Source organism: Haematobia irritans, chromosome 1, assembly GCF_050003625.1.
Source record: "Haematobia irritans isolate KBUSLIRL chromosome 1, ASM5000362v1, whole genome shotgun sequence".
NCBI lineage: Eukaryota > Metazoa > Arthropoda > Insecta > Diptera > Muscidae > Haematobia > Haematobia irritans.
The window spans coordinates 114901864-115478579 of NC_134397.1; the positions used below are offsets into that span (position 1 = coordinate 114901864).

The window sequence follows — 576716 nt, forward strand, 5'->3', positions numbered from 1 at the left end:
AGGAATCAACCATTGCACCACGGTGGCTCCCAAACCAAAATTTCGGTCTATTTTTATGGCGACCTAAAGTCGATTAGCTAAATTATGAATACTACACTGAAAAAAATATTGTCGTGAGGTCAAAGATTTCAAATTTTGCTTAGCATAGGAGACGCATTTCTCTAATATAAATTTTTTTTCCTTGTCCAAAAGTCGATAAACTTTTCAATGAAGTCGAATTGTTCTTATAATTAAGTGATTTGACTTAAAAATTGGTATCACAACATGAAAGAAAAAATGTTTGGGCTAATGTCAACTTGACTTTAATAATTCAGAAAAATTCTTGAAATTTAATGAAATTGTCTTTAAATTTGTTGTCTTTTTGCATCTTGACTACAAAGCAAAAATCGTTCAAATATAGGACATATTTTTCAAAACTTTATTTTAAAGAAGTTTTTTACTTGAAACATAGCATAATTTCTACTGGAAGTCAAGTCTTAATTTGGAAAATAAAGTTGTCGTTAACTGGTTTTTAAAGAACTTTGATAGCATATGAAGAAAAAATCTGAAAAAACGAAAAATTAAAAATGTCTTCCTAGAAGCAAGTACACAAAACCGACATTTAAAAGAGATTTGTGTCTTAAAAGTATCTGTACTTGTATTCTCCACTTCTTTGGCTCGGAATCAATACCAAATTTTTTAAAGTAAAGACAAAATCTTTGGAACCGGGCATGCTTTTTTATCAGTGTAATAATAAAGCTCCCATTGCAATTCCCTCTTAGATGTGACAATTATTTTCTGATCACATTGGTTTTAAGTATATACAGGCATTTCATTAAGATCCCTAGAATTATGATGTTTCCAAAATATCAATTAAGTCCCATTTAATAGTTTACAAAAAAAAAACTAAAATGCCAGCATAGCAGCATAATAAAGACATTTAAATATTAAAGTTATTATTAGTAGCTGGTAAATTGCAAACGATCAATGCTGGAATATTGGAATATTCGTGTCATCATCTTCATTTTGTGAACATCAAAGATGATTACTGCGTCCATTCTTATTATATTCTTCGCCGGAAGAAGAAGCTTTAGTGAAAGTGCCACTTTATCGCTTATTTTCTATAGAACCGAGATTCAAAGTGTTGGTGCAAAGGGAAAATGTCTTCATTTTGATGATCGTGACCATAGTGGGCCATTGGCCATATATTTTTTTTTTTGCTTTATTCATCGCACTACAGTAATTTGAATTCGCATTTAAAATCCATACGGGTACTACAACATATTCATTATTATTAAATTCAACTTACTATTATAAATGGACGTTTGAATGGATCTTCGTTTTACGTTAAAGCCAACTTAAATTATGTACATATTTTAATATGGCCACGGTCGATTTTAAGCGTGTGGTGCAAGGTGCAAGAAAACAATTTAATTGTAATTGCTGCCATTCTTGTTAATCATACATTTTGCACCATTTGCTGGGACGTTGATTCGCTGTTTCCCTAACATCGACATTATTATATATATTAAAATGGGACATGGAAACATATTCATTTAGAAGTCATTAAAAATAACATGATGCAATATCTTTGGACTTGGGTAATTTTATGTGGAAGCCCTTTTTGTTTTGCAATAGCCATATTGGAGAAAGATTTTGAATTCAGTTTAAGAGGCTTCAAGGAATCGGTACGAGGCGGATGAAATTTTGCAACATGTATTCTTAGGCCAAGTCAAGCATGCTAACCAATTCTTATGTTAAATTTTACTTTGTTGCGATGTAACGCTAATAATGACTGAACGAGGATACATCACTCTACAGGTTCCAGCTAATAACACTGTGTGTTCACTAAGACACAGGCAGCATATAACAAAAAATGTTATTTCAAATTAAAAATTTTATAGTAGTTTGTGTTTCCCTTTTTGGGAGAAATTCTAAGATGATACAACTTTGTCCGTCTGTCACTGTCTGTTTCAATCACGCTTTAACCTTTTAGGTTCACATATAAGCATGTCGATTATGGTGTGTATCGGTCCATGTTTTGGAATAGCACGCATATACCCCGATTGTCTAATTGATTTTAAAAGTTTTTTATTTTTATTTTCATGAACCGAACATGTGTATAAACTTGAATCACAATACAAATAAGTTCTATGCTAACCAAAACACACAGAAAAAAATGAAGCAAAATAAAAATCAATTATTGGCATAATTGAATGAAAAAATTATATCAAATACCATTTTTATTAAGTCAAATACGAAAATAATTGGTTGAATGAAAAACTGTCAAAAATATCCAAATTCCCTGTTAATTGAATTCACAACACATCAATTACTATGTTCAATTGGACTAAGTGTAGAAGTTGTTGATTTAAGTATAATGTGTAATTGGCTGATAAAACTGTTTATGACGTTGCTACGTACACCCTCACAAAAAATCGCTTCTGTAACATATACTCCCAAACATATTTTGCTTCAAGCATATACATTTTTGGGTATTGCCCAAACATTTATATGTTTGATCTCTACCAATATATAATATGTTTGTTGGTCTAAACAATATATGTTTGGGTAGTCTAAGTTCCAAACATTTTGTATTTTTGCATCCAAATTCAATAATGTTGTCTTCCAAAAAACAATATGTTATTATGTGACCATATAATATGTTTGGAAGCATTTTGCACCCAAAAATATTATATGCTTAAAAAAAATTCTCCCAAACAATATTGTGCTCAAAATTTTATTTATTTATTTATATATTTACAATCATAATGAATTATGAAAATAAACAGGTAATATAGGTGCTAACAACATAGGTTTTCGACCTGAATGCTCAAAATTTTGTTTCTGCCCAATTGTATATTCCCCGAAATCTTTCTCACTTCCACGAGATTTTTTAGTTCTTAGCACCTTTTTCTGTAATACAAACATTGTAGAAGAAATTATTCAATTTTATGATTTTTTTTTGTTTTATTTTAATTTTACCTTTTGCCGGACGGGGATTCGAACAGCGGACCACACAGTTTGTAAGGATCAAAGAAGTAGCTGATCAATTGCCCAAGGAAAAATAAAATGTTAATTTTGTAATAACAAGCAACAACCACCAACTTAATTCAATATCGCTCCCTGTTAAATAGCGCTCCAAGCTACTAAACACATATATGTTTATAGGCTATTTCTAAATTAATATATGTTTGCATCCAAGCATATTATATTTACAAACATTTTATGTCCCAAACATAATATGTTCTAACATATTAACATATATGTCCCAAACATGTTATGCTAGTTTATGAACATTATATGCTTGCACTCAAAAATATTGTGTTTAAAAATTTGTGTTCCAAACATATAATGTTTATAGCCAAACATATGAAAAACAGTCTTTTTCATCCGTGTAATGAAAAAATAAATAAATACAAACAATAAAATGGCATTTATTGTTATTATTAAGAAACTTCTCAGGTATATGGTCGAATTTATCAAGCAAATAAACCGTGGCATCGGTAACGCGATTCGGAATGTTGACATTAACAACATTTTTAGCGCATCATATTTTATTTTTACCGCAGGTAAGTACCTTTATCTAAATACCAGTTCTTTGGTCAAGCGCATTTTTTGTGGAAACTACACTGAAAGAATTCTCTTCGTAAAAATGAACATTTTCATTGTGAGTCTAACGTGTCACGTGTTGGAGGAACATATAACTAGAGGTGGGCGCGTGACACGAAATTCTCGTGACACGCGTGAATCACGTGAGTCGTAAACAAAATCCAAAGCAGCTCTCTAAATAAAATAAAAATCTAAAATAAATATGCCGTACGTAAGAAATAAAATCGGTTCGTGAATGTGCGTGAATAAAATTTCGTGCGTGAGTACTGGTTTTCATTTCGTGAATGTGCGTGAGTGGGATTGGCTACCACACGTATCGTGCGTAAATAAATGCTTCGTGAATGTGCGTGAGTGTGTGTGAAATTTCAGTGACGCGCACACCTCTAATATTTACGAAATTCTCGTGTACGTTCACGCAAACAGAACTTTTAAAGACGATTAACGATTCACAACAATTTTTAGACTCACGAAAATTCTCGTGATTTCGACTAGTAGTCGGGATCACGCATATTTCGCAGCATGATCTTTTTACGGAAAGTTAATGTAATATATTTAGTATATATTTCGTATATTCGTAACAAGTCGTTCGTAAATTTACAAAATTCGCTGAAAACTTTGATAAATATGTAAATGAATTCTCTCGTTGTATAAACTTACACACATCCTGAATTGGACCATTCAAAAACTTGGGAAAAGGCTTTGGAATATACATATAATTACACTCTTTCTATTTTGTTTTTACGATTAGGACGTGTACACGTCACACTGGTCTATAAACGGATATAAGCGGACTGTTAAAAATATGTGGGCTATAGGAAAATGTGTTTACTTCGAAAACGGGGAGTTCGTGCTTCAATTCTTCCCACAAACAAAAGGTAAAATCATATAAATCTTTGAAATCTTTTTGAAACTTTGAAATGAATAAAGGTTTGTATTACAGAAGAGCAAGATGCCGCGAGAGAGAGAGAGAAGTTCACCACTGTGGTATCACAATGGACTGAATAGTCTAAGTGAGCCTGATACATCGGGCTGCCACATAACCTAACCTAACCTAAGATGCCGAAACAAACCGCATAGAAATGAGAAAGATTTGGAAAGCAATTCCAGCAGGTGGTACAGATAATTTAAAAACAGCTTTTTCTTTGTGAGTGAGCCTGTTAAATATGTCGTTTATAACGAATATTCTGTATTTTTTCCAAACATGTACTTCGCTGTATTTACAATTATATATATTTTTAAATTTTTTTATAATAAACGCATAAATCCGTTTTTCAGAGTGTATTTGTATACTTTTCTTAAACCAATAATGATTATATAGTACAAAGATTATATTGATTACCATCATAATAAACACAATTACGGTAGTAATTGTACAGGTTGTAAAATTCTATAAATATTGTACTCAGTTCAATTATGGCTGTAATTGGAAAAACTTATATACTTCAAATACTAATATATTTGGATTGAGTACTATGTCATTTGGATATTATGACAAATTCCAATTACCTTTATACTCAACATAAATATTCCTTCATTTCAAAATAATTTTCTGACAACCTTACAATTTGGGTAATTGGGTTTATGATTTTCATTATAAGCTGAAAATCAAATACAAAAATAATTGAAATCACAATTTTTGTATTTGATTCAAGTATTCACTTTTTTCTGTGAATAAGAAAATGTTCGTACACTTCTCACAAAAAGTAAGAACAAACTACGGACTGGTCCCGATGAGTTTTTATACCCTCCACCATAGGATGGGGGGTATATTAACTTTGTCATTCTGTTTGTAACACATCGAAATATTGCTCTAAGACCCCATAAAGTATATATATTCTGGGTCGTGGTGAAATTCTGAGTCGATCTGAGCATGTCCGTCCGTCCGTCCGTCTGTTGAAATCACGCTAACTTCCGAACGAAACAAGCTATCGACTTGAAACTTGGCACAAGTAGTTGTTATTGATGTATGTCGGATGGTATTGCAAATGGGCCATATCGGTCCACTTTTACGTATAGCCCCCATATAAACGGACCCCCAAATTTGGCTTGCGAGGCCTCTAAGAGAAACAAATTTCTTCCGATCCGGCTAAAATTTGGTACATGGTGTTAGTATATGGTATCTAACAACCATGCAAAAATTGGTCCACAGCGGTCCATAATTATATATAGCCCCCATATAAACCGATCCCCTGATTTGGCTTGCGAGGCCTCTAAGAGAAGCAACTATCATCCAATCCGGCTGAAATTTGGTACATGGTGTAAGTATATGGTCTCTAACAACCATGCAAAAATTGGTCCACATCGGTCCATAATTATATATAGCCCCCATATAAACTATTCCCCCGATTTGGCTTGTGAGGCCTCTAAGAGAAGCCAATTTCATCCGATCCGGCTGAAATTTGGTACATGGTGTTAGTATATGGTCTCTATCAACCATGCAAAAATTGGTCCACATCGGTCTATAATTATATATAGCCCCCATATAAACCGATCATCAGATTTGACCTCCGGAGCCTCTTGGAAGACCAAAATTCATCTGATTCAGTTGAAATTTGGTACGTGGTGTTAACATATGGCCTCAAACTCCCATGCAAAAATTGGTCGAAATCGGTCCATAATTATATATAGCCCCCATATAAACCGATCCCGAGATTTGGTTTTGGAGCCTCTTGGAGGAGCAAATTTCATCCGAGTCAGTTGAAATTTGGTACATTGTGCTAGTATATGGCCGTTAACAACCATGCCTAACTAGGTTCATATCGGTCTATAGTTATATATAGCCCTCAGATAAATCGATCCCCAATCACACAAAAATTGGTCCATATCAATAATTGTATATAGCCCCCATATTTCAATTCTGGCTCCCTACGTACCGTGCAAAAGTCCATATCGATTCGTAATTATTTGTAGACTTACCTACACATACTTTTTTGTCTAATGTATACCACGTATGGACTAACTCACAATTTAGAAAACGATGTTAAGATACCACAACCCAAGTAATTCGATTGTGGATGACAGTTTTTCGTAGAAGTTTCTACACAATCCATGGTGGAGGGTACATAAGATTCGACCTGGCCGAACTTACGGCCGTTTATACTTGTTTTCTTTATGTTGAACACCCAAAGAAAAGTGGACTTCAAAAATCAAGTTTCAAATTCTTATTTCTATCCTAGCGAATTCACTTATAATTTTAAGTACGCAAATACTAAGTTATATTCATATTAAGTACAAAGTGTGCTTGTTTGTGTAATTGAAGTCCTTTACGTTTGAATTAAGCTTGTTTTGGATTAAAACAAGAAAATTGTCACTTAATATGCCAGTGAGACTTAGCTAATGAGAGCACAAAATGGAGTAATGGTAGAGGTCTCCATTTCGTTTGCTATCTTAAGTCGACTATGGCTTGAAATAAGAAAAGTATAACTTGATATTTATACCCTTCACCACTACTGTGGTACACGGAATAATAAGTTTGTGCATTTGTATGTAACGCCAAGAAGGAGTAATCATAGACCAACCTTTTAGTATACGGAACGGCTTAGAATTAAATTCTGAGTCGATTTAGCGATGTCCGTCTGTCTGTCCGTCTGTTGATGTATTTTTGTGTGCAAAGTACAGCTCGCAGTTTTAGTCTGATTGTGCTAAAATTTGGTATAGGGTCCTGTTTCGGCTCAAAGACGATCCCTATTGATCATAATTGGCGTGTATATCACCCGATCTTCCTCAAATTCCGTACATCCGAATATTTTATGAGTTTCGAAAAACCTGCAAAATATCAGCCAAATCGGTTCAGATTTAGATATAGCTCCCATATATAGCTTTCGCCCGATTTACACTCAATTGCCCACAGAGGCCAATTTTTTGCTCCGATTTAGTTGAAATTTTGCACAGGGAGTAGAATTAGCATTGTAACTATGCGTGCCAAATTTGGTTGAAATCGGTTCAGATTTGGATATATCTCCCATATATAGCTATCGCCCGATTTACACTCATATGACCACAGAGGCCAATTTTTAACTCCGATTTAGTTGAAATTTTGCACAGGGAGTAGAATTAGCATTGTAAATATGCGTGCCAAATTTGGTTGACATCGGTTCAGATTTAGATATAGCTCCCATATATATGTTTTTCTGATTTCGACAAAAATGATCAAAATACCAACATTTTCTTTGTTAAATCGCCACTGCTTAGTCGAAAAGTTGTAAAAAAGACTCTAATTTTCCTAAACTTCTAATACATATATATCGAGCGATAAATCATAAATAAACTTTTGCGAAGTTTCCTTAAAATTGCTTCAGATTTAAATGTTTCCCATATTTATACCCTTCACCACTACTGTGGTACAGGGCATAATTTTTTACTAACATTGTGTTCCACCCTAGTGCTTTAGCCGACATAAATTTTGAGTCTATAGATTTTGTAGAAGTCTATCAAATTCTGTCCAGATCGAGTGATATTAAAATGTATGTATTTGGGACAAACCTTTATATATAGCCCCCAACACGTTTGACGAATGTGATATGGTATCGAAAATTTAGATCTACTAAGTGGTGCAGGGTATAATATAGTCGGCCCCGCCCGACTTTAGACTTTCCTTACTTGTTTTATCGTTACATTTAATTTGCTATCTTAAGCCAATTCTGGCTTAAAATAAGAACACTTTTACTTGATACTCATTTATGAGCACATTGGAATGCAAAATAAAGTTTTGCTCTCCTTGTTACTCTTACAGATGTTTTACCACCCAAACATGTTTTTCGCATGAATGAAACATTGCGGGTGTGTAAGGTTGGCTTATAAGTCCCCGGTCTGGCACATAGATGGCGTCGCTAGTATTAAATGCATATTATTTTTATATAGTACCAACCTTCAAATGATTCGTGTCAAAATTTGTCGTATGTAAGTCAAGTAGTTTGTGAGATAGAGCGTCTTTTGTAAAGCAACTTTTGTTATTGTGAAAAAAATGAAAAAAAAGGAATTTCGTGTTTTGATAAAATACTGTTTTCTGAAGGGAAAAAATACGGTGGAAGCAAAAACTTGATAGTGAGTTTCCGGACTCTGTCCAGGGAAATTAACAGTAATTGATTGGTATGCAAAATTCAAGCTTGGTGAAATGAGCACGGAGGACGGTGAACGCAGCGGACGCCCGAAAGAGGTGGTTACCGACGAAAACATCAAAAAAATCCACAAAATGATTTTGAATGACCGTAAAATGAAGTTGATCGAGATAGCAGAGGCCTTAAAGAGATGAAAGGAACGTGTTGGTCATATCATTCATCAATATTTGGATATGCGGAAGCTCTGTGCAAAATGGGTGCCGCGCGAGCTCACATTTGACCAAAAACAACAACGTGTTGATGATTCTGAGCGGTGTTTGCAGCTGTTAACTCGTAATACACCCGAGTTTTTCCGTCGATATGTGACAATGGATGAAACATGGCTCCATCACTACACTCTTGAGTCCAATCGACAGTCGGCTGAGTGGACAGCGACCGGTGAGCCGTCTCCGAGGCGTGGAAAGACTCAAAAGTCCGCTGGCAAAGTAATGGCCTCTGGTTTTTGGGATGCGCATGGAATAATTTTTATCGATTATCTTGAGAAGGGAAAAACCATCAACAGTGACTATTATATGGCGTTATTGGAGCGTTTGAAGGTTGAAATCGCGGCAAAACGGCCCCATATGAAGAAGAAACAAGTATAAACGGCCGTAAGTTCGGTCAGGCCGAATCCTATGTACCCTCCACCATGGATTGCGTAGAAACTTCTACGAAAGACTGTTATACACAATCGAATTACTTGGGTTGTGGTATCTTAAATCGTTTTCTAAATTGTGAGTTAGTCCACACGTGGTATATATTAGACAAAAATGTATGTAAGTCTAAAAATAATTACGAATCGATATGGACTTTTGCACGGTACGTAGGGAGCCAGAATTGAAATATGGGTGACGCTTATATGGGGGCTATATACAACTATGAACTTGATATGGACCAATTTTTGTGTGATTGGGGGTCGATTTATCTGAGGGCTATATATAACTATAGACCGATTTGGACCTAGTTAGGCATGGTTGTAAACGGCCATATACTAGCACAATGTACCAAATTTCAACTGACTCTGATGAAATTTGCTCATTCAAGAGGTTCCAAAACCAAATCTCGGGATCGATTTATATGGGGGCTATATATGATTATGGACTGATATGGACCACTTTTGGCATGGTTGTTAAATATCATATAGTAAAACAGCGTACCAAATTTCAATCAGATCGGATGAATTTTGCTTCTCCAAAAGGCACCGGAGGTCAAATCTGCGGATTGGTCTGTATGGGGCTATATATAATTATGGACTGATATGAACCAATTCATGCACGGTTGTTGGATACCATATACTAACATCACGTACCAAATTTCAACCGAATCCGATGAATTTTGCTCTTCCAAGGGGCTCCGGAGGTCAAATATGGGGATCGGTTTATATGGGGCTATATATAATTATGGACCGATTTCAACCAATTTTTGCATGGGTATTTGAGGCCATATACTAACACCATGTACCAAATTTCAGCCGTATCGGATGAAATTTGCTTCTCTTAGAGGCTCCGAAAGCCAAATCGGGGGATCGGTTTATATGGGGGCTATATATAATTATGGAGCGATGTAGACCAATTTTTGCATGGTTGTTAGAGACCATATACTTACACCATGTACCAAATTTTAGCCGGATCGGATGAAATTTTCTTCTCTTAGAGGCTCCGCAAGCCAAATCTGGGGATCGTTTTATAAGGGGACTATATATTATTACGGACCGATGTGGAAAAATTTTGCATGTTTGTTAAAGACCATATACTAACACAATGTACCAAATTTCAGCCGTATCGGATGAAATTTGCTTCTCTTAGAGGCTCCGAAAACCAAATCGGGGGATCGGTTTATATGGGGGCTATATATAATTATGGGCCGATGTGGACCAATTTTTGCATGGTTGTTAGAGACCATATACTAACACCATGTACCAAATTTAAGCCGGATCGGATGAAATTTGCTTCTCTTAGAGGGTCTGCAAGCCAAATTTGGGGGTCCGTTTATATGGGGTCTATAGGTAAAAGTGAACCGATATGGCCCATTTGCAATACCATTCGACCTACATCAATAACAACTACTTGTGCCAAGTTTCAAGTCAATAGCTTGTTTGGTTCGGAAGTTAGCGTGATTTCAACAGACGGACGGACGGACATGCTCAGATCGACTCAGAATTTCACCACGACCCAGAATATATACTTTATGGGGTCTTAGAGCAATATTTCGATGTGTTACAAACGGAATGACAAAGTTAATAGACCCCCCATCCTATGGTGGAGGGTATAAAACGTGTTGTTCCACCAAGACAACGCATCGTGCCACAAGTCGTTGAGAACGATGGCAAAAATTCATGAATTGGGCTTCGAATTGCTTCCCCACCCACCGTATTCCCCAGATCTGGCCCAGCGACTTTTTCTTGTTCTCAGACCTCAAAAGGATGCTCGTAGGGAAAAAATTTGGCTGCAATGAAGAAGTGATCGCCGAAACTGAGGCCCATTTGAGGCAAAACCGAAGGAGTGCTACCAAAATGGTATCAAAAAATTGGAAGGTCGTTATAATCGTTGTATTGCTCTTGAAGGTAACTATTTTGAATAGTAAAAACGAATTTTGACAAAAAAATGTGTTTTTCTTCTTTTCTTTAGACCGGGGACTTATCAGCCAACCTGTTATGTGTGTAAGTTTTGATTGTGATTTCGAGTTTGTGTTTTTGGCTTCGCTTGCATTTTATTTGCCAAATTATTGTGGTATTATTGTGTGCTTAGACCCTAAGTGACAGTGAAGTAGCTTTATAAATTATGAATAAAAAAAGTTGAGACAACATACAAATATTTAAAAGGTAAGTAAAACTAACGTTTATTAGTTTAAAATGGCTACTTGGCAATAAATATGTATTTCATCATATTTAAATTTATTCTGCATAGATCTTTAAACAAACGTAGCGTCTATATACTAACAAAACATTTTTATCGTTGGTATACCAAGAATAAGGTCGGCTTGATTCAAGTAATGCCGACTCAAAAGTCGTCATATCGTTTTATAGAAATAATTGTTATAATTATTTTATGTTTTGAAATATGTTTTAAGTAGGGAATGATACTTCTTGTTTTACAACCTCTACTTAATACCATGGTGTGGAAATGGAAATCCATACGGAAATTTGTAAAAATAGGACGACGCGGCCCCTCCAAAAGTTCAACAAACGAAACATCAGAAGACATCAAATTGACAATTTCGTTCCTTAAGCGTACAAGGAGTGATTGAACAGAGCGTCAATGGATTTGGCCGACATATGTGATAAGTGGAGGAAAACTTACAATTTAAAGCGGCATGGCCTACAAAAGTTGAATTCCTCTGAGTTTCTTGCTTCCTGGTCCTAATTTTCTCCATACAAGAACTACTGATTTGGTAAATAAAAATACATAAATATATATTTTTATATTTTATATTATTTTGTATATATTTATTTTTATTAATAACATGTATTTTGTACTTGAATCAATTACCTATATTATAAATCTATGTAACTACTTCTTCACCTAGGTGTATTATGTGTATAATGCAGTTTCTTATTTTACATCTTTTACTTTTCACTACAAATGTATAAACTCGTATCGATATAAAAAGCGAATAATAAAAAATATTTTAAAAATATATGAACAATTTTTTACTTTATGGGAATTAAGCGCACATTAAGATTAAAACAAGTACAAATCACACTTAAATCAAGCGCATATAAAATAACATCGAATACGTTTCGGGATTAACCAAACGAAATCAAATTCAAAAGTCCTTACATTCATCGACGAGTGAGTTAAAGCATTGCAACATGAACCCCCATAAGCCCTTTTAATCTACGACGCGTAGGTTGAATGGCAAATATACACTTTACTCTTAAAAATTCAAAAATCTCAGTTAATTCTCGTTATATTTGCAAAGTTTTAAAGATCTCTGAAATAATATAAAAAAATTTAGTTTAATTTTCGCCCGAGTTAGTTCATTCTTCCCATAAAACAGTTCAATTTGTTTTGTTGTCTTTTCAGATACCGAATTTGGTTTTTTGCGATGAGAAGCCATTACAAATTGTGAACAAACAAAATGATCGTGCTTACTTGCCAAAGAGTTCAGCTGAAAATGTACACTCTCGATTGGCCATTAGAAGTCCAGTGCCGCCGATGTTAAAAAAATAGGAATGTTTCGATCATTCATTGCAGGGAAGGACCAAAATACAGCAAAGCCATATTCGTGCCATAATTCGAACACATCTGTTTTATTCCCAACTTTTTTTGCTTTTGAACAATAAAAAAATAAGGAAATGTAGCGTTTAATTTTGTTGCATTACATATCAACCACCCTATATAAACATTATTACTACTACACTGAAAAAATATTGTCGTGAGGTCAAAGATTTCATGTCTTTAAAATACGAATGCAAATTTTGCTTAGCATAGAAGACGCATTTCTCTAGTATAAAGTTTTTTTCCTTGACCAAAGGTCGATAAACTTTTCAATGAAGTCGTATTGTCCTTATAATTAAGTGATTTGATTTAAAAATGGATATCATAACATGAAAGAAAAAATGTTTGGGCTAAGGTCAACTTGACTTTAATAATTTAGAAAAAATCTTTAAATTTAATGAAATTGTCTTTAAATTTGTTGTCTTTTTGCATCTTGACTACAAAGCAAAAAATCGTTCAAATATAGGACATGTTTTTCAACACTTTATTATAAAGACGTTTTTTACTTGAAACACAGCATAATTTCTACTAGAAGTCGAGTCTTAATTTGGAAAATAAAGTCGTCGTTATCTTGTTTTTAAAGGACTTTGATAGCATATGAAGAAAAAAAGCTGAAAAGGCGAAAAATTAAAATTTGTTTCCTAGAAGCAAGTACACAAAACCTAAATTTAAAAGAGAATTGTGTCTTAAAAGTATCCTTACTTGCATTCTCCGCTTCTTTGGCTCGGAATCAATACCAAATTTTTTAAAGTAAAGACAAAATCTTTGGAACCGGGTATGCTTTTTTTCAGTGTACATAACTATAACTCGCCTGTATAGTTCTATTGAGATGAATTATTTCTGAAAACAATGAACTAATCTCCACCGTGGTGCAACGGTTAGCATGCCCGCCTTGCATACACAAGGTCGTGGGTTCGATTTCTGCTTCTACCGAACACCAAAAAGTTTTTCAGCGGTGGATTATCCCACCTCAGTAATGCTGATAACATTTCTGACTGTTTCAAAGCTTCTCTAAGTGGTTTCTCTGCAATCTGGAACAGTCCGAACAGCGTACTCGGCTGTAAAAAGGAGGTCCTTTGTCATTGAGCTTAATATGGAATCGGCAGCACTCAGTGATAAGAGAGAAGTTCACCACTGTGGTATCACAATGGACTGAATAGTCTAAGTGAGCCTGATACATCGGGCTGCCACCTAACCTAACCTAGTCACCGCATAAGGATATTTCTTATCTTATGTTGTTAGTCCTATTGTTAAGCTATTAATAATTTTCAATATTCTACATTGCTAAATGGCTAAAAAAAAAAAATTAAACCACGTAAAAGGGTCAATTAGCTTTGGCCAAACTCAGCTTAATTTTCATTACAAGCCAATTAAAAATGCATTAACAAAAAATATGAGTTTTACATGAAAAGCCATGTTGCAAATACCACAATATCATTAACGATTGCTGCATATTCTACGCACCAAACATTAATCGTTAATGTCGACTAATGAAAATTTATTGATAATTATTATAATTGAAATATGTTAATTGAGCAAATTTCATGCATCGTCAGTACCAGCTACTGTTATCGCTGGTAATTATGTTATTACCATTCTGGCATACACTCGAATTAGGTGGCAGGTATAGCTACTGGCCATATCTCTCATTCAGAACGAGCCGGGTTTTTGGTGTAATCGTTCAATACAATTCAACCCCTTCACATTGAATTTGCATACTAACTGCGGAATATTTGCAAATACACCTGAAACTTTAATAATTTTATATGGGAAATTTTAATTACTGCTACTTTCACGAATAATTATGCAAATCAGTTTTTAGGTAGAAAGAAATTCAATTTCATGCACGATATTGAGGTTTTAAGTTAATACAATAAATTTTGCTTTCATAAAAGAATTTAGATGTAAATGTATGGGATAGGATATTTCATATTTGCGGACATACTTCTTAAGAAGCATGAGAAGAATGACTACTACTGTTAAAACATTCTACCCTCTATTGATCCTGTTGTCATTCGACTTTGCATGGTAAATTATGCAATTCTTTCAAAATACAATGCACCTCTCTCACAGCACGAATATCCTCCCAGTTAGCTGAAGTGTGCCCATGGTCAGCATGATGCCATATTCAAAAACAGGATCTAGTATTAAATGTCTTACACACATACAACGTTCGATAGAAAAAGTGAAAGTGATATTTAAATAAATTTCACAAGAGGCACACTTTCCTTTGTATTTCCTTTTGATTGTCTGAAAAGCAAAAACATTTCATGCATGAAATGGAATTTCATAAATTTTCAGACAAAAATTTTCCCATACTCGAGCCTAGGAAAATGTATTATGTAAAATGGCATGGTGACTGTTTTATTTTTTGACATAGGCAATAAGGTCATGTAGTAGATAACATTCAAAGTGGTTTATCTTTGTTTGATTAAAAGGAAAGCAAGTATATATGGACGTAAATTCGTCCTGGCCGAATCTTATATACGCACACCCGAAAAAAATACTTTCCACCAGAACAAAATCTTAGACAAACGAAATTCCTCTTATGAGAATTCTGTCTGAGAGCAATTAGATTAATTTCAGATACGATCTAAATTTTGTAGATTTATATCGTGGATGATTATTGCTCGAAATGGATAATTTTAATAAGTTGATATGGAGGCTATGACAAAATTAAAGCTAAATATTAACGATATTCAGTGTCATTATATGTATGTCCAAAATTAATTGCGGATATGTCAGGCCCCAATTACTGTTTCTATTGGTGCAAGAAGTCGAATAGAGAGATATCGAATCATTGATCCAAAATACTTTCAGATTGGAGATCGGTCTCTATGGGAGCTATAATAAAACACGACCTAATATGTACTAGCTCTCTAATATGTAATAGTTCTCAAACATATCCGACTTTATCAAAATATGGTCCCCTATGTACCAATTTTGGCACAAATGTTTATGAACCAAAAAACCTCTAAACGGGCGAAAAAGGCTGTTTTCATATGTTTGCGTGTACAAATTATATGTTTGGAACTCTAATTTTTAACAAAATATTTTTAAGTACAAGCATGTAATGTTCATAAACTAGCATAACATGTTTGGAACATATATGTTAATATGTTAGAACATATTATATTTGGGACATAAAATGTTTGTAAATATAATATGCTTAGATGCAAACATATATTAATTAGGAAATAGCCCATAAACATGCTGCAACTAAAAGAATGGAAGTAACCAATTGGCGCCTTAAAAATATATCCACACAAAGAAAATTTCATTAAAATATTTTACTACCAATGTATGCTCTAAGGTTAAACATAATATGTTTGAACAATACAAACAATATTTTGTTGGGACCAATCCTGAGAATATATATGCTTGAAGCAAAATGTGTTTGGGGTATATCTTACAGAAGCGATTTTTTTTGAGGGTGTAGATTTCAAATTTCAATCAAGTACACGCTCACAAAAAATCGCTTCTGTAACATATACTCCCAAACATATTTTGCTTCAAGCATATATATTTTCAGGATTGGTCCAAACAAAATATTGTTTGTATTGTTCAAACATATTATATACATTTTTGGCTATTGCCCAAACATTTATATGTTTGATCTCTTCCAATATATAATATGTTTGAAAGCATATTGGTCTAAACAATATATGTTTGGGTAGTCAATTTCCAAACATTTTGTATTTTTGCATCCAAATTCAATAATGTTGTCTTCCAAAAAACAATATGTTATTATGTGAACATATAATATGTTTGGAAGCATTTTGCACAAAAAAAAAATTTTATATGCTTAAAAAATTCTCCCAAACAATATTGTGCTCAAAATTTTATTTATTTATTTATATATTTACAATCATAATGAATTATGAAAATAAACAGGTAATATAGGTGCAAACAACATAGGTTTTCGACCTGAATGCTCAAAATTTTGTTTCTGCCCAATTATATATTCCCCCACATCTTTCTCACTTCCACGAGATTTTTTAGTTCTTAGCACCTTTTTCTGTAATACAAATATTGTAGAAGAAATTATTCAATTGTATGATTTTTTTATATTAATTTTACCTTTTGCCGGACGGGGATTCGAACAGCGGACCACACAGTTTGTAAGGTTCAAAGAAGTAGCTGATCAATTGCCCAAGGAAAAATAAAATGTTAATTTTGTAATAAGCAAGAACCACCAACTTAATTCAATATCGCTCCCTGTTAAATAGCGCTCCAAGCTACTAAACACATATATGTTTATAGGCTATTTCTAAATTAATATATGTTTGCATCCAAGCATATTATATTTAAAAACATTTTATGTCCCAAACATAATATGTTCTAACATATTAACATATATGTCCCAAACATGTTATGCTAGTTTATGAACATTATATGCTTGCACTTAAAAATATTGTGTTTAAAAATTTGTTTTCCAAACATATAATGTTTATAGCCAAACATATGAAAAACAGTCTTTTTCAACCGTGTAGGATGGACATTATTGCTTCCATGCCCTTAATAAATCAAATCGGGAGATCGGTATATATGAAAAGATGCTTTGATATATAAAAAATTTTGCACATACCCCTTGGTTTCAAATTTCATCCAAATGGAGTAAAAATTGACGTTTACATTCCTTCAAAATTTTAAAAAAATTTAACTTACCAGTATTACAAAAATAAGTAAATATTTTTTTAACAAATTCAAGAAAATTTTTAACTCTTAAAGAAAATTTTGTAGTTTAAAAAGGAGTTCAAAATTGCAAGAATGTCTGAAGTGGCATACGAAGTTTATGATGGACGCATTTGTAGTAAAATTTACAAATTTAAAGAAATAATGAACTATTTTATGAGAAATACGGACTTAGTAAATCTTTATGCTTAATTTGTGTATAATTCCTTTTGTCTTTTAGTTAATTTAACTAACGTACCCAAAAAGTTATTAGAGTACAGGAAACTTTATCCAAACATAATAATCCATGAACTAAAATAAAGTTAAATTGTCTTTAGTGAAATAGAGAGTTCACTTTTTTTGAATGTATCGGAACCTGCAGACAAAAGACGAGCGTGTACAAAATATCGGCACGATATCATCAATACTGAAGGCTGCAGAGTGAATACTACAGAAAGACATCGTTACACTCAAAAAAAAGTTTACTTGGATCCAGAGATTTTAACCTTCCCTTAAAGATTTTGGTATTGATTGATTGATTTAAAATAAAGATATGTTTATGGACATATCTAGCTTTAAATCCATATTCAATAAAATTAAAATTAGCATACAGATCTCATTTATCATTTATATTTACGTACAATCAAATGCCAGTTTAAAATCCACGTTATAACAGATACTTCAAAGTAAAAAATTTTTTCTTAGTTCTTAAAAAACTTTAAACTAAAGATACAAACTCATCAAAATAAATCTTAGCCTATATTTGAAGCTTTTTTATCTTAAATCTAAAGATACAATATATCAGCTAATTTAAGGACGAGTTCTTTAAATTAAAAATGCGTTTCTTTAATTTAATGAAAATTTACCTTAGTTCAAAGACATACGACTATAAAGGAAGGACGCAAAATTCCAAAATTTCAGTCCTAAATTTAATGAAAACAAATTTTGAAGCAAATATTATAAACTTACTTGTAATGAAAACTGCATTATTTGAAATAAATTTGTCCCTAATAATGTGTAAATTGAGAGTTCTAAACGTTAGGTTCTGTAATCTTTAATACCACGTCAATTTTTTTTCAGTGTATATCGTCCTAATTTTCTCCCTGATCAATAATATATATATATATATATATATATATATATATATATATATATATATATATATATATATATATATATATATATATATATATATATATATATATATATATATATATATATATATATATATATATATATATATATATATATATACCTTACATAGTCGGAAATCGATATTTTCATGTGTTACAAATGGACTGTAAAATTATCACCATAAGCGACCGAAAGTTCGGCCTGACCTAATGTATTTCGTACAATGTTCTACTTCGGTCCGAAAGTCAAAAATAATTATAAATAAAAAAATAAATAAACAATTTATTGCTTTAATTGAGTTTGCGACCACAAATCAATCAAATTCTTAATTGACCTAACCAACAAATTAATTGAATTTTCCGAAGATATCAAAAACGTATTTAATGAAGTTTTTTTTTTATTTCCAAAGCATACGAAAATGTACGAATACCTTTTATAAAATGTACGAAACTTTATCATGAAAAAGTGCGAAATCTAAAATATAAAAATAAATCGGGTTTGCCTTCCTGACGCTTTAACTCCAGAACGCACAAACCGATTTCCACGCTTTTGCATTCGTTGGATTTCGGGCTCCGTGAGATTTATTGTAAAGAAAATTCAAGAAAAGTTTCAACGGAAAAGCGGGAAAATCTTTTTTTTTACATACAGCGCTCATTACAAAAATTTATAATTTGAATTCATTGCAGTTATTTCTTCACATGAATAATGTACGGAGAACGTAGAGGGTAATCATGTGGCGAAAATAGGGTACCTCATTTTTTGATATCTTGCCCGACTTTTCCACATTAGGTTAAAGTACTCCGATTTGGGTGAAATTTCCAAGGAAGATTAGAGGAGATATCCAGACATAGACCCGCTTTATACGATTGTTATTGAAAGTACAATAAACAAACAAAAATTCTCTGATTTACTTGAGATTTACCTCATTGTTGGTACCTCATTTTTTAATATTTGGACGGGAAGGGGACCTCGTCCTTGCCAGACTATATGAAAATTGGAACATAATTATCTGATTTGCTTGAAATTTCTATGTAAGGTTCTAGGAAGGTCTACACGCTCACAAAAAATCGCTTCTGTAACATATACTCCCAAACATATTTTGCTTCAAGCATATACATTTTTGGGTATTGCCCAAACATTTATATGTTTGATCTCTTCCAATATATAATAAGTTTGAAAGCATATTAGTCTAAACAATATATGTTTGGGTAGTCTAAGTTTCAAACATTTTGTATTTTTGCATCCAAATTCAATAATGTTGTCTTCCAAAAAACAATATGTTATTATGTGAACATATAATATGTTTGGAAGCATTTTGCACCCAAAAATATTATATGCTTAAAAAAAATTCTCCCAAACAATATTGTGCTCAAAATTTTATTTATTTATTTATATATTTACAATCATAACGAATTATGAAAATAAACAGGTAATATAGGTTCTAACAACATAGGTTTTCGACCTGAATGCTCAAAATTTAGTTTCTGCCCAATTGTATATTCCCCCACATCTTTCTCACTTCCACGAGATTTTTTAGTTCTTAGCACCTTTTTCTGTAATACAAACATTGTAGAAGAAATTATTCAATTGTATGATTTTTTTTATTTTAATTTTACCTGCCGGACGGGGATTCGAACAACGGACCACACAGTTTGTAAGGATCAAAGAAGTAGCTGATCAATTGCCCAAGGAAAAATAAAATGTTAATTTTGTAATAACAAGCAACAACCACCAACTTAATTCAATATCGCTCCAAGCTACTAAACACATATATGTTTATAGGCTATTTCTAAATTAATATATGTTTGCATCCAAGCATATTATATTTACAAACATTTTATGTCCCAAACATGATATGTTCTAACATATTAACATATATGTCCCAAACATGTTATGCTAGTTTATGAACATTATATGCTTGCACTCAAAAATATTGTGTTTAAAAATTTGTGTTCCAAACATATAGTGTTTATAGCCAAACATATGAAAAACAGCCTTTTTCATCCGTGTAGGCAAAGAGCAGCTACTTTATTTTTCGAAATTTGGTCGAAGAGGGGGGCCTCCCCTTTGTCCGACTTTTTTTTTTTTAAATACAGTAAAAAAAGACTAAAATGTGTTGACTTACTGAAATTTGTGGGAGATTATGAAATTTATATGACGGGTAAAAATAAAAGGGCATAGGTCTCCCTGTCATTTCTCCTCAAGTACATATTTAAAAATTGTGCTTAAAATTTGCTTGAGATTTTCTGGGACGTCTACACAATATACGCTATACCAGTTTTCGATATTGGGACAGGGAGCGATACCTCCTCTAAAACTCGCAAAAAGGAGTGGGGTTCCCTTTTAGGTAAAAAACTTCAATTTATATTAAGTTGACAGGCAACGTAGGTTAGGTTAGGTTAGGTGGCAGCCCGATGTATCAGACTCACTTAGACTATTCAGTCAATTGTGGTACCACATTGGTGAACTTCTCTCTTATCACTGAGTGCTGCCCGATTCCATGTTAAGCTCAATGACATGGGACCTCCTTTTTATAGCCGAGTCCGAACGGCGTTCCACATTGCAGTGAAACCACTTAGAGAAGCTTTGAAACCCTCAGAAATGTCACCAGCATTACTGAGGTGGGATAATCCACCGCTGAAAAACTCTTTGATGTTAGGTCGAAACAGGAATCGAACCCACGACCTTGTGTATGCAAGGCGGCTATGCTAACCATTGCACCACGGTGGCTCCCACAGGCAACGTAGAGGGTGCTTCATTTTTCCGGTATATGTTTGGGAAATGCATGTTCTCCGTGTCCAACACTTTAACAAATATTAATATGGTCAATTTTTAAGTAGTTTTTTCCGATTTATTGGACGATATGTTGAGGAGATCTAACCTCCTCATGACAAACCACGCTTGAAATTCACAGGAAATGTAGAAGATTGTCCAACGATTTGAATACAGAACAATTACAAAACAAAATATTGGTTGATAGGGAACACCTTCTACTTGACGTTTGCTAAGCCGATCCGTTTTCTATATATAAACGAAAAAGCACTTAGTCCGATTTTTTTGAAATGTACTGGACACGTGGGTGGAAACCATGGAATGATTAATCAGTACTTCAGTTTTTATTTAAAAGAGTTCAAATCTTTTCGAATTTGTTTTCAGATACGGTTGACTATGATAGCGAAAATATGCTTCGGTGGGCGCATCGAAGGGGGCCGGGTTATGCTAGTATTTTCATAAAGTTATGAAAACAATTTTATTAAAAGAACATAACATTTCGTTGTTTTAATAAAAAAAAAGAAAATTGTCATTGAAAGAATGAAATGTTGAAAGGTTGTAAAACAATGCAAAATTTCTTTCATTGAACGAAGAAACTTCGTTTAGTGAATATCTGTACGAACACTAAAAAAAGGTTGTCCGTTTTGTTTTGGTATTGATTCCGGAAAGAACTCTTTAGTATTTTAAGGTCAAGAAATCTTTGGTTTCTCGGCAATTTTTTTGTTTTTTTTTGCATTGTACCTATCCCTTCAAAATACACGAATGAACACAAAATTAATGATGACACGAAGTCTCTGAAAACTGGAGGCTGATTAGAAAAAAACTTTTTGTTGTGTTCGGTCGAAAAGCTGTTTTGATGTTCGGTCGAATGGATGGTTATACCAAGGATGCTTTGTATGCATGCACAGAAACAAAGTAAACTGTTTTATACCAAGAAAGAACTACCTCGTGAGAAAATTGAACTAAATTTTACTCCACATTTTGAGATTTCCAGAAAGCGTCGTTAAAATAAGGAAAATGTAATGCCCTGCTGCAATTCACGAGATTACACCCTCTCATAGAAGAACAATTAACTAAAATTAAAGAACAAAATCATTGGCTCCTAATCATGTCCATTTTCATTCTTACTAATTTTGGGAATCGTGCGAAAATTTTCATATTGAACTTATGTTATGTGTACGGTCATTGAACTTTATACCCATTTTTAATTCATAAAATCTTTGAGATATGCTTAGGTTATGTTAGGTATAGTGGCAGCCCGATATTTCAGGCTCACTTAGACTATTCAGTCCATTGTGATACCACAGAGAAGTTCACCACTCTCTTATCACTGAGTGCTGCCCGATTCTGTGTTTAGCTCAGTGACTTTTTGGTGTTTGGTCGAAACTGGGTTTGAACCCACGACCCTGTGTATGCAAAGCTATAAAACCTGTTTTTTCATAACTTATGACATTTTAAATTTGCTTCAGATCTCTTTATAAGGTTTTAAATCAACCAATGACTTAGACAGAAGCAAAGCAAAAAATAAAAGAAAGTAAAATATAAGTGATGTAGAAAACATAAGGATACCATTACATAGAATCCACATTATGGTTTTAATAAATGACTTGCCATTAAGGTTTTTATTACACACATTAGAAGTATTGTGTGCTTCACAATATTTTTTAAACCTTTTAACTTTTGAGAATAGCAACACGAAAAAAATTGAAAACAACAAAAACAAGCTGAAAACTAAAAAAAAATATTTCCCATTTCATTTAGAGAATTTGTTTTTGGCGTCTAGATATTTCAAAATGTATGTCTACATAGAAAAAATCTAGTTCCATCAGGAAATAAATTGTTTCAATAAACTTTGCAATTGAAATTGCTTCATTCACGAAAATTATAATATAAACTAAAGAAATAATTAGAAATTAAAAATATACTAAATTATAACAATAAATAAGTGATAGATTTTTGGGGAATTTAATTTATTATTTTTTTTAATTAAAATTTCAATTTCAAACATTTGTTGTAGTTTTATTTATCAATAATTAGTTCACTTTTTGATTAAATAATTTTCTTGTATTTTTTTAAAGTTCATATGATTTAGCATTTTCTTATCTATTTTTCGATTATAATTTGGATAGTTGGATTTTTCTTTGGATTTGAAATTTAAAACGAATTATATTCTAGTCAAAATCTATTCTAAAATATATTTCAAATGAAAAACAAAAATTTTAGTGAATTAAAGTTGTTTTTTATAACTTAAAAATATTAACAAAAATATTTTTTTTTACTATATAGTTTTGAATGGTGGTCAAGCTATTCAAAAATACAATGAGAACAAAGAAATTTTGTAAGCAACCTTAATCAAAAGGTTGATCGATTATAGCAGAAATAAAAACTCGCCATAAAACGAATGACTTTCAAATGTAATTGACTGTGAAAACAGAAATGTGTCACATACCTCGACAACAGCAATGGCGTAGACGCCGGTTAGGGATGTCAACTAATTCAAATTCGAGGAATTACATACGAAAATTCCTAGTAAAAATCTTATTACAGTCAACATTTACTGAAAAACATATTGTCGTGAGGCCAAAGATTTCATGTCCGTAAAATACGAATGCAAATGTTACTTACGAGGGCAGGTCGGAAAGTCCTTAGCCTAGCACAAAAAGGGCGGTATATAAACAGATAAAAGTTAGGTATTTTGGAAACTTACGTATCTGTTATGAACACATGTTAAATTTTGTTTCGATCTGGCAACGTATTCATATAGAAACAGGTGTTCAAAAAAGACGCATCCGCAATTTTTTTTACAATGGAAAAATTAGAAATTGAAATTGCTAATATCATGGGCATCTCAAATGATCGAGTCCATTTAATTTTGCATGAAGAACTACAGATGAAAAAGCTTTCTGCAAGATGGGTGCCGCTTTTTTTAAAATTCGATCAAAAACGCATAAGAATGAACATTTCTCAAGCTTGTTTGGATCGTTTTAAGTGAAATAAAATGGATTTTAAGCGTCGTTTCATAACTGTTGATGAGACATGGATCCACCACTATACTCCAGAGACGAAAGAACAACCCAAACAACAATGGACTGAAGCTGGAGGAAGTGCCCCAAAGAAGGCAAAAACAATTCAATCGGCTGGTAGGTTAGGTTAGGTTAGGTTGTGACTTCAAAGGTATTATATTGATTGACTATCTGCAAAAGGGTAAAACAATAAATTCAGAGTACTATTGCAACCTTTTGGATCAATTAAATGTACAAATTCGAGAAAAACGTCCTGGCTTACAACACAAAAAAATAATTTTTCATCAAGACAACACACCACCGCACAAGAGTGTTTTAACAATGGCTAAAATCAGCGAATTAAAGTACGAGTTGCTTGACCACCAACCTTATTCTCCTGATTTAGCTCCAAGTGACTTTTACTTGTTCCCAAATCTACAAAAATTCCTTGCTGGCAAGCGTTTTACCTCAAATGAAGATGCAATTACAGAAGATGCAATTACCACTATTTTGAAGACCTTGAGGAAAACTATTTTAATCAAGGGATGGAATTGCTAGAAAAGCGTTGGACTAGTGTATTGAAATTTCAGGAGATTATATTGAAAAATAAAAATATTTTTGAAAAACTAACTATTCTCTTTCATTGATAGGCTAAGAAGTTTCCGAACCGCCCTCGTAGCATAAAAGAAGCATTTCTCTAATATAAAGTTTTTTCTTTGTCCAAAAGTCGATAAACTTTTCAATGAAATCGTATTGTGATTTGACTTAAAAATAGGTATCATAACATGAAAGAACAATTTTTTGGGGTAAGGTCAACTTGACTTTAAAAATTTAGAAAAATTCTTTAAATTTAATGAAATTGTCTTTAAATTTGTTGTGTTTTTGCATCTTGACTACAAAGCAAAAAAATCGTTCAAATATAGGACATGTTTTTCAAGACTTTATTTTAAAGATGTTTTTTACTTGAAACATAGCATAATTTCTACTGGAAGTCGAGTCTGAATTTGGAAAATAAAGTTGTAGTTAACTCGTTTGTAAAAGACTTTGATAGCATATGAAGAATAAAAGCCGTAGAAACGAAAAATTAAAATTTGCTTCCTAGAAGCAAGAACACAAAACATAAATTTAAAAGAGAATTGTGTCTTAAAAGTACCCTACTTGTATTCTCCGCTACTTTGGCTCGGAATCAATACCAAAGTAAAGACAAAATCTATCGAACCGGGCATGCATTCAGTGTTAGTATGCGAAATTTTTTAGCGATCTATCTGGCTTTGAATTTAGGATCAATAAAATTAAAATTAGCATACATACCTCATTTATCGAATTTTTATTCTCATTTTGTGATATACTAAAAAAGCTATTCACGTACTAGAAAAATGCCAGTATATCTAAATATTCAGTATATCAGTTAATTTAAATATGATTTATTTAAATCAAAAATGTTTTTCTTTACTTTAATGGAAGAAATTTAAATGAAAGAAATTTAATGAAAGAAATTTTGAAGCAAAGATTCTAAACTTTCTATTAATTAAATATTATTATTTTAAAGATGATTCAATTTGTAAGAGGAAATTTCCCAAATGTTTTCTCCATAAGGAGTTCATGTTAGCCTGTTTCGGTATCAGGCTAACATGTAATATAATAAGCAACGATGAGCCCGTCGTAAAACTAGGAAAACCACGACTAATGTACGCGTTAGAATTGTTGTTGTATCCTGGAAACCAGTTTCTGTTAATTGTCATATGTTGTAGTTGACTGTAGAAACAATAAGCATTGTTCGACTATTCACCACTTAGGTGAATTCTAACAAATTAGCTTTCTAAAAATAAATTTCGTGTTGTTGCATTACTATGTAACAAAACGAAATAAAAATAAGATTAAGGGACTTGTAAGTTATATGAAAAGATGATGTACAGTGGGAGAAAAGATGATTCAATTTGTAAGAGGAAATTTCCCAATTGTTTTCTCCATAAGGAGTTAGCATAAAGGGCCCAAAATTGAGTTATCTCTCCCAGCCAGATCTATACTAAAGGCTGTGGAAAGGTTCATTCGCCCGAACCGAAACATGTACAGTCCAGGCGTGTATAGATTTGTATCTGACGTTTTCTTTTCAATGGCTCTATTAACCATGTTCCTTAATCTATATCTGTCCATAAAGCTCGAAAAATAATTGTATAATTAGATATAATGCATTTGGACGTCAATTGCCTGTTTCGGTATCAGGCTAACATGTAATATAATTTTTTCCTTAATATTGTGTAAAAATGCGTGTACTTTTGTATGTTATGTTATTTAATAAATTTTTATGCATACACAGAAAGAAATGAAGCAATGAAAAAATCAATTATTGGCATAACTGAATAAAAAATTTAAGTCAAATACGATTTTTATTACTAGATTGATTACCAACGTATTAAACTTAATTACGATTTTAATTGATTTAACGCACAAAATTTAATAAACATTTAACTCAGTTCAATTACAACCGTAATTGAAAAGCATTATATGATTCACGTCCAAATGTATTTACATTGATTACTATCTGATTTGAGTATCATGTCAAATTCCAATTACGTTTCTACTCAATACAGATATCCCATCATTTGAAAATAATTTTACAACGAAATTACAATTTGGGTAATTAGATTTACGATTTTCGTCATAAGCTGAAGTCAAATACAAAAATAATTGAATTCATAATTTCTGTACTTGATTCAAATATTCACTTTTTTCTGTGTAATACTATCATTTCTGCGTTGAAAAACTTATCGATTTTTGTATTGATTCCGAGCCAAAGAAGCGGAGCATTGAAACTTTCCCTACACAAATTTAAGATCATTGAAGTAAGGAACCTTTACTTTTAAGATACAAGAAAACAAATTTGAATTTATTCGTTTTTTTGCTTTTTCTGCTTCATGTGCTATCAAAGTCGATTAAAAATGTGTCAACGACAACTTAAACTTGCAACATCAGACTCGACTTCAACACTAGAAATTAGGCTATGTTTCAAGTAAAAGTCGTCGTAAAGTTTTGAAAAACGTCCCGTAGTTTTGAACACATTTCATCTTTGTTGTCAAAATACAAAAAGTCAGCATAAACTTAATAAAGAATTTCCGGAGAAAGTTTCTTTCATGCAACGACACCCACTTTTAAGTCGAAGCACTTAACTATAAGGACAAAACAACTTCATTAAAAAGTTTACCGACACGGAAACAACTTTATATCAGAGAAATGTTTCCTCTATTTTAAACAAAATGCGCATTCGTATTTTAAGGACAGGATATCTTTGGCATCGCGACTCTATTTTTTACTGTATTGTTGAAAAAAAAATTATAAATTAACTGAATTATTTGATTTTGTCATTGAAGACAACGAATATTTTTTGTCTGTATAATCGACGAAAAATATATTTTAAATATGTTTCATATTTAAAATATATTTTTCTCAATACTTAGAATTTTTAAATATCTCGATGCTTAAAAAAAAACACAGTATTTCGTTTTATATGAACACATCCGTAATCAATCAAACCTACTTTATGTGTCATTTTACACATTATCAACATGTCAAATTCTTTTCCAAAGCTTATATCTTAAAAAATAGGCAATCCATCTGAAATAGCCTCGTTTGGTCACCCTGCCTTATCCTTCATTGGTACACATACAATTGTTTGCTGGAATAGGATAACATGCTGCTAACATTCATCCTTGTTCCTAATGGAAGAATTCGCTTTTCATCTTATTTATATTGCTTAAAGCTTTCTATCAATGTCGCTGATGCTGAGTTTTTTTTTGTCGCTCTTGTTTAATACTTTGTTGTATTTTTTTTGTTTGTTTTTGCATTTACATCCATTTAGTTTTAACATCACACAATGGTTGTGATTGAAATGGGGCACCGTGGTGGGAAATTCCACAAAGAAACACACATCGACTGAAAAAATATCTACGTGGTTATCTTCAATAATCTTTAATACACAACCTAAATATTAGGATGCGGAATTTACACAAATTTCGGACAAATTTCTTTAAAATAGTGAACATTTAATTTAAAAAGTTTATAATCTGTGGTCCAATTTTTTTTTATTAAATTTAGAATACAAATTTTGGAAATTTGCGTCCCTCCGTTAAAGTCGTATGTCTGGGAACTAAAACAAATTTTCATTAAAGTAAAGAAAAATATTTTTAAATTAACTAAAATATTGAATAGGATAAAAACGCTTGAAGTATAGACTAAAACTTTTTTTTGAGAATTTTTTATATATATTTTTTTTTGTATCCTAATTTTAATTTTATTGAACGTAGATTTAAAGCAACATAGGTCCCTAAAAATGTTTTTATTTTAAAGAAGCCTCATTGTTGTCTCGGAATCAGTACCAAAAGCCTTAAGGGAAAGTCAAATCTTTGAATCTGATTAAACTTTGTACACATACTTGTTTTAATTTTATTGTTCAAAAGCAACAAATGTTGGAATAACATGAAGTCTAAAAATTGGTTTTAATTTCGATTTCGAATTGGTTCCTTTTGTCACGAATTAACGACAAAGCCATCACACGCTGTACGAAAGTGAATCTGTTGTATTTTAGCAAATTCCTGGAGAAACGCCGTCTTGAGATGATCGACACTTTGATATTACACTGAGAAAAAAGCTTGTCCGGTACCAAAGATTTTGTCTTTACACTAAAAATTATGGTATTGGTTCCTCGGCAAAGACGCGAAGAATTGAAGTAAGACACAAATCTCTTTTAAATTTGCTTTTTGCATATTTTATTCTTAGAAAAAATTTTCATTTTATTTTTTTGTTTTGCAGCTGTTTTCTTCATGAGTTCTCAAAGGCCTTAATAAATGTGTTAACGACAACTTAGTTTTCCATTAAGTTAAATTGGCAGCCCGATTAAAATTCAGACTCACTTAGACTATTCAGTCCATTGTGATACCACATTAACTAAAAGTACCTATTACATATGGGCACTTCAAGTTTTACCACTGAACCTTCTCGATTATTTTCTTCTGTTGAACCAACCAGATTGTTCCAAAAACATTAGCAGACTGCTTAAGTTAACGTTTTCCAGATCCGCCAGTAATCTGAAGGTACACTGAAAAAAAAAAGCATACTCGGTTCCAAAGATTTTGTCTGTACTTTAAAAAATTTGGTATCTATTCCGAGCCAAAGAAGCGGAGAATACAAGTAAGGATACTTTTAAGACACAATTTTCTTTTAAATTTAGGTTTTGTGTACTTGATTTTTTTTTCGCTTTCTCAGATTTTTTTCTTCATATGCTATCAATGTCCTTTAAAAACGAGTTAAAGGCAACTTTATTTTCCAAATTAGGACTCGACTTCCAGTAGAAATTATGCTATGTTTGAAGTAAAAAACTTCTTTAAAATAAAGTTTTGAAAAACACGTCCTATATTTGAACGATTTTTAGCTTTATAGTCAAGATGCAAAAAGACAACAAATTTAAAGACAATTTCATTAAATTTAAAGAATTTTTCTGAATTATTAAAGTCAAGTTGTTTTCAAGTTTTCTTTCATGTTAAGATACCCATTTTTAAGTCAAATCACTTAATTATAAGGACAATACGACTTCGTTGAAAAGTTTATCGACTTTTGGACAAGGAAAATAACTTTATTTTAGAGAAATGCGTCTTCTATGCTAAGCAAAATTTGTATTCGTATTTGAAAGACATGAAATCTTTGACCTCACGACAATATTTTTTTCAGTGTATATGCTCCTAAAAAAGCGCAAGCAACGCTTTACACAAAATGCATGACACTCACACAAGAGGTGTTTAATTGATTCTTTTTCCTCCGCATCATGACAGCTCATACAATAGTCATTATACTTCGCGCCAATAGCGTGAAGTATAATGACCCTTTATAGCAGCTATCAGCGACCCTTTTTAGCAGATATCAGGAGTGAAATCTGACGTCTTGAGAACACGAGCATATCTAGTGTGCGGTTTAAGTTTAAATAGGGCCATATTTGCTTGGTGTCGTTACAAACCTTGCAATTCTAGCATCGAACATTCGTCTTCATAACAGCCTTCTCACGCAGCTTCTAACCAAAAAGCAATTTGAATTTGTAAACCAGTTTTATGACTGACCAAACCAAAACAAAATTCGAAAATATTTTTCCCCTTCGATTCCCACTGTAAATAATTTTTTCTACTTTTAATTCTATTCTGAAGTTCTCATTTATTTTGCGTGCCTTTTGTCCGTATTGTATTGTCTGAAAAACTTTCTCAAGGATACAAGTGGGTGTATTCGAATGTGTATGGGTATATGTCCTTTACTGAAGGATGTTTGAGTGAGTGAGTGCAAATGCTAGATTGGTTTGTTTCTTTACAGAAAACAAAGATAAATTGGTTAATTTCCCCTCGTCATTGTTGTGTTGCCATCAATCGATGCCTCAACTTGTAATGGACTGAACTTATTAATATACTTCCTTTCTTTATTTTTCTTCTTTGCTTTCTCCCGTCAGCTACTTCAACATCAGCATCACCATCTATTTTCAGATTTGCTTCTATTGTATGCTCTACGCAGTTTCTTTTCAAGGACTACATCCACAATAGATATTTCCTTATATACACATATCCTTTTTTAAATTCAGCCGCTTGAAAGGAGTGTCGCAGGATGAATAAGAGAATGTTGTAGCTCTTTGAAGAATTGCTGCATATATTTTTATAAAATTTTAAAAATTCAATTTAAATTCTTTTTCCATCGTAGACCAATTTATTTGAATTCATTGATGATGAAAGTCAATGTAAGAAATTGTTACAATGAGAACAAAAATTCGCCTTACATACAAAAAAGATTTATTGAATAAACTGTTCGAAATTATTGCTACGAAAATATTGAAATTAAAAGTTTTTTTTTTCATTTGAATAATTCGACTTCTGCACCGACCGGTTTGGAAACGCCACATTTTCCTAATACCAACAAGTTGTTTTCTTGCTTTTTGAGTTTTCGGTTATATATGAATAAAGTAGAGAAATTTATATATAAATCCCGAATAAAGCAAACTAAAGACCTTGACTGTTTCAGACCTGATGGAAATACTCCGACAGAAATTACAATAGTGACTGGCAGGCTTACTCCTTAGTTGCCGGCTTTATCTATGAAGGCAAAAGATGTTTTCATCCCTAAAGCGGGAAACTTTTCTCGTTCGACTACAAAGGATATCCTTCCAATAAACGTATCTTCATTTATTTTTAAGCCTCTGGAGAGGCTGAATGATATCTATCTTAGCACAAGGTTTGGTTGGGTATAGGGACAACTCATTAGTTTAGGCTCACTAAGGCTATTCAGTTCATTGTGATATCACATGTACTGAAATTTTCTGTTGCCAATGAGTCGGAGCTATGAATATGAACATTAAGGCCTGGTTATGCATCTAAAAATGTAGCGTAGCCGTAACATAACGGCAAGGTATGATTTTTTTGACGATTAGGTAACTTGAAAAAAAATCGTACCAACAAACTATCAAAAACTGGCAGAAAAAAACATTGTTTTTTTTTACATTTTATATGAATTTCACGAAAAATATTAATTTCTTATCATCCATTTTAACCAAAAACAACATACCTACTTGAGTTCCCATTGATTCTCGTAGCACTGGACTTGTCTAAAGCGTTCGATACGGTGAACCACACCACGCTCTTGGGAGACATTCTGGGAACCACCCTTCCCAATAATCTCAAGAGATGGTTGGCGAACTACATGTCTGGCAGACAGTCCTATGTGGAATTTAGAGGAAGAAGATCAACGCCCAGGAGGAACAAACAGGGCGTACCTCAAGGCGGTGTATTGTCCCCCCTCCTCTTCAATTTCTACGTGGCTGGAGCTCCCCAACCACCACCAGATGTCCACCTGATAACCTATGCGGATGATTGTTCCATAGTGACCACAGGTAGAGACATAAGGGAGCTTGAGGTGAGGATAAATGACTACTTACCTGCACTTAGGGATTTCTTTGTCGACAGGAATCTGAAACTTTCTGCACCCAAATCTACAGCGACCATCTTCACATCGTGGACTAAAGAGGTGAACATGGAACCCGATATCCACATTCGTGGCCAGAGTATCCCCACTTCCAGGAACCCCAAGGTTCTTGGTGTGACGTTTGATAGCCTGTTCCTCTTTGGTAAACATGCGGAAGTGGTAGCTAAGAAGGTTGGGAACAGAAACAAGATCCTGAAGGCATTGGCTGGTAGCACCTGGGAAAAAGATAAAGAGACGATACAAAAGACCTACGAGTCTATTGGTCGTCCCCTTATCGATTACGCAGCCCCTGTTTGGACTCCCAGTATTAGCGATACCCAATGGAGAAATCTCCAGACGGTGCAAAATACTGCGCTGCGGATTGCGACCGGATGTCACTCCAAGACCCCGGAACAGCATCTGCATCATGAGTCCAAAATGCTATCGGTGAGGCAACACTGCACCCTCCTCACCCAACAGCACCTGATAAAGTGTAGAAGTGTAAACCACCCAAACCACGCCACCTCAAGGAGGGCAACGACCGAGAGGGGTAGACCCATTCGGTTTGATTTTAGGAAAGAATTGCAGTCAATAGAACATGTGATCGGCGATGACAGTGATGAGGGAATAAGGACGGCATTGAGGGCAGTGCACACGGCAGCGGTTCAAGATGCGATCAACTCCTACCAGTGCAGTGTTGTACTGGGAGGTAGGCCACCACCGATCAGCGAAAATGAGAGACGGCTTCCTAGAGAAACCAGGTCGGTGCTATCCCAGCTAAGATCGGGGATCTCTAGGTACCTAAATAGTTACCTCTCCGTATTGAACCCGGCAATTCAGGATATTTGCCCGAATTGTGGACACTCGCCTCATATCACGAGGCACCTCTTCGAATGTCCTGCTAGACCGACAGATCTGACACCTGCTTCGCTTTGGGCACATCCAGTTGGGGCAGCACGCTTCCTTGAACTGGATGTGGATGCTTGAAATGTCTAATCCCTGTATTTGTTTGTAATCGTCTATCCTTTGTTTGTTTTGTTTTTTCTATACCATTTCCACAGGGGCTACAACAACCAAAAACAACACAATACCACATTTTTAATGAAATATATTTTCAGGCTAATCGCATTTTCATCGATGACGCTTGTTTTTTCATCAGCTGATACGAATCTTACGACACGCTTACGTTATGCAAACGTTGGGTAATCGTTTGTATGGGCTGTCGTATATCAAAATCAAACAGCTGACATGCCACGTTACGAACCGTTTTTGGATGCATAACCAGGCCTTTAGCCTAAAAATCTAAATAAAGTAGGACTCAACAAAAATTATGTCAAAAGCAACAAAACCAAATTTGTATGTTTTTTTTTTTTGGGACGTAACTTCATTTTATTTTTGGGGGTCCGTTTGCATTATGAAAATAAACCCCCATTTACGCATTTTGAGAGTCGGCAATGGCCCACTTTAATTTGGGTGTCTGAGGCACAGAGTCAAATCTGAGGCGCTATGTGGAAACCTAACCATGTATTTTATTTTAATGTCTTACATATGTTAGAAAATCACTCCAAAAGAGTCTAAATGTCAATAAACCATCCAAATCGAAATGATTAGGATGGTCTCATCCTATATATAGAGTTTCCACCCCCATATTATCGTGGGATTTTTGTACAACTAAATAATTTGTTGGATATTAAAGAAATATTTCGGTTAATATCTTGTAAAACGGAGTCAGATTTAGTGAAGACATGAAAACTAGTTTCATATAATTATATACACTCGGTTGTTTATATTAATCCAGAGACTACGAAATCATTTAAAATTTAATATAATAATCGATGGGATGAGAATATAAATTTCATTTTTTATAAAAACTTACAACAAAACATAATTATTCGAATATTTTGAAATTATTCAATTCCAAACGTGCTGTTTATAAAGTCCAAGTTAAGTTAGTATAACATAAATTTATCATTTCCCAATCGACTAAAACGCATTTTAGATAGAAAATAAAATTACGCGTCGTCATTTTTACAAAGGATGACTGTCTAGAGTTAAATTATTTTACCTCATATTTCCTCTTTTACCCCCAGAAAAATGTGATCCTTCATGGTAGGTTCATTTTGGAAAATTTTAACTAGAATGTTTTACTAATTGCTACATCCCTACACTGAAAAAAATATTGACCTAATATGGAAGAGTATGCAACTTAAATTTTAGAACTCGAAATTTACGCAATGCTAAGGACAAAATTCTTTAAAATAATGACATTTTAATTGAAAGAAAGTTTATAATCCTTGCTTCAAATTTTTTTTCATTAAATTTAGGACACAAATCTTAAAATTTTGCGTCCCACTGTTGAAGTTGTAGATCTTTGAAGTAAGGCAAATGTTCCTTAAAATAAAGAAAAACCTTTTTAATTTAAAGAAATCGTCTTCAACTCAACTGACATATTGAATTTTTAAATTTAAGATAAAAATGCTTCAAATAAAGGCTTATTTTAAGGATTTGCATCTTTGGTTTAAAGTTTGTTTAGCATTAAGAAAACAGTTTTTAATTTGAAGTACTTGGCATAATTTGGATTTTGAAACTGGAATTTGTTTGTACATGAATACTTTTATTAATATATCGCAAAGAGAGAATAAAAATTCGAGGAATGAGATCTGTATCCAATTTTAATTTCATCGATCCTAGATTTAAAGTCCCTAAAAAATGTCTGTATTTTAAAGAAGCCGCATCTTTGGCTCGGAATCAATACCAAAATCCTTAAAGGAAGGCCAAAATCTTTGGATCCAAGTAAACTTTTTTTGAGTGTACGGGAAATGGATTAACCCCTGGACCAGTACAGAATTAATCCCTGATGTGTATGGACCAGTTCTGGTCAAAACGTATGGAAGGGACCGATCATTTTAGCATGGGTTTGTCATTGTTAAAGAATTTTAAAAAATGTTGCTATATGAAGTTCAAGCCGGACACAATTAAAAACAAGTAAGGAAAGTCTAAAGTCGGGCGGTGCCGACTATATTATACCCTGCACCACTTTGTAGATCTAAATTTTCGATATCATATCACATCCGTCAAATGTGTTGGGGCTATATATAAAGGTTTGTCCCAAATACATACATTTAAATATCACTCGATCTGGACAGAATTTGATAGACTTCTACAAAATCTATAGACTCAAAATTTAAGCCGGCTAATGCACTAGGGTGGAACACAATGTTAGTAAAAAAAATATGGGAAACGTTGAAATCTGAAGCAGTTTTGAGGAAACTTCGCAAAAGTTTATTTATGATTTATCGCTGGATATATATGTATTAGAAGTTTAGGAAAATTAGAGTCATTTTTACAACTTTTCGACTAAGCAGTGGCGATTTTACAAGGAAAATGTTGATATTTTGACCATTTTTGACGAAATCATAAAAACATATATATGGGAGCTATATCTAAATCTGAACCGATTTCAACCAAATTTGGCACGCATAGCAACAATGCTATTTCTACTCCCTGTGCAAAATTTCAACTATCTCGGAGTTAAAAATTGGCCTCTGTGGTCATATGAGTGTAAATCGGGCAAAAGCTATATATGGGAGCTATATCTAAATCTGAACCGATTTCAATCAAATTCGGCACGCATAGCTACAATGCTAAGTCTACTCCCTGTGCAAAATTTCAACCAAATTGGGTCTAAACTCTGGCTATTAGAACCATATTAGTCCATATCGGGCGAAAGATTTATATGGGAGCTATAAATAAATCTGAACCGATTTCAATTAAATGGTGCACACTTAACTGCACTACTAATTGTACCTCTAGTGCAAAATTTCAAACAAATTGGGCCAAAACTCTGGCTTCTAGGACCATATTAGTCCATATCGGGCGAAAGATGTATATGGGAGCTATATCTAAATCTGAACCGACCCAAATTAGTAACATGTGCCAAATTTGAAGGCGATTGGACTTAAATTGCGACCTAGACTTTGATCAAAAAAATGTGTTCACAGACAGACGGACGGACGGACGGACGGACAGACGGACATGGTTACATCGACTCAGGGACTCACCCTGAGCATTATTGCCAAAGACACCATGTGTCTATCTCGTCTCCTTCTGGGTGTTACAAACATATGCACTAACTTATAATACCCTGTTCCACAGTGTGGCGCAGGGTATAAAAAGAATAACTCATTTGAGAAACTTTTAAAGGAAATTTAAGTAAACTTCACCCATTTTAGGAATAAAATTGACTATATTCAAATGTAGTAAAATTGTATAAAACTTCATTTGTATAAAACTTCTTTTTTCTCATTTTTAGTCCACGTCAAAATAAGAAAAATGTTCTCTCATTTGGCAAAATTGAACTAAAATCAAATAATTTTCATAAACTAAAATAAAGTTTAATGAGCTATAAAGAAATACATTGAGTTTTTCTGAGAGAATTGTTTATTGGGTAAAGCAGCAAAAACAATTAAATTATTTTATATATTCCCCTCAACAAACTCTAAACTAGTAGTAAGTACTAAAAATCGTGTTTTTTAGTATTGATGGCCATATAAGGGGTGGTTAAAATTTCAAGTGCCGATGTTGATTTTGAATAAAACACAAACTATTTAGGAAATTATAGTAATTTTATTTTATTATGATATATTGATATTACTCAATTACGTATGAACCAAAATATCGGCCAAATGGGCGCCGCGACCTCGGTGGCACCTCCATCCGATGGTACAAATTTTCGATGACGCTGAGGCATAATGGAGGTTCTATGCTGTTAATCTCATCCTATAGCTCTTGAATTATTGTTGGCTTATCGACGTACACCTTTTCTTTCAAATAACTCCAAAGAAAAAAGTCCAACGGTGTCAAATCACATGATCTTGGCCGCCAATTGACATCCCCATTACGTGAGATAACACGGCCATTGAATTTGTTGCGCAAAAGAGCCATTGTTTCGTTAGCTGTGTGGCAAGTGGCACCGTCCTGCTGAAACCACATATCGTCCACATCCATATCTTCCAATTCGGGCCATAAAAAGTTCGTTATCATCTCACGATAGCGAACACCATTCACAGTAACTGCCTGACCGGCCTCATTTTGGAAAAAATACGACCCGATGATGCCGCCAGCCCATAAACCGCACCAAACAGTCACTCTCTGTGGGTGCATTGGTTTTTCGACAATCACTCTTGGATTCTCATTCGCCCAAATGCGGCAATTCTGTTTATTGACGAATCCACTGAGGTGAAAATGTGCCTGATCACTGAAGATGATTTTCTTCGAAAATTGATCATCCACTGTTGCCATTTCTTGGAACCATTTAACACGTTGTTGGATTGTGTATCTCTCCATGGTTCAAATTGAGTAAGTTTGAAATAGAGAAATGTCAAATAAAATTCGGAAAAAAACATTTGGCGTTTTGGGTGTAGTACACATTCAACATCGGCCCTTACAATTTAACCACCTTTTATATTATACAAATAACTGTAACGAAAAATCTCCAGGACTTCTCGCACTTAATACCCGGGAAAGTAGAAGCGTAAAATCCTCGTCATTTTCGGGATCCCGTTCCCGCAACAAAAGCTAGAAGGGAAGTTAAAACATTTTATATACATGAAATGGTGGAGAAAAGAATTGAAAGAATGATCTTTTACACACAAAAAAAAAATGTTCTGATTCAATCACGAAATTAATTGATCCAATTAATTTTTTAATTGAAATGTCTTCAATCACAGAAATGATAGTATCAATTAAAAAATTAGTTGACAGCCAATTAAAATATTAATTGATCCAATTAAAAAATTAATTGATACTATTAATTTGGGTGATTGTTTTTTGTTTCAACTAAAAAAATTGTTAAATCAATTAAATTTTGTAATTGAATATTTTTTAAAACTCAATTAAAATTTTAATTGGAAAATTTTTCGTGAAATTTGTTTCCGTGTAGTTAAAAAAATGTTTTACACCTGAGATCCAACATGGAATATGGTTCCGTAGTTTGGGTCCTTTATAATGCATTTTTTATGAATATGAACGAATCTATTTAAACGATATTCTATGCATTTTTTCCTCGCGTACGTGGGTGCAGCATTGCCAGAATTGTTTCACCAAAAACCGCTAGATTTGTCCAAAAAACTAACCAAGAAAAGCTAAAAAATTTAAAAAAAATAGCTAGAAAAAAGCTAAATTTTTTTGTATCAAAAGTCACATTTTTGATTGAAATTTAACAAACTTAAAGGCTTTATTTCGTTTAAAATGCATATTATTTTAATTGTATTCATTTTAATTCCATTGCTGTGAGACTGTAAGAAAATCTAAATCGTATTCAGGGGGGTGAGGGGGATAGAACAACAACGAAACAGCCAAACACACGTGTGTAAATGAAATGGAGCAAAACCTGCGAAAAGAACTTGCCTAATTTAGCGATGCAAGCAATAAAGAGATATTTCCAAACGTGCATATTTTAAAAATTTTGGCCACTTTACCAGTTACTCAGGGATGGAAAATACAATTTTTAAGAAAGTACAAAAAATGTATTTTTTGATCGGAAAGGTACTTGTTACTAAATTTCAACAAAAATTTCACTTGAATATTATTGTCAAGAGACTGAATTTTAAAGAAAATAAAATTTTGACAAAATTTTCTATATAAATAAAATTTTGCAAAAATTTTCTATAGAAATAAAATTTTCCATTCGTTTTGTTTTGTTATTGTTGGTTTTGATCTTTAAGCATTGTTGTTTTTTTGTTGCAGCTTAAAACCATACATTGACTAAACTACAAGTGTAGTTTAACCAACAGAGGAAAATAATGTTTGTCAAATTTATTTGGGCAAAGACCTATAGACTGCAAGATGGTTGGATGGTTTCGGAATTACCACATTCCTTATCAGCATCCTCTATTTGCAGCAAAACTATCAACCAATTATTAGAATAAATTCAGGCAGTTCATTATACCCAACAATGAACCACACTTGAACCCTCTGAAAAAAGGTTTTGTATGATAGCCGGCTTATGCCGAAATAATTTTGCAAAAAAATTCTATAGAAAAAAAATTTTGCAAAATTTTTTCTATAGAAATAAAATTTTGCAAAAATTTCCTATAGAAATAAAATTTTTACAAAATTTTCAATTGAAATAAAATTTTGACAAAAATTTCTATAAAAATAAAATTTTGCAAAAATTTTGACAACATTTTCTAACGAAACAAAAAATCGATAATATAGAATCGCATTCTTTTTTCGACTAAAACATTCTTGAAGTTCAATAAAATCTTGTTTTTGACTATGTCTTTTACAAAATCGAGATTTTCTTCCCACATGAACATATCTGTTTTGCCATATTTGTAAAAGACTATTAGCAAATAAGGTTGATAAAGACTTTCTCAAAATATTAAAATATTTTGTCACAGCTATTGTACCATAAATCTGATATCGACTCAAGAATGTCTACACAAAAGGTACTAAATCATTCGCGGGGGTACTACGTTACTGACCGGGGTGAAAAAGTTTTGAAAAAATTACTATAGTACTGCATTTTCCATCCCTGCAGTTACTACGTGCTCATCCGAACGTTCATTTTTAACAATGAAGAGATTCATGGCTGAACAAGAAGGTTAAATAATGGGGCCATATGAGTACAATTTTTTTATTTCGACCAAATTTTAAGATGTCAAAATCATATGTTTATGGAGATTGCAGCTCTCCAAATGACACTGCATAGCAAATGCATCTCAAACAAACTCGCGCATTCATAGCTGGAGAATTGTTCAAAGATGACTTAAGTATCTTGATAACATATTCCAGACCCAAAATACCACGCACATCAGTTTTTAAACTGCATCATAAACTGTTTTTGTTAATAGATGGCGAATATCCATTTGACTGACTTCCATTATTAACTTTGGTCTCATATCGGCGTTCCTCGGATGAATTATCCACTTCACAATAACTCATAGGTGACGGTATTAAATTTGAACCTTTATTTTTCTCTGGATTTGAATTATTTTTTCAGGACAATTGAAGGAATAAATAATTGCCACTTTTACCAATGCCATACGATTCTTTTATCAGCTGATTTTGACTTCTTAAAATTGTAAACAACATATTGAAATTTGTTGTTTTTGTTATCGTGATTCAACCTCCTTATTCAGCCATGGAAGAGATTAAAGACGTATCTTAGAAATTCGACTAGCGAGAGTAGACTCAAAGGATTGGCATTAATGTCGGTTCATCGCCGAATAAATGTGCCGACTGAAGAAGTCATTGATTTATTTGCTGCCCAAAAAACCCGTCGGTTCAATTTAATATTATAAAAATATTGTATACATATCTATGCATAATTAAAATTTCCTACACATGAGATTATATGAATATTTTTTTTTAGTTGAACCAAAAAAGACAACAAATTTAAAGACAATTTCATTAAATTTAAAGAATTTTTCTGAATTATTAAAGTCAAGTTGACCTTAGCCCAAACATTTTTTCATTCATGTTATGATACCCATTTTTAAGTCAAATCACTTAATTATAAGGACAATACGACTTCATGGAAAAGTTTATCGACTTTTGGACAAGGAAAATAACTTTATTTTAGAGAAATGCGTCTTCTATGCTAAGCAAAATTTGTATTCGTATTTTAAAGACATGAAATCTTTGACCTCACGACAATATTTTTTTCAGTGTACCCATATTGGGTGAATATTGTACTGCTCAGCCATCTCATTGAGAGATTTGCGGCAGTCGATGGCCGTTTTCGAGTTGATGAACACAGAGTCCAAGGATTTTATTGCAGGTTGACTGTCTGAGTATATATTAATGCCCACATTTTTTGGAACATTACTTCTCAGCCAATTCGCCGCCTCTCTTGCTAATTGCTAATATTTCAGCCTGAAAAACACTACAGTGATCAGGTAATCTTTTCTCTATTCGAATTTCCATATCTTTAGAATATACTCCGAGACCCACTTGCCCATCCAATTTGGATCCATCAGTGTAGAAATCTATATATCTTTTATTCCCCGGGGTTTGTGTACACAACGCCTCACTGTTGGGAATTAGAGTTTCAAACTTTTTGTCGAAAAGTGGTTTTGCCAGGGTGTAATCCACTACGTTAGGCACATCTGGCATTACTTTGAGGACCGAACTGTGACCGTATATTTTTTCCGACCACAGCGATAGGTCGCGCAACTGCACAGCCGTTGTTGCAGCTGACTGTTTGGCCAAAATGTCTTAAGGCAATAGATGCAGCATGACATTAATGGAGTCTGCTCCTGTCTTACTAAATGTAAATCCATTCCATTAATAAATAGCAGATTTGTTTTTATCCTATCACTACGAATTTTTTCATTGCATTTTTTGATTATTAAAAAGTTTATATAAGAGAAATTCACAAATGCTATTATAACCAAAATTGGTGTTCGTACACGCAAAAAAATAATTCTTTCCTCCCAAACGAAATTTTAGACAAACAAAGTTCGTTTCTCATTTGCTTTTCGCTGTAAGGAAGTGTATTTGGAAGAAAAGTATATACTTTTTATGATAAACGTTTATTCTTTTCCAGGATGTAAAAACGATTTCATAAAGACAAACTAAAAAAAAAAAACATTGTTTTCTTGGTAATTACATTTTTCTCACATCCACGAGGTTTTTTATTTCTTAACACTTTTTCCTGTAATACCAACAATGTAGAAGAAATTATTCGATTTTATAAATTTTAATTTTTTTTTACCTTTCGACTGGACGGAGAATCGAACCGCGGACCATGCACTTTGTAAGCCAACACACTAACCACTGAGCTATGTACGTGTTATGGTCATCAATAGATAAATATCCATATAAGTTATATTTATATAGCATAGCTTGCGGCGCCCACGAACCTAATAAACAAAGTTTATTTAACAGAAAAAAACATTTAGTTTGGCACCGTGGAGCAGTGGTTGCTACGTCCGACTTGCATGCCAAGGGTCGTGGGTTCGATCCCTGCTTCGACCAATTTTTTTTTTTTGTTTATTTATTTACATATATTCCAGATAGGTTCGGAAGATTCCGAAAAAATGTTCAACATTACATTGTACTATATTAAATTTTGAACTGCAAAATGTGTCTTATTAAAGACCTAAAGTCAGAAAAGAACAGTGTTTGATGTAAACGAAATGGACTGTGTTGTTGTTTCAAAAATAACTTTTTTTTATTGAAAAAATAAAAATTTTGTAACAAACGAATTTTTTTGGTGACAAAAGTTTAAAATTTTCGAAGCAATTCAAAAAACTCTAACAAAAGAAAAACGTTTTCGGTACACGTTTTCCAAACGTTTTTTTTTTCTTTGCGTGTATTTTAAGGACATGAAATCTTTGGCCTCACGCCAATATTTTTTCAGTGTACAAATCAATCCACATCTATTATTTTAATTTAGTAATATCATAATAACTTTAGAATATTAAAATAACATAAAAAGGATAAACGAGTCAAATGCTAATATTCCCAATAATTTACTGACAGTTTATCTAACAAATTTGTATGGTAATAGTAGATTTAAAGTTTACGATAACTTTTATGAATATGAGGAAAAACTTTACAACAAGGTGTATTTGCTGCAAAAATGCTCGCATAATGGCTGGAATAATTATTAATGTTTCAATTGAGCTTTGAAATATGGGGATAACCTTATTCTGGCAGCAAGGCTTAGATAAAAACGAAGTTTTATCCATATTTCAATAGGAACATGTCGAAAATAAAAAATGCCAAAAATAGCTAAAAGGGTCATGAAAAAAAGCTAAAAGCTAAATACATTTTTTCCCGTCTTCAAAAAAAGCCAAATCTAGCGGGAGAAAAAGCTAAATTGGCAACTCTGCTTGGGTGGAACCATTTTTGTCATACAAATATAGACTAAATCCTATAAAATTTGCCATCTTTGTCAAATAGGTTTTGAATGTAACCCTTCGGTGTACGAGATTGCATATATGATATGTTTTGCCTATATGTCGCTATACATTTGAACGACTACTGTATGAGCTGTCATGATGCGGTGGGAAAAGAATCAATTAAACACCTCTCGTGTGAGTATCCTGCTTTTTGTGTGAGGCGTAAGCGAATTTTAGGGGCATGTAGCTTTGGATTACTGGCGGGCCTGGAAAACGTTAACTTAAGCAGTCTGCTAATGTTTTTTGGAACAATCGGGTTGGTCCAACAGAAGGAAATAATCGAGAAGGTTCAACTGTTAAAACTAGAAGTACTCATATGTAATAAGTACTTTTAGTTGATGTGGTATCACAATGGACTGAATAGTCTAAGTGAGCCTGGAACTTAATCGGGCTGCCAGTTTAACCTAACCTAACCTTTGAACAGTTTACGGTTATTTTTTTGTCTTTCTCATATTTCTCGCATTATGGATAATATTTACGCTTACAACGTCGATTACTTCCACAACCCAGCAAAAAAAGCGTCGCCAAAAAAGTAATGAAAATGTTCTTTTTGGATCCGGAAGTGGTGCAAAATTAACGCAGAAGCGATGAATTTAACATGGGCTTGTTATAGGACGGAAGTCCTCCATTTCAACAGCCGTTGCACTGAGTTTGCATCACTTCTTTAGGTGTGAACAGAATTCAATGTTTTGGATGTAAATTAAATATTATTAATAAATTAAATATTTTCAAAAATTCACAATTTTTCAGATTGGATTTAGCACTTTTTTCGACAAAATTTAAATGATTTGTACCATTTTATGACTTCTTACTCTGTTTTTAACCTATTTGAAACCAAAAAAGTTAAAATTACCCATTAAAAGTATGAAAACACTAAGTTATAAAAAATTGAATTAAAAGAACATCTTGGGTAGTTAAAATAAAGAACATCATTGTGAATGCATCTTCTGGAAGTGCTTTTAAAGTTGTGCCTTTGGAAGAACTTCAAAATTTTTTTGCTGGGAATTTATTCAACTTTATGATGTCATAAGCTCGTCTGAGAATCTACTATCGTTAAAAAGAAATATTATTTTACATATAAATAAATAAGTAATAACTTGATAATTTTACAATAAAAAAATCCCCCCTTACATTTCTTAATTTTATTTATTACTTAATTTCTTATAATTTTTGTAATAAAAATGTAGTAGCAACTAGAGGCTATCGGTCTAACATTTCCTAATATTTTAAATTTTATTGCTGCCCTCCATAATAATATGTTAAAGTTTTTTGTAGTGTACTTTACCTGTCTTCCTACTCAGGCCTATACTTACCTCTTTACTAAGGTACCTTAACTTATGCACTCACCTATAATCAGAAAATTGAAACAGGTATTCTATGTCTTCGGATACTAATGGATTGAATTCTTTCTAAATTTACTCTTAGACCGCTATTCACACAAACTTATGTTAACAACCCCACACCCCGACGCCCCCAAACCTCACCGCATGGCAAATCTCTTCCCACAGGATAATGAGAATTGTAGAAGGAGCGGATTACACCATCAACATCAACACAAACGGAAGCCAACAAGAACAACAACACAAAAAAAAAAGAACGCAACCATGAAAAACAAAAAGAAAAACTGAAATACTGTTGCATCATTAAATTTAATAACGCTCTCATTTAATGAAATTGCTGTCGATTTGTTTCAAAAACACTCAAACCGAACCGAAAATATTTCTTCAAACTCCTGGTATTTGATGGTGTCTCAGACATTTGCTCACTACTGGTATTACCACGAATAGACCATGAATACCCTACTGGTAAATGGGTATAATAGATTGTTAAAGAATGCAATATTATCGAAGTCCAAATTAAAGCCAAAGCAATATTATGGGGTGCGTTCCAATATTCGGAATCTTAAATCGCAAAATTTTTGTTTGGCGATATTTTTTTAACCCTAAAACATACAGATGTAAATTTTGGCAACATAGTTCACTTTGATGAGATGGCCAAAGGAAAGGAAACTCTATACTAAAATATAAAGGGTGATTTTTTAGCTATTATCTTTTTGGAAACACTGGTTTAAACACTTCCAAAGGCGAGGAGAATTGTAATAAGGGCACCTTTGAAACATAATTCTCTTTTTTTTTTGCATTCTTGATACTAGGAAACAAATTTAAATTTATTCATTTTTCAGCTTTTGTTTTCTTCATGTACTATCAAAGTCCTTTAAAAATTGTGTAACGACAACTTAAATTTCCAAACTCGTACTATCATGTACTATCAAAGTCCTTTAAAAATTGTGTAACGACAACTTAAATTTCCAAACTCGACATCAAGTAGAAAAAAAACGCCTTGAAATAAAATATTGGAAAACATCTCTTATTTTGAACGATTTTTTGTAAACCAACTCTAAGGCGATTTTAATACTTTAAAAATATGTGAATTATTAAAGCCAAGTAGACCTTAGCCAAACAAAATTTTCTTTGATGTAAAGATACGCAGTTTTAAGTCGAAGAAACATCTCTATATCAGAGTCTTCAATCCAAGGTTTCAATACTGTCATTAGGACATTCTCCCGATAATATTCGGCATCGATTTGAACTTCCCGTTCGATGAATACGAGCGGGCAGCTATCACCGTAAAGTGATTCTAAATCGTTTTGTTTTTTTAAATAACATAATTCTGCAACTTTTGAACGGATAATGATGTCAACATAACTTCTATGTATACTGAAAAAAATATTGTCGTGAGGTCAAAGATTTCATGTCTTTAAAATACGAATACAAATTTTGCTTTGCATAGAAGAAGCATTTCTCTAAAATAAAGTTATTTCCCTTGTCCAAAAGTCGATAAACTTTTCAATGAAGTCGTATTGTCCTTACAATTAAGTGATTTGACTTGAAAATGGGTATCTTAACATGAAGGAAAAAAATTATAGGCTAAGGTCAACTTGACTTTAATAATTCAGAAAAATTCTTTAAATTTAATAAAATTGTCTTTAAATTTGTTGTTTTTTTGCATCTTGACTACAAAGCAAAAAATCGTTCAAATATAGGACATGTTTTTCAAAAGTTTATTTTAAAGAAGTTTTTTACTTCAAACATAGCATAATTTCTACTGCGTGTCGAGTCCTAATTGGAAAATAAAGTTGCCGTTAACTCGTTTTTAAAGGACTTTGATAGCATATGAAGAAAAAAAGCTGAGAAAGCGAAAAATTAAAATTTGCTTCCTAGAAGCACACAGAAAAAATTTCACGAAAAATTTTCCAATTAAAATTTTAATTGAGTTTTAAAAAATATTTAATTAAAAATTTAATTGAATCAACAAATTTTTTAATTGAAACAAAAATCAATCACAAAAATTAATAGTATCAATTAATTTTTTAATTGGATCAATTAATTTTTTAATTGACCTTCAATTAATTTTTTAATTGATACTATCATTTCTGTGATTGAAGACATTTCAATTAAAAAATTAATTGGATCAATTAATTTCGTGATTGAATCAGAAAAAAATTTTTTTGTGTGCAAGTACACAAAACCTACATTTAAAAGAGAATTGTGTCTTAAAAGTATCCTTACTTGTATTCTCCGCTTCTTTGGCTCGGAATCAATACCAAATTTTTTAAAGTAAAGACAAAATCTTTGGAACCGAGTATGCTTTTTTTTAGTGTATGAAAGCTGAGGTATTTTCCTCTAAGTGTGCAAGTTTTTGGGTCCCTAGTGGATCCATGGACTGGCCTAAAGGCAATATTTGGCTGCGAAAATAACACCTCATACACCTGAGGTAACCAATTATCAACATTAATAAGCCAGTCCGTGGACCCACTAGAAACTTCGACGAAAACACTTCAGCTTTCAAACAAAGAAAAAATTATGTCGATATCTTTGTCAATTCACAGTTGCAGAATTATTTGAAAAAGAAAAACAATTTGGAACCACTGGGCATCGGCCACTACCATCGGCGGTGCTTGAGTTCTGGCCAATCAAAAGTGTAAAATTTGAGCTGATCTCTTTGGCAAGTAAACCCGATCAGTTTGTTTGCTCATAACCTGCATAATTTGGAATGGTTTCTTATCGGAGGAAACTAAATTCGGCAACAGTTCACTTTCATCCAAGTGAAGCAAATCCTTGGCTCTCTCCATTCTAAATTGTTGTGTGTATCGGTAAGCTCTTGCACTTTTTAGAACATCAATGGATTCAATCCAAGCAATATGTCTACACCCGTTCTCGCAATATGTTCAGTCCACTAACAAGTTCTCTACCACTGCGGTGTAGATTTCGATCATTTCATTTCACTTTTCGTATAATTTCTGGTGTTTATTGTTATCGTTTTTTCGGGCACTTTTTGGACTTGATGTAAAACTGGCAGTATTCACGTTAACGAGCAATAGTACGAGAAAGATTTTTTCCAGACAAATAAACAGCTATCACACTATCACGCTTTTATTGTATCATGAATAGCATTATTTCTGAATTCAATAAATCAAAATGCTTTGGAAAGTTGTAAAAAATAAAATGAAATGGTACATAATAAAGCTGACCGACGAGCGGTTTAGAAATTATAACTACCTTAAGTAGGATACAATACATATCAGGCACACTGTATACATGTCGAATTTTGTTAAAGTCGATTAAAAAGTGTATTAATTGGAAAGTTTTCATACCCAACACAAGTGATAATAATCGTTTAATGGTATATTTGGGAAGCATCAGATCCCAAATTTCAAGTGGATCGGTAAGAAATTTTCCCCAGGACAAATGATTAATTCAAATATTTAAAAGAATAAATTTAGAATAATATCTACCACACTTCAGACCATTAACCGAATTGGCGAAACCGTTTTTAATTACAAAAAAATATGAAATTATTAATACAAATTAAAAATGTGATGAAATTCATTGATAAACATTAGTTTCCTCTCACAAAAGGTTGTCAATAGTTCGACCTAAACTATCCTTACAATATAGTTACTCAACCAGTTTCATATGGATTCAACGTATAGTAAGTACATATGCAACAATGTTTATTTCCAACAGACATTAATGCTGTGTGTGTGAATATTGTGTAAAAGTGCAATATTGTTCTCATATCCTTACATCAATGTTTTCACACCAACACACCTCGTCCTTCGCGCACAACCTGTGTGCCCATGTATGTGTATAACCGTATATAAGACGAATTGATGTATATAGACTTACTATGATGACTCTGTTACCCAGGGCAATAAAGAGAACTGAAATCAGTGGCATGAGTTCAACAGTTGCTCTTCTCATATTACCCTCAGATTGTGGGTGGATGTGTGTTAGTTTTGTAGAGTTTGAGAGGACTCAACTATTGTGAAAATCATTTCCATTAACAGCGGCTTTAGTTATTCTGCTGGGTGCGAGCATTATAGGGTATATAAGTGTATGAGACATTTGAGACAAGTGGACGAATAAGAATGAAAAAAAAAACACAAAAAATACACCAGTCATATAACTGTTAAGTGTTTTCTCATTAGATGCAATGTTAACTCCCTTTTCATTTTTATTTTCTTTTCTGTGTTTGATAACGATAGTAGAAATGAGCCCTTTGATGTTGATGAATACGAAAATAATATTTCTAAGTAACATAATTTTATAGCATAGTTGATGACAATGTTGAATAGTGTACCGTTCTTTGGTGGCTTTAGAAAAGCATCATAAATCTAAATGAGAAGCGTTCTCAAAAATATATTTCAAATACTTATATTAATGCAGTCTGATTGTATAATAAAAATAAACCACAATACCTCAATTACAAAATAGTTTGCTATTTTTATTTTATATGCAAATGGGACGTTTGCTAGGCTTTTGGATTTTTTTCATTGCATTGAATTGAAGTATATTAACAAACGTACGTACTATATTGAATTTGTTTAGTGTAAATTATGCCTTCAAAGCAAATTCCATGCAAACAAAAATAATTTTCCTGCATAAAACCGAGGCTCTATTCGAGCTACTTCAAACGATTTAGATCTTTCGAAATAATTTTCAAATACTCACAACTTCTCGTTAACTAAAAAAGACAAAACATTTAAAATTATATTAAACACAATTGTATGCTGAAGTTTAAATACATATTATTAGATTTTATTTATACCCTGTTTCTGTAAGTCGATAGAAAAGCAGTCACTCGAATTCGAATTAGTTTGGGTTTCTGTGTCAACATTCAACAACAATACAACATTATTAGATAAACGAGAATTATTTGTAAAAAAGAAAACATTTTCCCACCACGAAGAAAAATTTTGGTTAATTTTAGAACATTTAAATTATATTTAAAAAATTTTAACTAAATAGTATTACAAACGCTGACGCCACGCCAATATCACGAAAATAAGTAAATATTTTTCGACAAATTCAAGGAAATTTATTTAACATAATTAAATTGTAGTTTGAAGGGAAACATTGGAGTTCACATTGCAAGAATGCCTATAGTGGCCAGAGAATGAAGCCGCCGAGTCGCGCCGCCGATTTCAGTCGCCGCCGGCCATTTTTTGCCAGTCGACGCCGCCGCCGAATATGTCGGCTCATCTCGACTCAAATGTAGCCGCCAATTAATCAAAAATATTAGTTTAAATCAAAAAACTTTATTAATAATTGTAGTAATTTTGGTCAAAATTTTGAGCCTTTCACCCCCAATCAATCTATTTCAAAGTGTTATAATAATTTTGCAAAAATTTACCTCAGAAAATTTGAATGAAATGTACATTTGATTGTAAGATTGGTTGTACAACTAATCTCATTACCATTCGAATAACTTCAAATTGATTTTATAATGGATAATTGTCCGCCGCCGAAGAGACTTATTTATATTGGCTTAGCCGTCAAGCCGCCGCCGCCGGATGCAAAAATTTAATGTCAGCCGCCGCCGACAAAAATGGGTCGGCTTCATTCTCTGATAGTGGCATACGAAGTTCAAGATGGACAGACTTGTAGTACAATTTACAAATTTAAATAAATAATGAACTATTTTGTGAAAAGTACGAATTTAGTAAATCTTTATGCCTCATTTGGACAGGAAGCTGAACTTTAAGCTTAATATTGAAGAAAGGGCGAGAAAAGCAACGGTAGCTTTGTACTCGTGCAAAAAGGCAATAGGAAAAAAGTGGGGATTAAAACCAAAAATTGTGCATTGGCTATACACGGCAGTGGTTAGACCTATAATGCTATATGGTGTTGTAGTCTGGTGGCCGGCACTTCACCAGCCGACAAGTTTAGACAAAGTTCAGCGTATGGCGTGCTTGTGTATCTCAGGCGCATTCAGCAAGACAGGAACAAATTCCCTTAATGTCATGCTGCATCTATTTCCTTTAGACATTTTGGCCAAACAGTCAGCTGCAACAACGGCTGTGCGGTTGCGCGAGCTATCGCTGTGGTCGAAAAAAAGTTACGGTCACAGTTCGGTCCTCAAAATAATGCCAGATGTGCCTAACGTAGAGGATTACACTTTGGCGAGTCCACTTTTCGACAAAAAGTTTGAGACTCTAATCCCCAACAGTGAGGCGTGGTGCACACAGACCCCGGGGAATAAAGAATATATAGATTTCTACACTGATGACTCCAAATTGGATGGACTAGTGGGTTTCGGAGTATATTCTAAGGATCTGGAACTTCGAATAGCGAAAAGATTACCTAATCACTGTAGTGTTTTTCAGGCTGAAATATTAACAATAAGAGAGGTGGCGAATTGGCTGAGAACTAATGTTCCAAAAAATTTTGGCATTAATATATACTCAGACAGTCAACCTGCAATAAAATCCTTGGACTCTGTATTCATCAATTCGAAAACGGCCATCGACTGCCGAAAATCTCTCAATGAGATGGCTGAGCAGTACAATATTCACCTAATATGGGTGTCTGGCCATAGGAACATATCCGGGAACATATTCCAGGGGAACTAGAATCTGTTGGTATGCCCCTGGCTACCTGCAAGCTCATGCTGCGTGAGAAGGCTGTTATGATGGCAAATGTTCGATGGGAGAATTGCAAGGGATGTAACGACACCAAGCAAATATGGCCCCATTTAAAGTAAAACCGCACACTAAATATGCTAGTGTTCTCGAGACGTCAGATATCACTCCTGATATCTGCTATAACGGGTCGCTGCCTGATAGGCGATTTTGCAAAAACTATAGGCGCGAAGTATAATGACTATTGTATGAGCTGTCATGATGCGGAGGAAAAGGAATCAATTAAACACCTCTTGTGTGAGTGTCCTGCATTTTGTGTAAAGCGCAAGCAACTTTTAGGAACATATAGCTTCAGATTACTGGCGGATCTGGAAAACGTTAACTTAAGCAGTCTGCTAATGTTTTTGGAACAATCTGGTTGGTTCAACAAAGAAAAATAATCAAGAAGGTTCAGCGGTTAAAACTAGAAGTGCCCATATGTAATAGGTACTTTTAGTTAATGTGGTATCACAATGGACTGAATAGTCTAAGTGAGCCTGAATCTTAATCGGGCTGCAACTTTAACCTAACCTAACCTAACCTTCATTTGTGTATACGGTAAGCCCTCGATTTATGTCGTCTCGGTTTACGTTGTTTCGATTTACGTCGTCAAGTTTTTTGTTCCATCAAGCTTCGATTTAAGTTGCCATTCGATTTACGTCGTCGATTTTTTTTGCCCACTTTATCAGAAACGCTTTCCATAAGTAAAATAAGTATCAACGATGATGACATCGAAACATTTTTTTTTTCTTAAATTCTTACCGAAATTACTGAATTGCCTTTATTTTTGAAGTTTTTTATTATGTACGCGCACATACATACATAAATGGACATAGGAGTAAGTATGAGCAATTTTAATTCGGTTTAAGTCGTTTCGTTTGTCGTCGTCAAATTCCGGAACCAATCACGACGTAAATCGAGGGATTACTGTAATTTTTCTCCGTTTTTTAATTCATTTAACTAATGTACGCAAAAAATTATTAGAGTAAAGGAAAGGCAGTAAGAAAATCGTTTTGGTGTACATTACGGAGGGCTAGTATGTTTTTGTTTGTTTGTTTCTGTACCAGTTTACTAAACATTTTTTATTTTTGTACTAAGTTTAGAAGTCGCGATGAAAATTGAAAACTCAACATGAAAATTAACTCAGTCATATCCCTACGGGAAATGGATAAACCCCAGGACCAGTACAGGCCAGTCCCCACTCTGGTCAAAACGTATGGAAAGGGCCGGTCACATTAAATGGATTTGTCATTGATGGAATAAATGTAAACTTTAGAATACGAATTGGACTCATTCGAAGGAACACATTATGGTACAGTTTAGCAGGACCACCTCATAGACAAGCCTCCACACCCAGAGAAGGAATATGATCACCTCAAATATGCTTCAACAGCATCATGTTACATTTTCACAGCAAAAATATCAGATACATAATTTCCGAGAAAAGAACATGGTTTCGACAAACATGCTACATGTTTTCCATGAAAAAGTAACATTTTGCTCTTGGAACATGGTTGTGGTGATCATATTCCTTCTCTGTGTGCATGGACAATCTCTTAAAAATCTGTTTGATTTTGAGCATCTATTATTTAACTGTAGATTATTCTTATAATTGTATTTCAGTAAATATGCAGATTCGAAAAGATTTCAATATCAGGAAAGCATAGAAATTAGTAATTATATGAAAACTTAAAAATTTCAATAAACTGGAACATCGGTAATAGTCCTGTAATAAGTCCGTCAGTGGCAATTTGCAAATAGGCAAAATATAATATAAAATTATTTGTATTGAATTGCTTAAATTATTTTAATTGTGTCAAAATTAAACAAAACTACATTATATTAATCCTTGATAACCGATTTTCATTGCTGTTTTATGAATCTGGAGTCCGCACTACCCGGTTTTCAGTACTTTGATTAGATTGAAATGTCATTTATCATAGTAACAAGTTTACTAAAACTAATGAAATATATCGATGCCCTCATTCCAGAGTACGCTAAGTCGACTTAGCGTGTTTTGATTGAGTTCGTTGAGTTTTATTCGGATTTTTGTGAATTACATTAACAATGTACTTAGCCTGTGACAAAAGTTTAAGAAAAAATGCAATGTAAAAAGGTAAAGTGGTCTAAGTAATCTTTAGCCATGTTATATTATCACTATTTTGAGATCGTAAATACTAAAAACAAAAACTATAATAACTATGATTTTAAGACCGAAAATAAGGGAATTTCTATCTTATACAGGTTTTGAGAAATTTCAAAAACAAAACTTTGACCTTATTTCGTGTCGAATTCACTTTTTAGTCTTAGCGTACTTTGGAATGAAGCAGTCGATATGCAACAAGAGGAAAACTGGTATGTGTACAATACATGTATTTTTAAAATTTGATTGATATTTAGTCAGAGGTAATATTTTAATTATATTATCTACACGCTCATAAAAAATCGCTTCTGTAACATATACTCCCAAACATATTTTGCTTCAAGCATATACATTTTTGGGTATTGCCCAAACATTTATATGTTTGATCTCTTCCAATATATAATATGTTTGAAAGCATATTAGTCTAAACAATATATGTTTGGGTAGTCTAAGTTCCAAACATTTTGTATTTTTGCATCCAAATTCAATAATGTTGTCTTCCAAAAAACAATATGTTATTATGTGAACATATAATATGTTTGGAAGCATTTTGCACCCAAAAATATTATATGCTTAAAAAAAATTCTCCCAAACAATATTGTGCTCAAAATTTTATTTATTTATATATTTACAATCATAACGAATTATGAAAAAAAAACAGGTAATATAGGTGCTAACAACATAGGTTTTCGACCTGAATGCTCAAAATTTTGTTTCTGCCCAATTGTATATTCCCCCACATCTTTCTCACTTCCACGAGATTTTTTTAGTTCTTAGCACCTTTTTCTGTAATACAAACATTGTAGAAGAAATTATTCAATTGTATGATTTTTTTTATTTTAATTTTACCTTTTGCCGGACGGGGATTCGAACAGCGGACCACACAGTTTGTAAGGATCAAAGAAGTAGCTGATCAATTGCCCAAGGAAAAATAAAATGTTAATTTTGTAATAACAAGCAACAACCACCAACTTAATTCAATATCGCTCCCTGTTAAATAGCGCTCCAAGCTACTAAACACATATATGTTTATAAATTAATGTATGTTTGCATCCAAGCATATTATATTTACAAACATTTTATGTCCCAAACATAATATGTTCTAACATATTAACATATATGTTCCAAACATGTTATGCTAGTTTATGAACATTATATGCTTGCACTCAAAAATATTGTGTTTAAAAATTTGTGTTCCAAACATATAATGTTTATAGCCAAACATATGAAAAACAGCATTTTTCATCCGTGTATAGAACACAATAAATAATACTATTATTTAGTAGTAATAGTTCATCATAACTAATGTTAATTACTTCATTAAATTTTAGTGTACGAATTGAATAAATGGCTATCTACACGCAAAAAAATAATTCTTTCCTCCCAAACGAAATTTTAGACAAACAAAGTTCGTTTCTTATTTGCTTTTCGCTGTAAGGAAGTGTATTTGGAAGAAAAGTATATAATTTTTGTGATAAACGTTTATTCTTTTCCAGGATGTAAAAACAATTTCATAAAGACAAACTCAAAAAAAATTGTTTTCTTGCTAATTGCATTTTCCCTCACATCATTCTCACATCCACGAGGTTTTTTAGTTCGTAACACCTTTTCCTGTAATACCAACAATGTAGAAGAAATTATACGATTTTATAAATTTTTAAAATTTTTTTACCTTTCGCCTGGACGGAGAATCGAACCGCGGACCATGCACTTTGTAAGCCAACACACTAACCACTGAGCTATGTACCTGTTATGGTCATCAATAGATAAATATCCATATAAGTTATATTTATATAGCATAGCTTGCGGCGCCCACGAACCGAATAAACAAAGTTTATTTAACAGAAACAAATATTTAGTTTGGCACCGTGGAGCAGTGGTTGCTACGTCCGACTTGCATGCCAAGGGTCGTGGGTTCGATCCCTGCTTCGACCAAATTTTTTTTTTGTTTTTTTTTTACATATATTCCAGATATGTTCGGAAGATTACGAAATGAGTATATTAAATTTTGAACTGTAAAATTTGTCTTATTAAAGACCCAAAGTCAGAAAAGAACAGTGTTTGATATAAACGAAATGGACTGTGTTGTTGTTTCAAAAATAAATTTTTTTATTGAAAAAATAAAAATTTTGTAACAAACGAATTTTTTTGGTGATAAAAGTTTAACATTTTCGAAGCAATTCAAAAAACTCTAACAAAAGAAAAACGTTTTCGGTACACGTTTTCCAAACGTTTTTTTTTTTCTTTGCGTGTATACAGAAGGATTATTTTCCAATTACCAAAACTATAATAGATAATAAAATTTCATTCGAAAAATTGATTTTGAAAACTTAGAAATGTCTGAAAAACGTGAATACTAGCGCCGGCACTCGTCTATTCGAATGAAATATGTGTTACATTTAAATGGCTCATCTTTTTTAATGATATCAAATAATTTTATATTTAATTTAAAATAACTCATAGATGTCCGACCTTTTAAATACAAAATAAAAACACAAAAAGAAAACAACATAATATTAATCTTAAAATTTTGAAGACCACAACTAATATTAAGATATTCAAATCAATGTCAACACTTAATAATTTTTGTCCATTGTGTGGTACATAGGTAACGCATGGCTGCCTAATGGGGAAAATATTCAACGGCAAGATAAAATACAGCCATATTTCTGTTTGTATGTGAAGAATTATTTTCTTTTCGATTTTTCTTTTTCTAGTAATTCCCAAGCCAACGTCAAAGTAAATGAGGCGCGCGCCGGCTGACAGTTTCAAATTTCACATCACCCAAAGAAAAAAGAGCATGAAAAACCAGAAGCGGTGGAAATTCTATAATTTTATACCATGGTTGTTTGGTGCGAGGGGGTTCTGATTGGGGTTTGTAATAACTAAACCAACACCGGTTCCCAAATACATACACACACTCGGTCATATTAATGCGTACTTCCCACACATGTGTTTTTGGCTGTTAAAAATCCCATCCAGAACAAAAAAAAACAAACATTTTGGGGATCCCCACATTCATTTAGATTGAGACAAAAATCTCATTTTCTCAATTCTTTTGAAAATATAAAACAACAAGGGCTACTGTTTGCTGTGCGGATTGTAGTTGGAGTACACAAGTGGATGTATGTGTGTGTTAGGTTTTATGGTTTTTGTCACTGAAGGCAAATTATGGCGCTCTCTGAAACACTCACCCACATGCACGCACACAAAGCTCTCCCAGTTTCTTGTTTAAGCAGCCATGTTTGAATTCATTCAAGTATTTCGAATACAAAGGGCGGAGTTTCCAATGCTGCTTGTATTATAGTGAAGCAACAGCATCAAGTGTTTTTCTTCGACAAGTGAGAGTAACACACACAGTGCAAACAGAGTTGTAAATTATTATGGTTGAAAGCAGGCAAGAGTGTAGATATCGGCTATATTTTGATCATCCCCTTAGACAGAGAGAGCAAGTGTCTTTTCTGCGGTAGAATAAAGAGGGTTGTCTGCTATGCGACGGAAATGTCTTCCTCCCTTTTAGAATCCTATGCGCATGCTCTGCCGAAAATGAAGTTGCCTGTAGCAGGACTCTGTGACAACTGAATTTTATTTTCGAATTTTTCATGAAACACATCAAGTTCGAAAATATTTTATGGTTATGGTGGACATGTGTGCGTGAGAGCGAAAAAATTATATATTTGTGGATGTGAGATGTTTTGTAGACGTTTGAATTTCGAAATTTCAAAAAAAAAAAAATGTACATTTTATTCTCTTAACTATTATATTAGAAAATAATTTCGAATTTTGTTTCTATTTTCGAGTTACGGTTTCCTTTTTCAAAGTGGCAAAGTCTGTGTTTTGTTACTCACATGCTCTCAAAAAACAAACCCTAAGAGTATGGATTATTTACCGACAGCAACATTTAAAGGAACAGTAGCAATTTCATTCATTACTGAAAACTCTTTGTGTTTTCCTTTAATATTTCATAAGCAAATAACGCTAAAAAACCACAAAAGATGTGGCATTTTTTGATATTGTTGCTTCTGTATTGTATTCATGCTTCTCATACGCTTCGGCCTGTATTGTTGTATTGTTGGTGAAGTTAATATTCTATTATAGGTTCATTTGCGGTAATTGCCATCAAATGTGGGCTAGAATATTTTATGGGAAGGAGGTCCTTTAAAACGCTAGAATCCTGTATTAGATAACTATTATTAGGATTCAGTTTTAAATTCAGCATGTCGTAAGTAACGCCTTCATATAAATCGAAAAACTATGATTTTGTTATAAAGGGTAAGATAACACCAATGTTTCAAATTAAATCGAAGAACTATGATTTTGTTATAAAGGGTAAGATAGCACCAATATTTCAAACTAAATAAGCCGTCACTGCTTCGAACGAAGCCGAACAATTTCGTTAGAAGAACTAAACTTGTTTCTTGTTCACATCTAAACAAACTTTTCATTAAAAGAACGAAATTTTATGTTCTCTTAATGAAATTTAATCTTCATATATTTTATAAAACGGACTTTTTATGAATACTTGGATTACTTTGAACAAAACTACACTGAAAAAACAGTGAACCCACCAGGAAGAAAACTTTCGGTTAATATGAGAAAATTTTGAGTATTTGTAGAAAATTTTAACTAAACAGTGTTACAAACGTTGGCATCACGCCGTTGTCATAAAAATAAGTAAATATTTTTCGACAAATTCAAGAAAATTTATTAGACATAACAAAGTTTTTTCACTTGTTAAAGAAAATTTTGTAGTTTGAGGGAAAAACTTGAAGTTCAAAATTGCAAGAATGTCTTTAGTGACATACGAAGTTCATGATGGACACATTTTTCGTAAAATGTACAAATTTTAAGAAATTCTGAACTATTTTGTTGAAGACGCGAATTTAGTTAATCTTTATGCTTTATTTGAGTATATTTTTTCCTCGGTTTTTGTTAATTTAACTAACGTACACAAAAAATTATTAGAGTAAAAGAAACTTTCTCCAAACATAATAATTCCATGAACTAAAATAAAGTTAAATTGGCTTTAGTGAAAAAGAGAGTTCACTTTTTCTTTTTTGAGTGTACTCCAGGTTTAAAAATGTTCGACTTGTTTCGTTTTTTGTTCATAAAAAAGTTTATGCAATGTTCCGCTTGGTTATCAATGAAAAAAGTTATGACAGCATAAAACTTAAAATTTTTAAATAATATTCAGTTTTATTAATATTAATATTAATACACTCAAAAAAAAGCTTAGTTGAGTTGAAAAATTTTGTCCTTCTCTTAAAGATTTTGGTAATGATTCCAAAGAAAAGATGTTGCAAATATTGGCTAAGACTTATTTTGAGGATCTAGCGTCTTTGGTTTAAAGTTTTTTTGGAATTAAGAAAATATTTTTTACTTTGAAGTGTCCATTATAATTTGGATTTTTAAACTGGCATTTGTTTGTACATGAGTACTTTTATTAATAAACCGCGAAATGAGAATGAAAAAAATTTAATTTTATTGGTCCTAGATTTAAAGCCAGATATAAATTTCTTTATTTTAAAGAAGCCGCATCTTTGGCTCGGAATCAATACCAAAATCCTTAAAGGAAGGTCAAAATCTCTGGATCCAAGTAAACTTTTTTTGGGTGCGGTTATGTGAAATCCAACTGGCAGTAGTACGCATATATTTTCTTTCTATTTTTTTATAATAAGAAGGCGTTCTCAAACAAAAATAAATAAATGGTTCAAAAAACGTATACTGCACAAAATCGCATATTAACTATTTTATTTTATTTTAATTATTTTACGAAGGTTAACATTTTCTTACGATTTTTTTAATGAAAAGGCATTTGTAAACGGTTCTAAAAAACATACTATAATATACAGATTCTTATATTGTCAAAAACTAAGTATTTAAAGAAGGTTTGCGACGTTTTTGACGAGGAAAAATACGTCGTAAATGTATGTCAAATACCTTACAGTTGACCACAGACAATCTCTCATTACCCTAAAAAGTCAAATAAAACTTCTGTAGCCGGGTTAACTTTATTTTAATTAGCCAAAATTTTAATTTTAATTTAATTTAATTATTTTTAGGTTATATAAATTACAAAAACTAGAAATGTGAATTTCCATCAATTCCACAGAAGAGTTTATATTTTCCTAAAATGTGTAAATTGTATTTAAAACTTTAAATTTAAGTTTTTGAATACTTAATACTAGGACATAAACCTTACTAATAACATTTTTTCTGCCTATTTCCCCCTATATTAGTATTTGTATTTTAAGGACCTGCAATTTTAGTACTTGAAAAAACATTTTTTCAGTACAGTAGACAAAAATTTATGAACACACTTGTTATAACAAACTCATTAAAATCGAGCTAAATTTTATTGCATTTTATTTTACTTATAAACACGAATTTATATTATTTTAGTTCACCATACTTTGTCCTTCATAGAATCTAGCGGAACATCAACAAACACACGTACACTATCTACACTCAAAAAAAAAACGTTTACTTGGATTCAAAGATTTTTACCCTCCCTTAAAGATTTTGGCATTGTTTCCAAGCTAAAAATTCGGCTTCTTTAAAATAAAGACATTTTTTAGGCGCCTATCTAGTTTTAAATCTTGGTTCAGTAAAATTAATATTGGGATACAGATCTCATTCATGGAATTTTCATTCTCTTTTTGCAATATATTAATAAAGCTATTTACGTTCAAACAAAAGACAGTTTAAAAATCCAAATTATCAGAGTTAAAACTTAATTCCAAAGAGATGCAAATCCTCGATATAAGTCTTAGACTATAATTATAGCTTTAATCAGTTATGTTAAAGATTTAAATCAAAAATGTTTTTCTTTACATTAAGGAAAATTTGCCTTATGATATGCAACTTTAACAGAGAGACGTGTATTTTAAATATTCGTGTCCTGAATTAAAATAAGGAAATTTTCACAAGCAGAGATTATACATTTTCTATGTATCAAAATTTCTGAATTGTAAAGAAATTTGTCCTTAATATTGTGTAAATTGCGTCCCCTAAAATTTAGGTTTCATAATCTTTCCTACTAGGACAATATTTGTTTACACTGAGTACACAGAAAAAAATTCACGAAATTTTTTCCAATTAAAATTGTAATTGAGTTTTAAAACATATTTAATTAAAAATTTAATTGATTCAACAAATTTTTTAATTGAAACAAAAACCAATTACAGCAAGTATATATGGCCGTAAGTTCGGCCAGGCCGAAGCTTATGTACCCTCCACCATGGATTGCGTAGAAACTTCTACTGAAGACTGTCATCCACAATCGAATTACTTGGGTTGCGGTAACACTTGCCGATGGCAAGGTATCTTATGTTAAAACTTCCTAACACCGTAATATATACCACATAGTCCATACGTGGTATATATTAAACTAAAAAAGGCCGATTAAATACGTATATAATTAAGTCTAAAGTTTCTATAGAAATACAATTTTGACAACATTTTCTATAGAAGTAAAATTTGGAAAAAATTTCTATAGAAATAAAATGTTAAAAAAATTTTCTATAGAAATAACATTTTGACAAAATTTTCTATAAAAATAAAATTTTGGTACATTATTTTTGGCTCGAGTGGCAACCATGATTATGAACCGATATGGACCAATTTTTGTGTGATCGGCTATATATTACTATTTACCATTAAAGAAAATTTGCCTTACTCCAAAGGCATACGACTTTAGCGAAGAGGCGCAAATTTCAATGATTAGTAGCCTACATTTACTGATAACTTTTTAAAATAACAATATGAACTTGTTTAACTTTGCTATGAAGAAATGTAATGAAATGTTAGAAGTATACAGAAAAAAATCTGTTATAAAACTGGTGGTAAACTGAACTAATATTTTTTGCAAAAATTTCATTTTGTTTTAGTTTTTTTTTTTAATTTTTTAAGATATTTTCCCCAGCCCAACGATTTTTTCTTTATTCCAAGTATGTCTCAAAAATTGTATGAATTAAATGGCAGTAAAATTTCAATGACTTACAAATTAGTCCAAATCTAACTAAAACAGAAGAAGTTTTTCGTACACTTCTCAAAAATTTCAGGAATGAATTACAGCCTGGTTGAAATGGGAATGATCTGGCGCCTAAGATTTGTTCTTTGTTTTTCATTTTTCCCGTAATGAAGTTTACTTTTTTTCTGTGTAGAGAAATTGTGTGTATTACAATTAATGTTTAATATTACATTAGTACTTTTTTGTATAACTTCATATAAATAATTTTTTAAAATATACAACATTTTGAATTATTTAAATTGTGTAAATTTCCTTTTTTGAGACATTTGAAGGGTATGTAAAAATTCGACTATGGCCCATATTAATCAACACAATCTCTCTATTTCGTGTCTCTATTTCGACACGTGTAAAAAATATTTTGGTTTCTTTGTAAAACGCCTCTTAATGTTTTGCTTACATTGTTGTGGTCGAGCTTGTTGGCTTTGTTGCCATTGTTGTTGGTAATGTATACTAATGTCCTTAGTAATTATGCCTGAATTTCTATTTTGTCGTTTCTCTTGCTGTTGTTCTTGTTTCGCTTGCCATTTTAGTCATTTAGTTTAATGGCAATGCAATTTTTCATTTTGGTCAAATTTACTCCAAAAATACATAGACTGACATACAAACAGTGCTACATTCGAGCATGAAAATGGAATGAAGTGTAAATGTATTGGAATATGCTATGCATTACAAATGTATTCCAATAATTTCGAACATACGAAATATTGTTGTAGGTATTTAGTACATAGTTTATATAGTGGCACATTCAAACAAAAAATCATTAAATATATATTTTTAAATTGCTTAAAATATATTCGTTTTGGTGTAGAATCGAAAGAAAAAGTTTCCAATGGCTAAATATATTTAATTTATTAAAGCAGTAGTGTTGCTAATTAAAAAAACAAATATGACATAATAAACCTGCTGAACACCTGCAAATAGTTTGGTCCACTAACCAAATTTGAGGATACTTGGAAATTCAAAAATATGTAAGCATTTAACCAATTGTTGGTCATATTGGTCACGAATTAAATGTACAGGTCTTCATGGTAAATGGCAGTTTTGCCATATAAAATATAGTTTAGTGCCATCCTTATTCTCTAAAATTCCCCAAGCGCAAAAGTCCAACGGATTAGTATCCCGAGATTTTCGTGGCCATTGTGCGGTGAGCTTCTGCACTTTTTGGAACTTGAGTGGTTTTGGCCCAAGTTCATTTTTCAATGTGTTTGCTCGAAATCCAAGCCACCACTGCGTCTGGGATTTCGACCAAATCTGGCCTTCACTTTTTGAATAATTTCTTGTGTTGTTACGAATTGTTTACGTTCAGTTATTGGACGCGATGCAACACTGCCATTATCACAGTAACGAAGATTTTTTTTGTGCATCGGTAAGCTCTAGTACTTTATGGAGCTTGCTATGATTTGCATCCGTTCTCACGAAAGTTTTATATCAATACGGCGTGGATCTGTCCTTCACTTTTCGGATCATTGTTGGTGTTGAGACAGACTCTTTTCGTCCACTTTTTGGAGGCGATGCAACACTGCCGGTAGTTTGATGGTGCGAGAAACTAAACAATTATTCACATTTAAATGCTGGAGGGCTCTAACCACAGCCACTTTTAGTTTTCCAGGCAAATATAAAGCAATCACACTATCACGCTAATTTTGTTTCTGAAAACGTGTAAACAATAAAATTACACTCTCTGTGGAATAAATCTCTCAGCTGTCAGAAGGGCGATCTAGAATCAATGACATACACTTTTAATTCTGCAGGCTTTTCGATATATAATTTACTAGTGTAAAATTATGTACCGAGTTCCCATTTACGGACAACCCTCTACTTTCAATTTAAGAACAAATAACGGACAAAAGGGAACCCTCTCCCCATCTTCGCTCCACTCCGACCTGATATCGGACTATCACGTACCCTATATTAATTTCACAACTACTCAATGGTCCCTATAAATTCGATCGAAGTAAATCGACAAAGTGTATTTCAATTTTCCCCTTCGCCAACCAGATATTCAAAATCATATACTAATTTAAAAATCATGTATAAATTTAATCACCTCCTCCCACGTTCCCTGTAATTTTCAAGTGGATCGGAGATGTTTAAATTTTGCTCTGTTGTTTTAAAGGGACGTCACTTTCGATACAATATCGACAAACACCGTAGTGAATAGCACCCCTAACCTTCCCTGAAAAATCTTGAAACTTTCCTTCAAGTGTGGGGCAACGAAGTTTGCCTCTTCGTTCATAACCTTCGCCCACTGCCTTTGTAAATTTCAAGAAAACTTAAGAACTTTTTTTTGCAGTTTTAAAGGAGGACCTCCTCCCCGACCAACTATCGAAAAGTGATGTAGCGTATCTTTTGTAAACGTCCCAGAAAATGTCAAGCAAATTATAAGCCTAAAGGGTCGGCCTCTCATCCGTCCAAATATCACAAAATCAGGTATCAACTATTAATATCGTAACCTCTCCCCAGTCCTCTGTAAATTTCAAGTTACTCGGTAAAGTTTAATTGTTTCTCTGTATGTACTTAAGAGAAGCGTATGTCTCCCTATGCCCTTTTATTTTTATTAAAAAATCAAGAGTCTGATATAAATTTCATAACCTCACCCATTTTTTCCGTAATATTTCAGTCGGTGGAGTTTAGTTTTGTTTTCACTGTACTTTAAAAAAGAAGTCGGGCAAAAGGGTGGTGCCCCAAATATCGAAAAATAATGTAGCGGATTTTTGTCTAGATGCCAACCCCAACATTCAATGAAAATTTCAAGCTAATCGCATAATTTCATTCCAAGTTTCAAAAAGTAGGGCAAGGGCGAGGTCCCTCTCCCCGTCCACATATGAAATCATCAAGTACCCATATTAATTCCATAACCTCACCGCATGTTCTCTGTAAATCTCAGATAATTTAGAGAATCTTAGGTTTTTCACTGTCCTTTAAAAAAAGTCGAACAAAGGGGAGGTCCCCCTCTGCCACCAATTATCGAAATATACAGTAGCGGATCTTTGTCTAGATGCCAACCCCAACCTTCAATGAAAATTTCCAGTAAATCGGTCAACTTTGGTCCAATTTTCAAAAAGTCCGATAGGTACCCTATTTTCACCACATGAACGCCCCTACGATCTCTGAAAGTTTCAAGTAAATCGGTTCAGCCGTTTCGGAGCCAACTCGGAACATACAAACAAACAGCTACCGTGGTGCAATGGTTAGCATGTCCGCCTTGCATACACAAGGTCGTGGGTTCGATTCCTGCTTCGACCGAACACCAAAAAGTTTTTCAGCGGTGGATTATCCCACCTCATTAATGCTGGTGACATTTCTGAGGGTTTCAAAGCTTCTCTAAGTGGTTTCACTGCAATGTGGAACGCCGTTCGGACTCAGCTATAAAAAGGAGGTCCCTTGTCATTGAGCTTAACATGGAATCGGGCAGCACTCAGTGATAAGAGAGAAGTTCACCAATGTGGTATCACAATGGACTGAATAGTCTAGGTGAGCCTGATACATCGGGCTGCCACCTAACCTAACCTAACTTACAAACAAATAAATAAACAAACATAGATAGAATTTTATATATATGTATATAGATTATTTTATAAAATGAAAGCAGAAAATGTCAGAAATCTAATTTTCTTAGTTTGGTGTTCGACCTAAACTGCACTCAAAAAAGGTTTACTTGGATTTAAACATTTTGACATCACCTTAAAGATTTATATATTCCGGTGCCAAATATGCGGCTTTCTTAAAATAAAGACATTTTATAGAGGCATATCTAGTTTTAAATCTAGAATCTATGAAATTAAAACTAGGATACAGCCAGAATGGTTGGTTGGAATTCGAGAACGACAACAAATTGATGTGGTGTGGACTAATTGTTACTCATTTCTCCTGTTTAATGATTTTTATAACCAATACAATAGCAGTGTGAACAAAAGTTGGTACTCCCGACTAAATATTGATCCTTATTTATACATAGAAGTAAAGAACCATTTCAATTTATTCCATCCTGTTGTGATAACTGATTTGTTTTGCCAATATGTCAACAAACCCAACTGATAGTCTGTCTAGCAAATAAGTTTGATAGATCTGGTAGTTATAAAGGGAATATGTTGCTATGGACTACCTATATATGACAACAAATAAGTTATTTTTTATTTCATTAATTATATAAAACTCTAAAATTCAAATATTTGCCGACGATAATTCAATTTTATAAAATATTCTGCCATCAAAAATTTCTGTGAGTTATGTATATGTAATTTTTTAAATCCCGTTGCTGCATTCTTAAGTGGTAAGTAAGCTGACATTGAACTACTCACTCTTTATTATTTTTCTTTATTTTCATAAAATTTCTAGATATATCTTACCAAATGTTATAACTCACATGGATGTGAAAGGTAAATATATAAATCGTCTGCTTCATCATCGAACTCGAAATCTACCAACATTCGTCTGGTGAAAAAAGAAAAAGTCCATGACCCATGCGTAGGTCCTGGTGAAAATTGATGTCGAGTGTGAGTGGTTGAGAGAACTGTTCACCAAACAACAATTTTGGAATACCACAATGTTTGGATCTACAGATTCCGATTTTTAGGTCCAAAAATCAATATTAAATATATTGATTTATTATAAATTAAATGAAACTAAAATGAAAGCAAAGGATATTTTCTTTAACTTCACCAGCTTTGGTTATCCGAAAAGCACAATTAGTTGGTTTAACAAACGGATGAAATCTTATTAGTTGTGATTGCCAATTAGACTGTTGCTGTGCCCAATATTTGCTTATCCAAACAATTTTATGTACAATTGTTCCAGACAACAATTGTTTGCTTCAACAAATGTTCTCAGTATGATAGTAGATGACACCAAAAAATTCAGTTGGCAAAAAACTTTTTTGGCACAACCAATTTGTTTTCGGTGTGTACATAGTTCATTTATCAAATTTTCATTCTCATTTCAAGGTAAAAAATGTTTTCTTAATTCAAAAACAAAACAAAACGTTAAACCAAAGATACAGACTTCTCAAAATAAGTATTAACCCATATTCGAAGCGTTTTTATCTTAAATAAAAATATTCAATATACCAATTAATTTACAATTTTTTAAATCAAAAATGTTTTTATTTACTTTACGGAAAATGTGACTTAGTTCAAAGATATATGACGTGAACGGAGGGATACAAATTTCCCAGATTCGTATCCTAAATTTTGTGAAAAAAATGTTTGAAACAAATATTATAAACTTTATTTCAATAAAAAAATTAATCAATGTTAAAGAAATTAATATTGTGTCAATTGCGTGCCTTGAAATTTAGGTCGCATAAGATTTTGTATTAAGTCAATATTTTTTCAGTGTGACATAGAGGAATATCCAATAAAGACAAAGTTGGACTAAAAGTGGTCAATTTTCTTAAAACAAAATTCATTTATTTTTATTTTTAAGCAACAAGCAACAGTTTTTTCTATGATAGTGGAATGTAGACAAAACAAAAGCTTTGACAACAATTATATTGTGTCTCCCATTCCTGTCTAATTTTTACACATCATTAGAGATATATTCAAGAGATAATCCACAGTAAAATAAAGTGATTAGTATTCATTTTATGTCTATTATCAATCAAACCCCAATGAAATTATTAATTAAATATGAAATCACCAATATTAGGTGACTACTGGGCAGTGTCATATAAAAAAAGCCAAAAACTATTTATAGGAAATTTTGACAAAAGAGCTACATACTATAGGAATTGAATACAGATTTTCAGTAGCTATCTGCAACCATCATAGAAATAAATATAATTATCTAAAGTTTTGTTTTCGTTTCTTAGTTTCAAAGGGGATAATAAGCTAACTTTGGTTCCTCTTAACTACAATATTTGTATTTAATACAAAAAATTTTAGTTTATACAAATAAAAGCAAATTTTGGAATACAAAAAAAACTGATCATCAAACCTTCCTAGGAGGAAACGAAGAAAACGAAAAAAAAATTAAAAATATATTTATAATTAAGTAATCCATTGATGGTGATTCAGAGAATTATATTTATTGTGGTACACACAAAACACAACACGACACGACACAAAATTCTCATAAATCATTAATCAATGCTCAAATAACAACCAAACTGAAAAACAAATCAAGAGGGCAACAAGGAGGAGTAGGAGAGGGAGAAAGATAAAAAACATGGAATCGAACAACTACAACAACAATTACACGGGTATGTCAATGCACACGCTGATGAAGATCAAGATGAAGATGCTGACTGGCAGTGGTGATGGCGGTGGTGTCAATGACGTACCACAAGTATTCGATGAAAAAGTCCAAGGAAAATGAAGATGGTGAAGATAATATACAAGAGGGAAACAAAAGGAATATATCTTTCGTATACTTGATAACCACTTGAGGTAACCATCTCAGAGTGATGATGACGAACAAGTGATCATCACTTGCCTCACCAACACCGCCCTTCATTATAGTATGCAGATGTACATCTAAATAGGCAGATGGACAGACGACTGTGCAACAAAGACATCAGGTTCACACCATCCATCATTGTTGGATCACTAAGGCTGGTTTTCTCAATTGGAACTGAGAAATAAACAATTAACGTTGATGCTATTGGTTAATGTTGCAGTTAAATTTTCTACCATCGTCATCATTAGTTTTCCGATTGGACCCAAGTTTACCACAGGATTGATCGCTCTTTTTACAAACGGGCCTATTAATCATTATCATAATGTGAAAGCGTAAAAGAGGAAATTTGATTTTTTTTTTTGAAAATTGAGATGTTTTCTACGCAAATTGCACATCGATTTGTAAATAAATTTGTACACATGAATGTATTAAATGAACTGTGAATATGTTTATACCAATGTTATTACCAATTTATATGAGATTTTGTGAAATGACAATATCTGTTACTCAAAATTCTACAAACATATTAGCTACCAGAAGCATTGTCAGATTTTTATTCAATAAATTAAAAGACATGCACAATTTACTTGGATCCAAAGCAAAAAGTGTGACTTTTTAAAATAAAGACATTTGTAGGGGGCTCTCTATCTTTTACTTTATCTAAAATGAAGATTAGGTTGCATATTTCTTTTATCGAGTTTTTATTCTCTTTTGCGATTAGTAAACAAATGTGTTCAATTCATACTATTTTATTGCTTTCATCCAGTGCATCATGGTTGACAAGTACACACAAGGTTTTTTTCTGATTCAATCACGAAATTAATTGATTCTTTCAAAAATTCAAAAATTATAGTATCAATCACAGATCACATAAAAATATTTGATTAAAAAATTAATTGAATTCATGAGCAAATTTCAATTAATAATCAACGAAAGGATACCATTAAAAATTGGTGTTGATCGCAAAACTCAATAAATTTTCTGATTAAAATCGTAACTACGAGTATTTTCATTTAATTTCTTAACTGACATTGTGATTTTAGTTTGATTAAAAGATTGATTGTTTGAAAATAATTTTTAATTAAAAATTACAAATATGTTCATCACATCTTTTAACTTGATTTTTGATTGATTAAAAAGTTAATTGTATCAATTAATTTTTTTAATTAAAAATTTCAGTCATTGATTTAATTAACTTAATGTTTCTATCTTGATTAAAAAGTTAATTGTATCAATTAATTTATTTATTGACAAAATGTTCAACTTCAATTAACTTTTTAATTGGAAATATTTCGGTGATATTTTTTTTTCTGTGTTTTAGTGCATCATTGTTGACAACTATGCCTTGTGCCTTGTATGCTGAACTGACATGGTAAACGGAAGAGAACAATTGAACTACACAGAAAAAAATTTACAAAAATTTTTCCAATTAAAGTCTTAATTGAGTTTTAAAAATTATTCAATTAAAAATTTAATTGAATCAACAAATCGATATAAATCACTTTTATAACATATTTACATTAAAAGCTTTAATCAATTTATCAATTATAAAATTTTTCCTTATTTATTGCCTTGTTCCGCAAAAAAGGTCTTTACCAAGTGAGTGATTTTGACATTTCAGTTCGACCAAATGCGAACAAATCGAGTTAGATAAACCCAATTTTAGAGATTACGTTACGTCTTCGGTCGCATTGACTCTCGTTTCGATTTTCGTTTCGATACCCCTTAGAGATACCAAAATCAGCTGTTTTTCGTTTTGTTTTCGAACGATGACTAGAATTCGGATAGCAGAAATAGGCTGTTAGAATCAAAATTTAGATTTGTTCGAATTGTCTACCAAATTATGACCTTCAAACGTCCAACAATGTCAATACACGCTGCATAAGAGTGGGCCTGCGATACTTTGGGTCATTTTCGACACTCGGTTCTAATCTTACAAAATTCCCAAGATGTTGCTATTGTGTTATAGAAATGAAGTGCTGAGCCTCGGTTTTAGGGCATTTTTGGTCGACGCGTGCTAAGCGCGTAGGTGCTGAGTCCTGTTGGAATGTCCATGGTGTGCGGTCAAAATGTTAGTCTGCCAGGGCCTCAATGTTGTCTTTGACTGGCATTTATTTTGATCCCTCGGTCGATGAATACGATCGGAGAGCGACCATCGGACGTTAGGTTGGTCTACACCATATTATTACTGAATATGAAAGCCTAGGAACCGTAGTTTATTATAAAATTAATATTCTAACGCCAACTAGTTCCATTCATATTAAAATATCCACGAATATTTTGAAAATAGCCAAAATTTAAACACTTTTAAAAATATTTATACACATTTCTTTTTTACACAAAATTTGTGTAGAACAACACTAAAATACATGAGGTTGAAGATTCCTTAGTGAAAGTAAAGGGTGATTCTTTTGAGGTTAGGATTTTCATGCATTAGTATTTGACAGATCACGTGGGATTTCAGACATGGTGTCAAAGAGAAAGATGCTCAGTATGCTTTGACATTTCATCATGAATAGACTTACTAACGAGCAACGCTTGCAAATCATTGAATTTTATTACCAAAATCAGTGTTCGGTTCGAAATGTGTTTCGCGCTTTACGTCCGATTTATGGTCTACATAATCGACCAAGTGAGCAAACAATTAATGCGATTGTGACCAAGTTTCGCACTCAGTTTACTTTATTGGACATTAAACCAACCACACGAATGCGTACAGTGCGTACAGAAGAGAATATTGCGTCTGTTTCTGAGAGTGTTGCTGAAGACCGTGAAATGTCGATTCGTCGCCGTTCGCAGCAATTGGGTTTGTGTTATTCGACCACATGGAAGATTTTACGCAAAGATCTTGGTGTAAAACCGTATAAAATACAGCTCGTGCAAGAACTGAAGCCGAACGATCTGCCACAACGTCGAATTTTCAGTGAATGGGCCCTAGAAAAGTTGGCAGAAAATCCGCTTTTTTATCGACAAATTTTGTTCAGCGATGAGGCTCATTTCTGGTTGAATGGCTACGTAAATAAGCAAAATTGCCGCATTTGGAGTGAAGAGCACCCAGAAGCCGTTCAAGAACTGCCCATGCATCCCGAGAAATGCACTGTTTGGTGTGGTTTGTACGCTGGTGGAATCATTGGACCGTATTTTTTCAAAGATGCTGTTGGACGCAACGTTACGGTGAATGGCGATCGCTATCGTTCGATGCTAACAAACTTTTTGTTGCCAAAAATGGAAGAACTGAACTTGGTTGACATGTGGTTTCAACAAGATGGCGCTACATGCCACACAGCTCGCGATTCTATGGCCATTTTGAGGGAAAACTTCGGAGAACAATTCATCTCAAGAAATGGACCGGTAAGTTGGCCACCAAGATCATGCGATTTGACGCCTTTAGACTATTTTTTGTGGGGCTACGTCAAGTCTAAAGTCTACAGAAATAAGCCAGCAACTATTCCAGCTTTGGAAGACAACATTTCCGAAGAAATTCGGGCTATTCCGGCCGAAATGCTCGAAAAAGTTGCCCAAAATTGGACTTTCCGAATGGACCACCTAAGACGCAGCCGCGGTCAACATTTAAATGAAATTATCTTCAAAAAGTAAATGTCATGGACCAATCTAACGTTTCAAATAAAGAACCGATGAGATTTTGCAAATTTTATGCGTTTTTTTAAAAAAAAAAGTTATCAAGCTCTTAACAAATCACCCTTTATTACTTTTGGCTTGCGAAATATGCCGAATTAAAAAAAAAAAAAACTATTGTGCGCGAATACTCAAAAATTACATAACTTTTGCCAAATAAATAAATAAATAATTTGAAACGTTTGACCTGAAATATTTTCAAAAATTTGCAAATTTTCTAGACTGGGTTTAGCTTTTCTTTCGACAAAATTTTAAAAATTTGTACCATTGTATAAATTCGTAATCTGCTTTTAACATATTTGAGACAAAAAAGAAAGTTTAAATTACTCATTAAAAATTTGAAAAAGTATATACGGCCGTAAGTTCGGCCTGGCCGAATCTTATGTACCCTCCGCCATGGATTGCGTAGAAATTTTGACTACTCGTAAAGACGGTCATCCACAATTAAATTACTTGGGTTGCGGTCGATGGCAAGGTATCTTAAAACTTCTTAACATCATCTTCTAAATTGTAAGTTAGTCCATGTGGGATATATAGTAGAAAAAAGAAAGGTCGATAAAATACATATATATTCAGTTCTTGACCGGATATATAGGAAAGAAATAATTACGAACCGATATGAACTTTTGGGCGGTAATTATGGAGCAAGAATTGAAATATGGTCGCTTTATATGATTTTTTACTGTTTGGTAGATTGGTAGAATTCTTGATGTTTTGGAAGATTTTGCACAATATTCCACTCCAACTAGGAGGTGCTTCATAAATTTTCTATAGAAATGACATTTTGACAAAATTTTTTACAGAAATAAAATTCTGACAACATTTTCGATAGAAACAAAATTTTCTATAGAAATAGTTTTGAGAAAATTTTGTATAGAAATTATATTTTGACAAAATTTCGTAAAGACATAAAATGTTGACAAAATTTTCTATCGAAATAAAATTTTGACTAAATTTTCTATGGCAATAAAATTTTGGTAGATTATTTTTGGGGATCGCTTTATTTGGGGGCTATATATAATCTAGATCGATACGGACCAATTTTGGTTTTTATAGGCTATACACTTGCGAAATGTACCAAATTTCAACCGGATCGGTTGAATTTTGCTCCTTCAAGAGGTTCCAGAGGTCAAATATGGGGATCGGTTTATATGGGGGCTATATATAATTGTGAACCGATATGGACCAATTTGATTTCAACAGACGGAAGATTAGATCGACGCAGAATTTCACCACGACCCCGAATATATACACTTTATGGGGTCTTAGAGCAATATTTCGATGTGTTACAAACGGAATGACAAAGTTAATATACGAAAATCGCTTTATTGCGTTTTAAAATATTCTTAACCCTTTCGACCCTAAAGTTGCCTGTGGGCAACTTTTTGTGTTTTGGGACTCACTGTCAGCGTTGTTTTTGTCCATAAAACTGTAACGTTATCGAAAGCTACAAGTGTTTTCTTCAAATTGAATGAAAAATTAGCTAATTTGGTTGTTAATTAGCAAACATTTTTTCATTAATACGCACGTGCTTCAAGAAAAAATATTTGCGAATTTAAAAAGAGGTTTTTATACATGTGACTGTTTTCAAAAATTACAACTAAAATGTTGAAAGTTTTTATTAAATCTGTTGTAGTACATGTCAAATAAAATATTTCTTGAAGTCAAATCTTAGAATTGCAAAAAACCAACAGATGAGAAACTTTTAAAATTGAAAAGTTGTCTGTGGGCAACTTTGGGCAATTGTGGTAGTAAAATTACATATTTTTGGACATAAGACCTAGAGAAAACAGGTTTGAAAAACAATGATTTTGAACAAATTTTGAACTTCGATTGGGATGTCCCAGTGACGAGAAATGCGGCGATGATGTGGAAAACATATCTGCAGTGCAGCCGGGAACTTGGAAGGAATCGTAAAAAGGGAGGAAGCCATAGATAACGACCTTCTTGGCAACATTCTAGTGGATTAGCACGAATATTGGCGCTTTATAATACTTTGGTTTTATTACACCGCCAGTTAAATTGACTTAAAACAAGTATATACAGCATTAAGTTCGGCCGGGCCGAATCTTAAATACCCACCACCATGAACCAAATATTAGGGCTTCCTTTGAAATTTCAGGAGGGCTTGAGGACTTGAGGACACTTCCCGAAGATAAATTTAAAGATTTCACCTATGAGGACTATATCAGATTCTGGATTTATAAGAACCATTTTTGTTTGAGTTTTAGAGGAATCATTAACATCTCTTGGAAGTGTGCAAGAAAATTGTAAAATAACGTCTTGATTTGAAATCTTAATTCTGTAGAAGTAAAATCTGGAAATTTTACATTGAGTTTCAAGCAATTTTCATGATCAGTGCGCCTTCTACACCCTCAAGAAGTGAAGTCGGTCTATATGGAGGCATTACCAAATGGACGGATAAAAACTTAATCCGATACACGTTTTTGTGAGCCTAAAATACCAGAATATTTACAATTTCAGGCAAATCAGATAAAAACTACGGTTTCTAGAAACCCAAGGAGTTAAATCGGGAGATCGTTCTTATGGGGGCTATACTAAAATATGGACCGATACTCACCGTTTTCGGCACACCTCTTTATGACCCGAAAATACCTATAGATTTCCAATTTCAGGCAAATAGGAAAAAACTTCGGATTCTAGAAGCCCAAGAAGTAAAATCGGTCTATATGGGGGCTATACCAAACTATGGACCGATACATTTTCGGCACACCTCTTTATGGTCCTAAAATACCCCTAGATTTCCAATTTCAGACAAATTGGATAAAAACTACGGTTTCTATAAGCCCAAGACCCCAAATCGGGAGGTCGTTTTATATGGGGACCACACCAAAACATGGACCGATACTCACAATTTTTGGCACACGTATTTGTGGTCCTACGATACCTCTAGATTTCCAATTTCAGGTAAATTGAATAAAAACTGCGGTTTCTATAAGCCCATGAAGTAAAATCGGGAGATCGGTCTATATGGGGGCTATACCAAAACATGGACCGATACTCACCATTTGTGGCACACCTCTTTATGGTCATAAAATACTTCTAGATTTCAAATTTGGATAAAAACTTCGATTTCTATAAGCCCAAGACCCCAAATCGGGAGGTCGGTTTATATGGGGACTATATCAAAACGTTGACCGATATAGCCCATCTTCGAACTTGACCTGCCTGCAGACAAAAGACGAGTTTGTGCAAAATTTCAGCACGATTGCTTCATTATTGAAGACTGTAGCGTGATTATAACAGACAGACAGACAGACGGACATCGTTATATCGTCTTAGAATTTCTCCCTGATCAAGAATATATATACTTTATATAGTCGGAAATCAATATTTCGATGTGTTACAAACGGAATGACAAACTTATTATACCCCCGTCACTATTTTATGGTGGTGGGTATAATTAGCTAATTTGGTTGTCAATTAGCAAGCGGTAACTTGGAAGGAGTCGTAAAAAGGGAGGAAGCCATAGATATCGACCTTCTTGGCAACATACTAGTGGATTAGCACGAATATTGGCGCTTTATAATACTTTGGTTTTTAACACCGCCAGTTAAATTGACTTAAAAAAAAACATTTTCGTGAGTCACGCGTGATTCACGCGAAGCCGTGAATGAAATTTAAACGAAATCTCGTGAATGTGCGTGAACGGAACTAAACAAAAATGTGTGGCGCGTGAGCGTGAGTCAAAATCAAATTGTGTTCGTGATTGTGAATGAGTAAAATTTCTCCGAAATCACGCTCCCGATAAAAATTCACTTTCACGATCTAACTCACGATCCAACTCACGCTCAAGATAAAATCACGTTCGCGATACAATTCATGTTAACGATAAAATTCACACTCACGGTAAAACAGAGACACAAAAAGTCACAATCCCAGCAATTTGAAAGTTCTTTCAAATGTACAGCTTCAAAAGCACTTCCAAAAGATGTACTCCCAAAGATATTCTTTATTTTAACTACACAGGAAGTTCTTTTAAGTCAATTATTAATAACTCGCTTTTTTCTTATTTTTAATGGGTAAAATAATTTGTTTTTGTTTCAAAAAGGTCAAAAACAGAGTAAGCATCAAAAAGATTATACAAATTATTGAAATGTTGTCGAAACAAATTCTAAATCCATTCAAGAAATATTGCGTATTTTTAAAAATATTTTAATTCAAACATTTCAGACAGGTATTAGAATGCATTAAAAATCACAAAAAGATATAAGAGCAACATTTTGTAGTTCACATCGAATCACAAAGTAAGAAGTGATGCAAATTCAGTGCCACGGCTGTTGAAATGATGGACATCCGTCCTATGACAAGCCCATGTTAAAATCATCGCTTCTGCCCCAATTTTGCAATACTTCCGGATCCAAAAAGAAAATTTTCACTACTTTTTTGGCGACGCTTTTTTTACTGGGATCACGAACAAATTCACGTTCACGATTAAATTCAAGCTCACCGATTGTAATCACCTTTATTTATTTAATCACGCTTAAGATTTCAGTAGCGTGAGTCACGAGAAATTTCGTGAATTACGAGAATTTTATTGAGCCACGAAAATTGTTGTGAATCGTGCGAAAGCGTGAGGCACATACGTTGTTCATGTGTGAGCGTGCGCGAGTATGATTTTTCATTTCGTGAATTTGCGTGAGCGTGAATTCCTACCCACATGGCGTGTGTGAGTACAAATATTTCTTCGTGAATGTGTTTAAGCGTGAGCGAAATTCCACTCACGCGCGCACCTAAGTATATATTTACTGTACAATAACAAAAAACTTAAAAAAAAATCCAGTAAAACGTAATACGTCTAACAGGTTGGCTGATAAGTCCCCGGTCTAAAAAAGAAAAACACATTTTTTGTCAAAATTCGTTTTTGTTATTCAACATAGTTCCCTTCAACATTGTCACATATCGACGGAAAGCTCGGGTGTATTACGAGTTAACAGCTGCAAACACCGCCCAGAATCATCAACACGTTGTTGTTTTTGGTCAAATGTGAGCTCGCGCGGCACCCATTTTGCACAGAGCTTCCGCATATCCAAATATTGATGAATGATATGACCAACACGTTCCTTTAAGGCCTCCGCTATCTCGATTAACTTCATTTTACGGTCATTCAAAATCGTTTTGTGGATTTTTTTTATGTTTTCGTCGGTAACCACCTCTTTCGGGCGTCCACTGCGTTCACCATCCTCCGTGCTCATTTCACCGCGCTTGAATTTTACATACAAATCAATTATTGTTGATTTCCCTGGGGCAGAGTCCGAAAACTCATTATCAAGCCAAGTTTTTGCTTCCACCGTATTTTTTCCCTTCAGAAAACAGTATTTTATCAAAACACGAAATTCATTTTTTTTTCAATTTTTCACAATAACAAAAGTTGCTTCACAAAAGACGCTCTATCTCACAAACTAATTGACTTACAGACGTCAAATTTTGACACGAATCATTTGAAGGTTGGTACTATATGAAAATAATATGCATTTAATACTAGCGACGCCATCTATGTGTCAGACCGGGGACTTATCAGCCAACCTGTTATCATTACAAAACAATCTATTTTGTAGTCACAATTGCCTAAAGTTGCCCACAGGCAATAATCTCTACCGCCTAAACGAATGGGCGTGGCGAGCCGAAATTTTGGCTAGACGCTTCTCAAATGACTTCAGCATGATTAAAAGTAAAAATAAATTTTAGCGATACCTATAAAAATTCGGAGTCGAAAGGGTTAATTAATAACTATACACTTTTGCACACATTTAAACCAATTATCGAACCACTTTTGCCACTCTGAAAAATGTTGACCTATCATTTTAGATTTTACGTACAGCAAAAAACAGAAGTCATTCGATGCCAAATCAGAACTTAGGATCAAATCGATACTTAGAGTGTTCAAAAATGCAGTTGTTTGAGCCAACGTGTAGTGAAACCAAGTTCAAACACTTTAAAGTGAACAAAATGTTTCTGTATAGGATGATAAAATAAATGGCAAACATGACCTGAAATGGTTCTACAAATGAAGGCATTCTGAAATAAAATAGTCTAGTGCTAGTAGCTCCCGCAACAACTATAGACTTCACATTATAGCAGATCCGTCCTTATTGAAAAGTAATAAAAAACTAACTGAATAATCTGATAACATAATAAGATCATTAATCAATTAGTATTATAATTAAATTATTGGACACCTATGATATTCTTATGTCTGACGGAGTGGCGCACTGGGATCGGTCTAATCGTTTAAATTCATATTTTACAATTTGCCACTGAACTAAAATACAGATTTGACCAAAATACAAACAACAAAATATATCATGTGAATATTAAAGTAGGAGGACGACAACTTTCAAGGCATAACGCGAAGTTTTCTTGAAATATTGAATATGTGGCATGAATCAGCAACACTACAGTACCATAGGCTTAGATACAAAAAAAAAAAACAACAACAAAACTCAAGAGTTCATTTTTTTGATATTGTACGATTGAATGCAAAATACAAATAAGAATTTATAATTTTATTGTGAACTAAAACACATCCAATTAATAAAGATACCAACTGTGAGTCGAAAGCTAAAGTACAAAAAAATATTGTGGAGATTTCCTCTGGACGGTATTACTGATGGCTTTGCCTCTGGTATGGATGCACAGTGTTCGCATAGGCGAACATACAAAACAACTCTTTATTCCGAAATTAAGTTCTATATTTCCTTTTATTGGTAGTTGTCTCTTTTACCCCCATTTTCATGAAGCTCCGTTAGTGCTACGTTAGCTAACGAACTTTTAAACCGTGATATCTACATATCTGTCATTTTGCGTATATATTCCAAATGCCAGTTAGAAACTTTACTGCTGAAAATTTTTCAGTTAAAGTTAACCGGAGAAAATATATATCCATTTTTCTTTCTGTTAACTGGCAGTTAAAGCCTAACGGAGCTACATGAAAATGGCCGTTAAAATATAAAGAAATCGTAAGCTTAAAACTTTGATAACGAATGCAACATGAACAAGTATATACGGCCGTAAGTTCGGCCAGGCCGAAGCTTATGTACCCTTCTACTGAAGACTGTCATCCACAATCGAATTACTTGGGTTGCGGTAACACTTGCCGATGGCAAGGTATCTTAAAACTTCCTAACACCGCTATATATAACTATAGACCGATACGGACCAATTTCGGCATGGTTATTAGCGGCCTTATACTAACACCACGTTGCAAATTTCAACCGGATCGGATGAATTTTGCTCCTCCAAGAGGCCCCGGGGATCGATTTATATGGGGGCTATATACAATTATGGACCGATATGGACCAATTCTTGCATGGTTGTTAGAGACCATATACTAACACCACGTACCAAATTTCAGCCGGATCGGATGAAATATGCTTCTCTTAGAGGCTCCACAAGCCAAATCTGGGGATCGGTTTATATGGGGGCTATATATAATTAAGGACCGATATGGACCAATTTTTGCATGGTCATTAGAGAACATATACCAACACCATGTACCAAATTTCAGCCGGATCGGATGAAATTTGCTTCTCTTAGAGGCTCCGCAAGACAAATTTTTGCGTGATTGGGGATCGGCTATATATAACTATAGACCGATACGGACCAATTTTGGCATGGTTATTAGCGGCCTTATACTAACACCACGTTGCAAATTTCAACCGGATCGGATGAATTTTGCTCCTCCAAGAGGCCCCGGGGATCGATTTATATGGGGGCTATATACAATTATGGACCGATATGGACCAATTCTTGCATGGTTGTTAGAGACCATATACTAACACCACGTACCAAATTTCAGCCGGATCGGATGAAATATGCTTCTCTTAGAGGCTCCGCAAGACAAATCGGGGGATCGGTTTATATGGGGGCTATACGTAAAAGTGGATCGATATGGACCAATTTTTGCATGGTTGTTAGAGACCATATACTTACACCATGTACCAAAGTTCAGCCGGATCGGATGTAATTTGCTTCTCTTAGAGCAATCACAAACCAAATTTGGGGATCCGTTTATATGGGGGCTATACGTAAAAGTGGACCGATATGGCCCATTTGCAATACCATCATCCTACATCAATAACAACTACTTGTACCAAGTTTCAAGTCGATAGCTTGTTTCGTTCGGAAGTTAGCGTGATTTCAACAGACGGACGGACGGACATGTTCAGATCGACTCAGAATTTCACCACGACCCAGAATATATATACTTTATGGGGTGTTAGAGCAATATTTCGATGTGTTACAAACGGAATGAAAAAGTTAATATACCCCCATCCTATGGTGGAGGATACAAAAATTAACTTAAGTCAAAAAAGTTCCGAAAAATGTAAGAACTCTCTGATCCACACCAAAATTTAGACTGGAAAATTTAGACTGGAGACATACTTAAAAAAGAAAGATTTCATTAAGCCGTGGACATTTTCGAAAAAAATAATAAGATTTACAAACAAATATTTTTTGTTTTGCAATAAAAATAAGTAAAAATTAAGGGGATTTTTTGTTTTCTTCAATTTCTAGTTGAGCAATTTCTACACAAACTGCTCAAAAAGGCCCGCAGAAAATTTACCCAAATTTACATCGATTGGCCACCAGAACTCAAGCGCCGCCGATGGTCGCTTCCCGCTCGTATTCATCGACCGTGGGGTCAAAATGAAGGCGGCTATTATGGGGAAATGTCCTAAAGGCGGTAATGAAGACCTGCGCAAACAAACGTTTCGTCTGCTTACTATGGAAATTCCAACAGGACTCTGTACCATCGCATCCAGCACGCGTTAAGAATGACTTTAAGAGAAGGTTCATCTTCTTCATTTTAGAATCTTCTGATCTCAATCCGTTGGACTTTTTTACCTAGGCCTTTTTGGAGAGTAAGGTTGACACTAAATAATGCCAAAATATCGATCACCTCCAAACGGCGTTTCGTTTCATGGATTCCATAATTCGTACCAAAGGCAGCCAATTCGAACAAATCTAAACTAATTCTAAAATTTGATGTTATTTTCGACATTTTTGCTTTTGTACAATAAAATTATATATATATATATATATATATATATATATATATATATATATATATATATATATATATATATATATATATATATATATATATATATATATATATATATATATATATATATATATATATATATATATATATATATATATATATATATATATATATATATATATATATATATATATATATATATATATATATATATGGCAGAAAATGTAGGTTTATTTTAGAAAATTTTAACTAAAATAGTTTTCTAATTGCAACATGTTATAAATAAGTTAATACTTTTTGTAAAACTGAAGATTTTTTTTAAATAATTAATTCTTTTCTGTTGTTTAAGAAAATTTCATATGTTGAAAGAAAAAATTGGATTTAAAAATTGTTAAAATGTCTTTAGTGCTGTACGAATTGCTGTACAATTTTAATACAATTTACTCATTTTAGAAACTTAGGAACTCAATTTAAGCAAACTTCTGCCATTTTAGGAAAATGTGAGTTTTTTATTTTGTAGTAAAATTGTGCATTATATTTGTAAACAACTTTTTTTCTTATTTTTAGTTCACGCCATTAAAGTTAGCAAACAATTATTCAAATAAGGAACATTTACTCATATTGTGCAAAATTTAACTAAAATCAACTAATCTTTATGAACTAAAATAAAGTTGAGTTGTCATTAGAGCTCTTTTTTCTGGGTGTAGCGCTTTACTTTGTTGCATTACATGTCACCCTGTATATACACGGACGAAAAAGACTGTTTTTCATGTGTTTGGAACTCAAATTTTTTTAACGGACGAAAAAAGACTGGTTTTCATATGTTTGGAACTCAAAATTTTTTAACACATTATTTGTAAGTTCAAGAATATAATGTTAATAAACTAGCATAACATGTTTGGGACATATATGTTATTATGTTAGAATATATTATGTTTGGGACATAATGATTATGTAAATATAATAAGTTTGGATGCAAACATATATTAATTTAGAAATAGGCTATAAACATACACTGGAAAAATAGTGAACCCACCAGGAAAAAAAACTATGGCTAACTTTAGAAAATTTTGAATATTTCTAGAAAACCTTAACTAAACAGTATTATTACAAACGCTGGCATCACGCCTATATCACAAAACTAAATAAATATTTTTCGACAAATTCAAGAAAATGTATTAGACATAATTAAGTTTTTTTCACTTGTTAAAGAAAATTTTATAGTTTGAAGGAAAAAAGTTGAGTTCAACATTGCAAGAATGTCTTTAGTGACATACGAAGTTCATGATGGGCGCAATTGTAGTAAAAGTGACAAATTTAAAGAAATAATTAACTATCTTGTGAGAAATACGACTTTAGTAAATCTTTATGCTTAATGTGTGTATAATTTTCCCCGTTATTTAGTTAATTTAGCTAACGTACGCAAAAAATTATTAGAGTAAAGGAAACTTTCTCCAAAACATAATAATTCCATGAAGTAAAATAAAGTTAAATTGGCTTTAGTGAAATAGAGAGTTCACTTTTTTTTGAGTGTATATGTGTTTAGAAAGAGAGACCTTGAGAGCATGCTGCAAGTAAACTAATGGAAGTAACCAATTGGCGCCTTAAAAATATATATACACAAAGAAAATGTCATTAAAATTTTTTTCTACCAGTGTATGCCTCAGGTAAAACATAATATGTTTGAACAATACAACCAATATTTTTTCTACCAGTGTAAGCCTATGGTAAAACACAATATGTTTGAACAATACAACCAATATTTTATTTGGACCAACCCTGCAAATATATATGCTTGAATCAAAATGTGTTTGCGGTATATGTTACAGAAGCGATTTTTTTGAGGGTGTATTGAGTTTCACTTTTTCTCCTCTACAAAATTGTTTCATTTAATATTTCGGGGTTTTTAATCGGACGTACCTTTTCAGGCTAAGAAATGCAACATCCACGAGGAAGGAATCAGCATTTTCGGCATCTGATTTTTATCGAGGTCAAAACTCAGTCGAAGCGGTTCGGAAAATAGAAAGTTTGTACGCTGGAAGTGGCTTGGGAGTGTGTACTGCACGAAAATGTTTCATGGAGTTAAAAAATTTCTACATGGACCTTGAAGACATGCTTCGAAGCGGACGACCTGGAGAATTGAATGAAGATAGGGTTATTGTGAAATGGTTAGCATTCCCGCCTTTCATATCAATCGACCAAACACCAAAAAGTTTTTCAGCAATGGATTCTCCCCTCTCAGTAATGCTGGTGACATTTCTGAGTGTATCAAAGTTTCTCTAAGTGGTTTCAGTGCAATTTGGAACGCCGTTCGAACTCGGCTATAAAAAGGAGGTCCCTTTTCATTGAGCTTAACATGGAATCGGGCAGCACTCAGTGATAAGAGAGAAGTACACCACTGTGGTAGCACAATGGACTGAGTAGTCTAAGTGAGCCTGAAATACCAGGCTGCCACTAAACCTAACCTAAGCTTACCTAGGAGCACAATTATAGTACAAAAAAACAAAGCTTCTGTACACTGTTAGAAAAATATGTTTTTCATATGTTCCGATATAAACAAAATGTGTTTCGGGCACAATTTTTAAACACAATATATTTAAGTGCCAACATGTAATGTTCCTAAACTAACACTAAATGTTTGGGACACATATGTTAATATGTTAAAATATATTATGTTTGGGGTATGAATGTTTCATAAAAATAATATGTGTGAATGTAAACATATATAAATTTACAAATTTCGAGCAAACATATATATGTTTACAATTTCTGTGAAACGGTTGTATGTTCTTTCGGAAAACTACTTTATGATAAGGCCAAAAATTTTATATGTTTAAGTCTAAATATTATTTAATTTGAATATTAGAATGAGTATTCGGAGTAAAGAGAATAGACATTCGGAACCAATAGCATAGAGATTTGAAAAAAACAGCATGTGTTTTCGCCTTGAGAGGAGAATTTTATGTATGTGGGGACAAGTGTTTTGTTTGTCATTTTGGCATTATGGACACTAATTTTTTAACGGCCTTAAAGGTAAAAATGAAATTAAGTACAAAACACGATAAGTTTTAAAGGCATTTAAAATGGTGTTAAATGCTAGTAAAAAACGGTTCACGCTTAAATAAATTTATGTGTACATTATAAAATTATTTATGTATGTTTATACTCTTCTTTTGTTAGAGTTTTTGATTTTCTTCCAAAATTTCAAACTTTTATACCAAAACCAGTTTTTTGTTATAAAATTGTTATTTTTGCAAAAAAAAAAAAATAATAATATTTTATCCAAAAGCTCAGTCCATTTCGTTTATATCAAGCACTGTTTCTGACTATAAATTTTTAATAACCCACATTTCGAAGTTTCATTATAAAAATTTAATATAGTATAAATGTCTAAATTGCAAAAAAAAAAATGGTTCGGTCGGAGCAGGAATTGAACCCACGACCCTTTGCATGCAAGGCAGACATGCTAAGCACTGCTCCACGTGGCCAACAAATGTATGTTTCTTTTAAATAATGTTATGTTTGCATGGGCTCGTGGGCGCTGCAAAGTATGCTATATAAATGTAACTTGTAACGATAATTGTCTACTGGTGACTATAACTACTACGTAGCCCAGTGGATAGTGTGTTGGCTTACAAACTGTATGGGCCTCGGTTCGATTCTCCGCCCAGGCGAAAGGTAAAATTAAAAAAAAAATAAAAAATTGAATAATTTCTTCAACATTATTTGTATCACAGAAAAAGGTGCCAAGAACTAAAAATTTCGTGGAAGTGAAAATTATGTGAGGGAATGAGCACAATCTTCTTTGGGGAAAATTCTTCCAAGCATATAATATTTTTGGGCACAAAATGCTTCCAAACATATAATATGTTCACATAAAACAAACATATTAATATTTCGGCAGTATCCAATAATATATGTGCTTCCTGCAAAATATGTTTGGAACATATGTTAAAGAAGCGATTTTTTTTGAGGGTGTAGATAATCGGCAACAACCCGAAAAAAAGAACATCGGTATAATGACAATCTCTCGTCATCTTTAAACAAAAATAACAAACATATTATTGAACCTTTGGAATAATTATAACTAACCTACAAACATAGGCTAATACCTCTTTCAAATCACATTTCCGAAAACCAAAATGTTTCCAAACATACAATATGTTCACATAAAACAAACATATTAATGTTTCGGCAGTATCGAATAATGTATGTGCTTCCTGCAAAATATGTTTGGAACATATGTTAGAGAAGCGATTTGTTTGAGGGTGTGTGAATGGGCTATAAGAATTATATTAAGGATTTTGCATCCTTGGTTTATGCTTTTTTTGGAATTAAGAAAATAGGTTTTGCTTTGAAGTTTTGTTTATATTTTGATTTTTAAATGCACATTTATTTTTAAATGAATACCTTTTTTGATATATCGCGAAATGTAATAGAGCTTAAATTTAAAGCTAAGTAGCACCCTAAAATGTCTTTATTTTAAAGATAATATATCTTTAACTACACTAATAGAAAAAATTACGTTCCATAGTCGTGAACGGACGGTGACAAAATGAAACGGAAACGTTCACAAAAAATCAAAACGGAATGTTCACAATTTCGTCCACGGGCGTTCACAATTTCATGAACGGCATTCGTTTTTCTTTGGCCATGAAAAGTCTTAAAATAATCGTTAGACGTTATTATGGCAACTCCCTCGGTGGTGCAATGTGCTAAGGCGACTGTTAACGCGTATGGTGCAGGAAACACAGGTTCGAGTCACGCTAGCGCAAGTTTTTTTTTAATTTTGTTTATAAAGTCGTAACCATAACGTTGTCAGATCATGAACGCTGGTTGTTGTTTTGACAACGCATGGTGTCATTTTATCGTTGTCAGATTGACACCGCCTGTTCACAGTTTGACACCACATGTGTGTTGATTCACTTTCATGAACGAATCGTTTTGAAATGAGCACGCCGTGCATGATTTTTTCTATGAGTGTACAATGAAAAAATATTTACGTGATATTAAAGATTACGCAACCTTAATTTTAGGATGCGAAATTTACAAAATATTAAGGACAAATTTCTTTAAAATAATGAAACTTTAATTAATATAAAGATTATAATTTTTGCTTCAAAAAATTTTTTTTTTTCATTAAATTTAGGGCACAAATTTTGTAAATTTACGTCCCTCCGTTAAAGTCGCATGTCTTTGAACTAAGGCCAATTTTCCTTAAAGTAAAGAAACACATTTTTGATTTAAAGAAATTGTCCTTAAACTAACTGAAATATCGAGCCTTTTTATTTAGGATAAAAATGCTTCAAATATAGGCTAAGACTTTATTTGAGGATTTAGCGTCTTTGGTTTAAATTTTTTTTTTTTGGAATTAAGAAAAAATATAAGTATTCGTTATAATTTGGATTTTTAAATTGGCATTTGTTTGTGCGTGAGTACCTTTATTAATAAACCTTATTAATAATATCGTAATTTTTATGTTATTGGTCCTAGATTTAAAGCCAGATAGATCGCAAAATTTTTTTTTATTTTAAAGAAGCTGCATCTTTGGCTCGGAATCAATACCAAAATCCTTAAGGGAAGGTCAAAATTGTTGGATCCAAGTAAACTTTTTTTGAGTGTAGGAATCGATATAATCTACAATTTTTGAATGTGGTTACGAATTGAAGCCAAAACTTCATTCCAAATGTTAGATACTTCAAATCGAATTAGGATTAAGTTTTTTTTGCTCTAAAACGTTTGACTAGTGAAATAGGTAAAAGCTTCATAAGAATATGAATTGAAATAGCTCTTCATAAATTCAAAATTCCTTGAGATTTCAAATTTCAGTGCAATCGGATAAAAAATGTGATTTCTATGTCCTTAAAAAGTCTGATCAATTAATCGGAATACTTGTATGTTATATCAGAATATGAACCGATAGAAACAATATTTCAAACCCATATATATATATGGACGCAAAACAAGATTAGATGTCAAATCTCTAGTAAATCGTATGAAAATTACTTAACCGGTCCACAAGACTTTTGATTTTGTTTTCTACTGAAATAGCTTTATTTCATCCAAAAATAAAGCACTAACAAAACTATTTCATTAATTTTTTTTTTAATTAATAAGTATGTACCGTTTTTGTTTTGATTTTAATTAACTAAAATTAATTTTTTGGATTACTGTGCCATCTTGTTGCTGTAGATATCTCAATTCAATTTCAATTTTGCAGTTTGACTTTTTTTTACGCTAGTTTTGTTTTTTTTTTCTTGTTACCAATCGTTGAGCTGGCTATGAATGCAGAGTGTGACAAGAAATGAAATGATAAATTTCTGAAAACATTTTTCATAAAAAATATTTAAATACTTTGGCACACATATATGTACGGGCAAATGTATGCTTTATCCTCTATGCAAATATGCACACTCGCGTATAATTTTTGAGCGCTCTTGAACAGAAAATCTTGTGCCCAAATATGAAGGGAACCATGACTGCACAAATCATAAAAGAGAAATACTTTTTTCGATCCTATTGAAAAAGAAAACAAAATGGAGGTAGGTGTTACCAGCCCATAAATGAATTGTACACTGTAACAAATAATGCTACGAAACAGATATTATTTAGGTTGGGTAGAGTGGATGTGTTTTGTTTCAAACACAAAGCAACAAATGAATATAAAGATGGAAAACCTGGCCTAAAAGTACCATGCTCAGTAGATTTACACATATCATCTGAGTTGAGAAATATGTTGATGTACATTAAAGTTACTGTACTGTGAGCAAAACATATCACTGAGCATGGGATTTTTTGAAATAACATCGAATCCCTTTCTAAAATACAGAAACCCGCCAAGCAAATTTGGAAGTTCTTCTAAAGGCACAACTTTAAAAGCACTTCCAAAAATGTCCTCCCAAAGATGTTCTTTATTTTAACTGCACAAGAAGTTCATTTGAGTCAATTTTTTATAACTCGCTTTTTTCATATTTTTAATGGGAATTTTAAAATTTTATTGTTTCAAGTAGGTTAAAAGCACATTAAAAATTAATAAAAGTGTGCAAATTATTTAAATTTTGCCGAAAACAATGTTAAATCCTCTCTAGGAAAATTGCGAGTTTTTGAAAATAATTGATGTCAAACGTTCCAGACACGCAATATAAAAATCTTAAAAAAAATTAAAAATTATTTATTCGTCAAAATATCATAAAATTTCCTAATTCACATCCAAAACACTAGATTCGCATCACACCTTAGGTTAGGTTATGTTACCTTAGAAGTGATGCAAATTCAGTGCAATGGCTGTAGAAATGGTGGACATCCGTCATATGACAAGCCCGTGTTAAATTCATCGCTTCTGCGTCAATTTTGCACCACTTCCGGATCCAAAAAGGAGATTTTCACCACTTTTTTGGCGACGCTTTGTTTGCTGAGCGGTTAACCGATTGAACCGATGATTGAAATTCAATCATCGTTTTTTGAATTAAAATTTCCACTTCTTGATTTCGATGTTTGGAATGGAATCTGGTTAAATGGTGACGGTTTTGAACAACCTACACCGAAAGAAAAAGCGTTCGTCACATTGACGATTCAGTTTCATCAATGCGTTTTCGTCTATGCGATGAATAGTTTCATCCATGTGGGTATTCCGGTAGTCTACGTGACGAAAACAATCATCAAAGTTAATTTTTCTTCTTTTCATAGTTCGTCACATTGACGATCTAGTTTCGTCAATGAGACGAAATTATTTTCTTCCCGATTAAGAGAAAGTTAATCAAAATTAACTTTTGATTTAAATTAATTGATTGAATTCCACATTTTAATATAAGTTGGACAAAAGTTTTAAGTATTTTATTTCCATGATGTATCAAGGATGCTAGTTTTCGTCAATGCGATGAAAGAATCTTCAAATTGATAAAACACACTTTTCTCTGAAATATGTGTCGAAAAAATCTCAATACTAAATAAAACATAAAACGGTATACGGTGTATATATAGTATATGGATTATTGTAATTTATATTTTTCCATTAGTACTAAAGTGAAACACCTAAAAGTCGAATCAATCGTCAATGTGACGAAACAGTGTTCAATGCGATGATAAAATTCATACGTTCTGTAGATGTGTATTTATTTATCTACCTAAAAAATACACACACAGCCAAATGCGCTTGATACGTTTCTTTTTTCAAATAACTTTTGTCCACTTGGTTGTTTTTAAATTAGCTTCCAAGATGTATGAGAGTCGTCAAATTGATGAAAACAGTAATCAAATAGACGAAATATTTCATCTACTCCGTTGATGTGTATTCCAATACTAATGCAATAACACATTCATATGTAAATGTGTGTGGTAGAGATGTTGCTTTTTTTCTGCGGTAAGAATTTCTCAAATGGTTCTTATCAGTTGATGAGTTTAGTTCAAAGTGTGAAGGTGGTCGAGCATGCCGAAAATAAAGAGCTAATTGAATAAAGTTGTGAAAGTGAAAAGAAAAACAAAAAAGTGAGTAAAAAGACATGAAGTGTTATATGCAATAAATTTTTTAACCAAAATGAAAAATATTTTAAGCATTTAAAATGTTATCATTTGCTTAAACACATAGACAGTCGAACATGTTGTGGGATATTATACAAGGATGCTTCTTCTTTGAGAGACATGTTCGAACAAACTATTCATCTAATAAAGAAGAAGCGCCTGCGTTACAAGAAAAAATAGAAAATTAATTCGTTTCTATTTTGAAAAACACAATGGGGTGTTCTAGCGAAGATAACAAGTGCAATTTTAAATTTATTTCGGACAATTTATTGTTTTGCAAACATTTATATGTTATTTGTTTATGGAAGTATTTCTAAATGTACAGATATTTGCCGCAACATTTTTCGTTCTGTGAAAACCGAATATGGGTTTAAACTGAAATTAAAGGAGAAAGACGAATTGAATGAACAAAAAATTCAAAAGAAAATGGGGTAAGTTAAATGTTGTTCAAAATTCTACTAACATCGAAAATATTTCACAATAATTCAAAATATCAATTTTTAAATTTTTCTTTATAAATTTTTTACTCCACAGGCTGAACCCAAAAAACTTTTCATCCTTGCTATTGGTGATCTAAACACTATTAAGGTAACAGCATTTTTGTGTATCTTGATGGTCAATTTATCAAAATCAACAGCTTTCGAAGAAAAGCATTGTATGATACATTTAGGTTAGGTTAGGTGGCAGCCAGATGTATCAGGCTCACTTAGACTATTCAGTCCATTGTGATACCACATTGGTGAACTTCTCTCTTATCACTGAGTGCTGCCCGATTCCATGTTAAGCACAATGACAAGGGACCTCCTTTTTATAGCCAAGTCCGAACGGCGTTCCAAATTGCACTGAAACCACTTAGAGAAGCTTTGAAACCCTCAGAAATGTCGCCAGCATTACTGAGGTGGGATAACCCACAGCTGAAAAACTTTTTGGTGTTCGGTCAAAGCAGGAATCGAACCCATGACCTTGTTTATGCAAGGCGGGTATGCTAACCATTGCACCACGATGGCTCATTTTATGTACGTATTTATTTCGTTGGTTGTATTATTATTTCAAATAAATAAATTTTAAATTTAATTTAAAAAGAAAACAATATAGTTGTTTATTAAGTGTCGTAGAAAATATTTCTGATAATCCATTTATCAATTTAATGTAATCCATTCACCATATAAGTCAAATTTTGATAAGGACGGAAATTATCTAGTTGACTTATATTCGTCCATTCATGAATATAAATTTTTCCTCCTTACCACAAAATTGACTTATATTGATGAATAACATATGTTGCATCAAATTTATGAGTGGTTTACATCATATTGATGAATCGATTACATCAAATGAATGAATCGATTACATCATATTGATGAATGGATTACGTCAAATTTAGGAAAAGCATTCATCGCTGTGACAATTGCGTTTGTAGTGACGACGAAGGAAAATCGTATTTTTGAAGAATTTCATGAAATATTTTCATCACCTGGACGTAATATAGTGATCTGTGGGATGTCAATGAGTTCAAAAAAATTCATCACCGGGATGAAATGTTACGTTAGCTCATTTTTGACGAAAAATTCCTCACCGGGACGTAAAAATTCGTTCTCATGGCGTACATTTTCCTTTCAGTGTAGCTATTTGGTTTAGAATAACATTACTGCAGGATGCCCAAATCTGATCGTATGTTTTTCCAGTGTATTGAAAAACATTGTTATTTTTGCAGTTGTTAATATTTTTATAAACGCTAAAATATTTTTAGATGAACAAAATTTCCAAACAAAACACATAGGCCAAAAAATTAAATAGTAGTAAGAGGACTTATATGTGCTCTATCCTTAAATAAAAATCTATTATATAGGCGGACAGACGGACAGATCGAGAAGTGGAAAACTACATCTACACTGAACAACAATGGGCCTAAAGAAATCAATGGGTGTAAAAGTTGAAGTTGAATTTCGTTCGGACCCCATAAAATATATACCGATCGGCTCAGAATCACCTCCTGGGTCAATCTAGCGCTTGGTGTCCTCCGTCCGTCCATGTATTTGTTGTTCCCAGGATTCCGGTCGCAATTATTAACCGATTTTGATGAAATTTGGTATGATGCGCTTTTTTTGGTACGAGGACGAACGCTATTGAATTTGGAAAATTCGGATAAAATTTAGATATAGCTCCTATGTATATGTATCGCCGATTTTCCCAAATTTGGCCATAAAACCCTTATTTATCAACATATCGTACTCAAATTTGGCTTACTATAATGTTCTATAGTACTAACTATATGTGCAAATTTCATCCAAATCAGTTTAGATTTAGCTCCCATATATATGTAGCGCCCAATTTTCAAAAATTGGCCCCTTTTAACCTTATTTTTGACCGTAGTGGCCTCATATATTAACAGATCTTACTCAAATTTAGCACCAGGTAATCTCCTATAATATCAATAAAACATGCAAAATATAATCCAAATCGGTTTAGATTTAGATATAGCTCCCATATGTATGCTTCGCCTGTTTTTGAACAAATTACTTCTTAAAACTTTATTTCTGACCATAATAGCCTTATTTAGTACCCAATCTTACTCTAATTTAGCACAAGGTAACCTTCTATGGTGTCAACCAAATCTGGGAAATATCATCGAAATCGGTTCAGATCTAGATATAGCTCCCTAGATATATGCATTAACCTTATTTATTAACCAATGTTCAATGCTCAAGTTTCAAATGTACATGTATTACCCTATCGATCTAAAGGGTGATACGGTCAAAATTTGGTCAAGGGAAAACGCGTGTAAATCGGTGAAATCGTTTATTTAAAAAATCAAATTATATTTCTTTTTCAAGTTCAATTAGTATAAAATTCAGGAAAAATGTTCAGTTAGGCTTTCGCTTTTCCAAATCCGAATTTTGTACAGCCACCTTGTCCACCTTCTTCGCCGCAGAAAGCCAGTTTGCCTTGAACTGCTGCACGACATTAGCAGTTTTTTTGGTCTTCTTTAGGTTCCGCTTGACAATAGCCCAGTATTTCTCAATTGGGCGGAGCTCTGGCGTGTTGGGAGGGTCCTTGTCCTTGGGAACCACCTGCACGTTGTTGGCGGCGTACCACTCCATGGCCTTTTTGCCGTAATGGCAAGATGTCAAATCCGGCCAAAACAGTACGGAACAACCGTGTTTCTTCAGGAAAGGCAGCAGACGTTTATTCAAACACTCTTTCACGTAAATTTCTTGATTGACAGTCCCGGAAGCTATGAAAATGCTGCTTTTCAAGCCACAGGTACAGATGGCTTCCCAAACCAGATATTTCTTTGCGAACTTTGACAGTTTTATGTGCTTGAAAATATCTGTTACCCCCCCCCCTTCCCCCCTTCCTTTTGCCGTATAAAACTCCTGTCCCGGAAGCTGCTTGTAGTCGGCTTTGACGTAGGTCTCGTCGTCCATTACCACGCAGTCAAACTTCGTCAGCATCGTCGTGTACAGCCTCCGGGATCGCGCTTTGGCCGTCGTATTTTGTTTATCATCGCGATTTGGAGTCAGTACCTTCTTGTAAGTCGATAGTCCGGCTCGTTTTTTGGCTCGATGCACGGTTGTAGACGATACACCCAGCTTATTTGCGGCATCTCGGAGAGAGAGGTTAGCGTTTCGCTTGAAACTACCGGCAACGATTTTCGATTTCCCCTCGATCCAGACTTCCTGGCTGTCGACAAACGTTCCCCAAACACTTTAATTACATTTGTGACGGTTGATTTGACAACTTTTAGCGATTTTGCCAGCTTTGCGTGCGAGTAGCTCGGATTTTCGCGATGCGCGAGCAAAATTTTGATACGCTGCTCTTCTTGCTTGAACGGCATTTTGACAACTGAAGAGTGAATTCCAAAATCAAAATAGGAGCAACATTCTACACACACACCTTCAAAATGAGGGGTGTTCAGGTTTTTTAAATGCAAAATTGAAAGAAATACGTCAAGTTTATATTGACCAAATTTTGACCGTATCACCCTTTATTACCCGATCTATTACCCTATTTTCAGAAATTTGGCTTTATTACCCACACTAGGGAGCCACCGTGGTGCAATGGTTAGCATGCCCGCCTTGCATACACAAGGTTGTGGGTTCGATTCCTGCTTCGACCGAACACCAAAAAGTTTTTCAGCGGTGGATTATCCCACCTCAGTAATGCTGGTGACTTTTCTGAGGGTTTCAAAACTTCTCTAAGTGGTTTCACTGCAATGTGGAACGCCGTTCGCACTCGGCTATAAAAAGGAGGTCCCTTGTCATTGAGCTTAACATGGAATCGGGCAGAACTCAGTGATAAGAGAGAAGTTCACCAATGTGGTATCACAATGGACTGAATAGTCTAAGTGAGCCTGATACATCGGGCTGCCACCTAACCTAACCTACCCACATAAATTGAGCGATTTCATCTTTTTTTTTTTTAATAATGGACTCAATATTAGTGGCATACTAACTCAGTAGGTTCAGAATCAACTATAGCTCCTAATATCAAACATTTCTGTTCAGATTGTGATAAAACTTCCATAAGCATGTACCCCTTAATGTTCTTAAATATGGAAATGCGGTTTTCCCGAAACCTATACCATTGATACCCCACAAACAATGTTTACCAATTCAGTTGGGATGGTTTAGGGTATGATATAGTCGGCCCCGACCGACTTTCTACTTTACTCACTTGTTTTATTTTATTTTTTCTTCTAGTTTATATAATATACAAAAATTTTTTATATAAAGGGTGATTTGTTAAGAGCTTGATAACTTTTTTTTAAAAAAAAACGCATAAAATTTGCAAAATCTCATCGGTTCTTTATTTGAAACGTTAGATTGGTCCATGACATTTACTTTTTGAAGATAATTTCATTTAAATGTTGACCGCGGCTGCGTCTTAGGTGGTCCATTCGGAAAGTCCAATTTTGGGCAACTTTTTCGAGCATTTCGGCCGGAATAGCCCGAATTTCTTCGGAAATGTTGTCTTCCAAAGCTGGAATAGTTGCTGGCTTATTTCTGTAGACTTTAGACTTGACGTAGCCCCACAAAAAATAGTCTAAAGGCGTCAAATCGCATGATCTTGGTGGCCAACTTACCGGTCCATTTCTTGAGATGAATTGTTCTCCGAAGTTTTCCCTCAAAATGGCCATAGAATCGCGAGCTGTGTGGCATGTAGCGCCATCTTGTTGAAACCACATGTCAACCAAGTTCAGTTCTTCCATTTTTGGCAACAAAAAGTTTGTTAGCATCGAACGATAGCGATCGCCATTCACCGTAACGTTGCGTCCAACAGCATCTTTGAAAAAATACGGTCCAATGATTCCACCAGCGTACAAACCACACCAAACAGTGCATTTTTCGGGATGCATGGGCAGTTCTTGAACGGCTTCTGGTTGCTCTTCACTCCAAATGCGGCAATTTTGCTTATTTACGTAGCCATTCAACCAGAAATGAGCCTCATCGCTGAACAAAATTTGTCGATAAAAAAGCGGATTTTCTGCCAACTTTTCTAGGGCCCATTCACTGAAAATTCGACGTTGTGGCAGATCGTTCGGCTATTCATGATGAAATGTCAAAGCATACTGAGCATCTTTCTCTTTGACACCATGTCTGAAATCCCACGTGATCTGTCAAATACTAATGCATGAAAATCCTAACCTCAAAAGAATCACCCTTTACTAAGTATGAAAAATTATGTCTTTCAAATGACCGCCGTTTTCTGCTTCGCACTGAAGGGCTGTTTTAGAGCATTTTCCACAACACCTTTCAAAACTTGTTGCTGAATTCGTTCTAATTTCTGCAACAATGTTTGCCTTGATGTCAAGGATTGTCTCTGCCTTGTTCACATCAAATAACCCCAACGAAAATAGTCGGTTGCTGTCAAACCTGGCGATTGTGCTGGTTAAATAATTTCCGATTTTCTGTAAATTGTACGCTCTCCAAAAAATTTTAGGTAAAAGTGGCATTGTGTATGGGCAGTGGCTCCGTTCTACTGAAACTATATATCAGGTCTGTTTTCAAGAGCAGGCCATTGTTACTCTTACAGCACTTCCATCTTCATTCTCGAAGAATTTCTGTGATTGAAGACATTTCAATTAAAAATTAATTGGACCCGAAAAATAGTTTTTTGTGATCAAGTGTTGTCTATATAATTTGAAAGGAAAACTAAAAAAAAAACATTAATAAACGAAAAAGTTATTAAACTTTTACGCCCCTTGGCTTCTTTAGACCCACCCGGTATTAACCTCAGCAATGAAACTTTCGACTCAAACATTTCAAATGATTAATGGGGTTACCTTTTATATTTCGAGGACTCTATACCAAAATCCTAATCTTTTTTGTGTGGAAAATTAACCGAATATAAATTAATTTTCTATGGTCTTTAGGTACACAGAAACTATAATATTTTTTAGCTTCAATCACGAAATTAATTGATATTAATTTTTAACTGAAGTTTCTTCCATCAAGTAAATAATTGTATCAATTACCGATGCAAATAAAAAACATCAAACCAATTTGAAAGTTGTGCTAAAGGCACAACTTTAAAAGCACTTCCAAAAATGTCTTCCCAAAGATGTTCTTTATTTTTACTACACAGGAAGTTCTTTTAATACAAGTTTTTATAACACGTTTTTCCTGTTTTTAATGGGTAATTCAAACTTCTTTTATTGCAAATTGGCTAAACACAGAGTAAAAATTAACAAAATGGTACAAATTGTGAAAATGTTTTCGAAAAAATACTAAATCCATTCTAGAAAAATTGCAAATTAAAAAAAAAATTAACGCCTGTTCAAATGGTGTAGATCCGTCCTATGACAAGCCCGCTTCCGATTATCACTTTTTTGGCGACGCTTTTTTGCTTGGAATTAAAAAGTTCATTAATTCAATTAATTTTTGTGATTGATTTTTAAACAGAGATTTAAATTGCAAAACTACAAATCTACAATCATAAACTTGGCTCCATCTGGCGTAAACTCTCAGTTAGTAGTTTTGAAATATAATTAATTGCACACACCGTAATCGATCTTATTATAAAATGTATTAATCTATTTATAGGGCAATAAAACAGGTGATGAATATGCAAAATCAAAAACCTTGAATTTTGGTTTTTTTTCGCCCCAAACGAAACCAACAACATAATCAGTTTAATTTAAATTAATTTCATTTGCATTGTTAAATTTGATTGTATTTACATATAACATAACTACGAATTTAAACAGACCACGTGTTTCACAGTTCAAATTTTAACATAAATGAATATTCATTTCATTAATTGTTAGTCAATGATGGTAATTTATCTTTTTTGCATTTGGAATTGCTGGCTTACTGTAACTCTTCATCCACAGTAGGGTATTCGCTGAAGTCGTTGTCATCAGTCTCATGTTAATGTTCATGTCATTCCCCAACCAGCGCATCCATCATAGAAAGCGCGCATCTTTGCCTTTCATGTTAGATTTGTTGAAGAATTTATAAAATTTTCGGTCTACTGAAATTAATTTAAATTTTCTTGTTTAAATAAACGATGTAGAACATAAAGAAATTTAATTAAATCATTTCACAATTAAACAACGAATGTCCCAAAAAAAAAAAAAAAAACATACGTCTCTTCTCTATGGGTTGTATAGCTAGAAATGTTGGCTTGACAATCGACAGATTGCTATTGCATTTTATTTGCAAATATTTCAGATTCATCCATTCACGGATATGTGAGAATCAATGTTGGCATTAATTTTATGTACATTAATTATTTTATAATTAGATCGAAATGCATTTGCTATTAAATCTGATTATTTATTCGACACTTTATTCCGTCACTGTTTAATGTGCTTTAATTAACGATCATTCATTGCAATTTTATTTAATAAGAATGTGAGTAAAAAAGTGTAATTACCCGTTGGCAGATATTAATCAAAATTGGCATACTAAGGTAGGTTAAAAAAGCTTTTGCATACCACCTTAAAACAGAGGCACATAGACTGCCGACCATAATGAGTTTGGTCCTCATTATGGTCCGTTCTATGATACTTTGGAAAATGAAATAAATTCAGTTTTACGTCCTCCATCATAAGATATCGGCATAATGAGTTTCCCATTTGTAGCATACGGAATATCGATTTCTGGATATACCAAATATATATTCTTTATCGGGATTAAACTATATAACGATATTCGTGAGATTGATTACACGCTATAACCTTCAATAACTATGGTTTTGCTTACAAGCAGATCAAGTTTGCAGGTGGGCTATATCGGTCCAGATATTGATATACACGCAAAGAAAAAACGTTTGGAAAACGTGTACCGAAAACGTTTTTCTTTTGTTAGAGTTTTTTGAATTGCTTCGAAAATTTTAAACTTTTATCACCAAAAAAATTCGTTTGTTACAAAATTTTTATTTTTTCAATAAAAAAAGTTATTTTTGAAACAAAAACACAGTCCATTTCGTTTATATCAAACACTGTTTGATACATACCGAACTGGATATCTGGAATATATGTAAAAAAAAAAAACAAAAAAAAAACTTTGGTCGAAGCAGGGATCGAACCCACGACCCTTGGCATGCACGTCGGACGTAGCAACCACTGATCCACGGTGCCAAACTAAATGTTTGTTTCTGTTAAATAAACTTTGTTTATTCGGTTCGTGGGCGCCGCAAGCTATGCTATATAAATATAACTTATATGGATATTTATCTATTGATGACCATAACTGGAACATAGCTCAGTGGTTAGTGTGTTGCCTTACAAAGTGCATGGCCCCCGGTTCGATTCTCCGTCCAGGCGAAAGGTAAAAAAATTTGAAAATTTATAAAATCGTATAATTTCTTCTACATTGTTGGTATTACAGGAAAAGGTGTTAAGAACTAAAAAACCTCGTAGATGTGAGAAAGATGTGAGGGAAAATGCAATTAACAAGAAAACAATGTTTTTTTTAGATAGTCTTTATGAATTTGTTTTTACATCCTGGAAAAGAATAAACGTTTATCACAAACAGTATATACTTTTCTTCCAAATACACTTCCTTACAGCGTAAAGCAAATGAGAAACGAACTTTGCTTGTCTAAAATTTCGTTTGGGAGGAAAGAATTATTTTTTTGCGTGTAGATTTAAAATTTCATGTAAATTTGATAAAAACTATGGTTTCTAAAAGCCCAAGAAGTAAAATCGGGAGATCGGTCTATTTGGGAGATAAACCAAAACATGGACCAATACACGCCATTTTCGGCTCTCATATTTAAGGTCCTAAAATACCTCAAGATTTCTCATTTCAGGCAAATAAGATTCTAGAAGCCTAAAAAATAAAATCATTTCTTGCACACCTATTTATATTCCTAAAAACCTCCAGATTTTCGATTTCAAAGTGGGCAACAATTACGGTTTCTAGAAGCCCAAAAAGTAATATCGGGAGATCGGTCTATCTGATGGCTATATCAAAACATGGAAGTATACTCACCATTTTCGGCATACCTTTTTATGGTCCTAAAATACCTCCAGATTTCCAATTTTACGGTTTCTATAAGCCCAAGAATAAAATCTGGAGATCGGTCTATAAGGAGGCTATATAAAAACATGGCCCGATACTCATCATTTCCAGCATACCTCTTTAGGGTTTTGAAATGCCTCTAGATTTCTAATTTCAGGCAAATTGGATAAAAACTATAGATTTTAGACGCCCAAGAAGTAAAAACTGGACATCGGTCTATATGGTGGCTATACCAAAACATGGACCGATACTCTCCATTTTCGGCACACCTCTTTATTGTTCTAAAATACCTCTAGATTTCCAATTTCAGGCAAATTGGATAAAAACTACGGATTCTATAAGCCCAAGACCCCATATCGGGAGATCGGTCTATATGGGGTCTATACCAAAACATCAACCGATAGTCACTATTTTTGGCACACCTGTTTATGGTGCTAAAATACCTCTAGATTTCAAACTTCAGGCGAATTGGATAGAAACTACCGATTCTAGAAGCTCTAGAAATATAATCGGGAGATCGGTCTATATGGGGGCTATACCAAAACATGGACCGATACTCACCATTTTTGGCACACCTCTTTATGGTCCTAAAATACCTCTAAGGTAAATTGGATAGAAACTAAGGTTTTTATAAGCCCAAGACCCCAAATCGGGAGGTCGGTTTATATGGGGACTATATCAAAACTTGGACCGATATAGCCCATCTTCGAACTTGACCTGCCTGCAAACAAAAGACGAGTTTGTGCTAAATTTGAGCACGATTGCTTTATTATTGAAGACTGTAGCGTGATTACAACAGACAGCCAGACAGACAGACAGACAGACGGACAGATGGGCATGGCTATATCGTCTTAGAATTTCTCCCTGATCAAGAATATATATACTTTATATAGTCGGAAATCGATATTTCGATGTGTTACAAACGGAATGACAAACTTATTATACCCCCGTCACCGTTCTATGGTGGTGGGTATAAAAATATATGTCGAATTTTATATATAATATTAATAAGTAAACTGCTCAAATACAATCGGATCTACCGATTTTACTTTTTGAGAATCTAAACAATTTTCTTGAAAATGAACATTTACAGGCTTTTTTAAGTCCTTAACAAATACGTAAGGTTAGGTTAGGTTAAAGTGGCAGCCCGATTAAGATTCAGGCTCACTTAGACTATTCAGTCCATTGTGATACCACATTAACTAAAAGTACCTATTACATATGGGCACTTCTAGTTTTAACCGCTGAACCTTCTTGATTATTTTTCTTTGTTGAACCAACCAGATTGTTCCAAAAACAGTAGCAGACTGCTTAAGTTAACGTTTTCCAGATCCGCCAGTAAGCTGAAGCTATATGCTCCTAAAAGTTGCTTGCGCTTTACACAAAATGCAGGACACTCACACAAGAGGTGTTTAATTGATTCTTTTTCCTCCGCATCATGACAGCTCATACAATAGTCATTATACTTCGCGCCAATAGTTTTTGCAAAATCGCCTATCAGGCAGCGACCCGTTATAGCAGATATCAGGAGTGATATCTGACGTCTCGAGAACATTAGCATATCTAGTGTGCGGTTTAAGTTGAAATGGGGCCATATTTGCTTGGTGTCGTTACAACCCTTGCAATTCTCCCATCGAACATTTGCCATCATAACAGCCTTCTCACGCAGCATGAGCTTGCAGGTAGCTAGGGGCATACCAACAAATTCTAGTTCCCCTGGAATATGTAAGGTAGTCCCTAGCCTTGCCAACTCATCCGCTTCGCAGTTCCCCGGTATGTTCCTATGGCCAGGCACCCATATTAGGTGAATATTGTACTGCTCAGCCATCTCATTGAGAGATTTGCGGCAGTCGATGGCCGTTTTCGAGTTGAGGAACACAGAGTCCAAGGATTTTATTGCAGGTTGACTGTCTGAGTATATATTAATGCCCACATTTTTTGGAACATTACTTCTCAGCCAATTCGCCACCTCTCTTATTGCTAATATTTCAGCCTGAAAAACACTACAGTGATTAGGTAATCTTTTCGCTATTCGAAGTTCCAGATCATTAGAATATACTCCGAACCCCACTTGTCCATCCAATTTGGAGCCATCAGTGTAGAAATCCATATATATTCTTTATTCCCCGGGGTCTGTGTGCACCACGCCTCACTGTTGGGGATTAGAGTCTCAAACTTTTTGTCGAAAAGTGGACTCGCCAAAGTGTAATCCACTACGTTAGGCACATCTGGCATTGTTTTGAGGACAGAACTGTGACCGTAACCTTTTTCCGACCACAGCGATAGTTCGCGCAACCGCACAGCCGTTGTTGCAGCTGACTGTTTGGCCAAAATGTCTAAAGGCAATAGATGCAGCACGACATTAAGGGAATTTGTTCCTGTCTTGCTGAATGCGCCTGAAATACACAAACACGCCATACGCTGAACTTTATCTAAACAAGTCGGTTTCTGAAGTGCCGGCCACCAGACTACAACACCATATAGCATTATAGGTCTAACCACTGCCGTGTATAGCCAATGCACAATTTTTGGTTTCAGTCCCCACTTTTTTCCTATTGCCTTTTTGCACGAGTACAAAGCTACAGTTGCCTTTCTCGCCCTTTCTTCAATATTAAGCTTAAAGTTCAGCTTCCTGTCCAAAATAACGCCAAGGTATTTTGCACATTCACCAAAGGGAATTTCAATACCCCCTAAGGAAATAGGCCTAACCGTGGGAGTTTTGCGATCGTTGCAGTACATGACTAATTCTGTCTTTGCAGGATTTACCCCAAGACCATTGTCTTTCGCCCATTTCTCAGTCATCCGGAGGGCCCTCTGAATAATATCTCTGATTGTGGATGGGAATTTTCCCCTGACTGCCAGAGCCACATCATCTGCGTATGCCACCACTTTTATCCTTTCTTTTTCTAGAGTAACCAGAAGGCTATTTATAGCAACATTCCAAAGAAGAGGTGATAGGACTCCTCCTTGGGGAGTGCCTCTGTTCACATACCTTTGTATGTTTGCTTGTCCTAGTGTGGCTGAAATACGTCTCTTCATTAGCAGTTCGTCTAACAGCCTGAGTATACATGGATCAACATTCAGAGTTGTCAGTCCATTTAATATCGAGCTCGGATGGACATTATTGAACGCCCCTTCGATGTCTAGAAACGCCACGATTGTGTATTCTTTGACAGATAGTGAGCTTTCAATAAAGCTGACTAGTTCATGTAGTGCGGTCTCAGTAGACCTGCCCTTCGAGTATGCATGCTGTCGTTTCGAGAACAAACTTGAATCGATGCTAGTTCTAAGATAAATATCTATCATCCTCTCCAGAGTCTTAAGTAGGAATGAGGATAAGCTGATTGGTCGGAAATCCTTCGCCCTCGAGTGAGAGGCTTTTCCCGCTTTAGGTATGAAAACGACTTTTGTTTCCCTCCACTTTCCTGGGATATATGATAAGTTGATACATCCTTTATATATCACCGACAACCAGGGGATAATTTTGTCAGTTACAGCTTGTAACTCCGCCGGAGTAATTCCATCAGGTCCAGGGGATTTGAATGGTCCAAAGCTATTTAGCGCCCATCTTATTCTAGTTTCCGATACAATTTCCTCGACAGGAAACGACCGCTGAGCAACTGTGGCACCGCCAGTACATGGTTCAACCGTCTGATTTCCAGGAAAATGTGTGTCCAATAGTACCTCCAGCGTCTCCTTACTGGACGTTGTCCAATTGCCCTCCGATGTTTTAATGAAACCTGGAGCGGAGTTGGTGGATGCTAGAACCTTCCGTAGTCTGGAAGCCTCGGACGTATTCTCAATACTGCTGCAGTAAGCATTCCAAGAGTTATGCTGAGCCTTTCTCAGTTCTCGCTTGTATCCTCTCAGATTCTTCTTGTAAGCGTCCCAGTCCTCAGGGGCTCTGGTGGACTTTGCCTTGTTAAAGAGCTTCCTGCAGGATTTCCTCATATTACTTAATTCCGTAGACCACCATGGTGGTCGATGTTTCCCCCTTGGCTTTCCTCTAGGGCATGCAGCTTTCAGTGAGATGTTGAAGGCCTTAGTAATCCGCTCCACTGCGTGTTCGATATCTTGCACATTTCTCATATTTGTCTCTGTTATTTCCGGTATCATCATATTGGACGATTCCCTATACCTATTCCAGTCAGCTTTCCTAACATTTGGCGGAAATATGATCTTGGTGATATGAACATCAAATTTGAAACTGATGTAGCGATGATCTGAGAAGCTGTGTTCACTTAAAACCTGCCACTCAGATATCATTTCATTTAGTTCTTGCGAGGCCAAGGTGATGTCCAAAACCTCTTGCCTGTTTTTAGTGACAAAGGTTGGGACATCTCCCTTGTTGCAAACTACCAGATTAGTACGCAAAATAAACTCTATTAGCGACTCTCCCCTTGCATTAGTATCACTACTTCCCCATATACTATGATGTGCATTCGCATCGCATCCCATAATGAGTTTCGCCTTTGTTTTCAGTGACTCCTCCACTAAGGTCTTAACGGCATATGGAGGCATCTCCCTGTCATGTCCCATGTAGACCGAAGATACCCAATATTTGCATTTGGCTATTTCTAAACTTGCAACGACAGTGTCTGTATTGCACATTGAGGGAAGCAGAAACAAATTGAGCTCGTTTTTAGCAATTATACAGGCTCTATTTACATCATTACCAGTATACTGCAATAGTATGAACCCCGGAGTACTTAATTCACATATTTTGTTTTTGTAAACATATGGTTCTTGAATAAGAACTATATCTATGTCCCCTTTCATCAGGAGAACTTTTAAGGCAGCACATGCAGCCTTACAATGATGAAGATTTATCTGGAGGATCCGTAGGACCATCGAGATTTTCAACAACCGTCACATCAGCCGCTTCGATCGAGTCATCAAGAATGTCCTCTTCAGAGATATCGGTGACTCTCGCAATAACCATAGGTTCGACTTTGGTGAGTTCTGAGGCAATAGAAGCCTCCTCACGGTATCTATCCATGTCTTCAACTTTGGTATCTCCCTCGACTTCGCAAGAGGATCCGCTTACTTCTGATTCAGACAGAGGCTTGTCCATTTCTGAATCCTTTAGCTGATCGTTTTTATACACCTTCATTTGGATATAATGAAAGCCATAACATACACGGCCCTGGGACTTTGCCAGATGTGGCAAAGACTGAGTGTTCAATATAAACACTGCATGCCGTCTTGGTCCATCCACTTCATCCAAACGGCCAACCTTCCAATCAGCTGTTGGAAGATCTGGATTGCATCGTTTCAGTCTATTTAAAATAGATTCAGGGTCAGAAGGGTTTGCAGGTATCCAGGCATGTGCTCTAGGTCTAGCCGGTATGTCTTTCTTCTCGACTAACTCTAGAGCAGCTCCTTCCCAAACTTCACCAATTAGTATCAGAGCAGCTTTAAAACATTCTATAGACCTCTGGTCCTCAAATGCGACTAGCTTAAATCGTCCTTGATACCAACCAGCCTCTTGGTGTCGAGGATCTGGGCCGGGAAACTTTTCCAGTACCTGTGAGTAGACGACAGATAGAGCATTCTCAATTTCCCCCCATTTTTGCTTTGGAACCATACCGTCCAATGCTCCTTTATTAATGATAGCCATCACAAGGCTATCTTTAGCAACTGAGGCAAACGATCTTTGATCCCTTTTGGAGGATGGCAGCTCATCCGGCGATCGTTCCCTTTTTCCAGTCTCAAGAATTCCTTGAGCCCATTTTAAGGAATCGCTTTGTTTAGCCGACAACGTGCTTGGGTCGACTGATCCTAACTTCTTTAGGATAAACAAAGCATTTCTGCGTTCCTTGAATCTCTTTCGTGAGGGATTACCTCCTTTTGATGTCGTTACCTTAGAAAAAGTTCGACTTGTCAGTGTGTCGCCACCTGTCGACCCGTCTACAGGTCGACTAATTGGGCCTAACTCTTGGTCATTGCCCAGATTTATAACTCCAGTCGATACCCGTCCACTGGGCCCTGAAGTTAGCAACCCAGTGGATGACTTGGAATTTCGCTGCATGGTGGCTTAATATCCCACCACACTTGAAATTCGTAGTAGGTACCTATTACTATGAGTTTATCCGCTATTGAAAAAAACACGTCCGTTCCGTTCGACGGTTGAATAGGAATTATAACAAATACGTAAAGATCTCCTAATTATAATTCTTGAGAGTTTTAACATCATAAATTTTATCTTTCATTGCTTGCAATGACATTTGCTTGAAATGACATTTTGGACACAAAGAAATGTGTCCAAATTTGGGACTATATAACCCGATCTCCCAATTTCCACTAATTTGTTATCATTAACATATTAATTTTGATCGGATTTGACTGCAATTTTAAATCCTTTTTTGTCATAAATGCTAAAGTCATCGATAAATTTGGCATATAGACCATAAAAAGAAATATTAAATTTGTTACAATTTTCGTGTCCTAAAATTTCATTTATGACCCAAACTAAATACGAAAAATGTTGGTTTTTATTCGTCTGAACGTCCAATTTATAATTTAACTTATTTTTATTGCATAAAAATTATTTGTATGTAGTGAAATTTTTTTTATAATTTTCCACAACTTAATGAAATCTTACTCTTTTTAAGTATTACTCAAACATTTTACGAACTAAACTTGAATATATAGTTCAATGACCGCACACATAAGTTCAACATGAACCAAAGCAAAAGAAAATTTTCGTATGATTTCCAAAAATAGTAAGAATGAACTACAGGATGGTTAAAAAGATCATGATTTGGCGCCAAAGATTTTCTTCTTTACTTTTAGTTCATTTTTTCTTAGTTGTAATTTCGTGAACTGCAGTTAAAAAGTACAACAGGGCATTAATTTTTTCTATTTATGAAAATCTTAAAATGTAGAATACAATTTAGTTCAAATTTCGCACGAGTTAGTTTATTCTTCCTATAAAACTGTTTACTTTTTTTCCGATGTAGATCTAAAGTCTGGCCGATGTATTGGGAGCACAAATTGAAAATGTGGGATTTTTTCAAATGTCTGAAAACTTATTCTGAAATTAATCGAAATATTGTCCCTCACTAGCCACTGTTTTTTTTTTTTCATCTTTCTGTCAATATACGGATACCGCAAGGAAAAAACGACTCAATACGCGAAATGAATCAAGTTTTGGCTTTCTTATAAGAACGAAAATGCTGATCAGCCAGGTGGTACGTCATCCATTAAAACAAATGGTTATCAGAAGAAGCAATGTCTGGCCTATACAGCAAGTGACAAGTTTTTACAGGTTTTACAGCATGTAGTCGAGCGTTATCGTCATGCAAAATCACCTTGTCGTACCTTTCCAAATATTGTGACCGTATATCACACAATTCCCCGCTCAAAGTCATCAATTGAGTTCTATTAAAAATTCCTGTGATTGTTTCTCCCTGTTGCAACAGCTCGTAGTACACCTGACCCAGCTGGAACCACCAAATATTTACACAGTATAAACGTCTTCTGTTGAGGCATGGCCGGGATAACCATATAATTTTTATATCCTCGACCATAAGATATTAACTTTGCCATTCCGTTTGTATTGGTCTAATACCCCATTCTGGGTCGTGGTAAAATTCTAAATTGATCTAGCGAGGTCGTCTCTGGTAATTACGCAAAATTTCGAACAAAACCAGCTATCCACTTGAAACTTAGCACTGGTAGTTATTATTGAAGTATGCCAGATGGTATTGAAAATGAGCCATATCGGACGACTTTTAGTTATAGCCGCCACATGCGGAACCCTTGCAGGAACAAATTTCATCCGATTCGGTTGAATTTGGTACGTGATGTCAATATTATTGGTCTAAAAATTGGTCCATAATTATATAGCCCTTGTATAAATCGATCTCCTAATTCGGAGTCTCAATTTAGCCATCTAATTACCGTACGAAAATTGTTTCATATACGTTCATAATTATTTCTAGACTCCTCTATATAAACCGAGCAAGAACTGAATTGGCTTATATAGTTAATTAATCTGCCTCCATATAGACTAATGTTAAGAAGTTTTATGATATTCATCGGCAACTATTACCAAACCCCAAGTAATTCGATTGAAGATGACAGCCTTTGATAGAACTTTCTTCGCAATCCATGGTGGAGGGTACATAAGACTCGGCCTGGCTGAAATAATTTCCAATATTATAGCTTTGTGCTTGCAGACTTATAAGCATTGTTTATTAAGCATAAATGTGATATCATTATAATCTAAGATAATCTTCTTTGTGTGCTGGGGAGAAATTTCGGAGCTACATCCAATTCTTCAATTCTCTTTTGAGTTGGAACAAATTCCGGCACCATCTGGTAGATGCGCCGACTTTGAGCATGGAAAGAATGATTACCGGATCCGGATGCCGACGGCGGCAAATGATTTTGAACATTGGCTGTCACGATGCTTTATCAAGTCATGCCCCATCAGTCGGCCACGAAACAACAAGCACCAAACTTGGTGGAATAAGGATCTTATGAACATCAGAAAGAAATCTAGGAAATTGTATAATGTGTCCAGGAAAAACGGCACTGAACAGGCATAGAATGAATATAAGGAATGTCTGAGAGAGTACAAAAAGAAGACAAGAAAGGCGAAAAGGAACGACTTAATGCGGGTGATAGAGGAACTATCAAATATAAAGGATACTGCAAGACTACGGAAACTTTTATCGAAACAGCCTAAGTTTAGTGGAAATTTGCAGAAACCAGATGGAACATGGACGGGATCACCAGAAGAAACACTAGATATGCTACTTGACACACATTTTCCAGAATGTGAGTTAAACATGGAACCGAACCGTGCAGTTATAAAGATTTAAAGTCATTGGAGCACGGGTATATACCGAAGGCTTGGTGGAATCTGCGCTATATTCTGTAGTGCATTATATTGAGAAATCCATAGCGTGCGGAGAATACACATTGGCGGCTTTTCTGGATATTGAAGGTGCCTTCAATAACGCAAAGATCGAGAAAGTAGTACTTGCTCTGGAGAGGAATGGCGTGAGCAAGATCGTAACGAATTGGATTGAGGCAATGCTACGCCATAGGAACATCGAAGCGGAATTGGCAGACTCCAAACGACAAGCGACTACGACGAGAGGACTTCCTCAGGGAGAAGTGATGTCACCTGTGCTTTGGCTAATTATAGTGGATGAGATTCTTAGCGCCCTGAGTAGTAGGGGCATAAAAGTGATGGCGTACGCGGATGACATTGTCATAATGGTTTCAGGCAAATTCTTGGACACGATCTCGGACGTGATGATCACTGAAATCTCTAGCGGAATGGGCTAGTGGTGGATTAGGAGTAAATCCAAGGAAAACGGATTTGGTGCTCTTTACAAGTAAAAGGAGACTGGATGGATACAAAGATCCAGAATTTCAGGGTACGAGGTTGACACTCTCGAAATCGGGATTGTCCTGGACTCGAAGCTAAATTGGCTCGAGAATGTAGCGGATCGTATGAAGAAGACCTATGCGGCATTATACGCGTGTCAGAAGCTTGTTGGGGAGCGATGGGGAATGAAACCGTCCCTTTTCAACTGGCTGTACACAGCTGTAATAAGGCCAGTAGCTGTGTATGGATGTCATGTCCGGTGGCCCATCACTAACCACCACAATCATATACTGAGATTGGGCCGGATAAATAGAACGGCCCTTATCTACATGACCGGGGCGATGAGGACAACGGGCACCGCCGCACTGGACCTGCATATTAGGAGGACCGCGGAGGTCATACTGATCAGACTGAAGAGCCTGGACACTTTGGAGAGCACGGGCTGCAGACACACTGAACTGATAGTGTATGCCGGACGACATATGAGAACGGACTATATGGCGTCACGGCATATGTTTGAGAGCGACTTGAAATCAATTATCCCCAGCGTAGAGGACTGGGATGAAAATAGGATACACTTTGGGAATCTCAACATGTACACTGACGGCTCAAAATGGCCGAGGGTGCAGGCAGCGGAATATACTGCAAGGAGTTGGAACTTAAGGAGTCCTTTATGTTGGACGAACATATACTGGCTAAGGAAGGAGCAGGTGGTACGGAAAACGCCATTTCGGACGTTTTTCCTCCGCTCTCTTTTTTTATTTACAGGATCAATAGCAAATATAAAGACTTATGGAAGAGACGATGGGCTTCTTCTATTGGCTGTGAATAAACCAAACTGATATGGGACGACAATAATATTAGGAACTCTGAAGTCTTGATGTCATTGCAGAGAGAGGATGTGAATTCTATGATAGGCATCATAACGGGACACAACACCTTGGGAAAACACATGGATAGGATAGGTCTGGCGAATGATGATATTTGTAGGTGGTGTCTGGACCCCGAGGCTATGGACGATTCTTTTCACTTCCTGTGCCAGTGTCCAGCACTATCTTTCAGAAGAAACAAGATACTGGGCTCTTATTTCTTTCAGACTATAACCGACTTGCGAGAATGCAGCCTGAGGAATATTCTCGTCTTCATCAAGGCTTCGGGATGGAGGAACTAGGCGCGTCCGTCACGAGGAGGAAGATGGAAAGAGGTTTGAGGAATCGCAATGGACCAACTATGGTCTAAGTGGACACAAATCCGCTAGTTCGGATTCGTGTCATCCTCCATAACCTAACCTAACCTCTTTTGAGTTTTGTGTACTTGATATTGGAAACGTATTGCCACACCATGGGTTAATTTTTCTCATCGTGTGGTATTAGATAAATTATGCCTCGTTTCATGCAAATAACGACTTTAAAATAAAATATCGAAACACATATATTGTTGAATATGTTCTAGCTTTATGGCCAAGTTAAAAATAATCATCGAATTTAAGGACGATTTCAATAAAAAATGAAGATTTTTTTGCAGTTTTTTGGACAAAATAATATTTTATATAAATTTTCCAATTTTAAGAAGATTCTCCAAACTCAAAGGACACGACGTCTTCCACCACTGGTCAATGAAAAGTATTCCGAATCAGAGAAGTGCGCCTGCGAGTACAAATTTTGCACTCGTAATTTGAGGACATGAATTCTTTGTGCTCAAGTTAAAAAGTTTTAGTGAATGAAATACCCTCTTGGTGTCGATGATTCTTTAAATAAATTACACAAGCTGTTATAATTTTTATATTTTATTATTTTATTTCAGATTTCTTTTACTCTAAAAAGTATATTTACAATAATCGTTTTATTTGTATTTTCTTTTTTATTAATATACAAATATCATATTTTTTTATTATTTTGTTTTTTATTGTATGTAAATACATTTGAATGTGTTTATAATTATTTGGTTTTTGCAATTTAAATTTTATTTTTCCAGTGTTTTTGTTTTTTGTTTTATTTTTGTAAAATGCAATAATAAATCTTAGTTTTCATTTTTTTATTTATTGATATTTTCTTACAGAAATAGGCCTAAAGAGTTACGTATTTTGGGATGCGTTTTTCTCTAATTATTTTTTGTGCCAAATTATATATGCCAATCTTGGACTATATATGATTTTGTCTTTTTCTTTTGTTATTTTAATTTTGCAATTTCAATTCATTCTATGGCATATTGATTGCCATAGAATGAATACCAATTTAAATAATTTTCACTACACATATCCAATGGTTTTTGAAATAAAATCAATCAAACAAGATCATAATAAACCAAAAAATCTCTGATATATTTCATTTATACTATAAATATTATTGCATTGGTGGAAACAAATTATATTTTTCTATACACAAATTGATTCAATTGGTAACAAAATCGTTTATGTATGTACAAAAAGTGTTTAGAATGCTCTCAGCTGAAGTGAAAAACTCTTCAACTTTTATGTTGAAGACGTCAGTTTCGAAAGAAATTAGATACGTTTTCGAAGAATGTAAACGAATATATGTGCTGAAGATGATTGATTGATGATTATTTTTTTATTTTGGTGGTTAGCTGTAGATTATTTATTCATTTATTCAATATTCTTGTCCCAATATAAACCCCAATTTATTGATCATCTTGAAGTGGCAACCCTATCCCAGTTTTCTGAAATTAGGAATTTAGTTTGCAATATTGCTCCCATCTACATTAACCTCTTGATTTTATTGCTTGAACCAACAAAATGTGTCATACAAAATAATTCGATCAATAGCATGCCGCCCGGTGCAACTTCTACCGCTGCGGACTTAAATTAAAGTTGCTATGCATATGTGGTAGATTGATGATACGAAAAGGACACTACTAAAAGTCCTACAAGGTTGTTTATATGTGTTGCTGTGAACATCAACACAATCCATATATATATTTCTAAACCGCTTGTCTGACAGTCGACAGTTTTTCAGTGACATTACATTTTATTGTTTGCCATCTTACAAACGCATTTATATTTATTGCATTCAGAAATAAAGTTATTTGTGATGGAATTCACGCGTAATAATGTATCTGCTTTATATGTGGCTGAGAATCATAAGTGGCTATCGTGAGAACGTTCCAGAATTTAAATGTGAATAAATCCGAAATTTGAAAGCCAGATTTTATCGAAATCCGCGTCGCTGTTGAACATATCGCGAGAACTGATGCAACACATCTTAAAAATGAGTTTGAACTAAAGCCTCCAATGCACAATAAAAGTTAAACTGTTCGCTTACACGAAAGGGGCCAGTTACCGAATTTGGTTTTATCCGATGAGAAACTATTCCAAATTTAGCAGTTTGCGAACAAACAAAATGATTAAGTTTATTTGGCAAAGAGGTTAGCTGACAATTTACATTTAATTCGATTGGCACCCAAAATAAAGAGCCGCTCGACTGTGGTGACAAAATAAATGCCGCATATTATCGGGAAAATATACGACATCAACAAGCGTCAACGAGGAATAGTTTACATTGGGGGTTTCTCTCTCTCCAGATCTCAATCCGTTGGACTTTTGTATCTAGAACAGCGATAGTCAACCTGGTCCCTACCGCCCACTAGTGGGCGATACGGCCTTTTTTGGTGGGCGGTAGGATTTTCCTAAGGATATTATATATTTTAACTATCTTATTGTTTAACGTGCTGTATATGTAGAAGATTACAACGAATATTCATTTTTTTTACTACTTACACACACAGACGATGTAGACAGAGTTTCGAAAATGGCGGATAATGAAAGTTGTGGCAACCTAAAAAAATACCTCTTTTATATCCAAATATGTGGAAAGAGGTATTCAAATTATGTATGCCTTTTCCTACCTCATATTTAGTCTAATCAGGATTTAGTGCTGTTAACCACATCATGAACAAACAACGAAAGCGCCTTAATATTTCTGAAAGAGGAGACCTTCGCTTGTTTCTGACTAAAATAGAACCAGATATAAAATTTTTAGTTTAGCAGCATCAGCCTCATGGATCCCATTAAATACTCAATATTTCACTATACTTAATTAAAATTACTTAATAAAATGTAAAAGCCTAATAAATAAAAGCATTTCATCAATAAACATCACTGGGGATTAGGTGGGCGGTAAGAATATTTTTCTACCACTCGAGGTGAAAAAGTGGGTGGTAAGTAAAAAAAGGTTGACTACCCCCTGGTCTAGAACATTTTCGAGAGTAAAGTTGGCACTACAAAAACGATAGTATCAAGACACTAATGCCGAATAGCCACTTTCCTGTAGAGTGTGATTGCTTTGTCGGCCATTTGCCATATTACCCGGTCGACCCATATGGAATTTTTTGCTGTAATCTCAAAATGGGGAAAATCTTATAGTCAAGAGTCTATAGTTGTTTAACCATCTGCAAGAAAATCGGAACCTGTGGTACAGTTCGCGAGTGAAGTTCAAAAAATACTGATGAAAATTATGCCTTCCAGATATTCAAGAATTAAATTTTCGTATGATGATATATCAGAATTTATAGATCATATAACCAAAATTCGCTTAAAAGATGCAACTACACACAATTTTTTTTTTTCTGATTCAATCACGAAATTAATTGATCCTATTAATTTTTTAATTGAAATGTCTTCAATCACAGAAATGATAATATCAATTAAAAAATTAATTGAAGGTCAATTAAAAAATTAATTGATCCAATTAAAAAATTAATTGATACTATTAATTTTTGTGATTGATTTTTGTTTCAATTAAAAAATTTGTTGACTCAATTACATTTTTAATTGAATATTTTTTAAAACTCAATTAAAATTTTAATTGGAAAATTTTTCGTGAAATTTTTTTCTCTGTATGCCCCCTGTTCGCAAAACTTGAAAATTTTCTCAAACCTTATAAATATAGGTATATAATACGAAATTTTCACAAGATATTCGACAAGAAATTGAATTTATAAAAATGTTCATGTCTAACGACGTCCCGGTTGTCAAGTCATTGGCAATACAAAATTTTGTGTTTTGCGAATTCGTAAACGAGAACAGGGGGTCTATTTATTCAATAAAAATGTTCAATGCATTTCACAAAAAGTTAAATTAAGAGACAATTTGTTTAATTGAAATAAAATCCAACCAGACATAATTGGTTGAATCAATTAAATTATTAAATCAATTATTTTTTAATTCGAGCCGTTGTTTCTTAATTTAATTGGATCAACTAATTTCGTTATTCAAACAAAAATATATTTTTTTCTGTATATCAATGAACGAAATAGTTCATTATTCCTTTAAATTTGTAAATTTTACAACAAATGCGTATATCTTGAACTTCGTACACAGAACAATATATCACCAAAATATTTCCAAATGATTGAAAATGAAAATTTTTTTCCATTAATAAATTAATTGATACAATTAACTTTTTAATCAAAATAAAAGTATTAAGTTAATTATGTCAATGATTGAAAAGTTTTAAATTTTTAATTAAAAATTTAATTAATACAATTAACTCTTTAATCAAATTCGGAAGACTAAGTCAGTTAAAAAAAGTGATGGATTTTGTTTTTATTTCATTTTTCAAATTTATTTCAAACAATACATTTTCAATCAAACTAAAAGCACAGTCAGATAAGAAAGTAATTGAATTTTAAATTCCAAAAATTAATTGATATTTGCGATCATCATCAATTAAGTTTTTAATTGAATCAATTAAAAATTAATTGAAATTTTGAAATCAAATCAATTAATATTTTAATCAAATATTTTTTTATACCAAAATAAAACTGTGATTGAAGACATTTCAATTAAAAAATTAATTTAATTTCGTGATTGAATCAGAAAACAATATTTTGTGTGTATGACACTAAAGACATTCTTGAAATATTGAACTCCAATTTTTTTCCTTCAAACTACAAAATTTTCTTTGACAAGTGAAAAAAGTTAATTATGTCTAATAAATTTTCTTGAATTTGTAGAAAAATATTTTCCTATTTTTGTGATATCGTAGTGATGTCAGTGTTTGTAATACTGTTTAGTTAAAATTTTCTAAAAATAATCTAAAATTTACCAAACTTTTTCTTTGTACAATAATTCGTATTTTTAGTAAAAGTGGTAAAAAATAGGCTTAATAGTCTAATGGCCACACTGAAAGAAATATTATCGCGAGGCCAAAGATTTCATGTCCTTAAATTTCGAATGCGATTTTTGCTTAGTATAGAAGACGCATTTCTCTGATATATGGTAAATTTGTCGTTTTTGTCGTTTTGTCCTTATAGTTAGGTGACTCGACTTAAAATTGGGTGTTCTAACATGAGAGAAAATTTTGTTTTACCAAGAAGGTCAACTTGGCTTTAATAATTCTGCAAAATTCTTCGAAATTAACGATATTGTCTTTAATTTGTTGAATTTTTGCATCTTGACTACAAAAAAATGCATTATTTTAAAGACGTTTTTTACTTCAAACACAGCATAATTTCTACTTCAGTCGAGTCTGAATATGAAAATTTAACTTGTCGTTAACAGTTTTTAATGGACTTTGATATCACATGAAGAAAAAAAACAAATAAATTACAAATTGTTTCTCAATTAACGCAATTAACTCTACACTGAAAAAAAGCATGCCCGGTTCCTAAGATTTTGTCTTTACTTTAAAAATTTTGGTATTGATTCCGAGCCAAAGAAGCGGAGAATACAAGTAAGGATACTTTTAAGACACAATTCTCTTTTAAATTTGGGTTTTGTGTACTTGCTTCTAGGAAGCAAATTTTAATTTTTCGCTTTTTAATCTTTTTTTCTTCATATGCTATCAAAGTCCTTTAAAAACGAGTTAACGACAACTTTATTTTCCAAATTAAGACTCGACTTCCAGTAGAAATTATGCTATGTTTTAAGTAAACAACTTCTTTAAAATAAAGTTTTGAAAAACATGTCCTATATTTGAACGATTTTTTGCTTTGTAGTCATGTTACAAAAAGACAACTAATTTAAGGACAATTTCATTAAATTTAAGGAATATTTCTGAATTATTAAAGTCAAGTTGACCTTAGCCCAAACATTTTTTCTTTCATGTTATGATATCCATTTTTAAGTGAAATCACTTAATTATAAGGACAATACGACTTCATTGAAAAGTTTATCGACTTTTGGACAAGGAAAAAAACTTTAGACAAATTTTCGTTGATATAAAATTGTGCGTCTGTCCTAAACCCTATAGATTTAAGGAGTAGGCAGTTATTGTTTTGCTTCTTATAGGCTGACACCGACTTCAGGAAAAAGTTTTTGTCGTACGGCGACATGAATTTAACTAGAATAACACCATCTGTTGAGTTATAATTTTTTGTGTTATTTCTATTTTGCAGGCGATGTATTCTTTTGAATCGGGGTGTTGATATATTCATGGAATCAAAAATTTTATTAAACAACTCGTTCAAGTTCTCTTCTTGTTGGTATGGTATTCCATTAATGCGTATTTCCGAGGCGACATGTGCATTTTCTTGTGTGAGTAGTTGCATTCTAAGGTCCTTAATATCGGATTTTAATACTGTGATTTCTTCTGAGCCTTTTTCCAAGTGAAGAACACGATCATTAAGCTCTTTAACGTCTGTTTTGACATCACACAATCTTTTGTCGAACTCTTTAAGATCTGTAATGACGTCACACAGTCTTCTGTCGAGTTCATTTAAAATGCGGCTCTCGGTTTCTCTTAACATATTTTTAAATTTAATTTTGGATCTAAAAATTTTAGTCTATTGGGACATGATAAATTTAAGTTATACTAAATCAACTATTAACAACAAATTGAATAAGAAAATAAACTCAATTTTGGCTGTCATTTTTGCTGACGATGCCAATTATAGCGTCTTGAAAAACCCCTTACTCACAATGACGAAGGATGACTTTAGTGTACACAAAATAGGGATGACTTTCCAAGCTTAAAATATGTCCTTACTTCAATTCCCTGCTTCTTTGACTCGGAATCAATACCAAAATTGTTTTGTAAAGTTAAAGAGTTTTTCACTTGTGATAGCAGCTATTATCTAAATATTAGGACAAAAATTTCCTTCAAGAAAACTTTGCCAAACTTTGGTATTTTAAGAATGAGGTCATTGACCTAATATCCCCAGAATAACACACAGAATGAAAAACTCAACTAAGTTAACCAATATAAAATTAACCAATTGATTATAAGAAAAGTGTGCCAATTTTTTGTTTTATCAATTAATTGGTGTACTTGTTTTTTTTTTTGCAATTTGGTATACATGATATCCTGGTATATTTCATATTTTTTTCTAAATTTTAGTTTTGTTTTTGATATCCTTAAAATTATAAAGAGAAAAGAAAAAGTCCAGGATAGGATACAAAGCCAATCCCTAAAGAAAAATTCTAATTTTTTTGAAACAAAAAAAGCCCTTCTTTATGGGCTGTGTCGTTCATGTGTGGGTTAAAAGAAAAGATTGGGTGGTTTTTTGTTTTATTTTCTTTTTCATAATAAATTTATTTAATAATTATTATTGTATATCGTTTGGTATATCTTTGTCTAAATTTATGTTGGTTTTTTGTGTATGGGTGTGTTTATGTGTATGTGGTTGTTTGTGTGTTTCCATATGTGTATATTAATCTGTATAAGTGCATGCCTATAGTTGCTTGTTTTGCATGCAAATTCATTATCATTAATAATTATAATAATAATTTTATTTAATATTAATACATTACATTTTTTTCATTAAATAATATGATTTAATTAAGGGGAGGAGGGGGATTTTTAGGTTTTCTTCTTTCTTTGTTTTTATAAATATAAATAGATTTCTTTTTGTTTAATACACCATTACTATTATTTAGGTTTCGTTTTTGTTTATACATTGCAACTTTTTTTTTTTTTTTTTTTCTTTGTTTTATATATAAGTAACTTTGTTTATTTTTATCATCATGGTCTTCTTATATTTTATTATAGTATATAGTATTAATTCTAAGGGGGGTTTGTTTTTTTAGTATTTTACTTAGACTAAAGTTTAAATAAAAATTATTACTTTTTTCATTCATTTTATCTTGATTTTTTGTTTTCATAATTATTTTTGTTTTTTAATATAATTATCATTAAATAACTTATTTAAATTTGAGGTCACATGAGTTGGTTTTGTTTGAGTTTACTTTACTATTATTATTATTTGCTTTAAATTATATACGAGTTATTTTTATAATATTTTACATTAATTAAATATTTTGAGAAAAAAATAGAACAATAATCTTAAAAAGTGGAAAGAGGTAAATATTTGCAAAGAATATTTTTTTAATAAATATTGACAAAAAATTCTATAAAGAGATTCAATAAAATAAATGAAAACAAAAAAAACTTATATGACTACACACAAGTTAAAAGAAAAATTTGAAAGAAAGCAACTTATTGGTTTCTATTCCAGAAATGTTGAACTATCTTTAAAAAGGGAAACTTTTTAATTATAAAAAACAAAAGGCTTCTAAATTGAAAATCTAAAAAAAAAAACAAAATTATTTATAAATTCTAATATTTTCAAATAATTTGATTTATTGATATATTGAAACTTCTTCGAAAAAAGCTTTTGAAATTTTTGCAAACGAACTATTGCTTGAAAAATATTTTAGCCCATGAGTGTTTCAAAATGCACTCTTAAAACTCTATGCAAATGTTTGGTTTTAGTAAAATTTTTATTAAAATAACAAAACTCTAGTTAGCAAAATCTTAATTCCCTATTAAATTTGATATGAGGATTTTTTTGCATATTTCTGGTATCAAATTTTATAGCATAAAGTGGTTGATATCTATTTTTAAAAATATGTTCGGAGTTTTCAATATATTTTCAAGAATACTACTGAAAATGGATTTTAAAGGAACAACGTTTTTATAAGAAGAAATTTTGGCGCATAACTTGAGGCGAAAAAAATCTGAAAACGCCTGAGATAACTACATCATCTCAAAGGGCAGCAAATCAGTTAGAAGACTTACTGGTGATTCCCATTTCCATCCTAAAAATTGTATAATATGATATTGACACACTTCAATACTTCATATTATTTATTCTTATTACCTTTCGAATAGTAATTTTTGCGAGTTCAGTATAACATTATTGTAAAATCTTAAGTGTTGATATATTGGAGGTAGAAAAATTTTAATTATTCCAAAACAAAAAATAATGAAATTTAATGCATATTTCCAAGTATACATTTAATAAACCAACAGACTAATTTATTTACCTCATAAGAATAATGCGTTTTGCAAACTTTAAGTAGTATATAAAATCCTACCCAAGCACCTAAAAGTATGCCAAACATTTTTGACGAAAATTTAAATTTGATGAATACTTCTAGGAGGATGCACGATAATATAATAATAAACATGACTTTTGCACAATTGAAGTAATAAATCATATCCATACACCTTAAGGTATACCACAAAATGTCCCTAATAATTTTTTTATTAATTTGTAATAAATATTTTCCAATACCAACTTTGACTGGAGTAAAGTCTTTTACAAAATTCAATTAATTCAAAAACATAATAACATTTTTGTGTTATCATTTTAGAAATATGTGTCCTATAATTTTCTCAACTTGTGTGTAATATATAAATATAAAATTTTAAAAACAAAAAACATTCAATCTTATTTTCAACAATCGATTTTCAGTAAAATTGTAGCTTTTTTTTAACAAAATAAATAATAAAATCAAAAAGGGATTTTTCCTTTTACACATTTTTTTTTGTCTATGGTTTGTCAAGATATAGAGTTTGTTTGTTCGTTTTTTTTTAGATTTTAGTATTTTTTTTTACTTTTTTTAAATTTTTTGTTTTTCCAAAAAAAAATATACGTATATAGTATTACATTTATTGTGGACTATTTGGCGGTGTAATCTCATCACCTTCACCTCCGGAACCGGGTTCACCCTTGGTCTTGTTTTCTTTTTTCCATTTCATGCGTCGATTTTGGAACCAGATTTTAATTTGTCTTTCGGTCAAACACAAGGCATGAGCAATTTCAATACGTCTCCTGCGGGTTAAATACCGATTGAAATGGAATTCTTTCTCCAATTCCAGAGTTTGGTAGCGAGTATAAGTTTGACGGCCACGTTTGCGTTCTGTGGGGGAGAAAGGAAACAAACAGAAAAGAAAATCCAAAAATTAATATTTTTCAGTTTGAAGACAAATCAACATACAAAGCACAACTTTTACTACTTAACAGCATGCTTAAGCTACAGTATAAAAAATAAAAATAATACAAAAAAATTATGTGTACATAATATGTGAACCTGAAATACACCAATACCCAAATATCACAATATCAAAATCTTTTTGAGTTGTGGTATTAAGATATATGCCTGTGAAATAGGTATGACAAATGGGATATCCCTAAAAATTGATTTTTTTTAATCCATTAAATTCTTTGGAAAATATTTGATCTGATTATTAATTGTGATCATATATTAGTGATCAACAAAATTACCCTTCATTACATCAAATGTTACTCGTTTAAATTTCTTAATAAATGTGTGCATACTTTCAGGCGCATATGCTAAAATATAAAAAGTATTTGAGACACAATAAAAAAATGTGGAGCAAAAAGTGACCCATTTGAGAATTTTTGGCTACTCTTGAGGGGCTCATATAGGCCACTTTATTAAGTGATTTACGTTGTATCTTTTAGTCAACCAGAAGCGGAAAAGAAAACTTCTGTTGCACGAAGCTTTTATTTGTATCCAATGAGGTTTTACTATGCCAACGAATTCGAAAATTTTATCAAATGGCCAAAGAAAAAAAAATTAAAAACTTATCTATGCGTATGTTCAGTGCATATTTTCAGGCATTTGAGAAGGAATTTATTAACGTCGAAGCCCAATATTTTTATTCGAAATGAAGGTCTAGAAAAAGAAGCCTTTGGTTTGGTTGTTTAAAAAAAAATATCAATAAAATATTAGCCGATAAAAAGAGTTAATGAATATATAATACCAGAAAATTATTCATAATTTCTTTTATTTGGAATATTGACTTCAAATTTCGACTTGTAATCTTAATGAGGATCGGAGCAAGACTTTAGCTAACATACATAATAAATAATCTAGAATAGTCCGAAACAAAAATTGTTATTGGGCCATTACCACAGTCTGTGAAATTCTCTCATGTCACAACACTCTGTCAGGTTGTATTTAAAGCCCAACAATAGGTGATATCAAATTTTTCTCCATTAATACCTTGTAGACCAATGAACTAGGAACTTTTTTAATTCCCCAAATCCCGAAACAAAAATCTTTGTTTAAATGGTGATCCCTATATGAATATATCAGCAATGCCTATATGACCAGCTCATATTTATACTTGTCAAATTCACAACATGTGTTGCTCTTTTAAGAATATGGGACTTCTTAGTCTTTAGTTTCAGTTTTCCATTTTTTCTTTCGATACTTTTTTTTATATTTTTGTATGCAGTTTAATCCAAAATGGTATTTCATGCTTATTATCATCGCTTTCAGTAGTATAAGTATTCAAATAAGCACGGATGGACGGACGGATGAACGAACAAAATCATATGTAGATTGGGGACGCCTTCAAACAAAAAATTTACCCAGAGCCTTAAAAACATCAAACAAGCAAGCTATGGCAATGGTGACTACGCTTATTCTCTGCCATAGTGTAGGGAGGCTGATTATACCAATGCCAATGGTGATGCCATGATGAGGAGGGACACAAAAAGCCAGACAAACAGCCAACTAGCCGACCATCATCATCATCCCTCCACATGCTTAAATCAAAAACTTTAACTAATTACATGCGTAGCCTTAAAACATTTATTAAATGGTCCTATAGAACCATTCACCTCTATTCATATGGGAGAGAAAGACAAAAATCACTGTGATCTTTATACTTAGCGAGTCCAACGATATCAAAAGATTTTTTTTCTATTTCGATTTAATGTGGTTGTGCTTTGGCTGTCGACCAACCTGTCCTCTCTATCCAGTCTAGAGATGTATGCACTTTGCACATTTAAAAGACATAGGTAATCAATCAAGATTGAAATGCAAATGTCATCCGCCAAAAGTAATTTGGCCCAGAGTATATAATAACGAAAGTGGTTATCAATTTATATTAGATCAGAAAGATAATCTTGCGGAAATTATGGGGGAAATTTTATTGTACTTAAATTTGTGAATTTCTTCAAATCCAAATGAAAATATACAGACGGACGGACAACTAAAACTAGGTCGTTTGAGAGGATGTGCATGCATCGATTTCTAGTACAATTTCTGCATCTATTTCATACTTTGACCAGAAATGGTCAACATTGGTCTTGGGGGTCTAGAAATGGTCAACATTTTGCAAAGATCTGATATAGCCCAAATCGATTTTCAGACGAGACTTCTCGAGCATCTGGCATGTGAAATTTTGTTACGATTGCATTAAGCCTTTAGACGAAAAGGTTAGAATCAGTATAAAAAAATTAATTTTCAACAAATAGTACACAGAAAAAATATTTTTTTTTTTCGTTTCAATCACGAATCTAACTTATCAAATTAATATTTAATTGAAATTCGTTCAATCATACAATCACCAAAGCCAATTAGAAAATTAATTGATTTAACGTTTTTTTTTTTATTATTTATGTTTACTTTAATTAAATGATTAGTGGAATACGGACGAACAGTCAGTGCCAGGTCATCTACAGAATTTGAATAGCATGCTGAAAATCAAACTAGGACGAACGCCAAATATATGAATAGACCGTGGGTGTTTCGATACGTACTTAGACGTACATTTTGATACTATTGCAAAAGCCATGAAAAATGTCCCAATTGGCTCTTATTGAAACTTCACCGGACTTGCACTCGTATTCTTACTTTTGCCGCGTGTGGAATCTGCTTTATCTAAAAAAAAAGTTGTGAATATACATTCGCGAATTAAATTTATGCGGTGTACCTCGACGAAGCAAAAATTTATTATCTGTGCCAAAAAAGGAAAAGGACAATTTTAATGGAAAAGAACAATGAAGTAGAAATTGAATTTTGATGAACCACGTCCAGCTGAACCGAAAACGGCTATCATGGAGAATAATGTGGCAAAATCCCACGATTTGGTATTAGGGTGATTGGAGGTGGGTGAAATATATTGGGATTTCGAACTATTCCACGTTTCAATTATGTACGAATTTTTTAAGTACTTGACGTTTATTCAGGCGCATTCCATCGTTTAACGACAGTCGGCAAAAATTGTATACATTCTTACACAGAAAAAATATTTTATTAGTTTCAATCACCAAACTAATTGATCTAATTAATTTTTAATTGAAATTTCCTTAACTGTGGAAAAGTTACTATCAAAATAAGTTAAATATTTAATTGTTTCAATTAAAAATTAATTGATTCAATTAAATTTGGAAATTGATTTTTATTTCGATTAAAAATTTAATGAAGTCAAATAACTTTTTAATTGAATATTATGTTTAACAATATTGAATTCAGTTTTTACTGTGCTCGCAACCTAGTCCAGGGAAAGTCGTAAAAGCGGACTTATTGGACCGAAAACGTTGACTTATTGGAGTGAGTCGACGCTAATTGTAAAGTACTTAAAATTTAGTCGGCCGAATTTTGCGGCTATATATATATTACAACGACGACTTGTTTTATTAAAAACTAACAAAAGTCGATTGAAAAGATAGTTCAGTTTGACTAAAGAGGTCCTAATTTTATTAAGAAAATAGCTGTATTGTATTACAAAGGCTTTTATCAGTCTTCGACTATTTTATTATTTTTTTTTTTTTGTGTAGTTATGAAATGAAATTATTTTCTCAACCACAAAACAACATCCGCTGCATATAGAATCCATTTTAAGATATCATCTATACCAGCCTACCACACCTTGGTCATTAGGGTAGGTTACTCCATTAGATCGTGTATTATTTCACGACACTTGAGTTGTGATATTCCAGGTTCCATTTATTTCTCTATCGCTATCTGCCTTTCTCTCTCATACACTTTTTCTATTTCCTTGGTCCCTTTCTTTTTTGGATTTCTTCTTTGGCCATAATTAAAAAGTAATATTAATTTATGCTGCAATTGCCATAAAATGTAATTATTTTTAATGATTTCCTTTGAGTTTAAGTTTCTCTACAGCAATTCAGCAAACGCACCCATTTGCCTTTCATATCATCATCAACCAACCGACCAACCAAGCCGACCTGAATGAACGACCTGCCAACGGAATGGCCACTAGGTATCACATCACCAGCTCTCTAACATTGGCCAATGGCCCCAAAAATGGTCATGTTAATATGGAGAATTGTTTTTGATATTAAAGAAATATTTGTAATGGTGGTGGTCACCATCAAGAGCCAACTACTGGTGAAATACAAAATTTGTTGGAGTTGTAGTTATTTTTAAATGAAAATGGTGGCCTAATCGCTATTTAATTACAATATGCTTTCATATCAGAATGAAAAAAAAAACAAAAACCCAACGAAACTCAAACATATATCGTTACACGGCTAACAAATATGAAGGAAGCCTTTCGAAGTCACAATAAATAAATAAACACAACCAACAACAATGAATGTATCGTTCAGACCACATTCAAAGACCCACCAATATGAAGGGGGGTAAAGGAATAATTTTTAAACCCTCGCCTCGTATAAAACTCTATTTAATTCTTTCTCTAACTTGCGCTATAGCAGTTAATGTTTTTTAATTATTTGACGGGTCTTTTCAAACTCCATAAGCAATTTATATTTTTGTTTGATGCGTGAGTAGTTCAACTGATGGATTATCGGATGGACGGACGGACTGATGAATGAATGTCTAATATACCCATGGTACATGAACATCGGGAATTTATGCTTCATTTTGATATTTCTTTTTCTAGCCGCTAGTGTTTCATTTTGATGACTGCAAAGTGATTTTTCATCGAATGTATTTTTGAGCATTTGAAAATAAAAAAAAACAAAACCAACACCAACCGCTTCTAATTTTCAGTTTCAAACAATTACCCGTTTGATGTATTCGAGCGAAATGTTTGCCTCCTCCCCCCTTCTCATATTGCCTCAAAGCCATAGCTACCTAGTGATGGCCGGTGATGTTTGATGAAGAATATCAATTTAATCAAATTTATCACTTTGTCTTTAACCAAAGATGCAGACCAAACGCAAAAAGCTCATAAAAAGACCAAAAAATGACAGGAAAAAGATTCGTATCCAGCAAGCGAAACGAAAAAAAATATGATTAACGCGTTAAAGGCGCCTTGTGCCATAAGGAAATTTATTATATTTTTAGATTTGTTTTTCATCCACAGGTCATCTCTCATTGTATCTTTGTGTGGTGGTTGGTTGACTGCTGGTTTGTTGTCTGATGACCGCCGGTTGCTCCTAAGCTCGAGTCATTAAAATGTAATTTCGCTTATGGTAGCTCTACCCTCTGCCCCCCATACACGAAAAAAAGCTTGGCTATGGCCTTAAAACAAAGATCTACGTTTTATTTTTCAATGTCCACAAAACAAATCTCAAGGAATCCTATGATAAGGGGAACAAAAAGAGAGTACCATCAGTAATTGGTGATGGAAGATTTCGGTCTCTTTTTACATTGCAGGGGAAGGGGAAGTAATTCAAGGTGTAAAACGCATATTTATAATGTTTTCTTTAAGTTTTCATAAGATTTTGTATAATTTATCAAATGTATTTAAGGCAGTCATTTCATTTGAGTCAAATGAAAATACGACTAGAAAAAAACTTCCATTTGCAAAATATAAAAAATGAAAACTAAGGACAATACCATAAGAAGTAAATTAAATATAAGGAAATAAAACTAGCAAAGAGATTTAGGAAAAGCGACGACTTTTTGTCTCACTACAAGATTTGTGGTTTTATTAATATAAAGGGAATATAGTTAAGATATTCCATAGTTAAGAGACATTGATACAGCTTAAAAGCTTTCAAATAATACCAATAGCAGTTATTGGTTGATTTAGCTAAGACACAAACCTTTTATGTGACAAGCTAGCAAACCAATTTTATGTTAGGTAATTATGTCTGTTTCCTGTTGGCCTATCAAAACCCACAGTGGTACAATGGGGTGAGCGAAAGAAAGAGAATGAGAGAGAGAGAACCCTAGAACTTTTATGAGAGATGGCAGTTCGATTTAATAAAATAAGTTAAAATAAAAATTGGAATTGACCACAGAATTAAAATTAAACAAATTTTAAATTTAAATTAAAAAAATTTTAATTTAAAAACAATATTAAAATGTAATTTAAATTTAACCAATTTTAATTTAAATATGGATGTAATTTTTTGGCACTTCCATAAGTAAAGGAATTTTTAGGTTTTAGAATTAACGAACATTTTATTTTATTAAAATTAAAAATAAAAATAAATTTTTAATTAAAAATACAATAAAAATTTTGTATTTAAAAAAAAAATAATTTAAAATTAAAAGAAACAAAAATTCAAATTAATTAATTTAACAATGTAAAATGAGTCATGAATATAAAACTTTTTGTAACCATGTGAACTTAATTTTCAATACTGAATTTATGCATAAAACTAAACTTTCTATGGCCTGTAACCAGGCAAAATTCTGAGGGAAATGGTGGTACATATAGTCAAAACCTTTTATCAATAAAATAATTTATACCTTTCAGAATTAACGAAAGTATTATTTTATACATTAATGACATTCCTTCGAAATGCTTGAATTCAACTAGGTTTCAAACATATAATTCTATATATCTTCTAAAAGCTGGTGTAGAGACTATACAAAAGCTTAACAAAAGCTTTAAGTATACTCTACAACACTCTTTGAAATAGGGGAAGGAGGTGAGATGGACACATTGTGACTTGGATGTCCGTCTGTAGACAAATTTTTGTAACGAAAGTCTAGGTCGCATTACAAATCAAATCGAATTGAAATTTGTCAGATTGGATCAGAATCGATGCCCATAAAAATAGATTCATATATAATTTTTGCCCAATATGTGCTTATACAGCCACAGAGGCTGGAATACCATTCAAATATATTTTCCGTAGAAATAAGAATTATTTCTTGCTACTTTTGCAAATTTGATCAAAATCGGTTCAGATTTGAATATATAGCTCCCATATGTAATTTTTTCCAGAGGCTACGCCGTCACTCTGATTTGCTTGCAAGAGACCGGAATTCACTCGGATATTCTTTATATCCATTTTCTACGAAAAGTAGAATTAATTCTTGCTACGAAATTTTGGAGAAATATGGTAGAAATTATTATATTTTACACTCGATTTCAACGAAATCCGAATGAACTTGATATTTGCTAAAAATATTATATTCGACTTTGTACCAAAACGTACCGATTTTGATTCAAATCGGTTAAGATTTGGATATAGATCTCATATATATGTATGTCCGATTTTGGCATATATAGTCATAAAACCCACACGAATCCTTATAGAATAGCTATAACTAAATGAAAAAAAAATGTATAAATTTGCTTAATGTGGATGAAATCATTTTGAGATTTTGGTATTCGACTCATATATCGGTTCACATTTAAATAAAGTTCCATATATTCCGCTATTTATGCAGAGGATAACAGAGAGAACTATATCGATATTGGCGATCTACAAAGTGATTCAGGATCTTCCCCACCTGAATTTACTTTTTCCTTGTTTCATAAAAAAAAATTAATATTAAGTTTAGAATTTTTCTTTTTCTTTGAAATGTCACCAAGGCTTCAGTAAACCCATTTTACCTATAGTATGTCCCATCCCACTGATGATGAGATCTGCAATGTAATGAAATATCCAGCATATCACCATGGGAGATCAACATCGATATAGCAACACCAAAAACAAAGGCAACCCAAACAAATCATAGACTCACAAAAACAAAAAAAAATAAAACTAAGCTAAGTAAAGCATCAAGGCACAGCTTTCAGTTGTGCAATTCAACCTAAAAAAGGAGAAGAGGAGCACAAAAAAAGAGATTTTGCCCACAAATCCCATTTTTTTACATCAAACAATGATTAAATATGGCCGCCTAAGGTTGTAGACACAAAACTTCAGGGAGCAAAAAGGCAAAGCCAAAAATACAGACACATGAACTCAACACTAAAGCAAGCAGTTGGTCAGGGCGGTGTTCAGGTCATTAACAGAAATCTCCGAACTTCTTTTTACCACCACCCTCTGAAAAAAAAAAACGGTAATGAAAATATGAAAGAAAATAATAATAATGAGGAAAACATAGTGGAACATATCATAGAAGCTTTTCGTGGCCAATGAAGAGTTTTGTGTATGTTTATCAAAGCAGGAAATGTTAATATAAGTCCTCATAAAGGTAGCTTTCATTAAAGAAATCAAACAAAAAATGTGTTTTTGTTTAGGAAAAAAAATCATTGTTCTTTTCAGCTTGATTACCAAATGGCGTGGTCACATTTTCCAATGGCTCCCCAAAAACCCAAAAAAAAAACGCACAAAATCATATTTTCAGTATAATTCAGAAATTTCTTTGGTTTTGATAATTAACCTGATTTCCGTTTTCTCCATTTGTCTCGAACATTACAAAACAGCGGAAAATTAAAGATGTTTGTTGAAAATCCCACGGTTGACAATTTTTTGATTATTTCTTTGTTTTTCGTTTTTTTTTTTTGTGGTAGCTAATGACATCTATGGCTTATATATCCACCATGATAGCAAGCTATTTTTTGTTTTTGCTGCTGTATTATCAATTTCTATCTTTTGTGATATTAAAGCACCCGCATAATGGCCATCATTAGTTTAATTATTAAAACAGTTAATGTCAGACGTTTTTTATTTGTGTATGGTGTTTTTTTTTTCCTTTCTGAGGGTGGAATTTGTCGGATTCGCTATTGGTTAAGATAAATTATATGTACAGACGGATGATTTAATTTTGTCTACGGATGGAATGTAATTCATCATATTTGAGACATGAATATTAATGGGCTTTGACGTGGAATAATCGATTATAAATATCAAATAGTTTGAATACGTATATACTTCGCAGGGTATATGGAGAAAGCTTTGAAAATCGTTAAAGAAAAAGATATTTCGAATTGAATTCCATGCTATATATAATCACATATATAAATATCTAGTGACCATAACATTTTTATTGTATTAGTGAAATGTGAGACTATTAAACCGCAAACCAGAAAACATTTGGAAAATAAAAACTCTGATATTTTACCAATAAAATTTGAATCGTTTTATATGCTCCATAGGATCATACTTGTCCAGCAATATCCTTGAATGCCAATATAAACATTTTGTAACTTTAATTGTCAATAGTGAATAAACTATCTTCTCTTAGATAATTTTGCACATAATTGCCATATTTTGAATGATATTTTTTCATGTGTTTTTTTTTTTATTATACAAATATTTTCAATTCACGCAATATTTAACGCCTAATTACCAAGGAAATAAAAATTTAGAACAAAAGACATTGAATAAATAAGAACGGAATGTCTTAATTTCTTTGTCATCAGAGAACAATGCCATCGTCATTGATGTGAACAGTGATATGGGTGATTTCGCATAAAAACTAAAAGGAAAAATAGGATAGCAAATATATATATTGTTATTCCATAATTAAAACCTGACTTTAACAAAAATGAATTTGATTTAATTTAAATTATTTTAATTCAATAAGTTTAAATTAAATAGGGAAATAGATAGATAAATATTAAATAAGATACTATTAATAATTAAATAAGATAAAATGAAATAACTTAAGTTAAAATTTTTGTAAAAACGAAATTAAATGATTAGGTAGGGTAAAATTTAATTAAAATTAAAGTGATGTAACTTTTTTCAATTTAATTTAGCTTAATTTTTATTTTTATTATTAATTTATTATTAAATTAACTTTTGTGGTTAAATTAAATTAATTAATATTATTATTTTAATTACAATAGATAAAAATTATATAAATTCATCTTAATTTAGTTTAAGTCGCTAATAGCCTAATTTAATTTATATAATTTTTTAAACTTAATTTTATTTACATATTATTGTTACAATTTTAATTTAATCTATTTTATTTTAATTTCATCCAATTAAATAAATTAATGCGGAGGCAATCGTCAGTTATTTACACTTATTTGTTTTATATTATATGGTATAGCGATATGAGAATAATTTAAATTTATATAAAATTAAATTTATATTTCTAAAATTTTATTTTATATAAATGAAATGGATCAAAAACTTAATTTTATTTCATTTAATTTGATTTATTTCAACTTTCATTTAGTTTAGTTAAATTTAAATAATTTGGTTTAAAATTAAATTAAAACCAATAAAATATTATTTTATAAAAATGAATGGGATGTTCTAAAAATTTAATTTTGATTTATTTCAATTGAGTTCAATTAAATTAAGATAAACTGAAGTAATTTAGTCTAATTTCATTTATTTTAGATAAGTTCAAAATATCTTGATTTATCTTAGCTTAATTTATTTTTATTTAATTTAAATAATATAATTTAAACTTACGCTACATTTGAATTACGTAAAATGAAATATATATTATATTAATTTACTATTATTACTAAATAGGGTGAGATATATAAATAAATATAATTTTTTTTAATTTTACGGTTTCAATTTTATTTCATTCAAGTATTTTTAATTTAATATGATGGATTTTTTAAATTTTAATTTACCTTATATTCATTTACTATAATTTATTTATCTTATTGAAATTTAAACAAATTTATGGATGTAAAATAATGTATTCAATTTTATTATAATTAATTTCTTTCATTTTTATTATTATAATAATAAAAAATAAATTCACCCAACTTTTTTAAATTAATGTTTTTAAATAAATATTTTTTTTTTTGCAATTTGACTGGATTATGTTTGCCTAAAATTTCGTTCTGGTGGAAATTTAGCTTAATTTAATTTACTAATTACGAATTGACTAAATTATATTATACTTACAACAGAATTAACAAATGTTTTGCAATGAACCAAGAGTTTTTTTTTGAGGAAAGATTTTTTTTTTTTGATTTTACAAAAAATACTAAAGGCAGGAGAAAAGTACTGTGACATTGAAATTCCTTTTATATATTTTATTTGGTAGGAATGTAACCTTCTATGTCTCGAAAATTATGATTTTTAATATTTAAAATAGCTTTCATAAAATGTCCCATATGCACGTGATAAAAGTACAAGACAATTTTATTACACGTAACCACAGACATTATTAATGTATATAAATTTATTATTAACTAACAGAAAAAAGCCATAGTTTTGCTAAAGAATAAGAAAATTCGTGTGTGGCATTTGTAATGTCATCATCATCATCAGCAGCAGCATACAACATCAACGTAAGACAGCGCCTATATCCATATATTTAGCGAGATAAAGACTCACTGGCCAAGACTTTAACAAAAAGAGGCAAAACAATTCAATACTAAGATAAAATTAACCCAAACACAACAAAAAAAACCTGCAAGCGAACAAAAACTGAGACCTGTCAAATCATCTTACCACGTATGACCTATAGGGGAGGGAAAACTCATTTGGCATTAATATCTATAGGCCAAATAGGGTTGCCAGTAAAGACTTAGATATATAGATACAAGACATATGCAATAAAGGGTGAATCTAAATAAAACATGTTTTCATCCACGAACTCATTTAAATTTCAGATATTCTAACATAGTCTTATATTTTTTATTTATTTATTTATTTTTTTTTTTTTGAATTTTTACTGTTTTTCCTAATTAGACATCTCTATTTCGAAATGCCCAAGTTGGATTTTATGGACAGAATGCCTTTAATATGTTGAAAGAAAAACATCTTTGAAAACGTTGACATGTAGATGTGTGGTGGCATGCAATATTCGCGTTTGACCAACCAAAGGAGATTAAAAACTAATAAAGAATTTTTAATTGTGATTGCAAAATAATAAGCAAGCGAGAGAAAAACTGAAATTATCAAGTGATATGCTGCGCTTGTGAATGTGTTCGTCCCTCTTGTCCAACGAGAAAAAAAAACGTGTAAGAAATGATATTTCATTATAGCAAGGAGATAAATGAAATACAAAACCATGAAAACAAATCGCTTAAGCCTTTAGAGACCATACAAAACCAAGGTCCATGCCAGACCACACACACACACACATATTGTGAAAGAAGGGAAAACTCGAGGATTGTAGTAATTTCTCAAATTTCAATATGTGTTATACTCTAAGGACATTCCCAAAATGTGTATAGCCAGATATACAAAGTTTTTTTCTTTTATATAAATTTTTTCATATTTTCAAATCACTCTTTTTAGCCTTTTTTGCATTCATTTGGCTATTTCCCTGGCAAAAGTATTCCCAATAGTCATCTTCCCCCTTGCAAGGAAACCAAAAAACAAAAACGAAAACTTTCATTTTAGCTTTTTGACACATTTCAGCTGTTATGTTAACTTTGTATACTCTTCTTCCTTTTTTGGTTTGACGTTCAGTTATTTTTTTTTGTCTCTAGTCATTTCATGTGAAATCTAACACCAACCAAGGCTATTTTCTGAGGGCACGAAGTGGGCAAACATCGGCTCGTGGTATAAACCCGGGAAACCCAGCCCAAGCTTTGTGTGCCACTTTCGATGCACATTTTCCACTTTTTCCAAGCGGTGACACTTTTGCTCTAATTTATTCGTTGTGCGACGAAGATAATAAAATGATTGCTAAGTTAATTTAGATCTAATTTGAAAAAATGTAATTTCGTATTTTTTTCTTTATAAGAAATTGTCACATTTTGTGCCACCACAAGTGTGACACCTTTTATTCCGAATGACACTTTTTATGCCACATTTTATAAATTCTCGACAGTAACACTGCCCCCTGCCATTTGTCGAGATACTTGTTTCGACTTTAAAAGGGACTATGTGAAATTAGGACCTAAGCTAAGACCAAGATTGGAGAACTTTTTTTATCAATAATTGGCGGAACAGATTCTTATAGCCATGCCCGAACGGTGTATTAATTATGTTTGAAAACACTTAAGGAAGCCGTGAAATACATAGAAATGCCACCAAGTTCACAATAAAAAGCTAAAGTGCTTTTTTGGTATTCGGTCGAAACAGGTATTGGAACCCACAACACTTTGCACACAAGGAGGGAACCTTATACTACGGTGACTCACACCCTACGAGGGACTAGACTAGCAATGATATACATACTTTTTACGGCTGAAATGGAACTGCATGCCACATAGTTTTTGTCATCGCTTACAAAGAATCCTGAAATCCTTAAAAAATTCTCAGCCACCCTATCTCACATAATGTAACCCAATTTTCAATAAGTTCGGCTATCTCTGACATTTATGTCATATATATTTTTTCACACTGTATGGGGGCAAAACTCTAAACCTCCATACATACAAAAGAGTATGAAGAGGCCGTCAAGAAGGGGGAAAGTTAAAAATTGTAACAAATGCAAAAATGGTTTGATGGCTCTTGACAGTGTCTGACCAAAGCACATCCCTCCCCACAAAAAATGGAACATTACACTGGAATATGTCCGAAATGGAAAAATGAAATGAATGGCAAAAAAAGCTCTAGTGAAAACTGAACAAAAATGGGTTGCTGTCCATCAGTGATGGCAGCTAGCTAAACTAAGGGTGGTGGGTCTTTTGGGAGGTGTGGTATGTGTTGGTACCAAACAAAAAAAGGACATCCCGGAGAGATTGTGTACATTCATTTACCGCTGTTGGATCGTTTTTCCTTTTTTTTTTTTTTTGTTTTGCATAGCTAGTCAGTCTCGTATTGTTAATTTCACTACCATTTCCTGGGATTTGGTGTTAAGCTTAAAATATCTTTTATATCAAAACAGTTTTTTTTTTTTTTTTTAATTTTCATAAATTTGTTACTAAATTCCCCCCCAAAAAAGAAGATATTTGTTAATATTTTAATTAAGATTTTTCATAGTAGTAGAGTTACTGGTAAGGGAAAAGAAAAATTAGCAGGCATTTTATTTGGTAAAAAACATAAAGAATTTCTCTTGGCTGTTAATTTGGGAATTCCAAAAGGGAATTAAGGTGTTTTTACTGTAAGGAATAGGGTTAACATACATTAACATATTTCTGGTCGATTCTCTTGTAATCAACCTGTCGCATTTTGGGGGTCTTTTGTCCAGAAAATTAGTAAATTTTGTTTGTCTTATCAAATCTCTGCTCAATGAAAAATTTCTAGTTGCTATAGAAAATTAAAGAAAGACAACCCAAATTATCTTTACCATAAGAATTTCAACCAAACATCAGTCACCAACATATACCTATCATTTTCCCAAATTACTTTTTTATTCTATAGATCTTTCTTTTCTTCTTGATTTTGTGAGTTTTTTTCTACACAAACATTTTTCGGAGTTTTGTATGTATTGTGAAGAAAACCCAAAGAAAATATTTTCGATTATACACTTTGAAAAATGTTAAATGTAAACAATGAAAATAAGTATGTATAAAGTTTTATATAATAATATAATATATAATATAAAGTTTTATATAATAATATATTCTTTTTTCAAATGTATAACACTTCAGTTATTTTTTAAAATACGATTATTTTTAATAAAATAAAATGTGAATATGAAATTAAAAATTAGGGTCTAAGAAAATGTGCACAAGATGGTCAAATTTATTAAATTAAATTTGTTGTTTTTCTAAATAATAACGATTTGTTTTAATGCACAGAAATCTTATTAAAATCTTACGTTAACCAGAATATTTACGAATGGAGTTTATGGGGTTGTAATTAATTTCCCAGCAAAAAAAGCATCGCCAAAAAATTAGTGAAAGTGTTCTTTTTGGATCCGGAAGTGGTGCAAAATTGGCGCAGAAGCAATGAATTTAACATGGGCTTGTCATAGGACGGATGTCCACCATTTTGACCGCCGTTGCACTGAATCTGCATCACTTCTTAAGGTGTGATGTGAATTCAGTGTTTTGGGTGTGAATTAAGAAATTTTGTGATATTTTCACATATAAATAATTTTTATAGTTTTTTTATGATTTTTAATGCAATCTAACAATTGTCTGAAACGTTTGACCTCAAATATTTTCAAAAATTCGCAATTATTCTAGAATGGATTTAGCATTTTTATCGACAAAATTTTAATAATTTGTTCCATTTTATTAATTCTTACTCTTTTTTTAATCTATTTGAAACAAAAAATTTTAATTTATCCATTAAAAATATATAAATATATAACATAGTTATATATAAATATATAATATATATTTATAAAAAATTGACTCAAATAAACTTCCTGTGCAGCTAAAATAAAGAACTTCTTTGGGAGGACATTTTTGGAAGTGCTTTTAAAGTTGTGCCTTTAGAAGAACTTCCAAATTTTTTTGCTGGGTTTCGCTTCAGACACGTCTCCCTGTAGTTCTTAGTAATCACTCAGAAGAGTATTCTTTTACTTAAAGTACATAGTCATTAATTTAAAGGTGTAACCAAATTAACATATGTAGGTCAGTAATGATCAATCTCAAAATAAAATATTCCAGAAAGAAAATATGTAAAAATTTTTAGATAAATAAAAAACAAAACCATCCATTGTGAATGAAATTATCGTAAAAACACCTAATAGGGTTTGATTTCTTTTTTTAATCTTACAAACAATATTCCTTTTTAAAAACAAATTAGGACGAAATTTAAATAAAATGCATCTATTGTGCATGAATATATCATAAGCGTTTGTCACTTTTTTTATTGTTGAGGATATTTCTCAAATCATTTATTTTTGGAAAAGTATTATTTCTCAAACAATTTATTTTAGAGGATCATTTCATTTAGAGGATGAATGTTATCTTATAAAAAACATCAAATTTCTTATTATTGTGAAATTTCATTCACAATAATCATAAGATTATGGGGGAATTTTCAGAAAATTATTATATGACATTGTTCTTTAGGACATTTCTCAAATAATTCAGTAAAGTAAGGTATTCATCTCATTTATTATAAGAATATACGTCTTATTATTATGTAGGATATTTCTCAAATCATTTATTTCCGGAAAAGAATTATGAGTGTATATGACACCTTACTCTTTTTTTGAGTTAAAATTTAGAGAAAAATTTTAAAATTTTCATCTCAAAAAAATTAATTTGAACAATATTTCTATATTGTAAATTGACTTTTAGAATATATCAATGAATTTTCTACGGAGTCTTCCGGCCTTCGTATTAGGTCTCTTTATTTGTCATTGTTTGAATGAAATCTTAATCAAGGCATCACTGATGTCTGAATATTTAGATTAGTTACAAAATATGTCATCAGTTAATACCAATAAATATTGAATCAATCTCTCACTTCTAAATATCTTAAAAAATATATATAAATTGACTTTATTTTCATTATGCTTAAAAGTCATTTTCTTTTTTCTTTCTGTGTAGCTATATGAACCTTACAAAAACACCCATACTTACATCTTATATACAATATAGTACAATACCATTTTGGAATTTTCAGCTTGGTTTGGTACCCATGTCAAAACATTTGACAGCTGACTAAAACATGCCATGTGAAGCCATGTCCCATTGCGAAGCGTAGTGGTAGTCATAGTCAACGTCCAGTGAAGCACAAACAAATAATTACAACAACAACAACAAATAGAATGAAAATGGAAAACAGCTCTAGAATGGCCGAATTGAAGAGGCATCAAACACTGAGAGAGCTCAATTCCAACTATGGCCGACTATGGCTCTATGCTAGTCCCCAGGTTTCTTCGTTCTAACCAATCCAACTAGCATGTGTATGGGTGAAGAAATAACCGAAAAAAGGTTTCTTTATTTTCGTTAATTTTACCTAGCTAGCTCTAACAGCCCTTAGAAAAAAAAAACAAAACTGGACCATCATGCGTTCATACTTTTTTTTTAGTGGGGGCTGGAGCTTTGAGGGTTAACTAACATAGTTCTGTTTGATGATTTGAAAAAAAAAGAAAACAACACACATTTTTTGATGTCCACGAAAAAATAAATTAAGAAAAATGTATGAATTGGATGAAAACAAAGATGAAGGATGGATAGCTCATTATGGAAAACAGCATGAACAGATAAATGGGGAAAAAGGGTTAACTATCAAATGGAAATGTTAATTAATTGAAAGAATGACATGTAACTAACCCAAGAGAGAAAAAGAGTCAGGATAATAGCCAACATATTCTAAGGGAGTCAGGGACTATGATATAAAAAGTGCCTACAATTACGAAAGGAGGTAATTCCGCAACTCAGCTGTTTCGTTATATTGACCATAAGAATTAACGAAGAAAGCTGAGATATTTCTCAGAAGCAAATTTATTCTAAGGAAGTCAGGAAGTAAAACGTTCTTATTGTGAGCATATTTGACATCATATGTTTCCTTATATTCACAATAAAGAATTGAACTTTTCTCAAAACACAAATTATTGTGATTTTATTTATTACAGCATATGCATATGTAAACACGTCTATAAGATCCTAAATGATCCTAATGAAAGCAATAACATTACTACTCCAAAATTTCTCTTGAACAATCAAAAGACAGCCCTTTTTACACATTCACAATACGGAATTGAATTTTTTCTCAAATCACATACAATTGTGATATTCACTTGAACAATAATCAGACATTAAAATTTAGCAAATTTCTTTCTTCCAATTATTGGAGCTTCCTAAGCAGGTATAATGAACATAACATACAAACATATCATCCATTTTCATTTCTTGCAGGTCTATAAGTTGGAGTATTGGTAAAATTTATGGGAAATACAAACTCCAGGGCTTCCAATGGCCAGTTCTTATAATTATATTATCAGATTTTTATAAATTTATTTTAATTTGTAATTATAATAAAGATTTTAATACATATAAACAATATTAGTAAATTATGTATTGTGATATTATTAGTTTCTCCAACTATAAGAAGAAGCTTTGTTTTGATTTCTTTTTGACTTAACATATCTTAAAAACATTAAAATAAACCTCCCCATAGGCTCTTATCTAAAATTGTTTCTCAAAATTCAAAGTCTATAGTCAATATCTACTCAATGCCATCTGTGTTGACAATAATCCAATAGCTAAAAAAATGTCCCATAAGAAAATAAAAACCTCTACCTATTTCCCTTCCTCCTCAACTTATTTGATAAAAATTTCCACGTGCCCCAAAGGTCCTTACGCAAAATCTATGAAAAGGCAACATAAGCTACATTTTCCCACTTTTTTTTTGGTAAACACTCTCGTCTCTCCAAAGAAACTACTTTGTATTCATGATGGGAAACTTAAACAAAAACCGAAGAAAAAAAATATATCCCCAAAAACTTTTTAAGGCTCCCACGAAATAGCAACAATAAAGTATAGAAAAACGAACGTATATATTGCAAAACAAGAAAATCTTCACGCAACTTGAAAATTATCTTTTGATCCGCACACTTAAGTTGCTACGAAAGACAAAAACAAACGCTCTTTATGGTATAAGGAAACTAAAACGGAAACGGAAACTACCGCAAAAATATCAAAAAACCCGACAAGAAAAAACTTCAAGCATAGCTTAACATAAGACAATAAACATTAAGTTTAATAGCGTTTTTTCTCCACCAAAAAAACAAGACACGAATAAACGAGCATAGAAGCATAATGATATCAGTATTGTAACAAACACAAAGATTGATGGCATAAACAATAACATTGAAAGTCATCAATGGTTTTCTGTTCCATTTTTTTTATCAAAAGTGAAAAAAACGAAAACCATTGAATGAACAAAAGTTTCACAAAAACATATTAAAGTGAAATTTTCTCTTGTTTTAAATCATTTATATTGCCATTTTCTTCTACTTTTTCCGTGAACTTTTGTTGCTCATTTTAAGCTTAGAAACTCATCTTCCTATAACAGTTGTTGTCCTTTCCAATATTCCCCTACTTTTAATGCCAAACGATTTCATTGGGATAAAACAAAAGCTCCTAAGTAGTTTGGATTTGAAAATCCTTGAGAAAAACTTTACCAAAATGGAAAAACACAAAATATCCTCCCCAAAAAGGAGATTTCCAATGATGTGATGAAGAGCAGCAAAACTGGCAAAGCAGTAAAAGTTTCCAGTTTCCGTTTTGCAATTTGATGCGACTTTTTTCCTGCCATAGCTATTAAGACTGTCGTAGAAAAAGTAGCATTGAAAACTTTAAGTTAAACTTCATGTTGACTTTGAATAGTTGGCAAACATTTATTGAAGCAGTGTATAAAATGCTGATTTATAAACAATAACGAATAAATAAAAAATAAAAAACGAAGTGATGAGGATGACTTCCCCTAATTCGAACTGCATTTGTATTTTGTCCATAACACTATAAAAAAAAAATAATGATAGGCTAACAAATAAGAACGTTTTTCGTATACATTTTATACAACAGACGGTCTTAAATCAGAAGTAAACTAAGCTATGATGGTCATTGTCTGATATCATTTAGAGTGTAGCCTTCAATTTCTTCAAATTGGCATTTCGTTCAATCACAATAGCATTTTATTGTGAATCCCTAGACTAGTAAAACGAATCTACATGAAAGAAACTGCCAACAATTAATTATTGTTATGCCTTGATAAACTACGGAAAAAGTACATATTTTTTTAATCTTATACTCTTAATTCACAATAAAATATTATTGGGATTGAATAAAATACAAATTGGAAGAGAAATCTGGAGTGTCATTACTAGTAATACTAATTAATAGAAACGTGTTGAGGTAATTGTACTAATTCATATTAATTGTAGGCTTTAAATATATTTTTCATTAGCAGAAAATAATTAAAGCCAAGAAAAATTTAACTAAAATAAAATTTAACGAATTATCTTGAAACATAGAGCTAAATTGGTTTTCGAAAATTTCGTTGCCGAAGCTTATGCTAGCTTCTATTTAATGGCTCTTTGACTTTTATTGCATTTTATTTAATTTTATGAATTTCAAACTTCACAATATAATTCTATTGTGAATGAAGAAAATAACACTTTGGGGGAAAATTTGGATGGTAATACGTAGGAATCAAAATTAATATGACGAATTTCGTTAATGGTTGTTAAAAATACAATAATGTCAGAAAATGTTCGTTAACTTAAATAGTCTCAAAATTTGCAATTCCTTTCAAAATTTCTAGAACTGACACTCTTTCTCACAAAGACACAGTGCGTATAAAATTTACTTATATCACCTTTTATATAGAACTTTTAAATTATTTGTTATTTTTCTAATTTAGATGTACACTATCCTAACGATAATTTATTTCTATTTCATCAAAAATCACTTCTTGAAATTTGTAGTTCAGGAAAGTACCCAATTTACCTATAGTGGAAAATTTGATTTGAGTTATTTCCAAACTTGATGTGAGAAAAAAGATCTGGTCTTCCAGAGACAAAATTGTTGCCCATTAGAACTTTCGCATTAAACTTTACGCTTACTTTTTATATCGTTCATTCCATTAAAAAGGGCACATAAATGCAATGTAAATAATTCTTGCGATAATTCTTGATTTCTAACAAAAAAAAAAGAACAAAACCTTCAAATCTCATTTTCATGAGTGTAGCAAAGTATTTTGTATCGTAACACAAATTTTCTGAGGACATCTCCATTTCACACATATGAGCAACTATTCAGCCTTTGACCATATCTTCGATGTCAAGCGCATGTACTTAAAAAGAAGAAATTATTACAAAATTGTGTGGGACTAAAAAAGAAAGAAAATGTAAATGAAAAAGAGACAACAACAAAATCACATAAAGCTAAACACTTGTTGCAATAATTTGTTGAATGTCTTTTGAAATTTATGACTTTATAATGCTACAGCAAGTGAAAAGCCACTAAGGGAGAACAGAGATTTGCTATGTAGGAAACGAGTGTAAAGAACCTAAAATATAAAATACATCAAGGATATGAGCATTGTATAGTTAATTGAATTTCAATTTTTGGAAAAATTGATTTTATTTTCATTGCGTGTAACCACTTTATATAGGGGGAAATTATGCTTTACCTCGAGGTCTTTCGACTTTAAGAACAAGAAATAAATTTTCAAATTTAACATTAGTTATTTAATATTTCCATGCAATAAGCAGAACTGATGAGGATTCGAAGCTATAAACTTCAAAACACTACATAAATTTGGTATGTTTCCACGCAACACCTACACACAAAGAAATAATACTTTCCTCATAAACGAAATTTTAGATAAATTGCTTTGTTATAAAGTATTTTCTTTGAGAGAAAATAAATTGGAATTTATGATATCCGATTCTGCAGTTTTTATTTGCTTAAATGTAGCGTCAGAAGAAAACCTTCTTTGTCTACTGTTATATATATTAATAAAACATTCCTCATTAAAGAAAACTCTTTTTTTTTCTGTGTATCAAACATTTTTGAAAGATTAATAATCTACTCTATTTTGTAGTAACATCCTCTTGTTTAAAACACAACATCTTAAGGACGACATAGACACAAGTAACCACAATTTTTGATAAAAAAAGAAATAAATCAGTATTTTAATATTGAATAAATTATGTTACTGATTTCATAATCTTCATTATTCAATAAACTTATTTTTTTAGTGTACGTTAAATCACTTTAAAAAAACCCACCGTTCCTCTATTATTCTAAAATATTCCATAAATTCAATTATATAATAATTAAATCATGAGTATTCTCAAATTTCTTTGGAAATTTAGAATATCTCATTTCCATTTGTTGCTTCCCTACGAGTCTCAATTGTCGTGTGGCAAAACTGTCTTAGCATAAAAATTTCTTGGTACACGAATTGCTTATAACATCTCAATTTAAGATCGTTTTCTGCAGCAAAATTTCTTTATTTTTTAAGCTAAAAAAATTCGTGACCTTATAGGTTAGAAGACCTAAATGTAAAGAATTGTGCTCAGCAGAAACACTTAAACCACTTTAAGAGTTTTTTTTAAGTAGGTTTACTTTAGGCTTTATTGTGACTTTAAATTTTTTTTCATGTTTGAATTTTTTTATTTGGAGTATTTTTGTTTTTCTTGTTGTTTTTGGGCAAAACATATTTTAGAACTTAGTCACGTTTGTAGTACTAAAGTAGAATACGATAGCCCCCAGAGTGACCATGTTGTTGGCTCTCTGTACACTATTGGAGCTTGGCATATCAGTCTCTCTTTGGTGATATTGGAGACCCATTGATGGTCATTTATAATTTTAATGGATACAAGCAACTTAAACAGGCGTTAAGTGCTTATAAACGACAAAAACACTATGGGATAGCGAATTCAAATTCATAACCACTCCATGAGCATAAGGAGGCAGAGAAATAAATTTCAACAGAATTATTGGCGAAGAAATGATTTTATAAAAGCAACCCAGCAAAACTTTTGGAAATATCTTAAATTAAAAATAATGTAAAATTCTGTAATTTGTTTTTTTTTCTTTTTAATAAAGTTTTGAATGAAAATTAAATATTCCACATGCGAAAAAGTATAACTCCTAATTATATTAACCCTTTCACTACCGAAATAAACCTAATGATAAAACACTTTTATTTTTCTTCTGTTTTTACTTGTACTAACATCATTTAGAACAAATATTGTCATTTTGAAAAGCTACCTCAATTACTTCAGGAGCTATATGAGGCTGTTCTGAAAACTTGATTCTTGAATTGTGACCAAATGACCTTGTCTCAAATTTTCGTATTTTTCGTTTATTGTTAAAGAAATTTATAAAAATGTATTTTAGACCTCACCAATATGGACAATATGCTATTTATAGCTTATTTAGATTAAAGCCTCTACTTTAAAATAGCATCGACAAATAAATCGAAACTAGGTGGGAAAATAGAATATGGTGTCTTTTTCGAATGTCCTTCAAAGTGGACATTGGTAGTGAAATGGTTAAAGTTGAATTCTTTTTAGGTGTTATTAGCAGACTTATTTCAGACGGTTGACTATAAATATATTTTTTTATTAAATAACTTTTTATATAATATTTGTAGCTAAATAATGAATAAACCTTTTTTTACTCGGGGTTTGTTATTTATATTTAAATTCTAACAATTTCATTCATTTTAATTGCATACGTTTGGGCGTTTATAAAAAATACGTTTTACTGTATCTCCCAGAAATGGATCAAATAAACTAAGGACCCACAATAACAAACCAAGAATACAACTTTCTGCGATATAGTGAAAATAATAAAGATTAATATGAAAGATTATGCAATATTTAATTTTTTTTTATGTAAAGAAATAATCTTTACATTTTTAATCTGTAGCTTGAAACCAATACCAAAATCCTTAAAGAAAGGAAAGTAAACTTTTTCTGGTGTAGATGTTCCAATTTTCTACATTATTCGTTCGTAAATTTCGTAAATTGTTGGAATCTCAGAAGGCGTGTGGAAATGGATTTTTTGTGAAGCGATTTAAGATTTTATTATATTTTTAAATAAATATATGTTCTACAATATTTTATACTTTTACTAAGAAACATTTTACAATATTTAAGGAATATATTCCAATTTTATAAATTTAACCGGGTATAAAATGTATTGTCCTATGCTACAGAATGGGAATTTCTGTTGAAATTTGTGTTACTCTATTTCAAAATATATAAAGTTCATGGTTTTATTTCACTACCAAATTGTATGCTGGGTTCAGGATTCAAATTTTTGCAGTGATTTAAACTTGATCTTTTCGAAAGCTTTAAGTCCATGGTGTAGTCTTGGGCCCATGATAACTTCACAACGAATGAAAACCTCCAATACAATGCGTGAATTTTAAACTTGAGCATAAGCTTACATACCAACCTCCTCTATCTCCCCAAAAACGAAAAAAAAACAAACAAAAAAATGCATGAATGAACAAATGAATTTGTATGCACAAAAGGATGTAGCACTAAGGCTCAGCTTCAACTCGATCTGCAAACCAAAATAAATACAAAATAAGCAAAACACTCTCTATATAAAAACGCGAAACGTCGTGTTCCAAAGATTAATAAATTGATGGCATCCATTGCATATAACGTGTAACTAATGGCTGTAATCAATTTTGCTTTACATCTCAATCTACTAACGAAACGGTGGATGGGCACAAATGAAGGAATAAAACAACCCAACAGCAAATGCCACAATACAAAATCAAAAAATATCCCTGTATCACTGTACTAAAGTTGTGTCTAAAGTCGAAGGAAACCAAAATAACGACAATGCTACAATGAAATGGAATGATACAAAAACAAATAAATGAGAATCCTGTCTTATACCTAAATACAATACAAGCTAGACGATAGTTGAAATATCTGGACAGAAGATAGAATGCGGAAGGTGATGTATGTATGCAGAAGGAGGATGTGAACGAAGCGGAGTATGAAGTGAGCTGGGAAAATATGGAGAAGACATTAACACGTGAAATTGACATATGTTTAAATTTTCTAAAAAACGTGGAAGAGCCTATCAGAAAAATGGTCGGGTCAGGCATAAAGGCTCTCTTATTGGAAATTTGATAGCAAGTTGAAAATATCCTTTTAGGGTAGTTTAACAAGTACATAAATAGATATGGGTTTATCGGCCGATTCAATAAGCGTTTTAATTCTATCTTATTCCATAAACAAATTATTTATTTATTATTTTTTAATTTAAATAAGAAAAATTATAATTTAAAAAAGTTTGTAGATAAATCCTAAAAAAAAACCTGGTAAAACTGTAAAATATCGAGCCTATAAAAATCAAATTTTGTCGCAATTTTAAATATACAATTACTAATAAGAGTACTCCTGTCATCATATGTTCAATTAAATTACATTTAAAAATCCTATGAATCCAATGAAGAAAATCGAACAATGAAGAAAATCGAATGAAGAAAATCGAACAATAAAAAAAAAATTAAAATACATATCTGTAAACAATTCACAATAAATAAATATTTTGATTATAAATAGTAACATGTAAGCACAATGAATAGTGCAGCATTTTTATGAGAAACCTTAGGGAACTACTTTATTCCAAAATTGTTTAAGATCAATTAATATATTAGATTAATTAAAGTTATATTAATTAAAGTTATATTTGTGTATTACATAAATTTTATCTAATTTTGGTAATTGGTCCGTGTGTCACAGAATAGTTCGAATAGGCGGAATGGAAATTGTGAACTCTATTTTGCGAGCAACAAGTGGACAGACAGACAGATGGGTTGTGATGGCTAGATGAGCTTCGGAAGTTATTCTGTGTCTATCAGTTTATAACATGGAGTCTAACACCAATATTTTCGCTGAGCAGATTTTTAATGTTGCCACCACTAATAGGAATAACTTTTCCATAAGCCATTTTATTATGTTCTAATTCACAATAGTATACTATTGGAAATCATAGCGATTGTGAATGCAAGGTAATCCACGTTTTCTTTTTCGAAGTTTACAACAATGTATTTTTGTCGGAATTAGATAATACTTTACAAATAATGTTTTATAATTAACAATAGATTAATATTTTGATGGAAATTAAATTAATTAATTTTTTTACATCCATCAATATATAACTTTATCAGAAATTCACAATAATTTGAATTCATGTAACCACTCCGTATACTAGAACAAACAAACACCATGCTGAATAAATATATGAACTGTTAAGTATCCACTATTTAAACGTTTAACAGAATAAAATTAGTTATTGATTTTTCTAATGTATTAAAAAAGTTATTGCCGTAAAACTTCTCAAACTTTAGACATTTCTATATTTCCAATAAAAAATAAACTCTTGAAAATTGAACACCTTACAAATATAAACAAAATTAATTAAAAAATTAAGGCGACCGTGGGAGTCATCTTCTGAGAGGTTTCACGGTATACGATTTAACTTTTTTTACTTTTTTTATTTTTTATTCATTCACAATAGTAAATTACAACGCAAGAATATTTCTCATTGAGGTTGTCCTCACTGCTATTACTATTTTTTTTTGTTTCGCTCTCAATTCATTTCCTAACCCATAGTGCAAACTTTACAAAATTTTATATAACTCCCAAGAAATAGGACAAATCCCATTTTCCTCCGTATTTCCAAAAAAGGCACACGAATTCTTTGGCTATTTCTGTCTATGCAGACATTAGTTACGCTCTAATTTCCACATTTACTTAACCAATCTACATTGTGATGTATTAGAGTACGAAGCCGCCTTTTTTCAAAACATCCTTTTTGTTACTTAACTGCCTGCGTTGTGTCCAGCTATTATCCTTTCCTATGGAGTTAAATGCTCTTAATCCGGTTTCACAAGAAACCAAATCCTTTCTGTATTGTATTAGCAATTGTCATCATACACGGACTGCTATAATTTCACTTTTATTGTATTTGCAAACTGTATTATTAGCCACGAAAAAGGGACAATTTTTGTCGTGCATTTCTCTACGCCTGGGTGTGTATAAGTGTGTGCGAGAGCCTATTTCCAATTTTCGCAAATGTCAGGTACATCCATCCATATGTCTAATACTCAATCATGATCGGTGTTTTTCATTTTGAAATTTCCCAACTATTGATTGATTGGTAAAGGCCCATAAATTTTCTCTTTCTCTGGGTGCATTTGTTCGTTTATTCATTGTATCAAGGCTAAATGTTAAAGAAGCAATTTATCTAAAGTCAAGGTTAAAAGGATTCATTATTACAATGTTTCATTGCTGCTATAGCAGCCTTGTAACCACCTTTTGTATAGGGGTGTGAGTTGCACACAACACAATATCCTAACCAAGTGGGTGGTTTGTAGAAATTATCGACTTTCAAGGAATTTAATTAAATAATTTCGAAATTCTTTTAAAATAAATTAATCAATTAATTTCATTGGAAATAAATTAAGAAATTTTGTAGAGAAAATTTCAATGGCTAAACAGGAAAATTTTAGTTTAGAGGAAAAAATACATCTAAGTGATTTCCAGAGCTATAGAAATTTATAATTTAATAAATCGGTATAAAATTGTCCAACTAGACCAAATAATTATCAGGATAAGCTTAGTTTAATAATAATTATTTTATCAAAATATAAATAATTTAGAATTATAGCTTTATGTTGACAAATTTCATTTTTTTTCCAAAGACTAAAGAAAATATCTTTTTTTTTAATTATTATTTTGAATGTAATTATTATTTAAAATTATCATTAAAGGAACCAACTACACTACACAACTATCACAATGGACTGAATAGTCTAAGTGAACCTGAATCAAATCGGGCCACGATTTTAACCCTACCTAACTACACCAACAATTGACTTTGACGAGTTTTATTTAGCCCTTAAACATTCTTTTCATTTTTACACAAAATATTTTTTTAGTTTCAATCAAGAAATTAATAGATCCAATTAATTAATTTAATAGAATTTTCTTTATACAAACGAATCAATTAAATTAAAAACTAAATCAATTAATTCAAAAAATTTATTTATTGTGTTAATTTTTGTGATTTAACTTTTAATTGAATATTTTTCTTTATAAATAAAAAAATCTACCAAAAAGAGAAGTAATTAAATTTCAATTTTCAATACATTTATTTGCAGCATTTTTCGTTTTTTTTTTTTTTTAAATCTAATCTTTGAAATTCTGTAAATTTAAAAGAATCTATTTAAACGCCAGTAATATGTAATAAAATAATTCATTTGCTTTTAAACATTTCCTGTGTATTTATATTTTGAGATTTGCCAAAATGAAAATATCCATTTTTTTCACTCCTTTTTTAACTTTTACTGCTACCCAGAAATTTAAATCCATTCTTTACATAATGTGTATTTTGTGCACCACTGTATTTGCACATGGTGCCACCTAGCGTCAAGTGATTATACTAAATTTCAGTTAGCATAGCCACACACCATTGTAATTTTGTTACTCACTTAGATAATTTTTTATCTATATGGATCTTTCCAATTTGAATTAGTTTTAGTTTAAAGTTTATATCTGAAAAATTTCCTACCAGTGTTTGTTTAATTTTATTTAATAAAAAATATAAATAAATGTGTAATAAATATATAATCCGTATATAATGAATAAACCCAAATAATATCCAAAACTACTTTACAAAATCCAAATAAATATAATTTATGCAACGTTTACGCCAAAAGGGATGCCAATTCGAAATTTGGAAAATATTTCTTTTTTTTTATATAGAGACGTATATAGCGGGGTTCTTAATTTTAGTGTAAAACAAAATAAATTATTATTTTTTTAAGTAATTTTATAATTTTGTTATACTTTCCATACTCCTAAAAAAAAGAGCAATATACTCATACACTGAAAAAATTGTGGCATAATATAATAGTTTATGTCCTATACGAAATGTACACAATATTAAGGATAAATTTGTTTGATATATAGGGACATTTTAATTGAATGTATTATTTAAAAATATATTAAATAATTTTTTTTTACTTGGAGTAAACACCAACTTCCTTAATAGAAAACCAAAATTTCTGGATCCAAGTTAACCTTTGTTTTTGAGTTACTTCTTAGATATTGTAAGAAAATCTGTATTTATTATTATTATTTACTTTAAGAGAAAACAACAATTATGATTTGTTATAAAATTTGAAAAAAAAAAAATAAAAAACAAAAACAGGGGAATCATTGAATTTTCTTCTTATAGTCTCAACGGTAAACTTATTTGGAATGACACTATTTGACACCTGCGCTAACCATTTCTCAAAAAGTGGCACAAAACGTGTCACTCATTATAAAAGGCGGCTCACATGGTTTCATATAGAAAAAGTAACAATAAAACTTTTTTATTCGGGTTTTGATATAGAATTCTTTTTTTAGATCATTTACAATTTAATAAATAAATGTAAACAAGGAAAAACTGCTTACAAACACAATATTCGACTCGTAAACTCATCATCTCCGTAATTGGGGATTGGAATTAAAATATATACAAAATATTTGCAATATAAATAATGTAAATATAAAGTGGCACAGTATGACAAAAAGGTGTTACAAAATTTGATAGTACGACATTTAGTGGCACAACCAAATAGGTAACAAAAACGTATCACCGCTTGCAAAATTTTGCAACACTGTCAGCCGCTGTCAGCAGCAAACAAAATCACAGTAAATATTGAGATATTTATGCTCATCTAATAATGAACTTTTATTGGTAAATAAATTTATAACACAAATACATTTTCCTGTATCATTTTCATTTGCATTTTAATGAGCGGGTTATTCACAGTATTGACCTATTGTTACTGTAGAAAAGTGTACTTTATATAAATTCTGTTATTTGAGAAAAATTTTAAAAATATAACAATCTCTAGATTGATTTCATGTCAATGAAAAAACACAAAATCTTTACCAATTTCCTTCTCTTTCTATCTAGCTTTCTTCGATATCTATTTCGATTTGGCATCACCTTTTGCCTTGAGTGCAAACATTGCAACAACAAAAAACCAAAAGTTCAACATATTTCTAGCTCTAACTACACTCAAACAACTACTTTTTTTGGGTAGAAGAAGAAAAAAATTCCACTTAATACGTTTCGTGGAATGGCGATCACTTTCCTTGACACTTACCAAATTGACTTCGCATCCAGGGATACAGAGGCGAAGGCATCCCTGATGGTTGCGAATTTGGATTTTGTGATGGTGGTGTATGCTGGCCGGGGTGTCCTTGATGCATTTGTGGTGGTCCTTGACCCTGATGCATCATACCAGGTGGTGGTCCACCAACTTGGGGAACGCCGGTTTGTTGCTGACCATACATGCCCATATTATGATGGTTTTGATGGACCTAAGAAAATAAAAGTCATTAATAATTATTAACAAATTATAATAAAAACAAAACATAAAACATATAATGTTTAGTCACTACTTTACAATATAAAATAAAATTAAAATTGTATAATACTACTAAAACTAAAACTAAAAAACAAAAATAAAACGTATTAAATAAAAAACTGAAAACACTAATCTACTTAAGATTTTTTTTTGTACACACAAACATTTCTACGTTTTTGTTGTTTCTTTTTACTATTGTTCTCTTTCTAATTTTGGGTTATATACACAATCTCTATAGATTTTGAAAAATGTCTTACCTCCGTAACATCGGGTACTCCGACATCATTGTAACCCAACTAAAATAAATATGCAGACAAAAATTGGGAATTCAGTAAAATGCTTTAACGTTGAGAGAGATTTAAACAAAAATTACAATAAACTTATAGATTTCCTCAAAAAAAAAAAAAAAACAAAACTTGACTTGATACACAGGACATTGAATCTGAATATGGGACTAAGCATTTTTTGTCTCGAAATGCTCACGTTCTTCGTATATACAAATTATTCAAGTTCAAGTGCTAATATAGTTCATTCATGCTAAACAGAAAATTTCTCAGAAAACAAAATTATTCTTACCTCCGTAACATCGGGTACTACGACATCATTGTAACCCAACTAAAAGAATACGTAGACAAGATCGGGAAGTGAATAAAAGTTCATAGAAAAAATAACAGACAACAGAAAAAAGTAGATAAGAAAGCTATATAGAAGAATAATATATGAATTAATCCCGATCTAGGGGTTCATCTAACTAATAGGACTTTGGATAGTTTGGGATAAAGATCAGTTTTGATAGAGTTTAATCAGTTTTCCATGTTCAGATTTTTTTTGAAGACAAAAAGTCTCGTTTTCAAATTTAGTTCAGCAATCATTTATGAAAACGTGTCCTTAAAACGATACCAAAATCTTCTTTTTAACATAACATCCCTGGAGTGAACTCATTTGGATTTGAAATTTGAATATTTTTTATAGAATTTCATGAAGAAAAAAGGTCTCGTTTTATAATTTAATCAGCAATCCTTTGTGGATGTTAATAATCGTCTAAAAAATTAAAATTCCAAAATCTCCATTTTGAAACTACTTATGCACATAACATCCCTAGAGTTGATTAAATTGATTGGAACGGCTGACCTGCTTTTTGAGAATGAAGTAGAAACCGAAAGGAGTGAAAACGACTATTATATTCGATGGAGTGTGCTCTTGATTTGTGGATTTTTTTGTATTTTTGATTCGAGTTCTAATCCCAAAGCAAGAAAGTGAATGTAATAAGGTCCCAAATATAGAGAGTAACATTGATAAATATATATATAGAGTCATAATTATGTTTTTAAAATAAAAATGGGGTATGGATACAAAAATTGCCTGAAAATTATAAACGAAAATTGTGTTAATCCAGGATTGGATTTCACTAACCCACGTTGGAATCTGTTCATAGAAAAAAGCCTTAAATCCAGAAAATGTTATTCACATTTCTTTGGGTTGTCAAAATCTATTGATGGACTATAAAAGGGAGTTACTCTCACTTTTTAGGACACATTTCTGAAAGACTTCCTCTGCAAAGGAGAGAATAAAATCCAATGTTTATTTAATTTTTTTATGGCAATTTATTTGGGGCAATTCTTTGAGGCTTTATTTCATTTTTCGTATTCTATGGGGTATTCCTTCATTTTGTCATTTGGGCTTTATAACATTAGGGTGGGTCTTTGTAAAGCCTTCAAAGAATACTCTTCAAAAATGTTGTTTTGTGCAAACCGAAATGTTAGTCGAAAGATTATAATGCCTTACACTAGCTGGGGGTTGCCTTACGGTTTTTGGAAGTTGGGTTGACCCAAGGAGCATTTATTTTTTCCTCGCTGTCCCAGCGTTTCGAACCATTTGGGATACAAAAGCTGGCTACGTACAATTAATTTTAACAATGTTGCTGCAACATGTCGACAGTATTTTCGACATTGAACCCAGCAACACTAGAGGGAAATTTTTCAGTAGTATTTTTTGATTTTTTAATTCTATTTTATGTATTAGATAACAGTAAAAAATTTCCTAAAAAAATCGTTACCCTTTATTCTCATAGCTATTCTTATCCTTAACCAAAACAAAAACGCTACACAGTCTCTTATCAACTCACCTGAGCTTGTGAATGTTGCATATGATGTTGCATTGCCATTTGAGGATTCATATGATGACCGCCTACCATTTGATCCACTAAGGGTGGTGAACCGCCTTCGGGTACCATACCCAAACCACCTACGGCCGCTTGTAATTTACAACTGGCATAGACGACAGGTTGTTGTTGTTGCTGCGGATGTTGCTGATGGGCTGGCACTTGTTGCGACACTTGTTGTTGCGTCACTTGCGGATGATGTTGCTGGTGTGCGTCATTCAGTGTTGGTTGCTGTTGTGGTGGAGCTTGTTGATGTGGTGCCATGGGGCCACCATTCGCCTGCGAAGGTGGCACACAGCCACCTACTTGACTTGAGGGACTGTCGGGTCTGGAGTAGACACCATGTTGGTCCATGCCCTGACCATTATAGTAGGGCATACGATCATAAGGCGGGAATCTAGGATAAGGCATATTGCCCTGATGATTTGGTGTCTGACTATAGTGATGCATCTGTTGAGCATCGAGATCGGCAACACCATTACCCGGATAGTGACCATGGTGCATATCGGCACCCATATAGCTGTTGGTAAAGTATGATGTCATACTTTCGCAATTATTTGTACTCATAGTCATCTTGAAGCTTTATGTGTGTGTGTGGGGTGGAACTGAGAAACTTAAGATCTAGTGACTCCTTTTTTGTTTGCCAAGTAAGCAAAGTACCAGCAACTTATTTGCTATAGATTATTGTTCCGTGGGGATGTTTACCAAAGGATTTTACTAAACTGTAATGTGTGTTTTGTGTGTGAAATTTCAATTGAAATGTTGCTTGAAGCTAATTGGGGGTTGTGTTTGTTTTTTTTTTCTATACAACTTATATTTAAAATATAATTCAAGATGTTTTTAGTTATTTCTCTCAGTTTTGTGTAAACCTAAATTAAATAAAATGAGAATTATTAATCATTATGTTTAAGCAAAAAAAAAATCTATATGATCTATACTTACCTTAATTTTAGCACTTAAGTACAAAATTTACAATTTTATTTATTACTCTTAGCGTTTTAAAAAGTGTGTGTTGTTTTGTTGAGGTATAAAAATGATCTAACATCTAATCCGATGTTCCTTATAGTTGCTCGGCTTGGTTTGTTGTTTTGTTTTTTGATGAGTATATGTGAAAATATCCAAAAATGATATAAAACCAGGATTTTTATTTTGTATCTTGTTGTAGTAAAACCAAAAGGAGTATTTTTGGTAGCAGCAAAAATTTTTCAAAATACAAAGTTCTCTTCTCTAAGGTTTTTGTTTGTCTCGTTCAGGCTTTGCAGTGATATATATTAATCCAAAAAAGAGGTGTTTTGTAAGTGAAACTCTGTAAAGATAAACAAGGGGATAAAATTAGATATGTTTGGAATCAAAACATTAACCTAAATTTGTACAAATAATAAAAAAAACATGTTTCTCCGAAACGAATTTAAAAAAAAAGTAGCTTTTTAAAGTACACAAATATTATCTTATATATTTCTAGTTTTTAGTTTCTGATATAACTACACTGAAAAAACAGTGAACCCACCAGCAAGAAAACTTTCGGTTAATTTTTGAAAATTTTTAATATTTGTAGAAAATTTTAACTAAACAGTATTACAAACGTTGGCATCACGCCGATGTCATAAAAAATAAGTAAATATTTTTCGACAAATTCAAGAAAAATTTATTAGACATAACTAAGTTTTTTCACTTGTTAAAGAAAATTTTGTAGTTTGAAGGAAAAACTTGGAGTTCAAAATTGCAAGAATGTCTTTAGTGACATACGAAGTTCATGATGGACGCATTTTTGGTAAAATTTACAAATTAAAAGAAATTCTGAACTATTTTGTGGAGGACACGAATTTAGTTCATCTTTACGCTTTATTTGAGTATATTTTTTTGCTCGGTTTTAGTTAATTTAACTAACGTACACAAAAAATTATTAGAGTAAATGAAACTTTCTCCAAACATAATAATTCCATGAACTAACATAAAGTTAAATTGGCTTTAGTGAAATAGAGTTCATATTTTTTTTTCGAGTGTAAATAATGCTTTTCCCTTTTGTCCTCAAAATTAGGACCGTTTTCTTTTTGCACTGGATGCAATATTTGTATGGGCTGTTCAGAACTTCGTTGCACTGGTGTTTTATCCAGAACATCGCATCAGTGCAAGTCACGCCGATGCTCCCAGATTGTATTTTGATAAAGTGACGCTTCATCGATTCACAAGAGCAATTTATTGTAACTAATTTATCGAAAAACATGGCCCCGTGCCATAAATAATCGCAGCAGTAAATATTTATTACCAATTTGAGCATTTCATACATTAAAAATGCAAAATTTCACTTCTTTTCTGTGATTGTTTTTAAACAGCTGATGACAGTGTTGCATATTTTTGGAGATGTCCTGGATAAACGAGTGCTCTGTTTTCTTTTAGTCCGACTTAGGGTATACAGTGCTAAAAGAAAACAGCCCTATTATTTTTTTTTTTTATTTCTATGGCATAAATACGCTAACAGACCTAGTGCATCATGTCCTTTACAATACAATAGTCACTCACAGTTAGTTGTTTGCCTATTGTGACTAACTTGAGATTTTTTATGGGTTGTTGTCTACGCTAACAATTAATGCTTTTTTTTCATCCCGCAATGCACAATCATAGTTCTGCACCAATTGGGATCATTTTAAGCTTCGTTAAATTACCAAAACACTAGCGTTGGATTCAGCTTGACTTTAAACATAAATACTAATGAAACATGGTGATTCAAATGATCGTCTTAATTGGATCCAGAGTTACCAATATAAAAATACAATGGGGGACATATATCTGGTATGGGTAAATTACCCATTTGAGTATGAAGGGAAAATTCCATTACAAGAATTGTAAAAAGATTGTTTAGTGAATATATCAAAATTATCTACTTAATCAAACCAAGAAGTCAACCCAACGAAATACACTATGGACTATTTAAGATTACAATAGGAATTCATAAGTTGACTTCACACTTCCCGAGTTTTAAATTTTTATGTTCGACTATTTGAAAACTTTATAAAGGCTACTCGAATTTTGTTTTTTCATTGAACTTAACATGGAATCAGGCAGCACTCAGTGACAAGAGAGAAGTTCACCAATGTGGTATCACAATGGACTGAATAGTCTCGGGCTGCCACCTAACCTAACCTACTCGAAATTTGTTGTTATTGTTAAATCAATAAAAAAAAACTATTGTTTATTCTTGAAGTCCGAACTTTTATTTCCTAGACCAACAATATTTGTATAAGAAAGGTTGTGTTTTTAATAATCACAGACGTCGGAAGCCAACTTTTCAAATCTTCTAAAAATAGACTTTTTCAAATTTTGAAAAACTCAAAAATCGATTTTTCAAAATTGTAAAAAGTCGAAGAACGGCATTATTTAATCTGATTACAATGCCTAACTGCGAGTTTCCCTTAAATTCCCAAGACTATTAAACAATATAAAATTAATAAAAATAAGCAAAACCTTGGTTGATGATATATGGAGCATTTTTTCCTTGTTTTTGCTTTGCCGTTCTATATGAATTATTATTTAAATTGCAACAAATATAACTTTTATATCATATCACCAAATACAATTTCAAGTTTATTATTTGAATTAAAAAATGTTTTCATTACGTACAATTTTAAAAGGCCTCCAAACTGGCATATTCGGTTTTCATGAATCCTTAAGCAATATCAATTCTTAAAATTTTAATATCTCTGCAACCTCTAAATAATATCATTTAGACATTTTAAACCTTTTATGTATATTGATTTGATTTCCTAGAAATTTTATTACAATAACATTTGACCCCATAAATCATAAATCTTTGCACATTGTAACCAACCCCCACAAAACTACAGAATAGAAACATATGAATGGAATTTATGAAATTTCTATGTGGACAAAACCATTGTAAGTATTCTGGAGCTTATAATCATGACCCCAGTAAAATAAGAAAAAATGCGAGAAATTTTTAAATTAAAAATCATTTTATTTATAATTTAAACAAATGATTTAAAACCCTTAAAGAAAAAATGGAGAGTATTTTATTTTTTACTCAAACGTTATTTTTTACTTAACGTTGGCCTTTGCTTACAGTTTTTTGTTTTTAATTCTTAGTTAAAAATATTTTTTAAGCCACAATACCTTTGCTTTCTCAGCTGAAAAAAAGAAAACTTTACTTTTTTATGAGAAAAACATAATCATTTACTTTCACTCCTTCATTTTCCATTTATCTGCCTTCTATTGAAGATATGTTGGGATTCTCATTGTTTGCCCGAATTGGTGGGAGTTTGTTCCGAACGATTCGAGACATGGAGTGTAGAAACTGACAAAACCAAAAACCAAAGCTTCCGTTTCAATTATTGTGAATGCCGTTATGGCAGAACAATGCTGAACCGGAAACAAATATGCGACAATGCCAACAACATCAGTAACAGAACAACGACAACAAAGGCTATAATAATGGCATCAACCATTTAAGCTCATACTCTTCATTCAAGATCTGGGGGAATAATACAAAGACCCTCAGACAGACAGACAGACAGACGGTCATTCATTTACACAGACATGTATTTGTATGCTAGTTAATGTTCGCATGTATATGTAAAGGCATATCATCGTTATGTTTGAATGTAGTGATGTAGTATGCGAGTAAAAACGGATGTTGGCTAATGTCTGCCATTCATAACTTTATCAGCTATCTTGGTTATGTTAACACCCACATTCTTGCCCATGGTCATATCGAACTCAATGTGGTTTCGGTTGTGATAATCCCCCTTTCTGTCATGAATGCAAAAAAACAAAAACTTCACAAATGAAATTTTCTAAAGGATATGCCCTAGTGAGGTAAAATACAAAATTCCTTAATGGCATGGATTTTTTATATGAGATTTTATAAAAGAGTTGTAATTTTACTTTTTCAGAGAGTTGATAAAATGTTTTCTTGATATGTTCGAAGATAATTCTTCAAAATGTTATGGAAAATCTCACAGAAATTCCACACAGAAAAAATACGAAATTTTGGACAAACGAAATTGCTCAAAAGGAAATAAATCCGATTTTGTGATTAGCGATTTCGTCCATCCGAAAAGTATACTCTTCTTTTTCTTACATCCATGAGAACATCCTAATTCTAGCTTAATTCCAATAATAACTGCAAGACGCTCTACTTTTATAATCAGCTTTACTGAAGGTTTAGTCCTTGCTGATATAGTGAAATTGAATTACTTAATCTCTTTAGCAATTTAGCTATTGATTATTCAAACATTGCCCCTAACAATCTTACCCTATGTTAGTGTTTTAATTTCGTGCAGTGTTTACGTTTCTTGAGTCTACTTTTGTTAGAATTTATTTCATAAAATGCATTCAACTTGAAGAATGAAGATAAAAGGACTCAAAATGGAATATTTTCAATTTTGTTTTCCTAATGTTTTACTCACATATTGAGCGTCATTTATATCAAATGCAAATACTAAAGCATACCTTAGGGATGTACAACCTATCAAACAAAGGCGCCCTCATGTGATGAGTTGTCAAACTTGTCGTTAATTCGAATCAGATATGGTTTGGGTCTTGGGTAACAATGTTAGTAGTAGCTATCCGTCACTAGGTGGACTAAAATGTTAGCCTCAAGAGAAAATTATGGTAGCTAATATGCTATTGGAATCAACATGGAATTCCCTAAAAAAGAAGACTTGATAGAGTTGGAGACAAATCTACATATTCACAATTGACGTACAAAATCTCTTTACACTCATTAAGGACATTGGTAAAATAGGAAAATATGATTCTCAGAATCGAAATTTGAGACAAACATAGTGTTTTAATAATATTTTAAGGTTAAATAAAACATTTTAGAGACTAGCGGGGATATGTACAAGTTAGGGTCTAAAAATTTCATTTGGGAGCGAAGCAGATGTTGTTTGTTTGCTACTTTAAAAAACAACTGCTTTGAAAAAAAAAAATATTTGTCTTCATTAATTTTTAAAAGTATGGGTGATACACCCATAAAAGGATTTCTTATCTGGAAAAAGGAATTTGGAGCAGCGAAGTTTTATTTTTTTTTAATTGCTTCTTTCAGCCAAAACAAGCTCGTTGGAGAGGCATTATTTTCTGAGACAAGTAACCCTAGTGATACTATAATTATTTCAATAACATAACACAAAAAAATCTGATTTAATCTGATTTAATCACGAAATTAATTGATCCAATTAATTTTTTAATTGAAATGTCTTCAATCATAGAAATGATACTACCAATATTAGAAAATTAATTGACAGTCAATTAAAAAATTAATTGATCCAATTAAAAAAAATAATTGATGCTATTAATTTGTGTGACTGATTTTTGTTTCAATTAAAAAATTTTTTAAATCAATTAAAGTTTTAATTGAATATTTTTTACAACTCAATTAAGATTTTAACTGAGAAAATCGTGAAATTTTTTTCTGTGCTTATAATTTAAAATATTTTTTCAACATCCTAGATATGCGTATGTATCTAAAAACACAATGTTCCACTTCGATACCAACGGAATAAGCATGAAATTAATACTTCACCCTTAAATAGTTTTGCTTTAAAATTTCAATTCCAATCGAACAAGGGAGTTGACCATTATTCAGCCAAACTATATCAATAATTGCCATAACACAAGAAGGAAAAATTAACCACTTTTCAATAATGTTTTAAAAGGGACGCTTTAATATACCATGGTCAGCAGCATATGCAACCGCTCCCACAACTAAAAACATAGTTCGGGATATGTAGACATTTATACAAAAACTAAATCTTTTGTAAACGAACAATAAACTCTGTTCGAAATTTAAGAAAATGAAGAGGGAAGAATGATCTGTTTTCGGTGATTGCATGAAAGGCCATCAAGTGAAAAAATGGCATCCCCAGCAAAAAAAAAAAAGAAGGCATTTACAGCGCATTTTGAACAATTCTTCGTGCCGTGTATTATGGGATGGTAGGGAGGCAAACGCCTACAAGTTTTTTACGATGGCGGTAAATTTTGAAACAAAGTAGGCGAAGTGCAAGAATGAAGCGATAAGATAAAATGTGTGATAAAATAATAAAACAAAAAATAAATTATTTTGGTAGAATATTTGTTTTTTTTCCTCTCACCAATTTGAATTTTGCTCTCACCAATTTGAATTTTGCATTTGTTTACCATAAAACAGTGGCGATAAGCTAATAAAAATGCCTATTTATTTAAAAAAAAACCCAACTTTCTGTGTACATTTAGTACAAAACCTATGTTTTTAGGCCATCATAGGTAAAAAAAATACGATGAATTAAACTGAATAAATAAAAATAAATTGTATAAACCAATACTAAAAATTTTTTATTCCCTTTAATAATGGTAATGATATGATTGCTTGCATAATTGGTGCAATTTCAATTAAATCAAAACTGGATCAATGATTCAATCATGATTGAAAACTAGAAACATTTTTTTCGTTTTTTACAAAAGATGAAAAATTATTAAGAATTAACCTATAGTTTAGTTCAATAAAAATAGCAGCACATTATTATCCATTATAAGCTAATACATAGATTAATTTTACCCTATTATCATTATTACGAATTAATTCACTATTTGATCAATTTAAACCATATTACTTCCACAGCATGGTGGAATTCTAAACACAACATTCCATGACCCTCAAAATTTGCTTTTCATGTTCAAATATGGAGAGATCAAGTTAGAAACCAAACAAATTTCCATTTCAAACCAAGCATAAATGTTAAGTACAATGAATGCGGCGCGGCTGCCCTGGCAATAGGCAAATATCTCAAATGAAAATGTTTGACTTAACAATGGAGGATGGTCATATGAACCGACCCAGAAGAACAGGAAGGGAAATGCTTTGACTACAACGTAATGTTAGGAAAAAAAAACAAACAAAAAAGATTGAGGCGCTTGAATATATGTCCGTTGGCGTCTGATGATGACGACCAACGAAGACGCATCACTGAGTTTTTACGCTTCCATACAACAACAACAATACATGAAACTCGTAAATCAAAATGGTTGATAGTTAAATGTTTGAGGAACTGAAGCTTAAGCAACATGAATAGACGGTCATAGAAATAGTGAGAAAAGCAAATATCTGCTGCCATAGAGCAATCATTGAGACATACCTATGCAAAAACTAGACATCGGATTAGAGAGAGAGAGCGGACACAGCCTAAACAAACGAAGCAACTTGTAATCGTTCATTCGACTTCAATCAGCATCACTTTGCCATGTCATAGACTGATAATCGTGCAAAAAGTTGGAAAGGGTTAGAAGATCTCATGGGCGTAGGAGGAAATGGGGAAATGGTTAGAATAATCAAAATAAAAAATAAAATAAGCCACAGAAATCTTTTTTGCAGCGCTTATGGACGTAGGAGGAAATGGGGAAATGGTTAGAATAATCAAAATAAAAAATAAATTAAGCCACAGAAATCTTTTTTGCAGCGCTTAAGTTATATGTATTGGTGGAAATTGTCCACTTTTCACAAGGGTTTGCTCTAAGTACATATCGGACCATAAAGAGTTATTTGTGCCCTTATATTCCCCGTTCAGTTGTTAGGCAATTTTCCAACTGACAACAGGAGGGATATCTACAATGACAAGCAGTTTGTTAATGTATTTGGAGCAATCTGGTTGGTTCAACAAAAGTAAAATATAGTGAAGGTTCAGTGGTTAAGACCAAAGATTATAGAAGAGGAAGATGGGAGATTGGCTACTGAGCACATCATTTACCACATTAGTTTAATACTCGAACCAAACGCGTATACGACAAGTATTGACATAGTATTAAAATGCAAATAAAAAGAAATTAAGAGCACGAAATAAATTTACATAAAGGGGAAAATGTAATTTTTTTGTTGTTGCCTAACATTTAACATTGTTTCATTAAGAAAATTAAATTTTTCATTTAAAAAAATAAAAACTAAAAACAACTAAAAGATTACAAACATGTGTTAAACTAATCTGGTAAATGCAACATTTGGTATGACGCAAGCCAATCTCCCATCTTCCTCAAATCTATAATCTTTGGTTAAGACTAGAAGTGCTCATATGTAATAGGTACTTTTAGTTAAATGTGGTATCATAATGGACTGAATAGTCTAAGTGAGCCTGAAATTTAATCGGGCTGCCACTTTAACCTAACCTAACCTACAATGACAAACATTTTACCCTCCTCATTTGCTACGCTCCAATTCTTCCATAAACTATGGCTATGCAAATACACTTTGGAATTGGCTCTTACTACTCGCGCATTAGGCAAAGAAACTTTTAAGCATACAACAACAAAAATAAACTATAGCAATAGCAAACATACACATTCATACCCAACACAATCTTACAAGCCATTTCATATGTGATTTTGATTTTTTTCACACACAATACTGTTGGTTGGTTGATTTTGTAATGTTGTTGTTGTTGTTGCTATTGCATTTTGTTGTGAAATGCGAATGAGAAATGCAGTGATATCAATTTGGTGCTTTTAGCACCAAATTTAGTGCTTTTTGATTTCTAAAAAAGCACCAAATTGCCTTTTTGGTGCCCTTTCCAAAAAAGCACCAAGTTGTTGCTTTCTGGCATTTTCATTTAGTGCTTTAGGTGTTTTTTTCATTTTGAACAGTATTAAGTTTAATTGATACACAAATTTGGATTGGACTTTCAAGAGCTTAAGAAACTCAACTTTATTGCGAAATATAGAATTTGATTGTTATGTAGGTGGTATTGATTATTTTTTAATTAATATTGTTATTGAGGGTATTCTGTAGAAAAGTCTAGGGACGAGTGCCGAATTTGTATTAAAAAAAAACACGCACAACTGAAATAAGCAATAGACTCCTTCCATATATTAATATATATTTTGAAATTTGAAAGACATTAGCGGTCAAAATGAATTGCATGAAAGCATTAAAACGGAACAAAGTATATACTTGAATAGCGGTTCATAATTTACAAATTCAATATACAAAAGTTTATAATACATCTTCGGAAGTTTTTTGTTTTTTTTTTGTAGAGCATTTAATTTTCGATTTTGTGGTGGGAAGTGGTATGTTAGAATTGATAATATATTTTTGGTGCTTTTTGGCCTTGGGGAGTTGGCAACACTGGAGAAATGATTGATTGCTTTGAGAGAGTGAGCATTCACATGTCATTTGAGTGTTGCGCTAGCTGCTACCAAAGCCAGTGTGAGTGGTGAATGTGTGTTTGCACCTCTCTTTTCCACATTTGATGATTTGTTGTTGCTGTGCCATTGTTTTGAATCAATGTGTGGTCGAGAAATGATATATGTATGGGTTTTAAAATGAAAAACAAACTCTTGGCTATTTTCCTTTTGTGGTTTATCAATTTTATTAATTTGCATATATGGTAAGGTAAGGTAGATATAATATTAATCGATTGTCTAATTGCCAGAGTGATTCTGCAGATTTCCTTAAAGCTTTTTATGGGGAGTTTCAATAACAGACATTCTTATCTTCCGTTTTATCGATGAGAGAGTTATATTGCAAGAGAGCTTAAGATACCACTTCTGTGCATTTTGTTTGTGTTTATTATAGACTATGAATGTGTGTGATAGTGGGTTGGGCTTGGGAAACCATTGTGGTGATTGTCTTAGCAAACGGGGCTTTGTTGACAATAATGGCCGACGGTAAAATGGTTAACTTTATGACTAATGGTTACCAATAGGAAATTAAAGAGATTTAAAATTTGCCATATAGGGAATTGTAAAAATAAATGTTTGAAATATATTTTATTAAATACATTTACATTTTAAAAAATATCCTTTTATTACTATTTTGCATGCGAGCAGGTCAAGTTCGCTAAAAGTTGTTTTAATCGAAAAAAGGGAACCCACCAGGAAAGGATATGTAGATTAATTTTAGAAATTTTGAACTAAACTATATTACGGTGATATGAAAGAAATAAGAAAATGTGTTATTTATTAGACATAATTTATTTTCCCTATGGTATAAGAAAATTTGGAATTTTAACGAAATATATTGGAGTTAGATATTGCACATTTTTTTGATAAAAATTTGAAAACTATTTTCTAAACCTTCTTATATGATTAAGCTATCAGACCTGGGGTTGTTTTTCGCAAATGAAAGTCGTATTTATTGCATTGTTTCCAACGTTTCGACCATTTTTGTTGTCTTCATCAGGGAAATTCGTAATATTAATTTAATTTAAATTACATTGAAATATTGTACACACGAAACATATAAAACAACATAAAGCATAAATTAAAACTAATATTGCAGCCGAGGTTTCAGGTTTGCATCACTGTAAGCAGCACTTATGTTGTCCGTATGTTGTTTTAAAAATTATTGTTAATTCTGAACTAATTTATGAAATTCAAATTAAGTAGATTTTATGCTTAATTTGTGTATACATTTTTTTACTTTTTTAGTTCATTAAATTAAGAGGAAATTTTCTCATATTCGGGAAGTTTTAGCAAAAGTGTAATAATTTTCATTCGCTAAAATAAAGCTACATAAGATTTATTTATATTGATATCTCGATTTGATTTCTTTGGATTTTAGTTTACTTTGTTTACCCATGTCATTAGATAATCATCCCATAATCCAAATTTCTTCTCAATTTCGAATGGTTTATTGACCATATTGGTGATTTCTAGATGAATTTGTATAAAACTTTCTTACCATCTGCTAAAATAACTAACTCTGGCGGCATTTATTGTCCTTATAGAGAAAAAGTAAAATATTTGTCTTAATTTTTAATTGAAATTGCGGATATCAGATCAATTAATTAGAAGATTTGTTAACTAAAAAAATTTTAAACTTCATTTCATGGAACAAAATTGGGGGTTTTTACACGGACGAAAAAGACTGTTTTTCATATGTTTGGATGTAAAAATTATATGTTTAGAACTCAATATGTTTGGGACATACATATTTGTTAATATATTAGAACATATTATGTTTGGGACATAAAATGTTTGTAAATATGCTTACACGCAAAAAAATAATTCTTTCCTCCCAAACGAAATTTTAGACAAACAAAGTTCGTTTCTCATTTGCTTTTCGCTGTAAGGAAGTGTATTTGGAAGAAAAGTATATACTTTTTGTAATAAACGTTTATTCTTTTCCAGGATGTAAAAACAATTTCATAAAGACTAGCTCAAAAAAAAACATTATTTTCTTGCTAATTGCATTGTCCCTCACATCTTTCTCACATCCACGAGGATTTTTAGTTCTTAACACCTTTTCCTGTAATACCAACAATGTAGAAGAAATTATACGATTTTATAAATTTTTAAAATTTTTTTACCTTTCGCCTGGACGGAGAATCGAACCGCGGACCATGCACATTGTAAGCCAACACACTAACCACTGAGCTATGTACCTGTTATGGTCATCAATAGATAAATATCCATATAAGTTATATTTATATAGCATAGCTTGCGGCGGCCACGAACCGAATAAACAAAGTTTATTTAACAGAAACAAACATTTAGTTTGGCACCGTGGAGCAGTGGTAGCTACGTCCGACTCTCATGCCAAGGGTCGTGGGTTCGATCCCTGCTTCGGCCAAAGTTTTTTTTTTTTTGCTTTTGTTTTTTTTACATATATTCGAGATATATTCGGAAGATTCCGCAAAAAATATTCAACATTACATTGTACAATATTAAATTTTGAACTGTAAAATGTGTCTTATTAAAGACCTAAAGTCAGAAAAGAACAGTGTTTGATATAAACGAAATGGACTGTGTTGTTATTTCAAAAATAACTTTTTTTATTGAAAAAATAAAAATTTTGTAACAAACGAATTTTTTTGGTGATAAAAGTTTAAAATTTTCGAAGCAATTCAAAAAACTCTAACAAAAGAAAAACGTTTTCGGTACACGTTTTCCAAACGTTTTTTTTCTTTGCGTGTAGATGCAAACACATATTAGTTTAGAAATAGTCTATAAACATATATGTGTTTAGAAAGAGAGACCTAGAGAGTATGCTGCAACTAAAATAATGGAAGTAACCAATTGGCGCCTTTAAAATATATCCACACAAAGAAAATGTCATTAACACTTTTTTTCTATCAGTGTATGCCCTAAGGTGAAACATAATATGTTTGAACAATACAAACAATATTTTGTTTGGACCAATCCTGAAAATGTATATGCTTGAAGCAAAATGTGTTTGGGGTATATGTTACAGAAGCGTTTCTATTTTGGAGGGTGTAGGTAGGCCAATGCACGCTCACAAAAAATCGCTTCTGTAACATATACTCCCAAACATATTTTGCTTCAAGCATATATATTTTTGGGTATTGCCCAAACATTTATATGTTTGATCTCTTCCAATATATAATATGTTTGAAAGCATATTGGTCTAAACAATATATGTTTGGGTAGTCTAAGTTCCAAACATTTTGTATTTTTGCATCCAAATTCAATAATGTTGTCTTCCAAAAAAAAATATGTTATTATGTGAACATATAATATGTTTGGAAGCATTTTGCACCCAAAAATATTATATGCTTAAAAAAATTCTCCCAAACAATATTGTGCTCAAAATTTTATTTATTTATTTATATATTTACAATCATAATGAATTATGAAAATAAACAGGTAATATAGGTGCTAACAACATAGGTTTTCGACCTGAATGCTCAAAATTTTGTTTCTGCCCAATTGTATATTCCCCCACATCTTTCTCACTTCCACGAGATTTTTTAGTTCTTAGCACCTTTTTCTGTAATACAAACATTGTAGAAGAAATTATTCAATTGTATGATTTTTTTTTATTTTAATTTTACCTTTTGCCGGACGGGGATTCGAACAGCGGACCACACAGTTTGTAAGGATCAAAGAAGTAGCTGATCAATTGCCCAAGGAAAAATAAAATGTTAATTTTGTAATAACAAGCAACAACCACCAACTTAATTCAATATCGCTCCCTGTTAAATAGCGCTCCAAGCTACTAAAGACATATATGTTTATAGGCTATTTCTAAATTAATATATGTTTGCATTCAAGCATATTATATTTACAAACATTTTATGTCCCAAACATAATATGTTCTAACATATTAACATATATGTCCCAAACATGTTATGCTAGTTTATGAACATTATATGCTTGCACTCAAAAATATTGTGTTTAAAAATTTGTGTTCCAAACATATAATGTTTATAGCCAAACACATGAAAAACAGTCTTTTTCATCCGTGTGGAGAATCCGACATAACAAGTTGAGATAGTCAACATATGTGTACCTATAAAACATTAAACCTTCTGTACACAAAAAAATCTGTTTTTTAACTAGTAATAAATGCTATATTAATCTAATCTAATTAATTAAAAAATAAATCTAGTACTGTAGCATTTTGTTGTACTTGAGCAACGAATATTTTTCATGTTCTTCAAAAACAATAGGTTAATATTTTACAATGTTACACACTGAATCCAAGATTTGTTCAATTAAAATCTCAATTGAATTTAACCAATAAATATTTATTTAAATTATTTTTAATTAAAAATAGCAATTCTATAAATTAAAATGGTTTACATTTTGAATTGGTCTTTTATTTTTTCATTAGATCCAGTAATTGATGTCATTTTTCCCTGATTGAAGCAATTTCAATTTCAAATCATTGCACTAAAATTTTTTTGTGCAGTCTAAGTACGATTCAACTCCAAATTTTCACTTTTGCAATGTCTGTAAAATCTTTATTCCTAAATAAAATTCATTAGTCTATTTTTAGACTTTCAGAAATGAGAATTAAATTTTCACTTTTGCAATGTCTGTAAAATCTTTATTCCTAAATAAAATTCATTAGTCTATTTTTAGACTTTCAGAAATGAGAATTAAATGAATATTTCACTGCGAAGAATCTTTGGAATAAAATAAATAAAAATCACAACAATTTATAAACTGTATGCAGGCTCATTATTAAAAAAAAATCAACAAGTTTGTTTGTTTTTATTATACCTTTATTCATTTCTGACTTAAATTTTTACATTATTTCTCTTCGTTGTCTGGAAGTCTTATTTTTCTTTTATTGTGCTATAAAATTTAAAAAAAGTAAACTAAGCTCTGCAAAAGCCTTCAATAATTTTGCAGTATCTATTGAATATTGCATGTTATTCTTTTTTTATTTCTCCAAGTCTACTGTATCGTAGCATGACATTCATGCAACATGTGACTAAAGTTTCCCAAAACAATTTTTTTTCGCAATTGGCAATTTTTTCCAGAACTGTTTTATTTTTATTAAAAAAAAAAACAAAAGACCAATAATGTTCTCACTTAATTGTGAGTTCAATTTAACAAAATCATCAGAGAATTACAAGTCAACAAACTATCGCCAGAAGTAAAACGTAGTTATCACACCATAGCACTACAGCTAACAACAGTCCAAGTAACTGGAGGCGATTAGGAAAATATGTGCCACCACATATAACAAAACAGCCCGTTTTGCTCGATGGCTGGCTGGCAGTTAGGCGGCGGCAGGCAAGGCTGACATACCACAAACTTTAAGTTGCACAAACATTTTCGCACGCAATCATTGTCTTCTTCATCGCCTCACTCACCACATGATATCGTCCCAACTATAGTCATATATACCATATACATATTCCCACTATTGCGTTTGGAACAGAAGAAAAAAAGAAAAATTGTATATAGTAAAAAAAAAAATATATATATATATATATTTTAATCATTAAACATTTCAATTGGTGACCAACCAGAGTCTTAAGTTTGAGGTTCGTTATTCTGGGTTTCTTTGTTTGGGGTTTGTTTGTTTTTTTTTTTTTTTTGCACATTTGCTTCAGTTTGCAATAGAACATTTAAAAGGCTATTAACTAGAAACAAACAACTTATAGGCTGTTTTTTATGGGGCCATAGTTTAACAAACTGTGGAGAAAATTGTACTTACAAAGTCAATATGATATAAGGCTATACCCTATGAGGGAGCAATTACTAATGACGAAAGTTATGTAATTATTTTTATTCTTTTTTTTGTTTTGTTTTGTGTCTAACGTAGTTGTAAATATAATTTAAATTAATTTCAGGTAATTTAATATTCCAAAAATTTAATTCCAAGACTTTTGCCGCAATATTTAATCCAAATTCCTCCACTGTTTTCTTGTTGCCAACCATACATTTCACTTGCCACTACACCGAAAGAATTCTCTTCGTTAATTTTACGAAAAATTCTTCATTAACTATTCTTCGTGAATTCGTCATTAGAACAATGAAATTTTCATTCATTTTCGTAAATTTTACGAAGAACATTTCACGAATATACGAAACGAAACAGTTCGTACTTTTAACGAAACTTTCCTCAAATTATTTTATTAAATTTTTTAATGCATGATGATGACATTTTTCAAACTTGTTACTATAACCAAATGCACTTTGGACTATAAATTTTTTTCTAAAAGTTCGAATATTTTTCACAAAAAGTACGAAACTGTATCATAAAAAGTACAAAACTGTTTCATAAAAAGTACGAAAGTTTTACATGCAACTACGAAGAACAAACTTTGTTAAAAAGAACGTAACATTTCGTTCTTTTAATGAAAAGATTCCTTGGTTGTAAAACAATGACAAGTTTCTTACTTTTAACGAAATTTTTCGTTCTTTTTACGAAGAGAATTCTTTCGGTGTACAAGGCATTGTAAAGATGTTTAAGCAATGTGTGTTTTTACGCATTTCTGTTTAGGTTGCTACTTTCAAAGGGATTGTGTGTGTGTGTATGTTTTTTTTTTTGTTTTCTTTTTTCAATGGTATCGCTTAAATATTCCGTCCGTCTGTCGCCTGGTGTTCCCATTGGTATGGTGGGGTTGGTGGAGATGTTGCTTTTGCTCCTTACTTAAAGATCATGATGTTATACTGACGATGACGTATTATTTAAGCTCTTTGTATTCTGTATTATGGGCCTTTTAAGCTACTTTACGCTGAGCAAGGAAAAAAATATATATAATCACAAAACTATAAAAAGAATTACTTTATTTGCTGTTGTTGTTGATGATGACGATGGTGCTCCAACTTAATAATGTGGTTTGGTGCATAATGAAAAGATCTCACACAAATCAAATCCCACAATTCGTGCTGGAGTTCCTTAGCCGTGTGGAAGTCTTGATGTTGCTTATACATATTTTCTTCCGTGGCGTGTTCTCTTTGGCATGTCTGTCTGTCTGTCTTCAGCTGGTCATTGGCAACGTGCTCATGTGCCAATCAATATGCCATCATGATGAAGTTACAATAACGGGGGCACAAGGAATACCATCCTTGGCTTAAATTGTTATAACGATTTCTTGACTGCATTTTATTGCAAAATATACTTCCTTCCATCAGAGGCGCTTTCACGAGTCGCGAGTGTGGACAAAACAGACAGGGAACACAATAACACATCACAGTTCAAATGTGGCTCTTTTTGGATATATGTCCAATTGGAATGACAACCCAAGCCCAAGCTAAACTGCAACTAAATAACCGTCTAGGTTATCGATCTTATTTTTGTGTAGTTTTGTTTTCCATGTAATGTGATCGATTCAATGTTCGATAGATCGATTGATCGAACAATGGTGGTAGATCAATTCGTTATTTGTTGGATTGATCTAAGATCATTGGTGGATGACGTATCACATGGTAGTCATTGTTGGGAATGGGAAAAAATAGGGAAGAAAACCCAAATTTATAATCACTCCAATTCGAAAATGGTTTGAATACAATAGCAATTCAAACTTGGATGACGTTTTTTTTTTTGTTTCAATTGCAAAACATAAATAATTTTGGAATTATTTAATCCAATTCTTTTAATTGTAATATTTTCAATCGCGGAAATATTATTAACCGACGTCAATTAACAAATTAATTGCTTCACTTAAATTTTTTTTGATTCAATTAATTTATGAAAATAGTTTTTATTTTGATTAAATAAAAAAAATTAACCAAATAATATTTTAACTGAACATTTTTTTTCTAATTCAATTAAAATTGTTGTTGGAAAACTATAAATTTTGTTCCTTTGCAATCCATCTATGTAATTTATTAGAAGATATACAAATTCAAATTTTTACCTTATGCCTAAATGTTTAATAATAAAGTTACATTTCTCTACATATTAATTTTATAATTTTCTGCAATTCTACAAAAATTTTTAGATTTTTTCTAACGTTTGTTACACTACAAAAAAAGCATGCGCGGTTCCAAAGATTTTGTCTTTGCTTTAATAATTTCGGAATTGATTCCGAGCCAAAGAAGCGGAGAATACAAGTAAGGATACTTTTTTTGTGTACTTGCTTCTAGGAAGCAAATTTTGATTTTTCGTTTTTTAAGATCTTTTTCTTCGTATGCTATCAAAGTCCTTGAAACACGAGTTAACTATAACTTTATTTTCCAAATTCAGGCTCGACTTCCAGTAGAAATTATGCTATGTTTCAAGTAAAAGACATCTATCAAATAAAGTGTTGAAAAATATGTCCTATTTTTGAACGATTGTTTGCTATGTGGTCAAGTTGCAAAAAGACAACAAATTTAAAGACAATTTCATTAATTTTAAAGAATTTTTCTGAATTATTAAAGTCAAGTTGACCTTACCCCAAAAAACATTTCTTTTATGTTATGATACCCATTTTAAAGTAAAATCACTTAATTATAAGGACAATTCACTTCATGCTAAGCAAAATTTGCATTCATATTTTAAGGACATGAAATCTTTGGCCTCACGACAATATTTTTTTCAGTGTAAGTTAGGTTAGGTGGCAGCCCGATGTATCAGGCTCACTTAGACTATTCAGTCCATTGTGATACCACATTGGTGAACTTCTCTCTTATCACTGAGTGCTGCCCGATTCCATGTTAAGCTCAATGACAAGGGACATCCTTTTTATAGCCGAGTCCGAACGGCGTTCCACATTGCAGTGAAACCACTTAGAGGAGCTTGAAACCCTCAGAAATGTTACCAGCATTACTGAGGTGGGATAATCCACCGCTGAAAAACCTTTTGGTGTTCAGTCGAAGCAGGAATCGAACCCACGACCTTGTGTATGCAAGGCGGGCATGCTAACCATTGCACCACGGTGGCTCCCTTTCAGTGTAGATTGATTGAATTCTTGATAGAATTTTCAAAATACTTCCCAGCACTTTCAATTTCTCTATCAGTGGAAAAAAATTGTCTTGAGCACAGAGATTTCATGTCCTTAAAATACGAATGCAAGTTTTGCTTATCATAGAAGACGCATTTTTGTAATTAAAATGTCTTTTCCTTGATCAAAAGTCGATAAATTTTTCAAAGGTTTAGTTTCCTTACAGTAAGGGGATTCGACTTTGAAATGGGTATTTTTACATAAAAGAACATTGTATTGTTCTTCTTATTTTAAGAACATGAAACCTATGGTCTTACGACAATATTTTTTTCAGTGCACCTAGGTGCCTTGTTTTTATGCAGGGATCTTCATACCACAATTTTTTGTCATTTTAGTAATTTTTGCTCTCATTTGATGTAAACACAGTACATTCCCTGCAACAAAATTGGAAGTTGATCCACAAACATTTCTTTGTAAAAGCATCCCGTGATCCTCTATTAACAATTTTCCACTTTCTATGCAGGTTTTTGAACCAGACTTGAAAAATACGCAATTTGGCTGTTTAAAGTCAAAATTTAAATTTTGGACAATTAAATGTCGCAAAAAAATAGAAAATCAAATCCAAAAAATAAAAAAACAAAACAATGAAAATAAAATTAAAAATTTCATTCCGCGGGGTTTGGACCTACTATTGTGCCAACAAACCCATTATCTAAAAATTAGATAATTAGAATATAAAAATGTAATAAAAAGTTGATGGAAATAAAAAGTGAAATGGGTGAAAACATTTTGTTTTTTGCCTTTTTAAATTTCTTCATTCAAATGAACTTCCCAGACATAACTTCTAAAGCAATGCAAAGGATCCGAAAACGAAGTACTTCCGTCCTGTGACAAGTCCATGTAAAATTCATTGAAGATGATCTAAGGTTGCACTACGTCCGGATCACAAGTTGGCGATCTAAACTATTTTTTAAAAGATCTTTTTTGCTGGGTTGTGATAACAAAATAAGTCAATTGGCTTATTGGCCAAATATTAGGGCCTATTTAAACACCTAAAAAAATAAGTCTCTTTTACACTGAAAAAAATATTGACCTAATATGGAAGATTAGGAGTCGAAATTTACCCAAAGTTAAGGACAAAATTCTTTAAAATAATGACATTTTAATTAAATGAAAGTTTATAATCCTTGGTTCAAAAATTTTTTTCATTAAATTTATGACACAAATCTTGAAATTTTCCGTCTCTCTTCTGAAGTTGTAGATCTTTGAAGTAAGAGAAATTTTCTTTAATATAAAGAAAAACATTTTTAATTTAAAGAAATCGTCTTTCACTCAACAGCATTTTTAAATTTAAGATAAAATCGCTTCAAATATAGGCTAAGACTTATTTTAAGGATTTGCATCTACATTTAAAGCCAGTGGGGTCCGTCAAATATGTCTTTATTTTAAAGAAGCCGCATCTTTGGCTCGAAATCAATACCAAAATCCTTAAGGGAAAGTCAAAATCTTTGGATCCAAGTAAACTTTTTTTGAGTGTAGAAGCAATCATTTTCTGTAAACAAAATTTTAAAATTTTCTTTGAAAGAAAACAATTTTTCCCATACCAACCTCTAAAATTTGATAAAAATTCTTACAATGAGACATATTTAATTTGCTGGAGTTTTGGTTTATTTTTTTCCAAATTTTTCACAGATTAATTTTAACTTATATGATATGTAAAATTTTTTTTTCCAATTTTTTTAACTTGTTATTATTTTTATCTTGCATGACAGCCATGATTATCGTACATATATTAAATAACCTAGCCCTATTTTTCTATTGATCTCATGGTATAAAGGTCGTGGGTTCGATTCCTGCTTCGACCGAACACCAAAAAGTTTTTCAGCGGTGAATTATCCCACCTCAGTAATACTGATGACGTTTCTGAGGGTTTCTAAGCTTCTCGTCCCTTGTCATTGAGCTCAACATGGAATCGGGCAGCACTCAGTGATGATAGAGAAGTTCACCCATGTGGTATCACAATGGACTGAATAGTATATGTTGCATGTTTTACAAGCTTAAAAATATTGAAAATGGCAAAACATCTTGAACCCTGTTGAATAGTTTTCACCATTAATAAAAATTTCTCTTTAAAGACACACAATTCCAATTTCCAACAAATATTTTTGTATTTGTTTATTTACTTTTTACGGACATTGTGCTGATCTTGTTTTGTATCTTTATTGTTATTTTTTGGGCTAGTGATGCAACTTTATAAATACTTGTACTATGGTTGCTCTCCACATTTTCATTTCCCACAAACAAACAAAACGGATATTCATCAAAAAAATCGTTTTATGTCAGTCCTAAGAGATTATTGCACAATAAATCTAATCAATTGCAAGTATTTAAAAATTCTATCCGTTTACTCTGAGTTTTCTTTTAATTAGCTAATATCACACACTTTTATTTCCAATGGAAATGCAGACCCATGTAATATACCTCCTGCTGTAATTCGTAATCGATCAATGGTGGCCATGATGAAGATTACGATGATGATGATGACAATAACATTCAAGTTTGGTTATCTTCACCCTTTTGGCTGGCTGGCTGATGATGAGAATGTGACAATTAGATTTATTATCACAGAATGTTGTTTAACTGATGCACTGTCAAAGATAATATTCCGTCCTGCTATATATGTTTGTTGTCCACTCGCCTGGAGCATTGATTACAGATCATATAAAAATCAGTTGATGAGATGTTTGATAAAACCCAAAGAGCAAAGAACATACAAATGTTTTTTGGTTTCTTAACTTAACTTTTAACTGTTCAAATGACTGTTACTTGTCATTGGGTTAAGATGTTTTGTTTTTCTTACGTTTTTGGTTTAAAGTGAGATGATGTTTGTATTGGTTTCATATGCATTATGATGATGACATAAAAAGACATCATGTCCTTAAGCTTCCAATTCTTTCAATGTTTCATATTATTCCCAATGGTAATAATGTTACATCTTATGTTTTGTCTTTCAAATGGATGATGAGAAACAAAAGCAGCAAAACAAAAAAAAAAAACTTCCCAAAACAAGTCACCAGAGCTATCTTCAAGACTCACGTCTTGATTTTTGTTTTTTTCGCATACTGCTGCGGTATTGCACCAAACTCTCGATACACGATGCAAAAACAAAGACAACTTTGTTGTTTCTCCCCTGACGCAATCATTTAGTAAAGCTTAACTTTCAAGGAGATGGAACCAAAGGAAAAAACTGTTCCAACATCGTTCACAGCGCATATTGCATTCGTGGAGAGCGTTTGCTGGCTGTCGTCATCTCGTTTGGCCAATGGATTCAGCCACAACAGCAAAACAATATAGTTAGTCAGTCAGTGAGTTTGCTCAAAAAAAAGGTGCTGGATACTGCTGCCTGGTAATACAAGGCGGCCAGCAGAGCTTGAACGGCCAAGCACTCTGTGCTTGGTTGCCAACAAAAGCAATATTGCATTAATGCTAAAGTATATTAACTGTCAAACTTTGACAGCGCATACTGATTGTGTGAAGTGGTGTTGAACTTTTAAACAGGTGCAAGAAGCAGAGATTGTCTGCTGCACATATTCTCTTGTTGGATGTGGCTGGCTGCTAGAATAGACATTGAGTTCCAGCCATAGAAGTTAGCTCTATGGTGTTACTGTTATAGCTACTCACTCTAAAATCCATTCGTATGCATTCGTATAGTTTTAGTATGTCACTTGTGGCAGTTTTAAAACTCTTTATGGCTCTAGAGGTGCTTGGTTTTTTCTTCGAGTCATGGGGTTTTTTTTAGCACAACATTCACCCGGTAGATCTTCACAACTCCAGAGTTCAGTTATTACATTAAGGAAGCAAGCTTGTATCGCAGACCTTTATTGGTGTTGTGCTTGAAATGACCGCTTGGCCGGGTGATTGTCGTCTGATGGGTGCGCGCGTTTCTGCACTGAATTTGGTGTCATTTACTATTTTGTAATTTAATACAATTATCAAATAAAGATCATGTATATTATTACGCGCAGTTTGAGTTGTCTGATGGTGGTGATTGATTGCATTTACCATTTTTAAATGCTAATTTGGTTGCCGTCCAGGCAATTAGAGATGAAGCTGGGTCAAAGATGGCCACAGTCAATGGGAAAGTATTGGATGAAGTTTGTATTAAATGTTGGGATAGAATAGAAACTTGAAAGGAAGTTGAATAGTTTAGGATGACAATGGGAAATTGGCCATTATTAACTATTTATTCTGAAATTACTATAAAAATTACGAAGGACTAATAGACCGTTTCGATGAGTATGTTTTGTTGAATGGGAGTGATTCCATATAATATTGTGACATTTCTGCACCGAAAAAAAAAATATTAGTATAATATGAAAGATTATTCAACCTAAATTTTAGGTCATGCAATTTAACAAATTACTTTAAAATAAGGAGATTCTAATTAAAAGAAAGTTTATAATCTTTGCTTTAAATATTTTTCCTTAAATAAAGTCTTTAAAATTTGCGTCCCTTCGTTAGTCATATACCGCCGAATTTCCCTTAAAATTAAGAAAAACATTTTTGGGGTATAAAAATAAACTTTGATTTAACTGAGATATTGAATTTTTGGATTAAAGAAAAAGAGCCATAAGACAGGATTTATTTAGATGAATTTGCCTCTATTGTTTTTCTTTTTAGAAATTACGAAAGCATTTTACACTTTCAAGTACATATCGTTTATAATTTGGATTTTTAATTTTACATTTATTTGTACGTGAATATCTTGGGTACTATATCACGAAAAGAGAATGAAAATTAGATAAATGAAATATGTACCCTACATTCAAGGCAGATAGCTCTCAAAGACGTGTATTAATTTTAAAGAAGCTGCATCTATAGCTCGGTGCTCGAATTTTTATGATATTTTAGAGTTTTCTTTGCCTATTCGCTATTACAATTTTTCCCACAAACCTTTCTTTCTTTCCCTTGTGGACAGGACTCTAAGATAGACGAGGAAAGTTTTGTGATTTGTGAATTCGTAAACCAGAACAGGGGGGATTATATTCCAACATAGAGGTGCACTGAAAAAAAAACATGCCCGGTTCCAAAGATTTTGTCTTTACTTTAAAAATTTTGGTATTGATTCCGAGCCAAAGAAGCGGAGAATACAAGGATACTTTTAAGGCACTATTCTCTTTTAAATTTTGGTTTTGTGTACTTGCTTCTAGGAAGCAAATTTTAATTTTTCCCTTTTTCAGCTTTTTTCTTCATATGCTATCAAAGTCCTTTAAAAACGTGTTAACGACAACTTTATTTTCTAAATTAAGACCAGACTTCCAGTAGAAATTATGCTAATGTTTCAAGTAAAAACGTCTTTAAAATAAAGTGTTGAAAAACATGCCCTATATTTGAACGATTTTTTGCTTTGTTTTAAGATGCAAAAAGACAACAAATTTAAAGACAATTTCATTAAATTTAAAGGATTTTTCTGAATTATTAAAGTCAAGTTGACCTTAGGCCAAACATTTTTTCTTTCATGTTATGATACCCATTTTGAAGTCACTTAATTATAAGGATAATACGACTTCATTGAAATGTTTATCGGCTTATGGGCTTTATATTAGAGAAATACGTATTTTATGTTAAGCGAAAATTGCATTCGTAATTTAAAAACATGAAATCTTTGACCTCACGACAATATTTTTTTTTCAGTGTGATACAGCTCCTCCATGTGCACGCAGAGAAGGAATATGATCACCTCAAACATGTTTCATGAGCAAAGTGTTATTTTTGTATGGTGACCATGTAACATGTTTGTCACTAAAATGTTATTTTCTCGTCAAATATAACCTGCTTGCCGAAATCAGATACATAATTTCCGAGGAAATAACATGGTTGCGAAAACCATGTTACATGGTCACCACCCAAAAATAACATTTTGCTCTTAAAACATGTTTGAGGTGATCATATTCCTTCTCTGGGTGTGAAGAGTTATTATATATTATTTTTATTATTATTTTCAGTAAACATTTCCATATACACATGGCCAAGTGATCAAGTCAAGTTTATGTCAAAGCTATCTCATCAAATTGACTGTATTTATGTCTGTTTTGTTTTGTGTTCACAAAAATCAACACAAATATAAATTAAAATAAAAAATAAATGGATTTCTTAAAAAAACTCATTTGTCTTTGCTAAATATTGAATCCATATTAGTAATACACAAGCATTTCAGATTTCTATTCTTTTTTCGCTCTGTCACATTTTTAAGGAAAGCCTACTCAAAATATGTCAAGTGTTTTTTTTTATTTTTATTTTGTTATGCAAAATAAAAATGAAGACGACAAAAAAACAACAACAATACACAAAAATGTCAAAGAGGAGAAATAGTTGAAAGAAATTATAATATTCTTGGCACCATTTCATGAAACAAAACTGACAAATATTTTGTTGCATGTTTTCAGTTCAGTTGGCTGTTTTCTGGGTGTTGATGTTGTTCTCATTGTTGGTGTTCGTGTTGTTGTATTGTCTTACTTCTTAAGAAAAATTCTTCTACTAAACTGTCAGTTACTTTTGTTATTTCAGTTTGTGTGTGCTCTTTTCCTTAAACTTTCATTGCTGTTGTTCTTGTTCTTGTTGTGTTGCTGCTGATGGTGCTCTCCATATTTAAAGACTTAAATAATTCATTTAGAGTGTGTTAACGTGTGTGTGTGTGTGAGTATTTTGTATGTAGACATGTCTCTGTGTGTAGGTTTGATTGTCTTTGTCGTTTTGGAAAGAGCGAGTATATTGTGTATGAGTATATCTTAAGTCTAGAAGATTTGCTTATGCTTGTCTTACTGAGGGCTGACATTTCTGTGACAGGCCATGAGCAGCAGCAGCAACAACTACAACAAAACCTAACAAAAGCAAAACAAATTTAAGAAAATAATATAGGAAAGAAAACAAAAAAAAACTTTTGCTATTCACTTGTTTTCCTCCCTTTCGGCTTTTCACAGCTGACTACCACTTCTAAAGCGGCTACATTTCCTTTTGTCGTCTACCTAGTTTACTGACAGCCCTAAGACAGAGGGGTTGCTGTGTGAGGGAGGTAAAATAGCGGACGTCTGTAAACCAGACAATCAATTCGCTAGAGGAGTGAGGAGGACCAGATTTCGTGCAAATCAAATGGCTAAGAAAATAAAAGTGAGCTTATATTTAACCAAAAATTCTCTTAACATTTGTTGTTTTTGTATTCCCTTTTTTTGTCCTTCTCAAGATGGCAGGATGTAAGAAAAAGTTTTCATTTTTAGAGCCACCATTAACAAATAGGCAAAAATTTAAGTACAAGTGATGGTTGTCAGATCGAGTCAGAAAGTATTGAATTACACTAATTAGTTTTTGGAAGTTCCCAAACTGTAAACAAATTCAAATGATCAGAAACTTGGCTGCACTGTTAGTCATTAGAATAATAGTTTCAAATGCTTTGGCAATAAAATAAATAGAAGCATATGAAATAATTCAGTAAATGACTTGGTGATACATTTGATGTCTTGTGTGAGGCTACTTTGCCTTTAATACAAAAATTAAAAAAACACACATTTTGTTTCTTTAAAGTTGAGTAAGAAGTTGGAGTTTAGCCGTTAAAATTAAAAAAAAAATAAAACAATCAAATTACAACTTTTTGGGCCAATTTCATTATAATTTGAAAAGGAATGATTTTTTTTTTAAATTTTAATTTTTTTTTTAAATAAAAGGAATGATTTTTTTTAAATTAAGAAAATTAACCGTGTAAATGGTGACAATGCGAACTTAATACGGGACTTATACGATCATGTAAGGGAAAATAAATCCGTATATGAGTATTCCTTTTAGCGCCATCTAGATCGCATTTTTGCGATATAATCCTCCACAACAATTGGGATAAATTGGGAAGATATAGAAAATCCAAAGATAGGTCATTTGGTCTACTATTGGGAGTCCCTATATAAGGCCTAGAAAATTGTGGACTAACTTCTCGAGATAAATGTGATCATATACGAATGTATTTTTCCTTATCTCATGTTGTTTGGCATCATTTCTTCTTTGTTCTTTGTTATTTTCTAATAACATTTCAAATATAGTTTTGAGGTTGATGATGCCTCAAAGAAAAAATCTTGTGACGATGCCCAAAACTCGTTCGAATGTCTTATTTAGTTTTTAAGAAAGTCCCATTCAAGATTAGTGGTACCAAGTTTGTGTCATAAAAATCTCTAATATACTCTAAATCCTTGGCCATTTTCTGCATATACAATTTTACAAGTCTTGAACAAGGATATAATCATGGATTTGCTTGGTGAACATATTAAAATATAATTTGTCATCACTTTCATATTTCCTCAATTTATAATTTATATTTAGTGATGCCAAGTTTATGATATAAACAGCACTCTTTTGTATTTTATTTACCCTGTTATGGAGCCAATATCAGTAGGAGGCTTAGCAAAATAGGACAAAATACATCGTATTCTATTTGATTTCTTGGTAGACATCATTCCGTATAAGTGATGCCAAATTAAATTTTAAAATTATTTTATTGCATCTTTCTTTTTAGAAGAAACCAAAATTATATCTTATCTCTTATAGTGATGATAACTTCTTGAATTCCAAAATTATAAGATGTGTGGCTAGTTTTATTAACTTGCGGAATCTAAAGAGTTCTAGTGTCCACGGGTAAAATTTAAATACCTGCTCTATTTTGTAAATTACAATTAATTTACCAGAAGCCATATACTGACATTTTGTACCACAAATCAATGTTTACAATTTAAATAAATTTGATGAATTGTTTTTATGGTCTCCTAGGGACATGTTGATTTAAAATTTAAATATTTGTCCAACCAATATTCTGTCAGTTAGCCAGCCAGCCAAGCAACCAACTTCAAGTGCATGGCTTGAAACAAATGTGTTAACCACAAACTCATTAGCCTCCATTGGTTGCACACTAATTTGATAATTATATTTTGTTGTGGTAAACCTACAAACGAGTACACAAGCAAACCTCTGGCGAACTACAAACTTCCAACTCTAGACTAGATCCTGGCAAATAAATATATATATATACAGTATGTGTAATGTAAAAGTAATGTTCTCCCTAGGATTACACTGGGTAACAAAAGTATTTACATATCAACAGGGAGAGAGAGATACCGAGTTATCCTCGAAGCTAGTTAGTGTTAGTGGCAAATGAAAGCCTAGTAGCTTTTGGTTTCTGGGCCAGGACTTGCCCAAAATAGCACACGTCAATGTTAATTCAGTCAAAAGTAAAACAACATCCCCAGCAACTCTTCAACAAAAAAAGCCCCCCAAAAAAGCAATGTCAGCCAACCAACAGCATTCGAAAACCTACAGACCAATTCCATGGGGCATTTTATATTTGGATTTCATTCGGATCATTTTGTTTTTTCTCCTACTTTTGCTTTTACGAGTATGAAAATATTTTTTGTTGGTTGGTTGGTTGATTCAGTTGTGGAGCTTGTGGTTTGCTTGTAAATGGTAGTACTAATGTTAAATAGTAGGATTGGTTGGGTCTCCTTACTCACTAACCAAATGCCGGATTGGCCTGAGAGTATTTGACGTTTGGGGTAGGGGACGTAACTAAACTCTAAGTTAGGCTTCATTTGAGACTCGTACCCATGTGTGTGGTTATGTCAACTTTCATAAAATTTGTTTAGTTGGCAACATGATGAAGTGAAGTTAAATGAAATGTAATGTTGTTTTGTATGTTGCCAGAGAGTAGAATATGGAACATACATATACTATACACACATCGAGGTACATTGAATAGGAGTTTCAGTGAGACCATATAAGTTAAGGCTATATTTTGACCAACTAACTACATACGCCCATTAAAAAACATTAGCATTAGCTGTAACAAGTCATATGAAACACAAAAAAAAAGAGAAAACTAAGCCATATACTACTTGCGCTAGTGTTTGCCTAAAAGCGTAATCTGTCTTAATGCAAAATTACCCTTATTAAATAAAATGTCAAGCTTGTTTGCGTATTCCTGAAAACGAATGTGGGAATTATGTTGGGTATATTTGTTAGTTTTTTTTTCTGTTTCTGTTGTTTTTATTATTCTCGAGGTCATAGGAAACAAGAGCATAGCATGTTTAAATGTATTTTAATTATGTAAGATAAGCAAAATCTTTAGAAATACAACTTGTCACCATTTCTTGTACAGGGTTGTCACACTGTATTAGCGATAATAAATCAGGATGTTATTATATATAGTTTATAAATGCAAAAGGTTCAAATAAGGAATGTCTAAATATTTTACAAAATTGTTTGGCATTTATTTTGAGTGATGCCAAGTCTATTATAAAACTAGAATAATCAGGCGAACAGTAGAAGAACCTGAAGAATTGTCTCGGCGTCATACTGAATAAAGAATTTTTGCGTTTTGTTATTGTTTTTGTTTTTCTTATTTTTTTACACACAAAAAAAATTTTTCTGATTCAATCACGAAATTAATTGATCCAATTAATTTTTTAATTGAAATGTCTTCAATCACGAAAATGATAGTATCAATCACAGTTTTAATTGGGCATAGAAAAAATCTTGATTAAAAAATTAATTGATTTCATTACCAAATTTCAATTAATTTTTTAATTGATTCAATTAAAAATTTAATTGATGTTGATTGCAAAACTCAATTAATTTATTAATTAAAAAAAGGTAACTATTTTCAATTACCTTTTGAATTGGTTTAGAATTTTTAAAAATTTAAAAAAAATTTAATCACTTTTTAACTGACTTAGTCTTCCGAATATGATTAAAAGTTTATTGTATCAATTAACTTTTTAATTAAAAATTTTAAAATTTTCAATCATTGACTTAATTAACTTAATGTTTCTATCTTGATTAAAAAGTTAATTGTACCAATTAATTTATTAATTGAAAAAAAATCAACTTCAATTAACTTTTTAATTGGAAATATTTTGGTGATATTTTTTTCTGTGTATATGTGGAAAACGAACACCAATATGATAGGTGTTATAGTTATAGGCGTATTGCCATGATTAAAAAAGCATTTGCAAGGCGAAATTTTTCCAGTTATGTCTAAACTATAAGATATTGGCATCACTGGATAAGATTTCATTGCATATACATTAAGTTTTTGAAATGTAGAATTCTGTCCAGTTAAAATAAAAAAATTGCATTTAAAGACGGGGGTTTCGGTTGCACAAGTATTATTAAAAATTGAACAATACTTGCTCCAACAATACAACCAAATTATTAAATTTCATTACAAGCATGTTAAAATTTTGTCACAAAATTACACGCAGAGAAGGAATATGATTACCTCAAACATGTTTCAAGAGCAAAATGTTATTTTTGTATGGTGTCCACGTAACATGTTTGTCGCTAAAATGTTATTTTCTCGTCAAATATAACCTGCTTGCCGCAATCAGATACATGATTTCCGAGAAAATAACATGTTTACGAAAACCATGTTACATGGTCACCACCCAAAAATAACATTTTGCTCTTAAAACATGTTTGAGGTGATCATATTCCTTCTCTGGGTATATCTAAGCGGATGACGCAGATTTACATCTCTGTGATCATATCAACAATCTAAATATCCAAATTTGTGGTTTGAAAAAAGCCTCTCCATCCTCAATGTATAACTGTTTGGTGTGGTTTATTGGACACTACTTTGTCCAAGATGATGTTAGGTCTACAGGATGGACCAATGTCGAATCAAGGTTCATGAGGCTATCTAGGACACAGGACAACCACTTTGCAATTTGGTTATGCAAATTGTCTATATATAAAAGTGGTCGTGATATTGCTATTCATTGATGGCGTAACCTCTTCTTTAGTATGAAATAGACAACCGATCATTTGTATCAAAACATTATATCTTTCTTTGAACATCAAAATAATACTTCAAATTTGAAAACCCATTAATTTGAAAACCCATTTTGCGGAAGCCATAAATAAGCCATTGGTATTTTCAAAAACTCTGTGAATTGCTGTAAAACCCCTGATGTCAGTGGTTTTATATAACGCATATTTTTCAGTTATGCCCACACGATATTGATGTGGTATCATTTAATTAAAATAAATAGATATTAAAATAACATCCTAGAATATGTTATTTTGACTGGTTATTATACTCATTGCATTTACACTCGAAACTCTCCTTTTAATTCATGAATATTCCTTGCATATAATAAAAAAAATGGTGCCAAGTCTATAATAAAATAAATTAACTGTTTTTATGTATATCTAAATGTCTATCAGAAAGGATTTACATATTTTTTGAGTAGAGGATAGGCATCCCCCAGAAGCAAATCGAATTATTATTTGTATAGTATAATAATGGATTATATGCCCTGCAATTGTAACTATATCCTCTTTCGGGTTTGTTTCAAATCTTACATTACTATTTTTTTTTAATTTTATTATCTATGCATTTGTATATTGAAATATAAGAAAATGCATTTTATTTTGTTTCCTGCAAATAATAACTTGGTAGCATTGTTCAAAACAGGATTGTTTTGCAATGAGCAAAGCTAGGAAATATCTTAAAACTTCCAATTAAATTAAAACAATATTGACTGATTTATACTACAATTTCGTGAAAGGGACTTGATTGCTATACGAGTAACAAATAGACATTTCGCCAACATTGTTTAATCGATACGTAGTGTAAAAACTAACGTTAAACTTTTTTCGCTATAGAATTTCATTTTATACCCTTTTCTCACTCCAACCAAATGGATTTTATGAAGATGGGTAAAAGTAAACCCAAAAGGATGAAACAATCCATGGTATTTTTCTACTAACAAATACTTTGGGGAATTGAAAAAGAAATCATTAGAATACTAAATTCTCTATTAAGGGGTTGCGCCATTGATGGCTTGTTGCAAACGAATGTTACTGTGATTTCATATGAGGAGAAGTTTTAAGCCGCTATGGAAAAACAAACAAACGTCAGAAAAAACAGCAGAACTTTTGTTTTGTACCATTCGAAAGGGTGATACGAGAATACGAGAGACAAAAACTCAAAGGTAAAAACAAATTAAAAACAAAACACTAAAAGTAATTGATATTCTAATGCAGATATGCACATATCTAAAAAGATTTTTGAAATATTTTTTTTTTGTATGTGTAATGTAACTTTTCATTATTGTTATGAATTCTCTCTTAAATAACGAAAAAATTCGTACCATTAAGAAACCGCTTCATTGTCTCAGGGAAATTATTTTTCTAATCAAAGTAAATTTCAATTTTTATGATTTCTCTGTTGTTTTGAGGACAATTTCAGCATAATACAATTAGAATTTGGATTTTTTCGATGCTTATTGAAAAATGTTAAATTTAAATATTGAACCTACTATTCAATACAAATTTCTTCGATAAACTGTTTATAAGTTATTTTGAATATTGACATTTTTATGCTTAGCCTGAGAAGTTGTTTTTTCTTTTTTTTCATCTATATTGGATCAGGTCTTTTCCACCTACTTTATGAACTTGTAAAAATCTCTTGTGACGTGTGTTACCAGGAAACCCCATCATTACCATTGCCAAAAAAATCGTAGCTCCATGACTGTGATTGTTTTAATGAATTAGAACGCCATTATTTTAGGTATCACAATATCAACTTTCAATCATTGGTATAGTTCTTTAATATTTTCAGGGGAGGTTTTTATTATGTTTTTTTGCCATTAAACGTCAGCAGGACATGCCAGTTTATTTGATTGTTTCTCTTACGTTTCATTAAGTAGACCGACTATCGTTAGCACACAACAAAAAACATCCCCAATATATGGATGAATGTATGTCGTCCATCTTTGGGAGGGAAAATTCATTTGTTGGTTTTTCATTTGAAAATATTCTTTCTACCTAAGCTTAGCAGTAGTAGCATTAACATTTGGTGCAAAAAGACATAGTGGATAATTTTCATACATCAAGAGTGTTCATAACAAACTAAGTTGCCAATGTTACCAAATTACAATGGGTGTGTTTTAATTCTAAAAAAACAAATTTTCATCATTTGAATTCTCCTGTCTTATAATGCATTCACTTTAAGAGAAATTAAGCCCGAATTTGTGACAAACGATTCAACGATTGTCAATAATAGTTTTCTTCTCACTCCTCATTACAAACAAATTCCCTATAAACTAAAACACTGCTATTATACATCGCCTCAACCTATTATTTCAAAACATTTTCTCGCCCTTATTTTGGTTATGTTATCAATACATATAGCTTTTAATGTTTCAATGCATCTTTTCCCTCTACTCCTTGTATGGTTTTTGTTCACTCAGCTTTTCATTTCTTAAAGTTTTTCAGTTTATGCTGATGTTTGTTGTTTTTTTCTCATTTTCATCAAAAAAACTTTTACTAAATCCTCCCCGAAGCAAAGTAACAAAATAAAAAAAAAACTAACTTAGGAGAAAATAAGTTTTTCACACTTGTTTTCATTCATCGTTGAATGGAAGAGGGCAAGTGGAACCGGCAAAACAAAGCGGGGAAGGAGAATGGATTTTAATACGTACTGTAAAAAAGGAGATGTGTTTTTCATATTAAATGGAAATATTTTCCATATATTTATGTAAGAAAAGAGACGTAAAATTTATCTTAAATTAGTACATTTAACTATTTATATTAATCGAAATTAACATAATTAACTAGCCCACTTCACTTCAATTATTATTAAGTAATTTTAATAGCTAATTAATAATAATTTAATTTCACTTAATTTATTTTGATTTAATTTAATTGTTAAATTCAGTTAAATTATGTTACGATTAAAATATGTTACTTTAATTAAATTTTATAAATTTTAATTAGAAGTATTTGTGTTTTAATATTGATAATGTAAGAAAAAATGTAATGAATTAAGTATAATTTTAATTATATGTAACCACACTCAAAAAAAAAGTGAACTCTCTATTTCACTACAGCCAATTTAACTTTATTTTAGTTCATGGAATTATTACGTTTGGAGAAAGTTGCCTTTACTCTAATAATTTTTTGTGTACGTTAGGTAAATTAACTAAAACCGAAGAAAAAAATATACTCAAATGAAGCATAAAGATTAACTAAATTCGTGTCTTCAACAAAATAGTTCAGAATTTCTTTAAATATTTAAATTTTACCTGAAATGCGTCCATCATGAACTTCGTATGTCACTAAAGACATTCTTGCAATTTTGAACTACAAATTTTTCCTTCCAACTACAAAATTTTCTTTAACAAGTGAAAAAACTTAGTTATATCTAATAAATTTTCTTGAATTTGTCGAAAAATATTTACTTATTTTTATGACATCGGGGAGATGCCAACGTTTGTAAAATTAACCGAAAGTTTTCTTCCTGGTGGGTTCATTGTTTTTTCAGTGCAGAATAATTAACAAATTAAACTAATTATTTAACTCATTTTTCATTTTTTTTATTAAGAATACAACTATTTAAGTTAGTTTATTAGATATTTAACTTAGTATTTATTAAATTAAATATCGAATTATATATGTGCATTAATTAAATTTTACTATACATATTTTTATTAGTTTATTTTTTTATTTATTTTTTTATATATATTTAAGTTAAAAGTAATTTATGATTTAATATTGGTAATTTAAGTGAAAATGCAAGAAAACATAGTTTCAATAAAAAAGTAACATTTATTTTAAATTAGTGTATTTAAATTTATTTATACTAATTATATTTACAATAATTAACTTATCTAATTATTATTTATTTAGTTATTGTAATTATTAATTTAAACTAATTTATTTTAAATTTAATTTTATTTTACTTAATTTATTTGGGTTAAATTTAATTTTAATTCAATTAAATTGAGTTTCGTTTTATTTATGTTACTTTATTTTAATTAAATTTAATTTTAATTACAAATAATTTATGCTTTTATATTGGTAATTAGAGTGAAAATATAATGAAAAACCCTGGATCGAAAACCTTTGTAGTTAGTACCCTACCATCTGTCATTACGAGTATTTATATGAATTATGTTTATAAATATTATAAATAAATATATAAACAATGAAAAACCCTTCCACAGATATATAATTTATTTTCAATTAGTAAAAAAACTTACTACGTACTAAAAATTACAATAATTTTTGTTTTTAGTTACTATAATTAATTAATTATAATTAAACAAATAACGAAGTTTTATTTAGGCTAGGTTAGGTTAGGTTAGGTGGCAGCCCGATGAATCAGGCTCACTTAGACTATTCAGTCCATTGTGATACCACATTGGTGAACTTCTCTCTCATCACTGAGTGCTGCCCGATTCCATGTTAAGCTCAATTTAAGTTAAAAATAATTTATGTATTAATAATTAATTAATTAATTTATGCAAATTAAATAAAAACGTAACGAAACAAACATTCAATAGAAATACAATTTATTTTAAAAAATTAATTATAAAAATTTATATTTATTAATTTGGTTTTATTTCATTTATTTTCATTTAATTTTTAATTTAGATAAATTACATTTTATTTACTTTAATTAACTTTAATTAGTTATTTTAATTAAAAAATTATCCACATTTATTTAACTCATTTCAATATAATTTAATTAGTTACAAAACATTTTCATTTAGCTCTACCTTAGATATACTTATCGTGTTTTTAGTAACATACACACCGGGAAAAAGCAGTCATTAAACTAGCACCGAAAACTGCATGTAGAATTTTTTATTGGCGCTTTAAATTTTAACAATTGTACTATAAACTTTGCGTTTCTAAGTCATATTCCAGAGAACATTTCATTTAACTGAATTACAAGTACGTGTTAATTTAATGACTTCATTAACTGAAAAGACTTGAATCATACTTAACACTCACAAAAGGTGAATGCAATGGAAATACAGAAAATATATGATTTAGATATGACTTCTACAGAGACACCAGCAACACCAAGTGACACCAAAAAAAAAAAGATAAATGTGTAGATGGGTCATTTGAGCTATAAAACCAGGTTAATTACTTGTTAAATACAATGAGTTGTAGTTGTTGGTTTTTATAGCAACATGAGGCTCAAATGGTAATGACGGCCATGACAATTTGTTAACATCCCAAAGTTTTTTTTGTTGAAAAACTAACCCAAAACCTCATCTAGAATGTGGATCTTAGGATTGTTAGTCACCTTCGTCTAAATACTCTTCAGAGATGAAAAGTTCAAAATAATAAAATAAACTCAAACTACTTAAAGTCATTCTGTAGTGGATGACCTTGCTCTAGATTGGTAGGTAAAACAATTGTTCACAAAGCCATAGCACCTTTTTTATGACCCCGCTTAACAGTTCCGCCTTTTGCTGTGACATTGATGCAATTCTATGCAATTGCACTGTACTAACTTTCTCTTTGCCCAGTAGTCCTGCTGGGCAAATGCTAGTGTAATTGATTTTAATAAACACAAGGTTACGAGTTAATATTTTTTCACATTTTCCATGTTCATAGATGTACAAGAAAACTGCAGGAGTAGAAAAATATAATCAGAGAAGAAAACAAAAGCAAAAAATCCGAAAATCAGCAGGTTCAGCAGGTTTCCCTATGGTTAGGCAACAGACACAGCTGTTGTTCCATGGAGACAAACATGACTTTAGCATTGTCCGTGTTCCCTGTTGACTTTGCTCTTAGAGCCATGTAACCATTATGCAATATTCAATTGTTTTAATTTCGAACGCACACTTTTTTTTGTTTTTGATGCAGGCCATAGATATTCCAGCTAATTTGCATATCTTTGATTTTACAGCGAAACTGTAATGAAATTCAATTTTAAAAGATAAACGATGTCTACATAGTGTGAGTTCTTCTTTTGTTCGTGTTTGACGAGGCCTAGGGACTTAGGCTAGTAAATATGAATTATTACCCAGAAAATTATTAAATTCCTGAAGAAGAAATATGAATAGCATATCGATGTCATTGTCTTTGGAATGTTGTTCAATAGAAATCATATTCGTTTTTCTTCATTTGACATAATTGTGAATGTTCTAAATATGTGCCACATATGCCACTGGTTTAAAGTGTTTTTGGTATTAATATTTGGCAGGGTGACAATGATATTGCTCCTCGCTCTCTTTCCTTCTCAGTGAAGGTTGTATCTTTATTGTTACCAGGGATGATAAATAGTGAAGCTGAAATTATACTAAATCAGATTCGAATCCCATATGCCTACATATATTGTAAAGTCTAAAAACCCGGTTATATATTTTAGACATCCTCTACCATGGAATTGGGGCTATGCTCCAGAAAATCTTTAAAACTTTAAAGATGAAAAAAAAAATAAATATTAGATAAATAGGTTGGCGTGTTTAGCAGAACAAAGTCTATAAGGTAAATAATCTGGCTTCACAATTCTCAAGAAATATAATATAGTTTTTGATAAATATATTTGTGCTATAAAAAATTTAAAAAAATGGGCCTATTTCGTACCTCCGGAACGAAATTGTAGACAAACGAAATTCCCCTTTCTTATAAAGTAGTTTCTTTTAGATAAAATAAACCCGAATTTACGATAACCGATACAAAGATTGTCTCTAAGCTTTTTTATTTGCTTTTATAGATCAAAAGAAAACTTTGTTTGTCAGAAAAGAAAACTCTTCTTTCAGTGTACAGTATACGATCTATGGTCTATACAACAATTGAACTGAATAGACGTCCTTTATTTCGAGTATTCAGTACTAAACTATTTTAGTCATATTTAACCTTACTATCCAAAAATAATCAATAAGTGGAAAAACGCATTTAAATCCCTATGTACTTGTTTGTATTTCGTCTTTATTCACGACCCTATATTTTGCAAAAATCTCTACGTTAAAGTAAATATTTTGTTTTCAGTTTAACTCTATTTCCAAAAGAAGCAAATATAAACTTTTGTTTTGTTATTTTTTTTTTTAGTAAATTCTCTTTATTTGTTTAGCCTCTTTATGTTTTGGAAGAGCCAATGTCTGGGGTTTCCTACAACTTACTTCATTGTTTTATTTTTCATTATTTTTGTTTTTTTAGTTTTGGTTTCTCAGTCAAGTTCAGTTTCACAATTTGTTTGGCGCTCGCATTAACTTTTGTTGATTTCGATTTTTTCCGTTTTTTGCTGTTGTTGAGGGATTTTGGTTTTTTTTTTTGGAGGGAGTCTGAAATAGTTTTGCTTATCATTTCATGAGGCTGAATACTGGGATGTAACGAAAAATAAGAGAGAAGTTGGAAGAGATTTGAGGAAAATATGTGGAAGAATATTTTCCCATAAGATTTTGAAGAATGTTTTTTCCAGCATTTTTACACCTACCACCATAGAATGCCCGTCACCATTCTATGGTGGTATAAGTTTGTCATTCCGTTTGTAACACATCGATATATCGATTTCCGACTATATAAAGTATATATATTCTTGATCAGGGAGAAATTCTAAGCCGATATAAGCATGTCCGTCTGTCTGCTGTAATCACGCTACAGCCTTCAATAATGGCGCTTCGTCCTGAACTTTGGCACAGATCTGTTTTTTGTTTGCATGCAGGTCAAGTTCAAAGATGGGCTATATCGGTCCAAGTTTTGATATTGTCCCCATATAAACCGACCTCCCGATTTGGGGTCTTGGGCTTATAAAAACCATAGTTTTATCCAATTTGTCTGAAATTTGAATTCTAAAGGTATTTGAGGATCTTTAAGAGGTGTGTTGAAAATGGTGAGAATTGGTCCATGTTTTGGTATAGTCCCCATATAGACCTACCTCCCGAATTTATTTCTTGGGCTGCTAGAATCTGTAGTTTTTATCCACTTTGCCTGAAATTGGAAACCTAGGTATTTTAGGATCACAAAAATGTTAGCCAAATATGGTGTGTATCGAGCCATATTTTAGTATAGCCCCCTTATAGACCGATCTCCCGATTTTATTATTTTATTTATTTTTACCGGTCCATTATGTAAGGCATCGATATAGACCGATTTCATTTCTTGAGGGTATAGCAGACGCACTGATCATAAAAATTGCTTGAAACTGAAAGTAAAATTTCCAGATTTTACTCCTCGTAATCATTTAAATAATGGCGGTAAAAATCTATATATTTAATATTTCAAGTCAAGGCTTTATTTCATCATTTACACGATATGTTTATGATTTCTCTAAAACTCAAACATATGTTAAGCGTAGGAAGGCCTCTGGTGACTTTTTACGATGGCACTATATAATTTTATTTCTTAACATCTTAACTTCTTATTAGTTTCTTTATTATAAGATGAATTAAAAAATTTTGTGATATTTTCCCGAATAAAAATTTTTTATGATTTTTTATGATTTTTAATGCTTGTCGGAAACATTTGACCTCGAATATTTTCAAAAATTATTAAAATATTAAAATTAATATTTTAATATTTTTTAAACTATTAAAAAATTACCCATAAACATAACTTCTTTGTGAGGACATTTTTGGAAGTGCTTTTAAAGTTGTGTCATTAGAAGAACACCCAAATTTTTTTGCTGGGAAAAAGTGTGGAACTACTTTTAGTTGCTTTTTTAAAAATTAATTGTCTAGTTATGTTGAAGTCTGATTTTTTATTCATTTCTATAAAATAAAACATTAATTGAACCTATAACTTCAGTCTATAAATTATTTCTAGGGGGGCTAATGAATTCAAAAAAAATTGTTTCTTATAAATCCAGATTCTGATCTAGTCTTCATAGGTAGAATCTTAAAATTTATCTTCGGGAAGCGTACTGGTTGAACTGATCTGCTTGGGAGAATATCTGTCATCAAATTCTCTGAAATTCTATATATTTTGAAGTAACCCGCTACGACGAAGAGTTTTAAAAGTAAACTATTATATCTAATTTATGGCCGAACTTACTACTGTATGTACTTGTTTATTTGTTTATTTATTTATTTGTTTTTTTTTTTTTTTTTAATTTCTATTTCTCATACCAATTTTCTGTATTGAGCTTTAGATTAATTTTAAACTTCTTCACGCGTGAAATGACAGTGAAATGAAAACGGAAGAGTATTCAGTGGACTTTTTAAGCATTGTTTATTTTTCCTTCTTGTCACCTATAAATGTCAGTTAATCGCATTTAAAGCGTGATTGAGCAAAAATTTATATATCCAAAATAATATACAATAGTGTAGCATTGTTGTATAAACCAAGAAAATCACTCCAATTAATTTTTTAATAAAGTAATAATTTACCGAAGTTTGTATGATAATAGTAGGTTTAAAGTTTACGTTAACTTTTTTGAATATGGGGTTAATAACATATTTTGTCTATATTATGTAATAATAATTTTTAATTATTTATTTTTTTTTTCAATTCTTTTAATTTGTTTTTCAAATCTCATATTGCCTTCGATTTCGTTTTCTTTTCGTATTATTTGAGTATTTCAATTTTTTGTATCGTTTGTATTCTTTGGAAACAGACCCTGTTGACAAGCATAGAAGCATAGTGTATGAGAGTTTATAGTGATGGGTTTGTTTGGGGTGAAACTATGTGGAAATTTGTGTGAATGACATAAATTAACTAAATGCTTATTAAGAAATATGTGTGGAGAGAGAGAGAGAGACGGAGAAATATTATTGAATAAATTGTATAGGTTAAATGTCAAATCTAATTAGAGATTATTATTAATAAAATTGAATGAGATTTGAGATTGTCAGGTTTGGGTAATTTTTTATTAGACATTTAGAACAATGGGAAGTTGTTTCGAACTTATTAGTAAATGAATTAAAATACTTGGAGAGATTGTCTAGTAGGTTACACTACAAGGAAGTCAAGGAAACTTTCTCATATTGGAGAAATGTTAACTATAGGTATGGGTAAAGTGTTTAATAAAACACCAAATAAAACATAAAACAATTCCAGGAACTAATTTTTTGTATACACTTCCAAGAAAGTTCTTGTTATACCCTCCACCATAACTTGGTCATTCCGTTTGTAACACATCGAAATATTGCTTTAAGACCCCATAATTTATATATATTCTGGGTCGTGGTGAAATTCTGAGTCGATCTGAGATGTCCGTCCGTCCGTCTGTTGAAATCACGCTAACTTCTGAACGAAACAAGCTATCGACTTGAAACTTGGCACAAGTAGTTGTTATTGATGTAGGTCGGATGGTATTGCAAATTGGGCATATCGGTCCATTTTTACGTATAGCCCCCATATAAACGGACCCCCAAATTTGGCTTGCGAGGCCTCTAAGAGAAGAATTGGTCCACATCGGTCCATAATTATATAAACCCCCATATAAACCGATCCCCCGATTTGGCTTGCGGAGCCTCTAAGAGAAGCAAATTCCATCCGATCCGGCTGAAATTTGATACATGGTGTTAGTATATAGTTTCTAACAACCATGCAAAAATTGGTTCACATCGGTCAATAATTATATATAGCCCCCATATAAACCGATCCCCCGATTTGGCTTGCGGAGCCTCTAAGAGAAGCAAATTTCATCTGATCCGGCTGAAATTTAGTACATGGTGTTAGTATATGGTCTCTAAAAACCATGCAAAAATTGGTCCATATCGGTCCATAATTATATATAGCCCCCATATAAACCGATCACCAGATTTGACCTCCGGAGCCTCTTGGAAGACCAAAATTTATCTGATTCAGTTGAAATTTGGTACGTGATGTTAATATATGGCCTCAAACACCCATGCAAAAAATGGTCGATATCGGTCCATAATTATATATAGGCCCCATATAAACCGATCCCCAGATTTGACCTCCGGAGCACCTTGGAAGAGCAAAATTCTTCCCATTCGGTTGAAATTTGGTACATGATGTTAGTATAGGGTATCCAACAACCATGCAGGAATTGGTTCATATCAGTCCATAATAATATATAGCTCCCATATAAACCGATCCCCAGATTTGACCTCCGGTGCCTTTTGGAGAAGCAAAATTCATCCGATCTGGTTGAAATTTGGTACGTGGTGGTAGTATATGATATTTAACAACCATGTGAGTTGAAATTTGTGGATGACAGTCTTTCGTAGAAGTTTCTACGCAATCCATGGTGGAGGGTACATAAGATTCGGCCTGGCCGAACTTACGGCCGTATATACTTGTTTTGTAATTATTTTCAAATAAAATCCCTAAATTTGAGGGAACTATGTTGAATAATATTTTCCTACCAAAAGTTTGAAGAATATTATTCCTGTATTTTTTGTGCTATTTTTTTTTTAATATTTTATCAATTTTACATACACTAAAAAAGGCCCAACACAGCAACATATTGTATACCCTTCCAAGGAAGTTCTTTTTATATACCACACATCTGATATTAATGTGGAGATTTAAACCCCGGATTTAACTCCCCAGAAGAATTTCGAATACTTACTATATTCCTTATTTACTATTTAGGACTACTTGTAATTTCTTACTTCACTCCATTCTGGATAATTTACCTGAAATGAAAAAAAGAGAAAACATGAAAATACTTTAGTTAATGAAATGTCACAGGCATTAATACATAATTAACATTTTATTAAAATGAAATAGTTGAATAGGAAAACCCAACCCCCGCCCCCTTAAAACCATTTTGATTTAAGTTAACTAGACTCTGTTTCTCCCATTCTCCTTATTCTCCATCGACCAGGGAAAACTCTAACCAGTAATGAAGTAATTGTAAAAATGTCACCCACATACAATGCTCCACCCATTTGATATTATTTTCTCGTTTCTTTTTTTTTCTGTCCAATTAACTTTAGTTAATTAATTTCCCCCCAAAACGAACCCCTAGTTTTTGGATGGTTTTATATCCGTGGCATTATATTTTGGCCATGATGAATTTTGTGAATTCTCCATAGTCTAGCTCAATTGCAATTAAAGTCATTGTGTATAAGCGTGCTATTTGTTTCTTTTGTTCAAAAAAATCTACCATAAAAAAGTGTTACACTACAAGCACTTGACAAAAGACAAAAAACAAAACTACATTGCAACCATATTAATTAATATGTGCATATAAGTACCTGATGGATGGTGAAGGATGGTAGGAGTTTTCCAAAGTACAAAAACATATTTTAAAAATTGCTTAATTACTAATGGCATTTAGTTACAGTTTTGTGGTATTGCTCATGCTTCAAGGAGGTAAAGAACGAATTTGACATACCTTAATATTTTTTTTATATCTACACACAAAAAAATAAAATATGAATTTGTACATTTTTATAAATGTATGGACTTTTCCATAAAACATAATATATTGTTTTCGTAAATACTTGTTGTGAAATTATGAATTTTTTTAATAATATATATGGACGGTTTCATAAAATCAATGAAACTTTACTTAATATATCAAAAAATACTGGTTTTCTCTTAGCGTGAGAGAACCACAACATAGAGTTACTCTCATATGTAACAATACAAGCATATAATACGAAAAAAACCGAAACATAACGTTTTGAAGGCAACACGTGTGTTTGAGTTTTTCAGTACAGTTTGAGTCGCCGTCGCGATTCGAAGAATTTTTATTGCTGTAAAAAATTGACAAAAAACAATATTAAATGGAAGCGTTGGTGCTCATAAGTACTATAAAATATTATAAAATTATGTTCTTTACTGGTTGGACTATAATGCGGTTTATAGTAAATGGGTTCATACATTTTGACCAATTATGCAGGCATTAAGAATCAGGGGGAAATCTAAAGGAAAAGTTTCATGTATTGCATGAAGTTTTTAATATATATTATGGAGAAGTACATATTTTTCAATGACGAAAAATATGTATACTTCATTTATAATATTAAAAACTCCATTCATATTATGTATACATTCGTAGTCAATGAAAACCTGTATTTTTATTTTATGAATTGTTTTCATATAATTTATGAATCCCGTGTTTGGAAAATTTTTGTGAACACACTGAAAAAACAGTGAACCCACCAGGAAGAAAAATTTCGGTTAATTTTAGAAAATGTTGAATATTTTTAGAAAATTTTAACTAAACAGTATAACAAACGCTGGCATCACGCCGATGTCATAAAAATAAGTAAATATTTTTCGACAAATTCAAGAAAATTTATTAGACATAATTAAGTTTTTCCACTTGTTAAAGAAAATTTTGTAGTTTGAAGGAAAAAAATGGAGTTCAAAATTGCAAGAATATCTTTAGTGACATACGAAGTTCATGATGAACGCATTTGTAGTAAAATTTACAAATTTAAAGAAATATTGAACTATTTTGTAGAAGACACGAATTTAGTTAATCTTTATCCTTCATTTGTGTATATTTTTTTCCTTGGTTTTAGTTAATTTAACTAACGTACACAAAAAATTATTAGAGTTGAGGAAACTTTCTCCAAACATAATAATTCCATGAACTAAACGAAAGTTAAATTGGCTTTAGTGAAATAGAGAGTTCACTTTTTTTTGAGTGCACTATTCGTAAAATAAATGTACTATTTTTTTTGTGTGTAATATCTTATATTTTGAGAAATAGAATTGTAGATTGCTCATAGTAGATGTTATCTAGCAATATTGGAATCTTAGACCAAACATTTTTTAAGTAAACGAACTTTTTTATTTAAAGATATTTAAGTTTTGCTTTAAAGATAAAAAAGCTTCAAAAATAGGCTAATACCTATTTTGAGGATTTTTGATGTTTTTTTTTAATTAAGAAAACATTTATTGTTCAAAGAGAACCATTAACCATTATAATTTGTAATTATAATATAGATTTTAACAAATAAATAAATTCGGAAAATGACTGCAAGCTAAGCAACTTCTTGGCTCTTTCCAGTTAATTTTTTGGGCATCAGTGAGCTTTTGTACGTTTTGGAACTTCGATAACTTAGGTTCAAAGACCATTTGTCAATACCTGTTGCAACCGTTCTCGTGACCACGAGTAAATCTTTTACCTTAGCGGTATGGATTTCTAGCAAATCTGACCTTCACTTTTCGCATAATTTTTTGTGTTTTGGACACACGCAGAGAAGAGACATGGTTGTCACAATCATATTCGAAGAGCAAAATAATATGATAGGAGCTATTTTTGCGGCGACCATGTAACATTTTCACCTGTAACTAGGGTGTCCAAATAACCGGTTTTTTGAAAAGACGGGTTTCGGTTTATTCGAAAATCCCAATTTTTTAAAACTCGGTTTTCGGTTTTTTGTTTTGCTCAAAACCGGTTAAAACCGAAATTATAAAAATTAGTGAAAATGAGTTTGAAATATTCATTTTATTCAAAAAATAAAAATTCCTTGTAATAAAATTAACAATTTATAGAACATTGACAGGAAAATTTAATGCTGTGAAGGTTGTCCTTTTGCGCTGAAAATACTCGTTGAATTATTGTAGATATCTGACTATAAGTTTTCTAAAAGAAATTTGTTATTTTCTGAGGACCGACATTTTAGACAAACAACATTGTCTTTACAAGCAAATAAAAAATATTTTATTTGGGTTTATTTGCGCTCAAAGAAAGGACTTTAACACCAAGTGGAATGTCGTTTGAGTAAAATCTCTTAATTTACTTAGTGAAACTGCGTTGTAAGTACCCTACGGGAAATGGATCAACCCCAGGACCGGTACAGAGTTAGTCCCTGGTGTGTATGGACCAGTCACAGTGGAATGGACCAATTTTACACTTTAGGACACAACTTGGACTCATCCCAAAGGACACGTCCTGGTACAACATAGTAGGACTACCCCATAGACAACTGAAACAGTCTGGGACAAACTTTTAGGACCCTGTTTCCATCCGTATCGCACCAGAAAGGAATATGTTGAACAATAAATAATTCTAATAGTTGTATTGTAGTAAAAGTGTGGATTCAAAAAGATTTTAATAGCAAGTGAGTATAAAAATCAATAAATTATATGACAATTAAACATGTTGATAAGCTGGAGCACTAGTACCATTCCAGTAATGGGTCCATTAATGGCAATTTGCACTAAGGGTAGTAATTTGTTTCTCACCTTCGGTATATCTCTGCAAAAAGTTCCACTTTTGCAAGAAATATATGAAAAATAGAAAGAAATTTCGTTGAAATGCAGAAAACCGGTTAACCGATGGTCAAAACAGGGTTTTCGCGGTTAACCGAAAATACCAATTTGTTTATTATCCGGTTTCGGTTTGTGTAACTGAATCCGGTTAATCGGTTAACCGGTATCGGCTTTGGACACTCTACCTGCAACCATATTTGCTCAGTGAACATAGTTCTAAGAAAAATGAAATTGTCCTCATCTAAAATGTTATTATATTGATAAAAAGAATTTAGTTTGAATCAAAAGACAATGGTCACGATCTAAAATATTATGGTATTCGTCAAAAATGTTTTTCTTCCAGTTAAAAGAACATGGTCACAACCTAAAATGGTTTGCTCATTATGAAAAAACTTTTTTCGTCGTCGAAAAAAGGACGCCACTTGATAAAAGAAACCACAAAATTAACTATAATTATATTCATTGTTTATTTATATTTGTAATGTCGTGCAAGCAAACATCACATATTTGTACACATCCTATTTTGGTTCAATTTCAACAATAAGTAATCAATCCATATTTATTTCGAGTCCATCAATTGTACAAACGCAGACATAATGTAACTGCAAATATAAATAAATTATACCATATAGCAAAGTGCAGAACAAAAACCAGGTAAATTTATTTAATTACACTTTCCTTTTTTGTTTGTGTTCACATAAAACCACGTGCCACTTATGAATAAATAAATTAACACAAAACATAGTAATTCCGTATTCTCCGTCCATTTCAAGTAACAATCAACACACGACTGACGCGCAAAATAAAAATCGTGTGTACCTGCTCAATGTTTTTATAAAATTCTTTACGCTGCAAAAAATTCAAAAAAATTAAATGGTCACGAAAACAATGTACATGGTCTTTATGGCCATGTAATGGTTCTAGACATGTCTGTACGTAACCTACAAAAATACTTTGTTCCCTGCAAAAAAAGTCAAATGGTCTCAAAATCTATCAATTAAAAAATAGAACATGTTTGCGGCATTTGAGAACCATTTAAATGCTTATTGCCAGCATACATTTTTTTCTACTCGAAAATTATTTTTACAAAGACAAAATACATGGTTTTCGCGTCAATTACATGCTCTAGATAAGGATTAAATGCATGCGGCAACCATGTCCAAACAAGTTTTTTCTGTGCGTTCATTATTTTACGTCCACTTTTTGGGCGCGATTCAACACTGCCAGTACCACGTTGTAAAGAACAATGGTACGAGATACTAAATATTTATTCAAATTTGAGGGCTCTAACAATAGCCACTTCTGGTTATCCAGCCAAATATGAAGCAATCGCACTATCACGCTTGAATTTAATCACGAACAATTTTATTTGTGAATGTAATAGATCAATATGCTTTTGTGAGTTAGTAAAAAATAAAATTGTGACTTGAATATACTGTAAAAAGAGTTTTGTTTCTGAGGAACAAAATTGTCATTTTATGATAAAAATTTGTCTTTAAAAAAATAATAGAAATTTAGAGCCAATATTTGAATCGCTTATCACAAATTCGGGTTTATTTGCTTTAAAATATAATTATTTTAAAAAAGAAGTATTTTTTCTTTGGTTGTAAATCTGTCATCTGTCTGACCATTAAATTGGTTGCCACCATCTTGTTTCATATATGATCCAAATTCTCCATCGTCTTGTTACATTTCGATTGCTTGCTATAGAGTACTGCCCTGACCAATTACTACTCTCTGAATTCATCAACATCACCATCATCACCTCGTAATGATGGTCATTTGCAGCGACATGCCACAAGAATGCCATGCCATTCAAGTCAACTTGATAGCTTACAATTTCCACAAACAGGAACCGGCCCAAACATTAATGAATGATGGGTCAGTCAGTCATTGCGAGATGGAGAGACGAAAAACCAAATCTGATCCTTTCAGAGTTAATAATGATTTAAAGATGGTAGAACAGACAGAAGAAGGGAATAATGAAGGCCTACCAGAAGAGCATCGTTCGGGAAACTAAACTTTCATATTGATATTGAATTGAAATGAAATATTCATTATCACCTTTAAGAATTTCTAAGGATCTTGAGTTGTTTGTTCTTTTTTTCTGTTTTTCACAATGACACGAGTGCACACCTCTAGATGGGAATGACAACAACAAGATGTGACCAAGATGATGACTACGGAAGACTGATGTATAAAATTTCACAAAAAACGAAAACATTTCTGTTTGTATGGAATTAAAGCGAACCATATGATGATGTTGCTGATGCAGCACCCAGAATTGATGTCTCCTATAGCTGGATGATGGATGTTGCTGATGTTGAAAATTTTATTGTGAATATTCCATAGGCGTTTAAGCACGTATCTTTTGCTTGTTCCCAAAGAATGCTATGGCCTGGTCTTTAGAAAACGATTGCCACTTGAGCTAATTATCACAATTATTGGTTAAATTTACAAATTGATATGAAATTGATTAGTGTGAATTTTGTTGGGCAGTACGTTTTCCATAGCCTCTTAGTCGAGACGATAGAGGTAATTTGGTCAACCGATCATAAAGTTGAAAAACTTGTTTTGCCATAACTTTTTCGCCAGCCTTTAGCAATTTTAAAAGATGGTGGTGGGAATTTTATGTTTGTGATTCTGTGCTAGCCAAGCTGAGATTGCTTGAAGAAGGAGAAATGACACAAAAAAAATCCGGGTGATAATAACAGAATATTTAATTAATTCCGTTTTTTCTTTCGTGTAGCCTAAAGGTAATGTCTTACAAGCATAAGGTAGACATGGCTTGTTTTATGTTTAAAAAGGAAATTTAAAGGTAATTGAACAAGGTGGAATATTTAACAAAAAAAAAAAAGAGGAAAATGTAGCCAATTAAATGAACAATTTTTTATGTATAAAGAATTATTTTTTAATTAATTAATTTATCCAAAAATCATCGGTCAGAAATTGCATTGATGGGAAATTCTGCATTAAATACCAATGTCACGATTATATTTAAAAGTGGCGTTATATCACTATTTTGCAGCAGATTGGATCGTTTGTCATATTCTTTATTTATAGTAGTTTTTATTTCCAATTTTTAAGTCTCAAAAAAGAAGTCGATGTGTAAAGACGGATCTGCTTATAGACAAAGAAAATATCGTCTACCAACAAAGAGAAATATCTACGAATTTTTTTTGTGGTAAAAATTAAATATTTATAATATAATTCACAATAACAGTTGTGAATGACATAACACAAAACATGATTATTGAACTTAGAAGTGGGATTGGGATTTCATTAATTTGCAGCAGATTGTGACCGTTTTTGAGCTAAATGACACGGAGTCCAAAGGTTGACTATCTGAATAAATAGTATAGTTCTGAATAAACAGTATAGTTCAAAGCAAAAGGTACTTTTTCATCATTATCAGAGGTGTTATATTTATTAGAAAGTTCAACACGGCCTTTTAGTCCTTATCAAACGAGCTACCTTGTATATCAATACAGGCCTGAATTGCATACAAAACATTTCTTTGCCCTACTATGCTGCCGTGCTAAGCAAGAAGGTTTTTAGTTTAGTTTAGTTTTTAGTTTTTTGTCTTTCGCGCCTTTAAATTAAATGGTTTTTGTTTCAAAAATTTCAAAAACTTATTAAAAACATATTTCCTTATGCAATTTTATTATCGTAGCAAATAGGGGACATTTTAATGATAAAGTAGAGTAAATGGACATGACTTTCTTAAATACTTTATATTAACTTCACAGCCAACTAAAAGTCAAAAATGGCCCACTTGTCGTCATCCTAGCGATCTGAAATTTTGCACATTGACTTTTAACACCCATGTGTACACTTTTTTAGATCCCTAGGTCCACGATCTATTGTATCTCCCATACAAATTTGTTTTTGTGTTTCGTCTATAAGAAATTAAAAATAAAAAATTAAATAAAAAAATAAATAAAAGATTTATTTCATATCAATAAAAACATATTCAAAAACAAGACAAAAGCCAAATAGAGAAAAATGTCTTAAAGGCCAATAAATTTGGTCAATGTCAATTTTATCATAGTAAGTGGCAGATAAGACTTTCTTACATAGTAAACACGATAGAAGTGGTAGATGTGACCATTTTGATTAGCATTTTAAAGACATTTACAGTTAAGTAAAGAAAACTCTTCTTTCAGTGTAGAAGGTGATCGAACACCAATCATGTAGGTGAGTTTGTACTAACGGAGTGACCACGTCTTTTGAGTAGACATCGGAACCTAACTGCTTGCTTGGAAGCTTGGAACCTTCTGGGTATAATTTTAAGTACTCCCAGGAGCATTGTTACTCCATGCTTCACTACTGTATTTCAAAATATTTCAAATTGCATGTTAAAAGGTAAAATCGAGATGGATACCCTAGTTCGTTGAAGCACTGATAAATTATTGAATAATGTTGTAAAACCCATGTTTTTTGAATTTTTTCTATAGCACCCTTTTAAAAATCAACATTGCCAATACTTTATCCTTTAAAGGCAAACACTTCAGCTTTTTTATTGTTAAGTATAATTTAATTATAAAGTGTTAATAATGTTAGTCGATTGTCTTTCTTCGTTATTTAGTCGGGGTTTTTCCTTTTTTTTACAAACACATATTTTAACAGAAAATTATCATTAAATTTTAGTTAATGTGTCACAATTTAAAATGATCTAAAGAATACCAGAAGAAAAAAACTCTTTTTATAACTTAATCTAAAGTCAACTGACCACTAAGAGAAACAACAACTCTGGCAAGTGCAATATGAACCAATTCGCCAACACAACCATTGGCCACAAGACTTCTGCAAACACAGTAACGCCCGACACGGCAAACGATTTTAAACCGCAATATTGATTGTCAGTTTTATATCTGCACATTATGTTAATGTTTTTGACATTAAAAATGCGCATTTATTGATTAAAACGTATCGCAAAACCGGCAAGTAAACCAAAAACCCCAAGCAAAACAAACCGACAAACTTGGAATATTTTGTATCATTGCTTTACTTACAGATTTAATATAAAACAGTAAGAATCAAAATGGACTAAGTCCAATATCAATGAATAATTAAAAAAAATGGAAATTTTGAGCAATTGGAGGAACAAAGGTAATAAAATCTAGTTTAAAAAAATTGAAAAATTAACCCATAATTTTATTATTTTATTATTAAAAATGAATTATTCCACTTCTATTATTAACGATTCATGTTCTTCTGTTGGCAAAAGTCAACAAAAAAAGAAAATCATTAACAAGACAACAGCATGGGGAGTTTGCTATGGATAAATGGTAAATATAAAATTAAATGATTTTAATGAATATTTAATAAAATGCAATCATTTAAATTAGAGCATTTTGCCAAGAATGCAATGCATGAAATAGCATATGGGATATTAAGTGTGTGGTGGTGAGTATGATGTAAGAATGAAAAGAAGAAGTTCCGTTAGACTAAGAATAATAGATAACGATAATGAAATGATTCAGGACATTAAAGATCTAATGAAGCACGATCTGAAATATTAACACCAAGTTTGGAGATTTAGTTTAGATGAAGGATTACATTTTTCGCAGGAAATTCGACAATTTGGAAGCCTTCTTCAGATATAATGAAATGTATATCGGTGGCTATTTTTCAGTCGATATGAGCCGACATAATCGGCGGTGGCATCGACTGGCCAAAAATTATCGGCGGAACGACTTTGTGACTTAACTCACGGATAATATCAGTGAATGCCTGTCATTGGAAACCTATAGGTATTTTGTGAGCGGAATATGATGGATAACGGTCCATTATCTCCCGATATCACAGTTTTATTTCTTGGGCTACTATATACCGTTATTATTCTGAGATTTCTTTCAAAGAGAACGAGCAGGTGGAAGTTTCTGGGACAACGCGGACCGCATCGGAAGGAGAAAGATTGAAAAATCACATCGAGGGATCACAATGGACCTATACTGGTCTAAGTGGGCATCAATTCAAAAACATTGATGTCACCCTCTACAACCTACTATATACCGTGATATTCATGCGATTTTCATGAGTCTAAAGGTATTTCCGTTTCATAAACAGGGGTGCCAAATAGGGTGGGTATTGATGTATGTTTTGAACAGATATTTCCATATGATTTCTTGATCATTTAGACACTGCAATTTTTATCCGATTTTAGAAATTCGAACTTTAGTGATAATGTAGGTGCATATAGTGTTATAAAATTTCTATAATAACATTTGTTGATTACATTGTAATGACATTTTTGTATTGTGTAAGTTTATACAGAGGATCTCCGGAACCAAACGTAATCTTACGAATTTTTATTGAAAGTAACACTATTGGGTAATATCTAAATATTCATTGATTCATAGAGAACCATAAATATCCATATTTCGTATATTTAACAGCACTTTGTTGTTGAAGTAATTCACAATAATTAGCTTTGTGAATCAAGCAAATGCTAATAAGCCAAGATTCAAGCTGATATTGCTAGCATAAAGGGTGATACGGTCAAAATTTGGTCAATATAAACTTGACGTACTTCTTTCAATTTTGCATTTAAAAAACCTGAACACCCCTCATTTTGAAGGTGTGTGTGTGTAAAATGTTGCTCCTATTTTTATTTTGGAATTCACTCTTCAGTTGTCAAAATGCTGTCCAAGCAAGAAGAGCAGCGTATCAAAATGTTGCTCGCGCATCGCGAAAATGCGAGCTACTCGCACGCAAAGTTGGCAAAATCGCTAAAAGTTGCCAAATCAACCGTTACAAATGTAATTAAAGTGTTTGGGAACGTTTATCAACAGCAAGGAAGTCTGGATCGGGGAAAAATTGAAAATCGGAAGCCGCTGAGACGACAAAGAGAGTTGCCGGTAGTTTCAAGCGAAACCCTAACCTCTCTCTCCAAGATGCCGCAAATAAGCTGGGTGTATCGTCTACAACCAAAAAACGAGCCGGACTATCGACTTACAAGAAGGTAGTGACTCCAAATCCCGATGATAAACAAAATACGCGATCCCGGAGGCTGTACACGACGATGCTGACGAAGTTTGACTGCGTGGTAATGGACGACGAAACCTACGTCAAAGCCGACTACAAGCAGCTTCCGGGACAGGAGTTTTATACGGCAAAGGAAGGGGAAAGGTAGCAGATATTTTCAAGCACATAAAACTGTCAAAGTTCGCAAAGAAATATCTGGTTTGGCAAGCCATCTGTACCTGTAGCTTGAAAAGCAGCATTTTCATAGCTTCCGGGACTGTCAACCAAGAAATTTATTTGAAAGAGTGTTTGAATAAACGTCTGCTGCCTTTCCTGAAGAAACACGGTTGTTCCGTACTGTTTTGGCGGGATTTGGCATCTTGCCATTACGGTAAAAGGGCCATGGAGTGGTACGCCCCCAACAACGTGCAGGTGGTTCCCAAGGACAAGAACCCTCCCAACACGCCAGAGCTCCGCCCAATTGAGAAATACTGGGCTATTGTCAAGCGGAACCTAAAGAAGACCAAAAAACTGCTAAGGACGAGCAGCAGTTCAAGGCAAACTGGCTATCTGCGGCGAAGAAGGTGGACAAGGTGGCTGTACAAAATCTTATGGCAGGTGTCAAGCCTAACTGAATATTTTTCCTGAATTTTATACTAATTGAACTTGAAAATTGATTTGATTTTTTAAATAAACGATTTCACCGATTTACACGCGTTTTCCCTTGACCAAATTTTGACCGTATCACCCTTTAAGTTGCAATAAGCATTGCTATACTGAAAAAAACAAAAAATAGAAAACATGAACGCAGTCCTTTCCAAATGCAAAGATTTTACTTTTCTCCTGCCAACAATTCTTCAACTATCAATATGAATATATTCAATATCAATTTCATTTCAAAAAAAATTTTGAGAATTTAAAGCGCTTCCCCAAATTCCAAAAAAATAAACAACGTACCATTTTTTATTCCCGTCGAATATATTGCACATTTCATATAATTTCGTGTATGTTTGTGTGTGTGTGCGAGTATGTCCAATACATAAAAGTGGTTTAAGCTCATGAGACATTATCATCATATTTTTGATGTCAGTTGAATTTACCCCTAGGTTACCCGGTCTGGCGGCAGAATAATGACAAGGCAATGGTGATGGCGACAACGCCGATGCTGCTATAATAATAACAATAATAAGCGTTATTGTCAACAACCTCTAAAGAGCTCACAATCAAACACACCAACAAAGTAAATTATCATCAACATATTGTGATGGAGGAGGGGTTAGGGGAAATGAAAAGAAAAATTAAAGCTGTGACTTCAACAACAATGACTTTATAGAAAAAAAAACATTCAGACGACAATTGAACCTGTGAGAGTCAAACACGCGTTTTCCTACAATAATGGCAAATTTAATAGGGGTTTCCAGTTAAAGAGCAATTTTCATTATAATTTGCAGGAAAATTGATAGGAAAATCTGTTTAGCAATTTAGTACAATTCGTTGCTCGTTGGACCCCTATAATTATTTATATTTAATTTAACAATGTTAATTTGCAAGTTACAGTACCGCTAATGGGTACACCATTACTCTTCACTCTGCCCAGAAGTAATCGCATTTGGCATAGATTTCCCACAAATTATTATTCATGAGATTTCAAATGACAATACATGAAAATTTTGTATTAATTCAATTACACATATTACTTATTGCATTACCAGTAATGGACATACCGATACACACAATACTCTTCAGAACATCGATACATAAAACTTTTGTTGGGCATTGTACATTACTTTCTAATAATAAGCCAAAAACAATACAATGATTAGTGGTAATGTAATGTGCTATCAGCTGACTTTGTTCAAATGATTGCGGGTAATGTAATGTGTAATCAGTTCTTTGTTTTCACTTTCCTACACCCTGCTAAAAGAAAACTCCAAATAACAGCACATGAGTAAAAAAATTAACATTCCATTTAAAGAGAAAATTGAATTATTTGTTATCTGTAAATGACAAAAATGTCGCTGTCCTTGTGGCTGCTGTCTACCGTCTGCTTTTTTCGTTGTTTTTGGTGTCTTCTTCGTATTCCTACCACCAGCTCAGACAGACATTATTTGGCCAACAAGAGAAAGGCTAAAAAGAATTATTATGTGTTGAAAGGGTTAAAACTGACCAAATAACCTTTAACAAAAGTTATTTATAAACTTCCCTATGTTAAATGTTAACTGATTGAAGTCTGCAGCAGTTGAAACAAAAAGAATGAAAAAATCGGTCTAAAAACTTTGAATGTAGGGGTACAGAAGAAGGGCGATCAACAACTGCTTATGCGCGCACAGTTGGCGGTAAAAACAAAAAACAAACTGGCAGCCAGCAATCGCCAACTTCAAATATGGCCCAATGATGAAAACAAAACAACACCAATATTCTTGCCTTTGGAATACAGACATCCCTTGTCCACCGACACAAAAGGACCACTTTTTATACCCTCTACCTATACAATCGTAGAGGCTTTTATTGTATTTGGATACATGAAGAAAAAAATGTGATAGACAATTAATAAAGGATATTCTTGTTGTACCAAGGATAAATCCTTATTTCTAGGTGGACACAAACACATATGGAATGAAATAGTGAAAATTAAAATATTTATTTTTTTTAAAATCAGTGTTCTCGAAAAGTGTATGAAAAGGTTATCTTTTTACACGAATTTTGGTATCATCAGCAAGCAAACATTAATTTAAAGAATAACAAAGAAATTAAAATTAAAAAATTAACCCTCTAATGCCCCAATTGTTTTGCCAGCTGATTATTGATATTTCAATGTTAACGATACAAAAGCAAGAGAACTAAGCAAGAACAATTTATACAGTAAAATTCAGCATATGCTGCAAAGCCTCTTGAATAGTTTCAAATAAGTTTTCTTTTTGTTTTGCCCATTTTTGTTGTCTTAAGGTGTGTTTTACTAAAAGCTTCCTTATTAAATAAAGCCCGCCTAAAGGTGGGCTTGGGCATTAGAGGGTTAATCATGAAGATTTATTGCTAATAGGTGAGTATTAAGTTCGAGTTTAGCCGCTAATTTTCTCTAAAGTGAAAACTAAATCAGTAAAAAAAAAGTCATCAAATTATACATATTTGTTGCAGATTTCATTATAACTTGATGGGGAATATCCCAAAGCAAATTTTCACAAAGTTTGTATTCATTAGAATGGATTATTAAAAAAAAAGTAATCGTGAAAAAATGACGATTTTAGCGGCTAAACTCAAACTTAATACCCACCTAATATCACAAAATAGAAGAAAAATGGTTTGCATGCCCAATCATGGTTTTTCATATAAATAAAATTAATTGTTCGAAATTTCGAACATCGTTTTTTGGGAAACGAAACCATCGGGAAATATTTTGAGCAGATTTTTAACATCAATGGTTCCTACTTACCCTAAAAAGTATTTTTAACTATAACAAAAATTTAAGCTAGTAGCTAAATGGATTAAAATACGACTAATCTCAAAGAACTAAAAACAAAAGAAAATATAATACACTCAAAGAAGAGTTTTCTTTCCTGAGAAACTAAATATTAGATAAACGAAGTTTTCTTGTGACGCTAAAAAATCTTCTTTAAAAGCGAATAAAATAAGATAAAAGACAATCGTTGCAACACTTGTCGTAAATTCGGTTCTATTTGCTCCTACAGAAAATATTTTACAAAAAGGGGAATTTCGTCTATCTAAAATGTCGTCCTGGAAGAAAGATTTTAACACCAATTATATTTAATGAAATACAAATTATTTTAATAAAATTCACTTAACCCTTAAATACGCACTGTATATTTTATGATACAACCAAAAAAATTCTTCTTATTAAAATTTTGACCGAAATTTAAGCTTAAATAAAAAAATAAACTGAAATAAAATAAAATAAAATAAAATAAACTAAAAATAAAATATAAGCAAACATAAATAAAAAATATTATAGGTATTTTAATGTAGTTCAATTTAATAAATTAAACTAACTTAATAAATTAAAAGTTAAATATAAAAAAATTAAACTGAAATAAAAAATGACATATGTATTATTTAAATAAAATTGATTTTAATTAAAGAAAGAAATAAATAAAATAAATTTAAAAAAAAGAAAAACAACATATTAAATTAAATTTAAATCAGTATAAATTATACCAATAGCTCCCAATTTTGGACATTCTGATAAGCGAACACCTATCAAAAGTGGACAACAAATATCTCCAATCTAACAGTAAATACCATTAAATATCAAAAATTAAAATTTTCATGTTATTCTACGATTTGCTCAAATTCTAATTTATCCAAAAATTCACATTTGTTTTAGTGTATCCGTCCGCCGTTTCATTTAAGCCGGTTCAATATCAAATAAAAACAATAACGTTGACATTAATGTAGTCCAAAAAGTCACCAGGAAGACGACAGTTTTGTGGGACAAAAAAATATTTATGCGGATAATAAAAAAACAAAAACATAGGACTTGTTAAGAACCCAATAACAACGACGTCAGCAGCAGCACCAACAACAACAATATTTAGGGCAAATGGTTTAAAAAAATGTTAAAAGCGCATGCGCACATGGTCGTTCGCTTTGTCTCATTTTGTATTCCATAGAATAAAACAATAGGAATCCCCTTTTTGGCAGACGTGTAAGTTTTTTTTCTCTCATATTATTGCTATTGCTGCTGCGACAGCAATAGAGGTAGTGACCATTACTGCTATGTCAATGCCTTAATATAGCAAGAGGTGGTTAATGCTGTTGTAAGTCTGCTGTTTTATTTGCTGCATTTGTAGCATGTGTTCTCTCAGGTGATTGTTGCAAGTATTACTGTGTGTGTGTGTGGTTGTTTGAAGTTTTATGTGAAAAACTACTGAAATTAACATACGTAAAACATTGATATCAAATGTGGGGGCAATGGGCAATGTTTGGCATATACATTACAGTACAGTTCTCTTGTTCTTTTTCTTATAGAGTTAACATGTTAATTCCAGAATTATTTGTTGACAGCAAATAGCGCTTAAAAGAGCATAACCTAACTGTGGTATTCATGCAATTAGTAAAACAATTAGAAGCCATTTATAATTCCTAAGGCTTAAGGATTAAGGATTAAAGAGAATTAAAATGGAAATTGAGAAAATTTAATTTATAATTTTATTTAGATTAATTAATTTTTACTATTACTATTTTTTTAACCTTTAACTACTGTGGTGGTGGTAAATATTACCCTCACTTAATGTTTTTCCAATTTACTTCTTTCATTTGAGTGCTATCAATTCTTGTTTTGTTTAACTACAAGTCAGATATCTTTAATCTCTTACTATGGTAATTTTAAAACTGTGTTATCTAAATAAGTTTTAAAAACATATATTTTAAAAAACATACTTTTTTGTGAAAATTTTCCAAAACATAAAGCGGCAAAATTTACCACTCCACAGTATATATGCAAAAATATTTTACCTCAGTAGTTAAAGGTTAAAAATACGACTTAAATTTCCCATCCATCTTGTACTTCAATGTTCCTCACTCACAAAATGCTATGAACTTGCCCGTTTTCATCATGATTTGCACTGAACTTTGGTTTTAATGCTCACATTAGCTCGCCTCATCTCTATAATGCAATGCGTAGGTTGTGGAAAATGTCAACTGTCTCAACTATTGCATCTTTAAAACAACCACTCCCTAGAGAATTTGGAGGCTAAAAAACAGAACAGAACCCCATTGACAAAGTTGTGGCCACTGTTAAGATTAGCTTTGGTATTGTAGTGTTTTTTGCTTGCATTTTGCTTGGTTTTTGTAAGGTTTCATACTTAAAACTCAACTCATGCTCTTGCGTATGTAGCCGCACGAGCTGATCTTAACAATGGATTAAGTCAATTGTTCAATTGTTTTACAACACGATAACTTAATTAATGTTAGTATGGTTGGCTCGTTGGTTCCATGGTGGCAAGCAAAAAAGCACAAATTTTTTGTTCTCCCTTGAAGAGAAGACTCAAAGACAATTTCCAACATGACAAATTTTCAAAGTCTAAAGATGCTGTGTTCTTTTTTCATGCATGGTTCATAGTTTGCGGCGATCTCAATATAGAGTACGTGTACTTCAACTTTATGGTATGTTGTTGACTTTGATCTGAAGCGCCAGTAATTTGCTTATCTTAATTTAGACTTTATGGAATACAACTACCAAAAAAAAAGAGAAATAGCAACATATATGGCAACGACAACACCAACAACAATAATGTTAGGCACTCAATGTTTTAGAGTTTTTATTTTATAGTACTATCAAAGATGTGTATGTATCAGAAGAATATCTCTCATGAGATGAGGCTGATTATATAGCCGGCTGGTTGCTGTTAGTTGATTGTTGTAAGTGTATGTGGTCTGGTTTATATTGTTTAAAATTAATTAAAAATTCACTTGTTGGAAAAAATTCTTTTTTTTTATTTTCCTCGATATGATCAAACACACTTGTACATATGGGACATGTAGATATATTCACTTAAGTTTATTTAGATAAAATGCTAAATGTTATAAGTTCTCACAAAAGCCACCAGCTTCCATTAGATAAAATTAATAATTTTACTACAAATAAATTCATTGCAGTTTGATTTATTTTAATTTAATTAATGTAATTAATATTAGCTTTATTTAAGTTTATTTTATATTAATTTACTTGTTTAAATTAAATTTGATTTAGTTTAGTAGAACTTAATATCGTTTTTATTTATTTGAATGAAAAAGGAAATAATTTAATTTAATTTAGTTATTATATTTTTTTATATTTCTTCATTATGTACTATTACGATTTAGTATAAGTACCTATTTGCAATTGAATAATAGTATGATACTTTAAATTACATTACCCCGCGAAGCCAAACTTGTATGCAGGTATACATGTGAAAAATGTAATGGAAGAATTATTATGTTAATAAATAATTTAGTTTATACTTTACAGATGTATTAAATACAATATTTTATGAATAGATATGAGATTTAGATTTAAATTCTATTTCAAGCAAAACTACTTTAGTAGTTTTTTTCTTTTTCAGTTGGTTTGGTAATATTTAATACCAAACCATCTGAAAAAGAAAAAACCTATTAAAGAAGTTTTGCTTGAAATGCAATGAATTTAAACCTAAATCTCATCTCTATTTATAAAATATTATGTTTAATTCATCTGTAGAGTATAAACTAAATTATTTATTTCATTTCTTTTCATTTGATTTGGTTTGATCTGATTTATTTTATTTTAAAATACAATTATTTTTGTTAATGAAATTTTTTAATTTACATCCTTTTGCATTTGAAGACCATTCATTTGTTTTATATTTATGTGTGTTGGCGGTAGTATTCTTACTATTGGTTCATGTACCCCAACAAATAGGACAGACAAATGACCGGACAGACAGGCAAGTGAACCACACTGTCGCAAAGTCACAATCAGCAGCATATAAAGCGGATACCGAAATTGCTGATGGCGCTGATAAACTTATTAAAATCACATAAAATACCACCATCACAGTGGCAACACTAATGTTTCAATGCATTCTCCTCTCTTTCTCATTGTTCATGCTTGCCAGAGCCAAGCAAACTGGCAGGCCGTTTACTAAGTCGACACGAATCGACAATTGCCACACACTTATACACTCAAAAGAAAATGCCAGTGCAAAATAATAATGACATTTTTGCCTTCGACGATTTCTTTTTCATTTGATTGTAGCCTTTCTGACTTGCCCCAATGCTTTGCTTGCTGGCTTGCATGTGAAGTTTGATTGACAATTATTTCAAGATTTCTATCGACGAACACGTTTCTTTAGCGAATTTCCAATTGACATACAAATTCTTCTACTTGTGGTGTCGCGGTTTAGATGATCCGTTTACTGGTTGGTCTGTCTGTCACTAATTCTGGTTGCGGTGGTGGCACTGGGTTCAACTTAAAATTGAGTCATGCTAAAGGTAAGCGCTTTGTTGTTGGTGCCCACCAAAGGAATCACGGTCAGTCGAAGAAGGTAGGTAAATTATCAAAAAAAAAAAAAAAACAGCGGCAGCTACAAATTGTCATGTTGTTGTTGCTGTGTGTTTTTTGTAAGTATTTTAGTTTTTTTTTCATGGCTTAGTGGATTTTAAAGATGTCAATCTATGGCGGTGAGATAATTACATGTTGTGCCAATTGGTGGTTCTTGTCGCTAGTTGTGGATCTAGTTGGGGGGTATGCATTGTAAATGTCTATGGTTTTAGGTCATTGTAGGGGTTTCGAATGTATTGAGACAACAACTAAAATTGATACGTTAGTTAGTGATTATCTCCAACACAGGGGTTTGATGTACTTATTTCTAAATGGCTTTAGTCTATGGAGTAAAATAACTAGGTGAGTGAGTATGAAAAAGGGTCTCTAACGTAAAAATTGAATTATATTAAATTAAATAAAATTAAATAAATAATATTGCACTAATGCTTTTGTGAGAATTTGCTGTGCTTGAAAATAAAATGAAAATAACTACCGTTCATATGAGAATTTGCTATACTGCCTAGGCTTTGGTCGTCGATACCATCTTACATACTCTTATAATCTCTTCTCGTTTACTCTCTTTCATCACTAACCATAGTATGAGAATATACGAATACACGTACACATAAGCTTTGTCTACATTTCATTATACGAAAAACAAACAGAAAAATATTTTTAACAACTGCGTTTGTTTGGCCACTTGTTAAATCCACCAAATAAGAGACTTCATGCTATGGCAGAAAGAAAACAAAAATAAAAGAACATCATAATCCTTTCAATTAATGCTAACAAAGAGCGAGTGAAAGACCCTCACCGAAATATATTACATATTGTGTATTTAACTTTAATACACACAGACATACTTAAACCCTGCAAAGCTTTTAAATAATCAATATGAGGAGAAAATATAAAAAAGCAACAAAAGGCTTTGTGCCAATTAACTGTATTTTGCCTAAAAATATTTAATAAATATAAATATATATATAAAAAATTTTCTCCTCACAAATTATTGTACAAAATACCTGATATAAATCATACATAAAAAATCAGAGGGTGCATTTTATTTAACTATTTTATATTTTCCGTAATTCGTGTAATTTTTACTAAGTTCCCACTATAATTACGGAGCTTAGAATATAGATGGAGAGACATGTGAGAGGGGAAATTGTTCCTCCCTCACTCTCTCTCTACTTTTGTAAAGATTAAATACAACCGACACTATTATTACTTATTATAATAAAGTTGAGCGGGTGGAGGGAGATATTTTGACGCCGCTATGAATTCACCACTTTTTTATGTTCGTAGCGAATGTTCCTTCTAAATGTTTTGCATTTTTACCATGTTACAATTTTCCATGCTGCATAATGGGGTGATGAAGAAAAACTAAGTTTGCGAGGAGTTACAATCACTCGCTGTATGAACGAACCAACGAACAGTATCGTAGTCATACATAAACATTGCATGATAACACGCAATTTTCTGTTTCTCTCAAAATCCAATGCCAAAAAGAAGTGCTATTCGCAATATCGCTCATGTTCACATTGTAAAGACCCAACAAGTTTGCTACCATGGCATATATGTAGGTGAGTTGACCATATTCTATTTGAATAACACGTAACTAAGTACAGAGAAAGAAATTCACATACAAATACATATATGCGGTATAAAAACTAATATAGATAACGATTTTAGAAAAGATGAAAGAAGATTTTCCTAAATTACAGGAACTTAAATTGCTACAAAATCGACTGACTTTTCTGTCACTGCCACTGTGACTATCTGCTTCCAAAATATGGTCTTTTTATTTTGATTGCAAATCTCACTAGCAAGAGAAAATTTAAAAGGAACTATTTTCCATAAATATAGAGTTTTCCATTTTCCTCCTTATTTGCTCGGAAGCAAGTTCATGAATAAACCTTATAAAGTGTCTGTCTGATATGAATTATTACCAATAATTAGGTTTAAATAAAATTTATTTCGAGAAATGTACTAAAAAATATCAATATCTAAAAACAAACAATGTTTTAATGATAGTCATGTTAGCCAATAGAAGGCCACAGTATCTGGTGATTGCAGATATCTATCAATGGGAGAGTAGGTTAGGTTATGTTAGGTGGCAGCCCGATGTATCATGATGAGCATAAAATTCAGGTTAGTCAATACAAAATTTGACCAGCTATTACTGTGAGAATTATCAAGCACATAAAATGAGAGATATTTCAATGTGAGAGTAAGACTGAGTGACATAACCAGTATCAAGAATATTAAGAGAGATAATCTAAACTTATTAACATTAGGAATAACATAAATATACACACCCCCATTTTCCCATTGGGAATCGCAAAAATTTAGTTTTCTTTTAATAAAAGAATCGATAAACTCTCAAACTTCAATGAAATCTCAATTTGATTTTCTCGTTAAAGATAACTATATGGCACACATTTAAGTTTATATGTTATAGGAGTTAAAAATGTCACCTAAAGAAAATTTTGCAATTTGCGACTTCGAAATGGAAACATGGGAGGAATAGCAGTTAGTAAAAAGCTGATTGTTACTTTAATAAGGTATTGCTACCATTTTTATTTTTTCATAGTTTCTTAAAATTCATTATATTTCAGGACTAATTCAAAATTAGTGAACTGTTTCATACATTTTTCCTCATGTAAGGTAGTTTTTTTTTGCAATTTACTTACTGAACATGACCAACATCGCCATGACCGTCGTCATCATCGCTGTGGTGGCATTACTAACGCGCTCAATGGTAGCAACCATTTATTTATTTATTAGAGACTAAATATTGTTGTTCGTGGTAACAAAATCCCCATGAGTTGTTTAATACAAAAAGAAAAACTATAACATAGTTGCTTTATTTTAGTATACCGTGTAATGGTGCTAGAATCAAATCAAGAAAAGCTTAAATGCGTTAGCTTCACAGAAACTACTGGGATGGTAGAGGTGGAATGGAAAAAATCCCAAATGGTAATGTAACTAAATCATAAAATTAGCAAAGGCTGCTGATAAAAGGTATGATGACATATAATAAATAGGTACAATACATTATAATAATCTTTTCTTTGAAAACTTGCACAGTGTAGGCGTAAAGATATTCAAATATTTAAACACAATTGACCTGTTATTATTTTAACAAATTTGGAATCCAATACCTACTAAAATTATGTATATGACCCATGAATTGAAGAGTACTAAATTACAAACAGGAAAGTCAAAATCTACTTTTAAATCCGTAAAAATGGAAACGTTCACTTTGAATTACTACAATCTTTTATGATAATTCAATACATTTGACTTTTTCTCTCATATGAGAAAAGTGGAATTACAACTTTAGCTTATTCACCACTCTCAAATTTCAATTTCTATCATACCAAAGAGGAATCCTTTCATCATACCCTTTTATAGTGTTGTTGTTGTTTTTTTTTGTGTTCACTATATTTTTCAACACCATAAACAGACTTCCCTTTTTTCCAAAGACCTAACATCTATACATAGGCCTATTATAAAATAATAAAAAATTATATGGTAGAGAAATATTTAGAATGTTACAAATGAGCAGGTGTAATTTTTTTGTTTCGAATATTTGCATAAACACATCGTATTTGGTATACACCTCTAACCAACACCTGAAGAGGAACTCGAAAGAATATCAAAGTCATCGTTTTTTATGATGAAAAATTGCATGTTTTATATAAGGTGGGGTGGAGAGAGGCATTGCATCATTTAGAAAAATAAAGGAAAGGGTCTTACTCTATATATATATAGCACAAAAACAAATGCTATGGCCCCTTGATGAAAAATTTTAATTATCCATTGAAAGTGCAAAGTTCCGATTTAATATACGATTTTTTAATGTTATTGCTATTAGCTTTTTTCCCTCGCTATCTCTCTCTCGTTTTTAATTATAGATATAAAGGTGAGAAAAAATCACCGTTTTATTTAGATCTCATATAAGATACATGGAAATTAGAATAAATTTGTACTTTACTTCAATTCATCATAAAACAGAAAGTCAAGTGTCAATTAAATATATGATTGCTAATTGTTGGCAATTGTTAATAGGAAAATAACCAATGCAAAACAATAAAGCTTCAATTAGTAATTTGAAAATTAAAATATTACGTAGACAATAACAATAGCATATGTAATTTAAATTAAATGTATCTAGAGGTCTAGTCTGTTGTTAATGGTGCATTGGCACGTGATGCAAGTGTTAAACAGGATAACATCTGAGTACAAAAGTAATTAAGAAATATGGAGAATTTTAAGGGAATTAATTGCACCGAAAAAAAAACATTATTTTAAGATCTTAATAAAATTAGAAAAATGTGTACTGAAATAGTTAATAATTAATTAACTATTATTTATATGATTTATACAAATACCATAATGGACTACAGTGTATTGGGAATTAGAAGAATCATTGTTTATCAACGAGGATACCATATTTGAAAAATGGAAGGCAGTTTTCAATCGCATAACAAGGCGAATATGGATTTACTTAATTTTTAAAGCTAATCTAACCTTTTTTATGAATAATATTGAAACCACAAAGTTTCAGCATCATTTGATGTCACGAAATAAAAAGTTCTAAATTTTATTTTAATTCATCACTATATCCTCAATTAAGGTTGTGAATAAGTTCGACTTTAGCCACTAAAAATTCGTCGACAAAGGCAAAAGCAATAACGTGACAATTTTTATTTTTCTTTAGAATTAGTTCAAAATTAATTTTTAATTGAAATTATTAACATTTTTAAATTTAAATACGAAAAAAAATCTATTTTCTGGCAATAATGGCAATTGAGTACCAAGCAGCCTTTAGTTACAAATCCTGTATATAAAAATTTGTGATAATAATTCCAAGGGTATAATGAATAAATTTAAATAAAATGCCATCGTTTTTTTTCTAATTCTTTATCATATTTCACACGTTACACTACAAATTAAATTAAATTCCAGTTGAAAAAAAAAAATACATAAAACGTCAACATCGTGTTGTTTATACAGATTGTATTGAAAATGCTACAACAATTCCACTTGGTTACCCTCCTTCACTGTAAGAGAGTGAGAGATTTCCATTTGAATCAAAACAAAAAAATATTCTCTAGATTTACAGCGATTGTAGAGATGGGAACAAAACTTTTTTGCATATTCACTTTACATCATAGTTGCTTTTTGTTTTCTTTCCTGTCTTCCACTTTCCCTCTGCCGACATTCTTTATAGTTAGTTTGTTTTGTTATTTGATAGTCATAGTGCGATTCTATTTAGTAGCAGTAATCATCAAATAGTCCATATGCTAGTTGTATTCGGTTATTTTATAGAATTTGAGTGACTGCATAAATGACGTGAGTACCCATAACATGTACTCACTTACATTGCCCATATTAGAGAAAGAGATGCTATGCATACCATACAAACAGTGTACTAGTAACAGTGCTAGACAGACTTTTTAGACAATCCTATATTTATAGTGAAATCGTATGTATGTATGTGTGTTTGTGTGTATGTAACTTTGTAAGCGCGTGTTGGAAGCGACATTTTGACTGACATTTTTCTTTTGCATATCGTTTACGCTATGTTTACAATAACAGACAACAGCAACAACTTTTCTATATCTCAGTTAGTGAAAAACAAACGAACTCAACAAAAACAAAAAAAAAAGATTCCATGATATTTCTATATGTAGTGAATAGGAACAGTGAAGGAGAATTTTATAGCGAGGTTTTTAGAATTTAAAATTTGATTAAAGAACAGGGATGTTACCAATACCAAAAAAAAACAACAAAATGTTTAAGGAGTGTAGCCTCTAAAATTGCGATTTTATAAGTAAACCAGATTTTGAATTATTGTAGAAAATATTTTTTGTATTAAATTTTCCCACATTTGAGAGGTGTCCATCTATAAGGGATTTATTTTAATGATTATGCAGCAAACGTCTCAAGAAATTTATCCAATTTTGAGAGCAGACGCTGTTCAGGCTGTCCAATTTTGAGAAGTATTTCACTTTGTAAGGAACTCTTAGTCATAAATATAAAAATGATTCCTACAATTTTAGGGTATAGTATTGGTTCAGTGCTAAAGTCAATAAGGTGCTCCGAGATACAATAATTGATTATGGCAAATAAACAGCTTTGTAATCAGCGTAGAAAATTAGTCGTACTTCCCTAGTTATTTACACAAACCGACTCAGGATCGCCTCATTTTAGTCCATTCGTTAAGATACACGCAGAGAAGGAATATGATCACCTCAAACATGTTTCAAGAGCAAAATGTTATTTTTGTATGGTGACCACTAGAAGTGCCCATATGTAATAGGTACTTTTAGTTAATGTGGTATCACAATGGACTGAATAGTCTAAGTGAGCCTGAATCTTAATCGGGCTGCCACTTTAACCTAACCTAACCTAGCCTATGGTGACCATTTAACATGTTTGTCACTAAATTGTTATTTTCTCGTCAAATATAACCTGCTTGCCGAAATCAGATACATGATTTCCGAGAAAATAACATGGTTGCGAAAACCATGTTATATGGTCACCACCCAAAAATAACATTTTGCTCTTAAAACATGTTTGAGATGATCATATTCCTTCTCTGGGTGTAGAGATCTCTTAAACCAACCAGTATTCAAAATACCACATATATATGGGAGCTTATAATCACCCAGCACCATCAATTCACTGAAGTTTGCTGATGGGATAAATTACTTTTTTAAATTGGATTCTTTAAATTTTATTTCTTTATTTAATAGTTGGTATTGCTATAATTCTACTCCCAATTGTTATACAATGCATTTCCTTATAAAATAAGATAAAATAATATTCAAAACCAAAAAGTCTGACTGAAGTCACTTTGTTTTAAGTGAATTTGAAACACACAAAATATAAACTTTATGCTTTCTTGATAGCAATATTACCACCAACAAAATGTTGTTATGCATTTCGCCATCAAGGGAAGAGTGAAAAAAACTGGTAATGGTTTTTACTATGCAAGTAACTTCTTCTTAACAACTGTTTTCATGACATTTGAACAACAAAATAAAGAAAAGTTGTAAACAGATTTATAAATATTTTAAATAAGTGTTTATAAATGGCGATGTGATAAAATGATATTTGGGGCTACAGTGGGTAACGAATATTAGCACATTTCATTTAAGAAAAATATGAATATAAGAAAATTAGTAAAAACACCATATTTTATTTTTCTTATCTACTGTAGTATGACAATAGTTTATTTTAGAAAAATTCTTAGATAGAATATCACTTAAAATATTAAAAGTTTACAACTTATTTTGTATTGTCAGAGAATATATGCTATTTGTTTTAAGAATTATATGTCTTAAATGTTTCCTATGAGGGGTAACTTCTCTCAGGTCAATGTATGGTTTGGTCAATGAATCATACCAGTCGACGTCATTTGCAAAATAATTGTTTGACTAAATTCCATTTCCAACTTAGAAATCATTTGTATTATTTCATAATAATATTATTACTTGATAATATCAATTGAGTTGTCATTGTCACCTGTCATTACAATCTGTTGAATAAAATCTCCGCTCCCTATTGTTTAAAACTATCTGTCAGTTTAGTTTGTCTGTCTCGTCTATTTATCCATATGCTGCTAATGGTACTACTCTATTATATGCATTGATTAAAGTTACTATCTAATTTGTGCATCTTTAGTTTTGCACTTTGGTCAGCATCACTGTCATCATGTAGTCATTTCGTTATTATTTTTTTGTCTGTCTCTTTATGGAGTGAGCATAATCATACATAGCATTCATTTAACGTGTCTTACGGTGCAACTTATGTTATTGTCACAATCACAAATATGCTGTTGAAAACTAACATTATTATTATTAATATTAGTTTGAAATCAAAATGATTGACAAGTCTGAGGAATAGAATGAGAACAATTTATCTAACATAAAACTAAGAGAAAATGCAAAAGGCACTAAAGTATATTTTAGATATTTGTTTTCTTTGAAATGTTATTAAATGCCAAAAATAAGATCTAAGAGCTTATTTTTTTCCCTAATAAAATCATATTTTTTTTTAGATTTACTGTTTTAGTATATTTCATGTTAGCCTGATACCGAAACAGGCAATTGACGTCCAAATGCATTATATCTAATTATACAATTATTTTTCGAGCTTTATGGACAGATATACTGTTTTAGTTTAGCGACTAAGCTCGAACTTAACTCCCGACTTTAGAAAAGGGCATATCACGCCCCAAGTAATTGTTTGAATCATTTTTAGTTATAAAGTTATAGTGACATAGGAGCACGTGAAAATTAGGTATAAAAAAATATTGTAGAAGTTTTAATCATTAACTTCATTATGTTTAATTATCAATCAGTTTTCCATTCAATCTTATGATGTTGTTTATTTATTTATTTATAATGTAACCCAAGCTAATATGATCTATATCCAGTAACAGTGTTATCATTAATCTCAATATTCTCTTGGTCACAAATACAATGATAACTTAGAGCATCTCAATCTTACTCTCGCCTCGAGAAGTCTCTTTTTATTTGTATGCTATTTTCTCACTATCACAACTAAGTGCTTTGGCACTGTTATTATATTGTTATTAGTTAACATGCGCTCATCATAACATTGATGTTGATATTTTCTATGTAATATGCATATATCAATATCTTTTGTGATAAGTTTTACTAAGTTAAAGATACAGAGTATAGCTTTGTTTACATTAATTGCCTGTGCTTATTACAGAATGAATAAGCGGTAATGTAAGCGGAAAATTACTCTGTTTTATTTTATGACACTAAACTCATACACTAAATTTTATACCAAGCCATAAAGATGGGTATGGTGGTCTGCACTTTCCGAAGACTTGTCTCTACTTCGTATCTACTAAATGTCAAAAAAAATTGGAAATCTTTATAAAAAAAAATAAGGAATGTGCTCTTATTTTCATTTATACAATGAATAACTTTAGAATACAAATTGTTAAACTTCTGAGTATTTAATATATTTTATTACCATATTGAAAATCTATTTTCTCTGCCCTCAAAGAAATGATTTAGCAGAAGTTTTTAAATGCCATATAATAAATATTCACCCAATTAGTGTCATTTAATTGTTTTGTATATTTTTATTGTTTATTTTTTGCAAACATTTATCATTTTTTCCTTGAATGATATATGTATATTAAACAAAGTGCAAAAAAGTTTACTGATGGAAAATATAGGCAAAAATATTTGTGTGAAAATAAAATTGAAATTAATCATCTCTTGAGCTATTCATTAATCATTTCAAATGTGGGAGCAAACATATTGAACTATTAAATACAATTTATGATTTCAAAATTTTCAAAAGTAATAAAAAACCCGAGGCATTACAGTAGTGCAAACTAATAGATGGAATGGTTATATCGATGACCATGGTGTCCCTATCACCTCCTTATTAGGACTTTAGGTCATAAAATTATTAGTTATTATTAGATAAAAAATATGATCAATACTAAAATAAATAAACATAGTTTAAGCTACTCGAATGTCAAATAGTTTTCTTTTTCTAAATTTGTGCATTTTATTCTATTAAAAAATATATCTATAATGTCAAAGAAATCCGTTCCATTTATTTTGACATTATAAGAATTTCCCATAGATTTCTGATGAAAATAAATGACATTTTTATGCATATTGTTTAAAAATAATTAACTTTCGAGTGGCTTTAAAATTGACATATTTTAATAGTCCAGCAATATTTCAATTTAAACACTTTGTTGTTTATTACCCATTATTGGGTCACTTGCTTTAAAAAAAAAAATAACTACGAATAAAAAAAATCCAAAACATTGTATGAATAAATATGTTTATGATTTTTTATTAAAACAAATGAACTGCAACATCAATTTAGCCTCAAAACACAAGTGAAGCATGAAATATCTTTTGTCACTAATACGCATAATAAAGACATAAACGACTTGGACATACCCTATATCTAGTATATTCTGCCGTCGCTTAAGTGGCAGATTCATTTGACATATGTAAATTAAATTTTGTATGTCGGCTGCTACTTTTGCATATGGTGATTAGTCAAAGTAACCGCCATCCGTTCTCATTGGTTGTTAGATATTTTTAAATATGTTTTCAGGTAGCAAAATTTCTTGGGTGCATTTAATGTGATAATTTTCATAAATGTGTTCATATTTAAAACATATGATAAATTGAAAGGAACTAACCACGCCTCTGAAATGCAAGACAAATGAGATGGGAAGAAAGAGGATAAGATGGATGAGTAATGCAGGAATCATGATTGAAATGCTGATAAATTCTATTAAATTAAGTTACATTCATTTGAAAAAATAAATAAATAACATTAAAATAAATCATAACTAAATTAAATTATTATTACCTAAATAAAATTGTAAAGAATTTGTTTGTTTGGATTTGTTTCAATTGAATAATGATTAACATTAAACTGTATAAAAGTAATAATATGCTTATTAAATGTTAAGTAAATTACTATAACTTAAGTTAAAATAAAATAAACATTATTATTAATCATTTAAAATAAATCGAATTAAATAGAAAATAGAATTAGAATAAGTATAAATAATATAAAGTAGGGTAAGTAAATAAAAAATAAGTAAATAAAAAATATTATTATAAATTATATAATTTTAAGTAAGACAAAAATATTCGAATAATTAAATTAAATTATTTTTTAAAGTTATTAATTTTTTAGCTTTAAACTAACCCAAGGTATAAACATTTCTATAATTAGTATAATACTGACAATTTGTTTACATATCTCTTTAGCTTTATAGTCCTTCACAATTTGCCACATTGAAATTCCAGGTGTTGGTCTTAGGTGTTACAAAAAACCCAACAAACTGATAACACTTTGGCTTTTTCATCAATGAAAAAGGAGAAGAGCTAATAAAATGAAGACAATCCATTGCAAGAAGGCCATCAGCCGTAATGGGCCTTATTCATAAAAGAGGGGGACAGCCTACAAGGGCAGGGGATCAAAATGGCAAAAGCAACAAAAACAACGGCGACAACAACAAGAAAACATTCAAATAAAAATATGTGCAAAAATATGAGTAAAAATGATTTATGGCCGGCAATGATGGGTATTGTATTGTGTTCTGATGATGCTGATGATAATGACGTTGTAGACAACGACGACGATGACGACTGCGGCGATGGCGGTGGCGGCGGTAATGAAACGACAGTGGTTATTATGATTTGCCATATGAGTGTGTGAACGATTGTTTGTGTTCACCGATGGCAATGGCTGAGAATTGAGGATTGTTTTTTTTTGCACGTATGTATATTATAAACGACTGGTCGTTCGGTTGAGTTTGTCCGTCGGTAAATTTTGATTAGGGGCCTCTGTGGTATTAAGCACTTTGGCACACTATGCTACTCTCTCATAGGAATATATCAGAGGATGCCCAATATCAGAATGAAGGGCAGCAGCACATAGTGGCCCCACATGTGTAGTTTTGTATAAAAAAATTTGTGTGGTTGTGTGTGTGTGTGTGCAGTAATGTGTTAAATCATTCTTACACTAATTATTTGATACAATTGTAGTGTGCAACTTGTTATTAATTTTTAATTTTTAGTTTTTTGTTTCATTTTCTTGTTGTTTTTCAATTACGATTTTTTGTTATTCTCTCAATTACTCTCTGTGAATATTTGTGGTTTAGTAATGCATTTGTAATAAATGAGCATGAGCGAGAGAGAGTTAAAGATGAGTAAAGACATACATATACTCAAAACAATTAACAATTATGAGATGCATTAAGAATCTCTGAGTGTGTACGTGTGTGTATGGTTTTTATACAGTTTGCCAATAAAAATTCATTGGCTTAATTGAATGTAACACACATTTGTCATTCACTGTATACAGTAATTCTAATAGCATGCATTTTGTTGTTGTTGCATCATCACTGTATTCAAATGTATGCGCACTAAGCTAAACAACTTGTTTGCTTCTCTTGACCTGTACAATGTATTATAGCTATTGCCAACAGTTGGACATCGATACCTTTCAGTGTCATAATGTTATTACTTTGATTTTTTTTTAATTTGTAATTGCATACTATTATTAAATGTTTCAGATTTATTGGTGTTATAGATGAATTTCCATATTTATTTATACAAAAAAAAAAATAATTTCTGTTTTTACCAAACGAATTTATCTTTTGTTGCTAGGGAAAATACATAAACTTTGAAAGATACTTGGTTTGATTTCAATTTTTTTATCTATGTAGATTCCCAGTCATATGAATGTATATTATAACTCAAAGGCATTATGAACATTTGTTAATTTTTTTGCAAAAAAATCTCTAGTTGGCTTAGTTAAAATCTATAGCTCATATTACCATCGTGGGCATTTGAGGTCTGATTAGAGCTCTTAAATTGTTGTTCTTGTTATTTTGATAGCCAAGATTTATGTTTACAATTAAACGCTTTAATTAAATTGCAATTATAATTACAATTTGTGTTTAATTATCATGTCTTATAATTAATTATGGTAATTAATTGTGGAGGGTTTGTTTTTTTGTATTCGTTGGGCATATAGCAAACATCAAATATGAATTCTTGTTTATCGTTATTAGGGGAAAAAATCCAACAATAAATTCATTGATCACATTGGCTAATATATATTTGTTTATAACTTTGTTTTTATATTATTCCTTTTAGTCACGACACAATTTTTTTAGACAAAAAATCGACATTTATGTTAATTGCTAAATTGTCAGTGATTCAAAATTGAATATTTTATTTTTGTGTCGTTTTTATATGTGTGACTAATTTAAAAGTTCACACACTATAAAGCATAAAATTAAAGATGTTATAAAAAAAAAACTATTAAAATAATTAATTGCTTTGAGTTTTGTGGGAAGGTAAATAAATTAAAAATTAATTATTTTAAATGGCACTATTTTTCGAAATATTTTTGTTATTTCAAAAACATGCTTTGGAAGATCATTTTAATCGTGAAATTAATTTCAAAATTTCCTTTTATAAAAGTAATAAACATAAATATAAGCAAGAGGTCCTGTTAAATGTAAAATTATTATGTTTCTAAGCGATGTTATTTTATCCATTGTGATATTTATTTATATGAAACATGGATGAAAAATCACGAATGAGTAGTTTTGATCGATATTTTGTATTCTTTAATTTAAAATACTTGTTAAGTTTAATATTGTATGGCACCTATTAACAGTTTTGTGGAAATGGTAGAAAGGGTATGATTTTTTTCTTTTGGGTTACGCTTGTAACCTTGCATGAAAAATCGTTTGATTGAATTTGAAGATTATAAAAAGTCGACTATACTTTTTTCGAAAAATCGTTTATTGGAGCAGTCGATTATTCACAATTTTTATTTTCAGTATTCTACTTGTTGATATTTTTTCTTTCCTGTCTTGAAAGTTGATTTTAATCGAAAATCGAAAGAAAATTGCCACCATTATTTTTATATCGATTGGTCAGTTTTGAAACCAAACGTTTATTTTAAAATCCCTAGTAGAAAATTCAGCCATTCAGAATCTTGGAGCCATCCGTTGAGAAATATCCATGATTTCCAAATGCAAATTTTCTATGAAATTGGATTATCACAAAACGGAGCCACAAGGGGACTGAAAAAAAAAATACCACAGCTTATAAGTTTTAGCACTTGCACAAATATTAGGTAGAAAGATTATTTTAAGATTTCTAAGACACGATTTCTTTCCCATTTTTACGGTGGCAAAGTCCCATTTATAAGCGTACTGTACTGTTATAAAAATATGTTTTTCATATGTTCCGATATAAACAAAGTGTGTTTCGGGCACAATTTTTAAACACAATATATTTAAGTGCAAACATGTAATGTTCCTAAACTAACACTAAATATTTGGGACACATATGTTAATATGTTAGAATATATTATGTTTGGGGCATGAATGTATCATAAAAATAATATGTGTGAATGTAAACATATATAAATTTACAAATTTCGAGTAAACGTATATATGTTGTGATATTTTATTCAGAGAGCGACAGAGAGAGAGTAAGAGAAAGAAATTGAGATGGAAACCAGGAGTGTTGACCAAAGATATCAACATAACACAGCGAGAGAATCAATAGAGAGCAATTTCTGTGAAACCGCTTGTATGTTGTTTTGGAAAACTGTTTTATGATAAGGCCAAAAATTTGATATTCATAAGTCTAAATATTATTTAATTTGAATATTAGAATGAGTATTCGGAGTAAAGAGAATAGACATTCGGAACCAAGAGAATATACATTTTAAAAATGTGTGGACATGTGTTTTGTTTATTATTTTGGCATTATGGGCACAATTTTTTTCTTGGTTCGTTAAAAGAAATCGGAACGTACGAGGAGTAAGTCAAAATATTCAGGCAAAGGAAATTTAAAAAAAAAAAACGGTGGAAAATATACAAAAATTACAAAGGGATCTTTATAAAAAATGAATGAAAGGTCATTTTACAGCGATAATACCAACTTAATACCGGCCTTAAAGGTAAAAATGAAATTATGTACAAAACACGATAAGTTTTAAATGCATTTAAAATTGCGTTAAATCGGCTTAGAATTAAATTCTGAGTCGATTTAGCGATGTCCGTCTGTCTGTCTGTCTGTTGATGTATTTTTGTGTGCAAAGTACAGCTCGCAGTTTTAGTCCGATTGTCCTAAAATTTGGTATTGGGTCCTGTTTCGGCTCAGAGACGATCCCTATTGATTTTGGAAAAAATCGGCTCAGATTTAGATATAGCTGCCATATATATTTATACCCGATGTGGTCATAGTTAGCGTGTTTATCAACCGATTTTCTTGAAATACCGTACATCCAAATATTTTATGAATCTCGAAAATCTTGCAAAATATCAGCCAAATCGGTTCAGATTTAGATATAGCTTCCATACATATTTTTCGCCCGATATGGACTTATATGGCCCCAGAAGCCAGAGTTTTGGCCCAATTTGGATAAAATTTTGCACTAGGAATACAATTAGTAATATAGTCATGTGTGCCAAATTTGATTGAAATCGGTTCAGATTTAGATATAGCTCCCATATATATGTTTTTCTGATTTCGACAAAATTGGCCAAAATACCAACATTTTCCTTGTTAAATCGCCACTGCTTAGTCGAAAAGTTGTAAAAATGACTCTAATTTGCCTAAACTTCTAATACATATATATCGAGCGATAAATCATAAATAAACTTTTGCGAAGTTTCCTTAAAATTGCTTCAGATTTAAATGTTTCCCATATTTTTTTTTACTAAAATTGTGTTCCACTCTAGTGCATTAGCCAACTTAAATTTTGAGTCTATAGATTTTGTAAAAGTCTATCAAATTCTGTCCAAATCGAGTGATATTTAAATGTATGTTTTTGGGACAAACCTTTATATATATAACACCCAACACATTTGACGGATGTGATGTGGTATCGAAAATTTAGATCTACAAAGTGGTGAAGGGTTTAATATAGTCGGCCCCGCCCGACTTTAGACTTTCCTTACTTGTTTTAATTTAAAATCGTCTTTGAACTTGGGAAAATTTTAAATCTTTAAAAAATCAATAATTATTTTTACTTTTTTTTTAATAATTTTGCAGTAATATTTTATATTTTTTTAATTTAACATTATTTCTCATTTATTTTGTCACATATAAGATATTAATCCTAGTTGTGCTGGTTTGTAAAATTTAATAAATAACTAATAAAAATAATAATTTATTTCATTAATTGAAATTATAAAATTTGAAATAATTAAATATTCTTCTGCCTTAAAATATGATAAACCTTAAATCATCAACAGACTTCCAATTTTCTCCTAAAATTAAAAAAAAATACAAGACATGCGATAGGGCCACATATTCGGAAGACAAATATTCTATAATATTAGAATATTATTAAAATAAGTGATAATATTATTTAAAATTTTCTCAAACTAAACCTAATCCCGGTTGTATTGTAAAAAAACAAATTACCTCTATTTGATAATTTTTCTGAATTAATAGAATTGTGTAGCTTACATGTTGGTTTGATCTTCACTAGAGAAAAGCTGAGTTGATATAGAGTAAATAAAGTACCACCAATGTATAACAAGAATACAATTTATGATCTATCAAAGAAAATCTTTTATATAACATTAAGGGTGACATTCGAATTTTCATTTTTTTATGTGATTTTTACTTGGTTTTATATATAGATAAAATATATTGCACTAGATAGGAAGTCCATATACAAATTACTGCTACTGTTTTTTTTTTTTTTTTTTTTTTTTTTTTGATAGCCTCAACTATGATTTATCATTTTTGATACCTGAGAAATCATAATTATATAAATGAAACATTTCCAGGCTCGTGGAGAAAGTAAGCAGAATGCATCATATTCATATTCACGCATATAAAGATAAACCTTTTTTGTGTGCATTCACCATATTAATTTTTTGGAATCCTATCCTATATTATTAGAGGTGCTTTATTATTTAGGTCCATAGATAAATATGATTTATTGCCTATAGACAGGAGTAATCACAATAGTTTGTTTGAAATGTGATTTTCCAACAATTTTTATTCACACAAACGAATTGGGGTGAATTTTATGATCATTCATATTTTTCACAACGGTGGTACAGGACAATGATATAAGACTCCACAAACAAAGGAGGTTTTTTGTATTAACACTTATATATATAGGAAAAATAGGAAAAACTATCATTCACCTACCTTGGGTAGCAGAGGTTTTTCTTTAGATATAATTTCGATTTCAGAGAAACAGAACTAAAGAACTAAAAGGCTTTTCTCTCTCTCGAGGCTTCCGTTTAGATGTAAATATGTATATGGGTGTTTTGGTAGATGAACAGGATATTTATGTATATATTTCTATACAAAAATATTTAGACTTAAACTCGTATGTTTTTTTTTTTTTTGTATTAAATTTAATATCACAATACTTTTGTTGCTTTTATAAAAATTTTACACTTATTTTATAAATTATTTACACACAAATGCTTTGGAGTTCTTTTTTTTATAATTTATTATTATTTTGTTTTTGTTTTATATACAATACAAAAATGTTTAAAAAAATTATTTTCTTATAGAAAAATCACTTGCTTATTGGAAATTATTATTGTTGTTGTTGTTGCAGCTGTTATTTTCACCGATTTTGGTATTAAAATTTTCTTAATATTTTTATACACATACAAAATTCGTATAAAACGATTGGGGAATTTATTAAAATGTTGATTATTTGGAAAATTTTTTATTGCCAATGATGTCAAGGCGGTTTCGTTAGTGATGCGTTTTTGACCAACACTGATAAGGTAATTGTCGTAGAATTTCCAGCCCGAGGAGATAATTTGAAATTGATAATAGGAATAAAGCGTTTTTATGATAATTATAAAATGCAAACGTAAATAATTTCGATAATGCCTTAAAGACTTGCGTTTTCTACCCATAAACATAAAGTATCGAAGAATATTATAAAACTTAGTAATTTGGATATGGAAAGCTGGAGCAAAGGGGAAATTAAACATTTATCACTTTTTTGTTTAATATGTTTTTTTAGAAGAAAAAACACTTTAAAAAGCTGTGGGCACTTTTTTTCAATTAAAGTCTTTCACTTTTGTTGTTTATATTGATGATAATGATGTTGTTATTAATAATTATGATGTTATTGTGATACTTTATTGTTGTTGTAGCCGCTGCGCACAAGTTTTGGCAACATTGTGGTCCTTCGTTCGAAAAAGCATCAAGTGTTGGTGACATTTTTTAAATTCATTTCATTTTATTCTCCACAAATTCTGTTTGGCTTTTTTTCATCATCATCATTTTTCTTCATTGATTCTCACTCTATTTATGTTCGTTTGGATGTAGATGTTTGTTCTGGATTTAAAATTGTTTTTCTTTTATTTTTTCGTACTTCTCACAAAAGACATTTATTTTTGGAGGGGTTTTATTTGGTTTGCCATAGACGAGAGAAAAAAGTTCAAGGTTAAATAATGATAAGAATATTCAGAAGTAGGGAATTTGAGATTTTTTGTTTAGGTTTGGGAAAAGGAAAGAAACATTTCTTTTTTAATTCCTTTAATTCAATTTCCCTTATTTAGTTTTGATAAAATATTTTCCGGCGTATTTTCCACGTCATTTTTACAAGCAAAAATCTAAATTTTCCATCTGTAAACAATGTTGTATTCAATATTTTGAATTTTTTCTTATATTTCGTATTTTTTCTCTTTATTCATTCACTATAACATTACGTCTTTCTTTACGTGTTGTTTAAAACGCGCGCGTATTTCATTCTTATAGTAGCGACGGCGGCGGCAGCTATACAAAACGGCTACAATTCACGTCTATTTTGCACGTTCATTCAAAAACAACTAAAACAAACCGTTTTGAAAACCAGTGTAGTAGTATGCACAATGAACTAACATCGTATAAACATTCCAATAAATCTATTTCGTATGTTGCTTTGGCTCTTGTCAACACAATCAACCACCGACGGACAGCCAAAGGGATTCCAGCAACATTTATTGTTTGGTCGTGTGAGCAGAGACACCCCGTGAAAATGATGAATTATATGGAAACAAAAATTGTTAACTCGCACTCTCTAAATCTCCAGCAACATTACACGTGTGTGTATGTGTGTTTGTGTGAGTTTCTAGTTGGAAGTAAAATGGCCTCAGCTAAATGTTGAGAAACATTTCAGTTTTGAGTAGTGTTTGATAAATGTTGATGGGAGTTGAATTCATGAATCATTCACTCTCATTCGACACTGGTCTGCGAAAGTAATAACATGTAAAAGCCAAAATATCAATGACTAAAAGGATCTAGACTAGAGATATGGAAGGTATTTTTTTTTAAATGGGGAAAAAGAGAATTTTTTATCGTATTCAATTTAAAATATTTTAACTTCAGTAAATATATTGACAAAATAAATTAAACATAGCTTGAATCAAATAATTAAAAACAAAGCTATTGGCAAACTTGACATTTACATTAAAAAATAAATACCCCAGCAAAAAAAGCGTCGCCAAAAAAGTAATGAAAATGTTCTTTTTGGATCCGGAAGTGGTGCAAAATTGACGCAGAAGCGATGAATTTAACATGGGCTTGTCATAGGACGGAAGTCCTCCATTTCAATAGCCGTTGCACTGAATTTGCATCACTTCTTTAGGTGTGATCCGAATTCAATGCTTTGGATGAAATATTAAACAATTCTGTGATATTGTGTCAAATAAATAATTTTTATAATTATCATTTTTAATGGATTCTAACGCTTGTCGGAAACGTTTCACCTCAAATATTTTCAAAAATGCACAATTTTTTCAGATTGGATTTAACATTTTTGTCGACAAAATTTAAATGATTTCTACCATTTTATGAATTCTTACTCTGTTTTTAACCTATTTGAAACAAAAAAATTAAAATTATCCATTAAAAGTATGAGCAAACCAAGTTATAAAAAATTGAATTAAAAGAACTTCCTGGGTAGTTAAAATAAAGAACATCATTGGGAGTGCATCTTCTGGAAGTGCTTTTAAAGTTGTGCCTTTGGAAGAACTCCCAAATTTTTTTGCTGGGACACTAAAATTTAAAATTAAATCAAATTAATAAAATGAATTTCTATTCAGCTAAACGAAAATAAGTATTTTAATTTATTTTCTTCCAAATTACTTTGATTGCGCTTTTTTAATATAACGTAATTTAATTTTTATTTTGGTTAAAATAAATCAAATGTTAATAATTCCTTAAAAAAATAAACTAAATAAAAAAAAGTTTTTCGATATAATATATTTATTAAAATTAAATTCGATTGAGTAATTATTATTTGTTTAATTTGTTTGAGTAATACTGATATAATTTAATTACTTTAATTTAGCGTATTTCATTTAACATAATTTAGTGTACTTATTTTAGTTGAGATCAAAAATTGTTGATAACTTACAAGACATAAAAAATTATCTAAAATGAAATATTTTCCAATTTATTTAATTAAATTAAATTCGGTTGAACATTTATTACAAATTTATCGTTTTAGTTACGCTAATTAAATTTGTATATATCTTAATAAATTTGAAACTATCTATTCAACTAACGGCTATTTTCATGTAGCTCCGTTAGGCTTTAACTGGCAGTTAACAGAAAGAAAAATGGAAATATCTTTTCTCCGGTGAACTTTAACTGACAAATTTTCAGCAGTTAAGTTTCTAACTGGCATATGAAATATATGCGCAAGATGACAAATATGCAGATATCACGGTTTAAAAGTTCGTTAGCTAACGTAGCACTAACGGAGTTTCATGAAAATGGGGGTAAGTGTTATTTAATGCAATTTATTTTTTTAGAGTTATTATAGGTTAGGTTTAATTTGGCTAAATTTGTAGTGATGTACTTGATATTACGATTTTAGTTAATCAGTCAGTTTAAATTTGAAAATTGAATTTGAAATTCTATTCAAAATTTTTAATTTATTATTAATAATTGATTTGATTAAATAAATTTATACTTTGGTCTAAATTTAATTTATTATTAATTGAACTTAGTTATTTTTAATTGAATTTAATTTAGTTAAATTTTGCAACTAAGTTATTCCAATGTATTGACTTGTATTTATTTAATATTTATTTTTTAAATCCATTTTAGTGTATTTATTTTATTCAAAATAATTTATTATATTTCCTTGCATATCATATAATTTTATTTTTTTAATTTATTATTAATATTTATTTAAATAAAAAACATAAGTTAAATTAATGAAAAAACTTAGTTGTTAATTAATTTTTTTTTAAATTTAGTTTAGCTTAATACAACTCAATTTAAATCATTTAACTAATTCATTAAATTCCAGTTTTTTTAATGTTATTGTAATTTAAATTTTGTAATTATTTGATTCAAATTAATTCATTGTGATTTCATTTATTATATTATATTCCACTTTAATATAATTTAATATATATATTTTTCTAGTTTAGGTAAATAAAATATTATTAACATAAAGGATAATGAACTAATTTATTAATATAATTTATTGATGTATCTAATATCACTTAATTACGTTTATATGTTTTTTTTTATTTTAAAAAACATTACTTATGTTAATGAAAAAATATATAATTATTTAAATGTAATTAAAATGTAATTAAAATGAAATTTTAATAATTTAATTTAACATAATGAATTTTTTAATATCTAAGTAGAAATTGCTATAATATAGTATAATTTTATTTAATTGAAAATATTATTTAAATAGTTTTATTTATCGAAAGTAGTTTTTTTTGTATTTTTAATAAATTCTCACTTTAAATTATTTATATTACAGAAATAATACAATATTCCTCCATTTCTATTCACAACAATTCATAGTAAACCAGTGTAGCAACATATGTTGCCAGTAACTCATACTTGCTGGAAAGAGAAATAATTCATACAATGATGTTGCATTGGAAGTAATGTTTATTATTTTGGTTGCTTTTCATATCCTTGGCAACATTTTTTATTTTTTGTTGACATTGGCAAGAGAGGAACTCTTAGGTTGATATAGTGTTTGTTAGTTAGTCCAGAGAAAATTGTTGGTTTTGAAGGCAAAACAGTAATTCATTTTATTTATTTTGATATGGAAGATGTCTACACTGTAGCCACCATGCATGATGTTGATCCTTAAAGGAAACAAATGTAACAACGAGGATGGTACTTTCCGACAATGGTAGCGTGAATTTGAAAATCCCCGTTTGTTTTCTATAGAATGTAGCACGTGCATCCAGCCAGAAGCCTGCCGTGCAATACACAATGTCGTTGCTCTGCTTTAAATTGACCGTTTCCATGCTTTTGTTGAGAAAGAAGTCTCTGATTCTTGTGGTGCTGTTGTTGAAATTTTTTTCTCTTCTATATCAACAACAGCCTCCACATCGTGGTATTGGTCTATGGAAGAAGTTCTCATTATTGTTGCTGTAGAAATTTGTTTGAAATGTCTGTGCGTTCAGTTTTTTTTGTTGGTAATTTTCGTTTTTCTTCGTTGGCTTGATAATAATAATGAGAGTTTATTTTGTTGGCTCCTTTGTGACACTTTCGCTTTTTAAATGGTTTCCTTGGATTTCCTCGTCGTCGGAGTTTTGTTGAAAGTCGAAATTTATGGTCTTATAATTGTTGAAAGCCAAACGAACAAAAGGATACGTCACGTTAGATTGCTATTGAGCGTTATTTGCATGTATTCACTTAGAGTTTGTTTGGCAAAAGAGAGAAAAAAAGGATTGTCTGTTTTTTTATTGAGTATTTAATTTGAAGAGTTTTGATAATTTGTTGTTTTTTTTGTGGAAAACATCAGATAATCAGAAAGAATATTAAATACATATGTTTCATTCATAAGCATTATTTCTAGGTAGATTTTTGTGAACGATAAAAAGCTTCTGCATGGGTTTCAGCGAATTGGATATAAATCATTTTCAGAAGAATTTTGTGATAATATTTCCAGCATAAATAAAATTGGTTCATATAAGTCCATGAAAGCTCCTAGAACGGCGACTTATTTTTCAAAACAATTTTACATGAGTCCAAAAATTTTGACTTTATTGGTATTTATTCCGCGCCGAAATAGGCTGGAATCAAGAATGTATCACAATGGACTGAATAGTCTAAGTGAGCCTGATACATCGGGCTGCCACCTAACCTACACTCATAGAAAAAATCATGCACGGCGTGCTCATTTCAAAACGATTCGTTCATGAAAGTGAATCAACACATATGTGGTGTCGAACGGAGAACAGGCGTTGTCAATCTGACAACGATAAAATGACACCATGCGTTGTTAAATCAACAACCAGCGTTCATGATCTGAAAACGTAATTTATAAACAAAATTAAAAAAAAGATTTCCGCTACCGTGACTCGAACCTGTGTTTTCTGCACAATACGTGTACGCCTTAGCACATTGCACCACCGAGGAGTTGCCATAATAACGACTAACGATTATTTTAAGACTTTTCATGGCCAAAGAGAAACGAATGCCGTTCATGAAATCGTGAACGCCCGTGAACGAAATTGTGAACATTCCGTTTTGATTTTTTGTGAACGTTTCCGTTTCATTTTGTCACCGTTCGTTCACGACTGTGGAACGTAGTTTTTTCTATTAGTGTAGCCTAAGAATGTATCTAAGATTTTAATGAGAATGAAAATTTCAATTTATTTAAAAAGTCGACTTTCGACTTTTGCTATTATAATTTTTAACGTCGCGACCTTCGACTTTTCGATGAATTTTCAGCATAGAAAGAGGTAAATAATATTCGTATTTAATCTAAATCTGAACCATTATACGGATTGATCTAAAATGGACGAGGTCACAGGCAGTTGTATTTACTGCAAAGAGTTGTGAATTGGAGAGTATTTTAAGCCAGAGGACGAATGCAGCATCTTTCAGGCGGATATATTCGCTATTGCAACAGCCGCAGAATTTCTATTACCGAGTCCGATATTTAGATGCGATATCAGAAGCCAATCGATAGTCAAGAAGCAATAAAGGACCTGGACAATACAAATATAAGGTCGAAGGTAGTCAGTACAGTATCTGAACAGTATCTAGACATTATAGGAAATGAAGAAGCACATTTACTTTCTAAGGAATGATAATATTTGTAAATGGTGTTTTGGGACCTTGAGGCTATGTACGATTCATATAGTTTTCTGTACCAGTGTCCACCATTATCCGTTAAAAGAAACAAGATACTGCTCTCATTTCTTTCAGACTATTACCCATTTGCGAAATTGCATTCTGAGGAAAATATTCGCTCCCATCAAGGCTTCTACACCGAAAAAAATATTGTCGTGAGGTCAAAGATTTCATGTCTTTAAAATACGAATACAAATTTTGCTTAGCATAGAAGACGCATTTCTCTAAAATAAAGTTATTTTCCTTGTCCAAAAGTCGATAAACTTTTCAATGAAGTCGTATTGTCCTTATAATTAAGTGATTTGACTTAAAAATGGGTATCTTAACATGAAAGAAAAAATTTATAGGCTAATGTCAACTTGACTTTAATAATTCAGAAAAATTCTTTAAATTTAAAGAAATTGTCTTTAAATTTGTTGTCTTTTTGCATCTTGACTACAAAGCAAAAAATCGTTCAAATATAGGACATGTTTTTCAAAACTTTATTTTAAAGAAGTTTTTTACTTCAAACATAGTATAATTTCTACTGGAAGTCGAGTCCTAATTTGGAAAATAAAGTTGCCGTTAACTCGTTTTTAAAGGACTTTGATAGCATATGAAAAAAAAAAGCTGAGAAAGCGAAAAATTAAAATTTGCTTCCTAGAAGCAAGTACACAAAACCTAAATTTAAAAGAGAATTGTGTCTTAAAAGTATCTTTACTTGTATTCCCCGCTTCTTTGGCTCGGAATCAATACCAAATTTTTTAAAGTAAAGACAAAATCTTTGGAACCGAGTATGCTTTTTTCAGTGTAGGTGAGAGACATTAAACACATATGATGGGATAAACCCGGACGGAATGGAATCAGTCACAAAGAGGAAGAGAATGGGAGTTTGAGGAAACGCAATGGACCAATATATTCTAGATGGAAACTACGTCAGTTTCCAAGGATTGGTGTCAAAATTATTTTACTTTAATATTAAGTGTATCTGACACAATTTCTTATCCAAGATACTCCCCAAATTTCCTTTTTCCATTCAACTATGATATTGGATTTTTGAAGATCCAAAACCATTTAATCACATCCTATGAGATTTAAAATTTTTTGTCCCCGCGATTCCCGAATTTCCTTAGATTAAAATGTCAAATATGAACTCCATTGACTGAAGAACTTAAAACTCTCTACAAAAAAAAATCTGAATATTATTTAAAATGACAAAAAGAAAGAAAATTTATTGCTTCATGCAATTAACACATCATCCGGCACTCATTGTGGCAATCATTGAAACAGTGCGTCATAGACTACGTAGACTAAACAAAGCAGAAATCCTTACTCAAAATGTTCATTGTTTAGATGTTTTTTTGTTTTAAATAAAAATTTATGAATATTTAAATGCACTTGAAGACAACAACTGCAACAACACCCAAACAAGCAATGGCTGATGCCTGACGATGATGACTCTTTCAATTTTTATGAATAATGAAGTTATCGCTACTCGCAGCATCACCATCATTGTGTCATAGCCTTTACGCCTATTTCAAATACGAAAGCGTAACGTAAACGAAAACGCCAAAGGCCTAGTATTCATTAAGGGTAAGCAGAAAAAAAAAACAAAAACAAAAAACCAGACAAAGTTAAGGCATTTGGTGACAAAAGTCTTTGAACAGAGATTTCTATAAATGACCATGGGGTGTTGGTGGTGTTGAGTTGGTATCTCGACTCAACTGCCATCCATATTCGACAACCACTTTTCCATGCTTTTCACTTTCAATTGTAATGAATGTTGTCGTTCGTGCGTTTCACTAGGGTGCTTTCAATTTTTTTTTTAAATTCAATTTTGAAAAAAAAATCTAACAGTATTCAAAAATAAAACAAAAAACAGGCTCTAACGCACTCTTGAAACTATTTGAGAGAATAAACTTGTAAATACACAGAAAGAAATAAATAAAATAAATTATTATTAAATAAAATAAAATAAAATAAAATAAAATAAAATAAGATAAAATTAAATTACCTCAAGTCAATTAATAACGATAGAAATACGGAAGTACACGGTTAGTGTTGAGTTTTATGCGAATTTATTCTCAGTGTTCCCACTTGAGTGTCGAGCAGACAAGATATGCTCGAAAGAATTACAACAAAAAAGTCATAAATCTTTTCAAATAGTACGGTGCGTACACATTTTTAATTCATTAGTTTCTTCTCGGCCTATGTATGTGTTTGTTGCCATAGTAATGAATATCATTTGTTTGCTGCAAGCAACTCTCGTTCGTTTATTCGAATGTTTGCTGGGAATTTGCTTGAGTGTTTTTGTGTGTTTGCTTTGCCTGAACTAGAAACCAGCTTAATTTTCATTCATAATTATACGCGAATGAGACCAAAATGAAACAGGAAACAGATGAAGGGGTTTCCATCGTGTAAAATTTTGGAAAAAAAAGCTTTTTTATTTGATTTCATCCAATTGTTGCATGTGCTTCGCTTGCTGCACATGGTCAATGTTATAAGATGTTAGATAAGGATTGTTTGTGCTATTTGGGCTGGGTCATTCAACAGGTGAACATTTGATTTAAAATTATGGTTATGGTATACAAAATTTAATAAGATCGTTCATAATATTTAATTTAATTTTTAATACAATTTATTTAAATAAAAAAATTGATTTAATTTAATTTTTTATTCAATTCTGACTCAATGAACCCATAGCGATATTATTACTCGACTATGAATTTAATGTCCATTCTTGTGATTATGAAAGCACTGATGATGATGGCTGTAATGGAAATTTAGTCTTTTATTATTCAATGTTTATCTCGCAATGGAAAGGATTGTAATAGAATATGCACTATAAGAGGTTGGGAGAGATGTTCGAGGCAGTGGTGTCTGTCAAGTCTATCGGTTGTAAGTTCTGAGAATTTTTGCTGACTATAGTTTTTGTTTTGGTTTTAGATAGGCAATGCTTGTCTGTTTTTGTTTTTTTTTTTAATTCATAACTCCAAACCAGAGATCATGGCTTGATTACTGTGGTGTTTTTTTTAGCACATTCTATGTTGTTTTTTTAATTCACAACTCCAAACCAGAGATCCTGGCTTGATTTCCTGGATGTTATGATTTTTTTTTTTTGGGAAATTCTATGCCTTTAGGCAGTGATATCTGCTATTTTGGTGTTATGCCCAGGAGCATGGACTTATTTTTGGATATGTGGAAATCAACAAAAAGGAATATTGATAGGATTTTGAGTTATACACATGGATATACACACACACACCCATGCATATACTCATATGTGTGAAAGTGACTTTGGCCGCCGTGTCTTTCGATGTCGGTGGTGTCCATGTCTATCTCGAATGCCCGTGTCGGTGATATGCGCCCATGTTTGTTCTTTTGACAGCAGTCAACCCGTCGTCATTTCATTTCTATTTCTCTACATTTTGTGTTGCTCGTGTTCATATTTGTGGGATTCTTTTTGTTGTTGTTTGATTTGCTATACATAGTTGTTGGTGTTATTTGTTTTTTTTGTTCGTTTTTGCGTTTTCAAATTCATTCATTTGTTAGTGAATTCGAAGTATGAGAGTTAGGTCGGTTGGTTGGTTGTTGCTTTATTTCGACTTCCCTAGGCTTTCGCATATCACCACCATCACCAGTAACAATAGCCCAAAAACTTCCAGCTCCTGTGGCATTTGGTTTGAAGAATTTGCTTCTTCTATAGTTGTTCTTGTTGTTTTTGTTGCTGTTGTCGGGCTAAACCCCCTCTTGTCCCTTCTCATGTGTCCCATTTATACCCTTAACAATTTCATTTCCCGTAAGTGGTTACCACCAAAATACGTAACGAACTACGAAGTTTCTAAGCCTGCCACAATTGGCATAGACATTAAAAGGATGTGGTGGCAAATGTATTGAGAAGGCAAGAGCAGTGTGAACTCAAAATTATGAAAATGTTTGAAATGTAAATTCGATTGATATTTAATAAAGATAACAAAATGAAATAAATTAATTTATTTTTATTTAATTAATAATTAATATTAATTTTATTTATCTATTTTATTTTATTCGCTGTAATTTTATTTTATTCTATTCTATTTTATATCTTATATCTTATTTCATTTCATTTTACTTTACTTTATTTTGTTTTGTTTTATTTTATTTCATTTTATTTTATACTATTTGATTTTATTTTATATTAATAGCTGATGGCCTTAGCTGCCACAATCCTTCTTTCTCTTCTTATTTTATAATTATAATTAAATAATAAAGTTTTATTTTGGCTTATTAATTTATTATTAGTTTAATTGATATGTAAATTTTTTGAGGATTTTTATTTATTTTAATAATAAATTAATTTATTTATAGTCGCAGTAATTAGTTTTATTAATTAAAGAAATTTAGAAATAGTAATATTAAATAGTATTGATGATTGTATGATTAAAGTAAACAATAAATAATAAAAATTTTTTATAGTATATTATTTTATTTCATTTTAATTTAATTTAGTTTTCAATTTGATTTGTAACTGGCCCATATCTCTAAAGACAAATCCCATTCTCCTTTTATGAGGTCTGAGAAAATCTCCGCTCTCTTCATCGACCCAATGCTGTAATTTTACTCACACTGTTGAGAAAAATCATTCGGCCTTTGCACATAAACACATACATACCCTTACATTTGTGTCTGTGTACATCCGTCCGTCTGTCTGTCCTGCCATTTTGATTTATGGCCATTTCATATCATCGTTCAATATCCCGAAAAAATACCAACAATAACAACAAAAGCACTAAACTAAGCAAATGCTGAAAACGACTCATATATGATTTGGATTTTGTCAGCATGTGAGACACACACAATGAAACAACAATACCAACACTGACGAACTAATAACAACAAAAACAACAAAACTTCTCTTTTGATACTTTGTTATTAGTTTGCAAAAAAGAAAAGAGGAAGAAGAATAACAACTAGAACACCAACACGGTAACAACAAAAACAAAAATTTTGTTGCAAATCTTTTAAGCAAATTTTGTATTTCAAAAACTTTCAAATTGTTGTTTTTGCTATCTCTCATAGTTGCGATTAATGAATGAATTTGTACACCGAACAAAAACTACTATAGACTAATAGTCCGCTTGGACTGTTGGCTTATATAGGTTAGAGCATTGCAAATTCAAACTCAGTAATATTCCTTTTAGTCAAAGATCGCTGTTTTTTTTCTAATTTTAATAAGTTAATTCCCACAAAAATATATATATTTTAAATTATTTATTAATTATTTTTCAAACAATAATTATTGATAGTTTATGAAGTTTCTTAATTATTAATTTTCTTTTTAAGATTATTGGAAAATTTCTGAAAAAAAATTTGTGTGTATAAAACTTTGTCCTCTGGCTATTTTAGATATGATCCGATAACCATGAAATTCCATCGACTTTAATATTAAAATTGCGAAATTGTGGATTTCCTGGAATACAAAAGCCCAGTTTTAAACTAAACCATTGATTTGCTTCCTACATAATAATTTCGTATGTCCTCTAAGAGAACAAAAAATCTGCTAGTGGTTTGTTGATCCACCACCACACATCGCTACCACCATCAGTCTCGCAATCATTTGGAGGGAGGACTAAAGGATAAATGCTTGAATGGCTGTCCAACTGCTATCCTAGCGGAATGAATGGTACTATGTATACATGACGGTGATGATGATGATGGGTTTTTGGTTTATCGTGATTCCTGCTCATCAGAAGGACCACGTAACGATTTCCTGCAAAGGGGAAGGAAGTGAATACTACTGCATGGCAATTGTCGTTTCATTGTGTTGTTAAAGTTTGATGCCTTTTGCCTGCAATTAAGAGAATTGCCTGACTTAATGGATGTTAAATGTATCGGCAACTTTTTCAATATTCAGAAACAGATGCCGTTTTAGTTTTAATTAAGTGACATGGACAGACATGGAGCGGTTACCCAAGCCCAAGAGCGATGTGTGAGAATAAACGGTGAATGTAAACCACATCTTTACCTACTTGAAGTGACAGCAATGCATTATAAAATAATGTACAAATCTCCATTACAACACTTAAGTGAAAGTAGGAAGGAATATTGGCTCTCACATTGAATCTATTTGTACTAAATTTTGAAAAGTTAGGGCAAGAAGAAAATACGCTTGAATATGCCAAAGAATTTGTGAATCCTTCAAAATTTCTTTAATTAAAATAAATAAATTCCATGTATTATACACTGAACAAAAATGAAGTAGTATGAAAAAATATACATTAAAATAAGTAAAGCTGATAAAATTGAATTAAATGAAATGATGTTAAAATAAATATTAAATTCAGTCTAAATAAATTATTAACATTAATTAAAGATAATTAAACTTACTCGTAAAAAAAAAGATTTTTTTTAAATTAAATTTAAAATGAATTCAATTTGAAATATAAACTAAAATAAATTAAATACATTCCATTTGAGTTTAATATATGAGCCTGACCTAAAAACAAAAACAAGAGACAATAAATATATCATATAATAATTAAATATAATGTAAAAAAGGAATTTTATTACATTAAATTGAATTTATATAAATTAAATACAATTAAAATTTAGTTTTATTAAAATAATTTATTTTATCATAATATATATTAAATTATTTAGTAATAAATTAGGATTTTGATTCGTTTGTTTGTTTGTTTTTTTATTTATTTTAATCTGTTTAATATAAATTAATGCCATGTATTTAGTTTTAATAATTTGGCTTAGTACAATTTTATTTATTTATTTTAATTAAATATATATTTAATTTTAATTTAATTTATTTCATTAAGTATGTATAACTGAAAACTAATTTCTATCGGGGTATTATGTAAAAAAATTTCCTCATATTCTTCCACCACTCCCACCTTTGCTACTTAGGAGGCACTCCAGATCACTTACCCGTTCGAAGTACGCATGGCTTTTGACTCGATTACCCCATACATATGGCATTAGTGGATATGAAGCAATCATTTAAATGGCTTTTGTTATCCCCATAACGAACTATTTCATTGAAGCATTTCCACTTGATATGTGGTGCCATCTCTTTTCACTTCAACCATGAATGCCAGCTATACGCAAGAGAACTCAACCCTGAACTTAAGATATACAGCAGCAGAAGCAGCAACAACAATTTCTATTATGGTTGGCTGATGCCTCACCATGGGTTAAGTACTTTGATTTGTTTGAGAGTGAATAACATACATATACACCAACACCACTGTAAATGACAGAAAAGTGACGTGAAACCATCAAAATTTCTGATGTCTGAGATGGGGTGAGATGTGTATGTCATACTCAGTGTGTGATGGTGGATTTTTTTAGGTGGTTGTTTAGGATTTTTGATTTGGATGGTGGTTGCTTCCAAGGATTTTCTATAGGAGATTCTTTTTTTTTGATGAAGATTGATTGCTTAGGTAAACTTGTTATGAAAATACGAAAAGTATGAAATAAAAATGCCGCATAAGGGAGAGAAAATAAAATAAAATGGAGTTTGTCAGTAATTGAGTGTTTTATAATGAATTGTTTCTCCTCTATTTCTCTATTTAAAAAAAAATTGCCAATATCAAGTGCAAATTGAAATGTTATCTTTCTGCCCAAATTGAGGGAACGAAGAAAAAGTGTTTTACCATGAAACAAATGAATGCAATTTTGACATGATTTCCGCCTCTACAAAAATCAAAAAAAAAAAACTTTAGAACATCTCTTCTTTCTCCCCTTAATGCTGTTGAAGTACAAGCAATTGTAAACTTTGAACATTCTCTGTACTCAGATGGGATTACCAAAAAAACCCTCTGATATGAATACAAAAAAAGAATGCTAGGAAAAAAATTCAAATTGAAACTGTGTGTCTAACGCACACGATGTAATCGAAACTATGAATACACGCAGCATCGGGTTTTCGTTTTTTTTTATTCCTGAGTGAGTAACAGATACTCTGGAACAACTAGCAACATCGAGTAATAACTTCAAAACATGGTATTGGGTCAGAAAGTAACACAACACCGAATGAATAGGCCCGAATAATAGCCTCTGAACTAGAGAAGATATTGGTCTACTGTTGTTGGGGATGCCATTCAGGGATAGGTGATAAACAAGAATTCGAAAATCCAAGAGGCATTCGATTTTTCTGTGAATGACATTCCAAAATAAATAAAATAAATTAAATATTAAAAATAAAGGGTGATTCTTTTGAGGTTAGGATTTTCATGCATTAGTATTTGACAGATCACGTGGGATTTCAGACATGGTGTCAAAGAGAAAGATGCTCAGTATGCTTTGACATTTCATCATGAATAGACTTACTAACGAGCAACGCTTGCAAATCATTGAATTTTATTACCAAAATCAGTGGCAGAAAATCCGCTTTTTTATCGACAAATTTTGTTCAGCGATGAGGCTCATTTCTGGTTGAATGGCTACGTAAATAAGCAAAATTGCCGCATTTGGAGTGAAGAGCAACCAGAAGCCGTTCAAGAACTGCCCATGCATCCCGAAAAATGCACTGTTTGGTGTGGTTTGTACGCTGGTGGAATCATTGGACCGTATTTTTTCAAAGATGCTGTTGGACGCAACGTTACGGTGAATGGCGATCGCTATCGTTCGATGCTAACAAACTTTTTGTTGCCAAAAATCGAAGAACTGAACTTGGTTGACATGTGGTTTCAACAAGATGGCGCTACATGCCACACAGATCGCGATTCTATGGCCATTTTGAGGGAAAACTTCGGAGAACAATTCATCTCAAGAAATGGACCGGTAAGTTGGCCACCAAGATCATGCGATTTGACGCCTTTAGACTATTTTTTGTGGGGCTACGTCAAGTCTAAAGTCTACAGAAATAAGCCAGCAACTATTCCAGCTTTGGAAGACAACATTTCCGAAGAAATTCGGGCTATTCCGGCCGAAATGCTCGAAAAAGTTGCCCAAAATTGGACTTTCCGAATGGACCACCTAAGACGCAGCCGCGGTCAACATTTAAATGAAATTATCTTCAAAAAGTAAATGTCATGGACCAATCTAACGTTTCAAATAAAGAACCGATGAGATTTTGCAAATTTTATGCGTTTTTTTTTTAAAAAAAGTTGTCAAGCTCTTAACAAATCACCCTTTATATATTTATTTGTCAAATTTGAGGAAACTCCGGAATTGCTTAAAAAATCTCCGAAAATCTAAAGCGTTTCCTAATAATGTCATAGGAAATGTTATTAGATGAAGCGGCTTATTTAGAGAGGTAATGAAATATTTTTGCTGTAATTATTAACATTATCCCCTTGAAAATTTCCTTCTTCATTTAAATGTTCATCGTGAATATGAATTTTTCATATAGGAACTACCCAGCAAATAAGCGTTGCCAAAAAGTAGGGAAATTGTTCTTTTTTGATCCGGTAGTTGTGCAAAATTGGCGCAGAGCCGATCAATTTAACATGGGCTTATCATAGGATGGATGACCACAATTTTAATGATTTTTAATGCCTTCTAACGCTTGTCTGAAACATTTGAACTAAAATATTTTCAAAAATTCTCAATATTTCTAGAATGAATTTAGCATTTGTCGAAAAAGTTTGAAAAAATTTTACCATCGAAGAATACCAGGAAGAAAACTTTTGGTTAATTTAGTTAAAATAGAAAATTTAAATTTATTTTTTTTTATTTTTAGAAAATTTTGACTAAACAGTATTAGAAACGCTGACATCACGCCGATATCACAAAAATAAGTACATGTTTTTCGACAAATAAAAAAAAATTTGTAGACATAATAATTTTTTTTGTGATAGAAAATTTTTTAGTTTGAAGAGAGAAAAAATTGGAGTTAAAAATTGCAAGAATGTCTTTAATGCCATCACAATGGACTGAATAGTCTAAGTGAGCCTGAATCTTAATCGCGCTGCCACTTTAACCTTAACCTTTAACCTTAATGCCATACGTTCAAGATGGGAACATTTGTAGTAAAATTTACACATTTAAGCAAATAATAAACATTTTGTGATAAGAACGAATTTAGTAAATCTTTATATAAGTTTTTCCCGTTTCTTAGTTCATTTAACTAAGGTACGGAGAAAATTATTAGAGTAAAGGAAACTTGCTCCAAACATAAAAATTCTACGAACCAAAATAAAGTTAAATTGACTTTAGTGAAATAGAGAATTTACGTTTTTTTTTTTTGCGTGTAGCTATATGAATTTTGCCGGAAAAATACACATTCTTATGTTTGTCCTAATATTAAACTTGTTTACAGTAATCGTACTACTTTATCGCATTCCAAAATACCTGTCTACCGTATGACATTCTATAGCACACGCATTGAAGGAATATGATCACCTCAAACATTTTCTAAAGGCATAATGTTATGTTTGAACGGGGAACATTTGATATTTTTGTCACAAAAATGTTATTTTCTCGTCAAACATAAACATGCCTGCAGAAATCCGATACATAATTTTCGAGAAAATAATACGGTGGCGACAAACATGTTAAATGTTCCCTACACCGAAAAAAAATGTGGACTGTTTTATAGGAAGAATGAACTACCTCGCACGAAAATTGAACTAAATTTTACTCCACATATTGAGATTTCCACAAAGCGTTGTTAAAACCAGGAAAATTTAATGCCCTGTTGTACTTTTTAACTGCAGCAGTTCACGAAATTACATCCTCTCATAGAAGAAAAAATGAACTAAAAGTAAAGAAGAAAATCATTGGCGCCAAATCATCACCATTTTAACCATACAGTAGTTCATTCTTACTATTTTTGGGAATCGTACGGAAATCTTTGTTTGCTTTAGTTGATATTGAACTTATGTGTACGATCATTGAACTTTATACCCACGTTTAGTTCATAAAATTTTTGAGACATACTTAAAAAAAGTAAGATTTCATTAAGCTGTAGAAAATTTCGAAAAAATTAATAAAATTTAGCTACTAGCAAATATTTTTTTTCCAATAAAAATAAGTTAAATTTAGCGTTAGTTTAACTACGGAAATTTTTTCTGTGTATTCTAAAATAAGATTATACTCTTGAAACGTGTTTGGAGGGATTATATCACATTTTGGTCAAGAATATGTGACAAATATAAAGCTTATTTTTCATGATCACATTATATATATTTGGTGGAAAATTTTCTTTCTCATCTTCAGATATATCCCTATCCATATCGTAGTTTGCTCTTAACTTACTTTTGCATTGTACTAAAAAAAAGACGATTTTTTCTCTTGTATTTCCTATTGCCTGCCGATGACATTGCAAATGGTTTTGCTGAAGCCTGGCAACCGCCATCGCCTGTTGACTTCCTTTCATTCATGTTTGAATATTGAATTGAATTAAAAATCCAACCGACCAGAGATATGATAGCCAGGCAAGGAATGTAACAATATCTCTTGTTTGTGATATTTCCATTTTGTTCCGTTGTTGTCGTTTGGAGAGCTTTTAGATTGAATTTTTTGTTTGTTTGCTGGTTGTGGTGGAATGTTCCGCTCTTTTTAGTTCCTGCCCTAGAAGAACAATGCCTACCAACACAAAACCCAATACTGTGGGTGTATGGGAAGCAACCAAGGACAGTTGCTATGACTTGTCTTTTGATATTATTTTTTTTTTTGCATCTGACATGACTTTGACATTTCACACACACATCCATAGCATATCGTACACATGACACTTTTGCTTTTCATATCATAGGAACCGAACCTAACAGCAGGCACATAATATAACAAGATGCCCTGATTGTCGTTGTCGTCATCATCAGCAGCATCAACATTTGAGTGATCAGCAAACCATCACCATCACCCCAAAAAAATAGACCCAAGAATCCACCAGAGACCATGAGGAAGTTAAATCAAAGACCGTTGCAAGAAAATCTGGGGGGATGTCTTATCATTTGTTGGTTCTTTGCACAGACACTGACTGATGGATTTTTTAGATGCCTTTTCACTCATAATAGAAATTTCAAAAGAACTAACAAAAATTATTTGAAAATTTTTGTAGAATACGAAAAAATAGCAGAGACTATGCTAAAATTAAAGCGAACACCGCCACCATTTGCTTTTCTGGTAGGCGTTGGAAATTTTGTTTATGAATTTATGGAATTCGATTTGTTTTTGAAATAAGCGCCAACATTTTGGAAAATTAATCGCCTCTATATTGAAACAAAATTTGTGTATGGAAATCTTGCCAGAAAATGGCCAATTTTCAATTATATTATATTGGTATAAGGAAGGCTATAATTCGATTATGGGAATATTCAAGAAAAATGTATATATACATCCTGAATTTAGAAAATTTGATATTAGAAAATTTTAACTACATAAAATATTTTAGTTATTGCAACATGATAATAATATTTCATATTTATTTAATAAAGTAGTAAAAGTTTTCAGTGCCAATATAAAATGATTTTGCTACACAATAAAAAACAGTCTGCATCAGCTCAATATGTTACTATGAGGGGATCGTTTTCCTCCTCTGCGGACTAGCATGCGTTTGTCTACATAGTTCAAGATTAACACTCTTTAACAACATTGTAAGAGCTACTAACCCCCAAAAATAACTAAGAAAGAAACCCCTCAAATGTCCGATTTTCCTTTTGTATTTTGCCTTGTGTCTTAAATTGGTTGCGCTTGACGGCAATTCAACTGGAATCTTTGGCCAACAAGGTAGGCCTAGAAAGACAGAAATGCCATGGTAGTTTGCAGACAAATATACAGGACAGACAGACATTTGAAGAGCAAACGAACCCCATTACAAAAGCAAAAGAACGGAAAACAGAGCGAACATTTGAATTATTAGTTAGTTCCGCTAGAAATTTTAGACATACCTTGTTTTTTAGTTCGAAAACGCAAATACATCCCAAAACTAAAAAGGGTGAAACAAAAAAAAAAAAACCAAATAACAAAAGAAAAACACGTTAATTAAGGCTTATTCATGATCCACTGAATATGCCTCTGCCTTATGTGCCGCATTCTTGCAAAGGTGTTTTGTAAGCTCCGCTTACATATTTGTCGAAATTAAATTTTATGAAGTGCGAACAAGGTGTAGAGGATTTAATTCAACAGCGGCTGCATGTTTTTTTGGGGTTATTTTAAAATTTTAGTTTTTGTTTATTAAAGAACTGTGCGATATAAGAATCAGAGAAATTAATTAATACACTGAAAGAATACTTTTCTTTTCTGAGAAAAGTTTAGATAAGTGAAAAGTTATTTTGACGGTAAATAATTTTCTTAAAAAAAATACGGCCGATTGCGGATAATCGTTGTAATGCTTGTCTTCATTTTTCGATTATTTGTTCTTAAAGAAAATACTTTAAGGTGGGTATTAAGTTCGAGTTTAGCCGCTAATTTTCACTAAAGTGAAAACTAAATCAGTAAAAAAAGTCATTAAATTATACATATTTGTTGCAGATTTCATTATAACTTGATGGGGAATATCCCAAAGCAAATTTTCACAAAGTTTGTGTTCCTTAAAATGGAGTATTAAAGAAAAGTAATCGTGAAAAAATTACGATTTTAGCGTCTAAACTCGAACTTAATACCCACCTTTACAACAAAAAACATTTTCGTTTGTCTACAATTTCGTTTGGAAGGGATGTATTTTTACTTTGGATGTAGTATAAACTTAACTACTTGAAATTCTTACCAATATCCATGAAGAGTGAATATAATATTAAAATATATATAAAACGCACCTGAAAAAAGAAAAAAAGTATTATTAATAAAAATATTTATATTACATTGAAAAACGATTACAAGTTTAGGTTCTAAAACTGAAGTTTTTTGAAGAAACACCTATAACTAGAATATGTGAAATTTAAAAATGTAGCAGGTAAATTTAAAAATCTTTCATTACTTTTTAATTTTTTTCCAAATTTTATGTTTTTCTATTAGAAAATTTGCCAAGCAACATCGACAACATTTATGACTACAATAAAAATTGAGGAACGTTGAATTTGAGACTTTGAGATGATGTTCATCATTGAATTATCATCATTATTTACATGAGCTTTTTTTATCGGCTTTGTGTTGACTAAAAACTGTTTTTTTTTTTAAATTTAATGATAACTAAAATTAAATTAAACTATATCAAATAAACATAATTTAAATAAAATACGCTAAACAAAGTTAAATTACATAGAAAAACAAGTATATACGGCCGTAAGTTCGGCCAGGCCGAAGCTTATGTACCCTCCATCATGGATTGCGTAGAAACTTCTTCTAAACACTGCCACCCACAATCGAATTACTTAAGTTGAGGTAACACTTGCCGATGGCAAGGTATCTTAAAACCTCCTAACACCATCTTCTAAATTGTATGTAAGTACATACGTGGTATATATTAAATCAAAAGAGATCGATCCAATACGTATATAATTCAGTTTGACAAAGTAGACATAAAATTTTGACAAAATTTTCTACAGAAATAAAATTTTAACAAAATTTTCTATAGAAATAAAATTTTTACAAAATTTTCTATAGAAATAAACATTTTCACAAAATTTTCTATAGAAAGAAAATTTTGACAAAAATGTCTGCAGAAATAAAATTTTACCAAAATTTTCTATAGAAATAAACTTTTGACAAAATTTTCTATAGAAATAAAATCTTGGTAGATTATTTTTGGCTCGAGTGGCGACCATGATTATGAACCGAATAAAATTTGAACAAAATTTTCTATAGAAATAAAATTTTGACAATGATGAAAATTTTATTATGAACCGAATAAAATTTTAACAAAATTTTCTCTAGAAATAAAATTTTGACAAAATTTTCTATAGAAATAAAATTTTGGTAGATTATTTTTGGCTCTAGTGGCAACCATGATTATGAACCGATATGGACCAATTTTTGTGTGATTGGACCAATTTTGGTATGGTTGTTAGCGACCATATACTAACACCACGTTCCTAATTTGAACCGGATCGGATGAATTTTGCTCCTCCAAGAGGCTCCGGAGGTCAAATCTGGAGAACGTTTTATATGGGGGCTATATATAATTATGGACCGATATGGACCAATTTTTGCACGGTTGCTAGAGACCATATACCAATACCATGTACCAAATTCCAGCCGGATCGGATGAAAGTTGCTTCTCTTAGAGGCTCCGCAACCCAAATCTGGGGATGGGTTTATATGTGCGCTATATATAATTATGGACCGATGTGGACCAATTTTTGCACGGTTGCTAGAGACCATATACCAACACAATGTACCAAATTTCAGCCGATTCGGATGAAATATGCTTCTCTTAGAGGCTCCACAAGCCAAATCTGGGGATCGGTTTATATGGGGGCTATATATAATTATGGACCGATATGGACCAATTTTTGCATGGTTGTTAGAGACCCTATACCAACACCATGTACCAAATTTCAGCCAGATCGGATGAAATATGCTTCTCTTAGATGCTCCACAAACCAAATCTGGGGATCGGTTTATATGGGGGCTATATATAATTATGGACCGATGTGGACCAATTTTTGCATGGTTGTTAGAGACCATATACCAACATCATGTACCAAATTTCAGCCGGATCGGATGAAATTTGCTTCTCTTTGAGGCTCCGCAAGCCAAATCTGGGGATCGGTTTATATGGGGGCTATATATAATTATGGACCGATGTCGACCAATTTTTGCATGATTGTTAGAGACCATATACTAACACCATGTACCAAATTTCAGCCGGATCGGATTAAATATGCTTCTCTTAGAGGCTCCACAAGCCAAATCTGGGGATCGGTTTATATGGGGGCTATATATAATTATGGACCGATATGGACCAATTTTTGCATGGTTGTTAGAGACCATATACCAACACCATGTACCAAATTTCAGCCGGATCGGATGAAATATGCTTCTGTTAGAGGCTCCACAAGCCAAATCTGAGGGTCCCTTTATATGGGGGCTATACGTAAAAGTGGACCGATATGGCCCATTTTCAATACCATCCGACCTACATCGATAGCAACTACTTGTGCCAAGTTTCAAGTCGATAGCTTGTTTCGTTCGGAAGTTAGCGTGATTTCAACAGACGGACGGACGGACGGACGGACATGCTTAGATCGACTCAGAATTTGACCACGACCCAGAATATATATACTTTATGGGGTCTTAGAGCAATATTTCGATGTGTTACAAACGGAATGACAAAGTTAATATACCCCCATCCTATGATGGAGGGTATAAAAAGGGTCGTGGGAAGATTTACATCCTTAAAATACGAATGCGAGGTTTGCTTAGACCGAAAGTCGATACTCCAGCGGCAAAATATATGTACTCCGAATTTAATTCTAATTTCTGTTTCACGCAGAGAAGGAATATGATCACCTCAAACATATTTCAAGAGCAAAATGTTATTTTTGTATGGTGACCATGTAAACATGTTTGTCACTAAAATGTTATTCTCTCGGCAAATATAACCTGCTTGCCGAAATCAGATATATGATTTCAGAGAAAATAACATGGGTGCGAAAACCATGTTACATGCTCACCACCCAAAAATAACATTTTGCTCTTAAAACATGTTTGAGGTGATCATATTCCTTCTCTGGGTGTTTTAATAGTCTATGATATCGAGCGTCGAATACAAAAATAAAATGTTGCTATAATTGACTAGAAATATTTCTAAAAAATATTTTATGTTTTAGCTTTTTTTTGTCAAAAATGGGTTAAAATTACAAATGGCCTGATTTTAGCCATTTACTTTATATATCTACTAGTGGTTGTTTTTGACCTAAAACCAAATAATAATAAAAATTGAATAAATTAAAAATTTGGCAATTTTTTATTTAACGTTTTGGGATTTTTCTACCCAAAAAGGATAATTTACAAATTACTCACAATTATATCTCCCAATTTTGCTCTCATACTTTTTTTTGCGTTGATTATAGAGTATATTATTGAACAAAAAAATAAATTTCGGCTTTTTTTTTGATTCGAAATATTTTTAAAATATTTTTACTTTTGGAGTATATTTTTGGTTAAAATCTCCTCATTTATAACAACGAAGGAATTTTGGATAAACGATATTTTATCATGTACGCCTAGACCTCGCTTTGCGTCGCAGATGCGTTCCAAAAAAACGCGACGCAAACTGAAACGACGCAAAGTGAATTATAAGTTTCTATGGCAAACTATGCAAAGATTGGAGATAGATAATAACGCAACTTTGAAAATCTAACGACGCAAAGTGAAAACTAGTACTAATTCAACAGCGACGCAACTTCGAAACAACGCAAAACGAAACGACGCAAACCAAGGTCTAGGTGTATTGCGTTTTAATTTTACGAGGTATGAGTTTCGGTTTTTACCGAGGTTTGAGCTTTCGGCTTTCGGCTTTCGTTTATGTTTGTTGTTAACTATCATCCACAGAAATAAAATTCTGCAAACTTTAGAAATTGCGTTATTTATTGAAGTTTTTTTTTTACTTCAACACAAGTCTTTAAAGTGCCATTTAAAGATTATATCTCTGAATTTCATTTCTGTGTTTGATTTTGTTTTACAGTTGTTGTTAGCTTTCAATTAAAAAAAAATACAATTTTGCCAAAAATTGAATCAATGTTCCACCAAGATAACCAATAAGGAGTATATGTGAAAATTTTACATGTTTTGCAAACTTCTGAAAAAAATAAGGTTATTTTTTCAAAATAAGCAAAATTTTGCTTATTAATTGAACGCTAACAATAGGTATTAAACAAATTTATTTAACAAAACGTGTCAAAATTAACAGTTGATAAATTGTTCCCATAGCCGTGGGGACCAATTTTAAGAGGTCTGTCAGTATATTTGCGCGTCGGAATTTAGAAATTTAAGTTGTGATTAACACGGATTTACAGGAATTTGATACTATTTAATGTTCAAGTACAAAATTTAAAAGTGAATTGCGGCTTGAATACATCGTATGTGTAATGATCCGCATCTTTGGTTCGGAAACTATACCAAAATTGATTGATAGATTGGTAAGATGTTTTACCCTTCAATTAAGACAATGTAAAACTAAATTAATATACTAAAATTAAATAAAATCGAATTCCTTTTTCAAAAATTATTTGGTATTTAATTAAGTTTATTTATTTAAATGAAATCGACTTCATTTAAATTAAGTATATTAAGTGAACTGAATTTATACTGCTAAATGAAAATGATAATATTAAATGAACTACATTAAATCATAATTAAATACACTAAATAAAATTACTTAAAATATGTTAAATTTACTTATGTTACTTAAAACAAATTTATTGAAACATACTTGGATTCAAAACAATTAATATAGATAGCATAAAATGAAATCAAATTTAATTAAAGTGTAAAACATAAACTAAAATAAAGTAATTGAATTTAAATCGGATTTAAAAAATTGGGCTAATTCCGCCGACAAAATTAAATTAAATGAAATTAACAAAAACATTAAATGAATTAGATAAAATTTAGAAGATATAAATTAATTTGAAATAAGTTGTGGTAACAATTTGAATAATAATAAAACAAAGAAAAAGTGCTTAACACAGAGATGACTTCCTAGTGGACTGTATTTATTTAGGCTCCTGTTATTGAAGGCTTGCTACATGTCCTTGGTGTATCTCCATGGCACTACAGGTATACGCCTCATAAAAACATGTACATTTCCCTGCATTTTTTATTTATTTATTGATTTTTCTGGTTAACACTAATGACAAGTTTTATGTTGTTTGTAATGCATCCACAGTAATTCATATGGTGTGGTTATATTGAATTGATGTGCAAACAAACCGCTACCTGCAGGTTTGGAAAAAGTACTAAAGCTAGGTCAGACTAGTCATATATTTGACTAAAAACTGTTTTCCCGAATTTGCAGGAAACAATTGAAAATTCATACAGAGTTGCATTTGTGGTCACACTAGGATAAAATATTTGACATTTTTTATTTGCTCAAATACGTATCAAACACTTTCAAATAAATATTTGGGAAAACATGTTTTCTCACTGGTCACACTACATAAAATATTTTGTTTAAATAAATGTTTGATCAAAGTGTCAAATGGGACAATTTTATTTGATTAGAAATTTTGAGTGATGATGCAGGAGGAAGAGTGTTTATTAATTTTGTGCATTGGAGCTGCAACAACGTCCCTTATGGAATCCGATAATAAGAAGCGATTGAAAAGGCAATGGGTTAGAGAGTGGGTAAAAAGACGTAAGGAAGAAGGATGTTGCGCAAAATTATTGAAAGAACTACGGTCAGAAACACCTTCTCTATACAAAAACTTTTTGCGCATGAATGCATCGGATTTCGATTATTTGGTGAGTAGTACCAAGTAAATATTGCTGATGAAAAACATTGCTAATAACCAAACCACCCACAGCTTCGGTTAGTTGCTCCGTATATAACAAAAAAATCCACTCATCTAAGAGAGCCTATTCCACCTTCTGATCGTTTAGCTGTTACCCTCCGATATTTACCAACTGGCGAGAATTTCAGATCACTTCAATACATATTTCGTATTCCCCATAATACGATTTCAACAATTATTCCTGAAGTATGCGAAGCTATTTTTAAGGCCCTTCAACCAGAATATCTGAAAGTATTTTATATGATGCAAATTTTTGGTTCACAACTAAAGGGTGATTCTTTTGAGGTTAGGATTTTCATGCATTAGTATTTGACAGATCACGTGGGATTTCAGACATGGTGTCAAAGAGAAAGATGCTCAGTATGCTTTGACATTTCATCATGAATAGACTTACTAACGAGCCACAACGTCGAATTTTCAGTGAATGGGCCCTAGAAAAGTTGGCAGAAAATCCGCTTTTTTATCGACAAATTTTGTTCAGCGATGAGGCTCATTTCTGGTTGAATGGCTACGTAAATAAGCAAAATTGCCGCATTTGGAGTGAAGAGCAACCAGAAGCCGTTCAAGAACTGCCCATGCATCCCGAAAAATGCACTGTTTGGTGTGGTTTGTACGCTGGTGGAATCATTGGACCGTATTTTTTCAAAGATGCTGTTGGACGCAACGTTACGGTGAATGGCGATCGCTATCGTTCGATGCTAACAAACTTTTTGTTGCCAAAAATGGAAGAACTGAACTTGGTTGACATGTGGTTTCAACAAGATGGCGCTACATGCCACACAGCTCGCGATTCTATGGCCATTTTGAGGGAAAACTTCGGAGAACAATTCATCTCAAGAAATGGACCGGTAAGTTGGCCACCAAGATCATGCGATTTGACGCCTTTAGACTATTTTTGTGGGGCTACGTCAAGTCTAAAGTCTACAGAAATAAGCCAGCAACTATTCCAGCTTTGGAAGACAACATTTCCGAAGAAATTCGGGCTATTCCGGCCGAAATGCTCGAAAAAGTTGCCCAAAATTGGACTTTCCGAATGGACCACCTAAGACGCAGCCGCGGTCAACATTTAAATGAAATTATCTTCAAAAAGTAAATGTCATGGACCAATCTAACGTTTCAAATAAAGAACCGATGAGATTTTGCAAATTTTATGCGTTTTTTAAAAAAAAAAAGTTATCAAGCTCTTAACAAATCACCCTTTAGTATAATTCTTATTACTGCCAATAGGTACCATCAAGAAAAAAACTAATTGGTTATCATGAAATTAAATTGCATTAAATTTAATTTAATTTTTCTAAAGTAAATTTAAATAAATAGAAAATACGTAATTTTTGATTTGCTTTAAATAATTTATATTAAATTAAATTCTATAGAAATAAATTATATTTTGTTAAACTAAAAGAAACTTAAACCTAATTTAATTTTATTACTGATTAAGTCAAATTAAAATAAATAAATTAATTTAAAAGATAAACAAAATACAATTTGCTAAAAACAAATGAAGTTTCACTAAAATAAAACTAAATTAAATTAATTGGGTTAAATATAATTAATTAGATTAATTTAAATTAGATTAAAAAAGTAAACAAAATTACATAAACTAAATTAAGTTTCATAATTTTCTAAACAAAACTTAAACAATAAATAATGACAGGGTAATAAATGAACCATTATACATTAGTATATTAATTGTACACCTGAAGAAGAGTTTCGTTTCTAAGGAACAAAATTTTAGGTACGCGAAGCTTTCTTTTCACTCTAAATATTTTTTCTTTAAAATCAATTAAAAACTTAGAGACAATCGTTGTATTTCTTGTCCTAAATTCGATTTTCCTTGATTTTCGTTCCAGAAAAAATTATTTTTTTTGTGTGTACTTCGTACTACAAACCCAGCAAAAAAATTGGAAGTTCTTCCAAAGGCACAACTTTAAAAGTTCTTCCAGAAGATGTACTCGCAATGATGTTCTTTATTTTAACTACCCAGGAAGTTCTTTTGATTAAATTTTTATAACTTAGTTTTTTTTTCATACTTTTAATGGGTAATTTTAAAAATTCTGTGATATTTTGTCAAATAAATAATTTTTATTATTTTCTATAATTTTTAATGTATTCTAACGCATGTCTGAAACGTTTGACTTCAAAAATTTACAAAAAATCGCAATTTTTTCAGAATGGATTTAGCATTTTTTTGACAAAATTTAAATGATTTGTACCATTTTATTAATTCTTACTCAGTTTTTAACTTATTTGAAACAAAAAAAAAATTAAAAATTACCAATTAAGTGAGTTATAAGAAATTACATTAAAAGAACTTCCTCTGTAGTTAAACTAAAGAAAATCTTTGGGAGAACATTTTTGGAAGTGCTTTTAAAGTTGTTTCTTTTAGAAGAACTTTAGAAGAACCAATTTTTTTTTGCTGGGGAGCATCATAAACGGTAAATGCATTTAGTAAATAAAATACAGAAAAACCAAAACAATGAATTTTATTAAACTTACTATAATTCTATGAAATAATTAAACCAAACTAATAAAATAAAATAATAAAATAATTATTTTTATTTATTGTTGATATGTTTAAATACATAAAATTTCTTTTCCATATTGAAGCTTCCATTTTTAACCCATATGGCTGTTTTTCTTCAGTAACTCAAATTTTTAATTTCAATTTAAAATTAACATAATTTCTTTGTTCGTTTTCTTAAATATCCTGAAAGCATTTGCCACATATTTTATTAAAATGGATTTCAAATACTTTACACAAATCTGAATATAACTAAGAATGGCACATCGTTATCACTTAAAACTCCTATAGACAGACAGACAGACGGACAAAGGCAAAACAAAGAAAACAAATGCGACAAAAAAAGAGTGGCTACAAGAAAAATTTTCAAACGAGTGAACATAATCGAATTACTTACAATAGAATAATTTCTAATTGAAAAATATTGTAACTCTGAAGCAGCCAATCCAGGACATTGCCAAGCGATAACATGTGTGTGAGAGTGCTGTATGTGGAAAGTTGTAGACAACAAATAAAATGAATGGCAAACAAAAACCAGAGATGGGAATCTGAATTTTTAAAAAGTTCAATATAAATAAAGTCGCATAAACTGAAAGGCTGTAATTGTGCGCAAAAGAAAATTAATTTCTTTTGAGGGAAAGAACATTTTGAAGTTTTCTTTTGTCAGTTGTTTCTTAAGTTCGTTGAGAGCAAACGTTTTATTGGGAACCATAAACAAGATTTATTCGCGTTGCCAATAAAAAATAACTTAGTTGGCCTAAAATTCCGTTTCGAAGGAAGAATTATGTTTTGTGTTGGTTAAATATTGCCTTCTTGTGGCTTAATTTTATTAAATAATAAATAATTTTTTAATTTAATAAATAATAATTCACTTTATTTTTAATTGTTTTAATACATAACAAATCAATTATTATGACACAATTTTATTTATTTCACATTTTGAAATATCTATTCTCATTGTCATTTAATTTCGAAGGAAAACTGTGCATTAACGAGTTCATTTATGTTACATATCCTGTCGAAATAATCTTTAAAAAATAGTCTTTAAATTTAATATTTTTTCAATGTTGGCTAATTTTATAAAATAGAATTATGTGAATAATTTGTAGAATTAGAAAATATATAAATTTTCATAAATCAGTAGTTGCAAAATCTTAATTTCTCCATCTCTGGTCTAGTACTCTAGAACATGCCAAAAACAACAGAGAAATTTAAATGGGGTTCTCACAGCTCCCACACACACCAAAACAAAATCAAATGGAAACAAAAATGTTTGTATATCTATGATGATGACAACTAACGGAACTGGAAAGCCAGACCAAACAGTTTTTTTTTGTTTCTCCAAAGAATCCAAAACAATCACATGAAAGGCAGTGTGAAAATATTTTTCTTTCACAAAAGGGTACCCCCCTCATCAAATTTTACTTCAAGCTTTCATTTTTGGTTGTTTCAGTAGCTGGTCGATTCGGTATTTTTGGCTGGATGTAAGAAAAGAATGGCAAAAAACCAAGCACAAATAGCCAAAGCCCAAAAATGACATTGTTGTCATTTTGAAAATTACTTTACTTCTATTACATTCTTGCCAACAATGTCATATGTAAGAATTCAATTCAATTGAATTGAATGCTTCAATGAATCCTTCTTGCCCCCACCCACCCTAGGCAAGGATATGAGGGATAGTGAATGTTTTGTTTGGGGTTTCTTCTGTTGGCCTTGTATGGATTCGACATTTAATTTAAGATATGTTTTCAACAAAAAAATTGAAGCAAAATGCTTATTTAGGCGTAACAGAAATTAAATTAGAAAATTGGTGTTGTCTTTACCAAAAGAAGGGACTTAAATCAATACATGAGCAAAAGGGATAAAACAGAAGACCTCGATAATTTGAGTGATACAAAGAAAAATAATTAAACTCTTTTATGAAAATAATGAACTACCTCGTGCAAAAATTGAACTAAATAGTACTCCACTTGTTGAGATGTCCTTTTTGCGCTGTGTAATGACGTGGTGAACTTGTTAGCTGCAATATACGAAATTACTTCTTAAGGTAAATACTATGTTTAGTTTTCAAGTTGAAAACCAGCTCGTTTTCTCGGTTACTTTTTTAATCGATTAATTTTGAAATATTATATATTTCGCAATTAATGACTTGGATCTTTTCCCATCCATAATTTGACCAGAAATGATAAAAATATAATCGTCCTCATATACATTTTTGCAAATTTTAGTTTAGTGTTTTGGTGGAAAAACGGACCATAGTACTCATTAATGTAAGGTAAAATAATTTAATAACTTAAATTTAAATTAATTATAATTTATGAATATTTTAATATTTTTTAATTTCATTAATTTTATTTTTCAATTAAGTTAAAAAGCAATTACCAAACATATTTAAATACACATTTAATAAAATAAATAAACTACATTAAAAATTAAAAACAAAACTAAATTAAAATTAAAAAGTATAAGTTACCCAAAAAATAAAATAATATTACATTAAATTTAACTTATTTAAATTACTTTATGGTATTTGTATTAATGTAATTTAAGACAGTGTATTTGTTTCTTTTTATTCAGTTTAATATCTTCAAAATGAAGATGAAAATTAAGAGCTTTATTAAATAAATAAATTTAAATTAAATACATAAGAAAATAAATTGATTTAAATGTAGGTGAATGCAATTAAAATAAATCCAAATATTCTACAATAACATAAATTAAATATTATTTTATATTCGACCTTTTTAAATATTTTTTAAATCTTCTTTGCATTTTGGGCCTTTAAGGTAAGGTAAAGTAATGTTTATTCACATTAAAATACCTGACCCAAGAAAAGATTTTTTTAAATTATTATTTGTTTATAATAAAGTTAATTAAATTAAATTAATAAAATTACATGCCATTTATTTATTTATTTTTTAGTTTGATTTAGATACGTACTCTTAAAGTAAACTTTTAATTAATTTAATTTAATGATAATGTAAAATGTTTAATATATTTCAATTTAATTTAATATTTCATTTAATCTAATTTAATTTGTTATATTTTGTTTATTTTAATGCAATTTAATCTAACTTTATTTATTCTGAATGGATTTATTTTAAATTTCTTAGTTTATTTTATACTCAAAGAAAATTTCATTAAAATTAAGCCTATAGCGAATTTTTTATATCAACAATCAAAATTTTTTAATTTCATGTAAGATAATTAAATATACTATTTTTATGTTAGCCTGATATCATTATTACAATATTTATTCGAGCTTATTGGACAGGAAGATTAAGGGAATTGACATCATTAAGTTACTGAAAAGAAAATGCCAGATACCCATCTCACCCGCACTGTGCATCATCTTTTCGTATAACTTTACAATCCCTTAATCTTATTTTTAGATTTCGATTTATTACTACACTAATGTACCAACAAATCTAAATCTATTTTTAAAGACATTGCTGAATTCACCTGATTGGCGAACGATCACACAATGTCTTGTTTCTAGTCAACAACAATTACTGTGATAACTATATGAAACTGGTTTCTAAGGACACAACAACAATTCTAACGACAATATTAGTAATGTTTTTTCCTTATTTACGACGGGCTCCTCGTAGCTTACTATTTTTATGTTAGCCTGATATCAATGCAGGCTGGTTCAATGTCCAAATCATTTAAACTAGAAATTAGTACAATATTATTCGAGCTTATTGGACAGGAAGATTAAGGGAATTTCCTTAATTTTAATAATATTATTATTGTATATTTCAATTAAATAATTACAAGAACTAACAAATGTATAAAGATTCCTTTGAAAATAAAACTAAATTAATTTTAAATAAATAAAAGTAAATTAATCTAATTATTTTATACTAATATCATTAAAATAACGAATATTTACATTGTATTAGTGAAATCTGTTAGTTAATTTTATTTATACTTATTATTTGAGCTGTGCGGATAAAGGAAATAAAGGATCAATTTCAATAACGAATTTTGTTAATTTTATTTTACTTTAATTTAATCAAATGCAATTAAAATTATTTAAATTTAATTCAGTTAGAATTTAACTCTAATACAATTTAATTAGTATAATGCAATTTAAAAATCCATTTTTTTTATTTAATTTAATTTAAAATAAATAATAAAATGGCCAAGCATTTCTTTTATGAAATAGTTTAAGTTAGTTTTTTAGTGCCTAAATTTCAAAGCCATCAGTGTAATTATAAGAATAAATGAAGTAATTATAGCAACATTTTCAAAACATTTGTTTAATGTCATAGTCAACAAGTCTAATTATCTGAAAATTCTTTCATCCAACCATTGTGCAAAAATTCTTCATATCTCTCAGATAATCATTGCAGCATTGATCCAAAAGCAAAAAAAAAAAAAACAAAACATTGACATATCTGTGTTCATTGGGATTATTAACTCCAAATCAAATCACTAACAATTGCTTCTGAGCGGTTGTTGTTGCGCCAATGCAATTACTTTCATAATAATAAATTTCGAAACTTGTTAAGATCATTGATCTGAACAAACAACAGTAATAACAACTTCATCAATTGACCAGCCGCGCACCGGCTCAAGTGACACGCCAAAGCTGGGGACAGAATTACAAGACGTCAAAAAATTTAAGGCAACAAAAACACAAAAGCAAACAGAACGTCAGCTAAGGTGGACCCTGAGTACATCACCTGACGATGCCGACACATGAACATTCCGTCTGTCTGTATGTATGTCTGTCTTCTTATGAGAGTACATAACTTACAAGATGCCATGTTGCTGCCTCAAATGTTGTTGCTGCCAACTGCCAACCATAAGTTGCAACTTGGTCAACAACATCTCAAAACAACTTAATTTTGAAAAGAAAATCTTCGTACGAAAAAAAAAAACTCATAAGAGCGAGAAAAAAATACACACGCATGTGCAGCACTAAACCAAAAAAAAAACATTGCCAAGCAAACAAACAGTCAAATTGTAAATCCTACAACATAACAACAGACCAGCAATTCCAGCAAACAATTGTTGTAGATGTTGTCATCATTGTCGTGAAAACGTGTGTTACAGTCAGTCACCATACGCCAGACGGAGATAAACCATACTACAATCTGCACCCACCCCCCCTCGCTCTGGCTTGACCAAGATCCGTGGATGGTCAAGAGACCGTGGCGGAACTATCAACAAGAGCTTACCGAATAAATACTCCAAAAATTAACAACAACAAGAATTCATTGCACAAACATAAACGCTGTAGTAGTACGTGCAATTGCAGGTACTCTTTGTGTGACTAACTGTGAGTTGTGGGTAACACAGAAGTTCGTTTTAATCCCAAATCCCCAGTCCGAGAAATACCAAGCAGCATTCTTTTTTGTGAAAAAGTCATGGTGGATTGGTGGCAGTGGTGTCTGCTGCGCCAGCTCTTTATGGGGGCCATGAATAATACGTGCAAATATTATTTTTGTCAACTTTTAATGAAACGATGCCATGTCGTGCTAAGAAGAAAAACCCACAATTGTAAGTAAAAGAAATAAATGACCAAAGTGTAAGTGGTGTTTGGCTGGTAACATTTGCGCATGCGCATAAGCTGCCGCATAGTCTTAGTCATTGATTTGATAATGCGTAATGTTAGTAATCAATTTAGTTATACGATGCTTCACCACTATGGTATCACAATGGACTGAATAGTTTAAGTGAGCCTGATACATCGGGCTGCCACCTTAACTAACCTAACCTATACGCTGCTTCGTTTTTAAATTCTCGTTTCATTAAACCATTTCCAAAGGAAACTTCACTTGAGCACTATGAGATCAGAATAAAAACATAACGGCAGCCAAGATGAGTGTCCCATGGAGGGGTTTATACTGAATTTATAAATTGGACCAAGAGTTACAGTCTAAGAGTCGGCATGCTGACGGTTCCACAGACTGTGATGGCAGGTGGGGATTTTCCTAAGGCAACAGCAGTTCAAGGAGGTAATCCCTAGACTTTTTCCATTTTCACGAAATTTGTTAATTTCATGAACCTCAATGAGGCCAAGGTGCAATGTTTGATCAGCATGAATATGTCCCTATCACCAATACAACGAGAGTTCTATAAGGAAAGTACTTCTCCGCACTGAAAAAAAAATCGTAGTTAAACTAACGCTAAATTTAACTTATTTTTCTTGCAAAAAAAATATTTTTTAGTAAAATTTTTATTATTTTTTCGAAATTTTCCACAGCCCAATTACATTTTCCTTTTGTTAAGTATGCCTCAAATATTTTATGAACTAAACGTGGATATAAGTTCAATAGGAACTAAAGCAATATAAACATTTCGTATGATTCCCAAAAATAGTAAGAATGGACTACAGTATGGTTAAAATGGTCATGATTTGGCGCCAATGACTTTCTTCTTTACTTTTAGTCAATTTTTTTCTTCTATGAGAGGGTGTATTTTCGTGAATTGTAGTTAAAAGGTACAACAGAACATTAAATGCTCCTGGTTTTACGAACGCTTTGTGGAAATCTCAAAATGTGGAGTAGAATTTAGTTAAATTTTTGCACGTGGTAGTTCATTGCTATAGAACAATTTACTTTTTTTTTTAGGTGTGCAGCATTACCAGGAGTTAAGTTGTAGGCATGGACGAGATACGAACGTAAGTGCTGAACATCTTAATAACCCAGCAAAAAAATGCATCCCCAAAAAAGTAGTGAAAACGTTTTTTTTTGATCCGGAAATTGTGCAAAATTGGCGCAGAAGCGATGAATTCATCATGGGCTTGTTGTAGGACGGATGTCCACTATTTCAACAGTCGTTGCACTGAATTTGGTTCACTTCTTAACCCTTTCACTACCGATGTCCACTTAGAAGGACCGATGTCCACTTAGAAGGACATTCGAAAAAGACACCAAATTCTATTTTCCCACTTAGTTTCGATTTATTTCTCAATGTTATTTTAAAGTAGAGACTTTAATCTAAATAAACTATAAATATTGTCCATATTGGTGAGGTCTAAAATACATTTTTATAAACTTCTTTAACAATAAACGAAAAATAACAAAATTTGAGACATTTTTTTACAGTATGTTTCTAGTAAATGGACATTTATACAAAAACTATAGCTGATGCTTTTACGGGTTCTTTTTATATTTTTTCTCACACTTTTAAAGATATTATAGGCAAAATAGCGCTATTTTTCGTAAAGCCATTTGGTCACAATTCATGAATCAAATTTTCAGAACAAGCTCATATAGCTCTCGAAATAATTGAGGTAGGTTTCCAAAATGACAATTTTCGTTCTACCTGCTGTTAGTACAAGTAAAAACAGAAGAAAAATAAAAGTTTTTATCATTAGATTTATTTCGGTAGTGAAAGGATTAAGGTGCGATACTAATTCAGTGTCTTGGATGTCACTTAAAAAAAGTGATATTTGCAAAATAAATATTTTTTTATGATTTTTAATGCAATATAACGCTTGTCTGAAACGTTTTACCTCAACTATTTTCAAAAATTGGAAGTTCTTTTAGAATTGATTTAGATTTTTTTCGACAAAATTTAAATAATTTTCAATAATGCTTATTCCTGTTTTTAACCTATTTGAAACAAAAAATGTTAAAATTACTCATTAAAAATGCGAAAAAACGATTTTTAAAAAAATTGAATTAAAATAACTTCGATGTAGTTAAAATAAATAACATCTTTGGGTGGACATTTTTGGAAGTGTTTTTAAAGTTGCGTCTTTGCAGAGAAAAGATTCAGTGTCATTTATGCGAACTGCGGACGATTTGCAATAGCTTCGATATTTTCCACGAAAATATTGCATTTGTCCTTGCTGGAAATGGTGTATAAACCTGTTAAACTGCCACCATAATAAAGTGAGGATTTTTCATTATTCAATTTTGTTTGTCGGCATTTGTGGTAGCTGCCAATTTTATGAAATAAATGACACATTTTTGTTGTGTTGTCAAAAGAGCAACAAAAAAAAACTGGATTTGTAGATTAACGTGCTTATTTTATGTAATTTCTTACACCCACTGTTTTGTATTCATATATAAGATAGTTAATAAATTGTTCAATTATGGCAATTATTTATTAAAATTCTATCGTGTTCTTCCCACATGATTGGCATATACAAATCCAAGACTAGAGATAATAGTTTCTAATCTTGAGAAATAAATAATGTGAGAATTCAGGAATTATAAAGTTAAGGAAACAAGTATTCGAACATGTGAGATATCATATGAAACTTTCCATGTATACATTAAAGGATGATTCATTGAAGTACTGAATCATCCTTTAATGTATACACTATGAAATTCCACGAAAACAATTCGATTACCCAAATTAAATACCAATTCTCCTATTTGTATTTCCTTTTTGCTTAGGACCTTTTTTCCATAATTCCCATAATTGACCCTTAAAAGACTTTTGACATTTATTTAAAAGAAAAGAATAAAGCAGGCTATAATCATAGTAATCTTAAGTTTCCAATGAATAAATTTCGCATATCCGTTTTTCTCTATCTCTTCAAAGAAAAACATTCGCCACCATCCCAGCCAAAGTCCCTCACAGTAATCCATGGCAGACATAAGCCAATCAAATGAAATCCATACATTCTCCTATGGTCAGTCAAAAGTATTCTGTTCGTTGTTTTTTAGTTTTTATTTGAGAGTTTTTTTTCTTGGCTCAGCTTGTGGTAATTTTGTGGGCGTTTTTTTACTTATATTAGGTCAAGAACGTGCTTTGAATAAACTGAATTAGTTTGAAGTTATTGTTACTCTAGTATTTGCTATTCGATTTCATAATACTGCTGGTCAGCCATCTAGTAAGCCATGAACTAAAATGTGCTCCCCCTGTGATTTTGGTTCTCTTAGAAAGGTTTTGGGTTTGAAATGTTTGCCAAATACCGCCAATCGAGAAAAAGGAATATAGCAAAAAAAAAAACAAAAACATTCACATCATTGAGCAGGGTAGTAGGTTCATTCCTGTCAAATTGGTCATTTTGGAATGTCTGCAAATTGTTATTGGCGCTGACATATTCGGGGCGACGTTAGATATGGGACCATGAGGTCTCAATATAATCGCAGACCGAATATGTGGGGTTCATCCAACGGTTCGTATTTTTGTTGAATACTCGATTGCATGTTACATATTCAGTACTCTTCTTTTTCTTTTGTAGAATCAACTGTGGGTATGTTCAGTGCAGTGTGATGTTGGTAACAATTGAACAGATTTTGAATGATATTATAAATCGTAGCCATATCCGAAAGAAATAAGGAGACAGGTTACTTGCTTAGTTACTATGAAGCAAAAACAATGGAAGATGAAGATGGGAAATTGGCAGCATTATTATTTACACAAAATTTAACATCATTTGTGAGTTTTTAACAAAAAACAATTGTAAATTAAAAATGAACTAACGTGTATGTATCGAACATCGTAACTGAACTGTTTGGTATGACGCTGGCTAATTTCCCATATTGTATTGTATGTTCAATGTTGTCTTTATTGTACCAGGGCGGTTCAGAAACTTCTTAGCCTATCAAGGAAAGAGAACAGTTAGTTTTTCAAAAATATTTTTCAGTATAATCTCCTGAAACTTCAATACACTGAGTCCAACGCTTTTCTAGAAATTCTATCCCTTGATTAAAATAGCTTTCCTCAAAATCTTCAAAATAGTTGTTTGCAACTGTAATTCTTCATTTGAGGCAAAACGCTTGCCAGCAAGGAATTTTTTTAGATGTGGGAACAAGTAAAAGTCACTGGGAGCTAAATCAGGAGAATAAGGTGGGTGGTCAAGCAACTCGTACTTTAATTCGTTGATTCTAGCCATTGTTAAAACACTCTTGTGCGCTGGTGCGTTGTCTTGACGAAAAATTATTTTTTTGTGTTGCAAGCCAGGACGTTTTTCTCGAATTTGTACATTTAATTGATCCAAAAGTTTGCAATAGTACTCTGAATGTATTGTTTTACCCTTTTGCAGATAGTCAATCAATAAAACACCTTTGAAGTCCCAAAAAACCGTTGCCATAACCTTATCAGCCGATTGAATTGTTTTTGCCTTCTTTGGGGCACTTCCTCCAGCTTCAGTCCATTGTTTGGATTGTTCTTTTTTCTCTGCAGTATGGTGGTGGATCCATGTCTCATCAACAGTTATGAAACGACGCTTAAAATCCATTGTATTTCGCTTAAAACAATTCAAACAAGCTTGGGAAATGTTCATTCTTATGCGTTTTTGATCGGCTGTTAACAAATGCGGCACCCATCTTGCAGAAAGCTTTTTCATCTGTAGTTCTTCATGAAAAAATTAAATGGACTCGATCATTTGAGATGCCCATGGTATTTGCAATTTCACGCACTTTTATTCGTCGATCATTTAATAACATAGTATGCACTTTGGCTACAATTTCTGTTGTTGTTGCAGTTTTTGGACGTCCACTACGTGGTTCATCTTCGAATGCTTGTACGACCACGTTTAAATTCAGCAACCAAATTTTTTACTGTTGCATATGAAGGAGCACTTTCACCTAACACATTCACCATATCATTATGAATTTCTTGTCCCGATAAACCTTTTTTATGTAAATATTTAATGACAGCACGCATTTCAAATTTTTCCATTGTAAAAAAATTGCGGATGCGTCTTTTTTGAACACCCGTTTCTATATATGAAGGAGTTGCCAGAACGAAACAAAATTTAACATGTGTTCATAACAGAGATGGAAGTTTCCAAAACACTTAACTTTTTTCTGTATATACAGCGCTTTTTGTGTTAGGCTAAGAAGTTTCTGAACTGCCCTCGTAGTTTTGCATTATTTTTCTAAAAGTCGTCGAACTAAACTAATTATTGGCACAATAAACTTCTGTGTTGACAGCCAGCTATACATACAAGGAACGCCTCAGGAATCTGATTTCCAGAAGTTTATTTGCGTTAACTTCTGGGAACCTGTTTCCTGAGACGTTCTTGTCTTTATTTTTGGTGTGGAGTATGTTCAATGTTTCTCTTTACTTTACAATATTAGCTTTTTGCGGTAATAATCACGCTTATAAAAAATGCAAATAAGTAGCAATTTTATTAAAGAGAGATAAGGTATGTTCAATTGGAGTTCCCGTTATGAATTGTTTAAATTAGTTTATTACTGAAAAAATCATGTTATGTCTCCGTAGGTAAGATGTTGTTACAAAAACTTGCCAAAATGATGATAGATGTAGATCAATCCACATAAATATATTTTAGAACATGTTCAGTAGCTCCATATTATCACACACTCACACAGCCTTTATTTAAATTTAATTACAATAAAGCATATCAGACTTTAAATTTTTCGACTACTTTAAATGGGATATGTTCAGTGTTGTCCTACTTGACGCAATAACCTAATGTGGTGGCAGTCATCTGTACGTATAGAGGACCGTCTTAGGAAGCTAAATTCCATGAGTCAACGCAAATAAGCATTCTTGTTTCTATATTTGGTGGAGAGTACATTCGGTTTTCCAAAGTCTTACAACTAAAACTCTACCGATACCAGGAAAATGCGAATTATTATCCCTTACAAATATTTTTATATCAAAGAGAGCTACTCTCACACAAATACCCTACGGCATATTTTCTGTATCGAAAAAGTGGGCCAATCAATTCGTTGCAATCCAAAATTGAAGCAATTACTCCACTTGTTTGTGGCCTGTTTAGATTATTAGCTATATTTGTATGCGGTCAACAAATGCATTGCCCCGTCATCAATGTCGCTATCGCCATCACCAGAAATGTTGCTGATGACGACAATGATGATGATGATGATGATGTTGGTGCTATAGTTTTTTTTTTTTTTTATTATTTGCCCATTGTAGCCGTCTTATGGCCCAATATATGCAAGTTTAAAACATAAATCAATGTCAGCCATAATCATTTAAAATCAATCAAAATACGAACGCTTTGGCTAAAACTAAAAATTGCTTTGCTCTTGGCTTAACTATTGTGGATGGTGTCCGTGCGTTCATACGTTTCGTCTGTCCAGCCAACAATCCATACATTTCGCTAAACGCCCTCTTTCTCGCGCCCTCTATTTACCTCCTATTTTTTCTGTTTTTTTGAGAATTGCTATGTATATGTCCGCCTAAAAGGCTTAATGTCTGTCCTTGCAATCGCTACGTTTGTCCATCCATCTCTCGTATGCTTCATATGAGCTCTATTGGTGGCTTAGTTGAATCAATCCGTTGTATTTGAAGTATAGTTTTTTATCTGTATGACTCCATCCAAATTGGTTTAGAAGTGTGTATCGCCTGGTCGTATGTCCGCCTTACTATCTCTCGTCTAAGATCTGTACTAGGTTTTTGTGCTGGATTTTTTTTGGTTTTTTGCGTTTTGAATCTTGTGATGGTCAGTTGGTCTAGTTCGTCCTGCCTAGCAATCCCTCTCAAGCCTTGTGGCCTTTTCCTCGACTTTAAGCTTACCTGTCAAGTGGTGTGTTCGCTGCTTTAGAAAAGTGCTCTAACTATGCTCTAGTTGGGTGTTTTTTTTCGAGCCTTGTGCCCATTAGAGCTGCCTCCCGAAAAAGAAACGCACCAAAAGGCGCTTTTGACTAACGCATGACTATCTAATTTTTGCAGTATATTAACATATCGATTCCTGATTTTTTCCCTCAACTCCATATAGGTACCCTGGCTGCTTCTATGTGTGTCTGTGTTGTGTGTATGTGTCTTAAATTGTTAGGCCTGTATTTGAAATGATTTCGTACGTGTCCGTGTCATGCGTCTAATGCCTGGCATAAAGTGACTGACTGAGTAAGTGAATGACTTGAATGGATCGAATTGTAATGTTTGGTGTCCACAACACCCAAAGTCAATTGGACAGGGTGAAGCCAAAATAAAGGTGTTTGAAACACAAATGGAAATTAAATTTAGAAAGAATCGTTAAACCAATATTCTACAGCATCAAAAACGAGACAAATCTCGATAATAAAGAACATACAACTAGCGTGATTTATGATATTCTCCATTATGATGTTAATGAAAGCCGACTGATACTAATTATTATATGGTAGGCATGTACATAGTTTTCACTTGCACACATTAAAAGTTGGCACTTATCTGAAAATAACTTTGTTTGGAAAATCAATTCCAGTTATTTCTTTTTCCATATCAATTCGTTTTCACATTGCATAGCCTTTAAATCTTAACATTTGAAAGCCTTTAAAGGTGTAAATTACACTATGTCTATTTTAAGTATATACAGATGTGTAGTTATTGTTAGTTATTTGTTTTTAATAATTTGTATTTATTTTATTACTTATATAGGTTTGTTTTCAAAATATAATCCAACGTAAAATTTGCACTAAATCAAATACTGAATTGCACACACTTGAAGGTATTACATTTTTGTAAAGGAATATCTCTAACGACTTTTAGAAACATGAATATTTTACAAAATCAATTCATTGAAGATATCAGGTCACCAAGTTATAACATTGTATCTTAGGTTTTATAGCTTTTGAAATATATAATTTCATCTTATTTATATATATATATATATATATATATATATATATATATATATATATATATATATATATATATATATATATATATATATATATATATATATATATCATGCCATCTTATTTATAACAACATAGAAATTTTTTTCTAAGAATTAATTTATAAGTAATACTTTCGTTAAGCCCTATTTGATGTTAAATTAATAGGTTTCTATATGTCACTTAGACTATTCAGTCCATTGTGATACCACAGTGGTGAACTTCTCTCTTATCACCGAGTGCTGCCCGATTCCATGTTAAGCTCAATGACAAGGGACCTCCTTTTTTTGGCGAGTCCAAACGGCGTTCCACATTCCAGTGAAAACACTTAGAGAAGCTTTGAAACCCTCAGAAATGTCACCAGCATTACTGAGGTGGGATAATCCACCGCTGAAAAACTTTTTGGTGTTCGGTCGTAGCAGGAATCGAACCCACGACCTTGTGTATGCAAGGCGGGCATGCTAACCATTGCACCACGGTGGCTCCCCAGAGTAAGTAATTTTTCAGCGGTGGATTATCCCACCTCAGTAATGCTGGTGACATTTCTGAGGGTTTCAAAGCTTCTCTAAGTGGTTTCACTGGAATGTGGAACGCCGTTCGGACTCGGCTATAAAAAGGAGGTCCCTTGTCATTGAGCTTAACGTGGAATCGGGCAGCACTCAGCGATAAGAGAGAAGTTCACCACTGTGGTATCACAATGGACTGAATAGTCTAAGTGAGCCTGATACATCGGGCTGCCACATAACCTAACCTAACCTAACCATATATAATCTGAACCGATTTTGACTAAATTTGACATGTATAGTTAGAATAATAATTCTGCTATCTATGCGAAATTTCACGTAAATGGGAGTATAACTTTGGCCCCCTGGTCATATGAGTGCAAATCGGACGGAAGATATATATGGGAGCCATATCTCAATCTGAACCGATTTCAACCAAATTTGGCACAATTACCGATATTACTAAACATACTCCTTGTGCGAAATTTGAAGCAAATCACGGAAAAACCCTGGATTTTGAGGCCATATAAGTTCAAATCGGACGAAAGATATATATGGGAGCTATATCTAAATATTAATCGATTTTGACCATATTTGGCACATACAATAGTATCGTTAAAAGTACTGCTTGTGCAAAATTTGAAGTAAATCAGGGCAAAACTCTGGCTTTTGAGACCATATAAGTCCAAATCGGGCGAAAGATATATATGTGAGCTATATCTAAATCTGAACCGATTTTAACAAAATTTGACACACTTAACGATACTGTTAAACGTACCCCTTGTGCAAAATTTGAAGCAAATCACGGCAAAACTCTGGCTTTTGTGGCCATATAAGTTCAAATCGGACGAAAGATATATATGGGAGCTATATCTAAATTTGAACCGATTTCAATCAATTTTACCAAGCATTGGTAGAATGTCAGTTCTACCCTCTGTGCAAAATTTCACGAAGATCGGTAGTAAACTTTGGCCTCTGTGGTCATATGAGTCTAAATCGGACGAAATATATATATGGGAGCTATATCTAAATCTGAACCGATTTGGCTTATTTTGTGCATGATTTTCGAGATTCATAAAATATTTGGATGTACGGTATTTTAAGAAAATCGGTTGATAAACACGCTAACTATGACCAAATCGGGGATAAATATATATGGCAGCTGTATCTAAATCTGAACCGACAACCGAACAAAACCAATAGCGACTGTCTCTGTCCCAAGAAACGGCCCTGTGCCAAATTTGAGGACGATCGGACTTAAATTGCGAGCTGTACTTTGTGCACAAAATTACATATACAGACAGGCGGACGGACGGACAGATAGACAGACAGACAGACGGACATCGCTAAATCGACTCAGAATTTAATTCTAAGCCGATCGGTATACTAAAAGATGGGTCTATGACCACTATTTCTTGGCGTTACATACAAATGCACAAACTTATTATACCCTGTACCACAGTAGTGGTGAAGGGTATAAATACTCTTTGGGGGTGGAGCATTTGAGGAGCAGTCGCGCTCATCATTTACATGAAATAATCTTCAAACCGTACTATCAATTCAAATAAGGATAACATGCCTTGTTCTGAATTTTATGTGTGTGTGTGTGTGTGTTTTTTTTTTTTTTTTTTTTTTTTGAAAAATCCTACCTATACCCAGCGGCGGAAATCGCTCTTCATAAGGCATTTATTTGCAGACACAAGGCATTGACTTCCCATTACATATTCATTGATTTTTTACACAGGGTGTCATAGCCGACCTAGGGCTCCGAATTCAACTTACAGCATAAGGGCTATTATTTTAAGGTCATTATTTTAAGGCCTTTTAGGAATTGCCTATTTAATGCCTTTTTATGAAGGCTGTTTAAAAGCCTTGTTTACATACCTTATATAGGACCTACTCCAAATTTCATATATAAATAAGAAACCCAAAATTCTTTTAATTTTTTCTTTTTATTTTATTTTGTACTATATAAAATTGTACTATAAAAATAAAGGTGATTTATTTCATATTTCTTCATAGGAACTGATTTCGTATTGGACGTCTGATTGAACAGAACATTGGCTTTCTTGGTAGAAGTTGCCGCTAAATAAATAAGTAAAATTATTATAAAATTATTATTGTAATGTAATTCAATATAGTATAATATTCGTCAAAAATATATACTTACTGCATTATTAGGAGTTCTTTAAAATGTGTCTTTAAACACATCTTCCAGATAAGCCATGTCAAAAGGCCTCGACAAGTATGCTATGAGAAAAGGGATAGCGATTCTTTTGTTTTCGCCAAGACACATGTCGGACGAATATTTTCAATGTTCAGTACTTAAAACATAAGTTCATGGAAAGATTCAAACTAACTCTCAATAAAATGAACCCCGTACTGAAAATTTTAATGGGATATCTTTTTCCCACAACTTAGGACAAGATCATCTCTCAAGTGATATATTTTAATCTTGCTATAAACTTATCTTATGTCCCTTTAACAAAATAGAGAATAAACATATTTGTATTTTATAAAGGTATCAAGACCAGAAAAAGTTTCCGACTTTTTAATCAAGTTTTTTGTTACACCCTGTTAGTTAGTTTTTTTTACTCCATGATGTATTTCAAAATTCTTGATGAAGGTAAAATAGCAATGACGAAGTTGACGTAACAAAACACCAGCCGTTGGGAAAAAATTATAAAAATTTGCAAATAGAACATGGCATTACCACCGGGTTTGTTATCGTCGGTCGTTATTATATATTTTTTTGTTGCCTTGATCCTTTTTCATGTGTTTCCAACCATCAGAATAGTTGATAGGTTTTGAGTAGTAGCATTAGTCATGTTGTTCGAGCAATTTTGTTTCAGTTTGATTGCAACAGCAAGCCCAAGTAATCCATTATAGCTAGCAACATGCAAAAGTTGCTAATGCTGTTAATAACGATTTGCTAACGGGTTGCTAATAATAGTGAGATTTTGTTTTTGAAAAGGAACAATCTTGTGGCTTTTTTATTGACGTATTACAAATCATTGATTGTTATGATTCGAAATTTGTTTGACACAATTATTTTTTTTTTATAAAATAAGAGTGATATCTCAAGGTTTGCAACATTTATCTTGAAATCATATACATATATAATTTGATAATATGGTAGTATGATAAATATAGTTTTTTTAGAAGAGGATTGTAAATACAAAGCAGCACTGAGAGATTTTTTGATTTATTTTTTTTTTCAGTAAATTCAAATCATTGAAGTTTTCATCTCTTCGCTTAAGAAGTGTGTCTTTGATGTAACGCATTTTTCTTTAAATTATCTTAGATATTTAATCTTTGGTTTGAAGGTAAAAGAGCTTTAAATGTAGATCAAAGTCATATTTTGAGGATTTTCTATCTTTGGTTTAAAGTTTTTTTATTTTGAAATTACGAAAACAAAAAACCAGCCTACATTGATATCAGGCTAACATAAAACACATCTTTTACTTAGAAGTATTTTTTATAATTTGTATTTTTAGACTGACGGTTATTTCTTAGTGAATAGCTTTGTCACTATTTATACTTTTTATGGGTGCACTAACGATTTAATCTAACAATTTCAAAAGATATATTGATAATTTATCATTACTGAGGATTATCATTAATTACACGTTTAATAATTTGTAATAACTCGTATTGAACACCCAGCATTCATTGCCCCACAATAACCTTTTCATATATGTATGTGACTCTAATTTTTACGACCTTATAATTGAATATAAAATCCCAATAAAATCCAAGTCAAGTACAACCATAAATTTCATATAACACTCAAGCAGACCCACACAAAGAAGCCAGAAATATAAAGCAACAGTTGAAATAAACACACAAAAAAATCCTACATAAATTTTACAACTTGTAACGAATAGCATCACCAAAAGCAGCAGCAGTAGTAGCAGTAGAAGTAACAACCACACCAACAGTGGTAAACGCCATCAGATTGGAGCCAAAGGAAGATAAATGTCGACAAAACCATTTGTTGTATTTAATTTTATGAGGTCATAAAATGTAATCATTTTGCAATTTACAAGCAAGTTCAAATACTTTGGGAAAAAAAGGACAATGAAAAAAAGTAAGAGTAGCATATCCTAAAAGAAGTAAGAGAGGATTTAGAAATTCATGGTATAGAATTTCCCGCTGCAGAACTTCATAAATTATTCCGTTTATGATAATTTAAATTATTTTGACGTTAAAATTCAACATCTGAAGAAAAACAAGTGTTCCTATAAAATTTCTAAACAAAGTGGTAATGACCATATTCAGGCCTGCATTTAATCATACTTTTCATAATGCAAGGCAATTTGGCGCCTAATTTCCTATAAAGAGGAACAAACGCATTATTAACACTGGGCGATAAAATTTAATAACACAATGGGCTAATGCGAGGAAACTAAAACAAATGTCATATAAATGATTATATTTTGCCTATATTGTGATGATATTTAATTTTTTGGTTAAAACCGGATCTAATTTAACATTAAGCTGGGCGTATATGTAAGTAATATGTTTTTGAAATTTAAAAAAATAATCTGTGTTATCCATATCAATTAAACGGAATGTACAGGCGAGTCTATATTCAAAACAAGTAAGGAAAGTCTAAAGTCGGGCGGGGCCGACAATATTATACCCTCCACCACTTTGTAGATCTAACTTTTCGATACCATAACATATCACATCAAATGTGTTGGGGGCTATATATAAAGGTTTCTCCCAAGTACATACATTTAAATATCTGGACAGAATTTGATAGACTTCTACAAAATCTATAGACTCAAAATTTAAGTCGGCTAATGCACTAGGGTGGAACACAATGTTAGTAAAAAACTATGGGAAACATTTAAATCTAAAGCAATTTTAAGGAAACTTCGCAAAAGTTTTTTTATGATTTATCTCTCGATATATATGTATTAGAAGTTTAGGGAAATTACAACTTTTCGACTAAGCAGTGGCGATTTTACAAGGAAAATGTTGGTATTTTACCATTTTTGTCGAAATCAGAAAAGCATATATATGGGAGATATATGTAAATCTGAACCGATTGCAATAAAATTTGGCACACTTGACTGTACTACTAATTGTACTCCTAGTGCAAAATTTCAACCAACTTGGGGTAAAAAGTTTTACTTAATTCGTACTTCTCACGAAATAGTACAATATTTCTTTAAATTTGCAAATTTTACTACAAATTCGTCCATCATGAACTTCGTATGTCACTAAAGACATTCTTGCAATTTTGAATTCCAATTTTTTCTTTGAAACTACAAAATTTTCTTTAACAAGTGGAAAAAATAAATATGTCTAATAAATATTCTTGAATTTGTCGAAAAATATTTACTTATTTTTGTGATATCGGCGTGATGTCAGCGTTTGTAATACTGATTAGTTAAAATTTTCTAAAAATATTAAAAATTTTCTAAAATTAACTAAATGTTTTCTTCCTGGTGGGTTCACTGTTTTTTCAGTGTGGCTTCTATATCTAAATCTGAACCGATTTCTTCCAAAATCAATTTATTCTGAGCCAAAACACATACTTGTGTCAAATTTGAAGTCGATTGGACTAAAACTGCGACCTAGACTTTGATTACAAAAATGTGTTCACGGACATGGCTATGTCGACTCAGGAGCCCACCCTGTGCATTTTTGCCAAGGACACCATGTGTCTATCTCGTCTCCTTCTGGGTGTTGCAAACATATGCACTAACTTATAATACCCTGTTCCACAGTGTGGCACAGGGTATAAATACTACACACCACGTGAAGGAAAATGTTGATAGTATGTGACCATTTTTATACCCGATTCGGTTGAAATTTGGTATGTGGTGTTAGTATATGGCCTCTAACAACCATGCAAAAATTGGTCCATACCGGTCTTAATTATATATAACCCCAATTTAAACCGATCCCCAGATTTGAGGTGAAAAATTCATCCGATCCGGTTGAAATTTGGTACATTGCGCTAGTATGTGGCCGCTAACAACCATGCCAAAATCGATCCATATCGGTCTATAGTTATATGTATCCGATCCCCAAAAATAATCTACCAATAAGTTTATTTCTACAGAAAATTTTGTCAAAATTTTATTGCTATAGAAAATTTTGTCAAAATTTTATTTCTATAGAAAATTTTGTGAAAATTTTATTTCTATAGATAATTTTGTCAAAATTGTATTTCTATTTTTCTTTTTAAAATTAGATCTTGAGAAGGTATTTTAATTACTAACTCGCACACATAAAAAAGATATGTGTCTCTGAAGTTGAAATCCATTATTGTCTTCTCCATATCAATTAAAACGAAGCTCCATAAGATCCTGTATAACATGAGATTTTCAGGAAGAACGATAATTATTTAGTCGGACATATTAAAGACACGAGACTTATCGTATATAAATACGATTTTATAACTGAAATGAATATTGTCTTTTCTACATCAATTAGACTGAATTCCGGCGAATTCAGAAACAGTGAACAAAATTTGAAAAAAAAAAACTTGACTTATTAATAAGCTAAAAATAATTTTATAATATTTGAATCTATTTTGCAAATATGAACGAAGATCATAGACAATATACAAAGTTACGCACATAAACGACATGAGCTTATGTATAAACAAATATGTATTATATATTGGAACCAAGTATCATCTTTTCCATATCAATTAATCTGAAGGTTCAGGTGCGCCCAAAATGGTAATGGAAAATATGGATACTATTTGGAATATTATATTTAATATACTATGCAAAGTTTACAATAATGTAAATCAACTTTGAGAAATATCATATGAAGGAAACTGTAGACAGTATTTGTAACAAAATTTCATCTTTGATATAACATAAATAATTTTGTTTGTATAAGTAATTAAAATTGATTAAAACGAAATCCTGAGGAAGGATGTTAATTATTCAGTCGCACACATAGAAGATATGAAACTCATCTTATATAAATACTACGTTGAATTTGAAATCAAGTATTTCCTTTTCTATATCAATTAAACTGAAATTTATAATATTTGTATCTTTTCTGGAAAGTGATGTCTTGATGAGAGGTCAACGACAATAAACTAAGTTGCACACATAAAAAAGACAAGTGTATGTGTAAATATCTATCTTCTTGAAATTGAAACCAAGAGGATATTAAATTTTGCATACTATACAGCTGAAATAATTGAAATATAAAACTGATTATACTAAATTTTCAGACGAATAATGAAGTGTATAATTTTAGAGTTTAAATTTTATCAAGTTCATACCGATTTTCAGCCAAACTATCTGAGAGATTGAACCGGTATTGCAATTTTTGTCTTAAGGCCCGTATTGTATTTTACTATATTGTATCTACATTATGTCAAGATTTAATAGGAATGTGGTTGTTTACTTCTACTTTTCATCTTATTTAAAAATGGTAACCACCAAAATAAAAAGATTTTCTATACGAAAAACGAATATAGTACCGGCCTTTATGCGGATACCGGAGAATCTTGTATGCGCTCCCCAATAGTTTACTATTTCAGAAGTAATTCCGGTAATTAAAAAAAAAAAACTACTTTTAAAATTACAATATCCTCCTCAATTTTGTCCTCCAGTGTATAAACTTGTTTATTTAAAGTAAACATTTTCCCATATTATTTATGCACTTTTTCGGGAAGACGCCACTTATATTTATTTTTGTTGTTTTCAATTCTGTTTTGTCCATAGACTCCACTAAATATTGGCTTCTCTTATTCTTCGCAATGGATTCATACAAATGTGTAGAAAAGATCTTCAATTATGATCATAAATCAATCGTCACCATTCGTTTTATTGTTGGGTATTTTTGTGTTCTCCCCATTTATGTGGTGCCCTAGAATTTTTGGGTTAATTTTTGTGTGTTTGAAAATTTAATATGCATGTTGAGTTTTAATAATTCTCATAATTATATTTCATGTTTGAAAAAATGGTGTATAACACTATATTAAAAGGTTTCGTTTGGCTATAGGCGGTGTCTTTTAGTTTTTTTTTTGTTTTGAGTTTACCTGGAATTGGGAAGTTTGAATGGGGAAAAGAGGAAGTGAGGTAGGTTTTATAAACAAAAAACTGATATTTAAGGGTATATCCAGCATGGAGTATTCATTCTAATAAATGCAAACCAATTAACTATATCATGGGTTTTGAATAATTTTCATAGGAAATTTGCGAGAGGGGTTTGTAATACTAAAGAAAATACAGATTCAAAGTTTTTGTTGTCCTGTTATAATTTTTGACTTAATATTTTATAAATTATTCTATTTTATGATTTATGTAAACAATTTTCAAACTTTTAAGTATTGGATCAAATCCTGTTTATTCTGTTACAATATTTTCTAAGAATAAGATATATAAAAATTTAAATTTACTGCGAAATTATGATGAATCCTTAGGGAATGAAATTTTTGGAAGAACTGCTTCACGAACAGAACTCCACAGAGGAGATGATTTCCCAATCTACAAATTTTAATTAAATTAAATCATTTTCAGTTCGTATATGCATGCCTCCAAATATATTTCCCTTTCCTTCTCTCTTTGCAGTTTTTTTCTATTTTTTTTTTCGTGAAAGCCAAATAGATTTGTACCATTAGTATGCTTTTGCAAAATATCACCCTTATTCATTTCCTTGATTATTATCAAATGATTTTTGCTACAAGCACAACCCTATTCCTGTAATCCTTGCGAAAAATGTCAACAACGCGTTGGTATCTCCCTTTTCCGTTGTTTGCTTTTTCTATTGCAAGATTCCATTTACATTTTCCCAAAATGGAAATCCTGCAAAGGACATCATACTGTTGTGGTGAAGATTGAAATCACAATTCAATAACTCTTTTCATCATATGCCACACAGATACATAGCCACTAGAAATCTTATTTCCTTTCAAAAGGAATTGTCGTTTTAATCATGATTGGGAGCAATGATTTTTGAAACGCCACCATCGGCAAAAGTGTTCATCGGCAATGTTTGTCGTAGTGAAATGAATTTCTCAATGCCAGCTCGTGAACGAGTATGAATTTTTGCACAAACAAACAATGAAAGGAAAGACACTGAATTTTGGGCTTTTTGAAAGTTTGCGACATACAGTGGTTACAAAGTGAAACAAAAAACTTAGACAAAATTATTCGGAATAATAAATAAATTTCAGTATAGGTTAAGAAATAATTTTTATAATTTCCCATTACTTAAAAATCTGGCTGAAGGGAGGTCGCCAGTAATACACTGATCTGGCGCCGTGAAGCTAAGTACTTAACGGTTCACCCTCGTACTTTGGAGAAGTTGGGACCATATGGTTAAACATTTATAAACATTGAATGGTGGATGAGATTAGGTTAGAACTATCACAACGATGAAATATTCTGGGTGTAGCTTAGGTTCGGTCCCTGAAGCTCAATCGAAATTGATAGAGCAAACCTGTTATAAGTAATGGTTACTGCTGAGCATATACATTACTCAGATACCAAATAGTTCTATGTGTGCAGAATATAATATGAATGTTCTTCTATTTTACTTGATGAAAATTCCTCTTTTGAAACTCAGAGGGTGTGACAAAGTATTTATTACATGATCCTCTTAATTTGAAGAATGTATGATCATATCGGCGATACTCAGTACTTTTCGTGTTGGTTAAACACTTATATGGGAGTTAAGCTGTTGATGAGGTATTTGTTGGAGTTAGTTTAGCTTTATTGAAAAGATTGACTTTTTTCGGTGTACATTGGTTTCGAATCCTGAGCCTCAAACGAAATTGATAGAGACAATCTGTGAGAAAAGGTTGTTATTGCTGCCCTGGGACTTTTCATAAATAGTAAATTGTTGTATGTGTGCAGTTTAGGATGACTTATCTTAGATTTTAATTGATGTTAAAACTTAAATTATTTCCATCATAAAACTGGGTAAGTATTTCTGGTGAAAAACTCCTTACCAACAGCATCTATGCCATACCCACAGCAATACCATGCTTGATATATCTGTTGTCCAGTTGGGAACTTCAATACACACGCTCGCCTTGCTGATAGTAAGAGGAGCGTCATGAAAATAACCATTAGACTGTTAAGATGATCAGATAGTCAACCTGCAGTCAAATTCTTAGATTCCCTGGAGCTCAACTCGAAAATAAACATTTAAGCTGCCGAAAATCTATCATTGAGTTGGCTGAGCAAATAAAATTATGTTTTAATATGAGTGTCACCATATTAAACCATTGAACTGCAATGGGTATTGATAAACGAGACTTAGAACAACTTTTTTTTTTTCCAAAAAAAGGAACTGTAATATTTTCTTCCTGTCTCTGGGTTTTGTTCTCAAAATGTCGAATATAACCGCGGATATTCCTAATAGTGGATTGAGACTACTGCGGAAGTAATCACGAATCAATAAAAGACTAGTTCATTTTAGAAATACTTAGAGAATAATCAAAAATTATTTTTTTTCCAAACTATGTTTTACACTTTGCCATCCACAGTGCGTTGAAGGGGGTCTTATGTTCCACACCCAATAGAATGTGGATGATTACAACAGACAAAGGCGGAAATTTTTGTGACGTTGTGATTTCTGGCATGCTGCGAACGGTATGACAAGGCTGGCCCATAGTCCGCCATCATGGTATGAAAAACAAAACGCAATTGATGTGGTGCGATGTGGCATGGGATGGTTGGTTGGTGATTGGTATGCTAGGGTTTGTGTTAGTTTGCTTGAGTTCTCAGCTGTTCCTATGTACATATTATGTCCATCCATCCGAGTCAGCCTTGGTTGAAAGCAAACACCGCCATGCTTACGTCCTAGGAACGCACTACGGGTATTTTTCAATTTAACCTTTTGCATAAAAACAAGTGCATTGGATGTGAATATGTATGATCAAGGAGACATACGGACTTTATACCTTCTATAGCGGTATCCCCAAGCCCCCCATACAAAATAAGAGCAAGAGAGAGAGGGAGGGAAGTAAGAATTCATTTTCATATGACAAGAATGATAATACGTTACGAGTTAAGGGCCATTTCTTATTTGGAACGGTGTTCGGCATGAGTTTGGAGAGCTGAGACTGGCTAAATAGGAAACTGACACAGCTGGAGGGCAATATTATCAACAGTGATGAGGGCAGCACCTTCAGCACCAACAGTGTTGATGATGCCCGCAATCATGATGATGATGATGAGAACTATATATCCAGATAAGGGTGAAGAATACCAGAAAATGTCCGTCTTTTCCCCCTTCCCCCGCAAATTTCATTATTAAAGACTTGTTCGTTTTTTATTAAATCTCAAAAGTTAAACAACTTTTTGATTGTCTTAAGATTCTTTCAATATCTTCCCATACTTAAAGAGGATTTGCAAGTTTTTCGCATCGTTACTCTCTTATTGGATACTATTTTTTTGCATAGTGCTAAGAATATTTACTTTTTATTATGTGCTAAAGAGGATTGAAATTGTCATAACTGTAATTTCCGTTAATGCCTTCCAAAGTCAAACGTTGCGAACTGGCAACGGCAACAACATCGGAACACCCCGCCAGGATATCCGTTGAAAATATGCAAACTCCCGGTAGGGAGTTACTCTTGCCACCCAATAATTTCATATTGTTCGTTCGTTTATTCATTCATGAGATATTTCGCATGCACGCAGCCATCAGACACACGCGAAGTCATACAGACACAACATTGTATCCTTGTTTGACAATGAAATTGGGAGAGAGTAGAATTGGGATGAGATATTTAAAGGAGTGTATTCAACAAATGTTGGTTGATTTCTACTAAAGTCATTTGAAAAATCATAAATCTGGGTAAGTACTTGTGGTGAAAATCACCTTACCAAGAGCATTAATGACATACCCAAAGCAATAATATATGCTTGATATGTCTGTAAAATAAAGTGGAGAGAAGATATATACTCTTTAGTGATCATTCAGCCAACCTGCAGTAAAATCATTGGATTCCCTGGGGCTTAACTCGAAAAAGAAAAACGTTTAGACTGCCAAAAATATCTCATCGAGTTGGCTGAGCAATTCAATTTGGTTTTAATATGAGTGCCTTATTACAAAAACACACAATTGAACTGGAAATTAATTGAATTGCTAATGAACATTTACAGGTTGGCTGATAGTATACGAATATGACACAGATTCAAGCGTGATTGCTACATATTGGGCTGAAAGTGTACGACAAAACACCAGAACGTAACTGAAAAGTGAAGACCAGATTTGATCGAAATACATGCCGCATTGGTAGAAAACTTGCTCGTAAGATAAACAAGAATGGATGCAACACATTTTGAAAAATGATCTTGAACTAACGTGCAAGAGCCCACCGATGCACAAAAAAGAGTTTCTTCGCTTGCACGAAAGTGACCAGTTACCGTGTAATTTGGTTTTCTCCGATAAGAAGTCATTCTACATGATTGTAAACGAAAAAAATGATTGGGTTTACTTGCTAAAGGTATCAGTTGAAAATGTACACCTTCGATTGGCCAGCAGACCGTGGAGTCCAAATAAATACAGAATATTACACCCAGAGAAGGAATATAATCACCTCAGATATGTTTCAAGAGCAAAATGTTATTTTTGAACGGTGAACATGTTTGTCTCAAAAATGTTATTTTCTCGATAATTGTGTATATGATTTCGGCATCTATGTATATGTTTGCAGAGAAAAGAACATTTTAACGACAAAAATGTTCCATGTTCACCGTCCAAAAATAACATTTTGCTCTTAAAACATGTTGGGGTGATCATATTCCTTCTCTGCGTGTCCTAAAGGCAGTATGAAGCCCAGGGAGGTCAAACATGGATATTTCAACTCATGCACTCATCACACATCAAACAAGGGTGGTGTAAAAGGAGTTTCCTCGCTTTATTTCCACCGCACAATGGCCACCAAAATCTCCGGATCTCAATCAGTTAGACTTTTGCGTCTGAGGAGGAGTCACCGAGGAGCAATGGTTAGCATGCCCGCCTTGTATATAAAGGGTGGTAGTTTTAATCCCTGTTTCGAGATGGTTTATCCCCTCTCAGTAATACTGGTGACATTTTTGAGTATATCAAACTTCTCTAAAAGTGGTTTCACCATAATGTGAAACGCCGTTCAGACTCGGCTATAAGAAGGAAGTCCTATGTCAGTGAGCTTAACATAGCAGCACTCATTGTGGTATCACAAAGGACAGAAAAGTCCAAGTGAGCGTGAAATATCGGGGTGCCACTATACCAAACCTAACCTTGCACCAATGGCGTTTCAGAGAGTAAGCTTGGTACTAAAACATACCAAACTGCCGATCTCAAGACGGCACTTCGCCGCGAATAGGCCAAAATGACCCAAAGCGACATTCGTGCAGCTTGGGAATGTATCTGTCGGCCTTTTTAAGGTCATAATTCGTTCCAACGAAAGCAAATTCTATGTTATTTCCAACATTTTAGTTAAAAAAAAAAAATAATTTTAGCATTACATATCAGGCACGCTGTATATACACAAAATGATACAAAAACGAACAGCCTAAGGATTCTTATATTTGTCGAAGTTTCAGTTTGTTCAGGGGAGAATTATTTTATCTGCGAAGACGATCCTGATAATGTGATTGTGGTTCCATTTCCTCTCTCGATATTAAGGAATGGTGAGATTAGAACTAATAATTCTCTCGGAGATTTTGTTCAACAATTCAAAATTTTCCCTCCGAAATATACCCCAATGAGGTACACAAAATTTTTGTTCTGTTTAATAATAAAAATGTCCTTTGAAAATATTTATTAAAAATATTTGAATTTTTTTTAAATTTTGATTTTTTTCCCAGATACTTTTTTTTACTATTGTTTAATACCTTTGAATACCTGTATATCTGTCTACGAAGCCCCCATCCCCCCATCGCAACCATTTTGGAAACAGATTTTATCGCATGGCAAGCATACCACAGATGTTCTTAATTTTTTTTACAACGCGAAAGCTTGTTACTCTTCACATTATTCTATACAATGGTATGCAAAGTATTCATGGCGAAAATTTTACTTTTTACAATAATGGGAGTGGAAACTACACCAACAACAAGAACAACTAGTACAAATACAACGGAAATATGTATGTCTATCATACATAAACACACAAATATATTTATCTGTATGTCTGTATATTTGTATCAAACCAAACATGGTTTACCACAACCATATACTCACCACGCATACACACAATGGGTGGTCGGTCAATAGGCACAAAAGATGGCAAGGGCATAAAAACCCCAGGGCAGGCGATGACGACGACGACAGAAGAGCATAAGTAACAACAACAATACCTTAACTCGTCATCACCCACAAACTCTGCATAAAGAGAAGCTTCAATAAATAAGACCAGCAAAAATAATCATCTTCATCATCACCCACCTACCATAATAGCAAGAGATTGCTGGCAAGCGGTGTTAGGTTGATTGTGGGGGATATCAAGAACAACAACTCCAACAATTGTTAATAACACCAACATTGTTATGGGGAAAAGCTTTTATGTCAACACCATTGAGCACGCTCGAAATCAATTCAGTAAACGTGCAAAAAACCTGCGATTCCCATCAACAATCAGAGTGAATGGTACGTAGAATGGAAATGGATGCAGGTTTTAACAGAAGTAAACTTTTAAACCAATTTCTCTATATGACCAAAATGAATAAATCGGTTTAGTTAGGTCTGCACAAATCGAGCTATGGTTTCACATTTTATAATTTTCTGATCTCAATTCGTATTCCACAAAAATGTTAGAGCAAAAACAACACTCAAAAGAGGTGGTGCTAATGGCACTTTAACTTTATTTTAGTTCATGAAGGTTAGTTGACTTTAGTTAAATTTTTCCCAATGTGAGCAAATTATCCTTATTTGTAAAAATTTTGCCTACTTTAATGACGCGAACTAAAAATAAGAAAGAAATTGTTCGTATAGCGCTAAAGTCATTTTAACAATCCAATTTTTACATCCAACAAATTTATTAAATAACAGAAAAAATTATTATTTTTAATAAATTTTTTTTTAAATTTGATAAAAAGTATTAACTTGTTTGCAACATTTTGCTATTTTAGTTAAAAAACTCTAAAGTAAACCTACATTTTCTTTCATGGTGGGTTCACTTTTTTGGGTGAAAGAAAAAAGACTAATTTTGTTAAGAATTCCACTTCCTACGGGTTTGTTACAATTTAGTTAGTTCAGTTTAGAACTAAATTTGTATCGACAAGTTCCCTACTTACTGTTTTCTTTTACTTTTTACGTATTTTTACATATTAATTTGTATTCATTTAAATTTCCAAACCCAGTTCAAAGTTTAACGTTCAAAGTGAAAATTATTTTGAGAGAAACCCAGTATAAGTCACACCTGCAACTGCAATATGATCTTTCTAGCTTTAATGCCACACAAAAATCCTTTCTTCATTTTACTATTCCGTCATGGTGTTCATTCACATCCACAACCTTTAATGTCTTTACATTCATTCTCGTACAGCATATGTGTTTGCTTACACAGCAGGATAATAATCTTACATTTCACTGTCAACATCCACATATTTTTGTATTTGTACTTATAACGTGTATTATTCACGATATACAACCAGGGTGAAGGTGAGCCGAAGGAATGAACACAACAATCTACGTTCTATATACATCAGACCTCCCGCTTATTCGTTGGCATGGCACTTGTCAATTGCACTGTTATTTGCAATGAATGAAGGAAAATTATGAGTTTGTGATATTAAAAATGGAATTGTATTTGGGTTGAGGAACCACAGATAAAAAAAATATATTATCAGTAAGAGTGAGAGTTTTGTCTAATAGGAAAATGATTTTTTTAGTTTCTCAAATTTATTAGTTCTGAATAGTTTTAAATACTTAATAGTTAATATATCCGAAGAGATCTACAAATTGGTATATTTATTATATTTCGATATATGCTTTTTATATAATTTTGATCATTTTGCTGTTATTTTATTCCAATTTGAATAAATGCCTAGACATAGAAATATTTGAAATTTGCATTACGAGTATTGTGATAATTTATGATAACACTTATATGCTATTCCACGATGGCACGGCAAATTAACTCGGTAATGTTCTCCTAAATGTTATTTGTAGTTGGAATCGATATTATGCACTATAAACAACATAATGACTAAATATAAAAGAATATGTAACCTAAATTGAAACATTTATACTAATATCAATGATTATAAATTTGCTTTTATTAAAAGCAAATTTATAATCATTGCTTTAAATATTTTTTATTTTCATTTTCGATATATGGGTATTTTATCCAAGGCCTATGTTTTGTCAAGTACAATAAATTTTACTTTCGCAAAATTTCTACATTTTAAAGCATCCGGATTTGGGCTAGTAATAAATATCAAAATCTTTATGTGATGGTCAAAATCATGGGATCCAAAAAGATTTTTTATTGTATGGAACGCTCTTCTGACTCTTGCTTAAAAGGATAGTAATTTATACACTAAAAAAAGGGGAGCACCAATGCCAACTGAACTTTATATTGGTTTATGAAGATAAGTTGATTTTAGTTAAATTTTGCCCAGTGTAAGCCAATAGTGTTCATTATTTGAATGATTGTTTGCTAGTTTTAATGTCGTGAACTTAAATTAAGAAACAAAAGTTGTATGCAAATATAATGCACAATTTTACTAAAAAATAAAACAGTTCATATTTTCCTAAAATGGGAGAAGTTTGCTTAATTTAAATTCATAAGCCTCTCAAATGGGTAAATTTTTCTAAAATAGTACCTGTGTTGAGTTTCGTACAGTGCTAAAGACATTTTAACAATTTTTAAAACCAATTTTTGCTTTCAACATATGAAATTTTCTTAAACAACAGAAAAAATTATTATTTTTAATAAATTTTCTTCAATTTGTCAGAAAGTATTAACTTTGTTGTAACATGTTACAATTATAAAACTATTTTAGTTAAAATTTTTAAAATAAACCTACATTTGCTTTCATGGTGGGTTCACTTTTCTAGGGAGTAGTTGAAATAAAGATAATAAAAATCGCTCTACAGTAATTGATAAAGAATATTTTCTTTCAAATATCGATATATTAAAAATTCCAGCTTTATCATCAATGTGATATCGGTGATAACAAATCTTTCCTTTTCATAGAGTATCAATGCCAAATTCCATAACATAGATCAGTTGTGACTATGTTGAGCAATAAATCGTCAAATTTCCAAAACGGGGTTTCTTCTTTGTACACAGAAAACAAGTCCGCCTTGAAACTGAGTCTGTAGGCAAACAAATGCTAAATTGAACATATTTTTATTGCCAAAATTTTTTTTATTTGTAGTTAGGTTAGGTTAGGTGGCAGCCCGATGTATCAGGCTCACTAAGACTATTCAGTAAATTGTGATACCACATTGGTGAACTTCTCTCTTATCACTGAGTGCTGTCCGTTTCCATGTTAAGCTCAATGACAAGGGACCTCCTTTTTATAGTCGAGTCCGAACGGCGTTCCACATTGCAGTGAAACCACTTGGAGAAGCTTTGAAATCCTCAGAAATGTCACCAGCATTACTGAGGTGGGATTAACCACCGCTGAAAAACTTTTTGGTGTTCGGTCGCAGCAGGAATCAAACCCATGACCTTGTGTATACAAGGCGGGCATGCTAACCATTGCACCACGGTGGCTCCCGACAAGGGACCTAGCCGAGTCCGAACGGCGTTCCACATTGCAGTGAAACCACTGAGAAAAGCTTTGAAACACTCAGCAATGTCACCAGCATTACTGAGGTGGGATAATCCACCGCTGAAAAACTTTTTGGTGTTCGGTCGAAGCAGGAATCGAACCCACGACCTTGTGTGTGCAAGGCGGGCATGCTAACCATTGCACCACGGTGGTTAAATTTTATTATAATTTTTGTAAATTCTCCACAGCCTGATAAAAAATTGCCTTATCCCAAGTATAACTCAAAAAATTTATAAAATAAACGTAGATATAAATTTCAAAGTTAGTTTGATTGCCAAAAATAGTAAAAAAAAAATGCTATTGTTTGCTTAAAACGATCATGATTTGGCACCAATTATTTTTTTTATTAATTCATTTTTCTGCTACGTAATTTATTCCTGTTAGGCCAAATAATTATCGCTCAATAAGAGCTAAATTAAATATTTTAAATGTATTTTTTTGTTACATTTATTAACTTCTATTCAATGGATATCCCCATATAAGTCCCATTCATGCAATTTCTATCAAATATGTCCTTTCACATTCTTTTCTATTACAATGGACATTTTTAGGAGTAAAAATCACATTAAAATCCAATAAAATGGGAAATATTTACACTTTACCCACTGCCAAGAGGCAGAAAAAAACAGGCATCAAAAAGCAAACATCCAAACTTTAAACATCCTTTTTAGACATTAGAGTCCAAGACAACAAGCCAAAGACAAGCATTGAGAGCTATTGAAAAGTAATTGGCTATAAATTAAAAAAAAGAAGAAAAAAACACCAACCACTCAGACATCGAACAATGACTACAACAAATCGTGTGTTTGGCATGTGAATGTAAAGTGACAATTTGATTAAAATTGTTATTGGTCTCAATCTCTTCATGGTGTCGTTATTGTTGTTGTTCTGGTCACCATAATAGTTAAACAATCAACAACAAGTCAACATGGTGTTGTAGCTCTACGCGCCAATTAAAAAGTGGATAAAAATATGACCCTGCACAATACAACAAACAAGAGACAGACAGGATCGAGTGACAGGATAAAGTAGTTATTTCCGAGTTCAAGTCATGATAGTAACAAAGCAACAACAACAACACAAGTACATTGATGCAGTAAGACAAGTGTTGTTGTAGTATAACAAATAACAAATTAATTAAAAAAGTACCAAACAAAGTGTGGTGAGATAGAGAGCAAAAGCAAGAGAAAGAGTAAATCCACTTAAATCTACGCGCATATTTTGTGGTTTGCAAGTAGACACAAACACACACAGACACTCTCTCATACAAATTTACTATAAACACAATGGCTATAAATTCAAGGGACAAAAAGTCCTGAACGATATACTATGGAGACAGACAGGTTTGGTTAAATTAACACACACAAAAAAACAATCCAGCAAGCTCCTAAAGCTGTTTTAAGCTTTTAAGTGGCTAATTTCATTTAACAAATGACACATAGTAGTGCATAATATGCATGCTTCGTAGGTATGTGCAGTGAAACCACTAGCACAGTGGAAGAGAATTTTGGAAAAAATCGTTCTCGATACAGTAACGAAACTAATTGATCGCGGAATATATTAACTAACAAACAAAAATTAAACAAAGAATCGATCCAATAACAAACTAATTGGGCTAGTTAATTATTGTGCAATTATATTTTAAAATTGTAAAATTTTAAGATTTTATGTGTCCCCTCAAAGGATAAGGATAAGGATAACAAGATAATTTATAATTTAATTTATAGACAATATATCAACATCTATCTGCCTTGCATTGAAATTACATTGCTTCCATGTGTCACATAGGAAAATTTTTCAGACAAAGTTAATCGGAGAGAAGATATTTACAGTGTTAACTGACAGTTAACGCCTAACGGCTGTTAGAATAATGGTCTACATGAAATATATTTTTTTAACACATTATTAAGAAGGTGTCGAACAAACATAGAGAATTCTCAAATTAAAAATAAAAATACTTTACTCCTCTTTATTCCAGGATATGCTTACGTTACAAACAGAACATTTGAATTAGAAATGGACATAGGATTATGTTGCGGAGAGCTCAAAATTTTGTGTTATGAAATCTTTATCCTATTGCATTTCACAAAGTTTATACAATGAAAAAAAAAAAAAAAAACAAATTAAAAATTCAATAAAAATAAATTCTCAGCAGAGTCTTTTTCATTATTTTTTTAGTAAAAATTTATTTGTATTATATTGGAATTTTAATTTGAAATTTTAGGGGACGAAAACGTCTTTATTTGTGCAAAGAAAATATTGGCACCTCTGCTGTAGTTTCCAATAATAGGGGTACAGTATAATGTACTTTGGCACAGGCTTGTATTTCTTCACCCAAAAAAACTTTAACCCACCAGGAAAAAAATGTCGATTGAATTTATAATTTTTTATCCAACCTGTATTAAAATGTCTATATGTGATATGTAAATTGTTTTGGGACAAATTCAAGAAAATTTGTTAGACATAATTATTTTTTTTGTTGTTTAAAGGAAAAAATTGGAGCTCAATATATGAAGTTCAAGATGAGCGCATTTGTGTACAATTTTTAACCATTTTTAGTTTATTTAATTTACGTACAGAAAAAATTATTAAGGCCAGGAAAAATTTTCTATATTGGGAAAATTTTAACTAAAAAGTAAGAATTTTCATGAACTAATAAAGAGTTGAAGTGGTTTTAGTGCCCTGGAGGGTAGACTTCTTTTTGAGTGTCTAATATCAGCCGATCTTTGGACTTAACTTCTTGAATTTGTAGACAGCTTATTAGTTAAATTTGACAGATATTTGATTACTTGAATTTGGACATTCAGTTTGCCATAAAATTTGTCAAACACCACAATAAAAAGAATAAGTCGTCGATATCAGTGTTTCTGATCTCAAAAATGGCCATCAACTGCTTTAAATCTCTCAATGAAATAGCTGATCGAATTCCAGAGTAATTGCAGTCTGTTGGTATGCTTCTCGAAAAATGTTCCGTCCCTAACCCATTGTGTATTGGCCCACATATATGCATTTTAGTTGGATTTTGAATTACCACTGCTGCATGGTCTCCCCATAAGCTATTCGCGCAGCACATAGAATACCAAAGATACAGGGATGACATTGCCACTGTACCAAGTCCTAAAGTTATGCATAAAGCATAAGCATACATTATTGTTATTATGCGGATTGAAATGGCAGTGGCTTCAGTATCATCAGAACCAGTAACAGAAAAAGGGAACGGGAGCGAGAAAGCAGGGTAAAATACAAAAGAGCCTCTCAGCAACATGGCATCATCAGCAACAATAGCTTCATGCAATATTACAAATTGCCAACATTCTATTATCTCGAACACACACATACCAAATCATAATACACCTACACACACATATAGCTGGTGTAAATCCTTTCTCTTCGATTGCAAATTTCCGTTACATATCGATGCGTTCACTGCAGAATAGCTTATCTTACAGAAATCATAGATGTTTAATAGAGGGAGTCATCGTAGTGGCAGGGAATATATTATCACCCATGTTCCTATACTCGCAATCGAAAGAAGTTAGTTATCTTATAAAGGAAAAATCGAGATACTTCCGAACTTCATTCCATTTTCCATAAATTCTCACTGAATATTTTGCGATGTGCGATTCCAAATATCAGAACATGGGACTATTATAGCTTTGATTATTTACCTATCATATTGGTCGTAGACCAGGATTGCCGCTAAGAATTTATGAAAAGTGACACTAAAATGTCATTCGTTATATGAAACAGTTAATATCTCGTCGTTATAAGAGGTGACAAACTAATTTAAAACAAAGTGATACACAAAAGGCATACTTTTTTTTATAAAAAAAAATAACAATTATTAAATTATTAAAATATGAGTTTATTCCTATGGAAAAGTGACATCATTTAGTTTTCAAGTTAAATATAAATTAACCTAAGAAGCATTTTATCGCTAATTGGCGCAACGTGACAAAAGAGTGGCATAAAAATATAAAATACATGGCATGGAAAAAAGTAGCACAAAAGTGTCACCGCATGAAAATATTGGCAAATGTGCCACTAATGTGGTGACACTGACCTGGAACTTATCTACTCAGGGTCGACTTTTGGAGTCCATATACCCTGGAATCTGTCCGTCCGTCTGCTCATGTGTTTAGTATTTGAAAGATAAAAATATTATAGCATAAAATGAAATAAGATGCATAAAATGCATTACATTTTGTGGCACAATAGGGTTATCGCTTGGACAATGTGGCACTGAAGTTACTTTTCTACTTAGAATCGATTGTATCGCTTTATATATCCTGCACTCTATCTGCCCGTCTGCCCATGTTTTTGGTATGCGCAAGATAAGGTTACTCATTTATACACTCATTAGAAAGTCTGTAAAAGCAGATTTATGGGTTCAATTGCAAACTGTGACAAAACTTAACAATTGTTCATCTAAAGTGGTTAAATTCCTGACTAGATTTAGTATTTCAGCATTCTAAGATATTCTCTAAGAGACGTAGTTCGGGTCCGTCACTAAGAAGAAGCATCCCGCCCGCCTCGTCTCATTAGAAAGTTCGTGGCAGCCATATAAACATTGCCTTACAAATAACACAAATCTACTTAACTTACTATAGAATTAGCGTGTCAATATATTCACAGAACTCCGGCAAAATGGCTTCTATTGTAAAAGAGTCCTGGCTGCGTTACACCCCCTCAACACAAGCCCATATTCCTACAGACATTCAAGTGATGATGACATTTTGTATTTGAAAGTAAAACAATTTTTAAATTTTGCAAATGATGCCGCCTCATCATACTCCTACGCTAATATTCATCCTTGCTTGCTCGTTCTCCCCTTTCGTTATGGAGCCATTATACATTTTAGATTATGGGAAATCTGTTAAATGTTCAATGTTTTTAGCAAAACGAGTTTGACCCTTGACATCGAATGCCCTTGTGGTGGTTGGAGTAGGAACGAGCATAATGTGGAGGCATTTGTATTTTGTATGAACATTTTTACATTTATTGTTTGTGACAAAATGTGAAATGAAAATTAATATTATTGATTAAATAATTGAAATTGGCTGCTGTCTGACAGCTATGAATTATGATCTCTCATAGTAATATCCAAATGGCAATTGTTGTTCTGTGAGGCATAATTCCTTTCAATTGTATTTTGGACATACTAACAAGGATTCAATTTGGTTCGCTTTTTGTTCTTTCCAAATTTTGCTTATTTTTCTATAACAATTTTTTGTGTCATTGTGCGAAATTGCAAATTGGTACCAAATTTCCAATGTGAGATGTGTCGGAATATGTTAAAAAAGTTTAATGTTTCTATTTTAAAATTGCTAAAGTGAATTCAGAAGTTACAATAGACAATTTTTGTTTACTATAATTATAACGATTGCAAACTTTGTAAAACTTTAAGTAAAATTTTCATGTAGCACCGTTAGGCTTTAACAGCTGAAGTAAAATGCAGATATTTGCACTCCGATTTACAAATTTACAATAACTGAACATTTTTCAGAAATTAAGTTCCTACTTGACATAGCATGACATACAAATCCATCGGCGGCTTAGAATTTCGTTAGAAAGTTTGAATTTGTATATCAACGTATAAATATTGCTTTTGAAACCAGATTAATACTTTTGGATGCATTCAGGACATATTGAATTTCAACGAGTAAGGGAGAACTGAATTTTCATATGTCAATTATATATTGATTTTTAAAACTTTAAGAGAATTGATTCGGTGAATTTATAAGGATGGATCATTTAAGTCAAGGTTGATAATTTAAAAAGAACCAATAAATCTTTTGTGTGCAGCTTTGGTTTAGAAAATGCAAAGCTATTATTTTATTTTAGTGTTGAAACATTTTGAGGATTAACTCCAATTTTTTTCCTTCAAACTAAGAAATTTTCTTTGACAGATTTTTCAGTTTACATTAGAGGTCTGCACAATTCCATTTGTAAATGAAGAGTACATGAGTACATCTATTTGAGAGAGTCGCAAAACAATTGGTATACATTTTGATGAACACCAAAAGCCACGAGTAACTTCTTGTTGCTACTCTGATGTCTTCACTACCAATAAACATATATTCCTCTTTCTCTCTTATTGAAGTGTACTCAGAGTGATCACGTCGAGTATGTTGCGAGAACAAAACTTCATAGAGTACTCCATGTACCACGTGCAGTTTCAGAAATACAAAAAACAGTTACTCTCCATAATATATGTTTTCGGTTTGTTATAAAGAACGGCAAACGTTCAGGTAAGTGTGTGACATACATAAATATATGAAATATGTGACATACATACATATCTATGATTAATAATAATGGAAAGTTTTGCTTCGCACATAACTGAGAAATACTTGTGGTACCACATGAAGTGAAGAGAATCCATGTTGTACTTTTTCTCAAGTACTTACATTTTTATTGTTCCTTTTTTTCGAAACACATATTGTTTCGGATAAGTACTTGGTGGTATTTGACAAGCAAGCGTTCTCTTCACTTCACTACTTGCGCTCTGAGAGAAAGACAGTGTATGTACTATATTCGACAGCGAATTGCATACATGCAGTGAAAAGTTATTCGATGCAGACCTCTAGTTTATATATCAGCGGAATGCAAACTATTATTGCATTTTAATTTTTGAAACTTATCGAGAATTAGTTCGTACAATTTGTAAGACTAAATCATTTATATAGTCTTTGAGTATTTATAAAATATAAACGATGTTTTTGTGTGCAGCTCAAACTGAGAATAATATGTTGTTGTAGGTTAGGTTAAAGTGGCAGCCCGATTAAGATTCAGGCTCACTTAGACTATTCAGTCCATTGTGATACCCATTAACTAAAAGTACCTATTACATATGGGCACTTCTAGTTTTAACCGCTGAACCTTCTTGATTATTTTTCTTTGTTGAACCAACCAGATTGTTCCAAAAACATTAGCAGACTGCTTAAGTTAACGTTTTCCAGATCCGCCAGTAATCTGAAGCTATATGCTCCTAAAAGTTGCTTGCGCTTTACACAAAATGCAGGACACTCGCACAAGAGGTGTTTAATTGATTCTTTTTCCTCCGCATCATGACAGCTCATACAATAGTCATTATACTTCGCGCCTATAGTTTTTGCAAAATCGCCTATCAGGCAGCGACCCGTTATAGCCGATATCAGGAGTGATATCTGACGTCTCGAGAACACTAGCATATCTAGTGTGCCGTTTAAGTTTAAATGGGGCCATATTTGCTTGGTGTTGTAACAAATCCTTGAAATATCCATCTCGGTGATTCCTTTATCCAACAAATTGGTTTGAATTAATTATTATAAAACGTTATAAACATTATACTGATGTTGTTTTTTGTAAGACAGAATACAAGTTTCAACTGTCATATTACATTTTAAGTTTTAAAACCTTCTAAAAATTAGCTCCAGGTCGAAAACCTATGTTGTTAGCACCTATATCTCCTGTTTATATCGTAAATATATAAATAAATAAAATAAAAATTAGCTTGTGGAATTTGTAAGTGTAGATCATGTATGTAGTCATTGTGGATCTTCAAAACAGTAAAACTTAGATTTGGAACAATATTTTCCCAATATAGCACTTATTCTTTTTTTTAATATTTATGAAATAAAATTAAGAATTATTCACATTTATGATAGCTTTATCCATAAAATTGATTTGCTTTAGACACAAATAGAGAGAGATAAACAAGCAAAAACATTATTGATAGTTCGCAATATTTAAAAGAAATGATCCTTCATTTGAGATATGCCAATTCGTAAGGTTACAGATATCTCTTAAGATTATGGAAACTTTTCGTAATGAAATCATATTCTCTTTATCTTCCCGGTCTAAGAAATCTCGACCCTAAAATGTAGAAATATGTAATACTATAGAAGACTCATAAAGAGGATATTAAAATATTTTAACCAAATTTGTATTAAATTTCTCTCTACCACACTAGACGGAAAAATACCTTTTGCCACAAGTACTCCTACGCAGAACGAAAAAATAATTTTATTTGATAAAAACAAATAGGAAGATTCAAATGAATGATTATTCAATTTTCCAGCGATAAACTTTTTCAAAGATTCAAAGTCCATAGTTGTAGGTGTTTTATCGAAAATATTTTCATAAATACGATATTTTTTTTTTTACCAAATTTGTATTAAAATTCTCTCTTGCAAAATAACACCCTAGCAAATACCTTTTGCAAGTACTCCTAGGTCATTGACACCTCATCTAACATCCTCGTATAGCTCATTTCAAGTACTTTTCCTATACTTTCAAAGTGTTAACATCAATTTACACACCAAAATGACAATCAAATGATTATGTAAATTGAAATTGAGTTCATAAAATACAAATCAAGCAGCTACAAATGTTAATAACATCCTCAAAAGGAACATCTTAATATGCACTTATCTCTCAACGTCTATAGGAAAATATTCATGGGATGGATGGTTGGTCTTTACAAAGTTTTACATTCATATCCAAAAACTAAAAACCAAAAGATGTGGCGAGAAGTTGGCAGCAACCTTTCATACATTGAAGACAATTTCATTTGAAGTGATTGTGAAAATCCTCTAAAAGCTGTGCTGCCATTTGGATTCGGCTACATCTTTGTTCTGTTGAGTCAATTTTACAGATGTGCATAGTAGAGCTGTTGTCAATATGCAGTAGAGTGTAAATGTAAGGATTGTCTATACGAAGAGTTGGAGGAATAGGGATGATGATATCGAAATGTAGTAAAGATATTTAAATTTAAAATGGGCTTAGACAAAAATTGAGGATAGGAATGACTAGTCAAAGCAAGGACAGAACTCAGGAATAACGAATTTTTGTAACTTATGAATATTGGAGGTTTGAAGAGATTATTGTGTTTGGAAGATGAAAAAGTTCTTCATTCCAAAGGAAATTACCGTAAATTTCTTCCAGTTATATCAACTCGCTATAACATCTTAATTTATATTGAAATGACATCCCTTTTAACCATCACTATGCCATTCAAGATATGCATACACTTGCACGACATTCGTTAAGCAAATCAACTCCAATGTCTACACGTTCAAAAAGAGAGAAGCGTTGAAAATGTGAACGTTCGGAATTTGGTAAACGTGTGATAAAAATGTGCGACATTCAATTTTACGTATGGACTTACCAATGTTTCGAACTGTGAACAGTCCACCAAATGCAAAGTGCTTGAGGGCCTCCTTACTTACGATGTAGTCACCATCATGCTAGAGCTACTTACGATTGAAGTCTTTGGTATTTTCCCATACTGATGTCCAGTATGCTGATTCAGGTTCTATGCCACATACTCAATGTAAACTATAGTGCAGTCATATGTCTGTGACACTAGCATGGGTACGTGTGTGTGGACATTTGGCGGCGCTACAAGATGAAAAAGCGTCCCAGGAACTCAATGTAAACCACCACAGCGTCTGGCTAAGCGAAAAAGAAACCAGTGAAGAAAAAAAAAAAAACAAAATCCAAATCGTCCATAACATCACATCAGAATGCAGTTCAACACTTATAGATGACAATGTTGATATCGCTAATCGTATGAATAAAAATGTAAATTGAGGTGATTTTGGTTTTATTTTAGTTTGGATTTTTGAGGTGGGAGCACGTACAAGTGAAAATAATTCAATTTATTGGATCCATAGGTGGTTGTTATATCTGCCTACTTGCATAGCAGAAATACTGAAGTAAGTTGTTTCATAATGAGACGGTTAGTGGAAAAAGATAAAAATATTTAAAATGTAATACTTTATAATGGATTTAATATAATATTCCAAAAGAGTAATACAATTTTTCCATTGTATATGAGATGAATGCGGGGATTGAACAATTAAGAAAAATGAGTATGGAATCAGAAATTGTATCAAGGTCGTTTTAAAATGCTTCAATTAGAGGCTCGAGCAAGTATGGAATCTGTCATATATTCAGAACTAATATGATTCTGTACTTAGGGAAGATCTATAATACCTCATTCACATTACACAAATGTGAGCGGGGTATAAGAGAAGATAGACCAACTTGAGTATGAAAAAAACCAAATAGCCATCGCTGTCTACGATTATGGGTCTAAATATGATTTTTCCTATAATGGATTTTCCATAAAATAAATAAGAACATTTAGGCATGATTATTTTAACATATGGTGTTAATCTATTTTTCAAGTTCTTGATGTAATTTAAGTCACCAAAAAACAGTGAATCTGTTCTGTTTGGATACGGAAGTGGTACAAAATTGGACCAGAAGCAATGAAAATCATATATGGACTTGTCATAGGGCGGATTTGTCATGGACTTGTCAAAGCATCCGCTTTGATTTCCCACTAGTTCTTCAGAATTCTGCGTCTGCCGAGACATGGATCAGTACACTTGTTAAATATTTTGTGGAAATTTCCATTATTTTACTTATCCTCAATGTAAAATTCAGAAAATTTAAATATGTTGCAAAAACTGTGTAAAACAAAGGATTTTTTAAATCACCTGAAATTATGTGATAGTGAAAATTAAGTCCTTCTCTACAAGAGCAGTTTTGGTGTACTTTAAATGTTATGACTTAGGATGAATTTCCAACTTTGTTTTTTGCTGGGATGGAAACTTCATGAGGTCAAATGTGGACTACGTGTAATTGTGGGGGACGTTATTTAAATTCCTTTTCCGAGTATTAAAATACCTGTCTTACTACTTGAAGTTTTGTTTTTTTAGAAATTTGAAAGAGGTCGTTCTTTTTATAGTGTCGAGTATAAATGGTTTGTCATTGATATTACCGCACCATTTTGAATACTTGCTCCTACGCAGATAAGCATTAATGAAAATTGATGGATATGGGTCAGAGTCTGGAATTAAAACGACGACTATCTGAATCCAAGACGGATACGATAAAATCAATTTTTTGTTTAAAAAGCATAGGAAAATTTCTCATATTCCCAAATTCTGAATTTTATGAAGTATTAAAAAAAATGTGTACATCTATAATTTCAAGTTAATCATTCCGATATTCGGAATCGCAAATCACAAAACTTTCATTTGGGAATATTTTCTTAACCCTAAAACTTAAAAATTTAAATTTTGGCAAACAAGTTCTCTTTGATAAAAAGTTCTAATACAAATTGAATTCATATCCGATAGTAAGTTAATTTTTTTCTTTATAAAAAACTGAATTCTAGCTATTTGTCATTCCGAATATCGGAACAGGGTTGATCATGTATTAGAAGACCAAGAAATTTATGTTTTAGATTTTTTAAACAAGAAACGTAATTAGTCGATAAGACCCGTACCGAAGTTTAAATGCCTAGTTTGTCTTTTAATACCAAATGTGGCATAATTAATTGATGTTCTGAGTGGTCTAGAAAATTGATTTCAGAAAAATGTAAACTGTGTGCAGTAGTCAGTTAATAAGTTAACTTAAATAACGGAAAGTGTTTGGTGTGTGCATTCGTTTTGGCGGTATTACGTTTATAGCTAAAAGTGTAATACGTTATATCCATAATGCTACTCTACGGTAAGTGTAAATACTTTCACAATAGTTTAGGTTAGGCTAGCTAACAAATGTATTTGGCGATTGGTCGAAACTGGGATTGAACCATGGTCCTTTAAATGCCAGACGGAAATCACGACGGCTCCCCAAATTAGTTTAGAAATCTGGAAACAATATATTGCCTATCAAGCATAGAGTGCTGCTTCCATCTTGCATCAACAAATGGCAACTAACATACTTCGTTATTGGTTATACATCAGCTCTTGAACTTCCAGGGACATACAACACTTTGAATCAATTCTTAAACCGTTTTGCTAATTAGTCCGCAAATTCAAGTAAGTATTTAATGATTGTTACATTTCCAAACTTCAATACTAATTTGCTTGGTGTTAGAGGGTTACGGCCTTATTCATAAAAAATCATTTATGTGCACTCTAAACCAGTGATATCTATCACGCTCTTTTTATTCTATAAGCCTAATATAAAAATAGGTATTCATTAATCATTAATAACACTATTATAGTTATCATGCGTTTTTAGTGATCAGGTGGCAACACATGTCGTTACATCTTGTAATTTTCATCGTAGTGATGAAGAACGAATTATAACCGGTTGATCTCAATAAAAATAAAGTCTCAACATTTTAATGATTTTGTGGCGAAACATAATTTTCCAGGCTAAATTAGTTAATACAGAACGCATTACTCACAATATACAAAAGGAAGTTTACGTTAAATTTACATAATATTGGCAGGTATGAATTTTGTAGGTCTATTTCTGCAGTTCTCTTATTTGGATTAGTATTTTGAAAAATGACATCAAAATAGGATTTTTATAAGAAAAGATCGCCCATTTTATACGCATTGACATATAATGATATACAAAATGGCATAAAACAGCGATAAATTAATAGGTATTGCCCAAAAAAAGCATTTTGCAATTTTATCAAAGAGTTAAAGAAGGGTACATCCTAAAATAAATTCTTACAATTTACCAAAGACTTATTAAAGGTTTGGTAAGCTTATGAATGCTATTTTTCACAAAATATTCATTCTATCAATCGTTTATAAACGTCAATTAACTTTTTATGAATACGGGTGTTAAACTATTAGAAAAACGCAATTTAAAACAAATATATTGTGTCCGAATTGATTTGAAATGCTCATTAGCACCAAAGGATTTCGACTACATAATTATTTCTAATACTCTTATATGTGCAGTTACATGCAAAAGTAAAAGAAAAAGTGAAATGATGACGGCTATTTTGAAGCCTAACATGAATTGATTTAAACTGTTGGCTGCACGGATGAAAAAGACTGTTTTTCATATGTTTGGCTATAAACATTATATGGTTGGAACACAAATTTTTAAACACAATATTTTTGAGTGCAAGCATATAATGTTCATAAACTAGCATAACATGTTTGGGACATATATGTTAATATGTTAGAACATATTATGTTTGGGACATAAAATGTTTCTAAATATAATATGCTTGGATGCAAACATATATTAATTTAGAAATAGCCTATAAACATATATGTGTTTAGTAGCTTGGAGCGCTATTTAACAGGGAGCGATATTGAATTAAGTTGGTGGTTGTTGCTTGTTATTACAAAATTAACATTTTATTTTTCCTTGGGCAATTGATCAGCTACTTCTTTGATCCTTACAAACTGTGTGGTCCGCTGTTCGAATCCCCGTCCGGCAAAAGGTAAAATTAAAATAAAAAAAATCATACAATTGAATAATTTCTTCTACAATGTTTGTATTACAGAAAAAAGTGCTAAGAACTAAAAAATCTCGTGGAAGTGAGAAAGATGTGGGGGAATATACAATTGGGTAGAAACAAAATTTTGAGCATTCAGGTCGAAAACCTATGTTGTTAGCACCTATATTACCTGTTTATTTTCATAATTCATTATGATTGTAAATATATAAATAAATAAATAAAATTTTGAGCACAATATTGTTTGGGAGAATTTTTTTAAGCATATAATATTTTTGGGTGCAAAGTGCTTCCAAACATATTATATGTTCACATAATAACATATTGTTTTTTGGAAGACAACATTATTGAATTTGGATGCAAAAATACAAAATGTTTGGAACTTAGAAACAACCATATATTGTTTAGACCAATATGCTTTCAAACATATTATATATTGGAAGAGATCAAACATATAAATGTTTGGGCAATACCCAAAAATATATATGCTTGAAGCAAAATATGTTTGAGAGTATATGTTACAGAAGCGATTTTTTGTGAGCGTGTGGTATTAAAGAGTTATCGACTTATATGTCTCCATAATATTTTCTTCTAAATTCTTCTCAAAATTTAAATAGAAAATCTTTGTTGATTTCCTTAAACATCAGGTTTGGTTCTAGCATAACATGTTTGCTAATCCTTTCGAAAAGATAACACAAGCTTTCAACATTCTCTTTCTATATATTCTCTGTCTTCCACTTCATTGGAACAAAGCTGCAATAACTAACTGTCCTTCAAGTAAAGGCCATATTATTTTTATCTGTTAAACCCAAAAGGCCAATACACACACAAAAAAAGAAATAAACTCAGGCTTTTCTTTTAGAAATCCTGTTGCAGAAACAAAATGCATCGAGACGGAAAGGGGAAACTCGTATATAGGAACGTACCAAACATGTAACAGTAACAGATATCAGACGACGCGACAACCGGCAATATTGTGATGATGATAAGACGTGTGCTTCTCGCACACCAACTGGCCATCATCATGATCATGGTCAGAACCAGGCCATTGCATTTGGTACCAAAGGACCAAAAGAGCCACAGAATAAAAATTCACACAGGATGGTTAAGAGCAGTAACAAAATTTCATTCGAAGACTGTTAAAGGAGACATACAACATATGGCAACAGCTGATATAAAAACTGTGAAACTCTATTGGTCTGTTGGTGATAAAAGCATGTTTGGCTATTAAAGAAGTGTGTAAGGAAAGGACATTCAATGGATGAATGAGTAAATAACAGCTGCTTGGTTTGATATAAGAAAAACAAACTGGCCATGAATGTCAATTTAAGAGAGGAAGGGAAGAAAGGTTATCTCAAAATTTGATATACTTTCAGTTGGTAAAAGGAAAAATAGAGTTTGAATTTTAGTAATGTTGCCAAAACAACACTCTTAAATGATTTTCACACCTCTCACGCACACACACGCACATACAAAGAAAGTAAGGATATAAGTTAATTTGAAACAGAAGTCAATCCCTTGTTAACCATTGCAAATAAATGTAGGCGAAATATTTGCATGTCTCATTGAATGCAAAACAGCATTTAAATCTCTAAACCTTCATGGTGTAGCAATTCCAAACCTGTTGTTTTCTATTCTCTCTAGTGTCCTTTATTTGCCATTGCTGCTAATTGTTTGACAGGTAGCTGATCCTGTTAATGGGATTTCCCAATAAATCGACAATTGAAAAAGTGCAATGCTTGCCGTTGGTTTCTTTATTTGATGTTGCGTCGGTGCTAAATCCTTTTATTGCCTTCGCTTAATCGTTTAACTGAAAGGTTATACACAACGCCTACAAAGTAAACAAAAATAATAGATTTGTGATGCCACAGCACCGAAACCAAACTCTCTTCATATATTTCTAGTGAAAGTTATCCTTGGCTTGGGTACAATTATGACTGGAAGGAACAAAAGACCAAAAGGATCTATCCATACAGTGAGCTAGTATGCCTTTTTAAGTGGAATGAACAATAAACTATTTTGGATATATATTCGTAAACAGTTTAATACTTAGATGAGAGAAGAATGTATTACTTTGCCCAAGGAGGAAAAAGCGAAATATACAGTGCTGTACTTATTTGAGAGTAAGGACATTTCTTTAAGTACAAACTCATGAAGCATAAATTAATATAGAATCTTTATTCAACTTCAGCTAAATTACTGCTTCACACCGGAGGGCGAGGAACAGTCGAAAACTTGGAATGTTCTCGAAGAATGTGTTTAGGAAAATTTTATGGTATTCTGGTCGAAACTGAGATTGGACCCATGACCTTTTGTATGCAAGGCTACTATGCTAACCATTGCACCACAATGGCTTCCAAGGATATCATATGTTAGTGCATATGTTTGTCTTAATGTCTTTGGTAAAGTTGCTCAGGGCCGGCCACTGAGTCGATCTTGACATGCCCGTCTCACTCTGAACATATTTTTGTAATCAAAGTCTGAGTAGCAGTTTTAGCCCTTCAATTTCGCCATAATTATGTATTTTGGTCAGAATAAACCCCTATGGATTAAAGAAATCGGTTGAGATTTAGTTTCCACAAGGAGTACAATTAATAATTTCATCGATAGTGCTAAATTTGAAATCGTTTCCGATTAGGATATAGGTCCCATATACGTCTTTTGCCCGACTTAAACACATATGACTACAAAGGCCAAAGTTTTACCCTCCCAGCAATATATTTTTTCTACTTCCGATGCAGTCCTTGTGGACAAGTATTAGAAAGAATGCAATCAAGCTATTTTAAGTGCAAATTTTGGAGAATTAAATTTTACAAAATAATAGAAAACTAATAAAAAAATAAAAATAGAAAATTAATAAAAAAGTAAAAAAATAATAGTAAAAAAATAGATTTCATCCCCGTTGGGATTTGAACCCGTGCCGTTTGACTTTTTCGCTTCCATGGATGTTATTTTGAGAAGGTTTTGCAAATTACGAGAATTTTTATTCTTTTGTTGATTTTTAATGGAAAAAATATATTTATACGAAAATATACGCCGAAAATAAAAAATAAAAACGATGCATAACATAAAAAAATAATTTTTAGAAAAGTATTTGATAAAATATGCCGCTGGTGAGATTTGAACCTGCGTTTTTAATTTTTCGTTCATACTAATAAAGAACATCTCGAGAAGCAATTAGAATGTTATTCCTTGGTATCGTATTACGACCATATCACAAACATTTGAATTGACCTTTCGACGTTGTATGTTCAATGGCGTTTGTGGCTGAGTGTGCTAAGGCGTTCTGTTATGGTACCAGCAAACCCAGGTTCAATCCCTGGTCGGAGCGAAAAAGTTTTTCAAATTGTAAAAATTAGATAATAGGAAAATAATAGTGTAATAAAAACTATGGACGAAAAAAAGTGAAATTGGTAGAATTTTTTTTTGCTTTTTAAATTTCTTTATTCTAATTAACTTCCAGGGTACAACTTCTAAAGCAATGCAAAGGATCCAAAAAGGGAGTACTTCCGTCATATGACAAGCCCATGTAAAATTCATTGAAGATGATCCAAGTTTGCACTACTTCCGGATCACAGATTGGGGATCAAAACTACTTTTTTGGAAGCTCTTTTTTTGATGGGCGGATTTGCGCAGGGAGTACAATTAAAATTGATAGATTTGAGATGGTATCGGACAGACAGACGGACGAAATATAAGCGCTATATTGACAAACACTCTATATTCACTAAAGCCGATTTAATTCTATTTTAGTTCATGAAATTTTTACGTTTTAAGAAAGTTTCTAGTTTTTCGCGTACGTTAGAATAGAGGAAAAAATTATACACAAATGAAGCATAAAGATAAACTAAATTCGTGTTTCCCATAAAATAATTCCGAATGTCTAAAATTTTTTCTAATGCGTTCATTTTGAACTTCGTATGGCACTAAAGACATTTTGAATTAATTTCAAATTTTCCCTTTAATTTTGTCTAATAAATATTCTCGAATTTGTCGAAAATTATTTATTTATTTTTGAGAAATCGGCACGACATCTGCGTTTGTAATAAATTTTATTTAAAATAAAATAATTTTTTTCCTGGTGGATTCACTGTTGTTTTTTTTTCAGTGAAGGGAGTAACAACGAAGTGGGTCTAAAATCAATATCTCTTAGATGGATTACTTTAAAGACGAAAGTAGTTGATATCATCATCATTTTTCTCTGATGACTTGAAGTTTTAGGGATTCTTCGCGGGCTGATAATTCAGGAGAATTCGATTTAGCCAATTAAGTTCAAACACCACACAGAAAAAAATGTTCACGAACAATTTTCCAATTAAACTTTTAATTGAGTTTTAAAAAATATTCAATTAAAAATTTAATTGATTCAACCTATTTTAAAAGTAAAACAACAATCAATCACAAAAATTAATAGTATAAATTAATTTTTTGTTGCATCAATTAAATTTTTAATTGACTTTCAATTAATTTTTTAATTGATACTATCATTTGTGTGATTGAAGACATTTCAATTAAAAAATTAATTGGTTCAATTAATTTCTTGATTGAATCAGAATTTTTTTGTGTGCATCTCAATCATGTTATCTGCCAAACCAAACTAAATTTCGATAGGAATTCTGCTGATTTCATGGAACATATCGGTCAATATATAGAAGCGTCCAGGAAGCATAAACTGCAAATCCAATGAAGAATGCAATTGAAAATAAATTGGTCGTATTATTATTGAATGTTCTGGAAAAATTATAAACCCCCATTTAATGTATCATCACCAAGATGGAATTTCTTAAAATATGCCCATAGAAAAAATTCACATTTTCACATTTTTGAACATGGTACCATTGAAGACCCATACAATATTATGCAATATGTAAGGATACTGGATGTTGTGAATGAATGAATGGCAATTGAAATGCAACAAATACCGATTTATTTTAGCATCAAAGTCAAGGTTACAGAGACCAACAGACTTAGTTTTGCTCTTGCATTACAATTTTTCACACAACTCCCGGCGTTTTCTTTATTTTGTTTTTGGTGTTATTGCATCTTGAATTCTGTATGCCTTCAATTACATGGGAGTCCTTTTTTTGTCGCATTATGTCACTAGTTTTTGCGCCATTTCGAGTTTGCTAAGTGCCTGTGTGTGGTTACAAAATGAAGCAAGGTCAAGAGATAGTAGAGCCACATATTTTGTATTTGTTGCTGTTGTCCCTCCTGATTATGCGATGACAACAAATTGTTTTGTTGGCAATTACTTCATATTTTTATGGCTTTTTATTGCTTGTCTCTTTTATGGCCTTTTTGCTGTGATGATCTAGTTTCGTGTATTTTCCCAGGAAATGCTTTACTATTTGCTCTACATACTAATGGGTTTTCCATAATGATGTCCTTGGTCTGTCTAGGGTCTCTATGTTTATAATGTTGCGTAATATTAAGTAAAATAGTCCAAGGTTGTCGTCGGCAGTTTAGTTTAGTTTGGGTCTGTCTAAGCAATAGCAATTGACTATTGATGGGAAAAATAAATAAAGTGAAGGTTATTGCTACAAAATATCGTTTGCAGCAATGTCTAAAGGACTTTCACTTTAAAGCATTATTTAAAGTATTTTATTTCAAGGATGTTCAATTGAAAAATAACAACATTATAGAAATTGAAAATCTAGTTGAAATCTTGGTAATTGTGAGATTTGGTAAACAATGTAGATTTTGTGAATATATTTGCACACTCAAAATGAAGTTTTCTTTTCTGAGGAACGAAATTTTAGACAAACAAAATTTTTCTTCTGCAGCTAAAAAAATTATATTTAAAAGCAATAAAGAAAAACATTTGATAATATCGTTGCATAAATTTTTGTTCCGGAGGAAAGCATTTTTTCTTTCGAACCTTACATGTATATATCAAACATCTCGAGAAGTAGTTAGAATGTTATGCTATCATAATGTCATAATACGGTAATATCACAAATATTTGAATTTAGGTTTCAATGACATTTGTGGCTGAGTGTGCTAACGCTTTCTGTTGTGCCGCCAACAGGTTCAAATTTTTCAAATTCTAAAAATTTGATAATAAGAAAATAAAATGAAATAAAAAATATTTATAAAAATAAAACGTGAAATATGTTTCAGTTTTTAAAATCCCCATTCAAATGAACTTCAAAAGCAATGCAAAGAACACGAATATGGAATACTTCGTACAATGACAAGCCCATGCATAATTCATTGGGGATGGTCCGAATTTGCACTACTTCCGGATCACATGTTGGGGATCCTATCTACTATTTTTGGAAGCTATTTTTTGCTATGTAGTGGAATAAGTTGAACCGTATTACATCAAATTAATTAAATTGAGGTTAAGAAGGATTAAAGGAAATTATAAAGTTGAACTACTTATAAGTTAAAAAAAAATTGGTCGAAATAGGTCCATAATTATATATAGCCCCCATATAAACCGATCCACAGATTTGACCTCCGGAGCCCCTTGGAAGAGCAAAATTCATCCGATTCGGTTGAAATTTGGTACTTGATGTTAGTATATTGTATATTGCCACCGTGGTGCAGTGGTTAGCATGCCCGCCTTGCATACACAAGGTCGTGGTGGTTTTCAGCGGTGGATTATCCCACCTCAGTAATTCTGGTGACATTTCTGAGGGTTTCAAAGCTTCTCTAAGTGGTTTCACTGTAATGTGGAACGCCGTTCGGACTCGGCTATAAAAAGGAGGTCCCTTGTCATTGAGCTTAACATGGAATCGGGCAGCACTCAGTGATAAGAGAGAAGTTCACTAATGTGGTATCACAATGGACTGAATAGTCTAAGTGAGCCTGATACATCGGGCTGCCACATAACCTAACCTAACCTAACCTAGTATATGGTATCCAACAACCGTGCAGGAATTGGTTCATATCAGGCCATAATTACATATAGCCCCCATATAAACCGATCCCCAGATTTGACCTCCGGTGGCTTTTGGAGAAGCAAAATTCATTCGATCTGGTTGAAATTTGGTACGTGATGGTAGTATAAGATATTTAACAGCCATGCCAAAAGTGGTCCATATCAGTCCATAATCATATATAGCCCCCATATAAACCGATCCCGAGATTTGGTTTTGGAGCCTCTTGGAGGAGCAAATTTCATCCGAGTCAGTTGAAATTTGTTACATTGTGCTAGTATGTGGCCGTTAACAACCATGCCTAACTAGGTCCATATCGGTCTATAGTTATATATAGCCCTCAGATAAACCGATCCCCAAATCACACAAAAATTGGTCCATATCAAGTTCATAATTGTATATAGCCCCCATATAAGCGACCCCCATATTTCAATTCTGGCTCTCTACCACGTATGGACTAACTCACAATTTAGAAAACGATGTTAAGAAGTTTTAAGATACCACAACCCAAGTAATTCGATTGTGGATGACAGTCTTTAGTACAAGTTTCTATGCAATCCATGGTGGAGGGTACATAAGATTCGGCATGACCGAACTTACGGCCGTATATACTTGTTTTATTTAATTTAGTCATATGTTATTTAATGTATATTATTTTAGTTAATAAAGGTTAATGGAAATAAAATTTATTAATTCTAATTTAATTTAACGTAAATACACCCAAAAAAAGTTAACCCACCGTGTAAGAAAATATAGCTTTATTTTAGAAAATTTTAACTAAAATAGTTTTCTAATTGCAACATGTTACAAATAAGTTAATACTTTTTGTCAAATTGAAGAAAGTTTATTAAAAATAATTAATTTTTTTCTCTTGTTTAAGAAAATTTCATATGTTGAAAGAAAAAATTGGATTTAAAAATTTTTTAAATGTCTTTAGCGCTATACGAAGTTCATGACAGGTACAAATTTAGTAAAATTTACTCATTTGAGAGACTTATGAACTTAATTTAAGCAAACTTCTGCCATTTTAGGAAAATATGAACCATTTTATTTTTTAGTAAAGTTGCCCACTATATTTGTATTCAACTTTTTTTCTTATTATTAGTTCACGTCATTAAAGTTAGCAAAAAATTATTCAAATAAGGAACATTTACTCATATTGTGCAAAATTTAACTAAAATCAACTAATCTTCATGAACTAAAATAAAGTTCAGTTGGCATTAGAGCCCCTTTTTTCTGGGTGTATGTTCACTGATTTAACATTTCAAATATATTCGTTAAGATTAATTTAATTTGTTTAGTTTAATTTAATTTGTTTAATAGTTAGCCAGGCTGCAATGACTATGATAAAATAAATAAATTTAGTCTCGGCTTAAGAAAATAATTTTTGGAAATTTTTTAATAACGGATAACACACATTTGTTTAGAATAAAATCGATACATACATTTATTGGAAAGTTTTTAGGTTATTTCTTTAATATGTTCATTATCCATTATTTACCTGAAATGAAATAAAAGAGAATTGTAATTATTGAAGATGTACTTTACATTTACACGACATAATCAGAAAACTAAATTAGGTATTAAAAAATAATAAAAATAAGCAAGTGAATGCTTTAAAATCCCCATCAATAATTGCATTCAATTATATCCGAATTTATTCTGAAGTATGCGCTTGTATGAAATTTATTCAAAACTAAAAAATACAATATCAACAATTCATCACCATTATGCATTCGAATTTAAATTCATTTTCAATTAAAACAGATTTCCGACCATGTCAACAAGCCTAGTCTCCCGAGAATTTAATTCAACGCTATATTAGACATAGATAGAAAAAAGCATCACTAAATAAGAAATAATACATGTCTACAAATAAAACACATACATAGAACTTTAAGGATACCCAGAATTCAACGAAATAAATATTCAAGCCTACAAACACCATCGTATTGCTGAGTATCCCAATTTAGTCAAAATCTAAAACTCATGTAGACATCATAACAACTTTTAAAGAACCCCAGAAGAAGAACAAAAAAAACAAACTCTAAAGAAAAGGATCCAATTTCCTTTTTTCGTAAACATTTTCATCTTGTTAACATCTCGTGTCTAAGCGTATGTAAAATAATATGTGTGCGTGTGTGTGTGTGAGTATATTTGTGTATGCATGAGAAGTGACACTGGTAGTTGGGTGAGTTGTAATATCCTGTAGCAAGAAATGACAAACAAGAAATGATTTAATTTTCTGATTTCAAGAATTTTTCATACATTCCAACATAGACGTAGACCGCCACACACATACACTCACCCACTTTACATTTGCATTTATTCATTTAAAAATAGACATCCGTTTTCAAAGCAAATAGAATGTTGAAAAAGATCAAAAATATCCAGAAACGAGAAATTTAATATGTAAATTTTTTTCCAGACAGAAAGAGCATTGCCTTGTATTTGTGTGTGTGTGTGTAAGCAGACATTACTTCCCATCAATTTATTTGAAAGGAAACATGGCCCTATTATCCTTGGGGAGGAGTCAATAAGTGTGCATTAACATGGCATAGGGATATTCAGCATATCACTCTAATGACATATGATTGAGTTTGCGTGAGTGCAAGACTTGGTGAATAAGGGTTGCAAATTAGTGAACCCTGGCGCTATGATGAATATGTTTTTAGCTAAAAGTAGAGATTTCTTTAACACTATTTCGAAATTAGAAATCAAGAATGTTAAATTTTATTGAAAATTAAATTTAATATTTTAAATTAAATATTTAAATATTTTAAATATACTTCTGGTGATTTCGTTTCTGGAAGACATGTTGCCATAGTCAAATCCGTTCACACATATAATGTTGCTAGTTTTAAAGCTATATACTAATAAAAACTTAAGTTCCAAAATCGTTTCATTTCATTTTATTGAGTACCTACACAACAAGATTAAAATCTTATAATTACAGTGCAGGATTATAAATGTTAAAACATCTCCGATTAATAATAAGTACAATAATTAAATTTAAAGATAAAAAGAAAATAAATTAAAATTAGAATAAATAAAAATTGTATTAATAATAATAGAAAAAAATATATATAGAAATTACTTTTAATATTCAATTGCATTGTATTATTGATGATTTAAATTGAAATTGTGATACTATATTATATATACAAGCAAATTTTTAATGATAAATATTCTAATTTTGAAATAAATTTTGAATACTCTTCTTAAAAGATGATGTGTTGCTGATGCATTGTATATCGGGTGGTAGAGTGTTGCAGAGACGTATTGTGCCAATAAAGAACTGCCATTCGGATACAAGACTTGTCCTTATAAAGGGTATTATATTCCTATTTCTATCAGATCTGGTAAACCTAATTTTATCATAGAGATAGCTGGGTTTCCGTTTGTAAATCAATTTATGTAGAAATACTAACGATTTGACATTAAGCAGGGTATTAAAACTAAAGCCAAGGAGGGAGTTTGTAACATGCGAAACATGATCGGTCCTGCGTAACCCATACACATAACGAACTATACTATTGAATGCCACGTTAAGTCTATTTTTGCTCACGGAGTCACAACTCGCGAAGAGTTCAGATCCGTAAATTAAACCCGGTAACAAAAGACTTTTCGCCAGGAGGAAGGCTGATATGAAATACAATAAAATAAAATGCAATATTATTTTAATTTTATTTTAATTTTCAAAAGTAAAAATCTTGGAAAAACCATTACAGTTTAGAATCAATGGAAACACATGCTGCACGAAAATGTCTCTTCGGTATTTGACCCATTCCTAATGAAGCTCGACTCTTTTAGTGCCAACCTTACTCTAAAATGTCCCAGACTGAAAAGACCAATGGATTGAGATCCGGAGATTTTTTTCTAAATTTAATTTACATTTTCTTTCTTGGTGGGTTCACTCTGTTTTGAGTGTATTTAATAAAACTTTTTATTTTTGATTGAAAATCCTTATCGATATTTTTTGAACACATTATCCATAAAATCTTCGACAGAATCTTCTGGCCAACCAACCATGTTATCGTATTTATTGTTATTCTATATTAATAATAATTAAATTAATTCTCGCACAATACATTCATTTGGTAAATTGCGTAAGTGTGATGTAAGCCATTAGGGAAATTTTTAGACAAACATGAGAAAGAAAGGACCAATGGTTGTAACATGTACCGGTATGGAAATGTTAGTCCTTTGTGTATAATTAGTTAATTAAAGTTAACACATACAGCAATGTCAGAACATATCTTTCTATATGAACATGTATAAAAGTCCATAAGAAGAATAACAAGGATATGGACAGCTGAACGAAAGAGTAGATAGATGGACATTCTATTTGAATAGAGAAGAGTAACCCCTTTGTATTGTGTAAAGCTTTCCGTTTTTTCTGTTTTCTTTAGAGGTCATACACGTATGTATGTCTAGCATTTCATTTGGTATAGCTATCTAGTTTTATGCAAATTCATTTTTTTCTACAAACATTTCGTTTTTTTTATACAAATACAACTTAATTAAACCAGTTAGCCAGTTATACTTGTCTTTAAACAGGGTATGACAAGGGTATTTATTTGTTGTCTCATCTTTAACTCACCCCCAGAAACTCTATGCGATATCCTTTGACAGAGAAATTTTATTGTGGGGAATTTCATTGTCAAGCCAGACCCCAAGAATACACCAGAGATTTGAATGTTTACCCAACTAAGAGTTACCTTAATTTTTAAAATTTAGAAAATCTTTTTTTAAATTCACTGAAAATTTCACCTGACATTGGTTAATCCTATTGTTGGGATACTTTTGCATTTTTGTTTTTGTTTTTTTTTTTTGCAAACCAAGTCGTTATTATTCATTCAGTTTGTTCCCTGGTTCTTTTATATACTCACTCACCCGCCTTTTATATCTGTCTACCATCCGGCCAGCCTGAAAAAAAAATTTTCTGGCTGATGTGGATTGCGGTGTCTAGAATGGAAGTGTGCTTAACGCAATGACGTGAAAACTGAAAATTGAAAAGACCAAGTGAAAAATACAACAGAAATTTCTTTCTTCGCCTTTTCTGGTAATGAATTATTACTTTTCGATAAAAATAACAGAAACAGAGTTTTGTATTTTTTTTTGTGAGGGAGGAAGGAAAATATGCTTTTTTATTGTGTGAAATATACTAACAATGTTTTTTGTTGATGATGCCTGTAGGTGAGTTTTTATAAACGTATTGAAATAGTTGAAAATTGCAGAACAATATAGAAATGTTCGAAATATAAAATTTTGTAGAACTGTGAAATAGGAGTAAACATTGTTTTACCATATAAAGTTGGGCACTATCCAGAAAAAGTAGTAAAACTATGTTATGGAAAAAATGAACTTATTTTTCGAAAATTTAACTAAATTGCATCCCAAAGTTGAGATTAATCAAATTAACGAAAATTTACAGACATTTTTGGATTTTTAACTACCATTTAATGCCCTTCTCGAAAATAAACATGAACTTAAAATAAAGAAACAATTCATAGGCGCCATATCATTACCATATTAACATTCACTCTTACCATTTTGGAGAAGTGTACGAAAAATTTCTTCTGCTCTAGTTAGCATTGAACTTATTAGTATGCTATTGATAATTTACTGGCATTTAGTTCATTTAAATGTGAGACATGCATGGAATAAAACAAATTTGTTTTGCTGAGGCTAATTTCTTAAAAAATTTTAAAAATAAATTGAAACAAAACTTTTTTTTGCAATAAATATAAGTTAATAATTAGGACCAGTTTAACAACGGTTTTTTTCTGAGTATGTTCCATCAAAATTAAACGTGCAAAAAGTATATGACGACGATTATATTTTTATCTAATCCTGTCAAACTATATATGGAAAAATTTTAAAACATTGACTGTCTACAATTTCATCATATCAAATTAAATGATTCAAAAAAGGAAAAGCTGTTTTTCGGCTCAAAACCAATGTATGTTAGTTTCCACCTTAAAATAAAAATTAAATTAAGCGAAGAAGCTTATTTGTTATAAACGATTTCATTTGAATTGAAAAAGTTCCATTTTATTTTTTCGTATGAAATGAAAATGATTTCATTTCAAATGTAAAAGTGTTAATTTGAAGTGGAAATATTGTGGTTAGCATATTCTTAGGTCCCACCTTTTCACTTGAATTTTCTATTGCATCTCATTTCGAATATTTTCACCACATTTATTCTCCCTCTTCATTCACATACAGTTGTCATGCACATTAAATGCCTATGAATAATTATAAATTTCAAATAGGCAAAAAATATCAATTACCATTACAACGCTAAATTTGTACATTTCACATTTAAAAGGATCATCATTTGGCATAAAATGGACATTTGGTTAGTGGCGGCATCACACAAACCCAGCATACATATTTTATGACCATTTTTATAGAATGGGGGTTTGTATCTACCATTGTACCAGCTCATATATATCTACACTCGTCTGGTTGTATTTATTAATTTGTGAACAATTGAAAAATCGACATGTGACACGCGTTTCGCTCTTTTTCCTTTCATTTGCAATTTATGCAAAATGCAAAACGAATTGCATCGACATACAATTGTCAAAGGATTTTATGCCGATTTTTTTTTATGATGTGGCATATTATACGTTTTTGCCAATGATACGTTTTTTGCCATTGATATCTAGTACAGAAGAATATTGGCTATTGCTAAAAAAGAAGAACGATATTAGGAGCTAGGTAGAGAATGATTAAAAGGGGAGGAGATTTTACACACTACTTGTCTATATTTGAATTCAAATTCACACTCGCCGATGAAATGAAAGATACAAGATAGTATCTATATGGTACACATATAAAAAATAACTAAATAAATGAATGTTAATTTAATTTTATGAATTTAATTAAAATACATTAAATTGAATTTCGACGATTTAATTAAAACGAAACAAAAAAAATGTATTTAAAATTAGTTCTTATTGCATTAATTTTATTAAGTTAATTTAAGTTTAATAAAAGAGAATTTATTTAATTTATTATAATTCAATTTTCATTTCATCAAAATTAAATTTAGTTGATGTAAATTTAATAAACTTAAATTAAATTAATTTATTTTAAATAAATTTTATTTCAACTTCAATTTATTTATTTTAAATAAATTTTATTTTAATTTCAATTTATTTTTTTTTTCAAAATTAAATTACAGTGAACTAGAATGAAGTAAGTTAAGTGAAATTTCAAAAAATTTCAATTACTATTAAAATTAAGATAAAACTAATAATCCACGACTTAATATTATATTTAAATAAATTACATAAGAGAAAATAAAAAAACAATGAAATTAAATAGATGTTAAAAAATTAATCAAATGTGAATAAGATGCGAGTAAAATTTAAATAAGTTTATTTAAATTTAATTAATTTTGTTTAATTCAATGTTTGATTTAAATTTGATCAAAATTAAATAACAATGAAGTTCACAAAATCAAATGAAATTATATTTATACATACTTTTTTCAATATAAACAAAATTTAATTTAAAATTCAAAAATAAATGAAGTTTAAATTAGTAAACCATGGGATAACATTAAATTAAAATAAATTAAATTAGAAAAACTAGAAACATGCAAAATTAAATCGATGTTAAAAAATAAATAACAAATAAATTGAATTATATAAAATGTTTGTTAAATTAGATTTAGTTGCAATAATCTAAATTAATTTATTCTAAAAAAACTGAATTTAAAATCTTTACAAAATTAAACTTTATTGTAATTTTTAATTGTAATTAAATTAAATTTAGTTAACTTAATGAAATTTAATTAAAATATTAAAACAACTTCAATTTACTAAATCGATGTAAATTATTTGCCCAAACCAGCAAACAAAATTGGAGTTCTTCCTAAGTCATTACTTTTATCTTCATCCAAAAGTCTTTTGAGGTGATATATAAAAATCCTTTGTTTTATGCAAAAAAAAAAATTCTGAATTTTACTGTGTATAAAACACATTAAGGATAAATAAAATAATGGAAATTTCTAAAAGTGTTGCCTTAGAAATTCTGAAATAACATCGTATCAGAAGAATTAATGCCAAATCAATTCAGCGGTTGCTTAAAAACATGACTTCCGCAACAAAAAAATTGGTAGTTGTTTAAAAGGCACAACATTAAAACCACTTCCAAAAATGTCCTCCCAAAGATATTCTTTATTTTATTTACGCAAAAAGTTCCTTTAATTCAATTTTTTATAACTCGTTTTTTTTCATATTTTCAATATTTTGGCGACGCTTTTTTTGCTGGGAATTTTATTAAGAACAGTTTAAAGAACTATATTCTATTGGTACTATAAACCTTTCGGTCGCATTAAATAGTCGTCTTATTTCATTTTTTCACAGTGCATAAATGGGTACATTTGCCTATTATCATTTGAATATATGTGCTTGTCTGATTTTCCATTTGTACATTTGTCGTTACTTTAGTGCATATTACATGAGACATGGTGACATCCTTTTTTGTCACAAACAATTTTTGGAAAATTGAAAAATCGCACACATTTACAAAACGACAGACAGACAGACATACAGGCAGAGAGGCAAGCAAACCAACGAAAAATTCCAACCAACATTGTGCGAAACCCTTTTTGTGGTAAAACGCAATGATACAGATATCTGAATGTATCTGAATGTATGTGTGATACCGCATGTGGATCAGTGCAAAGTCTAGCCGCAGTGTTGTAAGTACCAGATCCCGCAAAGCCAGAAACCAATCCTGTGAACATAACGCACCGGGAACAGGAAGATGAGTGCATTTTTGCCACAATCGTGATGAATGCAACATTGTTCACATACGCATATATTTGTGTATGCAAAGAGTTTTCTATATATACATATGTGCATATGAGAGTTTAAAATGTAGACCTTGTTTTTTACATACATATGACATGTCATACTATCATTTTGCATATGAACATTTCGAACGAATGAGAGGTCGTCAATTGTAAAAGCGGAAGATAAAAAATAACGTAAATAGAATGGAGACAGGTAGCACTCGGAAAATACAAATGTAGAGACCAGGCATGTGTCATTGTTGAGAGTATTAACAAAATATTTAATATCAATGGATTAAAGTAACTAAAATTTAATAACATAATAAATTCACTTTATTAAAATAATTAGTTAAGATTAATAAATTAAATTAAACGTACTTAAGGAAACCAAATATATTAACGTTAACGTTATATATAGCTTTAGATTACTGGCTGACCTGGAAAACGTTAACTTAAGCAGTTTGTCAATGTTTTTGGAGCAATCTGGTTGGTTCCACAAAAGTAAATAATAGAGCAGGTTCAGTGGTTAAGACTAGAAGTGCCCATATGTAATAGGCACTTTTAGTTAAATGTGGTATCACAATGGACTGAATAGTCTAAGTGAGCCTGAAATTTAATCGGGCTGCCACTTTAACCTAACGTTTATAAAATACAAATTATATTAAATGAAATGTTATTAAAATAAATTATATATAAGCTAACATGAATTAAATTAAATACTTCTTCAACCGAATATATTTTAAAACGGTAACGATTGTATGTTAAATAAATTTATTTAAACAAATAGAAAAACTAAAGTTAAGAATACAAATATATACAAAAAATAATTAAATTTTATTTAAGTCAATTATGTTAGACAAATCAATTCAATAAATGCTATTGTTTAATTGGTTTACGTAATTTATTTCCTTTAAGTTTTATATTTAAGTTCACAAATAAATCTAAAGTTAATTAATAGGCTACAAAATAAAAAAAAAGCAAATAAAAACAAGTTATATAAAATTACATTGAATTAAATTAAATTAAAAAATAAAACTCATTTAAGAATAGTTAGTTATTAAATTCATTAAAATTAAACATTAAATTTAAAAAAATGTTTGTTGAAAATTTAAATTAGGTTAAACTAGCCATTTTAAATGAAATAAATTAAAATTACAGTAAGTAAATTTTATTTATAGTAATCGAATCTTTATTTCATTAATTTAAGTAAAATTCAACCAAACGGGACAGGAAAAAATTAAATGGAATTCAAAATATTTAAATAAATAAAAATTAGTTTTAATCAAAAAAAAATTTAATACAACTATTAATTATTTATAAATCTTGATAAGAAACTAGGTGTATGTAAAACAATGTTAAATTCAATAAATAAAGAAATTAACTTTAAATTAATATAATCCATATAGATGTAAATTAATTTAGTTTAGTAAGTGTAAAGTTATTACATTAAATAATATATATTTAAATTAAAATATATTAAATAAAACTAAATTATATATTTTAATTTAAATTAATATAATTTAACATAAACGTGAACTCTGCTTTAAAAACATACGAACACCTTTCAAAACGACTACATTTTCAATTTCCAACGATATTTCGTGGTTTTCGAACGCATTTCTTGATTTTCATCAACTACGAACATAACAAACTAAAAATTCGAGCCACTGGGAGTTTTTCATACAAAAATTTAAATAAGTTAAATTGAACCAATTAGTTTTAATTAATATTTAAAACTTAATTAAAATTCATTGGATTGTATTAAACTAAACTAACTAAATAAAGTAACTAAATTGAACTAAAATAAAATAAATGATATGAAATTAAAAAAGGCAAAAAATAAATTAAATTAATTTAAACTATATGATGATAAAATACATCATCAATATCATACATAAAAAATATATATATTTTTATAAAATTAATCTAATTTAAGATAAAATAATTGTATAATAATTGTATCTACATTAAAATAAATTTATGTAAAGTTAATTAAATTGCAAATGAAATAAAATTTTAAATTAAACAAAATTTAAATAAAAATTTAATAAATTAAATTAAGCTAATTGAAATTAAATGAAAATATAGTTCATCTAATAATTATAATACATTAAAATAATAAGTAAAATATAACAAATTTATATTAATATTTTTTTTAATATATAGATATTTTATAAATATTTTTCCTAATTAAAATTTTGTTGCTTCCCTAGCTAGTAAGCGTTATAACATTAACGCTTGGTCACCATTACTTAAACGTAGCGCTAACACCCAACAACCACCGTCATCATACAACCAAGTGGCATCATAGACGTCACCATCATCATCGTCATCATGAGGGCCATCATCAGTGTTGACATTAACGGATGTGTTCTGAATTTTCACATTGTGAATTTTTTGTACGCCAATTTTTTTTTTGTCTGTTGCATTTCATTTAGCTCGAATGTTGGCCATTGTACACTGAGCTGAGCTAACTGATAGGCCAGTGTGTGAATGCAATTTTTGTCTTCGTTGATTATAGCGCTTTTTGCAATTTATGGTCATAAATCAATGTTCGATGTTTGATGCTTTGAGCATGTATGTGTATTTGCTATTTTTTTTATTTTTTATTTTAAGCTGGGTGCGAATGGGTAAAAAGGACACGTGTGTAAGGCTACAGGACATTATGTTTGAGACATGTTTTCCGTGGAGTTTTTTTTTTGTCTCTGTTTTCGTAATAGGCAATTGCAATGATTCGTAAGCATTACAATTTGAAATGTTGAAAGGTTTGTAATGCCAATGACGATGAACAGAGAGGAATTGAATAAATGAGATATTGAATAAAGTTTGATAACCGCTATAGATATGTTACACCAATTCATATAATTTGTTTAATTTTAAATTTTGCTTAAATATTTTCTTAGTATGATACTCTTCCTAAGTTTTAATTGGTCAGAGATTACTTTTTTTGTAAATTTGTCATAACCTTCAAACTAAACCCCTTCGGATGAAATGCACAAAAGTTTATTTCTCCAACTTTTTCCAATCCTTGCCTAAATATCTTAGACTAATCCTACGAACTTATTTGGACATTTTCGAAAGTTCTATAGATCGGAGATATTTAAACTGACCTAAAAACTATATTTTTAGGTCACACCATACTATCTAATTTTAATCAATTAATTTTTTTTTAGCCTCTTAGATGCCATTATGATGGACTACCCATAGTTTTCTCAAAAAACACAAAAACCAAAATGCCATTAATAATATTTCACAATTTGATGAGTGTATTAATAGAGTTAATCAATGGATAAATATTTGCCAGATGGAAACTTTATGAACTTTGAACTTTTTACCTTCACTTTGTTAAACTCAAATACATCTAATGCAATGGATCTAAATGATATTGCATGATGTCTGGATTTGTTTTTCTGGCTTCATCGTTAAGTTCCTTTAATGGCAACAGCTGCATTTAACATCTTCATTAACTTCATAGTTGAAGCCAAAGAAACAACCATTAATGTGCTGCATTCATATTCATTTCCCGAATGGAGAAAAAAAATCATTGTGGTTTCGTTTGTGTTTTTCTTCTAACAGAGGATGTCTAGGGTAGAAGTGAAACAAAGATTTTTTTTATTTTCATTGAACTTCTGCTATCTTTGGTCTAACCTTTTGCTATTATTTGTGGGGTTACTCTTTGGCCAATTGCGTACTTGTGATTGTTGAAAACCCTTCGAAAATCCCAGCCCATGAAATACACAATTGCTTGATTACTGATACGGTCGGCCTAGAATGTTAACGTTTTGCATACAAAATGCAATTTCAAAATATTTAAAGTGTATAGTAAAATAAACTAATATATATTGAATATTTATTTTATATTTATTTGTGATGGAATGGAAAAGATATCACAAATCTTTTTAAATTGTATACGGTTTAAATAGTGATCTTTTATTCAGAGGACCATGAACCATGGATTCTGATGACCATCACTCAATCTTTCACAGGTTTTTTATTGGTATTATAACTATCAATACCAAATCTAAGCACAAAAATTAAATAAGAAACATTTATATTGTATAATATTAAGTAATGAAGTGTATCAGTAACTTCGCGATCACCATTAAGACAGAAGAACTTAATCTAACAAAAACTGCGTATGTATTTCATATCTAGTCGAAATCGTACTACTCACATCCTAACCAAAGCTTCAAAAAATAACAAATTACCTCTACAAACAAGTGTCATTCTCAAAGGATCTAGTACCCAGAGCAATACCAAGGCTTTCTACATAATGGACTATCTGCGGTTTCATTTTTTTTTTCAATTTAAAAATGTTTTACAGTTCCAAAATTAAGGGCATGGTAGTGCTGAGAGTACGACTTTTGGCTCTAAATTATTGAATAATTGAATTTTATTATATCGATAAAAATCTTTGAGATGCTTGTGGGAAATTCTTATTTTCGAAGAAGGAGTATTTTTGAAAGTAAATCATTATTATTTTTCCAGTATGTCTGCGGAAATGATAACATTGATTGAAGCGCATGTATGCACTGAAAAAAATATTTACGTGGTGTTAAAGATTATGCAACCTAAATTTTAGAATGCGAAATTTACAAAATATTAAGGACAAATTTCTTTAAAATAATGAAATTTTAATTAAAATAAAGTTTATAGTCTGTGCTTCAAATTTTTTTTCATTAAATTTAGGACACAAATTTTGTAAATTTGCGTCCCTCCGTTAAAGTCGCATGTCTTTGAACTAAGGCTACTTTTCTTAAAGTAAAGAACCACATTTTTGATTTAAAGAAATTGTCCTTAAATTAACTGAAATATTGAAACTTTAGATTTAAGATAAAAACGCTTCAAAATAGGTTAAGATTTATTTTGAGGATTTAGCGTCTTTGGTTTGAAGTTTTTTTTTTGGAATTAAGAAAACATTTTTTACTTTCAAGTATCCGTTATAATTTGGATTTTTAAACTGGCATTTGTTTGTACGTGAGTACCTTTATTAATAAACCTCGAAAAAAGAATGAAAATTTGATAAATGAGATCTGCATTCTAATTTTAATTTTATTGATCTTAGATTAAAAGTCAGATAGATCGCTAAAAATTGTCTTTATTTTAAAGAATCTGCATCTTTGGCTCGGAATAAATATCAAAATCCTTAAGGGAAGGTCAAAATCTTTGGATCTAAGTAAACTTTTTTGTGAGTGTGCTTACACCAAAATAGTTTTCAATAATATAAGTCCGTTTTAAATTAATATTGTAAATATTCGGAGGAGGAAGAGGTTTCTCTATAGGCTAACCTGCAATTATACCTGAATAGTTTTTCGTATATAGTTCTTTATTGGACCTACCCTTTTGAACACCCTTTTGATCCTTAACCTCTTTACAGTTGGTATATATTCTCAAAATTTTAGGTTTATTAGCATATATACGGAGCCACCGTGGTGCAATGGTTAGCATGCCCGTCTTGCATACACAAGGTCGTGGGTTCGATACCTGCTTCGACCGAACATCAAAAAGTTTTTCATCAGTGGATTAACCCACCTCAGTAATGCTGATGACATTTCTGAAGGTTTCAAAGCTTCTCTAAGTGGTTTCACTGCAATATGGAACGCCGTCCGGACTCCGCTATGGAATCGGGCAGCACTCAGTGATAAGAGAGAAGTTCACCAATGTGGTATCACAATGAACTGAATAGTCTAAGTGAGCCTGATACATCGGGCTGCCACCTAACCTAATCTAACCATATCTACGGATTTCGAAAGTTCTAAAAGTTGTGTAACAAATAATCAAAAAAGGAAGTGGGAGCATTATATAGAACAACAAAATCGGGTTTATAAAAAAACGTCATATTTAAAATCTTCATTTTCAGATTTTCTTTGGGTTATTTCTGAGAACCAGGGTTTCAAAAATTCAAGTTAGGTATTGCAGTACTTTACAATTCGTAATGGCTGATCACGTAGACATTCTTACGTTGGTGCAGTAGACTGCTTGACTCTTATATGTAAAAACAATCCCAGCAATATGACAATATTAAGATCACCTCTACGGGGAAGTTTATGGTCAATGGTGATCTCAAAGTCTACCCACCAACCGTTGAATAGTTGTCCTTTGAAGACATAATAAATAAAAGAGAAGAGTGAAAAGAACGTTTGCTTTAGCTTTGAAACCTTAAAGCAGTAGTTTTCTTTGCAAGTCCCAAAATGGTCTCCTGGACTATGAGATGTTAAACAGATTCCGAAAAATCTTCCTATATTGAAGACATATTTTTCCTCTTAGCTTTTAGTCCGCTTTAACCCTTTGACTACCATGGACGTCGGTAGGAGGACATTCGAACACGACAATAAATTCTATTTCCCACTTAATTTATAATTATTTTAAAATAAAGGTCTTAATCTAAAAAAGCTGTAAAAATTTCCAATATGGGTGAGCACTAAAATGCACTTTTAAAAATAAACGAAAAATACAACATTTTGAGTCTTTTTTTACACTATATGCCTCTAGTAAATGGACATTTAACCGATAAATGAAACTATAACCGATTTCCGGATTTTTTTTTTATTTTTTCACACTTCGAAAGAAATAATATTTCATTTGATCACAATTCAAGAATCAAGTTCTCAGAACAAGCTTATATAGTTCTTGAATTAATTGAGTTAGGTCCTCAAAATTACAATTTTTTCTACATGCTGTTAGTAAAAGTGTAAAAGAAGAAAAATTAATGACTTTAATATAAGATTTATGTCGGTAGTGAATGGATTAAGCAATACCTCAGTATTAAAATTCGCTTCAAATATTGCCCCAATGTCTTGGCTTTGCTAATCCCATAACTCGTGTCTTTTTCCTTTTACATTTTCAAAAAAGCAAATCTAACAACTTATTAATAAATCCATCAAGATGAAGAATTTGAGTACATTATTAAGTACAAAACATTTCCGCTGGAAGGAAGAAACAGTCATTGCATAATAATCCGTTTTAAACATTGAACTGTTCCAAAAGCCAAAACATAGAAGAACCAGCTGAAACCAGCATTCCTAAAACTTAAAGGAGAGCAGAAAACGTGATTGCAAACTGAAAACTAAACTTAAGTCCTCTAAAATAAAATGCAAACATCAAAATCAGCATAGTTCTCAGACCAGACTATGCGGTTGTGGTTATTGCGAATCCTCGCATATTTTTTGTTGTTGTTCAGTAAATTGTGTAGTTAAGAGATATTTAGTGGATAAACCAAAATGAAAGACCAAGTACTAAGCGACCTTAACCAACTGTTGGATTAAGTTGTGAATCGTGATTTGGCGGCCAAGTGTTGCCCCAAAGGCAACGGCACTAAAAACCCAAGAAAACACAAACCAAAAAATCAACAACAAAATTTACAAACACTAAGGGTCAGTGTAGAGGAACGGGCAAACGACGACCAGACGACCATTGGGAAAATTTGCAACCATAAAGAAGTCGGAACAGACTTTACCATCAACCGCCAAAAGCACGCATCTTTCATGGAGTTTCCATGGAAAGCAGGTTAATGCTTAATTCCTGGTTAGCAAACACTCTGTAGGTGTAACAGTAATGCCTACTCCAACAATATTGCCTGCAAAATAGTTGAGGGAGCCTTCGAAAGAAAAAGAAAAACAAAGCAACAAAAAACAAAAACGCAAATGGTGTGATGGTGATACTTAACCACTGATTATAATGTTTGTAAATTTTATTTCACCTTGCGGGCAATTTGTAACACCCCCCCCCCCCCCCCTTCTTGGGGAAAAACCATGAAAATGCCAACAATTGTGCAAAAAAACGGAACAAATAGAAGCAGAAGTAATTTCAGTTGGTACGAATTTTATATACCCTGCCTCAATGATGGTATGCAGCAGGTTCACTTGAATAACCAGGAATGTTTTATCGCCGGAGCAAGTTTCGAAAGCTAGAGAGAGAGAGCGACAGTAATTTAAGCAATAATTTTTAGATTTTCATGCTGGACGCATGAATGTATTTTCTCAGTGAACTCATGAAAATATGATGTACTTCTAACAATCCCCTCCACTGGTGGTATGACATTACTCGGAAGTGTCGAACAAATTATCTTGGTACTGAGTTCTTCACTCCGACTACTTATCCAGTTTTGCTGGGAAGATAAAATCCTCATAAAATTATATCAGAGATTTATCATCTTGACCGTCCTAGCGATTCAAATTTTATTTGATCCTATTAAAATTCAGTAGATAAGATTAGCATAGACTCGTGAGCAACTACACAACATTTGGACCCATAATTGGATATATGTTATACTTAATTTTAATAGGACTTTTTGTACATACACGCAGAGAAGGAATATGATCACCTCAAACATGTTTCAAGAGCAAAATGTTATTTATGTATGGTAACCATGTAACATGGTTGTCACTAAAATGTTATTTTCTCGTCAAATATAACCTGCTTGCCGAAATCAGGTGCATGCTTTCCGAGAAAATAACACGGTTGCGAAAACCATGTTACATGGTCACCACCCAAAAATAACATTTTGCTCTTAAAACATGGTTGAGGTGATCATATTCCTTCTCTGGGTGTATAATGCATAGCCTTATATATTATGTTGGCTTATCGAGACCGATTTTTTAAGGTGTGTGACAAAAATGCACTCCATCTTGTCTACTCCATCTGTTTCGGGATTCCACGTTTTTATCAGTTATCTTTATTTGAAAAAGGCACTGATTCCAATTAGAAGTATAAATAATTATATAATTGAACAACGAGATATACACTGAAAAAAGAGTGAACCCTTTTCCATTGCAAAATGAACTAAACTGTAGTAATATTGACCATGATTTAGCCCTTAAGATTTTTTTCAACTTGTCTAGTTTATAATTTTCTTAAATTTTAGTTCATCTATAACATTGTAGTTTAGTTCATTTTTACAACACCATAAGATTTATATACCCCTACCAAGTTAAAAAGTCAGTATTATTTTGGTTTACTTGCTTATTTTGTGGGAAACCCGATAATAAAAATTGGTTAACAGTCTCTTTAAAATGTCGACGACTAAACTGTTTTTAAATCAATCATTCCACAGTACAGAGAAATTAAATAATTAAAGGAACAACAAACCGTTTTACTATTATGAAAATTTTCATACATTAAAATTAAACTTTCTTTAAGCAAAAGTACTTTATTATAAAAACTTATGATGAAAGTTCTTAATACAATGTTTTTTTGTGAATAAAAATGATGACCACGTGGAACAGAGAGTAGTTCATTTGAACCCGCTGTTTGGACATTTTGACTTATCCTTTTTTTATTCATCGTAGGTAGTTTTTTCACATATCTTGCTGGAAAAAATGAAAACAAAAATGAAAATTGTTAAAAATTAACACCATGTAATGAAATATAATTTTTAATTCTTCATTTTAGCTTGTAACTTACCATATTTGGGGCATTTTATCAAATGGTGTAAAGAATTCAACTTTTCTTTGGAATACGTATCTCATAAAATGTGTACCTGAAACAATTAGAGAAATAATGAAGTATTATAAATAAACTCATAAAACTGTGTTGTTACCGATGTGAAAGATATAATAAAATAAATATTCTAGTTGAAAGAAAGCCAAAGTTTTAATATAAAACTTACCAATTCTCTATTAAATTGTACGCTGAGGGGAAATATAAAAAGTTGACCAAATTTATTATGGTTACTCTGAAATTAAATATCAAATAAAATTATTAAATAAGTTTTCAAAAAATCTAATGAAAAAAATAATATGCATTAAAAACCAAATATTCTTGATAACCCTAGACAGTCATCATTTGTTGTTGTTGTTTGTTTTCGATTTAAAATGCATTTTAGTCTATTGGGAAATGGTGAATTTAAGTTATACTAATTCGACCGTTTTATGAATTTTTGTTTTATACTACTTAAAACCAAATTGAATAAGAAAATAAACTCAAGTTTGGTTCACTTTTTCGCTCACGATGAAAATTTTAGCGTCTTGAAATGAGCCGTAGTCAAAATGACAAAGTCTGACGTTAATGTACGAAAAATAAGGATGACTGTCCAGTGCTAAAAGAAAGTTAAAGAATCCTTACCAATTCACTATTAAATTACAGGCAAAGGAGTACTAACAATTTGTCCAAATGTTTAAGGGGTTATTCTGAAATTAAATATTAAATATTTCATTAAAAATATTACATTGGTTTCCAAAAAATTTGATTAAAGAAATACTAAAATAAGGCATTAAAAACCTGTAATTTTGATGATAAAAAGGTCACAAAAACGTAAATATTCTAGTTAAAATAAAGCCAATTTTTAAAAGAAAACTTACCAATTCTCTATTTTTTATTTGTTCGAATCCATCTGGAGTTGCTCTGAAATTAAATATTGTTTTTACAACAAAGAAAAGCATTAAACTGGTTTCCAAAAAAATTAATTAACAAATAATAATATACATAAAAAATATTTTTAAAAGAAATACTTACCAATTTATGAATAAACTATACGCTGAGATATAACAAAAATTTTCCAAATTCATCTGGAATTGAATATTAATTTTTTACATAGAATAATAAAAATTGCAATACACTTTCAATTTCAACATATTTTCCTCAATATTCGTTATAACTTTTTTCTAAACTACCGATAAAATATTAATAACTTTCATTTAAAAGGTTTAATAAACAAACACCAATATATGTCTCAAAAATCCAAAATATTCCATGCCTTTATACTCCCTTGTTGCATACCTACTTAAAAGATGCAACAGCCCACGCCAACGCCAACTATACAACTGAAGCATGCCAAACAAAACCAAGCCAAGCCAAAACATTCCTACAACAACAAAAACACACGTGCCTTTATTGAAAACAACACCTCATCCAGCCAAATGAACCATCCGCGAATAACAAAACACACACACACACAAACCACTAAATGGACAAAAATAAAAACAACCCCACGCTCATGTATACACAACAAAACTCAAGTAACATCATCTTTACATTAATCACATTCCACTATGCCGATAAAGATCTCTGTACTATGCATTAGTTCATCGCATCTGCTGACAATTTACTCTAAGAATAATATTCGTAAAGGCACACCAGTTTATGAACGATGAAACGTTTAACTTAAAATTTGCAAAATTTTCATGAAATGTTATCTACAATTTTTGACGAAAATGTCTATAAATTTAATTACATGTGAACTAAAAATATTTCATTGGGTAATTTTTTACCAACAATTATTAACTATAGGAATTGTCAGTAAGAAATTGCTATCCACTTTCAAGTTCATTTTTCGTAAAAAAATATTTTCTCATACAAAAAAATCTTATAGTAAATTGCACTTATTATTTACAAAATATTTTACATTTCACAAGTAGTTTTATAGCATGACAAACGAATTTTTAACTACCAGTTAAGAAATTTTTTAAGGAAATTTCCATCGTATTTTGTAGGCCATGAACTAAACGATTGCTACTTAGAATTTGTAAAATTTCCTTCCGAGTAGTTAATTTTCGTTGAAGATGCGAAAAATGAACTAAAATTCTGGAAAATTCTTGTAATAAATTAATGTAAAAATTTTCTTAAATTTACGATACACTTTTTTTTCTGTGTACTTACATTATTATTAAAAATTATGCTAATTTTCTAAAATTATTGTTACAATTTTAGCATTGATGTCTTTATTGTTAGGGTCTCGTTACGATGAATTCTTATTATTTGTTCTTAATATTAGTGTTCTACACCTATTTCCACCGCATAAAATTGGCCCATAAAACCTTTCCCTTATTTCATATACTACAAACCACACAAAATTTTTTGGTCACAATTACAAACAATTTGTGTACGTATAGCTATTCGTAAATCGAAAACTAATTATGCTAATTCCATTAAATAGCGTATAAAATTTCATATTTGCACTAGCATAAATATTTGTGTCTATATCGTCTTTGCCAAACAAAAAAAAAATCACCTCAGGGTCTTCGGATACTGCAAACCATAGGAGAGGTAATCATGGTTGAAAAATTTAAACGAAATTGTTAAACGACAAAGTAGCCAACTATACTTCCACCATCCTAGTTAGGCTGGTGCCTGTGATAGCAAAGCCATGGAGGAAGAAACACATCTGTTGTCAATTGTATATATGTAGGAATTTATATGTTTGTATGTATATTTGCACTTAGATACCCATATAATCATCATTAAGTTTGATTTTCCTTTTAGACACGTTTAGGAGTTTTTTGTTTTTCTTACTTTTCCTTAAGCCAAGCACACTTTGCTCATAGTTAACCAATTCATTATTGCTGCAAATTGATTTTTATCCAAGTTTAATCGATTGTTTATTGCAACATAGCCATAACACAGTGGCATAATAAAGGATTCAAAATATTGTATTTATTATAAGCCATAAATAATAAGTTAATTTTATAACAACTATATACGGTCGTAAGTTCAGCCAGGGCGAATCTTATGTACCCTCCACCATGGATTGGGTAGAAAATTCTACTAAAGATGATATGACTCTTAGTCCATATGGAGAATACATCTAGTTCTTGATTGTTTTATATAGAGGAGTCTATAAATAACTATGAATGGCTTTGACCATTAGAAAGTCAAATTTCACCCGGATTGGATCAAATTTGCTATTTCGAGAGGCTCTGGTGGACAAATTTGGGTCGACATGGACCAAGTTTTGCATGGCGTTACATGCCATATACAAATACAACGTGCCAATTTTCAACCATATGATGAAATTTGCTCTTTCAAGAGCGTCCGCAAGACAAATCTGGGGTTCAGTTTATTGGGGTCTATACTTAACCCTACACTCAAAAAAAAAAGCTTGCCCGGTTCCAAAGATTTTGTCCTTACTTTAAAAATATTGGTATTGATTCCGAGCCAAAGAAGCGAAGAATACAAGTAAGGATACTTTTAAGACACAATTCTCTTTTAAAATTGGGTTTTGTGTACTTGCTTCTAGGAAGCAAATTTTAATTTTTCGCATTTTCAGTTTTTTTTCTTCATATGCCATCAAAGTCCTTTAAAAACGAGTTAACGACAACTTTATTTTCCAAATTAAGACTCGACTTCCAGTAGAAATTATGCTATGTTTCAAGTAAAAAACTTCTTTAAAATAAAGTTTTGAAAAACATGTCCTATATTTGAACGATTTTTTGCTTTGTAGTCAAGATACAAAAAGACAACAAATTTAAAGACAGTTTCTTTAAATTAAAAGAATTTTTCTGAATTATTGACCTTAGCCCAAAAATTTTTCTTTCATGTTTGATACCCATTTTTAAATTAAATCACTTAATTATAAGGACAATACCACCTCATTGAAAAGTTTATCGACTTTTGGGACAAAGAAAAAAACTTTATATTAGATGTATATAGAATATATAGAAATGCATCTTCTATGCTAAGCAAAATTTGGATTCGTATTTTAAAGACATGAAATCTGTGACCTCACGACAATATTTTTTTCAGTGTAGACAGTCATCCTTCATCAATATGTCGACGATTAATTTTATTTTCGATCTAAACTGTGTTTTGGTTAATTGGGAAATGACAAATTTAAGTTATTCTAATTCAAAGATTTTATGAATTTTTGTTTAACATTAAATAAAAATTAACTGAGTAAAAAATTAACCTATATTTTGGTGTTTATTTTTGTTTATGATGCAACTTAAAGCGCCTTGAAATAGGTCAAAATGACAAAGTATGACGTTATTGCAGCAAAAATAAGGATGATTTCCCAGGGATAACAGTGGTCCTATATGGCCCATTTGCAATACCATCCGACCTACATCAGTAACAACTACTTATATCAAGTTTCAAGTCGATAGCTTGTTTTGTTTGGAATTTAGCGTTATTTCCACAGACGGACGGAAGGACAATTAATTTTTAATTGAAATGTCTTCAATCACAAAAATGATAGTATCAATCAATCACTAAAGTCAATTAAAAAATTAATTGTTCCATTTAAAAAATTAATTGATCCAATTAATTTTTGTGATTGATTTGTGTTTCAATTAAAAATTTGTTCAACCAATTATATTTTTAATTGAATACTTTCTTTTTTTTAATTAAAATTTTAATTGGAAAATTTTTGGTGATATTTTTTTCTGGGTATAATGAATAATAATAAGGTAATTTTAATTTTAACCTAGAGGTCTTTTATTTTATTCTCTTTATTTATCAATTCAAATTTTAAAATTTTAAATTGTTAGAAATTTTAGCCATTTTTAATACTTCGGCATAACAAAAAATCTTTTGTAGATTCACTTTTTGAAGTAATTATCAAACTGGGATAAATAAATAAAGAGGACAAAAAAGACCTTGAACTTGAAATGAAAATTCATTAAAAATTTAATAAAATATTTATATATGTATTTAAAAAATACAATTCTTCGATTTTTTTGTCGATGTTCTGTGACAAAAATTTCGTTCTTTCTTTCATTTTTGTATTTGTTTTCTTTCCACTGTCCCATACACAATCGTTAATCATCTTCATAACCATGGAAAGATAGAAAAAGGCTATGATGTTTTCGACCAAACCACATATCAGACAAGCAATAAAATGCATCTAACAGAATCCTCCTCTAAACAAATCGGACATAGTTTAGTTGCATCAACTGCTTGGGTAGTATTGATGAGCACAAAGCACGCTTGCACCCAAACTTTTGAGTGTATGTATGTGTATGTGTCAGAGAAGGAGGTGTGCGTATAAATCTATCTGCAAAATCTATGCAGAAAGAGGAGATGGATTAAGAAAATTATTTATGTTAGTTCACACGTTGTTTTACACGTAATTTATTATGAAGATCCACACACATACGCAAACATACATTGTATGCAAGTGCAACAATTATAGAGACAGCAATATCGCACTCGCATCACAGCAAAGTAATACATTTAGAAAAATACAAAGTTATAAATATAAAAATGTATAGGATTATAAAAAAATAAGTTTGAAGTACATTAAAGGATGATTTAATTTAAATCCAAGTAAACAAATATTGTGGGTGAGTAGGAAATCGATCATTGCCATGGGAGAAGCAATAGAAACAATTTTGTTATGATTAAAATAATAAGAGAGGATCTCTTGTTAAATCTCTGAGAATTTCACTCTCTCGAAGAGTGAGAGATTTAGCCCTATGATAAGTTCAGTGCAGTGTTGCCTGGTTGGAGGTTTTCCCCCAAATTTATGTTTTTTTCCACGTTTTGGGGATTTTTAGGGGCAACATTTATTTGGGGGGTTTTTAGGGGTGAAAAATATCTTATACCTTATAAAGTAAAACAATCCTCAATCAAATTTGGAACAATTTGGGCATAAATTTGAAGATAAAATTAAAACATAAATAAATAAGTTATTTACTTCCGACAATTTGGTCACTGCCAATGCAGAAGATTTATATATTTTGGACTATTTTTGGGGAATAATGCATATATACTGAATTTTATTTTGTTAAATTTTCTACATTATAAACCCAATTTTGATTTATTTAATTAATTTATTTAAATTTTGGACTATTTTTGGGGAATAATGTATATATACTGAATTTTGTTTTGTTAAATTTTCTACATTATAAACCTAATTTTCATTTACTTAATTAATTCGATTTAAAAACTTTATAATTTGATATCAATTTTGTGTGTACCTGTATGAATACAGGATTTTTCTCAAAATTTGGAAAGACATTTTAATCTACTTACATTCCTAAAATTTTTGGGGGTTTATGAAAACACTCTAGAACAATTTAGGGTTTTTTCCTAATATTTGGGGGTAAGGTCCACAAATGACCTGGCAACACTGGTTCAGTGATATGAGAGACATTTTAATTTGATTCATATATGAATGGTGTGCAAAGTGTGCTTATTTTGTTTTCTAAATCAAATTTTGTTTCCCTCAATGCCCTAACCATTTTGATCGCTTTCAACTATTTTTTCTTTAACTGCATTTATAACGTATGGATTTTGTGCTAGGGTTTTTCTTGTTAAGTGTATATATTTTGTTGGCCTTATGATTTTATGACCTTGGGGCTCAATTGCCATCACTTATAACTGCATGTATATGTTTGAAGGGGAGGTTTCAATACATCTTGAGGCTTTGTTGAGTTAGTAGTGTCTGTTTAACAACTCTTTAAAATCGTTGTGTTTTCCTAAATTGCCATGATGGAGTGCAGTTTAAGCTCAATGACCATTTTGTATTCATAATTTTGTAATTTTTCAAAATCATTAGTACTTGAAATTTATGGCATCATGCTGTTGCCACCGCTCTAACACAGAGGGAGTGCATTCATTTGAGAGCATTTACAACCACTTTTTTGAACGCGAAAATGTTGCAGCTCAATTATGTTTGTAACGTGGGCTCCAAAATGGTGGGAGAATGTAATGGTTAATTTTTTAAGGTGTGGAGATTAGTGGTTAAAAGAGTGAGACTTTAATTTGTCATTTGTTTAAAATGGAATTACCATAAAAAATACTGGCAATGTTTTTGTAAAGAAAATTTTGTGTTTAACACCAAGTTCAGGACTATATAAAAAATGCCTCCATGATTTTGAATTAATGAATTGAGTGATACTTGATTCCAATAGGTTATTCTAGCAACATTAAAACTAAATTTCTGTACGGTACATCAAAAAACTTAATATATTATAAAATCGATTAGACAATTAAACCAATAAGGACCAACGGAATTCAGCTTTGGGACTGTATTGCCAAAGAAGATTAGGAGAAGATTCAAAAAACTCCAAACCAAATTCTTCGAACCATTACTTACGCACCTCTGTTCATATGCTCAGTTGTAATAAATTCTAAGTAAAAATATATATAAGTTTAAAAGGTCTGTAGTTTTGATGTAATAAGGGAGTATAGTTCGGGTAGACTTTTGGAATACAAATAAATGCAGAAAATGTTAATGTGTTGTTATAGTATAAATCAAATTGCATTTATTTAATAATTTATTTAAAAAGGAAAATTAGACAGCCTGACTGACAAGATTTGTTAACATACAATCAGGAAATTAAGAATATTTTTAAATTTAGTAGTAAACAACTCCCGTTTCTTCTCTTACAATTTTTGTGCAAAGTTTAGATGTCATAATAACCCAGCAAAAAAATGGAGCACTATTTCAGCAGGATTGTAAGGGAGAAAGGCAGTACCAAATGCTTACAAAACAACCGAATCAGCGCTGAATTTTGTGGGCAATGCCCCGATTTAGAACAGTTTCTACATAGCGCTGATATAATTGCTCATTTCAATAGCAATATTGCTCAGAAGTGATATATACTTCTGAGCAATATAGCATTGTTGGTATGAAGGAATACAGCACTAGTTATCATGCATCTGTACTGCAAACGAATGATCATAAACTAGTTTGGTTTCTCGTTTACGTTATTGCCAGCGATACATGCAGTGTGGATGCACTGCCTACTTAATTGTATACCAAAAAGCGCAACTAAACTCGTACTGCTGAAGTATTTTTTGCTGGGAATAAAATGGTACAAAGTATAAAGATCAAAAGTGGATCAGTAAAATTCTTAGCTGGACTTTAACAGATTTTATTTCTCTACGCGGTGATGAAGCAAAGAAAACCGCATATCCTAGGAATTTATATCTACCCAACAACTAAACAATTAAATAAACCGCTGATTTACTTGATTTGATTGTTTTTTTTAATATTAACAATTAAAACGAAATTCACGATATTCATAAAAACAACACTTTTAGGTACTAACTTGGAACAAAGATTTAATAAGAATATATGAGAAAATTTTGAATAGAAGATATTCAAACCAAAATTCAAACACCGAAATTAAAAGGACTAAATAATTTTTAATTGGATTTATTATATTTAGTTGGCAAAAAAAAAACCAATTAAAAATTATTTGGATCAATAAATTTCGTGGTGAAAGTCAAAAATTGTTTTTCCTCTAAAGTATATGGAAGTGCACAAAAAAAATATTTTTTGTCTTTAATCAAGAAATTAATTTTTTTAATTGAAATGTCGTCAATCACTGAAATGATAATATCAATCATCAAAGTCAATTAAAAAACTGATTGATACAACTAATTTTTGTGATTAGTGTTTTTTTTTTCAGTGTGAGTAATTATTATTTTTTATAAAATGTAACTGAAAATATTTTAAATAAGCAGCAGAAGGGGCATTAAACATCTTCTGAATACAAAATTATTGGAAGTTTTATTTATTTTTTTTTTTGTAAAATTTAAGCAAGTGTGATTAACAAAACCAAAATTAAAGTTTTATTCTCACAATTCAGTACTAACCTTTTGTCTGCCAAAAAATAATTGCTGCTGTCACTTAATGGTAAAAACACTTAGTAATCGAAACTAAATCATCAGGCAACAAAGATGACTGAAGCATTAATTTTAAATCATTGTTGTTTTATGGAATCCTAAATTAATTGCTCAAACAAAGTATGAGCTTTAATTGTTATTTAGAAATCGTTGTTAATTATTTGTGTTTCGTCTTCGTTATTTTCGAACTTTTTTGCGTTTAGTTCTTAAACGTATTTTACACTTTTTCAAAATTTTTATACAGGTTTGACAATTTGATTGTGATAAAATTACAAAATTTCTACAGATTAATGGCCACATGTTCGCAATTTACAATGGCACACTATGAAGAGATAACATTTGTTCGAATGAGTAGTTTTCAACAACATTTTAAAACATGTTTTACAAAAAAATAAAATCGTGATTTTGTTTTATTAAAAATGTAAACGTTTTTTTAGGAAAAGATTTAGTCGAATCAAAAGCCGTCGGTAAAATTTAGTTTAGAAAATTCACAACTGTGCTTAAATAACAGATTCAGATGTTTGTGTTATTTATTTTCTTTTTAGTTAGGACCAGAATGTATTCACATTTGCTTAGTTGTGTTATTTCTCACATTTCCAATAAATATTTATTAAATATTTCTTTTGGATTTTTTTGCGTAAAGATTTTATGTATCAACCCCATTGTAGTCTCGCGTTTGATTTCCTACTATTTATGTGCGTTTTCTTTGCGCTTCTTTTTTTGGGGGTATCCTTTTGATAAAAAATTCATTGTTTTCGGTTCTTCTTTTGTGTTGGCATCGGCTCCTATGCTTAAAATGAGTATGAGAATTTGTTGGAAATTTTCTTGTTTTTTTTTTATCAGGTGGTAAATTTATGGTAGAAATCAGAGAACAAAATTATACTCATTTTCATTAAAGTCTCGTAATTTGTGTATAGTAATTTGAAAGGGAAAATCATGAAAATTTAAGAATATTAGAGCCTTAATATACAGCAATTCATTGATGATGATGTTTCGTGGATGAAAGAGATACAGAGAACGATGTAATTTTTAGTTTGAGAGTAGGTGAAAATTCTATGATGGATTGCATGGGAGAATGTTTTATTGCTCTCTTAAAAGGGATTGAGTTATATGAGAATAATATTTTTGTCTTCATTTTAAGAGAATATGGAGCTAAATTGCATTAATAGGATGAACAGTGAGCTCAAGCAGTATTTTGTAATCAAAATCAAACTTTTATTAAAAAAAAACAAAATTTGAAAACCCCAAATTGAAATAAAATGAAATAATGATAAATTTGACACGATGTATAAACCGAAAAAGATAATTTTCAATTGCCATAGAATGGGAATTAAATTACCGAAAAAGATAATTTTCAATTGCCATAGAATGGGAATTAAATTAAAACATTTCATAGTAGAGTATTCGAAACGTAAATGCTATTATTTGTTAAGGCTTCAATTGCTACGCCCAGCAAAAAAATTTGGAAGTTCTTCCAAAGGCACAACTTTAAAAGGACTTCCAAAAGATGTACTCCCAAAGATGTTCTTTATTTCAACTACACAGGAAGTTCTTTTAATTCAATCGTTTATAACTCGCTTTTTTCTTATTTTTAATGGGTAAATTTAATTTTTTTGTTGCAAAAAGGTTAAAAACAGAGTAAGCTTTAAAAAATGGTTCAAATTATTGAAATTTTGTCGAGAAAAAAAAACAAAATCCCTTTAAGAAATATTGCGAATTTTTCAAAATATTTTAATTCAAACGTTTCGGACAAGCATTAGAATGCATTAAAAATCATAAAAAATTATAAAAATTATTTATTTGTCAAAATAAGACAACATTTTTTAACTCACATCCCAAACACTGAATTTGAACCACAGAGTAAGAATTGATGCAAATTCACTGCAACGGCTTTTTAAATGGTGGACATGCGTCCTATGACAAGCCCGTGTTAAAGTCATCGCTTCTGGGCCAATTTTGCACTACTTCTGGTGTGAACCGAATTCAATGTTCCGGATGTAAATTAAAAAATTCTGCGATATTTTGTCAAATAAATAATTTTTATAATTTTTAATGGATTCTAACGCTTGTCGGAACCGTTTGACCTCAAAAATTTTAAAAAATTCACATTTTTGTCAGATTGGATTTAGCATTTTTGTCGACAAAATTTAAATGATTTGTACCATTTTATGAATTCTTACGGCCATTTTCATGTAGCGTTAGGCTTTAACTGTCAGTTAACAGAAAGCAAATTGCAAATATCTTTTCTCCAGTTAACTATAACTGAAAAATTTCTACCAGTTAAGCTCCTAACTGGCATATAGAATGTATAGACAAGATGACAGCTATGTCCATAGTACGGTTTAAAAGTTCGTTAGCTAACGTAGCACTAACGGAGCTACATGAAAATGGGGGTTAGTCTGTTTTTAACCTATTTGAAACAAAAAAAGTTAAAATTATCCATTAAAAGTGTGAAAAAATAAAACAAGTTATAAAAAATGGAATTAAAAGAACTTCTTGGATAGTTAAAATAAAGAACATCATTGGGAGTGAATCTTCTGGAAGTGCTTTTAAAGTTGTGCCTTTGGAAGAACTTCCAAATTTTTTGCTGGGTATTAGCGGGATAAAAATTTATAAAAAAAAAAACGGATGAGGTACAACATGAATTAATTAAGAAGTGGTACAACATGACCAAAATATGGCATGGTATAATTTTTTATTGCATATTCTATTTCTAATATAATATTGTAATATAATGAATTTATCGCCAAAGTGGTGAAAAGATATACAGGCTTAATTCAACCAAACGTTTTGTGGGATAGATTAATTTAAGATTGCTTCAATCCAAGGAATAGCTCTCATACTAAAATCTTTAGATGTTCCGAAGAACATCTAGATGTTTAGATCTAGATGTTTAGAATCAAAGTAATTTGAAGACATGAATTCTGCGATTGATTCAGATTCAATTGGTATATGACTAAGGGATTAAACTCTCCTTGGTCGTTGTCATTAAGATATAAATAGAAGCAATTTGGAAAGAATAATTCGAGTATGGTATTAAATAAATAAGAAGTTTATATATGTAATACCCAAAATTAATTATCTACCCCAGCCAGATATATACTGAAGGCTATGGAAATTTGCTGTAGTATGCAATATAGCGTATAGCTAGCCAGTGTAGAATGTAGACTGTCATTCTCTTTTCAATAACCAAATAGTAACTATTTATTTATTTATTTATTTATATATTTACAATTATAATGAATTATGAAAATAAACAGGTAACAAATAGTAACAATCCACTACATCTTCATGTCGAATAAGCTCGTACAAAAAAGTTTAATACACATAGCCCACAAAGTCTGCGTTCACTTCAATTTCGTTATTTATTTGTATAAAAACAAACAATATTGTTATAACTAAGCAAAAAATTTGTATTGTGAATTTATTATTTGTATTAGCGTTGACGAAAGCAAAATAATGATTAAATTATGCCAAAAAGACAAAAATATTCGAATTATTAGTAAAACTGTAGTTAGATCATGTTTATCTGTACAAAGAGTTATAAACAAATGTAAAGAAGCCGGCATTTTAACATCAAAACCCAGGTCTGGTCGCCCGAAAGTGTTATCAATACGGGAAGAGCGTACAATTTTTTAATATGGTGAAGGCTAATCCCAGGATAACCTCTCCCAAAATTGTGGAAAATGTTAAAGTGTCATTTAAAAAAAAAGTATTTCTGCAGAAACAGCAAGAAAAGTATTGCAAAAAGCTGGATACCACTGCTGGGTTGACTATCGAAAACCATATATATCGTTTGTTAACAGACAAAAACGCATAGAATTTGCTCAAAAATACATAAACAAGCCCCCAAAATTCTGGAAACAAGTTGTATTTTCAGACGAAAGCATGTTTTGTATATTTGGAATAAAGGGACGTCAAATTGTGTGAAAGGACGCAGGAACTGCGCTTGATAAATAAAACCTTGTTGGCACGGTGAAGCATGGCGGAGGCAGTGTTACACTGAAAAAACAGTGAACCCACCAGGAAAGATAACTTTCGATTAATTTTAGAAAATTTGGAACTTTTTTAGAAAATTTTAACTAAACGGTATTACAAGCGCAGGCATCACTCCGATATGGCAAAAATAAGTAAATATTTTTCGACAAATTCAAGAAAATTTATTAGACATAACTAAATTTTTTCAGTAGTTAAAGAAAATTTTGTAGTTTTAAGAGAAATCTTGGAGTTCAAAATTGCAAGAATGTCTTTAGTGACATACGAAGTTCATGATGGACACATTTTTGGTAAAATTTACAAATTTAAAGAAATAATGAACTATTTTGTAAAAAATACGAAATTAGGAAATCTTTATGCTTTATTTGTGTATAACTTTTTCCCGTTTTTTAGTTCATTTAACTAACATACGCAAAAAATTATTTGACTAAAATAAACTTTTTCCAAACATAATGATTCTATGAACTAATATAAAGTTAATATGGCTTTAGTGAAATAGAGAGTTCACTTTTTTTTGAGTGTATGCACTGGTAGAAAAAGTTTCGTTATATTAATGAAATGTGTCATTAAAATTGAGCCAATGAAACAAATTCATTGATATAACGAAATTTTTCGTTATTATAACGAATTTTCTGTTAGTCAACGAAACGTTTCGTACTATTAACGAACATTTTCATTGTCTTAATGAAAATGTTTCGTTATATCAATGAAAAATTTTCGTTGGCTCAATTTTAATGAAATTTTCTTTGTGTGTGGAGTGGGGGTGAATGGCGGCTTCTGGAGGGGGTCAATTGATATTTTTTGAACTGACGATGGACAAATACTGTCATTTAAACGTACTATTCCACAATTTAAGTCAAAATGTGGAAAAACCTGACTTAGGAGAGACGTTTTGGTTCCAGCAGGATAACGATCCAAAGCATACTGCTGAGGTCGTAAAGCTTTGACTTCCATATAATGTCCCAAAAAAGCTTAAAATACCCTCACAATCACCTGATCTTAACCTAATAAAATGCCTGTGTGATCCACTGGAGAAAAGGATACGGCAACACAATATTTCCACCAAGAAAACGTTACGCAGGACAATGTAAATGGAGCGGGTCCAAATAACAGGAGAGTAAACAGAAAAATTGGTAAATTCTATGCCAAACAGACTAAGTGAAGTTCTAAACCAACGAGGCTATCCCGTTTATATAGAAGTTTTAGAAGTTTTTACATATTTTTAATAGACTTTTTGGTTTCCCTTTTTAGTAGTTATGTTAATTAAATACCGTTATCTTCAATATAGTAATGAATTTCTTTGTGTTTTTTGTTTGCTTTCGTATTTAAGAGTTCAAATGAAATATATATGAAAAACTTTGTCTACTTTTTCGCATTTATGGTATGTTTTTTGTACATTGTATAAATAATAATATGATGAACGCAGACTTTATGGGCTACGTGTATGTAGAAAAATTAATTTGAATATAAAATAGCTTGTACTGATATCAGGCTAATATTTAAAAACAATAATCAGATTGCATTCATTGACATTGAAGAAATTTCTATATGTAGTTCCTCATAGGATGTTCGTTGGAATTTCTTCCCAAATTCATTTGCTGTAACTGAATATATTTAATTGGAAAGAGTATAGTCTACTTGCTACCCCTTGATAATATTATTCTCTTTAATATTTATGTGAGTTATTACTCTCCTCAAAAATAGCATGCGCATTCACACCTTGGAGATTCTCGCTCTAAATCATCATGTACATAAATGGCAAAATACCTCCAACAGCTTACCACTGTAGTTGGTATTATGTTGGTGTCAAATCTAATATTTTTGTTTGTTGTTGTTGTTGTTTTTCATATAAACATTTGGCATATTTACAATGTTGATAACAATAAGCGCCAAAAGCTAAAGAGAATAATCGCTAAGAAAATACAGGTTCCTAACGAAAGCACCCCCTGTCTTTCATAAGAGTCACAAGAAACTTGTAGAGCCCCCAGCATGTCATCGTTGTCCTTTGATACCTGAGCGAAAATAGCAACATTACCAAAGATGACTTTCACAGTATCAGTGACAACAATACATGCACAAGAAAAAAATTTTCGATAATTGAAATCAATATCAAAGAAACGTGCTTCAAATGCTTAAAAGCTTACACATAATAAGGAAATTGTCAAGGAATTGCTAAAGGAATCCAAGTGGAAGGAAGGACGAGTATGTAAATAAAATTGGTATCGTGAAAATTGAAAACAAACATCATAAATGATGGGGAAAATCTTAAGAAATAACAAAAATTACCATTTGCATATTTAAAAATTAATGAGTAAATATTTTTTTGTTATTCGTTAAAATTGCCGATATGTCACGTTTTGAAAAAAGGACATTTAGGTCCTGCATATTTTCTATAAAATGTTTGATTTTCCTTTAGTTCCTTTTATGATGCTTTTCATCTTCCTATCCAGGGACCAATTCAAAATGGTGTAATTAAATTAAAATTCTTTAGATAACAGGAGACTTTGCTTGTCTTTGCCTGACTGCTTGCCTGCTTGATTGCTTGTCTGCCAACTACTCTCTTTTGTTTTGTTCATAGCCAAGTATTTAATATGTTCCGGATTCCTTTGGAGCTAAGATGACGATGATGATGTTGATGATGGCTAAGTATCTATGGGAAGTTGTGACTACGTAGTAGGCGACAGCTTTCATCTTGAGGTATATAAGCGAAGGTTGTTGGAGAAGTATTATTTAGTGGAATTTTCAAATTAATACAATAAAAGTTATTTAAAAGATACACAAATGTTTCGTAACAAATAGCGAAGAAGTTTCGTTAAAATTATCAAAATTTCGTTTAAGGAAAATAATTATGGAAGAGTGATTGAACTGATCATGAAACAACCCAGAAAGTTCTAAGAAGAATGGGTTTGGATAGACAATTGGTATGAAATATTAAAGCTTTAAAGATTACTTCCTTGGGACACCTCACGAGATAAAATAAAGATTTTTGGAAACCATTATAAAGGGAAAAATAGACAGGCTACCGGGATGAACGAAATATGATTTCAGCTGCATGATATCGAGAGCTATTTATGAAACGAAATTCTTAACATATTTTTTAATTTATTGTATGATCGCATATATCCAGATTTGCGAATAAAGAAGAATATCTAAAAACCTTTCAAAATGTTTCATAAAAGTTTTCGTAAAAAACAAAAGGTAGGAAACCTATATACAGATTTTGAAGAAAAATTTTCCTTGCAAAGCATAATATCATATTCTCAATAAAAATTTAATTTTGTTATTTTCCCGATATAATATGGTGCCGTTTCCTATTTGAAAACTTCCTACCAGAACCTCGTATACCATTTTGCAGTATGCAAAGTTAGACAATGTTGTTGGCAGACTTGTCAGAATGCTTTCCTTTTGAAGTGCTTTTAAAATGTTTAAAAATGTTTTTGCTTCTTTCCTAGTCCAACGTTACCACCTTGTAACTGAATAGAAAGAAGGTCTCTTCGACAATAATGTCGTGTCCAATTTTCTGACAGCCTTTTATGTCAGCTTTATTCATATTTTTGTTATGATAGTCAGTTTTGTATGTCCGTCATACAATGTAGTAGCGATTACACGCAATTGCATAAAGGAACACTACTTGATTTTAATAAAAATTCAAAAAAATAATTAATTAAAAAAAATAATGAATGAAAAATAAAAACTACACTGTTAAAAAAGACTGAAGATTATGCAACATAAATTTTAGAACACATAATTTACACAATATTAAGTTCCAAATTTATTTTGATTGAATTAAAAAGAAATCTTCAAATATAGGCTAAGATTTAGTTTAAATATTATGCCTTGTTTTTTGTTTAAAGTTTCATGTGAAAATAAAAGAACATGTTTTTCGTGGTTCATTTATAATTTCGATTACAAAACTTGCATTTCTACGCGAAAATTATTGTTAATATATCGCAAACAGAGAATAAAAATTCAATAAATGAGATTTGTATCTTAATTTTAATTGTTATAGAGTCTAGATTTAATGCTAAAAAATGTCCAAGTAAACTTTTTATTGAGAATGGATTGCAAGAGGTTAATATCGTTAAGTAATAACCATCTTATGCTCAACAGCCTTAAGGCGGTCGTTTGTCAAAATTTCGTTTCGGAGAAAATAATTTTTTGTTTGTTTTTTGGTACACTGAAAAAACTATGGGCCTTATATGAAAGATTATGGAACCTATATTTTAAGATATGAAATTTACAGAATTTTTTTTAAATAATGAAAATTTAATTAATAGAACGTTTATCATGTTTTCTTTAAGAATTGTTTTCCTTTTGCATTAAATTTGTATGTCTTTGATGTAAGATAATTTCCTTAACAGTAAAGAAAAAATTTTTATCGTAAACATGAAATAAAAATTCAATAAATGAGATTTGTATCCTATTTTATTTTTTAGATTTAACGCTAGAGAAGTAATATGATCACCTCAAATATGTTGTAAGAGCAAAATGTTAATTTTGGACGGAGAACATGTAACATGTTTGTCGCAGCTATGATTTCGCCTGATTTCGACAATCATATATATGTTATCCGAGAAAAGAACATGGTTGCGACAAAAATGTTCCCTGTTCACCATCCAAAAATAACATTTTTCTCTTGAAACAGGTTTGAGGTGATCATGTTCCTTTTCTGCGTGTAAGAAATGTCTTTATTTTAAAGAGGCCGCATTTTTGGCTCGGATTCAATACCAAAATCCTTAAGAGGTCACAATCGTTAAATTCAAGTAAACTTTTTATTGTGTGTTGGGAAGGAATATGATCACCCCAAATCTTTAAGAAGGTCAAAATCTTTGAATTCAAGTAAACTTTTTTTTGAGTTTACTCAAATGACAAGCCCTGGGCTACACTAATAGCTAAGTTTTCTTTTTAAGGAACGAAATTATAGACAAATTTATTTTTAAATTAAAAAAATCTTTAAAAGTAAATAAAAAGTATTGCAGACTATATTTTTATATATTTTTATTTTTTTGTTAATATATTTCGAGTGTTCTTACCCTTCTTATTTTCTCTGCAGGAGCTTTGAGACAAAGTAAACAAAGCTGACTTAATTCCTATTTTTCCAACATGTTCTATCCCCCTTACACAAATATTATTCTTAAATGAAAAGTTATTAAAGAATCAACTTTCCATATCTGTAGAGGGTGATGTGCAAGGACAACAAACAACTTCCAAATATCAAATCGAAATTTTATTTGAATTAAAAAGAAAACCTAGAAGGAGGCTCAAAGCCGGCATTGCCAAACATCCAATAAAACTGTGGCAGACAACAGGCAAAAACAAAAACAAAAAATTACTCTTATTATTATTTTTCTCTGTGAGTGTGTGTGTGTACAAATGTTAGTGTGTTTGTTTATAATAATACATAAATATTTGACATATTTCCAAAACACATAAATCACTCAAAAAATGACACAATTTTTGGGTTTCCCTCATAATGAGACGCCAAAGATAATGTTCGTTCAGTCAGCCCGTCAGTCACTCGCACTCCATAAATACATAGAACAATAAACAACCGGCAATATCTCCATATACATTCATCTACACTCGTAAGGATCCTTATTTGTAGGTTTCTATTTATATGTGTGGATGCGGGTGTAGGTCTAACGATTTCTGATGTTTGTGTGCAAATTTCAAGGAAATTGAATGTTTGAAAAGGGAGCATTTACGGAGAATTTGCAACGACATTTATTTCAATAACTTTTTCAACAGAACAAAGGAAATTGTATTTGGAAATTTAAAATAAAAAAAACGGAAATAGGATTGAAATTAAAGCAATTGAATTAAATTGTAAATTTTCAGTAAAAAATGGAAATGGTTGAAATATAAAATGATTAACAATTTAAAAATTATTACTTCAATTACCCCAAAGGTAACCTCCATTTGCCCTCTCCAATCAATATGTCAAAATATACTTTTTTTCTCCAACATTAGACAATTTCCTACATTTCCCCTTCAATTCTTGATAATTCTCGACATCATCAACCAACTTGTCTGGCGCTCATTTTAGTCGAACTCTTGTTGTTGTTCTGGTTTTTGACATTACGCTTACGTTACGGAACTGTCATTTCCGTTTTAGTCTATGAACCTTTAAAAGCGAATCGATGTTGTTACTTCAGCATTGTAGAGAGAATAACTTCTTCGTCTAGTTGTTCGTATGATAAGGAGTTTCTGTAAAATGTCTGAGTGCGTTCATTTAGGTGTGAAAACAACAGGATGGGGAACAAAAGCACCTCATTCCGCAAGCTCACAATGACTTGTTCATAGGGTTCAAACATTAGTATAAGGATAAGAGAAAAGTTGAATAGGTATAAGTCAAAATAGACTGAATAGTCTACCACTGCCACTATACCAAACCTAGGGAGCCACCGTGGTGCAATGGCTAGCATGCCCGCCTTGCCTACACAAGGTCGTGGGTTCGATTCCTGCTTCGACCGAACACCAAAAAGTTTTTCAGCGGTGGATTATCCCACCTCAGTAATGCTGGTGACATTTCTGAGGGTTTCAAAGTGGTTTCACTGCAATATGGAACGCCGTTTAGACTCGGCTATAAAAAGGAGGTCCCTTGTCATTGAACTTAACATGGAATCGGGCAGCACTCAGTGATAAGAGAGAAGTTCACCAATGTGGTATCACAATGGACTGAATAGTCTAAGTGAGCCTGATACATCGGCCTGCCACCTAACCTAACCATACCAAACCTAACCTAGGACACAATAAGAAATTTCCAGAGGATGGAGAAAAGATTCTGGGGTCAGTCTTTAGTGTTTCAAAGCTTATCTAAATGGAAACTACTTTCCATCCAGCTAAATATGGAATCGAGCAACTCTTCTTGTTTAGTGCAAGTTTTATCAATGATTAACCCAAAAATCATAGCATTTCAGATAGAGAAGACATCGATTCTGAAATGGAAAACTCTAATGACAAGTACGAAAAGAGGCAAAGAAGCGAAGTAAATAACTGGGATTACAGACCAAGCGTCCGCTTTGCTTTGTTTTTATCCATTCCAAAAACTCACCTTCGCCGTCATGTAGAAACAAAGAAGCATTACGAAAAAGTGAATTATTCTTCAGAACACGAAACGCTAAATGTGGTAGATTTTCTGCCTAACTGGATATGGAGATTGTATTGTATTTTAAAACAGTTTCACCAAAAAATCAACTTATTCTGTTGTGCTACTTTTGTTTATAGAAATGCTATTTCAAAAATATCAACGTTAATACTGGACATTGGTCATTAGGGGACTCGGCATAACTGGGAAATGGGTCATTATTGCTGAACATAAGATGAAGATTAACTATGCGAAATACATCGGAAGTACACGGGAGAATAAACTGATTCTTAAGCTTAATAGTTTCGCCAAACTTTTTTCTTAACTAGAAACTCACTCCGATGATTCATTGTAGTACTATGTAAAGTACACAATCTCCTGGGAAAATCGGTTACTTAACTTTGTAAACAGATGACTCAAAAGTTGATGGGTAAGTGTAGTTTAGTGATTAGACAAAACTTAATATCGCATTTAGGGCTCATGGTTTCAGAAGCGCCTTTCGAACCGAGATATAAGAAGTTATCAATGAGATTGTTGAGCAGTTCAATGTTCCATCCCCATCGCCAAGAAATATTTACCAATGTTTTGATACATGATCACTATTTAAGTACGCTACAAGTTCCCAGTAAACCAATTGGTCAAGTAAATCAAAAGATATGGAATTTAAAGTATAATTAAGAAATGGGACCATCGCGCTATTAACCAAAAACCAATTAGCCAAGTAAATCAAAAGAAATGGGATTTAAAGTATAATAAAAAATGAGACATTTAACTATCAACTAAAAACGTATCCCTCATACAGTCCACCTTCAATGAAATCCTTGGACTTTGTGTTCCTCAACTCGAAAACGGCCATAGACTGCTGCTAATATCTGAACGAGATGGCTGAGCCGTACAATATTTATCTATAAGGATGTCTGGCCACAGGTACATAATAGAGAATTGCGTAGCGCATGAGATAAGAAGAGAACTAGAATCTGTTGGCATGCATTTGGCTACCTGGAAACTCATTCTGAGCTAGAGCCTGAAAATAGACTATTCCTCTACGTTGTAGTTGCATCGAAGAACTTATGTAGTTTTTGAGGAAGTATGCCAGAGGGGGGTCCTCCTCTCTGAAACGATGTCCCCAATTTTAACAGTATTGGCGCCTATATCCTATGATTGTACTGTTAAAATTGGAAGTACATCAAGTCGAGTAAGCGGTAGTTTTCTTCCCTTGTCCAACTATCCAAACACAAAAACAATCGAATCGAAATCAATTTCTAAAAAGTAGAGTAGGTGGGCCACCTTTTCCAGAATGCAAATTAAGTACTAAATTATTTTTCTTGGAAATTAAAATAAAATCGGAGAATTGGAATGGAATTTTCAAATACACAGGGGAACCCCTACCTTTAAAAAAAGCACGATTTCTTATTTCTTTATTTTTTTTTTTTGACTTTCTATCAAATTCTTGCATTGTTGAGAATGAAAAAGGATCCCATACTTTTTACAATGTATGTACCAGACAACCAAGCGGGTGGATCTCTAAAGTAGCTTGCGAAGTTGCTAGACAATACTTTACACTTTACCTTTAACAAGAAAACATACAAGCATATTTGTGATATTGCTCAGATGTTGCTACTTTTCCCTCTACTTCTAATGTTGATGCTGAAGATGTTCTTCTTATGTTGGCATTGTTTTCATTCAGTTTCGTGTGATGTTTTATTCCTTTTAAGGAATTCGCCCCCAATCTTTCCCTTTTGCAAGTCTATTGTCTTAAGGATATAACGATGGTTATGGTTAAATCAGTGTTATACTCCTTTGCTAGACTCATGTTGGTGATGAGGTTCTCCATAATGATGTTTTTGGGGGAAAAAAGTAATGCACACAAAAAAATTCATAGGAATTTTAATATTTTTATAGTCTCAACAGTAAAGTGGGAGTATATTGTCTTGGCTTTCAAATAGGTGTCGGAAACCTTATTACTCTACATTACAGTCTTAAATATTAACTTGAAATGGAAAGGAAATTTTCCTACTCCAAACTTGTGGCTTCAAATAACTCAAATTATTTCCAGTGTATTCCCAACTAAATATATCTTTACATGACCACATAGTTTTGTATGATACTTTAAGTTATAATAGTGCTTACCTATTCCCACCCATCATCGGCATCACCATCATCATCATCGTCCTCATCAGTGGCAAAGTCATTGCTTGAACTATTAAATGAGTGACTAAAGTGGACGTACAATACCTACTTACTATAGAGTAGACACCATACTCTCATATGGACGTTGATTCTATCTCTTCTCTGTTACAATTCTCTTGTACTTTATGGATATGCTTACAAGGGTCGATCGAACAAGCTAAACACGGAAGGGACATACGAACATATTCGTAGAACATACCGGCATATTACAATGGATTGTACAGTGTATGTATGTACGATATTTTTGTTTTGTTTTGTTTTTGTAATGTGTGTATTGTTGGATTGTGTATGTTCGTATAGTTGTGTGAGGAGAAAATGTTAAAACGCAAAACTCTTCCAGCTAACAAAATGCCAAAGAATAAGACAAGCAGAACTGAGCTGTACTGACAGGGAAGCAACGATTTTTGTTATTGTTGTTGTTCCCTTTTTTAACAAATTTTGTGCGAAAAAATGTTTTTGTTGTTTATTTTTACACTGTGAGAAGTGGGTTTGCAATACTCTTAAAGAAGAATTCTTTACTTAAATTGTAGCAAATAATTAAAGTTAATTTACCGTTTTGTAACAAGTTTAATTTGAGTTAATTTATTTTATTTTTTAATTTAATTTAATTCAAAAATTTTAAAATTTCAAAAACATTTAATAAATTATGAAGTGTATGTTTTGATGTACTTTAAAAGTAATGGCTTATTAGTTTCAATTTCATTCAAACCTAGCAAAAAAAAGAGCTTCCAAAAACGTAGTTTGGATCCCCAATTTGTGATCCGGAAGTAGTGATCATCTCTAATGAATTTTACATGGGCTTGTCATACGACGGAAGTACTCCATTTTGGGATCCTTTGCATTGCTTTAGAAGTTGTGCCTTTGTGAAGAAATTTAAAAAACTAAAAAAATATTTTTTTTTTTCCAATTTCACTTTTTATTTGTATAAGTCATTTTTTGTTACACTTTTTTTTTCTTATTATCTAATTTTTACACATTGAAAAACTTCTTCGCTTCCACCGGGGGTTGAACCTGGGTCTGTTGGCACCATAATAGAACACCGTAGCACACTCATCCACAAACGCCATTGAACACGATGCATCAAAACCTCTATTCAAATATTTGTGACATTGACCTAATATTTATGACACCACGGCATGACATTCTAACTACTTCCTGAGATGTTTTATATTATTATGAATGAAAAAATAAGGAACGCTGGTTCAAGTCTCACCAGCGGCAATTTTTTTATTAAATATTTTTCTATAAAAATTATTTTTTTAGGTTATACATCGTTTTTATTTTGTTTTTTTTTCGGCATATATTTTTGTATAAATATATTTTTGTATAAATATATTTTTGTATAAATATATTTTTTCCATTAAAAATCAACAAAAAATCAAAAATTATCGTAATTTGCAAAACCTTCTCAAAAGAACTTCCATAGAAGTGAAAAAGTCAAACGGCACAGGTTCAAATCCTAGCAGGGATGATTTTTTTTTATTATTTTTTTACTTTTTTATTGATTTTCTATTCTTTTCTGCGAATTTTAATTGTGTAAAACTTAAATTTTCACTTAAAAAGGCCTAATTCCGCACTTTCTAAGCAATGTCCAAAAGAACTGCATCAGAAGTGGGTATAAATCGGTAGGGGATCCCGGGATACGTTTTAAAAGAAATATTTGTGGGCTTGTCCAAAAGTACTGCATTGATTAGGTTCCGGTATGCGCTTTTAAAGAAATGTTTGTGGAACACCGTCCCATTTTTGCTGGGGATCTCTTATTTTTTTCCACGTAATTTAATTTATTTTAATTTAAATGATTTATTTCAATTTAGTTTAATTCATATAAATTTCAATATTTTTATGTTCAGTGTATTCCTACTTACATACAAAACAATATATACGATATGTAAGCCGGTACGATATGTTGGACGGTCGGTATCGTGTAATGTATTTTCTTGTAAATTGTTTTGTTGTTGCAGGGTAAGCCCGTCCGTCTGTCCATCCAACCATTCGCCTGCTATTCCTCACTGTGTGTACGGATGGATTTTCTCCCCATTATTTTTGAAGTGTGAGTCAATTTGAAGCAATTTAAGCGATTTTTTATTAAGTGCAAAATGCTATATTCAGGAAATTGGAGCACTTTGCCATAAACGAAACAAAAAGAAAAGGACAAAAAAAAAACACTCGCACACAAAAAATAACAACAAAATTTTTACTCACATAAGGAATCGTGAAGGTTATTGCAGTTAAAGGAGACAGACAGCCGACAGCCTTCAAGAAAAAGTTCTTCCATAGAAAAGATTTTTTTAACATCGATAAAAAAACACACACGGTGGAACTTCTCAGATATAAAATTATAGTAATCGGTAATGCTTTTTAAATACGTTTATATTTCCTAATATATGAAAGAAAACAAAAGAACGATTTTATCACTCAGTTGGAGAAATTTAATATTTAATATTCGCTTAGATTTTTTACGTATATTTTATTTTTGATCATTGTGTAACTATTAAGCAGTTTTACACATTTAGATTGAACTTTATTTGTATTTACGATATATCGCGTAAAAAGGTGGCGGCTATTTTTTAAAACAAAATAACTATGTTTTTATTTTATTTGGTAGTGAAACAAAATTCGCTAGTAAGATGGAGATTGGTAATTTTTGTTTGAAAGCAATACCATATCACGTTCAATTAATTCTATCTATAGTATTTATTTATTTAAACTAAATTATAATAAAGTTTGGTTGAAATTATTGAAATGTTTGTAAAGCTTTCCAAATATGTATAAATAAATATTAAATCGACTAAAGATACTTATAATATTTGGTCAAACTAAAATTTCTTGCATTGTTTTTTCCAAAAGAAAAAAAACTGACTAAGATATTCGAGATTCAAACTTTTCCATTCCTATTTCTTTTAATAAATATTGTGTGTATGTTCGCGAAAGTATCTTCCCTTTTTTTATTGTTATTTAGAACAGGCTGTTATTTGTGCTAAATTTCGAAAAGCCACAGCAACAGTGGCATCAACAAGCCCAGCAAACAAATTCTAAGAAATTATAAAAATCGACACTCACACATGCTTAAGAAAAGTTCAAGTGAAATAATCCTACAAGCTACCCTCCATCAGCACATTTGGGCAATGAATGTTGAAAGTTATTTTTTTTTTTTTTGTGAAATCCTACGGAATTGCCGTCAGTGACAAAAAGGGAAATAAGAACGACCCAAACACAAAAATCATCCAAAGAAACTGAGGAACTTTGACATTTTTTGTCGGTCTTTGTTTTTTTTTGCGGAGGAAGAAGAACACACTGACATGATATTCTTAGAAAGTTTTAAATAAATAAAGAAGACTTTGAAACAAATATTTAGTGATAATAGGGTGAACTGAAGATGAAATCTAAAAGCCTTTATTGTTAAAATTTTATTAAAATTTTGTATACAATTAATATTTGTAAGTTATTGAAAAAAAAAAACTAGATAATACCAAATTACACAAACATACACTAAAACAAGTTAACTTGAACTCAAAGATTTTTACCTTTCCTTAAGGATTTCGGTAGTGATTCCAAGCCAAAGATACGGGCTCTTTAAGTAAATAAAGTTTTTAAGGGAGCTATCTGCCTTTAAATCTAGGCTCTACAAAATTAGATTACAGATCTCTTTTATCGAATTTTCATTCCCTTCGTTCATTTATGTAGAAATAAATGTCAGTTTAAAACATCCAAATGTTATGTAAAAATGTAAAAAATAATTTTAATTTAAAGTTTCTCCATTTTAAAGAAATTTGTCCTTGATAAAGTGTAAATTGCATGTCGTAAAATTTAGGATGCATAATCTTTCAAATTAGGCCAATATTTTTTTTTTTTTTTGTGAAGCTATACATGTTTCATTGCTGGCTCAAGCCAATTTTCATAGTTTCCAGTATAGATTTGACTGGAAAAAATGTTCGCAGATTATTCTTCCCAAATTGAATCATTTCTTCCTTTCATTATATGATCTGTGAAAAATATTGAAGATGAAACGAAACTTTCCATACAGAAAATTTAACACCAGAAATGTTGGCACAATCTACAGAGCATCGCTGCTAAACGTTGCCAACTTCCATAACATTATGACATGTTATATACACTGAAAGAAAAGTTTTCTTTTCTGAAGAACAAAATTTTAGACAAGCGAATGCAAAAACAAAATCCTTAGAAACAAACAAAGCAGATTGGGGAAAATAGTAGTAACGCTTGTCATAAATTCGTCTTTATTTGATCTTAAAGAAAATACTTTATTACAAAAGGGAACTTCAGTTGTCTAGGAAAATATTTTTATCTTTAGCTGAGTACTATATTCAGTTTTCAAGATGAAAACCAGCTTGTTTTCACGGTTACTTTTTTTAATTAATTAATTTAGAAATATAAAATTATTTGCAATCAATTCCTTGGACTTTTCAATCTATTATTTGGCAAGACTTGATCAAAATATAATCGTCTTCATAAATATATTTGTACTTTTAATTTAGTGTTTTGGTGGAAAAACCGAACATAGTACTCACCTTTTGGGTGTAGGATCAGCAAATTTCATATAACATCCACAAATATTTAACCTTATATATCATTTTATATGGGTTTTGGACCCACCCTAATGTAATCTACAATAAGCGTGAATATTTACATATCCAAAAACGAGGTATTTTTTGTTGTTAATTTTTTGAGAAAAAAACGGTTTGGTCTCATGTTGAAAGTGTTCATTTGCCCCCTCCCAAAAAAGTATATTTGTTTTCGTCTTCTTCATTTTGTTAGTGTTGTTTGCTTTATAGTTCTCTCTGTATTATACTTGAAAAGGAAGTTGATGTCAAAGCTTAGTTTCGAGGTACAAACCCATGAAGGTTTTGTGTGAAAATTGTTTTCTTATTTTCTTTTATGGAAAAAATAAATAAAAAGAAAATTTTTTCAAACCTCAACCGATGATACCGCACTACAACACGGCTGATGATAGTGGTGCGTTCAATGAAAATAACAGAAAACTTGAAAGAAAATAATGTTTGTAGGTTTAAAAGTACTATGGTACCATAGTTCTGGTAGCCACACATCCATAGGAAGTTAAAACAGGAGTGGCATTGTACTTATTATTAGCCTTGGTATAATTATCACAATCCTCTCTTATTATGCGATCTTGTTAGAGATAATATTTTAGACAGTTGTTGAATAAAGGGTAGAGAGTCAAGTGGCATGACATCAAATCGAATTTAATTAATTAGCAAAATGCCAACTTATTAACAAATATTGTAAAAAATAAAGTAAAAATGTTTCGTAATAACATAATTTTAATAAAAACTACTTGTTCAATTTAATAATAAATTTTTATTCAATGTTATTTTTGGTGACAGTTGTCCTTTCAACCAAAAAAAGACATGCAGATTTATGTATTTCACGACATTCCTGTTTGTAATTTCAATCATATCTTTCCTTTGGCAAACACCCTTTTTATTTGTTTTTTTTTTAGTCGTAAGTTGTTTGTAGCGATGCGTTACAAACAATTTCTATATAATTTATATTATGTTTTCACTTTATTTCTTCTAAAGCGACTACAATGGCATTGTATCTGTTTTTTTTTTATTTTATTAAGATACTTTTGTGTATCATATTGTAAATGATATTGTAAAATCTCGATTCACAACTCAGAATAGTTAATTAGAAAACTTGAATTAAATAAATGTGCACTGGTAAATTAGCCGGTGGCATTAATTAATTAGGGAAAGGGAGCATCAATTCTATTTAGCAATGTAAAGGTAATTTCTGTAAAAGATTAAATACAAAAAAAAGGAAGCACAAAGAAAAAACGAACAAGTATATACGGCCGTAAGTTCGGCCAGGCCGAATCTTATGTACCCTCCACCATGGATTGCGTAGAATCTTCTACGAAAGACTGTCATCCACAATCGAATTACTTGGGTTGTGGTATCTTAAAACTTCTTAACATCGTTTTCTAAATTGTGAGTTAGTCCATACGTGGTATATATTAGACAAAAAAGTTATATAGTTAAGTCTACAAATAATTACGAATCGATATGGACTTTTTGCACGGTACGTAGAGAGCCAGAATTGAAATATGGGGGTCGCTTATATGGGGGCTATGTACAATTATGAACTTGATATGGACCAATTTGTATGTGATTGGGGATCGATTTATCTGAGGGCCATATATAACTATATATGGACCTAGTTAGGCATGGTTGTTAACGGCCATATACTAGCACAATGTACCAAAGCAGATCGGATGAATTTTGCTTCTCCAAAAGGCACCGGAGGTCAAATCTGGAGATCGGTTTATATGGGATCTATATATAATTATGGACTGATAGGAACCAATTCCTGCATGGTTGTTGGATACCATATGCTAACATCACGTACCATATTTCATCCGAATGGGAAGAATTTTGCTCTTCCAAGGGGCTCTGGAGGTCAAATCTGGGGATCGGTTTATATGGGGGCTATATATAATTATGGATCGATGTGGACCAATATTTGCATGGTTGTTAGAGACTATAGACTAACACCATGTACCAAATTTCAGCCGGATCGGATGAAATTTGCTTCTCTTAGCGGCCTCGCAAGCCAAATTTGGGGGTCCGTTTATATGGGGGCTATACGTTAAAGTGGACCGATATGGCCCATTTGCAATACCATCCGACCTACATCGATAACAACTACTTGTGCCAAGTTTCAAGACGATAGCTTGTTTCGTTCGGAAGTTAGCGTGATTTCAACAGACGGACGGACGGACATGCTCAGATCGACTCAGAATTTCACCACGACCCAGAATATATATACTTTATGGGGTCTTAGATCAATATTTCGATGTGTTACAAACGGAATGACAAAGTTAATATAATCCCGTCCTATGGTGGAGGGTATAAAAAAGTGAACAATTTAACTTTATTTTAGTTCATGGAATTATTATGTTTGGAGAAAGTTTCCTTTACTCCAATAATTTTCTGCGCACGTTGGTTTAATTAACTAAAAGAGGGGAAAAAATTATACACAAATGAAGCATAAAGATTTACTAAATTCATACTTCTCACAAAATAGTCCATTATTTCTTTAAATTTGAATACAAATGCGCCCATCTTGAACTCCGTACGGCACTACTGACATTTATTCAATTTTGAACTCCAATTTTTTCCTTCAAACTACAATTTAATTATGTCTAATAAATTATCTTGAATTTGTCAAAAAATATTTACTTATTTTTGTGATATCGAAGCGATGTCAGCGTTTGTAATACTGTTTAGTTAAAATTTTCTAAAAATAATCAAAATATTCTAAAATTAACCAAAATTTTTTTTTGCTGTTGGGTTCACTGTTATTTCAGTGTACTTAAGAGGGAATACAAATCTGAAACAGTAGTTTGATTGATTGATTTATTGAATTATATGCCAATACAACAAGATAATTATCTTAAATATTACAGTATTGGAATTACAATGTTATCATAATCTCTATGTTATTTTTACTGACATGGCAGTAAAAAAATCCCAATTACAACCGACAAATCCAAGGAAAAAATGTTTTCTTCATTTTCAAAAAATTAAACCAAATATGCAAAATCCTCCTCCATTCTTTTTTTTATACAACTTACTGTGACGGACGTCTTAGTGGTTGCTGCGATCAAAACCTTAAAATTCCTCCAACCGAAGCATCTTACGGATTACGTTGGGGTGTTGGGCTCGAGAGAATTTCATTCGGATCATCTCACCATTCGAGAACACATATTTTGGACACAGAGTGAGTGGATATTATCACTTAAACTTTTTCATTATCAATAAATCAAGTCAAAATAAAAAAATTTTGACTGGAAAACACGATAGAGACAACTGCTTTGCTGTGTTGTTAATAGTTTTGTTTACAAATACTGCCAACACCAGCTGGTCGTTTCTATCAAATAGTGGTTACGGGTTACCTACGTACTGTAGTAACAGCGTAGCAAAAAAAAGTATTTTACGATATCACCTGTTGGTAATGTCGTGCGTATATGGTGTGTGTCCTTGCTAGACATATACATATACTGCATTAGCGACATCGAGCACCCAGTGATAGCCGTTAAATATGAGTAACAGCAGAGATGCAACCCCAAGAAACAGCATTGGTTCGCTGAGAATAAATAAACTCCTTGAACTTGAAAGGACAAATGCAGAATTGTTAGCCAGAAATGAGAAGTATGAAAGACTGTGCTATCAACTTCAGCAGGATGTAGAAAATCTTAAATTACAATTAAATCAACACCAACGTTCTGATTCGTTTGAAACTGACGAAGAGGAATTACACCATGAAGTCGGCCGTTTTGATATGCAGGCACAAAATGAAAACAGTACTTTACCCCCAAATCCATCTGAGGAGTGGCAATTGGTAAAAGGTGGCAAGAGGAATAGGGAAAGTCCCAATCGTACAACTGTTAATGATGCTAAAAAACAAGCAACGTCAAGCAAATACTGGCTCAGCAAGGAAAACCAGGTTTCTGAAAATCAGTTCGAAATACTTAGTAACCATGTCGAGACTACCGAAGAAAATATTACTGTACAGGAACGATCAAAGCCTCCACCAATTTTTGTGGACAATGTTGAAAATATTCAGCCATTAATGTCGCTTTTGACTCAAAGCGTTCCAGATCAGTACGAAATAAGATCTCTTCGAAACAACCAAGTAAAGATTACCTCAAAAAATCATGATGCCTACAAGAAAATCGTCGAGGAACTTAAAGAAAAGGATACGGAATTCCATACATATAAACCCAAGAATGAAAGGGGGTTTAAAGTAATACTCAAAAATATTCATCCAACTGTCGATATTGAACAGTTGAAGGATGAACTATTTAAAATGGGACATGAAGTTACTAATATTTGGAATATTAAACATCGTGTTACCAAGAAACCTCTACCAATGTTCGAAATTGTATTATCCACTAAGACAAACAATAAGGATATTTACACCATAAATAAACTAATGAGTAGTATTGTTGAATTTGAGCCACCTCGTCCCAAGAAAACAATACCACAATGCTCAAACTGTCAACAATACGGCCACACAAAAACATATTGCCGGAAGAAACCAATATGTATAAAATGTGCAGGAAATCACCATTCTAAATCATGCCCTCGAAAAAATTGGGCTAATGAAGTGAAATGCGCTCTATGTAATGGAAATCACCCAGCAAACTATAAGGGTTGCAACATTTATAAGCAACTGTACAAGAAACAATACCCCGCCTTGCGAACTAATATCGAAAGACAGGAAACGATTGATACCGAACAAAATGTAGAGCAACCTTCCACTAGTCAAAGATCCCTTACCATGAGTTCCAGAAATAATACCACATATGCAAATGCTGTTTCTACCTCTAAGATCGGCCACCACTCTCAAAACCAAAATGCTGTAAAACCACCACAGACCAGCGAAAACGAATCTCGTCCCCAACATCCCCCATCCCAATTACCATGCCAAATTTCTTTCCCCACACAAAATACCACCAACATCAAGGACATGCTCAATAGCCTAAATGTCCTAATGCAGCAAATGACTAGCCTTCTTCTAAATATAACTGCGCAACTCTCCTAGTTACAAAAATGAGCCAATTAAAAATAGTTTTCTGGAATGCAAATGGATTATCAAAACATACTTTAGAACTGACACAATTTCTAAAATTAAATCAAGTAGATATACTATGTGTATCGGAAACACATTTCACTCAGAAAACATATTTTACTATACCTTATTACGATTTATATCATGTAAATCACCCAGACGGCAAAGCAAGAGGTGGATCGGCTATACTAATCAAGAAGAATATTAAACATCTCCAAGGAATTCCTTATTGTACTCATGAAATTCAAGCTACTAATATCATAGTTGAGGATTGGCATGGGCCGTTGACGGTTTCTTCTGTTTACTGTCCTCCCAGGCATAACATAAAAAAGGAAGTATATGTAAATTTCTTCAGCACTCTTGGACAAAAGTTCATAGCTTGTGGAGATTACAACGCTAAACATCCTTTATGGGGATCTAGGCTCGTAACTCCCAAAGGAAGACAACTATTGTATGCTATTAGAGAATTAAACCTAAATGTTATATCCTCTGGCACCCCAACATATTGGCCAAGTGATTCAAACAAAATCCCAGACCTAATAGATTTTTGTGTCTCGAAGGGTATACCTGAAAAATCACTTCGATGTATAACATGCAATGAACTTTCTTCGGACCACTCACCCGTGTTCTTGATAATGGACTCAAAATATAAAGTGTGCGAAGAGAAGTGTTCACTTCATAATAAGAAAACAAATTGGCATTACTTCCGTTATTACATAAGTAATAAAATAAACACCAATATTTCATTGAAAACAGACAATGAAATATCGGAAGCAGTGGAATATCTGGTCAAGCTTTTACAAGAGGCATCATGGAATGCAACTCCTCAAATAGTTTACAAAATGTATTCAAACACCCCTAGGAAAGTTCAAATCAAGCTTGCAGAGAAACGAAAAGCAAAAAAAGAATGGCATAGAACGAAATCTCCTGAAGATAAGAAAAAATTAAATAAAGCAACAAGAGAGCTTCGAAACCTCTTACAAAATATTCAAAATGAAAATTTTGAAAGAGACATCCAGAACTTGGGGCCAAATAAGTCTACGGACTATTCTCTTTGGAAAGTAACAAAATCGTTACAAAGATACCCTAAACTAAATCACCCTATTAGAAAACCAAATAACTCTTGGACAAGAAATAATTTTGAAAAAGCAGTCACATTTGCAAACTATTTGAGTGAGGTTTTTACCCCAAATACAACCGACACTGTACCTGAAAATATTCATGAATTCCTCAGTGAACCACATCAGCTCGAGCTACCCATAACAAAGTTTACAAAAACTGAAGTTAACAAGGCCATCAGTAACCTTAAAACAAATAAAGCACCTGGCTATGACTTAATCACACCAAAAGTGTTAAAAGAACTTCCAAAAGAAGCAATAAATCTTTTAACATTTATTTACAATGCCTGTTTAACTCGTTGTTTTGTACCCTTGCAATGGAAAGTTGCACAAATAACTATGATTCAGAAACCTGGTAAACCCGCTGACCAAGTGAAATCGTACCGTCCTATTAGTCTTTTACCAATTTTTTCTAAAGTGCTCGAAATACTCTTTCTACAGCGACTAATGCCAATCGTCTCCCAACTAAATCTAATTCCAAACCATCAGTTCGGATTTAGAAAGAAACATGGTACAATTGAGCAAATTCACAGACTAGTTGAGACAATTAACAATGCATTCGAGTCTAAAAATTTTTGTACAGCTGCTTTCCTCGACATATCCCAAGCATTTGATAAAGTCTGGCACGAAGGTCTTCTTTACAAGATCAAGAAAATACTACCAATAAATTATTATATGTTTATATCATCCTACATTCAAGAACGACACTTTTATGTTCAAGAAGCTGGTGAAATGAGTCCCATTAAAGATATTCGGGCCGGCGTACCTCAAGGCAGTGTACTCGGTCCCCTACTCTATCTTTTATTCACATCGGACCTCCCGAAATCCTCGAAAGCTATTATTGGAACATTTGCTGATGACACAGCGATACTGGCTGTGGACAAAAATGAAATAAATGCAAGCAATACTCTCCAGGACTATTTAAATACGTTGTCCTTATGGCTCAGCAAATGGCGTATAAAAGCAAATGAATCTAAATCAACCCAGGTAACATTTACTTTGAAACACAAAATATGCCCACCTGTATACCTGAACCAAATACAGATACCTCAACGTAATGATGCACTGTATTTAGGAATATACTTAGACCAAAAACTGAAATGGAGAAAACACATAGAGACTAAAAGAAAAGCTCTTGATATCCAATTCAATAAAATGAAATACCTAATTGGTTACCGATCTAAGCTTTCGTTGGAAAATAAGATTCTTATCTACAAATGTATAATAAAACCTGTATGGACTTACGGCATTCAATTATGGGGAACCGCTTCAAATACAAATATAAAAGTGCTACAACAGTTTCAATCGAAAGTATTGAGAACAATAACAAATGCTCCCACATACATAACCAATCAACGCCTCCATGAAGAATTGAATATAAAGACAGTAAAAGAAGAAATTGTATCTCAACTTTTATCCTACAAAATAAGAATTGACAACCACCCAAATCCGCTTGCTTCAAACTTAATGTCAAGTCGAGAAACGTTTAAAAGACTTAAAAGGAAAGCCCCGCAGGATTTACTAGTTTAAGTCATTATATAATATATGTGTGAATATACATACATGTATATATGTATTTATACATAGGTATATGTGTGCGTAGACGCACATATGAATTTAAAATTTAAATTTAATATTTAATATGGGTTGACCACTGGGTCGACACCATTGAAGTACAATTTGCAAAAACCACGAATAATGTCAAATATCAATGTAAGATAGATCGCATTAATAAAGTACATAAAAAAAAAAAAAAAAAAAAAAAATATCTCAGTTAATTTAAAGATTATTTCTTTAAACCAAAAATTATTTTCTTTACCTTGAGAAAAGGTTGCCTTACTTCAAAGACATTTGAGTTGGAAAGAAGGATATAAATTTCAAAGATTTGTGTACTAAATTTAGGGAAAAACATTTTTAAAGTAATGGTTATAAAATTTCTTTTCACTAAAATGTCTTTATTTTAAGGAAACCTGTCCTGAAAATTGTATAAATTGTATATCCTAAAATGTTGGTTGCATAATCTTATATACAATTTTTTCTCATTTTAGTGTACACTCAAAAAAAGTTTACTTGGATACTTGACTTTTCCTTAAGGATTTTGGTATTGAATTCTGACCTATCTGGCTTTCAATCTAGGATCAATACAATTAATATTAGGATACAGATCTCATTTATCAAATTTTTATTCACTTTTCGCGGTTTATTAATAAAGGTACTCACGTCCAAAAGCCAGTTTAAAATCCAAATTATAACGGATACTTCAAAGTAAAAAATGTTTTCTTAATTCTAAAAAAAAAACTTTAAAGCAAAGACGCTAAAATAAGTCTTAGCCTATATTTAAAGTGTTTTTATCTTAAATCTAAAGTTTCAATATTTCAGTTAATTTAAGGGACATTTTTTTAAAATCAAAAACGTGTTTTTTTGCTTTAAGGAAATTTTGCCTTAGTTTAAAGACAAGCAACTTTAACGAACGGACGGAAATTTTGAAAATGTGTGTCCTAAATTTAATGAAAAAAAATTTTGAAGCAAAGATTATAAACTTTATTTTAATTAAAATTTCATTATTTTAAAGAAATTTGTCCTTAATAATTTGTAAATTTCATATCCTAAAATTTAGGTTTCGTAATCTTTAATATTATGTAAATATTTTTTTCAGTGTAGTAAGGAAATTCTCTAAAAGTATAAGACTGTAATAAGTTGTTCATATATTCATTACATTGTATATGGCTTGATATATATTTAGAATTAACTATGCAGCAATTTTGATAAAATTTTAAACATTTTGTTGTTTTTGATTTCAGCTTAAAACTATGCATTGACTAAACTACAAGTGTCTTAACCAACAGATGAAAAGAACGTTTGTCAAATTTATTTGCTGATGAGGAATGTGGTAATGCCGAATCGTGCGTCCATCCAACTATCTTGCCGTCTTTAGGACTTTGCCCAAATAAATTTGACAGGCATTATTTTCCTCTGTTGGTTAAGCCACACTTGTAGTTTAGTCAAGTTAAGCTGAAATCAAAAACAAAGAAATGATTGAAGAATAAACCAACAATAACAAAACAAAATAAATTTTTAAACTTTTTAAAATATAAATATTAAAAACTTCCTCTTCCTATCTATTCGTTATGGTATACTTCTCTGTTTTTTTTGTGATCAAAGACTTTGTGTTGGGTGTTTATTGTTTTTTTTTTGTTTCCTTCTTTAGAAATTTCCCAATTAACGTCAATCATTTTATTCAACCAGTAAACGATATTCTCCAGAATATGTGGTTTTATTTCCCCCCCAGCCCTGGAAACCCGAGAATACATAAAGGTTTCACCAAAAAATTCACTGAAGCATATAACCTTTTATAGCCTTACTTTGCCTTCCAAAAGCAAGAAGTCGCAGAAGTTAGGGAGTCTAGCAATAAAATCCCATCACTTTGCGAGTAGGGAGAGAAACACATTGAAAATTAACATAAAAAATGCAGAAAATATAAAAGTTGACCAAGCGTAAAACTTGACTTGAAATTCTGACCAAAAAGCAAGAAATTTCTATTCCATTCAGGAAAAATTTAATAATAGAAACTAAGAAAAAAAATTAGTACACACAAATTGGTCGGCAACCTGGAGTGATATAATAAATCGAAGACATAACTGCTAACATTTTTATAGGAAACACAAATCCAAATGTAAAATGGTGGAAGATTTTATGGCTCTTTTTGTGGGAAATGCCAAAGACACAGTAGAGGGGGTGGATTGCATGTCATATAATATGATGAAATCCATATATCTTTGACTTAATGTGTAATTTAGCCAAATTCTTGTGACATTATGAGTAATTTAACACGCAATGAAATGCAAATTTTATCAAGAGCAAAATAAGTGTAAGCAATTAATTAATTTTGCAATTTGGAAGAACTTATTAAATACAAGAAAAATATTGAAGAAGAAAACATATATTTTTTGTAACTAGTTTTACACATTCAAAAAAACAGGATTGAACTAATATGAAATATTATGTTGTCAAAAATTTAGGCCACAAACTGTACAAGTATTATTTTTTAAAAAGTTTTTAAATTTTGCTATAGAATTTTATAATTCGAGGTAGTTGTGGCATCGTTACAGTCAATCTGATGCAATCACGAAATTAATTGAACCAACTAATTTTTTAATTGAAATTGCTTCAATGAACAAAGTTTCAATCAACGAATTACTTGAAAATTAAAAATATTTCTGACAAAAAATTTAATGGATTTCTTCGAGACTTTGATTGGTTCGATTAAAAATTTAATTGATTTCTGCAGCAAAATTTGTAAATGAGGTTATCAATTATTGATTGTTTTATTATTTATTTATTAATAATCATATAACCTTTAGATAAAATAATTTTCTTGTAGATTTCATACAATTAAGCGTTATTATGATTTCTTTTCTTCATCTATGGAGTAATCCTTACAAACTAACAATGCTATACTACAATATTTACAAATGGTATCTTATGCCCAAGTATTTAATAATAGTGTTATATTTTTTTATATCATATGTATCTTCTTAAAGATCAAATTATTTATAGTATTTATTAAACTATTCACATAATCGGCGAACAGAATCGTGATTTTCAAAGTTTGTGCGAAAGTACTAAATGCGAAACAATTCCAAATTACGAGTAGGTCTTGACGGCATATTGAATGAGATAATGTTTAGAAGGAACTCAGACTTAAATCTACCATTACAACACCAACCATAAAACAGATATTCAGCAAAGTACGTCTACTTTTAATTATAGTTGTAATTTTCTTAATTTTCTTACATAGAAATAATTATTTCCGAATATAGAATTTGCATTGAGAGACTATTTCAGAATTATATTTCCGTTTTGAAATATTTTTTAAATGAATTAAAATTTTATATGAGCTAATTAATATTTTAATCAAGAAGGAAAAAAAAATAATCATTTACTTATTAATTTGATTGAAAAGTTAATTATATCTTTTATTTTGTTTTAATTCAACTTCAATAAACTTTTTAATTGGAAATATTTTTTCTGGATGGTATGATGTAGAATAGGCTCACATCTTCCGATTCGCAAAAATCAAATAGAGCTACAAACTGCTGCCCAATCCACATTATTCTGCAGATTTGTATCTGTGTAATATCGATTTATTTCCAACTTAAAAAAAAAAAACATCTACTTGCAAAACATAGACCTACTTGTCCACTTCGCAGATTTGTTTTGAAGATTCTGCATCCTTGACTTAAAGTTTTTGTTTTTAATTAGCAAAACACTTCTGGAACCTTTAGAGATACATATATTCGTTTCTCAATAGCTTTCATATAATATAACAAAAAGAAAATAGGTCAATCGGAATGGGATAGATACATATTTTTCCTAATTTAATTTGAATATAACTTAGATTTAAAACTCTCTAAAAAATATTTTGTGTATTAGTGGCTCAATCCTAAAACCCTTAATTGAAGGTCAAAATCCCTGGATCCAAGTAAGCTATTGTTCGGTTTGTTCCTATCGTTAATATTCTTAGTATTGCATTTATAGATTATTCACGATAGTCACTTATTATTTTTTTCTAATGTATATCATCATTCGTCATATTCACACCCGAAATAGAAAAACATATATTCCCTATCAGAATGAAAATAAAAAGATTTGGGATTTTTATTTATGTTGCATCTCCATGATTTCCAATCTTACTGCAGCATTAGGAACCAGACTGTAGGGAAAATTAAAGCCATCAGATGAGGATGTTCAACTATATATTTCCTATTACTATTATTACTATATTTTACTGTCTTCAGTTATTACTTTTCATTAAAACTTTATTAAAAAAAATAATAATATTTAATAAGTTTAACAAATACCGTCGGCAAAATTATCAAAATCAAGAAAAAAAAGTATATATATATATATGTATTAGCAAACACAAAACACTCTGTTGCTTCTATTTGTATTTGTAAAAATTAAGACATTGTAAACATTTTTTCTCTGTGAAAATCCGCGTATCAAAACTATACCAAACTGTCAAAAAACGCAAAACGTAGCAACAGAAAATTTTGCAAGATTATTTTTTTTTCTCGCATAAATGCTTAAATATTTGTTGCATTGCCGAAAAAATGAATAATGGCTGATTTGGTTTCTTGCGTTCGACCTCCATAAAACATACATCCGTCGATTCATATTGATCAACCCATAAATATATTGCACACTCTCAGAATACACAACACTCATACAAACATGTACACTCTTTTACACACTGCCATAGCAACAACAACAAACAGTTACTCATGCACCAACACACTCACACGAACACACTCTTCTTAGGCATTGAAAAAGCCAGACACAGGCGGGGATTTTATCCAGCCATTAATTGCCGACGGCAAATAAATTCAACCATCGCTTTTGCTTATACAAAATCATTCATCCATTGTTTTGTACAGCTGTTCTTACGACTTCTATCGGTGGTTCCTGCTGCCTCCCTTAAAAACCTGGATAATTTGCGCTGTTTGTTTTGCCCAGATGGAGTTATAGCCATAGAATGGCAATGCTTATATGAACAACTAAGCAAAGTGGATGATGGTGGTGAGTTTTGTTTAGATAGAATACCTAAGAGAAGAATGAGAGTAAAAAGTTTGCTCGCTCTCATTCTCATGCAGGGACAGACATTTACTTGGTATTGTTGCTGTAGTAATGTCCTTGTTTACCGTTGTAAATTAACTGTGAGTGAGAGAATAACACATAAATATGATTGATTGCTTGTTTGTTCATCTCTTTCTCACGCGCAATGAACACTTACACACACACGCAACGTAACTGTTTCACGATGACACAAAACGTAATCACAATCAGCTGTTTCCCGCCAAAGTGTGTGTTGAATTCTCTTTCTCTTGATAAGAGAAATTATTTACTCACTGGAATATTTGTATTCTCTTTAGAAAATGTTGACTGGAATATGTTGAGAGAAGACCAACCGTATGTTGTTGGCAACATTTTAAAATGTTGTTAAACTATGTTGAGGATCTAAATAAACGTTAAAATTAATTCAGTTCTGATATTTCCTTATTAGTTTTAAAAATACAGAAAAATGTATATCATGGAAAATGTGACTTTTGAAGGAGGATTTGTTTCCGCAGCCTCCATTATAAAAATATACTACTATTAAGAAGGATATAGAAAGTCGTCTCAAGAGTTAGTAAAGGATGTTTAACGAATTAAGCCGGGTACAACTGCAGGTTGAAAATAATTTTTATGTAACGAGTAGATTCTTTTGATAACTAATTTCAAGATCAATTCTCCTTAAATTTGTGACGATATTTTACAAATAATAGTAAATATTAAATATAGTTACCATCTTATGATACTGGTGTGATGTCCCACAAAAAAGGTTAAAATACGACATTAGCTGCATTGTGCATTATTAATAATTATCTATTATTTATGTTTGTCAAATATTTTAAATTATACGGTTTCCAGCATAATCTCAAATTCTGAATTGTGTTTTTCTTACAACCAGATTTTCCATCCTTTTGTGATTAAAAGATGTATTAACTTTTATTTTATCTATGAGAAAAATTCTAATCAGAGCTAACGAGTGGAATGCAAGGTGATGGATAAGAATCGTTCATGGTTTCATGAACGTTGTAAGGATCACAGTGGTTTTAATATGCACACAAAGACATTTCACTAACACATATATAGTTAAAGGATGTACACACAAACTGTGACTAACCACTTTGTCGCGTTAATTTATTTCGGATTTTAGGATATTAGAAATTAGTTAAATATTAAATATTCGTTTTTAAACAGAACATACGTATATTTTTCCCACCAAGCTCTAACAAGTTAGAAATGATTTTCTATAAAAATTTTAAAGTTTTAAATCTGTCAATTAAACCTAGAAAAGGTTAAGACTTCAATCCGCAATTTGGAGAATTTTTTAACGGAAATTTTGTGTGATTCCAAAATGTCAGCAAAATATCATAGCATTCCTGGTACCGCCGATAATTCGTATACAGCAATATAGCGGAAGATTTCGTTCTCATTTATGTCATGAAAGAAGTGAACGTACTCGTAACAAATATTTAGGCAAAATATTTACCGACATGCAAACTGAGATGAATACATTTTTGTTTTGAAGTCCTAATCGAGTTTATTCAGGAAATATATTTGAGATTTGGATCGATTGGTGCGTTATATAACCCATTAGCTCAAATAATGGCCTGAACTTGTGCACAAATTAATATAGAAACCCGGATACCAAATGTATATTTGCCAATCCATCTAAACTGAACTATAAGAAGAAAATCTTAGTTTTTATAATTTTTAATTATAATAAATATGTGAATAAATAAATAAAAAAGGAAATAGTAGAAAAAGTCTCCACACCTTTAGATCAAATACTACCTAACAACAATTTATTTGGCGGCAAATTGATACACTCCCTCTTCATGTCTTAAGTTTAGCTACAAACAACCAATGATCGTTTCAATTTCATACAATTATAGTGTAAACATAGTGCAAAATCATACATACGTAAATGGTAATATGTTGAACTTGTTTAGGCCAAATTCGTTCAAATGCAACTACAACTTAAACAAGAGGAATTACAATGAAATAAATAAAAACAATTGCATGAAACATTTAAAGTAAACACCTTCCAGACATTGAAGTGCACCAAATCCAAAGCATTTATGTGAGTAAGTGCATCAGTGGACAGAGGGGCGGGATGGACGCATAAACGGATATGTGTAACATACACCGGTAATGTTATTGTGATGTGTGAGTTAGTACACATGGAAAAAATGTGAGATGTCTTTGCTTTGTTAATATATTTGACAATGGTGGATTTTTGGTTTGTCCAAAGAATATTCTCTGTATGCAAATATCTTCTGCACACATGTTACGTTGCCTGATTTGTGGAAAGAATAAATTCCTCTTAAAATATACTGTTCAGTTTCTGCTAAAAATCAATTATTTTTATACTTTTAAAATTTCTTCGTAAGTTAAGAATTCAAAAGCAGTAAATATATCAATTAAACAAATTGAGCTGGGAATACAGATATATTTCTTAGATATATTAAGATTATGCACGCACGAATAACAATTAATCTTTCCTGTGTGCGACTTCAATTTCAGAGAGCATGAGAAGATCTAAAGTTATTTAATAAATAAAATAGATTGATTGAATATTTCTATTGTAGCACATTTTTTTATTATATATCACCAATCTCTAATTTTTTTAAAGGCATAGAATATACAGTTTTCTAAAGTTTAACCATCTTTTGGTTTTTCTTGTGCGTATTCTCTATGTATTATAATGTGCTTTAAAAATCACACTGAATAATTTTTTCCTGAACCATTTCACTAATTGATATAAAACAGCAAACACATGATATTCAACGATACAATATATTTCTGTAAAGTTCTTATAAAATCGTCTTTGTGTGCAATGTTACACAGTATTCATTTATCCTGTGACTTTTTATGGGCTGAATTGAAAAAAAACGAATACCTGAAATACATTTGTACAAATCATTTCTTTATTGTTTCTTTCATTAAATCATTAATGTGTGCAGTATATATATAATTCACTTTTCATTTAGATGAGATAACTGACTGCGTCATTTACTAATATTTAAGTTCTAAAAAAATTTTGATAAATTTCAAAATGAGATTAACAAACTATTTTCTTGAAGTAAGTCATAAATATGAATTTTTAAACTGATGTATAAATTGATATGGAATTGCAAATACCTAGAAATTGTTGGCTTCGAAGATTTCTTATCAAAAATTAATCAAAATTCTATGTGTGCAAATATGTAAACATTTTCATATATATTAAATCTGGTGCAATCTAAAAGAATTAAGCAGTGCAACTTTTGCTATTTGTGTAGAAAGAAGCTTTCATTTCGACCTGGTAATAAGTTGCCTGGTTATATCCTGGTTATAAGTGGTCTATAATCCCACAACACAATATTTTCTGACTTTTGTAAGCAGCTGACTTTCTGAAGCAATAAAAATTAAGTTTTGCTTTAGTTTTCGGCAATACCATAACAGAAAAAGTTTGAAATTACATGTGGTACATATATTCTGACCTGCATGTATTACAAAATGATAGAATTCTCTTTGTCTAGTTAGCATGAACTTGTTTCAATTTGTTTTAGAGCAATATATGAAGCTCATCTTGAGATTTGTAACTACTTGGGAGATCTAGCAAAAAATCAGCACTTAATTCCGCTAACATGCTAACAACCGTAGTTTCAACACTTTTTAGTAACCAGTGCTTTAATGCCGATCGAAGCTCAAATATTTATGTCCCAATTTAATACCAATTTTATGCTTAACAGAATTGACTTGAGAAATGTAATACCCATCCCTGCAAAAAAGCGTCGCCAAAAAAGTAATGAAAATGTTCTTTTTGGATCCGGAAGTGGTGCAAAATTGACGCAGAAGCGATGAATTTAACTTGGGCTTGTCATAGGACGGAAGTTCTCCATTTCAACAGTCGTTGCACTAAATTGGCACCATTTCTTCAGGTAGGATCCGAATTCAATGTTTTGGATGTAAATTAAAAAAATCTGTGATATTTTGTCAAATAAATAATTTTTATAATTTTTATACCCACCACCATAGAATGGTGACGGGGGTATAATAAGTTTGTCATTCCGTTTGTAACACTTCGAAATATCGATTTCCGACTATATAAAGTATATATATTCTTGATCAGGAAGAAATTCTAAGACGATATAACGATGTCCGTCTGTCCGTCTGTCTGTCTGTCTGTTGTAATCACGCTACAGTCTTCAATAATGAAGCAATCGTGCTGAAATTTTGCACAAACTCGTCTTTTGTCTGCAGGCAGGTCAAGTTCGAAGATGGGCTATATCGATCCAGGTTTTGATATAGTCCACATATAAACCGACCTCCCGATTTGGGGTCCTGGGCTTATAGAAATCGTAGTTTTTATCCAATTTGCCTGAAATTTGAAATCTGGAGGTATTTTATGACCATAAAGAGGTGTGCCAAAAATGGTGAGTATCGGTCCATGTTTTGGTATAGCCCCCATATAGACCGATCTCCCGATATTACTTCTTGGGCTTATAAAGGGTGATTCTTTTGAGGTTAGGATTTTCATGCATTAGTATTTGACAGATCACGTGGGATTTCAGACATGGTGTCAAAGAGAAAGATGCTCAGTATGCTTTGACATTTCATCATGAATAGACTTACTAACGAGCCACAACGTCGAATTTTCAGTGAATGGGCCCTAGAAAAGTTGGCAGAAAATCCGCTTTTTTATCGACAAATTTTGTTCAGCGATGAGGCTCATTTCTGGTTGAATGGCTACGTAAATAAGCAAAATTGCCGCATTTGGAGTGAAGAGCAACCAGAAGCCGTTCAAGAACTGCCCATGCATCCCGAAAAATGCACTGTTTGGTGTGGTTTGTACGCTGGTGGAATCATTGGACCGTATTTTTTCAAAGATGCTGTTGGACGCAACGTTACGGTGAATGGCGATCGCTATCGTTCGATGCTAACAAACTTTTTGTTGCCAAAAATGGAAGAACTGAACTTGGTTGACATGTGGTTTCAACAAGATGGCGCTACATGCCACACAGCTCGCGATTCTATGGCCATTTTGAGGGAAAACTTCGGAGAACAATTCATCTCAAGAAATGGACCGGTAAGTTGGCCACCAAGATCATGCGATTTGACGCCTTTAGACTATTTTTTGTGGGGCTACGTCAAGTCTAAAGTCTACAGAAATAAGCCAGCAACTATTCCAGCTTTGGAAGACAACATTTCCGAAGAAATTCGGGCTATTCCGGCCGAAATGCTCGAAAAAGTTGCCCAAAATTGGACTTTCCGAATGGACCACCTAAGACGCAGCCGCGGTCAACATTTAAATGAAATTATCTTCAAAAAGTAAATGTCATGGACCAATCTAACGTTTCAAATAAAGAACCGATGAGATTTTGCAAATTTTATGCGTTTTTTTAAAAAAAAAAGTTATCAAGCTCTTAACAAATCACCCTTTAGAAACCGCAGATTTTATTCAATTTACCTGAAATTGGAAATCTAGAGGTATTGTAGGACCACAAATACGTGTGCCAAAAATTGTGAGTATCGGTCCATATTTTGGTATAGCCCCCATATAGACCGATCTCCCGATTTGGGGTTTTGGGCTTATAGAAACCGTAGTTTTTATCAAATTTGTCTGAAATTGGAAATCTAGAGGTATTTTAGGACCACAAATAAGTGTGCCAAAAATTGTGAGTATCGGTCCATATTTTGGTATAGCCCCCATATAGACCGATCTCCCGATTTGGGGTTTTGGGCTTATAGAAACCGTAGTTTTTATCACATTTGTCTGAAATTGGAAATCTAGAGGTATTTTAGGACCGCAAATACGTGTGCCAAAAATTGTGAGTATCGGTCCATATTTTGGTATATCCCCCATATAGACCGATCTCCCGATTTTACTTCTTGGGCTCTAGAAACCGCAGTTTTTATTCAATTTACCTGAAATTGGAAATCTAGAGGTATTGTAGGACCACAATTACGTGCGCCAAAAATTGTGAGTATCGGTCCATGTTTTGGTATGGTCCCCATATAAAACGACCTCCCGATTTGGGGTCTTGGGCTTATAGAAACCGCAGTTTGTATTCAATTTACCTGAAATTGGAAATCTAGAGGTATTTTCGGGTCATAAAGAGGTATACCAAAAACGGTGAGTATCGGTTCATATTTTAGTATAGCCCCCATAAGAACGATCTCCCGATTTAACTCATTGGTATCGGTTCATATTTTAGTATAGCCCCCATAAGAACGATCTCCCGATTTAACTCCTTGGGTTTCTAGAAACCGTAGTTTTTATCTGATTTGCCTGAAATTGTAAATATTCTGGTATTTTAGGCTCACAAAAACGTGTATCGGATTAAGTTTTTATGGATCCATATGGTAATGCCTCCATATAGATCGACTTCACTTCTTGAGGGTGTAGAAGGCGCACAGATCATGAAAATTGCTTGAAACTCAATGTAAAATTTCCAGATTATACTTCTACAGATTTAAGATTTCAAATCAAGACGTTATTTTATAATTGTCTTGCACACTTACAAGAGATGTTAATGATTCCTTTAAAACTCAAACAAAAATGGTTCTTATAAATCCAGAATCTGATATAGTCCTCAAAGGTGAAATCTTTAAATTTATCTTCGGGAAGTGTCCTCAAGTCCTCAATCCCTCCTGAAATTTCAAAGGAAACCCTAATATTTGGTTCATGGTGGTGGGTATTTAAGACTCGGCTCGGCCGAACTTAGTGCTGTATATACTTGTTTATAATTATTAATGGATTCTAACGCTTGTCGGAAATGTTTGACCTCAAATATTTTCAAAAATTCACAATTTTTTCATATTGGATTTAGCATTTTTTTTTCGACAAAATGTAAATGATTTCTACCATTTTATGAATTATTACTCTGCTTTAACCTATTTGAAACAAAAAAAGTTAAAATCACCTATTAAAAGTATGAAAAAACCATGTTATAAAATATTGATTTAAAAGAACTTCCTCGGTAGTTAAAATAAAGAACATCGTTGAAAGTGCTCTGGAAGTGCTTTTAAAGTTGTGCCTTTGGAAGAACTTCAAATTTTTTTTGCTGGGCAGTGCTTTAATGCCGATCGAAGCTCCAATATTTATGTCCCAATTTAATACCAATTTTAAGCTTTACAGAATTGACTTGAGAAATGTAATACCCATCCCAGCAAAAAAAGCGTCGCCAAAAAAGTAATGAAAATGTTCTTTTTGGATACGGAAGTGGTGCAAAATTGACGCAGAAGCGATGAATTTAACATGGGCTTGTTATAGGACGGAAGTCCTCCATTTCAACAGCCGGTGCACTGAATTTTCATCATCCGAATTCAATGTTTTGGATGTAAATTAAGAAATTCTTTGATATTTTGGCAAATAAATAATTTTTATAATTTTTTATAATTTTTAATGGATCCTAGCTCTTGTCTTAAACGTTTGACCTCATATATTTTCAAAAATTCACCATTTTTTCCAGATTGGATTTAGCATTTTTTTCGACAAAATTTAAATAATTTGTACCATTTTATGAATTCTTAATCTGTTTTTAATCAATTTTAAACAAGAAAAGTTACAATTACCAATCAAAAATATGAAAAAAGCATGTTATAAAAAAGTGAATGAAAAGAACTTCCTGTGTAGTTAAAAACTTCTGGAAGTGTTTTTAAAGTTGTGCCTTTGGAAAAATGTCAAATTTTTTTGCTGGGATGCTTGTCGGATATAATTCTTAAAGAAATTCTCCCAAACTTGTTTGTGTGCATTCGGAAATCATGGAATTGTCAATCAATAGTTTTTTCTCCAAGTATAAACAAATCATATATGACAGGGATTTCTCGATTTATGACAAATTTAAAGCTTTACACAAGTTGATTTGAAAAATTGAATACCCTTCACATGCTTGTAGGATATAATTCTTTTAGAATATCACTCGGCTTTCTTTGTGTGCATACTCAAATCTCGTCTAGAGGAGCCTTCAAGAAATTTTCAAACAATTTGACTTGAAGTAAACCGGAATGGGAAATCGTTTTACAACCTTGGTCTTTAAACAATCCTCATATTTTGTTTCTGAAATTTATTTCACAAACCACAAATCGATATTTTTATATAACACTATATATTGAATCCAAACCAATCACGACCATTTTTTATTTTTATTGTCAATTAAAAGCTAATTTCGCAATGGAAGCCAAAAAACATTTTTTTTTTCGGTATATACCAATTTTTTATGACCCAATTAATATTTTTTCATAATGATACAATCAATATTTCGTAAACTTTTCTTTTTTTGATCCAATCAATTTCTGTAGTTAAGTTCTTAATAAAATCAATTAATATATTAATTGCATACACAATCGAATTCAATTAAAATTTTAATACAATATCTTGTCAATGTGGTTTCTTTTGGTGTATCGTTGTTGTTTTGTTTAGAGTAAGTCCATTGTCAGAGAATTAAGTTTTACTAAATGGTCAGACACAACACAAAAGTCATCCTGGAGCTATATTAACAATGGTAACTAAGTAGTTATAGCCTTTAGAGAGTAAAGTGCTGGGTTTTGTGGTATGACCATATAACTTTGCTTTTGAGATCCTAAAGTAGACCTTAAAAGGAAAGCTAGCCAGTCAGTCCGCCAGGTAGACTAGCTGAAGTACGTAGTAAGGTAGTGTATACCATTGTGGCATGTCCGTCTGTCTGTCCTACTGTCCCCCAGACAGTTGAGCTACAAAACGCACATGTTCACTGCCAAAAGATCAATACATTTCGTTTTTTTTTTTTGCCTTATTGTGCGCTCCTACTATAAGAAGGCCAAGTAGTAGGCTCGTCCAATTCAAAACGCCTTCCTTGAATAGAGATCCGTATGGTTAGTTGGTCGCTTGATCAGTCAGTTGATGGCTTAAGGCAGTTAGGTGGCTCACCAGCTAAGGATATCTTTTGTGGCTCTTGTAGCGAAAAAACTGGAGCGTTCCCATTTCAGTTTTGTATTCTTGTACTACGGCATTATGTGTATCCCGAGAACAAGAGAACACATTTTTAGCCTGGCTTTAACATGCTGCAACAAAATGTCTTGTTTAGCAAAGTTTGAAACGGAAACAAGCAACATTTTGTAATGCTCTTGTTAGTTGTTTGCCTTTGATTTCGCCTTGGCTGGGACCAAGCAAAAAACGAAAAGGTTTGTGTTGTTTTATTGCCTGTGATGCTCCAATTGCTCCGTTTTTTGGTTGTATATGCTCACTGCTTGGTCATCGTTTGGTTTGGGCCAAAAATCAAATTAAACTAAAAGTGCGTTGGAAATGTTAGCCTTGTTGCATTTAGGTTATGCTTGCGTTTTAGTCGAATGAAAAAGAAACAAAAAATCTGGCCGATAATGTGTGCAAGCATGCGTACACTTTTTCTTACCGTGTTCATCTTGTGGTCAGTCACGCACATTACTAGGCCTGACACGCTCAATAGTTGTGAGGTATGGATAGCCCGTTTTTTTGGGGAGGACTGTGAGGTGGGCACAGTGGTATTCAGAGTGGGAAAATCGGTCTCAAGAAATTTTAATAAAATTTTACAAGGGTTTAGACGCTTCAGAAATCCACAAAAACCATGAGATTATAGATAGAGTGTAGAGGACATTTACCATTATAGTTACATATGCTCTTGATGTCATATTGCAGCTTCATATAAATTAATTTGAAAAATTTAATACCCATCACATGCGTGTCGGGTACAAATATTTGTATAAAACTGGATAATTTATAGCGAATATCGTATTTCAGGTGCATTTAGAAAAACTGATACACATACACACAAACAAAATTTCATTAAAAGTCAGCTAACGAAAAATTTTCATTGATATAACGAAACATTTTCATTAATACAACGAAAATATTCGTCAATAATAAAAATTCGTTATAATAACGAAAAATTTCGTTGTATTAACGAATTTGTTTCATTGGCTGACTTTTGAGGACACTTTTTGTTAACATAACGAAACTTTTTCTATTAGTGTACACTTGATGTATATTGCATCGGTTTTTTATATTTCTGCCAAATTGTCGGTCACATTGGCTGTAAGGATTGTGGTCACAATCAAGGTTAGGTTAGGTTAGGTTAAAGTGGCAGCCCGATTAAGATTCAGGCTCACTTAGACTATTCAGTCCATTGTGTTACCACATTAACTAAAAGTACCTATTACATATGGGCACTTCTAGTTTTAACCGTTGAACCTTCTCGATTATTTTCTTCTGTTGAACCAACCAGATTGTTCCAAAAACATTAGCAGACTGCTTAAGTTAACGTTTTCCAAGTCCGCTAGTAATCTGAAGCTATATGCCTCTAAAATTTGCTTACGCCTTACACAAAATGCAGGACACTCACACAAGAGGTGTTTTATTGATTCCTTTTCCTCCGCATCATGACAGCTCATACAATAGTCATTATACTTCGCACCAATAGTTTTTGCAAAATCGCCTATCAGGCAGCGACCCGTTATAGCAGATATCAGGAGTGATATCTGGCGTCTCGAGAACACTAGCATATCTAGTGTGCGGTTTAAGTTTAAATGGGCCATATTTGCTTGGTGTCGTTACAACCCTTACAATTCTCCCATCGAACATTTGCCATCATGACAGCCTTCTCACGCAGTAAGAGCTTGCAGGTAGCCAAAGGCGCACCAACAGATTCTAGTTCCCCTGGAATATGTAAGGTAGTTCCTAGCCTTGCTAGCTCATCTGCTTCGCAGTTCCCCGGTATGTTCCTGTGGCCAGGCTCCCATATTAGGTGAATATTGTGCTGCTCAGCCATCTCATTGAGAGATTCGCGGCAGTCGATGGCCATTTTCGAGTCGAGGAACACAGAGTCCAAGGATTTTATTGCAGGTTGACTGTCTGAGTATATATTAATGCCAATATTGGTTAGGACAATACTTCTCAGCCAATTCACCACTTCTCTTATTGCTAATATTTCAGCCTGAAAAACACTACAGTGATCACAATCAAAATGTAGACGTTTTCAATTTTGGAAGAATCCACTTTGCGATTGTTTTAATTTGTTAGCTGTGGTTAAACCGAATAATTTTACACATTCGTATTCACCGCATGCAATGTATAAAGACATTTATGGGTTTTAAAAAGATTGTTATAATAAACGATACCATCTACAGATACTCTAAGAGTTACCATAGTACAGGATATTAGTTCACTGTGAGTTAATTACGTATTACACTATGTTAGGTTAGGTTAGGTATAGTCGCAGCCCGATATTATCACTGAGTGCTGCCCCATTCTATGTTGAGCTCATTGACAAGGGACCTCCTTTTTGAAGTCGAGTCCGAACGACGTTTCACATAGCAGTGAAACCACTTAGAGAAGCTTTGAAACACTCAGAAACGTATTACACTATGAAGTGCTCTTAAGGCAATAGTATATATTATATTAATTCGACGTTAAGGTTACAGGAACTATTTACTTGATTCATCAAAAACAATTTCATAGATATCATATTTACCTAGCAGTTAACAGAAAACTATATGCTACCATATGATTCTCTTGGTGCATTCACTATTAAAGCTATAATATTCCTAGATAAAAAAGAAACAATTTTTTCTATTTGGATACGAAAAATTTCGTCAGTTCCAGATCAAGTTGTGAACTGCGTATATCAAGCAGTGAACTGGAAATAATTTAACCCTTAGCAACTAATACATAACGCAATGATGTGCTCTAAGCGCAATATTATACATATCTTTGTTCATATATTAGAAACATTTCATTCAATTCGAATAAAGCCCTGTAGGAATTTGCTGAACTCACTCAAAATCAAACTAACTTATTATAACTAATTTGAGGTGACTTCTAGTTAACTCAATAATTATGCAGCCTTGAGTCAATTGAATATTGTTCAAACTCACTTCTTCTCGATCAGAAATGAGTTACCTTTTTACCCTCTCAAAACTGATGCCTCTGTCAGCAAAATAAAGTCATAGAAAAAATCAAATAAGTAAGCAAACAAATATATTTACGGCCATAAATGTCATTTGGATTTTTTATATACATTTCACTTTAGCTTTTGATTACATCACATTATTTCCGATGGATTGCGGTAAGTAACACTTAAATGCATAACTAAAATGCAACTTAATAATTGAAATTTTGTATGTAGAATTTGGGTAACATTGAAGGAATAGATGGAAACTCCCAACAAAAATTTTAATGGACCGTTTGATGTTTATTGGGTATGGTAGTAAATCAATTTATTATTTTCTTATATAGATTATTGTTATCTATTAGATGATATTGTTTGTAATGGAGGTAAAGATCCAGGGAAGCCATTGACATATGCTTTCAAGCCTTTTGGAGTTCCTGATGAAGCCCACTTGCAATCAACGTCTACCATAAAATCTCAAAGGAAATGGAAGCGATAGAAATTAAAGCAAAACTCATACACTGATGTGGCAGCCGCTGGCCTATGAATAGGAACCATCGGGCCAATCCGCTACAAAGAACCCGCCGCCGTGGGATCGGACGCTCAAGCCAAGTGCCACGTGACACGCGACATCTTTTCGCTTGCCAAAGTAAACCTACCCGACTCACCACCAGATCAACAACTTAAACGCAGAGTTCCTTAAGTCCCAAAAAGCATAAAAATGGATGAAATCACAACAAACTGTTACAACAACAGCAATCAAGACTTATATTAATAACATAGAACTTATATTTGCGTTATATTATATTTTATATTTTATTTCTTGTAATATGGTTACGAAGACTGAATATGTTTTTGATTATTTCAGAATAAAATGAATGGAAAATAATAATTAAAAAATATTTTATTAACCAGAGAGCTCACCATAAACTAATCAGTTATTAGCTAATTTTAAATGCGCTTATATATTATCATCGAAAAGCTAATTCATTTTGAGTTAACTTTTGGTTAACTGAAACGTATGCAAGGATGAGTGAGAACTGACTCGTTCCAATGACAACACGTTTTAAAACTGAATAGGATTTTACATGGGAAATGAGTTAGGTTTTGAGTCACATGTGGCTCGGTTATGACTAACAATTTATAACTTAAAGTCACCTCAATTTCCTACAGGGAGGATACAAAAAATATTTACATAATCAAAAAAAAAGCATTTTACTGCAAAATTATGTCCTTTCATATGGGGCTCTTGATGCAATATTCCACTTACTGCCTTATGATTTTAAGAGATTACGGTTTAGAATTAAATGTAGTAATCTGACGATTTGTAATTTTAGTTAATATTTAAGATAAATATGTACTGTCTAAAAGTTTTGACTATATCTAGGATTCCATTATTATTGAGATTCATAAAAATTCAGTTTCCATCTTCAAACCACTGTTATCGCGTTCTGGCTAAATAATACTCTAAGAGATTCTGTGGCTTTGGTTATTTTCGATTTTAGTTTTAGAACTTGCACACGGAAAACATTAACAAGTCTCAAAACACAATTTAAAATCATGCAAATTCGTTGTTGGAAAAACTACAAACAAACCACAAAACAAAAAATGTAAGAGAAAAAATCTCCAAAAATAATACCAAACAACTGGATACAAAAAACGCAACATTTTTAAGATAAATAAATGAACTGCACAAGACAACAACATCATTTTTTCTATTGCGTTTTTCCCTCCGATATTTTCGAACCATTTCGAACGCAATGGCATTTCATGCATATGCGATGATGATGATGATTTTTCCTCTAAAACAAAAAATATCCTCAATCCATACATTTCTCACTACACATACGCTTGTGTAAACTCCCATATCGACCTCTTTCAAGCCATGTTATTTTGTATTCCTTGCAAAAGTTTGGCAGACAAGTGATAAACTTTTGTGGCCCCGTTAAAGCTTCAAATGGCATGTCGTTCTTGTCCATATTCTAGCTCATATTACCTTCAATCGGCGTTTGGGCTATTTTACATTTTCCTTAAAGATTTGCCAAAGTCCCAGTCTGATGTTTCTATCAGTAAGAGGTGAAACTAAGACAAAATTCATCCAGAAAAAGATGAGGATGAAAAAAAAAACAAGACAAACACCTTTAGTGAGTGGCAACCCCTTAGCAACTCTTCATCTGAATATAGCACCTTTGTCTACCCATAATGCACGATTTTTCAATCCATCGAGACCACTGATGACGACTGACCATGCAACCAGGTTCACACTTTTAAGTTTAACACCAACCTGCTGCTTATGTTTGCTTGCATTTCATTTTTAAGTTTTCAGCGCCTTTCAATATTGATTTCTTGGCTGGCAATTTTTTCCCTTCCCTATGTAAATTTGTTTGGCTTTTATTTGGCCCCCTTGTATGGCCAAGTGGTTTTGGTCTCTTTGACTGGAATTGGCGAATTGGAAAAATAACATTCGAGGACTAATTGATTAGCACCAAACAAGATTTTTATCTCAGTTTGAAAACTTAATTATTTCTTTGGAAGTTTATTACAAAAAAAAAAACACTAAAAGTGATTCGTTTGCAGGTTGAAAGATGCTTTTAAGACGGAGAATGATTTGGAGTTTTTATTAAAATAAGAAATTAGTTGAAGACCTTTTTTAATCTAATATTGATTTAAAACACTTAAAGAAAAGAGTAAATAATTTAGGGAAAATATCTAAAATAAGATTTAAAACTTTATTGCATTAAGAGCAACAGATAGTGCAATACTCATGGCTTTAATGAGAGGTAAGTCTGGTATTCTTCAGTAATACTTGGGTTTGTTATTTTTTCAATAAATCTTGCATTTCTCCAAATATTTATTATGTGTAGCCCACCTTTTTATTTCACTTAATAGGTTGTCTTCTCTCTAGGCAGACTATTTCCGTTTCTTGTTAAAAAAAGTGTATTTTTTTTGTTGTTGGCGATTTATTTCATTTTAATGAAAATGTCTTTTGTCAAGAGTTAAATTGTTGCTATTGCTGAAGTGAACAACATTTCATGTTACCATATAAGTAGTCTATGAAAGACAACAACATGTTGTTGTAAAAAAAAAAAAAAAAAACAAACTCTACATTGAATTCATACGAGTGCAGAATACCAGAGATAGGGAAACCTGCTTGTTTTTTTGCTTTTCTTGCATCCCCAATCATTACAGAAGGCTTGAATCCAACAAGATTTATATGTAAGTTTGTATATCGAAACGACCATGTCTCTTTGTAATGTAAAATATGCAATTTTAACATCTTCTTTAAGTAATGGTCCAAATCGACTTGTTGCTTGAATCTCAATATACCGGCCTAAGTATCTTTATGGGATGATATTCCTTAAGACGAGGGATTTTGCTAACAAAAAAACTCAAATCGCCAAAACAACAAAAACGCGTTTAAAGCTGTGTTTAATGTCACATAAAAATGTCATTTCGTTTTTGGGCTGAATTGTTGTCTTTAGGGTTTTGTTGTAGCCAGCCTCACCCAGCAGAAGCATCCTTTCATTGAAGTAATTTCTTTCAAAATAGCATTAACATAAGGGACCAAAAATACAAAATCACCGGAAATTTGTAATCAATGAATGAGAATGGGTAGCATAGATGATTTGCATAAATTTAAATATACATTGATTTTAAGGAAATTGAATAAAATGAATACTAAACGACTAAAAGACTTACCTTTTTCGAATAAACGAACAAGAGGTTTCACACGATACTCTCCAATATCCTCTTATTTGAATATGAAATAAGAACAGCTAATCCACATATATACGAGAAAATCTGTAAGTAAAACAAGAAAATAATTTTTATAATACATACATACCAAAATTAAAATTCATATTTCATTTAAATAACTCTAAAGGTGTGATTTTAGTTTATATCAAAGACAACAACCTTGTATTTTACATGTTTCATATAAGAATTTTCCAAAGTACGTTAATCTACAGAATGTTATGCCATAGACAGTTCTCTCTGGGTGTGTGTGCAATTTGTGAATAGTGTTATTGTTGTTGTTGCCAATATTTTAGCAGCTGCGCATATACATTAATGGGAGTCATCTATCTCTCACTCTTGCGCCATCTGTTAGCAAATAGTCTAACATATTCACTCACACAATGTTATTGCTCAGATGATGATGATGATAATGATGATGTTTCTATGGTGTGTGGCATTCGCATAACCTCTGTACCTTGTCCTAACAGAGATGTGTATCATTGGTTTTGTTATGTTAATTTGAAATGTCATCATCGCTGAGATATAAATCATGTGTGGCGGATGAACATATATAGTTTTATTTTCAAACAAGTCAATAGATAAATGGGATCTATATATAAAAAAAGTTTATATAAATAAATAAATTTCTCCGCAACAAAATTGGACACTAATTCTATATAAAACTGATTAAGGACAAACGTGGCAATAATTGTCATAAATTAGGGTTTAGTTTCCCTTAGTGTAACCAATTCACCAAATTACAAATTCACAAATTACCTTAGACTAAATTGTCGTCAATAATATAATAATAAAGTAAATATATTATTAAAACCAATTTATATTAAGTGGGACTAAATAATTGATCTTAATTAATTTAGTTATACAGTGCACTCGCGGTTACGTGCACGCAAAGTTCGTTTCTCTTTTGCTTTTCGTTGAAAGGAAGTGTATTTGGAAGAAAAGTATATACTTTTTGTGATAAACGTTTATTCTTTTCCAGGATATAAAAACAATTTCATAAAGACTAACTCAAAATATTTTTTTTCTGGCTAATTGCATTTTCCCTCACATCTTTCTCACTTCCACGAAGTTTTTTAGTTCTTAGCACCTTTTTCTGTAATACAAACAATGTACACGCACAGAAAAACCATGTTTGGACATGGTTGCCGCATCCATTTAATGCTTATCTAGAACATGTAATTGCCGCGAAAACCATGTATTTTGTCTTTGTAAAAATAGTTTTCGAGCGGAGAAAAATGTATGGTGGCAATAAGCATTTGAATGGTTATCAAATGCCGCAAACATGTTCTATTATTTAAATGATAGAATTTGAGACCATTATATGGTCAGGAAAATCATGTATCTGACCATTCAATTTTTTGACTTTTTTGCAGAGAAAAAAATATTTTTATAGTTTGCGTATAGACATGTCTACAACCATTACATGGCCATAAAGACCATGTACATTGTTTTCGTGACCATTTAATTTTTTAACTTTTTTTGCAGCGAAAAGAATTTTATAAAAACATTGAGCAGGTACACACGATTTTCATTTTGCGCGTCAGTTGTGTGTTGATTGTTTCTTGGAATGGACGGAGAATACGGATTTACTGTGTTTTGTGTTAATTTATTTATTCAGAAGTGGCACGTGGTTTTATGTGAACACAAAAAAGGAAAGTGTAATTGAAAAAATTTACCTGTTTTTGTTCTGCATTTTGCTATATGGATCATTTATTTTTATTTGCAGTTACATGATGTCTGCGTTTGTACATTTGATGGGCACGATGTAAATATGGAATAATTACTTATTGTTGAAATTGAAAAAGAATGTGTAAAAATATATGATGTTTGCTTGAACGGCATTATAAATACACATAAACAATGAATTAGTTTATAAATAAATAAAAACAAACAAATAAATGTAATTTTGTGTTTTCTTTTCTCAAGTGGCGTCCTTTTTTCGACGATGAAAAAAGTTTTTTCATAAAGATCAAAACATTTTAGGTTGTGACCATGTTCTTTTAACTAGGAGAAAAACATTTTTAATTAATACCATAACATTTTAAATCGTGACCATTGTCTTTTCATTCAAACAAAATTCTTTTTATCAATATAATAACATTTTAGATGAGGACAATTATATTTTTCTTAGAACCATGTTCACTGATCCAACATGGTTGCAGGTTAAAATGTTACATGGTCGCCGCAAAAATAGCTCCTATCATATTCTTTTGCTCTTCGAATATGATTGTGACAATCATGTTTCTTCTCTGCGTGTAGAAGAAATTATACGATTTTATAAAATTAAAATTTTACCTTTCGCCTGGACGAATTTTTTTGGTGATAAAAGTGTATACTTTTTGAAGCAATTCAAAAAACTCTAACAAAAGAAAAACGTTTTCGGTACACGTTTTCCAAACGTTTTTTTTTCTTTGCGTGTGAACTAATTAAAACCAAGAGAGTTCTCGTTAGCGAAAATGTTCACTTTAGCGAATTTCAGAACAAAACATTGCCATATTCGGGAGTTTTACACGTTCTAGCGTGAGAGTCTTTTATTTTTGTTATTACTAATATTACAAACTTAATTTAATTTCATGAAAAAATTAAAAAAGGAGATCGGAAAAATATCAGTGGGTATGGAATTATAAAGCAATTTAAATTAATAAATAAATTTCACGAAAAAAGCCAAACTAGATCACTAAACAATTCCGTAAGTGTATTTGAAATTGTATTTGGCATTATGAATCTGAATTTAACGTCAAATTTCATGTTTTTCAGCGTTACGGAGTAGTTACTCATAGTGTAAGAAAAAGCGTGTTCACATTATGCGGAGTTCACGTTAGGCGGTGTTCACGTTACCGCGAGTGCACTGTATTTAAAATAAAGTCATTTATATTAATTTTTCACTTATTTCGATTAATGTTTTTTTAGTCTAATTTAATTTTTAAGTTTAAACTAAATAATAAGTGTCAATAAAAAATATTCAAAAGAAATATATTCCAGTCGTTGAATTCTATATCTATAAATAAAATAAATATTGAATAAAAATCCCATTATTTATTTGAAAATTTTAAGGTTAAGTAAAGATAATTTATTGTAGCATAGTTCTTTGTTATTTTGATGCAATTAAAATGAACTTTGTAAATTGATTTATTTTAGAGCTATTTTATCTCATTTAATTTACTCGTTTAATTCCATTTCTGTAAGCAAATTTTATTTATTTTAAATTAATTTTATTTTTAATTTAATGATAAATGCATGTTTAATTTAATTTATATTTATACTTCAATTTTATTATTTAAAATTTATTATATGTATTTTGCTAGGTATAATTTAATTTTTAATATAAATTTAATTTATTTTATATTCAGTTGAAGTTAAGTTGATTTAAGTGAAACTAATTTTGTGAACTAATTAAATTAAATTAATTTTAAGGTAATTTAATGAAATAAAATTCTTTCTAATTTAATTCATTTGACTTAGTAAGTTGATTTATTTGAATGCAATTTAATTTAATTTAACTTATTCTTTTAATTTTATTTCATTAACTTTAATTTAATTCATTATTTTATTTTGAGGTAATAATTCAATTAATAAGTAATTTAATTAAATTGAATTTCTCTTAAAAACTTAATTCAATATTTTTGTTTTCTATTGTTTTTTTTTTTTAATATAATTTTTTTCATTATTGTTACATGAAAACAGGGATCCGGAGCGGAGCGGAGCGGAGCGTGGAGCGGAGCGGAGCAAGCCCTTTTTTTGCCGGAGCGGGAGCGGAGCGGGAGCGGCATTTCTAAAATCCGGAGCGGAGCGGGAGCGGAGCGGTTTCCAAATGAAAAACCGCTCCGCTCCGAATAAAATATTACTTGAATGAAATGTGTATCTTTGAAATTATACTGTGTAGGTAATTTCAAATTTAGCTAGTACTTAGCGTAGTGTGAGTAAACGTTTAAAATGTACGATATGTATTTTTTTACGTACGTACATTGGGGAAAACACAACGTGTTTTTTAGTAATTGTTTTCAAAAACGGCAAATGTCAAAATATATCTCTAGTATGTGTTGTAAAAGTAACAACAGTACTTTCGATCAATTTCATCCCGTCAAATAAATGCCATTAAACGATCTTATTTATATTTAATTTTTTAGTTTTCTACACTGAAAAAAATATTGTCGTGAAGTCAAAGATTCCATGTCCTTAGAATAAGAATGCAAATTTTGCTTAACATGGAAGACGCATTTCTCTAAAATAAAGTTTTTTATACCCATCACCATAGAATGGTGACGGGGGTATAATAAGTTTGTCATTCCGTTTGTAACACATCGAAATATCGATTTCCGACTATATAAAGTATATATATTCTTGATCAGGGAGAAATTCTAAGACGATATAACGATGTCCCTCTGTCCGTCTGTCTGTCTGTTGTAATCACGCTACAGTCTTCAATAATGAAGCAATCGTGCTGAAATTTTGCACAACCTCGTCTTTTGTCTGCAGGCGGGTCAAGTTCGAAGATAGGTTATATCGGTCCAGGTTTTGATATAGTCCCCATATAAACCGACCTCCCGATTTGGGGTCTTGGGATTATATAAATCGTATTTTTTATCCAATTTGCCTGAAATTTGAAATCTGGAGGTATTTTATGACCGTAAAGAGGTGTGCCAAAAATGGTGAGTATCAGTCCATGTTTTGGTATAGCCCCCATATAGACCGATCTCCCGATTTTACTTCTTGGGCTTATAGAAACCGCAGTTTTTATTCAATTTACCTGAAATTGGAAATCTAAAGGTATTTTAGAACCATAAAAATGTGTGTCAAAAATGGTGAGTATGGGTCCATGTTTTGGTATGGGCCCTATATAGACCGATCTCCCGATTTTATTGCTTGGGCTTCAAGAATCCGTAGTTTTTATCCGATTTACCTGAAATTGGAAATCTAGAGGTATTGTAGGACCACAAATACGTGTGCCAAAAATTTGAGTATCGGTCCATGTTTTTGTATGGTCCCCATATAAAACGACCTCCCGATTTGGGGTCTTGGGCTTATAGAAAGCGTATTTTTTATCCAATTTGTCTGAAATTGGAAATCTAGGGGTATTTTCGGACCATAAAGAGGTGTGCTGAAAATGGTGAATATCGGTCCATATTTTGGTATAGCCCCCATATAGACCGATTTCCCGATTTTACTTCTTGGGCTTCTAGAATCCGAAGTTTTTATCCTATTTGCCTGAAATTGGAAATCTAGAGGTATTTTCGGGTCATAAAGAGGTGTGCTGAAAACGGTGAGTAGCGGTCCATGTTTTAGTATATCCCCCATAAGAACGATCTCCCGATTTAACTCCTTGGGTTTCTAGAAACCGTAATTTTTATCTGATTTGCCTGAAATTGTAAATATTCTGGTATTTTAGGCTCGGTCCATTTGGTAATGCCTCCATATAGACCGACTTCACTTGAATTGTTTGAAACTCAATGTAAAATTTCCAGATTTTACTTCTACAGACTTAAGATTTCAAATCAAGACGTTATTTTATAAGTTCTTGCACACTTACAAGAGATGTTAATGATTCCTCTAAAACTCAAACAAAAATGGTTCTTATAAATCCAGAATCTGATATAGTCCTCATAGGTGAAATCTTTAAATTTATCTTCGGGAAGTGTCCTCAAGTCCTCAAGCCCTCCTAAAATTTCAAAGGAAACCCTAATATTTGGTTCATGGTGGTGGGTATTTAAGGTTCGGCCCGGCCGAACTTAGTGCTGTATATACTTATTTTCTTGTCCAAAAGGCAATAAACTTTTGAATGAAGTTGTAATGTCCTTATAATTAAGTGATTTTACTTAAAAATGTGTATCATAACATGAAAGATAAAATTTTTGAGGTAAGGTCAACGTGACTTTAATAATAAGAAAAATTCTTTAAAATTAATAAAATTGTCTTTAAATTTGTTTCCTTTTTGCATCTTGCCTACAAAGCAAAAAATCGTTAAAAAATAAGACATGTTTTTCAACACTTTATTTTAAAGACGCTTTTTACTTGAAACATAGCATAATTTCTACTGGAAGTCGAGCCTTAATATGGAAAAAAAATAACTCGTTAACTCGTTTTTAAAGGATTTTGATAACAACTGACGAAAAAATCTAAAAAAATGAAAAATTAACATATGCTTCCTAGAATGCTTCCTTTAATGAAGTCAAAATGGATTTAATATTTCTGAAAAAATCTTCAAAATTAATAAAATATTTTAACACATTGTTTTAAAGTCATTATACCCTAAACCACATAGTGGTTAGGGTATAACAAGTTTGATCTGCCAAAAAATGTGCCTACAAGAAATATTGATTTTAGACCCCATAAAATATATACCGATCGACTCAGAATCACCTCCTGAGTCGATCTAGCGCTTGGCGTCCGTCCGTCTGTCCATGTATTTGTTGTTCACAGGATTTCGGTCGCAATTATTAACCGATTTTGATGAAAATTGGTACAGGGACTTTTTTTTGGGCACAAGGACGAACGTTATTGAATTTGGATATAGCTAATTTAGATATAGCTCCCATATATATGTATTGCCCGATTTCGACAAATGGGGTCACGTTGCACTTTTTTTACTAACCGATCGTCGTCAAATTTAGCACAAAATAATCTTCTGTATCACCCTTTAAGTCTGAAAATTTCATCGAAATCGGTTCAGATTTAGATATAGGTCCCATATATATGTATCGCCCGATTTTGTCAAAAAAAACCCTTATTTATCAACCGATCTTACTCAAAGTTGGCGAAATGTAATCTTCTATAGCACTAACTATATGTGCAAAAAATCATCCAAATCGGTTCAGATTTAGCTATAGCTCCCATATATGTACCGCCCGATTTTTCTAAATAAAATAAAACTCAATTGAACAAATAATACAATGTTTGTACTATAATTTTCTCGAAGAGGAGCGGAGCGGAGCGTGGAGCGGAGCGGAGCGATTTATTTTTTCTCGGAGCGGAGCGAGGAGCGGAGCGGTTTTTTTTTCTCCGGAGCGGGAGCGGAGCGGAGCGAAAAAAATGGACCGCTCCGGATCCCTGCATGAAAATGTATTTAATTAAATGTAACTGACATTTTTAAAGTTCTATATAACTGAGTTTTATTCGATTCGATTCGATTTTATTTAATTTATTTTTATTATTATTTATTTTTTTTTTAATTTAAGGTGATTATTTTATTTTTATTTTAAATAAGTTTAATTTTATTTCAATTAATAAAAGCAATTATTAGTTGATTTTAAATCATTAAATCCTTTCAATTTATAATTTCATTCAATTACAATATTTTAATAAGTTTAACTATTTTAATTAAGGCTTTACTGTAGTTCAATGTTCTTTTAAAGCTATGTCTCTTTCTATTCTATTTAACTGAATTTTATTAAATTAAATTTTATTCAATATAATTTATTTTGATTTAATGTTGTTAAATTTAGGGTATTTTATTTTACTATTACCTAAATTAAATGATATTATTTTAAATCAGGTTACTTTTATTGAGTTTTTAATACAATTTAAATAATTGGTTATATTTGATTTTTTTTTTTCAATAATTTAAGTTTTTATTGTGATCGATATTAAGTTGAAAATTTCTTTTCTATTTGAATATTTTATATATTTTATTATTAATTTATATATTATTATTAATACAATACAATTTTTTATTTATTACTAATTAATTTAATTGAATCAATCATATCTCACCCTTTAATTATTCAAGATATAATTTAATTTAGCTTAAATTATTTTATTTCATTTTAAAGTTTTTTTTATTAATTTTTTTAACTTATATTTAAATAATATAAATCTGGTTTGTAGTATTTTCTTTGGGTAGGCTATAAACTACTGTAAATATTTTGCTATTATCTTTACATTCGAATTGCATGTGCAACTATAAAAATAGTTTAAATTAATTTAATTATTCATTGCATTAAATGGGGAGGTGATTTCACTTATTTTTATGATCGTACATGAGCAATAAAATCAGACGCACAGATGAGTCAAACAAATGTAAGTTTGCACAAATAAAAATGAAAATCATACCTGAAATCTTCTCTAAACCAATGAGCACTGTGTGTGGTCTTGCCATAGAAATTCCAAAACAATTTTATAATCTGCATTTCATTATATGAACCATAACATTCCTGTACCTTGTAGCTATTTAAGAGCGCCTATCACTGACATATAAAACAAAAATTCGAATGCAGCAGCCACCTAAGCCAATATTAATAAAATTCCTTGAATTTATCGAGCATATAAATCACCAGTTAATCAATCAACTCAATTCACTACCATAACAGTCATAAATAATAACAAACGAATAAAAATTTACACAAAAATATTTTATGCAAATCAAATTAAAGTGTGGACCACCCACGACTATCATGATAAAAAAAAAAAAAAAACAAATACTCTATGTGGTGCGATTTTGTTATGCCAAATTGTGTTTTATTTTTATTAGTTTCTATATTTATATTTCTATAATAATAAATTAAATATTTAAAGCACAAACGGCAATTTAAGCGCCAAAACCATAAACTATTGTTGTGTCAATTAATGGAGTGTTAAGCAGCAAGTCACATTGTAGAGCCAGCACATGCCTCCCACACCCCCAAAAGGCCCACTTCCGTCGCCCCCATCACCTTGTAGTAGACCCGGTGGAGAATCATATACGAGTATATGCAATGATGACTTTTGAAAACGACTAGCTAAGCTTACACATTAAAAAATCATGTTGCATGGCCAACAATTATTTTATGATTTTTTGTTGTTTCTTCATTTACGTTTTTACAAAAGAAAAAAGGCAACGACTATTTGAAGCGGCGTGAATACCAAATGCAGAGAAGCAACAAATGGAAGTGTTAAACTACAAATAACAACATGGACACCAGCAGCTACTAATTTTTATTAAAAACAATAACTTTTTAGTATGCATGTGTCGAAAATTGATTAATTGCATGCACTCAGTCTTTTGTTCACTTAACGATTTTCTTGTTGTTTATTTGTACTATACGGTTTATGCTTCTCAATTCAACGTCTATTCAATCAAACAAATTTATATTACCATAAGAGATTCGCAATAAATATTAAATCAAATGAAGATATTCTTAATTCTTAATATTAATACAACAAATCCTAAATTTTAGTTTAAATTTGATTTTAGGATAGGCTTTTATAGTTTTCATGGATCAATGGATTAGGTAATATGCTATTGACCACACTATAAGTTATGATCGAAGACATAATCGATATAGCAGCTTGTTAATGGGATCGATAACATATTTATTGATATTTTACTTACCTTCGATAATTCTTTGCGTTCGGCCACACTTCTTTACAAAAATAGACATTCCGTCCGAAAAAAACGTATACTTCTTGTAAAAAAATCATATAACTGGCAATTTACACTTCGTCCTGACTTCTTCAATTAATTGATGTGGCAATTTTAATACTATAGGCATGTGCACATACCGGTTATTTATATAAAAATATATACTATGTTTATGTGTGCAACCAAGCCTATATGTAACCCTGGTATATTATCGATTACACATGTGAGCAATAGATAAAGTTGACCCATGTAATTAATAATTAAATGTGGCCTATTTATTTTAAAATGACATATTTTCTCATCTAATTACAATATCTTTATCTCCTACAAGACTATTTGGTCAGCCAATAAAAACGTTGATATGCAATAAAAGATCTCAGATTGAAATGTTATTTATGATCCTTATCTCTGGCATATTAAGACTAACTATTGGAGTTGTTGATTTAATTGCATCTGTAAGAACAGGGAGTCACTGAGAAATACATGAGCTGATCTAATTTTTGCTGCCCTTCAGTCTGTCCATATATTTGGCGTTTTTATTATATTGATATGGTGTTTCGTAAGATTTAAATTAGACGGGGTTTTGCGCGATTTTTGACAAATATGGCCAAACTATTATACATATAGCGATGTCCGTCTGTCCTTGAACACATTTTTGTAATCAAAGTCTAGGTCGCAGTTTTAGTCCAATCGACTTCAAATTTGGCACAAGTATGTGTCTCGGCTCAGAATAGATCCCTATTGATTTTGGAAGAAATCGGTTCAGATTTAGATATAGCTCCCATATATATATTTCGCCCGATATGGACTTATATGGCCCCAGAAGCCAGAGTTTTACCCTAAATTGCTTAAAATTTTGCACAAGAAGAACAATTAGCACTATAGTCAAGTGTGCCAAATTTTATTGAAATCGGTTCAGATTTAGATATAGCTCCCATATATATCTTTCGCCCGATATGGACTAATACGGTCCCAGAAGCCAGAGTTTTACCCCAATTTGGTTGAAATTTTGCACAGGGAGTAGAATTAGCATTGTAGCTATGCGTGCCAAATTTGTTCAGATTTAGATATAGCTCCCATATATAGCTTTCGCCCGATTTACACTCATATAACCACAGAGGCCAATTTTTTGCTCCGATTTAGTTGAAATTTTGCACAGGGAGTAGAATTAGCATTGTAGTCAAGTGTATCAAGTTTGATTGAAATCGGTTCAGATTTAGATATATCTCCCTTATATAGCTTTCGTCCGATTTACACTCATATCACCACAGAGGCCAATTTTTAACTCCGATTTAGTTGAAATTTTGGACAGGGAGTAGAATTAGCATTGTTGCTATGCGTGCCAAATTTGGTTGAAATCGGTTCAGATTTAGATATATCTCCCATATATATGTCTTTTTGATTTCGACAAAAATGGTCAAAATACAAACATTTTCCTTGTAAAATCGCCACTGCTTTGTCGAAAAGTTGTACAAATGGCTCTAATTTTCCTAAACTTCTAATTCATATATATCGAGCGATAAATCATAAATAAATTTTTGCGAAGTTTCCTTAAAATAGCTTCAGATTTAAATGTTTCCCATATTTTTTTTACTAACATTGTGTTCCACCCTAATGCATTAGCCGACTTAAATTTTGAGTCTAATGATTTTGTAGAAGTCTATCAAATTCTTCCAGATCGAGTGATATTTAAAAGTATTTATTTGGGACAAACCTTTATATATAGCCCCCAACACCTTTGACGGATGTGATATGGTATCGAAAATTTAGACCTACAAAGTGGTGCAGGGTATAATATAGTCGGCACCGCCCGACTCCTTACTTGTTTTTCTTTTGTTTTCTATCAGCTTGATTTTTCGAGATATACCGTTATGTTCAAAATTAAGGCACTTTCGCTGCATATATTGGAATAACTTAAAAAAATCCGAAAATCCCAAACAATATTCTCCTTAAGCCGTCTTTACACTGTTTTTCAATTTTCCAAGTAGTTCAAGTTTTGAAGAAAAAAATGACATTTTCAACAAAAAAGAAAAAACAAATTGTTCTTTAAAAATTCCTAAAAAATAAAAATGGGACAAAAATCGCAGTTTTTGTCCATAAACACTTAGTTAAATATATTTCGAATAAAATGAGCTTTATTTCATTACAATCGGTGCACAACTTTTGATTTTGTTCACGATTTACTGAATTGATATAAATCGCGATTTCCGTACAAAATAACATTTTCTGATGGGTAAGTGTTTGTATATAATAAGTTAGTTTTTTTTTTTTTTTGGTTCTGTTTTGGTTTTTTATGGTTCTGTTGATTAAGAACTGAATATTGTTCTTAAGGTTATTTGAGACACTGAATCCAAATCTGCACTTGGTTTTTTTTATCAGCTCGACTTTTCGAGATAAATATACCGTTATGTTCAAAATTAAGGCACTTCCGCTGAATGTATTGGAATAACTTGACGGTTCACCATATTGAATTAAAAAAATCCGAAACTCCCAAACAATATTCTCTGTAAGCCGTGCTTACATTTCATTTTATTCGAAATATATTTAGCTAACCGTATCTGAAGTAAAACTGTGACTCGATGTTCATTGGACACTCAGAAAAAAAGTGAACTCTATATTTCACTAAAGCCAATTTAACTTTATTTTAGTTCATAGAATTATAAATGTTTGGAGAAAGTTTTCTTTACTCTAATAATTTTTTGTGTACGTTAGTTAATTTTAAATTTTTAAATTTTACCAAAAATGCGTCCATCATGAACTTCGTATGTCACTAAAGACATTCTTGCAATTTTGAACTCCAAGTTTTTCCTTCAAACTACAAAATTTTCTTTAACAAGTGAAAAAACTTAGTTATGTCTAATAAATTTTCTTGAACTTGTCGAAGAATATTTACTTATTTTTATGACATCGGCGTGATGTCAACGTTTAGTTAAAATTTTCTACAAATATTCAAAATTTTCCAAAAATTAACCGAAAGTTTTCTTCCTGGTGGGTTCACTGTTTTTTCAGTGGATGATGAGAAATAAGTTATTACATTATTAAAATAAATATTTGATATCTCAAATTAATTGATATGAGAGGCATATCTAATCGTACATCATTCAAATATATTTGTGTACAATCTACAATTAATACACTCATAAAAAGTGATCCCTCTGTTTCACTAAAGCCAATTAAAATTTATTTTAATTCATGGAATTATTATGTTTGGAGAAAGTTTCCGTTACTCTAATATTTTTTTACGTGCGTTAGTTAAGTGAATTAAAAAATGGGGAATAAATTATACACAAATAAAGCATAAAGATTTACTAAATCGGTACTGCTCACAAAATAGTTCATTATTTCTTTAAATTAGTAAATTGTACTACAAATGCGCCCATCTTGAAATTCGTATGGCACTAAAGACATTCTTGCATTTTTGAACACCAATTTTTTCCTTCAAATTACAAAATTTTCTTTCGGAAACTATTTAATTATTTTTGTGATATCTGCTGACATTAGCGTTTTAATACTATTTGGTTAAAATTTTCAAATATAATATAAATTTTCTAAAATTGACCAAAATGGTTCCTTCTAGTGGGTTCACAGTTAATGCTCTTTTTGAGATTTTCGTTTCAATTATTTAAGAAAGAGCATAAGTTTTTAAAGAGAGAGAAGAAGCTATTTTCTCCAGTGATATCACAATAACTGTCAACTCCGGTGATACCAAAAATGTTAAAGCCCTTAGCCATGAGGAAGGCCCAGAACCGTTCTCGTGTTCCCATTGTCCTCCAAATTCACTGGCACATGCACTTTCAGCATCAAAAAAAAAAAATATATTTAAAATAAAACAATTTCCCACTTAGTCATTTATTAAATAGAAGCACTGAGTATTTCTTTCCTCAGCTTATCAAGTAATTAATCAATCGATAACGATATCAATCTGTCACACACAAATACAAAAGTAATTTTCTAGTGTACTCAGAGTGTGAATAAGTTTAGCCAACAATACAAGTGTCACTACTACCCGACTTGCATATCATTGCTCAGCAGTTAGCCATTACGACCTGCCCGCAATGCACAAAACCCAATTGTGCTTGGACTATGGTCATTAAACATAAAAATCTTAATTGTTTTGATAAGCTTATAAAGTAGTGTTTTTTATTGATTGTCGTAAAAATTCAAACAAATAAGAGAGACAATGGGGGAACAATTTACCAACCGTTTGTGGGGAAACATATTAACCTAGCAGCCACTGATGCATACTAATTTTAGATGACCCGCTAAAATATATAAGGAAATTTATGTTAATTGTTTTGTTGTCGTTGTCAATACTGCTTCTGTTTGTATTAAATTGCATAGCTAATTCTTGGGAAATGTTGGTATCAGCGTACGCTCACGAAGGAGAGCAAAATCTTTAACGAAGATTAGTTTGATAAAATGGTAAAAAAAAGATACAATTTTAAATTATTTTAAACTAAATTAGTTCATTTTTTAAAATTATATTTTATTATATTTTTTCATTTAATGTTGTTTTAATTTGATTTGTCTGTTGCACAGTGTTATAAAATATTTTGGGCAAAAACAAAATAGGCTTATGAAGTTTTGTACGCTTCCCTGCTTTTTTTTGGCACATACAACTAGCTTCCTTTTTTGTAGGCTGAACACTACTAAGTTAGTGGCCAACTCCAATATGGTTTATATGGAATCGATGTCAATTGTTTTCATATTCTCATATTCTTGAGTGGGACAAAATTCGCCAAGTAAAACAAAAAAGGTGAACACCGACACAATTAACACTCTTTCGAGTGCTGTGAAAACGTGTGTACATGGTGTCGAACCAAGTGCATACATGTGTCAGTCTTGTTGTAATAGAATCTGGGTAATACAGGAAGATTGCCACAGCATTGAATTTCCAAAAGGACGGCATCCTTTGGTGCAAAGCTCAAATTGTTTTCAAGCTCAAAAACAAACGAATTAACCGAAGAAAATCATACAAAGCCAAATAACCTTAAGTCTCCCCTGCACCACCGCACAACAATTCCAAGTATATTGACGACGACAGCAAAGACGACAAAATAAAATCCATGTCTAAAATTGGCCAAAAACAGCAACGGACAGCAACACACATTGAGTTGGTAGAAACGGACAGCAATGTTGCCGCCAACCAAGCTGTTTGTGAGGTAATCTGTTTAACGAGGGAGTTTTACAAAACACCGCTAAAACTTTTAACTATAACATTGACTCCTATAGGGGAGCACCTCAAGCCGGTATCTCCAAACGAAGCTCGAAACAGATGAACAGCTTCCAGAAAAAAATGGCTAAGAAAATTTTCCACATTTGGCAATGACAATGGTGCAAATGAAAGAAATCGAAGAGTGTCTGTCTGGAGGTGCTTTGTTTTAGGCTCTTCCATAGATCCTGTAATCTTTTTTTCCGGCCTTCTGAGCTCACAATATGACACCAGGCAATTTTCGTTTAACTTTTGTCACAATTGTTATTTTTCTTTTGCAAGGAGTTTTCTCATTTTGACTTCATTCGGAATATCTTTGAAGCTGTATGGGGGTTTCAAGAGATAAGCTTTATATGGTTGCCTGTCTTTTGAGAAGTTTGTTTTTTTCTTCTTTTTTTCTATGTGCCCAACAGAAGGGACTTCAATTGATATGTGTTGACATTAAAAGCTGGGAAAGTGTCAAATAAATGTTAAAGTTATAAATGAAAATTGTAAAAGCTTCTATACCCTTGGGAAAGAATGAATGGAAAAATTTTTTATGTTTTTTTTTCGCATTTCCTAATAATTATAAGCAAATTTCATAATTGCAGCATTCAAAAGAATTGAAATTAGTAAGAAATGTAACGACGCAAATAAACCTTTTTGATAAAAAAACGCATGCTAAGTTTCGAGGACTTTTGAATAACTTATTTGATACTGCCATCTATATGTGATATTCAACAAATATTTAGTCCCTCGATACAGTTTCTTGAGAAAGCTTTAAATGGTTAAAAGCTCAAAAAAGCGTTTTCAAAATAACAACGTAGTATATTTTAGCAAAGTGAAACTCGAAAAGCCATTTAGGCCAATAAGTTCTATACTTCACACCTAGTTGTCGCTCCGGTGGTGCTATGGTCTACATAAGGATTTTTGAAGCTTACAGGATAATAACATTCTAAAGATGAGAACAATTAACATTAATGTTCGTTGCAGAGGATATTTCTTCTATGTTATGTATGTTAAGGTGATGATGGTGTATGTTAAGTTGTTGGTGGATATAAATATATTATCATTATTCTGTTAACTATTTAACAGCACTTTTCTAGCATTCCTGTGTTAAACGAATACTAACATTACATGATGGTGAATAATTCAGAATAGTGTAAGATTTCGATATCAATTTATAGCTACACTGCAAAAATGAAACAAATATGGTAATCTCGAATTGACAATATGAGAATAATAAAATTACACCCGGCGTGGCAACCGCTGTTTTTAATTATTTTTATTTTCATTTTGTTCACCTTTTATTTTTTTTACATTATTATTTAATTTTTAAAATTTTAATCAATTGAAAATTAAATTTTACTCTTTTCATTTCTTTCATTTTACCAACTTAATTTAATTTAAGTTTGTTTAAATTCATTTTGTTCTTTTAATTTAATTTTGTTTAATGTAATTCAATTTAATTGTATTGAAATTATGTAATTTAAAAAAAAAACTAATTTGGCAATCACAAGTTATCAAGGTGAGATTAAGAAAAGAACACAGGAGTGGACAAAATTACAGCCGTTGTGTACTATCTGCCTTTATTTAGTTTTAATTTTGTATGCAAAATTTTCTATTATTTAATTTAATTAAAATTAAATAAAATTTCACTTTTTATCGTTAAATTATGTTAAATTTATTACTTAAAAATATTTATTTCAAATATTAATTATTTAGAAAAAAAATATTTATTAAAATTAGATAGGATATTTATATTTTTTATATTAAAAATTAAAATAAACTAACTTAATTTAATTTAAGTAAAATTTTACTCATGGTCATATATGTTAGGTTTTACACCCAGAAAAAAGTGCCTTCGAAACTAAAGGAAAAATTTTTCATCAATATAGTTTATCCATTTTATTTCCATTAAGGTAAATTTTTGTGAGAAATAATAAAATTTACTAGTTTCAGTAAAAAAATCCTAAACTGTAAGCAGTTAGGAATAGTTCATTAACTAGAATAAGGCATGGAATTTTACTCATACTATTTTCTTCGTTGGGTATAAGAATTTACTACTGAAAAAGAAAATTTTATTCACCGATAACAAAGCATTCGTAAAAATAAACAAAAACCGAACTAAAACCAAGTTTCCTCAAAATTAGTAAAATTTCTTATAAAATGATAATTGCGACTTCCTTTATAATAGAAAGTTTTTCATACATACGAACAACACTTGGCATAGAAAAATATTTTAGTTCATTCGTACTAAGAAGTATGCAATCCTTTCAAAACTTAAGGAAACACACTTGTTAGAATATAGGAAATTTTCCTAAATTTCTATTGTCTACCTGTAATCGATACCTGTCATCGTAATCGATGTGTTTGCGCGTGGGTGTAATCGATATATTTGCGCGTCGGTTGTTTTTTTAGTTGGAATCGCGTTGTTTTGGTATACGGAGAGATTGTTAAAAAATAATATGGTAAAATAATATAATAAATAACAAATAAAATATATAAAATATTTGTTATTTTAAATTAGTGAGAAAAATTTTCGTTTTTTAAATAAATCTATCAATGTTCGTGATAGTGTATAAAGAAAGAAAACACCAGCAGAATAACAACCCTTTCATTTGTCTTCATTTTGGAATCTTCAATTATCAGGTAATATTCAGTGACGCTAACCTTTTGCAACAAAAATGTTTTATGATTTTTTATATTTGTAGGTTTTGAAATTGTAAAAGGAGGACAAAATCGTTAGGCAGCAACTTATTAAAAGTGAAAAGTACAAGAAGAAGAAAAAGTGCGTTTTACAGTTGATAATATCACACGGAAATTGGAAATAGTGGATTAATAAACTAATATTTCAAAGATTCGATGCTGTTGATTCTTAATAAATATATTCAATATATTAATAAAACATGTCTTTTATTGAAGATAAAATTGCTTATAGAAATAAATAAAATTGTATTTAAAAACTAAGGTAAGCAGTTCTAATTATGAAGTAAAAGTTTTACCACAAATGTGTAAGATTTGTCGAAATGAATGAAAAAATTTCAATAAAATCATTCCATATATGAATTCAAATTAGTTAAATTTTTTCATTCTGTAGTATAGTGGTACATAAATATAGGAAAATGTTAACTAATATATGGAATGCATTATACCTAATTTCTACGAAAATCACATCGTTCAAGCAAATAAAAATGTCTTTGGCGCTATACGAAGTTCAACTTTCTTCACAATGAGTTCATTTTAACTTAAAGAAGGGGTCACTTTTTTCTGGGTGTAGTAATGCTCCACTCAAAACTTCAAAAATGAATTTAATTTAGCTCATGAATAATATTAAAATCATTAAAAACAGAGAAGATTTTTGTTACATATAAATGAAGAACACTATTTTATTAAATCCAAATTTCTTATAAAATAATAACAAAATTCATGTAAGTTATTTTGTTTTTCAACATATAAAATTTTATTAAAGAAAAAATTGACACCAATAAAAATAGACACTTTTTTATATATTTTAGCTAAAAATTTCTAAAACAAAACTACATACATTAATTTGTGTCTTTTTTATATAAATTTAAAATTGAATTTAAATCAAACTTAAAAATAAATCAAATTATATTAAAAACGATTAAAAAAAATAAATTGAATTAAAATAAACTAAATTAAGTAATTTTACGTAAAATTTTTATAAACGGTTTTATAGATTGTAGTAATGATCTAGTACACTCAAAACTTTAAAAACAAATTTAATTTTAATTTAATTCATGAATAATATTAAAATAATTAAAACAGAAAAAAGAAAAGAACACAATATTTTAAATTCAAAATTCTTACAAAATAGTGAAGATATTCAAAATATAAACCTTAAGAAGTTGAACTATTCATATAATTTATGTAGTGTAGTGTAAGAATTTGACAAAGGATATAAAATCCTTAAAGGAAACAGGATATAATAATTGTTAGTGATGGTTTGGCCAATATCGTTTTTATCAAATTCAAATAAAACCTTCTTTATTCCTGTACCACCGTAATTTTTACAAATGGTGGGACATACGTATCAACCTTTTTATAATCGTCCAAAAAACATCTCTAAAAGCATTTCATACTAATATTTAAATTTCCAAACACGAAATATAATTTCAATGTCATTACCACACAACAACGACCTTAACTTACGGAATATTCAAAATAACAAAAAATAAAAACTTCGTTCAACATTCATACCCATCTGGATCTGCTAATAAATTATACCTAAAATGTTTTACACAAAAAGTAATTTCCTTTTAATTTAATGACTTTGCCGACACGTTAACTATAACAACATCAACCTAATGCCGTATATAGTAGACAAGTTGATATTATAAAAATGCCAAGTCAATGATATTCCTCAACAAGATCATGATTTGTTTGCGTAGAGTTTGTAGAAATTGAGATCTATGATAAATCCAAAAACACAAAAAAACACGAAAACAAAAAAATATTTCTTAAAAACAAACCGACATAAAAATAAAATCTATGAAACACACAACAAACATCGAAAATCAAAATTAGTACCATAAATAACTTTAAGTTGAAAGAAATTGAAGCTATCTACTGCCACTGTTCATTTAAATTTGTCACGTATTTATGGGTACCCTACAATGGATAGTGGGTTATAGAATTTAATAGTTTAATGGTGACACATAATCATATCAAATTGAGATATTGAACTGAACATGGACAGAAAAGTATCCTACACTGAAAAAAAAGCATACTCGGTTCCAAAGATTTTGCCTTTACTTTAAAAAATTTGGTATTGATTCCGAGCCAAAGAAGCGGAAAATACACGTAAGGATACTTTTAAGACACAATTCTCTTTTAAATTTAGGTTTTGTGTACTTGCTTCTAGGAAGCAAATTTTAATTTTTCGCTTTCTCAGCTTTTTTTCTTCATATGCTATAAAAGTCCTGTAAAAACGAACATGTCCTATATTTGAACGATTTTTTGCTTTGTAGTCAAGATGCAAAAAGACAACAAATTTAAAGACAATTTCATTAAATTTAAAGAATTTTTCTGAATTATTAAAGTCAAGTTGGCCTAAGCCTATACATTTTTTCTTTTATGTTGACATACCCATTTTTAAGTCAAATCACTTAATTATAAGGACAATATGACTTCATTGAAAAGTTTATCGACTTTTGGACAAGGAAAAAAACCTTTTATTAGAGAAATGCGTCTTCTAGGCTAAGCGAAATTTGTATTCGTATTTTAAAGACATGAAATCTTTGACCTCACGACAATATTTTTTTCAGTGTAGTAAACATTTTGTTTGCGAAATTCTGCCGGTTGATATTATGGATTTTATATTGTAATCATATTCGATTAATCGCTTATTCTGAATGGATTTTGGTTATCCAGAATTCCGTACGTCACTGCACTGAAAAAATATTGACTTAAAAGAATGATTATGTAATCTTAATTTTAGGATACGCAATTTACACACTATTAAGGACCATTTTTGTTTTCTAAATAAAGAAATTTTAAAAAATTGTTTTTTAAATTTGAAACACGAATACAATACAAAAAAATTTCTTTTCAATAAGTTAAATAAATAATCTTTAAATTAACTGAGATTTTGTAGTTTTAGATTAGAGATAAACACGCATCAAATATAGATTAATAATTATTCTGAGGATTTGGCATCTTTGGTTTATAATTTTTTTAATTATAATTAAGAAAATATGTTCAGCTTTGAAGTATCTGTGATAGTATGGATTTTTAAATCGCATATATGGTATTTGTTCATCATTAGCTTTTTTAACTTATCTCAAAAAGAGATTGCGAGATAGATAGAAATATATAAGTAACACTGAAAAAAATATTTACGTGATATTAAAGATAAGTACAAATTTCTTTAAAATAATGAAATTTTAATTAAAATAAAGTTTATAATCTTTGTTTCACAATTTTTTTTAATTTAAATTTGTAAATTTGCGCGCCTCTGTTAAAGTCGTAAGTCTTTGAACTAATTTTCCTTAAAGTAAAGAACACACATTTTTGATTTAAGGAAATCGTCCTTAAATTAACTGAAATATTGAAACTTTGGATTTAAGATAAAAACGCCACAAATATAGGCTAAGACTTATTTTGAGGATTTAGCGTCTTTGGTTTAAAGTTTTTTTTTTTTTGGAATTAAGAAAACATTTTTTACTTTGAAGTATCCGTTATAATTTGGATTTTTAAATTGGCATTTGTTTGTACGTGAGTACCTTTATTAATAAACCGCGAAAAGAGAATGAAAATTTAATAAATGAGATCTGTCTCCTAATTTTAATTTTATTGGTCCTAGATTTAAAGCCAGATAGGTCACTAAAAAATTTATTTATTTTAAAGAAGCCGCATCTTTGGCTCGGAATCAATACCAAAATCCTTAAGGGAAGGTCAAAACCTTTGGATCCAAGTAAACTTTTTTTTGAGAGAAGTGGCTGCCCTTTTGACATAATTTTGTGGTTGACAGTACAGAAATTGATAAGCATATTTCAGACAATTAATCGATAAGCCATCTCTCCTATCTCAGGCACTTTTAATACATTGGGCACTACACGCAAAAAAATAATTCTTTCCTCCCAAACGAAATTTTAGACAAACAAAGTTCGTTTCTCATTTGCTTTTCGCTGTAAGGAAGTTTATTTGGAAGAAAAGTATACCCTTTTTGTGATAAACGTTTATTCTTTTCCAGGATGTAAAAACAATTTCATAAAGACAAACTCAAAAAAAACATTGTTTTTCTTGCTAATTGCATTTTCCCTCACATCTTTCTCACATCCACGAGGTTTTATACGATTTTATAAATTTTTAATTTTTTTTACCTTTCGCCTGGACGGAGAATCGAACCGCGGACCATGCACTTTGTAAGCCAACACAATAACCACTGAGCTATGTTCCTGTTATGGTCATCAATAGATAAATATCCATATAAGTTATATTTATATAGCATAGCTTGCGGCGCCCACGAACCGAATAAGCAAAGTTTATTTGACAGAAACAAACATTTAGATTGGCACCGTGGAGCAGCGGTTGCTACGTCCGACTTGCATGCCAAGGGTCGTGGGTTCGATCCCTGCTTCGACCAAAGTTTTGTTTTTTTTACATATATTCCAGATATGTTCGGAAGATTCCGAAAAAATGTTCAACATTACATTGTAGTATATTAAATTTTAAACTGGCAAATGTGTCTTATTAAAGACCTGAAGTCAGAAAAGAACAGTGTTTGATATAAACGAAATGGACTGTGTTGTTGTTTCAAAAATAACTTTTTTTATGGAAAAAATAAAAATTTTGTGACAAACGAATTTTTTTGGTGATGAAATTTTCGAAGCAATTCAAAAAACTCTAACAAAAGAAAAACGTTTTCGGTACACGTTTTCCAAATGTTTTTTTTTCTTTGCGTGTACTTATGTTAGGTTAGGTTAGGTGGCAGCCCGATGTATCAGGCTCACTTAGACTATTCAGTCCATTGTGATACCACATTGGTGAACTTCTCTCTTATCACTGAGTGCTGCCCGATTCCATGTTAAGCTCAATGACAAGGGACCTCCTTTTTATAGCCGAGTCCGAACGGCGTTCCACTACTACCGTTAATGCCATATTACATTTATTCCAAATTTTGGTGCAATAACAGTGCGTAAGATGAAACTATACTTAAAAAATATTGACTTAATATGAAAGATTATGCATCATGAAATTTAAGATCACGCCGATGTCACAAAACTAAGTAAATATTTTTCGACAAATTCAAGAAAACCTATTAGACATAATAATTAAATTTTACGTGCTAAAGAAAATTCTATAGTTTGAAGGACAAAATGGGGTTCAAAATTGCAAGAATTTACAAATTCAAAGAAATAATGAACTATTTTGTGAGAAGTACGAATTTAGTCAATTTTGTGTGTATGTTTTTCTCGTTTTTAGTTCATTTAATAAACGTACGGTAAAAGTTATTAGAATAAAAGAAACATTTTCCAATCGTAATAATTCCATGAACTAAAATAAAGTTAAATTGGCTCTAGTGAAATATAGAGTTCACTTTTTTAAGTGTGGATTTTTAAACTGGCATTTGTTTATACGTGAGTAGATTTATTACTATATCGCAAAAAGAGAATGGAAATTTCGATAAATGAGATCTGTATCCTAATTTCAATTTTACTGATCCTGGATTTAAGGATAGAAATGTCCTTAGTTTCAAGAAGCCGCATTTTTGATTCGGAATCAATACCAAATTCTTAAAGGTCAAAATCTCTGGATCAAAGTAAAATCTTCTTGAGTATATTTAAAACGGAATTTGTTATAATTATAGCCATTTCAAAAGAGCGATCAACCTAACCTAACCTAACCTAGTAACCCTGAAAGGGTTATCAAAAATCGTTCTATGACAATCTCAATTTTTTCCCACTACACTCGAACATCGACACATTTTGCATTTTGATGAATTACACACTTTCGGCAAAAACAAATAGCACACGAATATATAAAAAAGTTTCGGTAAAGTTGGTTTATGTGAGCTATTTTTACCACACAAATCAAATTTGTTGCTGTTTTAGTAAAAAGAAAACAATACCCGATTATCAACAATTTAATTTACATAGAATACCATATTTTATGACAATGATGAAGACACTATACAGCTACAATAAATTTATATACATGGTTAAATATAACAGAAGACATAACACGAATGCTTGTACCATTGACTCATATATGGTCATTATCGAATAAACCAAAAATGTCCATTCAGTCTGTCCGTCAGTTGATTGTATTTCGTGTTGTATTGAATTCGGAGAAAATTTGTGTGACTTGAAATTGTAATTAAATTCCCCCTCCTTTAATGAAGAGCTCGACAAAAACAAAAATGCATACACAAATTTTATTGAGAGGTGGTGGGGGAGCTGGGGGGATAGGTTATTTTTAAATTTTGGTATTCGTTTGGATTTAGGAGCTTTCGCAATAAATTTGAATTGATATAAAACTAAACGGTTAACAAAAGTAATTAAATTCCATGTGAAGGAAATTCACGAAGTCTCTTCTTTAATACTCCGTTATTACGCAAAGGGTCATTTTAGTCACAAATCGAAATAAAAACGTTTGTTCTCATGCCGCTGCAGTGACACCGTACCAGAGTTAATTTTTATTTATGATAGCTTGAATCATACACTGAAAAAAAATTAATAGGGGTAATGATCATAACAAGAATATATAAAAAGGTCTAGATCTTTGAGGTAACTGTCAATAATTGAGTCTGAGTGCTATAAACCAATCATTTCCAATTGAGAACGTCGTTTGCTAAATTAAGAATGTCTAATTGGTATAACCAAAATTTTTCTCTCAATGTATTTGCTTATAATTATTTTCTTAGAGTATAAATAAAAAGGCCCAAACATTTGAGATAAATGTCAATAAATGAGCCTGAGTGCCATAAACCACTCCTTCCAATTGAGAACGTCGTTTCCTAAACTAAGAATATCCAATTGGTATAAATTAAGTTTTTCTCTCAATGTATTTGCTTGTAATTATTTTCTTAGCGAGACTGTCTATTTCAATCTTTCCATCCGTTTTTTTTTTTCTCTTCATCCATTTGTCTGTCTTTCATATCACTCTGTGATATATCTCAAAGCATTGACCACCGGACCATGTAATTCTATATGGAACGAGGTGTGGGGTAGGATTTTGCAGTTTCTAGTGTTCATTTGGACATGTTATGAATGACAAGATATTTTGCCATAGGCAGCAGCAACAGCACCAGTAGACCATTGTAGCGTACGAGTACAACAATGATAAACTGTGAAAGATGTTATCACTTATTAAGCGTTCATTTTTCGCAGTTTCTTGTCATTTTTTTTTTTTCTTCATGGCATTTTATGTGAACACATCATTGCTTCTCGTCTCGTTGGAAAGGGAAAAAATGCGACAATGTCTGGCGAATATATAGAGGAACTAAACAGCATATATAGTAGCTATGTTTGGTTGTTGTCAACCGCCTTGGTCACTTAACATTGTTGTAATTTTACATGTCTCCATTGGAATGGAGATCAAAATGATTCGATAAAAATCACTTTAACCGCATACATGACAACACAAATTGAAGGCGGTTTTATTTGTGGTCTTTTATGGTGGCGGCGTTATAATTTTTTTTTTTCTGTGTGATCTACCGCCTCCGAGACAGCTACTCAAAAAATGCCGAAAAGGCATTGATTGATTGCCATGATATGCAAAATATAAAATGATGCAAGACTATGCCCGATTTTTGGTTTCTCTGACGTGGATGTGTGAAGTTTATTTAAAAGGATTTTCCTACACTGAAAAAAAAGCATACTCGGTTCCAAAGATTTTGTCTTTACTTTAAAAAATTTGGTATTGATTCCGAGCCAAAGAAGCGGAGAATACAAGTAAGGATACTTTTAAGACACAATTCTCTTTTAAATTTAGGTTTTGTGTACTTGCTTCTAGGAAGCAAATTTTAATTTTTCGCTTTCTTAGCTTTTTTTCTTCATATGCTATCAAAGTCCTTTAAAAACGAGGTAACGGCAACTTTATTTTCCAAATTAGGACTCGACTTCCAGTAGAAATTATGCTATGTTTGAAGTAAAAAACTTCTTTAAAATAAAGTTTTGAAAAACATGTCCTATATTTGAACGATTTTTTGCTTTGTAGTCAAGATGCAAAAAGACAACAAATTTAAAGACAATTTCATTAAATTTAAAGAATTTTTCTGAATTATTAAAGTCAAGTTGACCTTAGCCTATAAATTTTTTCTTTCATGTTAAGATACCCATTTTTAAGTCAAATCACTTAATTATAAGGACAATATGACTTCATTGAAAAGTTTATCGACTTTTGGACAAGGAAAATAACTTTATTTTAGAGAAATGCGTCTTCTATGCTAAGCCAAATTTGTATTCGTATTTTAAAGACATGAAATCTTTGACCTCACGACAATATTTTTTTCAGTGTAGGTTGCGAAATTTTGAGTAGAGTTTCTTCATAGGCACTATTGATAAAAGCTTATATGAAATATTTGTATAAAATTTTTTAGGATAATATTAACAAATATTTTTCCCAAGATGAGTATTTGAATTGAACTAAAATAAAAATAAATTAAAAAAAAATTAGATAGCAATGAAATATATTGACCTTCTCTTAATGATTTTGGTATTACATTCGAGCCAAAGATGATGTTGCTAAAAATAAGGACTTTTTTGGGGAAGTCTAGATTAAAATAAAATAAAATAAAATAAAATAAAAAAGAATAAAATAAAATAAAATAAAAAAATATTTTTATATCAAGTAATAATTTAAAATAAAATTTAATGATCTAAACCTAAATGTACTTATTTTTTTTCAACTAACCCTGTTAACGATCTCCCACCGACTAACACGACACATATTTTGTCAAAAAGCAGATAATATTAAAGAGTAGCAGTCAGTTTTCTAACATGAGCCTCATCATCGACACGAGATGGCATTCATTCCAAACAGTTGTAATAGGTTTGTAAAGCAATGCAACAGCTATGAATGAATGGCATGTTGCATGTTGCCTACTCACTTCTCCACCCTCTTAGGACCTTCTTCCATCATCTTCAACAACATGCAATGTTATTTATTTAGATTTCATATACACCAAACTACGAATCTACTTCTGTACCATGTTTTTTTTTTCTTGGGGGATTTTGTTGAACACAAAATTTGGAATTAAGAAGAAAATTTATTTACCAGGTCTTGTTAATAAACAAATACGAATTTTAAAAATAAATACAAACTCGAATGAAATGTGTATTGTCGTTTTCAACAATGATGTTGCTACACAGAATAGAAAAACCATTTTTAGAGAGTTGTAGGGAGAAACAAAATAAAAATAACAAAAAAAAACTCAAAACATCTGCAAAAGAAAAACTGTCAAGATGGTGTTTTCCAAGAAGAATATAAAAACGAATATATAAGACAATGATTTATGATGGGCCGTTTTCACAGCATAGCACATAGGAAATATAAGATTTATATACATTTACTTAATAAAGATTTATATATAAAAAAAATTGTAACAAGGGGATTTAAAACAACAATAAAATACAACAGCAGATATCGATGACATTCAAATACCAGAAATTTTGTTAAGAAAAATTTTTACAAATATTTTAGAATGGAAAATTTATTTTTTTTTATAGTAAATGGAGTTAGTAATCCATGTGAGCCACTGTGGTGCAATTCTTAGTCTAAACATTGAAACATGAGGATTTTAAAAAAATACAATAAAAAACTTCAGCAGATATTTATTATATTTAAATATTACAAGTTTAATAAAGGATTTTTTTTAAATATTTTAAAACGAAAATTTTTCTTATGTGAGCCATAAATCTTATAAATATTTTAAAGATTTCGAAAAAAAAAACATCAGCAGACGCCTTTACATTTAAATATTAGGACTATGTGACCTACTGTGATTCAACAGTTTAGCCTAAAATTAAAAAAAAAAACGATATGGATGACATTTAAATATTTTTAATTTAGTTAGAAAAAATTGTTTGCAAATAATATAGAATTGAAAATTATTTTTTTTTTTTCACATTTAATAAAGCTTAGCATAAAAATTTTAACAAGTGGGCTTTGAAAAGATAATAACAAAAACGTCAGTTGATAACGATGATATTGTAATATCAAAAACTTTGCGAAGATTTTTGTTTTTGTGTTTGTACAGGTTGATTAAGGTAAATTCTATTATGAAAAATTGTTGTCAAATTGAAGAAAATTTAGTAAATTTTTTCTGTAATTTAAAAAAATTTCATATATTGAAAGAAAAAATTGGAGCGAAAAATTTTTTTATGTTATTAGCGCCATAGGAATCTTATGACAGACACAATTTAAGTAAAATTTAAATCCAAAGAAAAAATTCTTTTCTCCGGAACCAAGTTTTAGACAAACTAAATTCCCCTTTATTATAAAGTACTTTCTTTTAAAGCAAATTAATCTGAATATATGATAATCGATTCAACGTTTGTCTCCAAAGTGCCTTCGAAACTAAAGGAAAAAATTTTCATCAATATAGTTTATCCATTTTATTTCCATCAAGGTAAATTTTTGTGAAAAATAATAAAATTTACTCGTTTCAGTAAAAAAATCCTAAACTGTAAACAGTTAGGAATAGTTCATTAACTAGAATAAGGCATGGAAGTTTACTCATACTATTTTCTTCGCTGGGTATAAGAATTTACTACTGAAAAAGAAAATTTTATTCACCGATAACAAAGCATTCGTAAAAATAAACAAAAACCGAACTAAAACCAAGTTTCCTCAAAATTAGTAAAATTTCTTATAAAAAGATAATTGCGACTTCCTTTATAAAGGGTGATTTGTTAAGAGCTTGATAACTTTTTTTTTTTAAAAAACGCATAAAATTTGCAAAATCTCATCGGTTCTTTATTTGAAACGTTAGATTGGTCCATGACATTTACTTTTTGAAGATAATTTCATTTAAATGTTGACCGCGGCTGCGTCTTAGGTGGTCCATTCGGAAAGTCCAATTTTGGGCAACTTTTTCGAGCATTTCGGCCGGAATAGCCCGAATTTCTTCGGAAATGTTGTCTTCCAAAGCTGGAATAGTTGCTGGCTTATTTCTGTAAACTTTAATTTAATTTAATAGAAAGTTTTTCATACATACGAACAACACTTGGCATAGAAAAATATTTTAGTTCATTCGTACTAAGAAGTATGCAATCCTTTCAAAACTTAAGGAAACACACTTGTTAGAATATAGGAAATTTTCCTACATTTCTATTGTCTACCTGTAATCGATACCTGTCATCGTAATCGATGTGTTTGCGCGTGGGTGTAATCGATATATTTGCGCGTCGGTTGTTTTTTTAGTTGGAATCGCGTTGTTTTGGTATGCGGAGAGATTGTTAAAAAATAATATGGTAAAATAATATAATAAATAACAAATAAAATATATAAAATATTTGTTATTTTAAATTAGTGAGAAAAATTTTCGTTTTTTTAAATAAATCTATCAATGTTCGTGATAGTGTATAAAGAAAGAAAACACCAGCAGAATAACAACCCTTTCATTTGACTTCATTTTGGAATCTTCAATTATCAGGTAATATTCAGTGACGCTAACCTTTTGCAACAAAAATGTTTTATGATTTTTTATATTTGTAGGTATTGAAATTGTAAAAGGAGGACAAAATCGTTAGGCAGCAACTTATTAAAAGTGAAAAGTACAAGAAGAAGAAAAAGTGCGTTTTACAGTTGATAATATCACACGGAAATTGGAAATAGTGGACTAATAAACTAATATTTCAAAGAGATTCGATGCTGTTGATTCTTAATAAATATATTCAATATATTAATAAAACATGTCTTTTATTGAAGATAAAATTGCTTATAGAAATAAATAAAATTGTATTTAAAAACGAAGGTAAGCAGTTCTAATTATGAAGTAAAAGTTTTACCACAAATGTGTAAGATTTGTCGAAATGAATGAAAAAATTTCAATAAAATCATTCCATATATGAATTCAAATTAGTTAAATTTTTTCATTCTGTAGTATAGTGGTATATAAATATAGGAAAATGTTAACTAATATATGGAATGCATTATTCCTAATTTCTACGAAAATCACATCGTTCAAACAAATAAAAATGTCTTTGGCGCTATACGAAGTTCAACTTTCTTCACAATGAGTTCATTTTAACTTAAAGAAGGGGTCACTTTTTTCTGGGTGCACCTATTTCCCATTTTCTCTTCGCCATTTGTGGTTTCATAATAAGCTTTTAGTCTAAGTCTAGAATACCTAACAATTGTATTAATCAGGTGTCTCTGTTGATTTATTAATGACAAATTTATTATATTTATAATTCATTTTTGTAATCTTTTCGATATTAAACAACAACCGTAGTAAAAATTCCTTCTTAAAGCGACCCCTTTTTGTGAGCTCCCTCTCATTCTATCTTTCGCAACAATAGACATCCAGAAAATCTGTTTTGCTTTTTATAAAGCAGTTAAATATCCTTTTGCATAGAATCTTTGGAAAAATCCTTTTTAGTAGTGCAGATGGTTTAAAGGACACTAGCCCTTAAACTTCAACCAGAAGGCAACCGGGCACAATGGCTTATTTGGTCTTTGGTAGCAAATATTTACACCAGGGGTGAATTTCGAATGACCTTGGCATCCAACATGTGTATGACAAAAACATAATTTAAATACAGGAGCAGCAACAACAACAACCACACTATTACCGCAACAACGACAAATGGGTAAGGTCTACAAATTTGCAAAAATCATATACACGAAGACTCACACTTGCAAAACATCACTGGATGGCTGTTTGGTTGGTTGGATGGCTTTATAGCACACAGTTACACTGGCCAGAAGAGCCAGAGGAAATTGAGAAGAGAGTAAGAGTAAGGCTGTTTCGAACACATCGTTTGTTTTAGTATTAAAATTCATTTTATCAAATACAGACATTTCTCCCAGTCATGTAGTAGTAGGACTCAAGCCTTCTCAATAGCTCTCCTCCCCCCTCCTTCCACACTCGAAAAACCAAAAGACCCATAGGATTTCAAACAAAACCCTTTAACACTACAGAAAATGTGACAGAGGGTGTGTGTGTGTGTGTGTTTCTGGTGTTTAGAGATATGGGCTCGACTCAATCAAGTTCTGTGGCAAAGGCAAGTTTATTAGAGTAAAATGGCTCTGCTGCAAATGACTTTGTACGGCAAGGCTCATTACTATGGGGAAATTGTCTAAATTTTAGGCCTCGGAGAAGTGTAGTATGTGTGTGTGTGTGTGTGTGAGTGTATATGAATTAAAGGAAGGAGATATTTTGTCGCTTGTATGCGTGTATTTTGCTAATTTACTAGACAGGCATACGCCTTTAAACCTCAAAGCTCATTTATTATAAAACAACCAAATCATTTCAACCAGCCCCAGTAACAACATATTGTGACACATACAGGCTCTTACTCATACTCAAATGGAAAAAAATTAAAGAACTTTCCATAAGGGCAGACATGTGGTTGCAAGGAAAGGCGGGTAAGGTAAAAAGGCGAATAACATAGAAATACAAATAGCAAAATTTACTCTCCTACTTCTTTGTTTTTGGATTTGAAATTTGGTTCATTTGGCCTTAGATTTTTATATGTTTTGTGGTGATGGTGAAATACAAATTACACATACACTCACACTCACACATAGGTATTTCTAAAATAGAACATTTAGTAATGCACACTTTTAGGCTATGTTAACCCTTTACATGATGTTGTTGCCTTTCTAGGAAAGAAGGGGCTAAAATGAACAGGAGTTTCGATGATTTTCGTTACCAAAGACAACAGAATGTTGAGTTAAAGGCAAAATCGTGTTAATATAAAAATACATACACACACATATACATATATGGAATAAAGAAACATATGCAATAATGTTGAAACTTTTCACATACATATGTACCTAACATATCTTTTATAAAATTTAAAGCTGTAAGCGTGCTTGGCAAACTTTTGTTTTGTCTTCCATAGATTTTCCGCCTTCTTGTTTTTAAGGGGGGAATACGTTTGCTATATGAGCTTTTAATTACAAAATTAGTTTTTCCGTTTAAGCAGCCTCATTTTCAACAACCACGCCAAAAAGGTTGGCACTTTCATAATAAATTGCCAGGGCATAGGGATTCCGTTTTTGTTTTTCTTTTTTTTTCGTTTGTTAATGCAATATCTTCATGTTGTGTATTCTTTTGAAATGGGTGGGATGTGTTGAAGTCTTTTAATCATTCAGTGTTTTTTAATTCTTTTCTGATGTTGGCAAAGACGATGAACACACATTTTCACTTCCTTAATGATAGACGGCGCCATCATTTGTCAATGCAAACAATTATTTTAATTAACAAGTTTTAGCGAGTTTTACAAGTTATTCCGTACAAGGTAAAACCGTAAAGGTACTCAACTCGATATTCTGGCTTTTTTCCAATTTCATGCTTTTTGAAATTGTCCATTAATGCATATTTATGAATTTTTCTTGTAGTAATTATAAGCGTAATTTATACGCGTTTTAACTACATTGTGAAGAGTATATTTGAACAAGCGTAATAGTTGGTAACTGATGTTAGTTATGAAAAAAAAAAGATATATATTTCGCAAAATTAAATTAAATCAATTTCTTTTTCGCCTATGTTACGTATACGATAATGTATTGTGCAACAGCTCATATCCATGTCAAATTTCTATAATTAATTGTAGGGTATTTGCAATAAGACCACCAAAAATATTTAACACAAAACCAATACATTATAAAAATCTAAATTAAGGAGATATTAAATTAGCGGCCATTTTCATGTAACTTCGTTAGGCTTTAACTGCCAGTTATCAGAAAGTAAATTGCATATCTATCTTCTCTCAGGTTAAATTTAACTTAAAAATTTCAGCATTTAAGTTCTTAACTGGCATGTGAATATATCGCAGGATGACAGACATATCCATAGTGCAGCATAGAAGTTCGATAGGTAACGAAGCATCACGAATTGAGGATAAATGGGTTAAAATATATCAAATCAAATTAAATTGAGTTTCAGTTATATTAAAACTAAATTGTATTAAATTTAATAAAATCAAATAAAAAAAATATATAAAATATAATATGAAGTTGAAATAAATTAAATAAAATTGAGTTACATGCAACAAATTTAAATTTAAGTAGCAACTATAATTAAGAAAATAATTATGGTAAATTTATAATTTTTTTATTTATTATAAAACTCTTCATTTTCATTTCAATGTTGAAGAAATATGTTCGTTGTGGTTATATTAATAAAGTGGAAGAATAATAAATTTATTATAAAATAATTGTCATTTAAAAATCAAACACTTCATTCTAAAATTAAATTCTGAAATCAAAATTTTGAATACTTAATTTTAATTAGTTCGATAAACTATCTATAAATTATTTTACATTGTGGAACATTTATATTTCAGATAGATGAATCGGTTGAAGTATGCGAAGAATTATTTCTTCGAATTTCTTCAAATACATTTTTAATGTAAATTTTAGAATAATTTTCTATAAAATACGCTATTTGACAAATGAAAATATTTTTGCCTAAAAGGTAATACGATAGCCCGAATATATACACAGAAACTTGTAGCCTCTAGTTGCTAGTGCCCGTATAAATGAGTTTATTGTAATTTGTAATTATGATAAAAAAATAAAATACACAGAAGAACGCCATATACTATGTTATGGGAAAATGAACTATCTCATGTGGAAACTGAACTAAATTGTATTCTAAATTTTTAATTAAATTAAAAGATTAATTAAATTAACTACAATTTTTCGGACACTTTTGGAGTTTTAAAAACCATTTACGAAATGCATCCTTCTCGCAAAGCAAAAACCAAAAAAAAACAGAAAAAGAATAAAATCTTAGGTGCCAGATCATCACCATTTTACTACTTTTGACAAGTGTACGAAAAACTTCTTCGACATTGAACTTATTTGAATGTCATTGAAATTTTACTGGCATTTAGTTCATAAAATTTTTGAGTCCAAAAATAATACTATTTTTGCAATAACTATAAGTTAATTCATGCATCAGTTTTATAACTGGAAAGTTGCAGATGTTGTCATGATACAAAAACCGGGGAAAACACCACACGATCCCAATTCATATAGGCCAATTTCTCAACTTCCAGTAATTGGTAAGCTATTCGAAAAACTCTTCTGCAGTAGACTGGAATCATTTATTGTCTCAAGAAATATAATTCCGGACCATCAATTTGGTTTCCGGAAAAAGCACTCGACTATCGAACAATTTCATAGACTCACCGATAATATTGAAAAAGCCTTCGAGAGAAGGCAAGTCTGCTCCGCTGTATTCTTGGACATTTCCAAAGCTTTTGATGTAGTATGGCATGATGGTCTCCTCCTAAAGATCAGCAGATTACTTCCAAAGAATTATTGTGAGATATTTAGCTCATACCAGAGTAATCGATTTTATAGAGTATGCCAAGATAATGAATTTACTAATCTAGGAGGAACTGTAGGAGTTCCGCAGGACAGTATACTTGGACCTATGCTGTTTCTACTTTACATTGGAACAATTGCTGATGACACAGTTTTAATGCCAACTGGAAAAAATACAGATGTATCCGTACATAACATCTAGGCGTTTTTAAACAAGGTTCACCAATGGACAAAAAACTGGGGTCTAAAGCTCAACAGTAGCAAATCTGTTCATGTTGACTTTGCGAAAATTGCCTCAAGATACAAACCCCTAAAAATAGGCAATGAGCAAGTGCTTTTTTCAAACTCAGCAAAATATCTTGGTTTTACATTGGATTCTAAATTAAATTGGAAAAATCATATTGATAAAAAAGTGCGAAGAACTAAATATTAAATACCGCAACCTAAGCTGGTTAATTGGAAAAAATTCAGTCCTCTCCACAGATAATAAACTCTTAATATATAAACAAGCATTAAAACCAATATGGGCATTCAACTATAGGGATGTGCGACAAACAGTTCTATCGAAAAAATGCAAAGGTTTCAAAACAAAGTGATAAGAAGTGCAGTAAACGCTCTATGGTATGTCCGAAATAGTGACCTCCACCGAGACTTAAAAATGACTAAAACATCTTATCCGCCCACAGAACCACACAAATCGCGAAGCCCGTAATTTATTCCAAACTTCCAACCAACCTAGAAAATTGCGCCGCTTCAAACCACATGATTTATTAACTCGAAAGCCTCAATTCAAAATAAAAATTGTACAACAATAGTTGTCCTAGTTTAGTCTAAAGATATTTTAATTTCTATACTATTGATTGTTAATAAATAAACTACTGGTTAGTCACTTCTTCGTAATATAGACAAGTTATAAGTTAAGCATCATATATGTATTCGCTTAAATAAGTAAAAAAAAAGTTTTATAACTGACGTTTTTCTGTGTAGTATGAAAGGAATAACGTTGTTACTATCCTTAAATTTATTCTTATTAACTAATTTACCTTCTCAACATTATCAAACATTGTACTTCCTAATTACCTGAAAAGAAAAATAAAATATGTAATAATTAGTTTGGTTTTATTAAATAAATAGATTACTTATTAAACTTATTAGTTTTCATTTTATTTGACCTTTATTTATATGTATATTGAAATAATTTATCAAGCTCGAGGTCATGTCGTTAAATTATTTATTATTTTTATTTAATTGTCACTCTTACATGACTAATATTTAATTATATAACTGTAAGGTGTACTTTATGTTCGTGTGTAGCAACATGATTGAAATTTGCAGTCATCCAACTCCTTCACAAAAGTAGAAACCTTTCTCAACCAAGGCATAGCATAAATTAATATTTAATTTGACAAAAAGAAATACTTATACTTAAACAAAAAACAACCAAGTAGGAATCAAGAATCTCAAGTTCTTAAAAAAACTAAAGGTATACAAAAAAACGCATGAAGCCAAAATTTAATTAACACTAACTTAAATTATTCCCTGTTAAAACCTACGTAAGCTTAAGAAGTTTTTGTCTTCATGAGCTGAATATAAGTAGCGGAGTTCTTTTTCTTATTTCATTCTCTATACAAATCAGTCACGTAACTTTTCCAGAGATTCCAGAAATTCTTAAGTTCTTACTAAGGCTTTTTGGTGCGTGAACATTCATTGAATGAGTGAGTGAAGATGGTGAATGTTGTATTGCAGTATGAAAACATGTGTACTATGAAATCGTTGGTAACCGGTAATTCATTCGCTAATGTGGTATTGCATGATAGTTAATATTGCAGGAAGTTCTCTCAACTGGTATATGATGGGTAGAAGTGTTATGGTTACAACGCAATTATGATGTCCTTATAGTATATAATTAAATATTTAATTTTTTATGTAAGAGTGGGAGGTTTTTCAAAATAGTATTAATGATGTGAAAATTATTCATTTGCTTATTCTTATACGAGTAGTGACACATAAATTCCAGGAATTTGTAACGTTCAGTATTCAAGTGAAAGAGGTTAGTTTACTAATCAACAAACGGAGATACTTTATTTAGTGATGCTTGGAAGTCCTACAACAATGATTAAGACAAAAGTCCAGCCAGATTCCATTTCATCTTAATCATAAAGTGAAATAGAGTTTGCTTCATGTATGAAATTGCATCCACAAAGACATTGTCTCCCACCGTTATGTATTCTAATTCTTCTGGAAAGATGTTCTACCAAAAATTAAATCATAACTATAAACCCTCCATCACATATCCTTTTTTGTTATTGAAATGTTCTCCCTTTCTACAGAGTGTAATAATAATCAACCATTGATATTCCCCCTTTGTACAAATATGTTATGAGGCTAATCAGTAGTTTGATAAATGTTTACCATAAAGTTTTTCTAAAGCAAATTTGTCTTGGTGGCATGAAAATGAAATATGAAACTAACAAATCAGTATAATAAGTTACTGCTACAAAATCAACTGAATTTCCTTTGACCTCCTCTTCCAGTTTTCATTGCTTGCAGTAAATATCACAATGGCAATGCCGTAATGATGGATGTCTACGCCAAGTCTACCATGGTAGTCTGTCCAATGTCGCTCAACCCTTTTTTGGGCGAACAAATTTTAACACGCTTGTAATTCATTTGCAATTGTTAAAATTGCATGTAATTGAGTATGCATATGAGTGAAAATTACAATTTACTGCAGAGTGTTACATATACACACAGAAAAATCAAAATTTTTATGAGAAAGATTTTTTTTCGAACTCAAAATTTCTCCACTCCAGAAAATGTGCAAAGTAATTTAGATTTCCAACTTTACCTTGGACTGGAGGACATCGCATTTTCGTTCGAAAGATATCAATTGTAAAATTGCTTGTTGTGATGAACTGAACTAATTTAAGGCTATAAATGTCTTATATATCAGAGGAACACTTTATAATTTTAAGGTGGGTATTAAGTTCGAGTTTAGCCACTAAAATCGTCATTTTTAAATGATTACTTTTCTTTAATAATCCATTTTAATGAATACAAACATTGTGAAAATTTGCTGTGGGATATTCCCCATCAAGTTATACTGAAATCTGCAACAAATATGTATAATTTTATGACTTTTTTTACTGATTTAGTTTTCACTTTAGTGAAAATTAGCGGCTAAACTCGAACTTAATACTCACCTTTATGCGAAAAATATTTCTTTGTTTTTCAAACTTAAAATTTCTTCACCTCAGAAAATGAAGAAAGTAAGAATTTTTATATTAACAAATTGCATATTATAAATTTCTCATATATTAGAAGAAAACTTGATCATCTTAACACGTCCTAAGGTATCACGATTCCATCACCTGAGAACATGAATAGTTTTTAAATCGAAATTATAATTTTTTGCCCAAGACGAAAATAGTCATTTATCAAGGGTGGCTCTTACTGACGTATTACACTAACTACATTCAAAGGAAAACTATTTCAGATTGGGGGCTTATCGCCCTTAACTCGATCTAAACATTTCACTTCGGAATTTAACATTCGAAGTCTAAATTTCTCTTAGTGTATTTCTTAACTCGTCTGTAGCAGACCATAAGGTGTAATATTTTCTCACAAAAATTTGTCAAAAATATGTAAATAAATTTCCTGTGTTTTTTGTGCCAGACTTTTTCATACTTTCACATGCAAACTTTAAATGTATGTGAATATATAGAAAATATGTATGTGTCACTGTATGTAGAGCAAAAGATTCAACAAAAAATAAAAAAAATGCTCCTTTGAAATAATTCATAATGTCAACGGATGACGATGATGACGGTGATGGCAATGGCGACTTTCATACAATGCAAACCACAAACGTACTTCATGTGACTCCATAGTGGGGTCAAGTCTTTTGATGGGAATTATTTCCAAAAAATCCTATGAGTAGGAGGTAATTAATTTTTGTTTTTAACTAATTTTGGTTTAGGTTAATTTTATTTATTTTAATTTAATTTTATATAGTCGAAAATTTAAATTAATACATTTTAGTTTCGTTTAACACAATTTAATATTATTAATCATAATTATTATAATTTGAATTTTTCCAATTACTTAAAATTATGTTTATTTTATTTAACGTGAATTGATTTAACATATCGCACCGTAAGTCAAAATAAAAACATTATACAGGAGCGTCACTTTTAAAAATAATTTTATGATTTTTGTAAAAACTACACACAAAAAATTTTTTCTCTGATTCAATCACCAAATTAATTGATCCAATTAATTTTTTAATTGAAATGTCTTCAATCACGAAAATTATAGTATCAATCACAGTTTTAATTGGGCATAGAAAAAATTCTTGATTAAAAAATTAATTGATTTTTTCAGCAAAATTCAATTAATTTTTTAATTGATTCAATTAAAAATTTAATTGATGTTGATTGCAAAACGCAATTAATTTATTAATTAAAAAGGTAACTATTTTTAATTACTTAGTTAGATTGGCTTAGAGTTTTTATTTGCATTAACAAATGATTGTTTGAAATACATTTTTAATTAAAAAAGTAAAAAAAAAAAATCAGCACTTTTTTAACTGAATTAGTCTTCCGAATTTGATTAAAAAGTTAGTTGTATCAATTAATTTTTTAATTAAACATTTTAAAAATTTCAATCATTGACTTAATTAACTTAATGTTTCTATCATGATTAAAAAGTTAATTGTATCAATTAATTTATTAATTGAAAAAATTTTCAACTTCAATTAACTTTTTAATTGGAAATATTTTGGTGATATTTTTTTCTGTGTAGGTGTTTATGTATGTGTGTGTGTGTTTACGATCATAAAATGACTGTTTTAGCAAAACATGAAAATCTCATCGTTCTATGCAAAAAAATATTTTTTTTTTGAAATGTGTGACTTTTGTATTTAAGGAGTGATATGTTCACTTAATTGTTAACCCATATTTTTATCTCGATCTAATTTGATTTTATGAGAATTTTTAATTTTATGTAAATTACCTAAATTAAAATTTAATTTTAAATTGCCTTAGATTTTATTTATTTATGTTTAATTAATTATTATATTTTATTTTATTTAAATAATATATTTTAGAAAAAACAAGTATATACGGCCGTAAGTTCGGCCAGGCCGAATCTTATGTACCCTCCACCATGGATTGCGTAGGAACTTCTACTAAAGGCTGTCATCCACAATCGAATTACTTGGGTTGCGATAACACTTGCCGATTACAAGGTATCGTAAAACTTTTTAACACTGTCTTCTAAATTGTAAGTTAGCCCCTACGGGGTATATATTAAACAAAAAAGGCCGATTAAATACGTATATAATATAGTTTGACAAAATTTTCTATAGAAATGAAAACTTGACAAAATTTTCTATAGAAATAAAATGTTGACAAAATTTTCTATGGAAGTAAAATGTTGACAAAATTTTGTATAGAAATAAAATGTTGACAAAATTTTCTACAGAAAACAATTTTTTACAAAATTTTCTATAAAAATAAAATTTTGACAAAACTTTCTATGGAAATAAAATTTTGACAAACATTTCTATAGAAATAAACGTTTGACAAAACTTTCTATAGAAATGAAATTTTGGCACAACTTTCTATAGTAATAAAATTTGACAAAATTTTCTATGGAAATAAAGTTTTGGTAGATTATTTTTGGCGATATGGACCAATTTTTGTGTAATAAGTCATCGGCTATATATAACTAAAGACCGATATTGACCAATTTTTACATGGCTGTTAGAGGCCATATATTGACAAAATGTACCAAATTTCAACCGCATCGGATGACTTTTGCTATATATAATTATGGACCGATATGGACCAATTTTTGCATGGTTGTTAGATACCATATACTAACACCATGTACCAAATTTCAACTGGATCGGATGAATTTCGCTCCTCCAAGAGGCTCCTGAGGTCAAATCTGGGGATCGGTTTATATGGGAGCTATATATAATTATGAACCGATATGGACCAATTTTTGCATGGTTGTTAGAGACTATATACTAACACCACGTAGTAAATTTCAATTGGATCGGATGAATTTTGCTCCTCCAAGAGGCTCCGGAGTTCAAATCTGGGGATCGGTTTATATGAGAGCTATATATAATTATGAACCGATATGGACCAATTTTTGCATGGTTGTTAGAGGCCGTATACTAACATCAGGTACCAAATTTCAACAGGATCGGATGAATTTTGCCCCTCCAAGAGGCTCCGGAGGTCAAATCTGGGGATCGGTTTATATGGGGGCTATATATAATCATGGACCGATATGGACCAATTTTTGCATGGTTGTTAGAGACCGTATACTAACATCAGGTACCACATTTCAACCGGATCGGATGAATTTTTCCCCTCCAAGAGGCTCCGGAGGTCAAATCTGGGGATCGGTTTATATGGGGGCTATATATAATTATGGACCGACATGGACCAATTTTTGCATGGGTGTTAGAGACCGTATACTAAGACCACGTATTAAATTTCAACCGGATCGGATGAATTTTGCTGCTCCGGGAGGCTCCCCAAGCCAAATTTGGGGATCGGTTTATATGGGGGCTATAGGTAAACGTGGTCCGATATGGCCGATTTTCAATACCATCCGACCTACATCAATAACAACTAATTGTGCCAAGTTTCAAGTCGATAGCTTGTTTCGTTCGGAAGTTAGCGTGATTTCCACAGACGGACGGACAGCCGGACAGACGGACAGACGGACAGACGGACGGACGGACGGACATGCTTAGATCGACTCAGAATTTCACCACGACCCAGAATATATATACTTTATGGGGTCTTAGAGCAATATTTCGATGTGTTACAAACGGAATGACAAAGTTAATATACCCCCATCCTATGGTGGAGGGTATAAAAATGATTTAGCTTTTCGATTTTTGAAGTTCGATCTTAAATTAAAGACCCCCTTGAGAGAATTGATGACAAGTTACATTGTATGTACACACAAAAATTTTTTTCTGATTCAATCACGAAATTAATTGATCCAATTAATTTTTAATTGAAATGTCTTCAATCACAGAAATGATAGTACCAATTAAAAAATTAATTGAAGGTCATTTAAAAAGTTAATCGAACCAATTAAAAAATTAATTGATACTATTATTTTTGTGATTGGTTTTTGTTTCAATTAAAAAATTTGTTGAATCAATTAAATTTTTAATTGAATATTTTTTAAAACTCAATTAAAATTTTAATTGGAAAAATTATCGTGAAATTTTTTGTGTGTATCTCTTAAGAGAGTTCGATGTTTCAAATGATACATATGCAGTCTCAACTTTCGTATTGATATTCATAATTTCCAGTTGCACAAATTCACACAATTTATAATGCCACTACGACTCTGCCAACCAAAAGGGTTCAGTCTGAAGCCAAATTAAAATCCAACTATCAACCATGAAACAAAAAACACAGATTTTTGTAAATTCGGTCTATAAGTAAGCAAGTCTGGCATTATTAAATGAATGAAGAATGAGCGCGTCGACGCAAATGCAAGCGTATTTGGATTATGCAAATGTAATTACAAATTTTCACCCCATCACAGTGAGTTTCATTGGTGTTATTACAAAGTGCAATCGACCGGTCTGATGATGCCATTGCCATGGCCGGGCTTGGTGTTGGTGTTTGTAGCGCGGTCCACATTGTAAGATCTTCTTTCTGATGATGAATACGATGACGACAACGAGGATGTTGATAATCGTGAGGGTCTGCAAAGTACAAACACACTGAACATTTATATACTCTTACATATATCAGAATACATATGCAGGAATTGCCTATTTGATATCAAGGTATCTTTAGATGTGTGTGTGTGTGTGTGTATGTTTGTTCGACTGATGGTTTTGTTGAGTGTTCCTTTTTTGCTACAGGACGTGGTTCGTTTGTTGGTTGGTTGGATGGTTTTATATTCCTGATTTTTTGTTTTGTGTTGTATTCGTCTTCTTGGCACAATGTTACAAAAATTTTATATGTAAATTTATGCAAAAGTAATTAATCATAGTCACACATACATTGCTACATACATACATATGAACTTGTTTCAACATACTACACAAACACACGCATCGAGATTGTGGAAACGTAGCTCTAAGAACACATGGCGACGAGTAGGGAGGTTAAACAAAATTGCTAACTTAAGGATTTACGTTTTAAATAAATTAATATAATATAAGTTAATTTAAATAAAATAGATACAAATAAACTAAATTATAATAACTAAAAATCACCTTAAAATCTAAATGATATAAATAAGCAATAATAATAAAACTATTAGGAGTATTCATGGAATAAACAAAAAATGTCATAAATAAAATTAAAAAAATATTTATTATATGTATAAAAATATATAAGTTAAAAAATAATAAAAACAAAGTTAAAAATAAGTTATTTTAAATCCATTTAATCAATCTTGATAAACATAAAATTAAACTCAACTAAATATTATTAATAAAGTTAAAAAAAAATTAAATAAAATAATTTTTATATAAATACAAAAAACCAAGTTCAAACAAATAATTTTTACTCTATGTAATTTCTACAACGAAAAAATTAAATGTAATATTAAATAAAAAATAAAATTTGTTATTTTAATTTAATGTAATGTAATTTAATAATTTGATAAAATTTCATATATAAACAAATCAATCTTAATTTTATTTTTTTGTCATATTTGTTGTTTTGATCTCAGCTTTAAAACCATTGCGTTGACTAAACTACAAGAGTAGCTTAACCAACAGAGGAAAAAAATGTTTGTCAAATTTATTAGTGAACTACCCGAATTTATTCTGATAATTGGTTGATAGTTTTGCTGCAAGTAGAGGATGCTGATGAGGAATGTGGTAATTCCGAAGCGTCCATCCAACCATCTTGCAGTCTATAGGGCTTTGCCCAAATACATTTGACAAACATTCATTTCCTCTGTTGGTTAAGTTTAGTCAACACAATGGTTTTAAAGCTGAGATCAAAACAACAAATATGATAAAAAAAAAATAAAATTAAGATTGATTTGCTTATATATGAAATTTTATCAAAATTATATTGTATTTAATTATATAAATTAATTTAAATTTACATTAAATTAGTGTAACTTAAATAAAACGTATTTAATTAAAAAACTAAAATTTTATTGAATTAAAATTCTGCTGCAAATTATATTAATAATAATTAAGAAAAATACATTATATAAATTGATTTAAAATTGAATTATTGTAATTAAATTACACCTATCTTAACAAAATTTAAATATATTACTAAAATATAGTCTAGAAATATGTCAAGTTATATTCATTTAATAAATCTTTATAGCTATAAAGCTAGAAAAAACATTAGCTTAAAATAAACCCAATTAAATAATTTTAACAATAATACTAAAAATCAAGTTCAAACAAATAATTGTTATTAAAATTACTATGAAAAATGTAATTTATAAAGAAATTAAGAATAAACATGAACTTTGGGGAATGCAATTTTTTTATATTCCATGAAAATGCATAATTTAATATAATATAAAATTTAATTCAATTAGTTTAATTTATGCTTAACTAATCTAAATGAAATTAAAATTTATAACGACTGAGTTACAAATATACTAAATAAAATTAATGAACATTTAAAAAACAGTGAACTAAATTGATATGAAGTTAAAATAATTTGTATTAAATAACTTTATTAAAATAACGTTTAATAAAGTAAAATCGGTTTAAATTACGTTACATTAAATACAATAAAATTAGATTAAATATAGAAATATTAAATTAGGTAAAGTAAATAGAAACAAACTGTTAATTAAAATAGGTTAAACTAAATCAATGAATGTTTAAATGGCACAGTTATATTAAAATATTTAATATATTTTTATAATTAACTTTATTTTAATTAACTTAAATCTAAAAATTCTAACAATTAATTTAAATAACCTCATTTTAATTTATTAAACTTTTTTTAATGAATTTCTATTAAAGAAAACTAAATGAATTAAAATTAACTATATAACGTAAGATAAACAAAACAAATTGTATTGTCTTAATGCAAACTGTATTATACCAGTTTATATTATATTAACGATCCGTTAGGCTTTAACTTCCAGTTAAACGAACGTAAATTGCAAATATCTTTCCTCCGGTTAACTTTAACTGAAAATTTTTCAGCAGTTAAATTCCTAACTGACATATGGAATATATAGACATAATGACAGATAGTGCCATAGAATGGAGATTCATGAAAATGGGGGTAAATAACTTAATTAAAAGTTTAACTACTTTATACTAAATTTAACTAAAAATTTATTTTAATACCCACATTAATGTGTCACTAATACATAATTCCTTTTAAATTCTCAACACCGCTCATGGTCACCATTTTTGACCGTTCGTTTCATTTGTGTAAGCCAGCAAAAAGGAAAGCAGAATAAGCCTTTGAAAATTCTATAAAAAAATCGCATAGTCCAAGCCTTCCATGGTTACCTCAATCTGGCGCTCACCAGTTCATTTGTACTAGACGAACCAAATTTTTCTTGTTTGTGTGTGTGTGTGTGTGTGTGTTTTTTTACATTTTCTGCAAACGAGTAAATGTCCAGTTTGTGTGCAAAGTGTCACTTTGGCTTCAGGGATTTCATTAAAGGCTCATTGGGTTGGTTGGTTTACCCATCAGCGTATGTCATTCTGGTGGACAAGTTTGGTTGGTTTGAGAAAAACCAACATTTTCGAATGGGAGTGGATGGGATTTTGATATGACTATAGCAGATTGTATTTAAGTGTAAAATAAAATGATTTTTGGAGAATTATTTGAAAAGGATCATTGCTTGTGGTTGGAATGTTATAAAAAATACAAATATATATTTTGGATTGATACATTTTATTAAATAATTCCAATTATTCATTTTTAAAATTTTAATAGAAAAGTGGTTTATTTCTTCTCAAATTGTTATTGTCATGTTTTTTTTTGTAAATCATTCTAAAATTTTGCAAAAACAAGCCAACTTGTTTTTGAGTTTCTGTATTTATAAATATAAGGTTTAAAAATGCCATCATAATTTTCTTTTGTGTATATAAACGAAAAACTTGCTTGGTATTATTTAATGTTTTTTTCTTTTTACGTATGGCCTTTGTAGGATATCTTTCATAGCATATTTTTTTCGGTGTATACAAATACAAAAGCTCTTGATTTTACGACACATGTGTGTGCGTATTTGCGTGCATAAAGAAACCCATCATCCTTACTACATCCCAGCGGCGTAAATCGGGAGCACTTTCGATTTAAAGCATACACGGAGCCCTTATTTTAGAGACAATACTCATACGATTAGGTCTTATAAAATAATCCCTTTTGTAAGACCTCCTTCTTCTTTACAAAAAAAGTTGATACTCATTCGTCATCGATTGCTTAAACTAGGCCTTAAAAAAGGTCTTTGTTTGTTAAGATCGCTATCCCTTTTCTCATAGCATATTTGTCGAGGCCTTTTGAAATGGCCTCAGTGGATTCGTCAATAAACAGAATTGCCGCATTTGGGCGAATGAGAATCCAAGAGTGATTGTCGAAAATCCAATGCACCCACAAAGAGTGACTGTTTGTTGCGGTTTATGGGCTGGCGGCATCATCGGGCCGTATTTTTTCCAAAATGAGGCCGGTCAGGCAGTTACTGTGAATGGTTATGGGCTATCGTGAGATGATAACTAACTTTTATGGCCCGCAGTGGAAGGTATGGATGTGGACGACATGTGGTTTCAGCAGGACGGTGCCACTTGCCACACAGCTAACGAAACAATGGCTCTTTTGCGCAACAAATTCAATGGCCGTGTTATCTCACGTAATGGCGATGTCAAGTGGCCGCCAAGATCATGTGATTTGACATCGTTGGACTTTTTTCTTTGGGGTTATTTGAAAGAAAAGGTGTAAAAGGTCGATAAGCCAGCAACAATTCAAGAGCTAAAGGATGAGATAATTCGGCACATTAACGGCATAGAACCTCCATTATGCCTCAGCGTCATCGAAAATTTGGACCATCGGAGGAAGGTGTGCCACCGAGGTCGCGGCGCCCATTTGGCCGATATTTTGTTCCATACATAATTGAGTAATACCAATATATCATAATAAAATAACATGACAATAATTTCCTAATTAGTTTGTGTTTTATTCAAAATCAACATCGGCCCTTGAAATTTTAACCACCCTTTACAATGTGTTCTTGCAACGAGGCAAAATAAAACTATTTTTAAAAAGCAACTAATGTTCTCATAGCAAGCTCTTATAGTTTAAGAGAACTTTGAAGAGCCCTTATGCCATAAGCCAATTTATAAGTTTTTCGACAACGAGTCACAAAAAATATAACGGCTTTAAAAAAAAAAACAAGTCATGTTCTCATATGCGCATTTCTTTAATCTAAGAAACCTTTGATAAGCCCTTATGCCGTAAGTTTATATGTAACCGAAAGTTAAGAATAAAAGTAATTTTGCACAATTTAAAGCAAGACGTCGCGGTGTTTTTTTTTTTTTTTTTTTTTTTGTAAGCAGCTGAAGTGTCAAATATGTGGTGAGTATATATATTTTGACGAATATTGTACCAGATTGAATTGCATTATATTAATAATTTTATAATAATTTTACTTATTTATTTATGTGGAAATCAGATGTCCAATACGAAATCAGTTCCTATGAAGAAGGTGATTTTTTTTTTGTACAATTTTATATAGTACAAAATAAAATAAAACGAAGTGTGCACAAATTTTGGGTTTCTTATTTATATATGAAATTTGGAGTAGGTCCTATATAAGATTACATATCATAACAAGGTTTTTTTAAAGCCTTCATAAAAAAGGCATTAAATTGGCATTATTATAAACTCCTATTAAGAGTCCTCTATTTATATATGATCCATAAAGCCATTTGATGTATACATTATAAAAGGCCTTATTTTATCACTCCTTATAAAGAACTTATTTGAGGCATTTCCTAAAAGGCCTTAAAATAACGACCTTATATTAGCCCTTATGCTGCAAGTTGAAGTCGGAGCCCTTGGTCGGCAATGACACCTTGTGTAAAAAATCGATGAATATGTAATGGGAAGTCAATGCCTTGTGTCTGCATTTAAATGCCTTTTAAAAGGCCTTATGAAGAGCGATTTCCGCCGCTGGGATGGTCATTGTATGCGCGTATATGTGTGGCTGTATATATTACATACATATGCGTGTTAAAATGGTCATCCTGCGTAATCAATGAACTCGCATGTTGTCACTGCATATATTTCTGATTGTGGTAATTTCAGGTCATTTATTATATTTTCAACATTTCGTTGTGTTACGTTCTGGCCCTTTCTTATTCTCTCCAATCCCGTGTTCAACTTTCCTCTTTCGTCATTTCCTGAATGGGGTGTGTTATGAAGGCGGCTAGCTGGATGGCTTGACCATACCAATAAGGGTTGATGGTATTGAGTTTCGTGGATGGGAGAAAGTGAAACTGGCATGCAGACATACCCTCTGGTTACTTTCAGTTATAGTAAAGCATGCATTCACCCATTCTCCCTTAAGGTGTGAGTGCCAAGTGGTTTTGTGGACTGTTTGGTTGGATAATCCCAGCAATTTGTATAGATTTATTTTTTTCTGTTATTGTAAGAATGTTTTCGGGGGGAATATTAATTAAAGGGAACTTGATATTGAAATCTGATATTTTTTTTTTTAATTCAAATGAATCCATGATGGAAAAATAAGCGTTGGGCTTTTTTATTATATAAGGGTGGGGAAGTTATTATGGTGGCGATGATAGTGATTCTAAGGTTAACAAACACATGTGTTCACCTTATGGTGAGCGTATGAGATATAGACTCATTATTTTTATCGAAAGATGGAAGATGGATGTGACTATGGCCATTTTTATGAGAATTCACAATACTATGCTATTTTGTATTTGTACCCTACTTTGATGGTAGTGGTGGTGGCGGCAAACAAACATGGTTGAATATAGCCCAAGCGGAAATACAAACGAAAACAACATGGCTGTGTATGTAGATTTTTGGAACATCCATAAATCATCTAACAAACAGGAGAAAATGGAGCATGTTTTCGAGTTTGTGAGTTTTTTTTTTAATTCAAGAAAAACAACATCCCTCACAAAAGGAAAACACTTGAAAATACAAATGATTTTCACTAAGGCAAACAAAATGGCACATAAAGTGGGAACAATTTCATGGAAACTAAAAAAGGGAAAATGTTCTTAATGTTTGTCGTTTTAATTTATAAAAGTCAAAGAATTTCCTGCAGCTGGTTTTAAATCCACATAAATTTGATTTGTTATGAAAAATTATCCCTATATTCATTTGTATGACAGTTTTGACTCATACTTCAATTTGTACTACACCCAATATTAAAGTACCTAACAATAACAGGATGCACCAATAGACTTCAAACTTTTGAAAATGTATGCAATTCTGTATATATCCACACGCCTGTCTGAACTTATTTGAAAAACATTTTTCAGTTAAAATTAAACCTCAAGAAAAATTACTTCAGTTTATATTTATTAAATGACTGTTACAAGTCTAACGGAGCTATATGAAAATGGTTTTTTTTTTATGTCATTTATATGTTTTACTTACTAAAATTTTAAATCATTCCATCCCATTTTGTGAACTTGAAAATTAAATTAATTCTTAAATATAGATTTTCATTATTTTTACTAATAAGTTAAAATTAGTTTAAATCAAATAAAAAACTTAATTAAATATAAATCGATAAAAAAAAACAACATAATTTACATTATGCTACACGTAAATGTATTTGTTACAATAACATTTTATTTAGTTTATTTCATTTGAATATAATTTAATTTAAAATTTGAAATAATGTTAATATAGTTTTAAAAGTATCAATTTAGTTTGTATATTACCATACAGTCTAAATTGACTTCATTCGATATTATTATCTTTTAAATGAATATAATGAAAAATGTAACTAAAGTTGTGTTTATAATGTATTTCGATTTATCTTAATTTAATTTTTGTTAATTGATTGTAAAAAATATTAATTAAGTTTAATTTAATTTATTTTATTTTATGGACTTGACTAATGAACTAATTAAATTAATCAACAAGTATATACGGCCGTAAGTTCGGCCAGGCCGAAGCTTATGTACACGGATGAAAAAAACTGTTTTTCATATGTTTGGCTATAAACATTATATGTTTGGAACACAAATTTTTAAACACAATATTTTTGAGTGCATGCATATAATGTTCATAAACTAGCATAACATGTTTGGGACATATATGTTAATATGTTAGAACATATTATGTTTGGGACATAAAATGTTTGTAAATATAATATGCTTGGATGCAAACATATATTAATTTAGAAATAGCCTATAAAGATATATGTGTTTAGTAGCTTGGAGCGCTATTTAACAGGGAGCGATATTGAATTAAGTTGGTGGTTGTTGCTTGTTATTACAAAATTAACATTTTATTTTTCCTTGGGCAATTGATCAGCTACTTCTTTGATCCTTACAAACTGTGTGGTCCGCTGCTCGAATCCCCGTCCGGCAAAAGGTAAAATTAAAATAAAAAAATCCTACAATTGAATAATTTCTTCTAAAATGTTTGTATTACAGAAAAAGGTGCTAAGAACTAAAAAATCTCGTGGAAGTGAGAAAGATGTGGGGGAATATACAATTGGGCAGAAACAAAATTTTGAGCATTCAGGTCGAAAACCTATGTTGTTAGCACCTATATTACCTGTTTATTTTCATAATTCATTGTGATTGTAAATATATAAATAAATAAATAAAATTTTCAGCACAATATTGTTTGGGAGAATATTTTTTAAGCATATTTTTGGGTGCAAAATGCTTCCAAACATATTATATGTTCACATAATAACATATTGTTTTTTGAAAGACAACATTATTGAATTTGGATGCAAAAATACAAAATGTTTGGAACTTAGACTACCCAAACATATATTGTTTAGACCAATATGCTTTCAAACATATTATATATTGGAAGAGATCAAACATATAAATGTTTGGGCAATACCCAAAAATATATATGCTTGAAGCAAAATATGTTTGTGAGTATATGTTACAGAAGCGATTTTTTGTGAGCGTGTACCCTCCCTCATGGATTGCGTAGAAACTTCTTCTAAACACTGCCACCCACAATCGAATTACTTAAGTTGCGGTAACACTTGCCGATGGCAAGGTATCTTAAAACCTCCTAACACCATCTTCTAAATTGTAAGTACATACGTGGTATATATTAAATCAAAAAAGATCGATCCAATACGTATATAATTCAGTTTGACAAAGTAGACATAAAATTTTGACAAAATTTTCTACAGAAATAAAATTTTAACAAAATTTTCTATAGAAATAAAATTTTCACAAAATTTTCTATAGAAATAAAAATTTTCACAAAATTTTTTATAGTAAGAAAATTTTGACAAAAATGTCTACAGAAATAAAATTTTAACAAAATTTTCTATAGAAATAAACTTTTGACAAAATTTTCTATAGAAATAAAATCTTGGTAGATTATTTTTGGCTCGAGTGGCAACCATGATTATGAACCGAATAAAATTTGAACAAAATTTTCTATAGAAATAAAATTTTGACAATGACGAAAATTTTATTATGAACCGAATAAAATTTTAAAAAAATTTTCTCTTGAAATAAAATTTTGACAAAATTTTCTATAGAAATAAAATTTTGGTATATTATTTTTGGCTCTAGTGGCAACCATGATTATGAACGGATATGGACCAATTTTTGTGTGATTGGACCAATTTTGGTATGGTTGTTAGCGACCATATACTAACACCACGTTTCTAATTTGAGCCGGATCGGATGAATTTTGCTCCTCCAAGAGGCTCCGGAGGTCAAATCTGGAGAACGTTTTATATGGGGGCTATATATAATTATGGACCAATTTTTGCATGGTTGTTAGAGACCATATACCAACATCATGTACCAAATTTCAGCCGGATCGGATGAAATTTGCTTCTCTTTGAGGCTCCGCAAGCCAAATCTGGGGATCGGTTTATATGGGGGCTATATATAATTATGGACCGATGTCAATCAATTTTTGCATGATTGTTAGAGACCATATACCAACACCATGTAACAAATTTCAGCCGGATCGGATTAAATATGCTTCTCTTAGAGGCTCCACAAGCCAAATCTGGGGATCGGTTTATATGGGGGCTATATATAATTATGGACCGATATGGACCAATTTTTGCATGGTTGTTAGAGACCATATACCAACACCATGTACCAAATTTCAAGTAGACATAAAATTTTGACAAAATTTTCTACAGAAATAAAATTTTAACAAAATTTTCTATAGAAATAAAATTTTCACAAAATTTTCTATAGAAATAAAAATTTTCACAAAATTTTTTATAGAAAGAAAATTTTGACAAAAATGTCTACAGAAATAAAATTTTAACAAAATTTTCTATAGAAATAAACTTTTGACAAAATTTTCTATAGAAATAAAATCTTGGTAGATTATTTTTGGCTCGAGTGGCAACCATGATTATGAACCGAATAAAATTTGAACAAAATTTTCTATAGAAATAAAATTTTGACAATGACGAAAATTTTATTATGAACCGAATAAAATTTTAACAAAATTTTCTCTAGAAATAAAATTTTGACAAAATTTTCTATAGAAATAAAATTTTGGTATATTATTTTTGGCTCTAGTGGCAACCATGATTATGAACGGATATGGACCAATTTTTGTGTGATTGGACCAATTTTGGTATGGTTGTTAGCGACCATATACTAACACCACGTTTCTAATTTGAGCCGGATCGGATGAATTTTGCTCCTCCAAGAGGCTCCGGAGGTCAAATCTGAAGAACGTTTTATATGGGGGCTATATATAATTATGGACCGATATGGACCAATTTTTGCACGGTTGCTAGAGACCATATACCAATACCATGTACCAAATTTCAGCCGGATCGGATGAAATTTGCTTCTCTTTGAGGCTTCGCAAGCCAAATCTGGAGATCGGTTTATATGGGGGCTATATATAATTATGGACCGATGTGGACCAATTTTTGCATGATTGTTAGAGACCATATACCAACACCATGTACCAAATTTCAGCCGGATCGGATGAAATATACTTCTCTTAGAGGCTCCACAAGCCAAATCTGGGGATCGGTTTATATGGGGGCTATATATAATTAACGACCGATGTGTACCAATTTTTGCATGGTTGTTAGAGACCATATACCAACATCATGTACCAAATTTCAGCCGGATCGGATGAAATTTGCTTCTCTTTGAGGCTCCGCAAGCCAAATCTGGGGATCGGTTTATATGGGGGCTATATATAATTATGGACCGATGTCAATCAATTTTTGCATGATTGTTAGAGACCATATACCAACACCATGTAACAAATTTCAGCCGGATCGGATTAAATATGCTTCTCTTAGAGGCTCCACAAGCCAAATCTGGGGATCGGTTTATATGGGGGCTATATATAATTATGGACCGATATGGACCAATTTTTGCATGGTTGTTAGAGACCATATACCAACACCATGTACCAAATTTCAACCGGATCGGATGAAATATGCTTCTGTTAGAGGCTCCACAAGCCAAATCTGAGGGTCCGTTTATATGGGGGCTATACGTAAAAGTGGACCGATATGGCCCATTTTCAATACCATCCGACCTACATCGATAACAACTACTTGTGCCAAGTTTCAAGTCGATAGCTTGTTTCGTTCGGAAGTTAGCGTGATTTCAACAGACGGACGGACGGACGGACATGCTTAGATCGACTCAGAATTTCACCACGACCCAGAATATATATACTTTATGGGGTCTTAGAGCAATATTTCGATGTGTTACAAACGGAATGACAAAGTTAATATACCCCCATCCTATGATGGGGGGTATAATAAATTTAGGATTTCATTATTTTATTTTAATTTAGTTTAGTTTAACGAAACTTATGTCAATTTTTATTCAATTTGCTCTGAATTGAATTTGTTTCATTCTAAATTATATAATAAAAATTGAAATAGTATTTAAAACAATCAATTTAGTTTATATTGAATGAAATTGTTTCTACTTTAATAATTTTTAGAAGAATAATTTAAATTATTGAATTTAAGTTTTGTTTATGCAATGGTTCGTTTTATTTCAATTTAACTATATCTTAATCTTATTTTAATTTAATGTAATTTATAACATTTTAGTGATATAAAATATATACAATATAATATAGAATAAAATATTTTTTTAGTTTGTTTAAATTAATATAAAATTAATTCAAGTGTTAATTTTATAGTAATTTATTTATTCATTTATGTATCGCTTAAGTTTTCATTAATTAATTGATTTATTTATTTATTAAAATAATAAAATGTTTAATTAAATTATTTTTGTTCCATTAACGAAACTTGTTAATTTGTATTTGATTCGTTTACTCTTAATTTAGTCTATTTCATTTAAAAAACATATAATTAAATTTAAAAATAATATAAGTTCATTTAAAATTAGAAAAAAAAATATTTTATAAAAAACAATCGATTTAGTTTATATGGAATATAATTTTATCCGACTTTTTAACTTTTAAATTAATAACATTAATTTATGAATTTAAGTTTATGGTAAAGTTTAAATTTATATAATTTAATGTAGCTTGCATTAAGTTTATTTAATTGAATTAAATAGAATAATATATAATTCATTTTTTATTTTAATTACTTCATGTGTTAATTTAATGGTAATTTATTTTATATAGATTTAGCTAAACTATTTCCATTTATTAATTGATTTATTTATTGCAATAATTAATTTAAAATATTCCATTAAATTAATTTTTTTCAATTCAATTTAAGTTATTTAATGTTATTTTTATATAATTTATGACGATATTAGAAACTTTAATAAATCTTATTTAATTTAGTAAATTTCAATTGATTGAATTTCAAATGGACATTGTTAATAATTATATTAAATTTTTGTAAACGGTACACTGCAAAAAAATATTGTCGTGAGGTCAAAGATTTCATGGAAATAAATACGAATGCAAATTTTGCTTAGCATAGAAGACGCATTTTTTCTAATATAAAGTTTGTTTTCTTGTCCATAAGTCGATAAACTTTTCAATGAAGTCGCATTGTCCTTATAATTAAGTCATTTGACTTAAAAATTGGTATCATAACATGAAAGAAAAAATTGTTGGGCTAAGGTCAACTTGACTTTAATAATTCAGAAGAATTCTTAATGAAATTGTCTTTAAATCTGTTGTCTTTTTGCATCTTGACTACAAAGCAAAAATTCGTTCAAATATAGGATATGCTTTTCAAAGCTTTATTTTAAAGACGTTTTTTACTTGAAACATAGCATAATGTCTATTGGAAGTCGAGTCTTAATTCGGGAAATAAAGTTGTCGTTAACTCGTTTTTAAAGGATTTTATTAGCATATGAACAAAAAAAAGCTGAAAAAACGAAAAATTAAAATTTGCTTCCTAGAAGCAAGAACACAAATTCCAAATTTAAAAGAGAATTTTGTCTTAAAAGTATCCTTACTTGTATTCTCCGCTTCCTTGGCTCGGAATCAATACCAAAATTGTTAAAGCAAAGACAAAATCTTTGGAACCGGGCATGCTTTTTTTTCAGTTTATATTTCAGATTATTTTAATACAATAAAATAATAGGCCTGTTTTCCTTTATTACTCGATGCCACATTTGTATGAGCTGTCCAGAACAATATTGCAATGGTGATCTGTCCATATAATCTCATTTTCATTTTGATGGAGTAACATTTACTCGATTCATAGTAACAATTTATTGATATTAATTTTTCGAATAACATTAAATTAAAACTAGTAAAGTGTCATAAATAAGAAGTAAATAGTTATTGCTATTTGAGAACTTTATACAATAAAAATATACAATTTCCCTTGTTTTTAAGCAGCTGATGCCAGTGTTGCACTTTTTGGACATGCCCTGGATAAACGAATACTCTGTATCCAGTACTAAACAAGCTTAATATTCAACTTATAAAGAGAAATTCATATTTTTGTACTCGTTTAGTCTACTCCTTCCCATATATTCCTCCTTTCTTATCATGCCAATTTTTTATTTATATATTATTTAGTTATACTATTTTGCTATTTAGCACTGAACAAAATGAATACATATCTTAGAAAGAAATTATCCACTGAGTAATGTGCCTACGGTATCATGGCTCTGTTTGAGCATACAATGTGTCCGAATGATGCTCCCCTCCAAAGACCATTAAAAACAAATGTTGCCTTTAGATGAAATAAAGGCGCGAGGACGCGTATATTCCTCATCGGCTTATGGACTTCTGGTTAGTGATAGCATGGTATGTAAGGGTTACTAGCTTCCCTAGTGTCCACCAATTTTGCATTATTTATGCAACTGTTACAAATTCTATTTCAGTAGCTGTATTCCCCAGAGGTCGATGGACATACTACATACAAAAATGAATAGTAGCATGTATGTAAAATAAGTACCTTAGGATACAAAAACCAAAACAAATTAAATTCAAGGCATGGAGCGAATTTAGCACCATATGATCTAAAGACGAGAAGAATTTGTTTTAAGGGTACCGGATTTAACAAAAATAATTTGAGAACTGAAGTTGAAGGAAAATAAAATACGTTATAATATTTCTCATAGAGTTTTCTTTGTGTATACATTATAGGATTGGTTAAATGAATTTAATTTAATTAAATATAGTCTTCATTTAATTTATTTTGTCATTGCATTACAAATCTACGATAATTCACATGGTATGTGGGAGGGTGTATCCAATTCTAAGATTTTTGGCCCTTGACTCCAGTTTACCGGAAGCTCCTATAGAACAACATTCCTTTCATTTGCATTTAATATAGTATAACCGTCAGACATTGTGTCTCCACTGATGTTGGTCTTACTCTCATGAAATGAAAAGGACTTTTGCAAATATAATGACTACCATAGACACCCAATTTGTATTACTGAAGTAAGTAAACATCTACCTACACAATAAGGCAATGCACTTACAAAAAGCTTCACACACACCACCACATTCAATAACGATAAGTTGTTGTTCGTATATCAACTTGCATGCTTCGATGATGGCACTCTTTCCATACGCGTGCGCATAAATAATAAAAAATTCCTATACCATTTGCCACTGTATCGCCCGAATAGCAAAGTGTAAACACAAAAATATCAGAGTTTTACAGAATGCCAATGCTTGCATAAATAACAGGAAAATGCATTGTTCTGTTTTATTTTCATTTTCAACCAGAGTGACCCAAAAGCACTCTCTCGCTATAGATATGAGTTGAGTGTATGAGTGTGTGTGTGTATGACTATTGAATATGAGTGTGAAATGGTCATACATATTGTATGACGTTGACGTTGTTGCAAGCGTTGGCGGCTAAAGAGAATATCGAACTCCATTGACTATCCTATCCTACTGCACTGGTGTGTAGGAAAAAATGAAGAGATTTTTATCGGTGATTCTCACTGATTTCATGGCAAATAAATCGCTCATTTTCGCTTAATTGGAAAATTATGGCTGCATAGTTAAATAAGCTGAGTATAGTGGATATTTCTGAATATATTAGGGGCCTGAAAGCAAGGCCTTTAGTAAATATTAAGCAATGAGATACAAACAAAAGAGGGTTGACAACACAGAAAAAACTTTTCCAGTTAAAGTCTTAATTGAAATAGTCAATTAAATATGTAATTGATTCAACATTTATTTTTAATTGAAACAAAAATCAATCACAAACATTAATAGTATAAATTAATTTTTTAATTGGAGTGATTTTTTAATTGATACTATCATTTCTGTGATTGAAGACATTTCGATGAAAAATTAATTGGATCAATTAATTTCGTGATTGAAGACAAAAAATATTTTTTTGTGTGAACCGAAGTTGACAATGTGACAAAAAATACACCATCAGTCACAATAACAATCACAATTCATGATATGAGAAGGAATTTCCAAGTATGAGCGAACTATGAATCACAACCATACTCAAAATCGACGCACAATGTCAATTTAACTTTATTTTAGTTAAGATTTTTAAATATCGGAAGATTTCTTTCACTTTAATAATTGTTTGTATCCTTTAGGTAAATTAACTAAAAGAGAGTAAAAAATATATACACAAATAAAACACAAAATTTTCTTAAATTTTAATTTCCCACAAAATAGTTTAGAAATTCCTAAAATTTATGTCTAATACATTTTCTTGAATGTGTCGAAAAATATTAACTAATTTTATCAAATCGGGATTTGTAGTATATCTTACGTTTTTTGTACAAAAGTTATAAGGACGAAGTTTCGAATCATGACTCGGATGGAAAATTTTCAGGACGGTACTATGCCGAACATTTTTCTTCAATTAAACATCAGTTTTGATCAAATAAAAACGGTCAACATTGGTGAAGAAAGTGTGCTTTTTCAACACTAAATCGCACAGTCTTATACCTAACCCCTCTCGCCCCAGTTAAATTGGGCTTGCAGAACATAAATATCAGTCGAATGAGCAGGACATGGAAGCCATGAGAAAACGTATTGTTCAGATGGAAATCGATGGAATTTTTTCCAAAACGTTTGTTCTTGTTTTGTAGGATAAATACTTATCAGACCCCTCTCGTACATCGAAATTATGAAATTGTTTCATTTGATCACATTGAAGGTTAGGTTAGGTTAGGTTAAAGTGGCAGCCCGATTAAATTTCAGGCTCACTTAGACTATTCAGTCCATTGTGATACCACATTTAACTAAAAGTACCTATTACATATGGGCACTTCTAGTCTTAACCACTGAACCTTCTCTATTATTTACTTTTGTGAAACCAACCAGATTGCTCCAAAAACATTAACAAACTGCTTAAGTTAACGTTTTCCAGGTCAGCCAGTAATCTAAAGCTATATGCTCCTAAAATTCGCTTACGCCTTACACAAAAAGCAGGACACTCACACAAGAGGTGTTTAATTGATTCCTTTTCCTCCACGTCATGACAGCTTATACAATAGTCATTATACTTCGCACCTATAGTTTTTGCAAATTCGCTTATCAGGCAGCGACCCGTTATAGCAGATATTAGGAGTGCTATCTGACGCCTTGAGAACACTAGCATATCTAGTGTGCGGTTTAAGTTTAAATGGGGCCATATTTGCTTGGTGTCGTTACAACCCTTGCAATTTTCCCATCGAATATTGGCCATCATAACAGCCTTCTCACGCAGTAAGAGCTTGCAGGTGGCCAGAGGCATACCAACAGATTCTAGTTCCCCTGGAATATGTAAGGTAGTTCCTAGCCTTGCTAACACATCTGCTTCACAGTTCCCCGGTATGTTCCTATGACCAGGCACCCATATTAGGTGAATATTGTACTGCTCAGCCATCTCGTTGAGAGATTTGCGGCAGTCTATGGCCGTTTTCGAGTTAAGGAACACAGAGTCCAAGGATTTTATTGCAGGTTGACTGTCTGAGTATATATTAATGCCAATATTTGTTGGAACATTACTTCTCAGCCAATTCACCACCTCTCTTATTGCCAATATTTCAGCCTGAAAAACACTACAGTGATTAGGTAATCTTTTCGCTATTCGAATTTCCAGATCTTTAGAATATACTCCGAACCCCACTTGTCCATTCAATTTGGAGCCATCAGTATATAAATCTATATATCTTTTATTCCCCGGGGTCTGTGTACACCACGCCTCACTGTTGGGAATTAGAGTTTCAAACTTTTTGTCGAAAAGTGGTTTTGCCAGGGTGTAATCCACTACGTTAGGCACATCTGGCATTACTTTGAGGACCGAACTATGACCGTACATTTTTTCCGACCACAGCGATAGCTCGCGCAACCGCACAGCCGTTGTTGCAGCTGACTGTTTGGCCAAAATGTCTAAAGGCAATAGATGTAGCATGACATTAAGGGAGTCTGTTCCTGTCTTACTAAATGCGCCTGAGATACATAAGCTCGCCATACGCTGAACTTTATCTAAACAAGTCGGTTTCTGAAGTGCCGGCCACCAGACTACAACACCATAAAGCATTATAGGTCTAACCACTGCCGTGTATAGCCAATGCACAATTTTTGGTCTTAGTCCCCACTTTTTCCCTATTGCCTTTTTGCACGAGTACAAAGCTACCGTGGCTTTTCTCGCCCTCTCTTCAATATTAAGCCTAAAATTCAGCTTCCTGTCCAAAATAACGCCAAGGTATTTTGCACACTCACCAAAGGGAATTTCAGTACCCCCTAAGGAAATGGGCCTAACCGTGGGAGTTTTGCGATCTTTGCAGTACATGACTATTTCTGTCTTTGCTGGATTTACACCAAGACCATTATCTTTCGCCCATTTCTCAGTCATCCGGAGAGCTCTCTGTATAATATCTCTGATTGTGGATGGGAATTTTCCCCTGACTGCTAGCGCCACATCATCTGCGTATGCCACCACTTTTATCCTTTCTTTCTTTTTCTAGGGAAACCAGAAGGTTGTTTATAGCAACATTCCAAAGAAGAGGTGATAGAACTCCTCCTTGGGGAGTGCCTCTGTTCACATACCTTTGTATGTTTGCTTGCCCTAGTGTGGCTGAAATACGTCTCTTCATTAGAAGTTCGTCTAACAGCCTAAGTATACCTGGATCAACATTCAGAGTTGTCAGTCCATTTAATATCGAGCTCGGATGGACATTATTGAAGGCCCCTTCGATGTCTAGAAACGCCACGATTGTGTATTCTTTGACAGATAGTGAGCTTTCAATAAAGCTGACCAGTTCATGCAGTGCGGTCTCAGTAGACCTGCCCTTCGAGTATGCATGCTGTCGTTTCGAGAGCAAACTTGAATCCACGCTAGTTCTAAGATACATGTCTATCATCCTCTCCAGGGTCTTAAGTAGGAATGAGGATAAGCTGATTGGTCGGAAATCCTTCGCACTCGAGTGAGAGGCTTTTCCTGCTTTAGGTATGAAGACGACTTTTTTTCCCTCCACTTTTCTGGAATATATTCTAAGTTTACACATTGTTTATATATCACCGTCAACCAGGGGATAATTCTTTCAGCCACTGCCTGTAACTCCGCCGGAGTAATTCCATCAGGTCCGGGGGATTTGAATGGTCCAAAGCTATTTAAAGCCCATTTTATTCTATATTCCGACACAATTTCCTCGATAGGAAATGATCGCTGAGCCTCTGTTACACCGCCGGAACATGGTTCAACCGTCTGATTTCCAGGGAAGTGTGTGTCCAAAAGTACCTCCAACGTCTCCTCACTGGACGTTGTCCAATTTCCCTCCGATGTTTTAATGAAACCTGGAGCGGTGTTAGTGGATGCTAGTACCTTCCGTAGTCTGGAAGCCTCTGACGTATTCTCAATACTGCTACAGTAATCATCCCAAGAGTTTTGTTGAGACCTTCTCAGTTCTCGTTTATATTCTCTCAGATTCATCTTGTAAGTGTCCCAATCCTCCGGAGCTCTTGTGGACTTTGCTTTGTTAAAGAGCTTCCTGGAGGATTTCCTCATATTACTTAACTCCGTAGTCCACCATGGCGGCCGATTTTTTCCCCTTGGCTTTCCTCTAGGGCAAGCAGCTTTCAGTGAAATGTTGAAGGCCTTCGTAATCCGCTCCACTGCGTGTTCGATATCTTGCACAGTGCTCATATTTGTCTCCGGCATTTCCGGTATCATCAAATTGAACTATTCCCTATACCTATTCCAATCAGCTTTCCTAACATTTGGCGGAAATATGGTCTTTGAAGTACGAACAGCCAATCTGAAACTGATGTAGCGATGATCTGAGAAGCTATGTTCCCTCAAAACTTGCCACTCAGATATCTTATCATTCAGTTCCGGAGAGGTCAACGTTACGTCCAAAACCTCTTGTCTGTTCCTGGTGACGAAGGTTGGTGCATCTCCCTTATTGCAAACTACCAGGTTAGTACGCAAAATAAACTCTATTAGCGACTCTCCCCTTGCATTAGTATCACTACTTCCCCAAATACTATGATGTGCATTTGCATCGCATCCCATAATGAGTTTTGTCTTTGTTTTTAGTGACTCCTCAACTAAGGTCTTAACGGCACAGGGTGGCATATCCCTATCATGTCCCATGTAGACCGAAGATACCCAATATTTGCATTTGGATATCTCTAGACTGGCTACGACAGTGTCTGCATTGCTCAATGAAGGAAGCAGAAACAAGTTTAGTTCGTTCTTAGCAATTATACATGCTCGATTTTTATCTTTACCGGTATTATACAAAAGTATGAAACCCGGAGTGCTTAATTCACAGATCTTGTTCTTATATATGTATGGTTCTTGAATAAGAACTATATCTATGTCTCCTTTCATCAGGAGAACTTTTTTTTGAACGACAAATACATTATTTTTATGATTACTTACTTCGCACTTCAAAATACTATAGAAATACCATATGGCCTGCCTTGATTGCAACCTGGTATTACCAACGAAGAACACAAGTCCAGTGGCTGTTTTCATTATCACAATTTTTCTCTCGGACATTCAGAGTCCAATGCATGAAATGAATCTTTTGCATACATTAGCATATTCCAACATACAGCCCATCACTTTTTGAGCCAACAAATAAGAGGATGCATATACAGAAAATATACACATGACAAAAATTATATTAACGGTAAATTATTTAAAAATTTACGATGCATAAAATTATCTACAAAGAGTTTGGACCGTTTCGATACAGTTTTCCAAAGTTTGATACCTATAATGTCTGAAGAAATTGTATTAATGAAAATATTCGTTGGCACAATTTTAAAAAATATTTTCTATGTGCAGGGATAACCTGTAAACCCCCAGTATATATCGATAAAATAAAACAAGATATGAGATTAACCAAAACGCTACTGTCAGTCCGTCCATCCGTAGTTTAATAACTAAGGAAATGGACAAAAACGCTTCAAATACTATACTGGCAATATTTCTACCTACCCGATATATGATAGGGTTGAAACATATCCACTTTTCCCTCCCTTCCTTTCTCTTAAAAATAAGATGGGAGACAGTATAAATAACATTATGAAAGAATTATTGCTGGCGATTTTCGAAATATTTATTATTTGTGAATAAATGTTTGTAAATTAGAATAGTCCTATAATGTTTGAAATATTCCTTGTGTTCATATTTTTCTCTGTGTATATTCACACATAATCATTTAGTTATATTATTCCGGCACATTCCGGCAAAATTTATAAAGCCACCACATTTTTTCAACCATTTTTTGTCTGTGTGTGTGTTGTTTGATTAAATACAAAAAACCTACGTTGAACTGCAAAATATTCAATATAGGATCCAAGATGTGGAAGAGTGGAAGCCGCATCAGAAAAAAAAACAAATACTTTAATATACCCTTTGGATTAATATGAAAGTGTGAACAACAAAAATTACACTTTGTTAAATTAAAAATAAAAAAATTGAAAAAAATTATATTGACAAATGGATAGACAGTAATATTGCACTTGGGTCAAGAGGACGAAAGAATTCATTCATAATGGTGGGAAACAATATCAATCGGCGGTGTGATAGTAAATGATAAATTAAACAAAGATTACATTAACTTTTTAACAAAGGTTAATCGCATCTCGTTAATATTTTGTTATATAGTCAGATAATCTGTGATATGGTACATGAATGTTATAGTTTTTGCTTTTATCAACGTTATTGTAACTTTAATTACTTTAAAATTACTTCTCGTATTGATTAATTTTTTACTTAAAATGGTATCGAAAATATTTAATTTTTTACTGCACCAAAGATGTTTCCTCCACCATCATTTGCTTACATTTTTTTTGTGAAGAAAATAAAGGAGCTATTTATGGTGATGTGTATTGAAGAATATTATGATAAGATTATTCTGTATTGGATTGTGGATTGTGAGAGATTATGCAACCTATATTTAACGACATTCAATTTACACAATATTTAAAACAAATTTCTAAAATACAGAATTTTTAATACAAAAAACAGGTTCGTAGTGTTCGCCTTACAAATGGTTTTCTTTAAAATTAGGACACGAATCTTTGAAAGTTGCACCCATCCGTTTAAGTCGTATATCATTGTAGTAAATCCTTTTTGATTTAAATAAATAATCTTTAAATTAAATGAGATATTGAATAATTGGATTAAAGTTAAAAACGCTTTATATATAGACAAAGACTTATTTTGAGAATTTTGCATCTTTCATTTAATTTTTTTAATTAAGAATTCATTTTTTGAGTTAAAGTATCTGTTATAATTTAGATTTTTAAAATGTTTGTATATGAATAGTTTTATTAATATACAAGTATTGCAAAGAGATAATGAACATTCTAATTTTAATTTTATAGAGCCTAGATTTAAAGCTACACAGAAACACATTTCACGAAATTTTTTTCAATTCAAGTCTTAAATGAGTTTTAAAATATGTTCAATTAAAAATTTAATTGATTCAACAAATGTTTTAATTGAAGCAAAAATATATCAATTCTTGTGAATAATATAAATTAATTTATTAATTGACATTTAATTAGTGTTTTAATTAATACTATCATTTCTGTGATTGAAGACATTTCGATTAAAAATTAATTGGATCAATTAATTTCGTGATTGAATCAGAAAAAAAATTTTTGTGTGTAGATCGGTCGAATTGGGTTATGTTCTGCTGTCCAATGCACGTACAGAAAAAATAATACTATTTGGTTGTAATTGAATTGAATTCAATTAGTTTTTAATTGAAAATGCTTCAATAACGGAAATGTTAAATATCAGAAATAGATGCCACTTGAAATTGAGGATCAATTTGTAAACAATTTAAAAATGTATTTATTTTTATAAATTGATTTAAAGTAACACAGTTCCGTTTCCTGTCATTTGAACTAATTTATATTTTATGTAATTCCATTGAGTCTAATTGTTTATAAATTAGTAATAATAATAAAATATTATTTATTTAATTTAAATAGATTATTTTATTTTAGGACAGTTCAATTTTGAGTTTGAAATTTATTTTGTTTTTTACTATTTTATCTTCATTTAAATCATTATGAAGAATTAACACTTCCTGAAAACCATAAAGATCTCAAAAGAATATGGATATTTTTAATATTAAGGCCGGTATGCACCTCTAGCGAAAAATTTCATTCCCATAAGAAATGCATTGCTATTTATGCAAACGAAATTTTCGGTAGCGTTCAATTTCGTAAGCTGCTACGCACCTCTAATGAAAATAACAGGGTTGTCAAAAGCATATTTTGGCAGCAAACATTTAATTTATTACAATCATTGTGTGCGTAAAAGTTTTAAAAGGTCTGTAAATAATAAACAATTGATTTGAGGAATATTTGGAACATATATTAACAATTTTTAAAAGCGATTAGCTGGTTTACAATTTGTGTACACAGCCCTGTTTTTTTGTTGTAGACTTAAATAAATTTTTGCTACCGAAAATTTCGCTAGAGGTGCATACCGGCCTTTAAATGTAAATTGCTGTTATCATGTATTTAATAATATTCAATTCATTTCAATTCAATTAAGCTTAATCTAATGTAATTCTACTTTGCTTTAATACATTTAATTTGATTCTTAGTAGTATTTAATCTAATCTAATCGAATTAAATTTAGTTTCATTTAAATGATTTAAACTCAATTTAATGCAATTCATTTTCTCCTCCATCCAAGGTCCAGACAAACCAATTGTTGAAACATCGAAAGAGTGATTAACTCTTAGCAAACAACATGATTTACCATCATTTTTAATTTATCCCAAAGAGGCAGTAAAGCAATTTCTACATCATTACGCCAAGACCTTGCGCTTTTATAGAAGCCCTTCCTGTGAACAGCCGCCAAACAAAAAATTAAATAAAATTTGCATATTTTTGCAGACAGTAAAAATTATTATCTGCTTACTGATGTATGCACGCTTGTTTAAATGCAATCGATGTGGTTAATGCATAATGTGAAAATTTATGAAAAATTAATGTTTATATTGTTAATTGAGTGTTTATTGCTTGTAAAAAAACCCCTCCAACAATGTGGCCAAACAAAAAAAAAAAAATAGGGGAAGAGTAACATTGACCTATGCAATCATTAATAAAAATCAGTAATGCTACAATAAAATTAATATTTTTTTTGATTGTATAATGAATTTTAAGTTTTTTTTTGGTAAAGGTTAAACATCACAGAAAAAATTAATGATGATATACAAACCTAATTAATGACAATTAGTGTAGTTAAAGGCGGAAGACGAAAAAGTCATGCATTAAAAAACAATCGGAGTTACTGTTAATAAATGGAAAACAAAAATACTATCTCGTTAATTCCAACCATAAACAGAAAACAATTTTTGTTTCTCTATTCTTAGGTCATTTGTTTTATTTAAAAGCAAATGACCGTTAAATAATATTCGCGGTCATTCGAATACGCTGGTGTGACCAGGGCTGTGGAGTCGAGCCAATTTTGCTCGACTCCGACTCCAGCATTTTTCATCAGCTCGACTCCGACTCCGGAGTCGACTCCGGGTAATATAACTAAATCTCATTTTAATACCACTAATTTGTAGTTCTATTGTTGGGGTACCGTAAGTGGATCGATATAAAGTATCGTATTTATTTATGTGTGCAAAAAAAGGTCTTAATTTCACATTAGATGCCAATTGAACTCTATATTTCAAATTTAGGGCAATAGTGAATAAATAAAATAATGATATAAATATCCATCATAATATGAGAAGATACCAACAGTATATGTATTTGTGGACCAAAATTATTGATACTATCTCAAATCCTTTAAATTTGTTGCGATATAAAGGTTTATATTTCCATATGCATGAATTTGAATCTGAATCGATTTAGACAAAATTGTATATACTTCTATAAAATCTATGTACTTAAAATTTAAATCTAACGTTAAAATTGTGTTACCTCCCATAACACAAATTTAACGAAAAATAAAAATGCAAGGAAAGTCTAAAGTCGGGCGGGCCGATTATAATATACTCTACACAACCTTGTATTTAGATCTACATTTTGATAAAATCTCAAATCAGACATCTACAAAACTCGGGCAATATTTGGGAAATATTTATAATTGTTTAGACAATTTCGCAAAAATGCATTTATGATTCATTCATTGAAGAAATTGAAAATTTGAGTCATTTCTACAAGTTTTCGACTTAGCAGCAATTTTTCCAAAATTGCATGCTCACTGAATACAATTTTCGAAAAAATTTTGTCTAGTTAATAAAATTTTGCAAAATTTTATATAGAAACAAAATTTTGGAAAATTTTCTACAGCAACAAAATTTTGACTAAATTTTCTATAGAAACAAAATTTTGGCAAAATTTTCTATAGAAATCAAATTTTGACCAAATATATAGAATAAAATTTTGAATAAAATTTTTATAAAAATAAAATTTGGCAAAATTTTTTATAGAAATAAAAGTTTGAAAAATTATCAATAGAAATACAATTAAAAAAAAAATTGAGTAGCAAACAACATTTTGCAAAATTTTCTATATATTTCTATATATAATAAAATTTTGCAAAATATTCTATAGAAACAAAATTTTGATTAAATTTTATATAGAAAAAATATTTCTATAGTAATAAAATTTTGAAAACATTTTTTATAGGAGTGAGTAAAAAATTGTAAGAAAGAAAAAAAAAATTGAGAAAATTTGCTATAGAAATAAAATTTGACAATTTTTTCTTATAGAAATAAATTTTTTTAAAAAATTATCAATAAAAATACAATTTTAGAAAAATTTTTTTGTAGTAAATAAAATTCTGCAAAATATTCTACAGAAACAAAATTTTGACTAAATTTTCTATAGAAATAAAATTTTGACAAAATTTTCTATAGAAATAAAATTTTGACCAAATTTTCTAATAAAAAAATCTATTACCATAAAATTTTGGCAAAATTTTCTATAGAAATAACATTTGACCTAAATTTTTATAGAAATAAAATTTTGAAAAAATTTTTGTGTAACAAACAAAATTTTGCGAAATTTTCTATAGAAATAAAATTTTGCAAAATATTCTATAGAAACAAAATTTTGACTCAATTTTCTATAGAAATAAAATTTTGACTTAATTTTCTATAGAAAAGAAATATTTCTATAGTAATAAAATTTTGAATAAATTTTTTATAGAAATAAAATTTTGATAAAATTTGCTATAGAAATAAAATGTTGACCAAACGTTTTTATAGACACAACATTTTGACAAAATTTTCTATAAAAAACAACTTTGAAAAAATTTTCTGTCAATATTCCACATTCATGGCCTTAAAATAAAAATAATATCGATTGTTCGAAATATTTCAAATAAATTGATATGGGCATTTAAATGGATCGATCCAGCCCATCTGCTAGTCTAACATTCTAAGAAATATAAAAAGATAGCCGTAATTGGAAGTTGATTTTCATTAACAATCATGCTGTACATTGATCGAATGAATAACGCAATGGAAACTAATATGCGCAAAAACTTGCTTAGTTACAAAAATGTGAAGTGTTTTAAAAAATTTGGTTTAGCCGGAGTCGGAGTCGAGCAAAATGTTTACGACTCCGACTCCGACTCCAGCAAAATCTTCAGACTCCGACTCCAAGACTCCGACTCCGGCTCCACAGCCCTGGTTGTGACAACGCATTGTGGAAATTTCAAAAAGTGGTATACAAGACAGTAGTTCGAGGACCAATAAAGGTGTGGCGAGTCGAGATCTGCGTTACACCTTCCCGGGTTCCATTGTTTCGCCCAGTACGGCCGTTGTCTATTTAATTCAAACCAGACACAATTAAAATTTTCGACTAGATCTTGAACTCCGTTTTATAAAAAATAAATAAAAATTAAAAATAACTAATAGGCATTCTCTTTTACGCCACACTGAAGAAAATATTATGCAACCTTAATTGTAGATTCGCAATTTACACAATATTAAGGGCAGATTTCTTTTAAAAATATAACATTTTAATTAGAAGAAAGTTTATAATCTTTGCCTCACAACTTTTTCATTCAATTTAGTATACAAATCTTGGAAATTTGTGTCTCTCCAATAAAGTTATACGCTTTTTAAGTAAAGCAAATTTTCCTTAAATTAAAAAAAAAGAGAACATTTTTAATTTAAACAAATCGCCTTTAAATTAATTGATATATTGAATATTTAGATTTAAGATAAAGTGCTTCAAATATGGGCTCAGACTTAATTTGAGGATTTTGTGTCTTTGGTTTAAAGTTTTTCTGGAATTAAGACAATATTTTTTACTTTGAAGTATCTGTTATAATTTGGATTTTTAAGCTGGCATTTGTTTGGAAGGAAAAATCTTTAATAATATATTTCAACAAAATAATGGAAATTCTATAAATGAGATCGGTGTCCTAATTTTAAATATATTGATGCTAGATCTAAAGTCAGACAGTCCCCTAAAATATCTTTATTTCAAAGAAGCCTCAACATTGGCTAGGGATCAATACAAAAGCCATTAAGGGACAAGTTTAATGTTAGTATCATTCACTAACCATATCAGGGCAACCTCTTCATTATAACATGTATGAGCGGTTTTTATTGCAGTTGGTTGCAATACATATCAGCCGCCCTCTATATTAACACATACAACTTCATGGCAATAAACTATGTTTCTATACCCATACAAAAAAATCACTTCAGTACCAATAGTGTATTTATATATTTGGTCAAAACAAATCTAATTCTGCATAAATCAAATAAATAATGCTGGTGAGGATAACAAATTTCCAACACAATAATTTGCAAATCAAAACAATAATAATTTTTTATCTTTATTCTTAGTGAAATTACTCCTCCCTGCCTCAGCAATGTAGACTAAGTTGCCACAATTATCGTTGGAATTTAGCGCCAGTTCAAATACTGGCACCACCTCCACGTGTCATTCATCATTTTTACAGTTCTCCTGCTGTCTTATATATGCACATACTCTACAACAATTTAGACATTCTACTATGTCTACATATATGGGGCAAATTTCCATATGAGTCTAGATCATTTTCTTTGTATTTTTTTTTTGTTTTGCTTCGCAATGCTCGAACAAGAACAAACAATATTTCCCACATAAATTCACACTTTTTTCCATCATCCACATACAATTTGCATGTAATCTACATACCTCTAAATGATTGTATACTATATGGATTTTATTTTTGCATATGTCATATATAGTACGTTGATGTATGCACTGTATATTTATTCGTTATGGAAATCTATGTCAATATTGGGGTGTGCTTCATTCACTCTTGGTTTACTTGGAGGGGCTTGATTTCCATATGAAGAGAATAAGGAGTAAAGTTGATTGTTAGCGGGCTTCGTTTACCAAGGTAGATATGAAGTTGAAGCAAATTTATCAGACAATTTCAAAAAAAAAATGGTTATTATAAAGACAAAAAACAACAAAGAGTACAAAATAAACAAATGTGGAATCAAGTCAAAGTAATGGTGGAAGATAAGTTTTTTCACTGCTGCCACACTTTATTTGTTAGATTGACTTTTTTATGTTGAAAATGATAGGGAGGCCTCGAAATACACGGCGGGAGTTTTTGGACATATTCGAAAAATAAATATATTTTTTTTTATATTTTATGTAACTTATAGCATATTCGCTTTAAATGATAAGACCTTTTTCATTTCAAAAGAAACCTTTTGCAATAGTTAGGTTAGGTACACACAAAAAAGTGAACTCTCTAAAATTGTAAATTTTACAACAAAAGGGTCCATCATGAACTTCGTATGTCACTAAAGAAATTCTTGCAATTTTGAACTCCAATTTTTTTCCTTCAAACTACAAAATTTTCTTTAACAAGTTAAAGTATCTTCAAGAGTTATGTGTAAAGTAAAAGCTCTCATTAACCCTTTCACTACCAACTTAGGGTTAGGGTTAAAAAATTAAATTTTCTTCTTCATTACTCGTACTAACAGCATGTTAGTAAATTTTATTTTGAGAGCCTACACAGAGAATACAGATTGGTTGTGACAATCGAATTTATTGCCAACCTCCTTTTGGCAGTTGTAACAACTACCAGTTGGCAGTTGTGCCACCCGACTGTTTCGGTCGACACAACCAATATCTCATATGGTGTTGGTTAGGTCTGCCGACGATATCGGTTGTTGCTACCTTCATCATTCGATTGTGCTGCCCGACCTTAATAGTGCTCCCAGTTAAATATTATATTTTATTTTATTAAAATATTACACTTAGTTTAAATCTATTTATTTTAGAATATAAATAAATATACACACATATTATACTATTAAATAATATTTTACATCTGTTAAAATCAAAATTGAAATTGTTATTGAGAAAATGTGCCATATATACCACCCAGCAGAGATAGTAGTCATCAGCATCTCCGCAGATAATTTTTCTAAAATAAAAAAAAAAAAACATAGTATATATATACATTGAAGAAAAACTTTAATCTGGAATAAAATGGTGAAATATTAGACCATTATTATGCCACCCCAGCAAAAAATGGAGCACTATTTCAGCAGGATTTTAAGGGAGAGAGGCAGTACCAACTGCTTACAAAACATCTGAATCAGCGATGATTTTTGTGGGCGATGTCCCGATTTAGAGCAGCTTCTACATAGCGCTGATATAGTTGCTCATTTTAATAGAAATATTGCTCAGAAGTGATATATAATCTTGAGTCTAGCATTGTTGACGTGAAGGAAAACAGTACTACCTTCCATGCATATATACTGCATGAATTGGTTGCAATAACGTAAACGAATGAGCATAAACTAGTTTGATTACTCGTTTACGTTATCGCCACCGACTCATGCAGTGTGGATGCACTGCCTACTTTATTGTATACCAAAAAGCGCAACTAAACTTTTACTGCTGAAGTATTTTTTGCTGGGAATGGACAAATACATAAAAACAAATTAAACTTACTCAATTTGCTTCCACTGTTAACTCCTTGCAAGTTCTTCTATACATTCATTAGGGCGGATTTTTCATTAGGTCCTCATATAATTAGATACTGGAGTTCACTTTTGAGTTCTTCGCCGCATTCATGAAATTTTGTGTACTACATTAAATTAATCCATTTGACATAATATAAGCAAATTCCTGGGATTATTAGTAATATTTTTTTATTGAGATCCGTAGTAAATGCCGAAAATATAAGGCCTGGTAGAAAATTCGTCGTTATATTTTTCTATTTATAAACATATGTCTTTTCTCGACTTAAGAAATTTTAATATTGACATTTGAAAACATTCAATTTACATTCGGCTGTGGCAACCATTTGTAAATTATAATTACTAAATCACAGCCATGAAATTCTATTAAGGAAGGTTGTACCAACTAATTTCATGCAAACAATTTAAAAATAGATACATTTGGTTGCTACAACTATTTATCGTAAAACACGAAAGAAAATCTGTTATAACAGTTGTCTAATGGTTGAGTAGATGAAAATATAGTTGAAAATAGAGAGAGTAGATAGACACAAACGACTTATTGTTCCAAATATGGAATTTAAATTATTACAACCGATTTCCACCCATTCTATTCTCTGTGTGTACCTCAATTAGTTAAAAAGTTTTTCTGAATATATTATTATTGAATTGCGACCAAATGACCTTACGAAAATAAGTGCTATTCGGCCCACAATGTCTGTCGAAGTGTGAGAAATAATTTAAAAAAAAACTGATAAAATATCCATTTACTAGAGACATACGGTAGAAAAAATGGTCTAACAATTGCGTATTTTGGTTGGTTCTTAAAGAAGTATTTAAAAATGCATTTTAGTGCCCACCAATATAGCGTATTTACTTTAAAATAACATCTAGAAGTAAAGGTGGGAAATTAGAGTCCTTTTCGAATGTTCTCTGTAAAGGATATCATTATTGAAAAGGTTAAGAACCAAGTTTTATTCTCTGATATTAATCGGTTCGCATTTTCGGACTTTTACCTGTAGAAAACAGTCAAATATTCAGATGATGACGGTGACATGTATGTGAAATTATTATTTATTTATTTGCCTTAGTTTTATGAAAGTTTCTTTCGCCATTTCTTGTTTGTTTTAGTTTCACATAAAAATTTACGATTTTTTTGCAACGTTTGTGTGTTAGGTTTGCGAATTGTTTATGAACACAGTAAATTGCTGTTATCATGTATAATTTTCATAACGATTTATTTTTATATTCGAAAACTGAAAAAAATCGAAAACTGTTTTGACTGAGTGTGTGTGTGGTTGTCAACTCTGGCTCAAACGTATTTTCCCCACTTTCAGTCTTCAACATTTTGTTAACAATTTAGTCAATTTTTTATGTAATTTTTTTCAGCCCAAAAATCTCAAAAAAAATGTTTTGCATGTTTTAGGGACTTTGACTCAGTGTGGAGTTTTACCAGAGCGCTTATAAAGTGTCAAATGTACTGTAGAGTACTCGAGGAGTTATCGCCATGCATGTATTTACAAAATTCTCTCAGTTCATTAAATACTTCAGGGTTTGTTTTTGGTAGGTTGACTTCTTTGTCATGCCTTCAGCCATATATGCAAACTGAAAGGGCTCTAAATCACTTGGCAAACCAAAAGAGCAGCTACAAGAAAAATGGTGACTAAATGTAAATTTCCCTTTGATATTAATAACAACACTAGCGTGTAGTTTTGCTTGCCCAGATTTTCTTGATCTCAATGCAAATGGGCGAAAGTGAAGTGTAATGAAGTGGCCAAGACAAGTTGCTCTAAACTTTAAATCATAAATTAATGTCATGTTTCCTGGGATTTAATAACATGGTTGACGGCCAGAGTAAAAATGGCCGAAAACTAAATTAAAACAAAAGAAAAAAACAAACTTAAAAGAGGAAGTTCGTAGGCAGCAATGACCCGTACACTGGAAAAATAATCACTATGAGTTAGAAGATAAAGTTCTACACAAAAAATTATTCTACTTCATATACCATCTAATGAATTCTCAATTTTTATTTTATTTTACAAATGAAGATGCATTTTTTTAAGTGTAAGAGTAACGAACCTTTCACTACTTTTGTATGTAAAGTCCATCCACAATGGGTTCAAAAAAGTTCTCGTAGGAATTCACATATCGGTTTACTTACACATTTACTTGGCCACAAAGCCTAAATGCCTTTTTCTTAGGTTTGTTTTTGGCCCATGAAATGTCCAAGACTTCATGTTACACTTAATAATTAATAAATCACGTCAAGGGCGTTAAGAAATTTCCTTTTCCCTGGCTCATTCAAATTTGCATGTGGACAAAAGCCTTAAAGGAATCCTTATTTCTCTTTTCCTTGCCATTCCAAAAGTCTAACTTATATCCATAATACTCTAAGGTCCTGGCAATGTTTGGTATATTGGTTTGACCTCTCCCTTGTTCTCTCCAAATAAATATGATTGTGTATGTGGGCGGTTTTTCGTCTATTATCAACATAGATTGCCTTAAATAAGTTATAAACAAACACGGTATAATTATGGGGAAATTTTAAATGTTAAACAAACACGCAGTATATGTATATTAATGAATTTATATAAATATTAAAATCACTCCCTTTTTTCTATTTTGAAAAACTTAAGAAATACCTTTAAGCGAAGGTGTATCCTTATTTTGCTTTCAAATTGGTTTGAAAAATTAATTAATTATCTATGGGGTTTTCCTTATCCTTATTATATGAGATAATTTCTTGACTAAAGGGAATTTAAAATGGTGATCGAAAGGTAAAGCTAAAGAGAATCTAAACTCATTAGAAAGTTACATTTGAAAATATTTAAATTGGATTTAATTAAAATCAATTCAGTCATAACTAAAATTGTATACTTCTAATATAATTAAATGAAATTTCAATTTCAAGTTTGAGTTTGAGTTTAGGTTTAATTTTAATTTTAATTTTATTTTTATTTCTAATTTTATATTCTGTTCCAATTTTATTTTATTTTTGAGTTAACTTTACAATTTTGTTAATTTAAATCCAATCCAATTACTTCGTGGTGACTCTACTTATTTATTTATTTATTTAATTAGTATGAATTTCAGTTACAATTTTGGGTTTAATTTCAATTTTAATTATAATTAAAACTTTGATTTTAGTTTTATTTTTAATTAAATTTTTATGTAAATTTTAGTTTTTAGTTTTAATTCAACTTTACATTTTTTTAAACTTTAATCCAAATGAAATTTGGGGTACTCTTTTTATTTATTTTTTAGTTTAATTAATTAGTTTTACTTTTACTTTTACTTTTAATTTCAATTTCAATTTTAGTTCTTATTTTAAGTTCAGATTTACATTTTTAATTTTAATCCAAGTGAAATTTGAAGTGACTATTTATTTTTGTTATTTCGGTTTAATTATAAAGTTTAAGTTTTAATTTAAATTTAATCTTATTTTTAATTGTAATTTTATTTTCAATTTAAATTTTAATATTAATTTTAATATTAATTTTAATTTTAGTTTTTATTTAAATATTTATTTATTTATTTTTATTTTGGTTTAATCAATAAGTTGAAGTTTTAATTTTAAATTTAATTTTAGTTTTAATCTTAATAACAATTTAAGGTTTATTTTAAATTTACGTTTTTAAAGTAGGTTTAATTTTAATTTTATTTTCACTTTAAATATTTATATTAATTTTAAATTTGATTTTAATTGTTAATATTATTAAATTATAAATATTTTAATTTTATCTAACTTTATATATTTTGTTTAAACTTACTCCAAATAAAATTTAACTTTACGTTTTGTTTAACTTTAATCTAAATGAACTTTGGGGGTGGGTATTTATTTATTTCTAGTTTGGTTTAATTAATTTTGGTTTTAATTTTGTTTTTCAATTTTAATTTCAATTTTAATTTTAAATGTAAATTTAAGTTTAATTTTAATTTTATTTCCAAATTTCATTTCATATTAATTTTAATTTTACACAGAAAAAATTTTACGAACATTTTTCCAATTAAAATTTTAATATTCAATTAAAATTTTAATTGATTCAACAAAACGTTTAATTGAAACAAAAATCAATCACAAAAATTAATAGTATCAATTAATTTAATAAATTTTAGCTCAATTTAACTTTATTTGTTTTTTATTAAATCCACGTTTTGTAAGTAATTTACTAAACTTTAATTTAACTTTATTTAATTTACCTAATTTGACCACTTTTAAATAACTTAAGTCAACCTCAATTAACCCTTAAATGCTCACTGTATCTTTTAAGATACAACCAGAAAGAAATCTTACGTCTTAAAACGTTGGCCGAATTCTATGAAATCAAGTTTGTTGCATTTACAACATCATAACGCTATTTCTAAAAATATTTCTTTCCGGAAAGTTTTTAGTACTTCTGAGTAATTTGCAGTCAAAATTGAAAATCAAATTTTAACCAAAAATTCAAAAAACTGCAGATTGGAAGTTAAATAATATTTACCATAAATGAGAGTAATGTTGGTAAAAAAAACTGTGTAATGTAAAAATATCTCTATTATCTATTACAATCAAATTGTTTATGTGTAAATAAAAGCTTAGTTCAATGCGCACTGTACTTTTTAAGATATCAACACTATTTTTTCAAAAAAACACATAATTTTTTTTTTTTGAAAAAAATGTGGTATGCAGATGTTCTTTTTTTTAGCATTTTGGATATTATATATTTTTTCGGAGGAATAAGTGATGTTGTGCATTTAAGGGTTAATGTAATACTAATTTAGTGTAATTTATTAAATTATTTAAAAAATCAATTTAGTTAATTTAAAAAATTATAAATTAATTTCATGATTAATTAATATTAATTTATATAATTCAATGAAAAATATGAATTCCTTTAATTCTCAAAAATTTCTATCGCTCTAATTGTTAGCCCCCTTTCACTCAATTATTATATAAATAAAATGCGAAAAATGTAAATAAGAACTGATGTTTTTATATATGGAAAATGATAAATGGTGTGGTAATGTAAAAAAATAAAGCGGACAAAACAGCAGGCGGTAATGAAAACAAAAAAATACAACAGCGAATTGGACTTTGCTGTCCAATTGTCTGCTTGCGTTTTTTTTTTTGTTGGATTGTTGTTGGTGAAAAGCCGACATAGGACCAGCAATTGTGAAACTTTGGACATTGGTAAATGAACAGACAGACGTTTTTTGTGAATGTTCAGCTGTGTGTGTGTGTGTGTGTGTGTGTTCAATGAATTTTGTTTGGAGTCCTTTTTCTAACACATTCAAGCACGCACACGCTGAGCCAAAATGATTTAATTCGAAAGTTTGTTTTAGTTTTTTTTCTTCGTTGAAAGGCATATAGCGAACGGTTTCTCAGTGGGGCCAAAACTTTTGTTTTGTTCCAAATGAGGTTTTATAAGGGGGTGGGTCGAAGGGTTTAAGTTTCGATGCGGTGGTATCTTCCTTCGAAGGGCAAAAAAAAAACGGGAAAGTTTACGCAGAGAAGGACAAAAGCAACAACAAGGAATTGTCACACCCAGTGACCTTAATTTTACAGTTAAGGGTAAATTAGACAAAAATTCATTCATGTTTGTAAGAGTATATGGGGTTTATTGTTTTTTTTTTCTTCTTTGGTATATGAAATATTTTCATTTTCCCTTTATTTTTCTTAACTTTGTGTATTTTATTTAATTCCCTTATATTTGCTCCGCTTATAATACGAAGTATTTCAAAAAAAATCTTTCCTTGTTTGTTTTTCTTTTTATTTATTTTTTGTTTATAAACTTCCCTACATTTTGTTTGTGTTTTGCCTATGAATGTGGAAATAAATACACTATTGTATAGCCATGTATGACCCACAAGTTGGCCGATTAATCGAATTCGGCCTTGACACAAAAAGTAAGAATGCCTTATATTGCCTTACAAAAAAAAAAACGATATTTGCTCAGAATGGAGAAAAAAAATTGAAAAAAAAATTAAAAATATTTTTAAAACATAAAAAATGTTGCTGCCTCATAAATTTTAAAATTTTAAAATCAAAACCGATAATGTTCAAAATTGACTAATCAAAGCGACAACTTTGAATTCAGAAGGATATATGATGTTGAACGGTGAACATGTATTATTTCTCACAATCTTAAATTTTTGGCTGGGAACCAAAAATATTTGCCATGTACTGTATCATGCAATACTACTCATGTTTCCTATTTCATTGGCAATTTCCAAGCCGAATATGCCTCTTGTACCGCAAAGAACTATCGGCCAAACTCTAATTCCTTTATGGTCGATTGCGTATACGCGCGTTCAGAGCTATTCACTAAACTAAACATTCACATCAGCCACCAGCCAGTTGTGATGATGAACTTGCGGCATTTCTTATCGCTAAATTTTTATCAGACCGCCTGTGAAACGCATGAATGAATTTAGGTCTCAAAACGAAATTGGCAATTGCCAAGGAGTAGGGCTACAGACACAAAAACCTCCAACAAACCATACAGGAAAAGGTATAAGGATCTACTTCTCCTTTTGCCGTTATTCTATGGGCCAACCGGTTGGATGAGGAATATTATGATTATATGGCAGACCAAAATGGAATGTTTTGCTGTTGACGCGGCAATCGGTATCATGCTTATCGTCGATGGCACAAGAGTCTTTCGTAGCCTGGAAGGGAAACAACTACCAACAAAGGGAAGAATTCGAATTGTTTTTGTTTGGTTCCTTTTCTTGTGATAATGATAAGAATTTTACGAATTTTTATTTTTTTTATGAAATTCACTATTCACTACAAAGAATTGCGGAAGTATACAAAGTTTATGATTAAATTTGGTTTTGGAAACTTAAGTAGTTTTTTTTATATATTGATTCATAGTATTTTCTATAAAAATCTAAAGATTAGATTAGAAAAACCACTTGAGTCCACCTAGGTCAGTTTACGTAGTTATGTAAAGGTGTGGAAATTTAATTTCCTTAAAAATTTTAATGTAATGTGCACACTGTTGCCACTTGAGGCAAAAATAATCTACCAAAATTTGGAGAAAATTTTACCAAAAAACTACCAAATAGAAAAATCTTTTTTCGCAGCTTTTCTGATCAAATTTTTGTGTTTATAATAAAAAAATATTTCTTCGGAAGAAATGTTTTGCCAAATTTTTATTTCTAAAGAAAATTTTTTCAAATTTTTTCAAATTTTTATTTCTTTAGAAATTTTTTTAAAAAATTAATTTCTATAGAAAATTTCTCAAAATTTTATTTCTATAGAAAATTTTCTCAAAATTTTATTTCTATAGAAAAAAAGGAAACGAGATATGCTTGCAAATTTGTTTAGGCATAGCCGACTATCAAAAACCTTTTTCCGGGAGGTTCAAGTGTAATTCATTATGGGTTTGGTTAATTTCCCGAATTTATTCTGATCATTGGTTGATAGTTTTGCTGCAAATAGAGGATGTTGATGAGGAATGTGGTAATTCCGAAACAGCTGTCCATCCAACCATCTTGCAGTCTATAGGGCTTTGCCCAAATAAATTTGACAAACATCATTTTCCTCTGTTGGTTAGCTACTCCTGTAGTTGAGTCAACGCAATGGTTTTAAGCTGAGATCAAAACAACAAATAAAATTTTATTTCTGTAGAAAAATTTGGCACAATCTCATCTCTATAGAAAAAAAAAATATTTCTATAGAAATTTTTGTCAAATATTTATTTATTTTTTAAAAGTTTGTCAAAATTTTATTTCTATAGAAAATTTGCGAAGTTCCTCTTAATTGGAGAGGAATATTTTGCAAAATCTACCAAAACATTAACCCCTATATTCATAAAAGTTAACGTACACTTTAAACCTACTTTTACCATACAAATTCCTTCGAGAAAGTGTCGGTAAATTATTATGAATATAGGCATACGAATTCTACGAATCGAACAAGCTGTAAAAATCTTCCGTTTTTGGTAGAATTCTACCAACTGTGGCAACCGTGGATGTGTATCATTTTTGTTGTTGTTGTTTTTTTGTTTGTATTTAAGCCATTGAAAATTTGTTTATGAATTTTCTTTACTTTGTCAACCTTAACCTTTGAATTTCTATTTAAGCCTATGTGAAAGCAATCCATTTTCAAAATAATCCTATTTTCACAAATCCAACACATTAATAAATCTTCCTTAGCTGAGCATAGTAATAGAGGGTATATTATAATCGTCATAAGTACCCTACTAATGTTCATAGATCCTTTCGATTGTGTTAAAATATTTCTTTGTTTTCTTCTTTACTTACATTTAAGCTTTGTTTTTTTTTTTTTTTTTGTTATTCCCTATTTTGCAATGTGGTTTCATTTTGCGTAGCACCACAGGAAGCAAACAAAAGTTTCATCTTTTCGTTTTTTCGCTTTCATTGGTGGTAAAAAGTAAAGTTGTGGCTTACAATTGCCACGCGTATATTTCAGTAGTTTAATTCCTTTTCATGCCTTTGATCCTCTGGTCTTGATTGCTTAACTTTTAACCACATACCCTCCAAAACACACGCACACACACACATGCACACTCATATATACTTCGCAGGATGTTTCCTTGTAGGTTTTCGGGGTTGTTTCATTAAGAGTTTTTGGTTTCTTAGCATAAACTCCCTAAAGCTTTAGTTCTTAAACTGAAAATCGTGGGGTTTTTATCCCATAGCCCTTACTCAAGGGGAAAAGTTATAAGTGATTTTCTCTTTAAGATAATTTCGAACGACACATATGTGTCATTGAGACTAAGAAAATGGAATTAGTGTAAGGAATTCTTTGTGGTACAAAATTAAATAACGCACAGCGGACTTAGACAATATATGGCATCTTAAAGTGCATTTTTTTTAAAAGAAACTTGAAAAGTTTTCTGTTTAGTGTAAAGTTTTAATGTCCATATTCAAAATAATTTATAAACAGTTTATCGAAGGAATTTGTGTGGAAATAGTTGGTTTAAAGTTCAATATAACTTTTTTTTTGAATATGGAGGGAAATTTATACAAATTCAAATAGTTGGAGTTATTAATTTTTATTTCATATTTATTGGTGATTCAATCAAGAATTTTAATACACAGAAAAAAATATTGTTTGTGTTCAATAGCGAAATTAATTGATCCAATTAATTTTTAATTGAAATTTCTTGAATCACAGAAATACAATTAATTTATGTGATGGATTTTTGATAATTAATAAAATTATTTGAATCTATTAAATTTTTAAGTAAAAAATTCTTAAAATTTTAATTAGAAAAAAATTCGGTGATTTTTTTCTGTGTAGTGAATAGGTCTAATTACTAATCTGATGATAGATAATGTCAATAAACAATGTTAAATAAAAAATAATTGAGGAATTTTCAAAAATAAATGATACAATTAAATTGTGGATTTTTGTTTTAATTAAAAACAAAAATTTACAATTTTTAACTACAACTCATAAAATTACACCCTCTCATAGAAGAAAAAATTGACTAAAAGTAAAGAAAAAATCATTGGCATTTAACAGTGACCATTTTAACCATACTGTAGTTCATTCTAACTATTTTTGGGAATCGTACGAAAATTTTCTTTTGCTTTAGTTCAAAGTTAACTTATGTGTACGGTCATTGAACTTTATACCCACGTTTAATTCATAAAATATTTGAGACATACTTAAAAAACGGAAAATTTCATTGGGCTGTGGAAAATGTCAAAAAAAAAAATAATAATAAAATTTAACTACAAACAAATATTTTTTTACAATAAAAATAAGTTATATTTAGCGTCAGTTTTACTATGGATTTTTATTTATTTTTTTTTTTTGTGATATTTTTTCTGTGTGGTTTATAATCTATCATTACCGTATTTCTTATGGTATTGTGGTAGGCTAAATTGAAGAGAAGAAACTACTAGTGCCAATTATTCGACAATATTAACAAAGTTGGTCTTCAATTATTAAGAAGTCCAAACTGCCCCAAAAAGGAATAAAGTAGAAATATTTTTATATTCCAAGTACACCACTGCAGTATATTGCCATTGGCGTTCAAAATACCAGAGTTGTTTTTTTTTTGTTTCTAAATAATAAATAAATAATTTTCTCACCTTTTTCTGACATCCAAGTCACATGAAATCTTTAGGAATTCCAAAATATCCTGAAAAACAAAAAACAAACACGAAGATATTGATTAGAAAAGTTATATAAATAAATTAATAAACATTGATATATAGCCTGAAAATAATTCATTTGGCTCACTAAAATTGAGCCAAGGAAACAATTTCATGAATACATTTTACATTTTCTATATTATAATGAATTTTCTATTTAGTAAGGAAACATTTCATACTATTAACGAACATTTCCATTATCTCAATGAAAATGTTTCGCTATGGCAGTGAAAATATTTCGTTGGCTCAATATTAATGCAATTTTCCATGTGAATAATTTATTCTTAATTAGTTTTAATTTAATTAATTATTTTGTTAATTTTACTAAATATTGTAAATTTGTAATATTGTAAAAAAAAAAACAAACAAACAAAATATCAATTTCCATATTTTATTCTCCTTGTACATAAATATTTACACACCAAAAAAATACGTTTGTAAACTGATGCTAAAATTAACTTATGTTTATTGAAAAAAAAAAATTAAATTTATTTTTCTTTATTCCCAGTATGTCTCATAAAATTTATGAAGTAAACGTGGGTATAAATTTCAACGATTATACAAAAAAAGTCCAATGCTAACTAAAGCAGAAAAAGTTTTTCGTACACTTCTCAAAAATAGTAATAATGAACTACGGAGTGGCTAACATGGTAATGATTTGGTGCCAATAATTTTTCCTTTATTTTTTTGTTCATTTTTGGATGGTAGTAAGAAATTGAAAATTTTTGTTAGTGTAACAACGCATTCATTTACCCATAAAATAGTTTACTTTTTTCTGTGTATCATTTTATAACAAATCCTGTAATCCCCATCAATTATTCTATGTCTACTAAGGATTTAATTCCACCCTCCTTTATTTTTGTTTTTTTTTCTCCTTCAAGAATCTTTTAATTCAATTCCTTCTATATCACAGATAGGATAAATAAAACCTCCTACATATATTCCACACAAAAAAAAGTACGTGGGATGTAGACATATGAAATGGGGGAGGATAAAAGAATTACGACCAAATAATGACTCAATCGTCAAGTTTAAAGAAGCTACTACATATTTTGCGGCAGTACCACGTTGGGCATATTAAACAGCTACTACGAGTGTAAAGTTTTTAAAGTAGCAGTACAAATACGACTCACGATTATTTTTTATTACGGATGCAGTTCAATTATGTTGTTGCTGATTTGTTTTTGCCGTTTGCCTTTCTTTAAAAGTGACATAAAATGGCAATCATGCCATAAACTTTAAGATGTAACCCAGTAAACAAGATGGAGAGACATGTAGTTCGATAGGGCGAAAATAACTTACCATAACCAAGAATGTGTGTGGAAAATTACTGCACACGGCAATAGTGTTCTAGTGTAAATATTAAGGCCCAATCCTATGCTTTTGCATACATTAACTAAGTTCTAAAGAAATAAATTTATTTAAATTAAATAATCCTAAATAAATCCTTTCGGTATATCTTTTTTATTTTTTTGTTGTTTAAGTTTTATATATTACTTAAGAGTACTCTATCAACATTGAACGTATTCTTTAACATTTAATATCTATAATTATTAAAAAAGAAAATTACATAGAGTATAAAAAAATAATAAAAACACTTTTACTGTTAGTCCGGTATCGAAACAAGCGACTAACACCCAAATGCATGATCTTATTTCTAATGAATTTTTATTCGAGCTTAATGGGTAAAGAAGATTAAGGAAGTTGAGGAATTGAGTCTATGAAACCAAAAACGTCAGATTCAAATCTTAAAACGCATGACTTATATTTTATCGTCCTAGCAAATGGACATTCCATAGTCTTCGGTATTGATCTAACTGCACGCTAAGAAAAAAAAACGTTTGGAAAAGGTGTATCGGAAATATTTTTCTTTTGTTAGTTTTTTGAATGTCTTTGAAAATTTCAAACATTTATCACCAAAAAAATTTTTATTTTTCAATTAAAAAAAAATATTATTGGAACACAGTCCATTTCGTTTATTTCAAGCACCTTTCTTTTTGTGACTTTAATTCTTTAATAAGACACATTTAGATTTTTCACGTTTAAAAATTTAATATAGTACCATGTAATGTCGAACATCCTTTCGGAATCTTCCGAAGATTTTTGGAATATATGTAAAAATATACGTAAAATTTTTTGTGTTCAGTTGAAGCGGGGATTGAACCCACGAACCTTTGTATGCAAGCTGGGCATGATAACCATTGCTCCACGTTGGCCAACTAAATGTTCCTTTAAATCGGCCCGTGGCAGCCCAAAACTATGCTATATAATTATAACAGTTTGACTGTTTGCATTGCATCCATAAATATCGAATAATAATTATAAATAAATAACAAAAAATTACATTAAAAATCATTCAATTAACTTGCATTGGAGTTTTATTTTAAGAATCAAAATTCTCTTTATTTTTTGTTTACTGGGTTATAGCCATAGTTATCGTCATAAGTCTTTTTGTCTCCCTTTTGAGCTAGGTTAAATTATATTCTCTACCGAAACATATATGAACACGTACCCCAGCCAAGAGTATTTATGAAGTTCTAAGCCACCTGTCGGTCGGTGCCACCAGTTTTCAATATCGTTCATATACTCCTTCTGTTCATGTTCGTTGTATTTGATGGTCACCAAAGAACATTAAACAAATTTGCACGTTATCAACACCAAACCACAATATCGCTGAGAGTGCGCTTAAATGCTCACATTAAGCGTACAAGAACGTACGTAACTTCACAATAATAAAGAAGAAAAAAGAACAGCAATGTGAAATTGAAGAGAAAAACCAACAATGCCTTGTGTATTTCTTTCTGTCTAACGCAAGTGGCTGTTTGCTTTTGCATGCATCGCACTTTAGAATGGACATGACATATTTTGTCTGCACAAATGCGTGTCAATGCAATAAAGTCCGGCTGTTTTATGACAAACACAGCTATTTCCAGAAGTTGACATGTGTTTGCCAATAAAGACGAATTCTTCAAGAGGCTAAATGGTCTGTGTGCTCAGTGTAGACATGAAAATAAAACTAGTGGATAATGAAAAGGAATTTAAGTAACAAGAATCCTTGTTGAACATAGCAACATTTTTTAATAGAGTATAGTAAAATCACAAAATTATATTTTATTGTATTGGCAATTGCAGTAACTAACAAGTATATAAAGCAGTAAGTTCGACCGGGCCGAATCTTAAATATCCACCGCCATGACTCAAATATAATAGGTTCCTTTGAAAACTCTTCGCTGTAGCGTTAGTTACTTGATAATATATAGAAGTTCAGGTGGGTTTGATGACAGATATTCTCCTAAGCAGATCAGTTCAACCAATGCGCTTCCCGAAGATAAATTTAAAGATTCTACCTATGAAGACTACACCCAGAAAAAAGTGACCCCTTCTTTAAGTTAAAATGAACTCATTGTGAAGAAAGTTGAACTTCGTATAGCGCCAAAGACATTTTTATTTGTTTGAACGATGTGATTTTCGTAGAAATTAGGAATAATGCATTCCATATATTAGTTAACATTTTCCTATATTTATATACCACTATACTACAGAATGAAAAAATTTAACTAATTTGAATTCATATATGGAATGATTTTATTGAAATTTTTTCATTCATTTCGACAAATCTTACACATTTGTGGTAAAACTTTTACTTCATAATTAGAACTGCTTACCTTCGTTTTTAAATACAATTTTATTTATTTCTATAAGCAATTTTATCTTCAATAAAAGACATGTTTTATTAATATATTGAATATATTTATTAAGAATCAACAGCATCGAATCTCTTTGAAATATTAGTTTATTAGTCCACTATTTCCAATTTCCGTGTGATATTATCAACTGTAAAACGCACTTTTTCTTCTTCTTGTACTTTTCACTTTTAATAAGTTGCTGCCTAACGATTTTGTCCTCCTTTTACAATTTCAATACCTACAAATATAAAAAATCATAAAACATTTTTGTTGCAAAAGGTTAGCGTCACTGGATATTACCTGATAATTGAAGATTCCAAAATGAAGACAAATGAAAGGGTTGTTATTCTGCTGGTGTTTTCTTTCTTTATACCCTATCACGAACATTGATAGATTTATTTAAAAAAACGAAAATTTTTCTCACTAATTTAAAATAACAAATATTTTATATATTTTATTTGTTATTTATTATATTATTTTACCATATTATTTTTTAACAATCTCTCCCTATACCAAAACAACCCGATTCCAACTAAAAAAACAACCGACGCGCAAATATATCGATTACACCCACGCGCAAACACATCGATTACGATGACAGGTATCGATTACAGGTAGACAATAGAAATTTAGGAAAATTTCCTATATTCTAACAAGTGTGTTTCCTTAAGTTTTGAAAGGATTGCATACTTCTTAGTACGAATGAACTAAAATATTTTTCTATGCCAAGTGTTGTTCGTATGTATGAAAAACTTTCTATTATAAAGGAAGTCGCAATTATCATTTTATAAGAAATTTTACTAATTTTGAGGAAACTTGGTTTTAGTTCGGTTTTTGTTTATTTTTACGAATGCTTTGTTATCGGTGAATAAAATTTTCTTTTTCAGTAGTAAATTCTTATACCCAGAGAAGAAAATAGTATGAGTAAAATTCCATGCCTTATTCTAGTTAATGAACTATTCCTAACTGCTTACAGTTTAGGATTTTTTTACTGAAACGAGTAAATTTTATTATTTTTCACAAAAATTTTCCTTAATGGAAATAAAATGGATAAACTATATTGATGAAAAATTTTTCCTTTAGTTTCGAAGGCACTTTTTTCTGGGTGTACACTGAAAAAACAGTGAACCCACCAGGAAGAAAACTTTCGGTTAATTTTAGAAAAATGTTGATATTTGTAGAAAATTTTAACTTAACAGTATTACAAACGTTGGCATCACGCCGATGTCATAAAAATAAGTAAATATTTTTCGACAAGTTCAAGAAAATTTATTAGACATAACTAAGTTTTTCACATTTTAAGAAAATTTTATAGTTTGAAGGAAAAAGTTGGAGTTAAAAATTGCAAGAATGTCTTTAGTGACATACGAAGTTCATGATGGACGCATTTTTGGTAAAATTTACAAATTTAAAGAAATTCTGAACTATTTTGTGGAAGACACGAATTTAGTTAATCTTTATACTTCATTTGAGTATATTTTTTTCCTCGGTTTTAGTTAATTTAACTAACGTATACAAAAAATTATTAGAGTAAAGGAAACTTTCTCCAAACATAATAATTCCATGAACTAAAATAAAGTTAAATTGGCTTTAGTGAAATAGAGAGTTCACTTTTTTTTGAGTGTAGACCAGATTTTGGATTCAAAATAACCAATTTTGTTTGAGTTTTAGGGGAATCATAAACATCTCGCGTAAGTGTGCAAGAAAATGCTGAAAAAACGCCTTGATTTCAAATCTAAAATCTGTGGATTTTTACAACCATTATTGAAATGATTAGTAGAAGTAAAATCTGGAAAATTTACTTTCAGTTTAAAGCAATTTATATAAGCCGAATGAGTTAAATTTGGGAGATCAGTCTATATGGGTGCTATGCCAAAAACATGATACACACCAAATTAAGCACACCTAATTGTGGTTCTGAAAAACGTACAGAATCTTGACCCCAAATCGGAGGGCGGGTTTATAAGGGGATATATCAAAATCTGTACCGATACACAATATATTCGTAACACCTATTTATGGTCCTAAAAATCTCTAGATTTCTAATTTCAGACAAATTGGATAAAAACTACGGATATTAGAAGCTTAAGAAATAAAATCGGGAGATCGGTCCAAATGGGGCCTATACCCAAACATGGCCCAATACACACAAATATCTGAAAACCTATTTATGGTCCTAAAAAACCAGTATATTTCAAATTTCAGACAAATTGATAAAAATTACGGTTTCTAGAAAACCAAGAAGTAAAATCGGGAGATCGGTCCATATGCGGGCTATACCAAATCATGAACCGCTTCCACACACTTGGTATCCAATTTCACATAAATTGAATAAAAACTACGAATTCTAGAAGCTTAAGAAGTAGAAGCGAGAGATCGGTGGGCTATATATGGTGGCTATACCAAAACATGGACCGATACTCTTCATTTTTATGGTCTTAAAATACCTCTAGGTTTCCAATTTCAGGCAAATTGAATAAAATCTAAAATCTACAACAGCCAGGCGGACGGACATGGTTTTATCGTCTTAGAATTTCCCCCTGATCAAGGATATATATACTTTATATAGTCGGAAATCGATATTTCGATGTTTTTACAAACGGAATGACAAACTTATTATATGTTATCCCCATTACCATTCTATGGTGGTGGGTATAAACAACATTTTCTTCAAGACCATAGCATTTTTGTCGTTGCACTGAAAATTTATAATGATTTTGTTTTTACTCGAATGACTATGATATTGATTCCGAGCCAAAGGAGCGGAGAATTACTTGATGCTGGGAAACATATCTCAACTTACTTCTTTTTACATTATGTTGTATCATAGCGCTTTTGTATTCAAATAATTATCGATTATGATCATCTTGTTTCTGATGATTAACAGCTGAAGATGATCGCGGTTGAAAAAACTATGTTTGTCAAAAAAAAAAAAATGTTTTCCTTAAAATAGGATCATTAGTGTTTTTCGACATGTACCTCACCTTTTTATTAGAAACAAGCAGGAATTTATTTAGTCGGTGGAAAAATAATTATTTCTTCTCGTCTCATTAAAAAAACGATACGCCACAAAAACACGAATTCTAGACAAATTGAAATCATTTCTAAAATTGGATATTTTTTACAAAACTCCCCCTTGTGGACTTTAGTTTATTTCTATTTAAATACAGAATTTCTAAGAAATAAAATTCTTTTTAAAATGAACAAAATGTTGTTAAAACTGTTTTCTTCATATTTTTACTGCTAACAAAAGAAGCCATGCAACTGTAGTCTGCCTGTTTTTTTTTTTTTTTTTAATAGCCAAAATCCCAATTTTAGACAAATTGAAATCATTTCTAAAATTGGATATTTTTTACAAAACTCCCCCTTGTGGGCTTTTAGTTACCTACAAAGTTTATTTCTATTTAAATACAGAATTTCTAAGAAATGAAATTCTTTTTAAAATGAACAAAATTTTGTTAAAGCTGTTTTCTTCATATTTTTTACTGCAAACAAAAGAAGCCATGCAACTGTAGTCTGCCTGTGTTTTTTTTTTTTTTTTTTTTTTTTTTAAATAGCCAAAATCCCAATTTTAGTACGTGAGCATTTGGTCTTTGAAGCTCTATTTGTGTAGGAATGTTTTTCAAGAGTTCAGTTCAGTACACTTTTAGATTTTGTTCAGTTTCTGTGTCATTTTGTGGCAACTTTGACATGTGTGACTTTGGCTTTGCTACTTTTGTAGTTTTTGTATTTTTGCGACATATTCCAGCTATTTCCCTACTCCTCACCGAACAGAGCCCTTGGTCTTCCTTTTTTTTGTTGTGAAAACTACTACTGACTATAGTCTTGTCTCTCACACAAAATCTAAAGTCATTGAGGAATGGGGAAAAATCTCAACAAAAATGTTTTATTGCATGTTTTGCCAACATGTTTTTATGGCTCAAAAATAAAACATTAACCTTTTTGGGTCTTCCGTCAGAGAAAACGGCAAACAAAAAATCAACATTTGCCGCCACCATCTATATCGCCGGCGGTGATGACGGTACTCGAAAAGACAATTCAAATGATACACATTTTAATGGCTTCATTTCCTTGTTAGCCCACTAAAACAACAAAAAGTAAAGGTAGCCTCGACAACAACAGAGACAAGACAAACCATTTGTTATAATTTCTTAGATTTCAAAAAACAAAAAAAAAAACGAAAATATTGCATAACCAAAAAACAAAAACGTTCCAACTAATTTCATATGCAAAACATGCCACCGCGTAAAATTGAAAAGTCCTAAAACAAATAGAAAAAAATCAGAGCGTTCCAAATCGTCTAAAAGGAAAATGTAACACAAACGTCCAATCGCCACGGGGGGAAACCCAGAAATAAATTTTAATATTCAGTTTTTTTTTCTATACACTCGTGATTTGTTTTCATTTCATAATTTTGTCGCGGACTACCGTGAAAATCTCAGACTATTTTACAATGCCTGGCATATTTTTATGGTTTTATGAGGTGGTGGTGGTAGATTTATTTCAAAATAATCATATTGCAAGCCCAATGGTACAATAAATGCAGACAATTTTGCTCTACATCCTTAACTAATCCCTAGCGACGACCGCTCACCGTTTCGCATATGCAAATATTCAATGTTACGCAACAAAGCCGCCCAGGCCTCTTCCTATGGACGGACACACTGTATTCTATTCTAGCAATACCACATGTGCGATACTGGCATATGATTTTCCTGTATTCATATCTCAATATTAGAAATATTTTCATAATTTTGGCTGATATTTTTTCCTAAAGGTTGGCTCACTCATCCGCCCGCCCACTGTTTATGTTTTTACTTTGATTTTGTCTTGTTTCACTTTGATATTTTTAGAGAATCTCTTGTTTTATGTTTTTTCAAAGACTTTGTGTTGTTTTTTGTCATTGAGATTTCTTTTTTCATCTTTCTTCGTTGCCTTCTGCGATGCTGGTTAGTTTTCATCCCAAAGATTTATTGTCATCTTTTATGAATTATTGACTGTGTCTTGTAAATAAATCATCCAAAAGTTGAATGGGCGAGAGAAAGAGAGAGAAAATCAAATCTATATGATACACAAACAAAAAAACAATATTGTAACAAAAAATTTTTTCATATTATCCAAATATAAAAATTTCGGATATTTTAGGCTTCGATATGCACTCAAAAAAAAGTTAATTGAATCCCCCTAAGACTATTCGTATTGATTCCAAGCCAAAGATACACTGAAAAAAGAGCATGTTCGGTTACAAAGATTTTGTCTTTACTTTAAAAATTTTGGTATTGATTCCGAGCCAAAGAAGCGGAGAATACAAGTAAGGATACGAGGGCGGTTCGGAAACTTCTTAGCCTATCAATGAAAGAGAATATTTAGTTTGTCAAAAAATATTTTTATTTTTCAATATAATCTCCTGAAACTTCAATACACTTAGTCCAACGCTTTTCTAGCAATTCTATCCCTTGATTAAAATAGTTTTCCTCAAGGTCTTCAAAATAGTGGTTTACAACTGTAATTGCATCTTCATTTGAGGTAAAACGCTTGTCAGCAAGGCATTTTTTTAGATTTGGGAACAAGTAAAAGTCACTGGGAGCTAAATCAGGAGAATAAGGTTGGTGGTCAAGCAACTCGTACTTTAATTCGTTGATTTTAGCCATTGTTAAAACACTCTTGTGGGCTGGTGCGTTGTCTTGATGAAAAATTATTTTTTTGTGTTGTAAGCCAGGACGATTTTCTCGAATTTGTACATTTAATTGATCCAAAAGGTTGCAATAGTACTCTGAACTTATTGTTTTACCCTTTTGCAGATAGTCAATCAATAAAATACCTTTGAAGTCCCAAAAAACCGTTGCCATAACCTTACCAGCCGATTGAATTGTTTTTGCCTTCTTTGGGCACTTCCTCCAGCTTCAGTCCATTGTTTGGATTGTTCTTTTGTCTCGGGAGTATAGTGTTGGATCCATGTCTCATCAACAGTTATGAAACGACGCTTAAAATCCATTTACTTAAAGACATACGACATAAACGACGAGGCAAATTTCAAAAGCTCGTGTCTCAAATATAATTGAAATTTTTTAAAGGTCACGAACTTTCCGTTAATTAATTATTTTTTATTTTAAGGAACTTTGTTCTTAAAATTGTTCAATTGTGCGTTCAAAGATTTAAGTTGCGCAATATTTTATATTAGGTCAATAATTTTTTTTTTTCAGTATGGGGAATTCAACTAATCATCAATTACGAATAATTTACGAAGAACAATCTTTTATCAATATTTTATTACATTGAAAAAAGTGAACCCATTGAACATTATTTAATAATTTAAAATTTTCCCAATATGAGAAAAATATAAAAAGGGAGAAAACACTTACAAAAAAATTAATCAAAAATATTTACTAAATTCGTATTTCCCACATAATAGTTCAGAATTTTCTAAAATTTGAAAATGTTATCAAAAATGTGTCCTCCATGACCTTCGTATGACGCTAAAGATGTTTGTGGAATATGTTATATTTTTTATTATTATACGAAATTAAACTAAAATGAAATCAATTCAAAATAAATTTTTCAGAAAAACCTCCTGTAGTTTTTTTTTAATAGTTGAGGTAGGTCTTTTTTTCTGTGTGCGCGAGGTTTAATTAGGTAGTACAAGAGTTAAATGTCTACAGTATTGTCTATACGTGTCTACAGTATTGTCAGTATTTTTCTGACTCATCCCAATATAAATTAAAATTCCTCAAAAAAATCCCTAATAAATTTTTTCCAGCTTTTATGACAAAATGAAGTAATAGGCTCTTCTGTAAAAAATCTGTAATAATCTAAAAAATTGAAAAGAATATACAAATTTTGTCATACTATCTTGGGAGCTGCAATAAGATCAAGATTTCGGAACTCAACACTAGAATAAGAAGAGTTCGATAACGATTATGGCCAACACTTGGGATTTATATAGAACAGTTGCATAGCGACCTTAATGGGCGAATTAAAGTATAATGCGGACGCAAATTAACCGGATATTGGGTGCCGTAAATTACAATGTATTTTACGATACCTCAAAAATATCGTATATATAACCAACAGACGTAGTTACATTTTTTAACAGAGATTTTAGTTAGATTCTATTTCTATTTAATATTTTTGTTTTTATTTATTTTTTTTTCAATACAAAAACTAAATTTCGAGTCATGATGATTTGTGAGATACAGCATTTCTCAGATATCAAATCTTATGTTTAACAAAGTTTCATCAACATAATTTGAAAACGAGTTGAATTCAAGCGTATATATACTGTGACAAACGTATTTATACTTTTTTTTAATTTCCACGCCTAGGAAAACCTATTCTTAGTCCTAAATTAAATTGTTTCTTTTTTCTTTATTACTTCTTTGGCCATGTTGGGGGTTTTGAGCTCGATGTCAAGAAATGAAAATTGAAACGTACCTTCTGTCTCCATTTTATGTTCATGTAAAATTTAACACAATATTCTAAGTGTAATGTCGAACTAGAAACATATATTGTATTTTCTATTTCAAATATTTTTTGTTCATTTGTATCTGTCTTTTTTTTTTCATATTGTGGTTTGTTTTAGTTGCATCCATTGTGATTTGATGTTTGTATAAAACAATTAGAAATGTTGATAATGATTTATGGTTTAAATGTACATTAGATCTGGTGTATTTGCCGTTTATGAATGAAATGGTAGAGTAAAAAAACAAAAACGATTGGAAGCAAAAATACTTTAGCAAATGCGAGGCATTTTTTCGTGGTATTATATTGAGCTGATGTATTAAAAATCGATAAGCTATTGAAGCTAGGGTATTATATTTGTAATGTTTGATAATTCATACAATAGATAATTGATATAAAACAATCTAAAAAAAAAAAACACAAAAAGTAATACACCGTGAAATAATTCCGCGTTTTGTATGAATCGTAAAATCGTTAAAAATATTTCTCTTTGAATTTAAATTACATTCAAATTCTTAATTTGGTGACATGGCCTAACTGCAGAACTATGACTGCCGCCTATATCTGAAGACATGACAATGAATTTCTTGGTCTTATTTACCTTAAATAACTTAATTTATAATTATCATCTTTATCTTTACAATTTTTTTAAATATTTTAATGGAAAAACTAAAAATTTTAGAGCATTATTTATGGACTTTTTTTGTTTTTATGTAGAAAATTTAAATCATCCATAAATGTCCTAATACCCCACCATCTCAATATCAACGATACGATGATGCATTGATATAAATAAAATGTAAAAAAAAAATTCTGGAAAGCCATGTTGTATTATTAAATAAGATGAACTGCCTTCCCTTTGTTACCCTCAACAATCCGTAGAACAAATGTATATGGCAAAAAAGATCTATACCTTCCTCACTCCACCAGCGCCATGAGCACCACCACCACCACCACCATCTCCACCCTTGGCCCATCCTCTACCAAGCAGACAAGCGAAACCAAAAACAAAAATTAAAGACATTAATCATTTTGACTTATTTCTTTTTTCCCTTTGTGCTCTTGTTATTGCTGTTGTTGTTGTTGTATATATTTGTGTGAATTTTGTTGTTGTTGTTGTTGATTTTTTCGGAGGTTTTCATCTTTCGTTTTGGACTAAAATTAATCTCGAAGCAAAGCGTATCATAGCGACGGCAAATGAATATGGCAGCCAAGAGAGGAGATCGACCTAATGCATAAGCGAGCATAGACCCGTGAAGATTATAAGGGCAGTTTGGTGGGTAAGCATGGACGAATATTAGGCAATCATCAAATCTTATAATGCGTGAATATGTATGTATGTATGGGTTTTGTATATATGTGGTAAGGTCTAGTGAGATATAATGACATTAGTGGAAGTATGAACTTTATTGGATACACTGAAGAAAATACATACCTATTTTCAAATAATGAACATAGAATTAAACCTTAAATGAATTCGAACGAAATATCTATAAATCAAAGAAAATTTATTTAGTTATATATATATATAAATTATACATTTATAGAAATGTGGAATAATTAAATTAAATTAAATTTAACCACACTAAAAAATTTAATTTAATCAAATATATTAATTTTACTTTATTTTTTTAGTTTTATTTTTTTAATTTATATTTATTAAATTTTAATTAGTTTCAATTATTCTAAATAAATTATGCTAATATTTGTTATATATTCTACTTAACTAAATCTTATAGTGGTAAACTATATGAAAAGTATAAAAAAGTTATGTTAAAATATATTTATTTCGATTTAATTTTTACCAATCTATTTTTATTAAATTTAAATTGGTTTCATTTTTTTTTTTTAAATAAATGATGTTAAAATTAATTAAATTTAAAATTACGTTAGAAATGTTAAGATTGCCTACAATGTTACAAATTATTTAATTAGATACTATTAAATAACTCAATGTTACAAAACTAATAGGAAAATAATTTTGAATTGATTAAAAAAAAAAAATATGTTACATAACATTAATATAATTCAATTTGTTTAGATTAAATTTATTATTCAAATACATAAAATTTATTTGTCTTTTGGTTTCGAATTTTGATGTTCGGCCGAAAATGTATTGAAGGCGGTTATGCAAGCCATATGATTTTTACCACTTTAATTTAATTTATTTTTCATATTTTAATTAATTTTAGTAAATAAAATATTTCTGCTTTCATTTTGATATAATTAAAATATTTGAATCAGTATATATATATATATATATATATATATATATATATATATATATATATATATATATATATATATATATATATATATATATATATATATATATATATATATATATATATATATATATATATATATATATATATATATATATATATATATATATATATATATATATATATATATATATATATATATATATATATATATATATATATATATATATATATATATATATATGGTTAGGTTAGGTTATGTGGCAGCCCGATGTATCAGGCTCACTTAGACTATTCAGTCCATTGTGATACCACAGTGGTGAACTTCTCTCTTATCACTGAGTGCTGCCCGATTCCATGTTAAGCTCAATGACAAGGGACCTCCTTTTTATAGCCGAGTCCGAACGGCGTTCCACATTCCAGTGAAACCACTTAGAGAAGCTTTGAAATCCTCAGAAATGTCACCAGCATTACTGAGGTGGGATAATCCACCGCTGAAAAACTTTTTGGTGTTCGGTCGTAGCAGGAATCGAACCCACGACCTTGTGTATGCAAGGCGGGCATGCTAACCATTGCACCACGGTGGCTCCCATATATATATATATATATATATATATATATATATATATATATATATATATATATATATATATATATATATATATATATATATATATATATATATATATATATATATATATATATATATATATATATATATATATATATATAAAGGGTGATTTGTTAAGAGCTTGATAACTTTTAAAAAAAAAAAAACGCATAAAATTTGCAAAATCTCATCGGTTCTTTATTTGAAACGTTAGATTGGTCCATGACATTTACTTTTTGAAGATAATTTCATTTAAATGTTGACCGCGGCTGCGTCTTAAGTGGTCCATTCGGAAAGTCCAATTTTGGGCAACTTTTTCGAGCATTTCGGCCGGAATAACCCGAATTTCTTCGGAAATGTTGTCTTCCAAAGCTGGAATAGTTGCTGGCTTATTTCTGTAGACTTTAGACTTGACGTAGCCCCACAAAAATAGTCTAAAGGCGTCAAATCGCATGATCTTGGTGGCCAACTTACCGGTCATTTCTTGAGATGAATTGTTCTCCGAAGTTTTCCCTCAAAATGGCCATAGAATCGCGAGCTGTGTGGCATGTAGCGCCATCTTGTTGAAACCACATGTCAACCAAGTTCAGTTCTTCCATTTTTGGCAACAAAAAGTTTGTTAGCATCGAACGATAGCGATCGCCATTCACCGTAACGTTGCGTCCAACAGCATCTTTGAAAAATACGGTCCAATGATTCCACCAGCGTACAAACCACACCAAACAGTGCATTTTACGGGATGCATGGGCAGTTCTTGAACGGCTTCTGGTTGCTCTTCACTCCAAATGCGGCAATTTTGTTTATTTACGTAGCCATTCAACCAGAAATGAGCCTCATCGCTGAACAAAATTTGTCGATAAACACATTTCGAACCGAACACTGATTTTGGTAATAAAATTCAATGATTTGCAAGCGTTGCTCGTTAGTAAGTCTATTCATGATGAAATGTCAAAGCATACTGAGCATCTTTCTCTTTGACACCATGTCTGAAATCCACGTGATCTGTCAAATACTAATGCATGAAAATCCTAACCTCAAAAGAATCACCCTTTATATATATATATATATATATATATATATATATATATATATATATATATATATTTATATATATATATATATATATATATATAGATATATATTATATATATATATATATATATATATATATATATATATATATATATATATATATATATATATATATATATATATATATATATATATATATATATATATATATATATATATATATATATATATATATATATATATATATATATATATATATATATATATATATATATATATATATATATATGTATATATATATATGTGTTTTTTTTTTCAAGTAATTTAGTCTCTTGTTCAATCCGATTTTTGTACTAAATTGAATTTGATTTAATTTTTTAATTTAGTTTTTAACTTAGCAATTTATTAATTAATTCAGTTAAAGGAGTGATTGATTGATTTATAAAAAAAAAACATTTTAATACAAAATAAAATATTTCATATTAAAATATAATTGAAAATTTTGGTCAGAAAAAAACTTTTATGCAGACATGTTACAATTGGTTTATTTTTACTGAATCGCAAAGAATAATCCAACTGTAATTATGATCGGAAAATACATAAGAAAGAGGAAAATCATATGAACTCGTACTAAAATACGAGATAGTTATCTCGTAAATATAATATGAAATTATTATAATTTGAAAAATAAAATAAATAATTGAATGCCAGAGTTAAAATATGAATATATTATTTATGAAAAATAATATAAATAATTGAACGCCAGAGTTAAAACATGAATTTAGTTTTGCGATCAAAGTCAATAAAATATTTTATGAGTCTAATTAAAAAAAAATAAGCGCATTTCCCGAGGAAATCAATTTTTTTTTTGAAGCATGATCAATTTATACTAAAAAACTTATTTTAGTAATTAATTTCGTGATTGACTAAGAAAAAATAGTTTTGTTTTTGTTTCTGAGAGAATTTTGTATAACAAAAGTAAGTAAATGTTTTAGTAAGGCAAAGTTAAAATAATTGTTTGTAATTTAATTTAATAAATTTATACCATAAAATTTAATCCGTTTTATTTTCATTTTATAAAAATAATCTATTTTAATTTCAGTAAATATTTTCGTTTTAATATAACTTGTATTATGTCAAATGGGGTTTTTGTGTATATATTTCGTAGAATTATAAAAGATTTAACTTTAAGATTAACAAACTAAATTTAATTTAGTTGAATTTCAGTTAGTTTCCTTCAATTTTATAAATAGGTATTCATATGATAAGTTAAACTAAATCATCTGTTTAGGTAACTGTCTTGATTTTTTTTTTTATAATGTATGACACTAAGTCAATATAGGGCTTTATTTTTCTCAGTGTTTATCTGTGAACTTATGGGCTTAGGGAAGTCGGACAAAGGCAAATTGTTTTCGGTTGCAATCTTCATCGCTCTATAGAGGCATCGAATATTTTTGGGTTGTATCAGTTTACACAATAAGCTCAGAACCGTGTCAGAAATGCTATCAAAATTCTATACAAAAACATAAATAGATCATTAGAACCACCACCATTAATAACAGCCCCCTGCCCAGCTGTCAAAAAGAGAGGATTCGATTAAATAATGCCATTACTAATAAGTCGGCCATTGTTGTTTTAATGTCACCACAAACCATCGTTAATCTTTTTATGTTCTTTGTTTGTTTGTGCAGAAGAAGAAGAAGAAGAAGAAGTCTACACCAGCTCTAACGGATGGGAAAATCTAAATACGAGAATTCAAAATACTTTTCACTTTCATTTTACTCTACCGCTATTGGAGAGTTATTCAATAATTTAAATATAAATTAAAATTTTGCTATTTCTTTGAATGTGGCTCAGTGGTCATATGACTCCCACGTTACTATTCTCCCTAAATCCCAAATAGGCAAACTACCACCTTCTCCATGACCTCTTGCAAATGAAGTTCATCTGCGTAATCCCCCTCTTTTATATATCCCATAAACTTCCCAATATAAAAGGCTAACTTGGCGGCGGTTAGCATGAAGTCCTTTTGGGATATGTTCCAAACATATTTATTTATAGCGAATTTTATTTACTTGGAATGGATGAGAATGGTTGTGTGTGTGTTTCTATTCTCTCTTGTTGTTTTTTTGTCTTCCTCAAATGGCCATAAAAGTAATCTCTGGCATAATGAAACGTTTAAGTTAATCGGCGTAACAAATGGCCTGGCAAGACGCTTTTAACAGACCTTATATTAGGTGAAAACAAGGGAATTGAGCAATTTAGATGGTTATTATTATTATTTTCTCTTCTTTGTTTTGTTTTTTTTTTTTTTTTTTTTGTGAGGGGAGATCCTTTTGTTTTTGTTCAATGGTGATTGAATAAATTTTTTTTGAAGGAAATAAAAGTTGCATTAACAATTTATAATTGAATATGATTTTGAAAATTGAGAATTGAAAGAATATTTTGAATAGTGGTCTCTGATGATATTTAAGCCATATGGTCATAAACAACAGGATGATTGCCAATCGTATGTATGGATTAGCGAGATTGAGAAATAACCGCCAATATGAAATTTGTTCGCAGGCAATTTTGTGGTTCTGTGTAAGAATAATATACGAATCCTACATGGATATAAGTACTCGTAATGGTACGGTTTATTTGTTACTCTCCAAAAGATGGTGTTTTTTGTCGTGCAATTTTATAAAAGTAGTCCATAGAGTTTAGAAGACTACAAATTCAACCAATTGGTTTTATATTTTTTAGAAAATCGAATCAAATGGCTTTTGGTGGTGACTAAAATCGGCATTTCAGAAAAAATCAAATATAACGAATTTGAATTGAATATGGAATGCGATGCAACGAAAAAATCGATATCGACTATGAATTGAACATGGATTAGGATGTAGAAGATGTTTTTTATTTCTACCAACCAACTTTTCTCCAAACCAATGATTTTAATGACACTAGACTTATTTGTATTGAAGTGTCTATATTCATTCGCTAGAGCTGTTTTTTCTTTATAAAGCTGTCTGATTTCGTTTTTACGCGGGCAAAAAAAATTACCCTTTCCGACAACTGCTTTTCATCGCGATCAAACAGCAGCCCTTTCGTTCTCGGGACATATGTACACTGAAAAAACAGTGAACCCACCAGGAAGAAAACTTTCGGTTAATTTTAGAAAATTTTGAATATTTGTAGAAAATTTTAACTAACAGTATTACAAATGTTGGCATCACGCCGATGTCATAAAAATAAGTAAATATTTTTCGACAAATACAAGAAAATTTATTAGACATAACAAAGTTTTTTCACTTGTTAAAGAAAATTTTGTAGTTTGAAGAAAAAACTTTGAGTTCAAAATTGCAAGAATGTCTTTAGTGACATACGAAGTTCACGATGGACGCATTTTTGGTAAAATTTACAAATTTAAAGAAATTCTGAACAATTTTGTGGAAGACACGAATTTAGTTAAACTTTATGCTTCATTTGAGTATATTTTTTTCCTCGGGTTTAGTTAATTCAACTAACGTACACAAAAAAGTATTAGAGTAAAGAAAACTTTCTCCAAACATAATATTTCTATGAACTAAAATAAAGTTAAATAAAATAAAGTTAAATAAAGCTTTAGTGAAATAGAGAGTTCACTTTTTTTTTGATTGTATGTACTATGTACGGAAGTTATGTAACAAAATATATATTTTTCTACTTTGTTTGCGTATTTTTATTTCATTTTAATTTTATTATTTATTTATTTTTACAAAAAATAAAATGTGCTCCATCATCGCCTTGTACTACTATAGCAAAAGGAATTTAATAAATTAAAATTAACTCAATGACCACACTCCGTAAAATTGTTGTTAACATTGTTGCAAATATGGCAAATATTTTCTAAAGATCTTAAATTAAGCAGCCCTAGATTAATGTATATCAAAACAAAACTAGATATGAAACTTCCTTTAATGAACGATGTTTCTCCCTGAAAATCTAATTCCATTGCATGCAGATGTTATGCATCCCTGAAAACATCACATGGACAGACACACACACACACAGTTCCATATAGATAGTATAGGCATTAGAACTCGCTCATACAATCAAACATAGACAGCCATCAAATGTGGCAATTTTACATAAATGATGGTGGAATGCCATCGCATGCACATACACACTTTTACACACTTACACAAAAACACAAGCAACCATATTTCTTTTAGGATCATCAGCCATAGATGAGAATCGTTCACCCACCCCGTCATGGCGTTTGTCATATGGTCTCTTAATCATAACAAAATTCTAATTACATTTGATGAAGATGATATTTTTTTATTTATTTCTTTCATTTCCCTTTTAGTGGAACTATTCAATTAAGAAGACTAAATGATATGAATGATATGGAAATACCCCGATAAGGTATTAAATTTATAATTGAGTAACCCATATGCTTGTGGACAAAGAATTTTAGTTTTTAATTTAAAATTTATTTTAAGAAAAGCTGTGGAGTTAGGTAGTCCATCCCATTTTAGGTTTTCTAATTAATGTTGGCAAACGTTGTTGAACACTCAGAAAAAAAAACAATAATTCATATTTGGTTCGAAATCAATATTAAAAGCATTAATGAAAGGTCAAAATCTTTGGATCAATTAAAAAAAAATGTATTTAAGCTTTATTAAAATATTCTTTACTTACTATGATGATCCTGCAAAAAATAAAAGGCATTCTTAGCCAGCACCATTAGTTCACTTACCCTGAAATAAAGAAAAAAATATTTTATTTAGTTTGTATTGGTTTAATTATTTAAAATCGAAACTAATTTCAATCTACAGTGGAATATTGGAAATAAAATAATAGGGAAATAAACTTTAAGGACAAATTACTTTAACATATAAAAGTTCATAATATCTATTTTAATTTTTACGTCGAATCTTGTATCTTATTGTTGAATTTTGCTTAGAGTCCAAAGCCTTTGAAGAATTAATGTGAAGCAAAAATATTTTAGATTTACAGAAATAAGATTTATATTACCTGAGGTATTTAATATTTGGATTTAACATAAAAAAGCTTTGAATTTTACACTACGATTTATTTTGAAATATTGCATCTCCACGGAAAGTTTTTAAATATAAATTTAGAAGAGATTTTTTTTGTGAATAGTTAAAAAAACTATTCAAAAAATCGAAAATTCGGTAAATGAGGTGTGTATCCCGATTTTTATATTATAGATAATATAAAGCTTGGTTGCCATATAAATATCTCTTTATTTTAAAGAATCCGTGTTTCAGAATCTATAATGGATTGGAATGTTTTTCCTGAGTGTATTGATTAGAAATAGTAAAACGAAGAATGATTATCTAATGCTGACCTACCTTTTCCTAAGTATAGGTATAGAAAGATCTTCCAACGTCCTTACTCTTAATGCATATCTAATAATGCTCTTCTAGAGATGAATTTAATATTCACTTTTTGTTTGAGACAATATATAAAAATTATTTACGCAATTTCGCCATAAATTCAAATTATTTGAATTTTACTGTGTATAAAACACAAAGAGGATAAAAAAACTAATGGAAATTCCGAAAAAAATACTTGAATCATCATTTCTCCTTATGTAAAAATAAAAGTCGAAAAAGTTAAGAACAAAAATTGTTGTTTTTTTTTAATAAAATCGGAATTAGAGAAGAAGCATCATATATTGAAAATTAATGCTAAATCGATGAAAAGGTTTCTTCTGCTCTATGATTAGGGGATTTTTCCCGGACTTTTTCCATTTTCGGGAAAACGGGAATTTTTTCGAATTTCCCGGGATCCCGGTCAAAGGCAAACATTTGAATAAATTAAAAATCGCCTAAAGCTACGCTTATAAGGCGCTGTTTGGACAACTAACAGTGTTATTCTCTTATATTAGCCATAAATCATACTAAAATAAGAAATATTTTGTAATAGCAAAATACAAAAAGCTTTTACAATGGTCACAGCGGACAGTCTCTTCCGATATAGTGGGATTTTTTTTAACATTAAAAATTGTATGGAAATGAAATAAAAGTTGCCATTTTCATATTTCACATTTTTGCAATAATTATGAAAAAAATTGAAATTATGCAATAGCAAAAGTGGTTATATAATGTAAAATGACCCATTGTTTATAAAGGTTTACTTAGTCTACCAGACTATTGGAATGCTTTTCTGGCTAATTGAATTTTCCCTCACATCTTTCCCACTTCCACGAGGTTTTTTAGTTCTTAACACCTTTTTCTGTAATACAAACCATGTAGAAGAAATTATTCGATTTTATAAATTTTATAAAATTTTACCTTTCGCCTGGACAAAGAATCGAACCGCGGACCATGCAATTTGTAAGCCAATCCACTGGACTACGTAGCTGTTATTGCCATCAATAGACAATTATCGTTATAAGTTATGTTTATATAGCATAGTTTGCGGCAACCACTAGCCGATTAAACAAATTGTATTTAACAGAAAAATACATTTAGTTGGGCACCGTGGTGCAGTTGTTGGTACGTCCGCCTTGCGTACCAAGGGTCCTGGGTTGATCCCTGCTTCGACCGAACACCAAAAATTTTTTTTCTACCATATATTCCAGAAATGTTCGGAAGATTCCGAAAAGGTGTTCAACATTACATACTACTATATTAAATTTTTACTATGAAACTGTAAAATGTGTCTTATTAAAGGCTTAAAGTCAGAAAAGAACAGTATTTGATATAAACGAAATGGACGGTGTTGTTAGTTCAAAAATATTTTTTTTTTATTGAAAAAATAAAAATTTTGTAACAAACTATTTTTTTGGTGATAAAAATTTAAAATTTTCGAAGAAATTCAAAAAACTCTAACAAAAGAAAAACGTTTTCAGAACACGTTTTCCATCCCCATCCCTCCATTTTGTATAAAATACTACAAAGAAAACTTCACGGGAATTCCCGCACTTAATTCCGGGAAAACGAGAACGAAAAAATAGCGAATTCCCGGAAGCGGGATGCCTACCTATGATAAGTCCGTATAAAATTCATTGCTTCTGAGCCAATTTCGCACCATTTCCGAATCGAAAAAGAGCATTTTCATTTGTGACACAACGAATTTCTCCGACCTATATGATCTTAAAGAAATTTCATTAAGGACAATAATTCCATTTAACGATAGACAAAATGTGCAAGAATTACCCATTTCCTTTGTTTTGCGTATTTTTTATGAAAATTTTTTGACCAATTTTACGCAAATCATGCGAGAGAAAAGTGGGGTATTTTATCTCACTTTATTCTTCCCTAAGGGGAGCCGTCTTCGACCCAATTCGTCTTGTTACAAGCATGCACTCAAAAAAAAGTGAACTCTCTATTTCACTAAAGCCAATATAACTTTATTTTAGTTCATGGAATTATTATATTTGGAGAAAGTTTCCTTTACTCTTGTGCACGTTAGTTAAATTAACTAAACCCGAGGAAAAAAATATACTCAAATGTAGCATAAAGATTAACTAAATTCGTGTCGTCCACAAAATAGTTCAGAATTTCTTTAAATTTGTACATTTTACCAAAAATGCGTCCATCATGAACTTCGTATGTCACTAAAGACATTCTTGCAATTTTGAACTCCAAGTTTTTCCATCAAACTACAAAATTTTCTTTAAGAAGTGAAAAAACTTATAAGACATAAATTTTCTTGAATTTGTCGAAAAATATTTACTTACTTTTATGACATCGGCGTGATGCCAACGTTTGTAATACTGTTTAGTTAAAATTTTCTACAAATATTCAAAATTTTCTAAAATTAACCGGAATTTTTCTTCCTGGTGGGTTCACTGTTTTTTCAGTGTGTATTCCTGTAGATCCTTGACCAAGGCTTAACATTCTTTGTGAAGGGCCAATGAGCTACGATCCGGCCAAATTTTATTTTTTTTTATTTTTATTAAACATTAAACAAAACGAAATCATAAAATTTGTATTCTTCCTTGAGTCTTATATTTTAAAATTATTTTAAACTAAATTTTTGTTAGTTTGATCAATTTTCTTCTCGAGTGTAGTTGAAAGTGTCCAAAAATTAAAAAAAACTCACACCAAATGGATTACATTGGTGGCAAGATTTATGACTATGATCAAGTATTTCCCGTTTCTTAAATTTCCTACGATATTCGTTGCGCGCCATCGTCGTCTACTTTTGTCATACTCATCATCTACTACGAGTACAAAACTTCCCAAACAGGAGTTTTACCATTAAAGAATGTCGCTTGGGCTTTATTTTTGTGTAGCAATTTTCGTTTTTTTTTTTTTATTTTCTTCCATTAAAGTGAAAAAGAAAAATCTAATGCTTAAGAATAAACCGCGGTTTTGTAAAGCTAACGGAGACCATTTTGCAATGTAGAGGATGGTCTCGTTTTGTGCCAAAGATGTTGCAAGTGAGAAAAAGACTAATGTCTTTTGGGTGTATCCATAATATGTCGAAGTCGTAAATATTCCACTTTGCTAGGCGATGCACTCAGTGGCTATGGCGTGGATAGATGAACAGATGAAATGGGGGTTTAACCATGAGAATTCTATTGCATCTGTCTCGAAGAAATTTTGTGTGGTTAGTTGGCGGTATTGCAACCATTTTGATGGATTTACAGATGCTATCTGAAATATGCAAATAAATTAAAGAGCTCAGGGAAACAAGAGCTAATTTTAATACAAAGCAACGCAAAAGTATCAAATTCTAATTTTATCTAATTGGATATGTCTTTGAAATTTGAATAATTTATAGGTTCTTTTTTGTTGTATTTCCTATTTTCTTTTTTGATCTACAAACAAAAAACAAACACCTTTCACTTAAAACCTTAATTTTGGGTGATATGCCGTATACAGAACACTCTGAGATATCAATGCAGTATATGTGCATGTTATGCTATAACAAAGAGCATCTTTTCTCTTAATACACACTCAAACATATACATATTTGTATGTGTGTATAGGTATTTCAAATATGGTTGCTATATCTTCGCCTTTGTGGTTGCAACGCATACTCATTGTTCTATTGCAGTTAATTCCTTGTCCTTAGAAATTTCGATAACAAATCCTTTCTCTTTTTCTCTTCTAATGTCTCTCTCTATCTCTCTCTCTCTTTCCCTTTCTCTTTGCACTCTTGCCTTACAATATCCGTATTGCCCCAATGTTTATAGTTCAGCAACCCCTGTATGCAGTCCTTTTGTTCTTTGTAACAGCCATTTGGTGAGGATAGTGGTGATGGTGGTGGTGTTGTCTGCGTTCGTTCGTGTGTGTGCATTCTGCACTCTTTACCTACTTTAGACTTAACAATAGAATTTAATTTGTTTGCAGCGAAATATGATTTTTCGAATATGTTTAATAATTTATGGCGAATGCTCGATTTAAAGGATTTTACATGATAATAGAAAAATTCAGTGGCATTGAATATTAAAGGTTTGTTGATGGGAAAATGTTGATAATATTGATGGTTTTTGCATTCAACTCTAGAATAGTCCCTCTAAGGAAGTAGGTTATCTAAAGACCTTGAAACCTACAAAGTCGCTGTGCAAACGGCTCTGGAATTTCTAAATTATGGCCACTTTGCCACATATAGTATTGGGTCTTATACCAGAAACGGGCAGATAAAAAAATTACAATTTGGGTTAAGATCCTCAATAATGCTGACTACATTTCTGAGTTTTAATTCTTGGAGGATGACACCTTTTTAAGTGGGAGCTCATTTTGTATCACACGCTTTTTGGACTCGACTTTAAAGCAGATGTCCGTAAACATTGAATAAAAAATAGTATCGGGATATAATCATTGATGTAAGAGAAGTTCATCCTCCTCCCCAACATTCAGGGAGAAGAACATCCATCATCATTGAACTTAAAACAGTATCGGGCAGCATTTATGGATAAAAGAGAAGCTTTTTACTTTAGGTATCAAAGGTCTTGGTGTGTCTTAAATAGCAAACAGGCGCTGTATTTGACGAGATCAGAGGAGGGACTTTATAATTAGGGAAAGTATCAAAATTTACACGCTCGTGATTAGTTTAAAGCAACGGTTTACTATGGAGCACCGTTTAGTGATGAGACCTTGGAAGCATAGCCTTCTAGAAATACAAAGAGATGAGCCGCCTACTGCAACACTATAGGGGCTTAAACGTCCTCTACCGCCAGGAAAATTATATAAGGGGGTCTAGGTCTCCTGGATTCAATGAAATTATTGAGACAGAAGTAGACGAGTCGATCGATCATAGAATAGTGTTGATAGTAAAAAGTCGTAATTTTGTGATTTGTTTTTTACATGTTAGAAACAATTATAAATTTAAACATAAAATTTACATTTAAAATTTGTTTACATTTGGAAAAAGGTATTTTTAGTATGGATACCCTTTCAATAATTTAGCTTTAGGATCAATTACAAAATTTCCATTATTAATAAAAATTGCACGATCAAATAATTTGATTTGTCGAATTAGGTGCTTGTGTTTTTTTTACAAAAAGTTGTGTTTTCGAAAAGTCCAGAGTAAACAAAAATCGAGATACAAAAATCGAAAATCAACTATCTTGTCCAAACAAATTGAGGCTCGGCCAATTGGTATCTTCGAAATTCGAATAATTGAATTTTGATATCTTTGAAAATCGACTAAGCGTCTTTTAAAGAGAAAGTTGAGAAAATGATCGATGAAAAGAGGAATTTAATGCATATATTTCTACTGGAAGTTTGAGAGTATGTGTAGACCAGAATTGTCAAAATTGTTTCACTAAAAACCGTAAGATTTTCCTAAAAGAAGCTACAAACAATCTTTAGAAAATCCAAGTGACAGCGGGAATTATTTTTAATGCTTGGATCGAGCTTTAAAATATTTAGACAATGGTTTTCTGGCAGAAAGGGTATCTAACGGGTATCTAAAAAAACGCAGTGTTGTCCAAAAGAAGCATGTCGCAAAAATCTAAAATCCGCTAAACAAAGCCATTAAAACAAAAAAAAAATCCGCCCTAAAAGACTCTAAAATGCAAGAAAAGACCAAACTGGAAACGCTATTGTAGACACTATCGTTTATTTTTTTATTTACAGACTAAGGTGAATATTAATGTGTTAGGTTATCGTATTTAAACGCAGCTCAAAACAATTAAATTGTCGGAAAATTGATTTTCCAAATCTTTGTATAGACAAACGAACCAACAAATGGACTTTGTCAAATTAAAAAATTCCAATTGTCAAAAAGATTAAAACTCGAAAAGACAACTCTTCCAACGTTTAAAAATGTTTAAAGTCCGAAAAGTAGACTTTTCGATTCTAATTTAAAAATATCGGAAAGTCAATTTGCAAAAAATCATAAACTGAAATATCCACGCTCTAAAAAGGGAGCGCTAATGACAACTGCACTTTATTTTAGTTCATGAAGATTAGTTGATTTTAGTTAAATTTTGCCCCAATGTGAGCAAATGTTCCTTATTCGGATAATTTTTTACTAACTTGACGTGGACTAAATATAAGAAAACAGTTTTATGCAAATATAGTGCACAGTTCATATTTTTCTAAAATGGAAGAAGTTTGCTTAAATTTCATAGTTCATAAGTCTCTCAAATGAGTAAGTTTTACTAAAATTGTACCTGTCTCGAGCTTCGTACAGCGCTAAAGACATTTTAACAATTTTTAAATCGAATTTTTTCGTTCAACATATGAAGCAGAAAAAAATACTATTTTTAGTAAATTTTCTTCAATTTAATGAACCGTATTAACTTATTTGTAACATGTTACAATTAGAAAAATTATTTTAGTTAAAATTTTCTAAAATAAACCTACATTTTGTTTCATGTTTGGTTCATTTTTGTGTGTGAATATTTTCCAACTTTTAAAAGTCGAGAGGCGTAAAACCCGTTTCGTTGATTCTGATTGCCATCGCAGATTGCTAGATCGCAGCGAATAAAAACAAAAAAAAAAAAACAAATATTTTACTTTCAGTTTCTAATCGAATTTTAAATAATTTTAAAAAATCTGATGTTACTTTTAAATAGGCTTGTTTTTAGCCCAGTTATTTCTGCTATAGTATTGTGGTAAAATTAAAAATGTTTTCTTTCTCTTTGACTTTATACAATTTGTGAGATAGATACAAATCTCACAAATTGTAAGTTGATCAAACTATACAGAAAAAAATGTCCGTAGTTAAACTAACGCTAATTTAATTTTTTTATTTTTTGCAAAAAATTATTTGTTTGTATTTAAATTTTATTATTTTTTGCGAAATTTTCCACAGCCCAATGAAAATTTCGTTTTTTAAGTATGTCTTAAACATTTTAAGAACTAAACGTGAATATAAAGTTAAATGACCGTGCACATAAGTTCAATATGAACTAAAGCAAATGAAAATTTTCGTACGATTCCCCAAAAAATAGTAAGAATGAACTGCTGCACGCAAAGAAAAAAAAAACGTTTGGAAAACGTGTACCGAAAACGTTTTTCTTTTGTTAGAGTTTTTTGAATTGCTTCCAAAATTTTAAACTTTTATCACCAAAAAAAAACGTTTGTTACAAAATTTTTATTTTTTTCAATAAAAAAAGTTATATTTGAAACAACAACACAGTCCATTTCGTTTATACCAAACACTGTTCTTTTCTGACTTTAGATCTTTAATGAGGCACATTTTACAGTTCAAAATTTAATATACTACAATTTTTTCGGAATCTTCCAAACATATCTGGAATATATGTAAAAAAAAACAACAAAACTTTGGTCGAAGCAGGGATCGAACCCACGACCCTTGGCATGCAAGTTGGACGTAGCAACCACTGCTCCACGGTGCCAAACAAATGTTTGTTTCTGTTAAATAAACTTTGTGTATTCGGTTCGTGGGCGCCGCAAGCTATGCTGTATAAATATAATTATCTATTGATGACCATAACAGGTACATAGCTCAGTGGTTAGTGTGTTGGCTTACAAAGTGCATGGTCCGCGGTTCGATTCTCCGTCCAGGCGAAAGGTAAAAAAATTTTAAAAATTTATAAAATCGTATAATTTCTTCTACATTGTTGGTATTACAGGAAAAGGTGTTAAGAACTAAAAAACCTCGTGGATGTGAGAAAGATGTGAGGGAAAATGCAATTAACAAGAAAACAATGTTTTTGTTTTTTTTTTTGGAGTTTGTCTTTATGAAATTGTTTTTAGATCCTGGAAAAGAATAAACGTTTATCACAAAAAGTATATACTTTTCTTCCAAATACACTTCCTTACAGCGAAAAGCAAATGAGAAACGAACTTTGTTTGTCTAAAATTTCGTTTGGGAGGAAAGAATTATTTTTTTGCGTGTGTAAATCGTCATGATTTGGCGCCAATGATTTTCTTCTTTAATTTTAGTTAATTTCTTCTTTTATGAGAGGGTGTAATTTCGAGAACTGCAGTTAAAAAGTACAACAGGGCATTAAATTTTCCTGGTTTTAACAACGCTTTGTGGAAATTTAGTTCAATAGTCGTACGAGTTAGTTTATTCTTCCTATAAGACAGTTTACTTTTTTTCGATGTAGCTGTCTTCTTGCCAGTTTGGACTGCATTGTAACGTCGTAAAATCAGCAGTGATAAGTTAATAAGTTACTTATATATTTATTATATTTACAAAAGGCACATATCTCGTATACATTTTCTGCGATACATGGCCTTTGAGGTAACCATAGAAGGATATATGATCTATTTCCAATATTTCCTGTTTTTATAAATTTATTGAAAAATATCAAATATAATTCCTAACTGAGAGAAAACATTTTTTTTGCGACGGACTTTTCAGAAGAACAATGCCAATACTCTTAATAAGTAAGTGTAAATTTTTAAAATTTTTACTGTATGTGTCATTCCCTGCATATATCGAAAACTACCTTCACTAAAATCTTAAATACATTCTTAAAAATCCTAAAAACAAGGTTTAAGATGTTTTGCAAAGCAAATAAATGCTATACAGAGATGCAGATGAAAGAAATCAATAAAATTAAAAGATTAATGTATAACAAATTTACAAGAAAGGTGATAAATCAGGTGACAGTAAAAATTAAATGAGTTATTTCAACAAGATTCAAAGCTGACCAGGACAGGACGACACCTACCGGCAGGCCAAATGTAGAAGAACCAACAAACAGAAAAAGAGGAACAAACTGAAGACAGATGAAAAGACAGACGGTCGGACGGACACAAAGACATAACCAAGGACAGACTAAATTTTCAATTCACTAAGCCATATGGCTCGTGAAGGCATTCCAAGAGACTTACTACAAGCAAAAAAAAGCAAACGCCTTAATAAAATTCCAACAGCAACAACAACATCATCACCACCACCAATACGACTGTAATAATAACCACGAAAAAAATGCTAAAGATGTTGTTAAACCAGAGTAGACAACGAAGTAACACCAACCAACCATTCGAACAAATCTTTGGACATTTGGAACCATATTTCCATAGAGCACAGATGCAGTTTCTCGGCGAGACTAAGTAGAAGTAGAAGAGAAAAAAAAACGCATGCAGATGATGATAATTCCAAATGGTGGCAAGATATTCAGCCAGCGAACAACCCAATATGATTCAATATCACAAAGCACATGGAGTTGAAATTTCCAACTCAAATGGAAATTGAATAACAACTTTATTAGGTTTTTGAGAAATGAAAGGAAAAATAAAAAAAATTAATAAAAAAAAATAAAAAACAACGAACTACAACAACTTTAACACCATGACAGCCATTCTGATACTGATGAAGATGATGATGCTGATCGTTAAGACATGCAGCTCCAGGGAAGTAAACATTTTTGTTTTTATTTTTGGTTCCAATCCACAAGCTTGGATGGGCCACTGATAGCCTTTCTGGCCTGGGGTAGGGCGTAGTGGTTGCTGTCTTTTAAATGATTTTTGGATTAATTTGTATTGTATTGGGAAGTAACATGTGAATGATGCCAACAACAACATCGACAACATGTTCTTTACAATCTTTAGGCTCGTTCAATTTTTTTTTGTTTAGTTTTTGTTGCATCCTTCCCTGTTCCCTGCTAGAGTATAGTCAGACAGTTAAGCTCAACAGAATTGGAACAACACCAGTATTGGGAAAGAATAAATCTAATTGATCGCATCGCAAAACTATATGGAAGATATGACTAAGGCTGAGCTAAATGGAATGTACCCTACTACGTGCCTTTAAATTGTCGGGATTAGACAACCCTAGAGTTGTAGTCTGCCAACTGAGAGTTCTATCGTAAAGCTTGACATTTTTGAAGTTATTCGTACTCTGAACGTTTTGACATACAAACGAGCGTTATTTAAAAAATTCATATAGCCACAAAATGGAATTAAATCGTGAACATTTCATGCGATTATTGTTTACAACCGTTTAACTCAAAAACGGTGCATCGATGAAGTTAATTTAATTTTTGGTCATGAAGCTCCGTCAAAGATCAGTGTTTATCGATAAAAATAAATAGACGAATTTCGTGAAAACTCCAAAAATTGGTTCGCGGTGCTTCGAAAAACATCTATGGCATCGAAACGAAATGTGATGAATGTTTTGTCGGAAAAAGTAGACACGTCGCAATTGTACCATTACTGGTACACCACCATTTGTTTGCCAGTTGTCTCCAAACAAATCAGTAAAACCAATTGCAAAGACGGATAATTTTTGAACATTAAAAACATCGATTTTATGGGTCATCCGACTTGACACCAAAGGACTTCTTTTTATTTCTTTACGTAAAAAATAAGTTGGAGGTCTACGTTTGTCGAATTCTGGAGAAGCGGTCGATGCGTTCAGTATGCATGTTTTGGAGATATCTTAATCAGAGTGCCAAAACTGATTCTACAATTGGTTCAAACACATGCAAATATGTATAGATCTTAATGGGGAATATTTTGAGAGACAATAAAGCTATTTTCGATTATTAAAATTTGTTTTTTTTTTTCTGATCTGATACGTAAAATAAAAGGCAACTCTCATATAGCATATGTTGAAGTGTGATAAAAAATCAAACTAGAATTTGAAATAGTAACAGCTATAGTTTTAGTCTATTCATTATACAGGTAAGCAAGAAAAGCTGGTCTAAGAATTGCGTATTTTTCGCTGATTGTTAAGGGAGTTTATAAAAATTTTAGTGATCTATTTATAGCATAGTTCGATTACAGCCTCCTCTTTAAAATAACAGCGATAAATAAATCAAAACTCAGTAGTGCGTTAAGCGGACCTTAGACGGTCGGATAAACACTACGACAGAGGTTCGCCTATTTGTTGTGTGTTCTTTCAACTTTTCCCTCACACTGCACGAAGAATTATGATAACAACATGAAGAAATAAGAAGAAGCATAAACACAAGCAATGAAGATGGACGAAAAGTTAGGTGTAAAGCCATTTTTTAGTCAAAATGGAAGAAACCATAAAAATTCCAAGCTGATTTAGCGATCCCTCATTAATTTCATTGCAGAAATGCTTGTTCTAATTATGAAAATAAATTTGTTTTTGCTAATGTTCGGCGAACATCCCCTTACACGTGAAGATTTGTGCCTTCCAACCGGAAAAAATCAAAGTTGCTTTGATTTTATGCCAACACGTCCCCGCAACACGCGAACACGACTTTATACTAGCGGATTTGTCGCCGCAACGTGTTGTTTCGCAGGATTTATCCGATCGTATAAGGTGCCCTTTAGAGTTTGAACATCGAACATTGGTAGACAAAGGGTTAAGCTAAAAATACAATCAAACTACTTACATTGATATGTTGTCAGATGGTGTTGCAAATCTTCTGATTAACTTAATAAGCCAGCACAGAAAAAATGCATGGAATTCTTCAAAGCCTATCACATAAAACAGAAAAACACCTTACTCTTCTCCATCGCATACGAGACATGGATCTGCCCCATAAACAGACAGTTGAGATGTCTTTGTATGGCAGATGAGAAATGCTTTTGCTGTTACAGTTCTTGCTGTCTCCCTGTCTCTGGCTGCATGACAATGTGGTTATTGGCCAAAAAAGACAACGATTGAATTGGGCTTGTTTGAATCTCTTCAGACTTTGGCAACATGATGATATATGAAGTATTCCATTGTATGACATTCACAGCTACACACAATCACACGTTCCGAACATGTACCTCAGTTATTTATTGAGTTTTCAGATATTTTGAAAGTATTAACATTGATACAAATTATTATGATTAAAAGATTTATTAGCTGGTATCTGAAAACCCCAAAAAAGCAAACGTGCAACCAAAAAACAAAAAAAAAAACAACCAAAAACATGAAGTCAATATCAATGTGACACACGCTCATTTCATAAAAGCAAAAAATGCAGAATTCTGAGGTATTATTCAGGTAATCCTTATGCATTGCCACAATCATTGATATGATAAAAAAACTGAACAAATCAAAAAAAGAGTTTTTTGAAATGATTTATTAGATTACCAAACAAAAAAGGATGTGCATTTTTCGTCAATGCAAAAAAACATATAAATGAGCGGATGACACATATACCTTTCTTCACGGGAAACGTGTTATTCTCAAGCCATAGGATCTTAAAAATCAAAAATTCTTTTACATGACCTTCTTTAGTGTTCTTCGATCATAAATCATATTTTCTTAACCATTGAGGGAGGTATAGACAAAAAAGAGGAACTAAATTTCTCTACGAATAGATTTCATACCTGTTTTGAAAACACAACCGTATCCAGTGTGCTGCTAACTACAAAAAAATGTATCGAAGACCAAAACGTATTACAAAGTCAAGTAACTGCCACCAAAAAGTCATATTTTTTCATCCCGCACGGTTTAACACTGATGTAAAGTTAATTATCCCTAAAACTGTCTACGAAGGACGCATATTAATATTTATGACCGTAGAAAATAGATTGCATAATTTCAAACAATGACCCCAGAAGGTTGGTACCTATGACTAAAGATTGCCAGTGTGTCTTTTAACTCTGTGATTGTCATTTTTGTGTTGTAGGGCAGGTGCCTTTTTTGGCGGTCTTTTGAAGAATGTGTGTAGTGACTATTGATTTTTTGTATCTACGAATTTTTCGGAAAATTATGAAAAATGCAAGTGACTCTTATTATCAAAGTTTCAAGGTTACCTTTGCGTTTTAAAAATAGGTTTCATTTTCAAGGTCATTGGTAACTTTAAAAAATATACCCACTGCCTTAGGGAGTAGGCAGGCAAATATGCAGGTAAAATTTCAAACAGGCGATTGCTTTGAAAATATCTAAAATTGAATTTGACATTTCCACATTTCCAGAAAGCAAAAATATGCACGAGATGTTGTATTTAAAATACATTTTATGAAGTGGTGAAATCGAATTAATAATGCGGGATTGACAACAGATGGCGTAGTTCAGTATATATTTCGATTTTTCCGTTTGTTAAATTTTTTTTCGGAATAAACTGATTAAACTTGATTAGTTTAATTCAATTTTAAATAATTCCATTTAATTTAATAAATAAAATAATATAAATTTTTGAAACACAATTTAATTGAGTCCAATATAAATAATATTTTAAATTCATTTTACTTTAAAATAAATAAATTAAACTCAAATTAATCAATTATTTTTTTATTAATATAGTCAGATTTAATTATCAGATTTATATTATTTAATTAAATAATCGATTTTAAATTTGTTTAATTAATGAGAGCTCTAAAAAATGTGATATTAATTTAAACGTTTTATTTATTATTTTGTTTACTTAACATCCTATTTTAGTTATGTAGTTACATTAAGGTCGTATATCGCATTTAAACACCGAAAAAAAAACTAAATTGAAAAAAGGTAGAATAAACTAACGCCTACGAAAATTGAACTAAATTGTACTCCACATTTTGACATTTCCACAAAACGTTGTTAAAACCAGGAAAATTTAATGCCCTGGTGTACTTTTTAACTGCAACTCACAAAATTACACCCGCTCATAAAAGAAAAAATGAACTAACAATTAAGAACAAAATCATTGGCGACAAATCATGGCCATTTTAACCATACTGTAGTTCATTCTTACTATTATGGGAATCTTTGGAAGATTTTCTTTTGGGTTAGTTCATATTGAACTTATGTGTACGTTCATTGTACTTTATACCCACGTTTAATTCATGAATTGTTGGAGACATACTTACAAAATTTTTCGAAAAAAATAATAAAATTTAACTCCACACAAATATTTTTTTGCTAAGTTAAATTTAGCATAAGCTTTACTACGGATTTTCTCGGTGTAATTTAGTTAAATTTAATATTTTAATTTGAAAATAATTTAATTAAACTCAAGTTCATTTAACATACAAACAATTATTATTAAATTAGGTTTAATATTCATAATTCGTTTTACTTTACTAAGAATCTTCTTTTCAAATTTATAATAAGACCTATTTTAACATATGCTTTGTACCAAGCTGCAAAAGCCCATTTGGAGAAGCTACAGATTGTACAAAATAAAGGTTTAAAAATTATCAATGGAAAGAATTGGAGATAGTTACTCTACTTCATTACTTCATAATGAAACCGGATACGAGAAAATTTGTGATTTCATAAAAAGACTTAATTTGAATTATTTTCCCAAAATTGAAACTTGCCCTTATTGTTTGATAAGGTCTTGTGTAGAGCAAGTATATTAAACTATTGTTTCTATTAAATTATCAAATTGAAAATATATGTTTGTTTTAGGTTAATGAATTAGATAATCTTCCGCATGCATGTTAATTTTCAACAATATTTGACTTTTGTTTAATTCATATAAAGGTATTTAACCTGTTTTTGCCTTTAACAATATGTATCTTAAATGACTTGGCTTATATTGTCAGTCAGAGTATCATTTGTTGTAATATCTACTGTGATAAAATCTCATTAAATGAATTGTATTTAAAAATTAAACTAATAAAGAAGAATTTGAAAATGAACGAAAATGAATTAGTATTATTTTTCAACTAAGCTATTATAAAGCATTGTATTAATTTAATTTTATAGTTTAACTACATCCAGAGAAGCACTATGATCATCTCCCACAAAAAAAAAAATATTATTTTTGGTTGGAGCACATGGAATACCGTCCAAGAATAACATTTTGCTCTAGAAGGTGATAACATTCTTTCACTGGCTGTACATTTTATTCGACTTAATTGAATTCCATTAATTTATATTAAGTTATATTACTTACGGCCGTTTTCATGTAGCTCCGTTAGGCTTTAACTCCCAGTTAACACAAAGTAAAATGGATATATCTTCTCTCTGGTTTATTTTAACTGAAACATTTGTAACAGTCAAGTTCCAAACTGGCATATGGAATATATAGCCAAGATGACAGATATGTCCAAATTACGGTTTAAAAGTTCATTAGCTAACGTACCACTAACGGAGCTTCATGAAAATATAAAAAAAAATAAAGTTATTTTTTTTTGTTGAGTATGAATTAAATGAAATTATATTTTAATTTATTTCTTAATTTATATTCCTGCCTTGGTATATTAAATAAAAATTTAAATAATTTTTTAATTTAATTTAATTTTATAAATAAATTATGGTATAATCAAAAATTAATTTTATTAGGGAAATTTTACTCCAATTTTATTAAATCAATAAAACAATATCTCCTTATGAGAAAACTAAAATGAAATAATTATTCTATTTTTATGTTAGCCTGATATCATTGCAGATTGATGTCTCGTCCAAATCAATTATTCTCCATATTATTAAAATTTTTATACGAGCTAAATTGAACAAGTACATGGAAGAATTTTTATTATTAATTTTTTGAAAAGCAAATGCCAGATACCAATCCACACAAAACACACTTTATATCTACACAGAAAAAATATCGCCAAATTATTTTCATTTAAAAAGTTTATTACAGCTGAGAACTTTTTCAATTAAAAAATTAATTAACACAATTTACTTTTTAATCATTAAGAAAATTAAGTTAATAATTGAAAATTGTTAAATTTTTAATTAAACAAGTAAGGAAAGTCTAAAGTCGGGCGGGACCAACTATATTATACCCTGCACCACTTTGTAAATCCACATTTTCGATACCATATCAAATCCGTCAAATGTGTTCTACAATATTTATAGACTTTAAATTTAAGTCGGCTAATGCCCTGGGGTGGAACACAATGTTAGGAAAAAAATATGGGAAACATTTAAATCTGAACCAATTTTGGGGAAACTTAGCAAAAGTGTAGTTATGATTTATCGGTCGATAGATATGTATTACAAACAGGGCTGTGGAGCCGGAGTCGGAGTCGGAGTCTTGGAGTCGGAGTCTGAAGATTTTGCTGGAGTCGGAGTCGGAGTCGGAGTCGTAAAAATTTTGCTCGACTCCGACTCCGGCTAAACTAAATTTTTTAAAACACTTCACATTTTTGTAACTAAGCAAGTTTTTACGCAAATTAATTTCCATTGCGTTATTCATTCGATCAATGTACAGCATGATTGTAAATGAAAATCAACTTCCAATTACGGCTATCTTTTCATGTTTCCTAGAATGTTAGACTAGCAGATGGGCTGGATCGATCCATTTTAATGCCCACATCAATTTATTTGAAATATTTCGAACAATCGAAATTATTTTTTTTAAATTTTATTTTAAGGCCATATACATATGTGGAATATTGGCAGACAAATTTTTTCAAAGTTGTTTTTTATAGAAAATTTTGTCAAAATGTTATTTCTATAAAAAGTTTTGTCAAAATTTTATTTCTATAGCAAAGTTTGTCAAAATTTTATTTCTATAAAAAATTTATTCGAAATTCTATAGTAATAAAATAAAATATTTTTTTCTATAGAAAATTTAGTCAAAATTTTATTTCTATATAAAATTGAATCAAAATTTTATTTCTATTGATAATTTTATTTCTATAAAAATTTAAGTCAAAATTTTATTTCTATAGAAAATTTTGCCAAAATTTTATAGTAATAGATTTTTTTATTAGAAAATTTGGTCAAAAATTTATTTCTATAGAAAATTTTATCAAAATTTTATTTCTATAGAAAATTTTCTCAAATTTTTTTTTATTACTGATGCTCACTGATACTCACTACTATAAAAAATGTATTCAAAATTTTATTACTATTGAAATATTTTTTTGTCTATAAAATTTAGTCAAAATTTTATTTCTATAGAAAATTTAGTCAAAATTTTGTTTCTATAGAATATTTTGCAAAATTTTAGTTCTATACAAAATTTTGCAAAAATTTTTTTATTTCTATAGAAAACTTTTTTATAGAAATTTTTCCATAATTGTATGCTCACTGATACTCACTGCTAAGTCGAAAACTTGTAGAAATGACTCAAATTTTCAAATTTTTCAATGAATGAATCATAAATACATTTTTGCGAAATTGTATGAACAATTATAAAGATTTTCCAAATATTGCCCGAGATTTTGTAGAAGTCTGATTTGAGATTTTATCAAAATGTAGATCTAAATACAAAGTTGTGCAGAGTATATTATAATCGGCCCGCCCGACTTTAGACTTTCCTTGCATTTTTATTTTTTGTTAAAATTGTGTTACGTCCCATACGTTAGATTTAAATTTTAAGTACTTAGATTTTATAGAAGTTTATACAATTTTGTCTAAATCGATTCAGATTCAAATTCATGCATATGGGAATATAAACGTTTATATAGCTCGCAACAAATTTAAAGGATTTGAGATGATATCAATAATTTTGGTCCACAAATACATATACTGTTGGTATCTTCTCATATTATGATGGGTATTTATATCATTATTTTATTTATTAAACATTGCCCTAAATTTGAAATATAGAGTTCAATTGGCATCTAATGTGAAATTAAGACCTTTTTTTGCACATATAAATAAATACGATACTTTATATCGATCCACTTACGGTACCCCCACAATAGAACTACAAATTAGTGGTATTAAAATGAGATTTAGTTATATTACCCGGAGTCGACTCCGGAGTCGGAGTCGGAGTCGAGCTGATGAAAAATGCTGGAGTCGGAGTCGGAGTCGGAGTCGAGCAAAATTGGCCCGACTCCACAGCCCTGATTACAAATAAAGGAAAATTTGAGTCACTTTTACAAGTTTTCGACGTAAATCGGACTGCAACGTTGACCTCTGTGGTCATATGACGGAAAATCGGGCGAAAGATATATATGGAAGCTATATCTAAATCTGAACCGATTTCAATAAAATTTAGCACACTTCACTACACTACTAATTGTACTCCCAGTGCAAAATTTAAAACAAATTGGGCTAAAACTCTGGCTTCTGGGGCCATATAAGTGAATATCGGGCGAAAGATGTATATGAGAGCTATATCTCAATCTGAACCGATTTCAATCAAATTTAGCACACTTGACTATACGACCAAGTGTTATGTTTGTGCAAAATTTCAAGCAAATCAGGGTAAAACTCTGGCTTCTGGGTCCATATAAGTTCATATCGGGCGAAAGATATATATGGGAGCCATATCTAAATCTAATTTTTGTCAATGATTTTTTTAATTAAAAAATTTGTTGAATCAATTAAATTTTTAATTGAATATTTTTAACTCAATTAAGACTTTAATTGGAGAAATTTTCGTGAAATTTTGTTCTGTGCAGTTTTGAGTTTTGCTATTGAAATCAATTAAATTTTTAATTGAATCATTAATTGAAAAATTAATTGAAATTAAATTGAATTAAATAAAATCAAGTAATTATTTAATCAAATATTTTTTATTTCCAATTAAAAGTGTGATTGATACTGTGATTTTAGAATTTAAGATATTTCAAATTAAAAAATTAATTGGATCAATTGTTTTTGTCATTGAATCAGAATTTTTGTGTGTATGTTAACGAATTTCCATAGTCTTTAGTATAGATTTTGTGGGGGGAGATAATTCATTTTGGGTCTAATCAATTTTACAAATATATTTTTCCTCTGTTAGTTATGTTGGAAAGTTCAGTAGCGTGTTGTTCAAGTGAACACCATATTTAACATAGCCGTGTACATGTTTTCCGTGATCAGATAATTTTTTGACATTTTTTTGCATGGAGGGAAGAGAAGAAGGATACGATTTTTTCGGTTTTTTGTGAAAGACATTTTTAATTATTAAAGGTCATAAATAAAAACTAAAAATAAAAAACTGCAACATATTCATATATTTTTTATCAAACTCATTTCTTTGACAGAGTTTTCAGTTTTGGTTAAAAATATTAACAACAAAGATTTTCATATATAACTCCTCTGATTTTCCTTTTGGAACAATTTTTTCGATATCTTATATCTTATATAATAAAATGATCATAAATAACTCAATAGTCTATGTCTAAGTCAAAAGCACACAAAAATTGCCAAAAAAAACAGCATCCTCAGCTAACTTTTCATTTCACTCTCACATACGACTATGAACAATAAGTTTAAACTTTTTGTTGAAAAAAAAAAACAAAAAACAAAAAGTTTTAAATCAACACAAAAGAGTATATATTTTTGTATATATAGAGTCAAACATATATGAAATCTCGGTAATATAACATCATGTAGATATGTTTTATAGCAATTTTTTATGTGTCACTTTGTATATGTGAATTTGTTCTGGTTTATATAGGTGTGTGTGTGTGTGTGTGAGTGTATGTATATTTACAATAAAAATCATTTCAGTTTTGTTTTCTATATGGAGTTCAACCAACGAACAACAGCTTAAATACTCACAATTGTACATGGTCATAGCCAAGTGCAGGCTGCTGCATAGGGCATATACAGTTGTTTGTGTGCTTACAGGAGGAATTTTTATATACATACTTTCATTTTACATTGGTATGTATGGCTGAATGTCGCATATCTCTTTGCAATAAATCATTGTCACCCTCTCTTGTGCAATGTCACTGTAAGCGCCCCCTGCTGGGCTACAGCAAAAGAAGTGCATACCAACCAAAAACAAACCAAACGAATGAAGATCCAACAGAAACAAACAAAACAAAAACAACACCAATATTGCTTTAAGAGTAGAATACTCTTTGAGATGAGGAACCCAAATGTGAATTGTAACAATAATTGTCGGGGGACCCTCAAAAAATTCCCTCATATAAAACTGTGCCACAAATAATTTTAAAATAAAAATTGGCATAATTTAGAAGCAATAAAATTAAATTCGGTTAGTTTAAATTTATAAAAAAAAAAAATAAAATTCTTTTAATTTAAATTTATAAAAAAAAATCTCTAATACATTTTGTTTGCACTAACGATATTTTGTCAATATTAAAAAAATTACACTTAACCAGCCACGACATATTGTATACCACCCACTATGTCAAAACTAACTAGACTTGAGTGAAAGAAGTTAAAATTAAAGCAAAAAGCCCACACTTCTAATAGAAAATTTATGTGAGTATTCGACAACGCTCTCCTTGGAGATTTCTCTAGAATTGGTTTTCGACCACAGAAGTTTCTCTACTCGACAAAGTCATACATCAAAATCACACAGGATGGAAGAAAATATTCAAGGAGCAATACCGACAGACAAACACACTGCTACTCTAGACACTGCTACAAGAAGTTGCAATTGTGCATTTTGAGCGCAAGTAGAAAAAAAAATGTACTACAAAACTGGGATTTCACTTCCCTTCCTTAGTCACAGGTTTTACCGTCTGCCAAAAGAACATTGGACAACAATATTTTCCTGCTTTAAAAGTTCCAACTTCAGTCTGGGGTAAGTTGCATTAGTTTGAATTGACCACCATTCCACTCCCCCATAATACTGCAAATGTTTGTTGACAGTTGGGCCAGACCTCCAAAATGTAACAGCAAGAATCTCTCTATTCTAACCTTCCCCAAGGCTTTCTGTGGGGTCGTCTATTTCTTGTATAGGGATGTGCAAAAGTTGCGCCAAAAAATTTCACCCAAACAAATATGCAGCAAAAATCCTTTTTTGCTTGTCTCTGCAATGTGCAAACAGCTCTACTTGCAAAATAATCGGGAGAATAAAAACAATAGGAAACTTTAACAATGAGTTTTTGTTGCTATTTCTACAATTCCTTCTCTATACGAATTGTGGTGATTTTATTGTTTAAAGTAGCTTAAAACGAGGTTAAAGAGAGTAAAACAAAAGACCTAAAGTTCCATAAAATTTAAATCGATAATTGTAGGACTTTCGTAGAGTACACCCAAAAAATTGTGAGATATTAAAAAATATTAAAAAGAAATATTTAAAAATTATAAATTCGAGGTTAAAAGAGAGTAAAGCAAAAGATTCGAATTGCCAAAACAAAAATTTTATGGTTAATTATAGGACTCTTCCAATGAACACAATCGCCGAAAAATACTGTCGTAAATACAAATTCTTGCCCTTCAAATTCAAATGCGAAATTTTACATTGCATACAAGACGCATTTCTCCGATACAAAAATTTTTTCTCCTTAGTCACAATTCTATAAACTTTTCAATGAAGACTTTTTGTCCTTAAAATTAGAAGATTCGATAAGAAAAATATCCTTAACAATTGGCAAAAATAAAAATAATAAAAATTATTATTATTTTTTTTTTTAGTGTGGAAATTAGAACCATTTCAATTTCCTAATGATTTGTTTAATCTTTTCTTTAGAACCGACCAATTATATTATAAGCTAAAAATTAATCTAACAAAGAAAATCTCCAAAGTCATCAATATCAATTCCCCAAACTTGTTTAATTTAGAATTTAAATATGCAAAAATATTACCAAAATATAGACATACATATTTGTATTGGAATATAACATGCGCCGGCTTATATTCAAAATTTAAAATAATATAACAATACACAATAAAAATACATATCGATGTTTGTATGTAGTTTTTTTTTTTTGACATTATTTCAAATGATAAATTATGTTCGAAGTGACAATAACGGCTACAAGGCAAAAGTATACTTAATTAATCACTAAAAGCACAAAATAAAATAAATGAGCAAATTATTTAAATGAAATGAAAAATAAAATTGACCACAAAAACGAAAATGAAAACAAAACAAAATGATTAAATGTGTGAATTAGAAAAATGAAGATGGTTAAAAAAAAATTGTGACCATATCTCAAAATCAAATTGGTTAATGGAAAAGAGAAGCTATCACGGGTAGATTGTGAAATTTGCTAAAATGATTCATTAGAAATCCACAATTAACTATGTGTGGGTATGTATTCTAGGAGGCATCGGTGTTATTGCAATAAAGCCGTCGGTATATTGGCCATATGCGTCGGAAATTTTAAATATTTTTCTTCGTGAATATTTTTTTAATATTAATATCAGGTACTAGATTTACAATATTATTTTCAACATTTTTATAGATAACGCGATTACAGTAGTAGAAAATGCTATGTTATATTACACTCAAAAAAGTTTACTTGGAGTCAAAGAAGCGGACTTATAAAATTCAAATTAAGATCTAATTTATTTCATTCTCTGTTTGCGATATTCTAATAAAACTATTCACGTACAAACAAATTCCAGATAAAAAATCCAAGTTATAACAGATACTTCAAAGCAAAAACAGTTTCGTTAATTACAAAAAAAAAAAAAAACAAATATGCAAAATCCTCAAAATAAGTCTTATCCTATATTTGAAGCGTTTTTTGTTTAAATCTATTCAATATTTCAGTTAATTTAAGGACAATTTATTTAAATCAAAAATGTTTTTCTTTACTTAGTTCAAAGACATTAAACTTTGTGTCCTAAAGCCAATAAACTTTGTGTTCTAAAGCTAATAAAGAAAACTCTTCTTAAGATTGTGTACAATGAGCATACTAAAATTTAGGTTGCGTAATCTTTAATTAATACCCCGTAAATATTTTTTTAATTGTAGGAAAATGTTTTCATAATTCCAATCAAATTTTTCGTTATTGTAATAAGCTTTAGCCTTAATAAAAAAAAAATTATTTCATGCTATTAATGAACCTTTTCTTCGACTTAATGAAAATTTGAATGAAAACCTTTGGTTACCCTAATTTTAATATTTTTTTAGTACTGTGGTACGAATATTAAAAATTTGTGAATAATATGAACATGATAGAGTATATCCCAATTCGTGGGAATTATTTTTTAATTAACATGAGAAAGTTTCCTTGACTTTCTTTAATTGTTTGCGTACGTTAGTTCAGTGAACTTAAAACTAGCATACCAATTTTCTAAAAAAAAAAAAACACTTACCACACAATAGTTTAGAATTTATTAAAATATTTCAAATTTTGTCACATTTTGTTTCGTTATTGCAATGAATTTTCCAATTAATAGAGAAATCTTTCGTACTAATAATGAAAAATTTTATAGTCTTAATGAAAATTGTTCCTTAATGCAATGAAACATTAACATTGACTCAAGTTTAATGAAATTTCCTTTGTGGGTACACTTTAGTAAAAATTTTCTAAAATTAACCTCAACTTTCCTTTCTTGCGGTTTCACTTTTTTTATGAGTGTATTAATGCTGATGAATTATTTTCGCTATTTCCACTTTAATAAATTTCCCGATATGACTTTTCATTATTTAATAAAATTTTCAATTCGTACGAATATGATTTAACCACAATGCTAAGAGGCTAGGCTTAAATTTTAATTTCCAACAGCCTATTACATTAATGCACAAGTCATAAATGTTACATAGTACATACAAATACTTTCACACTATATTTGTATGTGTATATATACCGGCATAATATCATGCACTTATAAATCTCACAAATACAGAAAGAATTGTCAAATTGGCTGCACTATATCCTGCCTGTATACCTCCCATCCTGTCTGCACTCACCAAATATTTACAGTAAAATTTTTGTGTATAATAGCACTAAAAGCAATTGCAGTACTCTGAATATGGTCTGGTAGGTGTTGATTGTATACGTGGGCAAGTGTGTATGTGTGTGTATGCAAGTCAAACTTTTGTGAGAAGTTATGGTAGCTTTGAACTTGGTACTTGGATATTTGAATTATGATTATTTCCCCGGGTTAATGGATGCATTTACAACAAATCCATGCATTTTTCATAAACACAAACACACATTCACATCCAGTTAGATTTATGCACTCTCTGTACTCTCAGTATTTGAGGTTTGTGCTAATACTCATACTTACACTCATACACTCTGTGGTCTATAAGAGAATTCATTTAATGTAGATTATGTACTATGAGTGAATGTCTGTATATGCCTATATGATATATGGCAGCTTATATTATGTGTGTGTGTATGTGTGTGAATTAGCATAGTTTCACTTCCGTTTCATGTCAAATAATAAACACTGCATTTTATTATGATTTTTGTGTGGACACATATCGCCTTTATACAATGGAAATTTAAGGTTCGTTTGCATGGACTCATATTTGTAATGGCCTCATTTTAAGAATCTGAGCACAAGCATTATTTGGGAGTTAAACACATAAGAAATTATCATTGAATTTAATTTAATTTTTGTGTATACCAAAAAAAAAAAATAGTCTTGATTGTGCTTTCATTTATTGATCTAATGCCCTGTTCCTGTATATCGAAGGAAAACCAGTTCGAAAGAAAGGCAGTCACTCGAATTCGAATGAATTTGGGTTTTTCTATTTTTGAAAGTTCGATTCGTTTGTATGAGAATACATTGATTATTAAAAATGAGTATTTTTAAATTTTTGGCCTGAGAATTCATTGAAATGTTAACAATGCTTTTACTTTTTTCTTGACACTTATTGTATATGTTCGTTTATTACTCGACAAGAAAATATGAAGTGACTTGCCTTTCGAAATAAAAGAACAAAAATCAATTTTCTTTCGTTTGGAATACGAAAGAAAGCTTTCGTCCGATATACAGGAACAGGCCATAAGTTAGACAACAATAACTATGTATCTAACACTCAAAACTTGGGAGAAAGGCTATCAGAATTTGGCACTGATGACGTCTTGGCTTCAATGATACCTAAAGTTTTTTTTAACCTTGCAGGTCTTGCATCGGTCATTCCTAAGTTGTATGAGCTTGCAGGCTATGACAAAATCGAATTCCTTTGGAAGACGTAAGGTACCATCACTTTTTTTAGCAACAAATTCTCAATTAAAAACTCTTCCGTCATCTCGTTGAGAGATTTGCAACTGTTTATGGCCATTTTTAAGATGAGGTACACGGAATCCAAGGTTTTTTCCACGTTTATAGGACGTTGGTCCGTTAATGCAATAGTATTGCAAGGAGAAAGAAACTTCAGCTAGATCGAAATCGTACTTTTGTTTGTGGAATATATTCTTGTTTATGGAATTTTGATTCGCACTGCAGAATCAAACAATATTTGAGCATCGAATCGGTGATGGTTCTCCTTGGATGGTTGTCTTTACCATAGATTTAAACGGGCACGTCGGTGATGAAATCTTCTGGCTCATATACTGCACGAAATCACGAAGATGCTGTGGGTACAATAGGTGCGACGTTGGCTCACAACGGATAACCAGCATTATACTTACAGTGTTTATGCATCGTTTTGTGACAATCGACTAAAATTTTATTCACTTGAACACTCCGGAAAACAAATAATTGTCCAAGAGGTAAACTCCTGCCGACGGACGTTCTCCGACAAAGGCGATGACAGGTTCATGGGCCGGATAGGTGATGACCATCGTTTTAGGATTCAGCAAAAAAATCCTCATTTACAAGGAGAAGGGCAAAACTATACCGAAGGCTAAAACTATGCCGAATTATTGGCCCATTTAAAGCTGAATTGAAGAAAAAAACGGTCCAATTGGCGAAGGAAAAGTGCAATTTCACTAAGACAACAAACAGGCTTCAACCTCCCGACTAGTCATGGTAAAATTGGAATACGAATTGCTACCTCATTTGTCGCATTCTCATTATTTGCGCCTTCTTCTTGTTTCCAAACTAAGAGAAATTGGGCTTGTTTTTTATCCGGCTCTCAAAAGTGCTCTCAAAGACTATGAGAAACATACCTTCCGTTCATGTAATGTATACGCGTATTGCCTAGCCTATTATCACTGTCTTTCACTTTCTATCTGAAAAAATATAAAGTATCGAGAATACAGTTGTTTAAGATTCCCACATTCTCATCACTTCTTCCATATGGAAAAACATTTTAATCTCTCTAAAAGAAACAAATTTCACGTGCGAGTATAATATATAAGTTAACAAATTTTTATTGTTAAAATGCCTTAATGTCAAAATGTTGGCTTTTTAATCCTTAACGTCTATTCCAAAATTTGCATTTACAAATTCAATAATTTTCCAACATTTTTTTTTTGCAATACATCATTTCCATAAAACACCTCCCACTAGAATACTGTTGACCATCTAGACATACGGAGTGAATAATTTTTATGAAAATATGAATGGAATGTTTGAATGGAAGTTCATAAATTAAAACTGAAACAAAAATGCAATCCAACATATATGTACACTTCATTATAAAATAATTCAATAGACTCGAGAAAATTGACTCTTATGAATACATATCCATACCATAAATATTTATATGCATACATACATAGAGTGTTCTATCCAGAATCACATTGGACATTGGACATAACAGAGAGTCAGTCCTTTATAAAAGGACAGCAATGCAAAAATTAAAAATATTGAGTAAAAATGATATCAATTGAAATAAATCAATAAATAATAACATAATAATTACTCTCACTATTACCATCAAAAGATATATCTGTGCATGTATTAAAATCATCAGTCGTTGAGAGTGTGTATTGCAAACAATGTCTGCAAATATACATATATGTGCATTGATGGAATAGAGAAGAATTTTTAAGTAATTTACATAGATAAAAAATTCGTAACAATATTATGAACATAAATATATACTATAAACATTGTACTAAAGGGTATAGATTCCGAAACAAAGATGCTGAGAGTGGCACTAGGAACATTCAAAATTGAGATTTTTGTACCTACTACTTTAGACTCCACTCAAGTATAAATTACGTTTCAGGTAAAACCATCTTTAAAATAAAGTCAAGACAGACGTTTCAATGATACTGAATATTCATTGGCGATTGCTGAGGACTAAATTGACTTTTCTTATCTTCAAAACTTCATAGAGGTTATGAGAGGTATTATTTTCTAATATGTCAATACAGCTGAAATTTAAACAGTTTCTATTTTCCGTCGGCATGAAGGCAGTTTTGTAATTGTATTGTATTCAAATCAATGGATATGTCTATATGGGCCAATATAAACTCAACAAGTCTTAAAGAATAGCACACAGAAAAATAGTCATTTTAAAAAACCTTCTAAAATTCCATTCCCGAGGATTATATATTGCCAAGAGAATCTCATGAAGCAAAAGGAAAGGAAAAGATATTTGTTATGAAATCAGCAATTGATATTTACAATAAAAATATCGAAAAATAAATTGTCATAACAAAATTGGGAAGCAATAGTTGAAAATCAACTTTTTGTTGATAAAAACGACTTTTTATAGTTAAAAAAATCTAATTGAAAAAAATTTAATTGAAAGGAGAAGGTAATGCGATGCAATTCGATTTGTGTAGAATTTCAAAAGTCCCAAGTCAACTTTTTCAAATTTGAAAAAAAAACGACTTTTTCTTTTTGAAATCAGTGTTTTAGGACTCGAATAAGGCTATTGATTCACACAAATGAATTAATACAATCGGTTTAATAAGCACATACTATTAGTGACTGCCATACCAGACAACTATAAAGCAAATATGTTGCCAAGATCAGGGTTTGAATGTTCAATGGTTCCCATTTAAGCCTAATTATAACTTACATTTTAAATCAAATTTATGTTTTTGTACCGTCGGCTTATATATGCCAAGAAAAGTCTGCAAATATATGCCATATATTACTGCTAAATTTCAGTTCTTTATTTTTAATTATAAAAAAATAGATACATTTAATCTATAAACCTGTATCTTTATGTGTTGTTTAATTTCTTCTGCAACATAAGAAAAACTAGAGGTTTGCATACTAAATTAAAAATTTTTTTTTTTTTTTTTTAATTTGACTAAATTATAAAGCTTTCTAAAGCAAGAGTTTGAAATTTACTTCAATCCACGGTATTCACGGATGTGATACAAGACCCAAGCTGGAATGACCAAAGTGCTCACAAACATACCACCGCCAAGGAAAAGTTTCTCAGCAGATGAAACTTTTTGGGTTGGTGGGGATGAAACAACCGATTGGCAACGACGTTGAACGGCGTTACGGATGGCAGGAGCCAATAAAACAGCAGCGGATTTTTGGAACATTTTGGAACAATCAAATACTTTCTTGGAGAGCCTTCTATCGATGTTTTTGGTTTGCATACAATAAAATCGAAAACAAACGATCATAAAATTCTCCCATGAACTCTATCAAGCTCTACAATACACTTAGGTATAGGTTTAGTGGTAGCCCGATATTTCAGGCTCACTTCGACTATTCAGTCCATTGTGATACCACACACCCCCAAAAAATCGCTTCTGTAACATATATTCCCAGGAATTCCCTTGCATACTCAAGGTCGTGGGTTCGATTTCTCCTTCGACCGAACACCAAAAAGTTTTGTCAGCGGTGGATTATCGCACCTCAGTAATACTGGTGATATTTCTGAGGGTCTCAAAGCTTCTCTAAGTGGTTTCGCTGCAATGTGGAACGCCGTTCGGACTCAGCTATGAAAAGGAGGTCCCTTGTCATTGAGCTTAACAAGGAATCGGGTAGCACTCAGTGATAAGAGAGAAGTTCACCAATGTGGTATCACAATGGACTGAATAGTCTAAGGATTGGTCAAAACAAAATAGTGTTTGTATTGTTCAAACATATTATGTTTCATCTTAGGCATACACTGGTAGTAAAAACTTTTAGTGATTTTTTTGTGTGTATATATTTTTAAGCCGCCGATTGGTCTCTCTTTCTACACTGAAAAAAATATTATCGTGAGGTTAAAGTTGTATCATAACATGAAAGAAAAAATTGTTGGGCTAAGGTCAACTTGACTTTAATAATTCAGAAAATTTCTTTAAAATTATTGAAATTGTCTTTAAATTTGATGTCTTGTGGCATCTTGACTACAAAGCAAAAAATCGTTCAAATACAGGACATGTTTTTTAACACTTTATTAAATACGTATTTTATTTGAAACATAGCATAATCTACTTGAAGTCGAGCCAGAATTTGGAAAATAAAGATGTCGTTAACTCGTTTTTAAAGGACTTTGATAGCATATGATGAAAAGAAAAAAGCGGAAAAAACGAAAAATTAAAATTTGCTTCCTAGAAGCAAGTACACAAAACCCAAATTTAAAAGAGAATTGTGTCTTAAAAGTATCTTTACTTCTATTCCCCGCTTCTTTGGCTCGAAATCATTCCAAAAATTTTAAAGTAAAGACAAAATCTTCGGAACAGGGCATGCTTTTTTCAGTGTATACATATATATGTTTATATTCAATTTCTAAATTATTATATGTTTGCATCCACACATATTATATGTAAAAAAATGTTACGTCCCAAACATTATATGTTCTAACATATTACCAAATATGTGACCAAAACGTTATGGTAGTTTATGAACATTATATGTTTGCACCTAAAAATAATATGCCAAAAATTTGAGTTCCCAACATATAATTTTTATACCTAAACATATGAAAAACAGTCTTTTTCGTCCGTGGAGTTCTCTCTTCCACTCTTTCTTTCTGATTCCAGATAGTTATTAAATATTATTGATACAATAAATGTGTTTTATTAAGTCATAATAGTAAGAAGATAATGTTTAGAAAATTTTTAATATTTTCGAAGAGCAAAACCATTTTAATTTGAGAATTTCGAAAATATGTAAAATATTTTGAATTAGAACTAATTTTTCAGTTCTACAAAATCTTACAACGTGAACATCATCAAATGATTAGATCTATTATTTAAAAGTTAAGAAAATTAAAATTGGACTTTGAGAATCAATATTTCGGTTATAAAAAGTTTGTCCAAATAAAAAAATGTTATCTTTACTTTAATGGCTGCCTGCGGAAGTGCGTGCCATTACCAAATGCGTTAAGCAAAGAGTTAACCATACCAGTGAAGAAGTGATTCGGGACCTGGCTCAGCTTAGAAACAGGAGCTGGAAACAAATTATGGAATACTGGCGTATGTCAGCCGACAGGGCAACCGAGTCCTTTTTTCAACCTAACCTTTTAGATATATTAAAGACATGTAAATTTCAGTTTAACATAATTGATATTAAATGATATTTAATCTACATAATATTACAATTTTCACATGAGCTTATTGGAATTTGTATTATTGAGGAATTGGTATTATTGAAAAGAAAATGTATATAATTGTAATAATATGTAGAATAATAATTTGAAAGGAAAACTAGCCTGTATTGATATCAGGCTAATATAAAAATAAAGATATTCATTTTAAAGACGAATCTTATAAATCTTTGGACAAAATGTGTTGATGTAAAAAGTCTTCAGATTAGAGTTATGCGTCATATATGTTATGAAGAAATCATATCAATAATTTAACGAAAAAAAATTTAAGATTTTATAAATTGGTCTGTATGCGTAAAAGTGTATTTAACGTGTAACATATTTTAATCATGCCACTCCATCGATCGAGTATTAGTTTGAGCCCATATACACCTAAAGAAAAAATACTTTGCTCCGGAACGAAACAAATTCGAAATTCCCCTTTCTTATAAATGAATTTCTTTTAGAGCAAATAAACCCGATATTATCATATGCGATTCAATGATTGTATCTACACCTTTTTTTGCTTTTAAAGAATTTTTGCGTCAAACGAAAACGCGTGTCTGTAATTTCGTTCATCAGAAAAGAAAACTCCTTTTTCAGTGTATAATAAAGTGTTTTTTGTGAGAAAAATATATAATAATTTTTGGAATAGGGTTCCAACTTCGAAGTAAAAAAATAGTTTACTTCACACTGATAAAAAAACAGATGCCAATAATAATATATAAAATACTTTCCTCCGGAAAGACATTTTACACAAGTGAAATTCCAAATATATCATAAGTGAGTCTACGATTGTCTCTAAGCTTTTTTATTTGCTATTAAAGAAATTTTTTTCGCATCAAACGAAAACTTCGCTTGTCTGAAAGTTCTTTACTCAGAAAAGAAATCTCTTCTTTCAGTATCTAATAAAGTTTTTTTTGAGAAAAATATATCATAGTTTTTGGAATAGGGTTCCAACTTCGAAGTAAAAAAATATTTTACTTCAGACTGATCAAAAAATCTAATGCCACTTAAAGTTTGAGCTGTAAATAGAACCTTAAGGTCGGAAGACATTAACTCCTTTTTTCCTTGAAATATCGGCATTGATTCCATTATTCTTCGAAATCAACACTTTTCCAACTTGATCATAAATCAAATAAGAATGGGTGTTGAGAATTTCAAATTTAGGATATTTCTCTCTCTCCTCTAAAATATATTCAATTAAGGAAATTCTATACTTACGTTTAATCCTTGATTGAAGTGTGATCTTACACCCAACAAAAATGTTTGGGTTTTTGAGGATTGCTTGCACTATTAATTTCTTTCAATTTCCACGATTAAGTCTATTTGCGGCCACTTATTGAATTTTTCTATACGTTTTCCAAATGTAAATTGCCTTATAATTTGATTATGATATTAGAGCACAGTGGTGCCCAGAACGATTTAGAATTTTATTTAAGCTTAAAATGTACACATTTATATTTTGTTTTAATTATTGCTAATTTTGTAGACTAGATGGATTAACAAAGATTTGTTATTTTTTCTAATATTTTTTTACTTATTTTTAAAAATAAACTTTTGGCATTAGGTTATTTCTTATTTTTTGTTTTTTTTTTTCATTAAGTTAAATTATATTGTAAGTTTATTTTATTTTTTTTTTTTCTCTGTGAAGAGGGAACCAAATTCTGTGCCAGTTTTTTTTCTGTCACAACTTTTTTGTCAACTTCAAATATTGGCACTATAAATATTTATGGTGTATGGTTTCTTAATTCATCTTCATTATTATTTTGTTTTGATGTTTAATATTGCACTATTTGTTGTTGTTTTATTTTAGCATATATGTATATAAATTATTTTTTTTTTTAATTAATTATTTTATTTTATATTTATTTCAATGATTTATTATGCTTAGGGTCTTTCACTGGGTTTTTAGTTGTTTTTGCCACACGAATAATTTATTAATTTTTTTATTGCCATTCATCTACCGGCCATCATTGTAGTTGTTATTGTATACTAGTAGTTGGTGTTGTTGTTGCATTCCACGAAATTGTTGATTAACGTTTTAATTTGTTTTTGTTTTTTGCTTGCCTTCGCTCTAAAACCGAATAAAAAAAAATCTCTTGTGGCAGGTTACCCAAAAACGCCGTTATCGACGTGTTGATGGTGACGAAAAACGTTTGTTTTCTTCTTTTGTTATTGTTTTTGTTGTTGTCTCTTATTAACCCGCTACCGTGTTTTGTTTGTGATGACTGTAAACATACGAATAAATTTCAGTTTTTACGATTATTGTTATGATTATTTTTATGACTGAGTGATTGCAACGACGATGATGATGACGGCGGCGACCGAGGAAAGAGGACCACCGAGTCTATGAACGACACAACAAAAACAAATCATCCGGCTACGATGGCGACAAATGTATGGAGGTTGCTTCTTGTATGGATGATTTTGTGTTGATGATGGCTGCTGCCTGCCTGCCTGCTATGGCTGCCTAAATGCCTATGAGCATACGATGGCAGTGGTATCGGTGGTGGCGATGGTGCTGCTGCTAACGTTTAATGCTGGCAACTTGCTTTGTGGCCACTATATGGTGTGAGGGTTTCTATTGTAAGTAATACCGGGAGTGTGCCTACAGCCTTCCCCTAAGAACAGAACTCAGAAGCCCATCAGCCTCTATTAGTCTTCAACCAGCCAGTTAGCCAGCCACCACTTGTGACTTATTTATTCTGCTTATGAATAGTCGGCGGTGTGCGGCGGCGGGCAATTCATAAACTTCCTCTATGCCCCTTTTCAATTGTGTCCTACGAAATTTTGTTTAGCAAAATATTGACCATCCGGATATGAAGGTGAATTCAGATCAATAGACCACCTGGCTTACTTTGGGGTTTCATAGTTAAAAGGGGACATAATGAAGGAACTTTATACTTAAATCCCACAAACTGCCATTCACAAATTTCAAGAGAATAAACCACATAACAAGTTCTTAAATCGCAACGACATTTTCCCGTTTCAGTTTTTTTAACGTAAATCTCTCTAATAGAGTCTCGTCTTACGCTTTATGACTCTTTTTGGCTACTCTCTGTAGAATTTTATGGCTATTTTATGATTTTATTACTATTATTATTGTTTTGTGATGATGTTGATTTCTTTACGACTTCTATCGAACTAAACCCATAAACTATACGTTTCGTAGCATATACATGTGGGAAAAAATTCGAGCAAAAACACTCTGTGTGTTTGTGTTTCGTTCGTTCGTTGGTTCTTCTGTGCTTTTGTGTGTTTTTTGGTCTGGTTCTTCTCGCGTCGCTCGATGTTGTTGGTGTTTGGTGCGGCTGAAGAGCGTCGCGCGAAATGTGTAGAATTTCTTAATTCAATTCGAGTCAAGTAGTCCAACGCAGAGAATATGAAAATGTAGTGTAAAAAAGAAATTTATTGCATTGTCATACATATGCGTCGTACGTCATGTAGACGCTACGCCGCCGTAACGCAGATATTCAGAAATAGCTGGTAATGTAAACAAACCAGCAAGTAGCTGAAAACGTCTCAGTAACAGTGATAAGAGTGAACACAAGGGGTCTCGATAATCAGCAACTAAACAAATCCGAATGGATGGAAGGGAGCGGGGAGCTGTGGCGTATTGTAAGCCTTCAGTCAGCTTAAAAGGAAATTTCCTAGAAAATCCTCACAAATTCTCATATAAATAACTAACACTAGCTGGCTATATGATATCCAGCCACAAAAGAACTTCCTACATTCGTTCATTCATTCATTCATTCAATTGAACCTAAAGAAGACAAAGTCGCTAAAATGGTAAGGGAGACGAAAACATTGCGTCTCTGTCATTGAGTAGTTGACGACATTCTCTGTTGGCAATACCAACAGTATATAAATAATCTTATAAGACACTCAGTAGTAAAACTCAGAGCACACCACGAGTAAAGAAGAGCACAAAATCCCATCTCCACCACACAACCCCCTCACATGACCAAAACACACACTCTAAATCACAAACAATGACTCCCCCTTCATAGCTTTTGTTGATGTCCCTAAGCAAATTCCCACCAAAACAGGCCCACTGTGCCTTCATCCTCTTCTTGTATTCCTTTCTTTGGCTTGCTCTACTCAATTCTCCTTTAACTCAGCGGGTATTTGCTCATATTTGGTTATTTATGTGCTCTGTGCTGCTTCCGCTGACTGAAGATTCAATAAGTCGACGTCTACGTTACGTCTCGTAAATTTTGCGGCAAGCAAATGTTTTGAGTGACCACGCGTAGCGCCGAAGCAATAAAGTATTCCTGGCTATGTTTTGCAAATTTATTGTGTGAATTTTTTGTTTTTGTATGTGCTTTAGTGAATTTCTAAAAGTTTTTTGTGCTCTCTCCCACTGGCTCTCAAAACAAAGAGAGCATATTGTAGGGAAATATGTTTAGAGTACTAAAGACGAGTTCGTGTGTGTGTGTTTTTGGCTTTATGGTATATTGGCCAACAGTTGAGCTAAGTTGAGTGAGTTATTGTGATTTGTTTCTAGAGCTATACATATGGCTGGCCAGGCCATTGTTTGCCGTTGCCGTAGCCGCTGCTAAACAGCGACGGCTTTTCCATCCGTGTTTTGCCTTTGGATCTTCTTTTGAGTATGGCATATGAAAGTTTTTCCCTTCTTCTACGTCTTGACTTTGTTGGTGGTGCTTCAAACAATTTATGTGAGAATTTTTTACACATTTTGTTTTGTGCGTGAGCTCCTTTTTCCGACAAACTTGGAGTATGTGTGATGTTGCTTTGTTTTCTTTTTTTTTTTTTTGTATGAATTCTGAATTTTGTTACTGGTGTCTCTTCTGAATGTTGCAGAACTTCATTTCGAAAATACCCAAATGTACGTGATCAAAAATTGTCAGCTCGAGTTATTGATCGAATTTAATGTGTTTATTGGTAATTTGTAGTGAAATTAGTCATTTATCATCGTCAAAATGATTTGAATGTTAAAATTCAATGTGTTTGTAGGGTTGCCAACTGTGATTGAAAATTGAAAGATACATTATACAGTCGACTCCGCTTTAGCGCAATGCGCTTTACTGAAAAACCTCGGATAACTGAAATCGATCGCATTCCCCAGTTGTTTTTTCTGTCCATTTCATTTAAATTACTCCGCTTTAGTGAAACTCCGCTTAACTGAAAAAATCGGATTACTGAAAAGTTTTTTGTGTTCAAATGAGTTTCGTCACATTAGTATGACTTCGCTTTACTGAAAATGCCACATTCTCGCTATTGAGAGAGAGTACATTTTCTTCTCCGTATTGAGAACGCTTTATTTCAAGTGAAGATGGCACTTTCAAAACAGTTTAAATCACTCTGTAAATAAAATCAACTGAAAGGTAAAATTGTAGATGGCACACACACGGAATCAAACACCTTGTTTTTATTATTTTATGTACATAGCATTGGTCATAAGTTCGGTTAACTGAAATTGAGTGGATTTTTTTCCAGTTATACGGAGTCCGCTTTACTGAAACTTTTTCAGTTATCCGAAGTTCGCATTACTGGAAGTTTTTTTCAGTTATCCGTAGTCCGCTTTAGCAAAAACTTCGGATAACTGAAATTAAATGGCTGCATTTTTAACGTTTCAGTAAAGCGGAGTCGACTGTATCACCATAATTTGGAAAATCTTTAAGTATGAATGACCGATTAATGGAAAGGATATACATAACATCTTCTTCATCTCTGAAGTAAGAGTAAGAATAAAAAATAGTTCAAAAGCAAAAAATATTGAAAACATTTATGCACCAATTTGTTGGAGTTGGCTACTTTTGGCACGAATTATGGCTTTCAAATATACATGATAGTACCTCTGCGTTATATTTGTCATACTCCGGGCCAAGTGTCCTCTTCTTAAACCCTTCTTGCTTGACGCGTGCTGAGTCCTGTTGCAATTTCCAAAATCTCCGGGCGAATTGTTTATCTCACCAGCTCTTCAATACTATATTTATGATATTTTCGTGATAATATTCGTCATTTACTTTGATGTCACGGTCGATGAATACGAGCAGGTGCAACCATCGGACGTTACGGCGGCCCATACCATTACTACAGCGGCGCTTCAGTTCTGGTGGACAATCGAAGGTGTTAGTTTTCAGCTAACCTCTTTGGCAAAAAAACCCGATCGTTTTATTTGTTCACTAACTGCTCAATTTGGAATGGGTTGTCATCGGAGAAAATCAAATTCGGTAAGCTAAGCAACTCTGTGAGCTCTTGCACTTTTTGGAACTTCTATAACTTTAGTCCAAACTAATTCGTAAATAACAGGTTGGCTGGTAAGTCCCCGGTCCGGCACATAGATTGCGTCGCTAGTATTAAATGCGTATTATTTTTATATAGTACCAACCTTCAAATGATTCGTGTCAAAATTTGACGTCTGTAAGTCAATTAGTTTGTGAGATAGAGCGTCTTTTGTGAAGCAACTTTTGTTATTGTGAAAAAATTGGGAAAAAAAGGAATTTCGTGTTTTGATAAAATACTGTTTTCTGAAGGGAAAAAATACGGTGGAAGCAAAAACTTGGCTTGATAATGAGTTTCCGGACTCTGTCCCAGGGAAATCAACAATAATTGATTGGTATGCAAAATTCAAGCGTGGTGAAATGAGCACGCAGGACGGTGAACGCAGTGGACGCCCGAAAGAGGTGGTTAACCTTCTCCGAAGCGTGGAAAGACTCAAAAGTCCGCTGGCAAAGTAATGGCCTCTGTTTTTTGGGATGCGCATGGAATAATTTTTATCGATTATCTTGAGAAGGGAAAAACCATCAACAGTGACTATTATATCGCGTTATTGGAGCGTTTGAAGGTCGAAATCGTAGCAAAACGGCCCCATATGAAGAAGAAAAAAGTGTTGTTCTACCAAGACAATGCACCGTGCCACAAGTCATTGAGAACGATGGCAAAAATTCATGAATTGGGCTTCGAATTGCTTCCCCACCCACCGTATTCTCCAGATCTGGCTCCCAGCGACTTTTTCTTGTTCTCAGACCTCAAAAGGATGCTCGCAGGGAAAAATTTGGCTGCAATGAAGAGGTGATCGCCGAAACTGAGGCCTATTTTGAGGCAAAACCGAAGGAGTACTACCAAAATGGTATCAAAAAATTGGAAGGTTATAATCGTTGTATCGCTCTTGCAGGGAACTATGTTGAACAATAAAAACGAATTTTGAAAAAAAATGTGTTTTTCTTTGTTAGACCGGGGACTTATCAACCAACCTGTTATGTATTGCATCCGTTATATTAAATAATCGCGTCTCTAACATATTTTCCAAACATATTTTGCAGGAAGCACATATATTATCGGATACTGCTGAAACATTAATATGTTTGTGTTATGTGAACATATGATATGTTTGGAAGTATTTTGAGCCCAAAAATATTATATGCTTGGAAGAATTTTCCCCAAAGAAGATTGTGCTCATTCCCTCACATAATTTTCACTTTCACGAAATTTTTTAGTTCTTGGCACCTTTTTCTGTAATACAAATGATGTTGAAGAAATTATTCCATTTTATAAATTTTTTAAATATTACCTTTCGCCTGGACGGAGAATCGAACCGAGGACCATACACACTATCCACTGGGCTACGTAGCTGTTATAATCACCAGTAGACAATTATCGTTATAAGTTACATTTATATAGCATCCCTACGGGAAATGAATCAACCACAGGACCTGTACAAGACTAGTCCCTAGTGTCCATGGACCAGTCCTAGATCTGGTCAAGACGTGTGGAAGGGACCGGTCACTTTAACATGGGTTTGTGATTGACGGTGTAAATTTACACTTTAGGGCACGCCTTGGTCTCGTACCTAAGGACGCGTCCTGGGGCATTTTAGCAGTAGCACTCCATAGACAGCTCCTCATGAACCAGTCTCGGACAAACTCTTAGAAATCTGTTTCAGTTTGGTTATCCGAATCGCACCAGAAATGAGAAACTTTTGAAAAATGTTGAACAGTAGGTTATTCCGGTAATTCTTCTTCACTAAATTTTTAGATCCAATAAGATTTTTATATCAAGTGAGTATGGAAATCATTAAATTATCACTATTTAAAAACTGCGACAAACTGGATCACCAGTCCTGTGATAGGTCCGTCAGTGGCAATTTGCACCAATTTCCCGTAGGAATAGTTTGCGGCGCCCACGAGTCCATGCAAACATAACATTATTTAACAGAAAAAAATACATTTGTTAGCTACGTGGAGCAGTGGTTAGCATGTCTGCCTTGCATGCAAAGGGTCGTGGGTTCAATCCCTGTTCCGACCGCCCCATTTTTTTTTAAATTTACACATTTACATTTATACTATACTAGCGTAACCCGGCCCGCTTCGCTGCGCCTTCAGAAGCATATTTGGAGGAATATTTTGCGTTAACTTAGTCAACTATATCCTTCGTGCTGAAAACAAATTCGAAAAGATTTGAATTCTTTTAAACAAATCGGACTACTTGATTTTTCGTTTATAGGTACAAATACGGTGGGAGAGGGTGTACCTTCTTCTATATTTCTAGTGAATTTTAAGTGTGGTTTGTCAAGGAAAGGTATCCTTCTCCTCAACATATCTGAAAATTAAGCACTATATTATAATAACATACAAAGAATTACTGCTTCATATCCAATAAATCGGAAAAAGCAAAAATAGTAAAAAATTTTACCACATTAACATTTGCTAAAATATTGGAAAATGATGCACCCTCTACGTTGGCTGCCAATTTCATGTAAATTTAAGTTCTTTACTAAAAAGAAGTCTGGCAGAAGCCTGTGCAAAAATCATAAAATTATGTACCGAGTTCTCATTTACGGACAACCCTCTACTTTCAATTTAAGAAAAAAAAAAAAAAACGGACAAAAGGGAACCCTCTCCCCACCTTCGCTCCACTCCGACCTGATATCGGACTATCACGTACCCTATATTAATTTCGCAACTACTCAATGGTCCCTATAAATTCTATCGAAGTAAATCGACAAAGTTTATTTCAATTTTCCCCTTCCCCAACCAGATATCGAAAAATCATATACTAATTTAAAAATCATGTATAAATTTAATCACATCCTCCCACGTTCCCTGTAAATTTCAAGTAGATCGGCGATGTTTAAATTTTGCTCTATTGTTTTAAAGGGACGTCACTTTCCCCGATACAATATCGGCAAACACCGTAGTGAATAGCACCCCTAACAATCCCTGAAAATTCTTGAAACTTTCCTTCAAGTGTGGGGCAAGGAAGGTTGCCTCTTCGTTCATAAACTTCCCCCACTGCCTATGTAAATTTCAAGAAAACTTAAGAATTGTTGTTTTTTCCAGTTTTGGAGGAGGACCTCCTCCCCGACTAAATATCGAAAAGTGATGTAATCTTTTGTAAACGTCCCAGAAAATGTCAAGCAAATTATAAGCCTAAAAGGGCGGCCTCTCTTCCGTCCAAATATCACAAAATCAGGTATCAACTATTAATATCGTAACCTCTCCCCAGTCCTCTGTAAATTTCAAGTAACTCGGTTAAAGTTTAATTGTTTCTCTGTATGTACTAAAGAGAAGCGGATGTCTCCCTATGCCCTTTTATTTTTATTAAAAAATCGAGAACCTGATATAAATTTCATTTTTTCCGTAAAATTTCAGTCGGGGGAGCTTAGTTTTGTTTGTACTTTCAAACAAAAAAATTCGGGCAAAGGGGTGGTCCCCCTCCCCGACCAAATATCGAAAAATAATGTAGCGGATTTTTGTCTAGATGCCAACCCTAACATTCAATGAAAATTTCAAGCAAATCGCATAATTTTGTTCCAAGTTTCAAAAAGTAGGGCAAGGGGGAGGTCCCCCTCCCCATCCACATATGAAATCATCGGGTACCCCATATTAATTCCATAACCTCACCACATGTTCTCTGTAAATCTCAGATAATTTAGAGAATTTTAGTTTTTTTCACTGTACTTAAAAAAAAGTCGAACATAGGGGAGGCCCCCCTCCGCCACCAAATATCGAAATAAAAAGTAGCGGATCTTTGTCTAGATGCCAACCCCAATCTTCAATGAAAATTTCAAGCAAATCGGTCAACTTTGATCCAATTTTAAAAAAGTCCGACGAAGGGGAGGTCCCCCTCCGCGACCAGGTGTCAAAAAATGAGGTACCCTATTTTCACCACATGAACGCCCCCTACGATCTCTGAAAGTTTCAAGTAAATCGGTTCAGCCGTTTCGGAGCCAACTCGGTACATACAAACAAACAAACAAATAAACAAACATAAATTGAATTTTATATATATAGATTAAATTTTTATAACGAAACTTTGAAATGTGGGTTATTAAAGATTTGCAGTCAGAAACAGTGCTTGATATAAACGAAATGGGCTGAGCTTTTTGATAAAATATTATATTTGTATTGCAAAAATAACAATTTTGTAACAAAAAGCTGTTTTTGGTATAAAAGTTTGAAATTTTGGAAGGAATTCAAAAACTCTAACAAAAGAAGAACGTGGAGTCGAGTATAAACATAAATAATACATAAATAATTTTATAATATACACATAAATTTATTTAGGCGTGAACAGTTTTTTACTAGCATTTAACACCCTTTTAAATGCATTTAAAACTTATCGTGTTTTGTACTTAATTTCATTTTTACCTTTAAGGCCGGTATTAAGTTGGCATTATCGCTCGAAAATTACCCTGTTTTGCATTTTGCTTTTCTTTAATAATTCATTTTAAAAAAAATGAACTTTTTCAATTGTTTTAGCTGCAAAACTCGAACTTAATGCCCGCTTTTATATTTGAAGGTGTCCGTCAACTCCTCTTGGGCTACTTATTAATAAAGAGGAACTAAGCTTTGTTTTTATACATTTTACTGTTTAATTTCACTATTTCCTCCTTTATTTCATTTTACTGTCCAAACTTTAAAAAGAATATAGTGTCCTTTCGTTTTTTATGAAGATCCCTTTGTAATTTTTGTATATTTTCCACCGTTTTTTAATTTTCTTTGACTGAATATTTTTACTTACTCCTCGTAAGTCAAAGAAAAAAGTCAAGAAAAAAATTTTGCCCATAATGCCAAAATGATAAACAAAACACATGTCCAAACATACATAAAATGCTGCTCTCAAGGCGAAAACACATGCAGTTTGTTTCTTTTTTTTTCAATTGTGTATTCTCTTGGTTCCGAATGTCTATTCTCTTTACTCCGAATACTCATTCTAATATTCAAATTAAATAATATTTAGACTTATGCATATCAAATTTTTGGCCTTATCATAAAACAGTTTTCCGAAACAAAATACAAGTGGTTTCACAGAAATTGCTCTCTTTTGATTCTCTCGCTGTGTTATGTTGATATCTTTCGTCAACTCTCCCGGTTTCCATCTCTATTTCTTTCTCTATACTCTCTCTCTCTCTCCCTGTCGCTCTCTGAATAAAATATCACAACATATATATGTTTACTCGAAATTTTTAAATTTATATATGTTTACATTCACACATATTATTTTTATGAAACATTCATGTCCACAAATATAATATATTCTAACATATTAACATATCTGTCCCAAACATTTAGTGTTAAGAAAATTACATGTTTGCACTTAAATATATTGTGTTTAAAAATTGTGCCCGAAACACATTTTGTTTATATTAGAACATATTGAAAACATATTTTTCTAACAATGCACTGCGTCGTGGATTTCGATTAAATCTGGCCCTCACTGTTCAAATAATTTCTGGAGTCTTTACCGTTTATCGGACACTTTTTTTGGACGCAATGCAATTCTGCCGTTATAACGAACAATGGTACGAAACATTTATTTATATTTAAATACTTTGCTTTCTCTAAGTTCTAAGGGTCAGTGAACACTGCCGACACACAAAACGGTGTAGACCAATGCTACTGGCCAAAGGGCGACAATATACTATGGGGTGATCCGGACAAGAAAAACGCTGGAGAAGTGCTCAAGGAGAGTAGGACAACAGTCAGAAGGGGCGTGGGAATAATGACCGGGCGCCTAAAATTGGAGCACATCTGCACCGAAAAGGAGCAGCAGAGCATATAGGGCGTGTTTGGACTATGAGGATACCTTGGAACTCCACCTTTGACACTGCCCTCCCTCACTACACCCTCAAAAAAAAAAAATCGCTTCTGTAACATATACCCCAAACACATTTTGCTTCAAGCATATATATTTTCAGGATTGGTCCAAACAAAATATTGTTTGTATTGTTCAAACATATTATCTTTCACCTCAGGGCATACACTGGTAGTAAAAAAATTTAATGAAATTTTCTTTGTGTTGATATATTTTTAAGGCGCCAATTGGATACTTCCATTATTTGACTTCCAGCATACTCTCTAGGTCTCCCTTTCTAAACACATATATGTTTATAAGCTATTTCCAAATTAATATATGTTTGCATCTTAGCATATTATATTTACAAACATTTTATGTCCCAAACATAATATGTTCTAACATATTAACATATATGTCCCAAACATGTTATGCTAGTTTATGAGCATTATATACTTGCACTTAAAAATATTGTGTTAAAAATTTTGAGTTCTAAACATATAATTTTTACACCCAAACATATGAAAAACAGTCTTTTTCGTCCGTGTAGGCATTGGAAACAAATTAGATAATGCAAGGACACCGAGAAGATATTACGCCAATTGAAACGGGTTTGTCTGTATGGACATGAGTCTTAACATAGCCCACAAAAATAATCTAACGTGTTAAATCGCTCGATCTAGGCGACCAATTGACCGGTCCGACCGAACGTGAAATAAAATGTTCACCGAACTCGCCTCTCAATAACTCCATTGTCATGCAAGTCAAGCTCAGTGAATGAAGCCGACCCATTTTTGCCTCCGGCGGTGGCGGCTTGACGGCTAAGCCGATAAAAAATTGTCTAAAATCAATTTGAATTTTTCCGAATTGTAATGAGATTAGTTGTACAACCAATCTTACAATCAAATTTACATTTCATTCAAAATTTTTCAGCTAAATTTTTGTAAAACTGTTATAGCAACTTGATACTAATTGATTGAAGGTGGAAAGTGATATAATTCAATAGTTTAGATTAATTGGCGGCTAAATTACAGTCGAGATGAGTCGACATATTCGGCGGCGGCGTCGACTGCTAAAAACGGGTCGGCGACGGCTAAAATCTCTGGTCAAGCTTTTGCATTTTGGGCAAAATAGGTTGGATATCATCTCACGGTACATAGCGCTCACCATTCACAGATACGTTATGATTCTTATCACCTTTGAAGCCACCTACTTATAAAACCTCGGCAAACTTTAACTTTCATTCCAAAATCGACAATTCTGATTACTTACACACCCCTTGATACAAAAATGAGCTTGATCGCCGAATGCAAGAAGCGCGCGATGAATCTTAGTCCGCAGTTTTATCAGTGTTGCCAAATAGATAAAACTAAAAAATCGCCCTTTAAGTACATGGATATACAGACAGACTGACAAGGCTGAATTATCATGGATCGAAAGAATAATAAGTCTAGTCTCTATAATCGACTACACACAAAGACAAATTCATTAAAATTGAGCCAACGAAAATTTTTCATTGATATAACGAAACATTTTCATTAAGGCAATGAAAATGTTCGTTAATAAAGGGTGATACGGTCAAAATTTGGTCAATATAAACTTGACGTATTTCTTTCAATTTTGCATTTAAAAAACCTGAACACCACTCATTTTGAAGGTGTGTGTGTAGAATGTTGCTCCTATTTTGATTTTGGAATTCACTCTTCAGTTGTCAAAATGCCGTCCAAGCAAGAAGAGCAGCGTACCAAATTTTTGCTCGCGCATCGCGAAAATCCGAGCTACTCGCACGCAAAGCTGGCAAAATCGCTAAAAGTTGCCAAATCAACCGTTACAAATGTAATTAAAGTGTTTGGGGAACGTTTGTCGACAGCCAGGAAGTCTGGATCGGGGGGAAATCGAAAACCGGAAGCCGCTGAGACGACAAAGAGAGTTGCCGGTAGTTTCAAGCGAAACCCTAACCTCTCTCTCCGAGATGCCGCAAATAAGCTGGGTGTATCGTCTACAACCGTGCACCGAGCCAAAAAACGAGCCGGACTATCGACTTACAAGTAGGTAGTGACTCCAAATCGCGATGATAAACAAAATACGACGGCGAAAGCGCGATCCCGGACGCTGTACACGACGATGCTGACGAAGATTGACTGCGGGGTAATGGACGACGAAACCTACGTCAAAGCCGACTACAAGCAGCTTCCGGGACAGGAGTTTTATACGGCAAAAGGAAGGGGAAAGGTAGCAGATATTTTCACGCACATAAAACTGTCAAAGTTCGCAAAGAAATATCTGGTTTGCAAGCCATCTGTACCTGTGGCTTGAAAAGCAGCATTTTCATAGCTTCCGGGACTGTCAACCAAGAAATTTACGTGAAAGAGTGTTTGAATAAACGTATGCTGCCTTTCCTGAAGAAACACGGTTGTTCCGTACTGTTTTGGCCGGATTTGGCATCTTGCCATTACGGTAAAAAGGCCATGGAGTGGCACGCCGCCAACAACGTGCAGGTGGTTCCCAAGGACAAGAACCCTCCCAACACGCCAGAGCTCCGCCCAATTGAGAAATACTGGGCTATTGTCAAGCGGAACCTAAAGAAGACCAAAAAAACTGCTAAGGACGAGCAGCAGTTCAAGGCAAACTGGCTTTCTGCGGCGAAGAAGGTGGACAAGGTGGCTGTACAAAATCTGATGGCAGGTGTCAAGCGTGAGGCCCGGCAATTCGGATTTGGAAAAGCGAAAGCCTAACTGAATATTTTTCCTGAATTTTATACTTGAACTTGAAAAAGAAATTTAATTTGATTTTTTAAATAAACGATTTCACCGATTTACACGCGTTTTCCCTTGACCAAATTTTGACCGTATCACCCTTTAGTACGAAACGTTTCGTTGACTAACAGAAAATTCATTATAATAACGAAAAATTTCGTTATATCAATGAATTTGTTTCATTGGCTCAATTTTAATGACACATTTCATTAATATAACGAAACTTTTTCTACCAGTGTATGTAAAGAGTGGTAGCATGTTCTTTTTTAAGCCGATAAGCAGACAGATGACGATAAATTCTCACTTTTAACAACACTGGTGGTTAACAACACCCCTCAACCAAAATCAAGGAAATGTTCTTATGTGGTTTTAAATTTATTTAGTATGCCAACATTGTTTTGTGCATATAAAATTTTGTAGCTTTTCTTGAGAAAACTGAGAGAAAAAATTACACTAATGAATTCTACTAAAATCACATTTCGCAAAAAGTAGCTAAAGGTATTCGACTTTAATTTCAAAATACTAAAATTTAATTCAACTTAAAATATAGATCAATTTTTTTTAAATCGTCATCAATGCTCAGAAATGTCACCTGCATTACCTCGATCTCATTCGATTTTGAAAAGATGTGAAGCACGTCAATATATTAACAGCAATAGTAAAGAGTTAACCCCCACAGATAGATAAACTAATGTACCAAGATCCTCCCATTTGAACCAAATGTTGTCTTCTCTAAATTTTCATTTCGGTAAAGTGAAATTTGTTTTCCACATTTTGATTAATCTTCGTGTTTTTGGATTAACAAATTTAAATATCAAAATTGTGTGGCAAAATCCTTAGTTAGTTGGCAACTCAGTTTAGAAAATAATTTCTTATTCTCTTGCATAAAGATGAATTTATGTTGGAAAAATTATTCTCGCCACAATTGAGCTCATAAACAATGCAAGAGTATTGCCGTAAATCTGCACAGCACAAAAGGGGAGAAGGCAAAATAAAGGGATGCAAGGAGTACCTACGTTCTCTAAACTAAATCTCAATGTAAAATATTAAACTCCGTACACAAGCCTCCACATGGTGGAGCACAATCAAAGCACAGATGTGCTTAGCTTCATGTAGAGAATCCCTGAATCCCTTGACAACGGCTTTTCGATGTAAGTGTGTGCGATGCTCAGATAGATGCTTCCTGGGGATGTGGTAATGAGAGTGAATTAATGAAATGAAACAGCATAATAGGAAAACAAAATTCCACCAGTGTCAACATCTACACGAAGCAGTGCGAAAGTTGGAGCAACTGTGGTTTCTCAGAAGGTGCACCCAGAGAAGCAATATGATCACCTCAAACATGTTTTAAGAGCAAAATGTTATTTTTGGGTGGTGACCATGTAACATGGTTTTCGCAACCATATTATTTTCTCGGAAATCATGTATCTGATTTCGGCAAGCAGGTTATATTTGACGAGAAAATAACATTTTAGTGACAAACATGTTACATGGTCACCATACAAAAATAACATTTTGCTCTTGAAACATGTTTGACGTGATCATATTCCTTCTCTGCGTGTGTAGAGGAGGAAGTACACCGTTGAGCTTTTCTCAGCTGATGAGCTAAGAGGGTCTAGAAGACCCTATGCTCACACAAGCTTGAAGACTGCTGTGCCTTGACAAAGTCCTTTGAGCTTTTTCACTTCGTTAGTTTTATATTTTATGACTCCTTGAAGAAGCAGAAAATGTAACGAAATGAAAATGGGAACAGTTAACAAACAGACATCATTTGCTCCACATGGGGTTCTAAGAGTCTCCATAAGAGGATGCCGAAGGATATGAGACAAGCGAAAACAATAGTCTAAAAGCTTTGAGAATTTCCTTAATTGTATTTCGAAATATATTTTGTTTCAAAGAATTCCGTTAAAAACAAAACCATGAATATTTTAATATCTAATGATTTATGAACGGTCGACCCACTCAAAATATGACAGCCAGGCAGAAACAGATGAATCTATCCACCATCGCCACCACCACTTAGTGCACGACCAACAACAACAACCGCGTTCATCAAGCAACCATCTTTGCCGTCGGCAAAACAATCATGGCGTAAAATCTAAACAACAACAGCAGTAACGACGGCAGGCGGCATCGGAAAAACACCACACTAACACATCAAGATAAATTACAACAACTGCGTTGTTTATGAGCACAACACTCAATTTCTCACATCATTCATTCATGTTCACTGTTGGTCGCACAAGGCAATGGCACACTGGCCCCACACATAAACAAAGCCAAAAACAACACAGAGCACACTCAATTCTAGGCCTCTCTGTTAGTCACACGCTCTTTGGGATAAATACTCTTTGCATAAGGGTTGCCAAATTTTAGAAAGGGACATGTTGACGTTTTGGGATTTAATTCAAATTATTATTAAAGTGAAATATCCTGTGTAGCCGATAGGGCTGTCATTCGGGATCGATTTTTATAAATCCCGGGATTCGGGATTTTAAAATATAGAATCCTGGGTTCTCGGGATTTTTTCGGGATTCCGAAATTTTCGGAATTTTTTAAATATTTTAAGTAATAAAAATCTACAGCGCCAAAAATTGCTGTACATTAAACGAATTTAATTTAATTCAATTTTATTAAGAAAAGAACATAAGAGGAATTAAAAAAGCAATTTCAAATTGCTATAATACCTAACAAACATCTAGTCCAACTTAACAAGAAAAGAAAAACAAACAATTATGACAAAAAAAAATCAATTTCATATCGCTTATTCAGCAAAACATTTTAAGGATTTTGATTAGGTTAGGCATATTTTCGTACACTTGTGTTAATCCTTTTGTACTTCATGGTTTTATGTAACTTCTTAAAAATATCAAGGCATCAAAATTTGTTTCAGATAAACCCGATCTCGACATATTGTCGACGGATCTATTATCATTGTGTGAGGACCTTATCGTTTACTTCGATTTCTGATGAAATTGTGCTTTATACCTCATTTATAATAGATACTAACTCAAGGTGTACCATAAATGTTTATTAACTCAATTTGTCGGGTATGAAATCTAAGAGCCGTTTGGACTGAATGAAGACGCCAATTTATTAATAAATAATGCTAAAAAGCCACAAATTTAAAAAAATTAGAATTAGTTTTTCGGGATCTCGAAAAATCCCGGGATTCAAAATAATAAATTCCAGTTATTAACTCGTCCCGAAAATCGGGACGGGATTTATCCCGGGTGACAGCCCTAGTAGCTGACTACCAAAAACACTAACTTTAAGTTCGCTTGTATAGACCAACTAACTAGTATGCAATGCCGAAATTACATTAATAAAAGTGTATACAATACTTCGCTAACGGCAACCATTGCATTCCGATTGCAGACACACACAAAAAAATTTTTTCTGGTTCAATCACGAAATTAATTGATACAATTAATTTTTTAATTGAAATTTCTTCAATCACAGAAATGATAGTATCAATTAAAAAATTAATTGAAGGTCAATTAAAAAATTGATACTATTAATTTTTGTGATTGATTTTTGTTTCAATTAAAAAAATTGTTGAATCAATTAAATTTTTAATTGAATAGTTTTTGAAACTCAATTAAAATTTTAATTGGAAAAATTTTCGTGAAAATTTTTTCTGTGCAGCGTCGTTTTATGTAAACTCATGCTATCGCTTCGTTCAAAAATTGTTTCTTAAAATAGAGAATTACTGAAGAAGTATAAAGTGTTTAAATAACTAAAATATATTTAAAATTATGTATTGTGTGTGGTTGTATGAATTTTTCTTACAAAAGAACACAAGGGGTGTTAGCAAAAGACATTTGAGAAGGCTTTTGAAAACAGGAAGGGTTCTGTACTCCAAAAAACTGTATTGTTATATTTTGAAGTTGATGTGTCTTATTTAATTTTTATATGAATAAATGTTTGTTTTATTAAAATATAAATTTTTAAACCTTCGTTTATTGAAGTAAGCTGAAAAATAGAGATTTTAGGGACAACTTTCAATCATCTAACTTTTAGTTGATTTAAAACTAACTAACTTTAAATTAACGTATTGGTAACTAACTTTAAGCTAATTAAAAGCAGTGCAGAGTTGGACAAGTGACTACTTCCTATGACATCGCCATGTTAAAATAGTTAGTTGAGTCCATATAAAAACCGTCCATGTGTCAACCACTACACGCAAAGAAAAAAAACGTTTGGAAAACGTGTACCGAAAACGTTTTTCTTTTGTTAGAGTTTTTTGAATTGCTTCCAAAATTTTAAACTTTTTTCACCAAAAAAATTCGTTTGTTACAAAATTTTTATTTTTTCAATAAAAAAAGTTATTTTTGAAACAACAACACAGTCCATTTCGTTTATATCAAACACTGTTCTTTTCCCACTTTAGGTCTTCAATAAGACACATTTTACAGTTCAAAATTTAATATACTACAATGGAATGTTGAACATTTTTTCGGAATCTTCCGAACATATCTGGAATATATGTAAAAAAAAAAAAAAAATTGGTCGAAGCAGGGATCGAACCCACGACCCTTGGCATGCAAGTCGGACGTAGCTACCACTGCACCACGGTGACAAACTAAATGTTTGTTTCTGTTAAATAAACTTTGTTTATTCGGTTCGTGGGCGCCGCAAGCTATGCTATATAAATATAACTTATATGGATATTTATCTATTGATGACCATAACAGGTACATGGCCCAGTGGTTAGTGTGTTGGCTTACAAAGTGCATGGTCCGCGGTTCGATTCTCCGTCCAGGCGAAAGGTAAAAAAAAATTTAAAAATTTATAAAATCGTATAATTTCTTCTACATTGTTGGTATTACAGGAAATGATGTTAAGAACTAAAAAACCTCGTGGATGTGAGAAAGATGTGAGGGAAAATGCAATTAGCAAGAAAACATTTTTTTTTTGAGTTAGTCTTTATGAAATTGTTTTTACATCCTGGAAAAGAATAAACGTTTATCACAAAAAGTATATACTTTTCTCCCAAATACACTTCCTTACAGCGAAAAGCAAATGAGAAACGAACTTTGTTTGTCTAAAATTTCGTTTGGGAGGAAAGAATTATTTTTTGCGTGTACTAATTGATAAATAGTTAGCTTTAAATTAATTTAAAGTTAACTACATGTACGACAGTGATATCATCACTAGGGCGTTTCGGGAATCACGGGATCCCCGGATTTTTTTCGGGATCCCGAAATTTTCAGATTTTTTTTTTTAACATTTTGAGTAATAACAATCTACAGCATCAAAAAATTGGAGTTCACAAAGGAAGCATAACGATTCGCTAAATTCGGATCTCCCTCAAAATATTTCAGAATTTAACAAAAATTTACCAATAATTCGCCCATAGTTGGCACTAAAGACATTTTTGCAATTTTCAACTACAATGTTTGCCTTCAAAGTATGAAATTTTCTTTAAAAAAATATTTACTAATTTTTGCGACAACGATTTCATTAACTTTGAACGTTTTGTCAGAGTTAATAAAGCCAAGTTGACCTTAGTCCAGTAAAATTTTCTTTCATGTAAAGATACCTATTTTGAAGTCAAATCACTTTACTGGCAAAACGCCTTCGATGAAAAGTTTTTTAACGCGTTTTTTCAAGTAAAAAATCTTTTTATTAGAGAAACTCGTCTTTTATGCTACGCAAAACTGAAATTCGTATTTAAAGGACATAAAATATTTGTGTTTAACCCAATATATTTCAGTGCACTCTATGTAATCTAATTTCCAAATTTAATTTCTGGATCCGCTTGAATCCACACTGAAAGAAGAGTTTTATTTTCAGAGGAACGAAAGTTTAGACAACCAAATATTTCATTTCACGCTAAAATATTTCCTTTAAAAACAAATAAAAAATATTAGAGGCACTTGTTTCATCGCTTGTCATTTCCATTTTTTTCTTTGGATGTAGCATTTCTGTTGGCCCATAAGTATACACTATGTGTGTTCAAAAATTACTCCTCAGATTTGCGTACGATACAACGACTTTTTATACCCTCCACCATAGGATGGTTGTATATTAACTTTGTCATTCCGTTTGTAACACATTGAAATATTGCTCTAAGACCCCATAATTCTGAGTCGATCTGAGCATGTCCGTCCGTTCGTCCGTCTGTTGAAATCACGCTAACTTCCGAACGAAACAAGCTATCGACTTGAAACTTAGCACAAGTAGTTGATATTGATGTAGGTCGGATGGTATATGGATGGGCCATATGGGTCCACTTTTACGTATAGCCCCCATATAAACAGACCACCAACTTTGGCTTTCTATTGCTCTAAGAGAAGCAAATTTCATCCGATCCGGCTGAATCTTGGTACATGGTGTTAGTATATGGTCTCTAACAACCATGCAAAAATTGGTCCACATCGGTCCATAATTATATATAGCCCCCATATAAACCGATCCCGCGATTTGGCTTGCGGAGCCTCTAAGAGAAGCAAATTTCATCCGATCCGGCTGGAATTTGGTACAGGGTGTTGGTATATGTTCTTTAATGACCATGCAAAAATTGGTCCACATCGGCCCATAATTATATATAGCCCCATATAAACCGATCCCCAGATTTGACCTCCGGAGCCTCTTAGAGGAGCAAAAGTCATCCGATCCGATTGAAATTTGGTCCGTGGTGTTAGTATATTGTCTCTAACAACCATGTCAAAATTGGTCCATAATTATATATAGCCCCCATATAAATCGATCCCCAGATTTGTCCTCCGGTGCCTCTTGGAGGAGCAAAATTCATCCAATCCGGTTGAAATTTGTAACGTGGTGTTAGAATGTGGTCTCCAACAAACACGCAAGAATTGGTTCATATCGGTCCATAATTATATATAGCCCCCATATAAACCGTTCCCCAGATTTGATCTACGGAGCCTCTTAGAGGAGAAAAATTCATCCGATCCGGTTGAAATATGCAACGTGGTGTTAGTATAAGGCCGTTAATAACCATGCCAAAATTGGTCCATATCGGTCTATAGTTATATGTAGGCGATCGCCAATCACACAAAAATTGGTCCTTATCGGTTCATAATCATGGTTGCTGCTCGAGCCAAAAATAATCTACCAACATTTTATTTTTATAGAAAACATTGTCAACATGTTATTTCTATAGAAAATTTTGTCAAAATTTTATTTCTATAGAAACTTTAAACTTAATTATATACGTATTTAATCAGCCTTTTTAGTTTAATATATACCACGCATGGACTATGTGGTATATATTACGGTGTTAGGAAGTTTTAAGATACCTTGCCATCGGCAAGTGTTACCGCAACCCAAGTAATTCGATTGCGGATGACAGTCTTCAGTAGATGTTTCTACGCAATCCATGGTGGAGGGTACATAAGCTTCGGCCTGGAAATTACGGCCTTATATACTTGTTTATATTTAGGCAGTAAGCCAAAAAAAAAATATTGTGCTTGGGCCTCCATTGCACTCTTCCTGTAAAAGATGTCATCATTTTATCATAAAAATTCTATGTTGGTCTTCAAAAAAAAAAAAAAAATCATCGAAGCGAAAATTTCAAACAATGTAGGGAAACAATATTTTGGTTTGTGCGTGTGCTTATATTCATGCGAAGATACTCAACAGGTGAATCAGAGCCCTATGGGAGGTTATTCAGCACTAACACCGGTGGACCGTATTTATTGAAACAAATAACCAGCTTAACCGCTTCATAAAAACCCGTAATTTTGAAAATGTAAGACGTTAACCGGTTCGCCGGTTTTGTCGGTGTAAGACGTTAAACCGGTTCACCGGTTTTGATCACTCTATCTCCCACGGCATGATTATTCAGTTCTAAAATAAAACAAGCCTATCGATGTAACTTTTATGTCAACTCGCATTAACTTTGCATATAAGCCGTATAGCAAATGGAATATGGCAACACTTCCTTATTTGGATACTCTCGCAATCAAATTAACCACGTGCGTTTCGCAGCCATACACAAAAAACTCTTCCCTAATTGAATACGACCGTTTGACGCGTGAAAACAACAAATAGTCAGAGACACAAGCAAACACAGACACACACACACAAATAACAAACCATCCTCTTAACCATACCCATTTCCAATTGGTAATAAAACCGGGCTACAAACAGGGAGGAGCCGAACTCATAAAGCATTTTCATTTCAGGTTTATAAACTGACAGCCGTATCGCAGCAGCAATCTCTGCTGACGCAGCATCTGATGATGCCGTCGTCGTCGAAACGTTTGTTTGCTTTGCTATTTGTATGAGCAAATGTGTGTGCGTGAGTTTTTATTTGAGCATTGGCAATGATGATGCCTGCAAGAGTAATTCATAAAGATGAATGACTATGAGTAAGAGAGATGATTGTATGGTAAGGCTATGTAAGAGTGAACAGATCAGCGTGTATTCGGATGCGTTAAGTGTGACGAATTACGTTATTATTTTGCTTTATGGTCTGTCCCCAAGTGAGCGAGCCATGTTGTTTTCCTCTTGTAGGCAATGCCTGTGGTTGCTGTTGTTGTTTCTTGGGTTATCATCTTTGTTGGCTCTCTTATGCTAGCAGTTGTATTGTTGTTGTTCAAATATTTTTCCCAATTTCTCTGCTCTGTTGAAAGTATTCACACATAAATTTTATTTTCAAATACTGCTCTCTCTAAGCGTACGCGCTGCCGACACAGCATCTGAGTCGCTTCAGTCAGTATAACGTCAGTCGTATAAATTGTGTTTCCATTTTTTTTGTGGGACTTGTTAAAATTTCTTTTATTACTGACGTCGTCAAATTGTTATTGCGTTGGGCCAAATGAAATGGACATCAAAAAATTAGTAAGAAATCAAAACAAACCATAAAACGTAGATTTTTTATTAACTTCATCGGTCGGTATGAATGCATGCATTCATGCATGTAGTAGTGACAGAATTGTGGCTGGCCGGTGGGTTAATTGCATATGTCAACATTTTTATGAAGTCATACGTGGTCATATGTTAGATGAATGGCAGAGCTATGAGTGAATTACCAGTTATGGAAAAGTGCCGTATGTTTTTGGAGTTACGAGGCATAAAGGCCGAAATTAGTGTTTGGTTTTCGCATTGAAAATCATTTTATTTTCACATTTACTTTCTTAAAAAAATTAACAATTGAAAGTTTAAAAAGAAATTTCCTGTTTTGAAATCAGTTATACTGAAAAATCTTATCGTGAGGCCAAAGATTTCATGTCCTTAAAATACAAATGCGAATTTTGCTTAGCATAGAAGCAGAGAATGCCGCCGCCGATCATTTCTTGGCAGTCGACGCCACCACCAAATATGTCGAATCATCTCGACTCAAATTTAGCCGCCAATTAATAAAAAATATTTATTTAAAAAAAAAAAAATAAAAATGTATTAATAATTGTTGTATTTTCTAAGATCTTGAAGTTTCGATACACAATTATTCAATATTAGGTTTCTATAATAATTTCGCAAAAATCTTGCTTAAGAGATTTGAATGATATATAAATTTGATTGTAAGATTGGTTGTACAACTAATCTAATAAACATTCAGATAACATCAATTTGATTTTATAGTGGATAAATGTCCGCTGCCGAATATACAAATTTTAATCGGCTTAGCCGTCAAGCCGCCGTCGCCGGAGGCAAAATTTTGGTATCAGCTCCCGCCGAGAAAAATGGATCGGCTTCATTCTCTGCATGGAAGACGAATTTCTCTGATATAAAGTTGTTTCCTTGTTCAAAATTTGATAAACCTTTCAATGAAGTCGTTTTGTGCTTATCATTGGACCTAAAACTAGGTATCTATACATGAAAGAAAAATTTGTTTGACTAAGGTCAACTTGGCTTTAATAATTCTGCAAAATTCTTCAAACATAATGAAATTATCTTTAAATTTGTTGACTTTTTGCATCTTGACTACAAAGCAAAAATGCGTTTAGAACTAGATGTTTTTATACCCTCCATCATAGGATGGGGGTATATTAACTTTGTCATTCCGTTTGTAACACATCGAAATATTGCTCTAAGACCCCATAAAGTATATATATTCTGGGTCGTGGTGAAATTCTGAGTCGATCTAAGCATGTCCGTTCTTCCGTCCGTCCGTCCGTCTGTTGAAATCACGCTAACTTCCGAACGAAACAAGCTATCGACTTGAAACTTGGCACAAGTAGTTGTTATCGATGTAGGTCGGATGGTATTGAAAATGGGCCATATCGGTCCACTTTTACGTATAGCCCCCATATAAAGGGACCCTCAGATTTGGCTTGTGGAGCCTCTAAAAGAAGCATATTTCATCCGATGCGGCTGAAATTAGGTATATGGTGTTGGTATATGGTCTCTAACAATCATGCAAAAATTGGTCCACATTGGTCCATAATTATATATAACCCCCATATAAACCGATCCCCAGATTTTGGCTTGCGGAGCCTCAAAGAGAAGCAAATTTCATCCGATCCGGCTGAAATTTGGTACATGATGTTGGTATATGGTCTCTAACAACCGTGCAAAAATTGGTCCACATCGGTCCATAATTATATATAGCGCCCATATAAACCGATCCACAGATTTGGGTTGCGGAGCCTCAAAGAGAAGCAAATTTTATCCGATCCGCCTGAAATTTGGTACATGATATTGGTATATGGTCTCTAACAACCGTGCAAAAATTGGTCCACATCGGTTCATAATTATATATAGCCCCCATATAAACCGATCCCCAGATTTGGCTTGCGAAATCTCCAAGAGAAGCAAATTTCATCCAATCCGGTTGTAATTTGGAACATGGTCCATATCGGTCCATAATTATATATAGCCCCCATATAAAACGTTATCCAGATTTGACCTCCGGAGCTCTTGGAGGAGCAAAATTCATCCGATCCGCTTCAAAGTAGGAACGTGGTGTTAGTATATGGTCGCTAACAACCATACCAAAATTGGTCCAATCACACAAAAATTGGTCCATATCGGTTCATAATCATGGTTGCCACTAGAGCCAAAAATAATCTACCAAAATTTTATTTCTATAGAAAATGTTGTCAAAATTTTATTTCTAGAGAAAATTTTGTTAACATTTTATTCGGTTCAAAATAAAATTTTCATCATTGTCAAAATTTTATTTCTATAGAAAATTTTGTCAAAATTTAATTTCTATAGAAAGTTTTGTTCAAATTTTATTCGGTTCATAATCATAGTTGCCACTCGAGCCAAAAATAATCGACCAAGATTTTATTTCTATAGAAAATTTTGTCAAAAGTTTATTTCTATAGAAAATTTTGTTAAAATTTTATTTCTGTAGAAATTTTTGTCAAAATTTTCTTTCTATAGAAAATTTTGTCAAAATTTTTATTTCTATAGAAAATTTTGTGAAAATTTTATTTCCATAGAAAATTTTTTAATATTTTCTTTCTGTAGAAAATTTTGTCAAAATTGTATGTCTACTTTGTCAAACTGAATTATATACGTATTGGTTCGATCTTTTTTGATTTAATATATACCACGTATGGACATACAATTTAGAAGATGGTGTTAGGAGGTTTTAAGATACCTTGCCATCGGCAAGCGTTACCGCAACTTAAGTAATTCGATTGTGGATGGCAGTGTTTAGAAGAAGTTTCTACGCAATCCATGATGGAGGGTACATAAGCTTCGGCCTGGCCGAACTTACGGCCGTATATACTTGTTCAACACTTTATTTTACTTGAAATATAACATATTTTCTACTTGAAGTCGAGTCTGTATTTGGAAATTTAAGTTGTAGTTAAGTCGTTTTTAAAGAACTTTTTTTTAAAGAATTAAATTGAAATTTGTGTCTAGAGCCAAGTACGCAGAACTCAAATTCAAAAGAGAATTGTGACGTAAAGTTATCCTTATTTCAATTCTCTGCTTTTTGGTATCTGAATCAGTGTAAAAAAAACTTTGGAAACCAGCACGCGTTTTTTTTTCAAAAATCGTCTCGTCTTTTGACTTAATCCGCGACTGGACCCAATTTTTGCTTCCTCATAAGAACGAAAATGTTGATCAGCCAGGTTATGCGTTAGCGATCGGAACACATGCATATTTTTTCAAAAAAGCGTCATCCTGTGTCCAAATGTGTTCACAGTAAGATGGTCCTGGGAGAACCCCAGAACAGATACCTGGGATAAATAACTGCTACACCGATGGATCGATGATGGGTGAAAAGACGGGACTTGGCGCATATGTGGGGACCCAGACACTATATTCAAATCTTAACCGATTCCAACCAAAAAGCACACTTACCGATACTATATCACGTTCTCCTTGTGCAAAATCTGATGCACGTCATGGTAAAACTCTGGCTTTTGAGGCCATATAAGTCCAAATCGGACGAAAGATATATATGAGAGCTATATCTAAATCTTAACTGATTTTAACCAAATTTGGCACACATACCGATACTACTAAACGTACTTGTTGTGCAAAATTTGAAGCAAGTCAGGGCAAAACTCTGGCTTTTGATGCCATATAAGTGCAAATCGGACGAAAGATATTTATGGGAGCTATATATACATCTGAAACGATTTCAATCAAATGTACCAAGCATTGGTAGTATGTCAATTCTTCCCTCTGTGCAAAATTTCACGAAGTAAACATTGGCCTCTGTTACCATATGAGTCCAAATTGGACGAAAGATATATATGGGAGCTATATCTAAATCTGAATGGATTTTGCTGATATTTTGCAAGTTTTTCGAGACTCATAAAATATTCGGATGTACGGAATTTGAAGAACATCGGTTGATAAACACGCCAATTATGACCAGATCGGGGATAAATACATATGACAGCTATATCTAAATCTGAACCGATTTTTCCAAAATCAATAGCGATTGTCTTTGTTCCAAAAAAAAAAACACCGCATTGCCAAATTTGAGGACGATCGGACTTAAACTGCGCCCTGTACTTTGCGCACAAAAATACATGAACAGACAGACAGACGGACATCGCTAAATCGACTCAGAATTTAATTCTAACACGATCGGTATACTAAAAGATGGGTCTATGACTACTATTTCTTGGCGTTACATACAAATGCACAAACCTTCGAAACTAAAGGAACAAATGTTTATCAATGTAATTTAGACATTTTATTTCCATTAAGTTAAATTGTTGTGTGAAATAATAAAATTTACTTGTTTCAGTAAAAAAAATCCTAAACTGAAAGCAGTTAGGAATAGTTCATTAACTAGAATATGGCATGGAAATTTACTAATACTGTTTTCTTCGCTGGGTATAAGAATTTGCTACTGAACAAGAAAATTTTATTCACTGATAACAAAGCATTCGTAAAAATAAACAAAAACCGAACTAAAACCAAGTTTCCTCAAATTTAGTAAAATTTCAAAATAACACTGAATTCATTTATTATAGAAAGCTTATCACACATACGACTAACACTTAGCATAGAAAAATATTTTAGCTCATTCGAACTAAGAAGTATTCAATTCTTTGAAAACTTAAGGAAACGCATTTGTTAGAATGTAGGAAATTTTCCTATATTTCTTTTATCTACCTGTAATCGATACCTGTCATCGATGTAATCGATATGTACGGAGAGATTGTTAAAAAATAATATGGTAAAATAATATAATAAATAACAAATAAAATATTTGAAATTAGTGAGAAAAAAAAAGAAATTAATGCTAAAAAAACTTTAAACCAAAGATGCAAATCCTTAAAATAAGTGAAGCGATCTTATCTTAACGTTAAAAATTCAATGTAAGTTGAGTTAAAGACGATTTTTTTAAATTAAAAATGTTTTTCTTTATTTTAAGGAAAATTTGCCATACTTCAAAGATCTACAACTTCAGCAGATAGACGCAAAATTTCAAGATTTGTGTCCTAAGTTTAATGAAGCAAGGATTATAAACTTTCATTTAATTAAAATTTCATTATTTTAAAGAATTTAGTCCTTAACATTACGTAAATATCGAGTCCTAAAATGTAAGTTGCATAATCTTCCATATTAGGTCAATATTTTTTCAGTATACAGTGACGCTAACCTTTTGTGAAAAAATTGGTTTATGATTTTTTATATTTGTAGGTATTGAAATTGTAAAAGGAGGACAAAATCGTTACGCAGCATCTTATTAAAAGTGAAAGGAACAAGAAGAAGAAACCCATTACGTTTTACAGTTGGTAACTTTACATGGAAATAGTGGAATAATAAACTAATATTTAAAGGCCAGTCGATGCTGTTAATTCTTAATAAATATATTTAATATATTTAAATATAGGAAAAGAGATATGTTTGTTTCGAATTTATTTGGCATAAGCCGGCTATCAATGTAAAACCTTTTTTCGGAGGGTTCAAGTGTGGTTTTTGTTGGGTTTAATAAACTGCCTGAATTTATTCTGATAATTGGTTGATAGTTTTGCTGCAAGTAGAGGATGCTGATGAGGAATGTGGTAATTCCGAAACGTGCGTCCATCCAACCATCTTGCAGTCTATAGGGCTTTGCCCAAATAAATTTGACAAACATTCTTTTCCTCTGTTGGTTAAGCTACTCTTGTAGTTTAGTCAATGTATGGTTTTAAGCTGAAATAAAAAAACAACAACTATATTTAATATATTTATAAAACATGTCTTTTATTGAAGAAAAAATGCCTATATAAATAAATAAAACAGTATTTAAAAACGAAGGTAAGCAGTTCTAATTTTGAAGAAAAAGGTTTACCACAAATATGTAAGAGTTGTCCAAATGAATGAAAAAAGTTCAATAAAATCATTCCATATATGAATTCAATTCAGTTAAATTTTTTCATTCTGCAGTATAGAGGTATATAAATATACGAAAATGTTAACTAATATATGGAATGCATTCTACCTAATTTCTATGAAAATCAAATCGTTCAAACAAATAAAAATGTCTTTGGCGCTATTCAACTTTCAACTTTCTTCACAATGAGTTCATTTTAACTTAAAGAAGTGGTCACTTTTTTCTGGGTGCACAGTAGTGGTGAAGGGTATAAAAAGTAGACTAGAGAATAGACTTATTTCAATGTGCGATAAAGGTGACGATCTCTACACGCTCATAATTCACCTTCCACAAATGTTTGTAGAAACTGACAGCGAAGAAACCTGGCTATTTAAGTCTTACTTAAGTGAACTGCTGTTTAGAGAGAATTTTATAAATAAACTTTTTGACTTAAAAATTGTCAGTCATTCGCGGATGCAACAAAGCTTGGATGAACATCATTGACCACGCAAACCCAGAATAGTTTGAAGTTGCGAATGTGAGACGTAAAACTAATTGAGTTTTTAAAATATACAATGTAACAAAATATTGTTGCAAGCCTTTTATCGGGGAGCCAAACTAAATGTTATTAAAATTTTTATAATTTTGTTTGTTCAAAATTAGATTTACGACTTTTGTGAAATATGTATGTATTATACCGACCCTGGTACACATACACGCAATTAAATTAAACTTGGAGTTTTAATATATGATTTTAGATTCGAAAGGTCTAACATTTTTGTCTAAAAATTTAACAAAATCGAATGAAAATATCACCTGTCATTCGGATAAATGTAAAGGTGCCGAGAAAGTTAAATTGGTGGATCAGTTTATATGGCGGCTATATCGTAATAAGTACCGATATAGCTCATCTTCGAAATTGAACGGTCTGTAGGCAATAGTGGTTATGCAAACTTCAGCATGATAGTTTCATTATTGAAGGCTCAAGAATTTATATCGGAAATCGATATCTCGACGTGTTACAAACGGACACTCTTATCATCATCATATGGTGATTTTTTCCGTATCCCGTTCCCGGGAATTCGCTATTTTCTCGGGAATTAAGTGCGGGAATTCTTTGCAGTATTTAATATAAAACGGAGGGATAAATACTACAAAAACATTATTTTTAGTACCATTGCACTATGGCCCAAATGACCGAAATCTTACGCATAAAATCAATTTTTGAACTTGTGAAAATTAAACATTTGGTGCTACAAAAAAGTCGCTAAAAAATTTCTTTAGTTTAAAGAAGCCGCATCTTTGGCTCGGAATCAATACCAAAATCCTTAAGGGAAGGTCAAAATCTTTGAATCCAAGTAAACTTTTTTTTGAGCATAGACTTACATATAGCAATGTGTCAAGGTAGTGACACGTACAGAAGTAATATGATCACTTCAAACATGTATCAAGAACAAAATGTTATTTTTATACTGGGAACGCAGAAATGTTGTTTTTTACTAACACATACAGGGTTGGCAAAATGTGAACATTTTTTAACGTATATGTTTTTAGCTAAAAGGAGAGTGTAAGAGATTGAATTGAATTAAATTTGAATTGAACTAAAAATTATGAAATTATATACACCTAAAGTAGTGATCAAGATGGAGTAACAGTGTGCATCAGTTCTTATCTAGGTTTACAGTTTTCAATGTTATTGAGATACATCCTCAATTAGAAAGCGGGCGTCGCAGTGGGCGGATCGGTCCGAAATGTTGATCATACTTTATTCTCATCCCCAGTGGTACATGTGCAAAATTTCAGAGCTCTGGGTGCTTCCTTTGGGTTGAAATATGCCCTTCGTTTGAAAGTGAGCGTGGCAGTAGGCGGATCGAACCAAAATTTCTATCATACTTTATTCGCATCCTCAGTGGTACATGTACAAAATTTCAGAGCTCTAGGTGCTTCTGTTGATTTAATGCGTCAAAAACCTCTCATTTGGCCCACTGTGCATTGGGTAAACCATTACTCTCATTACACTTCCAAATTCTTTGTAAATAAGGAACTTCAAATTCATTTTGAGTAGATTTTGAGTCTCTTGCGAATGGGGTATAATTTAGCCCAAGTAGAAGAATATATAATATAATATATAATGTTTGGTATTTTTGTTTAGATAAAATAAACTATGAAATTAAATAATTTAAGTAAAAATGTTCAATTACTTTAGAAATTGCATTCTGCTATTTGAATATGGTACCAAGCAGTAATAGTCGCCTTGTCCGACATGTAACAGGTTGGCTGATAAGTCCCCGGTCTAACAAAGAAAAACACATTTTTTTGTCAAAATTCGTTTGTATTATTCAACATAGTTCCCTTCAAGAGCGATACAACGATTATAACGACCTTCCAATTTTTTGATACCATTTTGGTAGTACTCCTTCGGGTTTGCCTCAAAATAGGCCTCAGTTTCAGCGTTCACCTCTTTATTGCAGCCAAATTTTTTCCCTGCCAGCATCCTTTTGAGGTCTGAGAACAAGAAAAAGTCGCTGGGGCCAGATCTGGAGAATACGGTGGGTGGGGAAGCAATTTTTGCCATCGTTCTCAATGACTTGTGGCACGGTGCGTTGTCTTGGTGGAACAACACTTTTTTCTTCTTCATATGGGGCCGTTTTGCCGCGATTTCGACCTTCAAACGCTCCAATAACGCCATATAATAGTCACTGTTGATGGTTTTTCCCATTTTCAAGATAATCGATAAAAATTATTCCATGCGCATCCCAAAAAACAGAGGCCATTACTTTGCCAGCGGAGTTTTGAGTCTTTACACGCTTTGGAGACGGTTCACCAGTCGCTGTCCACTCAGCCGACTGTCGATTGGACTCAGGAGTGTAGTGATGGAGCCATGTTTCATTGATTGTCACATATCGACGGAAAAACTCGGATGTATTACGAGTTAAAGCTGCAAACACCGTTCAGAATCATCAACACGCTGTTGTTTTTGGTCAAATGTGAGATCGCGCGGCACCCATTTTGCACAGAACTTCCGCATATCCAAATATTGATGAATGATATGACCAACACGTTCCTTTGATATCTTTAAGGCCTCTGCTATCTCGATCAACTTAATTTTACGGTCATTCAAAATCATTTTGTGGATTTTTTTGATGTGTACGTCGGTAACCCCCTCTTTCGGGCGTTCACCGTCCTCCGTGCTCATTTCACCACGTTTGAATTTTGCATACCAATCAATTATTGTTGATTTCCCTGGGTCAGAGTCCGGAAACTCATTATCAAGCCAAGTTTTTGCTTTCCCTTCAGAAAACAGTATTTTATCAAAATACGAAATTCCTTTTCTTGCATTTTTTTTACAATAACAAAAGTTGCTTCACAAAAGACGCTCTATCTCACAAACTAATTGACTTACAGACGTCAAATTTTGACACGAATCATTTGAAGGTTGGTACTATATAAAAAATAATATGCATTTAATACTAGCAGCCAACCTGTTACATAAAACCATGAAGTACAAAAGGATTAACACAAGTGTACGAAAATATACCTAATCTAATCAAAATCCTTAAAATATTTTTGCTGAATAAGCGATATGAAATTGCTTTTTTGTCATAATTTTTTGTTTTTCTTTTCTTGTTAAGTTGGCCTAGATGTTTGTTAGGTATTATAGCAATTTGAAATTGCTTTTTAATTTTCTCTTATGCTCTTTTGTTAATAAAATTGAATTAAATTAAATTGGTTTAATGTACAGCAATAGAAATGGATCGATAGAAATGGATCGGCTTCATTCTCTGCATGGAAGACGAATTTCTATGATATAAAGCTTTTTCCTTGTTCAAAATTCGATAAACCTTTCAGTGAAGTCGTTTTGTCCTTATAGTTAAATCTTTGGACCTAACATAAAATTAGGTATTTATACACAACAAAAAAAGTGTCGCCAAAAAAGTAATGAGAATGTTCTTTTTGGATCCGGAAGTGGTGCAAAATTAACGCAGAAGCGACGAATTTAACATGGGCTTGTCATAGGACGGAAGTCCTCCATTTCATCAGCCGTTGCACTGAATTTGCATCTCTTCTTTAGCTGTTATCCGAATTCAATGTTTTGGATGTAAATTAAAAAATTCTAATTCTAATACCGATATAGTATCGGTAAATGTGCTTTTTGGTTGGAATCGGTTAAGATTTAAATATACTGTCTGGGTCCCCACATATGCGCCAAGTCCCGTCTTTTCACCCATCTTCGATCCATCGGTGTAGCAGTTATTTATCCCAGGTATCTGTTCTGGGGTTCTCCCAGGACCATCTTACTGTACTCCTTGTGTAAAATCTGATGTACGTCATGGTAAAACTCTGGCTTTTGAGGCCATATTAGTCCAAATCGGACGAAAGATATATATGAGAGCTATATCTAAATCTTAACCGATTTTAACCAAATTTGGCACACATACCGATACTACTAAACGTACTTGTTGTGCAAAATTTGAAGCAAGTCAGGACAAAACTCTGGCTTTTGATGCCATATAAAGGGTGATACGGTCAAGGGAAAACCCGTGTAAATCGGTGAAATCGTTTATTTGAAAAATCAAATTAAATTTCTTTTTCAAGTTCAATTAGTATAAAATTCAGGAAAAATATTCAGTTAGGCTTTCGCTTTTCCAAATCCGAATTGCCGGGCCTCACGCTTGACACCTGCCATCAGATTTTTTACAGCCACCTTGTCCACCTTCTTCGCCGCAGAAAGCCAGTTTGCCTTGAACTGCTGCTCGTCCTTAGCAGTTTTTTTGGTCTTCTTTAGGTTCCGCTTGACAATAGCCCAGTATTTCTCAATTGGGCGGAGCTCTTGCGTGTTGGGAGGGTTCTTGTCCTTGGGAACCACCTGCACGTTGTTGCCGGCGTACCACTCCATGGCCTTTTTACCGTAATGGCAAGATGCCAAATCCGGCCAAAACAGTACGGAACAACCGTGTTTCTTCAGGAGAGGCAGCAGACGTTTATTCAAACACTCTTTCACGTAAATTTCTTGGTTGACAGTCCCGGAAGCTATGAAAATGCTGCTTTTCAAGCCACAGGTACAGATGCTTGCCAAACCAGATATTTCTTTGCGAACTTTGACAGTTTTATGTGCTTGAAAATATCTGCTACCTTTCCCCTTCCTTTTGCCGTATAAAACTCCTGTCCCGGAAGCTGCTTGTAGTCGGCTTTGACGTAGGTTTCGTCGTCCATTACCATACAGTCAAGCTTCGTCAGCATCGTCGGGGATCGCGCTTTGGCCGTCGTATTTTGTTTATCATCGCGATTTGGAGTCACTACCTTCTTGTAAGTCGATAGTCCGGCTCGTTTTTTGGCTCGATGCACGGTTGTAGACGATACACCCAGCTTATTTGCGGCATCTCGGAGAGAGAGGTTAGGGTTTCGCTTGAAACTACCGGCAACTCTCTTTGTCGTCTCAGCGGCTTCCGGTTTTCGATTTCCCCCCGATCCAGACTTCCTGGCTGTCGACAAACGTGCGAGTAGCTCGGATTTTCGCGATGCGCGAGCAAAATTTTGATACGCTGCTCTTCTTGCTTGGACGGTATTTTGACAACTGAAGAGTGAATTCCAAAATCAAAATAGGAGCAACATTCTACACTCACACACACCCTCAAAATGAGGGGTGTTCAGGTTTTTTAAACGCAAAATTGAAAGAAATACGTCAAGTTTATATTGACCAAATTTTGACCGTATCACCCTTTAAGTGCAAATCGGACGAAAGATATTTATGGAAGCTATATCTAAATCTTAACTGATTTCAATCAAATGTACCAAGTGCTAGTAGAATATCAATTCTACCCTCTGTGCAAAATTTCACGAAGTAAACTTTGGCCTCTGTTGCCATATGAGTCCAAATCGGACGAAAGATATATATGGGAGCTATATCTAAATCTGAATGGATTTTGCTGATATTTTGCAAGTTTTTCGAGACTCATAAAATATTCGGATGTACGGAATTTGAAGAACATCGGTTGATAAACACGCCAATTATGACCAGATCGGTGATAAATACATATGACAGCTATATCTAAATCTGAACCGATTTTTTCCAAAATCAATAGCGATTGTCTTTGTTCCAAAAAAAAAACACCGCATTGCCAAATTTGAGGACGATCGGACTTGTACTTTGCGCACAAAAATATATGAACAGACAGACAGACGGACATCGCTAAATCGACTCAGAATTTAATTCTAACACGATCGGTATACTAAAAAATGGGTCTATGACTACTATTTCTTGGTGTTACATACAAATGCACAAACTTATTATACCCTGTACCACACCCAGAAAAAAGTGCCTTCGAAACTAAAGGAAAAAATGTTTATCAATTTAGTTTAGCCATTTTATTTCCATTAAGTTAAATTGTTGTGTGAAATAATAAAATTTACTTGTTTCATTAAAAAAAATCCTAAACTGAAAGCAGTTAGGAATAGTTCATTAACTAGAATAAGGCATGGACATTTACTAATACTGTTTTCTTCGCTGGGTATAATAATTTACTACGGAACAAGAAAATTATTCACTGATAAAAAGCATTCGTAAAAATAAACAAAAACCGAACTAAAACCAAGTTTCCTCAAATTTAGTAAAATTTCAAAATAACACTGAATTCATTTATTATAGAAAGCTTATCATACATACGAATAACACTTGTCATAGAAAAATATTTTAGTTCGTTCGTACTAAGAAGTATTCAATCCTTTCAAAACTTAAGGAAACACACTTGTTAGAATATAGGAAATTCTCCTATATTTCTTTTATCTACCTCTAATCGATACCTGTCATCGATGTAATCGATATGTACGGAGAGATTGTTAAAAAATAATATGGTAAAATAATATAATAAATAACAAATAAAATATTTGAAATTAGTGAGAAAATTTTTCGTTTTTCAGAATTATTGAACATAAATAAGAAACAATAAGTCTACAAATGTTCGTGATGGTGTATAAAGAGAGAAAACAGCAACCCCTTCATTCGTCTTCATTTTGGAATCTTCAATTATCAGGTAACATTCATACACTAAAAAAAAGTTTACTTGGATCCAAAGATTTTGACCTTCCCTTAAAGATTTTGGTATTGATTCCGAGCCAAAGATGCGGCTTCTTTAAAATAAAGACATTTTTGACGGACCTCCCTGGCTTTAAATCTAGGATCAATAAAATTAAAATTGGATACAGAACTCATTCATTGAATTTTTATTCTCTTTTTGCGATATATTAATAAAGGTATTTATGTACAAACAAATTCCAATTTCAAAATCCAAATTATGCCAGATACCTCAAAGTAAAAACAGTTTTCTTAATGCTAAAAAAAAACTTTAAACCAAAGATGCAAATCCTTAAAATAAGTGAAGCGATCTTATCTTAAATTTAAAAATTCAATGTAAGTTGAGTTAAAGACGATTTCTTTAAATTAAAAATGTTTTTCTTTATTTTAAGGAAAATTTGCCTTACTTCAAAGATCTACAACTTCAGCAGAGAGACGCAAAATTTCAAGATTTGTGTCCTAAATTTAATGAAAAAATTTTTGAAGCAAGGATTATAAACTTTCATTTAATTAAAATGGCATTATTTTAAAGATTTTAGTCCTTAACATTGCGTAAATTTCGAGTCCTAAAATTTAAGTTGCATAATCTTCCATATAAGGTGAATATTTTTTTCAGTGTACAGTGACGCTAACCTTTTGTGAAAAATTGATTTATGATTTTTTATATTTGTAGGTATTGAAATTCTAAAAGGAGGACAAAATCGTTACGCAGCATCTTATTAAAAGTGAAAGGAAGAAGAAGAAACCCATTACGTTTTACAGTTGGTAACTTTACATGGAAATAGTGGAATAATAAACTAATATTTCAAGGCCAGTCGATGCTGTTAATTCTTAATAAATATATTTAATATATTAATAAAACATGTCTTTTATTGAAGAAAAAATGCCTATATAAATAAATAAAAGTGTATAAAAACGAAGGTAAGCAGTTCTAATTTTGAAGAAAAAGGGTTACCACAAATATGTAAGAGTTGTCCAAATGAATGAAAAAAGTTCAATAAAATCATTCCATATATGAATTCAATTCAGTTAAATTTTTTAATTCTGTAGTAAAGTGGTACTTACACTGAAAAAAAGCATGCCCGGTTCCAAAGATTTTGTCTTTACTTTAAAAATTTTGGTATTGATTCCGAGCCAAAGAAGCGGAGAATACAAGTAAGGATACTTTTAAGACACAATTCTCTTTTAAATTTGGGTTTTGTGTATTTGCTTCTAGGAAGCAAATTTTAATTTTTCGCTTTTTCAGCTTTTTTTCTTCATATGCTATCAAAGTCCTTTAAAAACTAGTTAACGACAACTTTATTTTCAAAATTAAGACTCGACTTCCAGTAGTAATTATGCTATGTTCCAAGTAAAAAGCGTCGTTAAAATGAAGTGTTGAAAAACATGTCATATATTTGAACGATTTTTTGCTTTGTAGTCAAGATGCAAAAAGACAAGAAATTTAAAGACAATTTCATTAAATTTAAAGATTTTTTCTGAATTATTAAAGACAAGTTGACCTTAGCCCTAACGTTTTTTCTTTCATGTTATGATACCCATTTTTAAGTGAAATCACTTAATCACACTGAAAAAAAGTGAATACTTGAATCAAATACAAAAATTGTGATTTCAATTATTTTTGTATTTGATTTTCAGCTTATTACGAAAATAATAAATCCAATTACCCAAATTGTAAGGTTGTCGTAAAATTATTTTCAACTGAAGGGATATTTGTGTTGAGTATAAAGGTAATTGGAATTTGTCAAAATTTCCAAATGATTCAGTACTCAATCCAAATACAATGGTATTTAAAATATATAAAGTTTTTCAATTACAGTCGTAATTGAACTGAGTACAATGTTTATAAAATTTTGTAACCTATACAATTACTATTGTAATTGTGTTTATTACGATGGTAATCAATATAATCTTTGTACTATATGTTATAATCTATATTGGTTTAAGAAAATTATAAAAATACATTCTGAAAAGAGGTTTTATGCTTTTTATTGTAAACAATGTTAAAAATATATATAACTGAAAATATGGCAGAGTACATATTTGGAAAAAATACAGAATATTCCTTATAAACGACATATTTAACAGGCTCACTCACAAAGAATAAACAGTTTTTGAATTATCTGTACCACCTGTTGGAATTGGTCTTCCCAAATCTCATTTCTATGTGATTCGTCGTCTTGCTCTTCTGTAATGCAATCAATGTAGAAGCCTCTATTCATTTCAAAATTTTAAAAAATTTTTATATAATTTTACCTTCTGTTGAAGAATTCTGGGAAGAATTGAAACACGAACTTCCCGTTTTCAAACTGAACACATTTTCCTCTAGGCCACATAGTTTTGGCAGTCGTCTTTTATCCATTCATAGACCAGTTTGACGCGTACACATCCTAAATGTAAAAACAAAATATAAAGAGTGAATATATCAAAGCATTTTCGCAAGTTTTTGAATGGCCCAATTCAGGATGTGTGTGAGTTTATACAACGAAAGAATTCATTTACTATTTTTATTAAAGTTTTCAACGAATTTTGTAAATTTTACGAACAACTTTTTACGAATATACGAAATGTATACTAAATATATTATAATAACTTTCCATTCATTCCATTCGTGCTGTGAAACATTCGTGATTCGTCGTGATCCTGACTAATAGTCGAAGTCACGAAAAATTATTGTGAATCTTTAATCGTATTTGCGAAAACATACATGAGTATTTCGTGAATGTGCTTGAGAGAGAGAGAGAGAGTTCTTCACACACGATACACTCACAACGAAACTGTTGATTTTTAGGAAGAGAATTTTTTCAGAGTAGTTTCCACAAAAGTTCGCTTGTCAAAAAAAAAAAACTCGGATTTAGATAAAAGTATATAACATACTTACCTACGATAAAAATAAAATATGATGCGTTATTAATATTTAAACATTTGGAATCGCGATACCGATAGCAATTTTGATTTGCGCGACCATGTAAATGATATTTAAATAAATGATATTTTATTGTTTGTACTTATTTATTTTTCGTTACTTAGCAACGTCATAATCAGTTTTGTCTGGCAATTACGCATTATAATTAAATCAATAACTTTTACACTTGGTCCAATTGAACATAGTAATTGATGTGTTGTAAATTCAATTATCCGGGAATTTGGATATTTTTTCCAGTTTTCCATTCAGCCACTTATTTTTGTATTTGACTTAATAAAAATCGTACTTGATATAATTTTTTCATTCAATTATGCCAGTAATTGATTTTTATTCTGCTTCATTTTTTTCTGTGTATAAGGATAATATGACTTCATTGAAAAGTTTATCGACTTTTGGACAAGGAAAAAAAACTTTATATTAGAGAAATGCGTATTCTATGCTAAGCAACATTTGCATTCGTATTTTAAGGACATGAAATCTTTTTCAGTGTAAGTATACGAAAATGTTAACTAATATATGGAATGCATTCTACCTAATTTCTACGAAAATCAAATCATTCAAACAAATAAAAATGTCTTTGGCGCTATACGAAGTTCAACTTTCTTCACAATGAGTTCATTTTAAGTTAAAGAAGTGGTCACTTTTTTCTGGGTGCACAGTAGTGGTGAAGGGTATAAAAAGTAGACTAGAGAATAGACTTATTTCAATGGGAGACTTCAAGCGAAAATTACTATGTTCTACTCGATTGTGCGATAAAGGTGACGATCTCTACACACTCATAATTCACCTTCCACAAATGTTTTTAGAAACTGACAGCGAAGAAACATGGCTATTTAAGTCTTACTTAAGTGAACTGCTGTTTAGAGAGAATTTTATAAATAAACTTTTTGACTTAAAAATTGTCAGTCATTCGCTGATGCAACAAAGCTTGGATGAACATCATTGACCGCGCAAACCCAGAATAGTTTGAAGTTGCGAATATGAGACGTAAAACTAGTTGAGTTTTTAAAATAAACAATGTAACAAAATATTGTTGCAAGCCTTTTATCGGGGAGCCAAACTAAATGTTATTAAAATTTTTTATAATTTTGTTTGTTCAAAATTAGATTTACGACCTTTGTGAAATATGTATGTATTATACCGACCCTGGTACATATACACGCAATTAAACTTGTTAAACTTGGAGTTTTAATATATGATTTTAGATTCGAAAGGTCTAACATTTTTGTCTAAAAATTTAGCAAAATCGAATGAAAATATAACCTGTCATTCGGATAAATGTAAAGGGGCCGAGAAAGTTAAATTGGTGGATCAGTTTATATGGCGGCTATATCGTAATAAGTACCGATATAGCTCGTCTTCGAAATTGAACTGTCTGTAGACAATAGTGGTTATGCAAACTTCAGCATGATAATTTCATTATTGAAGGCTCAAGAATTTATACACTTTATATAGCGGAAATCGATATCTCGACGTGTTACAAACGGACACTCTTATCATCATCATATGGTGATTTTTTCCCGTTTCCCGTTCCCGGAAGTTCGCTATTTTCTCGGGAATTAAGTGCGGGAATTCTTTGCAGTATTTAATATAAAACGGAGGGATAAATACTACAAAAACATTATTTTTAGTACCATTGCACTATGGCCCAAATAACCGAAATCTTACGCATAAAATCAATTTTTGAACTTGTGAAAATTAAACATTTGGTGCTACAAAAAAGTCGCTAAAAAATTTCTTTAGTTTAAAGAAGCCGCATCTTTGGCTCGGAATCAATACCAAAATCCTTAAGGGAAGGTCAAAATCTTTGAATCCAAGTAAACTTTTTTTTTGAGCATAGAATTACATATAGCAATGTGTCAAGGTAGTGACACGTATAGAAGTAATATGATCACTTCAAACATGTATCAAGAACAAAATGTTATTTTTGTACTGGGAACGCAGAAATGTTGTTTTTTTACGAACACATACTGGGTTGGCAAAATGTGAACAATTTTTGACGAATATGTTTTTAGCTAAAAGGAGAGTGTAAGAGATTGAATTTAATTAAATTTGAATTGAACTAAAAATTATGAAATCATATACACCTAAAGTAGTGATCAAGATGGAGTAACAGTGTGCATCGGTTCTTATCTAGGTTTTCAGTTTTCAATGTTATTGAGATACATCCTCAATTAGAAAGCGGGCGTCACAGTGGGCGTATCGGTCCGAAATATTGATCATACTTTATTCTTATCCCCAGTGGTACATGTGCAAAATTTCAGAGCTCTAGGCGCTTCGTTTGGGTTGAAATATGCCCTTCGTTTGAAAGTGAGCGTGGCAGTGGGCGGATCGAACCAAAATTTGTATCATACTTTATTCGCATCCTCAGTGGTACATGTACAAAATTTCAGAGCTCTAGGTGCTTCCGTTGATTTAATGCGTCAAAAACCTCTCATTTGGCCCACTGTGCATTGGGTAAATCATTACTCTCATTACACTTCCAAATTCTACTTTAACTATTTGTCAACTGTCATTTTCTTTGTAAATAAGGAACTTCAAATTCATTTTGAGTAGATTTTGAGTCTCATGCGAATGGGGTATAATTTAGCCCAAGTAGAAGAATATATAATATAATATATAATGTTTGGTATTTTTGTTTAGATAAAATAAACTATGAAATTAAATAATTTAAGTAAAAATATTCAATTACTTTAGAAATTGCATTCTGCTATTTGAATATGGTACCAAGCAGTAATAGTTGCCTTGTCCGACATGTAACAGGTTGGCTGATAAGTCCCCGGTCTAACAAAGAAAAACACATTTTTTTGTCAAAATTCGTTTGTATTATTCAACATAGTTCCCTTCAAGAGCGATACAACGATTATAACGACCTTCCAATTTTTTGATACCATTTTGGTAGTACTCCTTCGGTTTTGCCCCAAAATATGCCTCAGTTTCAGCGATCACCTCTTTATTGCAGCCAAATTTTTTCCCTGCCAGCATCCCTTTGAGGTCTGAGAACAAGAAAAAGTCGCTGGGGCCAGATCTGGAGAATACGGTGGGTGGGGAAGCAATTCGAAGCCCAATTCATGAATTTTTGCCATCGTTCTCAATGACTTGTGGCAAGGTGCGTTGTCTTGGTGGAACAACACTTTTTTCTTCTTCATATGGGGCCGTTTTGCCGCGATTTCGACCTTCAAACGCTCCAATAACGCCATATAATAGTCACTGTTGATGGTTTTTCCCTTTTTCAAGATAATCGATAAAAATTATTCCATACGCATCCCAAAAAACAGAGGTCATTACTTTACACACTTCGAAGACGGTTCACCGGTCGCTGTCCACTCAGCCGACTGTCGATTGGACTCAGGAGTGTAGTTATGGAGCCATTGTCACATATCGACGGAAAAAATCGGGTGTATTACGAGTTAACAGCTGCAAACACCGCTCAGAATCATCAACACGTTGTTGTTTTTGGTCAAATGTGATCTCGAGCGGCACCCATTTTGCACAGAGCTTCCGCATATCCAAATATTGATGAATGATATGACCAACACGTTCCTTTGATATCTTTAAGGCCTCTGCAATCTCGATCAACTTCATTTTACGGTCATTCAAAGGTAACCACCTCTTTCGGGCGTCCACTGTGTTCACCGTCCTCCGTGCTCATTTCACCACGCTTGAATTTGGCATACCAATCAATTATTGTTGATTTCCCTGGGGCAGAGTCCGGAAACTCATTATCAAGCCAAGTTTTTGCTTCCACCGTATTTTTTCCCTTTAGAAAACAGTATTTTATCAAAACACGAAATTCCTTTTTTTCATTTTTTCACAATAACAAAAGTTGCTTCACAAAAGACGATCTATCTCACAGACTAATTGACTTACAGACGTCAAATTTTGACACGAATCATTTGAAGGTTGGTACTATATAAAAATAATATGCATTTAATACTAGCGACGCCATCTATGCGTCAGACCGGGGACTTATCAGCCAACCTGTTATTTTTTGGGCAAATCTAGCGGTTTTTGGTGAAACAATTCTGGCAACGCTGGTCTCCAGTTAACTCTCTTTCTCGCCATCTTTAGTTCTTTCTCTCTATCTGATATCTGCAAACATTTTTATGTTTACACCCAAACACATTGAGTTCTAACGTTTTAACATGGACATGTCATATGGAAATGTTTTCCCTTATTCACTCCAACTCATAGTAATTTCTTCATCCGTATGTCCCTGCATTGCAACAAGTCTACTACCACCACCAAATTTTCCAATATATTAACACTGGTAATGGCCTTCCAAAAAAACCTTGGTCAAATAAGCACGACAATTAATATATGTACTCCATATGTAGAACCCTAAACAAATGTTTCTGTCGGTGATAAATATCCGACATTCTTTAACTAAAATCAATGTCATCCAATGTTGTGGGTTTTTGCACCGTCCAGCTTCATGACCCGGTGTTTTTGGATGTGTCTGTTCTTGTCCGCAGTTCTGTCTTCTCCCATAACACTAATGTTATCATGACAATTCGATGTTTCACCTCATAAATTGTATTTGCGACTTCATCGATCACTTTTGTTAAGCTTGAATGCATTCTGCTGCTCCATGCCATGTCGCATGCTTGCTGCACGCATAACTGCTGTATACACGGGATACACGGTCAATGGGAAAAAAATGAATGGAGTGGACAACCAGTCCGTTGACCATGCGAGGAAGGCACGCGTTTTGTGTTTTTCATAAAGTACTCAGTTTTTATGCTTTTGGGACTGATTGCTTTGGTGGGGGCTTATGGAGCTCTCCTCGACATTCATTTTTAGCTATTGGAATTGCTTTTTAATCACTGGATGTGTTAAAGCGGAAATCAAGCCTGATCGTAGGATGGATGGCTTGCTCGAATGGTTGCCTTAGCTTGTTGACTTACTCCACCCTGAAAATTCAATATCCACCAATGGTTTAATTTTTTAAAAATGGTGCTCGGAAAAAGAATGCAAATACGACAGATGGATGGGGTGCTTATGATGATGATGTACCAAATTCTTGCAAGAATGTGTTAGTATTTATGAATGAAATTAACTCGAATTTGAATTGGGAAATTTACATTTTGAGTTGAATTCTGGAAGATGTCCATATATGATGAATGCACTCAGGCGGGACAGGATGTGGCGGATAGAATTATTGCCATAGTTCTTGGCGATGCCTAGAAGGGAGAAGAGAGGAAGAATAGAAAGTCAGTAAACTTAACATCACAAAAAAAAAAAAATGCATCAACTGTTAGAGTTACAGAAGTTAAAAGTTTCTACATATCAGATTCTGGAAACTTCTCATCTAAGCGTGCAATATACTCCGTTTCATAGGCTTCGAAATCTAAATTCTGTAAATTTTTACTACCATTACACGAATGAGCACAGTTAGGAAAGTCGGGAAATTTTCTATATAAACCAAATTTGAGATAGGATTTTGTGGACCTAAATTATCTCCATATTTCCAATTTCAGACAAATCGGATGAAAATCCGATGTCTAGATGGCGAAAAATACAAATCGGAAGATTGCCCTATATACACCCTCAAAATAAATCGCTTCTTTAAAATATGTTCCAAACATATTTGGCAGGAAGCACATATATTATTGGATACTGCCCAAACATTAATATGTTTGTTTTATGTGAACATATTATATGTTTGTGCTCATTCCCTCACATAATTTTCACTTCCACGAAATTTTTTAGTTCTTGGCACCGTTTTCTGTAATACAAATAATGTTGAAGAAATAATTAAATTTTCTAACTTTTACCTTTCGCATGGGCGGAGAATCGAACCGTGGGTTCAATCCCTGCTCCGACCGAACACTTTTTTTAATTTACACATTTATATTTCTACTATATTACATTTTTATAATGAAACTTCGAAATGTGGGTTATTAAAGATTTACAGACAGAAACAGTTCTTGATATAAACGAAATGGACTGAGCTTTTGGATAAAATATTATTTTTTTATTGGAAAAATAAACATTTTGTAATAAAAAAAACTGTTTTTGGTTTAAAAGTTTTATACTTGGAAGGATTTCAAAAACTCTAACAAAAGAAGAACGTGGAGTCGAGTATAAACATACATAAATAATTTTATAATATAAACATAAAATAAACTTACATTCTCTAATGGGGGGTTCACTGGATGTAACGATGCCAACAAAAGTCGTAGAGTTTATTCTACCAAAAAAGACTTTTCAAGAAAAAAAAACTTAATCAATTCAGAAAACATGATTCCTGAAGGTTTCTAAAATGTTTAATAAAAATAAAAAAAATTTAAAATTGCGAGTCTGGCAAGGATTTGATCCCGGACCCTAAGATCTGATATGAACAATTTATATGAGTGCAGATTTGCGTTCTCAGCGATTACCCAACTATTTAATTTAATTACACCAGTTTACACTGAAAATATACATTTGATGAGAGGTGACTTTTCTTATGTATTTTGATCTGCTGAATTCGAAAATTAAAGTTAAAACTCTTTTTATGGAACAGTTTTTGAGATATCCCATTATTTTTAGTTTTTCGGGCTATTTTCACTAAACAAATTATAGAGCTACATATGTCGGATTTTTGACTTGAATGCAAGGTATTGAGATGACGAACAAACGTGTATAATTGGATCTGGTACACCCTAAAAAAAATCGCTTCTTTAACATATGTTCCAAACATATTTTGCAGGATACTGCCGAAACAATAATATGTTTGGTTTATGTGAACATATTATATGTTTGGAAGCATTTTGAGCCCAAAAATATTATATGCTTGGAAGAATTTTTCCTAAAGACGATTGTGCTCATTCCCTAACATACTCGTAATTTTCACTTCCACGAAATATATTTGTTCTTGGCACCTTTTTCTGTAATACAAATAATGTTGAAGAAATAATTAAATTTTCTAACTTTTACCTTTCGCATGGGCGGAGAATCGAACCGTGGGTTCAATCCCTGCTCCGACCGAACACTTTTTTTAATTTACACATTTATATTTCTACTATATTACATTTTTACATTTTTATAATGAAACTTCGAAATGTGGGTTATTAAAGATTTACAGACAGAAACAGGTCTTGATATAAACGAAGTGGACTGAGCTTTTGGATAAAATATTATTTTTTATTGGAAAAATAAACATTTTGTAATAAAAAAACTGTTTTTGGTATAAAAGTTTTATATTTGGAAGGATTTCAAAAACTCTAACAAAAGAAGAACGTGGAGTCGAGTATAAACATACATAAATAATTTTATAATATAAACATAAATTTATTTAGGCGTGAACAGTTTTTTACTAGCATTTAACACCATCGCTCTAAAATGACTTTCATCTTTCTTTAATAATTCATTTTAAAGAAAATAAACTTTTTCAATTGTTTTAGCTGCAAAACTCGAACTTAATGTCCGCTTTTATATTTGAAGGTGTCCGTCAACTCCTCGTGGACTACTTATTAATAAAGAGGAACTAAACTTTGTTTTTATATGTACATGTTACTGTGTAATTTTTCACTATTTCCCTCCTTATTTCATTTTACTATCCCAGCTCTAAAAAGTGTATAGTGCCCTTTCCTCATTTTTATGAATATCCCCTTGTAATTTTTGTATATTTTACACGGGTTTTTTTTTGTAATTTCTTTTCCTGAAATTTTTGACTTACTCCTCGGACGTTTATTGCCGTATCTACATATTTTTAACCAGTGGGGCTATAGCCCCCTATCGATACTACAGTAATGGAAAACCATATATTGGTTTTCACATTCTAGGGGTGGGGTCTAATTTATTTTGAGGTTCCGATTTTTGCCCCAAAAATGACGATATTAGCTCGGTTCAGAAATTTGGACTAGAAGCAGTTCGTTTACACATTTAGAGCCACCAAAAGGAAGAATACATTTGACAATAGTCAGATAGAGAAATTGCAAGTTTTTGCTAGATATTTAATACATGTAGGGGCTATACCTCACTTTACATATACAGTATTAGTATCACGGTTGCCACTCGTGCCAAAAATAATCCACCAAAATTTGAAGAAAATTTTATAAACAATCTACCAAATTACAAAAATATCTTGAAGTTGTTGATCAAATTTTTATGGTTAGTCTATATAAAAATTTTGGTTTATTCGAAAGAAATGTTTTATATGAAATTTATAAAAAATTTTGTTAAAATTTTATTTCTACAGAAAAAGTTGTCAAAATTTTATTTCTATAGAAAATTTTGTTAAAATTTTATTTCTACAGAAAAAGTTGTAAAAAATTGATTTCTATAGAAAATTTTGTTAAAATTTTATTTCTATAGAAATTTTTTTCAAAATTTTATTTCTATAGAAAATTTTGTTAAAATTTAATTTCTACAGAAAAAGTTGTCCAAATTTTATTTCTATAGAAAATTTCGGCAAAATTTTATTTCTATAGAAATTTTATTAAAAAAAAAAAAAAAAAAAAATTTGGAAAATCGGGCAACACATATATAAATATCTTTATTTTTATTTTAAAATAAAAAACTTACTGAAGTGAAACTATATATTAAAAAAATATTTTTTATATTATTTTTTGAATTGCATAACATTGCATAAAAATGTGTTTTTGTTTTTTTAACTTTTTATATAAGACTAAATTCAATGTGATTTTGTTGTTGAAATGCATAGTTGTGTTAATTTTCTGTTCTTTATTCGAAATAAATATTTGTGTTTTTAACCAAAAAATTAGTTTGGTTTTAATATTATTAACATTGCAGATTTTTTGGCGATTTTTAAAATGGAAGTGATGATAATGACGATTTTTTCGGAAAAAAAGTGACGATTATTCTTGAAATTTTATTGGCAGCCCTAATTCTAATATTCAAATTAAGTAACATTTAGAATTAAGCATGTCAAATTTTTGGCCTTATCATAAAACAGTTTTCCGAAACAACATGCAAACGGTTTCACAGAAATTGCTCTTCTCTTTTGATTATTTCGCTATGTTATGTTGATATCTTTCGTTAACTCTATCGGCTTCCATCTCATTTCTTTCTCTATACTCTCTCTGTCGCTTTGTAAATTTATATATGTTTGCATTCCCACATATGATTTTTATGAAACATTCATGCCCCAAACATAATATATTCTAACATATTAACATAGATGTCCCAAACATTTTGTGTTAATTTAGGAAAATTACATGTTTGCACTTAAATATAGTTTGTTTGAAAATTGTGCTCGAAACACATTTTGTTTATATCGGAACATATGAAAAACATATTTTTTTAACAGTGTAGGGACTATACCAAACCATGGGCCAATCTATGCCGAAAAAACATGATTCCTGAAGGTTTCTAAAATGTTTAATAAAAATAAAAAAGAACATTTTAAAATTGCGTGTCTCGCAAGGATTTGATCCCGGACCCTAAGATCTTAAATGAACAATTTATATGAGTGCAGATTTGCGTTCCCAGCGATTATCCAACTATTTAATTCAATTACACCAATTTACACTGAAAATATACATTTGATGAGAGGTGACTTTTCTTATGTATTTTGATCTGCTAAATTAGAAAATGAAAGTTTTTTGAGATATCCCGTTATTTTTAGTTTTTCGGACTATTTTCACTAAACAAATTATAGCTCGAGCTACATATGTCGGATTATATCGTTGTTGATGCTTGAATGCAAGGTATTGAGATGTTCAGTAGTTCAAAATATATCGATGATAAAAAAATATATAGGAAAGTCACCTCTCATCAAATATACTTGAAAAAAATTTATTTTGTTAACGAGTGTTATCATTAACTGCTTCAAAAGAATATGCATTCTCTGCTTTATTAACATTTAGGGTATGCCCTATTAGTGATCATTATAAAACTCTTTAAAAATATTATAATCATTAATTAAATATCGATAACTAAACCGGATCTAATAAAAATCCTTTTTCTTTCATTCACATTAAACCAATTCTTCCAACCTATGGAATATGGTTAGAGGGCGTAAAAAGGAGGACATTCCTATCACATATCCCAAACCGAATGAATTATTAGAAAATTAATAGAAAAATGCGTGCGTTGTAGATATTCTACAACGCACCCTAGGCAACAGAAAGGGGAAAATAAAACAACAATAGGCAAAATAAATAAATAAAATAAATATGCATGGAGAAAAAGAAAAATGAAGCGAAAGCACAATGATAGTTAACGCCTTTTATGGCCTACAACACACTACCGAAAAATAAGAAAATCAAACAAATGTTCCTAAGATGTTTACTTAGCTATTACTACAAGCGTTCTCCACAGGCATGTATTAGACAATAACGAAACTATGCGAATTTCGCAGAAAAAAAAAACGCGAAGCGAACAAAACCAGTAATTGAGAGAAGAAATTAAACTTGTGTTCTACAGTTTCTTGAATTTCTTCTAAAAGCTCAAAGCAAAAAAATCTTGTTACTCAACTTTTATATTTAGTGCACAGAAAAAATATCACCAAAATATTTCCAATTAAAAAGTTGATTGAGGATGAAATTTTTTTCAATTAATAATTTAGTTGATACAATTAACTTTTTAATCAAGATAGAAAAATTAAGTTATTTAAGTTAATGATTGAAAATTTTACAATTTTTAATTAAAAATTAATTGGTAAAATTAACTTTTTAATCAAACTCGGAAGATTAAGTTAATTAAACAAAGTAGTGGATTTTTTTAAAATTCTTAATTAAAAATTTATTTCAAACAATAAATATTTTTATCAAACTGAAAGCACTAAGTCAATTAGGAAAGTAATTGAAAATAGTTACGTTTTTAATGAAAAAATATTTGAGTGAGATCAATTATATTTTTAATTGAATCACTTAAAAAATTAATTGCAAATTTCTAATGATCAATTCAAATAATTTTTTAATAAAGTATTTTTTTAATATCCAATTAAAACTGTGATTAATAATATCATATTTGTGATTGTAGACTTTTCAATTAAAAAATTAATTGGATCAATTAATTTCGTGATTCAATCAGAAAAAAAATTTTGTGTGTGTTAATGAAAAATATTCACAAACCAGTTGATTTCGATTATATTAAACACTGTGTTTTAACGAGTGACTTTATAGTACAAATATGGCTTTTTCTCAGCCATTACTTTTAATGAGCATCCAAAAATTCTCTTATACACAGAAAGAAGACATTTTTTTTCTTTTAGCAAAAAACTATTATTTAAAAGCAAATAAACCAAATTAGTGATAATCACTTGTCATAAACTTGGTTAAATTAGGTAGGGAGTCACAGTGGTTAACATGCCCGTCTTGCATACATAAGGACGTGGGTTCGATTCCTTCTTCGACTGAACACCAAAAAGTTTTTCAGTGTTTCTGAGTGTTTCAAAGCTTCTCTATGTGTCCCTTGGTCCCTTGTCATTGAGCTTAACATGGTATCGGGCAGCACTCAGTGATAAGAAAGAAGTTCACCACTGTGGTATCACAATGGACTGAATAGTCCCAGTGAGCCTTAATAGTCCCGGGCTACCACCTCACCTAACCTTGGTTATATTTGGATAAAAAGAAAATATTTTGTAAGAAAGGGAAATTTTCCTATTCTTAAATTTCGTTCCAGAGGAAAGTATTTTTTCTTTATGGATCCTAGTATACTTTTTTCGAGAGTCCCATAAATAAGTGCCCGGTATTGAGTTTAGCTCAATACTAAAAATATTTGTATTTCTGCTTGGAGTAATTGGAATTTCCACATTTCGTTACAACCGAATATATTCATGTTTAGGATCTATTTATTCATGTATTAGTTGTGGTAGTCACTTGGCAAATGGAAAGATGTCTGGCCATTTTGTAATATATGATGTGGCAACACATTTTCGACCGAGAAAAAAAACGAAGTTTCACCCTACAACAATTTTCAATAATGTTGTTGTATTCCTCTGTTTCCTTAGGATCGCCTCCAATATGTGGACATGGTAAATTTTGGTATCTCTATGAATGAGGGGACAGGACATTGAGTATACCACAGGACCAAAAAGCATGCACGCACGAATATTTCGAGGATATAACAACACATGGCACATATTGACTTCCGGTGCGTGTTTCAATGTAAAATAAATGTACATCCTTTGTTAGAGTGGTTCCGTTTATTTCTGTGCGTGTGTGTATGTACATGTGGGTGGCATAAAACAGATGGGTGCTACTTGAAGGAGCATTTTTGCACTTACTTCCATGTAGCCATGGCACACAAAAGGCCACCATGCTACGATATTGAGTTTTTTTGTTAAGAGGGTGGAAGAGATGCCAGAATAGTATGGTAACCCCAAGTGGCACCACCAATGGCAACCAATATAGAGGAATGTTGGAAAAAGTGTCAAGAGTATTCATAACGAACAATGGGAGATATGGGAGAAAATATGGAGTTTTTATTATTTTGATTGAAGTTCCTCAATGATTTAAATGTCTTTTTCAGATAGCGATGTCCACACTGGTACAACACTGTCTTTTTGTGAAAACAAAATCGACAATATGGGTCATATTGGGCTGGCATATAGGCATTGGTCACCTCGGGTGTATGAAAATTTGCGTTATCTGCCAAATCCCCAATTATGAACCAATTTCCATGGTTTAGATTTAGATATAGCTCCCATCTATATCTTTGCTTAAAATTTTGCACAAAGACAACATTTGATTGTATCGTCAAGTTTGCCAAATTTGATTGAAATCGGTTCGGATTTAGGTATATATGCAAAAAAACTCATTTTTCTAAAAAATGGTATATACGATATTTCATTGGAAATGTTTGTTTGAGAGGACTTTTTCTCCTTATTTAATCGAGAAAGACAAACAATAAATATATTAGTGAATATAACATTCCCAAAATTCGCATAAAAAATTTCTAAAATCCCAAAACTGGGGACCTATTGTAAAGAAGCGTTATTATTTTGATTTGCTCTTTATGAGTAGGATGTTGAAACATTTTATAATTAATTAATTAACACTTTGTATTTGAGAAGAACAGGCAATGAAGAAGTTCCCTTTTCGAACTCAGTAAAATATCGTGGTTTTACACAGGATTCAAAATTAAATTGGAAAATTCATATTGATAAAAAGTGTTAAGAACTAAATATTAAATACCGCAAGCTAAGTTGGTTGATCGGAAAAAATTCAGCCCTCTCCACAGATAATAAACTTTTAATATATAAACAAGCATTAAAACCAATATGGATATATGACAATCCATTATGGGTATGTGCGGCAAACAGTTCTATTGAAAAATACAAAGGTTTCAAAACAAAGTGATAACAAGCGCAGTAAACGCTCCATGGTATGTCCGAAATAGTGACCTCCACCGATACTTAAAAATGAACACAATCAAAGAGGAAATCTCTAGATTTGCAGAAAATCATCTTATCAGCCTCCAGAACCATACTAATCGCAAAGTCCGAAATTTGCTCCGAACTTCCAATCAACATAGAAGATTGCGCCGTTTCAAACCACACGATTTATTAACTCGCTTTAATATATGAAAGCCTCAATACCCATGAAAAATTTACAATAATTGTCCTAGTTCGACTATATGAGACTTAGGATATTTTAAATTCAATAAATCTACTGATGTTAATAAATAAACTATTGGTTAGTAACTTCTTCATAATAGAGACTAGTTGTAGTATAAGTTAAGCATCAAATATGTATTTGCTTAAATAAACAAAAAAAAAAAAAGTAAGGAAATTCCAAAGTCGTGCCAGGACGACTACATAATATTTTTCACCAAATTTTAGACCAAAATATTTGATACCATTCTTCAAATTTGATAAAAGTTTATATTGCCATATACAGTGAAACCTATATGGCACTAAACCAATTTAATTCTGGTTTAGTTCATGAAATTATTATATTTTGATAATGTTTTCTTAATACGGTATACACATTATACTTCCAAAATCCACTTTAACTAGATTTCAACTATCATAAAAAGTAGATTTCAAATCAAAAGTAAGATTTCAAATTCAAAAGTAGATTTCAAATCTCGAAAATGTGGATTTTGAGTGTAATGTGTAGAGCCTATAACATAATTAAAATTTTTTGCTATACGTTAGATAAATTAACTAAAATAGGGGAAAGAGTTATACACAAATGAAGCAAAAAAAAAAAATTACAAAATTCATGTCTCCCCAAAAAATAGTTCAGAATTAGTACAGAAAAGAAGAAATTTTGGCAAATTTTTTTTTTCAAACTTCAAAATTTTCTTAAAATGTGAAAAAATTATGTCGAATAAATTTTCTTAAATTTGTCGAAAAGCATTTACTTAGTTTTGTGAAAGCGGTTTGATATCCAGGTATGTAATACAGATCAGTTAAAATGTTCTGAAATTAACCAAAATTTTCTTTTTACATCATTATATTGCCATTGAATCTTAACCGATTTGGACAAATTTATAAACACTTCTTCTAAAAATTCTACAATTAAAATTTAAATTAACTCCGTGGGACGAAACACAATGTCAGTTAAAATATGGGAAAATGCGCAAAAGTGAATTTATGATTTATCGGGCGATATAAAAGAATTTTTTATATAATTTTAGTTACTTAACAGTGGCGGTTTTACAAGGATATATGCTATAGAATTTGACTACAATATGAAACAGAATTTTTTGTAAAATTTGGCCATATTTGCCTAAACCGGAAAAACAAATGTATGGACGCTAAGTGTGTAAATATAACCATAAAGATAGGCCATAGGCAAAATATATTTTAGGATTGCCGGCAAAAATTCCTTCTTTTCTTGTTTCCGAATATTTTTGATGTCAATATAACATGATTTTGTAATATTTAATATTAAATACACAGAGAATACAGATAGGTTGTGACAACCGAATTTATTGCCAACCTCCTTTTGGCAGTTGCAGCTACTATCAGTTGGCAGTTGTGTCACCCGGCTGATTCGGTCGACACAACTAACACAACATATGGTGTTGGTTGGATCTGACGACGACATCAGTTGTAGTTACTATCATCATTCGGTTGTGTTGCCCAACCTTAATAATACCAATGACCGAATTAAAAATTAATTCCTTCCCAATTAAATATTATATTTGTTTATTTAAATATACCCAGCAAAAAATATTTCAGCAGTAAAATTTAGTTGCGCTTTTTGGTATACAACAAAGTAGGCAGTGCATCCACACTGCATGTATCGGCGGCAATAACGTAATCGAGTAATCAAACTAGTTTATGATCATTCGTTTACGTTATTGCAACCAATTCATGCAGTATAGATGCGCGAAAGGTAGTGCTGTTTTCCTTCATACCAATAACAATATTGCTCACATTTGAGCAATGTTTCTATTAAAATGAGCAATTATATCAGCGCTATATAGAAGCTGCTCTAAATCGGGACATCGCCCACAAAAATCAGCGCTGATTCGGTTGTTTTGTAAGCAGTTGGTACTGCCTCTCTCCCTTACAATACTGCTGAAATAGTGCTCCATTTTTTGCTGGGTATGTATATTGGTACAAATAAATAAAAATATAATGTATTTGATATCAAAAGATGAAAATTGCATTTAAAATTTTTTAGCGATTATGTTGGTTGTAAACCAGCTCATATACCCTTCCCCATGAATTGGCGAAATCATCCTATGCAGCAAAAAGCTTTGCTAACAAAACAAAATAAACAATTAATAAAATGATTCGTATATTTTCGTCTCGAAAATAGCTAAATACGACAGGAAGATCGACCGCGCCGAATTTTAATTACCCAACTCCAATGTGGCCGATTTCCTATGCAAAGACAATTACCAATTAAACATATAGAATTGGAAATTGGGGTATATCCCAATCCGTTTTCGAGCATATAAAGTAATCAGGACCTACCTGATGTTTCCAATCATTAAGGTTTTTGTATGTAGCATCGTGGGGGTTCATTTCTCATCATGTGCGCTTTCACATCTCACGCTATCTTGACCTGATTTCCCTGCATATTTGACTCCTTGCCTATTGAGAAAGTGCATTTCTATGTCTCAGTTCTTCAGAAAATTTATTGTTATATTTCTGCCATTTTATAGTAATATGGAATCATAAAAAATACGACTTTTTTTGATATTAACTTTATTTCAATAGAAATGACATTCGAAAAATAATTTAAAAGACATTTGGTTGTAAAAACCATCCGTAAGTGGTGATTTCTAAGTGACAGTTACGACAATTAATTAAGGCAGGTTGTGTGATCCGAATTCCAACAAAAATTTTCAAAATAAAGATATTTAGTTCCTACAACTGTTTGTCTACTATCACAAACGCAAATATATTGAAATAGTAGAATCAAAGTAGTAGAGACAAACATGTGATTGCAAATATAGTAGATCGATTGGGATAATTGATGTTTAATTATGAATGTAGAAATTTCATGGCTTCAACCAATTTCCAACCAATCTATTCTCTGTGTGTAGAGTTAATAAAATATATGGAATATAATTATTTCTTGAGTTATTTGAAGATAAAAGAATTTCCACGTGACCAGGCAACAACAATGCCTAGTGGTCAGTTAAAAATTCCGTCAAGAAATTAAAATATATTTTAATTTGGCGACATGCCGCTAGCTGTCACGGTATTCCGTCGCGGATTTTGACCTTTGAGTTCCAAACATATAATTTTTATACCGAAATAGTCTTTTTCGTCCGTGTGTAGACAAAAAATGAGCTTGGCAACCGACAGACATACGGACATAGGGAATTTTACGCTGATCAAGAATACGGGGTTGTTGATATGTAATTTAACAGAGTACAGTGCTACATTTTTGGATTTTATTGCTCAAAACAAACAATGTCGGAAATAACATCAAATATTAGGATCAGTTGAGAGAGGGCGCGAATTATGACCTACCAAATAATCTCACGCAGCACGAAAGTGGCTCTGCGGTGTTTTGGCCCATTTCCGTCGAAACACCGTCTTGAAATAATAGTAGAGACTTGTGTATTTTCTAGTGCCACTATGCGCTACAGTCCAACGGATTGAGGTCTGGAGATTTTGGTGGCCATTGTGCGGCAGAAATGAAATGAGGAACATTTTTTCGCAAACAAATCTCCCACTGTGCCTCATTCACAGAGAACCAAAGAGATTGGCGAGCGGTGAGATAAGAGAAATTCCCCACATCCTTAACTTCCCAAACTGAAAATACATTCCTTTGTGTCTTATCAGTATGATTTGTGATTTTGGGTGTCGTCGATTGTATGCCACTACTTTTTTCCGCTCCATCATCATCATCATCGGCATAATGATTACCATAATGGAGCGACCACCACCTCAGTCCAAGTTTGTTATCCTTGCAAATTCATGCACGATTTTTATATATGACTATATGAACCTTTTATCCTTCTTTTGTTCCTATTCAAGCGCCAAGTATACTAACAGCCCACAAAAAATAAAAGAACAACACCAATGGTACCAATCGAAGACATAGGAGAAATCTTTCACATACTTTAACACCCACTTTGTGACAAAACAACAACTGCCGACACACGCACTTTACAGAGGACATGCAAAAAATTTCGGGTTAGCCAAAAAACATGAAGGATGTTTTGATGCCAAACCTCCTAATTTTATTGGCAGCAAGTGTTCGAGGATCCACTATAACAATTCCAACGGCTTTCCTTTGTGATTTATTTATTGAGAAGTACCTTCCACGTGTTTTTATCTGGTATTGTCTCATTGCGGAATAATATTGTGACAGTTGTTAGCTTCCTTCAAGAACTTGTCTTTGAAGATTCTCGTGTATATCACAAGAACAGTTCTTATATGAAAAGCAATTTATCTTTTTGTTTCAGCATCCAAGTTGATATGCTTCCTTTTTGGAAAATTTAAAATTGGATACAAGTACAAACTTGGAATAAGACTTATCACTCTTATGACGATAGAAGAAGAAAAAAAAAACATATAACAAATTTAATTAGAAACAATTCAATCATTGATTTGAAAATTTTTATTACATTTAGGAAATTCATTTTTCCGTTAAAATCATAAGCCTTTGGAGTAAAGCTTATTTTTTGTTCTTCATTTAAAGAAAAACATTTTTTGACTTAAAAAATAATCAATAAATTAACTGAATTATTGAGTCCTGCGAGTAAAGCCAACAAAACTTCAAATTTAATATCCAATAAAATTCAAATTTTTGAAGGTTATCAAATGTCGAATTCAGATAAATGACGATTTTCGACTTTTGTTTCCCTACACCCAAAAACAAGTTCTATGGAATCCAAAGACTTTGTCATACACTTCCTTGATATAAAGACATTTTTTGGGAATCGATAAAGCTGGATTCTATAGAGTTGAAGGTAGTACAAGCTCTGCCTTTAAGTACGTGTTTTTTAATAGCGGATTATTTCATCGTGGTGGAAAATTAAACCACCATGCAGCGAAATTCAAAGTCATCCACTGGGTAGCTAACTTCAGGGCCCAGTGGACGGGTATCGACTGAAGTTATAAATTTGGGCAAGAGTCAGGTCCAATGAGTCGATCTTTAGACGGGCCGACAGGTGGCGACACTTTGGCAAGTCGAACCTTTTCTAAGGTAACGACATCAAAAGGAGGTAAGCCCTCACGAAAGAGATTCAAAGAACGCAGAAATGCTTTGTTTGTCCTAAAGAAATTAGGACTTGTCGACCCAAGCACATTGTCGTCTAAGCAAAGCAATTCCTTAAAATGGGCTCAATGAATTCTTGAAGCTGGCAAAAGGGAACGATCACCGGATGAACTGCCATCCTCTAAACGGGATCAAAGGTCGTTTGCCTCAATTTCAAAAGACAGCCTTGTGATGGCTATAGTTAATAAGGAAGCATTGGACGGTATGGTTGCAAAGCAAAAATGGGGGGAAATTGAAAACGCGATGTCTGGTGTCTACTCGGAGGTGCGAAAAAATTTTCCCGGATGGTATCAAGGACGATATAAGTTAATAGCATTTGCGGACCAGAGGTCTATGGATTGCTTTAAAGCTGCTTTGATGCTGATTGGTGAAGTTTGGGAAAGAGCCGCATTGGAGTTAGTCGATAAAAAAGACATACCGGCTAAACCTCATCAACATCCTCTACTTGCAGTAAAACTATCAACCAATTATCCGAATAAATTCAGGCAGTTCACTAAACCCAAAAGTAAACCACACTTGAACCTTCCGAAAAAAGGTTTCACATGATACCCGGCTTATGCCGAAATAAATTCGTACAAACATATCTCTTTTCCTTTGCCACCGTCAAATCATCGATTTGAGTGCAGTTGGCTGGTTTTATTTTGAGCGTGCTTCCTCTTTTTGTCATTCGTTTTGTTGTTGTTGCAGTCCATAGGGCTTTGCCCAAATAAATTTGACGAACATTCTTTTCCTCTGTTGGTTAAGCTACACTTGTAGTTTAGTCAATGCATGGTTTTAAGCTGAAATAAAAAAACAACAACAATGATTAAAGAAAAAACCAACAATAACAAAACAAAACGCATGAAAAAAGAGGAAGCACTCTCAAAATAAACCCAGCCAACTGCACTCAAATCGATGATTTGACGGTGGCAAAGGAAAAGAGATATGTTTGTACGAATTTATTTCGGCATAAGCCGGCTATCATATAAAACCTTTTTTCGGAAGGTTCAAGTGTGGTTTACTTCTGGGTTTAGTGAACTGCCTGAATTTACTCGGATAATTGGTTGATAGTTTTACTGCAAGTAGAGGATGCTGATGAGGAATGTGGTAATTCCGAAACATGCGTCCATCCAACCATCCTGCAGTCTATAGAGCTTTGCCCAAATAAATATGACATTCTTTTCCTCTGTTGGTTAAGCTACACTTGTAGTTTAGCTGAAATAAAAAACAACAACAATGATTGTGAACATTTTTTAAAATAAAATTTCTTTATTTTAAAGAATCTTCTCCTTAACATTGTGCAAATTTTGTGTCCTAAAATTTAGTTTGCATAATCTGTCATATAAGGTCAATAGATGATACACCCTCATATGCTGCCCACGACCACGGGATAATTCTGTTAATCCGTCCCATACCTTGTTCGGTGAAAATTGCACCTATTCGACACGAGTGTTTTCCGGTAGCATGAGATTCAATGAATCCACCTATATGTTCCAATTGGTGTAGACGGATTCTTAAAAATATAAAAATATAGTATTTCCCTCTTATACCTCCACGGTTAAATACCTTATATGTTTCATTACCCAAATTTCTGAATACCACTTATATTTTATGTTTTTACTAACTTTTTTTATACCCACCACCATAGGATGGGGGGTATATTAACTTTGTCATTCCGTTTGTAACACATCGAAATATTGCTCTAAGACCCCATAAAGTATATATATTCTGGGTCGTGGTGAAATTCTGAGTCGATCTGAGCATGTCCGTCCGTCCGTCCGTCCGTCCGTCCGTCCGTCCGTCTGTTGAAATCACGCTAACTTCCGAACGAAACAAGCTATCGACTTGAAACTTGGCACAAGTAGTTGTTATTGATGTAGGTCGGATGGTATTGCAAATGGGCCATATCGGTCCACTTTTACGTATAGCCCCCATATAAACGGACCCCAAAATTTGGCTTGCGAGGCCTCTAAGAGAAGCACATTTCATCCGATCCGGCTGAAATTTGGTACATGGTGTTAGTATATGGTCTCTAACAACCATGCAAATATTGGTTCACATCGGTCCATAATTATATATAGCCCCCATATAAACCGATCCCCCGATTTGGCTTGCGAGGCCCCTAAGAGAAGCAAATTTCATCCGATCCGGCTGAAATTTGGTACATGGTGTTAGTATATGGTCTCTAACAACCATGCAAAAATTGGTCCACATCGGTCCATAATTATATATAGCCCCCATATAAACCGATTCCCCGATTTGGCTTGCGAGGCCTCTAAGAGAAGCAAATTTCATCCGATCCGGCTGAAATTTGGTACATGGTGTCAGTATATGGTCTCTAACAACCATGCAAAAATTGGTCCACATCGGTCCATAATTATATATAGCCCCCATATAAACCGATCCCCCGATTTGGCTTGCGAGGCATCTAAGAGAAGCAAATTTCATCCGATCCGGCTGAAATTTGGTACATGGTGTTAGTATATGGTCTCGAACAACCATGCAAAAATTGATCCACATCGGTCCATAATTATATATAGCCCCCATATAAACCGATCCCCCGACTTGGCTTGCGAGGCCTCTAAGAGAAGCAAATTTCATCCGATATGGCTGAAATTTGGTACGTGATGTTAGTATATGGTCTCTAACAACCATGCACAAATTGGTCCACATCGGCTCATAATTATATATAGCCCCCATATAAACCGATCACCAGATTTGACCTCCGGAACCTCTTGGAAGACCAAAATTCATCTGATTCAGTTGAAATTTGGTACGTGGTGTTAATATATGGCCTCAAACTCCCATGCAAAAATTGGTCGATATCGGTCCATAATTATATATAGGCCCCATATAAACCGATCCCCAGATTTGACCTCCAGAGCCCCTTGGAAGAGCAAAATACTTCCCATTCGGTTGAAATTTGGTACGTGATGTTAGTATATGGTATCCAACAACCATGCAGGAATAAGAAGTTTTAAGATACCACAACCCAAGTAATTCGATTGTGGATGACAGTCTTTCGTAGAAGTTTCTACGCAATCCATGGTGGTGGGTACATAAGATTCGGCCTGGCCGAACTTGCGGCCGTATATACTTGTTTTAATTTCTAATCATCTATTGCACTTTTTCATTTACTTCGTATAATTACCCCCCAGCAAAAAAGAGCTTCCAAAAACGTAGCTTAGTGCAAACTTGCATCATCTTCAATGAATTTTACATGGGCTTGTCATAGGATGGAAGTACTCCATTTTTGGTTCCTTTGCATTGCTTTAGATGTTGTGCCTTGGATGTTCTTTTGAAGAAATTTATGATGAAATGTAAAAAACCACAATTTTTATCCAATTATTTTTATTAGTATTTTTTGTCTCGCTTTTATCTTATTATTATATAATTTTTAATAATTGAAAAACTTCTTCGCTTCCACCAGGGGATGAACCTGGGTTTGTTGGCACCATAACAGAACGCCTTAGCACACTCAGACACAAACGCCATTGAACACGATACATCAAGCGTTTATTCAAATGTTTGTGATATGAACCAAATATGGCACCACGGCATGGCATTCTAACTACTTCCTAAGATGTTCTTTATTATTATGAATGGAAAAATAAAGAACGCTGTTCAAATCTCACCAGCGACAATTTTTTTTATTAAATATTTTTGTAAAATATTATTTGTTTATGTTATACATCGTTTGCATATATTATATATTTTTTCCATTAAAAATCAACAAAAAATTAAAAATGATCGTGATTTGCAAAACCTTCTCAAAAGAACTTCCATGGAAATGAAAAAGTCAACGGCACAGGTTCGAATCCCAGCGATGACTATTTTTTGATTATATTTTTACTTTTTTATTGATTTTGTATTCTTTTTTTCCAAATTTAATTGTCCAAAACTTAAATTTTCACTTAAAACGGCCTAGATCCATACTTTCTAAGACTGTTCCAAAAGGAAAAGACAATATGTCCGTTGGACCCGTTGTAAAATTTCTATGGTAACTTCCTCTCCATTGATGACCAACAAACTTAGAATTGGCCTATTTACGCCAATCCTGACATAGGCGTTTCATTAATTATTTCTGTAGTATTTGATTCATTGTTTGTAAGAAAGAGAGTACCGGGCGTTTACAGCTAAAGTTATTTGTTTCCTTTAAATGAAGTTTTTTAAAATACACTTGTGTGTATTACATACTGGTCTACACCGAAAAAACAAGTGAAATGTTTTATAGGAAGAATGAACTACCTCGCACGAAAATTGAACTAAATTTTACTCCACATTTTGAGATTTCCACAAAGCGTTGAAAATTTAATGCCCTGTTGTACTTTTTAACTGCAGTTCACGAAATAACATCCTCCCATAGAAGAAAAAATGAACTAAAAGTAAAGAAGAAAATCATTGGCGCCAAATCATCACCATTTTAACCATCCAGTAGGGAATCGTACGAAAATCTTCGTTTGCTTTAGTTCATATTGAACTTATGTGTACGGCCATTGTACTTTATACCCACGTTTAGTTCGTAAAATTTTTGAGACAGACTTAAAAAAAGTAAGATTTCATTAAGCTGTAGAAAATTTCGAAAAAAAATAATAAAATTTAACTACTAGCAAATACTTTTTTCCAATAAAAATATGTTAAATTTAGCGTAGTTTAACTACGGAAGTTTTTTTCTGTGTATAGATATACATAATATGAAAAAAATTACAAATTCTGATGTTTTCTGCTATATTCTTTACATTACGAAAAAGAAAGCGATGAGAGCTAAATGAATCATGTGGAACTGTAAAATATATGGAATTAGAAATATAGTTACATTTCTTGAGGTAGTCAACGACACCAATGTTTCGTTTGGGAGGAAAGACAATTCTACAGTAAAGGCAAGGAAATAAACAACAATAGGCCTGGTTTTCAGTACTCGATTCAACATTTGCGTATGCTATGCAGAACATCGTTGTTTGTTTTTACAGAGCTGATGTTGTGCAAATTTGTGCATGTTTGTGCAACGGTTATTCTATTTCCTTTTAAAGGAAAACAAGCCAAATGATATCTGTTCATGGAATACACCATACGATTTCGTACTTTGATTCTAACTATAAATTTATCAGCAGAGAATTTTTCTAAAATATCAGGTCACACAAATTTTGTATCGGAATTTGTGTGACCTGATATTCCCTTTCATCTCCATTGAAAATAGAAGCATAAATATTAATGCTATTCTTCTTCGCTAACCATGGGAACTGTGTCGCTAACAGATTAACAAACAGTATTTCCTGTCTTTTAAGTAGTTGGCCAAATTTTAATTCAAATCTCCAAAAACTTTCCCTTTCCAGTTTTTTTATACCCTGCGCCACACTGTGGAACAGGGTATTATAAGTTAGTGCATATGTTTGCAACACCCAGAAGGAGACGAGATAG

The 576716-nt window shown here is 31.6% G+C and overlaps 3 protein-coding genes and 2 long non-coding RNA genes across 8 annotated transcripts; 1 reads left to right on the forward strand and 4 right to left on the reverse strand.

Moving 5' to 3' along the window:
• Nucleotides 1-117369: 117369 nt before the first annotated feature.
• Nucleotides 117370-463101, reverse strand: Antp (homeotic protein antennapedia). Of its 4 annotated transcripts, XM_075291465.1 has the most exons (8): nt 463051-463101; nt 382447-382548; nt 151787-152150; nt 150809-151713; nt 149260-149298; nt 148941-148979; nt 148420-148636; nt 117370-119017 (listed from the first exon to the last, which is right to left on the reverse strand). In XM_075291465.1, exons 4-8 carry the CDS (start codon nt 151415-151417, stop codon nt 118767-118769), a joined length of 1155 nt encoding a protein of 384 aa, XP_075147580.1. In that variant the 5' UTR covers nt 151418-151713; nt 151787-152150; nt 382447-382548; nt 463051-463101; the 3' UTR covers nt 117370-118766. The 4 variants fall into 4 exon arrangements, with proteins under 4 accessions (XP_075147580.1, XP_075147579.1, XP_075147582.1 ...); XM_075291464.1 differs by lacking the exons at nt 382447-382548; nt 463051-463101 and adding an exon at nt 228553-230187; XM_075291466.1 differs by lacking the exons at nt 149260-149298; nt 382447-382548; nt 463051-463101 and adding an exon at nt 228553-230187 and having other exon boundaries at nt 117372-119017.
• LOC142231160 (uncharacterized) lies at nt 254505-260837 on the forward strand. Its single transcript, XM_075301778.1, has 3 exons — nt 254505-254748; nt 254811-255029; nt 260712-260837. The coding sequence occupies exons 1-3, from the start codon at nt 254521-254523 to the stop codon at nt 260835-260837; spliced, it is 573 nt and encodes a 190-aa protein (XP_075157893.1). The 5' UTR covers nt 254505-254520.
• LOC142242977 (uncharacterized) lies at nt 328019-328462 on the reverse strand. Its single transcript, XR_012724276.1, has 3 exons — nt 328409-328462; nt 328255-328297; nt 328019-328083 (listed from the first exon to the last, which is right to left on the reverse strand). It is a non-coding gene; the product is annotated as an uncharacterized LOC142242977 (long non-coding RNA).
• On the reverse strand, nt 452287-453224 carry LOC142241528 (uncharacterized). Its single transcript, XR_012723674.1, has 2 exons — nt 452990-453224; nt 452287-452456 (listed from the first exon to the last, which is right to left on the reverse strand). It is a non-coding gene; the product is annotated as an uncharacterized LOC142241528 (long non-coding RNA).
• Nucleotides 463102-511008: 47907 nt separating the features above from the next.
• Nucleotides 511009-511303, reverse strand: LOC142241533 (uncharacterized). The gene has a single exon (XM_075313325.1). The coding sequence runs from the start codon at nt 511254-511256 to the stop codon at nt 511050-511052; it is 207 nt and encodes a 68-aa protein (XP_075169440.1). The 5' UTR covers nt 511257-511303; the 3' UTR covers nt 511009-511049.
• Between the last annotated feature and the right edge of the window lie 65413 nt (nt 511304-576716).

What these genes read in the sequence shown, in the direction of transcription:
- LOC142231160 (XM_075301778.1), top strand. Translation starts at nt 254,521, where the DNA reads ATGATGCAGGAGGAAGAGTGTTTATTAATTTTGTGCATTGGAGCTGCA. An exon ending in CATCGGATTTCGATTATTTG is followed by an intron (nt 254,749 to 254,810) that starts GTGAGTAGTACC and finishes AACCACCCACAG; the next exon opens with CTTCGGTTAGTTGCTCCGTA. An exon ending in TTCAACCAGAATATCTGAAA is followed by an intron (nt 255,030 to 260,711) that starts GTATTTTATATG and finishes TCTTATTTTTAG; the next exon opens with ATTTCGATTTATTACTACAC.
- LOC142241533 (XM_075313325.1), bottom strand. Translation starts at nt 511,256, where the DNA reads ATGTTCCAAAAATCCGCTGCTGTTTTATTGGCTCCTGCCATCCGTAAC.
- Antp (XM_075291465.1), bottom strand. Translation starts at nt 151,417, where the DNA reads ATGACTATGAGTACAAATAATTGCGAAAGTATGACATCATACTTTACC. An exon ending in TGCAACATTCACAAGCTCAG is followed by an intron (nt 149,299 to 150,808) that starts GTGAGTTGATAA and finishes GTATTCTTTTAG; the next exon opens with TTGGGTTACAATGATGTCGT. An exon ending in GAGTACCCGATGTTACGGAG is followed by an intron (nt 148,637 to 148,940) that starts GTAAGACATTTT and finishes TTATTTTCTTAG; the next exon opens with GTCCATCAAAACCATCATAA.